The 497161-nt window shown below is 35.6% G+C and overlaps 4 protein-coding genes and 1 pseudogene across 7 annotated transcripts; 3 read left to right on the top strand and 2 right to left on the bottom strand.

The window, feature by feature from the left end:
* The first annotated feature begins 12458 nt into the window (after nucleotides 1-12458).
* On the top strand, nucleotides 12459-37316 carry LOC149423391 (TBC domain-containing protein kinase-like protein). The gene is made up of 13 exons (XM_089631951.1): nucleotides 12459-12817; nucleotides 13185-13434; nucleotides 17071-17287; nucleotides 18918-19180; nucleotides 19994-20240; nucleotides 20375-20536; nucleotides 20821-20998; nucleotides 21914-22120; nucleotides 22215-22402; nucleotides 34368-34451; nucleotides 34560-34684; nucleotides 35342-35513; nucleotides 36377-37316. Exons 1-13 carry the CDS (start codon nucleotides 12616-12618, stop codon nucleotides 36494-36496), a joined length of 2415 nt encoding a protein of 804 aa, XP_089488077.1. The 5' UTR covers nucleotides 12459-12615; the 3' UTR covers nucleotides 36497-37316.
* Nucleotides 37317-41299: 3983 nt separating this feature from the next.
* Nucleotides 41300-295756, top strand: CrebA (Cyclic-AMP response element binding protein A). 3 transcript variants are annotated; one of them, XM_089631511.1, is made up of 8 exons: nucleotides 41300-41950; nucleotides 74409-74444; nucleotides 276931-277135; nucleotides 289846-290111; nucleotides 290205-290322; nucleotides 291086-291273; nucleotides 291357-291500; nucleotides 291950-295756. In XM_089631511.1, the coding sequence occupies exons 1-8, from the start codon at nucleotides 41885-41887 to the stop codon at nucleotides 292136-292138; spliced, it is 1212 nt and encodes a 403-aa protein (XP_089487637.1). In that variant the 5' UTR covers nucleotides 41300-41884; the 3' UTR covers nucleotides 292139-295756. The 3 variants fall into 3 exon arrangements, with proteins under 3 accessions (XP_089487637.1, XP_089487638.1, XP_089487639.1); XM_089631512.1 differs by lacking the exon at nucleotides 74409-74444; XM_089631513.1 differs by lacking the exons at nucleotides 41300-41950; nucleotides 74409-74444 and adding an exon at nucleotides 117716-117923.
* LOC149423390 (uncharacterized) lies at nucleotides 272780-273596 on the bottom strand (annotated as a pseudogene).
* Nucleotides 295757-296167: 411 nt separating the features above from the next.
* PrBP (Prenyl-binding protein) lies at nucleotides 296168-314240 on the bottom strand. Of its 2 annotated transcripts, none has more exons than XM_089631515.1 (5): nucleotides 313991-314240; nucleotides 307558-307589; nucleotides 300592-300698; nucleotides 298541-298677; nucleotides 296168-298453 (listed from the first exon to the last, which is right to left on the bottom strand). In XM_089631515.1, the coding sequence occupies exons 1-5, from the start codon at nucleotides 314071-314073 to the stop codon at nucleotides 298372-298374; spliced, it is 441 nt and encodes a 146-aa protein (XP_089487641.1). In that variant the 5' UTR covers nucleotides 314074-314240; the 3' UTR covers nucleotides 296168-298371. The 2 variants fall into 2 exon arrangements, with proteins under 2 accessions (XP_089487641.1, XP_089487640.1); XM_089631514.1 differs by having other exon boundaries at nucleotides 300592-300743; nucleotides 313991-314235.
* A 36938-nt stretch (nucleotides 314241-351178) lies between these two features.
* On the top strand, nucleotides 351179-373331 carry Ube3a (ubiquitin protein ligase E3A). The gene is made up of 15 exons (XM_089631510.1): nucleotides 351179-351374; nucleotides 352083-352153; nucleotides 352991-353127; nucleotides 354369-354523; nucleotides 356918-357018; nucleotides 357152-357343; nucleotides 361429-361553; nucleotides 361726-362088; nucleotides 362181-362499; nucleotides 365210-365412; nucleotides 365494-365675; nucleotides 365814-365982; nucleotides 369555-369722; nucleotides 369900-370055; nucleotides 370146-373331. Exons 1-15 carry the CDS (start codon nucleotides 351340-351342, stop codon nucleotides 370482-370484), a joined length of 2715 nt encoding a protein of 904 aa, XP_089487636.1. The 5' UTR covers nucleotides 351179-351339; the 3' UTR covers nucleotides 370485-373331.
* Nucleotides 373332-497161: the final 123830 nt, after the last annotated feature.

Here is a 497161-nt window from a genome sequence, read left to right as displayed (position 1 = left end):
TTGGTGAGGCGAACTGTTGCTGGACACGCAACTTCAACGCGTAGACGATTTGTTGATATTTTAGTAAAATAACTTTTTATGTTTTAATAAATTTCACCAACATAACACGTTTCAACTACCTACTTACTATTTTTATGGTAAAAAGTGATATAATAATCTGGATAACAAATCTCCGCAACGGCGACATATTCCGGGCAGGACAGAACCATGACTATTGTTGCGAGGGCTTCCGATGCGCTTTATACTCTATACTCGTAGCCATTCTGTTACATTTCCATTCACACCTCAATTACCGTCATCGTGTCATACTTTTCACTTTTTCCAACACTCGAAAGCGGTTCTCAAAGTTTCCCACTGTTATTTTTATTCTAAAAAATTAATAAATTAATAAGGTAGAGGAAAGGCATCATTAAGTTAAAATTCGGAAACCTCCAAACAAATTGTCGCGAATATGTATTTTTGTTTGTTTGTTTGGTGAAGAAAAACATTTTAAATTATAAAATTGTTAAATAAATCATTTTAAAACAGTTGAGATTCTCATCCATTTCTCCTACCGCACACTTTGTCAACTATTTTCCGAAATCTATTAACGAAAAATGACGGTGACTTAAAGTGTTATTCTTAAAATATTTTAAATTTATAGGCCCGTGTTTAAAAAATGTACAATTTAAAATTATAATTAACTATACACTTTTTCACTTTGTTCCACTTTCTATTGTTTTACCTTTTCGGTTTCAACGTGTTATGCTCATCTTCAGACTTGTACAAACATTACTAAAAGTACCAATAAAAAGTTGAACAAAGCCAAAAGAGGTTTTATGAAGTAGTAGGTAAGTATTTAAATTAATATACTTCATTCCGGATTATCAGATTGAAAGACACCTTTAGTATCTCCCTGGCGAAAACACTGAAACTATCAGTCAGAATCCAAACGTTACGTACCTATAATATTTATAAGCTTATAGTAGGTAGTGTAGGTACCAAGTAACCACGTCTGAAGAGACAGTATCACATTAGTACATTATACATTACACGCTTCTCCTTCCTGTCTTTCATCTTCTTCCGCCTGACAACATTCTTCAACTTGTGGATGCCAGCCACCGTTAGAGCCACCGTCTTTGAAAGGATTGGATGGTTTAACCGGCATAAATATATGAAATATTGAGTCGATTTTTGGGTTTAATTTTTTTGATTTGAACTTTCGTAAATCGAGTCCTAAATTGAAATTTTTTTTTCTCAAATATGAAAAAAAGTTCGGTTGCAAGGCGGTTAATATTAGCTGATTTACGTATTTTAAATGCATCTACAAAAGTTTTTTAACCGTTTAGTTGCCGAAAAAAATAACAAAATACACAGACCCAAATTTTTTTATGCGATTCACCGGTTTCCTGCCAATATCAGGATACCGTGCATAATTGATTGATTTGATTTTCAAGTTTTGTTCTCCGGACGAAAAAGACGTCCTTAAAAACGAGGTGGTTAGCCTCATTAACACAGTCTCAAGTTGGATGACTGTCAATAAACTTAAACTAAATCCGACAAAGACAGAATTTATGTGTATAGCTTCCCCTGGAAGGCAAGCTCTCCTTGACTTCAGTCCAATCCGTATTCAGGATACAGATATAATCCCTTCTGCAGAAATAAAATTTCTGGGTTTCACTATGGACAATAGTCTTTCTCTCGAATCGCAAATTTCAATAGCTGTGAGTTCTGTTTTTTTTCCATTTAAGCCAGATAAAATCAATCAGGAGATGCCTTCCCTCTGATGGAGCAAAGTCACTCATAAATTCGTTCGTCGTCTCACTTTTGGACTATTGCAATAGTGCATATGCCGGCCTACCTCAGAAACAAATCAATAGAATCCAGTCAGTTTTTAATGCTGCGGCGAGAATGATTTTTGGTGAATCTAGGTATTGCCGTATAACCCCACTTCTAAGGGATCGCCTTCACTGGCTTCGATGCCCTGAAAGAATAGAGTTTAAGATCTGCTTAATGACCTTCAAAGCATTGCAAGAAATGGCGCCAGCCTATATATCGGAACTATTTGTCCGACAAAACATAAACAATAGACAGCTTACTCTAAGGTTTCTGGGTCAAATCGAGCCGTTTACTATGATCGTTATTTTAGTGTAACAGGCCCTCTCATCTGGAATAGACTTCCCTCAACTCCTACTAATCTCCAGAAGTTAGCTGAATTTAAACGAGCTTTAAAAACCAAATTACTTTAAAAATCTTACCATTCATAAATCTCACTTCTTTTCAATATTTTATAATAAGCCATATTCTAAAACTTCCGGTAATTGTTTGGTTTCGGTTGTCTCCTTATTGTACCTTTTTAAAATGTCTACTCAGAAAGTTCTCATTTCTGAGCACAAACTGCCTCCTGTTTTATATTTTATTTATTTATTTTTATTTTATATGTATATAAATTACAAACAATACAAAACAAAATGAACTTTTGTCTGTCCAACTGGGAAGGATTCCCGTTTCAGGACAGCCAAATTGTGTATTTAGTACATAATATTCTTACAATGGAATGGCGATGCTGTCAAAACAAATTGTTGATTGCACTCGAAGTGACAGGATGGTTTCTTTATGCTCGAAAGAATCGCAAAGATATTATGTTTTAGTTTTAATATTCTTGTTTTGTCCTGTCTTGCTGTTATTGTTATTCAAAGTTTTACCATCACTTGTATAAACAGTGTATTAAGTGTTAAAATATTAGATCTGTATTGGGTAAGGCATACCTACTGTAGGAATAATTTTAAGAACCACTAATACTGAATTATTATTTTTAAGTTTGTTATAGTTAAGCGCACTTGAAGTGAATAAATGTCATGTTATTATTATTGTTATTATAATGACATATATGGAAAAGTTTACTTGCTTTGAGGATAAGCTGCAATACAGGTGTGAAAACATTACAGTCCAGTCAACATCAGTTAGACTTAACTAGACAAATGCCAACTTGTTCATCGTACATTATTATGATTTTTGTTACTTTTCTGTAATACCAAATTACAAAAATTATTAATCATATTATTTACATAGTGTCTTACAGGTGGAACACTAAAGTAGAGCAGAAAAATAGGGAAAAATAATAGACAAAAAACTAAAGAAATATAAATAAAAGCGAAGAGAAAATTAATCGCATAGCATCGGATCACATTTTCACGATAATCAAAACCAGCATCAAAATTAAAAACATGATTGGAGATTTTCACGGCCAAGCATTATGGCGGTTTATTTTTAGAGTATTGTGCCGTGTTGCACTAACTCCTTCTTTAGCCAACGCTTCGGACAGATGTGCAATACCTACCTTGCTTACTTTAATACAGAAACGTTGGCTAAAGCAGGAGGTACGTATAACACGGCATAATTCCCCAAAAAATAAATCACTATGGCATTGAAGGCATTTTCAATCAAAATAGCAAAAAACTTAGTAAAGAATGAACTAATTTATAAAAAGTAATAGTGTAATTAATGAAAATGAATTCGGTTTTGTGGAAGGTAACTGGTACTGAAAAATCAAAATTTATCCCACTCTCTATCAATAAATGTAAATTAAAATCAGATTTCAAAATTGTATTACTCCAAAGTAAATGTTGCAGAACTAATTGCAATCAAGCATGTTCCATACTTAGTCCAACTTACAACGTTAAATATCTTAGGGGTACACATATTTGTGAACTTGTCAAAAGAATTAGGAAATGCATTTATATTTTTATAAGAATTAATAACTTGACGCTAGAATTGCGTCACCGTAATTTGGGGCAGAGAACGGCGCGGCGTTATCCTTTCTCTGCTCCAGGAGACTTGTAATTCGAAATGGAGATTGCGCTACCCCAACCAATACACAAAGTAATCTTCAGATTTCTGCACTTACCAGGGTGGTGATTTTTTGGTTTGATGTCCAGCGGAGCCCGCACTTGGCAAGAACGTTCGATTAATCACAAGTCACCCTTTTTCACATGAACTAATGCACACAATCGGAGAGCATGTGCTACGAATAATGAGATTAAACGGCGGTTTATCTCTCCGGTCTTTATAATGACGGTTGGATTGTTACTCACCGCACTTTTCCTCGGTGGGTGCCTGTTTCATGTATAAAATCAAGCGCGGTATTTGAATTCCTGCTCTGTGGTTGGTGGGAGCAGAACAAAGCTGATAATGCCAGAAAAATTATAAACTTCAGAACGAAACAATCCATTCAAAATTGTTCAAAGATTGATAATTAAGGTAATCTTGAGAAACCATCTATATTTTCTACCGAAATTCTCTTTTCAATATTCAATGTACCCACGATAGACAAAATGTATAAAAAATATTCAATACAACAATTTTTGAAGGAAAAGCAATTAAATAACTTTTAGAATAATATTAAAATCTCAAAATTTAATACCAAACACATTCAAAATACCTATCTAGGTATAACTTATTTTAACAACCTTCCTTTAAATCTAAAAACGATCCTATATTATTCATGTATTTCATATACAACTGCATTATAAATTATAAGGTCTAAAATTGAATAAGCCTCTGCTGTATGGGCCCCATACCAACAAAAATACATTGAAAAATTAGAACAGATTCAAACAAAGTTTTTGAGATACATGTATTTGAGAATGCACGGAAAGTACCCGCGATTCATGCATCACGAAGATTTGCTTGCCGAAACGCGCTACAAAAGTCTCCACTCGAGGAGAAGTGGGGCCCTTGCAGTAACGGCGTAGAAAATTCTTAATAATTTAATAGATGATAACCCATACCTTCTGGAATGCTATAAGTTGTTCGTACCGAACAACTACAGCCAGGGACGGCACCGTGATCTGCTATGTATCCCACGTGGCAGAACGGACGTACTGGCTCGGCATAGCATGACACGGGGTATGGCGCTGTTAAACAACGCCTCCGAGACTATCGATATTTTTAATAGTAGCCTTGAAGAATTCAAGAGGCATGTCAATGCCAAAAATCACTATTTATAACTTGTTATTTCTATTATTTTTTCTTTCATTGTTTCGTATCATCTATATGTAGTTAATGTTACATGTGTATTGTAAATGAACACACAGTCTGTAATACAAAAAAAATAAATAATAAAATAAAATAAAAATTTCAGCTAAGATTGAAATATTTTCTAAGACTCTACTATAAGAGTCCATATATCCGTTATTATTTTTTTAAATCTTGAAACCTATTATTGATTAATCTTGCGTTTTTTCTTATTTATCTTTGTGTTATTATTTACGTATTATATTACTCGTATAATATTTTTTTTAATTTCTTATACGATTTTTTTATAAATGAACAGGAATTCCCTCACCAAACATTAAAGCCTCTTCTCTTTATAGTGAGGAAAGGCTATTTTTTGTTTTACATTATATAATACTATTTGACTCGTAAACATTGTACATTTATTGTAAAAAATACAAATATTAAAAGATAAAAATAAATTTGTAACTATATTTTCAATGGGAACTCAATTTTTAATAATTTATCAACATCGGTATAGCTACGAACTTACCTTTTGGAGAATCATTGGTAACGAAAGCGTGAAAACACACATTTTAACGAATATGCAGAACGTTTTGTAAATATGTAGGTAATAATAGCACCCTTTAATTATATGGAATGTAGGTTACATTATTTCTGTGACGCCACTGCACGGTGTATAATGTATACTTGCAAAAAGTTAATATCGTCGCTAAATTTGTATGGTTCATGGTTGATCGTTACTATATGTATATTTTAGGTACCCAAACCAAACCCACTGTAAAAACAACATCTTATGTATACAGTAGAGATAATCCGAACCCACTAAAAAATAACCTATTTATTTGATGGACATGTATGTTATTAATATGTGATTATGTATGTAATCAGAATCCAATATAAAAATTACCTTTTTATTTTATGTACTTATGCATGTTGCGTACACAGTATAGTGTATGTAATCCCACCCCACTATTAAAAGAACCTACTTATTTTATGTACATATGTATGTTGTGTATACAGTATGTAATCCGAACCCACCATAAAAAGAACCTCCAGTAATTTGATGTATGTTATGTTGGTATACATAATAGTGTATGAAATCCGAACCCACTATAAAAATAACCTATTTATTTGATGTGAATATGTATTGAATTGTCATTCTGTTTAGTTATCTTAGAACAATACTTTCGACCGAGTCCCGGAAAATGTAAAATTCTCAAATATTGCGAAAATCCAGAGATTCCTGTAATCCGAAAATCCGTTAAAGCGAACAGCCACAGTTAATCGGATTATAGTGACTAATAGTGTAATGTAGTATGAGAATGGGTAGGATTGTTGAATTTTTCCGCTTCCGTCTAATGATGACACCATAACCACTTAACCATAGACACCTCATGAAGGAAAACTTACCTGTCGCGTGTCCTCAATTGGTTTCCGATGCGTGCTCACTGCAGCTGCAGGGTCTGTCGTTGCGTTCTAATAACGTTCAGCTTTTGATTTGTTCATGTACCGAATACTTACGTCATTCATTATTATGTTAATCGCCTTCATCAGCCCGAGAACAAATATAATGTATTATGGTTCCACTGTTGGGAGCTCCAGTATATCCTCTAGATCAGTTTTTTAAACATTGTTACGAATTTCGTTTCTGAAAAACGGGGAAAGGTCTTGTGAGTATCACTGCAGAGGCGGAGGGTCCAGGGGAACCGCAATAATTATACCTTGAGGAGAGGCGGGATTTTAGGCAATATCGTATTACGTAAATATAAAAATATACAAGTCTGCAAATAATTATTTATTTCGTAAATTCGCCTATTCAAAGGCTGCCCAGACTTGGTAATTATTATAAACATACTGGTTTCGGTAGTGGGTGCATGCCTGCGTGATGTGAAATATTCCTGCGTAATACGTACAATTATTCAAGTTAAACGAAGTATTTTTTCAAAATTAGCATTGATAAGTACCTTTAAAATCAAATCAGACAAGCGGTAAAGTTGGTACCATAATTAATAATGTTTATTTATTTTATTTACTTTTTGACAGATCTAAATCTGAATAAATTATTATAAACAATAATTAGTCGCCTGTAATAACAATACAAATTGAAAATATCTCCCGAGTAAAAATAAATGCTGCCGACGGGAATAATTAGATATTGCTTATAATAATTATATTATCCTTTATGCTATGCATAAAAACCTTGTCTTATAAATATTAGTTTATCATTAAAAAAATAATATATCTGAATAATGATTTTTAAAGTTATGTTCATTAGTCATTCGAATGATAAATTTTGCCGATTTTTAAATTGGGGCGGTCGCGCAACCACTTTGACCGTTGTTGCAGAGGGTTATATGATAACTCAACACAGTGACAATTCAACACCCTTTTAAAAAGTGATATAAAGTCATTAGAAACGATGAAATTTTTTTTAACCTATCCTAACTTAACCTAACCTAACCTACTTAACCCAGTTAATAAAGTTTTTGTTTCATCACTTTTCATGACTTTTTATTATTTTTAAAGATGTGATGAATTATCATTGTGATGATTTATCCGGTCACCGTTGCAGAGTATTAAGATATTCTACTATCCAGCGACGCCAAAAGTGTTTAGACATCTTTTGTATGTGTTGCCAACGACTTAATCAATTTGATTCAGTGTGGGAGAGATCATCTCAGGTCATCTTCAGAAAGACCCAAGAGGACACCTCCGACCAGAAAATGGTCGGGTGTCAGGTCATCGATATTGCGTCATTGCGGATCGACCGATAAGGGGCAGAGAGCAAACTACTCAAATGTTTGGGAAGTATCACCTACTACTCTAACTAAATGATGCTTGACGGATTTAACTCTGGATTCCCAGTTCGCCAAAGAGGGGACTGGCTGGAGGGTTAAACGTTCACAAGATACCCTTTTGGGCAAGGTAGTTTGAAATTACTTCACGTTGAGGTGAAGAATGGAAATATTTCAATACCCAAGATAGGTATACTCCTACAAAATTTGTGCCACAATCACTGAAGACTTGGGAACACAAACCCTGTCGATTTGTGAGTCGAGTTAAGGAAGCCATAAAAGCATCAGTGGAGAGATCTGACACGATTTCAAGATGTAAGTCCTCAGTAAACATGCAGACAAAGAGGCATAGATAAGAGAGGATGGCAGATCCGCCATTGACATGTGACACGTTTCGATAATTGAGATTGAATGACGGTACGACTGGACATAATCCAATATTTGCGTTGAAGAAGAAATTGTAGAGTACGCATTCCAACATGAATATATGCACGGTGATAGTGATCAATTAACAACCTGGTCAAATGACTAGACTTGGGTAGTAAAACGGGATGTTTACTTTCGGGTGGGAGTGCAGAATCTGTTAGCCTACCGCCCACTCTGAACAAATTTGAACCCCGTGTTTAGTATATTTACAGAGATATTTTTTTTTAATTAGAAACGATGTTCACTCAGTCGACAGCACCGGCAGGGAAAGGTTAAACCACGAACTTACTAGTTTGTTAACCCTAAAGATACAGAGTAGGCCCCCTGTTCGAATTTGCTCATCTCCATGAGCGCGTTGTCGGTTCCTTGGATAGTACGAGTAAGTACCGCACGACCTAAGCTCTGTTTCGCCTCTGTTTTCAGATAGACAGTTTGTTTAAGATTTTTTTTTAAATTTTGATTATGAGGAATAATTCGCTATAATGAAAGAGCATTTTAATTCCACACTGAAAACGGTAGGTTTAGGAGGTTGAATTTCAATTGCAATTTACTCCAATGTTTGGTGGCCTCACCGAAGGCAATGGTCGAGTCAGTGAATAGGATAACCTTTTCAATTTGTGCGGCAAAATGTACTGACGACAATATATATGTGATATGTTTTGATACATACAACTCTAATTTAGGGATTGTTAATGACTTTATGGTGCGACCTTGGAATTTGCCTAGAGTGGCTAGAGTCATTCAAATCGTTTTGAACCACTAAATATGTCACCGTTGCATAACCTAGTTGGGATGCACCACAAAATCGTGTATGGTATTTCTGCTTGAGGTTTGGACCGCTATATATACAGCATACCATTTAATGACGTCTCAGAGGCATTCTTAGACCGCATGATGGGGTAAATAATTTGCCCCAGAGTTGGGTGCTACACATTTCATGTGACCTAGTGTTTCATATTCGCGAAGAAACTCCTTATAACTTGACGCCAAAGTCGCATCCCTGTAAAAACGCTTTTCCAACTGGCGCATTCTCGATTCGGCCAAGCTATAGGTATTTTTTGGTGGAGAACTGTTCGCAAACTGAACTGTTCACAACCACCTGCAAAGTTATCAGTGTCAAGCTGTAAATAATGGCTCTTATGTGTAGGTATTACATCTCTATTCACTAGCGGGGGTATTCCTGTATATGACTTTCCCATACTCAGTAGGTACCTACCGGAAAAGTGCATTTTACGTGATTTATTAGAAATGGTAAAAATTACAATATAATAACGGAGTACCTACTTACCTAATTCACTTGCTGGAAAAATAAATCAGAATTAATAATTGACGTTTTATGACGGGTATAAATGAACGGTTCGCTGAACTTTCGTAATTTTCGGTGTCTGCCTGTGATGTCTGTGATACCGTTAAATTAAGCTGTATAGGAAATTGTCCCCTTTTCCGATACGTGTGAAAAATGCTCCCAATTAAGTCAAATTATTTTTTTTTCGTTAGAAACCAAACAACAACAGCACTTTCCAAATAGGTTACATTTAGTTCAAATCGCGTAATGTACCAGGTATAATATTAGATTTTTAACCGTTATGGGTGTCAGTTGCATTATGAAAATATCATACCAATTTTTTAGGTCAGCAACGTGTTCAATATTCGATGGCCAAGTTTGTATGACGGAATCTTATGTGTGATTTATGAGACGTTCACTCTGAGCTTATTTTTTGTTTACTTATTCTAGTAAAATATAATAAAACTTTTTTCTTACACTTTGCCCGCTGTCCTGCGGTCCGGTAAGAATCGAGATAAAGCGAGTGCTGTAAGACCCTCTGCAGAAAATAAAAGTTAGCTACGGTTTGCAGCGCAGCCATTGTGGGACTTTTCTGCGCAGGGCATTACGATTTATTTATTAACGCCTTTCGGCTCTTATACAGTATGACTTAAAGTGTACTCATATTATAATTATACATACTATAATTATAGTGTCCCAGCGAGATCTTTTACATACGTATCTTCTTTCTTACAGATCTTGTGTGACAACGAAAAAACAGAAGACAAACGATGACCTCACGTACGACCTGTCGCTGGGACTAGTACAGAAGACACAATATAATATGAGAAATGCGTGTAAGTAATAATGAGCCCTTGTGAACGTGTAAAACAATAAGGGATATAAAAAATAGAAGTTAAGGACATGTGTAAATAACAAAACAAAACGTAACAAAAAAATATTTATTTAACTAACTGATCAAGAATAGATACAAAGTAAATGCTTACGGGTAGGTAGGTATATTATACTATAAGAAGCATATTATAATTATATTTGAAGTTGAAGAGATGTTTATATATTATGTGGATTATAGATCCAGAGATTGGTTTAAAAAAAAATTTTTCCTAAAAATATTTTCGGCTTTTCGTTAATAACAAAGATGAATACAGATATGGATAGTACGTATATTCTCTCATATATAGGTAACGCATAAACCTCTTTTGTACTTTTTTATTTCTAGTATAAGGTTTTGTTCAGAAGGGGACCAAATAATGGAGATATATTCCAGGATACTGCGAACAATACAAAATATTTCCGTTAAAAAGGATTTTGGTCTCAATATTGTTGGGATACTAGAAATTGTTTCGTTTGCGGCCCTTCTTCCGTGAAATATTTCACTCCGCTTTGCCCAGACCACATTTACATTTACTGTATTTACACCAATTTCGCCTTTCCGTTTCTTTGTTTTCCGGGCGCTTTTCCGTTTCTTTGTTTTCCGGGCGCTTTTCCGTTTCTTTGTTTTCCGGGCGCTTTTCCGTTTCTTTGTAAGAGTTTTAACTAATTTTCCACTCTCTTCGCTCTCGCCACCTACTAAATTTTATTTTTGTTGATGCCAACAAATTCTAAAACTGTCAAATGTGTAGCAGCGTATTAAAAATAAATCGGTAATTATGTGACCACTATCCCTAACAAATACAATAACACAGGTCTACAAATTGAAATTTTTAATTTTTTTTAATGGTAATGGGTTTATTATATATTCGGTATGCTGAATTCAAGAACGCCATCTATTTCGACCCATCATGTAAGGATTTTCCGCAAAGTGGAAATTAAAGTAGGGAATGTTTAAAAGAAAAAAAGATCATACAAATTTAATTAATTGTCATAAAATTTTTATTTACATTGTATACAATTATAAATCTTTTTAAAATAAGCTTTTTTAGTTTCGAAGCTTCGTTTTGTGTTTTTTTTTTCATTTAATTCAGCTTGAAAAAAATTGTTGAGATCCACTGGAGTCGCCTACTTGAAACTCGTCACTAGAACTTTCTTCTGATTCAATTTCTGACTATGGCAAATCGTCTAGGCTTTGGGATGCTTGTGACGTAGGAATGCCAGGTCCGTGAGGTACTGGGGGGAGTGCCGAATCCATGTTTGGGTAAAAAAAAAAAATTTTGTAAAAGAAGAAAAGAAGAGCAGTCATCGCTGTGGTTTCGAGGCTCTCTCCAGATCATGGGAATACCAAAACGAAAAGATTTAACTTTACCTTTTAACCACATTCTAAGAATTGTTCACACACCCTGAACAAACTCAAACTCTTGTCCTGGTCCCCTATCTTCACACCAAAATACACAAAATACACTTTCTTAACAAAATGAGTAATATTTTTTTGTCGTTTTTTCACTACAAATTCACCACAAATATAGCAAAAACTCTCAGAAGAATTTACACAATCTCTTTCAAAGTCATTTTTGAAACGCACGTTACGAAAGTTGGAACAGAAATAAATAAATGAAAGGGCATGGAAGGGAGAGTCACCTTGGGAATTCCGGCATTCACTCATCATAATTACTATGGAAAATTCCGATATATATGATTCAACGCTTACAAATTTTATCGTTAAGAGTTACTAAATGTTTTTTTTTTCATTCTGTAAAACATAACATAATCTTATAATAAGTATAATATTAAGTATTCCATAAGTTGGAAGTAATAAAAATGTATATTTCGGGAATAAACCCCGTTTTGCGCCTTATAGATAGGCAGGATTTTGCGTTTTGCGGAAAAACCTTCCGTGATGGATTTTTTTTGATAATTTTCTCGAATTCAGCAACCAAAAATACATGGGAATTACCTCTTATTTCAAAGAAAAAAAGTCGCAGACCTGTGTAATGAAAAAATATCCAATATTTTTCGTCCTACAAAAGTACGTACCCGTACCCGCAACGTGGCAACATTGGACAAACTGTCAACGAGCTGTCAGTGCAAGGTGCGCATCCAACTTAAATATATAATTGGTATCTCACACTTCTACTCGGCAATGTCTAGAAAACTACAATAATAACTTATTGAGTGTAGTTCAGCAGTGTTTTCATATTTTCGTTTAAATAAATTTATATTTTTAACGGAGTCACGATGCCGACAGCCGTGGAAAGTGATGTTACAAAATTTGGTGCCTGTACATTCTTTGCTAAAATCTATCCCAGCGAATCTTGTGGCAGTAATGGCCTTCCTCTCACTCCAAATTCCATCACGATTCTCGGAAGAGGGCAAAAGCTGAAGATGATCGAACACCCAAACCTTTGTATTTACTTGGACGTCATTAGAGGAAAACACGGTAACATACAACAAGCAACTCTTTAGTTTTATTATGTGTTCTCTATAATGTTTTTTTCTTATTCAGCTGTGACAACTCCTCCAATCTTTATTCCCTTTTTCTACCCATTGCTAGATGTTAGCATCTTATAAGCGGATTCTATTGTTTGTAACAAATAAACAACAACAAAAAACTATGACAAAAACTAACTTTTCCCACCATGATAAATGTACATTTACAATCTGTTGATGTTGTCTGGAAACACATCAAATTACAACCGGCAACAAAGTATCTAGTTACATTCATTACCGATTACTGTCATTACTGATTTACTGTCTGTATTACTGAGAACTATTTTCACTGTCCAAATGTATTTTTATTATTTCAGAACGCATCATTGTAGTGTCAGAATACACTGGAAAACCTTTGCCAGAATGTGCCTCATTGAGTATCGAAGAAAAGATTCACATTTGTGGACAAATTGCAAATGGATTACATGTTTTACATGACAAAGGATATATTCACAGAAATCTCAGTCCCGATAATATACTTGTGGACAGTAGCAATAATGTTAAACTTTTCAATTTCGGGTTGTACTACATGACTGGACAAGGAAAGGATGTTTCCTTTCCAATTGGGTAATATGTAGTTTGTTTTTTTTTTCCCATTCCTGGATGCTGCAGTAATTGAAAACAGTCTCTCTCTATACCAGAGGTTCCCAAAGTGGTCTATATGTAAGATACTACCAGTATCGCCCTGGTGTAAGACCACCATTCAGAATTGAAACGTTGCTCCAAATGGCTTTAGCCGTGTTTAGTGACTAGATCTGAATAGCCAGGTACTTCCCCACCTTCCTCTTTCCCTTCCCCACTTACCTTCAGCCTCACAACATCCCCCAATTGGGGATGCCATAGTCTCACTGGCTCCAGACGGGAGCAGTTGGGACTCTTGTGAGGTATTCACTATAAAAAAAAAAAAAAAAAAATATGGACCCCCAGGGGTCGATATCGGCTTGCTGGGGGTCTATGTCAGCGAGTTCCGTAAATGACACAATACACCTAACACAAATAACACAGTTTACGTAATACTAATAATTGACTGAGAAATTACTTATTTAATATTTGTATGTTTATATATCGTAAAGTTGTTTATTGAGGTATATAAATAAAGTCTACGTTCCTTTTCTCGTCAGAATCAATATATTGAACCAAAACATTGCACATTGAAAGCCGCAAATTTTCCTAGTTCCCCAACTTGTTTTTGAAAAACGTCCAGGGTAATAATGACGTTCAAAATTTAGATGTACTTCACACAGACTTCAAAACTAAGTTTGAGGACATTTTGACTGTGGAAATGGCATGTTGAAGAATCGGATATCATATGACAAGAAGAACTGATCGGAATAAGCGCTAACAAAGAACTTAAGGGGCAGTTCTGTAGGGCCAGCTACAGAAATAAATTCGCGTTGCTTATCCTGCTCCATTTTCATTTGGTTTAATACCTCACAAGGGTGCCCCTGTCTGCACAATGCAAAAACAGAGGAACTATACCGCCACCCGGTTGTAGGACAGGCAAGGGAAGGGAATCTTTTTACGAAAAAAATAAATGATTATCACATGGGAAGTTAATAGTTTTAGGAAAATTCAATATTCGGCAGGCAGGGGGTCTACGGAAAAAAAATATATTTGGCAAGTGGTCTACGGGGCAAAAAAGTTTGAGAACCTCTGCTCTATACGAATATGACCGAATGAATCCATTTTGTGAATTCATTAACTGCATCTCTAAAACCTGTCAACATGATTAGGTGCTTGGCGGTATATGGAAAATTTAGATATTATTTAAAAATCAATTTTTTATTGTTTAAAAACACCCGACGTGTTTCATAAGCAATGCTCACTTATGGATTTCTTAAAAGAAAGTAGCTTTTTATTAAAACTAAGTGTCGATTATTTTAAATTAAAATGGTGCCACAAACTAACTGTTTTTGAAGAAATGTAGATGTTAGGTATTGTATTTAAGGTATGCATGTTGGATATCTAGAGCAGTGTTCCGCAAACTTTTTATGTTCACGGTACACCTAACTAATCAAGAAATTTTAACGGTACACCAAAGAAAAAAAAACAAGGTAAATTTTGGATAGGATTGGCTAGGCTTATTACGAATAACGTCGAACTTTGAGGTTAAACTACGAAAGCTGCATGTCATCATAATTTTAAAAAACCTTCCCAGGCTTTGAATGGTTTGTTTGGCAAAATAGGGTTTGTCTAGCCGGGTTTGTGTAATTATGATTGATATTTATCACATAACAGTGACAGAATGACCGCGAACTGTCACTGAATCGGTTCGAGAAGTGAATTTTAATTTTACGCAATTGATAATTAAAATGCATCTTTTTCCGCCGCCACCAAGCCAAAAAGTTTCCTTTTATAGTAATTACGGCATATCTAAAGTTTTTTTCTAAAAATTATTCGTAATAAGCGTGGCCACTCCGAACCAAAATTTACCAAAAACAATATTTTATTAATATTTATTATTAAAATCAATATAACATGAAAAGATGTTTAATGCGAAATGTGAGCCTGTTTAACTGAACACAGACGATCAAAATTTGGAACAATCGTTGATAACGCTGCTCGCATCTCTTCGTCGATCGTCCTCAGGCGTTCTCTTTTTTTTTTGAATTTATCGTTGTGAGAGTTGAAAACCCCAATTCGCATAAATAGGTCGTGGCAAATGGTAATAGAATTGCAATAGCTCGCTTTGACAGCAGTGGATACTCATTTTTTACGTTTAACGAATTTATCCATTATAAATACACGTAATATGGGATATTTTTTTGCAATTAAAAAAGTCAATTAAGTTCGCGACGACACAACCAAACACTAGCATTAACGAATGACTACTAAACAAGCAGGCGCAACGTCGCCGTCGTAATTCGTAATGTTATGTTGTCACGCGCATGCACCCCGATAGCTCGTGCGCAATCACGTGATAATGTAGCAATAGCACCCCACTTATATAGTGTAGCACACGTGATAATGTAGCGTAGCGGCGTAGCACACGGCCACTTCGCAGCGATCGAGTCCCACCCACGCCTCCTCCGGCCGCCGCGCCGCACAGCAAAGTAAAGACCGATTTACAGAGCACTTTGTGAGAAGTGACGCGGGACTCACGGCACACTTACAAATGGCCACGGCACACCAGTGTGCCGCGGAGCACACTTTGCGGAACACTGATCTAGAGGATGACTGATTTTATAATCCAAAAACATTGGATGATGTAAGTGTGTAAATACACACAAGTATACATTCTAAACTTACTGACTAACTGATTAAATATACATAATTAATTCTCTTCATATAATAATTCAGACTGTATTGATTGATTAGTATGAACGTGTCTCCCTGTGAGTGTTAATAACATCACATCAATGACCTTTTGTCGTGTGCACCAATTCAATGCTACGCGGACGACAGTACAGTCCATGATAGCCTTTTGTTTGACAAGCTCCCAGAGGATACACAAACTCCAACAGCTCAGAGGGCTTTGAAGCAGAGAATGGACGGTTCCATCAAGAGGGTTTCCTCTTGGGGTAAGAATAACCTAGTCGAATTTAATGTTTCAAAGACCCAATCATGTCTGATTGTATCTAAAAGGGCTCGAAATGACAATCTAGTCTCCTTCAACGAAAGCAATCTTCCCAACATGCCTTCCATATATATCCTTATTATCTCAAGCACGGAGATTCCATCGAAGCCACAGCCAAGCTAGCCTTATAGAAGCTGGGTGCTCCGTACAGGGCCCGCAGATACTTTAATAGTACACACCTGCTGACCCTGCACAAATCGCAAGTGCGCCCCACTGTTAAATTTGGCAGCCACCTCTGGTTCGGAGCCCCAAAATACCTGATGAAACCCTTGACATAGATTCCCCTATCTTAACAGGCGGATTACAATCTTTAGAGGACAGGTAGGTATGCTGTCCTTGTTCTACCAGTATTACAATGGAAGATTCTCCAAGTAACTAGCGTCATTGATCTCTTCGGCACCGGTGCATAATTGGGAAACACGCCAAACGCACGCCCAACATTTGTACACAGTTGACATTTGTCACATGAGAAAGGGTCACTTCTATAACACATTTTTGAGTTCAACAGCTCGGCTGTGGAACAATATTCTGGCCTCTGTGTTTCCTTTCTCCTACAACTTGGGTCCCTTCAAGACCCATGTTCACTCCTTCCTTAATATTTTGCTAATCACTATAATGTTTTCCAGGCAACCCCGATTTCTAAGTCCCGAAGCTATACTGCGCGGTGGTGGCCAACCGACTGATATCTGGAATCTCGGTATTATAATGTTGGAGCTCTTCCTGGGTCCTTTGTGGGCGGCTCTGAAGCCAGGACCTGTTTTGAGGAGAATTCTGACTCTGCTTCAGACTCCTAACCCGGCACAACGAATCGCAAGGGAGCATGATGCTTTTGAGGCTTACCAGGTTAATAATTCCTTATTTTGACTTTTACATAACTTACAGTTTGCTACGTGATTGAAGAATTATCCAGAAGAAAGCGACATAATAAGGCAATTTTGTCTTTATTAATTTATCATCTTTGGCAATAACTTTAACAATCACAATATTATTTAACAATTGTTAAAAACTTTAATTACTTGCCCTTGAAATTGGTCACAAATTCAGTTTAATTTAAAGTTCTAATTCAACCCCATGCTATTATTTTTTTGAAATAGTAGAAATTTTCTTACATTTTACTGCCACACAATGATAATATGGAGAAAAAAATAAAGTTCTGAATCTAGTTTTAGTTTTTAAAAAGCTTCTTTTTATTTTTTATTGGAGTTTACGCCCAACCGGGCTTTTACAAACTTTTGAAAAATCAGAAAAATAAATATGACCAAAGGAGATAGGGTCCCATTAGCTCAGTTGGTAGAGCGGTGCCCCGGCAAGGCAAGGGTCCTGGGTTCGAGTCCTAGATGTGACCATATCTCTTTCTGATTTTTCTGTTTCAGATTTTCGTTTAGGAATCGCTAATATTGTCTTCAATAATTAAATGTTACATTTTGTCTTGTGTTCCTAGTCGGCACATGAAATTTAATAGACTGTCAGACAGTGTTATTAGATGCAATTGATTCATCAAACTAATGCATTTAATTGAAATTGGAGCTCAAATTTTAAGTACCTAATAAATTTGTGCTGAAGTCTTTCTATGTTGTTAGAGTGAACTTTATACAAAGGACACCAAATAGGTGAACTTGACTTCTGACTAATGAAATATAGAGGGTTCTCGTACAATCTAAGGACTTAAAATAACAGTTAAAGTTCTGCAAAGGAAGCCAAGCATCTTTAAAGCCTTATTAGTTATATTGTTAATGTGTGCAATGAATGTCAAGTTTTCATCGAATATTACACCCAAGTCACAAATTTGTGACGCTGGCATTAATTAAATGTATATTTATGTAAGATATTATAATGAGTTTTAAATTTTCAATAATAAAGCATTTTGTTCACACCATTAATGAAGTTGATCTAAGTTTGTCTGTATAATTTAGCAATCGTATTCTTTTATGTATATATATTTTTAGTCATCAGCAAATAGCAGGACTTCCACATCATTAAATTGGTCAATAAAGTCATTGATGAATAATAAGAAAAATATTGCTAACATAACTGTGATGAATCCATCTTGGTTAGGAATAATAATGTTGTTGATAGATTTTACAATGATATCTAGCACCAATTTCTCAAAAAGTTTCGGTAAAGCAGACATACAAATTAGTTTGATATATCGCTTTTATCGCCTTTTTTTATGAATACATAGGTGTTAAATAAATCTTTTTCCACTGAGCCGGAAAAGACCCAGAAGATAAGGACTTGTTAAAGAGTTTATATAGAGGATATATCAGACTACTAACACAAGTAATGAAAAAAATGGAGGAATACCGTCCGGTCCAGCAGATTTGTCGCCATCTAATTCTTTTATGCTTTTTTCTATGGCTTCTATAATGATGCAACATTGGCTGAGATTTAATGACTCTTCCACTGAAATATCGGGAACAGTATTGATACTTTATTATTATTTTTTGAATTGACATTTATATTATTTTTACAGGAGCTTCCGGATGATGTTCGCGATTTAATCGAACTCTGTCTCCAAATTTCACCTTCCTCTCGTCCAACATCTAAAGAAGTCATTGAACACAAGTTGTTTGCAAATACTAAGGTTATTAGTGAGAAGAAAAAGTTCACAGGACTCTTGGGATGCAAGATGTCACTACTCTATCACTGGTGGCAATTGGCGGGAGGCGATATCCAAGTGGAATTGAAGAAACAGGGCCTCATCAAGTGCAGTCCTGCAATTCTGTCTATGCCCATGTTAGTATTATCCTCTATTTCTCTGTAGCTTTCATCATCATCCACTTCACTTCCGTCCTAGTCACTCTTTCCTTTTAATATAATAATAATATAGGGGCTGTGCAATACAATGTACTTAACTGCTGACTGAAGTTTTCAAGCAATCTAAATTCAGTTGGTCTTTAGAAACGTCCTTAGATGGTCGTGCCTCCCGAAAGTTCTGTCAAATTTGTTTACAATTTGGAATATTCCTGTGAAATGTTTCCTTCTTCATGCAATATTAATACCTGTCATTGGATATGTGGCTATGTCTTGTTCCCAACAGAGTGGGATATTGGCACCAAAGGTGAATTGGAGGCTCTACATCCTCTTCACATTTCCTGCATCTATTGGTGTTTTCCACTCCCAACAACTGCATGTGTCTCCTGAGATGGCAGTGTCCCGTAGTAATCCTGCCACTTCCCTCAGCGAGTTTCTGTCCATATTGAGTAGTTGGGTCATTGTAATAGAGTAGTCCTTGGTTCATGTGTAGTCCTCCGACCTTCCCCTGTAAGTCCAGGGTTCTTGGATCAGCGCGTCATCCACACTCTCCCGGGTGAGCCAGGCAGCCGCTGCCAGGTTGCGACGCAAGTTTATTTGAGTGAAATTTAAACTTTTAGTCATTTTGTCTAATCCTTATAAATCACCCTATTTTCGCTCCTCGGTGTTAGGACAGCCCACCGTGGAGGTGGCCTTCCTTAGTTACATCCTTAATTTGTACTTACAAATATACCTTTGTTAATTGCTAAAGCTTGTTGAAGTTTGTAACGAAATAGAATTGAAATATAATTTCAGAGCTGTGTTGCTAGATGGCTGTGCTTTGGGTGGCCAAAGTTCCGCCCTAATGGACCGTAGAGTCTCCATCTCGGGGCTGGACCTACTGGTGGCGAGACTTGCTCATGTTCCTCCTGTTGAGTTCCTCCCGCTCGTGGATGTTCCCCCGGCAGAAACCAGCGACACTTCTCGTCTGCCCAGAGTTATCAGGGAGCGTGATACGGAATACCAACTTCATAGATTGATTCTGTTTGAACGACTTTTAAGGGTTTGTAAATTATTTAATTATGATACTCATTGCTAAAGCTTGTCATATTACAAATTGAATGCTGTCAAGAATTCTTTTTGCTATCACACTTGATTCAATGTTATCTCGGTTAACTATGTTGGGTTGTTTTCCAGGGATATCCATATACAGCTTCTATTTTAAAAAGAGAAGCGGCCATCGATATTCCGCCACTAGTTCGAGGGAAGGTTTGGGCAGCCTTACTAGATGTAAAGGGAGATATTGAGGAACAGTACATCAGAATTGATAAGGAAACGCCCACACCGACAGATAGACAGGTGAACCACAAATACACATTCATTATTTATTCAGATTTGTTGAAGAAGCATTGATAAATACGTAAATATTAACCCTTACAGACCTGAATTTAAACTGGTAGTGGTAAAAATAATTTAATACCTATGCCAATTTCTTGTGCCCTGGAGAAGAGGGTTTTTAAAATCTATTCAAACTTAAAGAAAAATTAATATTGTTACCCCTTTTTGGGTTGCGACCCATTAGTTGGGAACCTAAGCTTCAGACTTCATCTTACTAGATAATATTGATGATTGTATAAATACAGATTGAGGTGGACATCCCGCGTTGCCACCAGTACTGCTGGCTGCTGTGCGGCAGCGCTGGTCACAACGGCCTGAGGAGAATCCTAAAGGCCTGGCTGCTGAGCAACCCTCAGTATGTGTACTGGCAGGGGCTAGATTCACTCACAGCACCATTCCTGTACCTTAACTTTAATGATGAAGGTAAGACCCTTTCTGTTATATTACCATGCTAATAGCTGGTTAATATTGCGGTAGACATCCTGCGCTGCCATCAGTACTGCTGGCTTCTGTGCAGCACCGGTCACAACGGTGTGAGAAGAATCCTAAACAGGCTTCTGAGCAACCCGCAGTATGTGTACTGGCAGGGGCTAGATTCCCTCGCAGGACCATTCCTGTACCTTAACTTTAATGATTAACAGCTGGTTAAGATTAAGGTAGACATCCCTCGCTAGTCATACCAATAACTGGCATTTGTGGCACTTTTTTGAACACCACACATTTTCTTTTAAAATGAATGCATGCGTCTACATGCATAGAGTTGAGTGAATTGGTGATTCACACCTAACACTTTTTCCAGTATGTAGGTTGATATCGTAGTTGCGCTTGCAAAAACGATTTCAGCAAAATGTTTGAAAATGCCCTTGAATGCCGAAACAACTGTCACAGTAATAAAAAACTAAAAGATTTGCAGAACTTAATAATAACATTATTAAATTTGATTTACATTAAATTTTAAAATCAAGATATTGGACCCAATCTCAGCTATGTGCTTAAGTTTAATCGTCATTGCACAAAACTCTTTCAAACACCTTTTGGTGACGCATCTCAACACAAAACTGGGAAGTTTTTGCTTCCACTGTAAATTTTGGTAAAACTCACATAGCCGGTCTTGTAAGCGCAACGACGATATACCGGTTGGTAGCCAACAGTCAGTAACCGTGTATGGTTTAGTAACAATATATTGGTGGAGAGTCTTGCCCACCCAGGTATCTCAGTTTCTTCACGGTATATCTTTTCTACATCTATTGATCTCTTCTACTCTCTACAGCTATATAACGTCGGATAGTAAGTTTTACCCATTATTAAAACTAATTATATTTACTGTTCTTTTTTCAGCAAGAGCTTTTGCTTGCCTCTCTGCATTTGTGCCGAGATATCTGAACAAATTCTTCCTGAAGGATAATAGTGCAGTTATCAAAGAGTATTTGGTAAAGTTCTGGCAGATGTGCGCTTTTCACGAGCCAAAGCTATCGAGCCACCTCCATCAAATACATTTTGTACCGGAGTTGTTCGCTATACCATGGTTCCTCACGATGTTTTCACGTAAGTTATTACAAAAAAATACTCTATTAATCCATTTGATCATGACACAGATATTTTGTGATGAAATTTATTTCCTTTTCTGTAATTTTTTCAGATGTCTTTCCTCTGCATAAAATCCTGCACTTATGGGATGCGTTGCTAGTAATGGATGGGTCCCTGGCTTTGTACATGGGAGTTGCAATTCTCCGACAACTTAGAGATACATTACTGGCCTCCGGATTTAATGAATGTATTCTTCTGTTTTCTGACCTCCCAGAAGTTGACATAGAACAATGCGTACTAGTAAGCAGATTTATTAATCCTGCTCCTATGGGATGCGTTGCTAGTAATGGATGGGTCCCTGGCTTTGTACATGGGAGTTGCAATTCTCCGACAACTTAGAGATACATTACTGGCCTCCGGATTTAATGAATGTATTCTTCTGTTTTCTGACCTCCCAGAAGTTGACATAGAACAATGCGTACTAGTAAGCAGATTTATTAATCCTGCTCCTATGGGATGCGTTGCTAGTAATGGATGGGTCCCTGGCTTTGTACATGGGAGTTGCAATTCTCCGACAACTTAGAGATACATTACTGGCCTCCGGATTTAATGAATGTATTCTTCTGTTTTCTGACCTCCCAGAAGTTGACATAGAACAATGCGTACTAGTAAGCAGATTTATTAATCCTGCTCCTATGGGATGCGTTGCTAGTAATGGATGGGTCCCTGGCTTTGTACATGGGAGTTGCAATTCTCCGACAACTTAGAGATACATTACTGGCCTCCGGATTTAATGAATGTATTCTTCTGTTTTCTGACCTCCCAGAAGTTGACATAGAACAATGCGTACTAGTAAGCAGATTTATTAATCCTGCTCCTATGGGATGCGTTGCTAGTAATGGATGGGTCCCTGGCTTTGTACATGGGAGTTGCAATTCTCCGACAACTTAGAGATACATTACTGGCCTCCGGATTTAATGAATGTATTCTTCTGTTTTCTGACCTCCCAGAAGTTGACATAGAACAATGCGTACTAGTAAGCAGATTTATTAATCCTGCTCCTATGGGATGCGTTGCTAGTAATGGATGGGTCCCTGGCTTTGTACATGGGAGTTGCAATTCTCCGACAACTTAGAGATACATTACTGGCCTCCGGATTTAATGAATGTATTCTTCTGTTTTCTGACCTCCCAGAAGTTGACATAGAACAATGCGTACTAGTAAGCAGATTTATTAATCCTGCTCCTATGGGATGCGTTGCTAGTAATGGATGGGTCCCTGGCTTTGTACATGGGAGTTGCAATTCTCCGACAACTTAGAGATACATTACTGGCCTCCGGATTTAATGAATGTATTCTTCTGTTTTCTGACCTCCCAGAAGTTGACATAGAACAATGCGTACTAGTAAGCAGATTTATTAATCCTGCTCCTATGGGATGCGTTGCTAGTAATGGATGGGTCCCTGGCTTTGTACATGGGAGTTGCAATTCTCCGACAACTTAGAGATACATTACTGGCCTCCGGATTTAATGAATGTATTCTTCTGTTTTCTGACCTCCCAGAAGTTGACATAGAACAATGCGTACTAGTAAGCAGATTTATTAATCCTGCTCCTATGGGATGCGTTGCTAGTAATGGATGGGTCCCTGGCTTTGTACATGGGAGTTGCAATTCTCCGACAACTTAGAGATACATTACTGGCCTCCGGATTTAATGAATGTATTCTTCTGTTTTCTGACCTCCCAGAAGTTGACATAGAACAATGCGTACTAGTAAGCAGATTTATTAATCCTGCTCCTATGGGATGCGTTGCTAGTAATGGATGGGTCCCTGGCTTTGTACATGGGAGTTGCAATTCTCCGACAACTTAGAGATACATTACTGGCCTCCGGATTTAATGAATGTATTCTTCTGTTTTCTGACCTCCCAGAAGTTGACATAGAACAATGCGTACTAGTAAGCAGATTTATTAATCCTGCTCCTATGGGATGCGTTGCTAGTAATGGACGGGTCCCTGGCTTTGTACATGGGAGTTGCAATTCTCCGACAACTTAGAGATACATTACTGGCCTCCGGATTTAATGAATGTATTCTTCTGTTTTCTGACCTCCCAGAAGTTGACATAGAACAATGCGTACTAGTAAGCAGATTTATTAATCCTGCTCCTATGGGATGCGTTGCTAGTAATGGATGGGTCCCTGGCTTTGTACATGGGAGTTGCAATTCTCCGACAACTTAGAGATACATTACTGGCCTCCGGATTTAATGAATGTATTCTTCTGTTTTCTGACCTCCCAGAAGTTGACATAGAACAATGCGTACTAGTAAGCAGATTTATTAATCCTGCTCCTATGGGATGCGTTGCTAGTAATGGATGGGTCCCTGGCTTTGTACATGGGAGTTGCAATTCTCCGACAACTTAGAGATACATTACTGGCCTCCGGATTTAATGAATGTATTCTTCTGTTTTCTGACCTCCCAGAAGTTGACATAGAACAATGCGTACTAGTAAGCAGATTTATTAATCCTGCTCCTATGGGATGCGTTGCTAGTAATGGACGGGTCCCTGGCTTTGTACATGGGAGTTGCAATTCTCCGACAACTTAGAGATACATTACTGGCCTCCGGATTTAATGAATGTATTCTTCTGTTTTCTGACCTCCCAGAAGTTGACATAGAACAATGCGTACTAGTAAGCAGATTTATTAATCCTGCTCCTATGGGATGCGTTGCTCGTAATGGATGGGTCCCTGGCTTTGTACATGGGAGTTGCAATTCTCCGACAACTTAGAGATACATTACTGGCCTCCGGATTTAATGAATGTATTCTTCTGTTTTCTGACCTCCCAGAAGTTGACATAGAACAATGCGTACTAGTAAGCAGATTTATTAATCCTGCTCCTATGGGATGCGTTGCTAGTAATGGATGGGTCCCTGGCTTTGTACATGGGAGTTGCAATTCTCCGACAACTTAGAGATACATTACTGGCCTCCGGATTTAATGAATGTATTCTTCTGTTTTCTGACCTCCCAGAAGTTGACATAGAACAATGCGTACTAGTAAGCAGATTTATTAATCCTGCTCCTATGGGATGCGTTGCTAGTAATGGATGGGTCCCTGGCTTTGTACATGGGAGTTGCAATTCTCCGACAACTTAGAGATACATTACTGGCCTCCGGATTTAATGAATGTATTCTTCTGTTTTCTGACCTCCCAGAAGTTGACATAGAACAATGCGTACTAGTAAGCAGATTTATTAATCCTGCTCCTATGGGATGCGTTGCTAGTAATGGATGGGTCCCTGGCTTTGTACATGGGAGTTGCAATTCTCCGACAACTTAGAGATACATTACTGGCCTCCGGATTTAATGAATGTATTCTTCTGTTTTCTGACCTCCCAGAAGTTGACATAGAACAATGCGTACTAGTAAGCAGATTTATTAATCCTGCTCCTATGGGATGCGTTGCTAGTAATGGATGGGTCCCTGGCTTTGTACATGGGAGTTGCAATTCTCCGACAACTTAGAGATACATTACTGGCCTCCGGATTTAATGAATGTATTCTTCTGTTTTCTGACCTCCCAGAAGTTGACATAGAACAATGCGTACTAGTAAGCAGATTTATTAATCCTGCTCCTATGGGATGCGTTGCTAGTAATGGATGGGTCCCTGGCTTTGTACATGGGAGTTGCAATTCTCCGACAACTTAGAGATACATTACTGGCCTCCGGATTTAATGAATGTATTCTTCTGTTTTCTGACCTCCCAGAAGTTGACATAGAACAATGCGTACTAGTAAGCAGATTTATTAATCCTGCTCCTATGGGATGCGTTGCTAGTAATGGATGGGTCCCTGGCTTTGTACATGGGAGTTGCAATTCTCCGACAACTTAGAGATACATTACTGGCCTCCGGATTTAATGAATGTATTCTTCTGTTTTCTGACCTCCCAGAAGTTGACATAGAACAATGCGTACTAGTAAGCAGATTTATTAATCCTGCTCCTATGGGATGCGTTGCTAGTAATGGATGGGTCCCTGGCTTTGTACATGGGAGTTGCAATTCTCCGACAACTTAGAGATACATTACTGGCCTCCGGATTTAATGAATGTATTCTTCTGTTTTCTGACCTCCCAGAAGTTGACATAGAACAATGCGTACTAGTAAGCAGATTTATTAATCCTGCTCCTATGGGATGCGTTGCTAGTAATGGATGGGTCCCTGGCTTTGTACATGGGAGTTGCAATTCTCCGACAACTTAGAGATACATTACTGGCCTCCGGATTTAATGAATGTATTCTTCTGTTTTCTGACCTCCCAGAAGTTGACATAGAACAATGCGTACTAGTAAGCAGATTTATTAATCCTGCTCCTATGGGATGCGTTGCTAGTAATGGATGGGTCCCTGGCTTTGTACATGGGAGTTGCAATTCTCCGACAACTTAGAGATACATTACTGGCCTCCGGATTTAATGAATGTATTCTTCTGTTTTCTGACCTCCCAGAAGTTGACATAGAACAATGCGTACTAGTAAGCAGATTTATTAATCCTGCTCCTATGGGATGCGTTGCTAGTAATGGATGGGTCCCTGGCTTTGTACATGGGAGTTGCAATTCTCCGACAACTTAGAGATACATTACTGGCCTCCGGATTTAATGAATGTATTCTTCTGTTTTCTGACCTCCCAGAAGTTGACATAGAACAATGCGTACTAGTAAGCAGATTTATTAATCCTGCTCCTATGGGATGCGTTGCTAGTAATGGATGGGTCCCTGGCTTTGTACATGGGAGTTGCAATTCTCCGACAACTTAGAGATACATTACTGGCCTCCGGATTTAATGAATGTATTCTTCTGTTTTCTGACCTCCCAGAAGTTGACATAGAACAATGCGTACTAGTAAGCAGATTTATTAATCCTGCTCCTATGGGATGCGTTGCTAGTAATGGATGGGTCCCTGGCTTTGTACATGGGAGTTGCAATTCTCCGACAACTTAGAGATACATTACTGGCCTCCGGATTTAATGAATGTATTCTTCTGTTTTCTGACCTCCCAGAAGTTGACATAGAACAATGCGTACTAGTAAGCAGATTTATTAATCCTGCTCCTATGGGATGCGTTGCTAGTAATGGATGGGTCCCTGGCTTTGTACATGGGAGTTGCAATTCTCCGACAACTTAGAGATACATTACTGGCCTCCGGATTTAATGAATGTATTCTTCTGTTTTCTGACCTCCCAGAAGTTGACATAGAACAATGCGTACTAGTAAGCAGATTTATTAATCCTGCTCCTATGGGATGCGTTGCTCGTAATGGATGGGTCCCTGGCTTTGTACATGGGAGTTGCAATTCTCCGACAACTTAGAGATACATTACTGGCCTCCGGATTTAATGAATGTATTCTTCTGTTTTCTGACCTCCCAGAAGTTGACATAGAACAATGCGTACTAGTAAGCAGATTTATTAATCCTGCTCCTATGGGATGCGTTGCTAGTAATGGATGGGTCCCTGGCTTTGTACATGGGAGTTGCAATTCTCCGACAACTTAGAGATACATTACTGGCCTCCGGATTTAATGAATGTATTCTTCTGTTTTCTGACCTCCCAGAAGTTGACATAGAACAATGCGTACTAGTAAGCAGATTTATTAATCCTGCTCCTATGGGATGCGTTGCTAGTAATGGATGGGTCCCTGGCTTTGAACATGGGAGTTGCAATTCTCCGACAACTTAGAGATACATTACTGGCCTCCGGATTTAATGAATGTATTCTTCTGTTTTCTGACCTCCCAGAAGTTGACATAGAACAATGCGTACTAGTAAGCAGATTTATTAATCCTGCTCCTATGGGATGCGTTGCTAGTAATGGATGGGTCCCTGGCTTTGTACATGGGAGTTGCAATTCTCCGACAACTTAGAGATACATTACTGGCCTCCGGATTTAATGAATGTATTCTTCTGTTTTCTGACCTCCCAGAAGTTGACATAGAACAATGCGTACTAGTAAGCAGATTTATTAATCCTGCTCCTATGGGATGCGTTGCTAGTAATGGATGGGTCCCTGGCTTTGTACATGGGAGTTGCAATTCTCCGACAACTTAGAGATACATTACTGGCCTCCGGATTTAATGAATGTATTCTTCTGTTTTCTGACCTCCCAGAAGTTGACATAGAACAATGCGTACTAGTAAGCAGATTTATTAATCCTGCTCCTATGGGATGCGTTGCTAGTAATGGATGGGTCCCTGGCTTTGTACATGGGAGTTGCAATTCTCCGACAACTTAGAGATACATTACTGGCCTCCGGATTTAATGAATGTATTCTTCTGTTTTCTGACCTCCCAGAAGTTGACATAGAACAATGCGTACTAGTAAGCAGATTTATTAATCCTGCTCCTATGGGATGCGTTGCTAGTAATGGATGGGTCCCTGGCTTTGTACATGGGAGTTGCAATTCTCCGACAACTTAGAGATACATTACTGGCCTCCGGATTTAATGAATGTATTCTTCTGTTTTCTGACCTCCCAGAAGTTGACATAGAACAATGCGTACTAGTAAGCAGATTTATTAATCCTGCTCCTATGGGATGCGTTGCTAGTAATGGATGGGTCCCTGGCTTTGTACATGGGAGTTGCAATTCTCCGACAACTTAGAGATACATTACTGGCCTCCGGATTTAATGAATGTATTCTTCTGTTTTCTGACCTCCCAGAAGTTGACATAGAACAATGCGTACTAGTAAGCAGATTTATTAATCCTGCTCCTATGGGATGCGTTGCTAGTAATGGATGGGTCCCTGGCTTTGTACATGGGAGTTGCAATTCTCCGACAACTTAGAGATACATTACTGGCCTCCGGATTTAATGAATGTATTCTTCTGTTTTCTGACCTCCCAGAAGTTGACATAGAACAATGCGTACTAGTAAGCAGATTTATTAATCCTGCTCCTATGGGATGCGTTGCTAGTAATGGATGGGTCCCTGGCTTTGTACATGGGAGTTGCAATTCTCCGACAACTTAGAGATACATTACTGGCCTCCGGATTTAATGAATGTATTCTTCTGTTTTCTGACCTCCCAGAAGTTGACATAGAACAATGCGTACTAGTAAGCAGATTTATTAATCCTGCTCCTATGGGATGCGTTGCTCGTAATGGATGGGTCCCTGGCTTTGTACATGGGAGTTGCAATTCTCCGACAACTTAGAGATACATTACTGGCCTCCGGATTTAATGAATGTATTCTTCTGTTTTCTGACCTCCCAGAAGTTGACATAGAACAATGCGTACTAGTAAGCAGATTTATTAATCCTGCTCCTATGGGATGCGTTGCTAGTAATGGATGGGTCCCTGGCTTTGTACATGGGAGTTGCAATTCTCCGACAACTTAGAGATACATTACTGGCCTCCGGATTTAATGAATGTATTCTTCTGTTTTCTGACCTCCCAGAAGTTGACATAGAACAATGCGTACTAGTAAGCAGATTTATTAATCCTGCTCCTATGGGATGCGTTGCTCGTAATGGATGGGTCCCTGGCTTTGTACATGGGAGTTGCAATTCTCCGACAACTTAGAGATACATTACTGGCCTCCGGATTTAATGAATGTATTCTTCTGTTTTCTGACCTCCCAGAAGTTGACATAGAACAATGCGTACTAGTAAGCAGATTTATTAATCCTGCTCCTATGGGATGCGTTGCTAGTAATGGATGGGTCCCTGGCTTTGTACATGGGAGTTGCAATTCTCCGACAACTTAGAGATACATTACTGGCCTCCGGATTTAATGAATGTATTCTTCTGTTTTCTGACCTCCCAGAAGTTGACATAGAACAATGCGTACTAGTAAGCAGATTTATTAATCCTGCTCCTATGGGATGCGTTGCTAGTAATGGATGGGTCCCTGGCTTTGTACATGGGAGTTGCAATTCTCCGACAACTTAGAGATACATTACTGGCCTCCGGATTTAATGAATGTATTCTTCTGTTTTCTGACCTCCCAGAAGTTGACATAGAACAATGCGTACTAGTAAGCAGATTTATTAATCCTGCTCCTATGGGATGCGTTGCTAGTAATGGATGGGTCCCTGGCTTTGTACATGGGAGTTGCAATTCTCCGACAACTTAGAGATACATTACTGGCCTCCGGATTTAATGAATGTATTCTTCTGTTTTCTGACCTCCCAGAAGTTGACATAGAACAATGCGTACTAGTAAGCAGATTTATTAATCCTGCTCCTATGGGATGCGTTGCTAGTAATGGATGGGTCCCTGGCTTTGTACATGGGAGTTGCAATTCTCCGACAACTTAGAGATACATTACTGGCCTCCGGATTTAATGAATGTATTCTTCTGTTTTCTGACCTCCCAGAAGTTGACATAGAACAATGCGTACTAGTAAGCAGATTTATTAATCCTGCTCCTATGGGATGCGTTGCTAGTAATGGATGGGTCCCTGGCTTTGTACATGGGAGTTGCAATTCTCCGACAACTTAGAGATACATTACTGGCCTCCGGATTTAATGAATGTATTCTTCTGTTTTCTGACCTCCCAGAAGTTGACATAGAACAATGCGTACTAGTAAGCAGATTTATTAATCCTGCTCCTATGGGATGCGTTGCTAGTAATGGATGGGTCCCTGGCTTTGTACATGGGAGTTGCAATTCTCCGACAACTTAGAGATACATTACTGGCCTCCGGATTTAATGAATGTATTCTTCTGTTTTCTGACCTCCCAGAAGTTGACATAGAACAATGCGTACTAGTAAGCAGATTTATTAATCCTGCTCCTATGGGATGCGTTGCTAGTAATGGATGGGTCCCTGGCTTTGTACATGGGAGTTGCAATTCTCCGACAACTTAGAGATACATTACTGGCCTCCGGATTTAATGAATGTATTCTTCTGTTTTCTGACCTCCCAGAAGTTGACATAGAACAATGCGTACTAGTAAGCAGATTTATTAATCCTGCTCCTATGGGATGCGTTGCTAGTAATGGATGGGTCCCTGGCTTTGTACATGGGAGTTGCAATTCTCCGACAACTTAGAGATACATTACTGGCCTCCGGATTTAATGAATGTATTCTTCTGTTTTCTGACCTCCCAGAAGTTGACATAGAACAATGCGTACTAGTAAGCAGATTTATTAATCCTGCTCCTATGGGATGCGTTGCTAGTAATGGATGGGTCCCTGGCTTTGTACATGGGAGTTGCAATTCTCCGACAACTTAGAGATACATTACTGGCCTCCGGATTTAATGAATGTATTCTTCTGTTTTCTGACCTCCCAGAAGTTGACATAGAACAATGCGTACTAGTAAGCAGATTTATTAATCCTGCTCCTATGGGATGCGTTGCTAGTAATGGATGGGTCCCTGGCTTTGTACATGGGAGTTGCAATTCTCCGACAACTTAGAGATACATTACTGGCCTCCGGATTTAATGAATGTATTCTTCTGTTTTCTGACCTCCCAGAAGTTGACATAGAACAATGCGTACTAGTAAGCAGATTTATTAATCCTGCTCCTATGGGATGCGTTGCTAGTAATGGATGGGTCCCTGGCTTTGTACATGGGAGTTGCAATTCTCCGACAACTTAGAGATACATTACTGGCCTCCGGATTTAATGAATGTATTCTTCTGTTTTCTGACCTCCCAGAAGTTGACATAGAACAATGCGTACTAGTAAGCAGATTTATTAATCCTGCTCCTATGGGATGCGTTGCTAGTAATGGATGGGTCCCTGGCTTTGTACATGGGAGTTGCAATTCTCCGACAACTTAGAGATACATTACTGGCCTCCGGATTTAATGAATGTATTCTTCTGTTTTCTGACCTCCCAGAAGTTGACATAGAACAATGCGTACTAGTAAGCAGATTTATTAATCCTGCTCCTATGGGATGCGTTGCTAGTAATGGATGGGTCCCTGGCTTTGTACATGGGAGTTGCAATTCTCCGACAACTTAGAGATACATTACTGGCCTCCGGATTTAATGAATGTATTCTTCTGTTTTCTGACCTCCCAGAAGTTGACATAGAACAATGCGTACTAGTAAGCAGATTTATTAATCCTGCTCCTATGGGATGCGTTGCTAGTAATGGATGGGTCCCTGGCTTTGTACATGGGAGTTGCAATTCTCCGACAACTTAGAGATACATTACTGGCCTCCGGATTTAATGAATGTATTCTTCTGTTTTCTGACCTCCCAGAAGTTGACATAGAACAATGCGTACTAGTAAGCAGATTTATTAATCCTGCTCCTATGGGATGCGTTGCTAGTAATGGATGGGTCCCTGGCTTTGTACATGGGAGTTGCAATTCTCCGACAACTTAGAGATACATTACTGGCCTCCGGATTTAATGAATGTATTCTTCTGTTTTCTGACCTCCCAGAAGTTGACATAGAACAATGCGTACTAGTAAGCAGATTTATTAATCCTGCTCCTATGGGATGCGTTGCTAGTAATGGATGGGTCCCTGGCTTTGTACATGGGAGTTGCAATTCTCCGACAACTTAGAGATACATTACTGGCCTCCGGATTTAATGAATGTATTCTTCTGTTTTCTGACCTCCCAGAAGTTGACATAGAACAATGCGTACTAGTAAGCAGATTTATTAATCCTGCTCCTATGGGATGCGTTGCTAGTAATGGATGGGTCCCTGGCTTTGTACATGGGAGTTGCAATTCTCCGACAACTTAGAGATACATTACTGGCCTCCGGATTTAATGAATGTATTCTTCTGTTTTCTGACCTCCCAGAAGTTGACATAGAACAATGCGTACTAGTAAGCAGATTTATTAATCCTGCTCCTATGGGATGCGTTGCTAGTAATGGATGGGTCCCTGGCTTTGTACATGGGAGTTGCAATTCTCCGACAACTTAGAGATACATTACTGGCCTCCGGATTTAATGAATGTATTCTTCTGTTTTCTGACCTCCCAGAAGTTGACATAGAACAATGCGTACTAGTAAGCAGATTTATTAATCCTGCTCCTATGGGATGCGTTGCTAGTAATGGATGGGTCCCTGGCTTTGTACATGGGAGTTGCAATTCTCCGACAACTTAGAGATACATTACTGGCCTCCGGATTTAATGAATGTATTCTTCTGTTTTCTGACCTCCCAGAAGTTGACATAGAACAATGCGTACTAGTAAGCAGATTTATTAATCCTGCTCCTATGGGATGCGTTGCTAGTAATGGATGGGTCCCTGGCTTTGTACATGGGAGTTGCAATTCTCCGACAACTTAGAGATACATTACTGGCCTCCGGATTTAATGAATGTATTCTTCTGTTTTCTGACCTCCCAGAAGTTGACATAGAACAATGCGTACTAGTAAGCAGATTTATTAATCCTGCTCCTATGGGATGCGTTGCTAGTAATGGATGGGTCCCTGGCTTTGTACATGGGAGTTGCAATTCTCCGACAACTTAGAGATACATTACTGGCCTCCGGATTTAATGAATGTATTCTTCTGTTTTCTGACCTCCCAGAAGTTGACATAGAACAATGCGTACTAGTAAGCAGATTTATTAATCCTGCTCCTATGGGATGCGTTGCTAGTAATGGATGGGTCCCTGGCTTTGTACATGGGAGTTGCAATTCTCCGACAACTTAGAGATACATTACTGGCCTCCGGATTTAATGAATGTATTCTTCTGTTTTCTGACCTCCCAGAAGTTGACATAGAACAATGCGTACTAGTAAGCAGATTTATTAATCCTGCTCCTATGGGATGCGTTGCTAGTAATGGATGGGTCCCTGGCTTTGTACATGGGAGTTGCAATTCTCCGACAACTTAGAGATACATTACTGGCCTCCGGATTTAATGAATGTATTCTTCTGTTTTCTGACCTCCCAGAAGTTGACATAGAACAATGCGTACTAGTAAGCAGATTTATTAATCCTGCACCTACGGGATGCGTTGCTTGGTAATGTACAGGTCACTTAGTTATGTGGCTTTCACCTGCATTTTATTATAATAATAATATTTGGCTAATTTATATAGCGCCGTTTTCGTGAGAAATCACCTCAAGGGCGAAAACACCTTTATGTTTTGTTCTTGTTGCTCCTCTCCTTATATTGCGGAATGAAATTGCCCAAGAGGGATGCATTCATACCTCAAATCATTTCCTGTCACATTTAACGAGTATCCATGCGACTTGTTCTATGTAGTAAAATTTTTAAACTTCTTCCATGTTTTTTACTTTAAAAAAGTCTTGATTTTTTTAAGTGAGAAAGAATTATTATTATTTTTTAGGAAGCGATGACTATGTGCAAATCGTCTCCAAGAAGTATTTCCTATAGAAGATTTTCAAATGAACAAGACGTATCCGACCCAAAGGTTTCATGTTTAAATTATATTTTGTGTATTATCTACATACATATAACCAGCTCTTTGAAACTGTTTTAAAAAAAATGTAGATATTTATTGCTATTTTTTACTTCTTAGGATTCAGTTGAAATCGATGCTCTAACCCTTCAGAAAGAAATGTGCCCCAGAGTAAGCTGCAATGACCTCCTGCAGCTTATTGAGAGAAAATCTGTTTGCATTGTGGACATCCGACCACATTTACAGTAAGCCACAACATCACTAAACCATAAGCCATGCCGATGAGAACTAGCTATGTATTAATTTTATTTATATCTATAATTGATTTTTTTTAATCAGTGGGTTTGTGAGCTATATATTGTTATTATCTATTGTGTTACATAATTAAACATGGAGATAAACTGTTACGTAATAATGTTAAAAAATGATAATTATTATTACATAAGTTTAATAGACAGTAAAAAGTTACAACTCTACTTGAGATTCAAGACAGAATAATCTTACTACACACTGACTACAACTGTCTGCGCCGTTGCAGCGCAGTTGTAAAATTCTTGTCTCTGGGCCCTTAGTTTGTGGTTTAAAAATGCAAAATAGAGCAATAAAAATATTTAAATGAATGTAGCTTTTGACACATACATTTTAATATGTAATATGTGTATTCGTGCTTCATTCCAAAGAAATAAGTTTTGCTATGTTTAGTTTGCGAATTGTTCCTCCCTCATTACTATCTTTAGGTGGTCTACCTACTTTCATAAACCGCCTTATATCTTTGCTCAATCCAATAGTAATATACGATTAGTTTCCCTTTACAGTGTGGAGACAGGGGAGCTCTTGAGAGTTGTCAAAAACTTCTTTTAAATGTTGTGAACCTTTTTTAAGTATTTAATTTTTTGTCGAAGGTTTACAAGAATCAATGTGGAAGGTAGCCTGAACGTTCCTTACAACACGGTGCAGCTGGGGAACCATAACTTATCTTCCCTCGGAGCTCAACTGGAAAAGGACATACGTTCGGCAGAAAAAGACGGCCTTACTTTTGTAATTGTGTCAAGCGAAACTGAAACCGCTGAATTGGTAAGCATATTTAGCAGACAGCTGACATGCAATATTTTTTACTGAAACACAAATCATTTTGACACAACGTAATCTTTTAAGAACGCACATATAACAATATCAGTAACCCCAAATAATAGAAAACTTAAGTTGATTTTTTGGTAACGGAACTCGTTAAAAATGAATTCAAGAAAACAATAATTAAGTAGTAAATACAATTCTCAGATTTTCAAAGCTATTAAAACTGCTTTAGGTTTAAAAGTTAATTTGCTGAGGTTGTCTTATAATAAGTAATTAGTGATGCAATTTATTTATTGAATACACAAAACATGATGCGTTGGAAGTTTCTTGTGTTTAAGTAGGTCCAGTTCCTACTCCTATTACGTATCTCATTTGTCAGCACTTACAATGTTTGTAAGGGGTCATGGAATTGACATAAGCTGTGATTGTGCAAGTCGTGTATGAATTCCTTGCGGCATTTATGTTGAACATGATAAAGGCTGTCTATTTGCCGCATTTAACCAATAAGGGAAAATAATTATCTTATTATTCAGCAGGTTATTTAGGAACATTAAATCTTTTAATATTAATTAAATTAATCAACTATCATGATTCGGGCATGAACCTAGTTTGATAGTCGCAAGAACCCAAAAAAAAAAATTTAACATGACTGTATTTTACTGGCTTTTTAAATAACAATACTACATCTCTTCTTCCTCGCCCTACAGGTAGGTGGCAGTATACAAAACAGACAGTGAATAAAAATCAGTAATGGAGCAAAGTAAAAAGCATTTTCTCTATTAATAATTCCATAAATGAAAGGTAAAAGAGGTTTTCCTTTGAACATGGGTACGTCTTAAAAAGTGATTTCTTTTTGTTTTCAGTTCAGCGAATTTGTGGTGCGATGTGAAGTCGCTCGCGTCTGCGTACTCCACGGAGGAATGAATATCCTACACTCTGTATCTCCACCCATCTTACAATCTCATAATATCCCAGTATTCTAAACTTGTACTTGGTATGGAAGTTCTGCGAATAGCAATATAATTATTAATTTAATTTAAACTAATTAAAATGCTGATGTACAGGGAAATGTAAATTTATTATATTCTTGCTCTCTATTTACCCTTAACCCCTTGACTGCAGCCAACTGCTATGTGTGGTTGAAGGAAAGTATGACAGTGATAGGATTTAGACAGTTTTCACGTACATACATAGTAAATAATATCCTGTCAATGAAGTTTATCTTAACACCTTGATTGCAGCCAACTGCTATGTGTGGTTGAAGGAAAGTATGACAGTGATAGGATTTAGACAGTTTTCATGTACATACATAATAATATCCTGTCAATGAAGTTTATCTTAACACCTTGATTGCAGCCAACTGCTATGTGTGGTTGAAAGAAAGTATGACAGTGATAAGATTTAGGATTATCATGTCAATGAAGTATATCTTTTCTTTTATTAAAAACATCCAAATCCTTTCCACCTGAACTGTTATAATATGTTTGACATTTCCATTTTCATTACCTTTGATTATTTAATTATTATTATCAATTTTAGTGATTTTCAGTACATTGTGTAGAAATAATAATTACTGTCGTGTTTACACAATTTATTTAGTTTATTTTGTCCCTTTAATAATAAATCATACATAATAGTTTTCTTATAAAAAATTCTACAAGAGATCTAATTCCTATTATAGGAAAAAAAGTTAATTTAAAATATGGAGGCCATTTGCTTTGTTTTTGCAATGCCCTATTATTGTAATATTAATTTATCAATACGAAATCTGCTTTTATTATGTCAAAAATATATAATTAGTATTTTTTTAGACGTAAATTATAATACATATAATATAATATTATTTATTTGAAAGATGTTGCTGTACACTTCTGTGATATAAATGTATATAATATATTAATAATTATTATTTCACCAAAATAAAAACAGTTTATACCTTCAATGTATTGTATTATTTATATTTTCCGACTTTATGTCCGGGTTAAATCTTTCCCACAGGAAAAACAACCCTTCCGCACACTTTTCGACAGATGATCATCTAGTCAATCCACATTATGCAAGTGCATTATATAAGCATAATAAATACAAAATAATACAAGAACAATACGTCAAATCACCAGAAATCAAATGGGAAAATAATTCACTGACTCCAGATATTTTCTTATTAGAGGGTTCGGCTCGGTAGAACTTCTAATTGGACCTATAAATGTATTTAAAATGACTGATTTTTGCATTTTTATATATAAAAATTCTTTGACAGATCTAATACGCCTAAATTTTGAATGAAAAAGCCAGGTATAATGCCAGTAGCCGAAATAACTAATGGTATGTAATATTTTTATAGCCTGAGAATGCAATATTCTTTTAATCTCATTTCCTAAATCTGTATTTTCTTAATTTTTCAGAAACATATTTTTGAATATTACAGGAATTTGCAATAGCAACATCAATGATATAAGTTATTTTTTAAATTTTGTCATATAAAACTATATTGGGTCTATACAGTTTTATCATAATATATTTTAAAAAATTCATTTTCTAAAAATGAATTTGGTTCGTATTCATAATATAGTACTATATTACGGCAGTCAATCAAGTTATGTTTAGTTACCAAATTTTGATGAATTATTTTTAAAACATGATTATGCCTAAATGATAGAACTTCCTGACATAATAATTATGTTCTGTAGTTTGCGGAAAAGCCAAACATTTTCTACATAAATCATCAATTTGATTTGTATCTTTGATTATATGCTTCCTATATTTTTTTAGTATTAATGACTCTATCCTGAATGGCAAGCATAAATTCTTCTATTTCTGTGCTCAATTCTCCAATACTCAACCATTTGTTTGACGAAAATTTGTCAACTTATGTTTGGTTGAGATAATTGAAGTGTATAATTTTATTTGACTAGGAATCTAATAATTCCTGGTTTGGGTCGTATAAATTTAAAGGTGTTATGTTTCTATCTACCTTGCAAATTATTTTGTTCATTTCTGAGCTATTAGCTTTCCTACGGAAAAAAATTCTTAGCATTTCTACCTGATTATGTTTCAAACAAGTTATTTTGACTATACCTCTTATCAAATAAATTAATTAATTGTAGCTGAATTTGGATGATGGCAATTAAACCTTGTTAGCGTAGTTCTAACTAATCATTCTAAGTTATCTAAATCTGTATTGGACCATTTAATTATGCGAAATGAGTATGTTAATAGAGGTATTGCCCAAGTATTTATTGCTTTTACTAAATTTTTAGCAGATAGATTGCATTTTAAAAATTTTCTGATCCTGGTTTGAAATTTAATCCTAATATCATTTTTAATACTAGTAAGGTCTAATCTATTTTATTGTTGGTATCCTAAATATTTATAAACCTCATCCCTTTCCATTCTAGTAATTTGGAAATTTCTAAATATACTCTCGTCTCCATTTACAATTGATCGTTCTACATTTATCTAAACCAAAAGTCTATCTATTATTTTTATTTTATTTTATCATTCGCTTTATGAACAGTCTTTATGCATGAATATTTTACAGTGTTAGGAATTATGTTTATATATTGCGCTGGGTTCCCACCTTATCTATTCTATTTCATAAAACGAAACTTAAAGTTGATTCAACTTTGGGTTTTTATAGCATAGAAAGCCTGAATGTCGAAAAGTCTGCACTTTTGGGTACAAATCTCTAATGTAGCAATCACTGCCACGCCCTTTAGGTGATTTTGCACAAAACGGCGCTATACAAATCATCCATATATTATTATTATCTGTTGGTACCTCTATTAATTACAATAACATGGAATTGTGTTGTACAAAAAATATGACTTTGTATTGGGTGTTAATTAGTTTTTATTTATAAAATACATGGATTTGAATAGATACTTACAAGGCATTGATAAATTGAATCACCATATTAGGCAGCTGCCTGTTTCATGGTGGACAATCAAGGGTAAACAATATAAATTAAGATTTTGGGCCTTACTAATAAACGTGTTTTAAACCCTACACAACTGATACTCAACCCTTAATGTAGAGTAAATGGTTGTTTCTCAGCTGCACAGATTTATATACGTCAATTAGTAAGTGGGTAAAAATATAAACATTTGGAATAGACATAGTTTTGAATTAACATTTTAATATTATCTACTAAATAAAATTAATATTAAAAAATGTATTTGTTCCCCTTTTATGAATTACAACGCTAAAATAATGATTAGCATTTATAAAGAGAATAGGTGGATGTAATCTCTAAACAATATAAAATAAAGTCGCTATCTGCGTCTGTCTGTTTGTGCGCTTAGTTTTTCTAAACTACGCAACGGATTTAGATAGGGTTTTCAATAAAGAGAATTTAGAGAGAATTTTTATATATCTCAATTTAGAGAATTTCTTCCGGAAGGTTTATATTTAAAATATATGCATTTAAATAAAGTATAGAAAAGTTGATGTTTTGTAAACAAGTAGAATTTTTTTTTGTGTGCTTACATTGCTAACTCTAGCTAAACCTTATGAGATACATCAAAATAATATACTGCTGAATTGTATATCTTAAAAAGACCTACAGAAAAGTCAGCAATGATATATGTCTACCTCCTAAGGATAACCCCCAGCAATGCCGAGTAATAAGGTAAGTAATCATACTGGAAAGAGATAAAAAACAAATATAATGGAATATGAAGTTTACAAAAAGGAGATCAAAACGGAGTATGTATTAGCTTTTCAGTAAAACAAAATCCAAGTTTTATATAGTATTGAGAGAAATGTATCCATTGTAATACACATGAAGCCGTTATTTGAATATTTAATGTGGCAGGTAATCCCAACCAATATCGGCTAAAGCCAGCAGAAATTTTCCACGTCTGTGGTAAGATGGTGTATTAATGCCCTGTTTGTCCTACTGCCTACCTTGATCAAAAACTCTGTGTACCCCATTGCAGGCATGCTGCAGGTACCAACAACTATTAAGTGGGCCAAGTTTGATTGTAATCATTTGATTGAATTTATTATCACGAATAAAGCAAGAGGTCTAGTTGACAATCAAACAATATCAAAAAAATATTTCACTCAAATCTTGAGTGAAATTCGGATGATAATATTATATTTGGCGTAAAATGTTATTTTATATATCCAAACGAAAATTTAAAAACTATTACCTACGTTTACAAAAAACAAGTTATCAGTTATCACCAATGACATTATAATATTACATCATTATCATAATTAACATTGTTTAAATTTCGCAGACAAAACAACCTTCACAAAATGACAACCGAGCGCGCGTGCGCACCAAACACCGGCCCGCCCCCCCGCAATGCCCGCCAAAACCGAAGTTTTCCGGATAATTCCGAACGCCTTCGGGTCCTAATTGATAACCGGCACGGCGCTGAATTTGAAATGTGCATCTACAAATTTAAAGGTTATCGCCCCCTGCCCCAAAATTTTATGATTTAATTGGTGTCTATTATTAGTAGTACATTCAATTTAAATTCCAATTACACCTTTTTCTTTAAAAATTACAACTAATGATAGTGATTATAAATACGTATTTGCTTTTCCAGTAATAATTTTTATACGATAAAATCAGTTGTTCGATTGTAAATTTGCATTCATTTATTGAATGCGAGAAATCATTCATGTATGCACTAGGAATACAATGTACAATTATATTTATTTTATGTATGATACATTGCATAGACATTGACAGTAAATAGTAATGTACGAAGAATGTGAACCTTGCAGTAGAAGCGTGTGTTTTCCTGGACGAAGAGACTTACAGGAACGGAGATAACGGTTGGTTCGCTGGGCGGGGACGGAGAGTGGAGCGAGTGGAGCCGAGTCCGAACTCGAGCGCTCGAGCCCGAGCCTGCTCTACGCTCACCGCTACTCGACTCGCTAGGAGGAAAGAGATAGCGAACATTTCCCCCGCGGCCGACTTATCTCCCATTCGCCGGTCGTATTTGGGCGCAACAGGTGTGGGTCCCTCCGCAGTCCTGTCAAATCACCTGTATCAAGCATATTTTGACAACTCCTCAGTGCGAACTTGCTAAACATGTTATTAAGTGCATTCACAGAGCTAGTTTAAGTGGAAACCCCGTTAAACCCGCGGCCTTTGACCTTTCAGAGTGACATTTGACAGCTATATAGACACCGGGGCGTGTTACAGCCAACTTTTGAAGTAGTTATTTATTTTGTGTTGTGAATAATAATATTGTTTGTGGAATTTGTTGCCAATCAGGTCGTTCGCGTGTGCCACAAATGCGCGAACACATGCACGTTATATGCACAATTCTGTGTATCTAAATAGTTTGACAGTGTTGTGAACTGTGCACTAACTGGTTGAGACAACTTGGACTAACGACGCCTCCAGCATGGAGACGTTCTACGACATCGCTTCCAATGACCTGAAGGAACTGTGGGATTCCGACTTGGATCCGGTGAGTCCTTCCTCTGCTTGCCTTATCTTGCCATCCTTACCTACCTAACTCTACCTCTTTCTACCTTGGAAAAACATTCAACCAAGGAAAAGTTTGTACCAAGACAGGCGATTTGTTTGAATCTCTTTTCAACGCAAATTCCAACGTGCGGTAAAAGTTTAAAACGATCTTGAATGAGGAAAATGAATGATGTCACTCACAAATAACACGGAAAAACCACTCGGAATTCTCAGAATTTAGATAAAAGCGTAGTTGAATTTAAAAACAACATTATTTCATAATCAAGATATATATCTAGGTAATAATTACGCCGGCATATATTCCCAACTCGTTCCGACTAATTGGATTTGATACTGCCGTACTTAGATATAATATTAAACCTTTACAGGCAACTATTTCATACACAAATCTAACGTTTGCCTATAATAATACAACCACCACCAATTATTAATCATCGGAATGTGCTTTCGCAATTTATTTTATTTTGCTTATGCCGTCAATTTTCATTCGTTTTATATTAGTGAAAGAGGACATTTTAACAACTATTCAATTTTAACTACACTACACATATCATAACACCCGGTGGTATGTATGGGTTGAAATAATGTAAAGCTGCCGCTGCATTTTTAAATAGTTTTGTGATGATTGATGATGATCAACGATTTTTGCCCCAGCATACCCAATTTCTACCGATGTACAAGTTTCTCGTTAACTCTTTAAGTTTTTAAGTAAAAAAATATATGTTATTTTTGAAGATATATCTATACATTTGTTATGCTGAAACTTTTAAGGTATATGAAATTACCTCGATGGAAAAAAATCGCAAAGTAAGCTCCGGAAATCATTAAAAACACGTTTTGATCCGTTTTTTTTAATTTGTTATACCTAGGCATGAAATTCACAGTGTATCTTTAAATGCAACTAAACCAATTGTCCACAAATTTTTGCTCTATTCGAAAGAGTCGTCTTTTATTAAATATTTTAACCATTTTCGCTTAATTGTTATAGTTTTTAACTCTAACTTTCGAATTTACATATCTCCCTTTCAAACCATCTTTGAACGCTTACTACCGGGCCTTATGCTGTTGTAGGCATTTTAATAATTATTTGGCAAATTTGCTGTCCGAGGAAAGTTCGGAGAGCAAAACAACACATGTTTTAAGTAGAGATAATAAATTATATTCAAAAATCGAGAAGAACATACACAGCAAAATGCCGCCATTTCTGCCAAGTTCAGTAACAGCACTTTTCTTCCCGCCTAAATTCGTAGGACATCAATGCATATAACCTACCTACTTATCCATTTGTTTTTTCTTTATAACATCTAATAAACTTGGGTACGGATGGTTAGGTTTAGCATAATAAGGTGACCCTTATCGTAATTTAATCGGAACAAGCTGTTTTCTCTGCAATATGTCATGTGTATGTGTCAATAATTAAATGTATTTTTTTAAATAATATGTTCTGTCCACAAACCAACTGAGAACAGCATTTGTGGTATTCCACTAAACTTGGAACTTGTAATAAAATGTTCTATTCTGAATCTCAACTGGTTTTTGGGGCTCTACGAGTAGTTGTTGCTCTTAGTTCATTGCTCCACACAACCGCTAGGCCCAGCTCTAGACCGGCACCGGCACCGGCACATGAACAAACCCACCTAATGGTTTTTTTTATTTGGATATAATGATATATCTGTTTTGCAGTACATTAATATTCTGTGTGTCTCTCAGTTATTATTATATTTTTATGTGATTTTGACAACACTGATGTTGGTACCTATTTAGGTACCTACTTCACAGTTTTGGCCAAAATATCTATTTTACAAAGAATTATTTTTTACACGCTGGAAAGTTTTCACTGAAAGCTTTAAAAACTTTAAAAAAACGGTAAGGGCGGTAATAGGTACCTACCATAGGCATGATGTGTGTGGTACCTACCTTCCCTTTTCTTCTTGAAATTGTTCTATTTTTGATTGAGCTTAGCCAAGTCCTATTTTGACTCGATCGTTTTGCATTTCATCCGACTGTAAATTTATTTGTACGTTCCGTTTCAAGATGGTGGCCGCTTTAATGGTTCAGAAAAGTTTCTTTTTTCAAATGCGAAATGGTCGTGTTTATTCGCATTTTTTCAATTTCATGGTACCTATTACCTGCCTGAAGAAGGTTTGTTAAATTAATTGTCATTGAAATAATGACATTTCTTTGGTCAAATTGTATCTATTATTCAATATTTTACAAAATTTTACCTAAAATATATGAAATGTTGGTTTTGATATAATAACTAAATATATGTATATATATATATATATATATAATTTTGATTGAGTTAATAGTACGTGCCACCATCACCATCGTATCATCATCACCGAGTATTTATAGATAATTTTGTTTTATTATTGGTTTTGTTTCTTAGACATAATATGTATCTATTTGATTTGTGTCATACTTTGCTGAAATTCTATTTAATTAGTAATATTCTTGTTCGCGTTCTGTTCATCAATTTCGATAATTTTAACGATTATCTTCGATATTCTTAGTGTAATAAGTAATCAGCCTACAATATTACTACTAGTTAGTTGGGAAGGAAATTGTAATTTGATCATGTAAAATCGTCTCAATCGACAGGTATTTATTTAATAATCGTAGATAAACAAAATTGTAAGAAAGCAAGTTATGGTTATGAGTTTATAATCTCAAAAGTCGTCGAGCCTTCCCGTTATTATTTAACTCTGTGGTTTCTCACAATTTCTATGGGAAATTTGCTGTCGGTGGTTGGCGGTCTATGTTTTCTAAACGCAGCGCCTTGGGCTTAAATTAACAATCTCTTCTGCAACTCTATGAAATTATATGTCGGAGATTAAATATATTTTTTAATTTTAACCCCGAGAAGTCGACTTCGTAGACGTAGAGGTTACAAGGAAATGAGGCCTGCCTGCCGGACAAATTTAGAATCTGAAACAAAAGGCCTGATTGTAGGTGCAAGGTTTGTCAAACTTATTGTTCTCATTGCCCCTTTTTAAAGATAATAACATTCAAAGCTCGAAATCACTTGCACCTTGTTAGTATTGCATGTGTTAAAAGACTAAAGTTATACTCTCTGTATCGCCCTTGTGAAAGACCACCATTCAGGGTCGAATCATTGCTCGAAATGACTTGTAGCCGTATTTATCTGTCAGTTGTATTGTACGTGTTCAAAACTAAAGTCATACTCTCTGTACCGCCCTTGTGAAAGACCACCATTCAGGGTCGAATCATTGCTCGAAATGACTTGTAGCCGTATTTATCTGTTAGTTGTATTGTACGTGTTCAAAACTAAAATCATACTCTCTGTATCGCCCTTGTGAAAGACCACCATTCAGGGTCGAATCATTGCTTGAAATGACTTGTAGCCGTATTTATCTGTTAGTTGTATTGTACGTGTTCAAAACTAAAGTCATACTCTCTGTATCGCCCTTGTGAAAGACCACCATTCAGGGTCGAATCATTGCTCGAAATGACTTGTAGCCGTATTTATCTGTTAGTTGTATTGTACGTGTTCAAAACTAAAGTCATACTCTCTGTATCGCCCTTGTGAAAGACCACCATTCAGGGTCGAATCATTGCTCGAAATGACTTGTAGCCGTATTTATCTGTTAGTTGTATTGTACGTGTTCAAAACTAAAGTCATACTCTCTGTATCGCCCTTGTGAAAGACCACCATTCAGGGTCGAATCATTGCTCGAAATGACTTGTAGCCGTATTTATCTGTTAGTTGTATTGTACGTGTTCAAAACTAAAGTCATACTCTCTGTATCGCCCTTGTGAAAGACCACCATTCAGGGTCGAATCATTGCTCGAAATGACTTGTAGCCGTATTTATCTGTTAGTTGTATTGTACGTGTTCAAAACTAAAGTCATACTCTCTGTATCGCCCTTGTGAAAGACCACCATTCAGGGTCGAATCATTGCTCGAAATGACTTGTAGCCGTATTTATCTGTTAGTTGTATTGTACGTGTTGGTTATCCAATGAATAATAAGCAAAGCGGTACCCATACCCGCCTCCTATTCAATAAATATACGTATAATATTAATACAAATTCGATATTAAGATTACTTCGGATACGCCCGCAACACACTTATATCGGTGATGCAGCCAATAGAAGTAGCATTACATCAGAATGCATTAAAAGGCCTTATCACATGTCCTAAACGTTCATCTAACTGGCCTATGTAGTACGTTCACTCTCGATACCACCCGGGCCCGCACCACCATACCATTCATCTCGTAGGACCATTCTTGTCGATTTCATCTCTTAGGTAACTTACTAAATTTGAGTATATTCTAGATTGCGGTTGCCATTGTTCCACTGGCTCCGGGCATTATACACTCTTGTGCTGTATAAAAGAAAACTAAGGTACTTACTTATAATTAAACAAAATTACTAACTTACTTAAAACCCGGCCTCAACGCTCTTTTTTCATTGTTTTTTCTTGTGGAACAAGTGGAAGATATTATTATTTCATAGCTTTTGATGGAACTGAACTGAAAATCGTTAATAGAAGTTCCATACTGAGAAACCACTATGCCAATTACATATCGCTCGAGTTCCCCGTTTGAAAGTTTTAGCTGCTTCACTAAAAACAGATTTCTGCTTTAAGATTAATACAGATGTATTTCTAGTAATTTCATCACAGAATGTTTTTCTGTACACGAAATAGTTTAATTGTACAAATCAATCATGAAGTTTTATCCGTGTTATCACAAGTTTAGTATTCACGAAGTTGGATGATGTCACTTTGTTATTATTTCAATTGACCTCTAATTATTTTTTTTCAATTTGGTTTAGATCTTAGATTTTATCATCAGCGTTGCTCGGGTTATGGATGATTGTTTTAAGGTTATGAATTCTAGTAAATTGGATGTACTCTAGTTACTAGTATACTTATATATAAACTTAATACATAACCATTGGGCGTATTGTGGCTCTCGGTGGGATACACGCGATTGATTTTGTAATGCCAATTATCTTATAATTATAATGTGCATGTCCTATCTGAGGGGTATTTATAACATGATGGCCACCACTGCACTGGTGACACTGGTGACAAACTGGAAACCAACCTGAGTTCATATAGTTTTATTACACAAAATAAAATATAATAAATCTGTTATTTTACATGCTTAATAATATTAACATTTCTTTGTTTTTAACCGGTATTTTCTCTTCTGTAGAAGGTATCACTTAGAAGAGAAGTGAGCATTGTGGAATTTCATTTTTTTACTTTATTTTTTTTCATTGTTCTTCCAAGCACAATCCCGATAAATCGAAATTAAGCAGTTTGTCAACAGGATGTTCACGTTCAATTACAATATAACATATGTACATAGTATCATTACTAATTACAATACAACTTATACATAATATTTATCACTAACCACTCCCATAATCAATAGTATTACTAATACAGAGTATTTCTGCTTAGTAGCCATGTTTTCAGCATATATCTGAATCTCTTAGTTAATTCGCCATTTTTTATATTGCTTGGTAACATGTTGAATATTTTGGGCACGTTGTATTCCAGGGTTCGCTTTCCGTATTTATTGTTATATTTTGGTACAAGTCTTCCTTAATTTTTTGTGAAGGCTTTTACATAGAAGTGATACATGATGCAGTGTACATAGGAGAATATCTGTATTATACAGGAGATACTGACAGTAAATAGATGTAATCCATTGTAAAGACGGTACAAAATACACAATTGTAAAATTGTGATTACAAGTATAATGAGAAAATATTATTAAGAAATAATTATTAAAAAAAAACAAAACGTAAGAGTAAAAAAGAAATTACAACAAATCTACATATACCTACGACAAATCATTAAAACTATTTTACCAACGCTACTCTAATTTGTAGGATTTGACAAAGTGTTGGTATAGATTATGCTTGATTCTATAAATGGAGTCAATAAATAAATCAATAGCACCCCCATAATTGTTGCCCAGATCATGCATCCTATTGGTCAGTGAGTGTGTCTGATAGTTGGTCGTGTATGTATTGCAGAAGAATGTATATCTTGTCTTGTATTCCTAGTCGGCACATGGAGTTTAATAGTGGCAAGGATGGCAGGACTATCAATTAAGTTGTTAATGACTCTGTGTAACACAACCAGGTCTGAAATAATTCTCCTGTCAGACAGTGTTATTAGATGCAATTGATTCATCAAACTGACATAATTAATGTAATAATTGGAATTCTGAGCTTAAAATTTACGTACTTAAGAAATTTGTGCTGAACACTTTCTATATTATTGGAGTGAACTTTATATAAAGGGGACCAAATAGGTGAATTATACTCCAATTGACTTATGACTAATGAAATACAGAGGGTTCTCATACAATCTATGGAATTTAAATCAGTTAAAGTTCAGCAAAGGAAGCCAAGCATCTTTAAAGCCTTATTAGTTATACAGTTGATGTGTGCAGTAAATGACAAGTTTTCATCGAATATTACACCCAAGTCACGAATTTGTGACACTGGTATTAATTTAATATTTTTTAATATACTATATTCATGTAAGATATTATAACGAGTTTTGGAAAATCGTTTTACTTGACATTTCTGAATGTTCAAAAATAAATCATTTGGTTCACACCATTTGAAGCTGTTCTAAGTTAGTCTGTAAAATTTGACAATCGTATACATTTCGTATTCTTTTATATATTTTTAAGTCGTCAGCAAATAGCAGAACTTAAATTGGTCAACAATGTCATTGATGAATAATAAGAAAAATATTGGGCCGAGGTGGGACCCTTGAGGAACCCCACTTGTGGCCTCGAATATGTACTCTTATATACGGAGTCAGATATATCCTGAAACAATATTTTTTGCCATAATAAGGCCTGTACCGGCAAGACAGTCAAGTACCGATACAACAATGATATGTTTCGCCTCTGTGAAAATATTTGTTTTGGAACTAGTAATTTAATCATAGAATATTGTACTAACTGTAGGTAATTTAAATTAGTTTTGCTAGAGTGTCCCCATGTGGTTATTCCATATCGTAAAGCAGATTCTGCGAGTGATAAGTAAATAATTTTTAAAATATTCACAGGAACGAAACATTTCAGTTTGTACAGTTTGCCCTATCGCTCTCGGCCTTTTACAAATTTTGTTTATTTGCAAGTCACATTTAAAGGTTTTCAAGTAAATGCGAACACTTTAATTTTGTAAAGAAATTTAATAATTTAGTAGGAAAGTATTTAAAAAAAATTATGTTTGTAATCCAGGGCTAATCCAGGAATTAAAGATATTTGCCATTTTAAGATTTCTTGTGGCCTCCATGTTAATAATAAAAAAAATAAGTGACACATTCAGTATCTATACATACGAGTATACACGTTTTTTTGTTGTTTGTTTTTGGGGTGTTGTGCCGTGTTGCGCTAACTCCTTCTTTAGCCGACGTTTCGGACAGCGTTGCAGTGTCCATCATCAGGGCAGATCCGGTAGATCCGAAGATGTGTGATCAAACGTCGGCTAAAGAAGGAGTTAGCGCAACACGGCATAACACCCCAAAAACAAACAACAAAAATGCTTTTGGCCGTGAGAATCTAAAAACTTACCTGAGTGTACACGTATTTACCTAATAAGTGACACATTCAGTATCTATACATACGAGTATACACGTATTTACCTAATAAGTGACACATTCAGTATCTATATATACGAGTATGCACGTATGTACCTAATTGTAACTATTATGGCTCACTTGTTTTACCTGGAAATAAGAACATGTATGCACTAATTGAGGTAATTGTGTGTAAAATATGAAAGGTTTCCAAATACTTTTACAATATTTCAGCAGTAATTAGAAAAGCAATTAAATGGCTACCCAACATTGTTTTGGGTTTCGTCATAACTGGTGGCATTCATTTTCACAAAGCAATACTTATTGATGTAAACATGTTCGCTTTTAAAATACATACACGAAACTCTAGTAAATGTGAACAATATAATCTCGTGGTCTATCGATCACCATTAGAAATCACATTTTGTTCGGCACTACTACCAAATCTTCAAATAGCAAAATAAATTATTTAATTCAAAGCAATTACGAAGACCGTTTTATGTACCTATTCACATTTTTTTCTTTAAAATCCCGTCCGTGATAATACCTAACCCTTTTCTTGCGTATTTTTATAGTGACCATTGACCATTTTTTATCTTTATTGTTTCAATATAATTTTACAGCGCCCTTGAGGCTATTTCTCACGAAAACGGCGCTATATACATTAGCCAAATATTATTATAATTTGATATAATGTCATGGGGCGCGCCATGCGTCACAAAATCTTGTACTATTATCAATTTTAATAAATGTACCAAAAATATGTTTTTTTGTCTTCAAGTGCCTACAAATTAAATTACAAATGTCTACCATTTTCACTAAAAAAATGTCGCATTTGATCTTTGATTTCATCACATGTAACATGCACAGACGTCAAAACATCCGAAGTCATTTTATTTCTCAATAGAATATTTGGATATATCTAGTGAACAAAGAATTATTCTCTCGACAATTTTAACATACTCTTTCTACAACCTACTTACCTGATATGCAGATATGTAGGTACTTTTCAATTTATTTGTTGAGCAAAAAGCTAAAGAAAACCAATATCTGTATACTTGGTTTAAAAATAATAAAATCCTTACGAAAAAAAATCTCACCACTCTTCTAGAGTAATAAATATAAAAACTTGTCGGCGATTTACAGCTAGTAATCTAACAGGCTAAATATAATTTTAACTGAAAGATTAGATATCTGGCTGAAAGAGATTAATGAAAAAACTCTGAACAAAACATTAAAAACGCCATAGAAAACTAATAAAACAGAAATGGATAACTTTAGTCAGCCTCAGCATAGGTCACCCTAGAAATACAACTTACTACACATATATTTAACATCATATTTTGTATGTACAATGTTTAAATAGTCGCTATAATATTAAAAATTTAAAAAAAAACCTGTTTTCTTATCTATTTAACTCTAATCTACAAAAATGGCTTCAGTAATAAACATTGATTTTGAATCAACCTCTAATGAGAATATAATAAATTGAAGAATATTAATATAATACACTGTTTACACTCGGAATATTTTTTTCTTACCTTTTTAGTAGTTTTCTTTTTTTAGTAGAAATTTTTTTTTGTACTATTTAATGCTAATTTACACCTTACAATTGTTATTATAAGTTTTTATTTTGTCATTAATTAACGTGAAACTAAATATTAAAAAAAATGGAAGACTAAGCATATTTACTAGGCAACACAACAGCAATACCATGTACATTAACTAAAGATTCCAATGTAGTGCGTGAATTATTATTAGTTAATTTATCCCTAAAACGATTAAAAAAAAAACTACAATCACTATAACACACTACATAACCAAACTCAAAACTATGGCGTTATTGTATACATTAAAAATCACATTACACTTTCAGTCAAGAAAGTAACAATAACGCATACTGTCTTCAACTTCAACTTGATAATCATATAACAATCCTAACTATACATATACAGATCTCCGAACATACGCAATATCACCCCATTTATATACTCACTAAATGAAATCCAAACAAATATAGACCATTGCCAGAACACCTATGTAATTGGGGATCTTAACATAAATATCATCAACAAAATGCAGCCTCAAGCCATCGAATACCTAAATTCACTAACGGCCGTTGTTCCCAATCCTACTGATCAACTGTTGAGCCAAAATCTTGGCGGTTTATTACTTTTTAAGGTAATAATTTCTTCTTTCTTTCCCGGGTAAAAGTGATGACTTAAAACGCAGGTAGTTTTAAAGGATCGATTTCAAATAGAATGTACGCTCTTCGAATGAATATGGTGCATCGACCAGACTATTAATTGTCCCTGAGTGGAAAAGGTCGCACCCAGAACATTAATTAATGTATCTACTACCCTAACGGCTTTCTGGTCTTCCTCCATGTCTGCCTAGCCACTTTTCTCGTTGTTAATTCATAATTGTACGCTTTCTTACCTATGCTTTGAAATTGTATTTCGGCGTTACCTATCTACTGTTACTAAAAACAAAATTCTGTCTTGTTCGTCGGACTCGTTTTCCAACTAGATTCTTAACATAGAAATGATTTATCAGTTAGGCTTTATCAAGTTTTGTCATAACGCACCATCATAATCCTATCGTAATATTAGAAGTATTTGTTGATTAGATACCTCCGTGTTATTGAGATTTCTTATCGATTAATTTCCAATCGAAACACAGCGCCGTTCTTGTGAAACAGTCGTCTTCGGGGGCTAAATGCTCAATCATAAACTTAACGCCTTATCTAATAATTATTTGTGATAACAAAAGGATTATAGACGCTCACCGTTATGTTATTATTTAAAAACGGTAAAATTGGGTAACTGCGGATGCAATTAAATACATTTTATCTAAGATATTATGGTTCATAAATTACCCAAATACAAAAAATATATACCAGGGTGTGCCTTGGATTTTACTGCTTTCTTTTCGACATTCAAGGCCCAAAAGCTTATACATATACTGTAATCTTTTAAAATTGTTTTTAAGACAAAGTGTATGCACAGAGATTACGGTGATATTATCACGAGTGCTAAAATAATATTTTATTTATTTTCCCATTGATGGAATACACATTGGCGAGTTGCCTAGATGGCTTATTGTTGTGAAATAGAGGGGAGGTTTTTTAAAAATATTTGAATACCGCACAACATTCTATACTACTGGGGGGAGTAGGTAGATCCGGATTTTATTTTTATAATATGAATACCGCACACTGCTCCGAACCGCCTTGTGACACCTCACCTCATTTAAGGTGGGACACCTCAACACCTCATTTCAGAATTTTAGTACCTCATTCTCATATCGTGTCCTACCCAACTATACGGCGCTGGCGGATCAACAAAATTCGCAGATATATCAAAATCTCACACAGTTTGTATTATTTTGTTGTTTCGTGCCTCGGTATTATTAATTTATTGAATAACGATTGATTACTTATTTTTAAATAAATTTTTAAAAAGGGCACATATTTGACAGTGTATGTACTGTGTGCGATTTAATGTTTGCGGCTTATCGTTTTCGTGTTTTATTATTAGTTCAAGGAATTTGTTGACCGCAGGTGAATGTTTATAAGTTTTATTTTAGGCAATTGGTTATTGTCGGGAAGAATGACTACACTCTTACCACATTTCTCCAAAGGTAGGTATTTTTCAGTTAAACTTTACTGACTTGTGATTGCAATAAATACATTTTTAACTGCGTCTTTTACTTTCTGAAATGTAATTGGATCACTATTTTTAGACAGTTTTGTAGTCTTCCAAATAGAATACTCGACTTCACAGCAGATTATATCGATTATACTCGACTTTACATACTTATTATATTATTATTTCTTACGAGTATTCAATTTGACAGTTTTGTAAAGTCTGTCAAATTGAATATTCAACTTCGCAGCAGATTTACAGCGCCCATACCTATACTTATATATTCTTACGAATAAATAAATAAATCTTTATATGTATATATAAATTCAACCTTAGTATTTTTGTGCATGATATCGCTGAAAGTTTGTTCTCCTTAGTGGCTTAGTGCCAGTAGTGGAGAGTAGAGAGTGGTTTTAGTTTTAGTTAGTTAGAAGTCGGAGACGCCCGAGGAATACTTAACGCAATATCTCTACACCGGAATGAGATACGGAGTAGAATTAAAGTCCAATGGTGGAAGAAGTCGGAGACGCCTGAGAGAGACATTGGCAATAACGAAGCAAGAAGTCTTTAAATAGTATAACATAAAGGCGCTGTCCCCGTCTGTCTGTTTGTGCGCTTCGTTCTTCTAAACTACGCAACGGATTTTGATTAGGTTTTCACTACCCTTTAGAGAATGGGTTATATAAATAATACATGTATATTATACTTATAGAACGTAGAGAAAGGCCGTGGTTTTGTAAACAGGTTTTTCGGGCGCTTACATTGAGATAAATCAAAATAATATTCTAAGGAATTGTATATCTTGGAAAGGTGTACAGAAAAGTCCGCGATGGTATATGTCTATCTCCTAAAGATAACCCCAGCAACGACCGAAAGTGTAATGTGTAGAAGATTACGCCATGGCCTCCGCCATGAGCGGTGGAAATGTCAAATGAGCAACGAGTATTTTAACTTGATGCTACAACACACACACACACAAGAGTCTTCCGTCTTCACATCCTGCTCCGATCCTCAGTCCACCTTTTCCTCGGGCTGCCTTCTGGGGCCGCCTGTCATGTAGATAATTATATTTATTTAATTAGTGTTGAAGACCGCGTCGATAAGGAGAGATCATACATCTACATCATCGTGTAGCTACCTTTACGCATAGCAATCATCCCATCGTATAGAATCCGGCGATGGTTTTGTTTGCCCAATTAGAATCATTGTGGAAGTTGAAGATATAAAGGTGAAGGGGCGAGCGCGAACTCTCTCGCAATAAAATTCTCGACAAACATCTCCGTTCTCAACACGGATTCAGGAGGTTCTCGTGTTGTCCACTTACATTCATGAGATGCGCTTGCCCGAGCCGGTGGAACTATGCATATCCCCACCTGTGAGGCTAAATGGGACGGGGAAGGAAAGGTTGGGAAATACCTCTCTATTCCGATCTGATCATCGATATACCTTCCGCTCTGGAACGATCCATATTGTCTTTTTTTGTTTTACATGAACAGACGATATCGACATTACGAGGAAGTTAAATCGATTGTTGAGTTGAATGAATGTTATCTTGGCGAGAACACAATGATGGTTCATGAATAAAACGCCAAAAAGCCGAACGTGCCATTAACCCAGTATACTGAGTGAGCGGTACAATACGCACCTACATACACTTACCTGTGTATATCGACATTAATAGACAAAACTCATTTTAATACAACATTTCTATTTTTTCTCGCGAAACTCACGTCGGGCATATAAATATGTATTATCATAATAATTGATGATTAAATCTCGTTGCCGATGTGATTAATTTATTGATAGTGAGTATTTCGTATCTTCCACTATAAATCGAATGGTGGACCGCCATAAATGCGCATCTTGACCCTAATTATTATAAACCCATTTTCTCCCTGCGTAGTACCCACTGTACACAGTTGACTGAGCGCCGATCTCGAGCTCTTTGCATATCATCTGTCGGTAAATTTGTTTGCATGTTCCGTGTCTGGTCAATCCTGTTGATGTCAAGATGGTAGCCGTGTTGTAAAGCGCCGCATGGGTGTTACGAGCTGTCAAATCGGAATAATTAACATGACGCGAGGTCTGCTGTTCAGTTCTAACTACCGGTAGCTACGTAACGTTACACTACAATATAATATGCAGCTTCTGATAACCTACATACATACAGTGCAGCCAGGATTTCCGTGGACGCCCCCGACTTATTCTACCACTTGTATTCTTTTTCTGGGTGCTCGCGCTCATATCGCCATTAATCTACCCGTTATCTCCCATTCATAATGCGGATAACAAAATGTTGATAATTTCTCGACACACTCGTCGCGTTGTGAGATAAACCATGCTATTGATATAAAAAGGAATGCTATTTAGTTTTATCTTAATATTGTATAATTATGGTCTTGGGGCATTTCTAATTTCTACATATATACTTGTGTCTTATTGAATTGATACTCCAGAATACAACTAACGTATTTTTAATTAAAATAAACATTGATACTAGGGGAGTTTCAACAAGTCTGTAGAACTGACTACAAAGACTATGGTTAGGCAAGTCATTTTAATTTTATTTCTTTAAATAACCTGTTTTAAAATCAACACAATTCATTCAACAAAGTTCGAATGTCATTATGTTGGTTTAATATAAGATTTCTTCTTGAAACTCTTGAAAATTGACTACTTTTGACTTGTAATTTTCTGATTGGGTCTGAATTAGTACTCGAGAAATTAATTGGATATCAATAGAATTTATTAAGACCCAGTGCGATGTCGCGATAATATAAATTGCCCAAATTGTAAAAAAAATAATCTTTGATTATTGTTCTTTCATTTTCCAAAAAATACGAAATAAATTCAGTGAGCATACCTAAAAACTGTACCATATCGGCCGATGGAACAGACTTTGACTTCTATCTCCTCCGTTGTCTTGTGCCGGTCGAAAACGTTTGCGTTTGTCTAGAAATTTCAGACTGAAAACAGTTGAGCAAATCTCATTAGATCTCATTAATTCAGGTAGAAATATTATTTATTTCACACTCTCTTGTTCTTATTATTATTATTAACTAGTAGTTCTGTGAACAGTGGCATGTTTATTACTCCGAAACAACAAAACACTACCACACAACACTAAACAAACAACACAACACTAAACAACACTACCTACCATATTGACAGGATTGGCCGGACACGGAAACATAAACAAATTTACAACAGACGAATTGTAAAAGTCATGTTAAAATGGACTCAATTTCATGATATTTTTAATTAACTTCTCTTTAGTTTTTTTAAATACGGACCATTGACCCATAAATGCTTTTTGATATGAAATTTAATAACAGCAAGTAAATATTCGACCTTTAACTTTACGAGTATAAAACGCTTATTTCTCTAAAAAAATACTAACCGTACTAACTGGTCCAACCATTGATGTATTATATTTAGTCAATTGGTCCGACAATAAATTCGTGAATTTATCGCTTGGCTGAAACATTCATTTGAACAAGCAATGTTTTTTCATAAATTTTCGTTATTTTTTTATCAAAACTTTGCCGTTTAACATACATTTTTTACCATTAAAAATAATTCCTGTGAACAAAATTTAAGTAGTTAAGTAATAATTTGAATTTCAAAAGTTAAAAATGATAAGCCTTATTAAATACACCATCGATAATATCATTTTAATAACAAGATTATGTACTGGTAATATCTTAACCGTGTATTTCTTAGATTCATAATCTTATAGTAGGTACTTAGGTTTAATTATTGATATAAACATCAATAGATGAGATTTTAGTCAACGCCTACTAGTATTTTATCTACATATAATATACGGGAAGCGTGGATTTATAATTTTATTGTCTATGTTTAGAATCTAGAACAATATGATTCCCTACATTATATACAATATATGTTATATGTAGTGTATAAAATACTAGTTTTATTTATATCTTTTAAAATCTATAAAACAATGGGGGTCTTGTCTCAAATTTGAACATTTAGGTTATATTTTAAGGCTCCATAGCTCACAATGGAAATGACCTACACATTTTTGACGAAAAAAGCTGTACAAATATCATAACGCCAAAGTTGCGGGCTGTTAACATAATTGCGTTTACTTGAAAATAGATAGTCGAGATAGCTGTGAAAATGTCAAGACGCCAGAGCTCACCTTTCAAGTATTTTTACTTTTATTACATAAATTGTTCGTTTTTTAAATAGTGACCCTTCTAATAATACATTAATTATTTACAGTTTTGTCGATCATTCTACCTGTTTTGGAAGTGGAACTCGTTTAATATTCAAATTGGGATCCTCGCATCGTCCTTAACCCCGCGCTTAGTCCAGCGGTAGTTGTATAAATACACAGTTTGGTGTGTACCACGGGGCTGGAATGCAACCATGCAGTGAGTAGTGATGGTGGTCGATGTAGCCAGCAGGGGTGTAGTGTAGTGTAGTGTATCTTGTGACTATTTGAATATCGAGGCTGTGTTGGAAACTGTGGCCACGCTGGCTTGAGTGTTGTGTGTTGTGTGTAACTGTAACCGGTTGGCTGCTAACAAACACATCTCGTGGACACTAGAAACGCCGCGATTAATAACTAAAATACTGATTGATTTAAGATTGCTCGGAGAAGCACCCATCTGTTTTTATTGTCTTTATTTTTATTTTTTTAAATAGCAGTTGCTCGTCATAGGACTTGGCTGTGGCAATTCATACAAACGAAGAATATATTCGATGCCTAGAAACATTTAGAAGCGAGGGCTCGAATAGTCTGCTTTTACTTTATCGTTTGTGATGTGCAGGGGTTATTTTTTTTATTCGAAGTCTCACATCTCAAGTGTTTCGTATAAATTTAACACATTTTGCATGTAACGTTTCGGCTCCCCCAAGATTTTCTATGAAGAAAATTTATTATTTCTTTTAGTTAACAACACTCATAAGTTCAGAACCAAACGACTACACATTACAAAAAATGCATTCATCTGTCTAAGGAAAGAGTACTTCATACCAATATACATCTTTAAAATATCATTCTATGTAACCTGAAGTGCTCTATTAATTAAATTATATAAATAGTAACATTTTATTATGTTTCGTGCCACCAAACCAAACCTAAAAATACCTTATAAATAGTGTATCAATCGAATTCCTAACTTTACCGTGGATATGAGAATTGTTAGTAAATTCTTCATATTCGCAAACGGACACAAAAATGCCATAGGCGTTGGCGTAGGCGTTGTTTTGAAATTGTCTAGAAATTTGGAGTAATTTAAAATGAAAAAAAAAACTGTAAAATTTTTAGCATTTCTTATCAGAACATGTCAAATCCGTGCGCATGCGTAGCACGATATGCAATTTCGCTGTTATCAAGCTGCTTTTCACGCATTTCACAATGCATTAAGTTTAACTATAAAAAGTTAACATTTTTTATGTTTTTAAATAATCAACAACTTGAAATAAAAATTTGCGCACATAGGCAGGCGTATTACAACAGGCATGAATAAGTCAATTTCAATCTTTTCATTTAATTTGAATCAAACCAAACATTGTAATCTGTACAGCATATCTATTACAAACTTTACTTTCGCAAATCCAAAATTGTAAATCCAATGAAATGGGAAATTCCCATTTGGCCCCAAGTGGGATTTAATCAGTGATGCAATCTTATATTAACAGACATGGGAAATCGACTACATTTATTGAAACTGCACAAGAGTCCCAACTGCTCCTTACCGTCTGGAGCCAGACCCTCCATTTTACCCGTGACCTCCGGCTTCCTAGTCGAGAGCCTTACTCCTCGACCACGGAATTCGTTTTATTCTAGCATTTAGGTGTTAATACATTAGTCTAATTAGTTATTAATTATGCACAAATGAACATAATATGAAAAATAAAATAACGCCCGGGTTGCCGACAGTGAAATCGGAGTAAAGGAGACAGCCTAGAAAATCAGGAACACTTGTTTACTACTCTGTTCATTAAACATTTATAAAGCCATTTCAATCGTGAATTGCGATCATGAGAGTATCTTCCACTTTATATACTATAATTAGAAATACTAATTTAGTTTCTTTGTCGCTGTGTTTGGAACCCTGGTTCAATGAACTCTAGAACTTGGATTTGTTTTTAATGTCCAGTGATTTTCCACGGGGCTGTGCTAATATATAAACAATAAATATGTTGGCACAAAAGTCCTCTCTCGATTACCTAAGGTGGTAACTTTGTTTATAACAAATGTGGTGTCGCAAAAGTCCTCTCTCGATTACCTAAGGTAGTAACTTTGTTTATAATAAATATGGTGTCGCAAAAGTCCTCTCTCGATTACCTAAGGTGGTAACTTTGTTTATAATAAATGTGTTCGCACAAAAATCGTCTCTCGATTACCTAAGGTAGTAACTTTGTTTATAATAAATATGGTGTTGCAAAAGTCCTCTCTCGATTACCTAAGGTGGTAACTTTGTTTATAATAAATGTGTTCGCACAAAAGTCGTCTCTCGATTACCTAAGGTAGTAACTTTGTTTATAATAAATATGGTGTCGCAAAAGTCCTCTCTCGATTACCTAAGGTGGTAACTTTGTTTATAATAAATGTGTTCGCACAAAAGTCGTCTCTCGATTACCTAAGGTAGTAACTTTGTTTATAATAAATATGGTGTCGCAAAAGTCCTCTCTCGATTACCTAAGGTGGTAACTTTGTTTATAATAAATGTGGTGTCGCAAAAGTCCTCTCTCGATTACCTAAGGTAGTAACTTTGTTTATAATAAATATGGTGTCGCAAAAGTCCTCTCTCGATTACCTAAGGTGGTAACTTTGTTTATAATAAATGTGTTCGCACAAAAGTCGTCTCTCGATTACCTACGGTAGTAACTTTGTTTATAATAAATATGCTGGCGCAAAAGTCCTCTCTCGATTACCTAAGGTGGTAACTTTGTTTATAATAAATGTGTTCGCACAAAAGTCGTCTCTCGATTACCTAAGGTAGTAACTTTGTTTATAATAAATATGCTGGCGCAAAGGCCTCTCTCGATTTCCGAAGACATTAACTTTGTTCATAAAGTAAATTAATTAGTTTTGGAGGAATACTCAAGCCAATAATGTGCCTATTTTAGTGCTATATCACCACCAATGTAAGTAAAAATCGCTTGGAAAACGGAGACTAGAAATTGTCTATTTAGATTATGAATAATTTTATAAGAAAAAAAAGGTCAAAAAGAAAAAAAATCAAATGAGAAATATCGAAGTCGTGATGACAATGTCATTACAAATGGCGTCTTATGTCATAAGACGCCGCCGTTTGCAAAAATGAGAACATGTCCCGATAGGGCAATGAGTTAATGACAAATTAAATTATAACGACGGAGAATAAATCCGCCGCACAATTCATTCCCACGTGGTCTGCCGTCCGCGCCGAGTGCGAGCATTTTTCTATCACTTTCACAATGATTTTAATTTGTCGCCGCCATCAATGGGCGCTCGCCTGGCCGCTGCCGAGAGTGTGTACTGGCTTATTACTTACCACGCTCATTGCCCAGATTGCTCGCATTGCCGGCTCCTGCAGACGACATGCCGCGCCGTCGCTGGGCGATACGCCCGGGCCCGGCTGTTTATCATACACACTGTACACTGTACATTAGGGTGGATCGCCATTGTATGGAATTTTTTATTTTTTATAAATCAGTTTTCGCGGGGTGCGGAATAGATGCTCTAGGTACATACGATTAAGCATACAAAATATCAATTTAAAATTTTGATAGGAAGTACTGCCCCAAAGCAGTTGAATTATTTAAAATCTGATAAAAAAATATCCCCTTGTAAAACAGTTTTGTGTCAATATTAATACTTCAATTTTTACTTTTACATATCATAATGAATAAAAATTGCCGCGCCTTAAATAATAATATTAAAAAAATGTGATAATATTTATTTTCCCGCGAAAATTTGACAAATTGCTGAGTCCAATTTCGCGCCTCGCTCGCGCATAGCGTATTCCCGCGCGCAGTGACTCGGGGCCGCGGGGGTGTTGCATGCGTTATTGCAATCATCAGCAAACAATTGTAATTAGCAGCTAGTGTGTTACCAAGTTATGAAGACATGATGAAATATTTTATTCACGTCTCGCAAAGTACAGAAAAACGATTCCAGGATTTGGTAAGAGATTTTAGTGAAATTGTTGCTGCTAAAATAGAAAATATTTGGAAACGACCGTCTCTACCGATCGTGGAACATCGCACAATTTTGGCGCGAATAAAGGACTACCATGAAAAATATCGGGCGATTCTTAAACCATGCAAACGTAGAAAGCATAACGAGAGTTACCTTAAAAAACTGGATGATTTCAAAAGACGCACCCAGACGTTGTTTGATATCGCTGCTTGCAAATGTTCTTCGTTCGAAAATTGTTTTTGTGCGCAAGATCAAAAAGTACCTATTAAAGAAAGACATTTTTTGATAGATCAAAGAGGTGACAGAAAAATGATGATTGGTTCTTTAGATAGAAAAACTACTGAGCAAAATGAGAGCAATATGTTAAGAAAATTAAAGCGCAAACTTTACCAAGAAACACAACAAACATATTTAGATCAACCGTCCACATCTCGCAGTACAGTTTCAAGTTTTACTAACGTTGATCTTCCAACTGACCAACAATACTTTGCTTCATCTACTTCTTCTTCTTATGTAATAAATCCAACAGACAGTGGATCTGTTGTATCCAGAACATTGGATTGATACAGTATTTCTGATCAGTCAGGTGCTGCCATCGTATGCGCTACTTTGGAAGATATTGGATTAGTGACAACAGACAATCTAACACACGTGATCGATCGTAATAAGATTCGACGTGCTTGTGCCAAAACTAGGACCACACTGACTGCCATCAACCAGCCCCACTTTGATTTGTGCATTTGCATATCGTTTGACGGTCGAAAGGATAAAACATTAATCATGGAGGATGGACGCAGAAAAGTTGTCATAGAAGAACATACCAGTCTTTTGAAAGAACCTGGCTCACAATACATTGGCCACGACGATGCGAAAACAATAGCTCACAAATTGTTTGTATATTTTGTGGCAAAATCCATTGATTTAGCGTGCATCGGATGTGACGGAACAGCAGTTAATACTGGAACTAAGTCTGGGATTATTCGACTTCTCGAAGGAAAGCTCCATCGTCCACTTCAGTGGTTGGTCTCTCAGTTACATGCTAACGAGTTAAGTTTAAGACACCGTTTCGAATAATATCTTGATGGAACAACAACAGATCCTAGAAGCTTCAGCAGCCAACTAAGAAAGTTACTCAAGAACTGTGAACATCTTCCTGTGATAGAATTTCAAGCAATAGAATGCAACTAACCGGACATTACAAAATTCCGTGACGACCTTAGTACAGACCAGCTTTATTTACTGGAATTTATTGGAGCAATCGCCGAAGGACAATGTAACGAAAACTTAGCGAAAAGAAACCCGAGTAAAATCTGTCATTCGCGTTGATTAACAACAGCCAATTCTAATATTTGACTTTACATTTCAACCAAGAATCCGTCAGAAAATCAGGTGATGTTGACTGAATTTGTACTAAGAGTGTATGCTGCGATATGGTTTAAAATAAAAAAAAACAACCCTCGTGTGTTTAACCATAAAATTGTCTCGTTACCTTCCAGAGCATTTGAAAAAGGTGGAAGATCCCGTAATTCAAATACACTTATATTAAACGAAGAAGGAAGACTAATTAGAGAGTTGGCTCTGAGACGTATTCTAAGTATCTGAGAACGTACGTCACGGTTCTCTCCAATAGGAGTATTTAAGCTACCCACTTATAATTTCAACGCAGCAGACTTTATTGACTTGATCTACTGGGAAAAACCATCAGAACCACCTCTTACAAAACTGATATCTAGCGAGACAATAATTGATGCCATTGCAGACCACGAAATTATCGAATCCAACATTTTGTGTAAGTTCCGATTTATGCCCAGTCACACGCAAGCCACGGAAAGATGCATCAAAGTGGTAACGGCATCATGCTTTGCTGTTTGCGGCACTGAAATACGTGAAGGGTGGATACAAAACAAGCTGGAATCTTGTCGTATAATGCCAGTATTCAATTCGAAGAAGGACTATAAAACACAATAACTTTTATGATTTTTGACTTTATTTTTTAACATTGTTTTTTGATTATTTGTGTAGCAATGGTACTTTTATTGTTTCTTGATTAGTAGATAATATTATTAGTAAATGAAATGTTATTTTTTTTTATATTTTAACTACTTTTATTGAGCAAAGATTAAACCCTTATTTTTCTAGTTTCTCGCTGTTTTTAAAAATTTGAATTGACTTGGGGCAGTACTTGCACTCAAAATATCTTAATGCTGTCATAATGACTTTTAAAAGTATCCCCATAGAGCATCCATTCCACACCCCGCTACTAAGAAAAACATAAAAACAAAAAATCGATCCACCCTACTGTACATGTACATGCCAGACAAACTGGACAAACCTGAATGGTCGCCTATAGACGCCTGTATACTCCTAATCCAAGCGTATAGTACTAGTACAAACTTATAGGTGTCTTCGATTTTATTGTCAATTAAATTATATTTATTTTATTCCTTTATTAATCTCTAGAGATTTTTAACTAAAGAAAATACAATTTTACCTCGCCAACTAATAATTTTGAGAATGTGGTCGATAGCCCGTGGGTAGGAAGCTCGGTTTAGAAGTCCGTTCGGAAGAAAGCATTCGACACTAACAGCGATCACCAAATTACTTCCTTTTCAGAACACGCTGCGTTTAGTGGAAAGTTGCGAGTAATTAACTATAAATCGTGGGATTTTTAACTTATTTAATAAATATAAAAATATATGTATACGTATATGTATTATAAGATACATTTTCTCAACTACTGGCACTATTCAATAATTACTGCCGGTCTTATCATTATTATTTTTGTAGGTATGAATGTATAGTATAATTACTGACTGTAATAATACTATACATTCATACCTTCCTACTATACATATTATGTATAGTTTATATTTTTGTCAACTACTGACACTATTCAATATTACTGACGGTCTTAGTATTATTATATGTTGGTATATATTTTTCTCAACTACTGACACTATTCACTAATTACTGACAGTCTTATTTTTGAATGGGCGATTAAGTCATATTCATATTTTTAAAGCTGATTACTCAATGCATTTGTAAGTTTTTAAATATTTGGTGAAATATCGTATACTAACTGTCGGGTGCCTACTTTGGTGAAATACCGTATACTAACTGTCGGGTGCCTACTTTGGTGAAATACCGTATACTAACTGTCGGGTGCCTACTTTGGTGAAATACCGTATACTAACTGTCGGGTGCCTACTTTGGTGAAATGCCGTATACTAACTGTCGGGTGCCTACTTTGGTGAAATACCGTATACTAACTGTCGGGTGCCTACTTTGGTGAAATACCGTATACTAACTGTCGGGTGCCTACTTTGGTGAAATACCGTATACTAACTGTCGGGTGCCTACTTTGGTGAAATGCCGTATACTAACTGTCGGGTGCCTACTTTGGTGAAATACCGTATACTAACTGTCGGGTGCCTACTTTGGTGAAATACCGTATACTAACTGTCGGGTGCCTACTTTGACGCTGTCCTATCGTTATTCGAGCGTGTTATCTACCTCTGAGTTACACATAATTCCACTGTTGTATAGGAAGCAAGTACGCCACGCCAGTAGGTATATGTATCTCATATTTCGGGTTTGTTGAAAGTTTAACAGCTTTCTAGTCTTGTTTTCCTCCTAGTTTATGCAGTTAGTAATGTATTGAAAACTTTTTATTTATACACTTATCTTTTCCTAGATTTGTTGGTATGCTTATAACAAGCACATGTGGGTACCGCCGCCCCGGGAACCATTTATTGGATCACCAACACCTCTCACATATGTCACTACAAAGTAATTCGCTACGTTTGTTGCGTTAGTCTTGCCGGCGGATGCCTCTGATCACCTGCTGCGTGGCAGGCCGGATCGGGAGAGACTTTTGTCCTCTCCGGCGGAACATCGCCTTGCGCCGCTGTGGGAAGGATGGATTCAATCTTCCGTCTCGTTCAATGCGAGTGACTCTTCGGAGTGACCAATCCCCAGATTCCTACCCACCCTTCATACCTTCCCAAAACTTCCCCTCATTCCTTTCCTAAAAATGATGACTTAAACCCTGAGGGCAATCATTTTCCTGAGGGCCTCCTGTGTGGAGCCAATGTAAAAAAGTATTATTTAAGCTCGTACTGATTTTACATTGATAATAATTAATAATTAAAGCAAAAGTAAAGCTCTTTAGCTTTAAATTTTACTTTATTTTTTCAGTTGGCTCATCGAAATTTTTTTAAATTTACGCAAGTAGATTTAAACAATATACTTGTATAAATTCACCTCCCCTCTCTCCATAATTTGAAACTTACGCAAGTAGATTAAATAAAATACGTAAATAAATTCACCTGCCCTCTCTCCGTAATTTGAAACCTACGCAAGTAGATTAAACAACATACATATATAAATTCACATCCCTCTCTCCATAATTTGAAACTTACGCAAGTAGATTAAACGACATACATATATAAATTCACATTCCCTCTCTCCATAATTTGAAACTTACGCAAGTAGATTAAATAAAATACATATATAAATTCACCTTCACTCTTTCCATAGTTTAAACCTTACGCAAGTAGATTAAACAACATACATATATAAATTCACATTCCCTTTCTCCATAATTTGAAACTTACGCAAGTAGATTAAAAAAATACGTATATTAATTCACCTGCCCTCTCTCCGTAATTTTAAACTAAGTAGATTAAACAAAATATATATATATATATATATATATATATATATATATATATATATATATATATATATATATATATATATATATATAAAGCCACCTTCCCTCTCTCCATAATCTGAAATGATGGCCTAGAACACCCTTGAGGGATGAAAGCCAGAAACAATTTGGAAAAAAATAATAAAGCCTTGGAATTAAAAATTTATTATGTGGTGATTTAAAAAAAACGGCGCTTTACAAATCATCCCAATAGAATTAATATCATGAGCTTTCTTTTTTTTTGTTTTAACAATAAGAAACCTGTATGATTCTAGTGTCGCATTTTATTTTATGAATAATTAGGTACCACTAATATAGTCATTATTAAACGATAAACACCTACTAAAAGCAATTAAAGAGAAGTTCAATGTAAAAATACCAAAATGATGAAACTATCTTTTTAATTAATTATAAATTTTAATATTCATAATTATAAACACTAAATATTCTTAATCTTGACACTCACCACTCTTCTAGACACAATAGCTTCTATAGAAGAGGAACATTAAAGAATCAAAAGCAGTGAAAACTCATTGTATGAATTATTTTAGTTAACATTGATTATACTCTGTAATACTATTATACTGTAAATTGATTAATTATTTTTAATTATAAATTTTAATATTCATAATTATAAACACTAAATATTCTTAATCTTGACACTCACCACTCTTCTAGACACAATAGCTTCTATAGAAGAGGAACATTAAAGAATCAAAAGCAGTGAAAACTCATTGTATGAATTATTTTAGTTAACATTGATTATACTCTGTAATACTATTATACTGTAAATTGATTAATTATTTTTAATTATAAATTTTAATATTCATAATTATAAACACTAAATATTCTTAATCTTGACACTCACCACTCTTCTAGACACAATAGCTTCTATAGAAGAGGAACCTTAAAGAATCAAAAACAGTGAAAACTGATTGTATGCATTATTTTAGTTTACATTGATTATACTCTGTAATACTATTATACTGTAAATTGATTAATTATTTAATAAAATTTAAAAAAAATCAAATCAGTCAGCTAACCATGAAACAGTCATTCGATAGTGTAATATTAAATGAATAAAATCATATTTTTTAGTTTTTTTCATCACTTTTGTCATATGGGATATGACCCATATTACTAATATCGCTATGCATGAAAAAGAAATCCGATCGTTAGTTTGAATTATTGTTGAACCAAGAGGATAGTGCCCGTATCATAAAGTGTCTTCCATACAATCCTGCCTATGTCCACGGCAACGACACACATTCATTATTATTATTATTTTAATCTAATAACTTATGACTGCTTTACACCATCCATTTATTTATTCATCAAGTTTGTCTATTCCTAGCGATTCGGGATGAAAAAATGACTATTTCATTTTGGTAGTTGATACCGTGAGTGGTACGTATATGACGGTATCGATTTTCATACAGTTTAAAGATGGAGGACATTATTTGACATCTATTATCTCTCATTGTTTTACATAACTATAGAAAGTGAAAATTTTGTAGGGTTTTACAGTTTTATATTTAAATTATTAATAAAAAGACTACAATTTGTGTGATATGATTCGCTGTGCAAAATGTTATTAATGATTGTGAATGTGTACTGTTATGTATGTTGAATTTCGAGTGTATTTTTGATGATTTGACTGTTTTTTTAAGGAAATCGAACACGAGAAACTTACATACGTACTGTTAACTGCTCATGGCGTGTTAAGTTCATATTGTAACATACTTTTAATAATGAATTAATAGAGACAGGGTTGTGACAGCTATTGCTTTGGCATCTGCGTTAACGTGTTTTAGGGGTTTCACCTCAAATATTATAATATGAAACCTATGAAAATCATAATGATAAAGGTTCAAACGACGAACGGGTAAACGAAAACATCGATTGGATAACGACCAAGCACGTGAAACAGCTCGCAAATATTAGTGAGAGATGCTTGACGATTGTGATCTATTCAAGGTGCTTCTATTTTTTGACGATTTAGTTCCCTTCCAAAATGTTATTTCTACTCTAATGGCAACTATCTGTTTGAAATCGTAAGTATGAAAATAATGATCGTGTCGAGCGAATTTTTTCATATGAGGATCGGTTTGAAAAAAGTATTGTGTAAAGCAGGCATAAGGTTGATAGGAACATGGTTTTTTTTCTGCTGTCACCAGCATCTGTATTCAACTATCCGGAGCGCGCCAAGTCGGGTGCATTATTTTAGGAGCTGGGTATTAGAGTGGCAAAAGTCATAAAAAAGTTTGTTTTAATAATATTATGTGCGTAATGTATATATTCAAATGTAACTTTCACAGTGATTATAATTTCTCAACGTACCACAATGCCGAAAAAATCGTAGCATAATATACTTCCAATGAATTGGAATGAACTCATCCTAGGAAGGAATGGGTCATTGCCTTCAGCAATCAACCATGTATGTATTGTCGAGTAAGCACAACACTATAATTATGCTTTTTTATTATTCTGTATCGTAACTGTACGATTGATTATTAAAGCACAATTATTATAAAAATAAGCTATCTATTATAAATGAAAAGCATAACATTTGAATTAGTGAACACACCAAACGCGCGCCCAACGTACGTACACGATTGACAATTGTCACAGCTCAGCTGTGGATTAATTTGCCGTCCTCTGTGTTTCCTCCCTCCTCACAGTAAGGGAAATCAGCCTCCTGTGTGGAGTATTGAATAAACTTTTATTTTTTGTTTTATTATCACGTTTGAACGAACACTTAAGCCGCACTTCTTCTGAGCTCCTAAATTGTGTGTTCCACTTAGTAACGGGGGTGTTCTGAATGAATCCATTCATTCGGTAACTAGGAACTGCAGACAATCTGTATTTTCCCAATTTTTTACAGTTTCCTTTTGTATTAACGACCCGTATTTTTGGGATGGTTTGAAATTTTAAGTCGTAGCAGCTTTGGGGGTTGGAATTTTAATGTCTGCCTCATTCATAGTTAATTTACTTTGTGTTCTGCTCCGCGGGAATTCAAACACATGAGGGGAGGGTAGGACTGACGAAGTAGTGTTGAAATGCAATAATCTGCTTCAGACTTCTTACACATTCTGCAAACGAACAAAATACTTGTATAAATTCAATATACATAATATCTTTTGAAATTTATTTTTATTTTGTATTACACGTATATAAATTTAAAGAGTTTCTTTTAAAGTTAATTGTGATGAAAACTTAATTTATGTTTACTGTATTTTATGCTTTTTTATTTGTGTTATACTGTGGTTTTAAATGTATGTTGTGATCTTTATATAAAGCCCAGTAGGGCGTTGAAAAATAAATAAATAAAATTATAAATACACCTCACAACAAAAACATTATAATTTTTTGTGCGATAATACTGACCGTATTTTGATATTGTTTGTTTATTCCTGTTTTGTTGCAGTTACTATTTCAATGTTGATTTTTTTAAATAATATCTACTTCTAAACATTATAGTACATAATATTTGAAAATTGACTGACGTTTGATTGACAGTTTATTTAAATTTAATTCAGAACTTCTGCAACATCGTAGTACCGACATTCTTAGTTGTAGTATTTAATTATCCGTATATAACGTCCATTAGGAATTCAGATGTGCGCCCGCGATCACAGTAAACAGTTTTATCTCTAATTACTTTCATAAACCGAGCCTAATTACATTGTATATTTACTTCGCATAGGGGTTATTTTTCTTTACACCGACTCTCTTCGCGATACACTCATGTGGAACGGAATGTTTTACTAAATTTGAATTCAGGTGTGTTGAATGGCAAGTATTGATGCGTTGTAAAAAGTGGCACTTTATTACTTCTATGTCACTTTCAACGCCTACTTAGTTTGCAAACTTGTTACATTTCACTTCTCGATTACCTTTATACGTGCATTGAATGCAGCGAAAAAAATGCAATGCATTTTCAATCACTTTTGAGGCGCTCAGTAAAATGGTTATCTCTAAGCCACTAGTTATAAGTCACTAGCTATAAAACTTAGTTATAAGCCAAAAGTAATAAGTTGAAAGTGGTAGGAAGAAATTAAGATGTTAAGCGCTCTTGACGTTATTTTATCACGAAAACGGCGCTATATAAGTAATCCAATCATTATTATTATTATTAATTGGGAATCTGTCAATATTGTATTTATTCGCCATTAAATTGTCTCCTTATTGTTTCGTCTGTACTACTTGTATCTCTACCGTCATCGAGGCATTGGGTTTCCTTATTCAATACATTTACCACTTCCCTAAAGTAGGCACTATCTAAGTATTTCCATTTGAGAACCTCTTTTTACGTTTTTTATGACAGCTAAGTTGGTACTTACCATTTAAACGGTGATAATTTTGTGTATTTAGTTACGAACCTGCGTTTAAATGCATGCATAGAGTTTTACTTTAATTGTTGTATTTTTAACATAGTTAACTTCGATTAACATAGTTATTTGCTGATAACTATGTTAATCGAAGAATAATTCTTACACATTGATATGATATGTTATTATTATAGTACATGTATATGCTCTACTTCTCGGAAATAATAATAATTGTGGAATCCCATTTTAAATGATGTCGAAGCAGGAAAATAAATGTTATTTTATTTTTGCGATCACTATTAAATTTGACGCATTTTGAATATTTTGATAAATAAACATACCAATTTAATACAATTAGGTATTTATGTTTTTACATATATACCTACATAAATTTCTGTGAAATCCCCATGGGCGTTTTACTAAAAATAACCGATGACGAGCACCATCACTACCTCGATATATTTATTCATAACCCGCTTAAGTTATTGCTATCGGTACGAACACATTTTGTTTTTCGATATAAAATAGCGCAGATAGACCCCCGTTAAACAAATGTTATGTCATACGATGATCTATGTTTGATATTTTTTTCGTTTATATTTAGATTTGAATGTAAACAAATGCGTAATTTTTTACTTTTTTACATTCCGGGTCGTTCGTTTAATCGGAAATTCATGATAAAAATAGAGCGTCCTGGAGCCATTTCATTATTTATAACAATATGCCAACTTTGTCAAAACGTTTTAAGCGAACGCTTCTCATAATGTGCCATATTTATAGAATCTAAAATATGGATTCATTGGCTTTAAACCGGAGTAAGCAATTTCATTTGAGGAATAGTATTAATGAAATAATATGGATTCATTGGCTTTAAAACCAAGTAAGCAGTTTCATATGTTTCCATATTAATATTTTGAGGAATGGTATTAATTATGTAATATGGATTCATTGGTTTTAAACCGGAGTAAGCAGTTTCATTTGAGAAATAGTATTAATTAAATAATATGGTTTCATTGGCTTTAAAACCAATTAAGCAGTTTCATATGTTTCCATATTAATATTTTGAGGAATGGTATTAATTATGTAATATGGATTCATTGGTTTTAAACCGGAGTAAGCAGTTTCATTTGAGAAATAGTATTAATTAAATAATATGGTTTCATTGGCTTTAAAACCAATTAAGCAGTTTCATATGTTTCCATATTAATACTTTGAGGAATTGTAGGTATTCATAAAAGAATGTGGTAAATGTATATTTGTGTATATAATATGACACCAATCGCTCGAGTAGATAGGCATTATCAAAATGAATCTGACAGCGAGCTGGTATCAAAAATATGACTGAGCTCCAAGTCCTAACATGACGTGTATCGGAGTCACATCTCTTTTATTCCCGTGTAAACCCGTGTGAACATGGATGGAGAAATTTCCTCTGAAAAAAAACCTTTTCTCCGAATATGGCTTTATACCGCTTTGGTCGGTTTTAACGTCTATTATTTTTGGCATTAGGTACACTGACAGCACATTGAGTGCAATTTTTATTGACACTAAGTGCAGTTGTCTCTGGTCTGTAGGTACTTTCCAGCGTATTGTACCTAAATTATGATTCAGTAACAATAATTATTCATTGTCAACTGCAAACTGAAACGCGAACCGAGCCACGAATTGCGGGAAAGGAACGAAACAACTTCATGTGGCGTTTCGCGCCATTTACGGTTGCTTCGTTCCTTTCCCACAAGTTGAGGTTCAGTTGGATAGTTCGGCTCGCGTATGTATACGTAGCATAAAGTCCTGGCGTTCGGAAAACGCTGAAACAAGAAGTTATTATCTTATCATACATAATAATATATTCGTATTTGCAAGCCTCCAGTTTGTGTGCATCCGTTACCTAATCATTGTATCTGAATTGCCCGGTTAAATGTATCTTTGATTGAAGCAATGTTTTCTGCAGAATATTGATTCATCTTTTCGTTTTCTTTGTTTGTAATACCTACTTTCTAGGCATTTAAAATCCAGAACCACCACTGAAATTCCTGATGTTCTGAGTTAATATTAGACGTGTTTGTCTGCTTTTTATACAGACAACAAATTAGCATTATTTAGGTATTTCTGCCAAATAAATGCTTATTAGTAAGCAAATGAAATAATTCAATCCATTATGTAACTTCGCTTGGTTAATAATTCATTATGAGTATTAGCAATTCAAGTAGTCTTGAGATGACGTTAAAACGATAAATTTCACCGGCTGACCATCTTTCTCTGGTTCGCGTGAATGTCAAGGCTCGGCCAACATGTTCCGTTCCTTTCTAATTCACGGAAGCTTTTTCCGTACTCATCTACCTTCAATAAATCTAATAATCTGATAACACCCAGTAAAATAACTCTATAATAGTTATTTAGCGTTTTTTTAAATGACTATTTTATATATAAAATTACGTTGTTGTTAATACTTTTAAAGAAATAATTACTAATTTGCATATAATATTTACTTATTTGTTATACCCTCGTAAGAAAAGCATGTTCCGAGTTTACTAATTCCTAATTCCTGAAAAGCCGTAATACAATTATCGTATACATATAAACGGTTTATGTTTTGGGACTTTAGTTTGGTTGTCATAATTTACGATGATCTGTGTTTTTTTCGCAAGTTTTTTAATGCTAGGGCTTTTGAGGCGTCTTGTCATAGTATTTGCATTCTCATATTTCTAGATGTACGAATATTTGCATCTAAAACTTACGCACCGTAGTGCAAAAGCAGAACAGCATTTTTACTTACTTTTTAAAATGTCTTAGTTATTCCGGTTTCCTCTCCTACCGTCGCGTCGGTTGGCTGTCGTCATTAATAATAATCAGGTCATTGTCTGCTTCTATTATAACTACTTATATCCTCCACCTTCCTCGTCCCCACTACTTTCTGCCCCACACATATTCCCATCAATTGGGGATGCTCTTGTGCAGTATTCACATTTAAAAAATAACTTGGGAGTGTAATAATGTGATTGTTTCCCGTTGCTTTCCACTTTGCAAACCCCCCAACCTTAAAGTTAAATATATCAAAAGTATTTCAAATCAACGCCGGTTGATAAAGTGTGAAGGTAGGGGTACTGTACCGTTCGCCGATTTAATTTACAAATTATCTTTCATAACCAATTATTATGTTTTTATGGTGCATTCGGACGAGCGCGAGCGGCAGAAGCGGGTTCTCCCAGGTACCAACTGCAGATCTTCCGGGATATAATAAAGCCCCTTTGGCACGATCTCCAAGGACCGATCGGTCACGACGAGCCGAGGTCGTGACGTCCCATATAAAGAGTACCTACTTGTCCGTGTTCATTGCATAGAGAAAAGTAGGTTCATTCTTCCCACTAATTTTTCTATAAAAATGGAAATATTTCTTATTAATTCTATCTGCCAAAAACTTGCGAACTATCTTTAAAACAGTCGTGACTGTATCTGAAACTAACAGTTCATGAGAGATTCTTTTCAAAGCTAGGAAAGGGGTATTTTATCTAATCTCCTTTTGCGTTTTCTAATGGTCGATTTCCACGATTTTTTTAGAATCATTGTTCAGCACCCATAAATTGTAATATGTGGCGGTCCCGTTTATTATAAATAATAAGTGAATCATGTGACCTATTGTTATTACAGAAGTCAATAATATAAACATGTGCCATCGATGAATATTCCCTTTCTCATCTGATAATTTAACTGCTTCTGAGACATGCTGCTTGTTTCCTTATACCGATCGATATAAATGCACTTACATATATTAAATATGACGACTGATGCCAAAGATCTTTTTGTAGCTATTTATTTTTCCTTACCGTTTGACAGTATTAATAATTTCTTCGATTCTTTCTATAATGGTATGGGCGTTAACCGGTATATTATTAATTTAGGATGTCCATCTACGATTTTGGAATACTTTTCGTCTATGTGTATCCCGATGTTTCCCAATATCATTGCACACATTATCTCATAACTGGTGTGTTTTCAGACCAGAGGAAACGAAAGACAGTCGCACCAAGATCACGTGAGTACCTACTCAAAGAGTGGCACCCACTCGATGCTCTTCATATTGACTTTTTCTAATGTTGCGAATAGACATGAGAGAAAACGGCGAGCCGATCCACGAATTACGGGAAAGGAACGAAGCAACCGCGAGCGCCATTTGCGGTTGCTTCGTTCCTTTCCCGTAAGTGGTTCAGCTCGGCAGTTCGGCTCGCATGTTTATACGCACCCTTACATTAAACCCAAACAAATTATTTCATAAATACCAAGTATAGCGTAAAGTGAGTAATAGAAAGCAACCCTTCATCCATTTCCGTTCGCCCCTAACTTGTCCCTTAACACTTAAACTTGTCTCAAGTCTCAATATTCTATTTATATTAATATAGTACAATTAATCTAAATAATAATCATTTTAGTAATTACTGCTAATCTCTGACGTTTTATCCAACTAGGTGTTGGCATTCTACACATATCTGCACCTTATCTTTCTAGTAGTTGCTTACTTTGATTTAAAAATGAATACTCTTTTGTTGTTGTATATTTGACATTTCCTTTTGTTTGAATTTTAAGAACATTCTTTAAGTATTTTAATAACGCAAACTGCCTTCTTTGCATTTTTACTTTCATTTAGTTTAAATGCTCATAAAAAGTATTATTTATTAGAATAATACACAAATAACTTTGTTTACATTACTTTAATATATATAACCTCTACAAGTTTCATGAACAATGTTCACATCATCAGGAGCAAGTATATACTGAACATTGTAAACATTGTTCATGAAACATGTAGAATGTTGAATGTTCAGTATATACTTGCTCCTGATGATGTGAACATTGTTCATGAAACATGTAGAGGTTATATATATTAAAGTGATGTAAACAAAGTTATTTGTGTATTATTCTAATAAATAATGACATCACAAAGTGATAAGCTTTCAGAAGAAATTTTCTTCGAAAAATTAAAGTATTATTTATTTGTAGCATATTTTGATTAATGTATAATTTAAAGTGTTCTCAGTGTTATATTATATTTTATCAATGGTTATTTAATCACCGTGGTACTATCAGCAATTGTATTATTTACAATGTTAACCAGTTCAGGAAAACTAAATAATTCAACCCTGGAACTTAAAGAATTTATTTATTAACTGAGTTAACAATAAATTACTCTCGTTATTTTGGCTTGGATCTGGGAACTAGATTTCACACCGTGAGACCAAAAAGAACTTCTCATGTATCGCGGTGAGCCGAATTTTAAGACCAAACTCTCTTATTAACTGACAATCACACGGAAACTGTGGATCTTCTATTTATTTATTTATTTATTTATTAATCTTAAGTTAGCTCACATCTTCGTGTGTGCTAATAGTTTTATAAACATGTACATTGTTTGGCAAACATAATCTTTCTTTAAATATTTCAATAAAGTCACAAAAAAGAAACATTAATAATTGAGATAGACATATTTTCTTAATTCATTTTTGAACTTATTAATATTTTCTATCACAGCAATTTCCTTCGGGATTTTGTTATAGAGTTGAACGGCCTGGTACATCAGAGATTTTTGGGTGCTTGTTTTTTTTTCTTGTTGGCAATCTAATTTGCTTAGAATTTCTCGTCCCGTGTCCGTGTATCTCGTTATTGTAATTTATTTTTCTTTTCAGTTTCTTAGACATCATCCCTATGTTAATTTTATGTATAAAAATAAGTACATTCAAATACACAGTTTGCTTCACCGTCGAAATATTATTATTGTATATATATATCAAAATATTATTGTACATATCCTAGCCGAAATCTTATCACCAATTTATTATTTTAGGGTCAATTTAATCGCAACATCGATCTTGATCTCTTCAGAGAAATGTTGTTTATTTTCTTGAATATTTATTGATGTACGAAGTAACAAATAATGTCCCTCCAGGTAACTGATCGCTCCCTAGACCTCTAGAGCCTGGTGGGCGATGAAGATCATCGGAGGCAGCGAGGAGGACCGTAGAAGCGTCGTTATTTTTCAAAAGCCCACTGTATTTTCCGTATTTCCGCATTGATTGAACATACCTTGTTAATATTATCTAGATTTTTCGTGGGATATGGTGCTATCAACAACCATAAGTAGCAGAGCGACTTTTCGAGTTTTCCAAAGCGTTAAAATAATAACAGATTCAAACAAAAGTAGGTTGATCTTATACATCAAATGGTTATTATTTGACCCGCTCAGCCCACAACTGATAGACTCGCCACTAGTAGACCAGATTTGAACATGGGAATGGTGGTTAAATACAAGTTATAGTACGATACCTTCTACTGGTTTTGCCTTCTGGACCCGAATTCTCAATATGTCAGCGTATGAATACCGGTAATCACTGTTCTTCTAAAAATGGTTCGTCTCGTGAACTACAACAGCTAGTCTTGCGAATTCTATAAAAAGCTGTTGATTCACAGCGGTTTAATCTATATTAAGGAGTAGATTTACTAGATAATTATTTTTGTTGTTTGTTTTTGGGGTGTTATGCCGTGTTGCGCTAACTCCTTCTTTAGCCGACGTTTCGGACAGCGTTGCAGTGTCCATCATCAGGGCAGATCCGGTAGATCCGAAGATGTCTTATGTCTGAAGATGTCTGAAGACATCTTCGGATCTACCGGATCTGCCCTGATGATGGACACTGCAACGCTGTCCGAAACGTCGGCTAAAGAAGGAGTTAGCGCAACACGGCATAACACCCCAAAAACAAACAACAAAAATGCTTTTGGCCGTGAGAATCTAAAAACTTACTAGATAATTATTATTTATAAAGAGTTCCGACAATTTTAATGATGTAGAAGTGTAGTTACGCCCAAATTGTACCGGGTAAGGCTGTTGCTCAATCATGTGACCCCATTTGATCATCTGTTTAAGATATTTCGGAATAGAGTAATAAATACATTTTCTGAGGGGCGATTTTTTAGGTTTACGTTGGCTAGGAAATTACCCCTTTGTCTCCCAATACTCTAATATCGCTGGATTTGCCTACCAATACCGAGTTACAGAAATCCTCAGCCACCAGTAACCGTGACAGCTGCCCGTATAATGAAACGGAGGTGTCGAACATTGATGTAAGCTTGATTGTATAGCGCCGTTTTCGTGAGAAAATCACCTCAACGGCGCTTGGTGTCGAAGAATTATTATATTATTATTAGTTTTACTATGTCATTATTATTACTTATTTGTTTTATGATCACTATGATATTATGTATTATGATATTACCACTATAACACGGGAATTTGCCTAGTTTGTGCAAGGCTTACTTGTGGAAACACTGGAATCTCGATCATTCAGAGTAGTTAAAAAGAGAGCATGCTATATTGAATGTACTTATACATGACCACACTGACTTACCTATTCATACCTCCTTCGACAGGATTAATTTATTGCTGCATCGTTATCTGTTCGTCCAATAAAAGTATCAACATACAAATTACAGTGCATTTTATTTTGGCACGGTCTTCACGAGCTGTTTTCACGTTTTCATATGAAAAAAAACAAATGAGCCACAAACAATAATTCTAGATGTAAGCAACAAATCGATCTCCATCTCGAATGCCAGTCGAAACGTAGGCATGCTGAGAATCTTTAACAAGTATTACAATGAAGTCTGCTCGGAGGAACTAGCAGCATTTGTATCTTGCGCTGTATGCATTGATGTATTGTGCCGGTATGACGAATGCGTCCGAACAAAATATGACAACGTCGCTCAACTGAGACTTTTTAATTAGGTTTAGGCAGCGCCGGTCCTGTGCAGGCGCATTCGGGCGCTGACTTGCCAATGTCCCTGCAGCACCCTCGAGGTTTGGCTCGGGGCCGGTCCTGCTATTGGGTACCAATCCACTATCTACATCTATAACGTAGTTCTGATTCTCGGTCAAGGCTCTCCTTACATCATTATTTAATTAGGTTTAATCAGCGCCGGTCCTGTGCAGGCGCATTCGGGCGCTGACTTGCCAATGCCCCTACAGCACCCTCGAGGTTTGGCTCGGGGCCGGTCCTGCTATTGGGTACCAATCCACTATCTACATCTATAACGTAGTTCTGATTCTCGGTCAAGGCTCTCCTTACATCATTATTTAATTAGGTTTAATCAGCGCCGGTCCTGTGCAGGCGCATTCGGGCGCTGACTTGCCAATGCCCCTACAGCACCCTCGAGGTTTGGCTCGGGGCCGGTCCTGCTATTGGGTACCAATCCACTATCTACATCTATAACGTAGTTCTGATTCTCGGTCAAGGCTCTCCTTACATCATTATTTAATTAGGTTTAATCAGCGCCGGTCCTGTGCAGGCGCATTCGGGCGCTGACTTGCCAATGCCCCTACAGCACCCTCGAGGTTTGGCTCGGGGCCGGTCCTGCTATTGGGTACCAATCCACTATCTACATCTATAACGTAGTTCTGATTCTCGGTCAAGGCTCTCCTTACATCATTATTTAATTAGGTTTAATCAGCGCCGGTCCTGTGCAGGCGCATTCGGGCGCTGACTTGCCAATGCCCCTACAGCACCTTCGAGGTTTGGCTCGGGGCCGGTCCTGCTATTGGGTACCAATCCACTATCTACATCTATAACGTAGTTCTGATTCTCGGTCAAGGCTCTCCTTACATCATTATTTAATTAGGTTTAATCAGCGCCGGTCCTGTGCAGGCGCATTCGGGCGCTGACTTGCCAATGCCCCTACAGCACCCTCGAGGTTTGGCTCGGGGCCGGTCCTGCTATTGGGTACCAATCCACTATCTACATCTATAACGTAGTTCTGATTCTCGGTCAAGGCTCTCCTTACATCATTATTTAATTAGGTTTAATCAGCGCCGGTCCTGTGCAGGCGCATTCGGGCGCTGACTTGCCAATGCCCCTACAGCACCCTCGAGGTTTGGCTCGGGGCCGGTCCTGCTATTGGGTACCAATCCACTATCTACATCTATAACGTAGTTCTGATTCTCGGTCAAGGCTCTCCTTACATCATTATTTAATTAGGTTTAATCAGCGCCGGTCCTGTGCAGGCGCATTCGGGCGCTGACTTGCCAATGCCCCTACAGCACCTTCGAGGTTTGGCTCGGGGCCGGTCCTGCTATTGGGTACCAATCCACTATCTACATCTATAACGTAGTTCTAATTCTCGGTCAAGGCTCTCCTTACATCATTATTTAATTAGGTTTAGGCAGCGCCGGTCCTGTGCAGGCGCATTCGGGCGCTGACTTGCCAATGCCCCTACAGCACCCTCGAGGTTTGGCTCGGGGCCGGTCCTGCTATTGGGTACCAATCCACTATCTACATCTATAACGTAGTTCTAATTCTCGGTCAAGGCTCTCCTTACATCATTATTTAATTAGGTTTAGGCAGCGCCGGTCCTGTGCAGGCGCATTCGGGCGCTGACTTGCCAATGCCCCTACAGCACCCTCGAGGTTTGGCTCGGGGCCGGTCCTGCTATTGGGTACCAATCCACTATCTACATCTATAACGTAGTTCTAATTCTCGGTCAAGGCTCTCCTTACATCATTATTTAATTAGGTTTAATCAGCGCCGGTCCTGTGCAGGCGCATTCGGGCGCTGACTTGCCAATGCCCCTACAGCACCCTCGAGGTTTGGCTCGGGGCCGGTCCTGCTATTGGGTACCAATCCACTATCTACATCTATAACGTAGTTCTAATTCTCGGTCAAGGCTCTCCTTACATCATTATTTAATTAGGTTTAATCAGCGCCGGTCCTGTGCAGGCGCATTCGGGCGCTGACTTGCCAATGCCCCTACAGCACCCTCGAGGTTTGGCTCGGGGCCGGTCCTGCTATTGGGTACCAATCCACTATCTACATCTATAACGTAGTTCTAATTCTCGGTCAAGGCTCTCCTTACATCATTATGTAAATAATGATCCCTTCAATGTGACGCCCTTTAAAGCCACTTACAAATTTGTGTAAATCTTTCAGCTCCGGGCGCCATTTCTCCAAACAACTAATAATTGGATTACAGACGGAATTCCCCGTAAATTACTCAACAGGATTACTCGTTGTGGTTTGGGGTTTCTTTAGCCCACCCAATTATTATTTCGTAACAGTAAATGCAAATACAAACGCGTCAAATTTATTATTGCCGCCTTTTAAACTACTTAAATATTTATTATAAGTAAGGTTTATTATACAAATTTGTAGAATTTAGATAAATATGCCACATATAAAATTTTCACTGAGGTTACACTACACTTTTTTATTTATTTAATAATAGAAAAAAAATTTCTAGTAATAGCATTTTGTCCAATTTTGTACTAAAATATGAAGCTAATATTTTTTTTCTGTATTATTTTCCAATGTTCTCATTAATCTCTAAAATCCATAAAGTTGAAGAACATCAGAAGCACTACAAACATTTTGTATTCGGAGTATCATTGGAAATGTTCTATTGCTGGCTACTTTGCACTAACATATGTTGACTGCGTAGCCGATTTTTGTATTGTGAATATATACATGAAATCAAATGAAAATAAACTGCGCTATATAAATGCTATGTTGTTATTATTATATGTAATGGGTGAAGTTCCTATGAATACAGCGTTTCTGTATTAGATATTGTTTTGACCGAGAGATAGAGCGGCCAATATGTTTTCTTATTTTTTTAAATCGCATCTCTGAAGTACTGATCTTCGCAATAATTTGAATAAATTGTTTAGTTATATATGAACCATCCTGTAGTGTTACCAGATCTGATAAGCCAGATGGTTCTTCTTTACTTCTTCTTCCATCTTTCCCTTCTCCTCTCCGTTTCATTTCGCCTACCTCTATTCCTTAAATTACGGTATTCACTTTAAATAATTGCTGCCTTTTGAGTGATTATCATCTATGGAAATACTTCCACGTAAGTAATGCAATATGTAATATCCCAATTACGTTAACCTGAGTCTTTTAGAGACACCGTTGAAATGTAATAAAATTTACCTTCGAGAGTTTCGGGTAATGATGCTGGCGAGATCACGGCGGGGTCAGCGACCTTTAGAATTTCAACTCGCTATCGTTATTGCCAACAGGCGGGATGACCGAAGAAAATTATTTTAAATCATTTCATTCGATGATTTTTTCGCCTCGTATTACGGGCAGTCTAAGTGCATCGAAACCAAAGATAATAGAATGTGACCATCGAAGAAGAAATCATAAGATTGGTATTTGAGGTTTAAAAATACCCTGAGCTGATAAAATGTGTGTTAACTTCTGACTAGGGGGATGTTTTGTGCCTCCCATTACATTAATGTGGAGGGAATGTGACTGTCGAGTTCCTCTAAAGACGAACACAAACAACATGTTCCACTGACTGTGATGGTATGTTATCTATCGCACGGATTGACTGTACTTGTAACAAGTCGAGGGCTAAAGTACAACAAATTCTGTGTCATTGTTCGCCTCTGCTAACATTGGGTTAATTTTGACAGCAATTCCTGTTTCAACCCGAAATCGGTATCTAATAAAACAGTTCGAAATCCTTTTGAGATTATAAAACCACATCAATTGGACCAACATCATTGAATCGTCTTAAAGGATTGGGTATTGATAGGAATTTATTCTATGTCAATGGTTGCACTGAACCTAATAGCCGAACTTCGAAATTATGAACAGATTAACCATCAAATTATGTTTTTTGATCCATCTAAAATTTAAGATTCACAGATGGCTAGCGTGCAAAATTGTGAAATAAATACGATAAACGTCACTTTTTATTTCAAACAAAAATCCTATGAAAAGCATTTCATACTAAAGTATTTAGTGAATTTTCCAAAGCAGTTTGTCAACGTATTCTGTTTTTTAATGAATTACTGCCTCCCATTTTTCTACAGTTTTACAAACACAACGCCTCACTTTGCAGCTCTACTTTTATGTGATTTATTTTTCTTCGTGATCGCCTTTGAAAAGAGTACACTGTATTTAATGGATAATTAGTTTATTGTTATTTGATTTATTTATTTTTACTCTTTATTCGAGCTCTACTGGTCACGTCTGTTTCAAGTAATCTAAAGTTCCAAAGCGTTACGGTTCTATTCCGCCCTCAAGTAATTTACTCAGTTTAAATAATCCTAATGCACTCTGTGGCGCTCAAATTCCACGTTAAAACTATTTATAAAGTCATGGAAACATGTGCTACCTTACTAATAAAAACTATAATTCACACCCGTTAAACGGTGTTTTTGTTACACACTGTACAAATACCGTAATTTAATATCGAATTAGTACTAAAAAATGTCTCGCATTTTTAACAGACTGGCGCATACGCAAACTAGCACATTTTCACAGCAATTTGAGTAATTTGACAATTCCCGTTTGTGGTTTGAGATGTATGATTCAAAGCATGTTTTGGTTTATAATGGTAGCAGAAGTCGGGGACGCCCGAGGAAGACATGGCACGATCAAGTGAATCAGATACTCGATTCGGGTCATGTCAAGAGTCAGAATAATAGAAGAGTATGTATGAGACGATGTATGAATGTGAATGAGGCAAGAAGTGTGTGGTGTGACCGAGTTGCTTGGCGGTCCGTCCTCTCTGCCTACCCCTGCGGGGAAACGGCCTGATAGTTAGTTAGTTTGGAATGACCAATTCACTATTATATTAGTATAATTCAACATATTTAATATCATTTGCATCATTTTTGTCAGTTTTAATCCATTATATTGCATTTTGAAAGTAGCCATAACTTTGTGGTTATCCATTATATTTAAATGAAATAATATATGTTTGCCCTGAGGAAGGAACGGTTGTTCCGAAACCGGTCAGCGTTAATCAAATATATTAGTGGCTCTAACAAAGTAATGTTGTTTCATTTTCATTATAATGTCATTTTAAATATTTCGTTTCACGTTATCGGAAAAAACAGGTTATTTCAGTCATATTATTTTTTAATTGACTGTTACCGTGAATTTTATAAGAATTTATGGTTGTGATATATTTTTATAATAACACCAATGCCTTAATCATATGTATGTAAATACAAATTAAAAAAAAACTTTTATATTATGCCAAAATGTCTTTTTTTTGTTTTCATCGGGGATTTTGAATTATAACAATTCTGTATTCATTGTATGAACGAGATAAAAGCGAAGTGACAATTTTCTTGCAAATTCCTTGAATAAAAGAACTGTTTCCTTTTAAATTTTGATTTTTCTGAAATTTTGCTACCTTTTGACTAAAAATGTTTGTGAAAATCTTTTTTTCAACCTTTTTCGTGTTTTTAATGAAAATCTTCCACATTTTAAAGTATATTTCAAATACAAAAATCTAAAAGGTAATTACTTCTATTATTTTGTAAAGTGGTATTGGTTTTTACGACCTCTACATGGTCGTTTATCAATTGAATAAAATTTTCGTTTTTTAGCAAGACCGTTGGTGTTTACGGATATTCCGCTTTATCGAGTTTATGTTTTTTTTTCGGTACTTCAAACACACGGTAAATTAAATTCTTTGATATATATACCTACCACTAAGAAGTAAGTTAAAATCGTGATGTTGCTTGCATTCGCATCATCAAGTTTAAAGACTCAATATGGACACAAACTCACTGAGGGAACTGGTAGGACTACTAACGGGACACTGCCATCTCAGGAGACGCATGCGGTTGTTGGGAGTGGAAACCACCAATAGTCAAGTCCCGCCCTGATGGGAACAATGCCCAGATACCTGGGAAGACACATAGTGGAACTAGAAGACCCAGACAAATATTTTTTTTTATTTTGGTCCAATATTTTACATTTCTTATTACAATTTATTTATTTTTTTTATTTATTTATATAATTTGTACATTTATTTATAACAATTACAGGTAATAAAGCCTAAGACGTTATAATTGTACCATTTATGCAGTGTATATGCAATGCCAAAAATCTCGCAAATGCGCTATAGGACACAAAAAATAAATCTAATTTCTTATCTACCGCATTCAAAAAGCACGTAGCTCTCCCCACAGGTGAGTTCATTAATAAATTAGTGCGGCTTGCTCTACTATATAGAAGATTGTGATGACGTCCTCGAGAGTGAGACTCTGGTACAAAAAAATTTAATTGGGCCAGTATCTCATTATTAGATAAGTGACCGTTTATTAGTTGGAAAAAATATTTAAGCAAAGCAATACCTCTACGTGTCTCTAGGGAGTGGTAATTGGTCATGCCTAATATATAAATCGATGGGTAAAGTTAGCCTCACTGGGTGGCATATGCAATGACAACCCTGGTGGACCTTATCAAAAGGATATATATAAGAAATGTTAAAGGAATGAGGTAAAATTGGAGATTGCGGCTACATCCAATATATTTTCCCAAAACTGATGAAAACTGTTTGAATTTACATAACCCACATGTCATTACCATAATAATAACTTCAATGATTTTCAATATGAATGTATTAAAACACTACATGTATAAAATGCTTATAATAATTATATTTTAATACAAGCTGTGATCTGCGATCATTGTTTCAAACAGTTATTTAAATAGGTATATAAAATTATCTATATATACTTTTGAATTCCTCGACCTTGAACAGAATAACCGTGATAAAATTATATCAATTTTGTAGGATTATTAGATAGCCTTATTGCGTCCCATTTGATTAAAGACTGGGTTATTTGATATGAAAAACCCAAATTTTGTTTTATAATTGTGTCTACAAAAATAATTCGTATCTAAGATAATAGAAAATGCATCACAACAGCAATCAGCATGTTATACGATAAAGGGATTCGAATTACCCAATAAGAAGAAAGAACACAGCTATGAAATTTAGTTTGTACTTGGTGAGTACAAACTAATTTCATTGTGAGCGGCCACAGCTCCTTTTTAACTTTTCTTTCACGTGCGTCGCGTCCTTATGTGGTATTATATTTTGTCTGCCAACGGGTTTAATTAATATTAGAGGTCAGAATGTGCTGCGGACGAAATTGATACATTTTATCTCCAACAAATTAGATAACACAGTTTTGTGGGTGAGTAATAAATAATGCATAATTATTTATTTATTTATTTATTTAGACGCCGTAAAAGGCTTTTACAATATACATGATTTATGTTTACAGTGGTTCACAGGAGCGAAACAGTAGGTATTATGTTAAACAGAATAATTACTGAGAAATTATGTTGAAAATTAAACAAAAATAACATCTGGTATACATAGGTACATTAGCATTTTTATTTTCAATCCATACAGTAGTTTAGTATTGAGGTTATTGTTACCTTCAATATTGAATTTGGTTGAATTTGCTGAGAACTAAGAGTTAGCTCTATTGAATCAGGGCTGTCAGTAAGACATCTCATAACAATTTTGGGAAAAATTATAGTTTTAATTAAGTATATGAAATTATTATGTATTATGTATTATATAAAAGATACTGAATTATTGGTGTCCGCCTTATTATCTACAATTCTTAAAGATTAATAATTAATTGGCAATATTTATTGGTAGTGATTTATTTCCATTCATTCCAATTTATTTACTACAAAATTATTGGATGGAAACGGCGACATATCTTACATATATACACTTTTCTACTTGATAATAAATCCCACACACCTGTGTTATAGAGAATCAGCTTAACACTGTCTTCAATCAACAACGAGCAGGGGGAGAATATATGTATAGAATTAGTGCTCTGAAAATAGTGTCCATTCGTTTTCAGGAAAAATGTAATTTACCTAAGTCATCTTCAAATAAAATGATGTGTACTATCGTAATATCGCACAAGAGTTATCTGCCCAGAGCCAGTGGGACGATGACATCCCTAGTAGGGGTATGTGAGGCTTAAGTGATCGGGAGGGGAAGGGGGTGGAGAGAGGAAGGTGGCAACGTTTTCTTTCTGAATATTGGTTTTTCACCAAAGCGATACTGAGAGTATCTGCCCCTCTGCGATGTACTATAATATATGATTTTCTATTGATCCGAAGCGGCGACCCATTTTGCATGCCCGTATTAGTCATGAAAATGGGAGTGGGTGATGGAAGGGCGCAGGACGTAAGAGACAAAGGGAAGTAAGAAGAAAGAACTCGTTCGGCGGAAAGTGGTCACAACGCTCTACGCCGCGCCGCGCCGCGCAGAAAGTAAGGTACGGTGTAACACGGTGTACAGCGCGGTGCATTGTGAGACTTTGGCGCGTGGTACCGCCGCCCCGCCGCGCCGCTCCGAACTGTACGTATTGCAGAGCCTATGCCTCAATGTCATGGCAGATGAAGGTGGTGGACACACTAATGACGCTAATATTGGTTTAAGTCATTTTTTTTCCAGAATTCCCGTCTTCCATTTTATAATTTAATAATAGAATGCATTTATTATTATGTTAACTTTTTTTCCTTTGAAACTACATTGTTTCAAATCTATGTATATAAATTGCTGTCCATGTTATCTATTATCAATTACATAATATTTAGAATGTAATGTATGATGATGTTTAATCGAGGCTTTAATGATAAAATAACGAATATTATGTTCACAATATAATGTATACCTCTCGTACCTACCAACATTTTTATCGATAAAAAATATTTAAAATTTTTCTTACTATAAATAATAAAGCACAACAAATTAATATCGCGTAACTACTAATTTTATGTAAAATTTGACCCTATTCGTTTGGAAGAAAATGTTGAAATAAATTCCAGTTTACTATTTTTGACGAAGTTGATTATTTGTTTATTCTCGAATAAATTATACGTATCAATGATATTATGAAACTAAAACTGCTGGTGTGTGTATTGTGTATTATAGCCCGCTGGTTCAGGGGGTTATCACTCTTTTAAGCACACACTTACTTGCGTGACCTTACAATGACATATTCAATAAGCATTTTAGTTTCAATAACTTTCCTATATTGTAACTATTATTACGAATGGCACGTGCTTCTCTGTACCTTATGGGCAATCATCATAATGAAGTAAAGTCCTCGTGTGTTTAACGCCGAGGACCGGTGGCGGTGACCGGCATGTACTGGGCAGAGTGGGTAGCCCCGACGCGCGACTGGCGCGACCGGCGCGATTGGCGCGACCGGCGCGATCCGACGGGACACTTTTCACACGCTTCCGCGGAGGTGAACGAACCGGTGGAAAGTGTCGAATGCCGACCACGAATCTAACGTTAAATCAATCCAATCCGTAATTTCATTCCGTTGGTTACGTGCTGCTGTATCCACTGACCAGTTTCTATTTTTGTGAAACCTTCATCACTGGGTAACTGAGTACTTCTATATTATTTAATACTTATTTCAATTTCAACACTTTATTTTTTCAGAAATATTTGGTGAATATGAAAGATAATATATATATTATTGATATAAAAATGGATTCAAAAGTTTTTTACGGAAATTTAATATTAATTTAATTAAATTTAATGGAATATAATATAATGGTGGTTAATTTAATAAATTTAGCTCGGCAAAGTATATGTCGCAAAAATAACACAGTGAATTCGATTTTGGTCAGCCAACTATCCAGGAATTCGTTATTTTCCTGAAACATTGTACCCATCCGATTCGGCTACAACAAAACTATGGGGAATCAAATGAATGAATTCGAACAAGACGCAAATATACATTTTCCGCTAGTGGAGAATAGGATCGTAAGATGGTGTTGGTCCATCACGAAACAATGTACACAGTAAATGTGATATCGCGTTGTTCCGCCGGCCGTTAAGTGCTGTTTAATTTCTGTCATTACCTTCAAAATTCGCAGTGGAAAACAGACTCGCTGTATAATCCAGCGACACCACCTCTTAATTCCTAGAAGGCGATAATTATTACTTTTCCAGTATCTGTTTGGCTGTCACGTTTATTTAATAATAATAATATATCTTTATTTAAATGTGTTTTGTATGAAAACGTATTGTTAGTGTTAAATATAGCACTGCAGTACCGCATTTTACAAACCAGAACTTACTGAATATTTAAGTTATGTATTCGTGGAACACTACCTTCTAATCGTCATCACATAACCAAACTTCAAAGAAATCATTTGTTATTTTAAAGCACAATGTTCATGTTGAGGTCGAGATGCTGACTGTACCCATCTTCCACTGAAGAAACGTATAATGTATATATTTTGCACTTTGTAGGGTTTAGTAGTTGCGACATGTGGTCTCATAGCGAAAAAAGTGGTGGAATCGTGTAAAAGCTTAAGTTTGCAAAATTGCGAAATCTATTTGAATCTTTACCGACGAAGAGTATAAACATACCTGTCTAATCTTATAAGATCAACTGTCTGGGAGGGATTCTGCTTGCAGTTGTTTTGAAGCTTGCTCATCTTGATTAATGGCTCCGGGAATAGTTATCTAACGTATTGAGTGTTATCCACGGTGCATGGTTTATAAGGCAGTCAAAATAGCCACGACTCTATGGATATTACATTTATTTAACGACACGTGAAACCGAATCGTGAGGATGCTCCGCCATTTCACATGTGTTAATATATTATTGCCGCTTTGAATGTTGCCAAGAACACGATCGCGTTTGTTCACACGCTATTGGGGTTTGCGGTGATAGCGAATACACATTATTGCCATAGTTTGTACAATTATACCAATTTCTACCATGATGTTACTGGATGTTGTTTGTAGGTTGCTGCTAGGGTGACAAATGGTAGTGAACCTTAGCTAATAGTAGTGTCAATTTGATCATACTCGTGCAAGACCAATATCCACGTAGAAATCAAGCTCAAGTCTAAAGAAAATGGCGCGTTCCGAATACCACACTACGTAATATCAAATGCTCTGTACCACAATTGGTCACATCCACTAAGACCAATGTGACTTAAAACATTTTGTAGAGAACCTGGAGATGTTTAGCAGCCCTCCTATTCCATCTTCAGCCATTCTACCCTTTTTAAACATATTTTTCTATTACCTTACGACGAAGGTGCAACCATTCTGCCGATAAGTTGGTGAAGAACCGAAGAACCTACACGAAATTAGTCCTACGCTGGTCGGGGATACTATCTACAGTATGTACGATAGAATTCTGGTTCCTCTTTACTTTCTTTATTGAATTGTTAAGAAATTTGATCATTGTTGCTTTTTGCACGACCTTGCGTGTGCCCACATAAGGAATGCCACGTGGCTCTTTGTATACGGTGTTTTGTTATGTCTGTCTTCCAACTCTACTTTCTCTACGGGTTACTTCTTTTCCTACGGAGATGTCAATCTTACCTCCGATCTGTAACAGTTTCTGCTGCAAAGAGAAATATTAGTATGTGGCCTTTATTCGAAACGCGTGTTTCTTTTTTTCTTTTTTGAAGCATTTATGGCCGCGACACTCCAGAGTGTTAATAATTTAAAATAGTTTGTTTTCCTGAATGGTTTTGCATCGGAGATGGCAATATATCTTGTTCGTCGCTTATTGGCTTTCTTGACGTTTTCTTGTCAGAGTGTGAGTGTATCGACCCATGTGTGTTAACCCATTATATGTGTATGTATTGTCACGCGGGTTTTTATTATACCTAATCATGTTTCATTCTACATAATTATTGGGCATATCACAAATACATGAACGTAATAGCCACTCTTTCTCTATGCACTATTTCAACTGAAATCCTACATTCTAGTCGTGTAGGTACGAGCGTACCGTGATTATTAATTTGGCAGTCGGTTTTATCACTTACCGAGATTAACGGGCCTCATTTTTTTAATGTACACCGTTACGTGTGTGCTGTGATTTGCTATTATAATTTTGTGTAGTGCATATACGAAAGACTCGCCGAGAGATGAGTTCACTAGTTTCTCAGGCCAGAAGAAGTGTACTCATAGAAAGGGGCTTTGGGTATTCATTGCATCATCGTGCGGGCCCGATCCTGTCCATCAAAATCTGCAAATGTTATCGTCGCTTTGATTGATCGGTTCGGCGGATCTGATCATCTTCTTGAACGCCAGATGAAAGTTTTAGAAAGTCAGATTTTTTTCCTATGTTCTGAGTATTCACGAGAATTTTATCTCGTTTCAACGTTGCACAATGGGGGAATTATTTGACCGTGTAATTCGCGACTTCTCGTTTAAAACTTCAAATTATTTTCGTTTTCAGAATTAGGTATTTAATTATTTCGCTTTGTTATGGGAGTATTGTTGAAATTTTTGGCGTTTGGCAGAGAAGACATTAATTTATTTCAGAATCTAACTTTAGTTCTAGTTCTAAATAGTGTTACCTAATATAGCTGTAGTGTAAAGTGCACTCGACAAAAATATGTACCGCAACAGTTGTTCGACCAACAAATGTTAATAACATCCTTGGAGCTATTTTGGCTCACAAAGGACTGTTATTGAAGGCTCGATTAATCTACTCCTGAATGCAATGAATACAGACAGGTACCACTGTATATTTTTTAAAAAGGCTGCAGTATTTGGTATGATTGGCAATATTCATTATCTTCATTCTGAATGTCAGATTGAATGGGATAATAATTATAAACTATTGCTGCGTTGTTGAGCACGCTTGAACTGGGAGGTATAAAAAGCGTGTATAATTTGAAAGATTACAAATACCTACTTGTGTTTTATTGCATTTCGAACGTAAATTAAAAATTTGTTGTTACCAATTAAGAACTGGGTATCTTTTTAAATCGAGTAGTAATTTATTATGTGTCCCGTGTAATTTTATCTTCTGCAAATTATTATACTATGTACTTTATACCAATGATTGAAGGATGCTTCGATTTTTTTACTTTTAACCAAGCAATCGTGTTTTTTCTTTAGATTGACTTTCTTTAGCTGATTGATTTGTATATTATTATTTACTAAGACTATTTTATGCTGCTCTTAAATCTGAGCGCCGACTTAAACCTTGCAAGCTTTGCAAATGGAGCTCCGGTGGCAGATCAGCAAGAGCATTAGCAAAGGCAGACAGATCTCCTTTTAAAAACTGCCAAATACAAACAAAAATATTTTTTAACATTTCTTGAAATGGATCTAGCCATTTTTAGTTAGCAGTTCCGGATAACCGACTACAATAGATCGCAAATTTGGTGACCAATCCGTATTTAGAATAGTGTGTATCGGTGCATATATTATTATTCACTTCTGACAGTGATATCCTTGCGAACGTCACTAAGAAACAGCATTATTTATTGTCTTGCACCTGCTTAGAGCTAGTTGGAATTGTTCAAGTTCTGACCCTTGCTGTGTTTCACGAAAAGTTATCTGTACGTTGATGGAATTCGAATATTCTAAAAGATTTTTCGGATATTCTAAAATACGGTGTGTTATTTTTACTATACTTAATTTAATAAGTTTTTTTTCTTCAATTTGTCTGTAAGCTTTTATTTAAAAATACACATAAAATGTGAGTGCTCTGTTCGTATCAACTCTCACTCCGATACCTATTACTGCTATATTTCCCAATTCTTTTCTGATTTGAGTAGATAATTTACCCCGGCTCTGGGCGTCTCTTAAAATAAATATTATATTGCAAATACAAAAGCAAAACGCATTTACGATATTTATTTAAATTTTTCTTCGGTTTTTATTATCAACCCACCAATTTAGATAGTAGAAGACTGGCATTGTAAATTACTAGGTCGGTCGGGAGTGGCTCAATTGATATTTAAAACTGTTCATAATCATAATGTTCTTTGGTTTAAACATTTATTACATATTAGGTAGTTATTCGCGTATCATTATTAAATTTATCAATATTTATTAATTAACTTGTTGAAAGAAATACTCTTACATAAATGTGCTAATAAAGTACTTATAAGAAATTAAAATTTTTGGATTTTTCGTTTTCATATTTAAGTTTCAAATATATCGAAAGTGACAGCTACTTGATCGATTAATGCTTAAGATTAGCAGTAATACTTTCATAGGAGTAGTAGGTATCTGCAATATATACAACCGGGGATCAAGCGAAACAACATTATTTTCATTAGGTACTGACAAATAAACATATTTTATTGTTGAGCGAACTTGAGGTGAAATATCACAGAATCGCGCTAAAAACCTTATTATTATTATTTCATGAAATATTACTTATTAATTAATTACGTTAGAGCTTCGCTTTCCATGACTCCCGCACTTGGCAGACGTGAAACTAACGAGAAGGTGGCGTTGAGCGTTCTATCCCGCGTTGTTTCACCAAATATAATTAGAGATAAGTATATAATATATATAATGGTATTATGCGCACCGTGTGCTTTAGTCATCAGCCATTATCGGGGTAAAAGATCTTGATAGTGCACCTAAATTAATACTGAACGTATCTTAGATAGCGTACATATGTATGATTCTTTATCTGAGCCGTTTTATAAATTGATAAATGGATCAGTTGGTACAAAACGCGGTCTGAAATAAGCCTGCTGTCAATACTCACATTTTACAATGGCACAATTTATTTACTACTACTACTAGCTTTACCTACTATCACTAGTACAATATTGTATCTCGATTGGAATGAGATTTCGAGCCAAAAGAAGGGGAGTTAACCTAGAAATTACTATAAACGTAAAATGGCGAAATGAGATTATCTAATTCTTTTTCTTCGAGTCGCTTAAAAGATTATACTTACTAAAGCTAATGTTTTGTGTCACTCACTACGTGAGTATATTCCTTGGGTTAACTGTCGCCCTGGATATTTATTTTTAAATGTGATTACTCTGAACGATTTTTCTTGTAGAAAAAATACTTGCATATTATATGCAATGTGTAGCGAAATTTACGCAGTCATTTGAAATTTAAAGTAAAACATATTATGATGTGTTTACGATAAAAAATAATATCCCCAATATTATTTACATAACTTACAGTGTACCTACATATTTATGTTGTGTTATTTTTGATTAAGGGTTATTAATATTTGAATATCTGTGATAATAATATAAGCTTACGGTAATGTATAATTTATTGTAAAGGTTACTAGTTTCTACTAGTTGATGGAGATGGAGACGACATTTCAAATGTGATTTCCTATTATGCATGCACATTCCTACGTTTGACGGCATTCGTTAGATTCGTTAACGTTAGTGTCATTAAAAGGCAAGTCCTTGCCAATAATATATTCATTATTATATAACAAGCATCAGTAATACCTATTTCTACTTCTAAATTTTTTATTACATGCAACTACGTATACAATATGAATTTTTGTTTTACTCCTTCGTAACACATTTATTTATTTATTTACGGACAAATAGTCCATTAACAACATATTAATTACACGAATAAGTTTTATAAACAGAGATGACAGTGAAAGGAGAGCATATATAAATGAGGAGCGAAGACAATAACAATGACAATAATAATATAAAAGTAAGAATGGGAGATAATAATAAGTCAAAGCATGAAGATGGTTCAAAGGGCATTAGAAATTAGACATTGCGTATTGACTGTCGAAAGTCATTTCGGCATATACCACAAAATTCAATGCTTTGACTTGACAGTGAGTAAAACAATAATAAAACACTTGCTTTTATATTTTGTTTTATTTATTGGATCAGGTCTTATTATTTTAATTCAATATAAATATACTCTTTTTATTTTTTTGTCTATTTAAATGTGAAATAAATACAAAGATTTTTTTTTAATTTAATTAAAATCAAATTTAATAATATAATTATTAAGTTCTGCAAGTATTTTTTGGTTTTTGTTATTGTTACAGCTGTTTCGGCTTTCAAGACAAAAAAAGGCAAACAGTTTGAAAATGGCCTTGAAAGCCGAAACAGCTGTAACAATAACAAAAAAATACTTGCAGAACTTAATAATTATACATTTTTCTTTTTTTAAATTAAATGGATTTCTACGAATTAAACACAAAAACAATAAATAAATACAATGAAATCATTGACGATCAACTTTATATTGTTTTTAAACTTATTCATATACTGATATTTACCATTTATAATTTGAATCACAACCATAAGATAAAAACTAAAATTAAATAATACATCGTAAAAAAAATAAAAAAAACATCAAGAAATGCTCATAGAATCATAAAAAGTAAAGTAAGAATCATATTAAAAAATAGATCGATACAATTATTGAGTTTGACAACACGTTTTAAATTGTTGGGGGTTAAGGTTCTTTGACAGTATTTATTTAGATATCTGGTCATAACAAGTCCATCGTTTGCAGTTAGTCTATATTAGTAAATATTATATTTACAGAATTGTACAACGATGATTTAGGTACATCATGTCTCCGTTGAAAAGTAATTTTACTATGGAATATAGTTTTATATTAGTTTCTTTATAGTTTCGTATGTGTACTACAACTATATTAATGCATCCTTTTATACTTTCAAACTGTAACCATTCTTGGTTAATTTATTTGTAAAAACCCGATAGGCCGTTAATAAATAATAAATAAATGAGTAAACTATCGCACTGTAATTCGACCAACAAAATATCATTAAACGAAAAACTACAGTAACACCCCGATTTACTCAAAACACGACTAACGCAAAAAAGGAAATCTCGAAAATTAAATAAAATTTAATTCATGCCAATTCAGCCAATCATTCAATTTAAAACATGTTTTGAAGAAGTATTATCCAAGTTAAATTCTAATACTAGTCGTCATAGCCGTAAACAAACAACTTATCCTAATATTTTTAAGCATATCCTGCAAAAAGCATTGTTTTCCTAAAATAATTAAATTACCGCCATCTATGAACGAGCAGTTTATGAATACTTTTACGTGTAAGCCTCTCTTCACCCTATCCCTATACCGATGTCTGCACCAAAGGGAACACCACATTTAGGGGTAATAAAAGGTACAAATGAAACATTTGTTTTCAAGGTCTAATCGTAATTAGAATTACAGAATTATTTTTTTCTTTTCCTAAGATAAAATTGCCGTCAATTTTTTAAGCGTTCCATAAAAGTATCTCAAAGCTTCCGTCAATTCGTCATTTATTCTAAATGGTCGTGTTTGTTCAATGCACATGGTCGCTGGCTATAACTGTTCCCCCATACAGTTCTAGGCGTGATGGAATGCCGATCGATCTACCAGACTAGTAAACTATTCCAACTCATCCAGTCTTCCACTACCGCTCTTAGATCTCTTGTATGTACTCCCGGCATCTGTTTTAATGGTATTCCCCGTCTTCTATTGTCCGTCTGCATCTTCGTGGTCTAGTTCCGTCAGTCACATCACATTCCATGTTGAATGCAGAGACATCGAGCCATCAGTACATATTCTCTCAGCATTTCTCTTTAAATTATATAATGTACTGAGTTCTAATTAACTCTGATGATCAGTTTGATATACCCATCAACAACATATTCTAGCTATCGAGAGGAAGCAATAATAAATCAGAGGGCACGTTCGTATCAAATTAACCAACCAACTCTATTTACGCGTCTTTCCGATTTCAGTTGTAATATTTTCCTATGTTTTTATGGCGTTCTATTTTCGATACGCTCAATATCCCATTTGTGCAAGTTTTCTTTGTGAGTTTAATTGAAATAGCAACACACTCGACCTTGTTCGATGGAAGTCGACAACAACGCATGTAATGATTTTTATTGCTTGTATTGAAAAGTTAAAACTTCGATAACAATTATATTGGTCTATGAATTGTTGCTAAGGCGAATAACAAGCATTGAAAATTGCTGGATTTTTATGGTGTAAATCTACACGTTTCGTTAAATATTATATTATATTTCTACTTTTTACGATAATCATAATTTCACGCTGGGATTGATATCGGTAGATTGATAACTCTACTATTACTCCATTCGAACTAACAATGTTGGGTTCAGATATCCTGTTGTATGGTTAACGAATAATATTGGAATTAACACGTTTATGCAAATGCACGATCTCAAGAGTTGGATAAATGGAGATTAGGAACCTACCTACATACTAGTATAATATAAGAAATGGCTCGCCAATGTGCGACGCCGGCCAGTCTTTGCCGCCAAGTTAATTCTTGTCAGCTAACTGCCCTTTGCTTCACTTGAATGTAATATCTCTTTTGGTGGGAACAACAAGTGAACATGTCTTTGGACGCCTTGTTCACGAACCTCTTCTTTATCTATTCCGCTCAGCTCCTCGCGTCACAGCCTACACCACACAAGCCAGGCAAGACGAGACATGGGCCCCCCGTCTCTCAGCGGTCGTGCACATCTTAATTGAATTACATCGCATGCCGAGTTACTTAATCATGGAGCGTGTGTCGTGGATTGTGGCGAGTCCCACTTGCATTCGTGATACGGTCACAATCCCTGGAAATGAACCGAGATTATTGCCAATAACCGGATGGATCCGTTGCTCTACGCCTATTTCACTTACGGCTAACTTTCGTCTTTTGTAGACATCGTTAAATCCTTTGTACAGCCATTTACACATTTTCCCTTCGGAGAACTATTTTTTTTTTGCTTATCTTTCTGCATGGGCCTTAAAAGCCGTGGACGGAACTATTCGAGAACTATTTGAAGTCGCGGGATGAGGGGGAAGATATGTGAAAAACGGCAAAAGTTACTAAATTTAATAAATAAATAATAGTTCATTATGCACCAATTATTGCATACAAATCGGATTAAAAGTTAGTCAAACAAGATGGCTGCCTAGCAATTTCCCCTCGCCCTAGATTTGGCTTCAATGCCATTCATACAAAATCGCACTAATGCTCTGTCCAGGGCTTTTTAGGTCCATGTCTTTATGTTACATGCCTCGTTTATGGGAGAGAGGGCGGTGTTGAAACAGAGCTATAGCTCAATGGTGTGGCTATATCGGTCCTTTAATAATAATATCAAGATTCTGTGTTGATAGTTCATAGTTGTACTCCTGAACAGGTTCTGCTACAATCAAGAACGTAAATATAGCAGAAGGGGGTTGCTTATGCAAACCTTGTGCCTACCGAACTACTTCCGTTACTTTCTTTATGTTTTGTCCCGGTGAGACGCAAGGCCATCGCAATCGCCATCTAGTGTGTTTAGTTACCAGAACACAAATGTTGTATTTATTCGGTTATACTGCCATTAAGCTAGACGTGCTAGCATGAAGTTGAGACGTTGTTGCTTTGAAAGTTCGGTTTGAACTCAACTTGACTCATCCTGTCTTCTGAGAAGTGCAGCACCGAGAGAAAGGCAAACTTTTTCCTAACTGTTTATTGAATAAACTCTTTTTAGAGAGGCTATTTATGCAATTTTTAACGCAGCATTGCATTAGCTAACCACCTTGAGCAACACCGAATTGCATGCAAATGCACAAAAACGCTAAATTTGCATTAGGTACGTGAATGTAGGTTACCGTGCACCGATTGCATACCAAGTAGGTAAAAGTAATTTTGCGGAAAATTTCGATAGAAAAAAAGAAAGAAAACTTTCACCGACTTTCTGGTCCATTTTTATTCGCTTCAGAATAAACTTATAATGAATTAAACGCTTATACATAATAATATAATATTAACATTGTATTTATTTCTGTATGACGACGTTCTGAAGACTTTGTTGCGTATTCTTGAAAGGCACATCTTTCTCTGATTTTATCGCATGTTGCCTAGTTTAGTTTATATTCATTTGGTACTATTAAAGGTGAAGTTGAACATTACATGATTCAACATGATAGGTACATTGTATAATAATCAGTGGCGTAGCATAGATTGGTGTTTATATCCTGTAGTTATGTGCCTAACTTATATTTCTGGGGGTCTCTCACAACGAATTAATTGAAAATTAATTCTTCCAATAACAACGTTTGTTTGATGTGTGATTAAGGGCAAGAATATGACATTTTTTTAGCCCGTTATGTATATTTTTAAAATTATAAATTTCATCTACTTTCCGATTTAGGTAGGCTGGTAGAAATTTGCTCGTTGAGCGCAAATTCTTGTAAGGGCTTTTGGTTTGGCAGAGAATGACCATGTCAAGTTTACAATAAAATTAAACATATTTGTATCTCAAATTAACCCTTAAAGCCTCTGACATTTTGCAATGTACTTCTTATAGCAGAACTGTCAGAATACAGATTCCGCGGAAAATATTATCGCATGAAATTTGATTCCAGATATATTCCATTCGCTGATATGAACGTATTTCAAAATAAAATGCTATCCGTGAAAACATATAGGTATGTAATTAAAAATATCGAAATTTCGAACGCAAGCAAAGCTTTTAAAGTCGCTTACCGAGGGTTTTTATCGTCTCAACTGTAAATAACTACCTATTTAATGAAAAAACACACTTTGTAATACACCACCTTTATTTTTGAATTAACAAAGATCGCCAACCGAGTTTCGCTTTTCCCAAACATCGTCAGATAATAGATCGTTGTAAATTACTACTTTAAACGAAATAAATTTAAAAAATATATATTATTTAGAGGAAGGTATTATAAAAGTCATGGTCACTACACTTTTTTGTTTAGTGTAACAATATTTATTTAATTATTTGCAAACCTTGACAAATATTTTTCATAGTTGTTTTTTTAGGAGGTTTATGGTAAATGTTTTAATGCAAACTGATAACGCGGCATTCTTTCTTTCTAAAACATTTAATTTCTCACCGTAATACAAAATGAGACAACAAAAAGACTACGGTTGTTTGTTGTCTATGAAGAATATCTCCGTTCTACGTTCCTTGGGTAGCTACCCTGGTAGGTAAGTGTATTATTAACCAATTGGGCAAAGGAACGCCGCACTCGCTAATTTGATGGGTTTACTGTACGTTTTGAATGATTTGCCCATGCGATTTCCACGCCGCTGGTAAAAAAGCCTATTTCAATAACTTTTATAAAATAGTTGTATATTAATATTCATATTGTGGCTTGATGGTACGCGTATCTATGATGCCACTGGAAAACCACCTGAGGACATCTTCAGTCCAGCCTCGATGTGCCGAGTCTAGCATTTAAACAACTCTCAGTGGCGTTCATTTATTATTTTACTGAATTTCCTACCGAATTTAATGACATTTTTAATAACTTTTATAATATAGTTGTATATCAATATTCATATTGTGGCTTGATGGTACACGTATCTATGATGCCACTGGAAAACCACCTGAGGACATCTTCAGTCCAGCCTCGATGTGCCGAGTCTAGCATTTAAACAACTCTCAGTGGCGTTCATTTATTATTTTACTGAATTTCCGAACGAATTTAATGACATTTTTAATAACTTTTATAAAATAGTTACTTGAAGTGAAATGACACTAAACTGCGCTATATAAATTCCATTAATATTCATATTGTGGCTTGATGGTACGCGCATCTATAATGCCACTGGAAAACCACCTGAGGACATCTTCAATCCAGCCTCGATGTGCCGAGTCTAGCATTTAAACAACTCTCAGTGGCGTTCATTTATTATTTTACTGAATTTCCTACCGAATTTAATGACATTTTTAATAACTTTTATAATATAGTTGTATATCAATATTCATATTGTGGCTTGATGGTACACGTATCTATGATGCCACTGGAAAACCACCTGAGGACATCTTCAGTCCAGCCTCGATGTGCCGAGTCTAGCATTTAAACAACTCTCAGTGGCGTTCATTTATTATTTTACTGAATTTCCGAACGAATTTAATGACATTTTTAATAACTTTTATAAAATAGTTACTTGAAGTGAAATGACACTAAACTGCGCTATATAAATTCCATTAATATTCATATTGTGGCTTGATGGTACGCGCATCTATAATGCCACTGGAAAACCACCTGAGGACATCTTCAATCCAGCCTCGATGTGCCGAGTCTAGCATTTAAACAACTCTCAGTGGCGTTCATTTATTATTTTACTGAATTTCCTACCGAATTTAATGACATTTTTAATAACTTTTATAATATAGTTGTATATCAATATTCATATTGTGGCTTGATGGTACACGTATCTATGATGCCACTGGAAAACCACCTGAGGACATCTTCAGTCCAGCCTCGATGTGCCGAGTCTAGCATTTAAACAACTCTCAGTGGCGTTCATTTATTATTTTACTGAATTTCCGAACGAATTTAATGACATTTTTAATAACTTTTATAAAATAGTTACTTGAAGTGAAATGACACTAAACTGCGCTATATAAATTCCATTAATATTCATATTGTGGCTTGATGGTACGCGCATCTATAATGCCACTGGAAAACCACCTGAGGACATCTTCAATCCAGCCTCGATGTGCCGAGTCTAGCATTTAAACAACTCTCAGTGGCGTTCATTTATTATTTTACTGAATTTCCTACCGAATTTAATGACATTTTTAATAACTTTTATAATATAGTTGTATATCAATATTCATATTGTGGCTTGATGGTACACGTATCTATGATGCCACTGGAAAACCACCTGAGGACATCTTCAGTCCAGCCTCGATGTGCCGAGTCTAGCATTTAAACAACTCTCAGTGGCGTTCATTTATTATTTTACTGAATTTCCGAACGAATTTAATGACATTTTTAATAACTTTTATAAAATAGTTACTTGAAGTGAAATGACACTAAACTGCGCTATATAAATTCCATTAATATTCATATTGTGGCTTGATGGTACGCGCATCTATAATGCCACTGGAAAACCACCTGAGGACATCTTCAATCCAGCCTCGATGTGCCGAGTCTAGCATTTAAACAACTCTCAGTGGCGTTCATTTATTATTTTACTGAATTTCCTACCGAATTTAATGACATTTTTAATAACTTTTATAATATAGTTGTATATCAATATTCATATTGTGGCTTGATGGTACACGTATCTATGATGCCACTGGAAAACCACCTGAGGACATCTTCAGTCCAGCCTCGATGTGCCGAGTCTAGCATTTAAACAACTCTCAGTGGCGTTCATTTATTATTTTACTGAATTTCCGAACGAATTTAATGACATTTTTAATAACTTTTATAAAATAGTTACTTGAAGTGAAATGACACTAAACTGCGCTATATAAATTCCATTAATATTCATATTGTGGCTTGATGGTACGCGCATCTATAATGCCACTGGAAAACCACCTGAGGACATCTTCAATCCAGCCTCGATGTGCCGAGTCTAGCATTTAAACAACTCTCAGTGGCGTTCATTTATTATTTTACTGAATTTCCTACCGAATTTAATGACATTTTTAATAACTTTTATAATATAGTTGTATATCAATATTCATATTGTGGCTTGATGGTACACGTATCTATGATGCCACTGGAAAACCACCTGAGGACATCTTCAGTCCAGCCTCGATGTGCCGAGTCTAGCATTTAAACAACTCTCAGTGGCGTTCATTTATTATTTTACTGAATTTCCGAACGAATTTAATGACATTTTTAATAACTTTTATAAAATAGTTACTTGAAGTGAAATGACACTAAACTGCGCTATATAAATTCCATTAATATTCATATTGTGGCTTGATGGTACGCGCATCTATAATGCCACTGGAAAACCACCTGAGGACATCTTCAATCCAGCCTCGATGTGCCGAGTCTAGCATTTAAACAACTCTCAGTGGCGTTCATTTATTATTTTACTGAATTTCCTACCGAATTTAATGACATTTTTAATAACTTTTATAATATAGTTGTATATCAATATTCATATTGTGGCTTGATGGTACACGTATCTATGATGCCACTGGAAAACCACCTGAGGACATCTTCAGTCCAGCCTCGATGTGCCGAGTCTAGCATTTAAACAACTCTCAGTGGCGTTCATTTATTATTTTACTGAATTTCCGAACGAATTTAATGACATTTTTAATAACTTTTATAAAATAGTTACTTGAAGTGAAATGACACTAAACTGCGCTATATAAATTCCATTAATATTCATATTGTGGCTTGATGGTACGCGCATCTATAATGCCACTGGAAAACCACCTGAGGACATCTTCAATCCAGCCTCGATGTGCCGAGTCTAGCATTTAAACAACTCTCAGTGTTGTTCATTTATTATTTTAGTGAATTTCCTACCGAATTTAATGACATTTTAATAACTTTTATAAAATAGTTGTATATCAATATTCATATTGTGGCTTGATGGTACACGTATCTATGATGCCACTGGAAAACCACCTGAGGACATCTTCAGTCCAGCCTCGATGTGCCGAGTCTAGCATTTAAACAACTCTCAGTGTTGTTCATTTATTATTTTACTGAATTTCCGAACGAATTTAATGACATTTTTAATAACTTTTATAAAATAGTTACTTGAAGTGAAATGACACTAAACTGCGCTATATAAATTCCATTAATATTCATATTGTGGCTTGATGGTACGCGCATCTATAATGCCACTGGAAAACCACCTGAGGACATCTTCAGTCCAGCCTCGATCTGCCGAGTCTAGCATTTAAACAACTCTCAGTGGCGTTTATTTATTATTTTACTGAATTTCCGAACGAATTTGTTGACATTTTTAAACATATTTTTTGTGATTCAACTTTGATATTATAAGTAGCGTAGATCCGTGAGAAATCACGGAATAATCTGAATTCTTGACAAATCAGTGTCAATTTTGGAAATAAAAATGATTTTTTTCTGTTACACTGTCAGACATAAACCACCCATACACCATGTACTTATATGTATGTATATACACATTTATGTATTTCAGTTATATGTAATTATATAGCGTTCTTAGGTAATCAAAATGAATATAGGTTCCTAGCTACCTATTATTTTAGTCCATCGTTCCAGAGATGAAGATTCTCAATCTTGCAATGTCATTGGTGAGAGACCACCATTCCGAATCGCAATGATAACTGAGCGGACGTCCTTTCTAATTTCTCACCTTCTTCATATAATCATAATACGACCCATATGAATATATCTTTATGACGCGCTCCACCTCGAGGCCCTCTCCCACCTCATTTTCCTTCACACTTATCATCCCTTTCTATACCTTCCTAGCAACACTACCCAAATTGGGAATCCTAGTTGCAGTTCGAGCTCTTACGTAGTAACACATTATGTACAAATAATAATCTACCACCTTTACAGTCCTTAGTTTCTTATATGGTAAGGTCGTGTCTAGTTTTATTTTCAATTTAAGTCCAAAAAAATATATAATTACCAACGAACTTATTTTTACTTGTTTTAAATCTTATCGAGATTTTGGATCATACGGGTTCAAATGGACCCATTGTTTATTGTTGTTGTTATACGCCCATAGGGGCTTTTACATAGATTATAAATAAGTTTTACATAAGTTATCGAGTTAGAATTTATACTAAGAGTTATAAAAGTGAAGAATTTTAAAAAAATATACAAGTAGTTTTTGAAGAATATGGCGTAAAGAAACATTTTAAACAACATAATATTTAACAATAACAAAGAACAAAATATAATATAAAACATTACAATAACATATCTAATCGTTAAATCTATTACAATAATTTGTATGATTCCACAAAGTGTTGGTTTAATTTGAATTTAAGATTATAAAGGGAATCATGGAATATATCTATAATACCACCAAACTTGTTGCCCAAATCATGCATCCTATTGGTAAGTGAGTTTGACTGATAGTTGGTTTTATATGTGTCGCAAAAGAATGTTGTATTTTGTCTAGTATTTCTTGTCGGTACATAGAGTTTAATAGCAGCAACGATGGCAGGGCTGTCAATAAGGTTGTTCATGACTCTGTATAATAAAATTAGGTCTGAAATGGTTCTTCTGTCAGACAGCGTAATTAAATTAAGTCCATTCATCAAATTTACATAATTAATGTTTTCTATTGGAATTTTAAGCTTGAAATTTAAGTACCTAAGAAATTTGTGTTGAACCCGTTCTAATTTGTTAGAGTGTACTTTATAGAAAGGAGACCAAATAGGTGAATTATATTCCACTTGGCTTCTAACTAGTGAAATGTAGAGTGTTTTCATGCAATCCAATGACTTAAAATCAGTTAGGGTTCTACAAAGGAAGCCAAGAATCTTTAAAGCCTTATTAGTTATATCATCTATATGCGCTGTGAATGTTAAGTTTGATTCGAATATAACTCCCAAGTCACGAATTTGTGATACTGGTGTTAATTTAACATTATTTAAATTATATTCATGTAAGATATGAGAATGAGTTCTGGAAAATCGTATTACTTGACATTTCTCAATGTTCAAAAATAACATATTTTGTTCGCACCATTTAAAAAATTTATCTAAATTAGCTTGTAAAATTAGGCAATCATATATATTTCGTATTCTTTTAAACAATTTTAGATCATCTGCAAAAAGTAGGACTTGTACATCTTTAAATATGTTTACAATGTCATTAATGAATATTAAGAATAATATTGGGCCAAGGTGGGACCCTTGCGGGACACCACTTGTGGCCTCGAATACATAGGATTCTATAAAATTAATCCTGACACAAAGAACTCTATTACTGAGGTAACTAATAATCCATGTCAATAAACTACCTTTGATGCCTAACAGTCGGAGTTTGGATATAAGAATATGATGTCGAACCTTATCAAATGCTTTACTGAAATCGGTGTATATAGAATCCACTTGTTGTTTCAGACTGAGCGATTCAGATATGTAATTATTGTAGATAGTTAAATTACTTAAGATAGATCGACCTCTGATAAAGCCATGTTGGTTAGGAACAATAATATTGTTGATAGGTTTTACAATGGTATCTAATACTAATGACTCGAAAAGTTTGGGTAAAGCAGACATAATACAAATAGGTCTGTAGTTAGATATATCGCTTTTGTCGCCTTTTTTATGAATGGGCGTTAAATAACTCTTTTTCCACAGAGCCGGAAAACAGCCAGACGCTAAGGATTTGTTAAAAAGTTTATGTAAGGGATATATCAAACTATCAATGCAAGTTATTAAAAATATGGGAGGAATACCATCCGGTCCAGCAGATTTATTACTATCTAGTGCTTTTATGCTTCTTTCTATGGAATCTAATTTTATGAAACATTGACTTAGGTTTAATGACTCTTCCACTGACGTACTGGAGACTGCTTTGATGGGAATATCTTTGTCGTAGACACTTTTAAATGAGTCAGCAAAAAGATTAACTATACCCTCAATACTGTCGGCACATTTTTCTTTAAAGAACATGCTATTAGGATATCCACAGTTGTCTTTTCGTTGAGATTTAGTAAAATTCCAGAATTTTTTCACATTGTGATGATGTACCTCATTTTCAATTACGTTAACATAGTCACTATAGCACTTTATTGATAATTCTTTACATTGTTTTCGTAGTTTAGTACATGCTATATAATCGTTAGAATTTCTGGTATGTTTATATTTTCTGTGGATACATTTTTTTTTATTAATTAAATTAGTTAGTTCCCTTGTAAACCATTTCGGATAATTAGATGATGTAAAGCTAACCTTGGGAACAAATTGTTCTATAGAGGTATTTAAAATCGAGTAAAAGTATTCTAATTGATCATTTATATTATTTTCCTCATCTAAAAAGGACCAATCTGTTTGGGCAAGGTACTCCGTAATATGATGGTATTCAGCTTTGGAAAAGTTATACGATGGGACACTTGTTTTTTTTGAAGATGTTAAAGGCCTATTTGTTATGATAATGTCCAACGGTGGGTGGTGTTGATCTAATGGTAATAATAATTCGTCGGATAGCTCAACCACTATTTTCGAATCACTTGAAAACACTAAATCCAACATTCGATTGTTAAAGTTGAAAATCTTGTTTGATTGAGTTAGTCCCAAAAATAAAGACATATCACGAATTTCACTACATTTAGCACACTGTAAATCGGCTTGGTTTGTAGCAGGTCCGTTGTCATCTTGGCTGGTCCAGTTAGGAAGGTTATAATCACCAGCAATAATGAATTTTGCTTTAGGATATTTGAATTTGAGTACTTCTATGTCCTCATTGTGATTTTTATACGTTTGCAAATCCGATGCAGGTGGGATATAGACACAGCCAATAATAATTTTTCCATTAGGTATATTGAGCAATATACCTAATGGAAATGAAGTGCGTATAATTCACATTGACCCATGTGAATTATACGCACTAAGATATATAATACATTATTACTTCTTGTGAACTATGAACATATCGTTAATTCCGAGGCTATTTAGAGGGAAGATGGTGTTGTTTATAGATCAAGTCAATAGCTTTTATATTATATTTGTATAAACATGGCAATTATTATTAAAGTCGGTGTCTACAACACCAAAAAGCTGAGCTTATTTAATTGACTTCATTTTCTTTTAATTGTTTTCACCTTATGTTGATTCTTGACGTCAGTAATAAAGCGGGAATAAAATGCCCGACCACAGTTAGGTTGCAGTATGTGTGTTGGAAGATCACAACGGGTCTTGTATATTTTATTTGGCTATATTTACAAAAAAATTGTATTTTTTCTAAAACTACTATAAAATACGGAATATTATACCTCATTGGGTCTGAAGGTTGCCGGGATAAAGCAGCATAGCTGGCAGAAGACCTAGGGGTTCAATTCGCGGTTGCAATATTATAATGCGTGTACCTAATTAGATTTTGTTTTGTTTAGTGGTAGTTTGTCCACATGAAGAGTGGCAAATAATGCATGTTGGTGCAACCCGCAATCTCCCAGGTGTGTGTGCGGCAAATAGATGGAGTAGAAAGTAAAATTTATTCCGGTGCCCTATTTCAGCCTGAAGAACAATCGTGCCTTTCTTTCTTGCATGCTAAGCTGCTCGCTGCTCTTGGCCAGGCCAGGTCTGCTCTAAAGGCAAATACTTCCGCGACTACTATCTACAATGTTTCGTATGTAGGTTAAGCTGCTCGCTGCTCCTGTTCAGTTCAGGTCTGATCTAAAGACAAATTCTTGCGCGGCTACTATTTACAATGTTCCGTCTGCAGGTTAAGCTGCATGCTGCTCCTGGCCAGTCTAGGTCTGCTCTAAAAGCAAATACTTCCGCGGCTGTTGTCTACAATGTTCCGTCTGCATGTTAAGCTGCTCGATGCTCTTGGCCAGTCCAGGTCTGCTCTAAAGGCAAATATTTCCACGGCTACTATCTACAATGTTCCGCCTGCAGGTGAATTATTGCGATACACTTTCTTTGATCTTATCATTAATTTCTTTATTCAGCTCATACAAACAGCGCAATGTGATGCGGGGAACAAACAGGTATTGTGAAAGTTTTTTCTTTTGTAAATAGAACTGCGTTTATTCTTATTCCCTTCCTTAATTTAAATTAAAAGTCTCGCTTAATAGAAACTGTACATGAAAACGATCACGTAGGTTTATGTACATTTCCATACTGGTCTCTATTTGACTGAAGATATTATAACTTTTTTTTACTTGTTGTTTTAGCAGACAGCGTACCCTACAAACCAAGTTAAACAGTTTATTGTAAAAACGTGTCATACTTATTATATTATAAAAGTTCTTCCGGGAAGCAGAATACCAATTATTGTTTTCAGGCAAACGCCGTATGTTTGATCATCAACACGAAAGCAAAAAGTCTTTCACTTGCTCGTCATAACAAATGTGATCTGAATCGCATCTACTGGTTTCCGTTTGTTTCTTACCGGATCCAATGCGGACGCGCGTGAGACAGGAAACTACAGGCTATGCCAAAGCTTCCGACGTTTTGCACTTACTGTTCTCGCGAATATTCGACAACAGTTCAAAACTTGCAATTTTCTTCTAAACATTTATTTTTTTATTTATTTAAAGGATGCAAAGGATGGTTATAAAAGATGATAAACATTTGTAAAATGTATTGACTGTCCAAGTAGGAGTAATTCCGGTTTTAAAACAGCTTAATTAAAATTTATTTAAAATATCAGTGAGATTTCCAACAAACATGTTGCTCATTTCCAGTAATTAGATACGCTAACCTTAAACTCCAAAACAATATTTAAAGATTTTTGCCACTGAGCGGCCTTTTTCATACAATTATAGATTGGATTTGAGGCCTTACTAAATGATCTTTTGTTGAACCATAAGGTATAGCAAATATCCAGTACTTGCTCAGAAGTATTTTATTTGTCATTGTTCTAAATTATGAAATATAGGACATTATTAGAGGTAACTTTGCCAATTATTTGCGAGTTAATCTTGCTCCTAAAATCTTCAACAATTTACCAATATAAATAAAGTCAATTTCCAAATACGTCAGTTTCAGGAAGGCGCTTGGGGATTTCTTGATGAGTGAGTGGGATAGTGTCGGTAACCTGCTTCTCGTACTCAGATAGAGGTGTATATATTGTTTACATGTGTGAGGAAGAAGATACATGTATGTAAGTATATGTATGTATATGTATATGCATATATTCATGTATGTACGTATATATATTTGCGTGTGCATGTGTATGTATGCATGTACATATGTGTACCTACTACTTTATGTATTTGTTAAAACTTTGGCAATTTTTGTGAGTTACGATAAATTTTTTTTACTAATTTTCAATTTTTTTTATAATTCTATCAAAATATGTTTACACTAGACAACTAAATTCAAACTAAACATTCCTCCATTGGGCACCATGAAACAGGCAGCTGCCTAGTATGGTGGCGCTAATGTATCTTTTCTAAATAAATGTATTAATCATGTAACATGTACTTATAAATAAATAAATAAAAATTATTAAATAAAAAAATTTAGCCCCTTCTACCATGTAAATAAATAAATACAATTACCCGCTGTCACTTCATACATTCTCATGCATGTATTATGGTAGTAGTACACAATTTAAATTATAATGTAAGAACTAGGAAAATAATATTTTATAAACAACCAAATAAATAATTTGGAAAAAACACATTTAGAAAACAAAGAAAAAACACATTATATACCATAGAAATAAAGAAAAGATTAAACTGAAAATGATATTAAGAAAATAGAATTAAAAATCAAAATATTAAAAAGTATGTTCAAAATACACTTAGATTTAGTATTTTAAGATAATATTAAAATACATGTAGATTATACCAATTACTTTATATAAGACTATAAAGTCGTCTCTTTCCAGGATTTCTCCGGAATAGCAATCTGGCTGAACGCGCTTTTTTTACTAGTCTAATGTGGTTTTAATGACCAGCACTCATTTGGTGTAGGTCGATCAGATTACGGTCATCGCTTAGACTAATAATGCTCCCAAAAGCGAACAATTTAGCCTGAGGGGTTAAACAGTATTACATTTCATTGGAAGTGGCTTATCTGTTGCCTTAATAGCTATGATAAACGGACTTCCTCCGTAAATTAACTTTTCACGAGTCGCAAAATATCACACACATTGTACTGTTGATTTCGATGATCTACTGAAATTGATAACTGTTTTGGAAGTTGTTAGTACCAGAAGGTTGTGAGAGTCTCTGCCGAGGCTTTGCCGTCTCAGTCGAAGATAAATAGGTAGATGACTCCGATGTTTAGCCAAATCGATGCTCGCACACAAAGGACACTCGGCAGGACACTTGGCTCATTGTTGTACGAGGGATATCTTGTGTCTCATGGGAGTGTGCGTTTTGTATTCATGCCTCGTCACTCCCTGACTCACGACTTGACGGATTTGGCGAATTATTTTGGCAATAGTGAACATTCTTCAAGGAACGGTGACCTCTGATTGATAAATTACCTACGAATGTGTTTCCTCCGAGGGAAACAGCCGAGCCCACGTCTCGAGGAAGCCTCGTAATACGGGACATGGGTTTACCCTGTACGAGTACGATTTGAAGTTGGATGGAAGATATTGTCTGTATCGTTCTTGAAACATTACAGCAACATACAACAAAAACATTAATTCTCTAACAGGGATACAAGCAACAATACCACACACATCATTCTAACATAGACAATTCAATACCTCCACCTCAGCTCAGAATGTGGATCGGCGGCATGGGCATTGGCAACGCCATCGTAGTTGTAATGGAGATGAGTGACTAGTGCTGATGCTAGTGCTGGTACTGATGGTGCTTGCTTCCCGCGCCCGCGCTAGCATTGTGCCAATAAACCCACGACCCACCGCGAGTGTTGACCTGCGCCTTCATGCGTGCAGCCAGCGTAAGACATACGTCATACTCCTCTCGTGTGCTCAGTGATTTTGCAATAAGACTGACAGGCTCTTTGGCGCCACGTTTGCCGGAAACAACCGAACTTCTTGTTTATAGGATTTTTATGTGTTTTTACCGTTTGTTGAGCCTTAGACACATTACGCTATATTATGTGCGCATAATTTGGACGTGACGTATAGATACGTATTATATGTTGGGGTGACACACTACGCTATAATCTTACTCGGGAGAGGGGGTCAGATCAATTGGGAAACAGCCGCTGAATATCATTTCTTTGTATGGGATCTGTAACTTTCACAGAAGACAGCCACGTAATTACGGCGCTCCGTAAATTGTTCTGGAGAGGGGGTCGAATAATTTTCAAATATCGCCTGGCTAGCAGATCGCAGCGCGTATCGTCGCAACGCCAACACTTATATATAAGTAATAACAACTATTATATATAAGACAAAGGCCATCAAGTAGATTGTTGATACAATGATTTTTCAAAGGCCTTCGATACTGTAAATCACGACGTTTTACTCAATAAACTGGCTACAATAGGATTCTCCGTAAGACTACTTACTTGTCTTGCAGACAGGAAGCAGTTTGTGTCTCACGGACTATTCCAATGTATACATTTCTTTGTACGATCGGGGGTACCCCAAGGCAGTAATTTAGGCCCACTCCTCTTTTCCATATTTATAAACGATATTTCAGAAGTAATTCTGCATTCTGGGTTTCTTCTCTTTGCTGATGACTTAAAACTTTTCCTAGAAATACTAATTTTAGAAGACTGCAATCAACTCCAGTCAGACATTGATAGAATTGTTGAATGGAGTAAAATAAATCGGATTGAGTTTAATGTTTCTAAATGTTTAATTTTTTCATTCACTAGGGCGAGTCATACCTGGTATTACCGGAATACAATGGACGCCCGAAGTTTAAAACGTGTCTCGACAATGAAGGATCTTGGAATCATGTTTGATAGTAGGCTGACATTTCATGCTCATATTGAGACGGCATGTAGCACTTCACTGAGAATTCTGGGCTTTGTTCTACGCACTGCAAGGAATTTTAGAGATAGCCGGGTGCTTATAGTTTTATTTAATTCCTTAGTAAGGAGTAGACTTGAAAGTGGGTCGGTGATTTGGAGTAAACACCAGGTAAAGTATTCTCTCATGGTGGAGAGAGTTCAGAAGAAATTCTTGAGATTTCTCTACACGAGGGAGTATGGCTACTACCCGTGGCTCTATCCCACTGACTTTCTTTTGGGTATGCTCGGAATGAACTATCTACGGGTCAGGAGGGATGTGCGCATTGCTACACATTTCTTTAGACTGATTCGTGGATGGTTTGAAAACTCGGTCATCATGGAGAACATTCATTTCTATGTTCCCGATGGTTATCTACGTCACCGACAACATAGACTATTTTATCTCCCGGCCTGCAGAACTAACTTGCCAATGGTCATGCCTGTGGGGAGAGCAATCTTGCTGTTGAACAGAATCAATTGATCGACATTTTTAGCATCAATGAAGCTTCCTTTGTAGGCAGGCTCTATTATTACTGGTATACACACTGTTAATATTAATCTAAGAATTCTTATTACAAAAATATTTTAAAAACGCATTTTAAAATTAACAATTTTGTAATGAATAAACAAAATTGAATTGGATAACACATCGTCTTTTTAGGTGTGACAGGTGCGTATGGGGTTGTATAAAAATCTTTGAACTTATTGCGTAATCTGTCACCCCCAGATGGTAGAGTTGTGAATAAAAATCTTCGACCGTTATTGAGATTTATTTTTGGGTTGTTATGCAGTTGCTCGATCAACGGGATTGAGGGAATATTGTTGGTAAAGGTTCGCCCTTTATCCCATGCTAACCCATTCGTCGACCTCCGTGGCCGGCCTCCGCGGTAAGGCGCTCGACTAGCAAACCGGAGGCCGTGGGTTTAAACCCCGTCGTCCGTAAGTAAATTTTATTTAATCAATTTGTGCTGTTTCATGTGTTTCAATACATTAAAAATAATATTTAGTATATTTACGGCACTATCATCGCACTGCATATCCCTGGTGAAATACCACCATACAGAATTGAAACGTCGGCGTCGCTTGAAATGGATTTAACCATATTCGGTAACCAGATCTGAATAGCTTGGTACTTTATTAGTTTCCCCATCTCCTTCCACTCCCCACTACCTTCAGCCTCACAACATACCTCAATTGGGGATGCCATAGTCTCACTGCCTCCAGATGGTTTGGTAGCAGTTGGGACTCTCGTTCAGCATTTACGGGAGAAAGCTATATGAAATATTCATGGATTCAATTATCGCTTATCTTACTCTAGGTACACCAGGTACTAACATATAGGTATAAACATTGGGGGTGCAATTTTAGTGCTGAAATAGTTGAATATTGTGTCACAGTGCTTCAGGTAAATGCAAACCGTCCCAGTACCATTAATAGTAATAATATCAACTTGACGGCAGTTTGTTAGAAATTCAAAGTGAGATTGACAGCCGCAGCTACGTAATTAATTTTCTTCATCTTCCTTGTTGGGTCTTTACATTCGTAGCAAGATGGAGTAGTACTATATTACTAGGGACTATTTCCTTGAGATAATTCTAAGACCTAATAATAGGCGGACTATTTAATGCAGTGCTGCTCTAATTGTATCAACTAACGAAGTCTCAATGGCGGGCTCTCATTTGTGACTTCTTGTCTTTACTGTGTACTGCAACGGAAGCAAAATTAATTTGATGAATCATTAATTTCTCAACCCGTGGTAAAATAATATCAGTATCACAAGGTAGAATGAACACATCATCCAAATTGTCCAAACTTACCGATCATTCTATGAAACGCAGTAGAAACATTGTAAGATCATTTATTATTATAAATTGTGTAAATTCTCTCTTTAGTGTCTTAGTTTTACTGCAAGTTTGGTAATGATTTTTGGTCAGTTAATATTAATAAAATTATAAAGGCCTTACACACTTGTCAGTATTTGAACAGTGAACACGCGTGCATATTACGTAGACCAGTACGACCAGTGGCATGAGTAACTTCTTGCGTGGTTATTTAAGATATACAGTGTAATAATTATTTTTCTGTTATGCCTCGCTAAGTGAGCTAACGTTATTTTCTTAAATTATGTCTAAATAAATGTACCAAAACGTGTAGTTGCCATGCCAAGCCTGGCCATGTTTGCACTGCTTCATGAAGATACCTATTGGTCGGTGACTGGGTATCTCATCAAAATGACAATTCAACACACCTACAAAAAGTGATATAAAGTCATGAAAAGTGATGAAACAAAAACTAGGTTAAATAGGTTACATAGGTAAATATTAAACCTAGTTTTTGTTTCATCACTTTTAATGACTTTATATCAGCTACTCAGACGACATGATCCTCCTAGCTCCGTCGATCAAGGAATTAAGATTACTTCTAAACATTTGTGAAGAATATGGAAAACAGCATAATATGATGTATAACCCGAAGAAGACGGAATTGATTGCGTTCCACCACGGAAAAAGTCAAGATTCAACTAAGATGCTCCTCGTATACCTGAGGCAAAAATAAATACATGTTTGAACGTGAAATACTTGGGGCACATTATTAATCAAGACCTATCGGACAATGACGATATCGAACGACAAAGGAGAAGCCTAAGCATAGTGTCTAATATGATTGCCCGCAGATTTTGCAAATGCAGCAATACTGTTCAACGCCTTCTGTACTGGCCTGTATATGTGTGAGACATGGTGTCACTACCGAACTTGCTCGATGGAACGACTCCGAATTCAATATAATGACGCCTGTAGAATCGTATTTGGATACCGAAGATACAGCAGCGCATCGACAATGTTCACGGAATCACGACTAAATGGATTTACCAGCCTGATGAGACACCGGGTCCCTGGAGCCAGGATGCGGCTAATGGCCTCCGCCAACACGTTGGTGACCGCAGCCTACCAGCACCAAACGCCACTCCTGAGTGAGCGCTGGGCCCAAGCTCACTCAAGACCACGCCCTGCATAGTTGTACTCTGTGTTAATTTATTCTTCTTCATATATTTTTTCATTTTTCACATACCTATTGTACAAAAAATATGTATATATTTATGGGACGTGTGGGTTTGCACTAACCTCCCCACATCCAGGAATAAAATTTTTTATTATATCAGTTTTTAAAGGTGTGATGAATTTTCATTTTGATGAATGTTGGCATCATAATGGTTCGTTTAGTTCAATTGTCATGTAAATCTATTTGATCACTGTATTTTTTTATTTTTGTTCGCGTATTTTTTATCTATTGTAATTTTATTTTTATTATTTCTTCTTATGTTTCAAAATTATCTGTTATCTTAATGTTTAGGCTGAAGAAGATGCTGATGTTTTGATTGTCAGCACTATGATTTCCCTTTGCTGACATTTGATGCTGTTTTCGTCATTGGCGAGGACGTCGATCTCCTAGTTCTGCTGACCGCATTAGCACTATCTCAGATAGCAACCTTATCTCAACTCTTCGCAAACCCGGGAGAGGAAAAACTGCTAAAATACTGTATTCCGAGAATAAAATAAACAGAAACAGCTGAGAACATTCTCTTTCTTTACGCCTTTAGTGGCTGCGATACAAAATCGTCCTTCTTCAACCAAGGTAAAACAAAATTTTGTTTGTTTGTGCGGAAAAACACAACACTTAATGCCATGTTTGACATTTTAAAACATCAGGATGCAAAACCAGAAGACATAGCAGATGCTGGAGCACGCTTTCTTACAGCTTTGTACGGCGGCGACGTGGAAAAGGAAACCTTGGAAGTAGTCCGCTACCAATGTTTCGCAAAATCAACAACGAAAAGAACATGTATCTTGCTTCTCTTTGCCACCAACGAATGATACTGCACGGTATCGTGCATTTAGGACATACCATCAAGTCCAAAAATGTTATGGAATCCAAAAAATTCATCAAAATTGGGGCTGGAAATTTGGCACCAACGGATTTGCTCCTGTTACAATGACAGAGAAACCAGCACCGGAGAATTTCAATTCACGTAATTGCAAAAAAGGATGCGGCAGAGCATGTGGCTGCATGAAAGCTGGATTGAAGTGCTCGATCGTGTGTGGGTTCTTTAATGGTCAATCGTGCCAAAATTCGCCAGGGGTTCGCATCGATATCGAGAACGAAGATGCAGAGATTTTATCAATGGAAAGCCAGATTCTCAGTAGCACAATGAAGTAGATGATGATACTACTGAGGTCGAAGACTATCATTAAGACGTCAATATCGAATGTAATAGACTTAACGTGATATAGTTGTGGGAGGCGGGTTTGGGTACCGCCGTCTCGGTGATAATTTATTAACACCTCTTCCACAGGTCACCCCAATTGGTTCGGTGACTTAACAGAGGTGGCCGGGTTAATCGTGTGGGGTGGAGGTGCGTTCAGGATACACATGCCCACCAGCTGCGTGGCGTGCCAGATCTGGAGAGTTTTTTCAGTGACAGTTATGTCTGTTTTTTTTAAATACCTATTATGCTATCTCATCGATGTCTTTTTATAATATTACTAGTACCAAAGATGATTCATTCCAAATAATTTTAAAAAGTCAATATTTCAATTTAAAACCCCTTCATAAAAAATTCCAATTACTATCTCGCAAAACCCGCGGGATTTGAAAAAAGTGCCGGATTTCTAAACCCTAATCGAGAAGAACCTACAGCAACGGGTGAAACAAGACAAGAAAATAAAGTGTCTAGTTTGTCGAATTGCCATTTTCTTTTGTTTTCGTTTAGTCTCATCGATTATAATTACAGTCTTCAGATGGTGGTTTGCTATTGCGAATATAAATGTGCGCGAAACTCGACGGACACGAACTGAACATCCGTTCACGGTTGACGTTGGCTTCATGAGAACGGGCCGTTTTTACGACTCGTTTTTGTGTAAGTCGGCTCGTATGTGGAACGAGCTACCGGCATTTGTTTTTCCTCCCTCCTATAATCCGAGCCTCTTCAAGGCCCGCATTAACAAATCCCTTCCTACAGCCCCTACCTTATTCCGCCTCACAACGCCGCCCAACCGGGTGGTGACATAGTTCCCCTGTCTGTACACTGCACAGGCAGGGACACTCTTGTGAGGTGTCACATAAAAAAAAATATATATATATATAAAAAAAATGTTATCGATATGTCTTCGGTCAACAGTTTTTTTGTCCATATCACCAATACAATTGTATGTATGTAAACATTAATCGATTGACGAACGAATACAGTTGTTACATTCTCATAATATGCGTGTGATCTCTAACTACGCGCCTTCGTTGCCCACCTGTGTAATAAATGACCTGTTTATTCGAGTTTATTTTAGCGGAGATGCTAAAAATGACCGCATTCTGCCTCCTTCTGGTTACGTATTTTTGTAACGGTTTTATCTCATATTGAATTAGGCTGGAATTTGAGTTCTGGTAGATCTACAGCAGAACAAACGCTGCCGCTATTTTAATACTAAATGAAAAATGTTTTGCCATTGTAACGACATTTTATTTATAAAATACATTTATTTATTTTATTTTATTTGGTACAATATTTTTTACATTTTAATTTTTCCAGTAATGTAGGCCTGGCTTGCCCGTGCTGAGGCCTTCATTTTATATATATGAAAATATAATCTACATAATACATTTAAAGAGAAAATAATACATTTAAAATTAAAAATACATAATACATAATAATATATTTAAAATTAAAAAATAATACATTGAAAATAATCTTGTGTGTTTGTGAGTGATGTGTGTTTATATTGGTTTTGTGTGTTACGTATAGGTTTTATTTTTATTTTATGCTATGACATTTTGGTAATATTGTCTTTTTTGTTCTTTAAGTTTTCAAGTTTTACACTGTTGAAAGCTTTAATAGCATGGTATTGGTAGTGTCTTTGTCCAAAGCTTGAATTTACTGTCGGAGTTTTTATGTTTTCTTTGTACGCTTGTCTAACTGGTCTGTTAGTGTTATTTTGTGTATGTTGAAATTTTTTTTTTTTTGTGAAAAATGTAGTTTAGTAGTGTTTTAAGTTTTAACCAAAGATATTAGAAGAACGAGATGTGCTATGCGCAGTTCGTACTGAGTGGAATTGTTTTGCCGAGTGTCGCCGGTTTTGTTCACCAATACTACTGCACACCTTCGCTTGCGCTAAGGTATCCGCACTAATACATAGAACAGATTTCTGTGCGTACACGTCCCGATACCGTTCAAAGTACCCTAATTAGGTAGTACTCCGGCTACGGTCCGGCGGCCAACATAGCATATCTCGTTCTTCTAATATCTTTGGTTTTAACGTATAATTGGCGTATATCTAGTACGTCACAGCTGTTGAATATTTGGTCTGTATCAGTCAGTCTATGTTTTTTTAGTATTACCTTTAGGATCGTTTTCTGTGCGGTTTCTATGTAATTCATAGCCGAGTTTGTTGCTCCTCCCCAAGCAATAATTCCGTATTCTATTATTGATTGGCAAAGTGCAAAATATATTGTTTTCAATTGTTTTATTTTATATATGTTTCTTGTGTTTAGGAAAATGTGTATTGTTTTGAGAAGTTTATTTGTGATTTGTTTGATGTGAGGATCCATCTAAGGTTATGGTCAATTACGATTCCTAGATACTTTATTAAAACATTTATTTATATGTGATACATTAAATCACCATACTAGGCGACTGCCTGTATGTAAAGAAATTTGCCCAAAAATCTGAATTATTTTTTTTTTTACTTTTGTAGTTTTATTTTTAAGAGCATGATTTTGGTTAGCTAATAAAGGCTAGGCTAATTAATTTTTAATAAGCTTGGTTTCGTGGTCTCGGAATGGAAAATTATTGTGCCCAGGATCAGGATAAAAATGAGAAATATGTTTTATTGCTCTCATTAACTCGGTAATACTGTAGAAAATATGGGAGATATATAAAACGTTTAGTTTTCAGTGAAAATAATATTTCTAAAATTTCAAACATCTATGAAAATGCCCAGAGGAGATCCTGCTGGATTTTTAAAATTAATGTTTTAATTACTTTGGATTTTCTCGTGATCCTGCCACAAATAATAATTAGCACTATAATTAAGCACTATTTTGTTTTATGTCTCGATAAAAATCACCAAAAGAACTTTTTTAAAATAAATTATTATATTTTTTTCTTAAAATCTTTTGTGATCTTCAAACAAATATCTGTCTACACATTTTGCTAAACTCCGTCCCATTTATAATAAGTTATATTTGTACGCAAAAAGCTATTTATTATTATTATTAAATTACTAGTTGCACAATTACTCGATATTTTGTGTAAATCTGGCGAATTTCATTTCGTAACAGTAAAGACGCACGCGAGTTTTCATTACCAAAATGGCTCGAGATTCAAGTTCCACTAACGGTTTTACTATCTCATCAAATAATTGGCTTTCCATTTTTTACGATCAGTCAGGTACTTTTATGAAATGGTTTATTACGAGCATTTAGCAATTTATTAATTGCATTTGGTAAGACAAGACTTCTTCAGCAGGTAAAGAAATTTGCACTAGAGCAAACTCAACCTAACCGTTTATACAAATTTGTAAATTACATACATCCTTTGTGCAAGGACTATATTTGTAAAAAACATTCTTATGTCCTTTTCCTAGAAATAACTACACACCTATCTAATTATAGCTGAAATAAAATTAATTTCTTTTAAGATTTTTTTTCGTCCAGAACATTTCCTAAAGATTATCGGTTTTCAATTATGTGTTATTTTTGTTATATTGTTAAATTCCGATAAAACAAATAATGTAAGAAAACTAAGCTCGTTATATAAACTGAAACACAATGAAGAAAAGGCGAATAATTCCCTCGAGAAATACTGATTCGTTAACTATCATTATGTAATCTTTTTACCATCTTACTGTTTTTATTAAGTTTAACGACATTATCGATTAAACTAGCAACTTTCTTTTATTGCCAAGTGCACCAGGCGTAACCGCGTTTTAAAAGTAACGGTAATATTTTTTATTGTTATTTTTAAATCAAATACAAATTGAACAGATATTTGTGATTTTATCAGTACATTATAATATTGCCACCTTTGTGAAGTGGTCAAAATGCTTTCTCCCGAATCTAGACGCTGCAAATAGCTGTATTTAATTACGTGAAATCGTTTTTATGGTCTTGTGTCCGGCTTATCTGGATTTTTTCTATCGTGACAAATAAAGTTTAATCTTCCCGATTCTTGTTATGTAAATTTGTTAGTAAATAATAGGTACTTAGTTTTTTGGGAGTGCACCAATTCAATATAAGGAAATACTTCTACTATCCGAAATAGAATAAAGAACACAATAACAAGACAAAACGTCAAGTTTGTATCTTGTGGAACGCTGGGGGGGGGTATGTAGAAGGACTGCTTTAATTTGCATTACAAATATTTTTCCTTGACAATATTTTATACTGGTATCACTGCTAGAGCAGTAGTAATACCATATGCATATGTGCTAACCGTGGCTGGCATAATTCATTCTGTATCTAGCGTCCTAACCCCGCGATTGACTACTCCTCACCGCCGTTACACCGCGAGTTCTGTAAAAATCCTCTGTAAAAATTATTCTCGCCATAAATTTATCGTTCGTAAATTCGAGAGTTTTAATCAACATCTCTACATCAACAACTGAACACCGATACACCGATAGGAAGTTCTGTAAATCGCGAGGTTATATTCCAACCTCTCTGATGGCATTAAACCTTTCTACAATAATAACATTGTTTTTATTTATTTAATTTTTTTTAGGTATTACAGTTTATTTGAGTTTTCTCGACTAACATACTAGTAGGCTCACGCTTGTACGAGTATCATGGTAGTACGTTGTTTATTGGAAGTAATAAATGTGCAAAGAATAGTTAAAACATCAAGAAAACCATACACAAACACTTCGAAAACATACACGGAGAAACTTTACTGATATAAAATACTGTTAATTTATTCGAAATCTGGTCAATTTATTCGTTTTCCTTATAAAACGGGGACTGTAGGCCTATATTGAATGAATTGAAAGAATTCCTAAAAAAATATCAGTCAAAAGCGAAAAGTTTTATGAGGATGGCGGGACACCCGTGTTCATACCAATACTGATATTGATATTGAAACACTGATATTGTCGCATTCCGTCATGATGTGTATTAGGAAAATAACACGTGTTCTCGATATATTCTGAATGACTAAAATTTTATCAGGAAGTTTTCATGACATGTCACTTTTTTTAACAGGATCATTTTTCTCCGTGTAGAAGCGAATTACCAAAAAGTGAACACCCTGCGGATAAGAAGGAAGTAACGCACCATTTAGTAATGGCAATACCTAACGGCAGTGACTGTCTTCCAATATCAAAAATGCTCCAAACTTTGGTCCATTATCGGGCTCTTTAGTCACTGACAGACCCACAACTATCTATTTATGTGACAGTCATACCTCAGTCTCACTTTAGTCACTGACAGACCCACAACTATCTATTTATGTGACAGTCATACCTCAGTCTCACTTTAGTCTCTGACAGACCCACAACTATCTATTTATGTGACAGTCATACCTCAGTCTCACTTTAGTCACTGACAGACCCACAACTATCTATTTATGTGACAGTCATACCTCAGTCTCACTTTAGTCACTGACAGACCCACAACTATCTATTTATGTGACAGTCATACCTCAGTCTCACTTTAGTCACTGACAGACCCACAACTATCTATTTATGTGACAGTCATACCTCAGTCTCACTTTAGTCACTGACAGACCCACAACTATCTATTTATGTGACAGTCATACCTCAGTCTCACTCAGTCCTAGAAGAGGGACCGCGGAAGAAAGTATTTTATGCGAGTCGGATGTCGGTGAAATTTGGATGGTTTTTTAATCAAGTATTCCGGTATCCAAAACGTTTTATGATTACTTAGTAATATCACGTTTATCCGCATCGGTGCTCATGTCTGGGCAGGAAATTCCGTATTTCCTGTTCACCCAAAGTGGAACTGAACTTTTAATTAATCATTTCTATGTCGACTAATACGTCACAGTCTGAATATTATATTCAGATATCTATATACATATAAAATCAGTATCTATATATATATATAAAATATCGTGTAACGGTGTTTGTGGTCCTCAAGGTCCTCAATCTCAAAAGGAACGAACTGAACGAAATCAATTTCTTTTTTTTTTTGCTTAAATTTCGGCACACCATGTTTTTCACGTGGACAATTATAATTGGCGTGTTTTCGCGTGGGCAAACCATCGAGCTTATTTGTTTTAGCTAACGACTGACTGACAAAAAATATTGTACACTCAATTGATCTTCGAAATTAATATTGATTTTTTTATTTCATTTTCCTACTTAAGGATAAAAAATATTTAATTAATTTTTTTCACTCATGAATTTCATTTTCACTTCAATGAATATGTCCGTTACTTTAATGAAACACATTAAATTGAGAAAATGAACGGTTGGTATTTTTTTGTTTTTATCGGCGGTCATCGTCTTCAGTGCTCCATTCATCTTTCTGCCATAGATCCCATCCCCACACACTTACAATACATTTGTTATTTTTTATTTAACAACCAAAATATTCACTATAAATAATTTATATGGCAGAACAACGTTTGCCGGGTCAGCTAGTATTATTTTTTTTCTTTGCCGATAGATAAACTTACTTAAATATTTACTATACCAACGATAGTTTAACATTTTCACAATCTTCTTTCCAAAAATCTAATAATAATAATAATACTTGGATGACTTGTATAGCGCCGTTTTTGTGCAAAAAACCTCACCAATGCTGAACAATTTTAGACCCTTCCACCAGGCGATTTGCGTTTTAGAGACGGTACGCGCATTCGAACTCTATCTATCGGATTATATGCGATCAACTGACTTACAGTTAGGTACAGCTAATAAAAACACTTGAATCAAACTTCAAGCCTTAATTATGTTTACATTGCTCAATTTATAACTAAGCCAAATCTAACCTTTACAAATTTGGAAACATTTTTGCGCGCATCTATACACTGCCTTTTATGTATTTATTTCTCAACAAAATACCCATTACCTATCTATCGTACCTAGTTGATAATTTATTCGCCTTCCCAATATTTGTAAATATCTCTGAGCGAACGATTCTTTGAGTCCATCAATAGTTCGTTCACCTGAGACGTAATACGTTTTATTACGTTGACCCGCATTTGGCCAAGGATACTCCAAGAAACATGTCTCCGCTGGCAGAACAAAGCTCGCCAAAATTGTTCGTTGATCGTTCATATATTAATGGACAATATTTTCTTTTGCCTTGTTAATTTAAATTGGGAATTTTGTGAAGAGTTTACCTAACTCAACTCAACTCAAATAAAATTGAATTTATTAATTTCAATTCATTTTAATTTGGGAAGCGAGTATGGGTACCGCTGCCCTGCTCACTGGGGTACACCTTGTTGAGACAGACGTATTTAGATACTTATGGTTCGTTGCGCTTGGTTCAGGGGTCCCGGGTTCATGGGGTGAGGTTTGTCCGTGTCTTTGCGGCGGATGCGTCTGTCCACCAGCTGCGAGGCAGGCCGGATCGGAAGAGACTGTTTGAGGGAGACCTTTTGACCTCTCCAACAGACTCTCGGAACATCACCTTACGCCGCAGTCTGAGGGATGGATTCATACGTCTGTCACCCTTGGACACAATGACCCCCAGACAAAATAATATATCATACACAATCTCCAAAAACAAAGTTTTAGATGAAAAAAATACCTGGATTTTGGCTATTGATATTAAAAAACAATTTAAACTTGGAACATATGCAGTTTTGTATCACTCTCCAAACCAAAACAATTCAAAAATTTTAGATTTTTTTAAAGAAGGGTGTATCAAACAAAACACAAAAAAGGCTTCATTTTTATCTCAGGAGATTTTTATTTTATTTATTTATTTATTTAAGGAGAAAACACAGATACAGAGAGTAATTAAAAGATAATTTTGTAAAACAATAACTTGAGAATTCGCCTGCATCCTAACTATTTCTCACTGATTGACGATTTTAATATTGACTTGGTGAAAGCAACTGCACAAAGCAAAAGGCTTAAAAACATAATTAATTGCCTTGGATGGAAACAGCTGGTTACAGATTATACCTGAGTAGGTATAAATTCTAAAACCCTTATCGACTTATTTATTTCTAATGATTTCTACTTGCCAGTTACGGTTGTAGATGAACCTAAAATATCGGATCATGAAACCATTGTTACAACAATTAAACACAGCAGTTCAAGACCAAAAGGTAGGAGACAAATAACATATAGAGATAAGAAATTCTATAGTAAAGACAAAATGTGGATGGAAATGCATCAAATGAAATGGAGCAGTGAAGACGGAAGAAATTTAAATGAAAAGGCAGACGAATTAATTGAACATCTGAAAACAGCAGTAGACAAGCTTATGTAAATGATTAAGATTGTCATAAAAGACACAAATAAATGGTATTTGAAATCCTTATGCCAACATCAAAAACAAAGAAATGCAGCATACAAAGCTTTAAACTACAATTTACAAAAAATAGATGGGAACATTACAAAAAACTAAGAAATATTTATGGTAAGGAAATCAAACTTACCAAAAATAATTACTATAGGGAAAAATTAAATTTTTCACAAAATGATCCTAAAAAAATGTGGAATACTCTCAAGGAAATTATAAGCTGGAAACAGGGGCAAAATAGTAAAGAAGTTTCATTTCCCGATGGGATTGAAGATGACGGTAATAAAGTAGCACACAAATTTAATATCAATTTTGTACTCAGCGTGGAAGACCTAAATAAAAGCATACCAGTTTTACAAAATACTCTTCAAACACTGAACAAATAGAAAATAAAAACTACTTCAAATTTAAAATTATTACTATTGAACATATAAAGAAAACCATTAATACAACGAAGTCAAAATCATCTTCGGACGGAATAACAATTAATATAACAAAAGATGCACTGCCCGCTATAGAATATCGCTTAATGGATATCATAAACGATTAACTGATGAAAGGAATTATCCCAGATTCATGGAAAACATCTTTAATAACGCCAATTCCAAAAAAAAAATAATAAACGCAAAAAATTTTGAAGATTTTAGGCCAATAAATTGCTTACCAAAATATGAACAATTGTTAAAATCCGTTGTTAAAGAGCAGCTTAGTGAATATATTGAAAAAAAATTACATTTTAGTTAGTCAGCAATCTGGTTTTAGAAATAAATATTCATGTGAAACAGCCATAAATTATTTAATTAATGAATGGAAAATAAGCATGGACCAAAAGAAGTGTACAGTAGCAATGTTTCTTGATTTTCGACGTGTTTTTTGAAACAATAGACAGGAACATATTAATATCCAAATTAAAATATATGTGAATAGTTAGCAAAGAACTAGACTGGATTAAGGACTACCTGAAAAATAGAAAACAAAAAACCAAGTTTGGAGATGCCATATCGGAGGAACAGCCAGTGAAGTCCCACAAGGATCTGTATTGGGGCAATTATTATTTATATTATACACGGTGTCCGGAAACTCGTAGTACAAGCGGGAAACTGGAGAATCTACACCACATGGGGAACCCAAATAAACATAAAGTTTTTGAAGTGAAACTTCTTTACGCGCGTCATGCAATTTCGAGGACCGGAGTAAAACCGACTCATGACCGAAACGAAAATGCGGGTACCCCCACCACCGATTAAAGTTCATTTGATCTAGTCAAAGTTTTGAAGTAACATATAAATGCTTCTTAGCTCATCCCGACAACTGGCGTTGGTGGTGTAATGGTCAGCATAGTTGCCTTCCAAGCAGTTGATCCGAGTTCGATTCTCGGCCATCGCACATTATTTTTTTGTTTTTAACGCCTTTTTCATTCAATATCTTATTTTTTAGTAGGTCAGAACATTTTTTAAAAGAAAATAATATTGCAAAATAATAAAAACACTTATCTCACTGTGATAAAACATTACTCCGCTAGAGCGCGCTTTGCGTTATTGTGTTGGATTAAAATTATTATCTAATCCGTATATTATGATAATTGTATTACATTTATTTAATTAATTTATTTATTTTGATAATATGTAATAATTTACAGAAAAAAAAATTAAAACTATCTCCCTCTGATAAAATATCCGTTCGCTAGAGCGCACTACGCGATCTTGTGTGGGATTCTATTTCTGTACATTGTACATTATTTTTAAAAATATATTATATTTTGGGTGTGATGTAGGTAACATTATAAAACATAACAAGCTCTCATATTTTCAGAACCTACATAATATAATCAATTTATGCGGCTTTTCTTACAGTTGGTGCTCAGCGTGGTTGGCTTTCAATCAGTTAAGCGAGGTTCGATTCTCGGCTGTGGCATTTTTGAAGTGAAACCTTGTTGAGGTGGGGGAGCCGCTCACGAACGTTCTCTCTCTTCTCTTCTTTCCTCTCTCTCAGACACCAGCGAACTGCGCCACGCCAAGCATCAGCTGAAACTAGAAGTTTCACTTCTGTCTTGCGTAGGCTTGACACACCCACTTTTTTGATTTGAAAATTTTCACAAAAAAAAAAAAAAAACCAAAAAAAAATATTTTTCGGCTATTTTAGGGTTAAAGTTTTTTCTGGTGTTTAGGGTTGAACAACAGATGTTTTAACCCTGCAGAGCAGAAATATTTTATGATCACACCGGATTAAATGAAGGGTGATTTCAAAATAATGCTTCAAATCCGAGTTTCTTCATTTGTTTTACTTTCAAAGAGTTTTAATTAGTTGGGTACTTTGATCTTCAGTAATAATTTATAAGAATTTGATTAAAAAAAAAAAAAAAAAACCAACTTCTAAGTCGATTTACTCGATAACGAAAGCTCAAATCAAAAAAATATATACTACAAAATCGACTCCAAATGTGATGTAGATTCACCAGTTTCCCGCTTGTACTACGAGTTTCCGGACACCCTGTATATCAACGATATAATTCAGTGCTTAAAATACTGTTTTATCAAACTGTTTGCAGATGGTACGCTTTTATATTTAACGGGAAATAATTTTGAAGAAGTTATGCTCAAAATACAGTACGACCTGGATCAAATATCTATGTGGTTAAAGATAAATAAATTAAAACTAAATTAAAAAATAAATAAATACATGGTACCTAATAGGTAAATAAAATACAGTGTGGCAAGCTTACGCACGACGGAAGTGAAACTTTTAGTATTCTTCTCTCTCTCTCTTTTAATTTCATTGTCTCTTTTTTTCTGTCTATTGACATATTTATAAGTAGCATGTGATAAAAAAAATTAAAAGTTATAAAAATATGGGATTCGAACCCGGGTACTGCATAACGAGTGTCGAACGCTCTGCCTCTAGACCGCAAGGAGAGGTATCTCGCGCGACGAGAACCGCGTATACAACGTGTACTCCTCAATTGACTTGTCCCGCGCAAATTTTCGTTTTCAAACACGGCAAATGAATAATATCACATAACGTCTCGTTAACGCTTTATATAGGGTCGAATCGAAGATATATCGGCAGTGTGAAGTCATATCTGTCGTTTTTCAAAATATTTCCGTATATTGATCCGTTTTGGAAAAGATCTATCCTGTTTTAACAGTCTCATACCCGTATGGAGTCTGAATTTGAAAAACATTTCTAAATTTTGAAAAACTCACTTACGGCTGTGTTTTTTTACTAAAAAAAACTTGTCACGCACGTCTGCGAGGGTAATTAGTCGCGTTATCGGCCTTGATTTGTAATTTTAATGATTCAAAATAAAAATAATTGATCAAAATACCGAGCGACTCTACCGGCTCGATTTGTAAGCTATATTTCGACCAAATTATCATATAGGTACCGACCGTTACTTCTAGGCAATTACTCGAATGAACACCTGCCAGTCTAGAGTCTCACTAAATGGATTTAGACATTTCGGGAGACTCTCGGTTCAAATTAACAAATTTATGTAATTTTTTACTACATTATTACAAATCATGTAGATATCTTCTTATGTGTATGCCTGACAAAGTCGCAGCACGAGAGCATTTTATCACTTTTCCTCGTATTAAAAAAATCACAAAAAGAAAAAAAAATAGTTAAAGCGGGGATCGAACCTCGGTTCTTCACGACAACAGTCAGGCGCTCTGCCTCTAGACCGCGAAGCTGAGTTTGGAGAGTGACCTAAACTAGGTATATAATATTAGCTAGGCTCCTATAGCGAAATGATCACGGTTTTTCGTGACGGTCATGAGTCGGTTTTACTCCGGTCCTCGAAAATGCATGACGCGCGTAAAGAAGTTTCACTTCAATAAAAAAAATTAACGGACTCGGTAAAAATATAATAGATAACGGAGAAATAGAGGAAGTAGAGGAAATCAAATACTTGGGCATTATAATAGACAATCGACTCAAATTTAACTCTAACATTTTTTTAGCTAAGAAAATGGCAAAAAACGTTATTTTTTAAAGATTAATAAGGAATAAATTAGATGTAAATACAAGTAAATTAGTTTATAATAGTATAGTAGCATCTCATTTAAATTACTGCTCTAGTGTCCTTTTCTTGTGCAATCAAACACAAATAAAGAAATTGCAAATTATTCAAAATAGAGGTATGCGAGCAGTATTAGGTATTGTGAGATAATTATTATGCATAAAAAACTAGGAATGTTAAGTGTGAGACAAGGAATAATTTACAATACCCTTATATTTATATGGTAACCAGATAAATCATCACAATGATAATTCATCACATCTTTTAAAAAAGTTATATAAAGTCATGGAAAGTGATGAAACAAAAACTTTATTAACTGTGTTATGTAGTTTAGGTTAAAAAAAAAATTTTCATCGTTTCTAATGACTTTGTTAATTGCATTAAATGTATGAAATTTCACTTAACTACTCGTATTATGTACTTTGTTCTTTCTTTTTAGTTTTAATTGGTGCTTACTGAAGCTACTCCCGCGATTATACGTTTTACCACATTTTTTTGCATTTTTTAACCATTTTTCCGACACCTTTCTATAAAGTTTGTTTTGTTGTATTCGCGCTCTTTTTTCAAGATCAATGACCTCTGAGCCTTTCTGGGACATTGATGTTCTATAAGAATTGTTAAGTCAATAATAAATTTTTCATTATTTGCCTTATTTTATTTTCATTTTATCTTTATTACGTTTTTGACTTGAAATTAGAGGCGTTTCTTGTGGAAAATCTACATTCCTTTCCATTTACTATAATTATTATTAAACTGCTACTAACCTAATGTACAGTACTGCCGCTATGGGCGGTACCATACAGCCTCCTTTAGAATCTCAACGGCGATGCTGTGTTTTTACGTAATATGGCGGCGTTAAAACATCTTTTACAAAAAAAAAAAAAAAAATTATTCTCGCTAGGAATCTGGGTTGGTTGGAAAAGTGCATTCTGACAATAAGCCTACCTTTTGATTAGGATAATATTTAGATCATTTGCGTTCCACAGTTTTTGTGAAAAATCATCCAAGTGCTTACCTACTATTTTAAACCTGTTCAACAACTTATATTAATTTACCGCACTCTATTTGTAATATAATGTACTTTATTTTCCCGAGATAGAATCTTTTGCGGATTTCATTGCAAAACGTTTCCTTTTTGTATTTTTATCTCACAATGGGCAAGCTTTCCGCGACATCAGGAATTGTGTGTAATTCTCTTGTAGCTGTAGCGGTACCGGTACAAGCCCCAAACGGAATGTGGATAGGTTGTTACACGTTGTGAGAGCTCTATATTATGTGTATGGCGTGAGTGGATGGTGAATATTTTGTATTTTGTTCTCACAATGGGCAAACTTTCCGCGACATCAGGAATTGTGTGTAATTCTCTTGTAGCTGTAGCTGTAGCGGTACCGGTACAAGCCCCAAACGGAATGTGGATAGGTCGTTACACAATGTGGATAGGTCGTTACACGTTGTGAGAGCTCTATATTATGTGTATGGCGTGAGTGGATGGTGAATATTTTGTATTTTGTTCTCACAATGGGCAAACTTTCCGCGACATCAGGAATTGTGTGTAATTCTCTTGTAGCTGTAGCTGTAGCTGTAGCTGTAGCGGTACAAGCCCCAAACGGAATGTGGATAGGTCGTTACACGTTGTGAGAGCTCTATATTATGTGCATGGCGTGAGTGGATGGTGAATATTTGGGACCCGGGAAAACCGGATAATCGGGAGTGAGAGGTGGTCCGACGGGTCCTGCGAGAGGTAGGTCCTACCTATCTACCGAAGATTTGGGGCGAACATGCTTAAAACATCGATATAGGTATGTAGTCGTTATTACGTAATATAGCACATTATGTCGGCATTGTTTTGGAAGAGTTCATATCTTACAATGTATTTTGCCATTACAGGTGACGGTGCAAAATTTGACGTTTTGTTTAATATTATTTCTCCTTTGTTGAGAATTTAATTCTAAAACGCAGTGGTTCGAACTAAATAACCAACAGAGGATGATAATAACCACCATAAACTGTACTGGCATACACTCCTTGCTTCATTCACATTCATATAACCCACCCTCTTCTGTTATCCCGACTCGAGTCAATTATTTTCTTTGGTCGATATGCTTCAACACCGTCTTCTTCCAAACCGTCTAAGCTCTCTTTCTTGTATTCGGCCTTGTATGCTCTGTGTGCGACTCGTCCAGCCAGTTATTCTCATGTCACTTATCCTTATCCTTATCATGTATGAAGTTATCAAAGGTTTATGTTGCATGTTATTAGCAGAACGAATAAATTATACGTATCACAATCTTTATTATACGACAGTTCTGTACGGCAGGTATTCATTTTTCTTATACAAATCGACATTAACTATCGATATGTTCTATATTGGTAATGATTTTGAACTGATTCATCTCATCGATACTACGTCGCTTGTCCGAAAGAAAAACGTGACAATTAAAAAATACTTTTTGATTTATTGATTTTAAAAAACTTGTCAATGTACATTTTTATTAATTTACATTTGTTACTTTGCTACCGGTTTCGACACTACCGTGTTATATCTAGCAATCTTAAAAGTAACTTAAACATTATACAAGTACAGAAAGATTAGATTTTATTAGGTGGGGGTAGTGGGTGGGGTGATTTGGGGTTAGAGAAGGGGGGCGAGAAAGGTGGGAGGAGTCAACAAAACAGGGAAACATTGTCAATAAAGGTGACTTACAGGGTGCTATTATTTTTATTTTTAAATGATAAACTAACGTTTATAAGACAAGGTTTTATACATAGCATAAAGGATAACAAATAATTACAAGCAATAGTTAGTCATCCGAAATACTAATACAAATTGAAAATATCTCCCGAGTAAAAATAAATGCCGCCAACGGGAATTGAACCCGTGCCTTCTGATGTCCGGTCAGGTGCTCTGTATCCACTGAGCTATGTCGGCTTATTTCCAACCCGCCAAATGATTCAATATGTACTAGTACCTCAATCAACAATTACTGCTTATTATATATTTTTTTATTTTTGTAGGAAAGGCTTTGTTAGTGCTAAATTTCTCACTAGATCGCGTCGAGACATGATATCTTCATTTATTGGTGAAATATTTTTGACTTGTCAAATATTATTATTTTTTAAATGATAATATATTGATAACAAATTTACATTGGAAAAAAAAAGAAATAAAACAAAAATGTCTAGAAATGGTTACATAGCTAATGCTCAAGAAATACAAAAAAAAACAACTTAGCGAATAAAGTGATATTAATATTCTGATGAATAACATTCTAAAAGGGTGCATCCACCCTATTAGAATGACTTTAATTGGAATATTGACTATCAAATATTCAAGGAGTGAGAACCATTAACATAAGGTAGGCTATCTATCACCGCCTCGCCTCAGGCATCAAAACCCGATACTGAAACGGGTCTGGCCAGGTAGGACTATAAGGCTGGAAAGGGCACAAAACCTCTGGTCCCGTCACGTGTCGCCTTTCGGTGGCACTACTACTTGTACGGTGGTCATCTTTCATCCTTCGTTGCATAGAATAAAGAAGAAAACTAGAAGTGGCTTCCATATAAATTTGAAGGGAAACAAATGTGCCACTGATTTAGTACTTTTTGGTTCTAGACCATTTAGCAAGTCGTGTTTTTTTTTATACGTGCCTGAAATTGTATATCGCCGTTCCATTTTAATTTCGTAATCATGGTGAAACACAGTTTTTTATGGATATGTAGGCCCAAATAAACTCAAAGTAGATGCAAATCTATGTTCTGCAACGGCTTTACAATTCGGTCGAAGCCAGATAGTAAATCCATTACAGAATGTAGACGCAAATCAAATAAAGCCACTGCAGAACTTAGATTTGCATCTACATTCTGCAATGGCTTTACTATCCGGCTTTGACCAAATTTTTGTTCTTTGATCTTATTTTCTAAAAGTTAACTAGACATTTCGTAGTTCATGATGGAACGAACGTGCAAAGCTGAAAATAGTTTTCTGTATGAAGTTATAATATGTAATACTAATTTTATATTAAACATGAGCCTAATTGTTTTTTCTTTGTTCCCAGGTAAGTTCTAATCTTGATGTTGCCTTCCTGAAGTGCCTTGCGATTGAATGATTCGTAAGTATCTCTACTCAACTTGACCTTTTTAAAAAACTGGTTTTTGTGTACATTTATTTTCTATTTTATTCCTTTCCATTATCCGAGTATTGATTAGAGAGAGGGATAAAGCTGGACACATTCAATGACTAAATAAAATTCTATAGTCAATGGAGCCATCGTACGTATCATTGATTTAATTACATGAAAGTTGTTATAGCTCCTTTTCCGAAAATTAGATTAATGCTAGTACCTTTCTAGCGAGATGTTTGTATCAATATCCAACCAAAGACTAAATACTCTCTCTCATCTACCTTGGTGGATTGTGTAAACAGACATCAGGATTGTAGTTACTTCAAATGAATAGTTTTTCTTTGAATTCTTCTGACATAACATTAGAATCTATAATTTTATTTATATTTCCTACTTTTCTAATATTTGAAGAAGTAAAATAATTAAAATGTTATGTTTTGACATTTCTGTAGATTTTGTGTAGACCAGAGGTTCCCAAAGTCCCTGCCAAATATTGAATTTTCCTAAAACTATTAACGTCCTATGTGATAATCATTTCTTATTTTCGTAAGAAGATTCCCTTTCCTTGCCTGCCCAACAACCGGGTAGCGGTATAATTCCTCTGTCTACATTGTGCGGACAGGGGCGCCCTTATGATGTATTACACCAAATAAAAATGAAGCAGGAAAGCAACGGGAATTTATTTCTGTAGCTAGAAGCTCCTTAAGTTCTTGACAATGAAAAGACAATCAATAAATAGACAATGTAACAGTTAGTGCTTATTCAGATCAGTTCTTCTTGTCATATGATATCCGTTCAACGTTCTATTTTCTTAGTCAAAATGTCCTCAAACTTAGTTTTGAAGTCTGTGTAAAGTACATTTAAATGTTGAACGTAGACCAAAACGCTGGACGTTTTTAATTTAAAACGTTAAAATTAAAAATTAAAAATATTATTCAATAATTGATATATTATGAATTCGAAAATGACTTGAAACAAAATTATAAACCTGTCTCACACCTGTCTCTGTATACTTGACAATTTAGTTTTTAGTACATTAATTGTCCTGATGAAGAGAACATCGTTCTCGACACATGTTGACTTTATATAAAAAATAAAGATTATAGTGGTAAAAACAAAGTGTTTTTATTATTTTATTAACAAAATTATAAAGTTTTTATTTCAGACAATGTAATTTACGTGATTTTACACTACAAAAATACAGCGCACAGTCAGCTCATTCTATTGCTGCATGTTTTTTAATCACCTCTTGCCTGTCTTGCTTTATACCTAAATTCATTCTACTGCAATATTTCCGTTTGTTAATTGAAGTCAGTGTAAATAGTGCCTTTCGGTAGCCACTCACGCATTCTTCATATTTACCTAAGTAATGTGCGGTTTGTGATATCTGATAAACATAACATGTCTTTCTAAGAAAAAATGTATTTTGTGTTTTAAAAATAGGCTTAAATAATGACACTGTTAATGTCGGGAAAAATCTCTCCTTGTAAAAGAATTAAAAGACAGACACAAAAGTTCGTTGCTCCTATAAAGAAGGAAGCTCGGTTAATAATATCTAAAATACGCAGCAAAAACAAAAACTCGTGTTCTATTTTCGCAATTCAAAATAAATGTGGATTTTATAAAATACAAGTGCAGAAATCACTTTAAAATCGAGCATTCGGGAAATTTGGACTTTGACTTTCAATCGGATTATAAAAACTTCTTTGTCAATTTGATTAGGTGCTTATATTCAAAGAATTTTCTCTTCACCTAATCGTTATTTTTATTCACCAAGAAAAGAATAATTTAAATTAAACATGTTATTAATTTCGCGCATCTCTGTTCTTCCCCGACTTCTTCATACGAGTAGACCTCAAGGTAGATCTTAATAACGTTGCTTTCAGGAGCCATACAGAGATACAATGTTTCTTCAGTATTGAAATAGTATAATTTCGTATAACTTTAACAAGATAAATGTCGTTCGACATTGGTATTTTCGCACATCTCTGTTCTTCCCCGACTTCTTCATACGAGTAGACCTCAAGGTAGATCTTAATAACGTTGCTTTCAGGAGCCATACAGAGATACAATGTTTCTTCAGTATTGAAATAGTATAATTTCGTATAACTTTAACAAGATAAATGTCGTTCGACATTGGTATTTTCGCGCATCTCTGTTCTTCCCCGACTTCTTCATACGAGTAGACCTCAAGGTAGATCTTAATAACGTTGCTTTCAGGAGCCATACAGAGATACAATGTTTCTTCAGTATTGAAATAGTATAATTTCCTATAACTTTAACAAGATAAATGTCGTTCGACATTGGTATTTACGCGCCGTACAGAGATACAACGTACAACATTACTTAATTATTGAAATAATATAACTTGGAAAGTTGCAAAAGCTTTATGTTAAAATCGTTGACAATTTCATGAATGATAATTGTTTTTACGCTTTGCTAATTTAATTGCTTCACATTGTTGCCAAGAGTGATTATCTTTTGCTAAGTAAAAGTCAGCGAGTGACACTTTTTTCACTTTCTAGTAAAAAAAATCAACTGAAACTATTAAAATTCTTAAGACGGAACTCTTTGTACGCTTTTCTATGATATTTAAAAAATAAAGCCGGACCTACTATTAGGTACTATACCTACTATTTATTACTGTAACATTATATATTTTTTGCGATGTAAGCTTTTGGTACGTACTCGCTTTCGGCCAGTAGCGGCACTTTAACAAACATTTCAACCTTTTAATTAACTTTAATTGGCGAGAAAATTTGAAGTGTTGAAAGTCTGCGCAGGACTTCGGAGGCTTCGACATTTCAATGATCCCGTTACTAAAAATAGAAGTAGGTATAAAAATATAAGGAAACCCTAAACTTCAGAACTGCATAAATGCACTGAGGTAAAATAAAGGTGATAGAAACCATCTAATCTAATGTGTAGTTTAGGAATGGTTTGATCGGTTTGTTGAAACTGCCTAGCAGAGTTGTAAACAAAATGTAAAAAAAAATTATAAAATAAAAAATTTTATAATATAAAATAAAATACTTTTTGTTTTAAAACCACGAGTTTTTAATAATTTTTAGAACCGACCGGTTTCACTTTACTCAAGCATCTTCAGGGTACAAATTATTACTAAACTCGTCGTTTTAAAACAAAAAGTATTTTATTAAATACGTCAAACCACAAAATGATTGCTTTCTACAATAATAATAAAAAAATTATGTTCGTTTGTTCAAAAACTTTTTTTAAAATTTATTTTGGCTTTCACCCATCCATCACCTAAGGGTGATCTTCGCCATATACAATTAACATTTCTTATGCATCTTATAAACAAATACAACAAATGAGATTATATAAATGTACTGATGATGGATATACAACATAAAGATAAATAAACATATCATAACATAGCATAACATAAATATAACATACTTAACAAAACAATACCAAGCTGGTAATAATAGGTAATTACACATTTATAAAAATAGGAACCTGTGTACAATACTAGCGTAACTTCACTGTGAAATAGATAAACTTAATAAACAAATACAACAAATGAATGTAGAAAAATATACAGACGATTATAGAATAGTGTTTTAACTCAAACAGTCTGAGTTGGGATTAGTGATCAAATGAAGAGAAGATATTGAACAACTGAACAAATGTATTCAAATCATAGACATATGAATATTAGTCAAATGAAAGTGAAAGAAATATACAGACGGTTATAGAATAGTGTTTTAACTCAAACAGTCAGAGTTGGGATTGGTGATCAAATGAAGAGAAGGTATTGAACAACTGAACAAATGTATTCAAATGAAAGTGAAAGAAATATACAGACGGTTATAGAATAGTGTTTTAACTCAAACAGTCAGAGTTGGGATTGGTGATCAAATGAAAAGAGGGTATTGAACATCTGAACAAATGTATTCAAATGAAAGTGAAAGAAATATACAGACGGTTATAGAATAGTGTTTTAACTCAAACAGTCATTGCATTCGAATACGCGTATATTTTTATATACCTTTATTATATAGATGTCACCTGTGATAGGTAAAAACATGTTTTTTTTAAACATCGCGATCTGTTGGATTTAAAAGTTAAATGCGCTATTGTTTCACCATCTGCACAGACAGACTGAGCCATTAATAAAATTAATTATATTTACATTTTAGATTATTTATCATACTTTTTTAAAAACTTTTATTACAATATTGTCGTAATTTTTTTTTCACACTAACCACACACGGTAGGCTTCCTATGAAAATAATTTCCCTCAGGACCTATGACATATTTGGGGATGCTGTGTTGAAGGTATTTTTGAGGAGAGGAACGAGTAAACTTAAACGTCTTGAAGATACCCATGTTTTGGGAGCGAGGAATCACAGAGGCCGGCAAAACGTTTCTCAGCCGAGCTGTTGAACTGAAAAACAACCCGTTCTTACATACAAAAAATGTCTACCGTTTACAAAAATATTAGGCGTTTGTTTGGTGTATTTCCTTACTACGCACCGGTGCTGAAGGGATCAATGACGCTAGTTATAAATAAAAGGTCGTATTATTTTCACTGCCACAAAATGACGAGTATTAACTTCCTTTTTGCCCAATCGCCAAATTTTCAACATGCATCTATTTAAAAATTACTTTATTAAAATAATTTATTAATCGACCGATCAAATCTATTTCCTCTTTAGTACATTCTTGCTTACACTTTACCTTTTTTTATAAATACCGACCAGCTTTCAATTATTCTGCTAGAGAATCGATATCGATGCAATATAAGCATTTCCGCCTGTCCCTAGTTTCTTAACCTTTATTTAAAATATAAGTAATAACATACATACAGGGTTTTCCAATAAGAGGTGTTATTTTGATATTCAAAGAAACTTTTCCCTTAAAAGATCAATGGTTTCGTTGCTTGTGTGGCACGTAGCGCCGTCTTGTTGAAAGTAAACGTTGTCCAGATCAATACCATTCAATTCCGGCCATAAAAAATCATTAATCATCTCTCGATAGCGCAATCCATTCACCGTAATGTTGCTCCAGCCTCATTTTCGAAAAAGTAAGGTCCAATGACTCCGCCGGACCATAAACTGCACTAAACAGTCACACTTTGAGGATAGAGAGGCTTTTCAACAATAACTCTTGGGTTTTCCGAGCCCCAGATGCGACAATTTTGCTTGTTGACAAAGCCATCGAGGTGGAAATATGCCTCATCACTCGAAGATGATTTGAATTTGATTCACTCAAGTGAATTTTAATAATTTCAATGCGTTGTTGAAGCGTGTATCGTTTCATTTTTATTAATGGCGTAGTTTCTACTTGTCAAATGTCAAAAAATGACAGCTTCAAAAGTAATATCTACCGAATTAGCGGGCTATTCAAAATAACACCTCTTATTGGAAAACCCTGTACATACATACAGCACAAAAAAAATAACATACACGAGGTATTAAATAGATACAAGTATGAGTATTATTTATTCCCAGAATAAGAATTAATAAAGCATTACCTTGGGCATTGTATTTTACATTTTTGTTATTAATGGCATTAATAAAATGTTCATTGTGGCTTTTAGAACATTACACGCAATATTAACTTTTGCACAATGTAAAATAATGTACGTTTATGATTTAGGTATATGTAATAATTACTATCCATGTTTGTGTGATAACGTTTCACTTTCAAATAGTTTAGGAATCTTTGCATGTGTGTGTGGATAATGGATTTCTATCGACATACATCGATTATAAATACCTATTGCGTTTGATACGACAACAAAAAATCTCGTTCCAATTAAAATGACTACAGAAGATTTTACAAAAGACCAACATAGCTTTCGAAAGTCGATACAAAAGGTATGCGAAAGATACTTATATTTAAAGGGTTATCGACAACTTCAGACGTAAATGTGACGTATTATTTGAATGCAACAAATCAACCTACAGGAAGAAGTTTCAACCCGGCACTGGACTCAACGATCGTGAAGATTATTTGAATAACAGCTTTTCTACTCTCACCTATTTGCCCGCAAAAAACACGATGTGAAATTATCTTTAGAATGATGGTACAGTTCCTACTTAATCTGTGCTAAACCCGTCCATAGATTAGTGTGCAGCACGTCTCCCAAAACGTGAAACACGACTTTCGTAGATTCGAGGCAGCGAATCGGCTAATGGATTGAGGTGCGAAATTTCTTGAGTCTTTTACACTGGGACATGGAACAAACGTGATAAGCCAAGAACTATTCGATAAATTGCCGATCGATGCAAAAAGAGAAATCAATTTAAATCTTTTTAATTCGTTACTGTATCACTAACGTCACTACGTTCGTGATCAATGCAACCGAACGTATCAATTTGTTAATGAGAAGTCAACGATACGCCCGCCGCTCCGGCGTACAATCTCTGTTATTTGCTTGATATTATGAGGTCTGCGTAATGCGTGTATAGTTGGTAGTTGACCTGCATACCACCAATATGGTAGGTAGGTTCTGAACTCAACCGCCCGGAGCAGTGGATACATGATAACCCCAATATCGTGAATTATTTTCAGGTGAAGATAATGGGTGGTGAAGAAGGAGAAAGGATAAAGGAAGACTGGTGGAGGATAGAAGAGGATTCAGATCTTTCCTTTCGTCTGAACCATACTGAAAGTATCTTCCACTATGTATTTATTTAATGATGAGGTCTCTGAACATTAAGCCACATCCTTCTTCAAAAACATCAGATTTTAAATCAAATACACTCCATCACTCAATGATTGATTCGTCAAAGTCGTTTTATTACTTAAGACATCGCTGTCAAAATGTAATCCTTTCACGTACCTATTCAATTATGAAATGTATTTCGTATTAACCAAATTTAGATTATGAGAGTCACCTTTTCATGAAATATGTTTTAAAACTTTTAAAGTTAGTCGATATCTGCAGTATAACATAGTCTATGGATATTTGGCATGAATTTATAATTAAACTTTTTTCTAGTCCAATTAGCGGAGTTATGCAAAGCATATTTTACTAAACATAATCTGTTTTTCTTCCTTGTATTTTAGAAACCGCGTTCTTTATGATTGATTTTTTTTCTTGTCAGTTATATTTACTAATTGTATCTGCTTTTTCGTCCTTCGTGGGCATTATCAAGCTTGTGTCTCGGCTCACATACAGTCTCACGACACAAGTTTTTTATGTAATGAATTCTTTTACGTAAGTAATGCTTTCCGTAGACCTTTACGTAACATCCCTAACGCGGCCTGAAGCAGTCAACGGGTTAATATTATAAAATGTCATCTATGCAAACCAAGTGTTGGGATTTGCAAAACGAATCAATTGAATATTGAGACACGCAATTTTCGTTGCGTGCGTAGTACCCACGTTGCGTACCTGGGCCCATTGTGTCCCACCCTCTACTATTTCTTAAATTTTATTCTTGACTTGTTTATCGAAATTATTCCTTTAACATGTAGATGATATCTTCATACACATTCATAAATTCGTTGATTTGATACCGAAATATTTGACAATGATTTTGCTATCACATGACGATGTATTCTTATCACTTAGACACAGATGATTCGGCCTTGTCTATCAAACAATGAATATTAATTTATTGATTACTTTTGAATGTGAAAAGGCCTTGAAAGGTTAATTTTCGTCACCGATTTCTTATCACCTTAGAATTTATAATTGTATTTTTAGCTCTAATCAACGTAGTTATGTACATAAAATTGTAATTATGGCCATGATGGATATCATCAAACTCTTATTTGCGATTTCCCTTTATCCTAAATATCTCTTTTGGTTCCATTGTCCCTAGCCGATGCTTATTAGTACCATCGGTCATACTTCCCTCACATATTCTATCACAAAGGAAATAAAGAATATCACCATCTTGTTCCTGATTCCTTCCTTAAAGGATGCAGTGTCTCTCCCTCCACACCGTAAAGTCTAAGTGCACCAAAACACCCATTCTTCCTGCCGGCTTATTATGGAGAAGTCACTTTGTGGTCGGCGATCAGCTGTTTTCAAAAGAATCTTATTGTGTTTTGTAAATAACCTTTGGCTTGTGTAGTACGTATTACTTGTTTTAGTACCCGGCTTATTCCTTCTGTAGTTTCAATACACTTTTTTCGTTTTTCTTTTCTTCGAGAAAGATTCAACAATCAATTTGGCAATTATCTCTCTTAAATTGATAATTAAAACTCTCCATGGAAATTACTTGAAGATGAAATGCATCGCTCAGGATGTTGCTGTTTCAGACAGTTTAAACTGTTTTTATGGTTCAGTTCATTATTATTTTAAATAACTGTCACGAATGATAACGAGAAAAGATTAAAATTGCCGTGAACATTATTATTTTTATTGTTTTTCTATTGGGTCTCCTCGAGTGCATTTATGGATAGTTTTATCGACGCCGATAATCACTTTTTACTGCGCTGTAGATAGAAAGTTTTCCATGTTTAACGCTCGGTGAAGACATTCTAATAGCTATATTTTCCAACCATATTAAAATAGTTTTTAATGGGCTACACTGCACTGGAGAAAAAACAATTCGTAACTTGTAACTCGCTTATACGTGTTTTTGTTGCTAGGCTTTGCGACAAAATGATTAAAAGTATATTTGCAATCCACAAATAATTACTGAAAACCATAAAAAATGTCAACTTTTTGGACTGGTTAAACAGACGTTCTTTGCGCTGTAGATGCAGGTTGATACCTACTGCTGAAGGTGATGTTATATAGATATGTATTTGTATGCAATTAATAAAATATGTGCATCAATATTTCAAGAAAATATGTATATTGATCTGTTTGTAATGTAACGAATGCGACCCATTGTGAACACTATATCAAATTTAATAATGTTATTAAAAAGTTCTACAATAACGTATGCGTATTGGTTTTTACTACTGTGACAGCAGTTTCAGTGTTCCCTTGAAAAGTCTTGGTTGTTTGCGCATTTTTAATACATAAATATTTTTACTATCAACAGTAAGTGTAGTGATACGCATATTTGGACGTAACATTTTTCTTTGATATTATATTGTCAATGAACCAAATTGGGTGACCTGGTTAAGATAATCAATTCTTATCTATTTTTTTAAAGGGTATTTATTTTGTTCAGAGTCTTTCAGTATTTCTCTATTGAATAGTCGGCATTATTGGTACATAGTTTGGCAGTATGTCAATTTACTTAAGTGTTTTGTTACGCTGCTCCTTGCCCTTGAATTGTGAAAAGTCTTTGCACAGATGTCGTCTTTTTGTTCTTTTTATTTTTCTCCCGGGTTTTTGTGTGCACGCGTTCGCCATATTTCATTTATTTTCATATTTGTTTGAAAAGGTGTTTCTCCTTTAGTACATTGCGTCACTCGAATGCACACTGAGGCCGGATTATTTCGTCTTGAAGCCGTGCTTCTGCCGAAAATTCATTATTTTATCTCCGTTCCATTATGTAAAACTATTATTTGGAATATTTCACCTATGCTTGATTTTGAATGCTGGAATGGAGTTCAAAACAAGAAAAAGCCATACTAAGCCATACATGGTGATTTGGCTTAATGTCACCGTCGACTTCAGGATGAAACAATCCGGTCTTAGTCGCAGTGCCTATTTGACATTGACGGTGTTTCTGTGGTCTAAATTCATATTTAATATGTATTTTTTCTTTACTTTTCTAACGCCGCTGTCCATGTAAAATAAATATAATGATGTACAATTTGATAGGAAATTAACCCACCAATTGTGTAGAATTGAAGACCTTTTAGATGTAAAATCGCCTTTGCAGGTACTCATGTAATTGACGAACAACACACCCATCCATTATATCCACTTATATATGTGAAAAATGTCACTTCCCAATAAGACGAAGATAGAAATATCGAATATCTACCATTATAGATCTTCATAAATGTATTTATTAATTATTATATTACCATCATGTTATGTTGCTTAGACCGGTTTATTTATTTTAGTACCAGCCAACTGTACCTGTTATGTCCCTGAAGACAAAGTAGCAGATCCTCTCTGAATAAAACATGAACGGAATAAATAATTTGTCTTGGAATATTCCTTAGAAATAGATTGAGGGAATTTAATATTGAATCGTTCTCACTAATCCATAGTAATAATTCCAAGTGACATCCAATGTATGTTTTCATTTATAACCCCTATATCGCTAATATGACCTGTTTAGACGACATTCCTTACTAGGAGCATCATGCTTATAGTTTATATTGTTGTGTATGTATATTAAGAAAGGCTAATGCCTTGTTTATATATATTTATTATTAGAGTTAAAAGCCCCCGGCATCTTTTTATAATTTTTAATAAATGACAACTGGCTTTAAAAAAATGGCCACTAGAAAATGATGCCGAGAAAGCTTTTTGACTTTCAATTAGAAATTTACACAAGGCTAGTTCTAGTATAATGCCTTTTACAGGCTTTGTACAATTTAAAAAACGTGTCTATGGTACATAATAGTACAGTACTTCATTAAATACATATTACTAGCTAATTATTGTAACCATAGAATAAAGAATAACGCTAGAAGTGCCTTCCATAAAAAATCGCCTTTCGTGTGAATGAAATTAAATTTCGTGAACACAGTTTTGTATTGGAAATGTAAGCCTCGATTATCCAAATATTTGGATCACGAAATACGCACACAAGGCAATTCTTGTGTTATTCTTTATTCTGTGGGAATGACATGTGATAATCGAGACTCTCCTTACTGAATAATTGTATCAAATTTATTCCAATGTTCTAGTAGGTAATCTGAATGTTTTCAAAGATTTTCAAATTTCTAATAAAGTAGTTAATTTACTTCGTTTCCAAATGTAAATGTTGCTATATAATAAGTAGAGATCCTACGTTGGAAGCCAGAGCAATATAACCAGTGATGTAGGATTTAGAATACAAGTCGATCGACATTACCTCTGACTAGCTCTTACAAAGGTACGATGTCGACTCTCACTCAAAGCGTGGTTTCAGCTATCATCTTTTGCTGCATCGTTCAGAGCGAGACAGGGGTTCAGTAATGACAAAAAAGTTTAGTTTTAACGTTATATTATGGCAAGGGCTACTTAACAACATACACAAATGAGTCAACACAAAGAATAAATTCTTATACATATGTAACATTGTGAACATTACGGTACATAGTATAATCATATCTAATTGTGATCGCTCTCTCTGAATTTAAGTTTCGAAATCGGCACTGAGTTAACGAAAGCACATGAATACGGGGGTAGAAAGGTCAAGCTTACATAGTTTCTTCTATCGGTGATAAAATGTGAGGCGGCCATTGTCCACGCACCAGGAGCGCATCGGAACACGAATGAACAAGGTTAGGTTCGCCGATGGCGAGCGTTTAAGCCGGTAAGTGCTGCTCTTTGGCGGCGATCGCAAGAACTAGCGTGTGGCAGTTTCGATTGTTATTATTATTTCCTACGATTCAAACCGCTACATAACAATTTATTGTCTACAATGCCAATTAATAAGTAAAATGAACGAAACGAAAACTAGTTTTGGTTTCAATGTAAAACGATAATATTAAAAAATGGTTACCGGATAAATCATCACAATGATAATTCATCACATCTTTTAAAAGTTATGTAATGTCATGGAAAGTGATGAAACAAAAACTTTATTAACTGGGTTAAGTAGGTTAGGTTAGGTTAAAATTTGTTTTTTTTTCATCGTTTCTAATGACTTTATATCACTTTTCAAAAGTGTGTAGAATTGTCTCTGTGTTGAGTTATCATGGAACCTTAAAAAATATATATTATGGTCTAATGGGTGCAACGCTATCAAAAACGGCCTCCACGGTCGAGGGGAAAGGATCTCGATTACGAATCCAGAGGTCCTGGTTAGAAGAACAAGAAAATACCAAGAGCCAACTATAGGCTAATAGGCTTTTAATATCATAGTATTCAGTAATTTCTAGTAAACAATTATATCGTCAGACAAAAAATAATTCGATCCCATTTGACACTTTTACTTAACCATCTTCTCTGCTTCGGCTGCGCAGGCCTTTTCATATGAAACTTAAAAGACAAGTTTAGTACCTAAAGACATGGTATTTTGAGCAAAAAATAAATATGTGCTGCTTTATTTATTTGTGTTTCAAATTATAATATATAGACCATTCAAGAAATCAATTTTTCACTATTTTATGGGAAACTACGGTGATTATTTTTATATTAAATAAAATAAAATAAAAACACAACGTGCGTCCCATAACACACATAATTAATCTAAGTCTAGAAAGTGGTTTATTCCAAAAAAGTTATAAAAAAACAATCATCACCCCTATCATAAAACGGAATGCCGTAAAAACCCACAAAATTATCGCCCAATATCACTTTTATCAAAAAAAAACCCCAAGAAGTTAAATTTATTGATCAAGTTAGTGACTCGGAATATAGTGAATTCTCAATACCTCAAGGTACAGTTTTAGGCCCTTTGCTATTTATCATATACGTAAACGATATATTTAATGTCTCTAAATATGGCAAAATTAATTCATATACACACGACACAGTACGGCTAGTAAAACTAATTCTTGGTCGGAAGGCAACAACATGGCTAACGCAGATTTGAACAAATTTAAAAAAAATGCTTTGATATAAATTTATTGACACTAAATTCGAATAAAACTTACTATATACCATTTAGCATAAAAAAAAAACAAGAAACACCTAAAGAAATACAAATTATAATCCACTCTAGGGCAAATACACAACAACATAACTACAATAACTTGTGTATAGTAAAAGAAAGCAAAACCGAAATAAAATACCTAGCCATTACAGTAGACCACAGACATAGGAATTAATAGACGAGAAGATAATGGCGAGGGGTAAAATCAACTGTTGAAGAACGAAGGGAGTGAAGCTGACTGTGATTCGTCAATAAATCAATCTGACAGTAAATAGGCATCTCGCATTATAATATCACCATTTACTTCTTAAAAGTAAAATCTGCTTTTGAATGAATAGACATTTTTACATGGGAGCGCAAATTACTCGCCACGTTATGAACAAATTTGCGAAGTCCAAATTCGGCAAAAAAATTCGGTTCTATTTTCAGAATCGAATATTTCGTTTAAGTATTTAGTTAAAACACTTTTATAAATGTTCATAATTTACTTCCCAGCAACCAACCAGCTTTGTGTTTCGCGTCCAGACGTTTCTCGATGTGATAGTAACAACTGATTCATATTATACGATGTGAATATGCTTAAAATAAAGTAAAATAATGCTTATATATGGAATGTAATACGACAATTGGGTTTATTCTCTTTTTCACATCTATTTTTACAAGTTTTCATAGTACAAGTCAACATTTTGCCGTGTTATTTCGTAAAATGAACCGATGATGCCTCGACCATAGTTCGCACAAGAATGATGACGTCACGTTTTCAAATTTCACTTGAGGCCATACGCGAGCACAGCCGGCTCCAATGGAACCGGTATGGGGAGTGGGGATAATACGCTTTTAATTACTTAGGGCAGGTCTACTAATATTCATATGTCTATGCAGTAGACCAATGCCTCAAATGGTCCACACACATAAACATACTCAAAGACAGAGTGAGGAAACTAACGTACATCTTTAGATGTCTAAGACATATACTAAATAAAGATTTACCCAGAACGACATACTTTGCTTTCTGCCAATACAATAAGGCATTATAGGATGGGGTGGAACTTATATAAAACACACGGTAACCGGATAAATCATCACAGTGATAATTCATCACATCTTTAAAAAGTTATATAAAGTCATGGAAAGTGATGAAACAAAAACATTATTAACTGGGTTATGCAGGTTAGGTTTAAAAAAAAAATCATCGTTTCTAATGACTTTATATCACTTTTTAAAAGTGTGTTGAATTGTCACTGTGTTGAGTTATCATGGAACCAAAACACACACAACCGCTTTATATAGCACAAAAATTAATATTAAAAACAATTCTTTTAAAACCGTACACATATCCATCAGAATTTCTGTTTAATGAATTTAAAGTCAGAAAATATACACATTATGCTTCTAGCATGTAACATTACAAATTTACAAAGATAATATTCTAAATAAAAATGCACATTTAAAAATAATAGGCTACTCAAACAAACGTCAATACTCACAACTCCTAAATGTAAAAAAACAATTGGGCAATTCAACTATAAATATCTTGGAGTAATTTTTCTAATTCAGAAAATATCCGAAATATAAATAACAACAAAGATTTTAAACTTGACGTTAAAAAACACACTGAAAATATAAACTGAATACTTTGGCATATTACTTAAAAAATAACGAATAAAATTACACATCCCCCATACACACAAGCCTAGCTTTATTATGGTGGTACATCTTTTGTTTAAAATTAGATGAAAAATTAACTATATTTTCTGTGAATTATGTAAGATTATTTTTGTGTGAATAAATATTTTTTAAAAATCGCGGGACATCGATATGCCTATTTAATTATTTATGGGATTATGACATATTTTTGTTTGCCTATTTACTTTGTACTGCCTAGCTACCCGTATCTATCTTAGAACCGACTGCGACTCCTGTATTCTTAAACGTCTGTAAAAGGGTAGATATAGGTACCTACTTCGTGAAGCACACCTCAACTCCTAATTTGAGTCGAGTGACTACTCAAGAAGGGAATATTCACTGGCCACCGGGCTCTTCATATCAAATCAGACAACTCTTCGCAAGGGCTAAAATACTTTTTTATAATTGTATGAATCAATGTTACAATGTTATGTTTTGAATCATATTTTTTAAAAATATTAACTCCGATCGGTTTCGGAACGGCCTTTTCTCTTCCTCAGGATAAAATATATATACTAACTTCAAATTGGGAGAACAGAACAGAAGTTAATTGTTGTTCGTCTTATATTAGGGTGGTTAATCATTTCTTAAATAATTGCAAATTGACTTTGTTGCATCATTTTAATTAAATAAAAATAACAAACTTTGAATACGAAAAGTTACAAAGTATACTAATTATTGTTCAAATTAATCTATACGAACTATATTTAATCTTTTATGAGTAATTTTGAATCTATTTCACAGATTTATCCATTTCGTTTTTCGTCTTAACTCGACAGACTCGAATAGAATGAATCTCGCAAACTGCACCCGTTGCTCCGTCCTCCGTGTTGTCCTCCGCAAAAGGGACAACTTTTTCCCGGTCCGTGCATCGGTTGAAAAGTAAAAATAATCTCTTTTTGGAAATGATCACAAATGGATTGGCGTATCGAACGTTATGATAACACATAATAATATATGCGCGATAATTGCATGTAATATTTATGCCAGTCGAATCTTATAATATTAATAAAAGCCCAAAAGTTCTGAACGGTCTTCAAATTGGCGTAGGTACCTATTTCCTCATCTTCAAAATAATGGAATAAATCTGTGCCTCGTAATTTCGGTACTGCGGCGAAAGGTGACGCAAAACGGACGTCGAACTGATACATTATTTTAGGATTTTACGATCATTCCTTTGCGGAAAGATTTTGAATGGCATTTAAACGTTCTGACGTTCCCATTCACCGGCTCGCATTCTGGGAACATAATATATATATACCTACACTTTCGTGAATATTATAACGAAGCTGGTGCCTGTGTAGTAGTGTGTAGCCTCCGTATACCGAGTTATATAATATTACTCAGTTAGAATACCTATCACTGATTATACAATATACATATGTTTTTGAATGATTTGTTTTCATTTCTACTCTCATTATTTATATAAGACTACATCGTTTATAAACGGTGGGTTGAATTGAATAATTGTTTGAATAATTCGTTTTTATTATTTTCACAGATGCTTCGGTTAAAGTTGTTAATTGGTGTTAACACCGAGAAGAGGTAATTCTGCGAGTGTTTACATCTTACGGCGCGTTCATTGAACTTGAATTGCGTACCTACCTTACCTTCCATTACCTTCTGAGACTTTATTCACAAAACTAAATATAAAAATGTTTACCTGCAAATTAAGGCCACGTATTATCCTTTATTAGCTTCGTCCAGACAGCGCGTGGCTAGCGTACAAGGCAGACCGCGACTAGCCAAAGTGTACGCATTATCATTTGTGACTGTAATAATATATTTGCAGGTAAAGTGTACGCATTATCATTTGTGACTGTAATAATATATTTGCAGGTGAAGTGTACGCATTATCATTTGTGACTGTAATAATATATTTGGCCCTTTCATTTTTTTGGTACAACTATCGTATTTTTTATTGGCACACCTCTAATATCGTATCCTCAATAAAGTCCAATATTCGAGTCCGGCGGTGCCTTGGTGGACTGTTCGAGTACATTATTATATTTCAAATGCTATATAGTAGGTAGTATTCGAGAAGTAGTATTTATCATTTGCCATCGTGGATAATTTATGTCCTTACCAACTCTTTTGTGGTGGTCCTGTAACTTGTTTAGAAATGTCAAACGAGCCAAAAGGACAAACCGCTTGATGTAACCAAAATGCCCAGAAAAAAAAACTTGTTCATTTCTCTTAAAGTTTACTGGTTCGTTATTATTCAGCTTCGGAAAGGTTAAATTTCGGCGATAAGGAAAATGTTAAGGAACGGATAAGTAGGTAACGGCATACGCTAATAGTGCCGCTGTAACTTCTTTCTCAAACAATGCATGTACCAGAAAGAGTGGTTACGACCGAACTGTCAACGGCAGGATCATAAATATATGAATAGGATGTAAAGGTGAGAAAAGAAAGAATGAATTGAACGCGACCGGAGGAATTCTAGCCCCGGCCCGGTTGAAGTTTAGGTATCAGGGGGAATGTAAACGAGACGGGGAGGTGTAAAACATCGCAAACCTGAAAGACCACAATGGACTGTTGATTGGGCAACTTGGTTAACTTGTCCTGAATAGCGGTCAAGCCGCGGTGAAATTCGTGAGCATTCTACCTTGGGACTTGGAACTACGCTACGCTCATTATCATTGCCTCGGCAGGAATTCATGTTGACGACATTATCAAAATATGACGAGCCAACGCCCCGCACGGTTTCGTCACAAATAAACGCATTTTAATGCGGAATAATTGCCGTCGTGATCGCCCTACAATATTGTTCGAATGATTTGCAATCTTACTACCGAGAGAAAGCAACCGTTTTATTCATACTCACCGGTACAATGTAATTAGCTAAATGGATGATAAATTTCGTACATACTTGATTCCCGAGAAGAACTACTCTGCCGGCATGAATGTCACCAGAATGGAATTTTTTTGTGAATAGGTAGAATATTTTTTTCATAATTTTTATACACACGAAATTCTGATGCGACATTAGTACCGTTGGCTGGTTATATCTGGATAGGTAATATACCTGATAATTTTCATTGATGTGACCAAGTGTAGTACTATTAGATTGGTGAGCTTGCCTGACAAGAAACAATGACGTAAGTAGTTTTATGGTTTTTTGAAAACAGTTGTCGGGATTTGAGTGGGTGCGATCTACAGGGATTCATAATAGATGCATATCGCGGATTTTAAGTAAGGGCTTTGGATAAAGGAGGACGAAAAGTGAAGTACAATCCAAAATGTGTGTAGGCGGGATCGAGTCTGATGAACATAGAGGTTTCTTTTATTTTGTTATTCCAAAACAGTCATCTCCTTCAGTCGTCGTTTCATTACCAGTAAAGGACGCCCCGATGAGCGTGGATGGCTTGATTGCTGAGAAATGATCAGTCCACCACATCGATGATCTTCTCCTCTCCTTCTGTGCACTAGCACTAGCTGTCAAGAGCTGTGTTTACCGATGTTTCGGACGTTAGTGAAATGCAAGACTTAGTCAGTCCACCACATCGGTGATCTTCTCCTCTCCTTCTGTGCACTAGCACTAGCTGTCAAGAGCTGTGTTTACCGATGTTTCGGACGTTAGTGAAATGCAAGACTTAGTCAGTCCACCACATCGGTGATCTTCTCCTCTCCTTCTGTGCACTAGCACTAGCTGTCAAGAGCTGTGTTTACCGATGTTTCGGACGTTAGTGAAATGCAAGACTTAGTCAGTCCACCACATCGGTGATCTTCTCCTCTCCTTCTGTGCACTAGCACTAGCTGTCAAGAGCTGTGTTTACCGATGTTTCGGACGTTAGTGAAATGCAAGACTTAGTCAGTCCACCACATCGGTGATCTTCTTTTGCTGCTTCTGCTTCCACTGCTCCCACTCTGCCAATGATTAGAAGTTTGACGATGTTTAAGGTTTCAGCTTGGCCAGCGAATCTGCAAATATATCTCATATTTCCCGTTTTGGAAGTCCGGCGTTTCTAGGAACCATACATTGATAGACTTTACTTTCTGTAATATACTGTAATATTTGGATATTGCAACTTCAAAATGCAATAAATTCCTCAAAGTATCAACGACATTTTTTACATTATCTCCATAACTGTGTCTCATTCAATTCGCTTTTCCCACCACTACTACTTGGGCGTACACGATCAGCAGCCTTTAAAATTGTTATGATGTCCTCTGTGAACTTTCGGCGGCACAAACCGGGCCCCTCTGTTTTATTTAAACAGCTCGTTGTCAAAATTAAAGTCGAGTCTTGAACAACTCATTTGGTCGCGCCGCTGATGTAGTGTGGAATATTTCGAGATACTCGTATGCTTACAATAATTATAATTATTTACTGTTATGTAATATTTGTGTGATTGATCGACTTTGTCTAACTTTTTAAGCGCCTTTTACCACGTTTAACACCGTATTTTTACACGTTTAAGCGTGTTTTACCATACCATTTTACTATTTTAATGGGGCAAAATTAATGTCCATAATAATATCCAAAGGGGTATAATCAATGTATAAAATTTATGTCCGAATGGTTATCAACTATTTTTTATAATTAATTGTGAGGCATAATTTTAATTGCAAAATTATGTAATGTAAAATATAAAATGCTTATACCGAATACAAAAATATTACGATGAAAAAATAATATATAACTTTTGTCAAGTTTTGGTGCTGTTAAATGGCTTATTTTGCCTGCACCGGCACTTGCATATACACATGTAATGTTATTTATTAATGCACTAGCTTTAACCCGCCACGCGTTGCTGTTACTCAGTCTGTCTATGCAGATGATAGATAAACAATAGCGCGTGTTGCTGTTACGTCCGACAGATGGAGCTGTTTAATGATAATGTTTGTCCAACAGATGGCGCTGTTTTTCGAATAAGCGTATCTGTAGAAATACACGCTTATTCGAATGTAGCGTTGTGTCTAAATTTCAAAGCGTTCGATGAAGAACTCTCGGAGATTTAAGATTTTGAACTAACGAACACTTTATTTATATATATATATTTATGTGTGACAACGTTTAATTTGATCGGTGAAAGGAAATATCAATTTTTTGTCGAAGGCAAAATTCTTAATCAGGTTTTATGAAAGTAAGTTGTACAGTTTTCATACGATTCTTACCTTCTGTTAATAATGATGGACTCTTATTAAGTTTCCGGAATGTACCTAACTAATTTCACGTTTCTAACCTGCACTAGATAAACAGTAGATAAAATAACAAATGTAGATCCTAGGAAATAAATTGTACAGCGCCCTTGAGGTGATTTTTCACAAAAACGGCGCTCTACAAATTATCCAATTATTATTATTATTATTATTACTAGCTTTAATTCATACATTTCGAAAGCATACTTAATTTCGCTGATGTAATAGTTACTATTGAAATTCGTTTTTATATACAAAGTACTTAGCTGTGTGTACTCATGTAGGCTCTACTTGTGTGTGCTTTTCACTTAACTCATACGGAACATTTGATTATGGTTTTCTTCTTCTTCTGACGGAGGAGTGTTGGTGGACTTTAAAGTAAACTGTTCTTATACTAGTATACCTGTCACGCTACGACTTTATCAAATCATTGTCATTCTGAATTGCGGTCTCATATCACGATGATATTGAGAGTATATTTCTCGGTAAAACATATGGGTACTGCGTAAGTGTGAATAAACCCAATTCGTATTAATCTGCACAGAGGTCTTCCTCCCCATTACCCTAAGCTTAGTGGTTCTAATTGTTCTTTGAATTCCGCTGGTATCCACTATTCTATAACCTAATGCGCCGTGATGAAAAAACACTGCCAATGTCGTTACTCAATCAGATGTCTCGTGCTATACTTTTGAGGGCAAAAAACGGGGCGTATTGCGTATCACGATTGCTTATTCCAATATTGTTACCGCTATGATAATAATTCCCAATGTGTACTTTAATAGTGTATACCTACACTGCACACATTCTCAGGAATGTAATCCACGCCTCGCATAGCGGCATAGTGAATAGTGACATAGCCGATCCTTCCACATGGAACATTGAACCCAAGCTTTTTGACATTTGAATAATTATTATTCGGCGAACGATTTGGTCAGAATGGACAGGTTTTTTTTCGTATTAGGATGTCTGACGTGCTCACGTGGTACGACCGGTGGCAACTAGCTGAAGATTGAATTGTTCGCTGATTGTCAGTTCAAGTCTATAAAATTCAACACCACGTGTATTAAAACAGTTCAGTTCGTGGATTTATTATCTGACACTACGAAAGCTCTCAGACATGACATTCAGTTTCAGTGCCGAAAACGTTTGTTTTATTTTTTTTATTATTACTAAGTATTTTTTTACCCGCCGTTGGGGAGTTTCCAAAAATTGTGTAATTTGACCCTTCTGTTATTTTACAGTCTATTTATTATCTTAAATAATAAAGATTTTGGTTCCATTTGCATTACTTATAGCTTGTATATATATACCATCAACATTATAAAATAGCTCGTTTAACTAAATGTTGATTTTCTTTAGCATTCTTTTTTTTATTATTATTCGTTTTCCACTTCGCTGTGTTCAATGAAAACTGACAGCAATGAAACTTCATTGTTACCGATAATTCGTTAGACGTAGGTACGATTTCGACATAAATACCAGCTTAAAAGCTTACGTCTAATTTTCAATCCATAATAATTCATCTACCAACTCATTATCTAAAATAATTAATATTTATGGATACGTCGACCTACCTCTGAATTTCTCAACACACATTATTATCAAATATTACATATTTAATAAATCGTCAAAAAAATGTTCGTGTGCAAATCGCTTAGGGTTAAACATGGCAGAGATTTTTTTGTTCATTTGAAAGCAAACACTATCACTTATTACGAGGTCAGATATAATTAAATGAAAGGAAAGTAAAAAGTCATTGAGAAATATTGTGAACCATTAATTACCTCCATTGAACTACGATGTATAAACCCATTATGCAATGGTGTTATTATGTCTCTTGTGTGCTATTTCTAAACCGGATCTATGTGTTAGACATATACGATTGTCTTTTCTTGTTTGGTTTTACACAACCAATGAGACAGATTGCACCAACGCTCCTGACAAACACACTTGTATTATTATGCGGACTAATCGGTTTTAACGATGAACATGGTATATAAATATTTTCAGTAAAAATATGGTTTTCAATTGTATCAGGTATCGTATCGATACAATTTTTAGAAAAACATAATTTGATTCGTTGAATAACATTTAATTCGGAGTTGTATGTCAAAATGCTTGTGGATATATTATTTAGTATCTCAGTAGCTTCGTTATCGTTTTGGAACTGGGGTGGTAAAAGAAATGGTTGTGACGTGAGCCATTCGGAACATCATTCTTTTATCATCATTATTGTTAAATTGTTCTTATGCGGTTGAAGACTCTAACTTGGATGAGTATGTCACCAAACTTATGCTACGATGGGTTTTTTCTCCGGATCATTGCAACTAAACAGTTAACATAAAGTTACAGTTAACTGTTTAGTTGCAATGTTACAATAAACATGACGCAGAAGTTTTTTTTTACAATGTAACTATCACCTGTGTCACATCTGTGTCAGAACTATTTGGTTTGTGTTAGTTTCTGGCGCTTCAAAGAGCCACCTTGGGTATTTTATTTCATTGTAAACGAAACTGTTGTTTTTCCCCTCGGATATGATTCTGAAGCTTCGCCGAATTGACATGCAGTCTAAAAGACAGCATCTACATAAAGAGTTCGGGTTTTTCCAGTCAAGATTGGTTCTCGATAATTATCTTAATTTTGCTTGATTCAATCATTAGAAATATTCGAGACGTATTTTATTTGGTTGTTTGCTTGAATCCGTAATGAAGCGCGTTCATATAGATAGTGATAGATATACCTACGTAGTGCCTTTAGAGTGTATAGTATATTATTATGGTAATACAGAGATTGTGGATTAGTGCAACGGGGTTCGTGGAAAATGATAAACGCTTGTGTTTGTGTTTGACAAGGCAGTGTTGGCTGGAAAATATTATCTACGGTGTTTTGAGGGTTCAATTGATTTTTGGTTGCACCAAAACCCTATCGTTTTTTGTATAAAATAAATTTTCGATGAATTTATTAGGCCAATGCCAACAGTGTGACCGGTTAGTAGCTGAGTTGGCACCACGTTTTGATCACACCCTGGCGTCGTGAGTTCAATTCATCGGCTGCTTAAGTCCTTCATCACGACACAAGCAATATTTTCCGTTTTCTGTAATGGTAGGAGGTTTTATTCAGGTTAATGTTCGTCTTTCTTTTAATTAAAAAATAATAATATTGTAATTTAATTCAATATTAAATATAAATATTATACACAAAATTTTGCCTCTATATAATTTGTTTGTAAATTTCCATCTAAGAGATTAAAATGATACATTAAGGAATTAATGAGGAAGTTGAGTAAAATTACTGAATGATACATTAAGGGATTAATAAAGAAGTTGAGTAAAAAATATTTTGAATTTTGAGAAATATGTTCATTTTGACCAAAAAAACACCGATTCTGAATATACGTATATTATTATTCTGACAATTAATAAATCGTTCTTGAAAAGTGATTTAAAAGCTATACTCTAGGTACTAACGCTCCCATGATTGATCGAACGAAATCTGACGTCTAATGTACTCCGTGTTAAGTTTGTACCTACGATGTAATGTAATAAGTAAACATCTCTGTACTGATGGCGTACTTTGCGAATAAACGGGAAAAGTTGCCATACAGTTTTGTATTGTGTAATTTTGTATTTGTATGATATGAGGTTCTGAGATGATTTTTGTGGTTGTATTTTTAGATTTATCGATGGTTGTGATTGTGAACTTCATAAGTGTCCATTAATACACACAATTATTGTAAAATATGTAAATATGATGTCATTTTATGTGTCAGAAAACAGATTGCATCTACCATCTATAAATTGCATTGAAAAGCTTGTATTTTTTAGCAACTGTACGAATAATAATTAGTATTATATCCTGATATTTTCGAATGTTTTGTTAAATTTCAAGCGCTAATATTGAAGCTCTTCTCTCACAACACAACTCAAATGACAGCGCGACCGCTACTAAAATCCCCTAGGTACTTGTTAAAATATATTATCTATAACCTAAACGTTTTTGTAAAAATTAATTAGGAGAAACTCATTTCAAATTAACGTAAAAGCGATAGTTTAACCCCGCTGGCGAATACACCTAAAACTGCAGCAACGTTTTAGCCCGTGAGTTACGTGGGTATAAGGATAATACCGTGTGAGCCCCGATGTGAAAATGAATTTTAATATGAAGTTTTGATATTACAAAATACCCTCAATTTATTTAAACACTGAAATACAAAAATTACTGGAATTCCTTAATGAAGAATAAAGAAAATCTACATACAAAATGCCTACCCAGTATGACCCACGGTTGACGTGCAGAGCACGGATTACGTCACGCACCCATCTCCTCTTACCGCTCGTGTATGGTCGTTTTGGCGGGCTTAAAATATTCAAACTTGGAGAATTAATTTAACAACTAAAACGAACTTACTGACTACTTGATGACGAAAATATTGGTATTTAAGTTTGAATGTGGACATTGAAAAAATGGTCTCAAATTCCTTATTAAAAATAAAACCGGAAAATACGTCCCAATGGTAATTTTTAAATGTGTTATTTCGGTGACCCGCCTAATTTATTTCTCCCTAGCAGTTCCAATGATTTATCTATGTCGCGTTGATCAGCAATTTGAGAATCAGCGTTCATTCGTTGGTTGTAAGTTAATTGATATTTTTTTTTTTAATTTTTTTATTCTAGATAAAAGAAAATTACATTTTTCACTTATTTAACTAGAAATAACATATATATTACACATAAATATATTACACACTGATATTATTCACTTTCATTGTTTTGTTGATTGAGCATAAAACTGAGCAATTTTTTTTTAAATGTACCTATACTTTTTTCATTTTTAATTTCGTCTGGGAGGCAATTGTATATGTTGCTTCCCTCGTAACCAATGGATTGCTTGCCATAATGAGTATGTATGGTGTTTAAATGTATTTTATCGTGTTGCCGTGTAAAGTGTGTGTGTACTTGGGACGTTTTAATGAGTTCTGTATTTGTATGTATGAGTTTATTATTTATTTTGTAAATAAGAAGACATATATTATATTCATATAATTTTCTTAATTTTAATAGTTTTGTTTCCATATATAATTTTTTTGTTGATGTTCTAGATTTGAAGTGAAATAGTTTTTTGATTACTTTGTTTTGTGTTACCTGTAGTTCGTTTATATATGTTTCACATGTATTTCCCCAGATTTCAACCAAGTAGTTTAAATGTGAGTGTACGAGGCTATAATATAAACCTTTTTTAATTTTATTTGGTAACAGATATGATATCCGATATATGGGTTATTAATATCATATAACAGATATGATATATGATATTAATAACCCCGGTACTAATATAAGACAGTACAGTTAGTTTTAGTTTGGTTACAATGTTACGATAATGGCGCGTATGGGCGGAGTGGAGGGTATTAATTGTGAAAAGCCGTTATTAAATAATAGCTAGATCTTCCTTTGACATTCTGAACGTCCTACCGGCTGTACGCTGCACAGTACTGTACACTCGCTAAAGAAATGCTTCTCAGAATCTCTTCCATAAGGTCATTACATTATGAATGCCGGTTGAATTTCAGATGTTAAAATGCTCACTGTCCCAACAATAGTACTTTGGATTCCCACGTTAGTTACAATTCAACGCGAAGTGACAAATTGTTAACTAAACTTTTATTGATATTTTATGCATTCACTCACGGTTTATCTTATATTCGTCGGACGCTATTCCAATATTCACAAAATTAAGAAATCTAATATTAAATATTATGTTAATTATTGTGAAGATGTAATAGAACCAAAGATATTAGAAGAACGAGATATGCTATGTTGGCCGCCGGACCGTAGCCGGAGTACTACCTAATTAGGGTACTTTGAACGGTATCGGGACGTGTACGCACAGAAATCTTTTCTATGTATTAGTGCGGATACCTTAGCGCAAGCGAAGGTGTGCAGTAGTATTGGTGAACAAAACCGGCGACACTCGGCAAAACAATTCCACTCAGTACGAACTGCGCATAGCACATCTCGTTCTTCTAATATCTTTGAATAGAACTGATCAAGATGTGCAAAATTTATGAAGTCAAAGCTCGCCTTCATTATTATTATATTACCTATATACAATATCATTATCTCTATTTGTTACAAAAAGGGATTGTTTTATCTTAATGAACGAGATTTTAATTGTTTAAAAAAATAAATATAAATATGTATGTATTATCTTTCAGGCTTGTATCTATAAAATAAAACTCTCTTTATAAAGTAATTTTTGTAATGAATATTTTTAAACGAAAAATGTCCTAAATTTGAATTGAACTTTACTGAACACCTTCGTTACGTTCACCTTCTAGAAAAAGCTCGTGAAAGGCTAAATGGTGATCTCATCGAATGGTTTTGCGAAAGTAGACCGATCGTTATTTCCAAATTGAAAAAATAATTTCTAATCTCGAAGAAATCTTCTTCAAATGCAATTAGGCATAAAGTACGCAAACGTGCTTTGTTTTTATCGTGAGGTGAGTCTAATTATGTTTAAGAAGGTCAATCAATCTTTTTTTAGCAATTTACGTGTAGGTTATTCAAATCTATTTGACAGACGTATTTTAAAGTTTTTATGCATTTTCAGTTTTTTTTAAATTATATGTGAAAATAAAACATTCATTGCATAATACAACCCTTAATGTAAGTTTGTCTTCAAATGTTATTTTGTTTTTTTTTTGTTCCCTAGTTATGAATAACCTAACAGTATTTAAATTCCTCCTACCATTATCATAATTAGCGGAAAATGAGTAATGATGATGTACATGGATTTAGCTACACCGAGAAAACTTACTAATAAAATATTGTTAGTTTATTAAAAATCTGGTCAAACTATTCCTTTCCTGTTAAAAACGGGACTGCAGGCTTATAAATGAATTGGCATATTTCAAAACAAACTATCATTAAATCGTACTTGTGAGAAATTATGAGGAACACGTGTTCTTAAAAATTATAATATTTTTGCATATCGTCGATTATATTTACTAGGAAATGGGCATGCAGTCACATTTTAAACAGTATTTTGATTAAAATATCCGTTCTCACTTTTCTCCGTGTAGGCAGAGGATTGAACCCGCGACCCTTCGGAGCCCCCCATGCAAGTATCTTAGGTGGTGATAATCTGGCTTGTAAATAGCACAGACCATCAGGGAATATTTTAAATCCCTATGAAAAAAAATGGATTGATCAATGAATTCACTCTGCAGGAGAAGACAACTTATAAACCAGCTACCAAATACATATAAACAGAAAGACTCACCAGAGAATCCCACTTGCAATTGAGTTCTTTTCCTTGATCTTCAATCAGCACAATAATATATTTGAGTTCGCACTATGAGATTATAATATGTCACCAGCTCCCAAGAGAGTAGAATTATTAATGATGATGAATCAGCACATTGTAATAATACGAACTGCACATTATTGTCAAAAAATATTTCAAACATTTTAGTCTTCAATAGACCTCTTTTGACAAATGATACAAACTGGATGAATCCATCTGATCAATGCAAAGGTGTCGGTAATCCGCTATCACTCACCTGCAGTGCAAAATCCACCCAAAAATGACCAGAGATGTCTCTTTTGTTCATTATATATATTAAAAATTAATTAATTCATATATGTATATATTTTAAATCGACTGCTTCTCCACTAGGTCCAACATTGTTTCTCCTATACATCAAAGACCTTTGTAACCTAATGATCGACGGCAAAATCGTTAGCTTTGCAGATGATACTGTGTTACTCATTCAATCTGACAATTGGCTAGACATTTACAAAATGCTGAAAAATCAATAAACTCTGTAAAAACATGTCTAGATATCAATTCCCTAACATCAAATATACTAAAAACTAAATATATTACTCCTAGCATTATGTCCCTAACATTAAATATACCAAAAACTAAATATATTACTCCTAGCATTGATTGCGGTCAGGAGCAGAGATGTACTTTATTTCAAATAAATCCATTTCAAATGGAAATGCAAAATGCAAAATGGGTATTTTCCATTTTGCATTTTAAATGCTTTTCTAAAAACCATTTTGGATTTTGCATTTTAAATGCTTTTCTCAATGCATTTCCATTTTAAATGCTTTTTTGCAACATTCTTCCTACTATCTCCACTCATCTTTTTTTCATAAGCCCCAAATATCAGTCGGTCCTCAACCTCGCTATGAGAGATAATTTACATTTATCACGTTGCTCCCTGGTAGGAGCCCTGGCAATTGAGTGATACCATTACAAAAAATACTGATTCAAATACTGAACATGGGGCCATGACGCTGTAATATTAAATGTTAGATTGCATTTTATATGTTTTTACGTTGGCAACATTTGTCCCGCGCAAATTTTTTGTGGTTCATAATCCGTAGTCGTGGCATTTTATGATTTACCATCATGTAATATGTTTGTTCTACATTGATGTCCATTATTAAATGACAAAACTGTTTAAAAATTCTCTAATTATTTTGATTGTTTGACCTGAGAAACCATTTTGCATTTTCAATGCATTTTGAAAATAGGTATTTTGCATTTTCAAATGGAAAAGTTTTGACCCATTTCCATTTTGCATTTCAAATGGTTTTGGGTACCCATTTTGCACATCTCTGGTCAGGAGTAAGGCAAGGAGGGTGTATGTCCCCCATTATATTTAATGTATACATGGACGAGTTGTCAAGTCGCCTGGACATCAGAGCGGGCTGTCGTGTTAACAGTATATGTATGAATCATATAAGCTACGCGGACGACATGATCCTCCTAGCTCCGTCGATCGAGGGATTAAGATTACTCCTAAACACTTGTGAAGAATATGGAAAACAGCATAATATGATGTACAACCCGAAGAAGACGGAATTGATTGCGTTCCACCACGGAAAAAGTCAATATACAGGTAAGATGCTCCCCGTATACCTTCACGAGGCAAAAATAAATACATGTTCGAACGTGAAATACTTGGGGCACATTATTAATGAAGACCTATCGGACGATAGCGATATCGAACGACAAAGGAGAAGCCTAAGCATAGTGTCTAATATGATTGCCCGCAGATTTTGCAAATGCAGCAATACCGTTAAAAAAATACTGTTCAACGCATTCTGTACTGGCCTGTATACGTGTGAGACATGGTGTCACTACCGAACTTGCTCGATGGAACGACTCAGAATTCAATATAATGACGCCTGTAGAATCATATTTGGATACCGAAGATACAGCAGCGCATCGAAAATGTTCATGGAACTAGGACCGAATGGATTTGCCGGCCTGATGAGACACCGGGTCACTGGAGCCAGGATGCGGCTAATGGCCTCCGCCAACACGTCGGTGACCGCAGCCTACCAGCACCAAGCGCCACTCCTGAGTGAGCGCTGGGCCCAAGCGCACTCAAGACCACACCCTGCATAGTTGTCCTTATTTGTTAATTTATTATATCTATTATACAAAAAAAATATATATCTATATGGGACGTGTGGGATAGCACTAATATAATAACATAGCATTTATATAGCGCAGTTTTGTGTTGTTTCACTTCAAGTGCGCTTAACTATAATAAACTTAAAAATTAAATTTCCTATTGTGTTCCTTTAAATAAAATTAATAACATAATATGAAATAAAGAATAAACGGTTTTCACAAAAGCAGAGAATAAAATTTAACAATAACAGTGCTATTCTAGTAGAGGACAACAATAAAAGACAATAACAGTGCACGAAAAATAAGAACTTCAAAATTAAAATATTATATAAAACAGGAAAACATTAAAATATTATATAATAGGTTGACTAACCTCCCCATATTCTGGAATAAAATATTATTATTATTATTAATGTCGCTGGCCAACCCAATCTTGAACTTAAAATACACGTCTGTTCCAATACAAATGATGCTTACTGCAATTGTCCTTGTCTAGATCGACCCTTGTCCTTGTCTAGATAGGTCTTATGTTTGATGCACATCTAAAATGGAACTCTCATTGCCTTCTAAAACTTAAAAACTAAGAAAACATATTTATTTATTCGAAATTTAGTTACAAATATACTCAATTTAAAATATTTGAAAATTGTGTACTATGTATACTAATCAATTATCGAATATGGAAAATTAGCTCGGTCTTAGATTCAATATCAAAGGTGCAAAATTATCCTTAAAGTCCCTTTAAAAAAACACTGAAGATGTCTTTAATTAACTTCAAGTAGTAGATGTAGATAGATTCTTTGAATTGTTATTATGGGCGTTTTAAAGGCACCTCCCCACCCGATACTGTCATACTGCAATATAGACTGGATTAATACATAATAGACAATTTTGATAATTTTCTTGTTTTTTATATAAAGTATGTTACAGAAGACATAGTTTTCTTATTCTTTGCGCAGTGAGATTTATATGGTCTTTCCATTTCACATTTTTATCTATTAAGATTCCAAGATATTTAACATTCAATTTCGAATTTAGTTTAGCGCAGTCCGTATTACGTGTAATTTCATTTATACATTTTTTCAAAATTAATGGTTAAGTCAATTAATTTTTTAGCACATCCTCTTGTAGAGAGAAGGGAATATAATAAGTTTTTCTGTGGCGAGTGATAATAGATTGCTACCGAACCATTTTTGGTTAACCTTTATGTCTTGATTGGCTGCATAGGTAATCTCTTTCCACGTGTCAACCCAAAATATGAGTTTATTGGATTGATAGTTTAAACATTTGATTACCATAAATCTATATAAATAAAAATTTTAATGTTCGTTTGTTCAAAATCTTAAATCTCCGGAAGATTTTCACCGATTGCTTTGAAATTCTGATCCAACTTTGCACTCGATTTTTCCATTCCATAGGATGAGATGACATTGGCCCTAAGGGAAATCATTTTCCTCAGGGCCTCCTGTTTGGAGTTACAAAGATCGAATACGCGTGTGTTTTTATATACCAATATTATATAGATGTTACCTACGACAGGTTAAAACATGATTTTTAAAAACAGCTCCATCTGTTGGACGTAAAAGCAAAACGCGCTATGTTTTTTCTATCTACACAGACCGACTGATCCATCGCAACCCGTCCAATATAAATTAGTTCAATGACAGTCCCTTGCAAAATTCCAATTTTAATATCATATTTTAATATCGGTTGATGTTGAGATATAATTACAGTGACTATTCTATTATCAAAAATATTTGCTCATGTTTCAGTACATGAAGATTCTAATACGGGACGCCAGGTTTCAGCACTCATTTTTTTCTTAATTTGGGACTCGTTACGTTTTCTTGGTATCTCGGTGAGGTGTGTCCGTAGCCAAGAAAATGATAACATAGGAGATCGCAGTCTTCCACGTGTGATTTTGGGTATCAAATATCGATCCTGTCTTTCGATATTATTAATTTTCTTAGTTTATGTGTTGTTTGGATAGTAAAATTTGTTAATTTATCAGTTTTTATGACGTTCATTATTAATTTCCGCGGTCATGGCACTTTTATGTCTTCATTTTGATTTGTCAAATCTATTAAAAGTTCTACTTCCTTGTAGCCAGCATCAACTCTCTTGATTTTTTTTTTATTTATTGTTTTTGTGTTTAATTCGTAGAACTCCATTTAATTTTTTTTATAAATTTAATTTAGATTAAATTTGATAATATTATTATTAAGTTCTGCAAGTGTTTTAGTTTTTTATTATTGTGACAGCTGTTTCGGCTTACAAGGCCATTTTCAAACTGTGGTTAGTCCACATTGAGACGACGTTTTTATACTATTTCAAATGTAAATTTAAATTTTAAAGGTGCATACATTGATTTATTACTGGTTACACCGATGACATGATCTATTGTTGGTTAAACCAATCTATGTTTTCCCCTCAGTAAATGGTAATGGGTTCTTAATTATTTACTAATGACTTTATTGCTATGAATTATTTGGGTGCATTATACTGCTTGGGTTTTGTGAAAATACTAAGAAGTGGTGAGTAAATTATTTTCCGTACTTTATTAATTAGTGTTAAATTTGGGTCATTCGTTCGTTTATTGATTTCTAATTGTTCAAGTAAATTTAATCTAATGCCCTTTTTTTCTATATGCAATGGTTTAGGACCCTTGTTGTTAAGTGGGGTATGATTATTCACCAAGAGATGTTCTGCGAATTTTGAGGATGTGTTTTTATTATTATAACATCGTATATGTTCTTGGAATCTAGTTGAGAATGCCCTCCCCGTTTGTCCGATGTAAGTGGCGTTACAATCGGCGTGGTCACATTTTAATTCATATATGCCACTGTTATTGAGTATAGGGATTTTACTTTTAGAGTTTTTAAGGCTGGTTCCTAAATTATTGTTTGTTCGAAAAGCTATATTTAAACCACATTTTTTAATTTCTTTTGCAATTTTTTCGGATATTGGGCCGAGGAATTCGAGACATGCAAATTTTTCTATATTTTTGTTATTTACCGGATATATTAAATTGATTTTATTTTTATATTTCTTATTTTTTATTATTTTTTCAGCGTAGATACAATTATCTGCGTAGATACAAATATCTGCGTTAAAATTGCAAAAGAAATTAAAAAATGTGGTTTAAATATAGCTTTTCGAACAAACAATAATTTAGGAACCAGCCTTAAAAACTCTAAAAGTAAAATCCCTATACTCAATAACAGTGGCATATATGAATTAAAATGTGACCACGCCGATTGTAACGCCACTTACATCGGACAAACGGGGAGGGCATTCTCAACTAGATTCCAAGAACATATACGATGTTATAATAATAAAAACACATCCTCAAAATTCGCAGAACATCTCTTGGTGAATAATCATACCCCACTTAACAACAAGGGTCCTAAACCATTGCATATAGAAAAAAAGGGCATTAGATTAAATTTACTTGAACAATTAGAAATCAATAAACGAACGAATGACCCAAATTTAACACTAATTAATAAAGTACGGAAAATAATTTACTCACCACTTCTTAGTATTTTCACAAAACCCAAGCAGTATAATGCACCCAAATAATTCATAGCAATAAAGTCATTAGTAAATAATTAAGAACCCATTACCATTTACTGAGGGGAAAACATAGATTGGTTTAACCAACAATAGATCATGTCATCGGTGTAACCAGTAATAAATCAATGTATGCACCTTTAAAATTTAAATTTACATTTGAAATAGTATAAAAACGTCGTCTCAATGTGGACTAACCACAGTTTGAAAATGGCCTTGTAAGCCGAAACAGCTGTCACAATAATAAAAAACTAAAACACTTGCAGAACTTAATAATAATATTATCAAATTTAATCTAAATTAAATTTATAAAAAAAAAAAAAAAAAAAAAAAAAAAAAAAAAAAAAAAAAAAAAAATAAAAAAAAAAAAAAATAAAAAAAAAAAAAAATAAAAAAAAAAAAAAAAAAAAAACTCTCTTGATGATAATGCAAGTTTTTTTTCATTAATTTCATTAGCGTGTATTCCAATATCTAAGTTTTATTTATTGATTTTGTTTATTGGAATCATTTTTTTTCTCCCATATTATTTTCTTGTGATGTGTTTTCTAAATCTAGAAATTCCTATTCCTATTTTTGATACTTTCATGTTGTCGTCTTGTCTTCTGCAGGCTTCTCTTCTTTTGAGGAAATTAATTAAAATTTGCTCTAGTTATTGGGTGAGATTTCTCCCTTACCAACATTGCATAACTTTTTTCTTTGTATTTATTTTTCTTCAATTTTTTTTAATAATATTAGATACTATACATATAATAAAATAATACATAACAATCTTAATTTACTAATTACAATTCCCGGTTAGTGGAGAATTATTCTCGAGTCTAACTGGGTAGTTAGTCAATTTACTAATTTATTTATTTTTTTATTATTATTAATTATTATTTTTTTATGTTCTCCCATAATAAACAATTGCTTGTGTGTATGGGATGCGGTATTATTTATTTAGTTTTTTTGATTTAATTTAATTTAATTTTTTTATAATTATTGTTATTTATTTTTTTTAGTTAAGATTTTCAATATATTTTTTGAATTATTTGTGTGATTTTATATTTTCTGGCAATTTATTGAAGAAATTTGTTCCTGAGTGAGTGAGTATTGTAGCGCCCTTCGTGGTAGCCGGACGCGTCATGCCGTCCTCCAACCGCTTTGTGTTTTTTAGTATTTTCAAGGGAAATGAGGCAACATCCCTTTGAAATTATTTTTAAAATCAGTCAGTCAACATTTTAAATTTACTTTACAATTATTAATCAGAACTTTATGGTAATGTGATTAGAGTGCAGTGTGTTAAAAATGAATAATCGGAAATTGTGCTAAAAAATATTCGAAATTCGCTGAAGTTGAACTTGGGATGAGAATCGGTAACTGTAGGTACGCCTACGTTGAAAACTCTGAAGGCCCTAACAAGTGCCTAGGGTAATTTATTATCCCGACCGTCGAATGATGGACTTGCCGAACGTCACAGCGGTGCTGACAAGGTCTGTTGTCTATGTGAGGATACTGTGTCAGCGCTTAATTAGCAGCAGACACATACCTGGACGGATGACGAACCTCGTGCTGGCACTGTTGGTGGACGCGGTGCACTTTTTCTCCGTCTCCATCCTCTATCTTCGTCGAATGTCACAGCGGTGCTGCCAAGGTCTGTTATCTATGTGAGGATATTGTGTCAGCGTTTTATTAGCAGCAGACACATACCTGGACGGATGACGAACCTCGTGCTGGAACTGTTGATGGACGCAATGCACTCTTTCTCCGTCTCCATCCTCTATCTTGTAATCATCCTGCATCAACTGTAAAGAGCCCCTGAGGTGATATCTCACAAAAGCGGCTCTATACAAATTGTCCAATAAATAAATAAATAATAAATAAGTGTTTGTAGTTTTGCTGACCCAAAGTTTTTTTACAAATCGGAATTGGTAACATATATTTTTGCCTGAGATTTGCTGTGTTTTTGAATGGTACGGTTTTGTTTAGGATATCCTCTTTGTAAACTTGTGAGGTTGAATGATACAGGAATAGATTATTTAATTTTCTGCCTTAGAATTCTTTGAATATGAGTTCAGATGAATATAAAAATGATATCTTTAATATTATTTTAATTATTAGTTTTTGCGAAATGTAAAGAGGTTGTGTGTGAGATTTATAGGCGCCCCCCATCCTATTATACCATATTGGATTATGGATTGACAGAATGCGAAGTACCTACGTCATTATCAGTAGTTATTTATTTAGAATATTTCTCAAGCAGCTAAAAATATAGGTTAATTTTCGTACCTACTCTGTTTTTGAGAATGGTTATATGTTGTATCCAATTGAGGCATTGGTCAATAGTGATCCCTAGATATTTTGTTGAAGTTTTGATTTCAATATAAATAGTACATACGAGTAGTAAGTTACAGTGGTGTTGTTGAGTGTTTATTTCATGGGGCGTATTTGGTTTTTTTATGAAAAATGATACGTAGTGTGTTTTTTCAGAGTTTAACATTAGTAGGTAGGTCCTTTTTTATCAATGTTTTTAATTTGTTGATGTAATCCTCTTGATTTTAAATCACTACATTATTTTGTAGATCAATTATTTCAAACTTCCGTGAATCTTTGTTTTGATTAACATTGTTTCAATTTCTGTTTTGGCTTCTTTGGCAACTTTTGTACTGCTGATTTTGTTAAGTTCCTTGAGTATTTTTTTAAAATAACCAGATAACTTACCCAATTCTAGCGATTTTTGTATAAAGTTTTTTACTATGAACGAAGAGTAATGTTGTACGTAACTACTAGTAAATAAATGGTTTATATGAACTTATTTTTTTTACGTCCGGGGGTAAAGTGCACTAACTCTGGGAGTTGATTCTACATGGATGGTACAAGTAAAAAAGTGAATTAACTCGTTTTTAACCCTGTACTAAAATGTTTTTGCATAAAAGAATATTTATTATCCCATACAAATAATTCAATTTTTTTTACATAAAACTGCCTTAGAACGTTGGAATTTCGAAATAATTTTTGTATTTTCTACTTCTTAAATTATGTAGAATCACCCCCCGCAGTTAGTGCACTTTCCACCCGGACACCCTGTATGTATTGGTAAACCATAGACAGTGTATGAATTAATTTTCTTCAAAAGTTCCGCCTCAATACAGGTTCACCTAGTGACTGGAGAGGCAGGTTATATCCAACATAAATATTGATGAAAATAATTTCTCTCCAAGGCCTTGGTTTTTTAAGGAAACGAAGAAAGGAGAGGAAGTGCTGGGAAGGAAAAGGGAATAAGGGATGGGTAGGAATCTAGGGGTCAGCGTGCTCAGAAGTAACAGACGATCCTTCCCGCTGGAGCGCAAGGCGATCCGCATGCCACGTCGCTGGTGAGTAGGCGCACCCTGGACACACATCACCCGATGAACCCGGGCACTCCTGCTAAGCCACCAAACGTAGCGAACCACTTGGGGTGATGTATGGCAGAGGTGTTTGTTATCCAATAAATAGTTCCCGGCATGTTTGTTATCCAATAGTACCCAAACCCGCCTCCCCAATTGACTGTTGTAAGGTGAAAACATTGCAAAGAATACCGGTCAGTGGCTGAGTTGGCTTCGCGTCTGACCGTGTACTCCATCACGCCACAGCAATATTTTTAGCTTTCTGTGGTGGTTTTTCAAAACATTGTCAGGTTTTTCGTAACCCGGGAGCGTATTTCCTTTTCCGTGTTCAAATGCTTAAATCGCACACAGTTTTTCTTTTTTTGGTTCATTCTCTTCTGGAATGCATCCAAATTGGAATAATACGAGATGGATGTAACGAGATAGTATCTCTTGTATATATATGTATGTGTTTAGTTCATTATAGCGCTACTCTGGGAAAGTGACTGCGCCACAAAAGATAGAAATATCCCGGTAGCATATTACCCTTTCCGTGTTCAATAGGAGGCAGTACTGTCTTGAAACTAATTCTCTTTCTGTTAGTTAGATCCATCTCGTGTAATTCGAAATTGAATGCATTCCAGAAGAGAATGAACAAAAAAACTGTGTGCGTTTTACGCATTTGAAGCATATCTAGCGAGATTTAGGCGTTCATAGCTCTGGTACTTGGAGATTTACGAATTCAAACTTCAAAGCTTGGGCAAACTTCGAAGCGTAGGTATTGGAGATTTGCGCCGATGATGATGACTACTATTAAAAATGTGGAAACAATCCCCTTAAAAAGAAAAATATGTTTTTATCTTTACCAGTATATGCAAATGTCAATTGACTTTTCAGGATGACTAATGCTGTGATTCATTTTGATATGTTTTCTATAAAATAAATAATATCGTGTATGTCTCATGGCTACTGGATTTTTTCAGTTAAATACAATGTTCTCCAATAGTTTTTTTCTCACCTTTCCCGCGTAAAGGCAGAGTTGAAGTTCGGTAAGCTGTTTTTTGTGCTATGATGTTACAACGCTCATTCGCATTTAGAAAGTTTTCTATGCAAAGTTAGCAATGACGTTATCGCAAATGCCGGCGGCCCGCAGAAAAAAAGAGGCTGTGCCATTTTGCCTTTGGGCTCGACGATATTGATTTCAATAAATTAATTATTGAGAGTTTTCTAAGATTTTTTTATTCTAGCATGCGTTGGATTAATTCGTCTACAATTACTGAAATTGACTATTAGTCCAGTCAAGATGTACATCCGTGCTTGCAAAAGGTCCAGTCATTCTGAATTTTTTATATGTTGTTAGGACCTAAACCAGTATTAAAAAAAAAAATTTGCAACTTCGAAAGTGCTGTGCGAGCGGCGGTGGACCTAAAAAACCAGGAAATTTTCGGATTTTTTTCAGTTTTTGCTCAATATCTCAGTAAAGGAAGGGTCTGACCGGTGTAATTGTTATGTATACTTTTAAAGTAGACTAAATTTGCTATAATTTAAGACCAAAGCAAGCTATATAAAGCTCTTGGTTTTCAAGATACAGTTCTTCAAAAATAGGCATTTTTTTCCAAAAACTGAAATTTTTTCGAAATGGTCACTTATTTGTAAAATAATTTCTAAAATACGTATCCCATGTCGAATATTTTATTAAATAAAGTTGTTGTAAATTTAATAAGCTTTTATTTAAGACTAGATTGATATCTGTAGACTAAACGGTTCTCTCAAAAATGGCAGATACCCAAAAACAGTCATAAGTGGATTTTGGGTGAAATGCAAATTTCATTCGTATGACCACTTTGATAAAACTATTCATCCAGGCAGAGCGTGCTGGTGATTGGAACCTTCATTTGTAGACTGTCCACAAGATGCTCCCTTTTTTCCACGCGGCTGGACATTTTTTGTATGCTAAGAGCGCGCACCTCTACCTTCAAGATATGATAGCTCTACAAGATCGGATGGATAAAAGTGAATACGACATGTTCACAAAAGGATCCTTCACCATCCGCCGGTCTGACAAGTTTTGGTCTGGGTTGTGGTCAGACCTAACAATTGAGCAGAAGCTGATGCGATCCATGAAAACCTACGGTGGGTTGACCCAAGGAAGGGGAATCTCCGAAAGTGTTCTGGCAAGGTGGACAACAGGAATGGTGTTTATGTTGAACATTTGTGAAGAACTGGAAAGTTTTAGCAGCTTATCATGTCATACTGGAGAGCAGCATGTAGACATGAGACCTTCTTGAATCATCCGAGATAATAGTGATGTGGAAAAACTAAAAAACTGGTTTTCTCTCCACCCTCCATTTCCAAAAACTGACAGTTTAATTTCTATCAGTAGTGGTTTACTGGCAGGTTCTGAAATTAATTGCCACACAGCCCAGAGAGTTGGAACGGAAGTAGTGATGGAAATTGTGGGGAAAATGTACGACAAGGTAGTAATAAAACGGAAAAATAAAGTTATCACGCTGGCATCGATCACCTCAACCGTTAAACTGCCGGACAAAAACAGAAGAGTGGCTGTGGATCCGCTCACAATTTTTCAGCGAGTGTGTTTTGCAAAGAAATCTGAACAGGATTTACAGGATGACTTCAAGTATGAGTTGGCCCCGTTCCCGATGTCTCTATTCAATGAACAAGGGATGCGCAAGGGCACAAAATCTACTCTGTACTCTGCCTTCACTCCTCTTTCCAGCCACACGCCGATAGATGCCAGCACTCACGTCATTTTGGATGGTGGCTACCTCTTGCACAAGGTCGTGTGGCAGCGGAAGAGCACGGTTCGAGCACTTTTGGCGCGTTATACCACCTACGTCCGAAACCACTTTGGGAAGAACGTCTCCATCGTTTTTGACGGCTACCCCGAAGATGCTACCAAAAAAAAACACCAAAACAGCGGAACGACTCCGTCGCTACGCAGCTTATTCCAGCTACGAATTGACGTTCGATTAATCCACAGTAATTCGAATTGCTCAAGAGCATGTATTGGGCAATGAAAACAATAAGAGACGCCTTATAACTCTTTTCTGTGACGCCTTTCAGAAGGAGGGAGTAGAAGTGGCTGTTGCCGAAGAAGATGCTGATCGAGAGATCGTCATGATGGCGTTATCAAAAAGAGCAGATGCCGATCGTCATAATGGGAGAAGATGTCAACCTGCTCGTTCTTCTCAATGGTTTAGGCGCTGAAGAGATAAACGTCTATCTTCAGAAGAGCACGAAGGGAGAAGCTGTTTGCTGTCACTACTCTACGACCTCCTACAACAACCAGGACTCCCGACAATTATCAGGAACGGTACTATTTACCCACGCGTTTGCCGGGAGCGATACCACCTCAGCAGCGTTTGGCCAAGGAAAGACCAAAATCAGCACACTTCTGAGCAAGAGTGAACCACTTGCTGAGCAAGTGGAGGTCTTCCTTCGGCCAGACTCTACCCCACAAGCCGTGAGTGAAGCAGGCATCAAGTGCTTCGTGGCTCTATATGGGGGTGACATCGCGAGGAAAACTTTGGATTTCCTGAGGTATAAGACGTTTGTTACTTCAACAAACATAAACTTCGCCCGTTTGCCACCGACGAAAGATGCTGCAGACCACCATCCAGCAAGGTGCTACCTCCAAGTGCAGAAGTGGCGGGGAGTCAAATTGAATCCCACTGAATGGGGGTGGAAGCTGTCTCCTCAAGGACTCACCCCCATCCCCACCACGATGGATCCCGCACCTCCTGCCCTTTTGCGAAAAATTTCATGTAAATGCAAAAAAGGATGCTCTGGGAGCTGCTCGTGTAGAAAGGCTGGGCTCCACTGCTCAGTCCTCTGTCAGTCATGCGGTGGCAAATTTTGCATTAACGTCCCGGATGTGGAGCTGAAATGCTCGGACGATGAAGATGACCCGACTACAGACTGGGCGCCTCTCCCAGCTAAGATTAAAAGAAAGACATGATTTGGCAACCAAGACACAATACCTACATGATTTATATTAGTTTTATTTTTTGTGTATATGTAATTTGTCCTTATAGTAGGTACCATGATGTTTGTACAAGCATTTTAGTATGTAGGTATATAAAACAATGTTTGAAGATGACGTGATTCCCGATAGATGTAATATCTTTTCTTTTTTTCATCAAAAATGTGTTAACTGTTTGATAAATAAAACCATAAAAAGACGTGAGAACAGTTTATTTGCATTTCACCCAAAATCCACTTATGACTGTTTTTGGTTATCTGCCATTTTTGAGAGAACCGTTAAGTCTACAGATATTAATCTAGTTTCAAATAAAAGCTTATTAAATTTAAAACAACTTTATTACCCATAATATTTGACGTGGGATGCGTATTTTAGAAATTATTTTACAAAATAAGTGACCATTTCGAAAAAAATTCACTTTTTGGAAAAAAATGCCTATTTTTGAAGAACTGTATCTTGAAAACCAATGGCTTTATATAGCTTGCTTTGGTCTCAAATTATAGCAAATTTAGTCTACTTTAAAAGTATACATAACAATTACACCGGTCAGACCCTTCCTTTACTGAGATATTGAGCAAAAACTGAAAAAAATCCGAAAATTTCCTGGTTTTTTAGGTCCACCGCCGCTCGCACAGCACTTTCGAAGTTGCAAATTTTTTTTTTTAATACTGGTTTAGGTCCTAACAACATATAAAAAATTCAGAATGACTGGACCTTTTGCAAGCACAACCCCCTTTTCATGTTTAACTTGACTGGACTATATGTCCACGCTACCATATTTTTTTATCGCGGGAGATGGCGTTGAAGAAAAATTTACTGGAAAAGTCCCGGATACCTAGGTTGGGAATCTCTTATCTACAAAGTTTACAAAGTCCCAGATATCTAAGGTCGGGAATCTCTGATCTACAATGTTTGCAAAGTCAAATTTACTGTAACGGTCTCAGATATCCAAGGTTGGAAATTTCTAATCTACAATGTTTGAAAAGCCAAAGTTACTGGAAAAGTCCCATATATCTGTGGTTGGGAATCTCTGATCTACAATGTTTACAAATTCAAATTTACTGGAAAAGTCCCAGATATCTAAGGTTGGGATTCTCTGATCTACAATGTTTGCAAAGTCAAATTTTCTAGAAAAGTCCCAGATATCTTAGGTTGGGAATTGCTGATATACAAAAAGCCAAAGTTGCTGGAAAAATCCCATATATCTATGGTTGGGAATCTCCGATCTACAATGTTTGCAAATTCAAATTTACTGAAAAAGTCCCAGATATCTAATGTTGGGAATCTCTGATCTACAATACTTGCAAAGTCAAATTCACATAAATCGCAGTATATTTATGTTTATAAGGTTATCAAATACCCCAGTTGTGAATGTGTGTCTATTTGGTATGGTATAAAATATGCTTACACGACACGCGTACATTCTAAATTTTAACATGGATTGTTGGTTGATGCACCTTGAAGAATATATTCAAAAAGTGTTTCCTATTTTTTTCAGAGAGTCAAAGTCTGTGTTTCAATCACAAACAATCATTTTATTTTAAATCCCATATACCCACTTGGTAGATATATCATATCGATACCTCAGCTCTATAGGGAAATAACTCAAAATAGCAGATTTTCAGAAAACTGTATTTTGTATTAACCATTAACTAACTACTAACCATTACATACATAAGATATGTTGATAAATTACTAACGTCCTGCGTCTATTCTTACGAAATAGATTTTCAAAATAAGTTTATATGGGAAATAAAAAAAAAATCGTTTAAATTTATTTTGAAAATCTTAAATCTTTTGGAAATTGCGTTTTTTTTCATCTGAACTAAAAAAACATTCTGAAGTCCGTGTACCTACTTGCACGGTACTAATGCAATCAATCCTGAATTTAGTAAAGAAATTCCTAAAGGTTTTAATTTAATAATTTAAAATTGTTATTGAACTGTGAATTGTTGCACTTGTGTCATTTCAATAGGAAAACATCTGACATGTTTCTTTGTTGAACTAACAGTTTGCTGATTTCATTATACTTCCATAAGGAAAATCTTATGTTATAGAGATATCTACGTAATTACAATTACTAGGGTATCCATATTCTCAAATAACATTACGTTCATCATCAGACACTGTGACTAGTAGCTTGGTCATGCGGCTGTTCGCTGCAGTCTTAATCCACACTGTACCAGTTTCTTGTGTTAAAAGCTAGACAGTGAATCAGTTTGCATGGCTCTTGGAATAACAGTCCGAATCAAACGATTCCGATAACTTTACTGTTACTAATAATGAAGCTGACGCGTTGGAGCGAATCGCGCCGCAGCGCACCGCAGCGGCAGCCTAACGAAATCTTTCCCGGATGTAGTCATGAGCCTGGGAGAAATTGATACTGTCATTATTCACGAACAAAAAAAACCTTTATTCTTAATTGTTAAGATCGCGTAAATTGTACTTTTCTCCTGGGAATAGAAAACGCTGTACTGGGCTGTTGACGAACTTCGGTTTGCGCAGAATTTGGTGAACATTGAAATTATCATGGAAGTTTTTAAACGATATTTTAACAGTTCAAATTCTAGTATTATGTGACACCCGACTCAGTATTTCTTGAAACCCGGCGGGAATCCCAGATTATCGCGGATTACACGAAATAAACAAAGAACTATAAATTACACACAGACCTAAAAACATCTTCTGTAATCTGTAAAAACAGTAGTTTTGATTAATTACCCGATGTCAACACGGATTGCAATCTAAGCATTAGAACATTTACACCAGGTGGAAATGCTGTGTTTGTTCTGCAGGTAGTACAGTCGAAAGTGCTCGTAAGAACTATTGCAATGTATTGATTTGTTATTGTTTTGTTATTCTTATCCAGATTAGTTTAAGTACCGGTACACAGTATAACTTCACGTATACACCGCTGATATTTTCCTAGGAATGGGTTCTCTCCAAGCCTTCCCACAGCTCAACTCCCCAAAATCTACAAATATTTAATCGACTTCCCTGTGATTATTTTGTTAATTGCATGTTTGGGTGTTGCCAGTTAACGTGTTGTTATTTTGTTAATTCCGTATTTCGATGTTGCCAGTCTAGGTGTTCTTATTTTGATTATTATGTTGTAGATTTAAAAATAAAGTAAATATTCATATATCTGTTATTTATTCAATTTTAATGGACCGCCTCGTTATTATGAACGGAATTTGTTACTATAATTGTCACAAAACGGATCAATTTATAAGTCATCTTTATTTTAATTGGTGTTTAGCCATGCCGAAAAAAAATATACTTAAATATATCCATTCAAATAAAACTTTCAGATTTTTCTAATTTAAAATTTCCAGATTCAACATGAACGCTTTATGTGTGGGTTCTAAGTTTCATTTAAATTTTTGTAATAAACCTGTCCTTAACGTCCTGTTATAAATGAATGGAAAAACGTACAAAGTTATAATCACAACATAAAAAAGACGAGGGATCTAGAATTTAGAATCTGTGGTTATTTTAATCCTACGACATGATTTTTTGTAATTAACGGAATGTTCTTTGGGGTGAAATGCGCCTTTTGGCACGGGCGGCGACTGAAATGGTAAAAATTTTGTTTGTGCATTTAATTTATTATTTAGTTATTTAAAACAAAATAAAGTATACAGTACAGTCAGTACTACAGTACAGTCGGCATCGTGACTGAAACGGTAGGTTTTGTAAACACGCGTCCGGGACAGCTAAATGGTGCGGCCAAAGGAAATGAATGGCTGGGCTGTCCGGTCTGTTTACTGGACCTAGTACGACTACCGATTAAAACCAAATACGGAGGCATCCCTTGGACGTTCAGAACACCTCTGCTGAAACCCGACCATGTGGAGGCACTAACTTCCTGTACAAAAATAGTCTCTAGTAGCCATTATAACGCTTACTCAAAGTACATACAGTTTTTTAACATAGTTTTGGTGTAATTTATTGCATTTATTACCTACTTGTAGTTTTCAAACAATCGATAACAGCCTACTGATTAATTCTTAGATTGGTTATTTTATGGTGACTTTACCAATAAATAAATAACAATGGAAACGTTCAATTTCTACATTGAAATCATTATTTAATCCCGCTGGATTTACGAGAAAATCAAGTTAGGCGGAACACGTGCCAGCTTCAGCTCAAAGTAAGAGTAATATACTTACCTACTACTACCTACATCGGGAAGTGTGGAAGCAACTTGGGGAAACCTTAATTCTGCATTGGATGACGATGATATAGATTTGGTCATTGAATACCTCCCCGGAAGAATTATCTATCTGAAATATCAAAATTTTAATTTAAATATGATTTACTAATATATAATAAAATTAAATTTAAAAATGGGAAATGTAAACAAGAACTATTTAAAAAAACATGTTTATTTATTTATTATTCACTAACGCCCTATCGGGCCTTTGCCGAGGAAATTGACGATTTAAGTATGCAAGTGTAACATAATACATAATAGCGTAACGCCGGCCGGCATAGTCCAGTGGTAACGCATTGGACTGCCATTCCGAAGGTCGCGGGTTCGAACCCGGCGTGCGCAAATAAATTTTATTTGATTAATTTGTGTTATTTCACAATTAATTAATTAAAATAATATATAGTATATTTGCGGCACGTTCCAGAGTGGAAGATACTACCAGTATCGCCCTGGTGTAAGACCACCATTCAGAATTGAAACGTTGCTCCAAATGGCTTTAGCCGTGTTTAGTGACTAGATCTGAATAGCCAGGTACTTCCCCACCTTCCTCTTTCCCTTCCCCACTTACCTTCAGCCTCACAACATCCCCCAATTGGGGATGCCATAGTCTCACTGGCTCCAGACGGGAGCAGTTGGGACTCTTGTGAGGTATTCACTATAAAAAAAAAATAAAAAAACTAAAAACAAAATGAATTTTTAAAATCTCAAATGCTTATACTTATATTAACATCAAATCCAAATAATACCTGATATTGTAAATAAAGCAAAGTTTCAAATATAAAGAAGTATGTACATTGTACAATCGTATATGCATACAATTATTCATGCAATAGCAAACCAGTAAAACTGAAAACAGGAATATAATTTACTCGTAAGGTATATAAAAAATAAATTAATATATTATACTGATATGTATTATCAAACAGAAGAATTAAAAAAAGAAGCAAAATAATGTCAGTTGTATCTAATAAGTAAATGGCAAAATACCAACGCTGTAATACCGAATTTTAAATAATAGTACTTGAAATGGTAAATAAATCAAAGTGTAATATATATATATATATATATCAAATATGCATACAGTCATTAATATGCGTGTAAAAAACAAATAAACTAAGGAATATGTGATTTAAACGTTGGAAGGTATAGAGACAATTTTTTTTAAAAAGCTATATTGTGGAAAGGGGATGTATATGTTACGAGGGAACGTTTTTAAGTTCGCGGAAAGGGGGGTAAGGAGTGGAAATACATTTATTTTTCCTTTTCAATATATTCACCAGCTACCCTAATACATTTTTCGGATCTTTCAATTAACTTATGTATAACCTCAAAAAAAATTGTCTTTGTCTAAAATATACGCCGAAACTGCATCCTTCACTTCTTCATCACTTGAAAACTTTTTCCCACGAAGTTCTTTTTTCATGTTGGGAAAAGGGTAATAATCACTGGGAACCAGGTCAGGATTGTAGGTTCCACCCTACAAGATGTGGCAAAATTTCGAACAGTGTTGCCAAGTTAGCATATTATATGCTAAATTTGGCATAATTACTCCATGTTTAGCATAACTATTATGCTTTTAGCATATAGCATATTTATTTGGCTTATTTTTACAGAAACATGAAAATAATAAAAACCAATTTTTTAACTAACAAAAATGAAACATAGTTCACATTAAATGGGAATCCTTGACTTCCACTGTAGAGTTTTGGAATGAAGTCATGCAATATAAAGATGCAGCTAATAATAACCCCTTCGGTGATTTATGTCAGTTTGCAATGTCTATTTTAACATTGCTGCATTCAAATGCGGACATTGAACGTGTATTTAGCCAAATGAGCCTGGTCAAAACAAAACTCCGAAATCGTTTGGCGGGGAGAACCCTGAATGCCATTTTGTACGTGAGATTTGGCCTAAAGAGAGCAGGAAAGTGCTGTTATTCTTACACTGTTCCTGACGAAGTACTACGCTGCATTAGGACCAAAGAAAGTTACGACTCCGTCTCTCAGCCTTCCACATCAGCTGCTGTTAATGAAGAAGGTGAAGATGAAGATATTGATATTTTATTTCACTGATTTTATTTCTAAGTTAAATTTATGTTAGCTTTTTTTGGCATTTTTTAAAGTAATTTAGCATTTTTCTGGCATATTTTTCCCATCATTCTATTTCTCAACAAATACTAAGTTGAATTTATGTTGGCTTTTTTTTGGCATTTTTTAAAGGAATTTAGCATATTTCTGGCATATTTTTCCCATCACACTAGCATATTTTGAAGTAGTTGAGTTGGCAACACTGATTTCGAAGCCATGGTGGAATAACGATGTTCAATATATGTTACATTTACATATATGTGATGTAAGAGCAACACTTTTCCTCGCAATATTTTACATCACAGATACGACACTGAATATAAACAAGATTCAAAACTTTATAATTAAATAATTCCAGACATTAAAAAAAAAATCAGCTAAATTTTCCACAGACTAGGGATGTATAACATATATCACGATACCACTTGCCAATTTAACCTTACACACATCTCAACCTTACACACATTATCCTTAATTAATAACATATTTCCTGCCAAACTATTCTTCCCGATTGTTCCATTAACCTTACGCACATTATCCTTAATTAATTACACCTTTCCTACTAACGTTTTCTTCCCGATTGTTCATCTTAACCTTACGCGCATTATCCTTACATTTTTTTAAAATATAAAACATTCGTTTTTTCCGATGGAATAAAGAGTTTTTATCTTTGTTTAGGGCTAGTCAGAGATCTCTCGGTTCGACCGAAACCGGGTATTTATATAATCAACAATTTGACGTTCAAACAAAAAATATGTTCGTATCTTCGTAACATTCATAAATAAATAATTTTCAAAAATACATAATACTTACTTTCAGTATATAATATATAATCAATTCATGGCGCCGTTCAATAGTAGGTGGTGTAATGGTCAGCACAGTTGCCTCCCAAGCAGGATGGATTCTCGGTCGTTGCAATGTTTTTTATAAATTTTATGTTTTCATTTATGAATATTATATACACTTTTGCTTATATTTAAAAAAAATAGAATTTCGGTCTGCGCTTGTAGTACACAATTTGTCTTTAGTGTTGAATTATGTATGATGAGAATGGGTGTGCGTGCAATCGTGCGCCGAACTGCGCAAATCATTTCGCATATCCAATTCGGGGATCTGTGATTAGTTGTCTATGACGCAAGGAGCGATGCTGTAACGTGGACCAACCTCCCCTCCCGTAGGCCGTATCCATTATCTCTGTGGGACAACTTCTGCACGCTTTATAAGTGTTGATTTCGCCATGCCTTCGTTGCCTGAGGTCTTGTGCTAGTGTACACTCCTACTGACCTATTATTATACTGAAGTCATCATCTTCGATTCTAAGCACATTGCATTATAACATAAACAAAAAAATGAGTACGTCATCGCGTTTATGTTATTCGTACAATTTACTGGGAACTATGCAATAAAAATGGTAATTTTTCTGAACACTTGACACGCTTATATGCTCCTCATGAAGGAAGGGTTCTTCCGAAACCGGTAGAGTTTAAATAAAATGAAAGTGGTCAAAAACAAATATGTTTTTTTTATTGTAAATTATGACGAGCCACAAAGTAAATGCTTTTTACAAATACATATAGACAACTATTTACGTCGGTGGAGATGGAAAAAAGATTCGGTTCTTAGTTTGGGTTATTTAAATAATTTGTGCGTATTTACATTGTAACGGAACCTTCTGCCAAACGTCATATAATAAGAAAAGAAAAACATGGCTCAAAGAACTATGATTGCAAAAAAAGAAATTTAATGGATTTATACAATTGTTATTTCAATAAAATATTCGTGTATCGAGTCCAGCAATTTAGAAATATTACCTGAAAAGGATTGAAGCTTAGATAACGCTTGTTTAGGTTTAAGGTTTGTACTTTATGTTGATACATAGTAGGTAGATATCTAGTGGACATGTGGTACTGTGTTTACACATTACCATTGAAGAAAATGTCACTTGCATCACTCTTCTTTTCTTTTTTTCCGTTCAGGTGAAAATTCGAAGACCCTCTGTATCATTTTATTTTTCATCCTAATTTGAAACCATGGTGGTTTTACGGAAATATTTTTTACGGAATATAAAAAATCTTTAAAAATCAGTTTTAAAAAAAACCATTCCAAATAAGTGGTAGGGGGGAATAACGAATCATACCAAAATATAAAATTATTCTTTCCTTGATCATTAAAATGCACAACGTCATTTTTAGACACAACCATTTTACTTAAACCAAATATTTTACAATAAAATCAACCTATTAACCTTAAAACAACTATCTATTCAATGTACGTGTTACAGAAAAAATAACCAAGAAGTTTTAAAATAAAAATCTTAAGAACAAGGAAACATGAACAGGGGAAGTTTTGATAACAATATGAAACATATTAAAAACAAGAAGAAGGCATATAATATAGAATATATCACAACGGAGGACGATTTGTGTTTTCCAAATGCAGTCAGTTTCCTTTTATAGTAATTAAGGTAAATCAAAAGGTTTTATTTAAAAATATTTCGTATTAGCCGTTGCCAGCGATCCCGAATATTTACCCTAATTTCAACTATTTTTCAAATCATAAAATGTATTACTTTATAATTTCGTAAAACATTTGCAGGCGAAGCTACAGTAGAGTGATGTCAAATGTAAAACGTCAGTCAACTGAAATCTCCGTGCTGCTACACTTCTGTGTTTACATCTCCCAAATGATGTCAAATACAAAAAGGTCAGAAGAAAAGACCGGATTTTTTTATACAGTGATGCCTCGAGCTAATAAAAATGCTTTTGTTTATTTTATTATTAAAAAACTATTCTCTCTAATTTATTTTACAAATAATTTCTAAATCTAAATCTATCCACCCTCAGTGGCCTATTAGACGAGTATTATATATGTAAACCTTCCGGAAGAAATTCTCTAAATAAGTTTATAAGAACTAAGTGCACAAACAGACAGACAGAGATTTAGTAATTGCACAAACTATACAATGTTAATAACACTCCTTCCACTGGCCGATTTATTTTTGTCATTATGCTCTTGGCTAGATGATTATCTTTTGATACTCCTGTTAAGCATTGTGGCTTTAACTGTATCACTTACCATGTAGTTTGTGTTGGTCGAGCCTTTTCACGGATACACATCGTTTAGCCCCATCCATCACTTCGGTAGTGAAAGATCATTCTTGTGAAAGCTGTTGATTATGACGAGTTGCTCTCGCTTCGTTAGACATTAGAGCTTTTCTGGGAGGTCCCTACTGTTTGTTAACTTGTCGAAATAAAACAGTGCATCTGTTAACATTATTTGTTATGATTACAAATCTCTTTTCCCCAGTCTTCTTTCAATAAATTAGGCAAGGAGTTTGTTTAAAATCTACTACAGTCGTGTGATCTTGATTAGGAGCTCGGTACGAGACTGGTCCTGTAATTTTGGAACCAATGCCCAGCTGAGCGCAAATATAAATGTATTTTATTGCGAATTTCATCGTTTTTAAACTTAAAGAAATAATTGTTAAGAATAATCACGTGTATATTGAAATTTGGGTGTGGCTAAACATTCCGGTTTTCTGCCTCCTTGCGTTACCTATGCATATTTAACACAGACATAATTAGTATTTCAAACAAGTCACCAATTGTGTTTTTTGTACTTCATGCATTTTTCGCAATAAAGAGAATTAAAATGGTGATTAAATATTTAGTTAAATTATTTTAATTGGCTTTTCAATAAAATCCATCTCCTCAAAATATAAAACAACTTATGAAATACAAAATAAAAAACATCGATGGTGTATTTTTCCTGTGTGTGGACATTTTATTTGAGGGAAATTGACAGTAAATCTTAAAATTAACAAAATCATTTATTTATTTCAGCTGGGCTTTTACATGATAATTTCTTTAAGACAAAGAATATCTAAATAATAATATATATATTTAATTTTCGAAGACAATGTTAGCTATTTTTCAACGAAAATTTGAAAATCAGAGAAAATAGCTTCTAGGACTTGAACCCGGAACCTGCGCCGGTGTGGTGCCTATTCGTTTAAAAACCGCTAACATTGTCTTCAATCATTAAATATTACAATTTGAGGTTTAACTCATTTAATTATTTAAAAAAAATATATTATAATAAAAATACTGAATTAAATTTTTGAATCGACCCATAATACAAGATATTCCAACAAATCCAATTATACTATTCCCCCAATAAAAACCTCAATGGCACAAAGACAATTTAACTTTCTTGCTCCAAAAATATTCAATAATTTAACGTTAGAAATAAAATCAATAGCCAAATACGACAGTTTCAGGAAAGCGCTCGGGGATTTTTTGATGTGTGATTGTTATAGTGTTAGTAGCCTATTCCAAGTACTCAGATAGAGGTGTATTTATTGTTTATATGCGTGAGGATGCGTCATATGGGTGTATGTATACATGTGTTGTTATATGTATATAGGTATGTCTGCTGCTATATACACATGTGTGCTTGCATGCACACATATTAAAAATTATATATATAATTATGTACATTTTTACAATCTAATGCTAATTTACTTCTTTCTCCTTTCTAATTTCTATCTTCTACTTTTTATTACAATTTTTCCAAAATTTTAGCTTCATCTATAGTTACTAATTTCATATGTTTACACTAGATTCCATATTTCATACAAAGTAATTACACTCAATTGGTCACCATGAAACAGGCAACCAGGTGATTCATTATATCTACTTTTCATTATATTTACTTTGTAATTTGGTAGGCGGGAATGGGTACCGCCGCCCTGGGAACCATTTATTGGATTACCAACACCTCTGCCACAGGTCACCCCAAGTGGTTCGCTACGTTTGGTGACTTAGCAGGGGTGCCCGGGTTCATGGGTTAAGGTTTTGCCCGGGTCTTGGTGGCGGGTGCGTCGGCCCACCTTCTGCGTGGCGGGCCGGTTGGGAGATGCTGGTTGAGGGAGACCCTTTACAACCGGTTACCGCTGTCCGGGCCGCTCGATAGTACAGGGGCCCGACCCTCAGGCTCACGACTAAGGGTGGGCTGCCCCATCAGCGAGTGAAAAAACCCCGCCACTGCTGTTGTGCCGGTTCGTGACCGGAGGGGACCCAGCAGCAGCGTTTGGGGCGCATTGGATGCCCTCTCCAGCCGGACTCTCCCAGCCTATCGCCTAGCACCGCAGTGGGTGGGCTGGAACCAAACGCTCATCACTCCTGGACAGCCTGAACCCCAGATTCCTACCCACCCCTCATACCTTTCCTTTCCAGACCTTTCCTTTCACCTCCTACCCTTATAAAAAAAAAAAAAAAAAATAATAAATAAATTCATGAACATACAACACAACAATTTTAACATCGTTACAGCGGCGAGTAGCAGGCGTCCCCGGTGCGGGCCAAAACTGTTGGTAAATTTTGCCAACATTCGCGGCCTGCACACAAATTTAAATTCCGTCCATCACCATCTTTTGTCCCAACGTCCCAACCTTCTTTTCCTATCCGAAACTCAGATAGCCGAGCCGCCAGACTCCTCCTATCTGGACTGCCCGGGCTTTACCCTCGCAAGCAAATTCCGACTGAAAGGAGGAGTCTGCCTCTATAGTCGAGCTGACGTCAACTGTGTGCGACTATTGAGTCTGGAAAACTCCAGATTCGACGTAATGTGGGTGCGCGTCAATCTTGCCAGTACGGCAAGATTCTACGCATGTCTATACCGCTCACCGAACCATAGCGAATCAGACACTTCCGAGCTCTTCAAACATTTGAGCGATACTATTGATGATCTCTTGCCCCGCTACCCTTCGGCCGAGTTTATTGTTCTGGGGGACTTCAACGTTCATAACGAACCATGGTTGAAGTTCTCAGGCCCAACGGACTCGGCTGGCCGACAGGCGGAATCCTTTGCCATTTGCTACGGATTAGAGCAATTGGTTCAGGAGCCTACAAGGGTTCCTGATGTCCAGACTCACCGCTCCAATCTGTTAGATCTTTTCTTAACTACTGTGCCACACGGTTATAAGATTGACGTCACAGCGCCTCTGGGATCATCTGACCACTGCCTAGTGACGACATCAATCCCCGTTAGCCTCAGACCAACCAATGAGAGGCTGAGGAGAAAAGTGTGGCACTATAGGTCAGCAGATTGGTTCGGTATGCGGGCCCATTTCAACGCTTTTCCGTGGTCAGCTGTTTGTTTTCGGACTTCGGACCCTTCAAGATGTGCCCAGGAGATTGGTGAAGTCATCAAATCGGCGATGGATGGCTTCATACAATCGACTACTAAAGAAACTGGTGTGGGCTCAAAGCCGTGGTTCAGTCGACAATGCTCCGAAGCAGTCCGACGAAAAAACGCGGCTTACCGAGCCTACAACACATCTCGAACGCCCGAAAGCAGATCAGCATACAACAAATCGGCAAAGGAATGCAAGAGAATCATCAATAGGTCGAAATTCGAACACGACCTGCAGATCAGCAAAAAGCTGGCTGCCTGCCCGCATGGCAGCAGAGCATTCTGGTCGCTTGCGGGCTCAATAGGTCGAAATTTTTGCAAACCCAGTTTGCCACCTCTTACCAGACCTGACGGCTCACTAGCAAACACCGCCACCGAAAAGGCTAACTTATTAGGGAAAATGTTTGCGGAAAACTCGACCCTCGACGACGGGGGTGCTGTTCCGCCGTCGGTTCCTCACTGCGGCTTCTATATGAAAAAGCTGAGGATCCGGCATCGGGATGTACTCCACGTCATACGGGGGCTCGATGTTAACAAAGCTAGTGGACCTGATGGAATACCTGCCCTGGTATTGCAGAGGTGTGCTGCGGAAATAGTTCCAGTTTTGACAAAGCTCTTCAAAATGTCCCTGAAGTGTGGCACTGTGCCCTCTGGTTGGAAAAAAGCGGTCATTCACCCTATTCCCAAGAAAGGTGACCGCTCCAACCCGGCCAACTACCGCCCCATAGCGATCACATCAGTTCTGTCCAAAGTGATGGAACGTGTGATCAACGACAAACTGCTCACATACCTCGAGAAGAACAAAACTATCAACGACCGTCAATACGGATTCCGGCGGAACCGCTCGTGCGGTGATCTTCTCGCGTATGTGACGCATGTTTGGGGGCGGTGCCTGGAACGTCACGGTGAGACCCAAACGGTCGCACTAGACATATCCAAGGCCTTTGACCGGGTCTGGCACCGAGGACTTGTCAACAAATTGCATTCTTACGGACTTCCCGCATCCCTGTGTACGTGGATTGCTGACTTTTTAAGGGATAGGTCGATTCAGGCGGTTGCTGACGGTTTCACCTCTTCCTCGCACTCCATAAATGCTGGCGTCCCACAGGGATCGGTTCTGTCTCCGACTTTGTTTTTGTTGCACATCAATGACCTTTTGACATGTGCACCGATTCATTGTTACGCGGATGACAGTACAGTTCATGATAGCTTTTTGTTTGACAAGCCCCCAAAAGGCACACAAACTCCAACGGCTCGGAGGGCTTTGAAGCAGAGAATGGACGGTTATCTCGAGAGTATTTCCTCCTGGGGTAAAAATAATCTCGTCGAATTTAATGTTTCAAAGACCCAATCCTGTCTGATTACGTCTAAAAGGGATCCAAATGATAATCTAGTCTCCTTCAACGGAAGCAATCTTCCGAACAGGCCTTCCATTGATATGCTTGGTGTAACTATAAGTGACCAGCTCAGGTACGGGGGCTCCATCGAAGCCAGAGTAAAGTTGGCCTCTCAGAAGCTGGGCGTACTGTACAGGGCCCGCAGATACTTTAATAGTACACAACTGCTCACCCTGTACAAATCGCAAGTGCGCCCTACTGTCGAATTTGGCAGCCATCTCTGGTCTGGAGCCCCAAAATACCTGAAAAAAACCCTTGACTCTGTGCAGAAACGGGCGGTCCGTTTGATAGATTCCCCAATCTTAACAAACGGACTGCAATCTTTAGAGCACAGGCGTCAAGTAGGTATGCTGTCCTTGTTCTATCGGTATTACAATGGAAGATGCTCTGAGGAACTAGCGTCATTGATCCCTTCGGCACCGGTGCGTAGTCGGGATACACGCCAAACGCGCGCCCAACATTTGTACACAGTTGACACTTGTCACATGAGAACGGGTCGCTTCTACGATTCGTTCTTAAGTTCAACAGCTCGGCTGTGGAACGAACTGCCGGCCTCTGTGTTTCCTCCCTCCTACAACATGGGACTCTTCAAGACCCATGTTCACTCCTTCCTCTCCAAAAAAAGATCCTCCACACAGCATCCCCAAAGATGACATAGGCCCCGAGGGAAATTATTTTCTTCAGGGCCTCCTGTGTGGAGTAAATATAAAAAAAAAAAAAAAAAAAAAAAAAAAACTTTATGTAAATTTCAAAATAATGTAACATGTATTAAATAAATAAATAAATATGACAATAATTATAAAATTTCCACTGCTAATAGGAAACGATAGAAATGTAAGCGATTTTTTTGTTAATATTTTGAGAGGGGTGGTTAGGTTGTTGGGGGAACTGACAAAATGTATCTAACGTAAATTTGTGGATCTATAGATAAAGGAGTTCTGTTTAGAATACCTAATTAGTCTTGCAAAGAGGAAGATGAAAATTAAGCGACGGTCTATGGACATACTGAATATGCAATGATAGGCATTGAAGAAGATCAGGACTACCAACTAAGTTCTGTGCGATTTTAAATAAGATTACCGAATCCGATATATTTCGCCGACAATTTTACTATAAGTTTGATTGTGTTGGTACATGGAACCTATTGAATATATTATAAATAGACATGATAGAATATAATGTGCAGTATATATCGTAAGTAGACATTATTGTGTATATTTTAGACTTGAAAGACGAATGACGTGTTCTGCTCTACATATTTGACATTTCGCTGGGTGAAAGAACACGCATTACTCAATGGCTGCAATAGTAGGTATTTCTCAAAACTTGTTTAAATGTAGAACAATTATCGTACAATGCATGTAGGTGCATTAACTTACGTGTAATACCATTTACCATTATTACCAGAATAATTAGTTGGGTTTATTTGAAACTCTTTCACCAAGAATTTGAACAACCGCACTGAGAAAACTCACCGATATAAAATATATCTAATTTATTAACGAATGAATTGACAGATTACCTAACAAAGTAAAGTAAAAAGGCGGAACACGTGTTCCTGCATGTGTTATTGTATTAAAGCACCGCCCGCCACAGACACTCTTCTTTATTTAAATGGATAGATAGATTTCTCCTTATATTTCAAACATTTTTGTTATTCATTTATTATTCATCTTTTCCGCTTGATTTGTGTAATTTTGAGGTGTTCATATTGCATTTATTATTACGATATGTTATCCCGTAAACTTGATTTTCCCACCACCCGTGACGTGAGTGCCATCTTCAGCCATTTTGTATTAAAATATAGTTAGAGAAATGGAGAAAAACAAGGCACTAATAAATTACTTCCGAGTGTTTAGTGGGAATTCACTTGAAGCAATTAGTCTAATGGAGATACGATGTTGCAACCAGTTGTTGTGACTAGTGACTAAGATGACCACTTAAATAAGACCAATCAGTAGGAAGCACAAACCATATCCATCCTCGCTTAATATCTTCATTTATTTACTGGTTTACTTATGGTTTCAGTTTAAAAACCAGAGAAGTTACCTAAAGTAAAAATAAGATTGCATTCAGAAGTTATAAAAAAAGAAAATTACCGCTATAGAAATTAACCGTTGCATTTACTATCTGTTGTATGCTGAAATCTTTTTTTTTTAAATACCTGTTTTTAGATGCGGGTCTTTTTGAATGACCGTTCTTTGTATTTGAAAGTGTTTTAATTATTTGAAGGAATCGAACTGATTTAAAAGCACGAACCTGTCATTCATCTGAGAGACATATTCAGAGCTTATGCAGTTTTGTTTCTTATCATTTATTTGACACACGATCTCTCCTTTCAAGATATCTATGCCCTCAATTGTATGATATTACACCGACATTCCTTTAGATAACGGCAAACCTCTGCATTTTAATTCCTAGTTATGCTGATACCCATCAAAGGCATGCTTTCCCGAATCCTCTTTATAGCTGACCAGATGATCCTCGCCACGGAGGGAGAAGGGGGTATGAGCACGGAAGCGGATGGATGAAGTCGTGTTACAATAGAACCGCAACCAGAAGGTTTTGCCTCCATCCAACCAACTCTGTGTTGGTCTTTCTCCTTTTTTCCCGCTTTAAGACAGCTGTTGTTTTTTATTTTATTTTTTATATAAATATAATATAAAGAAGAAAATTTGTCCATTTTGGAAGCAGCTAAATATCTCTAACATTGCCCTCTGGCGTCATAAAATTTCAGCACCCTTTTCTGTCGTTTACCGAGTTTCAATACTTTTTATAGTTAAATTGATGTTTCAAAGATCCTTAACTTTTAATGAAAAAAAGGGAAGTGAGAAAATGAAACAAAATCAAGTTGAAGTATCAGTGAGCCGCCGAGGAAGGTGAATATCGATATAGTGGATACGAATAAGGAGCGGTAACCCAAACTGCTTTGATCGAGTTTTACAGCGGTTGTCTTGAATAATTCATATCGTATGAATGTGTTATTCTGTGCTTCATATCCCCATTCCAGGAATTTAGAATCCGTTGAGTCATTTGCCGAGATATTCATGTTATTTTAGTCAATCATGACTTGTGGACCACTACACAATAAACTCATTGTACCTTCTTCTTCAGCGATTTTCTGGTTTGTGCTAATTTACCTATATATTATGTAGTATTTATCTGACCTTCTTTTATCCTATAGGGCTAGTTGTGTAGGTAATTGTGGCGTTAAATTGCATATAAAATCTCTGAATTTTTATTAGCCGATGGATATGCCGTTCCCGGGTGTGTATGTTGTAGGAAACCGTTCCTGGTTACAGAATGTACTTTATATCCTTAGAGTTTTTATTAGCCGATGGATATGCTGTTCCCGGGTGCGTATGTTGTAGGAAACCGTTCCTGGTTACAGAATGTACTTTATATCCTTAGAGTTTTTATTAGCCGATGGATATGCTGTTCCCGGGTGCGTATGTTGTAGGAAACCGTTCCTGGTTACAGAATGTACTTTATATCCTTAAAATTTTCGCATGTTTTTACTCTCTAAATATTTTAGTGTTCCTACATAAAATTATATCCGGTGCAATTTTTAATTACAAGTAAATATTTATCTTTTACGATTCGAAATATTGATGCTGTGTAATCGAAAAACGTCTGTAATCCGGAGTCTTCCTTCATATATACTCTCTGTTTCTGGACAATTTCTATCGGAATCGCACTAGATATATAGGCTGCATCTCAATCTGTTAGAGCATATTTAATCTTAGATTGAATCTAATATAATAAATATTATAAAAATAAACCCTACCCTGTTCCCCTACCCGCCTAATTTTCTTCACAACCAGCTACTTTCGTCACCCACCGGTGGTTATGGTGGTAGATGGACATGGTGTCACATCGGTGATGAAAGTGTGCTCTGTTATGAGAAGCCCGAGAATGCTTCAAATTATTTCAGAATGGTCCCGCCGACTGTATTGGTGACTCTGGAAGGTTCCAGAAAGTTCCAGAAGGTTCCATAAGGTTCAAACTGAGTGGTGGAGTGTGTCGGTGAGTCTAGGAGGTTCCGGAAAGTTCGAGGATGCTCATGAAAGTTCTGGGAGGATCCACAAGAACTCGTGGCGGGACCCAGATAGTTAATACATAAAATATAAAACGTTGTAGACTTAAAAATTGATTGAATAACTAACTGTTTGTCTAATCATGATGTTTTTAATGTTCATGAAATATAACCACCGCTTGGCATCCGAATCCAATACTTTTCATAAGCTCATCCCAACTGCATAAAAAGTAGCATTTCTGACAGTTAAAATGATTCCACCTAACATGATTCTTGCCTACTTTCCTGGCGCAATAAATTAGCCAAACAAAGATGGCTCCGCGCGGAGTCAATGCCCCCGATCAGAGTATCACAGCGCTTCTACCTGAAAAGCCTCCTAAAGAGAGGCCTTATTAACCGCTCGCTACTGGTAAGCCTTCGCGCCCCTATTTACAGCCTCCACAGCGGAGTATTCGTCCCTTCGATCCCATGGTTAGCTAGACAAACAACGTGTTTGAGCCTCGCCCCGAACCCAGTAATGAAAACCTTCTCGTATTTCAGAATAGTTCTGCTTTTGAAGTACATTTGCATTGTACATACAAACAAAGTTCATATTTTACAACTATCGTCCTTATAGAGGGGAATTATTTATAAAACTCAAAGTTTTTATTATTATTCAATAACAGTTATTCTTTATTATTATTTTGTTACTAGGTAGGTTTATATCCACTTCCAGATTATATGCAAATACGATTGCTGCCCATTATACTAGCGGGTATAAAGTACAGCATATAAATATTGTGGGTTGAGCTATTTGAAAAAACTTACAAAGTTTTTTTTTTTCAGATTAATTTCGTGAACACCTGAACATTAGCGTGAACCGGTGTATAATTGTTTTCTTTCATTAAACTATCATAAGTTTTTAGATACGTGGTGGTGTGTGAATTAAAACAGTTTTTGGTTAGAATTAAATGTGTTACCAATGTGCGTGGTTTTTTTAAAATTTTCCTTTATAATTCGGTTGACTCGCTAATGGATCAGCGGCATTTCACACTACTGTATTTTATCCTTGAAATTCGTGCCCTCTTACCGTGATACGATAAACTTTGAAGTTCACATTTATTGACCTTGATAGCGGACTCATGTACCTATCTAGTATCTAGCAACAATTTGGTTAACAAACCAACCGATTTCTATTATCGCCAGAAACAAATTAATTTATTTTCAGATTTCTACATAAATCATGTAAGCGATATTAGTACGTAATGACTGGGACATATCATATTAAACATCTCTGTTTTAATGTCAGTTAGATTATGATTTGGTGCAGGGGTTTTTATAACAATACTTTCATAAACCTTGCGCAAGCGAAAAAAATAATTTGTTACGAAATTTCATATCCGAGATTTGCCAAAGTATCTATTTATTATTATTTTCGAAGCCAAATACGACTTTCTTAACTTTTCACTTTTCATTCATTTTTTTGTGATCGATGATTAGTTGCAGCTCGGTTATCTCTGTGTATAGTTATTTATATATGTAAGTTTCAATGGGCATGCTTATGTATCGAAAAAATCTAATTAGGGCATTTGTTGCATTTATTTGAGTGCAGACCTTGCATTTAATTCTCTTTGCAATAATTTACAAATGAAAATTTATGAATTCACTTATGTTGTTTCAAATAGAATTATTGTACAGTATAATTAAATATAATAATATTCAGTATATCGGCTACCACTTTCGCAAGTAACCGTACTAGAATGTTCCCCTAACCGATAATTTTCCTCGAACAACGCGTGTAATTTGATTGAATTTGCAAAGGGTCAATATTGTTTTTGATTCTTAATGCAAAAAATACGAGATTCAACGGTGTCAGGCCAATTCTGCATGTGTGCTTGACCTCGTGTGACCTTCAGTCGTTCAAAGCATGTGTTCATTCTTTATCATAGCTTGCCGGTTTTTAAATTTTATCTTTCATTGCTTCGAGTCCGTATGAAGAAATTCATCATGTTTTGGCGTTTTTCATGCAATGTTTAAGAATTTTTTTACACAAAGTGATTCTGATGAGCCAATCGTCGGACAAGGGCAGTCACTGGAAAAGTCAGAATCGTGTACCCATAAATATATCTATGTTAACCGAGTTGTTTTACACAGTTTTCAAAATAAGTACCTACTACTAATTAAGGAAACAAGAAAAAATAAACTGATGATATTTTATATGTGCAGGTTACGGTGTTTATGTAAAGTACATTAAAATAATTTTAAAATATCTAGTATAGAATGTGGAAGAATTTAAAAGCAAATAATGAAAAAATATGAAACATAATAAGGAGTATACACATTGAACACGTGGCATCTACTCAATTGTTTACACAATTAAATTTGTTTGTACACAAGGGGAGACATTATTTTAGATGAATTTTTTTGAACCATTTTTTGTCAGAGAACAAAGATGAGATAATACTTTTGAGCATTGTAACCATCTCATATATTTATGCTATTTTCTTTCAAATACTTTTAATTTTCGTTTCCACCCAATCTTGTAATGATAGGGATAGGATATAAATTCTATGCAGAACACTAAACAATCCCGAGGCAATGATGACTTATAACTTATGACTTGATAACTGTACAACTGCATTATAAGGTCTAAAATTGAATACGCATCTGCTGTATGGGCCCCATACCAACAAAAATACATTGATAAATTAGAACAGATTCAAAAAAAGTTTTTGAGATACTTGTATTTGAGAATGCACGGAGAGTACCCGCGATTCATGCATCACGAAGATTTGGTTGCCGAAACGCGCTACCAAAGTCTCCACTCGAGGAGGAGTGGGGCCCTTGCAGTAACGGCGTATAAAATTCTTAATAATTTAATAGATAGCCCATACCTTCTGGAATGCTATAAGTTGTTCGTACCGAACAACTACAGCCAGGGACGGCACTATGATCTGCTATGTATCCCACGTGGCAGATCGGACGTACTGGCTCGGCATAGCATGACACGAGGTATAGCGCTGTTAAACAACGCCTCCAAGACTATCGATATTTTTAATAGTAGCCTTGAAGAATTCAAGAGGCATGTCAATGCCAAAAACCACTATTTCATTTATTATTTTTCATTGTTTCGTATCATCTATATGTAGTTAATGTTACGTGTGTATTGTAAATGGACACACAGTCTGAAAAAAATAAAAAATAAAGAAAAATGGGGAAACTTTACTGTGGTAATAACCATTAATAATTACCATAATTTCTAACATTTTACTAAGAAATCAATTAAGAAATCAGTAATTGAAATTAAAATACCTATCTACAAATAATATAAATGAATCGTCTGTAAGTGGGCTACCCACAGTTTGATAATGCCTTCAGAGGGCGAAACAGCTGTCACGCGTAATAATAATTACACAGCAGAACTTGTTTAAAAATAAACTGTTTTTATAAACCCAATAACAATATTATTGAATATATAAGAAAAGAAAATTGATTCGCTTAAATTTAATTTACAAACCACCGATTCAAGTTAGAACACAAATTTATCGTAAATAAACGTAAAATTCCGACCCAAAAAAATACTGTTTTACGACTTACATATTTACATAGCAGGTTGCGAAATTATTATTTTTTAATATTTTTAATAAGTATCATTATTTCACAAAAAATGTCAAAGTCGCCTCTAAAATCACGATAAATTAAATTATTTTATGGCATGTATTTTATAATTTAAAACACAAATAAATACAGTAGTACATATCCGTACTAGATATTTGCTATAAATAGATATCCATAGGGATTAAATAATAATTACTCAGTTTGGTCAAGTATTTTTACCACAAATCCAAATTTCAGTTTTGTATGAAGAAGGCCGCGCAGCCGTTCCTATTTCACCTCTCGTCACTTGTCCGTTATTTTTGACCTTCGATACTTCCCATCAATATTGCAGTTTTTATAATCTTTCACAATAAGGCGATGCCATACGTAGTAATTCAAAATCATGTTTTTTTGGTTTGAAAATTTGTTCGCCTAGAAATGTTTCAGATGCTTTAATTAAATACTGCTAGTAGAATACATCCTGGCTTTTGAAATGATCGAGTATTTTTTAGATAAGTCTTTTTATAAGCCCAGAAAAAAATAATGTAACAGCCTATGAAAACTGCTTTAACGTTGAAAATCTTCTACTTACGAACCCATTTTCGGTTATGATTTTATTGTATAATGTGGCAAATTAAGTTATTTATAAAATGATCGAAAAATAATTAAATATTTATGCCTGAACATCAACAAAATAAAATAAAAGGCAATTTTTGGCCATGTTTTTTTCTTGCATAAATCAAAACAGGCGGATGTTGTTAAGCGGGAATTTAAACCTTAGCGCAATCGACGTAAGGGTTGTTATTGATATCGGCTCAATTTAAAATATTATACGACGTAGTGCATCGCCTTAACTTTTAGTATCGAAGAGGTATATACTCCACACCTGTTACGTAATTCAATATCTAGTTTATGTTTTATTATATTACCTCATGTTCCAAGTTTTTAGATCGTAGTTTTATGTACCTCCTTGACTTTTACATTTGTACTAGGTATCAGTTTATTTATTACTAAGCTTAATCGTATTCTTTCTGAAGAAAGTATTAGTGTCACCCATCGTTCTTCTATGCTGTGGTAACATTACCAACATTTTGCAAATGTACATAAAAAACAGTGATATGTTCTTTAACGGTTAAGGTTTTAAGGTTCTTATCCGAAAATGAAACAACGTACATTTTTTGTCGGATCAAATGATGTGGGGATTTATCCATCCGCCTAACCTCTGACTTGCACCGGCTTGGGTCGACGGGTAAACATATCTGTTTGGTTACATGTTACAAGCAATAAATGCACGTACCAAAAGCAATGCAATCACCGTTTGCGCGCTTTCGATTCGCCTTGGGACATGTGGCATGTGGCCCGACCACTGGCCACTGACTGATGATCTTTGTCGTTCTCGTTGACCTTGCTTGCGGCTGCATTTCTGAGTAACTGGACTTATCCAATGGCGGGCCCACGCGGTGCATGTCCGCCTATTGCACAAATGCCTGCCAGTACCAATATACCAGTTGCACTTGCTGTCTGCCTAGGAATATCTAATCCCGCTCTTAAAGGTCACCGTGCGGAAATGTGGAATTGCTTTATCAAATATCGTTTGGTAAGTGGCATTCACCGTTTATCGTGAATTTTGTGTATATTTTTATTATTTTTCTAATGTTCATCTATTTATTTGTTTTAGTATCAGAAATATTTTCAGATGTGTGAGTTTTAGTTTTATAAAGTAATTGTGTCGATGTTATTTTTATTGTGATTCGTTTTTTTGAAATGATTTGACCATTGCTTTTTATAATCTAATCTTTCCATATCTAATGTAGGTTGCTCTTAAGCCTAGCTTGAATACAAACCAACATGGTTTCATTAGTCATAAATCTACAAGCTCACATCTTTTACCCTTCACAGAGTATCTACCTCCAGGATAAGTTCGATAACAAAATACAAGTGGACACTATTTATACCGACTACAGTAGAGCATTCCACAAGGTTAATCAATTTTACTGAAAAAGATTTAAAAGATAGGTATTCATTGCAATCTTTAACACTTTCTTCTTATATCTTCCACATAGGGCCGGTCCTATGAGGGCGCAATTGGAGCAGTCTGCTCCGGTCGCCGAATTGCTAAGGCGCCAATGCGCTGATAATGTCTTACTTACGGGTGCGTATAAAGAAGACAAAATTTCTGCCGTTTGTGGTTGCTTCGTTCCTTTCCCATTCGCGGCTCAAAACACATTGCCCTAGAGATTATTTTTCATGAAAATGTCGCTACACGAAAACACAAATCTTCCAAATATTAATGATTACGGTGATCAACCATACCAGTGGACGCCTAGGTAGGATCCGATGTAGGAACCTAGGTAGGAACCTATGTAAGGACCTAATGCCTCAGAACAGGAAACCCTAGTGAGGAGGACTGTGAAAAAAATACAAAAAATATACTTATATTATACTTTAAACCTACATAATGTACAAATTTTGCTATTGATATTAATAAAATAAATAAAAAAAGTAGGAACCTAGGTAGGAGTCTAGGTAGGAACCTAGGTAGGAACCTAGGTAGAAACCTTGGTAGGAACTGAGGTAGGATCCGATGTAGGAACCTGGGTAGGAACCTAGGTAGGATCCGATGTAGGAACCTAGGTAGGAACCTATGTAAGGACCTAAGTAGGAACCTAGGTAGGAGCCTAGGTAGGAACCTAGGTAGGAACCTAGGTAGGAACCTAGGTAGAAACCTTGGTAGGAACTGAGGTAGGATCGGATGTAGGAACCTGGGTAGGAACTAGGAACCTAGGTAGGATCCGACCTAGGCGTCCTCATAAGGGGCTCCGAAATTTTACTTGGCTCAGGCCCGGCCATGTATATCTTCAACCGTAGTGCAATAATAGTATTGCTGAATTTAATTCCGACACTGTTAATATCACATCTGGAGTTCCTTAAGGCAGCTTGTTGGAACTTTTTTTACATTTGTATCCATGATATTGGTAATTGGAAACCCTTTTTAAACTTTAAACTCATAAACCATCCTGTATGCAGATGATTTTTTTCTTACATAAACTCAATCGCGGATTGTCAATAGTTGCACGATGATTTACGTCGTTTGAATACTGTAATACCCGCAGTCTTGAAATAAATGTTCCTTAATGCTTCGTCGTGTGCTTTTATTAAAATTTAATTAATTATCCCTATTATGAGAAACATTATGTTATGTATTCTTTTTTAACTTTTTCGTCATCATTATAATTTTTATATATGGGTAATGGTAGTTATTGGAAACCTCGATGAACATCGGATTTAATTAAACTGGTCTCTAAGGTTATGAGAATTTTATCTCGTGCTTAAATAATTAAAGATGTGTTTTCTTATTTTCTTATTTGTTATTTTTACATATTTTATGTTATCTATAATAATTTAACAGTGCGCGATGCAATTTTTACTATCAATAAATTATTTTATTCTTAGTCGTTAAGTGACATAAGATTGTGTTTTTATTGTTACCGGTTTACCGATAAGTGTGAACGTTTTCCACCATCGATGTTTCCACCTGGCACTTGATGTTTGGTGTGGTAATTTATGGATAGTTATTTACCACATACTTTTACCTCGTGTTTGTAATCCATCGACACACGTTTCTTATCTCCTGGCAGTACCGCTAACAGCTTTTCCACTTTTTAAAAAAATCAACTGTATCGAACTAGAATAAAAAGTGGGTATAAATTTTGTAAAATATACGTGACTAATAAGATTAATAAATAGTAATAATAATTGGATACTTTGTATAGCACCGTTTTTGTGAAAAATCACTTCAAGATTGGAACCGTAATCTTTTCCTTTGAGCCACATTCACAAGACAGTAAAACGGCAGCTCGGGTAACTTTAAAGGTCTGAATAGACGCCGGACTTCTTTCTAACACCCCTCTGAATGAACAGTCCGGTATAATGCATTCAGTGATGACCATTTTAGTTAACCAAGCATCTTGTTTAACTGGTTAAGTAATTCACTGCCACTGCATTCTGGATTCTTGCATACGATCGCGAAAATTGGTCTGCCATGACGCCAAGCCAATGTCGCCCGTCGATGTTGTGTGCAATAGGGTGAAATTAGTTTATTCTCAGGGACATTCCTCGTGTCCAAGTCTACTAGATCATTACCACGTTAGGTCATCGGTGAACATTATTAGACTTTGTAGTCCTGTATACATATTTGTTCTATCTATCAGAGAGCAGAAACAATTACTTTTTTTTTATTTAGTTGCAGAATATTCTCTTTCATTTCTTTTGAAAGAACCTTTTGTTGTGTAGTTGTTAGGTATCTATTATTTTTGTGTAAATTTATTCACCCATGACTTCGTTCTTCTCATTCTTATTCCCAATTATTTTGACACTGTGGTAAAGTGGAAAATCCTTAACTTTGGGTTTATAGTTCTTGACGCCAAACTCTGCAAAGTACCTACAAAGTATAATTATTGTTAACAGACTATTTCATTACTCCTTTCCGTAATAACTAATTTCTATTTTTCTTTTTACTTTAGGTAAGTTTATCCGTTGGCCCTAAAGTATATACTCGTAAGTAGATATTAATATTGAATCTCTTAGCCATCACTGACATGTGGAGTGTAAAAGCGGCCTGCCAAATTGTACCTTAAGAAATAATGTGTCTGAATTATTGCTACTAAACTGCACTACTCTTCCGAAGAGTCTCGAGCCTAAAACCGATGTAACAGCCACAATGCAAAGACCTCAAGCAACTGAGGAATGCATACATACCTACGTTTTAGGTATATATTTATTTTAGGTACGAATGACCGTGATACGCCGAGAGCACATGTAAAGGTATTGAGCAACACAGCCTACTCTATTGGACGTTTTGTTTTTGCCCGCGAAGAATGCGGGTGACTGACCACCTGACCACCTGACCAAGGTACCGTTAGAATATTCTCATGTTTCTTGTACAGGAAGCCATTCTCCGCTTTTTCTCTCGCGGCCCGATTCGCTCTTCCGATTCTTTTTCCAAAAGACGCTGAATGGAATTCTGACCGTGTTTCGTATTCTGAACTTTTTGTTTGAATACAACAGACCAATTTACTCTGAATCGATTGCCGACCGAGATTATGTAGGTACGTGGAGTGAGTTGCATCGGAAAATAAACAATGATTTGTTTAATTGGTTTTTAACTGCGTCTTCGAAATGCAATTTATTTATTTTATGCTTGACTTATTTTTGGTTACATAATATATTAGCTAATACAAATTAATTATTAGATTTCATATTGTTATTTAATATTTTTATTGATATCATTCTAGTCAGAAAAAAAAACTATCGAAAATTGAGCTCTAAGTGTATCTAATTTCGTATTTCGAGTTAACCCAGTAGTTAAGTAAAACAAATACGTGTAATTTTACTAACGAGGACGTGTAAATACACCTGTAGCAAGCTAGAACTACTGATGCTAGGTGAAAATTATAAAAAAAAAATAATTATAATAAATTCAATTACATATGTATAAATATAATATTTAGATAATTATTGGCAAACCCAGTACCTTTGGGGTTCTGCGGGCGGGTGTTTCGATACTAAAGAGTGCACGTTGACATTGAAACATTGATTTTTGAATGTTTGCAAATGGAATGTCACCCACCTTGTCAATTTACAGCCTGTAACAGACAGGACACCTAAATATTTCTGTCATGTTCCTAGTAACTCATGTTTGTAATAGCCTCCGAAGATCTCGAGAGAAAGGTCCAGATAATCTCGTTATCTCTGGACAATGCATGACTCCGGAAGAGGCGAAACGGACAACAAAATTCTCCGAGATAAAGATAACGCATGAAAGCTTTGCTGGTAATTAATTACAAAACGAATTCAATACCACTTTGTAACTGGCCATAAAATGAATGTTAACATTCGAAAGAGATTTATTACCAGTTGTTATCATGATCAGTTAAGAGAAATCATATTATTTTATCACTGGTTATAAATTATATGTCAGTGCGTGTAAAGCTTCTTTCACAAATGAGTCTTTTAGCGCGAAGGATTTTTTTAGCTATTCTAGTTTTGTACGAAATCTCTGACCATTGGTGACAATTACTGTTGGCCATTAGAAGAAAAAACATCTTTGTTTAATTTTTGAGCAATTGTTAAACTGCTCTTGCAGCAACATCAACTCTAAACCCTCATTTTAAGTATACTTTTAATGTCTATTTCCCTTTGGAAATTAACATAACTTTTTGGTATAATATCGGATATATTAAATCGATATTTACCCAATAGTTTTACATTTATATAAATTTCATGATATTTTAGAATCCCGCTTTTTACGTAAATACTGGAGGCTACAAACACTATACAGACAAGTTTAACCTCAGCGAAAGTTTTTTTTTTTCATCGACGGATTCAAAAATATACGGAATACTTACCATCTTTCCTCAAAACATTGGCGTCGTTTGTACACAAACCGATCATCGACGCGCCCAATGCCCAGCAAAACACGGCTACCGGTTTTTTGAATGGATGAGCGTTTACTGCGCTCTTAGAAGTATGCATTTCAGCTCGCAGCTGTTATGAACAGTGGAGTTTTGAAATATCTTTTTAACAGTGTGTAAGATTTAAGATAAAACGCCGTATTTTTGTGTAAGAAAATAAATGAAAATAGTCTTAAAACTCGGATAATCCAGCTAATCTTTAACCTCACCTAATTTTTTAATTCAGTATTTGACGTTTAGTGAACGATAAAACATGTTTTTTTCTTTTAGAATGATGTAACTTTGTTGCAGATTTATTCTTAAAAATTAAAGTCCCATTCAAAAAGAAGTACAATATTCAGCGCCGTGACTTTAAACGTTACATGAGAAGTAATGTATTATATTGAAAAACTAAATGATTTACTACGTTCGGTATCAACTGAATACATAATATAATAATTATCAATGACAAGGCGTTTGGTTAGGTTACATTATTTTTTGCATATACACAATACAAATACAGCAATTTTTATCACCATACATACTACAATAACTGTCAGTGACAAGGCGTTTGGGTGAGGGCACCAGTATAATATATTATGCTCGATCATTTTAATAAATCCAAATTTTAATATATTTTTTAACTCTTTCTGTGTTTGACTCAGTTTAATATTTTCTGGGAGCATATTAAATATTTTTGTGGCAAAGTATCTATAGCTACGTTGACCAAAGGTGGAATAAAGAAAGCTGGAGCTTGCAATATGTCTTTGTTCAAATTACGCGTAAATTTTTAATTAATTTTTTTTTCGTAAAGTAAGTGTTTGTTTTTAAAGAGATGCATGAGGATATTTTTTACATAGATCTGTCGAACATCAAATACTCTCATTATGTGGAAAATTAAGTTACTGCTTGCAGTTTGAGGAAGTTTGAGAATAATTTTCATAATTGTTTTCTGCGCCTTTTCAATAGGATCTAGAGCTGATGAAGTACCCCCTCCCCATGCATTGATACCATACTCAATGATGGATTGTGTTTTTAGAATTTATAAGTTAAGGAAGTTCCTTATGGATCTGAAGAAATGTATTGTTTTCCTAATTTCATTTGCAATGATCTGAGTATGTAGATTCCATTTGAGGTATGGGTCAATGGTGAGGCCGAGGTACTTCATCTGTGGAATGCGCTCTATACTGGGGCACTCATTACATTCATTGGAATTCGTACAGTTATGTATTTTTATGGAGTAATCATCATTAGGTTGGCCCGTAGTATTGATGCTTGAAGTGACATATTTTGTTTTTTTCGTGTTAAGGGTAAGCGTGTTTATATCTAACCATTTTTTAACTAAGTTAATATTTTTTCAGCTTTTTTAAATGCAGCTGACCAATTGTTGTTTTCGAACAGTAAAACAGTATCGTTAGCAAAGCTAACAATGCTTCCATCAATTTCTAGGTTGCAAAAGTTGTTAATATACAGTAAAAACACAGTCGGTCCCAATACGCTTCCTTGTGGAATTCCATAGTCAGTTGAGCGCTGACTACTGAGGTATACTGTATTTTAACCTGTTGTTTGCGTCCATTTAGCTTTTAAAGAAGTTTAGCTCTTTGTCCGTAATGCCGATTTTTTCTAGTTTTTTTAATTTTTTTGCTGTTTGATATTGTATCAAAAGCCTTAGAGAGGTCTAAAATGATTGAGATACATTTATTTCCTTCATCAAGGTTTTTTACAATGAAGTCTGTCACACCAGCAATGGCATCTGAGGTACTTTTGTTTTTTTGAAAACCATATTGATTTTTCGAAAGTATTTTATGGCTTTCGGCGAATTTTAAAAGTTGTGCATTAATGAGTTTTTCAAAAACTTTAGACAAGCTATTCAGTAAAGTAATTGGTCTATAGTTTTTGGTATCTGTCTTGTTTCCAGATTTGTAGATGGGAATTACAATATTTTGTTTTAGGTTAGTAATCGTTGTTTTTTATCCACCCTGTACACCACTACACAAGCAAGGGCCTCGTCAATGGTTTACCATAGTTTTGTAATTTTATTCATTCCCTTTAAATATTTTTAGTACCAATCGTCTTATTTTATTATTATTTGCAATTATCTTGTTAGTAAGTTTGTAGCCTTTTTGGTTGTGTATGGCAAACGCGGTAACGTATTGCCATTCATTAAATATTTAAAAGACGTATTAAATTCAAGGACCGGTCTAGAGTTCTTGCGGTAATTAATGTTTGCGTTTTAGACTAGCACAAGTTCTACTAGTCTCAATAATTATAGACTAGACGCGCTAACCGGCTTATAAATCAGCCAACACGTGCCTGAACCATAGTTGTAATGGGTCCATCATAGCAAATAATGCGCGGGTCTTCTAGTTATTACAATAAAGAACATTTTCCGAATGAACCGCAATTCGAGTTCATCGCTGACATAATCGAGTTTCCGTCCTTCTGCGAGCTGCGAGCTGCGAGCACCAAATGAAGCAGGCAATTAAGCAAAACGGATGATTTATTACTACCAGTAATAGAATACAAAGACAAAATGCCGGCGGTGTTTGTCTTGCTTCCTTGGTTTGGTTTTTAGCTGAACTTGGTGGCGACAGGTTCGAGTCTTATCGTCTAGCCCGACCAAAACGCCGGAAGTCAGAACGCCCGGATACTAACTTTTCCTGTAAACATTGTTATGTAAAAGGATCTCTATTATCTCCATCGCCAATTTGGTACCACGTCCCTTTGCCTTTTACAAGTCCATTAAGCACCGGATTGCGCCTGTTTTTATGGCAATATTTTCGACAGTTCATTCACATTACGTCCCCACATTTTTAAAAGTAAGATAATTGTTTAGTATTGAAACAGTTTTTTGGATAATACCTACCATTTTTTCCATCATATACTATCCATCTCCTTCCCTAAATACAGCCTTACCCACATTGGAGAAATTATGAAATTTATGTTCCACTATAAATTGTTGCAAGTCAGTCGAATTCGTGTCGTATAACAAGAAGATGCAATCTTAGTATCGTCGTTGTATTATTCACATGCTTTGTGTTAAATATCAAAATTCTCTCGTTTTTCTCGTTTTTCTCGTTGCGGAGGAAATTTCACCCGAACAGTGCAAGTGCATCGAGAGCCCGGATTCATGGGAATTCCAGGTAGGCTGTTTCCTTCATTCCACTTTTCCCGCGATTTATTCAGAACCAATTGAATGAGCTTTTACTGTCGTTTTTTAATATAAATTTGATTTACGGTTCATTTTAATGTGTAATAGAACACGTTACAATAATGGATCATTTTATTTTCTACAATTTACTGAACGTAATTTTAAATTAAGTTAATTTACGCAAAATAGTAATAATATCGGCGCTAATTTCTCATAAAAGTATTTTCAATGAAGAATTTAAATCAGATTTTGTATTCCTTTTTTGAAATTAGACTCTTTTTCCGGGCGCTAAAGTGGCAATCACCCTTGAGTAATATGCAGGTCAATGATATTTAATAAATCAAACTACGACTTTATCAAAAATATCACGCCTACATAATACAGTAATGACGTGGTCTGGTGTGGCTATCTCGCAATGGTTATTCCACGCATAGTTGTCAATTATAGACAAACTACTTTCTCTGTGTTGTGCTACGCTATCGGCGCTTCTAGTTAATCAATTAACTGTCTCGGTTGTGAGCGACGGAGATATGAACGATAGAAGTCGTATCTCCGCATCTACTCTACAACCAAGTGGGTCTTGCTTGGACTGCGAGAACTATTATGAATTACGACTACGACGTTCAATTCAACCAATCACCGTTTCAGTCTTCTGACTTTTGCGTATTTAGCTGCTCAACCGAGACTCATTGTCACAAGAATTCTTCCATATTCTTAATAAATTAATAAATCATCCCGAAAACCATTAAATATTACCTTTCGCTTTACCAACAATAATTGTACTAAGCAATCTCTATCTCTATCTCTATGTAAAACCTTATCAATCTCTATCTCTATGTAAAACCTTATCAATCTCTATCTCTATCTCTATGTAAAACCTTCAATTTCAGTGTCATCAATACGACTAAGAACAATTTTGTAAATGAAGGAATTAATAATTATTGTAAAACTGAAGTCTTTTTGCAGGTCTAAATCTTAATTAGCAGGTTTGCGGGTCTACATTTTCGTTAGTCCCTTTCCAAGATTTATTACTTTTTTGAAATATTTCTTTTCGGTGCATATAGCAGGTATACAAAGGTACCGGGCACGAGGTTGATTCGGGTTCAATTCACGTCGATGTGCAAAAATATACCTATATGTATATATTTTTGACATCCTAACTGAATGAGCGCTGCCAGTCTTGGTTTAATTTCTATATAAGCACAATTAATCTATATCTTGCCAGCGCCCTTGAGGTGATTTCTCACGAAAACGGCGCAAAATATTAAATATTATTATTATCTTAAAGGATAAACCACGTTCACCGAGTCCACTTTGTACTTTTTTCAGGAAAATAATTTTTGTGTTAACTGGATGTTTGAAACTTTATAACTATTTTACATCACTGCAACAATTAAGATCTGTGAACAGTGGATTTCATAAGTTAATTCATCTTTTACCATAGTTAAGACAAACATGTAAATTGATGGATAATAAATAAATAAATGGACTCCCGTATTTTATGCTCTATTATATTCACGTGGAAGAACACAAAGTTAAAAACGTCCTATAAATAAAACAACGTAGACCATTTAAGAATATAGTATTTTTTCATACATAATATTTTTATGAAATCACAAAATATTTAATGAAAGGAATAAAATTTCTCCTACAAGGGAAAAGGGGATAGTAAAAAATATGAAGGAAAGATTATTATGTATTTAAGTTCATTAGAACATTAGCATAGCTCTAGTCTAAAGCTATAATAAAACAATATTAACTATTGCCATAATAAAACTATAATAATAAATAGCTATAATAAAACAATTATAACTAAACAAAATTATAATTACTCTCAATATCCGGAACATCAGCTGATGAGCATGGGCGGATCTCTAGCCTGAGGGGGGCTCGGAACTCATGCCCGGTTCAGGGGGTATAAATCGACCTAGTACCTACCTAACATTTAAATCGCCCTCGAGATTAATTTGTCTAGACGTTTTCTTGTGCTATACAAATCATACAATTTTTATTAAGGTATGTACAATAAATTTAAAGTTTACTTGAAACATAACATGTCATCATAATAATATTGTTGTCATGCACAACTCTACTTTAGGTTAATGTAGTATCCATTCATAGGGCCCCAAGGTCGGAGGGGGATGCCAAAATGATACACCTCAATGGGCACGGGCGCGAAAATAAATATTTAACATTTTATTTGTGTAGAAAATGTTGGTTGTGCAATGATGGAGGACTTACCTAGCATTGGATTGGACTCATGACGCCTGGGTGGGAATCCAACGCATTTGTCCCCTCGGCTACTAGCCGTTAAGCTGATATAATTCAAATGTTTCCATTTTAAACTAGACTAAAAGATTTCTATTTAAAAAAAATATATATTCAAAATCTTAAATTTAAGTACGTGATTTCTTGAAATATGAGTGTTACATTATAATAGATTATTAAAAGACGCTTCCGTTTTTTTATCAAAGATTGAAGATGATTAATAATAATAATTATTAAAATAATCGTATTTGTTTAAACCACTATTTAAAAATTATTTCACAACCAAAGGTTTCTTCATCACGATACAAATTATACTGAAAATTATGAAAAGTACCTGTAGACAAAATATAACAATAAGCGGATTTAAAAAAATATTTGAATTTGTCGTATTTCGTGAAGATATTTATAAATGTTTTTTTCAATAGTAATAAATAAAAGTTTTTTTAACTTCCTTTTATTGTAACAAATGGAGATAATGATGTCCTCGGCGGGAACTCTCGTGCTGAGGATTTCATTTACATATTATTAAAATTTAGTATTATAGATAATACGATGAAATTATAAATATATAATTTTTTTTTCAAACAGCAAACTTATTTTGTGACACCATTTTTAATCGAAATAATAATCACTTAGTTTTAACCACTTTTTATTGTTTAGGAACATGTTTCGTAAGCAATACTTACTTCATCAGGGTATACTTAATACTAAACTACAACAATAGACTTCAGATATTCCCTCCCTAAACGCGAGTTATTCTCAATTAGGGAGGTATTAATCAACAGCTTGGAACATATACTATACACGGTGTCCGGAAACTCGTAGTACAAGCGGGAAACTGGAGAATCTACACCACATGGGGAACCCAAATAAACATAAAGTTTTTTGATTTGAGCATTTTCACAAAAAAAACCAAAAAAAATTTTTTTTCGGCTATTTTAGGGTTAAAGTTTTTTCTGGTGTTTAGGGTTGAACAACAGATGTTTTAACCCTGTAGAGCAGAAATATTTTATGATTACACCGGATTAAATGAAGGGTGATTTCAAAATAATGCTTCAAATCCGAGTTTCTTCATTTGTTTTACTTTCAAATAGTTTTAATTAGTTGGGTACTTTGATCTTCAGTAATAATTTATGAGAACTTGATTAAAAAAAAAAAAAAAATCAACTTCTAACTCGATAACGAAAGCTCAAATCAAAAAAAAAATATACTACAAAATCGACTCCAAATGTGATGTAGATTCACCAGTTTCCCGCTTGTACTACGAGTTTCCGGACACCCTGTATATGTACCTACTTGTCCTTATGCAGATCATTTGAAATAACATACTGTACACCGTCATCGGACGGTACATATATATACTTTGTTATTACTTTTCAATTTTCTTAATATATATTAACCCTCTGTCTGCTGTACACATATTACATACACTTCGATCATTATGTATTATTTGTAATATTATGTGAAGTTTGAAAATTTTCAATTTTTCGAAAAATTCGTCAGGGAAAATGTAAAAAATATTGATCGGAAAATGGGTCCGGAAATTGTGTAAAAGTATTTAAATTGAGAAATTTAAAGTTTTGTAAATTTTCTTTTAGACGTTTTCTCGGGGATGCTGTTTGCAAACTTTTTTTTTTTTGAAAATTCTATATATATAGATGTTGATCGTTTAATAACATTGTTAGGTTAAACATGTTTAGATCTGATAGAAGTGCATTTATTTATGTATTTCATCTCTATGCAGAATTAGTCCGTGTTATTCGCCAATGATATTAATTAATAAGTATTGTAATTATGTATACCCTCAAAGTGTTTGATACAGTTGAAAAAAGTATTAGTCTTCTGCGTACCACAGAAATATAGATTATTGGACTTTTATAAATGAGTCACATTCTACTCTCCGTCCGAAGTACCATTGTCTTGTAATGTAGTATTCCCTCTAAAGTTTGCAGGTAGGCGGAGGCGATAATAGTGGTTCGTCACGAATCGAGTTCCGCTCGGTACACCGCGGTAGTCCATTTGCCATGCTTTCCCTGAAAGCTCGCTAAAGGCATCCATCTGCCGACTGCCGTCACTTTTCTAATGCTAACTGAGCAGTGAGCGCTAAACGCTGAGCAGTGAGCATCGTGGTTATTTTTAGCTATAGATTTAACTTGAATCCTGATTTGATATTGATTAACTACCAGTTAATGACAAAGAGAACGAAAAGTTTAGTTTTTCGAGTAAATTATCGAGTTGGGTTGTTAGTTACCTTAGTAATAGGGTGCTTAGCGTAAAGATTAATTCTGTACAATATTATATATTTGAGGCCACAAGTGGGGTTCCTCAAGGGTCCCGCCTCGGCCCGATATTTTTTCTTATTATTCATCAATCACATTGTTCACCAATTTAAAGATGTTGAAGTCCTATTATTTGCAGATGACTTAAAAATATATAAATGAATACCAAATGTACAAGATTTTCAAATTTTACAGACTAACTTAGATCAACGTCATCAATGGTGTGAACAAAATTTATTTTTTAACATTAAAAAATTTCAATCAATACGATTTTCCGAAACTCATTATAATATCTTACATGAATATACATTAAATAATATTAAATTAATCGCGGTGTTACAAATTCATAACTTGGGTGTAATATTCGATGAAAATTTGACATCATTGCACACATAAACAATATACCCAATAAGATATTAAATATGCTTGGCTTCCTTTGCAGAACTTTATTTGATTTTAAGTCCTTAGATTGTATGAGAACACTCTATATTTCATTACTTAGAAGTCAAGTGGAATGTAATTCACCTATTTCAGATCACCTTTATATATAGTTCACTCTAACAATATAGAATAAGTTCAGCACAAATTTCTTAGATCCATAAATTCTTAGCTCAAAATTCCAATTTAATACATTAATTATGTCAATTTTATGAATCAATTGCACCTAATAACGCTGTTTGGAGAATTATGTCAGACCTGATTGTATTGCGCGGAGTTATTCATAACTTAATTGAAAGCCATGTCATCGTCGCCACTATAAAATTCTATGTACCGACTAGGAACAGAAGACAAATTGTAACATTCTTCTGTAATACATACACAACTATCTATCAGACACATTCACTAACCAATAGGATGCATGTTCTAGGTATCAAGTTTGGGTGTACCATTGATATATTTAATGACACCATTTATAGAATTAAGCGTAATCTATACCAGCACATTTTTGAATCCTACAAATTATAGTAGTAATGTAACTTTAGTGAATTGTCTTATGTGTAGTACTCTGTTCTAATTTATATATTATTTTATGTTACTGTTCGTTTATATTATTTTTTTGATTACTTTTCGTTATTACTTTATTAATTTCATAGACTAACTATATTCTTACTATACTTGTAATTACAGTTTTATATTTGTGTATGTGTAGATCTATTTTGTATCTACTTTATAATGGATTACGTCTACATACTGTTATATCCTCCTATATAATATCTATATAATAACAGTATGTAGATGTATTGTTCTAGTTCCTATAATATTTTATGTTACATGTTTCACTAATATTATTTTTATATTCATCAGTTTTAATTTTTTTGTATAACTTTCGATAGCTTGCTAGATATATAATTAGACGTGTAATTTTTTTCAAAATTGTAATCTATATTTGTTTAGAGTGAAGTTGCCACAGTGATGGTGATGTTGCTATATAAAGTAGACAACAGCAAGTTACGAGTAGCAAGGCTAGATGTCGGTGATTCGACTAGTTGGCACTGTTCCAAGCTTGCGAGATGTTCAGCTACGGTTTGCAATAAGGAAGCATTTCAGGTAACTGCAAAACCGTAGGTAAATTGTGTAACGCCTGGCACGAACCTCCATTCTTGGGTTCGTTGGAAATTATACATTATGCGGTAAATTTCTTCTCTTTCGGTTGACGATTTTCGAAACGTTTTCTGTTAAATTGTTGCATTTTATTTTTGCCACCTTTCATAATACTCTTCCCTGAAAACGATTTGGTACCTATGTAACTGACTTACCATCACGATATCACAGTAAGGGGTTTGCAGAGAAGATGTAAAGTTAGTTGCTTCACTGCCACTTACAACAGGGGTATCAACACGAACAATTATTAAAATGAGCTTCGTTAGCTCCTGCTAGCTGCTAGCCACAATTATTAAGGTTAAATAATAGAAATGTTAATGTAGTTATGTGCACAGCCCGCCTCACTAGGCTTAGCCTGTGTTGAGGCAGCTATCTACCAAGTTTATTTATAGTACTATAACGTACCTACAATTATATAAAAATACGAACACTCAATAGTTAGGTAGCATCAATATCAATACATCATTTACCAAGTTCGTTTATAGTCCTAATAATATACCTACAATTTTATGAAAATACATACAATAATTAGGTTGCATCAATAACTGCGAATTTGGATGAGTGCGCCGGTAAAGGCCCTATCATTACTTTTGATCCAAATTTTTACGCTATCCTTGAAATTTTTTTGTGAATGACATGTTTTTATTTTATCAGGAAGAATGTTGTAAAGTCTTGTCGCAAGATATCTAAAGTTCCGTTGACCAAAAGTAGTGTGCGTTACAGGAATTTGAAGTAAGTCTTTGTTATTGCTTCGAGTTCAGCGAGTGTGAGATCTTTTTTCATAGTATGTATGTATATTTGTGTATAGGTAGTGAGTATTGTTTTTGCGTATGTCTGCCGAACATCAAACACATTCATAATATTAAAGATTAAGTTCGAGTCAGTAATTAGAGGAAGCCTAAGAATTATTTTTATAATAGTTTTCTGTGCCTTTATGATTGTGTCTAGTGCAGATGAAGTTCCACCTCCCCACGCTATGATTCCATACTCAATAATATATTGACAGAGTGTAAAATAAACCATTTTCAAGTGTTGTGAGTTGAGGAACTTTTGTATCGTTCTGAAGAAGTGCATGGTTTTTCTTATCTTTTTTGCAATTATTTGAGTGTGAAGATTCCATTTGAGGTATGGATCAATGGTGAGGCCGAGGTACTTTATCTGAGCAGTGCGCTCAATGTAGAGACACTGACAAAATTCTTCAGAATTCAAACATTGTGTGTATTCTAATAGAGGCATCGTCATGAGGTTGACCTGTAATATTAATGCTTGATGAGTATGTATCTCAAAAGTTATTTGCAAGCGTAAAAATTACTTTTTTGCAAAATTTAAAGGAAATAATTTATTAATGCTTGTATTGTTGTGCCTTTGTAATATTATTATCTTCCTTTACCATACCCATACTAATGGAAAATGGGCTTTATTCATTGTTTGTAGATTAAATTTCCAAAGATTGATACATTGATATTGCAAAGAAATGAAATAATGTGAAAGTAACTTAATAACGTAAAGTTGGAACGCCGCCAGAGAGCCATGGAGAGAAGTTTGACAGGAATAAGAAAACAGGACAGAGTGAGATGTAGCAAAATAAGGGAGATAACTAATGTTGCCGATATAGTTACCCGAATAGACCAACAAAAATGGAGATGGACAGGTCTTATGATCCGAGACCCACAAGAGAAATGGTGTAAAAATGTCACTGACTGGTATCCCAGAGATGGCAAGAGAAGTAGAGGACGTCAACACATGAGATGGGAAGACGACCTAAAACTCACGGCTGGACATCAATGGAGAAGAGTAAATATTTAATGCTTAATGGATTTTTACGGTGTCGAAAAAAAGAGTTAATTTTTTAATATATTTTTAAAAACTTAAATATAGTTTGTCCACCTGGATCCTCCAGGAAACCAATATATATAAAATATGGAATAACTATTGTAGTAAATGGTTGCAACATTTCAGCTGCGGATATTTTCGGGAAGTTAATTTTTATTAACGTTACTTTGGATAGATCATTTTTACTACTTATCTATTTTTAATTTTGGATACTTCAGAGAACTGTAAATGTGGATTATTATTATTTTTGTATACAAACTTTTAAAATATATATTTTTTTAACTTTATATAAATTTTATAAAATTAAATCTAAATTTATATTTCTTAAGATTTGTTTTTAGTACCTAGGTAATAATAATAATAATATTTGGCTAATTTATATAGCGCCGTTTTCGTGAAAAACACCTCTAGGGCGCTGTACAAATATATTTATTAAATAATTTACCTATATACTCGTACCTAAAAAATATTATGTTGCTTCAATTTTTCTTCCTTTAAATCTGCAAATATAATAATGTTATTTTCACCTATTTTTACCTATGCTACTCAATTTAGAACATAATATGTATAAAAACATAAAATCTGTATTTGTGTATCTGGTAAAGATGTGTGTGGCATCCTAGCAGCGTCTTTATTGTAGTAGTCGATTTACAAGTCGAGTCCAATAGAGTAGCCAGAGTAGTCACAGTTGTTGCTGACGATGTCGTCATGGTAGTTGACGATGGAATGCATGTAGGTCACATCACGATGGGATGCGAATGGGTGTTCATGGTGATGCAGGTGATGTTCATCACTGGTGAAGACCATGGGTCTTCCAGTGTGAAGTATGCTAAAGGTACGGTAGACCTGATTGGATGATGTTTGTGAGCTCCAACCTGCGGGGCGGAGCGGCCCGTCGTCAGTTACAGCTGGGCACTAGAACTAGACTGATCGACTGTGTGCTAATTACTGACCGCTAGGTTCCGCGATGTGGTATTTATATAATAGTCACACGCCCCTAGTAAAGTCTAAATCCTTTCAGGCCATAAGTAGGTAGGCTGGCGGCTTCGCTATTATTCGAGATAGGTACTACGCTGCTCTCGAAGATCTCGGACGCTTAATGCACTTTCGCCACGCACCTCGTAAGTCCTAATGCTATGCGGGTTGCACGTACCGATTTTCTAGATCTTTTGAGGAAGTACCGGGTATATATGTATAAAAATAATAAAATTTACCGTATTTCAGAGTTTTATGATTTTTCTTTAGTATTTAAACCTTTATTTCAAAAACTTGTTTTTTTAGTGCTACAATGAAGAAAAACCTCTAGAATAATTAATATTTTTTTATTAATAATTCATGTATAAATAACATAATTTCTTATTAATAATACATCTATAAATAACATAATTTCCGTGTTTTAATTTTTTTTTCATTATCAGCCTTAATTTCAGGAACCCAATTTTGTTTGCCTTAATGCTACATTTATCTAGAAGGATTGTAAAAATATTTAAAAAAAATACCATTTTTCACATAAACAGACCATATCTGCAAAAACACCTTTTCGCGACTCTGTGCGACGCTGCGGTTTAGTTGACAGCGGTTGTTGACAAGTTGACACACGTAATCCATTTCTGTAACAGATTTTTTTCATAAGTAAGCCTTTTCTGTTCCGCTGTGCATCCGGTTTATATTACGACTTTCCACTTCCGTTATGCTTTCCCTTCCCCAACAAGATGGCGGTACCTTATTTTTCTTGCATAACTACTTTGGCCATTTTGAATTTTTGAAGAAATATCTAATACTCAAAAGATCGAATTTGTTATGCGTGACGATATATTGATCGTCCTGCTGATATTGTATTTCGTGACTGGTGCGTGATTTCTGATTTTAGAGTGTGTCCTAAAATCTCTCGTTAGTCCATAGATTAGTCACGGTTTATTACTGTACTATTCCTGAGTTTTTTTTGGTTGGAAAGAGACTTTACAAAACCTTCCACTTAATTCTCAATTATTTCCCAATTCCCTTTAACTAAATCTGCAGCCCGAGTATTTAAATGTACCCAAAAGTAAGTGTCTTGCGTCTTTGTTGCCGTCATTTGTTATGACATTGAGACCATAATATGTACTACTTTCGAATGTCTCGACTTATGAATAATGATTTGATATGCTGATTTTGTCCACACATTGGAATTGGATCGATATTAAAGATTGTGTATGTTACCTCATCAAGCGTGATACAAATGTGATGAACAGATAAATGCTAGTTATATATATATATATATATATTATTTTTGTATGATAACATATTACTAAAAACGTGTTCCCTTGCGTTGTTTTCTTTCTAGTACATGCTATATCTACACCTATTGAAGCACTCAGCCTTGTATTATTAGAATCATTTTTTCACAGTTGTGGATCGCTTGAAAGCTTTTCTTATAAGCAATAAGTCTTTTTTCTGTTAAAAACACTAAAATTTATAGGAATAGATTTACAAAATCTGTTCCCGAAGCAAGTAACCCTTTACTTATAAATTATCCCGAGCTTACTCATCGAATTGTGTACATAAAACGCGTACGAATACGTAACTAATTGTATTATTTATTTTTGTTTCAGGTAAGTTGTCAATCTTCAACACTCTGCATGCCATAAAGCAATTCGAAGAATGCCACAAACACAGAGCCCAGGTAATGTCAGATTAGTGAAATGAGTGGAAACAGCTTCTTGTTCCAGCACAGGACCTAATTTAAATGTAGTCCTCATTTTATTCACTTCATTTCAGTTCTAGATTGAAACTGTTGTACCCTGCGAAGCGTGCGATCGAAATTACAATTTCATTTTCAGTTGAAGGTGGGTCATAGAACGAACATAGCGGTCTCCTAGTGTCAAATCGAATCACTTTTCCAACACCGCATTTGGGGAGATTGTCAATGATTGTATTTAATTAAGTTACGTTTTCTTACTTTAAATTGGTTTTATCTTGCTGTGAAATAGTTACTTGCTTGGGTAATATCAGCATCTTTGTGATACGTATCATCCAGAAATTTATTAGAAAATGCGAGAAAATAACTCTTGTGTGAAATTGGGTCACCCGTCTTGTGGAATTGGCAATTTTCAGATAGTAAATAAATATTTTATTGTCTGGAAAATACGTATTTTCTTTAGTAACGCTGTGTTAGAATTTCACTAACATTTTTACGACCACCGGCATACCAAGTGCCTAATGTACCGGGTTCTTTGGAGATCGTATTGGTATTATCCCTTACATTAATCATTTCACCATATTATTAATACGTTATGGGGCTTGAAATTGTTTCAAATTGATCAAAGTAATGATTACGCTTTCGACATATACCTACGTGTACTCAATTAAAACCACACCGACAAGAATTAGCCGATCTTAAGCCGATAATAAATAATAAGTGTAACTCGCTGATAAGATGCTCTTATAACTCAAAGTTTACTTCACTGTGGTTTTGTTTGGTTTAATACAAAATATGAATATTCCTTTCCCCATTAAATATTTCCGTGAGAACTTTGCTAGAATGATCATATTTCTGAAAAAAACATACACTTAGTTAGACATCACTTTATTTTTGAATCAATAACGATAGCCAACCGGGTTTCGCTTGTCCCAAGCTTCGTCAGGGCTAAATATCAACTAAAGCTAATTAGATACAGGCACATATATATAGGTAAATGAAAACAATGAGTGAAAGAGATACAAAACAGATAGAAAGAGATGCAAAATAGAAAAGGTGGAGACAAATTATTAAGGACGAGGAGGAGGGAGGGGGGGGGGGAGGGAAAGAACAGTTTCAGCGGCGGAATAAATTTAATATGGGACTATCAGATAAATTAATTTGGTTATTTATTATATTCAAATTATTATTAACTGCTTTTTTTATTTCAAGGGCTTCTAAGTTGTTTAATCTAATTCCAGATCCATTTTTATTAAATATTTTAGTTCCAAAGATTTTATCGAATGAATGATTTAAATGCTATTTAAATTAATATGGACAATATTCATTGCAAAATAAGTAATTGGTGTTTTGGCGTATTTTATAGCCGCACTACAATTCCACCCTTTGAGTTAAAATATGTGCGTTTCAAATTCAACAAAAATTTGTTTATTTTTTGCTCCAAGTGGACTGAAAAAATGGCCTTATTTTTTCCCGTCTACAATTACTAAATTGGCACCTGCTCATAGTGCTGTGCAAAAAAACTCATTGCAAGTTCTTATGCAATCAAAACATGAGTGACCTAGTCTGCAGATTGCTCAATCACGTATGACTTATGACATATTGTGTGGATTCTCTTATTATATCTGCGGTGGTTACTCGAAACACGAATTATGGCCAAATTGAGTCACGAATTTCAAATGAAACTATCTTCTGAAATCCCAGATCACCTTTGTGTCAATTTGTCAATTTTGAGTTAGCTTAGAGATTATGTTTTAGTTGATCTTTGTTATAATAGTGACGGTGTAATTGGTCTGGTTTTATTTGAAAGGTGAAGCTTTCCAGTTTTATGTTAAAATATTAATATTATTTGCTCTTTAAATAATTATTTTTACGTTTTTATTACGTGCTATTTAGTACACACTTAGTAATTAATTAATTTTAACGTTACTTTCTTTGAAGCTGAATTTTAGCTAATGCTAAACATTAAAGTGAAGTGCCTCATTTAATTTGAAATTCGGATGAATGCAATAAATAGTTTTTTATGCAACCTTTATTTCAGAAATATTAATTATTTTTCAGGTTGATAATATATATATTACATACATATGAGTATTTTGAGTAGGTTTCAATTCAATTACCAATGTTCACTTCGTGCAAACATAATATTTGTGTAGGTTCCCATTTATACAGGCTGGACACAGTATAACACATATCTACAGTTGTTCAAGAACAATTCTTTATTTTCGAGTAATAAGTAATTTTCAAGTTCTGCAAGTATTAAATTAAATTTTAATTAAATGTTTGAAAAATAAATAGAGTTCTACGAATTAAACACAAAAACAATAAATAAACAATTTTTTGCATTTCTTTGGCATTCACTATGTAACAATTTCTAGACATTTTTGTTTTTAATGAGTTTTATTATTCACAATGTACATTTGTTACGTATAACAAATTTATACGTAACAAATGTAAATTGTGAATAATAAAACTCATTAAAAAAAATAAATAAATAAACAAACTAACTTTTGTGGTTTTGGCTTGCAGTGTAAATAAAATATGTAAACTAGGCAAAGCATACTCATATGTAGAGCATTTAAGCATTAAAATGAACATAAAAAAGTTTTTTTTCAACTTTGAGGTTTTAAAAAAAAAAAGCGCAAGTTGCGCCACAATGCGAAGTATGTCAAAAAATACAAATAAATAGTAGTATATCTGTGTGTAAGGATATAATGGCCAACCTTATGATTCCAGAGAGCCTCATTTTTAATGCCAGTGCAATACAATTTTTTCTTAAAAAAATGATAAATACGAAATTTCATAGCATAGTAATTAATGATCAGCAGAATCCATTTCTAGCCAAAAAAATACCCTTGAAAATTCAAGTCTCTATGTCTATAAAAGGCGATTTTCAGCCCACTGTGCGGCAGGAGAAGGTCTGTCTCGAGAAGGTGCAGGCATTAAAGATTCTTTAAGAGATTTTTTTTTAAATACTTGGATTATGCCACATATTCTCTGAGGCTGCATACTCTACGAATCCTGCTTCGAGAGTTCAAGGAAAAAAAACGGTTTGTTGAACGCCGGCGATGCCTTCGTCTTTTTCGTTTATTGTCACACTTTACGTATTCACAGGAGGATCTTTTAAACACACAATTTTTCTTCCCGATTTACACTCGCGGACACGGGAATCTCAACCGCTTCGAGAGACACAACATTATCTGAGATTGCGTAAAAATATTTTGGAGAAGAAACAGAATTTTTGTTTCAGTCGTGATATTGCAACTGCAGAATCGTTCGCAGTAGAAACATGATGTCAATTGAAGGATACGGCGTCGCTTCATCTCGTGCGTACACAACTAGCTATTGGCGGCAGTGGTTGATTTCACAGAGGGACGAAATTTGAACATTGAAAGAGATAAGTATCGGATAGAAACAGAGATGCTATCTCTCACCAAAGAATATTCTGGATAAGGAATGGCACCACATAATAAGACGGTATTTTGTCACATCCTTCGTCCAAAGAAGTAGAGATATTATTTTTTAAACTATTTGTTCCTTGAAAAATGAAAAAGTTTTTTTTATGCGATTGTTTACTTGAAATAATTTATATGTTTTCAACGGTACGTACCAACTTTGAAAGTAAACTTTACTTAACGTTTAAAGTTAAAAATATGCCGTAAATCCTGAAATTTCTAGTATCGAGCCTCTCACCAAGCATAATAATTGAAAAGTAAGTCTTTTACCATCCGTTAGTTTTTTTTTACTCTATTCGAGTCACTGCTAGCCGAGCAACACTCTCACCGACGACATTGCAGCCGAGCAACACTCTCACCGATGACACTGCAACCGAGCAACACTCTCACCGGTGATACTGTAGCCGAGCAACACTCTCACCGGTGACACTGCAGCCGAGCAACACTCTCACCGGTGACACTGTAGCCGAGCAACACTCTCACCGACGACACTGCAGCCGAGCAACACTCTCACCGGTGACACTGTAGCCGAGCAACACTCACCAGCGGAGTGATTTGTCAAAATTCTTTGAAATTGTAATTCAAAACCAAAAATAATCGGACAACATCTTAGGATGGCCAAAGCAGTTTTATTTCAATAGTTTTGTTAAAGAAAGCTATTAACGTGAATACTCAACGAGGACAATGATTTCGTCCACCGATATTCTTTTTTCTTACATATTTGTAATTCTTTGAAAAACCCGTGTAAAATACCTACAATATCTCTTTTTCAATTTTCAAGCTTTTTACGTTGACTAACACCAATAATTTGAACACCACTTTCCTCCGGGGCTACGACGTAACTGGTGTTCAAAACTTGACAAAGTGTACAATTTATTTTTTTCGCTGGCGGCTCTTTCTTCCCGTTTCACTATATGCCTACAGCATGATGATAGTTAAATGGTCTGATGAACCCGAGCGTATCATTGGATGTTGTAAATTACTATCTTTAAACCCATCCATTCCGTCAGTGGTAACGTGATTGGATCATTCATTAAATTAGATCTAAATTCCAACTTTTTATGTTATCTCGGTAGGCCCAGAGTAAAATAATTTGTCCGCATCTTTGGGATGCTGCATAAAGCGATTTTCTTTGCATGGAAGAGTTCTTTCTAATTGAAAATAAAATATTTTTCCAAGGAACTTTGCAATGCCATTTTAATAGTAAAATAAAACACTTACACCTTTAATAATAACCGAATTTGAAATTTAACCCAACTAAAAAACAACCATTTACCCAATTGATAAACAACCATTTACCCTACACTGATACAGCACATTTTTTTGTTTGACGCTAAAGGAAACATTATTTTAAATTAAAGGATGTGTTCTTGAAATACTTATTACAAAATGTAACATTTTGTTCTGACAATATCTAAGGGAAAAAATCTTAGTTCATTCATAACCTGGAATGCTAAGCAATATATCTGTTTTTTTAATCGTCTTTTTCTATTTTTGGTAAATTTGGCGTTTTTCTTATGTATTTTGTTTGTTATTTATTTACAATACTTTATTATTACTTAGATAAATGACTTAACGTAAATAAGCTAAAATTCCCTCCCCAACATCATGAGCTTTGTATCGTTATGGTGAGGAAAAGCCATCTTTATTTTCCTTTATAAAACGTTTTACCATGTAAAAGTTGTATATTTATTTATTTTAAATACAAATATGAAATAATAATAATTTCTTTTTAAGTCTAAACGTATGGCCTAGTGCTTAATAGGTATAACTTACTCGTTAAGATAACTGCGTCAGAAGGCTAAATCCAGCGTCGTATGTACGTCTTACTTGGTGCCTGCGGGGGCGTCCCACCTCGATACCCGTGACGTTGTACATCATCTCTGTCCGGGGTAGGCCCGGTGACGTCAGAAGCCTCCCACGCTGCAGCCTCCGTAAAGAGTGGGCGGTTTCTGAATGAGATTTCTACCTTATCCGAAGCAACGTGTTCATCTGCTGTCACTCCCCTACTGCCCCTGCCAGACGAGCTCCGGGGGTTGTTTGAACGCTTTTACTCCTGACACATATTTTGATTGGCTATTTTTAGAATTTTTCTTTGCAAACAGTCTCATCTGGCGTGACGTTCGTCGGGTTATTTTTTTCTCTAATGCCATAATGATAATGGGTGATTTCGAGGGTCTTTTGTACTTGAATATATTTTTATATTCAATAATTGTTTAAAACCCTACGTAGGACGTATGCGATTACGATTTCATTTTCACCAAGAGCTCTGAAACTTAAATATCCGTTATGATTAGATCAGTTAGGTATTAACACTACTAACAAGCGTATGACATAGTTTTCCACGAAGTTCCACGAAAGAGAATGAATCTGTTTCCTTTGTGTTTTTTTCTTTTTCATAGACAAGACATGGCGACAGATATTATCAACTGTGTGATGAGCATATTGATCGAGAACGGGAATTGAAACTTCCCTTCATTGATACAAATTGAACTTGATATTGGGGTAAATATTTGTTTCCTTTTGAAATTTTATCTTCTTTATTAATAAATTCCAATGACTACTTAAAAAAACTATTAATTATGCTTATTTTCGACGTCAGCTGTGTAAAAATTTGATTTTTTAGAGGTTTCTGGTTCAATTACCGTCGCAGTACCTACCCACATACAAGTTTTTTATGACTTTAATATTAATTTTCCAACAATATATTGATATTTATTATATAATTTTCGGACAGAGCGGATTCAAAATCGGCAAACAAATATTTTAAAATATATACTTCTTCATTCTTCTCCCGCTTTCCACCTCCCCCGTTTGAGGTAGCACTGCAAAAAACCTTTATCAATACTTTAATTACATTTAATTGTGAATACCTACGAGTGAAGAGGTGATCAAACCTTAAAACGAATTCAAAGATATGCCACACCTGTCACGCTGCTGTTTGAACGTAACGCAATTGTAATAAAGAACGTTTCCGTTTTCTTAAAAATAATTCTGACTACATACGTGATTAAAAAATGTTTGAAACATGTTCAAAATTAAAAAAAAACATCACACAACAGTTTAAACCTCTATTAAGCTTTATACTGTCCTTGCGCAATTAAATATCCCACCTGTGTAAAAAATCTAATTTACTCTATTTATTCTGTTAACGGTTTATGATAATTGCGAATTACAAAATAAAACTTCTGAAACGAGAGCTGTGTTGGCGTTGAATACATGGAAAGGGAATTGAACCCATATTCCATACTAGAAAATGAAGCATATTTTAGGAGTAAAGCTCCGCTCTCAACTACCTGTTGTCATGGTAATACGGTAAGTAGGTACAGGGCCGCATTGGGGATATCTGTTAAATAAATTTTGACTACGAAGTCATTTTTTATTAACGAATTCAACATTTACACAATATTTATGCAGGTTCAGAAGTACATCCATAGTAAATTCATAATTCAAAAGGATTATTCTTAAAAAATGTTTATACTTGAATCTTAAAAATATTTTTGATGCCATACATCATACATATTGTTGCAACAGCCGAGAGGTCGCTCATTAGTTATTATGAAAATATCTAGCATATGTGCATTTTATTTGAATTAAAACCCAGACATATGATACAATAATAATCCTGGTCTATGTATATGTAAGTTTCTTTGTTTTTAATATATGCTTTTACTCGCCATACTTTGCATTAATAGCTTTATATACCCAACTTTGAGAGGAGAATTTACACAATATGTCGTAGGTTATGTTCATGAAAATAATAATTTATTACTTATTAACATAATAATTTATAAAAATAATAATATTAATATTTCCAATTAGAAGTTCTTCCGAGCCGAACCCTCTGATATGAAAATATCTGGAGTCGGTGAATTATTTTCCCATTTGATCTCTGGTGTTTTGACATGTTGTTCTTCTATTATATTGTATTTAGTATGCTTATATAATGCACTTGCATAATGTGGATTGACTAGATGATCATTTGTGGAAGGGTTTACTTTTCCTGTGGGGAAGATTTAACCCGGACATAAAGTCGGAAAATTTTAATAAAATAAATTATTTTTTTTAATAAAAATATATTAAGATTATATTACGAAATTATAATAATCAACAGATTAAACTTTATTAATAAGATGGAATTCCCCCAAGCACGTTTTAACATATATAATTTTAAAAATACAAACTTGGGAATACAAAGATAAGAAATTAATTCTATTTTAAAAGTTATAATTTATAATAGGTTACAATTAATACTATCCGAATTCAAAAAGACTAAACCTTACTTACAAATTGTTCATATTTCATATGTCCTGTTAGATTGAGTTTGCATTGGTTAATTACCTATATACTGTACCAATTTGTTTTTTCCAAATGTTGGCCAACATTGACGACATCAATTAAAGATATTGGCATAACAAAATCTATTAAAAGCGATTAAATACATTTTTATTATTGACTAGTATTAATAATAATATTATGTATTTTCAAACATTATGTAATACCAAGTACACAATATAAAATTGTATAGCGACCTCTCCCTCTCATTATCAAAGTGCGCAGGTTAAGAAAGAGATGTTTAATTATTACGTTGTACAAATTTAACACGAAGTACATTTGACATCAGATTTCGTTCGACCAATCATGGAGCGTACACACAGTAAAGCTTTTAAATCATTTTTCAAGAGCGATTTATTATTTTCTGAGAGTAAAAATATAGACATAATACATATAAGTATATTTAGAATCGGTGTTTTTTGATCTACGTAAATATATTTTTTAAGTCTAAATATTTTTTACTCAAATTCCTAACTATTGGGAGTTCCCCAATAAATCATCATCATCATCACTTTTGGCTCTACTACCCCTGGTGGGTCTTGGCCTCCTCAAGAGTCTTCCTCCACTCATCTCGGTCCCGCGCCAGCTCTCTCCAGTTTCGAAGCTCCAAGGTAGACAAATCTTTGAGGACGTTGTCGCTCCATCTTAACCTTGGCCTTATGAAGGCGTCTTGTAAATCATAGGGATTTTTCCCAATTATGTCGATATCATCAGCGTAAGCCAATAGTTGCACAGAGTTGTCAAATATCGTTCCTCTTTTCTCAATGCCTGAGTCACGAATAACTTTTTCTAAGGCTATGCTAAATAAGAGGCAGGCCAATCCATCTCCTTGTCTCACCCCGTAGAGCGCTTCAAATGGTTCGGACAGATCACTGCCAACCCTGACTCTACACGTTACTGGGGACATTGTCAGTTTCACCAGATTGATCAGCTTACGCGGTATTCCAAACTAACTCATTGCATTATACAATGCGTTCCTATTAATACTGTCATACGCGGCCTTGAAGTCTACAAAGAGGTGATGAGTCTCGACATTGTATTCTAACGTTTTTTCCAAAATCTGTCTCAAGGAGAAAATTTGATCAATGCATGATTTGCCTGGGCTGAAGCCACATTGGTAGTTGCCAATAATTTCCTCGGACATTGGGAGCAATCTTTTGTACAAGATGTTAGACATGATTTTATAGCCGGTATTTAACAACGTTATTCCCCTATAATTACAGCACTCGAGTTGGTCGCCCTTCTTGTGTAGTGGACAAAAAATTCCTAGTCTCCACTCTTCGGGCATCTCTTCTTCTGTCCATACTTTTTGAATTAGGTTATGCGGGTATTGAATAAGCTCTCCACCTGCTGCTTTAAATAATTCAGCCACCAGCTCATCTGACCCGGGGGATTTGTTGTTTTTCAGCTGTGTTATTGCCTGCTTCACTTCCTCCAGCGAAGGGGGTTCAGTATTGTCATTGTACGAGTCATGCTCTCCACCGTGTTGTGCTCCACCTCTGCCGAGTTGTTATTGAGGACCGTATCAAAGTGTCTCACCCATCTTCTCAGGATGTCAGGCTTTTCACTCAATATCACTCCGCTCTCGTTCTTGCATATATTTATTTTTGGCTTAAACTCAGCTCTCATGTTATTTTTTTTTTTTGTAGAAAAGCCTACTCCCATTCTTAAGCCTGAGTGCTTCAGCTTCTCTAATTTCTTTTTGTAAATATTCACGTTTCTTTTTCCTGTGCAACTTCTTTTCTCTCTTCCTTGTTTCCATATAGGTGTCCATAAGTCGTCTTGTGCAGTCTTGTTGTAACGTTTTTTGGTAGAGTTCATTTTTCTTTTTCGTTACTTCTGCGCAGTCTGAGTCAAACCAATGGTTTCTTCTGACAGGGGTTTCTTTACCCAGTGTTTCGAGAGCAGCTGTTGTTAAAAGGAAATAAATCATTGAAAAATAACTCTGTACTTGTATTGAAATTTTTATCGTCTTAAGGTAATATAAATATTTTTCAATAAAATAACAAATACTGTTTTTTTGTAAACCCTTCTACACAATATATACATATTTTAAATTTCTAAACAACCTGGGAATCAACGTGTTAACTCCGACAAGATAATATTACTGAACGCCTAAAACTTGTTACCTTAATATTATTCGAGATACCAGTTTTTTTGGTCTCGCAATCTTTGACTTTATCATTTTAAAGGTTAAGTTAAGTTTAAATAATGATAGTGAGTGCGTTAATGTTTCTTGTGACATTGAAATGACTTGTATGGTGATCTCTAGGTGTCACAGATGCTAATATATGGCTCGTTTGTATTTTTGCGTGCGATTATCGTTTATGCTGGTTTTACTCCTACTTGTAGTTGTAATAAGTGGCACACTCACGGTTTTTATTCACGTAATACTTTAAGGTAAGAGGGTATTTGAGCCAATCTAAAGATGGAAATATGTTTTCTGAAGCAGAGAACAGTTTTCCTGTTCAGAAGATATTTGCAGTAGAACCGTGAGTTCTGGGATCATGAAATTTACCCGGTTTTTTCGGTTTTGAATTATTCTGTCAACTCGTTGCCATATGAAAATACTCGCGTTAGTCTAGCAGTCAACACAGACCGCCGCCACCATCTCGCAGTGTCCCCAACAACAGAGATAACAGACACTAGACTTATTGACAGTTTTCCTATCTGCCGCTAATTGAATTATTCTCCTGTTGTATTAAAATAACAATACATTTGCCAAGACGCCATGGACTAATGACGAACAGAACAACATTGCAGTAAGATGTATGAATTGACCGATGCAAATCAATGCAGGTTGACAATGTCACATTACGCTATACGCATCATGTCTTGGCCTATTGCAGCATATCGCTCGCCATACACTACCAGTGGGAATGTGACATTACGAATACTAACAACCTTTTGGGTTTTCTCATACTTAATCATATTATTTAGTGTCTAGGCCTTTTTTATTCCTTTACTTGTAAACATTTTTACTAATTATTTCATGTTTTGTCAAATTTTGATTCTTTGAAATCTTTTTTTTTGCTATTTGTTTTTGGGGTGTTATGCCGTGTTGCGCTAACTCCTTCTTTAGCCAACGTTTCGGACAGCATTGCAGTGTCCATCATCAGGGCAGATGTGTTATTTGAGGTTGTTTTTTTTTTTTTTTTTTCATTTTCTAGATTCTTATATTCCATGAAGTGGTGAATCATTTAAATTTACTGAATTTAAAGTTAATGTTCTTTATACAAATAGAACGGCGTCATATGCGCCTCACAATTTTTACCTCATATGGGTTTATTTAAATATTACCTGGCTTTTATAGACTTAGAGGCCTTGTATTTTCTCGGTAGGGAAAAAATTTGTTACCTAAAAACCCTACTAAAATTGCATGTATCATCATCCAGCATCAGCACCAGCGGCGACCTACAGCGGCCATATACTACATACGTGTCTGTTTGTGTTGTGTTGGGAATGGGAGGGAAATTTTGGCTGCGCCCTTTTGTTGGAGTCCTTCCGCATTTGCCGTTGGGAGTAAGGAAAATCGCAGAAAACCTTACCCAGGAAGGAGCGGCCGAACGTCAACTTGAAACGTTTGCGGCCTTCAGTAACATCGGTATATGATGTCCTGCATTTTTGAGATGTGTGTGTGTGTGTCTGTTTTTATGTTAATATATACTTATGGGAAGATAGAAAATAAACATACATATACATACAAATTATAAAATATTATATAAATATATAAATAGATATATAAACATTATATATTTGGGAAGAAGGTCGGGAGTTTAGGAAATACCTACTGCTCGCTATTCGTCCGCGTCTAGTTCTGGTATGTGCCATATGTGGTCATGGTCCATGAGGATGTGTTTTGGTAGTCTATGTGTGTATCTGAATGTCAGGTCGCTCGGAGCATTGTATTGTCCTATGTCTCGTATTAGTTGATTTTTACTAAGTGTGAGTGATTTGTAAAAGCGTTCAGTCAGTCTGTGTGTGAATTCGTATAGAGTTGGAATTTGTTCTCGTTCGTGTAATCTCTTCAAGTTTGTTCTGAGTCTCGTGTTGTATGTGATTTTAATGCAGAGATTTTGAAGTGTCTGTAGATTCTTGTGGTCTGTGTGTGAGATGCTGCTCCATACGGGAATCGCATAAGAGAGTACCGGACGAATGAGCGAGTAGTAGATGAGGAGTTTGGTTTTGGGAAGTAGCGGACTCCGTCTATTGAAAATTGGCTTCATCATGCCGATCGCTTGTCGCGTGCGCGCGTGCATTTTCGCTTGGTGAGATTTCCAGTTGAGGCGGGAGTCCATGGTCAGGCCGAGATATGTAACTTCATCTTTCCATTCAATGCTGTGTCCTCCCATTTCGATGTTGAAGTCAGGTTTTCTGTTTATACGTTTTCTCGTAAACATGATGGCTTCGGTTTTCGCCTCGTTCAGTTTCAGGCGCCATTTCTTGTAATACTCTACGAGCGCGTCGAGCGCTCTCTGTAGGTAAATCGCGGCCATGTTCGCTTTCAGCGAAGAAACGTATAGTTTGACGTCATCTGCGTAGATAGACAGATTGCATCTCTCGTCTCGGGGGATGTCGTAGGTGAATAGAATGAAGAGAAATGGTCCCAGTAAACTTCCTTGCGGCACGCCTTTTGGAATCTCACGCATTGAAGATAGCACGTTCCTTATGAACACTCTGAACGATCTATTCTTTAGGTATTCCTGTATCAGTCTCGTTAGGTATATGGGCGTGTTAGTGCGGTGCAGCTTATGCACGAGCCCGTCAATCCATACGGTGTCGAATGCCTTCTCTAGGTCGATGAGCGCAGCGGCGGTGAAGCGATGTTCGTTAAATTTTCTTGCGATAAATTCCGCTACTCTGGTGAGTTGATGGGTCGTGGAGTGCCTCTTTCTGAAGCCGAACTGCTCGTCTGGCAAAGTCTTGTTGTCGTCGTGGTGTGGTACAAGCCTGTTGAGTATAATTTGTTCAAATACCTTGCTCAGCGTAGATAATAGGCTAATCGGCCGGTAACTTGTCGGTTGCGTTCTATCTTTATTCGGCTTTGCGAAAGGCAGCACGGTCGCCGATTTCCAAATCTGGGGGAAATGCCCGGTCATGAGGCAGGCATTGAACAATTTTGTTGTGTAGATGATGGCTTTTTGAGGAAGATGTTTGAGTAGAATGTTGTGTATTTGATCGCTTCCCGGCGCCTTGTTCGTTCTGAGTCGCTTGATTGTGACCGCAATCTCGCTCGGCGTTGTGAAATGAATATCTTCAGCGTTTGTCTGCTCCGCTTCGTTCAAATCTCGTAGAGAGTCAGCTACGATCCGGTCCGTAGCCGGGTCGGAAAGGCCGTCTGTAGCGGCGTAAGCTCTCTCGAACCCGTCGGCGAGTGTTTCAGCTTTTTCTTGTAGCGAAAGCGCCGTCCCGGGGCCGTTCAATTTCTGTAGCGGGGGAATTGTGTAATCTTTATGTCTCAGCGCGCTCGCCATTTTCCATAGGGAATTATCCTTCGGCGTGAGCGACGCAACTTTTTTGTCCCAAAGTTCGCGCTTGAGTTCTGCGATTTCGGTCTTGATTTCCCTCTGCAGGCAGTTGTACGCTGTCTTGAAGTATTCGTCACGCGTGCGGTGGTACATGCGTCGCAGGCGATTTTTGTCCTTGATGAGCGATAAAACGTGTTCGGGAAGCTTGATCGTGTATGAATGTATTTCTTTGAGAGGAATGTGTGTGTCTTGTGCTGTTTGAAGAATCTCTGTGAGAGTGCTTGTAGCTTCGTCGATTTCTTGTGGCGAGCGCAGAGTTCCCGAAGTGAGATGAATTCGTTCGTTGACTTCCTTTTTAAATCCTTCCCAGTCTGCATCCTTATAATTGCGCTGTTTTCTGGGGGTCCTTGAAGTTGTGCCGCCTATAGTAAAGCTCACGGGCAGGTGGTCCGAAGACAGTTCGTCTAATGTGCGCAGTGGAGATATTGTCTTAACATTTTTCTCGAGTACTATATCCAATGTACTCGGATATCTAGATAGTCGCGAGTAGTACGTAGGTCTGTCGGGCGCCATTATCGAATAGGTATGTGTGTAAAGAGCGTATTTCCGTTCGCATTACTTCTGTAGTTATTCCAGTAGTTGTGTTTGGCGTTCAAATCGCCTCCCATCACAACAATTGGTCCCAGATTGAGCAATTTATTGAGATCTTCTCTCACTAGGTTACTATGGGTGCAGTATACGGAGATGATGGTATGCGCTCTACCCTCTATGGTGACTTCGATAATCGTGGCTTCAGCGTGCTTCAACTTCGGAGTAGGTATTCTTGTGGACGTCATAGATTGTCGAACGAATATTGCGGTTCCTCCGCCTGATCTTCCTTGTCGATCGTCACGATAAATCTCGAAACCTTGCACTCTCAGCGGTACACTTGGATTCAGGTGAGATTCTGATAGGAGAATAATGTCGGTGTGTAATTCGTTTGCCAAAGCGAGCAGTTCGTCTGTCTTGTTGCGCACGCTAAATGCGTTCCATACGAGGACTTTCACCGTCTCGGTATTAGGCATCGAGGGTGTCTAGGAGCTCAATCAGGATGACGAGCTTGTCTGCTCTTGTTGCGCAGCGGGCGAGCTGTGATCGCATCCTCAGGAGGCCTTGGAGCAGGGCCATCAAATCCAGGTTGTCCTCTGTGGGCGCGCGCACGGGCTCCTGCTGTGAGCGGGGCTGTGGGCGTGGCTGTGGGGGCGGCGCGGTCTCGCGCTGCTCTTGGGCGGGGGCGGTGCCTCCGGCTACGTTGGCCCATGTGCGTCCATCCGTCCTCGGCTGAGGAGGTGGCCTGCTCGGGTTCTGTTCTGCCGGCGGGCGTTGGGCCCTTCTGGCAGGTCGCTGCTGTATTGAGGCGACGTACGCTACCCGCTTGGGGCAGCCTCGGTAATTGGCGGGATGCGGGCCTGAGCAGTTGCAGCATGCGGCGGGCTCATCTCTCGTCTTCTTGGGGCATTCTGCCGAAGCATGCTCCAGTAAGCATTTTACGCACCTTGCTGTGTGCGAGCAGTTTCGGGACCCATGCCCGAAGTCTTGACATCTGTAGCACTGAGTGCCGTGCTGAAGGTGGTTGCTCCTGTGCTTCTGGAGTCGAATTCGGCAGTGGCACAGGTACTTGACGGCCGCGCGCAGCTGTCCCATGTTGACTTCCTTATTGAAGTGCGCTAAGTATATGGGATATTCTATTGAGGCGGTCATCTTGACCACCTTCACTGCTGGGAATCCCTGCGATTCCAGGTCTGCCTTGATATCTTCCACTTCTACGAGCGGCAGGCCCTTGATGACGGCCTTTTTCATCTTTTCTGCTTCGGCCGTGAATGTATGGAAGCCGCGAGCCTCCGCCCGCAGTCCATTGGTGAGGGCGCGATGGTCCTCCATCGTGCGCACGAAGATGTTGGCCGTGCCGCCCCTGTTATACCTGAAAGTAAAATGCTTACCAGCCCCCAGATGTCCTTGCACCGCAGCTGTGATCTGCGCGTGCGTCATGTTCCCCAGGGTCATCACAACCGGGGGAACGCGGTCTCTCCTGCCGGTACCTGCGGGAGAGAAAGATGAATTAGTGTTGGCACGCTTCATACGCGGCGCGCCAGCGCCTTCGCTTACCTCGGGCAACTCTTCAAAACGGTTGCCACATTGGAGCGGTTGTGGTCCCCGTGGGGACATGGGCCTCTTCACGGGGTTGGACGGCCTCGTCCAGCCTCCATCCTGGGGGGCAGCCGTCTCCATCGGCTGCTGCGGTCTCGGGGGCGCCACGTAGGCCGACGCTGGGCCTATCGGGGGGCGCGTGGGGGCAGGACTGGGTCCTGCTGCCCAAGAGGGGCCTGCTGCGGGCTCCGTCATCTCCGTTTCATCGGGCGTGGTGGCAGTCGTGGTGGTGGATGGTCTCCGGGTCCTTGGGTCCTCGGGGCGGGGCTGTGGTGCGGGGACCGTATAGCGCACGGTCCCGGTCTTAGTGCGATGCGCAATTTGGCGAGCGCCGGGCGGTACCACGACCGGGGAGTCCTCGTGGTCAATGGGGAGCATCCGGGTCGGGAACATGGTCATCTGTGTCGAGCGGTGACTCCTCTTAAAAAGGGAGCACGTCTCAGGTGCTTGCGGGCGGTTTGTGGGGGCCAGCGTGGATCTTCGTAAGTCGAGTGTCTTGCGTGAAAGATTGCCTTGATAAAGGCAGTTGGGTGGGCGCGAGCGCCTGTTCAGTGGGCCGGCGGGATTCCTCCGGCCGGCAAAAGTAGCGGGGCCTGGCTGAGTGCACAAGCCAGACAAAAACGCTTGTGTGGTTGTGTCACAAACCACAAAAACGATATCTCTATCCCTCCAATCTCTCTATCCTATCTATCATCCATCCTCTTATTTGAGGTTGTTTTTTTTTTTTTTTCATTTTCTAGATTCTTATATTCCATGAAGTGGTGAATCATTTAAATTTACTGAATTTAAAGTTAATGTTCTTTATACAAATAGAACGGCGTCATATGCGCCTCACAATTTTTACCTCATATGGGTTTATTTAAATATTACCTGGCTTTTATAGACTTAGAGGCCTTGTATTTTCTCGGTAGGGAAAAAATTTGTTACCTAAAAACCCTACTAAAATTGCATGTATCATCATCCAGCATCAGCACCAGCGGCGACCTACAGCGGCCATATACTACATACGTGTCTGTTTGTGTTGTGTTGGGAATGGGAGGGAAATTTTGGCTGCGCCCTTTTGTTGGAGTCCTTCCGCATTTGCCGTTGGGAGTAAGGAAAATCGCAGAAAACCTTACCCAGGAAGGAGCGGCCGAACGTCAACTTGAAACGTTTGCGGCCTTCAGTAACATCGGTATATGATGTCCTGCATTTTTGAGATGTGTGTGTGTGTGTCTGTTTTTATGTTAATATATACTTATGGGAAGATAGAAAATAAACATACATATACATACAAATTATAAAATATTATATAAATATATAAATAGATATATAAACATTATATATTTGGGAAGAAGGTCGGGAGTTTAGGAAATACCTACTGCTCGCTATTCGTCCGCGTCTAGTTCTGGTATGTGCCATATGTGGTCATGGTCCATGAGGATGTGTTTTGGTAGTCTATGTGTGTATCTGAATGTCAGGTCGCTCGGAGCATTGTATTGTCCTATGTCTCGTATTAGATGATTTTTACTAAGTGTGAGTGATTTGTAAAAGCGTTCAGTCAGTCTGTGTGTGAATTCGTATAGAGTTGGAATTTGTTCTCGTTCGTGTAATCTCTTCAAGTTTGTTCTGAGTCTCGTGTTGTATGTGATTTTAATGCAGAGATTTTGAAGTGTCTGTAGATTCTTGTGGTCTGTGTGTGAGATGCTGCTCCATACGGGAATCGCATAAGAGAGTACCGGACGAATGAGCGAGTAGTAGATGAGGAGTTTGGTTTTGGGAAGTAGCGGACTCCGTCTATTGAAAATTGGCTTCATCATGCCGATCGCTTGTCGCGTGCGCGCGTGCATTTTCGCTTGGTGAGATTTCCAGTTGAGGCGGGAGTCCATGGTCAGGCCGAGATATGTAACTTCATCTTTCCATTCAATGCTGTGTCCTCCCATTTCGATGTTGAAGTCAGGTTTTCTGTTTATACGTTTTCTCGTAAACATGATGGCTTCGGTTTTCGCCTCGTTCAGTTTCAGGCGCCATTTCTTGTAATACTCTACGAGCGCGTCGAGCGCTCTCTGTAGGTAAATCGCGGCCATGTTCGCTTTCAGCGAAGAAACGTATAGTTTGACGTCATCTGCGTAGATAGACAGATTGCATCTCTCGTCTCGGGGGATGTCGTAGGTGAATAGAATGAAGAGAAATGGTCCCAGTAAACTTCCTTGCGGCACGCCTTTTGGAATCTCACGCATTGAAGATAGCACGTTCCTTATGAACACTCTGAACGATCTATTCTTTAGGTATTCCTGTATCAGTCTCGTTAGGTATATGGGCGTGTTAGTGCGGTGCAGCTTATGCACGAGCCCGTCAATCCATACGGTGTCGAATGCCTTCTCTAGGTCGATGAGCGCAGCGGCGGTGAAGCGATGTTCGTTAAATTTTCTTGCGATAAATTCCGCTACTCTGGTGAGTTGATGGGTCGTGGAGTGCCTCTTTCTGAAGCCGAACTGCTCGTCTGGCAAAGTCTTGTTGTCGTCGTGGTGTGGTACAAGCCTGTTGAGTATAATTTGTTCAAATACCTTGCTCAGCGTAGATAATAGGCTAATCGGCCGGTAACTTGTCGGTTGCGTTCTGTCTTTATTCGGCTTTGCGAAAGGCAGCACGGTCGCCGATTTCCAAATCTGGGGGAAATGCCCGGTCATGAGGCAGGCATTGAACAATTTTGTTGTGTAGATGATGGCTTTTTGAGGAAGATGTTTGAGTAGAATGTTGTGTATTTGATCGCTTCCCGGCGCCTTGTTCGTTCTGAGTCGCTTGATTGTGACCGCAATCTCGCTCGGCGTTGTGAAATGAATATCTTCAGCGTTTGTCTGCTCCGCTTCGTTCAAATCTCGTAGAGAGTCAGCTACGATCCGGTCCGTAGCCGGGTCGGAAAGGCCGTCTGTAGCGGCGTAAGCTCTCTCGAACCCGTCGGCGAGTGTTTCAGCTTTTTCTTGTAGCGAAAGCGCCGTCCCGGGGCCGTTCAATTTCTGTAGCGGGGGAATTGTGTAATCTTTATGTCTCAGCGCGCTCGCCATTTTCCATAGGGAATTATCCTTCGGCGTGAGCGACGCAACTTTTTTGTCCCAAAGTTCGCGCTTGAGTTCTGCGATTTCGGTCTTGATTTCCCTCTGCAGGCAGTTGTACGCTGTCTTGAAGTATTCGTCACGCGTGCGGTGGTACATGCGTCGCAGGCGATTTTTGTCCTTGATGAGCGATAAAACGTGTTCGGGAAGCTTGATCGTGTATGAATGTATTTCTTTGAGAGGAATGTGTGTGTCTTGTGCTGTTTGAAGAATCTCTGTGAGAGTGCTTGTAGCTGCGTCGATTTCTTGTGGCGTGCGCAGAGTTCCCGAAGTGAGATGAATTCGTTCGTTGACTTCTTTTTTGAATCCTTCCCAGTTCGCATCCTTGTAATTGCGCTGTTTTCTGGGGGTCCTTGAAGTTGTGCCGCCTATAGTAAAGCTCACGGGCAGGTGGTCCGAAGACAGTTCGTCTAGTGTGCGCAGTGGAGATATTGTCTTGACATTTTTCTCGAGTACTATGTCCAGTGTACTCGGATATCTAGATCGTTGCGAGTAGTACGTAGGTCTGTCGGGCGCCATTATCGAATAGGTATTTGTCTGCATGTGTGTAAAGAGCGTATTTCCGTTCGCATTTCCTCTGTAGTTATTCCAATAGTTGTGTTTGGCGTTCAAGTCGCCTCCCATCACAACAATCGGTCCCAGATTGAGCAATTTATTGAGATCTTCTCTCACTAGGTTATGTTGGGTGCAGTATACGGAGATGATGGTGTGCGCTCTACCCTCTATGGTGACTTCGATAATCGTGGCTTCGGCGTACTTCAACTTCGGAGTGGGGATTCTTGTGGACGTCATAGATTGCCGAACGAATATTGCGGTTCCTCCGCCTGATCTTCCTTGTCGGTCGTCACGATAAATCTCGAAACCTTGCACTCTCAGCGGTACGCTTGGATTCAAGTGAGATTCTGATAGGAGAATAATGTCGGTGTGTAATTCGTTTGCCAAAGCGAGCAGTTCGTCTGTCTTGTTGCGCACGCTAAATGCGTTCCATACGAGGACTTTCACCGTCTCGGTATTAGGCATCGAGGGTGTCTAGGAGCTCTATCAGTATGACGAGCTTGTCTGCTGTTGTTGTGCAGCGGGCGAGCCGTGATCGCATCCTCAGGAGTCCTTGGAGCAGGGCCATCAAATCCAGGTTGTCCTCTGAGGAGTCGGGCGCGCGCACGTGCTCCTGCTGTGGGCGGGGCTGAGGTCGGGGCTGTGGGGGCGGCACGGGCTCGCGCTGCTGTTGGGCGGGGGCGGTGCCTCCGGCTACGTTGGCCCATGTGCGTCCATCCGTCCTCGGCTGAGGAGGTGGCCTGCTCGGGTTCTGTTCTGCCGGCGGTCGTTGGGCCCTTCTGGCAGGTCGCTGCTGTATTGAGGCGACGTACGCTACCCGCTTGGGGCAGCCTCTGTAGTTGGCGGGATGCGGGCCTGAGCAGTTGCAGCATGCGGCGGGCTCATCTCTTGTCTTCTTGGGGCATTCTGCCGAAGCATGCTCCAGTAAGCATTTTACGCACCTTGCTGTGTGCGAGCAGTTTCGGGACCCATGCCCGAAGTCTTGGCACCTGTAGCACTGGGTGCCGTGCTGTAAATGGTTGCTCCTGTGCTTCTGGAGTCGAATTCGGCAGTGGCACAGGTATTTGACGGCCGCGCGCAGCTGTCCCATGTTGACTTCCTTATTGAAGTGCGCTAAGTATATAGGATATTCAATTGAGGCGGTCATCTTGACCACCTTCACTGCTGGGAATCCCTGCGATTCCAGATCCGCCGCGATGTCTTCCACTTCGACGAGCGGCAGGCCCTTGATGACTGCCTTTTTCATCTTTTCCGCTTCGGCCGTGAACGTGTGGAAGCCGCGAGCCTCCGCTCGCAGCCCGTTGGTAAGGGCGCGGTGGTCCTCCATCGTGCGCACGAAGATGTTAGCCGTGCCGCCCCTGTTGTATCTGAAAGTGAAGAGCTTACCAGCTCCCAGATGTCCTTGCACCGCAGCTGTGATCTGCGCGTGCGTCATGTTCCCCAGGGTCATCACAACCGGGGGAACGCGGTCTCTCCTGCCGGGACCTGCGGGAGAGAAAGATGTATTAGTGTTGGCACGCTTTATACGCGGCGCGCCAGCGCCTTCGCTTACCTCGGGCAACTCTTCAAAACGGTTGCCACACTGGAGCGGTTGTGGTCCCCGTGGGGACATGGGCCTCTTCACGGGGTTGGACGGCCTCGTCCAGCCTCCATCCTGGGAGGCAGCCGTCTCCATCGGCTGCTGCGGTCTCGGGGGCGCCACGTAGGCCGACGCTGGGCCTATCGGGGGGCGCGTGGGGGCAGAAATGGGTCCTGCTGCCCAAGAGGGGCCTGCTGCGGGCTCCGTCATCTCGGTGGCGTCGGGCGTCGTGGAAGCCGTGGTGGTGGATGGTCTCCGGGTCCTTGGGTCCTCGGGGCGGGGCTGTGGTGCGGGGACCGTAAGGCGCACGGTCCCGGTCTTGGTGCGATGCGTAATTTGGTGAGCGCCGGGCGGTACCACGACCGGGGAGTCCTCGTGGTCAGCGGGGAGCATCCGGGTCGGGAACATGGTCATCTGTGTCGAACGGTGACTCCTCTTGAAAAGGGAGCACGTCACGGGTGCGCTAAAAGAAGCTTTGCCTTAAGAAAGGCAGTTGGGGGCGCGAGCGCCTGCTCAGGGGGCCGGCGGGATTCCTCCGGCCGGCAAAAGTAGCGGGGCCTGGCTGAGTACACAAGCCAGACAAAAACGCTTGTGTGGTTGTGTCACAAACCACAAAAACGATCTCTCCAATCAATCAATCAATATCTATCCAATCTCAAACTCAATCATATCCAAACTCAATCATCAATATTTGAGGTTGTGTAAAAATGTGAGCTTATGTATGAGGTTGTGATACCGTGTTGCCAGCTCCAACCCTCTGAGCTAACATTAACGAATTATTTTTTATTTTTTTATTTAAAGTGGTTTTCTTCGTTTAGCTCTGGTGTATCCGTCAATTACCGGATACCAAGAACTATTGAGCTTAGCTCCATCGTCTCTATTAATGTTTACGGGATTTTTATGTATTTCAATGGCCTCCGTAATCAGCCGTGCTCTATAAGTTTTGGGTCTCCCCAGAATTTCAGGAACAAATCCAAAGTAATGCCCGGTGTCAATTAAATGCTCGGCAATTGCCGATTTGTCAGGGTGGCCGAGTTTACAGGCTCTGAAGTGTTCTGAAATCCTTTTGGAGATAGTCCGCTCTGTCTGGCCTACATAGACCTTGTCACATCCGGAACAGCTGAGTTTATATACTCCATCTGTTTCCAGAGGAAACTTAGTCTTTGCAGACCTCAGTAAGTCCTGTATCTTTGTTGTTGTTCCGAAGACAGTCTTGATATTTTCCTTTCTCAATAGCCTGGCAATTCTGTCTGTCACATTGTGCACATAAGGCAGGAAGGCACAGCCTTTCGACTCTTGTTCAATTCTGTCTTCGTTTGGTGCAGATTTGGCTCTTATGATTTGCCTTGTCTGATTTGCTGGGTAGCCGTTACGCTCCAGTGCATCGGTCAGCTTCGTAAGTTCCGCTCCGATTTTATGTTCTTCACATATTCTGGTCGCTCGGGTCACCAATGTATGGATAAGTCCTCTCTTCTGCGCTGGGTGGTGGTGCGAATCAGCGTGTAAGTACCGATTCGTATGGGTTGGTTTCCTATATACAGTATGCCCTAGGCTACCATCGCTTTTTCGTATCACCTCCACATCTAGAAAAGGCAGGATTTTATCTTCGTTTTCCAGTTCCATTGTGAATTTAATTTTGCTGTGGAGAGAATTAAGATGGTCCAGGAATTCGTTTAGTTTCTCCGTTCCATGAGGCCAAATGGCGAAGACATCGTCGACGTAGCGCCACCATACTTTAGGGACAGCCGAAGCTGTGTCGAGTGCCACTTCTTCAAACTTCTCCATAAAAAAGTTGGCTAGTACTGGCGATACGGAGGCCATTGAAATACATAAAAATCCCGTAAACATTAATAGAGACGATGGAGCTAAGCTCAATAGTTCTTGGTATCCGGTAATTGACGGATACACCAGAGCTAAACGAAGAAAACCACTTTAAATAAAAAAATAAAAAATAATTCGTTAATGTTAGCTCAGAGGGTTGGAGCTGGCAACACGGTATCACAACCTCATACATAAGCTCACATTTTTACACAACCTCAAATAACACATCTGCCCTGATGATGGACACTGCAATGCTGTCCGAAACGTTGGCTAAAGAAGGAGTTAGCGCAACACGGCATAACACCCCAAAAACAAATAGCAAAAATACTTTTGGCCGTGAAAATCTTAAATCATTTTTTTCTTTGAAATCTTGTTAAATGATTGAATTGATTATTGTCACCAAATATTAAACAAGCTTCACTCTCCGCCATCAATACTTACATAATTGAACTGCTCGCTGCTCACTGCTCACAGTGCTCACTGAACAGAGAACCACCGCGGTGTGCCCTCGTGTGGACTAAGCTCAATGTGCCACCGAAATCAGGAATATACTTGCGAGCGATCTATGCTCTGTGCGCCTAGTCGAATTGGCAATTCGATTATCTTTATTAGTTTTAGATTAAGTGAAAACCTACATAATCCACTATAAACTACTATACATAAGCTACTATAATCCCGAGCTTCGTACATGTATTGAAAACGATTGAACGTATATTTTTATTTTTTTTAAAGTTTTATTATAACCAATATCCGCTGATAACATCAAATTATCAAGAAGCCGCTACGACACTCAATGACCCGGTGATATGTTTTTATATTATGCAGGTTAGATTATGTCTTTATGATGTTTTCGAACCACATTTTTAGCTACCTTAATAATAATTATCATTATTACAACACCGATATCAAATATTGTGTGCGATATTTTAATAAATCAATATTGAAACATGTTATATTTTAATTTGCGTATTTCTCCGCTTAGAAGGTTATTTATTATGTTTTATTTGTTAGTATTATTCTGTTCCAGAGACATTATTTAAAAAGTTAATTGTTTGCGAGTCCCTATTTACACAATATTGCCCGCCCTTGAGTAGATTTTTCATTGCATCGTCTCTATAGAAATGATACAGTGTTGAAAATATGGGTCGTAGGAATAAACGCATTATGCATGCATTTTGCAATTAAAATAATTCTATATTAGTCTCTATTTATGTCTGATCACCGACGTCATTTTAGAATTAAATGATCCTACGTGGATACTAGTTTAATGCGCAAATTATCGTATTTTGAATAAATATATAACTATCAAACTAAAGTATTTTATATTTAAACTACGCCAAGGGATGGACAATAAAGCTATTGGTCTATCTATCTAATTATTACATACATATAAAGTTTTAATAAATACCTAGACACAGACATAATATTATGTACATATTTAGTGTATCTCTGATCTAAAATTTCACTCAATCGCGTTGGTGGCACCGATATTGTGCGTAAGTTGGAAAGATTTATTCACGGTGTACAGAGTCTAATTCTTTTCTAATGATTACTTGTGTGAAACGTCACATCAACGATGCATTTTTACTGATGGTTCATAGGTAATTAATGCAGTAATTATTCCATATTTTCCTCGCGTGTCACTTGTAGCAGATAACTCACAGGTACTTTCAAAGCGAGTTGTGAGAACGTGGATTAATTCTCATTGTAGCAAGCATCCGTCTCGCGATTCATGCGGGGTATGCACCTGCACGTTCTTCGTCTATTAATTACTAATACCTACCTAGGTACTTTTAATAATTCACAATCGTAGGAACTAAGTAACCTTTGGTGATTATGTGAACCAGCTTCTGTAGCTCGGTACTAGGTGGCATCCATGGCAGATCATTCGAATCAAAACTTTGTTTAACATGACTTTGGTTACGTTCAGTGATTTATTTGAGGAACCAGATAATTCAATGAATATAATCCCTTTCTCTTTCCTTTTTATTTGATATCGCACAAGGATTTTTAATGTTTAAACTATTAACTATGCCATCCCCTTTTTGGTAATGTGGTGAGGTTGAAGAAAGGGTTTGATTTTTAATACAAAATGTTCGTGTACCTACCTACATATAATGAAATATTATCGGAAATCGAACCTACAATCCACAATGCGTTTGCAATCAACACCAAACTCCCGGTCGGAGTCATAGCTTTACCGTACCAAACAGAATCGCCACGTTTTAATGCACGTAGTGTTTTTGAACTCCGAGCTATAAAACAATCCTCTATTGACCTTTCCTTACTTGTAAGTACGTAATATTTATAAACTTAATTAATGTGTCATTAGATAGTTTCCCTGCACGTTTATCGGACGATTTTTATTTTACGTTACATAGGTTATTATTTATTATTTTTAATTGCATCATCAAAACGGTTAAATTCGTGAACTGTCCATATCACGTAAGTGTCGATCAATTAGTTATTCTTTGGCATCTCCATGTTGGAGGGCGTTCACGTGTGGCCATACGTGAATTTAAAATCACGACGCGAGCTAGGTATTGCCATGTATTGGGTGTTGCCATTTGCCAGCGGAATACCAGTCCCGCATAACCAGTCCCAACACATGAGTTGTGGATTGGTTGATTATATCACTGTGTACTAAATTACCGACATGCCGAGAGTTCCTACTGCCGAGAGCCAGTGGATCTATCTGTGGGATTCAAAGCTTGGGGTAGTTTGTGAGGCTGAACAAAGTGGAGGAAGGGTAGGTAATGCAGAAGACGAAGGTTGAAATGTACTTGTCTCTCAGATCTGGTCATATTGATTTAGCTAGTCAGTACAAGAAACGGGTTTTTTTTAATGAATTTAGGTTTATTATTATAGCAATCAGGTATACGAGTGCTCATACTACAAGGTGCAAATAATACAGTATTGTATTTAAAGCAGTGTTGATTGAGGTGATTACTTGACTTCAGTTCAACACACATGTGTCCAACGTTTATTGTCAATCTCACAGCGAACACTGCGCGTCAAAATAATACTTAACCGTTTGGGTGCCAATCGTCGATTTTCGTCGATTCGTGTTTTAACGAAGATTGCCGATCGTCGATTTCCGTCGATTGCGTCAGTCGTGTTCTGATTCGCGCGTACGTCTGTACGTAAAATTCTCATTTTTTCGAAACGCCTGGACTTCGGGATCCTCCTCCGCGTGATTCTAAACCAATATTCTTTAATAAAACACCGAAAAAATCATCGAAATCCTTGAAAATTCAAAGAATTTATGGGGTTTTAAAAAAATATATAGTTTCATAAAAAATAATGTTTTTTTGGTGGCATTTTACAAGCAACTGTATGAATTTTTTTGGCACTCAAACGGTGAATACAAACCCGTGTTGATTTCGGAATGGCTTCGGCAGGCGTCACATTACGCTAAACGCATCATGGCTTACGTTCCATGTATGGCGAGCGATATGCTGAAATAGGCCTAGCCACGAAAATATAGCGCGCTCTGCCTGTGATAGACCACGCAAACGGGACGCTCGTGGCGGTACGGTGACCTGATAACTCATCAAAATGACAATTTAACACATCTATAAAAAGTGGTATAAAGTTATGAAAAGTGATGAAACAAAAACTAGGTTAAATAGGTTACATATGTAACTATTTAATCTAGTTTTTGTTTCATCACTTTTAATGACTATATGTCTACGAAACCGCTACGACAAACCCGCGTTGATTTCAGGGTGGGAGTTGCGTCTGCCGAAGAAGGAAACGCGTCCCGGTGAAACAAGAGTCCCAACTATGTGTTAAAAACGACATAACCGAGAGTGAGGTTACAAAGGAACTCTCAGCGGCAGTACTACTCCTTTAGATTTGGCACTCTGAATGTCACACTCTTCACGAGCGCGTAAATATGTATTTTTTCGGTCAGCAGCAATTTCAATCACAATACACGAGCATACATACTACTCTCATTGTTCGCGGCCCATTGTGTAGAGAGCCGAGACGGGGAATTTCTAACGGTCTGCTCTCGGCTGTCGGCTGTCGGCTCTCAGCACACTTTTAGCGGCCAGCCGACTAATTCTCCACCGCTTGTGACCAGCGCGAGCGCACTCTTCACACACCGGTCCAGGCGGCATTGTCTTGCGGTTTATTCGAAAATATTTTGAAGAATTCTCAAGATGTTTTCGACGTGAATTTCGGTTGAACGTGTAGGTTTGACCTGTGAAAATAAATGGTTTTTATTGCTTGTCAGCTAATACAGATGGCGTTGCGACCTTCGCAGGACTGAACATCGGAAAGTTACTGTTTCTAGAGTGCTTAGTTAACCTAGCATTTTACGACAGATACCTAAGAAAATCAATTTCCAAATGGCACCATAGCACGTAATGGATTAATTGAAAGCTCCCAGCTTCAGCAAAAAATATTGTGTTAATTATTGGTTCAGGCACATTCAGACCAATGCAATGCATGGAGATTGTAGTATGATTACCAAGTCGCATTCGGCCTTTCTCACACCACACTCTCGCACACAAATCATGTGAACTTAAAAGGTTTGACTCGGCGCTCATTGTGGTTGTATTACTATGCAAATCTTGATTTTTTGTATGCACTTTACGTGCACAATTTCGGCGAACTCATTCAACCAACTAATATTCTACCTTCTACCCAGTTCTCATCCAATTTTCAGAACAAAACCATCCATTCGCCTTGGTGATTGCATTGCACGACACTAATAACCCAGTCTAACAGTGAACGGTACGCTTGTCCATGCAAATGGAAGTCATCTTTGAATTTAAATTGAAGCCCGTTCGTTGATGCATTTGTGCGGAACGTGGAGTTATCGGTTCGCGGAAAAGAAAGTGAATTAACCATAGGAAATTTACGTTTCCGGGGCTAGTCTACTTGCGAGTAGATAATCTCTTTCGATGTGGATTCTTGTTTTTAAACGTTCAACGTCGTCATTTATCCGTCTTCTTATACTCATCGCAACTTCTTTTAGATCAAATAAACAAATTGCATGTTCCACTGTGGGTACATAATATACGAGTATTATCTCGATGGCATAGATTTTAAAATTTAAAATCAACAAAAAGTTTAATTTAAACATAAAGTAACGTCATCAATAAGAATATGTACGTTAATGCGATGGAAATGATTATTAAGTAAAGTAAAGTATGTAGTAAATTTAACAAGAAACATTTATTTATCAATTTAATTTTAGCACTTTATTTATTTATACCTACTTTTGTCTATGTCATCGATGTTTCCCTTATAAATCTTTATCTATGTCATCGATGTTTCCCTTATAAATCTTTATCTATGTCATCGATGTTTCCCTTATAAATCTTTATCTATGTCATCGATGTTTCCCCTATAAATCTTTATTCTATGCTTATAATGAAGAAGAGCCCACGACAATTTTTAGGCGGATTTGATAGTCTATTGTTTTCTCTCTTCCGCTTCATTTTATATATATTCACTAATTATATATATTTAACAAATACATATTTGTATATATATACACATACATTATGTTAAGTTTTATAATTTTATTTCACATTTACACACAGTGGTTGTTTCACTCTCGTAAAAGTAAATGTGTTTTTTATTTATAATTTGAAATACTGTATTTATTATTATTACTGATCAACTTACCTTGTAAATATTAAGGTAAATATAAATAAGTGTCGTTTTCTATTGAATTTAATTAGCTGTTTTATATCGATAACAACGTGTATTAGGGTACATAAACTCCTAGTTTCTAGAATAATAGTCATCCATTGAGTCATCAATGAAGAAAGTTACACTTTTGGACTACAAAAGATCCCATTGAAAAGCATTTAGGAATGAAATTGAGTCATGCTCCCAATTTAAGAATACTAATTCATGTATGAATTGATTTTTCTTTGAAGTCGCCAGAGTAATGCGCATGACGTCAAATGGTTCTCTTTAAAATATAAAATAATTCTGTGATGTAATTGAATATGTTTTTGCTCCATATTCTATATAATTATTTTGAATCTATTTCGTTGTAATAAAACCCTATGTGAATGTATTCAATATATCCAAAATGTATGAAAATTAATCAGAGTGTTGTGCCATTTGTGCCGCTCCGAAGGCATAATTGTGTTTTGATTTGAGTTCACACAGGTGGAACGATGTTGCAACGCCAGCAATTCTATCATTCTATTTTCGACAATTGCAACAATACGCTTTTCCAGATTTTCCGGACAGGATTTCTAGCTGAGCGACTTCCGTTTTGCGTGAAAACCTTTTGCAATGATAATAAAGTAGTGATAATAAACTTTTTGCGTCGATACACAAATGAAATTAAGTATCCACCTACTTCAATGACGGGAGATTTTATAATTTTGTTCAATTTTTATAGACCGAAGGTAAACTCGCTGTCCAATATTTGTATGCTTCCTGTTAGTAACCATCACACAATCTCTCATTTTCATATTATTTCCTAATATTGATACAAACCACCGTCCGTACTTTAGGTTTACACGTATTTATCACCGTTCATGTTTTCCCAAAGTTCTTTCATTATCATGAACTGTTAGCTAACGTGATTTGATATTTTCACGACCATAAGTATTATAGTGATTTATGGAGTATCGTGCCCTGTTACGTTACCGCCTTCTTTAGCCAACGTTTCGGACGACTTCATCAAGGCAGATCTATAATCTCATGCTATCTTTAAATGTCACATTGCGGTTGTAACAACTTTTCTTTATGGTGTTTGTTGTTTTTTGCAGCTGTAATAATCTGATAAAAGCGGGAAAGAACTATTTGGGTTTAGGTATTTGTAAAAAGCGTTAACATTGAACTTAATATATCTAGAATCGGATTGAACGATAGATTCATTTGGTTATTGATTATACTAGATTTATTATTTAGAGATTTTCTGATTTCGAGTGCTTCTAATTATCCAATTTTTTGCTTTCATATTATTACTGTGAAGAATTTTAACCCCTGTGTCCTTATTAAAAGTATTATCGGTGGAAATGGGATGATTTGCAAACTCTGAAAAATGATTGTTATTTAAACGTCTATTGGGTTTAAACTCAAATAATTGATATTCAAAAAATAAGATCAGTTCTTGTAAACAGAGTCACAAAAATAACGTATACATTTTTATATTTTTGCAAGTGCTTACGTGCTCTTTGCCCTTTTGCTTTAACACAGATGTGTTAATCGAAATCGGATGAGCTTTTGAATACTTTCAATTGATATCATTACATGGCAAATGCATAGGTTTTATTTGCCTAGTCAGTTCTTGGTCAGCGTTCTTTTTTTTTTAATTGCCAGTAACCCGGGCGTTTATTGCAATAACATAATCATAATTACAAACATGAAAGTAACCCGCCTCACTAGAAGATTTCTGTTCTGAGGCGGGTACTAAACTACACTTTGCTTTTAATGATTTAATTCCTTGAAGCAAGTGAAGCACTTGTATGCGCAATGGCCCCAACCCTGTATTTAACAGGAATAAGAATAATTTGAAAAGATTCTTAGTAAATTTGCAATATTTTGTCTCGGGGAATTTTCTCCGTGCGTAATTATGGTTCCTAATTCTGAACTGTCATCGTTAAATTCGCAAAGATAATAATTTTAGCAATGATTTCATTTGAAAATATTTTAAAAACCACACGGACAAAGAAATATTACAGCAGGTATTATATTTGCCAGTGTCTGCAATATATTTCTGGGTATTATTTACTCTCATTATATTTAGTTTAACTGGAACTCAACTAAAGGTAGATGTTAAAGTGAATCGTCATTTTATTCATTAAATAATCTATCGCAATTCATTTTTAAGGTATTATGCCGTTTCGGACAGCGTTCAGTGTCGTTGATCAGGGCAGTGTCCATCAACTGCCGACATGATTATACTTTTGGCTGGGAAAATCTCAATCCCCCAAATTGTATGAAAACGTTATGAAATTATTGGTTTATTTACTTACTAATAAATTATTAATATTACTGATTATACGTTTTCGATTCAATTATACTTTCACCTTCCTTTAGGATTCTGTCATATTTTTGTTCCGTTGCCCTAAAATTATTTGTATCCTAATAAAGGGGTCCATTTCAGCCCTGTTTTGTGATAAAGGTTTTAATGTTTCGATCATGGTCTACACTTTTAATCATCTACCACTTTCAGAATTCTTTCAATGTAATCTCTGTATTCTCCGATCAAGTCCAAAAGTTGAAGTGATGATCCAATCTAACAGTCAATAATTCAAACCAAGCTAAAACAAGTGGGTACATCTTTCTCTCAGCGTGACACCACAGCGCATCGGTTTAATTAACCTCGGAGAAAGAAAGTGCACCGAATCAGCCAATTTTCACCATTGCGTTGACAGTTGGTTTATTGTTATTATTACATTAATTGCTTTCAAATGTTGTCATTCTATTTTGTGCAGATTAATCGACATTGCATAAACCAATAATAGTTATTATTTTGGTGGAACATTTGAACCTCTTCGTCACCGTTTACCATTCACCAGTTTACCAGTTGACACAGGTTGATGACTTACCTTTTAACGAGTACCCAATAACTGATCATGTTAACCATATCACTATGACTATAAACAGATGTATGAAAAATAATATTTTATGACAAATTGATACGATTCATTGAAAGGGTGTGAAAAGAACGGTTTTTATAAAAACACTTTCTGAACGAAATATACCTACTGTTGTGCATATGGAAATTGGATTGTTCTGGAAAAGCATTTGAAATAGTTTTAGTTATTTTTTGTAGGTTTTCCCTTGACTGTGGAAAATGCCCATTCCTGTAACTATAGGAATTCGCACTTCTTCGAATTTCATGATTTTTAAATCTTTGTCTTATTTTAGAGAATACTGAGAACTTTTTAATTTTTTTGTAAAATACCGAATAGTAGATACCGAAGATGTAAGGCTGCGTATAAACAGGAGAAAAATGCCAAATACGGTTGCTTCGTTCCATTCCTATAATTCGTGGTTCGGCTCGCACTTATATCTCCTGTTTATACGCTGCACAAGCCGTACATACACGACGGTACTAACGGTAACTTCACGGCACTATTGCATACATTTCATCAATGTTCACTTCGAAAGCTCAGAATTTTATTATATTTGGATATTATCATATTTTAAAGTTTATTTTGCTGTTTTTAAAATACATTTTCATAAAAATATAAAAAATTGGAGGCGACCAATGCATACTTCTTTCCTTAAAGGTAGACAGTATCAATAAACTCGTAATATAAGACATGTTTCCTCAAATTAACGCTGTGCGTATCAATATTTAATATTTAAATTGTTCGATGAAGTGTGTGTAATTATGTGTTGTCAAGCTTAAGCAATGGATCTAGTAAATTATTATAAGCATCTGGCCAGGTTCTCTGGACCACTGAGCTACGTCGGCTTATTTCTAACACGTCAAATAATTCAATATGTACTAGTACTTCAATCAACAATTACTGCTTGATATATTTTTTCACCTGTAAACAACTAACTTTATTTTTGTAGGAAAGGCTTTTTTAGTGCTAAATTTACCACTAGATGGCGTCGAGACATATTATATCTACATTTGTTGGTGAAATATTTTGACTTGTCAAATATTTGCTTATAATAATTTATTACCCTTTATGCTATGCATAAAACCTTGTCTTATAAACTTAATTTATCATAAAATAAATGAATCTAGTGTTGTCACACTTTAGAAATGACAGTGTTAGTACCTATTTACATTTACGTGCATCTCTCCTCTAGGCAATATGTACTACGAGTATCTTTTTCTCTTACCTGGACAATTTGATTACACAGTTGCCTTCTCTATCGACCGTTTTGGACCTGATTCATTTAACAGCTGTCAGATGCAAGAAGAATGATCATTTAAAATATCAACTTGTACGCTCCTAGACCATTAGATACGTTACTGACTTATATCTACAGCAATCTTAAAACATCAATAATATATTTTTTTATTTTCCGACTTTATGTCCGGGTTAAATCTTCCCTGCAGGAAAAACTAAACCCTTCCACACACTTTTCCATAAGTGATCATCTAGTCAATCCACATTTTGCAAGTGCTTTATATAAACATAATTAATACAAAAACAACACGTCAAATCACCAGAGATCAAATGGGAAAATAATTCTCCGACTCCAGATATTTTCTTATCAGAGGGTTCGGCTCGGTAGATCTTCTAATTGGACCTATAAATCCTACTGATCCCTCAGTATAAATATTTAAAAAAATCTTTCGTAATCCTACATGTATTTAAAATGACAGATTTTTGCATTTTTATGTATATATTTGACAGATCTAATACGCCTAAATTTTGAATGAGAGAGCTAGGTATAATGCCAGTAGCCGAAATAACAAATGGTAATATTTTTATAGTCTGAGAATGAATTCTTTTAATTAAATTTCCTAAATCTGTAATACTCGTAGCAGTTATCGCACCGTTAGAATTATGCACTGAATTAGTTTTCATCTCATCAGCTTTACGCGTATCTTAGTTATCTCACGCTTCTCCCTTCGGCGGGCGATTCACGGAGTGCATGCTCTTTGCGTCCTAATTGTGGGGAACAGTGGGGACTACGCCACCCTCGACACTGGAGAATGTTTTGAGTAACCCTTATTATTTGTCATCAAACATACTAATTTTGGTGGTCTGTGACGTGCGTTAGTATTCCTCCATGAAATCTGGTTCAATGAACTCAAATTATCTTTGAATTTAATTGTCATTTTCAACATTGGAACTGATCGTTTGAAGAATTCAGACAAGCGTTTAAGTAGCTAGGTACCTACCTATAATATATTTTTTATAAGAAATTTATTTTTATTTCCATTTTCAACATTGGAAGTGACGGATCTGTGTAAATTTGTGTAATAATTAAAGATACGTAACTGGCTATCATTTATTTCTTTATTTATTCGAGTTTTTATTTTAACCAAGTACTAAAAATACATTAAATATAATAATAATAATAAATTTATTTCACATATGAAGGGTAGTTTATAAGTTTATAATATAGTTGGATGATTAGAAAATAAACGATAGCATTGATAAATAAAGTACAGATTAATACAGAATTGACAATTGTGTTCAGAGGTGATAAATATGTGTTTTTGTATTGTATGGACTTTAAAAAATTAAGTATCAGTGTTTTGACAATAATGTACATATATATTTTATATAATGAGATTATCTATTGATCAACATAGCTTCACTTTTTACCCTCCCTAAATGAAGGAGCCAGTCGTTGACCAATTTGCGCAAAACATTTTGTACTTTTTGTTTTCCAAGGGTTTGGAATGATATTAAATAATTTAGATCCTAAGTACGAGAATTGCCGTTGCCCAAGGGATGTCGTGATTTTTATTGGGACTATTGGATTATTCCTTGAAAGTCGAGTGTCGTGAAGGTGGTCGATGGAAGGGAATTGCTGACGTTGTTTTTGTGCAAGTAATATAATCTTTCTAATATACAGTTGTCTAACATCGAGAACTTTTATTTCCGTGAATAATGGGGTACCTGAGGGTTTTTTGAGGATGACTCTTATTAGTGATTTCTGTGCTTTAACCAGGGAGTCTAATATTGTTTTGGCACAGCCACCCCAACCTAGGGATGCATATTCGAGTAAAGAATTACACATGGAATAGTATATTAATTTCATATCTTTTACAGAGAGAATATTTCTGATGGTCATAAAGAGGTGGGTAAGTTTTCTGACTTTTGAGGCAGTTGAGTTAATGTGTTCTTCCCATCTCAGATATTTGTCTGTGGTGATTCCTAAATATTTTAAACTATCTACGGATTCTAGGTTTTTGCAAGTACAAGTATTCGGTTCATTACAAATGTGAATAGTAATATTCAGTATTTCCTTGGGTTGTCCCGCTTGAGTTGCACTAAAACGTATAAATTTTGTCTTTTCCGTGTTGAGAGTAAGGAGATCATTATCTAGCCAATGTTTAACATTGTTTATCCCAATTTCGGCTTTTCTATGCGTTTCGAACCAGTTTTTCGCCTCAAATATTAAGACCGTATCGTCAGCAAAAGTGATGATATGATCGGCAAGGTTACTGTTACAAAGATCATTGATATAAATATTAAACTATATCGGTCGTAAAGTACTTCCCTGTGGAACACAAAATTCGATATTGGCTGGATCGCTTAGAGTGCCACTAATATTAACTCTTTGGCTTTGATTTTCTAGATAGCTTCCTAACCATTTAAGTAACTGCCCCTGAATACCGATTAGCTGAAGTTTTTTCAACAGGATTTTGTGCGATATGGTATCGAAAGCTTTAGCCAGATCCAGAAAGAGCGCAATGCTTTTAATTCCTCGATCGATGTTATTAGAAATGACTTTAGTAAGATTGCCAATGGCATTTTCGGTACCTAAACCCGGTCGGAAGCCAAATTGTCTTTCAGAAAGAATGTTATTATCTTCAAGGTAAAAGCTAAGACGGTTTTTGACAATTTTCTCAATAATTTTTGAGACCGAATTGACCAGAGATATCGGCCGGTAATTTTGAATCGCAGATTTATCTCCATTTTTGTGTAGTAATACAACAATTGAATATTTTAGATGGTTAGGGAATATTCCTGATTTGAGACATAGATTTGAGATAAAAGCTATCGGAGTTGCTATGAATGACTTAATTACTTTTAGCAGATTTGTCGAAACTTTGTCTGGTCCACAAGCGTTAGATGGTTTTAGGTCGTCAATTATTTCCAAGACTTCATTCGTCGATGTTTGTTTATTGTCTATTTTATGGTTGAGGTTAGAGATGACCAACTTGGCAAGATCGGTTTCAGTTTTATTACATTTATCGAGGATATTCTTGGCAAGTGTGGTTCCCACCGATGTGAAGTAGTTATTAGCAAAATTCGCCATATTTTTAGGATTAGAGGAGTTTGTGTTACCGATATCTAATGATTTAATTTCGGAAGACCTGTTGATTTTGGTTTTACTAATATTACGAAATGCTTCCCACAATACTTTTTGGAGAATAAGAATTTTCGTAAACGAACGTTTTATAATAATTTTCTTTAGTATTTTTAATAATCGTTTTGCTTAAGTTCCTGTATTTCTTATAGTGAGTTTGAAATAAAATATTATCTGGAAACTTTTGCGCCCTTTTGTGGAGTTGGTTTCTTTTGTGAATCGATTTGACAAGGCCGGGAGATATCCAGGGCGTAAGTTTTAACTGGCTGTTCGGTATGAGTTTGTTACTTGTATGTTTAGATATATATGTATGAAGGATGCAGATGAATTCATTCATCGCAATGTCAGTATCAGTTTGATCAAATACTTTTTGCCAGTATTCTAATTGCAAGTCCTTAATTAAATTACGACGTACTTAATTTTAGCAGTTGTGGGCGGTTTATCTTTAAAGCAGAGGGCTGTTGTGTAGTGGTCGGAAATTGAAGTGTGGATAACAAAAGAGTCAGTGAAGTTAATATTTTTTACGTTGATATGATCCAAACAGGATTTGTTCGTGCCCTGTTCGTGCCCGATTGTTGCTATGAATCCGTTTTCTGTGAGCATGCATAGGTAGTCGTCGAATTGGGGGTGAAATGGAGATAAAGTGTTAATATTAAGGTCACCTATAATGATTTGACGTTCAAATTTATCGGAACTGCTGATAACAGTTTGGAGTGAATTCAAAAAAGAATCTATATTCAGGAAAGAAGGTGATCTATATACAGCAAAAATACCTTGAAAAAAACCTTGCGATACTAAGATTTCTTCGACTTGCGTTTGAATACCGTATTTGATGTAAACAACGACCCCACTAGATTTATTTATATTATCAATTGAGTGATATTCCTTGTATGTTTGTATTATTTTAGATGTGTAGTTTTTGTTGATCCAACTCTCTGATAAAATTAAAACATCAAAAGTATGATTGAATTGATCTAGAAATAACAGAAAATCATCAATGTTTGACATACTTCTGATATTCTGGTGAATAATCTTTAAACTATAGGACTTCCAACTGTAATTATTTAATTTGCTGAGATCGACAATAAAATTCGAGTTGCAAGTTATATCTGTGTCATTGTAGATATCAGGAGGTAATTGAATCATAATTATTCAGATGAAATGCTAAGCAAAGAATATTTCACTATCATACGATTTTGATCCATTTCCAGAAACAGTATAACATACATAATATAATAGTATTTATGAAAACAAGCATGTGATAATAATCGAAGTATTCCCAGGTAAGTGAACATAGAAGTATTAGTGAATAAGTACATAGTAGAATCGGAAACATAATAATAATAAAATGAATAGCGGAAAGTAGCATACCTCGTGAGTATATTTGGTTCTAATGACTGGGTGAGGATAATCACTGGATATAAATATGGCAATAATAATAATAAAACATTCATCTTATATTTGTTGTCGGTATTATGTGTATTGTGTTTGAGATAGTCATAGGGAAGCCAGCTTGTTTTCATCTGATATGAGAATTGCGCCTGAACCACTCTCTTTCCGCAAATATATCTGTCCTTCTTTGATCCATGCAAATTGATATCGTTTCTCTCTTGCAACTTGACGTGTTTTATACCAAATCTGCTTCGCCCGAAAAGTTAGTTGCTCAGATGTGTTAGTTATTCCAATATTATCGCACCCATTTAGTGAAAAGTGGAACAAATTCAAAATACTTGTTCATCATTTTATTCCACTCCGTATGCACTTATACTTTTATGCACCTTGCTTACAATTTGTGTAGCCATAACATTGAAAGCAGTTACGGGATACAGGTACATAACAGGTACCTACCTGTCGCTAGAAGCGCAGTGATAAACCCATGTATTTTTGAATATAAATTTTCACGTACGTTTAATAACGTGTACCTAGTAAATACATTGTAAAGCAACATAATATTTCATCCAAATTTCGCTTGAATATACATAATAGTTTGACCTGTAATTACTATATATTAAGATAATCTGTTTATGAGCGCTCTTTTTACTCTCTCATAGTGGATATACTTACACTATATAATATAATAAAAGCATCCTGTTAAATTAAAGCACTGTTTGGTATGTCAATCACACTTATTATCTACTTCATTTCCTGTTATATAATAAAACATTATGGACGCTTCTGCACAAGCTGTTGTTTGTTGTGTTCGAAAATTTGGAGGGAAAAAATATGTCATAAAACAAAGGAATCATCATTACTATGGTAAAACAAAAATCTACTAATGCCGCTCTATTGACAAATAAAATAATCTGGTAACCATGGCAAAATAGGAATCTACCAATGTCGCTCTGTTGAAACATAAAAGTAACTTTAAGATACTTTAATAGTACACAACTGCTGACCCTGTACAAATCGCAAGTGCGCCCTACTGTCGAATTTGGCAGCCATCTCTGGTCCGGAGCCCCTAAATACCTGAAAAAAACCCTTGACTCTGTGCAAAAACGGGCGGTCCGTTTGATAGATTCCCCAATCTTAACAAACGGACTGCAATCTTTAGAGCACAGGCGTCATGTAGGTATGCTGTCCTTGTTCTATCGGTATTACAATGGAAGATGCTCTGAGGAACTAGCGTCATTGATCCCTTCGGCACCGGTGAGTAGTCGGGATACACGCCAAACGCGCACCCAACATTTGTACACGGTTGACATTTGTCACATAAGAACGGGTCGCTTCTACGATTCGTTCTTAAGTTCAACAGCTCGGCTGTGGAACGAACTGCCGGCCTCTGTGTATCCTCCCTCCTACAACATGGGACTCTTCAATACCCATGTTCACTCCTTCCTCTCCACAAAAAGACCCTCCACACAGCATCCCCAAAGATGACATAGGCCCTGAGCGAAATTATTTTTTTCAGGGCCTCCTGTGTGGAGTTAAAATGAAAAAAAAAAAAAAACCGATTAGTATGGAACAAATCTACCCTTTAAAATGAAACCCATCATAATATATTACACAACATTAACATTGATCGAACCATGCAACGTAATAATATAATAAACTAAAGATTTAAGGAAAATATTAAAATATAAAATCACTGAACTATATTGCCTATACACTATATAATTCGCTTCCAGATATGTACAAACACATCCACCATAATAAAAAATTGCAAAGCAATGCTTTAAAAGAATATTTTTTAACTACATTTAAAAATGAAAATATGTAACTGTGTTGTCATTTCTTGTTGTATCTTATCCATGTTTTTTTTCTTTCTGTACTTGTTTTCTATTGTTGTTTGTTCTACTTAACGTGTCATTATTTTAATTTTTAATTTTTATGCTGTATTGAATGTGAAACTTATATTTGATATCAAAATACCGTTGTAAAATTGTTCCTACTACCTCCTACATATGAATTGTAAGTTCCTCCTGTCCTAAAATGAGTTCTGTTACTCATCGGGATTGCTCTAGCAAGAAATAAACACAATAAAAAAAAAATAATTATTAAGATAACAAGTGGCCGAATAAACATACTAAATTGAACTAAAATGAAGAAACTTGGACTACAATTTTTTTTTTTTTAAAAGTACTTCAAAAACCTATGTGTATTGAAAACATGTCATTTGAACAGAAAATCTATGTATGAAGCAGCAGAACGCTCTAACTGTGAGCTTTGGCGTCATGAAATCACACAGCTATTTGTATGGTAATTTTTCGGGATCGCTGGCCACGCTTAGTACGATTTTTTAAAATAAAACTTTTGGATTTACCATTATTTACTTCAAAAAGAATTTTCTAATCTACAATTGGGAAATTTTTGATTTTAACATTCTATTTTTCAATTAGATAAAATGAAAATTCGCTTTCGTTGTATGGGATGACAGCCATTTCCAATAATGTCTGTCCATGACATTTTCCTATGTTGGTGTTCCTGATACTATACAAGTGACTAGAAGAGAAGTTATTATCATTTTATGTATACATATTAAGTAGGTACTCTATTTTTTATGTGGGCATTTAACCGCGCAAGAGTCCCAACTGCTCCCAACCGTCTGAAGCCAGTGAGACTATGGCATCCCCAATTGGGGTATATTGTGAGGTTGAAGGTAGTAGGGAGGGGAAGGAGATGGAGAAGAGGAAGGTAGTACCTGACTATTCAGATCTGGTCACCAAACACGGCCAAAGCCATTTCAAGCAACGTTTCAATTCCGAATGTTGATCTTACACCTGGGCGATACTGATAGTATCTTTCACTCTGTGGCCTGTCCTGCAAATATACTAAATATTATTTTGAATGAGTAATTTGTGAAACAACACAAATTTGAACCCGCGACTTCCAGCTTGATAGTCGAGAGAATTACTCCTCGACCATGGGAGGCCGACAAAATTTCTGTCGGGAGTTCATAGATCAACGCATCTGTGTTTAATTTGCAACGTCATTTTCATCAGGAGTAAAAAATATTATTAGCAACTTTGACGAAGCCGAGTGGTACTTAAGTACTAATTATAATGTATTTTATGACGCGGTTATCACGAATATGGTGACAGATTTCCATTCAAAATTAATATGTTTCTGGAATTGTGGTGTTTTCGGTCACCAGGTCTGAATAAGTAAATGAGCGAAAACGGTAATCTATATTGTCCTGCCGAGGTAAATGGTACAAATGGTACCTATTGAAGATATGCGTTACGACAGATCACCGAGGAATTCGATGATACCATAATGACGTCGACGGTGGCTGAAGTTGTGGGCCATTTGCGCGTAGGTCACTCAGACTAACGGAACATTATTCTACTGCGAGGATTCAATAAGATGAAAATCAATAAATTGTTAATGTTATCTCTCTCCTCTGTAAATTCAGAGCCTTAGAACACTTGACCCCCAGCTACCTACACTACAGCTAAGTGTAGTTTCAGTTATGGGCGCGGATTACAGTACAGTCTTTCGTTAGATTTACCTCTACCCGTCCGTAGTTCTGAAGCGTTCGTTAGTTCATATTTTAGTCGCCTGCCTAGATAAGTTTTTTTTTAAATGAATGGGTACTGTGATTTTTATTTATCATATTACAATTTCATATGTACAAAGGGTGTCTGATAAAATGTTCAGGAAATCGTGCTCGTAGACCAAAAACTTCGAATTCATTTTATTTGGAAATTTGAAGAAAGATTTGCTATGGGGGAACGGTTAGTGACGAAAAAATACGAAGGCCGCTTTCGATGCCCATTTTTACATCAAAACGTGTGACTACTTGTTTGAAGATGTTAATTAACTTAACAGGAGATTACATTATGAAATAAATTATATCGAAGTAGGTTGACTTTTACCACCCTATTCAGACACCATAATATGTGTGTAGGGTGGGAATCTAAAGAGTGAACCTGAGCCTTGAATAAGCCATTTTGCCATACAGACAACCCGTATAACTTAATAACGAGCCATGTAAACGGCAAATGTTCGCCGCTTGCTGGTCACACACTTGGCATGTTCTTCCGGCGCGCACCGGTCGCGGTGTCGAAGGGATCCATGAGCAAACATAATTCTGGAACAATGTAATGTATCGAAATGTTTCAACGGTCTCAACTTGTTCTGTTTCATGTCTCGTTTAGATTTATTAGTATTATCTTCTTCAATGATTAACATAGTTATATTTGATTTTTTTCCGATTGAACAAACATGATTCCCGCCTGACAATTCAATCCGTCTACTTAGATAAGGATTACCCATTTGTGACAGTACATGCAATGCATAAGTCCCATACATTTGAAATGACCTCAATTCCCATTGCAGAACAAATGCGAGGTTTCCATAAATATAACGCAGTACCTACTATGAAACGCATAGTAGTAGTCTATGAATGCTGGACGCCGGACACTGAGCACTGGCGTGGATGTGATGTCGCCTGATGGTGCAACGAGAACAGTAGAGAAAGGCCATCATTTGTTACTCGATATAAAAACGCATACTTATGAATCATTCGCATTGTTTGGCTTACCAAGGTCTTCCCCATTACGCTGGCAATAACAGTTCTCTATTGTAATTTTGACATGAATACATTTTCTACCTCATTCATTTTGCCTTTAGATCAGAGGTTCTCTAACTTATTTCGCCCACCGTGCACTTTGAGATTTAAAAAAAATCTAGTGCCCCCCATATATTTAAACTTACCTTTTTACATTACCATCTGTTGCGTATCTTAATAACTAGGATAGATAAGGTGTGACCCATATCCTATTTCTGGGATCAGAGAATATTTCAATGAGAGGTAACAAAACTCATACTCGATCAAAACTCATATTTAGTAGTATTTTTATTAACATTCAAAGAATTTAATTATTTGTGTTTTACTTAATTGAGAAATAACTAAGTGGCGAATACCCAGTTTTGTTATACAAATTGTCTTGTTTTTAGGAAGTAAAACAAACTATTATTATTTAGTTCAGCTAGATTCCGTCGGATTTTTATAAACCGAATTTGTCTGCCGTCGCCCCTCTAGATTCCCTGAACGCCCCCTAATATTCTTTGAGCCTTCTACTGCCCCCCGAAAGCCACCAGCGCCCACAGGGGGGCGTTATCGCCCACTTTGAGAAACACTGCTTTAAATTATAACTATATATTATTATTTATTCAGTAATAGTTTTTGTTGCCTGTTAAGGTCAATAAATGTATCGATTTTAAAACAAATGCGAACCTCTCGCAATATGATGGTTTCATCAAGTTACTTATAGAGCTGTAAACTCTTTTTAAAATATATATATTACAGTAACTTTATAAGGAATTTTTATTTAAAATAATTTTAATATGAGGAGATACATATGAGATGCACCTCGTCACTATCGTTCTGATGAGAGGCCGTCATCAGAACGATATCGAGAAACAAAAAGTTTTCAGAAATCGAAAAGATATAGTCCATTTATTTTTATATTTTGGCGGTTAAAGTGTACCCGGGTACCTGATGATAGTGATGATAATTATAATTAAATTCCGATAATGATATCCCACGTGTAAAGCTCCTGATAGATAACAAGACACCGGAGGCCTGAGTTTATTTTCAAACGCTCGTGACAATCACCAGCATGTATGTAGACATTATTTCGTAGTAAAGGACCTTTAAAAAATTAAACACTTGTTTTCAGACCAGTCTTCGGTCAATTCATTTTTCTCTGTTTCTTCCTTTGATGTTTCCTTGTCGAGTAGCCTAGGCACCTCGTTATTTGACCTCCCGGGCTTCGATTAAAACGCACGTGCGTGAAATATATAATTAAGCATTACATGAGGCCATAGGATGCAGATCGTCGACCGCGGTAACCTTAAGATTGGTTTTCTCTCGTGCCCATGGCCGGGTCAAGTTCAACACGCAGAGGCGGCCACCCGTACCTATTTACATACAGACCTTCCTACCTGCCACTTGCTTTATTGCTTATTGCTTGTGTTGATGTGGATACCACTTGTTGTCATACTCTGGTATTCGAGTGTATTCGAAGAGGCGGATTCGAATTCACCTTTAGGCAGCAGTTTCCCAAGTCGTACGTACATAATGTTTAAGTACTTACTTTCTAGCGACCTCACTAGAGCTCAAACGCAGTTTAGATTTTAGATCATGCCTTTACAGATAATATTTAACTTGGCAATCGCTCAGATTGATTAGTGAAGGCTATAGCTCCTAACGCACTCTGACGTAAGGCCGAGCGACGCATCGTCTGCCGTCCGCCGCGTTACGTTACGTCACGGCACCCGGCATGGAACCCGGCATTGCACCCGGCATTGCACTCGGCATCAGGCACCGTTGTGTAATACGTGCTAATCGCCGGCTATACCGGGCCATAGCATACTATTCCGTTTCCATAAATCATCTTAGAGCCGCGTGTGAATGAGAGTACCTTTACAATAAAATTGAATCTTGATCATATTTATGGTCGAAGTTAATTAAATCTCGTCTTACCAGACGTTTTCATATGTACTATTTCTACAGGTTTTTACGGGACATAATGAGTTACGGGTTGGAAGACGTTTTTTGAATTTAACATTATTTAAATTTTGAACCAAGTAAAAATTCAATCACACTGTTTTGCCTAAAGGAAAGTAGTGCTTACGATTGAAATTTGTGGCAATATCAAAACAAATCATTAAGAAGTACTTTGAACATTATTAAAAATATATATTCACATATCATTAACAGCGCAAACAATTATAAATTTGTGACACTGATCAGTAGTAGTTGTTGTTGTGATATTGTTTGATTTCGATTGCCATTTCTCTCTCGTTGTCTCTCCTCTTCAGTGGGTCCACACTCTCGACGCGTGTCGTCTCGGCGCGTCTCGGCGCGTCTCGGCGCGTCTCGTTACGTCGCGTTGAGCGTTACGCCGGTGGGTCGGTGACCGCGGACATCAACAGCGCGCACACATTATATGTGCCTCACGAGTGACTACTGAGGTGAGTATTGGAGCCTTTCGTATTTACCAGTTTGGTAAAGTCTGCGTCACGGGCTCTCCTTTCGTCCCACGAGAGGTGCTCTGAAAGAGTTCAGTCGTCCTTCTAACTATGGGTAGGTACTTGGATTGTTTCTTTTGTGAGTCGAAGTTCCGAAATCAGAATTCTATCGCGTTCACCACTAAGCTACAAAAAGTCACTTTTCCAGCGAATGTGCCGTGTGTGGGGTGTTTTACCGACGCACACTCGAAGAACGATCGCTGCTCGTAATGGTCAAGACGGCAATTAATTAATAGAAATTAATACTATTTATTTATTCGTCGGGCAGGTAATTTTGACGTAGTGCCATTATGGTGGCTTCAATAAACTAATGGGGTTGGTAATACTTTCCCTTTTCATGAACTAATTTTTAAATTCCCCGATTTTATTTATTTTTTCATGTTCCATAATGGAAACGTATTTTTTCTAGTTCCTTCATTATGTCGACTATTAATAATACGAATTTCGTTTTTAAAATAACCCCAAAACTCACCATGACACTTTTGTTTGTAAATTTATTGTTTATTTTATTTAGTTACTTGCTTAAAATTATTTAATGGTGGAAAGTAAAATTGTTGAATTTGTAAGTATTTTAAACATCGCACAATACATGAAACGATCAATAAACATGCACAAATACACAGCTACTTGAGAATTCCGTTCCGCTTAACGATGCCATTTAAGAAAATATTTGGCGGGAATCCCGCTATGTTGAAAACACCTTCCAACATGACTGCTAATGCTAATTCCCAACATGACTGCGAATGTTAATTCCCAACACCAACTCGTATTGCTAATAATAACTAATATGCGTGTGAATTACGCTTCAATGTCAATGTTACACCTCTAAATGTCAATGTCATTTTGTGGCATAATTATGAACTATTCCCTGCTGAAAATCCGGAATGTACAAAATGCAATAAAAAAATAAGATGTATAAATATGTAACAATCTATTGTCAAATAAATATTATTATTATTAAATATAAACAATTTAAATGCTTCAATTATTACCTCAACAAAACTTAATTACAGAAGTTTTCGTCAATTCGAGAGGAGAAGGTTTACACTGTTTTCTAAAAGGTAAAATTTTTGAAACTTAAGAGTTTTTAGCTATGATCGTAAGATTTTTTGCACGTTGAAAAAAATTCTCTTAGTGAAATACTCAACGCGAAAGCAAGAAACAAACCTTTCTAAGATCGTATGAGAATCAGTAAAGATGTGGGTTCTGTTTAGTGATAGGACATGATGGAAACATTTTGATAAACGAAATGTCATTTACCACATTCGAATGATGTCTCGAATCAATTGCTTGTCTTACATTTTGATAAACGAAATGTCAGTTACCACATTCGAATGATGTCTCGAATCAATTGCTTGTCTTACATTTTGATAAACGAAATGTCAGTTACCACATTCGAATGATGTCTCGAATCAATTGCTTGTCTTACATTTTTTTCTACCTATTTTCGCTTAGTTGGTGTTGGATGTGTTTCGATTATTTTAATAGTCAATCATGTTGATTATACTCATCACTAGTACTTTTTATTCGGTACAGAAAACATATTTGACGATAATTTTATTTTTAGTTTTTCGTTTATACAGGGTGTATCGGCACGTACCCGACAAACTTTAACCAGCTATTCCTTAGCATATTTGGAGTAAAAAATCTTATGTGCACTTTGCTGTCCGGTAACGTTTTTTTTTAATAAAAATTTTATTATTCATATTTTCACCACATGTCACCACTGTTTTATCCTTTGACAAAGTTCGAAAACCCATCTGGCAAATATTTTATTCGAATTCCGTTGAATAATGCACGTGTGTACCTATATTGGCGCACGTTTACAGTCACAACGAAATAGCACGGCACCATTCGTCTCATTTTTAACTATTATTATTTAGTGTGTGCGAAAGAGCGAAGACGCTTTTTGACATACTTGCTTATAACAGCTGTTTAACACGAAAGGCAATGCCAATGACAGTGATGTAGTGTGGAAATAGTAAATTTTTTTGTTTTTAATTGAAAAAAAAATGCTACCGGACAGCAAAGTGCCCATAACATTTTTTACTCCAAATGTGCTAAGGAATAGCTGGTTAAAGTTTGTCGGGTTAGTGCCGATACACCCTGTATATTCAAAGATATTATTACGCGCGACAGTTGTTCGCTTTCTATAGACATTGTCAAACTGTGATGAAGCCACTTACAGAAATATATTTATATTATTTCCATATGGGTATTTATAATGAAAACAAATAGATTTCATTTTATTACCTACCCCATTTATAGATTTCCGAGTAAAACATAGTAAAATATGAGTATCACTACGATTAAACTTAATGACAGTAGATTATTGTTAGAAATATTTTGAAAGTCCAATTAGGAAGATATTCCCGTTTTAGGGAAGTCTTGTTGTGTTACTTTGTTTATTTATTATAATTACTTATACAAAACAAGTTTAAATTCAATTTAATTATAAATAACATTCATCCATTGGCTCTAAATCAAATCATGGTACGCAAATAATATAACTGAGAACTATAGTGTTTTCCATTTTATGTGTCGTGACTACCTTGTGCCATTATTCATAGTAGCGAACACAGCGCGGGCAATCCCGTCCAAGAGACAAATAATGCCATCATTAGTAGAGATCAATAATAGAACAATAGAACCGAAGTTGTAATGATTTCAAGAACACGTTTTCTTTGCCGGACAGCCGAATTACCAATTGTGCTTTTGCTTACATGCACATTAGTGATTTCCAAATACATATACCGACTTACTACAGTTACAAGAACATCAACTTTATTACAATGATTTTGTTGGTGGAATGCAGCGACCAGCTTTTGTTATTAACTAGCGCAGTCCCGTGAAAAATCACGGGATATTATAACCCCATTTTTTAAAATTACAGTTAAAATAATTTCTGTTAAAAATAATATAATATTATAAGTAGGTAGGCACTTAATCACTTGTCTAACTTTTTCGACCAATCGGTTCCAATTTTGAAAATGACCCTTAAGTTCAAAGCATATCCGAGTTCTAGAGTTAATTGAAGCAGACTTGAAGACAGACACACAGCCAAAATGAGTATTATTGATTAGGTAATTTGATTGGGCTAACATTACAATAACAGCTGTACATTTCCATTTCGTAACTCTAATAACGATTTATGGCTAGCACTCGCGATATTAAGATCAATATCGCAAAATTGTTATCCAAATTGTTTGAAAAAATGTTCCTCGCAATCTTAATCGATGAATTGATTTCTAAAGTAGTGTAGCATGCAACCACGCCCAATCGATACATATACATACACACATCTGAAACGTCAGCGTCTCTTGCAATAAATTCTTTTCTGCATTTTCTCTTATATGCCCGGTTCCCTGTAAAAACTGTGTTGCCATTATGAGTAGTGTGTAAATTCGGTGTGCTTCTGAACACTTTTCTATTTGGATGGTCGATTTTATTGGGATTCGCCAGTAATTTGAAATCGGTAAGAAAATAGTGCAAATTTAATTCTATTAATATTCAAGTTAACTAACAATAATTTACAAATTCGGAAAAAGTATTACAGCAACTTGATTTTTTTGTTTAAATAAACTGCCCGAAGTCTGTGAACTAATTTTTTTAATAAATTTAATTTAGATGAAATTTGATAATATTATTATTAAGTTCTGCAAGTGTTTTAGTTTTTTATTATTGTGACAGCTGTTTCGGCTTACAAGGCCATTTTCAAACTGTGGTTAGTCCACATTGAGACGACGTATTTATACTATTTCAAATGTAAATTTTGAAGGTGCATACATTGATTTATTACTGGTTAAACCGATGACATGATCTATTGTTGGTTAAACCAATCTATGTTTTCCCCTCAGTAAATGGTAATGAGTTCTTAATTATTTACTAATGACTTTATTGCTATGAATTATTTGGGTGCATTATACTGCTTGGGTTTTGTGAAAATACTGAGAAGTGGTGAGTAAATTATTTTCCGTACTTTATTAATTAGTGTTAAATTTGGGTCATTCGTTCCTTTATTGATTTCTAATTGTTCAAGTAAATTTAATCTAATGCCCTTTTTTCTATATGCAATGGTTTAGGACCCTTGTTGTTAAGTGGGGTATGATTATTCACCAAGAGATGTTCTGCGAATTTTGAGGATGTGTTTTTATTATGTGAGTGTTGTGAACTATTATGTGTGTGTTGTGAACTAAGGTATCCCCAGACATTTAATATTAATATTTCAAAGTTCCGTAGCTTATGGTTTAAATGATTTTGTAAGCTGATTAAAGTTGAGTTAAAAAATTCCAGACAGCAAAATCTTTACGAATTTCACAAGGACAGAACTTTTAAACCCTTTAGTTTGAGAGCTTCTGCTTTACAGTTGAGAATCCCGGGGTGGGTTGAGGACGTAGAAGAGGCTTGGCGGAGATAGTTTAAAGAAAAGGGACACCCAGAACTCTCATTGTACTATCTACTATGCATTAGTTTGAAATCTGCGAATGGGTGTGGTAGGAATGAGGCGAAGTGATGTCATTTCGCTGATCTGCCCACTGGGCATGTGCATAAAGCATTCATCTGGAATTTGTCCACTCCAGAGATCTGTACATCAGTTTAGCCCCGCAGTCGTGGGTTGTTGCCAGCTGAACTGCTCTCGCTCCACTATTCGCTTGGCCGAGGTTTCTCTGTAACTTTATGTGGTGCAATCTGACTTCTACGTTTTATGTTGATTTACGTGATTGAGTTTTATTTGCTAAATAAATTAGCAAACAAGATTAAAATCTCATAAATACATACGTGATTTTTTTCTGGGTAGAAAAGTTACTGTCTAATTTGCATGAGGTCGTTATAAGTGGTTAGTACAATAATTTAAACAAGTTAGCGGAATTTACCCGAAACATACGATTTGAATTCGACCAATCAGAGGGCCAAGACCGTCCAGATGCTAGCATAATAATATTATAGATTGACTTAAATGCCTAAAATTAATTAAATTTCAGGAAGGCTGTCAAGACAATGCACCGTTTGAGAATTACGTGAAAGTGGAGACACCTCACTGAAAAATACCGTACAATTTCCCTTTTAAATTTCCGTCTCTTCAATTATCATAGCAAAATAAAGACACCTCACCCAAATTGTTCAACGATTTCCTTATAATTTCCACTGTCTTGTCAAATGGTGGATTTGACCGTTTGACAAGAGCACGCAGTTTAGTTAGATACAAGCGCATTACGCAGATCTAGCTCGGATTCCCGCAAGATCACGGCCGTCCATTCACACCATTAGGTAGCGGTAGCGCACATTGAACATTAGACGGTAGGCTCGGCTCATGGTGGAATTTTTACGGACGTGACTCATTTACGCACTTACGAATTTCGATCAGCCTTCTATGGGCTTGGTTTTTTAAAGAAATATTCACATACGTAACTAAAGTATTTTAATTAGTAAAAAGTTTAAACTAGTTCAATATTTAGGTACTTCAAATAATGTTATAAAATACCCTCAATTCAATGTTTTTTCCTACATGTAAATTATATTGGCGCTACTCCCTAATTCAAACTCATTTTCTCAGTTGATTTTGTTCCTTTCTGGAACTAACCCGGGAAATCATTTTCTCAGTTGAAGTTTTGTTCCTTTCTGGAACTAACCCGGGAAATCATTTTCTCAGTTGAAGTTTTGTTCCTTTCTGGAACTAACCCGGGAAATCATTTTCTCAGTTGAAGTTTTGTTCCTTTCTGGAACTAACCCGGGAAATCATTTTCTCAGTTGAAGTTTTGTTCCTTTCTGGAACTAACCCGGGAAATCATTTTCTCAGTTGAAGTTTTGTTCCTTTCTGGAACTAACCCGTGAAATCATTTTCTCAGTTGAAGTTTTGTTCCTTTCTGGAACTCACCCGGGAAATCATTTTCTCAGTTGAAGTTTTGTTCCTTTCTGGAACTAACCCTAGGACGTGTTGTTTCACGGAATTTGAACAATTCATCAAATTTCAAAGTTGATTTTGCAAGTTCTTTGAAGGTTCTATTCAAGTTCTATTATTATATAATTATTTGCAGTTGCTTCACAAAAATGATATCACAACAGAACTTGAATAGAACCTTCACAGAACATGAAAATCATCTTTGAAATTTGACGAACTGTTCAAATTCTGTGAAACAACCCGTCCAGATGTATAGTATAATAAATACATCATTTAAATTTCGATTTTGTTTTCTGGGATTGAATAAATGAATGAATGAATGAAATGGAATATTCAAAGTGGAAATTAACCCACTTCCTGAATCCAATCGAGCTGAAATTCACCAGATAGAATCGTTGTTGATGACAATACATTCTATCAACTTTTGGTAGCACTCATGCACACTTACGTGCTTACTTACGCTTATGCGCGCACACACATTTTTTTATGAAAAGACATTATATTGAAATATTTACAGCATTTAATTAATGTACGAAATAAATGTCGGTACTATCCAATCGGAATTTAGCTTAGGTGTTAACGTTGTTGACTAAAGTCCCCGGGGAGGAAGGTTCAATATGTTTTTTACGGGTTAATTTGTATGAAAATGTATTATTATGCGTGTGTGTATTGAATAATAAAAACATTTTTTTTTTTTTTTTACAGTATTACCGCACAAGAGTCCCAACTGCTCCCGTCTGGAGCCAGTGAGACTATGGCATCCCCAATTGGGGTATGTTGTGAGGCTGAGGGTATTGGGGAGGGGAGGGAGATGGGGAAGAGGAAGGTGGGGAAGTACCTGGCTATTCAGATCTGGTCACCAAACACGGCTAAAGCCATTTCAAGCAACGTTTCAATTCTGAATGGTGGTCTTACACCAGGGCGATACTGAGAGTATCTTCCACTCTGGAACGTGCCGCAAATATACTATATATTATTTTAAATGAATTAATTGTGAAATAACACAAATTAATCAAATAAAATTTATTTGCGCACGCCGGGTTCGAACCCGCGACCTTCGGATCTGTAGTCGAAAGCGTATACCACTAGACCACGCCGGCCGTCAGACATAAATTAATGGTACTGATTTTAGGCACGGACATCTGTTATTCTTCAGATACAGGTACACACAAGCTTATATAAATTAATAGTACTGGTTTTAGGCACGGAAATCTGTTATTCTTAAGATACGGGTACACACAAGCTTTTATAAATTAATAGTACTGGTTTTAGGCACGGAAATCTGTTATTCTTTGGATACAGGTACACACAAGCTTTTATGAATTAATAGTACAGGTTTTACGCACGGACATCTGTTATTCTTAAGATACAGGTACACACAAGCTTTTATAAATTAATAGTACTGGTTTTAGGCACGGAAATCTGTTATTCTTTGGATACAGGTACACACAAGCTTTTATGAATTAATAGTACTGGTTTTACGCACGGACATCTGTTATTCTCTAGATACAGGTACACATAAGCTTTTATAAAAAAATATTTATTTTATATTAATGAGATGTCTCAATAAAACAGTTGTTACCTACTCTTACCCTTGAGCTTATTTTATACAAAGGGATACCTATCCTATATTCTAATAATACCTATTAAATTGTTTGTACCTTTTAATAGTATGTTTATCTACCTGTGTTAATGAAGCTTATTTCAGTGGTTCAATTATTAAATTAAATCGGATGGTTCTTGGATGCATAAAACTTCTTCACAAAAGTTGATCTCTGTCAGTAGATATATTCGTAACTACCGGTATGCACCCAGTCTCGTGTATGCCTCGCTGCCTCATCCGCTCGGTTGCAGGCCCCGTATCCGTCAGCGGGGGGCTGCGATGGCGAGTTTCCGCTCGGGGCAAAGGCTGGGAACTGGGCGGGCCCGCGGGTCACACCGGGATAGCCGTACTGCGGCTCTGGTCCACCTCGCAGCGTCGCGGCGCCTGGGGAAGCGCCGTCCGTGAGTGGATCCGCAGCATGGTTTCTCTCCGTCCCGGTGTGAGCCCTCGCGGCGCGGCGCGAGCTCCCAAAAACATCGCTAGGCTGGGCTGTAGTTTTTGGCACAGTGGGCTCTCCCCCCACTGTGTACGTAAGGCTGTGACCGGGGCCGCAAGGGGGCGCCGCAGTCTGCGGAAGGCCAGTGGTTTGCGCCTCCGCTGCGTAGCTCTGAGTAGGTACGCCTAGGGGCGCCTGCGTTGGCGTCGGTCTGTAATCCAGCCGCGGCGCAGTGGTTCGCGCCTCCGCTGCATACCCGAAGCCGTGGGTGAAGCCGCTAGATGGCGCCGCCGTCAGTTGGTAGTTCGCTCGTGGTTCTGTAGCTTGCGGAACAGTAGGCTCTCCCCCCACTGTGTAGGCAAGGCTGCGACTGGAGCCGCTAGAGGGCGCTGCAGTCTGTAGCAGGCCCACCCGTGGGCCAGTGGTGTGCGCCTCGGGTGCGTAGCTCTGAGTAGGTACGCCCGGGGGCGCCGGCGTCGGCGTCGGTAGGTATTCCACCCGTGGTTCTGTAGCTTGCCAAACAGTGGGCTCTCCCCCCACTGTGTAGGCAAGGCTGTAACTGGGGCCGCTCGGGGGCGCCGCAGTCTGTGGAAGACCCACCCGTGGTGCTGTAGCTTGCGGAACAGTGGGCTCTCCCCCCACTGTGTAGGCAAGGCTGTGACTGGGGCCACTAGAGGGCGCCGCAGTCTGTGGCAGGCCCACCCGTGGGCCAGTGGTGTGCGCCTCGGGTGCGTAGCTCTGAGCTTGCCCGGGGCCGCTAGATGGCTGGCTTCCGGGATAGGCTCCGTCGGGTTGCCAGGCTGCAGGTGAAGCGGTCCGCGTGAGGCCCTTCAGCATGGCGACAAGTTCTGCCATCTGTCGGGCGTGGTCGTCCTGCAGCTTCTGGGTGCGCCGCCTCTCAGCTCTTAGCTCGAGCTGCGCCTGCCGGAGCGTGTCCTCGCTGGAAGCCTCGCTGGAAGCCTCGCTTCTTGACGAGACGTCGGCCGCGGCAGGGGGCGTCTGTGGTGGTGATGCGCCGGAGGGACCAGGCAGTGGGTCCTGCTCGGGGATCAGAGGGGGCCAGGGGGGCGGTTGGCCGGAGTCCGGGGGGCGCGGCTGTGGCCGCCCCGGTCGGTGTGGGATCATCGCTTCCCTGCGATGAATCCCCGTCAGCGCTGTTCTTCCCAGAGCGCAGTGAAGGTGACATCTTATCCACAGAAAGATCCGGCGTCGAAGGACCACTTATGTATCAGACGTAATCGTGACACACAAGACTGTAGATAGGGCCGGTGATCCCAATCTGTGGAGGCGTAAGATGTCTTCCTTCAGTGGCGTGGAGGGGTAGAACGGGGCCGTCTCTGATGCCGTTGTAGCTGGTCCGAATGCTGTTTTCGCGTCCTTGATGCTGATTCCGGGTCTGGTCCGAAGGGGTAGGCAAGTCCGTGGTCCAGGGTGAAGCGGGGGTCAGAGTGAAAGAAGGCGAGTAGAAGCAGAAGTCGGAGCGAGGTAGAAGGCAGAGCAGAGAGAGAGGTGTTGAGCTGGTGGTGGTTTCTGGTTATCTGACGTTTTGAGGGCCTGTTGCCCGTTTTATAGCCGCCAGCGGGCGCACGACGCGCACACGGGCTCACTTTCTCTTTGATTCCTGGAATCCGTGAGCCGTGTTTGCGACGCTATCGCGGCGCCGCGCCGCTCGGCCGGTAGTTTCGGGCCGTGGCCGAACGTGACCACGGCCTTCCTTTGTTTGAGCACGATCCTCAGAACCGTGCCCGTGGGACGTAATGACGGCGTACCACCGGTCATTTGTGACGCTATGACGGCGCATGGCGTACGGCACGGCTTCCCACTACGTTTTGGCACGGTTCTAACAATCGTGCCCGAATTAAACATGTTTATGATTTTACCAGCTCTCACACTACTTCTCTGCCCGTATACCTCTAGCCAAGCTCCGACGTTTCATTTATTGTATTGACATTAAATATACATTTTTACATACATTTACAGGCAGTTTATTCAATTTAAGGACAGGCAAAGTTAAGGTAAATAGCAGATTTTAATATGGGGCGACGTCGGCTGATATTGGAGCAGTACGTCCGTTACAGTTTGCATTTCGTATTTAATAATGGTTTGATTATTCAAACGTTGACATGTAAAAAAAATGCCTTTTAAATATTTACCATAATACATTCCGCTCAATAGTCGACGAAAAGGTCTACTACATTTTCTCGTATCGTAGTTTCAATTTGACCTTTTGAATAAAACCCGTTTTATTCCGTTTACATTTCCAATTAGTTTAATTTATGTGCATTGGCTTCAAAATACTGACCTTGTACCACTTCCTAAATGGCTAATTCGGTTTGTATAATATATTTTTGCCAAGAAGTACGTAGCTGGCTAGATTTGGTACAAATCTAATGTTATAATCACAGTTACCATATTTGGTAAAACCCATTGTTAAAACTTTGGTTAAAATGTTAAGAAATGTGTCGTTACTTTGACCCATTATTGCGGTGTTCAAACGCTTCTCTATCATCTTTATCAGCGATGACAGCAATAAAAATAGGTTAATAATGAGTGCGGTTACCAATAAATATATACTTAGAACACTCGCAACTATAGCTGTAAATGGTTGCTTTCTAACAATATAGCTTAAAATAAATTCTCTCGTGCGTTTTATTTCAAATTTCAACAGCAACAGTTATCACTGCAATCTATAATTGACCGTAGCAAATCACGGTCAATGAACGGAGTGGCCAAAAAGTTGGTTGGTGTTATTTGAAATATTAACTTTTTATTTTATTATTATGATGGGTATGGTACAACGTACAATACTAACAAATATGAAATAACTTTTAATACTGCCATTTAGACAGAAAATTACATTTCTTGTTACGCCATTTCAAGTCCCATTGAAATTGATTGGTTTATGTGTAAACGGTGCTTTTAGCAGGATTATGCCGAAACTGCCTGAATAGAACCAAACACAATATAATGTACTTAATTCCACCACGAATGAACCCTTCCAAAAGTAGTCATTTTCAGAGTAAACAAATTAAGCATTGGAAAATATCGTGTTTCGTGACTTCTTACAAGACGTGCAGAGGCAGTCGGTCGGGGAAAAAAGGACAACGAGATTGCACAAAAGGTTCTTTGTACGGTTTGATGAATATCATAATGTTCTGTAGTTCTTTGGAGTTGCAATTATTATTAGACAACTTATTATTATTACATATTTGTAATAAACATTAACTTTGTGGGTCGCCATAATTTAGAATAAAAATATACCAATTTTATTTTAATTACACTCTACTGGTTTCGGAAGCACCCTTCCTTCGTCAGGAGAATACTGAAAAGTTTTAATATTCTCCTGACGAAGGAAGGGTGCTTCCGAAACGGGTAGAGTGTAATTAAAATTAAAGTGGTCTAAAACAACTTTATATATTTTACTTATTATTATTGTTTGCCTTCCGTTCTATTAAAAGATCCGACTGATTCGAATTATTGCTTTTTATTTAGGTATTCTTTTCAAGTTTAACTTAAAGTTGCTGGGTAATTATTATTATTATATATTTATGTTTCGCCTTCCGAACGGATTTTCAAAGCATTGATGATAATTTCCTAGTAGATTTATTTTTATAAATATAACATTTTTTATTAAACTATAATTCTTCAAAAAAATATTAAAAATCCAAATATGTTGAATATTTCGTTGTTAGGGTTGTTATATTTGTTTGCAGTACCTAGTTCATAAAATATGTTGGAATGTTTCGTTGTTATGGTTGTTATATTTGTTTGCAGTACCTAGTTCATAAAATATGTTGGAATGTTTCGTTGTTAGGGTTGTTATATTTGTTTACAGTACGTAGTTCATCCTAGTTCATAAAATATGTTGGAATGTTTCGTTGTTAGGGTTGTTATATTTGTTTACAGTACCTAGTTCATAAAATATGTTGGAATGTTTCGTTGTTAGGGTTGTTATATTTGTTTGCAGTACCTAGTTCATAAAATATGTTGGAATGTTTCGTTGTTAGGGTTGTTATATTTGTTTGCAGTACCTAGTTCATAAAATATGTTGGAATGTTTCGTTGTTAGGGTTGTTATATTTGTTGATCGTCACTTTTGTTGTAGATATAAATTTATCCTTAAGTAAACATTTTTACAATATTTTAAAGGTAATATTTTGCATAAAGCGTTCTGGTTTTTAAGCGACAATATTCTGAAAATGTTCAATAAACAAGTGTTTTCCTGCTAAATAAAATAATATGTGGTAGGTACATATATGTTTTTTTTTAAATCTAATCCCTTTTCTTCAACTTCCCTGAGCTTTTGTAATAGATCGATGCAAACACATATGTACCTACATTTAAAAATTAAATAAAATCGTATTTATATAGCGAGACAATAAGATATTGCCTTAGAATTTCTAGACGGGAAAAAAACATCTCTAATACTTTTTTTCTCAAAATCACGTTTAACGTTGGCGTTCCATGAAATTGTAAATTGGAAATTAGAGTACGAAACTTCGTGATACCAGTCGGAGGACCTCATTTAGGGCATTATTACCAGCGCGGCAAAGGCGGTGTAATCCAAAATAAGTTACAAATCTCATTGGCTCGTTGTCGAGAAACGCCATTTAACCTGATGACTTGCCGAATGCTGTCGGCAATAAAAGCAAAATGCTAAGTTATCTGTGCCGAATTACAACCAACCTTGCAGGTATTGGGTTTAAATCGCACACTTAATTCACTGTGTCTTCAAGTATAGGTATATGGTTACAGGGTAAATACGGAGAAGACGTAATAATCCGTGACCTGTTTATAATTTATTTCCTACAATTATCGCAGGATGTTATCGCGATTCATAAGAATTGTATACAATATATATGTTACTTTAATTTACATTACATCTAGTAAAAACATAACGTTTTGTGAATAATGTCGAAATCTATTATCTCAATTCATATAATATAACTGTTTTATTATAAAATATAGGTATATCAATAATGTTGACCGCCCTTGTACTGACTGGAGTTTAATGTGCGTAGCATACGCATCGTCCGTGAGTATGGGCCATACTATTTTGCTAGTGTTCGTACACAACGCGACGCGTTTACAACGGGTTTGACGTCAGTTGCACGCTACTAACAATACTGGTAAAACGCTACGATAGTTATAACTGAAATTTACTGAAATACGTAAGAAGGGAATTAGCGGAAAAGTGTTGGGAAAAAAATCAATTCGATATCAATCGGCGACGAATCCCCTACAATTAATATTTATTTCGTCGTATCGGTAAACCCAAAAACTCCTTTTAGATCGTTTTATTATGCTTATAATAAAGACAGGGAAAAACAAGTTTGTCTACATCGCTAGAGTCACTTGAAATCGTAGTACCTAACTCCACGGCTGCACGCAAAAAAGTGAGTAAAATTCAGTATAATTCGGGTAGCGCGGCGTACGGAAACCAGCTTTAAAGAGTAGCCATATCAGTAGACGACTTGTGGTTGCTTCACAGTCATGTAGCTTGTGAGTATCTTTGAGTACGAACTGTCACGAGTACTGTCAGTATCGCCATGGAGTAAGATCTCCATTGTACTAAATGGCTTAAACCGTGTTTAGTGATCTGAATAGCCAGGAACTTCCCCATCTCCTCCTCCCCACTGCCTTCAGCCTCTCAACCTACACACCCCAATTCGGGATGCAACAGTCTCACTGGCTCGGTGGTTGAGATCAGTTGGGACTCTTGTGCGGTATTCACATACCACATAAAACATCGGGCTTCGTGTATGAATTTTTAATTATATGTCAATGTATTATGTACTAACCGCCATTGCTTGTGAGAAATTGTTGCTTGGCAACTTTTGGCTAGTACCTACATCTGGCAGTTGTTTTCTATCGTGCTTTAGGATATTTTTTTTAATATTTAAGATATCTATAAAGGTACGATATATATTTTCGAACTTGTTATCAAACAAAGTATCGCCATTGATTCTCGCCGTCCAAAGTAATTACATTGCTCGACATTCTTATTCTTGAATCTCCTCGAAGGTACATACTCACATACGCCAAACGTCAAAAGTTGTTCCACTCGAACAACGGGTTGATCGAACCACATTGTTCGAGTGGAATGACTTCGTCGAGCATCGAGGCCCTGTATTTGTATCTTTGTATGGTTCTGTCGCTGAGAGCACCGTTGTAAACTCTCTTTCTGATATTTACATGCGACCATAGACATATGAATATTAGTAGACCTGCCCTAAGTGATTAAAAGCGTATTATCCCCACTCCCCATACCGGTTCCATTGGAGCCGGCTGTGCTCGCGTATGGCCTCAAGTGAAATTTGAAAACGTGACGTCATCATTCTTGTGCGAACTATGGTCGAGGCATCATCGGTTCATTTTACGAAATAAAACGGCAAAATGTTGACTTGTACTATGAAAACTTGTAAAAATAGATGTGAAAAAGAGAATAAACCCAATTGTCGTATTACATTCCATATATAAGCATTATTTTACTTTATTTTAAGCATATTCACATCGTATAACATGAATCAGTTGTTACTATCACATCGAGAAACGTCTGGACGCGAAACACAAAGCTGGTTGGTTGCTGGGAAGTAAATTATGAACATTTATAAAAGTGTCTTAACTAAATACTTAAACGAAATATTCGACTCTGAAAATACAACCGAATTTTTTTGCCGAATTTGGACTTCGAAAATTTGTTCATAACGTAGCGAGTAATTTGCGCTCCCATGTAAAAATGTCTATTCATTCAAGAGCAGATTTTACTTTTAAGAAGTAAATGGTGATATTATAATGCGAGATGCCTATTTACTGTGAGATTGATTTATTGACGAATCACAGTCAGCTTCACTCCCTTCGTTCTTCAACAGTTGATTTTACCCCTCGCCATTATCTTCTCGTCTATTAATTCCTATGTCTGTGCATGCGACGGTTAAGAGAAAGAGGGAGAGATAATGATGATGTTAGCTTATGATCAACGGTAGGTACGCCAGTACTATGATCAAACGTTTACGTTTTGTCCGTAAACTCGTAGCACAAGCGGGAATCTGGCGAATCTACATCACATTTGGAGTCGATTTTGTGTTGTAACTTTTTTGATTTGTGTTTTCGTTTTCGAGTAAATCTGATCCGAAGTTGCATTTTTAGGTTATATTCGGAATAAAAAAACGATCGCTAGAAGGCGGGGTTGTATACAGTCAGCAGGCCCAAAAAAAAGGGTTTTTGAAGAATTTTTCCTGAAAAGACCTTTTAATTTATTAAAGTCAAAATTCGTACACACATAAAATAATAATTTTGAACACAGTTTTGAGAAAAACGCGTTTTAAACTTTAAGTTTGAAAAGCACATAGAGTAAAAAAAAATATCTTTTCAACTTACATCGAGTCGTCTATTCCAGGGCCATATAATACACCCTCCGACCCTTCGGCAGCTTCTAATAACTCGAGTTGGTGTTGTCTGCGGACCATTCTTCTAATAACTCGAGTTGGTGTTGTCTGCGGACCATTCTTCCCTCTCGTGTGCTGCTATCACGTGCTCTGCGGTCGGAGACGGGCCACGCACTGTTTATCCTCGCTTTGGGCCCAAGTAAAACCCCTATTGCATTCATGTAATATAATAATGATGTTGTACCTTCATTAAATATGCCAGGAGCATGTATGCAGCGGTTTCTATAGTTTTGGAACCGGCCTGAACTATTTTTGGAGAGATTTTCCATATCAGTTGATTGTAGCTCTTGTTGTTGTTTTGGGTGAAACCAAACACACATCTTTCTAATAATTTCTCATTGCTGAGATATTTATAAATGGGAAGTATAGCCTCAGCAAAATCTTGTGGTAATGACGGATGATCATGCTTGAAAGTGGGTAATAATTCATTGGCAGCTACTGCTCGTTGCCAACTGCACCATGACTATGGTTCTGTCGGGCACTTCTCGTGTTGAAGTTTTTGTCCGTTGAGCAATAATGATAATATGTGGCCCACATAGCATTTTACATTTTTTCAACGGAATCGCCAATTTTTTCGCCATAATAAACTGTCAACTTGTCGATAATTTTACCACTAAGTTTGCCTTTTCCACCAAAAGTGTTTTTTTGTTTTTTTTTTTCATTTTTATTATCAACTGTTTCCACATTTTTATTCACACAATCTCGGTGTCGCGTGTCCATTCTCTTCTGTACGTGTCCAATACATTCTTCCTACATAACTTCTTGATTGCCGTAAGGTACAACTTTTAAAACCCCCGAATACGTTTTGGAGTTACCGTCTCCGCTCTGACACGTCTTTACGTGCGTGTAACTTCGAAAATAATAGTCGAATTGACTTGAAATTTTCTGTGTGTGTACTTAAAATAATGTCCATTACGAAAATTAAATTAAAAAATTGTTTTTTTGAAAATTCTATGAAAAACTGTATGTAACCCCTTAATGTCACCCGTGTAATATTAGTATTTTAAAATGCACCAAATCCCGGTTCCAAATGTGTTTTAACCCTTTATTTGCGGAAAAAATGGTAACAAGTCTAAACAAAATCGAAATGCTTAGATTGAAAAGCAAGTTTTTTTAATATTCCCTATGTGATGTAGATTCACGAATTTCCAGCTTGTACTACGAGTTTCGTGACACCGCATACACATAGATAAAATATATTTAATTAATTATTTTACTGTAGTACTTTTATCTATGTGTTATAATATTCTTGCTTTGCAAAAGTACCAGCAAGTGCCATGTGTGCCAGTAAGATCACGACAGTGCAATTAATTATTTAATTTTTATAAAGTAATCCCGCTCCGCACGCCCGCGTCGCTCGGGCGGTGGGCACTGGGCATGGCAAGGCATGTCTATACTCGTATCGTTTTCCAACACACTGTAATTAATTTGATCGGAGACGTGATTTACTAAAAACATACCTTAACGTAAAACATGATTGCATAACATATTTATCCACATCTATATATTTTCTAATAGAGTATTTTCAATAAATTTTCTGTAGCGATTTAAAATGTAGATACTATTTTCGGTTCGTTTCTATTCGTAAATTCGGCGACATTGACGTCACGCCGGGCGATGTTGACGATAGCCGGCTACCGATACCGGCCAGTGGCGGTTCCTAGTTTTAGGTCGTTTTTCAAATCAATATTTATGAATGAAAATATTAAAATTACATATTTTTAATACGATAATCATAATCAGAAAAATAAACTTTAAATCTTCCACACATTTTTTACCCTATTGCAGAATAGTAATAATATATTTTTAATTACCATTTATTTAGCAGGCCGATGATTCACACTAGATTTCAACACTCTTTGGCTCATGATGGTAGAGACGCTCCTTGGTCGAGAGGTAAGGCTCTCGACAACGAATTTGGAAGTCGCGGATTCAAATCCGAGCGTGTGTAACAAATTTGACTTTGACCGTGGTGTTTCAGATTTAATTCATTAAATAATAATATATTAATAGATATATATATGCGGCATGTTCCAAAGTATAAGTAAGATACCAACTCAGTATCGCCCGGGTGAAATACCACCATTCAGAATTGAAACTTTGTTTGAAACGGTTTAGCTGTGTCTAAACAATGACCAGATTTAAATAGCCATAGTATAACATTCCCCTAATTGGGGATGCGATATTCTAACCGACTCTTGTACGGTATTCACAACCAATTCAAGGGCATTGCACCTTCTCCCCCTTTCTAATAAACGACGAATATAACAGCGTTAGGACTATTTTTTCTACTATCTAACTGCGTCTTCAATAATGTAACAGCGTTAGGACTATTTTGTTCTACTATCCAACTGCGTCTGCAGTAATGTAACAGCGTTAGGAGTATTTTGTTTTACTATCCAACTGCGTCTGCAGTAATGTAACAGCGTTAGGAGTATTTTGTTTTACTATCCAACTGCGTCTGCAGTAATGTAATAGCGTTAGGAGTATTTTGTTTTACTATCCAACTGCGTCTGCAGTAATGCAACAGCGATTTGGTAATAATGCAACTAAATTCATAAAAGCCACCATTGTAATATTTCCTTCTTTCACATGAAGCACGTGTGTTGCAGAAATAGAGATTACTCTCACTGGTAAATACTGTTTCTACAAACAGCTCGTGATTAATTATGATTTAAGACATTAATTGCTTTATAAATTACGCTACTTTTAGTTCGTAATGTAACTCCAAATAATAATTTTAATATCGTGCTAAAACGTATGTATGCAACGTAAGTCCATCTTTCGCCGTGATCGACGATCGTGAGTAGGTACCTACTAAGTACCGTTAAATAAATAAATGTGTGTGCAAGTTGTAAAACGGCAAGCACTTAATAAATAATTCGTAAGAAATCATCATTTCAGAAAGTTACTGAAGCTCTTATTAAAATTGTCGGGTCAGGCCAACGGCACGGATCCTTCCATCAAAAAATTAAACCGACTAAAATGGATTGATTACTTCCTGTAACATTTCTCTCTGAAATTGGTCGAGATTAAAAAGCATTGAGATATTTTTAGTTACATTTAATACCTTTGATTTTTTTAATCTTATTACAAAGTAGGTTTTTAAATCTTATTACTTAGTTCAAGTTGTACAGCTTATTGACAGTTGATTATATATAGCTATTGAGTGCAAAGGGTTAAATCAGAGTTCAGAGTTGATTTTTCAATTAAAGGTTCGACTATTTATATTGTAGTCATTGACGACAACTCACTTGCCTGTTTTTTAGGTATTGCATTAAAATAACTTGTATGATTGTGTACACAACTTACACTTGCACTTACACCTCCAAAATAAAGTTCATCATTTAGATTAGATGATGCACTACTCTGTCGAATGGCGTGATCATCATGTCTTCGGCCAATATCTAAGTAAATCTTAACTTATGTGATTGTGTACAATTGCACTTACACCTCATTAGATGATGCACTACTCTGTCGAATGGCGTGATCATCATGTCTTCGGCCAATATCTAAGTAAATCTTCCAAAAAATCTCGTTTTTTTCTGTATGTTTTTTTAATGAACGTTTTTTGATGCTGTACTTTTAAGCTTCAACAAATAAATTAATTCACTTTAACCAAATAGTTTTAATCCAAAGAATTAATAATAGAATAGTTGACCGCCAGAATGACAGCTATTTATAATAATATAAAAAATGTATATTACTACCGAACGTAGGCCCACTATTTGCCCTGAAGTACTGAAAACAAATAAAATAATATTCGCACTGTAAGACATGTCACTCACTTGCTAAATCTTTAATCGAAAGTCGAGAGATGAAATAATGTTATAATCATTTACACCTGTGGTGCTGCTGTACTCTTACCGGCATCGGGCATAGGTGGGAGTGGGAGGGGGAGGGGGAGGAATATGCTGTCATTTCGCTCTGTACTGCGGTGATGATGCTGGGATCAGCCCGTCTTCAAATGATTTATTGATAGAAAGATTTGAATAATATAGATTGTCGACTTGTGCAGAAATTGAGAGGCGCCATTGAAGCATTCCTCGGTATATATACTAATGTGTGTTGTTCCCCAGGCAATGGAGGACGCCCTGGAGAGCGAGGCCGACATGGACGAGTGGTTCTCGCGCGACACCAAGAGCTGCGTGGTGCTGCACGACCGGCTGATGACGGACGCGGCGCTGGGCGCGCTGCCCATCAAGACGGAGCACTCCTACAGCCTCAACTCGGACGGGGACTCTGCGCCCGCCTCGCCGAGGGACATGCACACGCGTGTCGACGGTATTACCTACTCATTACCTATATGCTATCTTTAACCTAACTGTGTTTTTGGCTTTTAAAAAGAGTGCAAGTCACAAACTTATTGCAGGGCCCCCAAATTCAACAGAGGCGCAAAGGCGATATTCTATTCCTATATTTCTTCACGGATTGAGACGGCCCTGTTTTTACTGGTAGGTACAGGTATTATAAAAAATACATTGAAAAGGTAACATAGTAATAAGAGAGCTTTATAACAAACATCTTTGGTACCAGTAATATTATAAAAATACATTGAAAAGGTAATATACTAATAATGAAGATGATTTTGACTAAAAAAAATTAAAACAAAATCGTCACTGACAGGACTCTCCATAGTCATTTGAGATCAATCGTCTTTGGTAGGTAGGTAACTACGAAATATTTATAAAAACACATCGAAATGGTAATCTAATAAGTATTTTATGAAGACATTTATAGAAAAAATGATGAAAAACATACAATATGTAGTTGTTAGGGTAAGTCTATCAATTTGAATGTGTATGCATCAAACCCCATTCCCAACCACTATTATCGTCTTTCCCTTGCCAATTTCTTCGATTTGAAAATAAGGACTCCCTAGCAGGGGCGGATCTAACGGTCAGCATTTCAGCAAATGCCCATCTGGGGCCCCCTTGCAGTTCCGTTTTTACGATATGGGCACGCGGGGCACGAACCCAGGGCCCCGGCTTGAGGGTGCCCCGTAAATCATGCCCATAGGCAGGGTGGTTCAGGGAGGTATAAATCTTCGGGCCCGAGGCCTAAGCAATCACAGTACTTACTTAATATTTAAAGCGCCCTTGAGATGATTTTGTCAGAAAACGGCGCTATACAAATCACCAAATTATTATTAAGGTATATCTACAATAAATGAAAAGACTACTTGAAACGTAACAATGCATCACAATAATATTGTTGTCATGCACGACTTATTTTTCTTCACATGAGCTCCACTCAGGAGGCCCTGAGGAAAAGAATTTCCCTCGGGGCCTTTGTCATCTCTAGGGATGCTGTGTGAAGGGTTTTTTGAAGGAGAATAAGAGGAAGATCTGGAAGGAAAAGGTTATGAGGGGTGGGTATGAATCTGGGGTCAGTCAAGTCATCCCTCCCACTGTGGTGCAAGGCGATGGGTCGAGAGAGTCCTTCAAGGCACAATATGTCCACTTTGGGGATGCTGTGAAAATAGCACACATTGAGGACACACGACTAAATATATCAAATTTAAAACCTATACACATTGAGGACACGGGACTCGGAAAAAATATTTTACAATTTTATTTAAGCGGAGAATTTTGCTTGTGCAAAAATGGAAGACGTAGCTAGAATTAGATTGAACTCGCGATGCGTGCGGGGGAATCTGCTAGTTCAACTGACATGTTTTGAAGACTTCCGTTTTAAACAATACTAAAAGATTTCCATTTAAGAAAATACTGAAATATGTTCCTCTAAATATTGTTGGGATAATGACTTTCCGAATATAATATATAATGATACTGACAGTTTACCAAACAAACATTTGTTGCTTTTATCTTTGACCCATAAACAATTTCGCCTTTCTTCTTCTGTGTCTATTGCATATGTTCTTATTTGTATTATGTTAACATCATTTTTTTTAATTATTTTTTTTCAACATGTTAAAATACTTATTACATTTAAGAATTAATACAAGAAAGAGAAAAGTCCCAATAAACTACTTTGTAGTAGTTTATCAAAGGGTGCTTTTCACGTTGAAAAGAGAAAAACTTATTTTACATAGATAAATGATAAGAGCATTGGTCTAGTTTAAATCCATACTTTTGCCCCTTGGTTATGTTTGCTGACTGCCTTTCGAGTGTCGCCCGTATCCGCCCCAGCTACCTAGTAGGTATCTTACTTATTAAAATGTCTGTCTTTATAACTGCTAATTCTTGGTAGAATTCCATCGTAAGTCTTCAGACTAGACCAGTCTGAAGATGGACGTGATTGGCTGAAACCGGTCCGAGAGTGGAATAAAGTTTAAAATTGGTTTTAATTGTACTCATTATCATTAGTATCTTATTTCTTAAATTCCTTTGGCCTTACCGGTCAGAATTACTTCTCTTCGTGTAGGTATCGTACCTGCAGCTTGTCTTAAACAAATATTTGCGATTAAATTATTGACATGGGTCCCTATTATAATAGAATTACACAAACAATAAAGTCGTTTTGAAACCGTTTGCTATTCAATATATTATTATAGTCTACTATTTGAACAGTTTGGTATTATCGAGTTTACACCTGTTCACTAGATGACTAAGAAAAAATAACAGAATTCTTCAATAATATTTTTGAAACTCATTTCACAAAAGCCTAACCTAATAATTTATTTCAGAAACGTTGGTGTTAAAATACCACTGTTAGCACTGTCACAGTTCATAGTAAATGTATGACTCTCAGAAGATCCGGGCGCAATATCCAGATAAGAAATAATATCCTCAGATAACTCGTTTGTTCATTTTATACGTAATAAATAATTCCGGGGCGGCGGTACCCAAACCCGCCTCTCAAATTTAAATGACCTCGGTCCTGAACTTACATGTTATAAAACACATAACCGACCTGTTAGAAAGTTACACAATACTTAATAGTAGAATAATAAACACTTTCCCTTAAAAATGTATTGATTCACGCAATTTGTAATTATCTGTTTCACCTTTCGAAATATTTGTCAGTCAGTGGCTGAGTTGGCATCGCGTTTGGGTCCCACCCAGGCGTAGTGTGTTCTCGTGTGTCCTCGGCTGGATAAGTCCTCCTTCACAACGCAAGCAACATTTTCCGCTTACTGTGGTGGTAGTAGGAGATTTTCAAATATTGTCAGGTTATTCGTAACCCGTTATATGTACCGTATAACGTTACCCGGAATATGAAAGCAAAAAAAAAATTGTTCTTTCGACTTCCCAAATAATAATCGAGCTACACATATCGATTATCTATGTTGTCTGCGCGAGACAAGGAATTTTAAAATGAGAGTCGCCGTGCAGTAGGTCCCTGCAATAGGTAGAAAGCGCCCGGCAGGATCACCTTATGTTGATCCTGCCGCACGCTCGCTAAAACTCTTTTTAACTGGTGGACGCATACTAGCGGAGTTTTTGTGAGAACAGCAGTCGTGAACGCGCTGAATTTCAACTACCAAGAATTCTCAAACTTTAGGGATTAATGATTAATATAATTACACAGTTTAATTTTTATTTTTAAATGCTGTAATTTAATGTTTTTTGTCGATATATTCATATGAATAATCGTTAAAAATAACAAGAGCTTTATTAAAATTATATATATTAATTATGTATAATAACATAATATAATAATTAAGAATTAAGCATAACAGCTATTTCTTTTAAAATAATACATACCTATATTTATTGAGATTTATAAAAATAAATAATAATATTTGGATGATTTGTATAGCGCCGTTTTTGTGCAAAATCACCTCAATTTTCTATATATTTGTCACCACACTCCAACTTAATTTTTTATGGACCTATAAAAACTGATCATTAGTAATTATTAATACAAACGGAAAGCATTTTTCCATGAGAAATAAATCATTAACTCAGGTAAGCACGGAATAAAAACATCGATTACAAGTAGTATTTTGATATTTAAAAAATGAATCTGTAAAAAACTAAGTTTTTTTGCTATAAATACATCTGTTTTTATTAATAAATATATGTATATCTAGATTTTACTAAATAATAAATCTTCCCCCCCCCCCAGGGACTGGAGTCAACCACGCTAACAAATGAGCCAAATCCCAATTTGGTAGGACCGACATTTATTGCGTATATTAACTGTTGTAATGTCATTCAATTTCAGATAAATGCGTATATGTCCACTTCAATGCATTATCATCGACAACGAGTCTAACTGCTGAGTTTCAGCTCGATTCGATGTCAGGTAGTTAATACATACTTTCAAGAAAACGAATGTGAATTTCAAATAGATGTATTGAAAAGGTATAATATTTTGGTCACGAAAAATAATAATATAAAAAAAAAACACAAAATTTCCCTCACGGTTTGAGAACTAAAAATGCCCCTAGCTAAAATTATGTCACCAGGAAAGAAACCGTCAAAAATACTGGCACAGATCTGACGTCTGTCCGCTGCCGCTCTCCGCGGGCTTCTGAAGAAATCATAGAATTCAATAATTTTTTTTTTGTTACTCCTTGTATTTTGTATAATTGTATATGTAACTGTATGTATCAAAAAAATTGACAGTAAATAAAAAAAAATAAAAAAATACAATGTTTTACTCAAAATTATTACGTAAGCGCCAAAGTGGATTTTAATTTTTTTGTGAATAATTTAATAAAAACGGAAAAAAGGTAAATCAAGTCAAGTGGTAGCAAATAAACATAGCCATAAAACAGTATTTTTTTAAAAGTTGTTTCTTATATACGAGTTTGAAAAAGAAATCTATTCAGTAGTTTGCGCTTATATTTTTCATGACGTCATTAACAATTTTATTTTAATTCTGATCAAGCCAAGCGATAGAACAAGCTTAAATGTATCCATGGTATATTTTTGGTATTGTTAACCTATACCGATTCGTAGTAAAGATTAAGGCGATGCACTACGTAGTAATGCAAAATCATATGTTTTTGGTTTGAAAATTTGGTCGCCTAGAAATGTTTCAGATACATATTAGCCTTTGAAATAATCGAGTATTTTTTACATAAGTCTTTTTATTAGCCCAGAAAAAAATAATTTATAAGGCCTATGAAAACGTTTTTAAAGTTCAAAATGTTCTACTTACGAACCCATTTTCGGTTATGGTTTTATTGTATAATGTGGCAAATTAAGTTATTTATGAAATGATCGGAACACATTTAAATATTTATGCCTGTACATCCACAAAATAAAACAAAAGGCACTTTTTGGCCATGTTTTTTTCTTGCATAAATTAAAACAGCTGGATGGTGTTAAGCGGTAATTTAAGCCTTATCGCCATCTACGTAAGGAATGTTATTGATGGCGCCATTCTATTGGCAGGAAGCGAAGTTCGTTTAATATCCAATGCAGACAATTGCGTAATAATATGTTTTCTAAAACGATATGTAGGATCATCATGTTTCGTAGAGTTCGTTGATACAAGATACAGAAAAGTTAATACATATAATATGTAATTTCAAATGACAATATTACGCGTTTTGCTCTGGAAAACAGCCGACATAAAAAGGTGCATATTGAGGTTAATATTGATTAGATACACAAAATGCACATGCCATGTTGTTACTTACATGCAGTTATTAATTACCTACTTTGAACCGTATAAATTGTTTGAAAATTATCATTTAATTTATTGTTTTGAAAATAACTTGTCCATAACAATCAATATTGCAAATAGTGCACAAACTTGCAGATCTACGGTCGATCGAGTGGAAATTTGTACAATCTATTGCTATTGACGCATCAAATTGTTCTTGTTGATACTTTGAAACAAAGTAATTCTCGTGTAAAGGATTTACAAAAGTACCTTACACAGTATATACGCATCTTAATCGCTCCGAACTAACATTAAAAATATATGATTTTTAACCCATGAAATAGAAAGTAAAAAGTTTTTGCGGTGTTTGAAGTGTTTACAGTGAAGGATTTCAATTCAATTTAACTCAAAAGTGACTTGTGTACTGAGAAACATTGAAAAACATTTGTGATCCAATGATAAAGTGAAGTAACAATCAAAAAGTGACAGCTCAATGTATTTTACCAGCTACGATTAAAATTTGTCTAGTGAAATACATCAAATTCTATTGATATAAAATTAGCTAACAATAATTAAATTATCATACGAAGTGTTTTTGAATCAGTGAAATAGGACTCATCTCTCTAAAAAAAAAAAATCAAAAAATTAACAGCAATCAATGAACACAACAATAAACAACTATTTTTATTTTCTTTGCTGCTCGGTTCCTATTATAATCTGATAAATCCACGCATCGCCTTGCGCCGTTCGTGGGTCAGTGGTATAAACAGCCGGACGAGTTTATGCAGACATTCCGGTGAAGTCGGATCGAATCCTACTGAAGCACAAAGAAAAAGTTATTTTATAAATAAATAAATTCGTACATTTTTATTTTTAAATTTAAAATATCCGATCATCGAACCTTTCTTCAAAATGAATAAGCAAAAGAAACCTCAAAAAAAGGCGCCATCTAGCGACTCGGAAGAAGAAGACACAATGACTAATAAAATGATCAAATGCATTGAAAAAAAATTTAATGAATTAACCAGTCAACTTATGAAATCTTTTAATGAACAAATAAAAGAACTTAAGAAGTCCGTCGAATTTTGCTGTGAGAAACTAGACGAATATGAAGAAAAAAACAAAAGCAAAGAATTATTGATTAAACAACTTCAAGCAGAAAATAAAGAAATAAAACTACATATTAATAAAATGGAGCAAAATGAAAAACAAAATAACGTCGAAATACAGGGTGTTCCTTTGAAGGAAAATGAAAATATCACAAAAGTATTTAATAATATATTGGAAACACTCAAATGTGATAAAGAAACTATTAAAGTGGCAAATATTTTCAGAAGCAAAAATAAAAACCCGAACAAAAATCCTCCCATTGTAGTTTGTCTACAAAACAAAGATAGTAAAGACGTAATCATAACACATAAAAAGAAATATGGTATTTTATGTGCAAAAAACATAAATTTTGAAGAAAACAACACAATATATATTAACGAACAACTGACCCAATACAATAAACATCTACTTTACCTTGCTAAATCTTCAAGGCTTGGGTACAAATTTATTTGGGCAAAGAACGGAAAAATTTGGATGAGAAAAAATGAAAAATCTCCCATCATACAAATAAACAGCACAGAAGACATCCCCTCCGAATAATAATAATAACACCACATAGCAAACACCAATCAACCTTTAACATGGCTGAAGAAAACCATATACATGAAAATTATAAATGTACAAACCCAAATGAACTAAATCTACTTTTTAAAAATGTTAATTTCTCTATTTTAAATATGAATATTAGAAGTTTAAGGAAACACTTCGATGAGCTCTGTATCCTTATTAATAACCTAGATTTTTCTCCAAGCGTAATTGTTTTGACTGAAACACAAATGAAAGATGTTATTCCATATAACTTATCAGAATATACCACAATTTCCTCTGCCTGTAAGCATACTGGTCATGATGGAGTCACTGTCTTCTTTCATAATACTCTGAAAAATGTTGCCACTGAATTTATTGAATTTAAGTCAGCCAATGCAATAAAATTAACCTTTTTTCAAAACAACTATAAATATCACGTACTAGCCATATACAGATCCCCATCATTAAATGATTTTTTATTTGTAAAAGAACTAAAATCTTTTGTTAGAAATCTTGACAGAAACAATTTTACTTTTTCCATTTTGACAGGTGACATTAATATAAATATTAATGATAACAATATAAATGTAAATTGTCAAAATGAGTATCTAGATTGTTTATCAAGCTCTGGATATACGTCATATATTAGCTCACCAACTAGAGTAACCTTAAGTAACTCTGCATGTTTAGACCACATATTTGTCAAGTCGCACAAGGCGACCAATATTATCTCTTCAATTCTTGAAACTAATATCACAGATCATTACCCGACCTTTTATGGACACCATTTCAAAAATACACCTCTAAACCAAAATTCTGTAACTCTAGAAAAAGTAGACATTGATTATAAAACTCTAAACTCTTTACTTCAGTCAGAAAACTGGGAAAATGTAATATCAATAGAAAATCCACATTTAGCATTAGAGAATTTCTATAATACTCTTAGAGAGTATATTCTAAAAAGTGAAAGTAAAATAGTTGTCACTAACAGAAAATATAAAAAAATTAAACCTTGGATTACAGTTGGATTAATTATATCAATTAAACAAAGGGATAAATTATATAGAGAAATGATAAAATATCAAATGGATTGCCAAAATAATAATCTCAGAACAATGCCTTACCTGAAAACAAAATATCTAATGTACCGAAACTTACTAAATAGACTGATACGAAACTGCAAAAAGAAATACTATTGTGAACAAATTGAAAATGCTAAAAATAATACTAAAAAAACTTGGAATATTATAAATGAAATTGCCAACAAAAAAATTATGTCTTCAAATATTGTAAATGAGGTTAAAATAAATAATGAAATAATAACTAACAAATCGACCATTGCAGAATGTTTTAATAACTTCTTTACAAATATAGTAGACGAGGTACTTCAATCTTCCGGCATTAATGTTAATCATGATTATATGGAGACATCTCCTCTATTAGACTCTAATAACGATTCAATTAACTCAATAGAATATTTTTCTCCTATTACATTTAATGAAATTGAAAAATATATTGATAACCTAAAACCATCCAACTCTAAGGGAAATGATGGCCTATCATGTGATACATTAAAAAAAATAAAACAACATGTATTAACGCCATTACAACATATCTTTAATATATGCCTCAAAGATGGTCATTTTCCAGAACAGTTTAAAATCTCCACTATAATACCTATTCATAAATCTGGGGATACGCATAAATTAGACAATTACAGACCAATATCCCTTGTTTCAAACCTATCAAAAATATTCGAAAAATGCATCAAATTTAGAGTCATTGAACACTTAGAAAAATATAAAATTCTATCGAAAAACCAATACGGCTTTCGTAAAGATCTAAGCACTGAGGATGCCATATATGAATTGACAAAAAATATTTATACATCTATCGATAAAAAAAAGAAATGTCTTGCCATATTCCTAGATTTAAGAAAAGCTTTCGACACCGTTAATCATAATTTACTCATTAAAAAAATAACTCAACTGGGCTTCAAAAAACACACACTAAAATTACTATCAAACTATCTTAAAGACAGAACACAAAAAACAAAAATTGGGAATAATTATAGTTCAGAAACACAGATAAAAAACGGAGTTCCGCAGGGAACTGTTCTTGGCCCGATTTTATTCTTAATTTATATTAATGATTTATGTAATTTTGTAATCCCTGGTAAAATTGTTTCTTACGCCGATGACACGGCAATAATAGTGGATGGTAATAATTGGACAGAAACTTTTTCGAATGCAACTGTATGTATTTCACTTGTTTCAAAATGGTTAAAATACAACAAACTTGTCTTAAACTACAGCAAAACATTTTACTTACCTTTTTATAAAAACATCAAAAACAAACCAAAAGACAACCTTAAAATTAGAATCCATAATACAACTTGCAATCAAGAAATGTGCTTCCTGTGCAACGAACTCGCTAATGTCAAAAATATAAAATATTTAGGAGTATCAATAGATATTAATCTTAATTGGAAATCTCATATTAATCAAACCACTTCAAAACTAAGATATCTAACCTACATATTTTATAGACTCAAGGAAATTTTAAACGCTGAAAAATTGAAAATGATCTACTTCTCCCTGGTGCAATCTGCAATCACTTATGGCATAATAGGATGGGGTGGTGCACCTGATACATTTATTAAGCCTCTACAAATAATTCAAAAGCACATAATTAAAGTCATATATAACAAAAATAAAACATTTTCGACCGACCTATTATACAAGGAATCTAAATTATTTAACATTCGTAAATTATTTATATTACAAACTATGAAATATCTATTTAAAAACAAAAACAATTTCAAATTAAATGAAAACAGAATGAGCAAAAGAACAAATAATATATTTTACACCCCCCAAACCAATACTAAATTAATGCAGACGCATAGCAGTGTCATTGGTCCTCGTACATTTAACCTTCTACCACTACAAACTCAAATGATAAATAAAAAGATAGAATATATTAAAGAGGTAAAATTATGGCTGATTGACGCAGATATTGAAACGCTTTTACTATAAATTTATTTATCCTTTCTACAACTCACTTGCTGAAACTTTATAAATTATTGTACATGATGTTTTTCTCTTTACTTTTTATAATAACTATAAACAAAAAAACTTTTTCTACTAATGTATATTATACTTTAGGTACTTGAAATATAGTAATCGTTTTATATTACCCACACTCAGGCAGTCAGTGCCTTAGTGGGTTTTCATTTCTTTTGTAAACTATTTGGTATTATATATTATGTTATTTTATACTATCTATTAATATGTATAATATGTGTAAAGAAATGAAAATAAATAAAGTAATAAAAAAAAAAAAAAAAAAAAAAAAAAGGATTTCCGTATTATTTAATGTTAATATAAGTGCATTGCGGGCGAGTTTGTGCGCCCAAATAAATGACAATGGAATCTTCATTCGGGTCAAATTAATCAATTAAACTTTAAATATATCCACTTTATGTGATCTAATATAAACATATACATTTAATTTACACTTTGCGTATTTCTAATACTTATTACATATACAATTTTAACATTTTGTGCATTCGTATGTTATTCATCTGCTAAAGCTTTTTTCGACTTTTTTGATGTTTAACACACTTTTTATACGAGTATTTTAATTTAAGTGATTGCTTCATTCGAATTTGATTTCATCATCTACCCTACCGCAGTATGAAACTTATTACCGCCTGTATGAATTTTATTCCGCGAGTCAAAAGAGCCCAAGCGCCAAGTGTACTAATGTAGTGTACAGAAATTTAGACCCCACTGAAGTACAAAACGTCAATTTGGCTATTTTGAATAAAGTAAGAAAATGTCAAACAAATTCGAATGAATTATAACTTATAACGTTTGAATTTTATTCCGCAAGTCAAAAGAGTCTAAGCGCCATGATAACTAATTTGGGTGCATGAAAATTTAGACCCTACTGCAGTACTGAAAGTCAATAAACTGCAATGAAAAATATTGTGAAAAAAGTATATAATATACCTACATACATACATATTATATTCAAATAAATCAACAAACGCTGATTCCGAATATATAAGTTTTATTGTATATTTTATACGTACAATTTTAAAAACGAATAAAACACTAGCGTTGTAATACACCTTTCGCCTATAAAATCCACACCAAGGTTGCCAATCCGTGGAGAATTCCCGAATATGCTGGGAATTTTATTTTCAAGAATTGGGTTTTTGCAAGGAGAACTTTTTGTGGGAAAAATTCGGGGATTCTGGGCATTTCTTGATTACCCAACCATATTGAAAAAAAATATTTACAATAATTATGAGAACGCACTATATTTCGTTTTCGTTCGCAGCAAATTTTCAAAAAAAGTCTATTTTTAAAGACTGATCGAAAGAGAAAATGACTAGATAATAAAAAATAGTGCTAATTTCAATAGATATTTTTTCCTTTTTGGAGGCAAAGGAATTTTTGGGGAATTTGTAAATCTCTTCATCTCTTGTGGGTATTTTAGAACGTATGCATTGGCAACTCTGGTCCACATTCTCATTTGTACTGTGGGGATGTGGTAAGGAGACTAATAAAAGAGGTTACAGCGTTTATTGAGTCAGTGTTGTAGCGAGAGATGATTCCGGACCGATGCTTACGCAGTTGGTGGATATAGTCGACGGTGAATTCCCCAGGCCGAAGATCGACACCGCATGTAGTCAGCGGCAAATACCCCTGGTCGAAGATCGATACCAGATGTAGGCGGACATGGTGGTGGTGGAGTGGGGGTTTCGACACAGCGTTGGTGGAGACCGGGCCTTTTGGATGAAGTTCACACTGGGGATGACGTTGAGTCTTCCTGGTCCTCCAGTGTGAAGTAAGGGAGCCGAAGGTAGGGTTAACCTGGTCGACAGGTGATGCGAGCGCGGATGAGCTCGCTGCGCGGGAGATGCAGGCCGGCGGAGATGTCACAGGGTCAAGGCGCAGACCAGCGAAGATGTCGTGGGGGGGCGCTGGCCAGGAATGATATCACAAGGCCAAGGCGCTTTTATAATCCTGCAAAGTCAATGATTATCCGTTGCCTCTCGTTTAAGGTCGGGTGATGCCAGGCGTAGTAGGTCCGTGGTAATTAATAGTGGGACGCGGCCACAGCGGCCGCCCGATTCAGTTAGCGGTGAGCGCTCGTACTGCGTACTCACTTGTAAGACTGACTAACTGACTAAGTACCTTGACGTAGCCGCTTATATGGGCGCAAATGCGTTCGAGAACAAATCAGCAAATAGCGAGTATGTAGATGCGCCGTACCTACGATGTTTCACTAGTAGGTCCTAAGGCGATGCGGGTTGCACGTATGAATGTTCCCGAACCTTCTAGTAGTTACCGCTACAAAACCAAAGAAAATATTTTAATGCGTGTTTTTAAACACCGGTAAATTGTTTATCAGGTGCGGGCATTGGATGCATTTTCGCACTTTGATTCAATACAATAACATTAGTGACGAATGCTAACATTTTACCTAGGGTTCTTCGATGTTAAAAGCAAGCAATCTTAAGAATAAAAAACATCTTAACTCCCATATAAAGTACAGCGCCGGTTGAAAAATGTTAGCTTTTGAAATTGGTCAGCGGTGACAACATGGGTCACATAAAATTTAAAAAAAAATGAAAACTTTGTAAATTATTAAAACTAACAATAATAAAAATATATATACAGGTAATTAAGTTGGAAGGTCATTATTAAAAATTAAAAATAAATGGACTGCAGTTCCTCACTTGGCTATTTTGAGTACACACTGTTGTAGGACCCTAAAACAGTATGAAAGCAATAATATGTTGTTGTCGGTTGTAGATATGGAGGACGAGTGCTTCCCCGCAATCCCCCTGCGCAGCGCGTGGTCAGGTGGTGTACTGGGCCCGCGACGGCTGCCCTCACCGCGCCGCTCAGCCGGGCCCCGCGCCTGCTCGCCCATGGTCAAGTCCGAGCCCCCGTCGCCGCCCTCCAGCCCCGAGCCCGACTCGGCACCCTGCAGCCCAGCACCCCGCTCTCCCTCGCCCGCCTCAAGCCAAGCCTCGCCGCAGCCCATGCGCATGATCGACTACGTCATAGACCACACCGTGAGTTGTCACTTGCCACACTTATTTCACTTCTCCACTCCTTATTTGCTTGACTGTTGATTTAATAACTACAAACAACTACTTGTGTTGCAGACTGGCAGCATACATTTACCACAAGGCTCGCTAAGAAGGGGGACACCACTCTTGCTGGGCTCCTCTGCACTATCCTCCCTGCCTAAACTCAGTATCAAACTGGAACCAAACACCTCAGGTTAGTTCAACAAACAAACAAACAAAACCACTAACAAAAGAAACAAACAGCTAACACGGTGAAGGTTTTAAAAAGTGCTGTTAGAGCACAAAGATCCATCACAGTTATGATTTGAGATTTTCATGGCTAAAGATATTACATATCGAGATTTGTTATAGAGGTTGTTTTAGGGAGATCGTATTAGCGTATTACGAAAGGCTTTGAAAATTATATTCAAGAGGGGGTGGGGAAGGAAGCACAAGGGGGAAAGTTGGGGACTTTTGTAAAAAATCATGTCTAAAGGTCTTCTAACATCTGTGAAAAATTCAGCTTCCGGGGAATTAGTTCCGACATAAGGTGTTTTTTTCTCTTCATTGACTGGGCAATATATACCAATATTTTTTTGGATGCCAGGGCAACTTTAATGTCCAGATAAAATTTTGAAAGGCTCAATCAAGTGACCCCTTTTTCTTCTTTCTTTTAACGTTGGTGATCTTAGTTCCTCGAGTCTATCTTCATATTGCCAGTCTTCAAAGCTCTTGGTATTTTTGCCAATCGTCTCTGTACTCTCTCTCTAATAGATCAATATCTTTTGCAAAATATGGACTCCATATTTGAAAAGCATATTACAAGAAAAGCCGCGCATATACTATATTTATATTTGAATATTTCAAAATGTGTCGTGGCAAATTTTTGCGCTGCCAAATCGTTGGTATTTGAGTGTTTAATTTTGAGTGTGGGTTAGTTAGGTAAGGCTTTAAAGTAATATGTTTGTTTGTTGTAGGTTTCGGTCTGCCCCCCACCCCGCCCTCCTCCCTCAGCAGCGAAGACAGCGAGGGAGGCCTCTCCCCCTCCCCGCCCCCCGCCGTCCCCTCTGCACCGGGCACACGCGGCCGTGCGCAGGCGCACCTCTACCCTCCCGCCCACCACCAGCGACAGCCCATACACACACCGCTCATCAGCACGCAACCCGTGAGTGCCTAACTTGTAACTTCTGCAATGATTATTTAGTATGTAAAAATGCCAACTGGTCTAATGGTTGTGTTGCATTGCAGAAAGGTTCAACTGGCTCCCTGGAGCTGACGGAGGAAGAGAAGCGCACGCTGCTGGCTGAGGGATACCCCGTGCCCACACGCCTGCCCCTCACCAAGACCGAGGAAAAGTCATTAAAAAAGATCCGCCGCAAAATAAAGAATAAGGTAAATGTTTCGGGTAATGATATATCTGGTGTCACTTTAGCCGAGTTGAAGTGTGCTCAGCCCTTTTGGTAAATGTTTTCTTTTAAGGTAAATGTTTCGGGTAATGATATATCTGGTGTCACTTTAGCCAAGTTGAAGTGTGCTCAGCCCTTTTGGTAAATGTTTTCTTTTAAGGTAAGTGTTTCGGGTAATGATATATCTGGAGTCACTTTAGCCGAGTTGAAGTGCGCTCAGCCCTTTCGGTAAATGTTTTCTTTTAGAGTAAGCGTTTCAGGTAATGATATATCTGGAGTCACTTTAGCCGAGTTGAAGTGCGCTCAGCCCTTTCGGTAAATGTTTTCTTTTAATAGAGGTTTGTCAGGTAGAAAACTTTGCATAAGAAGGAGAGATCAACTTCAGGTTTAATTAAGGCTTGATATAGTTGATCTAACTGAATTATTAATTTCCAGATATCGGCACAAGAGAGCAGACGCAAGAAGAAAGAGTACATGGACCAACTGGAGAGGAAGGTGGAAATCTTGGCAGGGGAGAATGTGGACTATCGCAAGCGCGTTGAGTCCTTGGAACAGTCCAATAACAACCTGTTGAGTCAGTTGGCGCTTCTGCAGGCCGCAGTGGCTCGTGCTGCCAGGAAGTGATCCGCACAATGAGTCCGCATCTGGAACTATTCCTGCAATCTTACTCTAAACCCGAACCATGCCTCAATGAACCATGCCCTTAACCAGCCAATGTTGCACAGGCACTGAGACCTCCTTAGCTGTATTGTACAGATCTCTCCGACACATTTCAGAGATATCTCTTAAACTTCCCAGGAACCTCTCGGGACTCTTCAACAGGCCCTTGGAGTAGATATTTTACTCTTGTTAGGTGTCTGAATCTGAAATAGTGATGCTATTTGTGTAAAGAATGGTTGCTGAAACTTGAATTTGACTTGAACTTAATGTTTTAAGCGTTTCTATCTGAAGATTTAATTTGCTATTTTATATGTTGTATTTACGAGGCAAATATTCCATGAATCGAAAATGAGAGAGATATTTTTCCACCAATGCTAAGAGCATTTTGGTCGATCTCCTCTACGGTAAATTAAGTTTATTATAATATATACAATGGGTAATAATTATCTCCGTTTAATCCAGCCATTTTAATATTTCTAAACGGAAATAGAGAAACGAATTGATATGATATAGTTTTCCAGGTCCGTGCGCAGATTCATGCCAATATGTTTAATTCGCATTTTAAATTTAACATGTTAAGACGTACTTCAAACACTGTTGTGTTTAATTGCAGGGACAATATATTAAGTGTTTACCTACAGAATGTTGGTATAGAAGATATTTTGTATATTATTTTATTTTAACGCTGCGAAAGTAAATTTGTATGGACTTCACTGCCTTCCATTTCTCTTTGGAAAAGGTCTCGATGGCATGTGAGCTAAATTAATATTTTATTAAAAATGCATGCATTGTATTATTTTGGACATTCCAATATTAAAAAGCAAAATAAATATATTTTATATATTAAATTATTTATAAAGGTTAAAAATCTAAATCTATTTACAAAACGTGCAAATATTTAATTTCATAAAAAAGATATATTAAATCGTGTTTACTATGAATCATGAATATTTACTTAGTACAAATAACTTTCTTATGTTAAATGACTGCGTGCAATTGCGAATATGTAATCTTAAATATTGGAACAAGTGCAATGATAAAAGTGATGAAAAATGGTACCCGTGCCTTATTTATTATCCCAAGATGATATTAACTTAACTGTATATCCCCCTAGTACTGAGCGCTGTAAATCCTATGTAACACATAATAAACTGTGATGGGCGATTCAATGAAATCAGTCAGACCTCTGGAATATTACACCACGCTCTATGTAACGCGTAATAAACTGTTGTGTTGTGATGGGCGATGCAATGAAGTCAGTCAGACCTCTGGAATATTACACCACGCTCTATGTAACGCGTAATAAACTGTTGTGTTGTGATGGGTGATTCAATGAAGTCAGTCAGACCTCTGGAATATTACACCACGCTCTATGTAACGCGTAATAAACTGTTGTGTTGTGATGGGTGATTCAATGAAGTCAGTCAGACCTCTGGAATATTACACCACGCTCTATGTAACGCGTAATAAACTGTTGTGATGGATGATTCAATGAAGTCAGTCAGACCTCTGGAATATTACACTACGCTCTATGTAACGCGTAATAAACTGTTGTATTGTGATGAATGATTCAATGAAGTCAGTCAGACCTCTGGAATCTTACACCACGCTCTATGTAACGCGTAATAAACTATTGTATTATGATGGGCGATTCAATGAAGTCAGTCAGACCTCTGGAATGTTACAACACATTATTGAAGTTGTATACATATTATGTAGTGCTGGTTGTGAAGTGTATGCTTTTATCCGCATTCACTATTCCATTATTATTGTGAAAGTGTGGGCACAATTCTGTGCCACGCACACTGTGAAATACACACTCATTATAACTAATTTCATAGTCTTTCCATACGAGATACGGATGTATTACTTAATATAGACAGAAGTCTCTGTCTTAGAATAATTATCTGGCAGTCGAGCGTATGACCAGTAGAAGCGTTTTAATTAAGATAATTTATTAAATGTTAGGATTGTTGTATTCCCCTACTGAGGCTGCTTTTCATCTCAATTTAAAGGCAGTATATAACAAGATTATATTCACTATACAAATGCATGTATTGTCAAAATTTGTAAATAAAATTAAATATTATATTCATATTGAGAATTGTAGGAAGAAATATTTTATAAAACTAATATATTTTGTAATGTTTTTGTGGTGGGCAATGGCGATGAAGGGCAGTTGGACGGACTGTTGTACGTTTGCCCTTTTCACTCCTAATTATTTATAAGCATTTAAAACAAATACATATGTATGTCTACTATTAAATATACTTACAGATAAGTTTAACAATGTCCGAAACACATATTTGTACAAAGTATAGTTTATTTTAAAGTTTTGGGGTGCCTACTTTTATATTGTAATTTTTGTGTGTTTGGTTCCACATTCCATAAATGTTTTTTAATTGACCTTAAAATATAAAAAGACTCAAATAGTTCGTAAATATGTAAAAAAGTACTTATGTTTTTTAAATGGTTTAGGACAAGTTGCTAAATTTCAAACATAGTGTCTTATTTCTAACTCAAATCTTTAAAAAAAAAATTACAGTCAAGTATTCTTATTTAACTTTTAACATAGGAATACAAGCATAATGAATCGATACTACCACATATTAGATATAACGGTGAATTTAAAAGAAATACATACCTAATATATTAAGATTTGTGACAAGATCGCTATTCTAGAGAATTTGTTTAAGAAATTGAATTTAAAAAAAATTAAATAAATTTATATGATTTGAGATTTTTACGGCCAAAAGTAAAAGTAATTATTATTAATTTTTCAGTTATTATGCCATGTTTCCCCTTCCTCTTTCTTTAGCCCACATTTCGGATAGCGTTACAGTGACATCTCCCCTGATGAAGGACACTGTAAAGCTTTCGGAAGCATTAGCTGAAGAAGGAGGAAACGCAACACAAAATAATAACTCTAAAATTAATTACGAAATAAAAAATCTGCTTTGGTTCATCTGAAGAATATTGGATTAGTACTGTACAGCATAAATGTTTGTGCCGAGTCTTGTGTATTTTGTGACAGTGTTTTACTTTTATTGGTGAAATATTTATAGAAGTAATAAAAAATTGTACAATGAATAATAATAATATGTTGTTGCCAATAAAGATTATTGAAAAACCAGCTGTTGACAAAATGTCCGCTTCACAGTTTAAAAAAAGTGCATTAAGCATTTAATTCTTAAATCTTCAAAGATTCGTCTCGATAGTGTTAACATTGTACCGAAACTAAGTGAGATAATATTGACGAATTATTATAATATGTAAGTTATTTTTCTACTAAATGAACTGCTAGATTGAAATGTATAAAAAATAAATAGCCAATATTGGCAAATAATAATGACTCGGTTGGAGTAAGTTAGTCTTGTGTGTGACTATATGTGTGGAGTATTGGAGTATTGGAGGTGTGAGGACACAAGTGGGTGTTGGTAGTGTTCGTGTTCACTCTTGTTACCTACTAAAGTGCCCTTTCTATGAAATATGATTGTGTGGGGCAAGCAAACTATTGTAAACAAACATCACTTGTAAACAAACGCAAGCACCCGCTGAAATAATAAAAGTCACTTTTATAGATTTTATCATTTTGTTATTCCTCTGTGATCCTTACAAAAATACTGTACAAGTACACAATTACAGGGAATGTGGATATGGACTGGGTCATAATAATATTGTAAGTGAAAAAATGTTAGTTTTGCGATAACATGGCATATTTATATTCACCTCTGTCTGATATATGTACCAATGTACCTACATACATAATAATTACATATTACAACAACTCTTATACATAAATAATGGTCCAACAAACCGGAGAAACATATTCCTTTTTCAATAAACTGATCTACTGGGAAAGGTATTTTTGCACTTATTTAGTACATATTTCATGTGAGGTGTGTACATATGTCTTCTTATCAAACACATTCCTTCTGGCGGTTAACTCACATATTTACATATAAGAGACGTAGCAACATGGACATGAACAATATGAATGCCCAACTGTTACCAGGTAAATAAATAAATAATGTGATTTTGCCAGAAGAAGACTGTCGGTGATTATAAACAAAAACACACATTGGTATAAGAATACATTTCAAGCAATTTGATCAACTGCTGAGCTTTGGAAAAGTGTTATACAAAAACAGGCATTATAATCATAACAGGTTTTTAATAATTCCACACATAAAATAGTATTAATGATTAGCTAGACCTAATTTCTTACTTACAAAAGATTGAAAATTTTAATAATTTTAAAAGTTTAGTCGTTATTGGATGTTTTCATTTCTTTTCACAACTTTAAAAAGTTTTACTTAAAAGTAAAGAATATCTACGATACTACGGGACACGATCTGTTTCACTAATATACAGACACTATTCAAAAATTAAGTTACCTATTTCTCTGCAACTTAAATGGGGTTTATTTATTATAATGGTGTTTTCAATCCAATATTATTTTGGAAGTAAGATTCTTGTATGTATTTAAACAAAAAACAATATGGCGCTATACAAGTCATCCAATTATTATTATTATAAAATATGCTCTATGGAGGGAGATATAAGAAAAAAACGCAATAAGGTTTGGTCAAAGAAATGCAGACAAATGGAAAAGAATAAAATATTACATTGAATACAAAGTAAGTTTAGTGAAAAATATCTAGCAAAAAAGTTTTAAAATAAACCTCCTTCGACAAATAATACAATAATCAATTATTTTTTAAGCAAATACATATTTAACCAGTGGAATGCCGATGGGTCTCTGGAGAACATTCTAATATTATCTTTTTTTAAATAATTTGCAATGCGATTTTGACCTTAGTGCTTTGAAAAATGTACGAAAAACAAAATCGGCATTGCTTGGGCTAATAAAACTTTAGATTCCACTTTTGAATTTTATGAATGGCGCACAGTGGGCTGAAAATCGCCTTTCATAGACATAGAGACTTGAATTTTCAAGGGTATTTTCTTTGGCTAGAAATGGATTCTGCTGATCTGATATTTTTTTGACATACTTCGTATTGTGGCGCAACTTGCGATTTTTTTTTTTTAAATCCTCAAAGTTGAAAAAAACACTTTTTAATGTTGATGATTCATTTTAATGCTTAAATGCTTTTAGGCTTGCAGTGTAAATAAAATATTGTAAACTAGACAAAGCATACTCATATGTAAAGAATTCAAGCATTAAAATGAATCATCAACATAAAAAAGTTTTATTTTCAACTTGAGGATTTAAAAAAAAAAAATCGCAAGTTGCGCCACAATACGAAGTATGTCAAAAAAATACAAATAAATAGTAGTATATCTGTGTGTAAGGATAGAACGGCCAACCTTATGATTCCAGAGATAGCCTCATTTTTAATGTCAGTGCCATACAAATTTTTCTTAAAAAAATGATAATAACTCCTTCATTTGTACACGCAATTGCTTCGTACGAAATTTTATAGCATAGTAATGATCAGCAGAATCCATTTCTAGCCAAAAAAAATACCCTTGAAAATTCAAGTCTCTATGTCTATGAAAGGCGATTTTCAGCCCACTGTGTGGTGCCTTACTGAAGGCTTAAAAAATAGATTTCTATTTTACGCTCCGGCCTTCATAGGGTTAATCTACAATATATGACTACTACAACACGGGCATTAGCCTAGTGTGATAGTCAAAAGAAAATGTACTACATCATCGTGTAAATATTTATTAAATTTAAAAAAAAATAAACACATAAATTTGTTTTTGACCACTTTTTTATTATACTCAACCGGTTTCGGAAGAACCCTCCTTTCCTCTAGAGAATATTAAAACTAACTTAAAATACACAATACTGACGGATATAAATTTCTAGGCATTGGAGTGGGAGGTGAACAAGGTGGAAGGGGTTATTAGGGAATTTCCCCGTAATTAATTAATATTAACCTGTTGAAGGCCGGAACATATGACGAGCCACAAAGTTAATGCTTTTTACAAATACATATTTAACGATTTGCTGTCATTTAAAAATAATTCCAATATCACAAAACTTGTTGATTTGAACTAAACGTAAACCTTGTGCTTTTTATTATAATATTGATTTATTTATGTTATTCCTTTTGTTCCCAAAGAGAAGTTCCCAAAGGTTAAGCATAACTATATATTATAATTATATTCACAGGATATATTTTAGAGGAGGCATCAGCGGTGAATTAGAAATATGTATGAAACATTTACACGTAGAACAGTCTCACCTTTGACATGGTTATTAAAAGATCGCCATCAAAAAATTTGGTTTCGATTATGACATTTCCGCTGGAAAAAGATAAAGAAATTGGTATTGGCTAAACTGTACAGTAATATGAGAAAATGGCTTTCAAGACTTGATATAGAAATACTTACTTCAAAACATTAGCTGGCATCATTTGTGATTCCGGAGCAGACTCGATGACAGATTGCCACGTGTTGGTGGACTTGGGTATCACAAATCCAAATTCGAAAAACCATTCTTCTAAACATCTGCCTTTGAATAAGACTTTCTGTAAATAAACAACACTCAATATTAATGTTGACACACCGCACGAGTCCCACCGCCCCGACCAAGGAGAGCCACCACTCTATATTCCACTTCACATTCATGTCAAATAAATAAGGGTGAAAAAACTGAATTAATTTAATTTAATAGTATAATTATTAAGTTCTGGAAGAAATTACTTTAATGACATATAAATAAGTCGTCCAAACATGGCTAAAACCACATTTTGAAAATGGCCTTCAACAGCTGTAACAATAACAAAAACCAAAAAATACTTGCAGAACTTAGTAATTATGTTATTAAATTTGATTTTAATTAAATAAAATTAAATGGAGTTCTACAAATTTTACACAAAAACAATAAATAACTGAATTCATGGCGGAATTCCATTTTAACATGATTTTCTATGGATTCAAACCTCGCAATGCTCTTTCACTTTTTTATGAAAGTTATAAAGTTGGTTTAATCCATAAAATCAGAAATAACTTTAATTAAATTATGTCTAATTAATTATGTATACACAGGGCCGGCCCTGAGCCAAACAGCGCCCGGCGCAAGTAATATTTCGGCATCCAACAATAATACTCAGATGATTTATATTTGTGTAGTGCCATTTTTATGAAAAATAATTTCAAAGGCCATGTTTTAGGAGTGTAATATATTATCACCGCATTGGCGCCTTGACAATTGCGCCCGCATAGGGCTGGCCCTGTATATATATATATATATACATTTATACACAATATATTACTTTCCAAATAAATATCTACAGAGAGTGTTCAAAGAATAAATCTTTGCAAAGAAACACAATTTGGAATGAATATTATTTTCAACACATTCATCCAAATATCCAATGACCCAAAAGTTTGAAAAATAGTTAATTTATATTTAATTTATAGGTAATTTATAGGTAATTTATAGTTAATTTATAGGTAATTTATAGTTATTTTACTAAATTATACAAGTACAGAAAGATTAGATTTTATTAGGTGGGGGGGTGGGGGAAATGGGCGAGAAAGGTGGGAGGAGTCGACAAAACAGGGAAACATAATACTTAATTTAGTTTTAAGATTGCTAGTTAATAACACGGTTGTGTCGAAACCTGTAGCAAAGTAAACAAACCTTAAGTAACAATTGTACATTGGAAAATAAAACTCAACTAAACAAAACTATCTAGAAATTTTTACACAATTATTGTAAAAAGAAATGCCCAAGAAATACAAAAAATTTATAGTTAATTTATAGGTAATGGAAAACCGTATTGGAGAACCCTAGTCTATGGGCATTTTAGCATATCTACATGAAACAGCACACAACTGAGCTATTCAAATGTTATATATTATTATTACTGTGAGCTAGCAGCGGCTCGTTTGGGTCATAAGCATTAATAAATCTCTGCAACAAGAAAGTTAGGCATTAAATTAACATTATACAGACGGTGCTCTGGAAGATAACATCTATAAACTCAATTTCTTGTACACTATATCTCTAAATAGTATAAAACAAAACTAAATACATATACGCTATCCGCGTTTATCTGTGCGCTAAGATCTTCTAAACTACTATTCTATACTACGCAACGGATTTTAATACGGTTTTCACTGTCATTTATAGAATTTCTTCCGGAAGGTTTATACATATAATAAATGCATATTATATTTATAGAAAGTAGAGAAGAGTCAACGTTTTTGAAAGAATATATTTTTGGGCGCTTTCATTGCTAACGCTGGTTAAACCTTAGGGGATACATCAAAATAATGTACTAGGGAATTGTATATCTTAAAAAAACCTACAGAAAAACCGTAATCGCATATGTCTATCTCCTAAGGAACCTTTAGCAACGCCGAGTACACGTCAGCTAGTTTTGTAATAAAGGGATGAGGGAAATTTGTCCATAGAAAACATTTGTATGTATTACCTGTTCAACTCTAAATTTGTCCATTGGTTCGAGCGAGCTAAAGTTCATCTCTCGGGAGACGATGCGACACTTGAGGATCTTCTTGGGGACTCGAGCTTCATGCTCCACTAAGGGAGAAGACATGTCTTCATTATTTTGCCACAGAATTTTACCTGCAAATTTAAAATGGTGACTTTTGGTTTGGTAGAAGAGGGATTCATTTAAAAATAACATCTCACTAGGGATCCTGTATCTCTTCAATGGTACAGATATATCGTCACCTGATTGGGCGATGTTAAGAGGGTGGTTGAAGGATAATAACATCTCACTAGGGATTCCATTCTCTTCAATGGTACAGATATATCGTCACCTGATTGGGCGATGTTAAGAGGGTGGTTGAAGAATAATAACATCTCACTAGGGATCCCATTCTCTTCAATGGTACAGATATATCGTCACCTGATTGGGCGATGTTAAGAGGGTGGTTGAAGAATAATAACATCTCACTAGGGATCCCATTCTCTTCAATGGTACAGATATATCGTCACTCGATTGGGCGATGTTAAGAGGGTGGTTGAAGGATAATAACATCTCACTAGGGATTCCATTCTCTTCAATGGTACAGATATATCGTCACCTGATTGGGCGATGTTAAGAGGGTGGTTGAAGAATAATAACATCTCACTAGGGATCCCATTCTCTTCAATGGTACAGATATATCGTCACCTGATTGGGCGATGTTAAGAGGGTGGTTGAAGAATAATAACATCTCACTAGGGATCCCATTCTCTTCAATGGTACAGATATATCGTCACTCGATTGGGCGATGTTAAGAGGGTGGTTGAAGGATAATAACAAGACTAGGGATTCCATTCTCTTCAATGGTACAGATATATCGTCACTCGATTGGGCGATGTTAAGAGGGTGGTTGAAGAATAATAACATCTCACTAGGGATCCCATTCTCTTCAATGGTACAGATATATCGTCACCTGATTGGGCGATGTTAAGAGGGTGGTTGAAGAATAATAACATCTCACTAGGGATCCCATTCTCTTCAATGGTACAGATATATCGTCACCTGATTGGGCGATGTTAAGAGGGTGGTTGAAGGATAATAACATCTCACTAGGGATTCCATTCTCTTCAATGGTACAGATATATCGTCACCTGATTGGGCGATGTTAAGAGGGTGGTTGAAGAATAATAACATCTCACTAGGGATCCCATTCTCTTCAATGGTACAGATATATCGTCACCTGATTGGGCGATGTTAAGAGGGTGGTTGAAGAATAATAACATCTCACTAGGGATCCCATTCTCTTCAATGGTACAGATATATCGTCACTCGATTGGGCGATGTTAAGAGGGTGGTTGAAGGATAATAACATCTCACTAGGGATTCCATTCTCTTCAATGGTACAGATATATCGTCACTCGATTGGGCAATGTTAAGAGGGTGGTTGAAGGATAATAACATCTCACTAGGGATCCCATTCTTTTCAATATTAAGATATATCGTCATTCTATTGGGCGATGTCACGGGGTTGGATGAGGGATAATGTGGTGTATGTGTGTAAGGGGGACAGCATGAGAGCGAGATAGCGAGTACGAGACGTATATAAGAGATCGTATGAGCGGGAATGAGCCTCTCAGTCCAGAACCGTGATAGTCTTCTTTCAAATAAATATAATAATACAAGCATTGTTATTATTGAGTATGTAGAGTTAACATACGTCACAGTGGCGCAGCACGGTAGTTCGTAAATTATTAAAAGTTTACGGAGAATCAGATGATTCAAGAAGATTATTCGAATTTTTGGTGATCACAGTATAGTCTGGCGCTTTTGGGCGTTGGATCGCTAAATTTTGAAGGAAGAAGAAGAATAATAAAAGGCTATCAAATTGGAGAATTCACACGCAGCCGAGGCGAGCACGCAGATCGGGCCGGGCAAATTGCGCGGTAAAAACGCAATTTTACACGTGTGTGGGAGCCGACATTGCAACATTTTGTCGAGAGTACACCGTTACACGGGGTACGCAGAAGATCCAGGATCAAGATCGGCATCAAGGGTGAATTGGCCGGAATCCGGGACCGGGGTTCTGTCGCTACAGCGGGAAGGAAGACCTTGGAAGGTGATCGTGTCCGCAGCTGAAGGGAGACGGAGCCAGAAAAGGGTGCTGAGACGTTGGTGATTCACAGGCTCAGGGCAGGGGCTCGGAGCATAACCTCTGGAAGGGCTGAGATACGTATATTTTATTCAACTTGTTTCAGTTCTTCTCCCAATGGAGGCGATTTGTAAGAATTTGGGGACGTTCTGTTACAGAACGGGAGACTGGTCATTGTTCAGGGAACGATTGGATCAGGCCCTCATTTTAAATGATGATAAGTTGTTGTCACCAGAACGCAAAAGAGCATTTTTGCTGAGTTGCCTCACGGAAGAAACTTTCTCTCTATTATGTGATTTATGTTTTCCAAAAAAGGTTTCTGTTTGTTCTTTTGAAGATTTATGTAAATTATTTGATTCACATTGCAAACCAGTTAAAAATATTTTTGAGTCTCGTGAATTATTTTATAAATGTAAACAGTTTCCTAGCGAATCCGTTAAAGATTACGCGGCTAGATTGAGAGGGTTAAGTTTATCTTGTAATTTTGAGCTGAGATTGGAACCATGTTTAAAGGACATATTCGTTATTGGGATTTTTAATGAAAAATTGAAACACAAGCTATTCGTAGAGGCAATCAATACTTCTTTTACGGATTGCATTAATCTAGCGGCGACGTGGGAACATGTTGTGGCTTTTAAAAAAGTAAATCCGAATTTAAATGTTGTTCATAAGGAAAGCGAGTATTTCCATAAATCCAGGAAAGATAGTCCTTCCAGGAATAAAAATTCAATGCGGAGTAAATCACCGGTTAATGGTACGTTAAAAACTTGTTTTTTGTGTGGAAAAAAAAATCATTTGCAAAGAGATTGCTGGAAAAAATTTTTGTGTAATCATTGTAACAAATCGGGTCATCCTAGTAATTTGTGTAAATACAATAAAAATTATGTAGGTACTAAAAATAAACGGTTGAATTCGGTGTTCGTGGTTAATAATAATGTGGGGCCGGAACCCACATATATAGATTTGTTAATTGGTAACATAATATTGCCGGCGTTGGTAGATACGGGAGCTGCGATAAACGCGATACCATATGAAGTGTATTTAAGATATTTTGTTTCTTACGATTTAGAAAAGTATAATGTTCATTTGTCAGGGTATGACGGAACGCAGTTAAATGTTTTAGGTAAAGTGAATTTAGAGGTGTCATTTTTAGGTAAAAGTGCGAAAATACAGTTCGTAATAATTAAAAATGGTAATTCTACAATAGTTGGTAGAGATTTTTTACAAGTTTTCGGTATCGGATTAAGTGGAATAAATTCTGTAAAATTCAGTGAGATTAATTGTGATAATCATCTTGTTTTTCGTGAAAGTTTAAAGAAGAAATATGCTCATGTTTTTTCAGAAAAATCGGGTAGGCTTAAAAATTATGAGGCAAACATTGAAGTTAATTCGGACTTTAGGCCAAAGTTTGTAAATCCGAGGCCATTACCTTTTAGTTTACGTGAGAAAGTAGAGATAGAGTTACAGAGAATGTTGCATGAAGACATTATTGAAAAGGTAGAAATAAGCGATATTGCAAGCCCGATTGTTGTTGTAAAAAAGAAAGACGCTTCAATTAGGATTTGTAATTTTCAAAACAACATTGAATCCTATGTTAGCGAAGTTGAAATACCCACTACCTCGTATTGACGATTTAATTTCATCTCTGAATGGTGCAAAATATTTTGCTAAGATAGACTTACGAAATGCATTTGGACAAATTTCATTGAACGAAAAGTCTAGAAAATTATGTGTGATTAGTACGCATATAGGTTTATTTGCATATAAAGTATTGCCTTTTGGCTTAAGCACGAGTCCGGCCATCTTTATGCAAGTCATTACGGCGATAGTTGGTGGACTTAGGAACGTTCGTGTATTTTTAGATGATCTACTTTTATTTGGGAATTCTAAAGAGGAATTATATTCTATTTGTGAAGCAGTACTTAGCAAGTTAAGTGATTGCGGATTAACTATTAATGAAAATAAGTGTTCTTTTCTAGAAACAGAGATAGAATATTTAGGTTATAGAATTTCGCAGAAAGGAGTTATGCCTTTAGAAAATAAAATATATGCTATTACCCAAATGAGTGTACCGAAAAATGTTTCGGAACTTAGAAGTTTGCTGGGAGTTATTTCCTACTATAGGTCTTTTATACATAATGTGTCAGGTATTTTGTCTCCTTTATACCAATTGTTGAAAAAAGGGATAAAATTTGTATGGTCTCAGGAATGCAATATTGCGTTTGAGCAAGTTAAGAAACTGCTGACGTCAGACAATATTTTGGTGCATTTTGACCCACAATTACCTATCAAGCTAATTACAGACGCGAGTGATATAGGTATATCTGCTATTATATGTCACGTATATGAGAATGGCATGGAAAGACCGATTGCATTCGCTAGCCGTTTATTGTCAAAAACGGAATTGAGGTATTCCATTCTAGATAAGGAAGCGTGTGCAATAATATTTGGTTTAAAAAAATTCTTTCAATATTTATATGGTAATAAATTCGTTCTAACTTGTGATAATAAAGCTTTGGTACATATTTTGAACACTGAAAAACAAGTGCCAATACTAGCGGCAAATAGGCTACAGCGCTATGCGTTGATTTTACAAACATTTGACTATAATATAGAATATGTCAAGTCGGGTGAGAACAAAGCGGATTTCTTATCTAGATTGCCGGTTAATAGTAATAATAATTTAAGTGATTGTATCGACGAGGTCGACGGTAGCGAATATTTCTTAAATTATATTGGTAGTCTGAACGTTGATAAGATTGAATCGGATTTTTTAAATATAATTGAGGCGGAAACGACAATTTCAAAAGAAACGATGAAGCAGTTTTCGATTAAAGATGTAAACATAGCAAGCATTACTGGGTTCGTAATCAATGGTTGGCCGGATAAAAAGTTTTTAAAGGATGACTTGTTAAAATTCTGGTATTTTAGAAATAAATTATCGACTTATGACTCGTGTTTATTTTATAATAATAAATTTGTGGTTCCGAGGGAATTAAGGGAAATCATATTGAATTTCATACATCAATCGCATTTAGGTATTGTTAAATCTAAAAATCTTGCTCGAAATTATTTTTTTTGGTTAGGTATGAACTCAGAGGTAGAAGCAACTGTGAAGCAGTGCGTTCGATGCTTGGAGTGTTTACCCACTCCATGTAAAGTTGAGTTACAGCCGTGGCCAATCAGTGGATTAATATGGAATAGATTGCATATTGATTTCATGGGACCTTTTGGTGGTTACAATTTTTTGATAATCGTTGATGCAACTACAAAATGGATAGACTGTCACATCGTAAATAAAGTAGATTCGTTTTGTACAATAAAAGTTTTGAAAAGATTATTTTCTAATTTCGGAATTCCGGAGCAGATAGTAAGTGACAATGGTACAGCGTTCACTTCAACAGTTTTTAAGGAATTTTGTCATAATTTTAATATTAAATCGTTGACATCTCCTGTCAACCATCCAGCTTCTAACGGACTTGCCGAAAATGGGGTTAGAACGGTAAAGAATTTAAAAAAAAAAATTATGATAAATAATAAATTGCCTGCTGATTTTGAGGATAAACTTTTAACATTTTTGGTTGATATTAGGAATACGCCTTCTATGTCTACGGGGATTGAACCTAGTAAATTAATTTTGGGAAGGAAAATTAGATCAATTTTTAATACAATCATTCCAATATTAGATAATGTTGAAGGTCAAGGTTTTAAAGGGATTGATAACACGATTAAAGATAAGATGTTATTGAGTCAGCAAAAACAAAAAAAGTATTATAGAGGAAAAAAAATTAAAAAGTACTTTGATGTTGGATCTAAAGTTTTAACCAGGGATTTGAGAAGTGATAAAAACAAATGGATTTTAGGAGAAATTTATAAAAGATTGGGGAATAGGGTTTATTTAGTAAAAATTATGTCTACAGGACAAGTGTGGAAACGCCACCATGATCAAATTTCAGAGAGGAAGGTTAGGTGGGGGGAGAGTGACAGGTCTGATGATTTGCTGGACCTGGGTCCACTCTCGGACGTGGACATGACCAAGTTTCCTAATTCCTCTGATTTTTGCAGGTCACCTACACCATGGGAGGGGAGGTTACGCCCTCGAGGACAACGCCCATGCTACACCGAATGAAGAGTCAAGAACATACATAATTACATATAAATTGGAAATTAAATACATAATGGAAATAATTAAATATATTTGGCTTATATAAATTTGTAAAAATAAAAAGATGTAATTATGATTTAAGTGTGGGGGTGTGGTGTATGTGTGTAAGGGGGACAGCATGAGAGCGAGATAGCGAGTACGAGACGTATATAAGAGATCGTATGAGCGGGAATGAGCCTCTCAGTCCAGAACCGTGATAGTCTTCTTTCAAATAAATATTATAATACAAGCATTGTTATTATTGAGTATGTAGAGTTAACATACGTTACAGATAATAACATCTCATCCTGTATCTCTTCAGTGGTACAAATATACCGTTACCCGATTGAGCAATGTTATCATAGTGGTTGAAGGATGATAATAGATTCAATTTTTTTTTCAAAATTGCTCGGAAACTCACTTCAAACAAAAACGATTTTTTTTTTGTAGCTTCCATAAAAAATGTAAATGGTTTTTCTATATTGTTATAGTACTTCTATGTTTCATGTGATTATACAGTATTTTTAGTAGCAATAATATTAAAAATGTGCAAACATATTTCTGAACAAAATATATCCAATATTATAAAATAGATTCACAATTGACATCTTAAAAATGAAACAACCCAATCAGAATATTTCTAGGTTATGAATAAGTATTACTATTTATCATTTACCTGTGTCTCCATCACGTAGGTTCATCCAATTTCTGTTCAAATATCATTAAGGAAAATAAATATTGATCAATCAACCTTAGTTGACTTCGTCACAGTACTCACACAGATGCATAACTTACATACAGCGTGTTTATTTATTTATTTATACGCCCATTGGGCTTTTACATAAATAGTTCATAAAAAAAATATTCTGAAGATTGTAAGTTCACAATAGTAACAGTAATAATACATATAACCATATCCATTTGACATATTATAACAGCAAGTAAATAGTAAATGCATACAATAATTATTTGTAGGTATAAACCTGTTGTACAAAAATAAGAATATGAATTGTTAACAAAATGTAGAGCGTTTGACTGGTTATCGTGGCCTGTTAAATCGAGGGCGTTCGGTCTGCCACTTTACATACATATTTTACATAGTTTATATAAAAAATATTGTGAAGATTATAGAATAGTAAAAGCAATAATATAACCTTCACCTTTTGACATATAAAAGCAGTATAAGCCTGTTGTAAGAAAATAAGAATATGCCTACTTCTAAGGTATAAAGACGAAAATTGTTTACAAGAATGTTAAGTTTATATGTACATAACTAGGTAGTAGTTGTATTAACATAATATCTATGCGATACATAAAAGCTAGTGTATATGAAGACCCCAAGGCAAGAAGTTGTTAACTTACATTTTCGTAAAAAATGAGTTAGAATGCTCTCTAAACTAATTCGCATACGCTCTTTCCAATGAACACCATGCCAGAGCTTAAAAACGGCAAGAACATGCTTAAATCAATGTGATGAACATGTTAACTATGTGTTTCTGTGACATTAAGTTGATAAAATCAGGGCAAGAACTTGTTAACTACTAAGTTAGCAAGTTCTTGCCGTAATTCTGTAATTAACAACTTCTTCCCATCTACATTGGCTTAGATTTTTATGGTTAACATGTTATTCACTCACTTTGACGTTTACCTTGGTGGTTTTAAAAAGTTTTGCAGTGCGTGTTTTTTATTAAAAAATCATCGAAAATGAGTTCCAGAGGTGAAAAAATGGTGAAGATGTGTCAAAAATTGATCAGGGAATCAGGTAAGCTGTATAAAACATTATCGTTCATCTTAATTTATCCTTAAAGTAGTTTGAAAATGGGTGGATCATTTTTGTTTTGGTGTTTTTCTGTCTAAAAGTAAGTGTTCAAGAGTCCACTAATTTAGTACAACCTGAGAAGCATTTAGAAATACCTAAAAATAATGTAATTTTAATGAATGGTAAATGCAAAAAAAAAAGTTTTACTCTGTGACTCTGAATATTCTTTTATGTTTTCTTATGTTTTGAATTCCTTCATTAATGCTTTACAATATTTCGTTTCAGAAAGTGTTCAAGACTCTTTGACTGGTGTTGAGTTTGGGATATTATTAGGAATACCTTAACATGATGTCATGTTAATGGAAGGTAAACTTAAAAATACTTTATTGTGACACTAAATTCCTTTGAACATTGAACTAAAAATGATTATTTTATTGTACTTTGTATTTTCAGAAGATAATCAGAGTAGTCTAGAGTATATCGCTACTACCACTGGTACAGGAGATATAATTTTGGAATACGTACAACAAGATGAGATACTCAATACTTTAAATCAAACTGGTGAGGATAAGGCTTTATAACTTGAATTGAATTTTATTTTACTGATTTGCATGTAATGAAGATTAAATTATTATTTTCAGATGCAGCTCTTGCTGTGGAAAGCAGTGTAGGACAATATACTGAGGACGCTGAAAGCGAAATTGAAAACAATTTAAACGTTTCTGATATAGAAAACAGTCATTTAGAAGGTAATTTGTCTTGCTGTACCTAGGTATATAATTTCAGATTAACTTAAAAAAAAATCATTTTTGACTGTTCGCTAACTGATATGAATGTGTGTATTATTTTCAGGCACTAAAAAGAGTAGGAAGAGGCCCAAGCTAGGGCGAGCAAAATAGCGCGGGACGCTAGGATGAGAGGTGATTCTTATGTTAATTATAAAAAAGCCTTAAACCTGCTAAAACACCAAAACTGGAAGAAAATCTTTGTGTTAGCAACTGCAGATTGAAATGTAATTCAAGATTTAATGCCGAAATTAGGCAAAAACTCTTTCTAGAGTTTAATTCACTACATTCAGAAGCCCAATCAACTTTGTTATTGAGATCGATGAATATTAAAATTATAACCAGGATCACTTCGGCCAAACGATCCTGCAATATTACGTACTCTGTTTCAATACAAGGAATTAATGAACAAGTTTGCAAATCAGCCTTACAATCCATTTACCAAATAGGTAGAGGCAGATTAGATATTTCGAGGAGAAAAGTAGCTGCAGGAGTTTCATCACCAGCAGTAAGTCACAGAGGTCGCCACTGCACGAGGCCTAACAAAACACCAGATAACCAGCTTAAAGAAGTAAGAGAACACATCAATATGTTCCCTGCAGAAGCTTCACATTATTCCAGGAACAAAAATCCCCATAAATTGTACCTCGCATCCGATTTGTCAATCCCAAAACTGTATGAGCTCTATAATATGTTTTGTGGAGAAAAAGAGTATGCCCCTGTTTCGTTGAATCGTTACACTAGGATCTTTACAGAGGATTTCAACTTGTCGTTTGGTGTGCCTAAGACAGACACTTGTGGGACTTGCGATAGCAAAAAATCTGACCAAGTTCATGTAAATATGTATAAAGCTGCATTTGAAATGCAAAAAAATGATAAGAAAAAGGCATCTGAACTTTATACACAATACAAAAAACACTATCGGAAAAAAGGTTAACTTTCAAAAAGGAATTCGCTGGATAAGAGTGGAGGAATTCGGGATTTATAAATATCGAAAATCACTCTCCGAAGAAGAGCCTTGGAAAGAAGTGGATCTTAAAAAAAAAAGTTTGAAACATTATCTTCCCCGCCAATGCTGTCATCAAAAGTGAGAGATAACAAAGAAATCGATGCGGCCAAATGGAATGTTATCCAAAAATTGTTACCATACCTGGATGAGTTTTATCGTGGATTTTTTAAAAGTCTCACATGCAAAAATTTTAAAAAATTGACACATGCTCTGCTACCTTTTCTTTTCAATAATAATTATTATTTAGTTACTTTACATAAAAAAAAAGTTTAATTTGTGTGATTAAATAAAACAACAAGAATTTAACATGTTCTTGCCTTTCAATTCTGTATCTTCCTCACCTATCCCTGAAGATGGCATGAACATGTTAACTACATTTTTTTGTAGAAAACCTGGTTATTTTAACTTTTAGACTGCAAAACTACTTAATATTACTAGATGTAATGTAAATTTGGTTTGTTTACTACACCATGAAGGATCAGTACGTTGTATATGACATTCAAATAAAAAATTATAAGGCAAAACGCAAAAGTCTAAATATCTCAGAATGCCTTCAATGTAAGTTAACAACTTCTTGCCTTGGGGTCTTCATATATTTATTACTTTAGATAGTTTAGACTTTAATAAAAATAAAAACAATTAATGATTATTTCACAATTCAGAGTTCGAAGCCAAAGCATGTTGAAGTAGGTTATATTTAGAATATTATAACACAGCGAGCATATAGACTTGCTGTCCCTTTTCCGCTACACAAACTTGCTGTCCCTTTTCCGCTACACAAACTTGCTGTCACAATAAGTAGGCATAAACGAGACAAAGAAAATTGCGCATAACTAACTATAAAGAGAAATTAATATATATTTTTAAATCATTAGGTTAACGTAAAATTGATAGATAAGTGCAAGTATTATCAGCATCAGTTATATTTATTAGTTAGTGTATGTGTCGGATGAATAAATGATATGAAAAATAAAATAAACAACAAGTAAATCTATTAATAACGATGCAAACTTAAAATAATGAAAACTGAGATTATTTCAATCTTGATCATCAGTGTGCATCCAATCGAACTGGAAACAATATAAATAAGAGCCGCTATAAGCTTCCTAACAATACTCTTAGCACCACGTACACTTGCTGTCTCTTTTCCGCTAGTGACAATAAGTGAGCGTAAACAAGGCAAAGGGCTGTTCCTCGCCGGTGGAAGTGTATACCGATGCACAGTTACATTAAATGCTAAGCTTTTTTATTGCAGACAGTTCTAGTTGCGTTTCCTAATAATATATAAAATAGGTTTGAGTAGTGTAAGAACAATGAGGAAATATTGATGTATTATATTTATATTGAGTTAAAGATTTTATAGAATAGAAAAATCTAAAATGGTGAAAATAATTTTAAAAAAATTTAAGGCTGGGCTACTATTCCAAAATCTATACAATCCCAAAAAATGTCGCCCTAATGTTGCGTCACCAAGTGTGCACCTCTGTATACTGCAATGGATTTTGAGATAGTCGCTCAACTGTCGCCATGACAAGTCACTCGTGTGCTTCTGGCCTAGAACTAAGAAGAGGAAAAATCCCAAATATTAGGATTCAGCTAAATATTCATTTGGCTAAACCAGTTTTAGGATTAAACCACCCAGCCTTAATGTTAAAAGTAGGGTAGGTACTAGTATCTGGGGTTATTTGGAAAAAAAAACTTACCTAGTTCAATGATAAAAATAATTGGATAATTTGTAGAGTGCCGATTTTGTAAATCACCTCAAGGGCACTGTAAAACTAGGTAATTACCTAACGCATATTATAATTGAAATTTTGTTTGTACCAAACTAGTATTAGGGAGTGAAATATTCAGGTACCGAGAAAATAAACATTTCCGTTAAAAAGTGTAACCATTAGTGTTCAAAAGGATAAACTTGTTATAACTCTACTCAAGGGAAGTTAATAATTAATACTATTCAAGCTAAAGAAAAGGAGGAACGAGAAAAAAAAGAAGTTACTTAGTTACAAAACACTCTTAAAATTTATTTAATAAAAATGTATAAAGAAGGGTTAGTCTTAATCTAGTCGTAAATTATAGTTCTTATCTGGAGCCGCGGATCTCCACGTTCGCACTTATCACCGACACACACAAGCGGCAACTTGGGTTGGATCCGAAGGGCGGAAGTAGTTCAGCCTGGGCCAAGGCTCCGAAGGGCGGAGTCGGCAGGCAGCGACTCCTGAGAGGGCAGCTTCCTCGTAGGGATATCCTCAGCGCCGCTCCAAGGGGGAGAGCAGGAAGTTTCTCGGCGGAGGCGAGACGGTAACTTCTGCTAGGGCAGCTCCCTGGTCGGAAGAGCCTCGGTGCCGCTCCAAAGGGGGAGAGCAGGAAGTTTCTCGGCGGAGGCGAGACGGTAACTTCTGCTAGGGCAGTTCCCTGGTCGGCAGCTGCCTCGGCGCCGCTCCAAGGGGGAGAGCAGGATGATGACTCCCAAGATGATGACTGTCGAGTGCGGAAATGTGAACTGTCGAGAACTAGGCGAGATCGTGACCGCCGAGAGGGCAGCCTCCTGGGCGGAGGCGCCTCGGCGGCCGCCCCAAGGGGAGGCGAGATGATGACTGTCGGGTGCCAAAAAATCAACTGTTGAGGCGAGATGAGAACTGCCGAGAACTTTTAACTGCTGCGCAATCCGGCGACCGTAGCGCGCCTGTCGTGGGGTGCTGGAACTAAAGTGGTTCCGCTTTACACCACTTCAGTACGTTGTTTGAGTCCGTGGCGCTGGCATCGACATCCTCACCGCTAGAGTTATTATTATTTTAAAAGATGTTAAAATTACATTTGTGCAAAAGACCTTCAAACAATTACAATATAGCCTAGCCTTGGGCGAAGGTTTTTATTGCCGGGTCGCTGGTTTAACAATACACCCATTTCAGAATTACTACTTGATGAGTGTATTTCCAAGTTGGCTTTCTAATTTTTTATTGCGGGACCGGTGAAACTATTCACTAAATACTTAAGGTCTAATAATTCGAACTGCCGCCTCCATCTGCGTGTAAAATTACAGAGACAGATGTGGGAGCACGTGTTCGCTTTGGTCTTTCTGTGAATTCAAGTCATGTATATACCTAGGGACATATCAAACTTGCCGGATTCCGCTGCTCGCTTGATACGCAAAAAATATATAAATAGCACTTGCTTTCAACACTACTATAAACAATTATTTATGTGGTGGGAGGTGGTAAAAGATGCATTAAAGTTCCATTTTTCTCAATCAAAGTTATGTTTGAAGGTTATGATGAAATAAGCATAAATTATTAAAATAAGCCAAACTAAGCCCTAAAAACCTATTTTGTGCGTGTTGACTTAAACCCCGACTTAAATAGTTGTCTCCATTCGATATTTAAGATGAAATCAAGTGTTGTTTTAAAAGAGCCTTTGCATGCAGCGGAATTCGACAAGTTTACCTTGATTTCTTGTAGTATTGAAATATTCACCGAATCACTGGTATTGATTTATGCATCAATGACTATCATTAAATATAGGGTTATTCAAATATTTGGCAGATTGAAAAGGATACACCTGAAAGCCCTTTAAAATTTCTAAGCTTCTTTCTGTAGTCAGCGCCATATTTTTAGTAGATGAAATGCATTCAGTGGACATAAATGTAAAACTTCACAGGTAGACACAACTAATAACAAATAAATATTTTGGAATTCCTACAATCTTGATTTTAAAACTGGTATCAAATTTGACAGTTCCATAGAAGAGATATGCAATATGCATGTGCATACGCATAGATATACGCGTAGATAAAAGCCTAAATGAACCACTCACTAGATCAATATCTTCGGGTTTTTAGTACTGAGCCCCTGACCTGAGCCCATGGGCAGTGTTGCCAACAGTTATACCAGGTTTCCGCCAGATTCAACCTTTAAATCCACCAGAAAACCACTAAAAAATATAGTACTACACTCACTCTCCGCTAAATTATCCACTAAAAAAAAATTTAATGAAAGAAAACAAGTTTAGAAATTATTAGTTTCTTTTATTATTACAAAAATAATCATTGGTAACCAACATAACATTTGTAGGTAAATCAACATAAAAATTATTCAATTATTATTATTATTTTTTTAATATTTATTTTGGCAATACTGATTAAAATACATATAATGTTACATCCGTTACATAACATAGTTACATAAATTTTTAACAAAGAAACAAAAAATTGCCTTTCCTCACCATAAAGAGATAATGCCTTTGTGTTTGGTGAGGGAATTCTAATTCAAATAGTACTCGTAAATTAAAAGATCGTTTAAGTTAGTAATAACGACTATTAATAAGTAAGGTTAAGTAATAAGTAAGGTTAGAAAATCGTATATAAATTTTAAAATAAAAATCATGATAAGTTTAAAAAATCATAATATAAATTAAAAAATCATTATAAATTAATGAACCATGTAAGTTTGTAACAAAAACTATTGTAATTGGTGAGTAAATAATATGTAAGAAAGAACGCAAGATTTATATAATAGGTAGTAGACTTAAAGATAAAGAAACTAAGAAATTACTAATTCTAAATTAAGTCGTCTTCTTCAGACGAATCATTTTTGCCTGCACCATAATCGTCGGTTTCAGATTGATATGACTCTTTGGTACCGATTTGATTTACAACGGCTACTGGAATTTCATAATCATTGCAGCATTTTCCTTCTAACCTCAAACCACAGCGTACTCTCAATATAGCAGTTAAAAGATTTAACTTCATTCTATTCCTCTGTTTGTTTTTTATTATATTCATACTGCTAAATAGTCTCTCAACATCGGCATTAGAATGAGGCAGTATTAGGAGACTAATCGCAAAAGTTGCTAATTCCTTAAACCTCGACCCTCCTTGAGCATCTTTGAAATTCAAAACTTCGTTCCAAAAATTTTTTGTGTTTTTAGTCTCATTCCATTTCAATAAATGAATTTGACGCCACTGATCATCGACTCTTGCTATATATTCTGTATTTTTATTGAACTGAGCCATTATGTCAATTAGTGGTTCTTTATTGTGATTAAGTGCTTGTTCAACACTTATTCGGGAAATTTTTTTCATCAGTGCCAAATTTTCTGGTAACCTATTTTTTATTTCTTCAATTAGACTGACTATAAACGTTATACACCGATGCCGCATCATTTCTTCCTCTTCCTTTGGTAATCCTTTTTCTTTCATTTCCGTTATTTGTTTTTCAAATCGGAATCCAAGATAACATTTTTGATCCAAGAATGATCGAATATTCTGAGTGAAAATATCAACTTTATTTGTAGGCAACGTAATCTTGCAGACAAGCATATCTATCAGGCCGGTCAACTCTTCACACAATTTGGTGTGGTCCGTATCTTTAGACTCGAACATTTTATTGACTCTGTTTATTTCAATTAATATTGGATATAAAAACGAAATATATGCGTAATTTAACTCGTTCGCGTACATAGAGTGCAATACCTCAGCTGTGTGACACCTTTCATGCACCTTAGCTATGGAAAAATGTGTTTTTAACTCTAGCCATTGCGTGTATATTCTCGATACAGCGGACCCTATTGAAAGCCACCTTGTCTGACATGCTTGAACTATTTTCAACGGTTTCTGTCCATCGTTGATGGTTTTGTATAATTCTTTATAAAGCGATTGTCTGGAAGACGAGCGACTAAACCAATCGTATGTTTCCCTTATTAAGAACTCCAAATTTCTTGGTAAAAAATCTTTTGCAGCAGCAGAAACGGCCAGTTGCAAGGAATGGCACAAGCAACGCACCAATATCAGATGTGGTACCTCTTCTTTCAATTTGGCATAGACTCCGTTATTCACTCCAACCATCACAGAAGCGTTATCTGTACCAATTCCCATTAAATTTTCAAGTCTGAGATCGAATCGTAATAGCGTCTTCTTTATAGCAGAAACAATACCTTCAGCATTACACTCATGCAGTTCAGCGAGGTCTAAATACGTGGAAACAATTTTTTGGTGTAAATTACTGTAATAAATTATAACCAAACCCAAGTATTTATGCACAGCAATATCTGTAGATTCATCAATTAATACGCTAAATGGTTGATCTTTAAAATCTTGTTTTAGGACGTCAGTGAAATGCATTGCTAGCACATTTTTTATAACCGAGGTGCATTTAGAACGGTGCAGTTGAACTTTTTCTATATCTTTTTCATGATTGTGATTAATTACCTCTCCTAAATGGTCAACTACACGTATGCTAGTATGCATGGCTGTGAATAATGCAAGTCTGGCTTCTTCCTTTTTTTTACTTCCAATGGGCTTGGGCTTGAACAGGATTTTAGGCTGCGCAATTATAACCTGAAACCATTCACTTATCAAAATTAAGATGTCAAAATAAATAAATAAAAACGAAAATCTGTCTACATAAAAAAAAATTAAAACATACAAAGCGTTAAGTAAATGAGTAGATTAACGCTTTATTCTTTTTTTTGTGTAAAAACTTAAAACTGACCAATAAATAAGCAATTAATAAAAAGCAGTTGTTTACCTTTTTATTTTGTAGATGCTTCTTTGACATCCCATGAGACTTTAAATCTCCATAGTGACTCCTTAAAGTTGTTCCACAAAATTTACACTTCGCTAGTTGACCCGTGGTACTTTCAATAACTTGTAGCCAATCTTTTAAATGTGGATCTTGAAGCCAAGAATCCCGAAAATGTTGCGTATATTATGGTTTCGACATAGTTGCGCACTCGTGATGATAAATGATAACACAATAAATCAATAAACTGAGCTGCTCGGAACAGTTCAATAAAAGAGTTGACTGAAAAATGTTTTACGGGAATCCCCATGTACAAATACATGGGGATTCCCATATACACTGCGCATCTTTTTAGTAAGATGTGTTGCCTACACAGTATACCTACGTAAATTCCATTTAAAATTAAAGAAAGTAGAACGAAGAAGTATGTATAAGATTAAACATATAAGTGGCTGAGTCATTGTAGTTTTAGTAATGAAACAAAAATTTTCGAAACCACTAGAAAAATCCACTAGCCACTAAATGAAATATTTCGCCACTAAGTGAAGTACGAAAACCACCAGTTTTAGTGGAAATCCACTAAGTTGGCAACACTGCCCATGGGTCCTAATGTTTGCCATAGATAAAAGTCTGTAACTGAAAAATATACGTCACTACTACACATTCTCACCATCGACTAGGATAGAAACTATAAAAAAGGCGTAACCATAGACAATATAATTCTCATTCGAAGCCAATCCCATTCACTAGCCTAAAATTTTGTTCTGAGATGAACAATCAACCTGCCGTAAAAATAAACTAAAATGACTTAAAATCCTTTAAATAAAGGAAGAACATTTATAAGATTATCAAATATGAAATGGTTTTTTTACGACAGTAACGAATTTTGATATTTCTCTGCTTTTAACAGAAAAATGAAAAACACAGAAGATTTTTTTATTTCGTAATAAATTCTAATCTAGCAATCCGTATTGACCATTTGCGAAAAAGACTAGGGTACTCCTTAAAACTCGGAAACCGATGTCGAATCGATGTATTGTCCGTACATCCTTTCACATCGCACTTAACATTTTTTGACATTTTCATGTTTTGACAGCGGCCTATAAACATGCATGAAATTCGCACTGGTTTGTGGAAAATATACGTCACAGATACACAGCCATAGAGATTTACCGTGTCTTTTTTTCTGACCCACTTTTTTCTCGGAGTTATACCCCCCTGGATAAAAGATATATCACCCTTGTATAGACATACCAGAGATATGTGCATAGTGATGGGCAGGATCGAAACATTTACATCAAAAGAATCGAGTAATTAATCGATTTAATCGCTTGGAGTTCAGCAGGAGCACTATTAAATTAAATAAATAAATTTCAAAAATATTCACATTAAATATGTACATAACCTTAAAATATTTATTTCACATATACGGCACAACATGTGCCATTCAAATACTAATTTACAGAGAATAGTACAGCAACATAAGGAATGCAACAATATAAATGTAAGTATAATGATATAATCAGTAAATAGTAAGTAAGGTTAAAAGTATGAAAAAAAGAGATATAAATATAATATAAGTAGCAATCTGTAGAGTAGTAATAAGTCAAAGTAAGAAATTACATGTAATAATATACAAAAAAGTAGTATAAGGAAGAATGAAGTGCTTATAAAATGTCTAAAAGGCATTAAGAGTTTGTAAAAAATAAAATAAAAGATATTAGATAGGTATATACTATTAGAAAATGAAAGGAATAAAATATATAATATGAAAAGGAAACAAAAGTAATAAATTACGTAAATCTACCGGGAGAATCGCGTGTATAATAATAATGTGCGACACTGCTTGACAGTCCGATAAAGTTTTACATAGTACCTATGATGACTTTGATATATTGTACTGATATCAGCTTCTACCTATCGAGTACTAGTAGTTTTTAATCTGAAGTACATAATCATTATGATGGTATGGTATTACTCGACAATTTTTGTTTTATGCATCTTTTATACGATAATAGACAATCAGCGTGATCGATGTTGGAATATTCATTGCCTAATCTGTGAAAGCGATGGATTATTGAATTTTGTTCTGCGTTAGTTCCAGTATTGTTGCAATAATAAGGTGACTTGAGTCTAGTTGGTTTACAGGGAACATGGTAGTTTATCAACCAAGTTAATTCAGGGGAGTCAAACCGGTGATTGATTATTTTAAATAAAAAAATTAGATCATTAAGTATTCTTATATGTTTTAAGGATAAGAGATGCATAATGTAATAATAATTGTAATAATGAATTGTAATCAATGTCATCAGAGGAAATTACTAATTTGAAGTTAATTGTTCTGAGAAATTTGTGTTGGATTCTTTCAATGGAGTTTGCATGGTTTTTGTAGGAAGGGTTCCATATAGACGAATTATATTCTAATTGACTTCTGACTAGAGTTGTATAAACTAATTTTAATGTATGGATATTTTTGAAATCTTTAGATATTCTAGTAATGAAGCCCAACATTTTCATTGCTTTACTAGTAATGACATTAATGTGATTAGTAAAAGATAATTTACTATCAAAGATTATACCGAGGTCCCTAATTTCAGGTACAGATAATAAAATGTGGGTGTTTAGTGTATAACTATATTTGATGGGGTTTTTTATTCTGAAAAAACTCATAATTTCACATTTTTTAATATTGAGTGTAAGTTTGTTAATGGAACACCACTCTGCAAATTTTTTCGAAATTGGATTGTAGGGACAAACAGTCATAGATATTTTCAATGATTCTAAATATTTTCATATCATCAGCAAATAATAATATGTGAACATCAGAGAAAATAGAAGTGATATCGTTTATATATATATATATAAATATATTCAATCTTAAGATTCTTAATGGAGCACCCTCAAGGTGACTTTACAAAAACGGCACTTTAAAAACGATCAATTTATCTCTATTAAAAACCATTTATTCTATGAATGCCATTTTTACACACATAAATGAACAGGCGTCGTAAATTCCAACCTAAAATATGAATAAATTGTTCTTCAGCACTATACTCGTAGCTTCTTTGGTTGGTAGATAACATCCTAATTAAACATTTGACGATTGGCAAATAAAAATAAGGTAATCCCAGTTTCCAGTGGAAATCAAATCATATTAGGTAGTACGTAACACAACTTACGACGGGAATAATTTCTCGTTTGTCTTGACATACCAGAAATTACCTCGACATATGGATTGCTAGCAATCCGGAATATTTTTAACGTTTCTCGGAGTTGGTAATCGATTCTGAACAATCATCTGAAATTATTCGTGCGTGTGTCTCTATAATTTCTGACATTTCGCGGAACGAACTTGAGCCATTGAAAGAGCACTTAAGTCATATTTGGGTTAGAAAATGAAATCTTAGAAGAATTGAATCAGGTGCATCTAATACTTTTTTTGAGAGAGATGGCATTACAATATTAAAAGATACTAAGGTATATCGAAATCGTTTACAAAATTCGGATAAAAAAATTGGTAAAGTTTCCGAATTCTATTGCACGCTTATGCGTATATGCCTTCATTTTTAACTAACATTATTTCTAACGTCTAATGACTTACTTACTAATTAACTTCTAATGTCTAACGTCCACTTAATTATTACCGGAAAAAACAATTTAAGTCGGGAGATATGGAAATGCATGCACAAAATTTCCTGTAAAAAACAAATTTCGAAATGGATCCTTACACATGGAATACATTACAACTACAATACCCATTCATTCTACACTCTATCAATTTAATCACCTTTCAGACAAAACATAATATATCCCTATTCCCTAATTTAGTGGTATAGTATATACATAATTAATTAGTGTGATCTATTTACTAATAATTTCTCAAAATTTTTATTTTCTTATAATTCTCTAACTTCTCCATTCTCTTCTTGCAACCCAAACTAACTTTACATCACTTTTCTTTTTCATATTATAGCAATGTATAGACTCTGTACAAACTGTAAAATTCACCCGCCATAACACAGGGTCATCCCTAGCATGTAGGGTGAAATATCACAAAAACCATATTATGTACCCTCTAAGTCTTGTATTAATAAAATAAAATAAAAATAAAAATAGGTTATTTGTTTGGGTTATTAAAAGAATTCACAACCTTCAAAACTAACTTAAAAACAAGTGTTATTTTTTAAAAAAATTTCATAAAAATCGTGCAATGGAGTTTGACAACTTTAAACAAAAACTTATATACCACCTTTAAAACTATCACCAAATACAGCCAAAGCCATTTCAAGCAACGTATCAATTGTGAGTGGTGGTATTACACCAGAGTGATACTAATCCCAATCGTAAATCTTTCTTGTACATGATTCTGAGATTGGTTTAACTATATTTTTGTATCCCATTTCGATAATAATATTATTATTATTAATTCTAAGAGCCTAATAATTCTATTCAATTCGTTAATCCGCAGTGTTCTTGAGTATGGGTCAACAGTCTGGAATCCACATTATATCACACAGGTATCTAGACTTGAATCTGTCCAAAGAAAATTTACTCAGATTTTGTCTTATCGATCAGGTGTCTACCATCTACTAGATGGTTACGAACAAAGACTTACATATTTAAAATCAGAGAATCTAGTTAAAAGACGAAACATAAATGACCTCTTAATGCTTCACAAAATTGTGAATAATAATGTAGATAGTAACATAGTCCATCTAATCATGTTAAAAGCCAGGCCCAAATTCACTAGAAACCTTAAGATATTTTGGACCGAAATTTTTACCAATAACACTGGTTATTTTAATACTATGTCTAGAAAACTGATCACAGCCTGGATCAAAAAACAAGATATCCATTTTATACAAAACATTATAACACCAAACCAAACATAATCATGGATGAATGTGTATGTATTTATGTATGCATGTGTTTACTTATATGTGTGTATGCATGCATATATGTGTATTTATGTATGTATATATATATATATATGCATATATTTTTTTTTCCTTTTTTCTTGAAATAACAATGTACAATAACCATTTAAAAAAAAATAATAATTTAAAATCCCAACTTACACTTATATTAGAAAATTTAACCAATACAAATAAATGCATGTACCATTTAATCATAACCACGTAAACACCTCAGCACAGGTTCTCCCAGTGAGGTGTTCACGAAACATATAACATTATCCACCACAGTATCACCTACTCAAACCTACCTCACACCCAGCATAAAACACCATATTAACAACAGTTCTAAATTTATGTATTATATACAAATGTAAATTTTTGGTAGACACTGTAATGTATGTATAGAAATAAATAAAAAAATAATAAAAATAAAAATAAATGTCTCGATCATACAACGATATTGCTAAAACACATGCTTGCATAGATATTTTCGTAAATAATATAACTTGTTTCATGAGATATCTCGACGATTTCTGTAAATAAAAAAAAAAAACAAATATTGTTTTTTATTTTTTGATGGTTTGATTTTTTCTATTATATACCTAATTTAAACATATTTTCAAAATTATTATGTCTTGTAATTTTTAAGCTTTGTATAAAAAGAAATAATGATATTGTTTTGATAGTGAATGTGCAAATGTGATTGCTGCAAACACATTAGTCTAGGGACATTTATATTTGTATATCAATTTATTTTATACTATTCAAGAATATACTTTAAATGTCCTGTTTGTGACTCAAATAAATAAAAATCATTCGCATTTTTATTTTTAAATATTTCTTGATTTTCATCCCGAAGTCAGGCATAGCTTTGGTAGATATCAATAAACCTGAACATTATGTCATCCGATCATTACAGACATTTTTACCCGAAGATGCCATGTTTATAAATTAAAACGTCTTTTTTCTAAACTAAAAATCGTGAGCGAGTTGAAAAATGTATTCACACGTGTCGATTCGGTGTAAAATTCGAAGGATGACTCAAACTTGAATAGCAAAAGTAGACGGGCTTTCAACTTGAGTCGCTCAGCTAAAAACCTGATCAACTTTGTAGAATGGGTGTTCACACTTATCGATTAGCTTTCAAGCGTCATCTTCAACAGAGAGTCGATCAACTAAAATCGCCACGTCTGAATGGAGTATAAGGTTCGTTGAAAATGTATTCACCCAAGGTAGCGATGGGCACAATCAATCTTTTTGACCCTAAAAATATTTCGATTCACTGTCATGCACGAATAGATTCTGTCAAAAATGATTCTAAATCACAGCAGTCACGTCATTGGTCATAATTCATTCGAAAACATAAATCGATTCCTAAATCCGAGAAATGTCAAAAATATCTCGGATTATATACATTGTCTTACGTACTACCTAATGTGGTTTGATACGCATTTGGGATTAAGCAATATTCTTTGTTAATTGTAAAATGTTGGTAAAGCTAGGTTTTATATATTAGTTGTTTAATTAGGATATTATCTACCAACTGAAAAAACTATGTGAATAATTATTTCAGAGTGTGAAACAATGGCTTTTTGACTTATAATTAATTGGGAAGGTAATTTGTTTAACCTCCTTAGCCGCACACGTCAAGATTTTTTTTTGTAAAAAGAAGTTAAATTTATTTATAAAACGATTCTAGACCCTCCTATGTCCCTGCAAGCATGATTGTTAATATAAAATAATGTACGCATACTTACATTAATGGTAACTCAAAATAAGGACACATCTGAGATGTGTTCGCCTGATTTGGCATCTAAAGTCAAATAATGAAGAAATAAAACAAATCAAATAAGACAGCCCTGGCAAGAATGAGGGGGCGAGTGGCCTGGCCACTTCGAGCCCAAGCACCCGCATCCCTTAGCCGGTTTACCGACAGTACCCTCGAAGGAATGTTAATGGGGGGGAGATACTTTTAAAGACCCTAGGGAATGAAGTGAGCCTCAGGTCACCGGAGGCAGGACGGAAGGGGACCGCTCATGATTCTGGGGGAGGCACCCGTAGTTCGTGGGACGGCCGCACCGGATTACTGTCACCTGACAGGATACAGGAACAGGGTCTATCCGTCCCCTTGGTGGGGAAACGAACAATAGAGTACGATGGTGTTCAGTACGACAAAATAAACAAATTTATTAGTAACATAATAAAAAGGCAAATAAAAAATGTAGAAAAAAAGTTGTTATCTAGAAAAGGAAGGTTTGGGTGTACTCGTCAATTATCAGATACCAAGAACTATTGAGCTTAGCCCCGTCGTCTTTATTGATATTTATGATTTTTAATTGCCTCCATCAGAAGGCGTTATCTATTTTTTATTTTTTTTTAAAAGAAAGACAAACATTCCCAGGTTACGAATAACCTGACAATATTTGAAAATCTCTTACTACCACCACAGTAAGTGGAAAATGTTGCTTGTGTTGTGATGGAGGACTTAGACAAACGGTGCAGTGGGACCCAAACGCGATGTCAACTCTGCCACCGACCGGTCAAATGTGTTTTAAGTCTTCCCAGAATTTCAAGAATCAACCCAAAGTAATGGCCGGTTTCAATTAAATGCTCGGCAATTGCCAATTTGTCATGGTGGCCGAGTTTTTATTGTTATTTATATTTCGGAAACTTTCTGGTAAGGAATTAAAAAAAAAATTACCCCCAGATATTTGCAGTTAAATTACCCCATTGTTATTTTACATTTTGGAGTTGGGTGAATTGACGTTTTTCCGAGTAGTCTATTGTTTTTAAATGGTGCATTTTTATTTAGAATATTATCTTTGTAAAATTGTAACGTTGCATGGAAGAAGTAATGTTTTTTTACTTTAAATTCTTTATAAAGAAATTCTGATGACTGTGTTATATGGTTTAAATAGAATTGTTTTTACGTGAGTGTATTTTATAAGTTACATCCTATTCTATGTGTGGACCATTTTCAGCAATGGTCTAATGTAATGCCTTTGCATTATATTTCAGTTTTGATTTCTATTACTAAATATAAGTTGCAGTTTTGCTGTTCTGTGTTTGTCTTAAGGCAAGGCCAAACCGCCGCGATCATTTTGCGTCCGCGATGGCGTTAACGGTGAGCGTCCTGTGTGCGTGCAGAACCGTTCACACCAAACTAGCGATCAACTAGCGTTCAGCTGGCGTCCGTGGCACTCGTATCTGAAGAAGAATTATTACTTCTAGCGGCTATTGCAGATGATGAAGATAGTAGCTTATCTACCCTAGTAACGAATATTTTCGATTTACGGTTTATTTATTTATTAAGTTGGAGTTTATAATTCGGTAATCGAACCTATGTATAGTGGCAATATATTGGATAAGTTGGCCGATTTTTGGAACCACTGCATGTATTTTATTTTTATTTTAATAATATTCGTTATTAGGGTAGATAAGCTATTGGGAAGATGGTGAAAAAGCCTCTGAAAAGTGTAAATTTACTTAAAAGACGGTTTGGTAAGATAAATAATTTCGACGGGTTGGTAGGATAAAATGAAACCCATAATGCAATTTTGTTAGAATTTATGTATATTTGAATTAACTATTTTTTAATGAATTTTAATTACAAGAGTTTCTTTCGATTTCAATATTTTAAATATCAGATTAATAGGGACAAAATTCTTAAGAATGGTTTACACTTACATAAAACAAATTAATCGAACACATATATAATAATTACAACTTCTTTTGTACAAAATATAAACATAGAACTCTGCTAAAAAATACACGCGTTCCGGTGCTGTGTAGTCAATAAACATCTCAAAATAAGCGATTTAATATCGGAAAAATATGAATATTCATAGCTAATCGATTATGTTTACTATATTTTATATAGAAAGTGATAATAATTGTAATTTAATTGCTGAAAACATGAAAAAACCATCGGCAGATGCTAATTTCGTTGATCATTCTCTCTGTATTTGTATCCGACATCATGAGAAATACCACAAACTCAGAGATAATTACGTTGCGTGCAGCGTGCAGATCCTGCAAGCAGCAACTGATCGCGGACGCGAGCGATCGCCGCGTCCAGACACTGCGCAGGACGCCGCGGCCAATCTGAGAACGCTTCGATGTGAACACGTTGCTACAAGTTCATACACAACATTTGATCGCCACCGTGCACGGGATCGCGGACGCGCTTTGAACGCGGTGGTTTGTTCAGGCCTTTAGAGTGAATTATAATTTGTATTTCTGTACGTGTATAGTCATAGACTAAATACGACTAGACACGGCACATTCATTTAAAAATAACCCAAAACCAATTTTTATTTGGTTCACGTGCACATTTGTGAAAAGGCCCGCGAATTGTGTCACAATGCGAAATTGGCACTGTGAACATCACCAGAAAACATAGCCACATATACAATGACAACCCTGGTCAACTTTATAAAAGGGACCGGGTGACTGTTAAAGGAATCAGGTAAAATGGGTGATGGCACAATGGGCCATCACCCATTTTAGTGCTCACGGCAACTATATGTAAACCGTCTCCACCATATTAATAAATAAATAATACACGCTTTACGAGACCAAATCACTTTATTCATTAAATAACAAATTAGCCAACATGCTTGACAGAAGATTCAACAAGTGCAGTCCTCCGGTGAAGAAGCAACTTTTCCAAACATACTGTATGAGCTTCTACACTAGTGAGCTATGGACGACATATACACAAGGCGTCATGAACACACTCCGAGTACAGTACAACCACGCATACAGAGCCCTATTTGGCCTCCCCTGGTGATGCAGCGCTTCACAGATGTTCACCGAAGGAAGGGTGCATGGATTCGCTGCTTTGATGCGCCACAGAATAGCCGGGACGAGTCAGCGCTACCAGAGATCGGACAACACTCTTGTCCAGGCCGTTGCTCAGTGGAAGGGATCGTCTCTACACCAGAGATGGAGAATTTCACTTAAGCCACCATAAAGTCCTCAAGTGTTCATCAATTTATTCATTTCTTATTTATTTATTTCTATGTTGATTTTTTATGTGTTAACTTAAATGTAAACTTTTATGGCAGGCAGAGCATTGCACACACCGCTCTGTCCAGCTGAAATAAACATGATTATTATTAATTACGATGAATTAAATGAATTTTTTTAATTAATTTCTATTATTTCATGACCCACACTATGCACATTAGGGTGTATCGATTTTAAACCTTTTTTTTGTTTTCAAATTCCAAGTTAAAATAAAGTTGCTACTAGGTACCACAATTTACCACAAAACATTTTGGATTTTTAAAAAAAATGTTTAGGTCTCCCGCACAAGGCATAAAGTTTTAATTTTTTTCAAAAAATATCAAATTTTTTAAAATTTAAAAAAATAAAATCGTAACTTTTGTGTTTATTCCAAGATAAAAAAAACAGTAATATAAGATTCTTATTTTAAGATAAAAATAAGTAAGAAACGATTTTTTTTTATAAAAAATGGATTTTAGGTCTCCCGCACAAGCCCTAAAGTTTGTTAATTTTTATGAAATTTAGTAATTTTGTGTACATATATGAACCATGTTTATTTTTAAGTTTAAACCACCGGAATTAATTGTACTTTTCTATATTTTCAATTGTTATAACCTTATTTGAAAATAAAATAGAATAGCCACTGCAAGCAGTTGTGTGTCTACTACATTTGAACGAATTACCATTGAGGAAAGTAATGGTTGCTCTTGATGGACCAACTTCTGGACCGAACACATTTGGTGGGACTATTGGTAAACAACTTTTAAGCTGCCAAAATCTGGAAGTTGTAAATTTTGTTGCAATTGAAAGCGATAAACCAAAGGTTGATCTTAAACAGTTGAGTACAGACCAAAAGTATCTGTACGAAATATCCAAAGCTGTATCAACAGGCACATGCACAGAAGAGTTGGCCAAACGAAACGCCGGCAACATCTCGCACGCCAGGTGGCTTACTCTGGCAAATCGAGTCCTTCATTTGTATGTAGCCACCGATGACCCGACCCCTCAGCTAAGAAAGCTTGCAGATTTCATAATGAAGGTCTACATACCATCATGGTTCTCAATTAAGTGCAATCCCCAAATCCCGCAAGCATCCATTCATTTATTTAAAATGATTCATTTAAGCCATTACTTGGAAAATGAGCTAAGAAAAGTAGTCCACGCAACGTAACAGAGAAATGATTTCATGGCTCACCCCGAGCATGTTTTGATAGCTGTGCTGTTCGATGAACGAAAACATATCAGAGCCTATAAGAGAATCCAGAAAGCTCGGGCAACCGAAAGAAAAGGGGTAAGGGTATTTAAACCCCCTCAGATCAATTTTGATGCCGAAGACTATATAGATATGATTGACTGGCAATCCAATTCAGTAACCGAACCCCCTCCTGTTACTGATATGAGCCTAGAAGAGTTGAAGTCAATTGCGGAAACTGGCAAAAGTGGAAGGGTCAAATTTAGAATTCCTTCTCACACTCAAGCGGTAGGACGAATTGTCAAGGAAGTCACAGAAGCTTCGAAACGAGTATGTGGGCTGATCGAAAGAGATGGTTTTATCCGTGCTAGACTGGAAAACCGTAAAGAGCTACCTACGTTCGAGACCAAGAGCCAGAACAAAACCTCTGCAAAGGATTAGAATTTAAGTAAGTTTTTTTTAAAACTATTTTGTAGTTATAATGTTTCTAAATAACGTCTTTATCATACTGTCTTCCATATTAAATTGAAATTTCATTTGGGAACTGTAATAACATTTATAAAATTTTCACTAGGCCTATGTTAATACTATACATAACTTTGGTTTAAGGTTTTGAAGCCAAGATGAAAGGACGACAAGTCAGTAAATTTGCAGTAGAACAAGAAAACTGCCACTCATGTCGTATGGAAAGTAATCACTAACATTTTGTACTTAGTTAATATAAAACATTTTATGACATGTTATAATCTTTTATACTTTTGTAATAAACAACAGTAATAGCAAATAACATTAGTTTCTTTCAACACCTTTCTCATACAATTTACACCGTCCAACTATCTTTTTTCAGTTATAAAATATATTATATATATATAGTATATATGTGGTAAATATTTTTACTATATGTATATATGAATTATGTATATATATAAATATATACATTTTATGCATTCTGTAAGAAAAGTACAATTAATTCCGGTGGTTTAAACTTAAAAAAAACATTGTTCATATATGTACACAAAATTACAAAATTTCATCAAAATTAACAAATTTTAGGGCTTGTGCGTGAGACCTAAAATACATTTTTTATAAAAAAAAATCGTTTCTTACTTATGTTTATGCCCTTATATTACTTTTTTTTTAACTTGGAATAAACACAAGAGTAACGATTTTAATTTTTTAAATTTAAAAAAAGTTTGATGTTTTTTGAAAAAAATTAAAACTTTAGGCCCTGTGCGGGAGACCTAAACATTTTTTTGAAAATCCAAAACTTTTTGCGGTAAGTTGTAGTACCTAGTAGCAACTTTTTTTCAACTTGGAATTTGAAAACAAAAAAAAAGTTAAAAATCGATACACCCTAATGCACATATCAACTTTCATGGTTATTTTGGTACCGTAATGGATTTATCTATCTCTATCTCTGAAGGAAGTTGATTTAAACGCGTAGTCATTCTCCCCAGAGACATGAGCCCCTCAGCTACTGCTCCCGTTGAACTCCGAGCGATGAAATCGATTCTTTAGATGCTTCTATCAAAATATTTCGATCATGTAAATGTTTCGATCCTGCCCATCACTCTTATTTTCTACGAGCCCTAGTTAGCCCTAGTTATCATTAGCGATGGGCGGAATCGATGAATCATCGATGGTTTACTCGATCTTTTTTACCATTCGAAATATCTCGATTCATTGTCAGAATTAATTCGAATGCAACTCCGAGACAATCGTTTTGAAACGTCATCGAAAGTCGTCGCTGTGATTGGTCAGAAATAATCGATGCCAGCCAAGCGTTGTGATTGGTCAGAATTAATTCGAATGGACGGTCCGAAATAATCGTTTTCAAATGTCATCGAAAGTGGAATCGAGACAATCGCTTTGAAATTTCAGAAATCATTCGAATGTTCAGTCCGAGACAATCGTTTTCAAACTGTCAGAATTCGTTCGAAAACGCAAATTGATTCTCACATTCGAGAGGTTATATTTCGAGATGTCAAAATATCTCAGATTGCTTGACAAACGAAATATTTTATAAGTACATTGTTGGCTGCTAGGCCAGTGCAATTAGCGATTCGCGATCGAAGTAATTCCGGTAGTCCCAATTTTTTTATATGTTATATAAACTGATCTCCTGATGTAAAATCTGAGTTTCCGACCTTGGCGCACCTGTGCTCGTGCCGCCATTTTGAAAAAACTGGCCGAAATCGGGCCAAAATCTAGTTTTTCCCAAATATCTCATTTCTAATGCAAATTTCGGCTAAAGTATCTGAAAAAGTATAATAGCACATAAAATAACCTACAACTTTTGTGAAATCAAATTTCTTCTATCTCTAATAGGTACCGAGGTAGAAAGTCGTAAAGGTGCGAATATTTTTGAAAAAAAGGTTTTTTGCGCGACTAGGTTTGGTTTTTTATAAATACCTCGTTTCCAGTACAATTTTGTGAAAAATTTATTGATAATAATTTTGTAGAAAATAAAATTTCGTTAAAGAAATAGGCATATAATTTATATTTTTTATCTCTATTACGTATCCAAACTCTAATCCACCAAAACCAGGCCAAAAATTGAAAAGAGGTTAGGTGTTTTAAACTTGGCATTCCTTGATTTTATTTTTCTTTAACAATTATTGTTATATGAACATATACGTTGACAACAATCGTCATGCCTGTGTCAGACCTAGCTATACATATAGTAGATAGATTATTTCAGCATATCGGTCGCCATACATTCCCAATGGGAAGACCACTAAAATAGGCCAAGCCACTACATTTGTGCTCGCAGCTTGGTCTGACATGCCTATCAACGTAATCACAACATACATTTAAGATTATTAATACAATTAAGATGATAAGGTACATAAAAAAGATAAAAAAATTGTATTTTCGTAAAATTAACATTTATTAAGTGTTTTATTTGTGGTGAAAAAATTACTGAAGAATATCTTCAAATGCAGAATAAGTTGTCACCTGCGTCAAGACGTAATCCTGTGCATAATGTAGAGCAGCTGTATGTAGATAAGACGATTACCAGAGCAGCTAGAGAACGGGGTGATGAGTGGGCCCAGAAAGTGATTGAACGAATTCCTCTAGTGCCTGAAGGCTCTGACTTGGTGGCGCAAGATGCAAGATATCATGCGTCTTGTTAGAAAAAGTTATTCCGCGCACCTCCTTCTGAAATGAAACCTGGCCCGCCCTCTAATGAAGATGTTGATAGAGCCATGGAAGATATTTATAATTTTCTTTCCAACAATTCAGACGAATGTCAGTTTACACAGGAACAGTGTAACGTAAAAGAAATGTGCAAGTTTGGATTGCCAGGGTAGTGCCCGATTATTGTTTTGTTGAGAGTTTTTCGGGTGGCTGCACTGCGATCGGTTTGACGGGCGGGCAGAATAACGCGGGTAGATTTAGATTGGAACAATACGGGAACAAAACGGGAGAGTACGATTCCGCGTTGTGCGTGGCGTTTTGCGGGAAAAAATTAAGATTGTACAAAAAATGGAAAAGAGCACGCAAATACCATGAACCGATCGTTCGGAGACTTTCCGTGTAAATTAACCAAACATAAACCAGACGTTTTGACTCCTGCGCGAGATCAGCCGGTTCTTTGTTCGAGTGGTATTGTTCGAAGAGATTAAAATATAAAATCAGTTATTTGAAAGTAAAAATGGTTTTATTTGTGAGGCGTAATTCCTTGGGGACTACACTGGATTACCAAGCATGCTGTCGAAGTGACAAAAAGATGAATCATCATTGTTCCGTTAGACGTTAAATGGAAGCTGATTAATTGAGGATGGCCTCGCGCACTCGTTCGCACTCCATCTGTCGAATCTCCACCCGGCGCAACCTGCTCATCAGACGTGACAACATGAACAAGGTTCTTCAATGTTTTTTACACATTATGCCTGCTTGCTTTAGCCCCATAATAGCCCTGGTGATTGACAAGGGTCCATGCTCATAAGACGGGACATCAAACGGGACTTCAGACGTGACATTGGCGCTCCAACGTAAATAAAGTTTTAAAACAACTTTAGGTGCTCGTATTTAAGCCTATGGCAAGGGGATATTCTCTATCGTATCAAATTTAAGATTAAAAATTGTAATTTAATAATTTTTAATGTATAAATTCTCTGATAATATGCTTAATGTATAGATATGATGTGCATTACGAAGTACCTATGTGTGTGCATTGTGGTTGCGTTGTGGCTTCGTTCGCTTTACATTGATGTTTTGCTCGGTAGACGGTGTACAATTTTGACGTGAACTAGCTTCGTTCGCTCATTTGCTCGAAATATATTTTTTTTTAAATTAACTACTGAATTGATATTCGTGTACCGTTGTTTTATTCCGCTGGTAACACGGACCTGTCAGTTGATATTGTTTTGAACATAGTGACAGCGATAATGTTTATTATTGTCGATCATTTGATATGTCATTACATTTGTAAATGCGAGCTATACACTTATAAAGAATTTGAACACATTTGTTACGACTTGCGGTAACGTGTTAGTGTACCAGACTGTTTTTTAAAATTTCAGAGGTATTGTTTTTTAAATAATTTTTTTTTTTTGAAAAATTTCTCAAAATTTTGTTTTTTCGTTACAATCAAAATGGCGATTTCTAATATAAACGGAGCTACAAAGGAGGAGATGATACAAATGCTTTCTGAAGTGAATATCACTCCAGAAAGTACATTATCAGCTATGCGGGAACAGGCTCGTATGTATAATAAGAGCTTAAAACAATCCGGTAGTGATTCTTCACAACAAAATGAAGGCAATAGTGATAATGCGAATCAGACTACAAACATAGTTAATAATAATTATTATCAATCTGCAAATACAAATACGTCCGTACATTCTTGGGGTATTAAATTTTCGGGTTCTTCTGATGTTAGGGATTTTATACAACGTGTGGAAGAGTTATCCAGATGCCGTCATATAGAACTGTCATCGGTTGTGATTTCCTTTGCCGATCTTCTGGAGGGGAGAGCTCTGTCTTGGTATCGGACAATTTATAAAGATTCTTTATCTTGGCCTGAGTTGAGAAATCACCTCATAGCACGTTTTGACCGTTATATTAACCAAACAGAGGCCCTAAAAGCCTTATTCGCAATTAAACAAAAATTTAATCAAAGTGTTGTGGATTACGTCGAGGACATTAAATTATCTAATCTCAGATTAAACGTTCCACTTACGGAGGAACAGTTGGTAGACCTAGTTTCTGATAGTCTGTTACCTAAATATGCCTTGGCTATCGCATATTTTGCAGAAAAGGACTTAACTTCTTTGGTAAATGTGTGTAGGAGATTTGAAAAGCTCTCAGTAGATAAACCCTTACCGCATTTCACTTCTTCTCAAGCAACTTCCTCTTCATCAACTCACACTTCATCTTCTTCTTCTAATAATAGAAAAACTTTATATTGTTTTTATTGTAAGGGGCAAGGTCATACAAAACAATTTTGTAGGCTATGGAACTCTGAATCTCAGAGAAATTCTGGTAAACGTAAAGATGACTCCGTTCGCACAAACCCAAAAAACTAGCGTGTGATCCTCTGCGTCCTGCTAGCAAGGATGCCAGGAGATCATCACCCTTAGTTGATAGCTCCAGTAACCGGTTCTTCGGGCGTGACATGGACGCATGCATGCCGATGGCTAGTTCTGGACAGGACATCAGACCTCATGCGAATATTTCTATTCAAAATCTTGTCTTTTCGGGTCTTTTGGACAGTGGTGCGACTGTCAGTTGTTTTGGCGGTTCTCTTTACAACTTCTTTATTAGTTTAGGGTTTAGTCTAGATAAGTTAGAATCGTACGTTACCACCGCAGATGGGGTACGTCAAAATGTAATTGGTACTATGCGGGTACATGTTACTTATAATAATATTAAGAATTATATTACCTTTTTTGTTATTCCGTCTCTTTCACCTGTGATTGTTTTGGGAGTCGACTTTTGGAAACAGTTTGACATCGCTCCTCAGTTGTTTTCAAAAGCCAACAGTGGTCGTGATGTTGAGAATACTATAGGTGAAATTCGCAAAATCACGTCAGCTTCCCTACTGTCCCCTCAAGACAATCGTAGGCTAAATATTGTTATAGATAAATTTAAGACAATTTCTTTTGAAAAATGTGGATTGGGTCGAACTCATTTAGTTCAGCACAAAATTAATACGACAGGAGATCCCATTAAGCAACGGTATTACCCCTTGTCTCAAACGCGTCAACAACAACTTGATTCTCAACTTAAGGAAATGCTTGAATTAGGTGTTGTTCGCCGTTCACGTTCGGCTTGGTCGAATCCTGTTTTGATCGTCCCTAAGAAGGATGGTTCTGCAAGGTTCTGCTTGGACTCCAGAAAGCTTAACAGCGTCACTAAAAGGGATTCGTACCCACTGCCATATATTTCGCGTATCTTAGACAACCTACGTGGTGCACGTTTTATATCCTCCATTGACTTATCGAAAAGTTTCTGGCAGATCCCTTTACATAAGGATTCTTGCTGCAAAACGGCTTTCGTAGTACCTGGACATGGCCTGTTTGAATTCGTTAGGATGCCGTTTGGGTTAAAAAACGCTCCTAGTGAACTTCAGCGTCTTGTAGATGCACTTTTTGGTCCAGAGTTTGACGAAAACGTTTTTTGTTATTTAGATGATCTAATTATAATTTCCGAAGATATCGATTCTCATTTAGAACAATTGAATAGGGTTTTCTTACGTCTGAAAGAAGCAGGCTTGACTGTCAATTTTAAAAAATGTGAGTTTTGTAAGGATGAATTAAAATACCTCGGTTATATAGTGGATGCGAAAGGTCTTCGCACAGATCCAGTCAAGTTGGAATGCATTCGTACTTACCCCATTCCAAAAAATTCTAAACAGGTAAAAGCTTTCATTGGCCTGTGCGGGTATTATAGGAGATTCATAAAGGATTTTTCAACCATTGCGGCTCCCTTAACAAAGCTCACTGGTTCAAGGAAGGGGATTAGTAATTTTGCTTGGTCTCCTGAAGCAGAGGTCTCTTTTAAGAAATTAAAGAAAGCGTTGACTTCTGCCCCAGTTATTAATTGTCCGGATTTTTCGCTTCCTTTCACGATACACTGCGACGCGAGTAACGTGGGAATTGGAGGAGTACTTACTCAGGTATTTGATGGAGAAGAGCACCCTGTTTCATTTTTTTCTAGGTGTCTTAATGTGCATGAACGAAACTACGGCGTGACGGAGCGCGAACTCCTAGCAGTGTTGGATTCGGTCAACCACTTCAGGCCCTACATAGAAGGCGCCCATTTCACTGTGGTAACGGACCATTCTAGTTTACAATGGTTAGTATCACTATCTAATCCAACAGGTAGACTTGCTCGCTGGTCTACTCGTTTGTCACAGTATTCTTTTGACGTTATACACAGGAAGGGTAAATTAAATACGGTTCCGGACGTTCTTTCACGTAAAGACGTTTCCTTGATCTCTACTATTGACTCCGTTCCCATGAGTACAGATACTTGGTATACTACCTTATTTTCTAATTGTAAATCAAATCCACAACGTTTTACCAATTTTCAAATTAAAGATAATAAACTGTTTCGTCACAGTAAGTCTCGTTTCGATCTGCAGGAGGACACAGCTTGGAAGCTTGTTGTTCCTTTCGAGGACCGTAGCGCTGTTCTATCTAAAGAACATGAGTCGGATATTTCCTGTCATCCAGGAGTTTTTAGAACTTACAAAAAGGTTCAACTTCATTATTTTTGGCCAGGGTTGTATAATGACGTCAAAATTTTTGTTAATAGATGTAAAACGTGTAAGGCACATAAAATTAATACTGCTCCGCCGGCAGGCATTTCTACCAACCCGAAAATAGTCACAAGACCTATGCAAATGCTGTCTATTGACCTTGTCGGTCCACTGCCAAGAAGTTATTCCGGATTCACATATATTTTGTCAGTCGTAGACGTGTTTTCAAAATACACATGGATTTTCCCACTTAGGAACGCTACCACAAAAAGCATTGTTAAAAATGTAGAGCAGTACATTTTTCTCATTCATGGGGTCCCACAAACATTTGTTTGCGACAATGGCAAACAATTTATATCTAATGAATTTAAAAAATTACTATCTGACTATAATGTTCCGTCACCTTTCTATAATGCTTACTACACGCCACAAAATAACGTCGTAGAACGTTATAACCAAACGATAGGTACTACACTGTCTATTTTGACCGAGTCCGACCAACGTAATTGGTCTAGGTTTCTGCCACAAATACAGTCAGCACTTAACAATACGGTTAACTTCGCGACAGGTTACACACCCTTTTTTTTGATGCACGGGCGTGAACAAATAATTGATGGCAATTTTCATAAAAATTTGATCTCCTCTAGCGGTGCGGATTCGAATTTAGAGAAATCAAGAGATAGTTTTGCTAAGAAATTAGAGGACTTGGCTCCGATTTACAATAAAGTTTCGGAGGCCTTATTGCGGGCTTATAGGAAAAATGCTCAACATTATAATTTACGTAGGAAGTCGGTAAATTATGAAGTTGGAGATGTGGTGTGGAGGAAAAATTTTGTCCAATCGAGTGGACCCAATTTCTTTTCGCACAAATTGGCTCCGAGGTTTGTGCGAAACGTTATCAAAAACAAAGTTTCTAATTTAGTGTATACCCTTGCAGACATGCAAGGCAAGGTAGTAGGAAATTTTCATGTTAAGGACATAGTTCGTTTAGATTTGGTTTAGTTTAGTATATCATTGGAAGCCAATGAAATAGTGTAAAGGACTACCAACCCTTCATGCTGCTTCATTCCCTTCTTTATGTGTTTGTTCCGGTCACGTGTTCTGAAGTTTGGTACCTTCAGGACTTGTGCTTGGAATAAACGCAAAATTCTAGTGTACTGATGATAGATCTCTTTTTTATCCTCGTTGGACTAGAATAGGAACATCTTCACAAAAGATGTTTCTCTGATCCTAGTGATCAGTGGCGCCCATTAATTTAGTTTAGGTCTTAATTCTTTATTATCACTTAAACTTTACTGAGATTTATTCTTATTTACGTTTTGAGTAATTTTTATTTTAAATGAGACGATTCGTCTTCTTACTGTTGTGAGCTTATTAGTGCGACGCACACACGCACACACACACATTGGTACGTTCCGTCAGCATAATGGACATAAGTTTGGTTGTCATTATCCTTTGGTCTGAACCCTTCTTCCACAAGTTCATTGGAGTTTTCTTATACTTTTGTCAAGTATCGAAGTTTTATTAGTATCCAAAGAGTCTCCAGGGGACTTGGAAAGAAGGATTCTTATTTTTTTCTGTGTGAAAGAATTGAGCAATTTTTCATACACAAGATTATGTAATTTCTATTTTAGTTATTCAATGTACTAGTTTTATGGTTGAATATATTTAGTTTAATATATGTATATTTTTAAGTCTTAGTTTCTTAAGGAAATTCTCAAATTGTGTTGTTTCAAACAAAGGGAAGTACATACTGTTTGGCGTGCTTACCTATTAAATAATTCCGTCTGGATATTATCACCTTACCTCTGCTACGTAAGAGTGTGTCTTTGTACAGTTTTGTTAGTCATAAGTACAATTTGGTTAGTTATAAGTAATATATGCATAAGTATCTCATTGCTAATACCAGTGTTATGCTGTAAATTTTGTAGTACAAGTGTCGATCTCTTGAATTGTGCTCGTACACCTCTTAACCTGTGTCAATTATCTAAAGCACATAGTTGAACACCAATTATATTTTGTTTGTCCAAGAAATTTCGACTCTTTGCTTATATGGTAAGTGAAATTTTTGTTAGAATGCCATCTAGGTTACTTCCTTAGTCATATTTCTTGAGCAAGCAATGTTCATTCGAAGAGAATATGCTAGGTATTTTTTATATGTAAACCCTGATTCAACCACAATAGACAGGTTTATCTTCTGATTGTAAAACCTCATCTAAAATTCTTGGCATTAAGTTATGTAAACCCTGCTCTGAACATTTTTTTACATAAATTTTGTAATTGATTTAGTGAAGATCTCTTAGAGATTTGGTGGATTTTTATTTTGTTAAGTTCTATTGTTTCAAGTTTTGATCTTAGAATGGTAAATTTGTTTTATATAAACATAGGGAGAGAAAGAGAGTTTATGTAGTTACTTTATTTATTTTCTGTTAAAAATATATATGTGTTTTTGTTTTCTTCTTCAAAGAATAAAGTGGGAGCTTGAGTTCTCCATACTCACTGGTGTCTCAGAGAGATTGTCTCTCGATAAGTGAGTAAGTGTTTGCGAATCTCATATTAGAGATATAAAAGTGAAGGTACAATCCTCATGTAAATATTAATAATAATAACGATTGTGCAACACCAATCTGCGAATTGGTTTGTTACCGGCCATATTTTATATTAAATGCCATCCCGAACTTTGCAGATTTTCTGCGCGCCAATACTCGGTCCTCGAGTAATGTTCGGGATGGGCAGAGCATGAAACTGTCGCCAAGGCATGGGCACACAAAGGATTACAGGTTCTACTGATTGTAGTGAAATGAAAGCAGTAGTTTTGTTTTTGCACATTATAAAACATGGAGAATATATTTAAGTAAACATGTTACATATTATGACTCGGCACTTACCCCCAGGGATCAAAAATTGGTTCTTAATTCTATCTAAAACTGATTAACCACTTAATTACGGAAAGTGAGCGGGGAGCTTCCATACGGCCGGCGGTGGTCTGTCCCAGACAGATCGAGCTGGCACCATCAGGGCTTTGGTCCAGGAGACGGGTCCAGCGTCTCCGACAAGGTGGCTGATAAGCGGTTCTGGAGCGTATCGGGTCTATCGTTTATGTAACATTAATGGAGCGAATCCATCCATTGAGCTGATCGGCAGATTACTTGAGCGGGTGCCGTCCGGGCTTGTGATTTTATTATCCGTATCTTATTAAGAAAAATACGGCTTGTATCGCGCCACTTGAGGTGAATGCTTCATTTCCCGGAGTCCGCGGAATAACGATTTGCAAGGGATCGCGTATATAAACTTCAGTAGAACATTATTTGTGATCTTCACGAACACACACACGGTCATCCATTATACGGACGTTTATTTAATAGAGCCTGCACCGACTTGGTTTTTGTAAAAAGGAACCGAATAACCCGCATCAGGAATACTGATGTACACTTTTTAATACGATCGCCCATCCAGGGTAAAAATGAATTATAATCTAATTGACTGTGCGATCATTACACGGCCGTCCCGCTCGTGTAACAATTCCAGAGTACCCAGCGAAAGGAAACGGAAACAAACAATAGACTGCCCGGCGGTCTATTTGTTGCCAGACCGTGCTCTCTATAATTTTAATCAAAATTAATGCTATGAATGGTACTTGTTCTGAAGAGGTGTTTTAAATAATTACTTTTAAATAAGACTTAACACCGCTTCATAACATTACCCCCCGCGCCACACAAATGTTTGTCCCCAAACATTAATACAACTCTAAAAAAAACTACAACTGCAATAACTAAGCTTGAAAAGATCCTCTGGGTTTCTAAAAAAAACAATCAACAATTATACATGAGCATCATAATTTGTAAGATAAGTAAGGAATAAGACAAAATCTACGATTTGGATAGCAAAACTTATGATGAATGGGTGTGCCGCAGCTTCAATCGCACCCATCGAGCGTGCAGCCGGATGGTTGAGCCTGCGATTCATCCATTCTAGAACTTAAAGATAACTTAAGATTAATGTAACTTAATTACAAATTTTAGAAGATATTACGTGAACGGAGTCTGCAAGCACCCACAGTATCGGAATACCGGGTGATGATAAATTGACGATTGTCGAAGACTGCCGTTAGCGTTACATCTGTGACGGAAAATATTCTTAAACAAAATTGTAGGTAAACCTGTAGGTATATAAAAAAATATTATTGTTCTTCTCAACACATCTAAACAACTTAAGCGTTAAAGCTTCACTGGCCCTTTAATAGGGCGATAAGCCACTCAGGCAACACTTTTTTTTTAGGGAGGTAAACCAACCCTCACTTTTCACTGAGTCTACTTCTCCGTTGGAGATAAAACACACTTCGAAGAAATTCTATCTACTCTACCTGACCTGGTTATTGGGTAAGTCTTTCGAAGAGAATTTATACAATAAGACAAAATAATCATCCTTGGAAAGCATTATTTCGTAATAGTAGAAAAAACTTTTAACCTTTACACACACGCAGGTGTGTAAGGTGGTTTAATCGAGTGGAACTGTCAACAACCAATCTTATAGATGTGGTGCAATTAGTAGTAGTATACATCCATTGTTGTAAATGGAGTCATTGGTCGAAAATTGTATACATCCATTGTTGTAAATGGTGCAATTGGTAGAAAATTGTATTATTGTACTAATTTATAGATAAAACTTACTTTTACTAAATATAACTAAAGTTATAGAAGGAATTTAAGGAAAAGACATATGCTGAACCAGCTCTTATAATTGTATCATTAATTACTATGAAATTATTAAACAAAATATCAAGAGTACTAACATAAGTATACCATTTCCAAACATGACAAGATAATTATAATAAAGTAAACAAAAATATATTTGGTAAAATTCAATTCTTAATAATAAAATTTTTAAAACTGCTTAGAAAACAAAGATGTACTGGACCGGTACATCTTCACTTTCTAAGTAACGGGCGAACGTATACAATATGCACATAAGTATATATTAAGAAACCTAGAATATACGGGGATAGTGGGAAAGTATCACCGTGCATTCCAAGATTTGGGCAGTTTATATATCCCATGCTACCTAACTTTCACTTGTTTAGTCAAAGCCATATTTCACGTCGTTTTTTTTTTTTTTTTTTTTAATTATTGTCTTATAAGCTTATCTGAACAACATCATTGTCGTGTAACAAACTCGAGTAGGATACTAGAGTGTTATACTAAATTTATTATGTTTCTTTCTATTATTTACCGATTATACTAACCATTTTACGAAATTTCTATATTTTCTAAAAGAAAATTAACTAGGACAGGACTAAGGACTGTCATAATGCTGGGTCGCTCCAACTCGGGTGATCAAGCCGCTTTGTGCTCCCGTGCATTGAAAAATATTTGAAATATTAATTAATTGAGAGTACTTGGTAGGGTGGCCAGACCCACCAAAGCACTATCAGAAACATATTAATCCGGTATATTTTCTGACTTGACGATGTCTTTCACGTGAAAGTTACCAGTTTCCTTACCTTTGAGGTCTGCTAATGTATAGATTAAGTCTGATTTTTTCTTCACGACTATATTTTGCACAAAGCGTGGAGCTAGTTTCTGTGCAAAGTAATTTAAAGCGTTTGATTGGACGAAATTTCTACGCCAAACCCTGTCTCCGACTTGAAAACTAACATGTTTTCTCCGCAGGTTATAATGGTTTGCTCCTTTTTGATAAGCTTTTAGTAAAGCATCTGAGACTTGCTCATAAACTGATGACAGTTCTTCTAATTTTTGTGCGTAGATTCTCTGACTAGTACAATTTTGTGAATTAGATTCCGTATCAGCTATAGGGTTACGATGCAAATCACCGTCTAATATTTGCTCCCGACCATGCATTAGAAAATAAGGTGTAAAACCCGTAGCGCAATTTACGGAATTGTTCATAGCTGATTGTATTTGTGGTAAAAATTTTGACCAATTACGGTGGTCTGATTCAACTAATATCGATAATGCGGTGCCCAAAGTTTGGTTATATCTCTCTACCACATTATTTTGAGGGGTATAATAAGAGTTATAAAACGGAGGAGGTATATTATAATTATTTAATAAGTCCTTAAATTCTTTGGATACAAACTGACGGCCGTTATCACAAACAATGGTGCGCGGTACGCCATGTACAAGAAAGATACTTTCTTCTAAACTCTTCACAATGCTTCGCGCGGTACCTTTGCGCAACGGGAACAGCCAGGTAAACTTTGAAAAAACATCGACACAGGATAAAATAACGGTAAAACCAGAGTAACTTCTCGGTAATGGACCTACCAAATCCAACGATAACATTTGCATTGGACGTGTAACTTTTTTTGGATGTGATGAAATACCGTTAGGTGAGGCCGTACTGATTTTGTGGGCCTTACAGACCGTACAGCGATTTACAAATTGTTTAATGTCTCTGTACATATTTGGCCAAAAATACCGTAATTGTGCTTTTTTATAAGTTTTAAAAACGCCGGGGTGACAAGATCGAATAGACTCGTGAACACTACTTAAAATGTCTAATCTTTTTTCTTGAGGAATTACTTTTTTCCACGCAGTGTCTTCACACAGTGCTAAACGAGTTTTCGTGTGACGAAATAGTTCGTTTTCCCGAATTTGGAAGTTCTGAAAACGTTGGGGAAATTCTTGACAACCCTTCCAAATATTTTGATACCACTCATCTTGAATATTTCCTGAATCTATAATGGAGATTTCGGCAAGATCCATTCGCGAAAGGACATCTGGGACTATGTGTTGAGTACCTTTACGATGGATTACGTCAAACGAGAATTGGGATAGGCGTGAACTCCAACGCGCGAGACGACCGCTGGGGTTGGACAGAGAACCTAACCATTTTAGGCTTGAGTGGTCGGTTACAACTGTAAAATGAGTTCCTTCAATGTATGGTCTAAAGTGTGTAACGGAGTCTAGTACGGCTAAAAGTTCGCGCTCAGTTATTCCATAATTACGTTCGTGAACGTTTAAGCATCTCGAAAAATAAGCAATAGGGTGCTCCTGTCCATCTATAGTTTGAATTAATACCCCCCCAATGCCTACGGAGCTTGCGTCACAGTGTATAGCGAAGGGTTTCGAAAAATCTGGACAACTTAAGACTGGGGCAGAAGTAAGTGCTTGCTTTAGTGCAATAAATGCGGATTCAGCTTCCGGTGACCATTTAAAATTACTAATTCCCTTATTTGAACCAGTAATACTTGTTAAAGGAGCTGCAATGCTTGAAAATCCCTTGATAAACCGTCTAAAGTAACCGCACAGGCCAACAAATGCCCGAATTTGTTTAGCATTTTTCGGTATAGGAAAATCTTTAATACTATCTATCTTACTTGGATCAGTGCGAAGTCCCTGGGAATCCACCATATAGCCCAAGTATTTAAGCTCGGCTTTACAAAATTCTGACTTTTTTAAGTTAATGGTGAGACCCGCGTCTCGTAGACGTTCGTACACCCGATTTAACAAGTTTAAATGTGATTTCAAGTCTTCCGATACTAATATAAGGTCATCTAAATAGCAAAAAACATTATCATCGAAATCAGGTCCAAACAATGCATCCGCTAGTCTTTGTAATTCGCTAGGAGCATTTTTCAAACCAAACGGCATGCGAGTGAACTCAAAGAGGCCCCGCCCAGGAACAACAAATGCTGTCTTTTCACATGATTTTTTGTCCAAGGCTATTTGCCAAAATGCCTTGGAGAGGTCAATCGAGGAAACATATCTGGCACCGCCCAGTTTATCTAGGATACGCGCAATATAGGGAAGAGGGTAACTATCACGTACCGTGACGTTATTAATTTTTCGAGAATCAAGGCAGAATCTAGCTGTTCCGTCTTTTTTTGTTACAATTATTACTGGACTGGACCATGGTGAACGAGAAGGTTGAATAACCCCTAATTTTAGCATTTCATCAACTTCTGTTTCTAATTGTTTCTGCCGTGCGGGTGAAAGAGGGTAATACCGCTGTTTGATGGGTGGTCCTGTTGTAATTATTTTGTGTTTAACTAAGTGTGTTAGACCTAACCCCTTTTTTTCAAAAGAAATTGACTCGAATTTTTTAACTATTTTAGAGAGTTCCCTGTTCTCTTCAATAGTTAGGGATGAGGCTGGCCGAATAGCCCGCAACCCACTAATATTTCCTTCCGAAACAGGAAGAGTAGCTTTCGAAAACAGTTCCGGTGCGATGTGGAACTCCTTCCAAAAGTTAACTCCTAGAATAATTGAAGGCGACAATGTCGGGATGACGTAGAAAAGAATTTCCTTTGTGGATGATTTATACGTGACCGGCAATGACATTGTCCCTAAGACTGGTTGGTTTGAACCGTCCGCTGTATAAACACTAAACTTAACTTTAACTAACTTAATACCTAATTCCTTAAAAATTTTATAACTATTGCCTCCTAGACATGACAATGAAGCGCCGCTGTCTAGCATTCCACTGTAGAAATTATTTATAATATGTACATAAGTATAAGGACGGTTATCATTTTCAATAGCCATCTCCCGTGGCAGCGGGCCCACTGTTCCGGTTGATGGGGATGAAAGAAATTTATCAACTATTCGGAGCCAACTCTCCCACTCGCTTTTCCTCTGCGCCAAGGACGGCTTGTAGCAAGAGAGACTCCGACCTAGTTTTTTGACTTTTTATGAGCTTTGTCATTGATAGCTCCCACTTTAGGATTGTTAGACCTTGAATTTTTCTTCCTGCAATCTTCTATAACGTGTCCCGATAGTTTACAATATGAACAGAATGGTTTATTGTAAAACGTTCTAGAATTTTCGTGTGCAGTTTTTGTATATGTGTTAGAAGTAGAAGAAGACGGTTTATTGTATTTATAATTTTATCTCTGTTTCCAAGACTAACTTTAGTATAGTTGTTGGAATAATTGTTGTTATTTGGTTTTCTGTACTGATTTTGGTTATAACCTTGGTGTCTATGCATATTATTATTATTAAAATTAGGTGTTTGTCTAGCAGTACTATCAAATTTCTCCGGTTTATTAGTGACAGGTAAGTCTACTTTTGGTTGAGAAACGTTGAAAGATACGAAATCATCCGACAGTGATGCATAAGATTCCAAGTTGCCTGCATGAGTAGTCAATTGCTCGAATGTCGATATATCTCTTGAGACTAGTAAATTTGTATACATAGGCAATAAAGCTTTTTTTGCCAACCGCAAAAGTTCTAATTCCGGTAGTTTAGCTTCAAGCATATTGTTTAATGATTTCATTCTGAGAGTGAATTCTAGCACTGACATACCTTTAGGTTGTGTCATGTTAAATAGTTTTACCTTAAGATCTGTTTGAAGGTCGTTTGCTTCAAATTGTCTTATCAAAAGTTTTGAAAGATCGTCCCATTTCAAATCCTGAGTGTAAATAGACCTGAACCACAGGAGTGCTAAACCTTCTAAAAGATCAGGAAAAACGCGTACAAGATGATCCTGGTTAAAATTTTTTGTCCTACATTTCTCCTCAATTAATAGTAAGAATTCCCTTACACTACTTTTTCCGTCATATTTCAGTTTCCAACCGTCTACGTTATTTGAGTGTGAGTCCCTATAAATAATCTTCGTTTGTTTAATTATGTGGGCTTTCTTAATGGTTGTGTCGTCTAATTCAGAATCCGATGATTCAGAATTCACTTCACTTATAGCAGGTATTTTAATCTCTTTATTATAAGCGCGCGCCTGTAAACGTAACTCATGAGAAGTCGACGATGGATCAATATTCCTGTCTTTAAGTTCTTTAATGAGAACCTCCTTCGAAGCCCCATTGATATTTGGTATTGGTATTGGTGAAGACATGATTACGTTCTTTGATGTTCAGATAGAAAGAAAGAAGTAAAAGAAGAGAAAAATAAATATTTAATTTTTTTTGTTTATAAAACAAAAGAAACTCTTCATTGACGGCTGTAGTATCATTAGACGTAATATTAGCTCAACTTCTATTGTACAATTGTGAAAAAAAACAAAAAAAAATTGTTAAAAAAAATATGCTCCACCCTAATGAGAATTGCGAAAAATGGACCACCCTATTATATTGTGAAACGTTATTAAACGTCGGCCTAATGTAATTGTCAATCAAAGATATCATTTAATTTGGGCGAAAAAAAATGACGTAGGTATGTATATAAATAATATTGAGTGTTTGTTGACTTACGAGTAATTAAAACGCATATCGATTGTAATGTGGACTTACAATTTGTATTGTAGAACGCCGACATAAATGTTTTTAATATTATGTATATTAGCGTAAAAATCTAATAATATTATAAAACGCAAATATGCCTTGATCAAACAAGTGAATGACATCGTAAAATAATCGTAAATAATTATGAATTAGACAGTTTGACATAACCTCCCATATAATCATCTTGTTTACCAATTAGTGTTGACATAAAATTTGACAGCTACAAAAGCATAGATAAATCATAGATTTCATGAAAGATGAAAGTTTACGCAAGATTTTACCATAGAATAACGCAAATTATGAATTATCGTTACAAGAATACTGAGTGTATTTGAGGTTATGAAACAATATTCAAATCACTTGACATATGTGATACAATATTATGTCAATTAATCATGAAACATTTCACCAAAATCAGCACAACATGCAATCACCACGAGCCAAAACACGTTGAGGCGCCAATTGTTACCGGCCATATTTTATATTAAATGCCATCCCGAACTTTGCAGATTTTCTGCGCGCCAATACTCGGTCCTCGAGTAATGTTCGGGATGGGCAGAGCATGAAACTGTCGCCAAGGCATGGGCACACAAAGGATTACAGGTTCTACTGATTGTAGTGAAATGAAAGCAGTAGTTTTGTTTTTGCACATTATAAAACATGGAGAATATATTTAAGTAAACATGTTACATATTATGACTCGGCACTTACCCCCAGGGATCAAAAATTGGTTCTTAATTCTATCTAAAACTGATTAACCACTTAATTACGGAAAGTGAGCGGGGAGCTTCCATACGGCCGGCGGTGGTCTGTCCCAGACAGATCGAGCTGGCACCATCAGGGCTTTGGTCCAGGAGACGGGTCCAGCGTCTCCGACAAGGTGGCTGATAAGCGGTTCTGGAGCGTATCGGGTCTATCGTTTATGTAACATTAATGGAGCGAATCCATCCATTGAGCTGATCGGCAGATTACTTGAGCGGGTGCCGTCCGGGCTTGTGATTTTATTATCCGTATCTTATTAAGAAAAATACGGCTTGTATCGCGCCACTTGAGGTGAATGCTTCATTTCCCGGAGTCCGCGGAATAACGATTTGCAAGGGATCGCGTATATAAACTTCAGTAGAACATTATTTGTGATCTTCACGAACACACACACGGTCATCCATTATACGGACGTTTATTTAATAGAGCCTGCACCGACTTGGTTTTTGTAAAAAGGAACCGAATAACCCGCATCAGGAATACTGATGTACACTTTTTAATACGATCGCCCATCCAGGGTAAAAATGAATTATAATCTAATTGACTGTGCGATCATTACACGGCCGTCCCGCTCGTGTAACAATTCCAGAGTACCCAGCGAAAGGAAACGGAAACAAACAATAGACTGCCCGGCGGTCTATTTGTTGCCAGACCGTGCTCTCTATAATTTTAATCAAAATTAATGCTATGAATGGTACTTGTTCTGAAGAGGTGTTTTAAATAATTACTTTTAAATAAGACTTAACACCGCTTCATAACAGGTTTTCTCTTTTCGTTTTCTTAGTTTATAACTTGTTTAGTTTTATGGTTTTCTGTAAAAACTTATTTATTTCTACTAGCTTTGTTTTTTTATGTACATGCGCGGGAAAGAAAGGTATTTGCGTGATTTTTTTGTTTTTTTTGTTTTAAGGTAATTTTACTTCACTTCGCGGCGTAAAATTTCCGGGGGTTGCGGGGAATTGTAACGTAAAAGAAATGTGCAAGTTTGGATTGCCAGGGTAGTGCCCGATTATTGTTTTGTTGAGAGTTTTTCGGGTGGCTGCACTGCGATCGGTTTGACGGGCGGGCAGAATAACGCGGGTAGATTTAGATTGGAACAATACGGGAACAAAACGGGAGAGTACGATTCCGCGTTGTGCGTGGCGTTTTGCGGGAAAAAATTAAGATTGTACAAAAAATGGAAAAGAGCACGCAAATACCATGAACCGATCGTTCGGAGACTTTCCGTGTAAATTAACCAAACATAAACCAGACGTTTTGACTCCTGCGCGAGATCAGCCGGTTCTTTGTTCGAGTGGTATTGTTCGAAGAGATTAAAATATAAAATCAGTTATTTGAAAGTAAAAATGGTTTTATTTGTGAGGCGTAATTCCTTGGGGACTACACTGGATTACCAAGCATGCTGTCGAAGTGACACAAAGATGAATCATCATTGTTCCGTTAGACGTTAAATGGAAGCTGATTAATTGAGGATGGCCTCGCGCACTCGTTCGCACTCCATCTGTCGAATCTCCACCCGGCGCAACCTGCTCATCAGACGTGACAACATGAACAAGGTTCTTCAATGTTTTTTACACATTATGCCTGCTTGCTTTAGCCCCATAATAGCCCTGGTGATTGACAAGGGTCCATGCTCATAAGACGGGACATCAAACGGGACTTCAGACGTGACAACAGTTAATGGGTAAAATAAAGGGAGTCTTTCAGCCTTGTATAAAAACTGTCAGAGCGAGACTTGAGAGCCACTACGGTGACGACATCTTCTTTGTTGAGAGGGGGAAAATACACCAGTAGTGTGCTTCAAAAACACTGGCTACAAAATAATTACTAACCATTGGTATCAAGACAGGAGCTCCAACCCCGTGGAGGAACGTCGTCGGATTGTAAGAGCTGCTGCAGATATTATTAGAGAAGATATTCGATCACAAGTGTACACATTGGAAAATTACAGCCCATCAGATGACTTTCTTCAAGATGTGAACTCGGTGATTCCACATACAGTATCAGAGTTTTATGAGAGAGTGATAGGCAAAAAAAACATGGAAAGGCAGAAGGATGGAAAAGAAAATGTGTTGCCTTATCGCACGCCCTGATTTCAGCAGCACGGCCACGATCTTTCGTTTCATCACTCCTAACTAGTGTAGGTGCATATATGTACAAAAAATTTGGCTCAAAAAAACTCATTGATGCGCTTTCAGCCCTCGGATTTTCATGTTCTTACAAAGAGGCAACTCGACTTGAACAGTCTGCCATTCTGCATCCGGAAATTCCTATTCAAGATAATGCTTTTGTGCAATTCGTATTTGATAATGCAGATTTTAATATAGACACTTTGGACGGATGTGGAACGTTTCATGAAATGGGAGGGATGGTGGGTGGGACCACCCACCAAAGATGCAGTCCAGCAACACGCTTCAAGAACATACTTGCAAGTGCAGACTTGGCTTGGTCACGATAAGGATCCGACTGAATGGGGGTGGAAAAAGGATGCTGTTGGGTTACTTACTCCAGTAACAATGTTGAAGGAAGCTGCACCTCAGGCCTTGCTGAACTTCATATCATGTCAATGCAAAAAAGGTTGCGCTGGAAAGTGCACCTGCAGAAAGTCGGGTTTGAAATGTTCCCTACTCTGCATTCATTGCAATGGCAACTCCTGCGAGAATGCTGTAGAAGCCTTCGTTGATGACGATGACGAGGAATATGATGATATGAATATGATACCCAGTCGAGACAAATTTGGGTCATAAGACAGATAAAGAAGCTATTCAGGGCCAGAAGTAAGAAACTATAGTCAAGGGCTCGTACTTCTGTCTAAACTGATCTACCATTAATTTTATTTTTTGTTATGCTGACAACTTAACTAATAAAGAAAAGAATGTCAATAAATGTTAATTTTACGAAAATACCAATTTTTTATCTTTTTTATGTACCTTATCATCTTAATTGTATTAATAATCTTAAATGTATATTGTGATTACGTTGATAGGCATGTCAGACCAAGCTGCGAGCACAAATGTAGTGGCTTGGCCTATTTTAGTGGTCTTCCCATTGGGAATGTATGGCGACCGATATGCTGAAATAGTCTATCTACTATATGTATAGCTAGGTCTGACACAGGCATGACGATTGTTGTCAACGTATATGTTCTTAGAACAATAATTGTTAAAGATAAATAAAATCAAGGAATGCCAAGTTTAAAACACCTAACCTATGTTTCAATTTTTGGCCTGGTTTTGGTGGATTAGAGTTTGGATACGTAATAGAGATAAAAAATATAAATTATATACCTATTTCTTTAACGAAATTTTATTTTCTACAAAATTATTATCAATAAATTTTTCATAAAATTTGTACTGGAAACGAGGTATTTATAAAAAACCAAACCTAGTCGCGCAAAAAACTCGTTTTTTCAAAAATATACGCATTTTTACGACTTTCTACCTCGGTACCTATTAGAGATAGAAGAATTTTGTTTAAACAAAAGTTGTAGGTTATTTTATGTTCTATTATACTTGTTCAGATACTTTAGCCGAAATTTGCATTGGAAATGAGATATTTGGGAAAAACTAGATTTTGGCCCGATTTCGGCCAGTTTTTTCAAAATGGCGACGCGAGCACAGGTGCGCCAAGGTCGGAAACTCAGATTTTACATCAGGGGATCAGTTTATATAACATATAAAAAAATTGGGACTACCGGAATTACTTCGATCGCGACCCCCTTTTTGGCGCTAATTGCACTGGCCTATGCCTACTGAAGCATGTTGATGTTATAATCAACCTCGTGTGTGAATTGTAAATTATCAATTAATATTTTTAGGTGACGATTTACGTTTCCAGTAGGTATAGTTTATGTGTAAAAGATTTTCATGGTGATAGTTTTTCACAATTGAAGGTTTAATACCTACCTATGTTATTTTTAGGTTATGTATCATCTATTCGGGTAGTGTATATTTAAAATAAAATAAACCAATAACTTAGCAAACACCATTTTTATATTTAATGCTGATCGGGTTTCACTACAACCGTAGCTTCTTCGGGCAGTATACAATATTCAGTATATATTAAACTCATCAAGTGACATGTGTTCGTTCATATAAACATAATATATCTGCTACCTATAATTTGTAAATATTTTTTTTTACGATAGGAATAGTCTTGATATTCGAGTTTCTATTTTCGAATCCTACCCCCCCCCCCCCCCCCCCGAAGGAAAATTTTTTGTCCCTGTCCGTAGCTATTGCTCCCGCACTCCGAGCGATTCATTCGAATGGATCATTCGATTCTTTTGATGTTTCGGTTAAAAAAATTCGATTATATAAATATTTCGATCATTCCCATCACTAGATCATGCCTAGTTAGTCCATGTTTTTGTCTGTGGTTTCGTGGTTTACCAGAAATATCTATGAGTGGTATTCGTGTATATTTATGTGCATTATGTATCTATGTGCCAGAACTTCTATGGCAGTGGAAAACTCGTGTAGTTTTGGTAGAGAGTTGTTGTTTTTTCCAACTGGGTGGTTTTAGTTTATTATCAGGAAATAATTTTTATAATTTTCTTCTTAATGTTAACAGTAATTTAGATTTTAAATCAAGTTTCGTCAATGAGCTCGAAAGACGAGTCAGACGAAGCTTCGAGGTGAGTGTCTTTTAATAAATTATCAAAATACGTCCTTTGTCTTTCGTTCGCCCGTGATCAATGATTTGCAAAAAAACACAAGATGCGATAAATTTCCTTGTATCAAAATAGATTACTTCCAGTTTAATTTGAACGTAGTCAGAATTCTTTGAGGTTAAGTTCCGCAAGATAAAACAGTCGCATCATCGAAAGTTGTCAGTTCAACTGATTTTATGTATATCTTGTTTATTTTATGTAATCACAATTTTTTTAGTATTTTGTAATAACTTAAGATTTCAACATCTATTAAAAATGTGAGTTTAAAGCTGTTTTGTTTTGTATATTTATAATATAGACGTAAATAATAGTTATAATATCGTGTTTTTATGTATGAAAGTGACAGGAGATTTTTTGTAATGTTAGATCTGATTAATTATTTATTGTTTGGTTAAGCTACTTGATAATATTATGCTTAACGAAACGATACAATAATAATCTTTAAATTGTCGCTCTAGTAATGTGGTTAGAATGTTTGCATTGTTATCATTATAAGTCAACAACCAGAAATCGAATATAATGACTGAAGAAGCACTGTTCCCCACCGTTATAGACGCGTTAGATTTATTATTTGTATCGTTTTTGCAACATCTTCATATTTTTATTTTCTTACCAATATTTTTTTTGTCAAAAATTTGAGGTTATGTTGTATGTCTAAATTTACCTTTTCAGGGGCAGCAAAGAAGCATCGTCAACTGAAAGTTTAACCACCGAGCCCCAATCTGAATTAATCACTGAATCTGGTTAGTGAAGTGTTTTTGTTAACTTCCTTTTAATTTTAGTGATACTTATGTCAATAATCCCTAAAATCTAAATAACAACATACGTATACAATATATACTATATACCTATATTATTATTGTTTCAATGCAGCCAGAATTAAACCCATATGCTGTAGTGCATTAGTCTTTTATTTAATGGTCTTTACGGTTCTCATTAGTTTCACATCTATCTGTTCATGGCTGGCATTTATAAAAAAACAACTTTGTGGTGCCATTGTTCAATTATACTAACAGCTAAATTAAAATGAAGTACATTAGGTTAAATAATAATAGATTTTGTTTTCAACAAGAATGCTATTGCGGTTGCCTTCAAAGTTGTATTATTTCAATAATGTTGTTGCATTGTCATATTGATTGACAAGTTAATAAGAAAGTGACATGGCACGACCAAGTGAAAATGAAATACCTGAGTCCGATTATCAATGTGAATGAAACCAGAAGCGTTTGCCAAAACAGAGTTGTGTGGCGGTCTGTCCTCTGGCGAGGGCTAATGGTGACTTAGTTAAAGATTCATTTGATAAATAAATGTTAAGAAATACTAAAAATTGTAGTACACATCCTAATTGGTGTAATAGGTTTTAGAATATATTATAGTGTAAATTTGAATGAAATAAAATAAAATGTAAAATGTATTCCCCAGGAACATTATGAAATATAATTATGTCAGTACGAATAAATAAGATATAATTCGGATTACAGTGACTTATTTATGCAGATCCCTTATGGTGATTTAATCACTGAACGATACTATTTAAAATTGACAAATAAGAATATATAATAATTTATTTTTTTTCCCAGTTCCGTCAAGTGAAATTGAACAAGACGGCATGAAACGGGCAGCAGCAAAGAAGCTGATTGAGCGATATTTTTATCAGTTGATCGATGGCTGCGGTAACCCCAACTGTAGCAATAGGAACTGTGCGTCCAGCGGAGAGGTAAATAACAGCTTTACGGTATGAAGCACAAGGGGAGTTCAAAAAGTAGACAAACTGAATACAAAGACAATAGTTATGAATTTTTCTGAAAATTTCAACCTATGATGTTGGAGTATCATTATGTTGAATCAACGGACTGCGTAGTTTTGATCCACCACAAAACCTTAATCACAATTTTACTTATTGATTCAAATGACGAAAGTAAATCAGGCACTCAGTTGAATGTCAAATTACACTGTAAAAAAACAAAAACTTAGTACCTGCACCTTTATCACCAAATTCCCTCAAATAAGGATTAACATTTTCAGTAAAATTGCTTTAAATTAATACACTTTTATTATTTGTGAAAGACACGAGGAAGACACCATAAAAACTAATTATTACACCATGACTTTTAGTTTAACTCTTTAAAGTATGTTTGACGGCCGGCATAGTCCAGTGGTAACGCATTGGACTGCCATTCCGAAGGTCGCGGGTTCGAACCCGGCGTGCGCAAATAAATTTTATTTGATTAATTTGTGTTATTTCACAATTAATTAATTAAAATAATATATAGTATATTTGCGGCACGTTCCAGAGTGGAAGATACTACCAGTATCGCCCTGGTGTAAGACCACCATTCAGAATTGAAACGTTGCTCCAAATGGCTTTAGCCGTGTTTAGTGACTAGATCTGAATAGCCAGGTACTTCCCCACCTTCCTCTTTCCCTTCCCCACTTACCTTCAGCCTCACAACATCCCCCAATTGGGGATGCCATAGTCTCACTGGCTCCAGACGGGAGTAGTTGGGACTCTTGTGAGGTATTTACTATAAAAAAAAAATAAAAAAAAATGTAGGTTTTTTTTTGACAAAATGATTACGCATCTGTACTGCACTTTGCTTGATTTCTAATTATTGTCTCTACTATCTTGTATTCACTATTTATCATTCATTTAGCTTTAATTTCTTGCTACATTTTAGATAAATAAAAATACACGACTACAATTTACATTTGATGGAGACTAGACATCATTATAAACCTAATGCTGGCATCACACGATGGTCCAACCGTCCTACTCAGAACTGAGTTCGGCTTCTGAGTTTGTGGTCGTATAACATAGCCATTGCACAATCGTCCAACTGTGCAATTCCGAACTCCAGACGTTCAGTATGGCAGACGCCATATACCCAGCGTTTGTTAAAGATGGTTGAGTGACTCATGTAGAGCCCTCTTGGAATTTATTATGGGTTATATTTCCAGATAAGAAACCTGTCCCCCAATGAGGCAGCCGCCCAGGCTATCCAGCTGTTCACGCAGGAGGCCCGACTCTGTGAGACTTCGCCTCACAAGGTGCCCCGCACCAACACCCACCCCCCCACGCCTGGACACTGCTCGCAGGACTCTGTCTTTCCTAGGTAATACACGACCTTGTTACTTATGCCTAGCCGTATTTATATCAAAACACCAGGCCATCCAGCTGTTCACGCAGGAGGCCCGACTCTGCGAGACGTCGCCTCACAAGATGCCCCGCACCAATACCCACCCCCTCACGCCTGGACGCTGCTCGCAGGACTCTGTCTTTCCTAGGTAATACACGACCTTGTTACTTATGCCTAGCCGTATTTATATCAAAACACCAGGCCATCCAGCTGTTCACGCAGGAGGCCCGACTCTGCGAGACGTCGCCTCACAAGATGCCCCGCACCAATACCCACCCCCTCACGCCTGGACGCTGCTCGCAGGACTCTGTCTTTCCTAGGTAATACACGACCTTGTTACTTATGCCTAGCCGTATTTATATCAAAACACCAGGCCATCCAGCTGTTCACGCAGGAGGCCCGACTCTGCGAGACGTCGCCTCACAAGATGCCCCGCACCAATACCCACCCCCTCACGCCTGGACGCTGCTCGCAGGACTCTGTCTTTCCTAGGTAATACACGACCTTGTTACTTATGCCTAGCCGTATTTATATCAAAACACCAGGCCATCCAGCTGTTCACGCAGGAGGCCCGACTCTGCGAGACGTCGCCTCACAAGATGCCCCGCACCAATACCCACCCCCTCACGCCTGGACGCTGCTCGCAGGACTCTGTCTTTCCTAGGTAATACACGACCTTGTTACTTATGCCTAGCCGTATTTATATCAAAACACCAGGCCATCCAGCTGTTCACGCAGGAGGCCCGACTCTGCGAGACGTCGCCTCACAAGATGCCCCGCACCAATACCCACCCCCTCACGCCTGGACGCTGCTCGCAGGACTCTGTCTTTCCTAGGTAATACACGACCTTGTTACTTATGCCTAGCCGTATTTATATCAAAACACCAGGCCATCCAGCTGTTCACGCAGGAGGCCCGACTCTGCGAGACGTCGCCTCACAAGATGCCCCGCACCAATACCCACCCCCTCACGCCTGGACGCTGCTCGCAGGACTCTGTCTTTCCTAGGTAATACACGACCTTGTTACTTATGCCTAGCCGTATTTATATCAAAACACCAGGCCATCCAGCTGTTCACGCAGGAGGCCTGACTCTGCGAGACGTCGCCTCACAAGGTGCCCCGCACCAACACCCACCCCCCCACGCCTGGACGCTGCTCGCAGGACTCTGTCTTTCCAGGTAATACACGACCTTGTTACTTATGCCTAGCCGTATTTATATCAAAACACCAGGCCATCCAGCTGTTCATGCAGGAGGCCCGACTCTGTGAGACTTCGCCTCACAAGGTGCCCCGCACCAACACCCACCCCCCACGCCTGGACACTGCTCGCAGGACTCTGTCTTTCCTAGGTAATACACGACCTTGTTACTTATGCCTAGCCGTATTTATATCAAAACACCAGGCCATCCAGCTGTTCACGCAGGAGGCCCGACTCTGCGAGACGTCGCCTCACAAGATGCCCCGCACCAATACCCACCCCCTCACGCCTGGACGCTGCTCGCAGGACTCTGTCTTTCCTAGGTAATACACGACCTTGTTACTTATGCCTAGCCGTATTTATATCAAAACACCAGGCCATCCAGCTGTTCACGCAGGAGGCCCGACTCTGCGAGACGTCGCCTCACAAGATGCCCCGCACCAATACCCACCCCCTCACGCCTGGACGCTGCTCGCAGGACTCTGTCTTTCCTAGGTAATACACGACCTTGTTACTTATGCCTAGCCGTATTTATATCAAAACACCAGGCCATCCAGCTGTTCACGCAGGAGGCCTGACTCTGCGAGACGTCGCCTCACAAGGTGCCCCGCACCAACACCCACCCCCCCACGCCTGGACGCTGCTCGCAGGACTCTGTCTTTCCAGGTAATACACGACCTTGTTACTTATGCCTAGCCGTATTTATATCAAAACACCAGGCCATCCAGCTGTTCATGCAGGAGGCCCGACTCTGTGAGACTTCGCCTCACAAGGTGCCCCGCACCAACACCCACCCCCCACGCCTGGACACTGCTCGCAGGACTCTGTCTTTCCTAGGTAATACACAACCTTGTTACTTACGCCTAGCCGTATTTATATCAAAACACCAGGCCATCCAGCTGTTCACGCAGGAGGCCCGACTCTGCGAGAAGTCACCTCACAAAGTGCCCACACCTTCGCCCACCACCAGCATTTAAAGGATCAATTGTAAAAACTGTAATTATTATTTATTTATTATTATTATTTATTGGACAATTTGTATAGCGCCGCTTTGCGAGACGGTGCTGATAATCGATTTGATCATCAATGTGAGGAAATTAGAAACACCCTAACCTTATTTTTTTTTTCTTTATTTATATTGTTTCATGCTTACGTGGTTATTTTTTTGCAGCAATAGTAAAGACGGACTTACTAGCAGTATTGTCAATGTGTGCGGAACTAGTAAAGATGACATTACATTCAGAAACCTGGGTGCTAGTTCATCATCGTCGGGTAAGAAACCTTTTCAAACATAATACTTTACAAAATACACTCGGCATGCCCCATGTGGCCTGGTTCCTGTTGGCCCTTTTCTTGTTACATAAATTCTTTTGATATTGTATTTTATTTGTGATTATTTTTACAGATCACTTGAAAGAAAATACCCCTAAAATTTTAACAGAAGAGCGCATGGAAGAGTTATGCAGTCAGTGGCAGACGTCTCCCCACCTGCTGGCTACAGCCCTCAGTGATGCCTTCAGCAAACGCAGCTGCCTGGCGCGCTGCTTCCCGGCTAAGAAGAAGGTCCAAGGAACTGTTGAAGAAGACAAACCTCCTGGTAAGTATGTATACGGACGCTGGAGAGGATAAATGGCTAAAGCCCCATTAGCAGTTTGGCGCTTTAGCTATTTATTTTTCTGGGATTGGTATAATAAGGAACTCCAGTGAAAAATATATGTTTATATTGATCAACAAATGCTGATTCGGAATATATGTTTTATTATATATTATTAAACATAGAATTTTTAAATCGTCCCATTTTTAAACCCCACCAACAAGATTGACATAAAGACAAGGGAACTAGTGAAAGCTTCTAGCATCAGGAAAGAGGATTGGTCTAAGCTTTTTGTAAAAGCCTCTAGAACTCCTGCCCTGTACGGTCTCCCAAAAATACATAAAAAGGAAATCCCAATGAGACCGATTGTCAGCGCTATTGGCGCTCCTACATACAAACTTTCCCAATACCTCTCGAGATTACTGCAGATGCAAACTGGTAAAACTGAATCGTGGATTAAAGATTCAACAGATCTGATAAGTAAGCTCAAGAAAGTTAAGACTGAGGAAGGAGATATTCTGGTCAGCTTTGACGTCGTGTCACTTTTCACAAATGTGCCTCTAGAAGACTCCATGACAATGCTCAGGGAGATATATGAGGAAAACATTTGCAAACTTTTTGAACACTGCCTCAAAACGGGATACTTTGCGTTTCAGGGTGAACTATTTGAGCAATTGGAGGGAGTTGCGATGGGCAGTCCGTTATCGCCAGTACTAGCCAACTTTTTTATGGAGAAGTTTGAAGAAGTGGCACTCGACACAGCTTCGGCTGTCCCTAAAGTATGGTGGCGCTACGTCGACGATGTCTTCGCCATTTGGCCTCATGGAACGGAGAAACTAAACGAATTCCTGGACCATCTTAATTCTCTCCACAGCAAAATTAAATTCACAATGGAACTGGAAAACGAAGATAAAATCCTGCCCTTTCTAGATGTGGAGGTGATGCGGAAACACGATGGTAGCCTAGGGCATACTGTATATAGGAAACCAACCCATACGAATCGGTACTTACACGCTGATTCGCACCACCACCCAGCGCAGAAGAGAGGACTTATCCATACATTGGTGACCCGAGCGACCAGAATATGCGAAGAACATAAAATCGGAGCGGAACTTACGAAGCTGACCGATGCACTGGAGCGTAACGGCTACCCAGCAAGTCAGACAAGGCAAATCATAAGAGCCAAATCTGCACCAAACGAAGACAGAGTTGAACAAGAGTCGAAAGGCTGTGCCTTCCTGCCTTATGTGCACAATGTGACAGACAAAATTGCCAGGATTTTGAGAAAGGAAAATATCAAGACTGTCTTCGGAACAACAACAAAGATACAGGACTTACTGAGGTCTGCAAAGACTAAGTTTCCTCTGGAAACAGATGGAGTGTATAAACTCAGCTGTTCCAGATGTGACAAGGTCTATGTAGGCCAGACAGAGCGGACTATCTCCAAAAGAATTTCAGAACACTTCAGAGCTTGTAAACTCGGCCACCCTGACAAATCGGCAACTGCCGAGCATTTGATTGACACCGGGCATTACTTTGGATTTGTTCCTGAAATCCTGGGGAGACCGAAAACTTATAGAGCACGGCTGATTACGGAGGCCATTGAAATTCATAAAAATCCCGTAAACATTAATAGAGACGATGGAGCTAAGCTTAATAGTTCTTGGTATCCGGTAATTGACGGATACACCAGAGCTAAATGAAGAAAACCACTTTAACCGCTTCTGTGCCAAGAGCGAGTTAACTCGCATTCTTGGCCTGCTGTGCACAGCTACACTTCTACCTACTGGCATTTAAAAGGTTAAATAAAAAATGATACGTTAATGTTAGCTCAGAGGGTTGGAGCTGGCAACACGGTATCACAACCTCATACATAAGCTCACATTTTAACACAACCTCAAATAACACATCTGCCCTGATGATGGACACTGCAATGCTGTCCGAAACGTTGGCTAAAGAAGGAGTTAGCGCAACACGGCATAATACCCCAAAAACAAATAACAAAAATTTAAATCGTCATTTAAAAACGAATTAAACACCGTCTCGTCAAAACACACCGATTAGTTAGTATGAATGAATCTGCTTATTCTTCACAACCAGTCTACGTTAGTAATATAGTACGCACTTGAAATGAAATGACACTAAACTGCGCTATATAAATGCCATGTTATAATTATTAATATATCTATGGTCTACAACATTAACATCAGGGTTGCCAATTTGTGGAGAACTCACCAAATTTTGAGGCATTTCTAAGATTTTGAAGAATTGGGTTATTTGCGGGGAAAATCTGGGAATTCTGGATTTCTTGATTATCGAACCATATTGAAACATAATATTTTCAATAATTGTTAGAACGTACTGTATTTCGTTTTCTTTCACAGCAAATTTTCAAAAAATATTAAAGCCTGAACGAAAGAGAAAATGACAAGATAATTAAAATAAAAACAGTGCTAATTTCAACTTGTGGTAATTTGAATATTTTTTCGTCTCTTGTGGGTATTTTAGAACATGCTAGCAACAGAGGCGGTTCCTTGGTACGTGCATTTGTGCATTGCACTGCTTGTCTTCAGCCTTCAGTCTTCACTTAACAACTTACAACGACACCCGTGTCCCAGTCATCGATGTACCAAAGTATACTTCAATTGTAATTCCCGCCAGGTCATTATTTGAGCTATCTTCAGTCCAAGACTCCCATCCAAAAGCAGCGGGCGGTATCGAGACAGCCCGACCTAGTAGAAACGGTGACATGAGCGAGACAGATTACACTCTTAACATCAAATCATGTGTTAGAGCAGTGTAGAAATAAAACTCACCCCGTGCATTATCGAAGCACCTTAACGGCGACAGAATTTTGCATCACATTAATCATGCGTAATCAAATGCGTCTGGAATATATTCCCTTAGAAATACTAATGGACAGCGTAGAACTACGACATTCACAGATTGGAACTCGTGCGCGGTGAATTCCCTTATCCATCACTAATTTTAGGCTAGAACCATCAAACAAGTATTACAGTAGAACCTCGTTAATTCGAAATCCACGGGACATCAAAAATCAAATTTCGAATTAACGAATTCCCACGTAATTCGAAATTTTATGAAGAAAAAAAAAATATATATATGCTGAAAATCGGTTTTCTCGGCGGCCTCTTCAAATCTGGATGGTATTTTAGTTGTAAATTCGTATTAATACCAATTATTTCTTTATTTTCGCGGCCGATTACCGTAGCGGCGGGCCCTTTAAATTCAGATATTCGCAATAAATTCGTAAAAATGCTATATATTTACGCGTAAATCGAGATTTCGCTGCCGATTTCAGTCGCGTCCTACCCTTTAAATTGAGATATTCGTAAAAATACGATATATTTCCGCGTAAATCGAGATTTCGCAATAATTTTCCGTCGCGGCTGGCCGTTTATTTCAAATATCTGAATTTAAATTCGTAAAAATACGATATATTTTCGCGTAAAACGAGAATTCGTGGCCGTATTCCGTCGCGCTCTTTAAATTCAGATATTCGAAATAAATTCGCAAAAATACGATATGTTTCCGCGTAAAACGAGAATTCGCGGCCGTATTCCGTTGCAGCCGGCTCTTTAAATTCAGATATTCGAAATAAATTCGCAAAAATACGATATATTTCCGTGTAAATCGAAAGATCTTCCCAGGTTTTTTGAATTTTTTGAATTACACCACAAATTTACATGCACATACAAAAATAAATTTCGAATAACCAATTTTTTAGGGGATATTTTTTTGGCGAAAATTTCGAATTATGCGGTTTTCGAATTATCGGGGTTCTACTGTAGAAATAAAAAAGATAAATAACTTTTTTGAAATTCCATTGTTTTTTCCCCATACAAAATTTATTTTTCCATGGAAGAGTATTATTTTCTCCATATAAACATTTCAACTATTGTACCTGAAACTACCAAAACATTAAAATTTCGAAAAGTTATTTATCTTTTTTTTACTTGTACTATCATGTAGAATGACTTCCCGATGTTTGTGCACTTGACACCTGTATATAGATGTATTGTCACTTCCTAAATATCAGATTTAATGTATTGTTTTCTGTCTTTTAGAAAATGTGGGAGGAAAGGAAGCGTGGAGAGCAAAAGGAAAAGACCCAGACAAAGATGAAGATACCATTGCAGAACCATCCTTGGACATGGACTCGTGTAGAAGAGCATTTGAGCATTTAAAAAAAGTAAGTTGCTGGCCAGGACTTTCTATTGACACTATATTAGTACAAACTGCCATTTCTAAGCCATATACACATTTGACAATTAAGTTGAATGAAGTCAGTTGAATGAAGAAAACCCTGGCAGAAAAGTGGCTGATGACGCATGGCTGAATGTAATCATTATGTTTTGTTTTAGGTTCCTGCGATGGTTTATAGTTCCTCCTTAATAACCTCCCTGATCAAACTCTCTGAGAACATGGCCTCCGAGGTAGAGGATATATCCAACTGCTTCCTCATAGTATTTGAGATTCCCGGCATCGGGTCAGGCGACTACCTGGAGTCGGCGCTGCCGGCACTGTGCGAGGCGGCCGCCGGCCTGTCCTCCAAGTATCAGGCCAAGTTGGCACGCAAGTGGGCGGCCCACAGCAAGGACAACATGCGTTATATGTTGGAGGCCCTTCAACAACTGATTACCATCAGAGTTATGTCCACCACTTACAATAGGAACTACTATATACAGGATGATCCCAGAGTGACTACTGCAACTAAACTTATGAAGGTCTGTACTTCTGTCTCTATTATAATATATAGTATAAAGAGTTAGTGTAATAAATACAAGTTAGGTATTTGACTGTTGTTGTTTATTACCAGGTACTGTACTACGCCAACCTCATGGCCGGGGTGATGGAGTCCAGTGACCTGCGCGAAGAGGAAATCACGGTGCCCGGCCAACTGGACCCTCTGGGGGATGCGCTGGACCACCTGAATCCCTACAGTTCCTCCAAGCAGACCAAGCAGGCGCAAGCCGATGACCTCCTCGCCATCAAGCTGAAGGTGGATGTCCTCGACTGCAGGAAGCCCTACATCCCGTTTGAAGAGTTTTATAATGAGACTTTAAGCGATAATATTGAAATGGACAAGGATTTTGCCTACTATAAGACAGAAACACCGCAGTACATGAGTAAAAAAAGTAATTTTTTATTTTATGTTTAATAAGCTAAGGTGATGTCTCGATTGTTTTCTTGTTGTGGCCGACCCACTAAAAACTATGTGGGTATCTTTCACAGTAAAGCCATTCATATAGGGACTCTAGTTTAGTGCACTTAGAGTCGCTCGTGAGTATCCGCCATAGGTTATGCTGGCGTTCGCACACAACATGACGCATTGACTACCGGTTTGATGTATGTTGTACGCTATAGACAGTGCTGGGAGCATGCTACTCTAGTTGCATACGCATCTACAGGGTTTGCCAATAAGAGGTGTTATTTTGAATAGCCCGCTATTTCGGTAGATGTTTCTTTTGAAGCTCTCATTTTTTGACATTTGACAAGTAGAAACTACGCCATTAATAAAAATGGAACGATACACGCTTCAACAACGCATTAAAATTATCAAAATTCACTTGAGTGAATCAAATGCAAATCATCTTGAGTGATGAGGCCCATTTCCACCTCGGTGGCTTCATCAACAAGCAAAATTGTCGCATCAGGGACTCGGAAAACCCAAGAGTTATTGTTGAAAAGCCTCTCTATCCTCAACGTGTGACTGTTTGGTGCGGTTTATGGTCCGGCGGAGTCATTGGACCTTACTTTTTCGAAAATGAGGCTGAAGCAACAGTTACGGTGAATGGATTGCGCTATCGAGAGATGATTAATGATTTTTTTATGGCCGGAATTGGATGGTATTGATCTGGACAACGTTTACTTTCACAAGCAACGAAACCATTGATCTTTTACGATTGAATATCAAAATCACACCTCTTATTGTAAAACCCTGTACTACTCGTTTGACAGAAATGGTGTCTGAGCATGATTATATTGTTAAATTTGTTCTCTTAACCCTTTCAGACCTGAATTAAAACTAACTTCATGAGGCAATTAAGGGGAACGGTTGCGCCGCCCTTTTCATCTAGTATGGATATGTGCTACTTTATTTATTTGTGTTTCAAAATATAAAACATGGGTAATTAATTACATTAATTTCTTTTCACTTCTTTTTGTAGCGACTTTGGAAATTATTTGTGATTTAATGGTAACTATAAAAAATATTAAAATCTATATAAATAAAAATGTTAATCTTCGTTTGTTCAAAATCTTAAATCTCCAAAAGTTCTTCACCGATTGCTTTGGAATTTTGACACAACGATGCATCCAAATACGCGTGTGTCACCTGCGAGAGGTAAAAACATGCTTTTATTTTAAAAAACAGCGCCATCTGTTAGAGCAACACGCACTATTATGAATTAAAGTGGATGTAATGTAGTTTTTAACAGTAACATTGTGGTATGCAGTAGTGAATGGTGGAAGAAGTTGGAGACACCCGAGAAAGACATTAGCAATAGCAAACCATTGCTGGGACCACTAGTATAAAGAAAGACATTAGCAATAGCGAACCATTGCTGGGACCACTAGTATAAAGAAAGACATTAGCAATAGCGAACCATTGCTGGGACCACTAGTATAAAGAAAGACATTAGCAATAGCGAACCATTGCTGGGACCACTAGTATAAAGAAAGACATTAGCAATAGCGAACCATTGCTGGGACCACTAGTATAAAGAAAGACATTAGCAATAGCGAACCATTGCTGGGACCACTAGTATAAAGAAAGACATTAGCAATAGCGAACCATTGCTGGGACCACTAGTATAAAGAAAGACATTAGCAATAGCGAACCATTGCTGGGACCACTAGTATAAAGAAAGACATTAGCAATAGCGAACCATTGCTGGGACCACTAGTATAAAGAAAGACATTAGCAATAGCGAACCATTGCTGGGACCACTAGTATAAAGAAAGACATTAGCAATAGCGAACCATTGCTGGGACCACTAGTATAAAGAAAGACATTAGCAATAGCGAACCATTGCTGGGACCACTAGTATAAAGAAAGACATTAGCAATAGCGAACCATTGCTGGGACCACTAGTATAAAGAAAGACATTAGCAATAGCGAACCATTGCTGGGACCACTAGTATAAAGAAAGACATTAGCAATAGCGAACCATTGCTGGGACCACTAGTATAAAGAAAGACATTAGCAATAGCGAACCATTGCTGGGACCACTAGTATAAAGAAAGAAATTAGCAATAGCGAACCATTGCTGGGACCACTAGTATAAAAAAAAGGAATGTTAATTTTTAAACGACCAATTTACCGTGGAACAAAAATTTGTCATGTATAAATTTTTCATACACAAAAATTTAATTTATATTTAATTTTATTTTATTATTGTATTAACTTTTTATAGGAAAAATAAAAAAAAACCACTGCGATAAAATGATTACTACTTATGGTCAATTTGTATATCAAAAACAGTCCAAATAAATTAATTACCTGGTTATTAATATAAACCATATATTTTATGAAACCTTTTTTTTATTTCAAATACGGTATTATTCAATTTGTCCATTGACGATTTTGTGGCGATACACTGATTATATTGGGCAAAAAATACCGAACAAATAGAAAACATTTTTTTTTTGGACTTTCCATTATAGAGGGTACAATCTACAGTATTTCTTTCTTAGCTCGCCCGGTCAGTAGTATTGCTTTCAGCTTCCCCATGACTATTTACCTCATTCCTCTCGCTCTTAATGAATGTAAGTAATTTGAAATAACAATCAATAAACGGTATTTATTATTTTCATTACCTATTTTTTTCACCCTTATTCTTCCAGGCAGGAGATTCTCCTTCATGCGCCACTCCTTTATCCTAACTCCGGCTACAAAGTCCCTAGGACTTTACTATGACAATCGGATCAGAATGTACTCCGAGAGGCGAGTGTCCTTTCTGCATGCAGTGGTTGGAGCCTCTACTCCGATGCCGTACCTCCGACTCAAAGTCAGGCGGCAACATCTCATTGATGATGCGCTCATTGAGGTAAATATTTCATGTTCATCCTCGGAGACAACGCATGCTCTACGAGCTCTGTTATATTATGCAAGTTGCAACTTGTTCCAGCTTGAGATGGTGGCCATGGAGCGCGTGCTGGACCTGAAGAAGCAGCTGGTGGTGGAGTTCGAGGGTGAGCAGGGGGTGGACGAGGGGGGAGTTAGCAAGGAGTTCTTCCAGCTCATCGTGGAGGAGATCTTCAACGCAGACTATGGCATGTTCACGCTCCAGCCTGACACTTGTACCATGTGGTGAGGCACTTTCCATTACCTGACGCATACCTTTTGCCTATACTATAAGGTTAACCTCATGTTTGGGCTGGGAAGACATATCATCCGAGCAAGGTTAATATGCTATCAAATTAAGATTATTACCCATTTTGTTTTCAGGTTCAATCCGACGTCGTTTGAAACAGAGGCTCAATTCACCCTGATTGGCATTGTCCTGGGGCTCGCCATTTACAATAACATCATTTTGGCAGTGAACTTCCCCATGGTGGTTTATAGAAAGCTGATGGGCAAAAAAGGCTCCTTTGAAGATCTCGCCGACTGGAATCCGGTTAGTTTTTTGTTGTTTTCTTAAATATATTTTTATCAATTTTTTTTTTTTTAAAGTGTTTATTATATGGGATTTTTATTTTGGAAATTTGTAAAAATAAAAGTGTAAAAATAATTATAATTTTGAAGAATGATATGAAGACTCTTTTTTAATTCTGAATTTAAAATTTGCCAATGTGCCAGCAATGTTAACAGCAATGTCAATGTTAACAATTAAATAAATACTTCTTACCAAAGAATACCAATAAAAATTAGAAAGATCGCGGAACAATTTATTTGATGTCTACAGTCTGCAGGAGAGCCGGTGGTATACGCAGCTAGATTATACACCGCTAGATTATACACCGCTAGATTATACACCGCTAGATTATACACCGCTTGATATTTGGCCTCTATAAATGTAAAGCCCAGGTAAATAGATGGAGAAAGGAGCATACCTTAAATCTTTGCAATCATCTAACAAGGCTAGAAAATAATTTGTAACTTGTAACATGTGCATCTGTTATGTGGTGAGTCACTGTGGTATTTCAAATGTTTCACACGGCCTAAAATATGTTAACACATTGTAGTCGGGCGCTTCAAACAATAGACTCTAGCCTATAGCGGGTGTTTTTCGCGAATAGCGCAAAAATATATCGCTTCACCAGAATGGGCAGACAAATTATTGGCGAATATTTCCTCATCACTTTCGTTATTATCTGAAGACATTTTTGAAGGGTAAAAGAAAATATCAATTAAATAAATTCCACTAAAAAAACACGTCTGTTTTGTAACTCTGTATATCATAACTAAAGCATGTGTATATTAGCGCCACTCATTCAGGAAATGATTATTGTAAAAACATCCTCGGGATTATCTCATAAGAGAGGTCCAATGAATTTATAACACGTCATAAAAATATAATAGGTACTCATATTCCCAGTACAACTAACAAACAATCTTTGAAATTTAACATGATAAAATTGCCTAATTATTGCAAGAGTATGTGTGTACATAAAAGAAACAACGGCTTATCTTTTTTTGTTATATGTGTGTGTAGTTTGTAATGTCTTTAAGCGTTTAGATTAAATAGTCACGGGAAATAATAATACAGTAGAACCTCGTTAATTCGAAATCCAGCGGACATCAAAAATCAAATTTCGAATTAACGAATTCCCACGTAATTCGAAATTTTATGAACAAAAAAAAAAAAAAAAAACGCCGAAAATCGATTTTCTCGGCCGCCTCTTCAAATCCGGGTGGTATTTTAGTTGTAAATTCGTATTAATACCAATTATTTCTTTATTTTCGCGGTCGATTACCGTAGCGGCCGGCCCTGTAAATTCAGATATTCGTAAAAATGCTATATATTTACGCGTAAATCGAGATTTTGCTGCCGATTTCGGTCGCGCCCTACCCTTTAAATTGAGATATTCGTAAAAATACGATATATTTCCGCGTAAATCAAGATTTCGCGGTAATTTTCCGTCGCGGCTGGCCGTTTATTTCAAATATCTGAATTTAAATTCGTAAAAATACGATATATTTTCGCGTAAAACGAGAATTCGTGGCCGTATTCCGTCGCGCTCTTTAAATTCAGATATTCGAAATAAATTCGCAAAAATACGATATATTTCCGTGTAAATCGAGAATACGCGGCCGATTTCCGTCGCGGCCGACCCTTTAAATTCAGATATTTGGTGTAAACTCGTAAAACTACGACATATATCCGCGTAAAACGTATTTTCTCGGCCCTTCAAAATAGGATATTCGAAATAAATTTGAAAAAGTTCGACATTCCAGTGTAAATCGATTCAGATTTAAAATAATAATAATACTAATTAGGACGATGTATAACCACGTAAAAATACATTTTTCGGCGTTTTACCGCCACGGCTGACTTTTAGATTCAGATTTACGAAATATTATGATTTATTTTCGCAAAAATCAAATTTTTTCGAATTACACGAACAAATTTTCGTGTGCGGACAAAAATAAATTTCGAATTACGAATTAACGAATTTCGAATTAAAAAAAAATTTGTATGAAAAAATTTTTCTGCGGAAATTTTTTTTGCGAAAATTTTGAATTACGCGTTTTTTCGAATTATCGGGGTTCGAATTAACGGGGTTCTACTGTAATAATTTTCCTTCCTCGCCTTTGAAGTGGAGCCGGCGTAAAGGGTATTTTTACCCGTCCCACCGATAACCACCAGTCGGCCGCGCGGGTAAAAATACCATTCCTGCTCATAGTGTGTTAAGAAATTACATCATTATAGATAATAAAAATGATTTCTTTTTACAATGCTGTTGGATTATTCCGCGCAGTAATATTAATTCATTTACGATCTAATATTTTAAAATGTATCAATACTTCACAGAACACCAATGAATACTTTGCAAAGAACTACAAAGTGTAGCCGTACGAAGCAGCTTTACAAACGGTGACTTTTTCCACACTTACCAACCTCTCTAGGAATGCTTCGAAATAATATTATAGCACCGTCTTGACAATAATAAAGCTTCGTTTGACAACGTGGGGTTTGGGAAACAGCCGCGAGAGTTGTAAACGACATGTCTTTTTGTCTATTTATTATTTTCTGTTTGAAATTCACTGTACATGAAGTTTGGGAAACAGAGAAAAGGAATTTTATTTTACTTTACTATTATTTATATGTATCACTTAATATTTATATTACAAGAATATTTTTAATCAAGGCGTTTGGAAATCAAACACTTAAAAACACGTCTAAAAACTTTTGGTGCAGCAGAAAAATCTAATCATCTACTGCAGATGGATTACCTACATAAAATGGATTTCAGCTAACTTAACATTGTCTGCAAAATACAAAAAAAATCACATATCATTTTTGCAGAAAAATAACATCGCTTTTTCCAAAAAAATAATGCAAGTTTTCAGGTCCCCTGTAGGTATCCCTTGTGTATGGGTACTATATATTTCAGGTCCCCTGTAGGTATCCCTTGTGTATGGGTACTATATATTTTCGGTCCCCTTTAGGTATCCCTTGTGTATGGGTACTATATATTTTCGGTCCCCTTTAGGTATCCCTTGTGTATGGGTACTATATATTTTCGGTCCCCTTTAGGTATCCCTTGTGTATGGGTACTATATATTTTCGGTCCCCTTTAGGTATCCCTTGTGTATGGGTACTATATATTTCAGGTCCCCTGTAGGTATCCCTTGTGTATGGGTACTATATATTTTCGGTCCCCTTTAGGAATCCCTTGTGTATGGGTACTATATATTTTCGGTCCCCTTTAGGTATCCCCTGTGTATGGGTACTATATATTTTCGGTCCCCTTTAGGTATCCCTTGTGTATGGGTACTATATATTTTCGGTCCCCTTTAGGAATCCCTTGTGTATGGGTACTATATATTTTCGGTCCCCTTTAGGTATCCCTTGTGTATGGGTACTATATATTTTCGGTCCCCTTTAGGTATCCCTTGTGTATGGGTACTATATATTTTCGGTCCCCTTTAGGTATCCCTTGTGTATGGGTACTATATATTTTTACAATGAAGCGATTTTGAGCAGAGTTACTTCCTTCCTTTTTAGTGTGGTTTTTCTTTCAGATTTTGTACAGCGGTTTGAAGAATCTATTGGACCATACGGGAGATGACATGCAAGAAGTTTTTGTTCAGACGTTTAGGATTTGCTATCAAGATGTTTTTGGAAATAATATCTTTCACGAACTCAAAGAAAATGGCGATCAAATCTTCGTAACTCAAGAAAATAAACAGGTGCATTTTTTACATTCTTAAAAAATAACAACAAATTACTGTTAAAAATAATTCTTAAGACTAATGAAAACATATGGAGGATTTACACCGAGTCATTTTTGTGAAATCAAGTCATTATCCAAATACTGTCATGGTCTGACTATTCATATCTAATTACTAAAGTATTTTTATTTCTAGGAATTTGTGGACATGTACGCCGACTTTCTGATGAACAAATCGGTGGATTGCCAATTCAAGGCATTCAGAAGAGGCTTCATCATGGTCACTGGAGAGAGTCCTCTGTCTCTGCTCTTCAGGCCGGAAGAAATTGAGCAACTGGTCTGCGGAAGCAAGGTACATAATAAGTTAAGGATGATTATATTGAGGGAACCGTACTGTCGACAGATTATTTGAGAGTGAGCTGTTTTACTTTGCTGTTTGCAGAACTTTGACTTCAACGAACTCCAAATGGCCACTGAGTATGACGGGGGTTACACGGCCGACTCTCAGATCATCAAGGACTTCTGGCTCATAGTGCACGAGCTGCCCCTGGAAGACAAGAGGAAACTGTTGCAGTTCGCCACGGGTTCCGACCGAGTCCCCGTGGGCGGCCTCATCCGACTGAAGCTGATTATAGCGCGCAACGGCCCCGACTCTGACCGCCTCCCCACCGCCCACACCTGCTTTAACGTCCTCTTACTCCCTGAGTACCAAACTAAAGAAAAACTCAATGATAGACTGCTAAAAGCCATTAATTATGCCAAAGGATTTGGTATGTTATAAGTTTTATCCACACATTGACAATTGGTGAAATCCGAACAAAGAATATTAAATTAATGTTTGTGCATTGTTAGGATTATGTGAATTTGGTTTTTCTTTTCATTAAAATGAAGTTAACTTAGGGATCTGAATTTTTGCATTTGTGATAATTGAATTTGTAAAATGATATTTGCGGTTTAATGAAATTGGTAATTCCACAAATGCAGCTGTTGGGTTGCGAGCAGCCATGCCACGCACACGGATGTCACAACAGTTTTCTTGCGAACACGTATCATTGGGAAAGTGCCACATACACTATGTCGTCTGTTTAAAGAGTTCATTAAGCAACACAAATCTTGTTAAAAAAAATAACCTATATATATAATTACATCCCAAAAATTCAGGTTCCGATCTCACAAATGTATGGTTCTAATATCATATATAATACCTACATAATAATAATAATTATTATTGCTCTTGGTTGAATATTATATTGTTTTTAATTAATTGAGTCATTAGATGATTTCCATGCGCCATTTGTAAAATTACCAAATCTTGTTTACCTCTCCTGTTCCTCGATGGTACTGTGTTATTTAACTACTGGGTGTACTGGGTGTACTGGGTGTACTGGGTGCCCCACGAGGGTTGCTGAATGTACTAGGTGAAGGTGCCTGCAGTTTAGTGAATTGATGAACAGTGTGTTTCCTTGCTCTCTCCCTGTTCACACACACATACATAGATAGATGGCGTGAGTCCTCTCCTCAGATGTTCACTTGTTATAACAAGTACTGCTGTGAGTGCAGTCGGCTTTGTGGCGATACATCCACTCCCGATAGATGCTTGTGCCTTGTTAAATGTTCTACCGACTCTCCCCCGCTCCTACGTGGGCATCCTCTGCATATCCGTGTGAATGGAGAAAAAAGGCTGCCTCATTTGTACAAAAAGGCGGCCCCGCCAGTTACAAATATGTATATGTATTACATTTGGTGCTTCTCACTAGTGTTGGTTTTTTGGAATTATCGTGTCAAATTAATTTGTCGGTCTAACTGCTAAGATCATGAAAATAGAAATTATAATAAGTAAGCATTTTAACACGGCAGACTAAGCAATATTTTGTGAATTGATAATGTTAAAGCATAATATAGCAATTTTTTACAAGATGAATTTATATTTAAATTACAAAAAATATTATTAATTTAAATAAATCTGTGCCAGTATCTACTTCTTTGTTCACATTCACATAAAATAAAGAAAATGACACCTTCCCTACTGAGGTGAGGTGAGCACTCCAAATCTTGTCAACATGATACACTGCAATCGTCTAACGCAATTCATATTTATTATTCAATAAATATTATTCAGTTTTGTGAGTTGCTTAATAAATCTGTCAATATTACACATATTTGGTGCCAGAAACCTGCATTTGCAGTGTTTAAGAATCCTGTCCATGCACGGAACAAAGCCCTGCAATTGCAGTGTCTTCCTCATACATTCATTTTGCCTCAACTGGGTTAGTTTTAAAAATAATAGACTGTCAGGCTGGGAATATGTCCCAAAAAGACTACATGTGTTGGTTGTCTGGGAAGAATATATCCCAAAGGGTTAAATTAAATGAGTTTTATCTACTACCTGCAGCAATCCGCACATTTGTAAGTTGTACATTTGTCGAAATAACATAAAGTAAAACTCATTGATTTTAGAATTTTATTATAAGTTTAAAATTACATAGGTACTTTCTGCAAGTTTTATACATAACAAAATAGGTCTATTGACGAAATTATTGAAAAAGTACAATTTTAAATGAACAAGCCTTTGATCTTAATTGAAAAATGTATTCAAACATAAATCTTTCCATGAATATCCATCTCTAAAATGCATCAGAGGTTTGAGAAGGAAACTTTTGTAAATACATTTTTTTTTAATTTGACTTCATTATCAACTCCCAAACCCACAATAATCAAAAACCAGATAAGGCTTATTTTATGGAATTTAATTAGATAATTATGTGTGTTATTTTATTTTCAAATTTATTTCTTCAGAATCATTTTATCACCCCTTCAATTTAATATGTCATTAATGAAATTCCAATTAATGGTTCCAAATTAGCACTGAACCAACTATACATTGATTTTCAGTTAAAGATTATGGCATTACTTGATCTCTACGTCTAGAGTTCGAACTAGTTGGACGAACCTTGAGTGCAAATGAGAAGGATTGTGAACTACAAAGTCCGCTTGCCGATTGGTTTTAGTATTTATAAGAAAAACAAAGTTTTGTAAAAATTGTAATTAAAATTTGATGTATGTGTAATACGTAATGTATTAAAAAAAAAGAAAAGTATGTAATGACGAAAACATTTTGATATAACTATAATATACTGCATAAAGAAAAAATATGCATTGAACAATAACTTACGTTTGTTCGCAGAAACTCGTTCGCCAAGAGGTTAAATACATAATGTCCCTTATTTCAAAATCACATCATTGAAAATATTGATATTTTGTTCAAAAACTGCATTGATTCAGTAAAATATATCGACTTTTTGTATTATTATTTATAATAAAATACAAAATGGTTTTCTTCTCATGACGAGTTAAAACAATAAAGCATAATTAAAATGTACCAACCTTAAGTTTTCACAAATTGATTTATGTATTCTGCTTTGAATTGTTTTATATTTCTCCACACCGTATGTATTTCTAACAATATTTTATATTATTTTTAATTTTTATTGAAAATTCACAAAGTTTAATATCCTGGTCCTAATTTTTTAACAAAAATTGTAAATATATTTCACTCCCACATTTAGCTTATTGAAATAATTATATTGTTTTCCAAAATCCTAGATTACTTTTCTATTTCTAAGTTAATCATTATTTGTTGAAATTTACAGTCGATTGCTTTAATTATTAATTTTAATTTGTAGCCTATTTGCAAATGTAAAAAATATATTTATCAAAAAAACTAAACCGTATTTTTAATTCATAATTCGTAATATGAATTGGTCATTTCTACGACGTATTCAACGACTCAACAGCTGTGGATTGGTTTGCCCACCTCTATGTTTCCTACCTCCTACAACACAGGTCTCGAGACCCTCCTTCCTCTCCTCAAAAAGAGCCCTCACACACTATCCCCAAAAATGGCATTATACAGGCTATATCTCTCATCTTTATTATTTTTTTTTATGTTTTTTGGACACCTATGATTGAATGATAATATAATATAATTCCATATTATCATTATATTATATTAATATTATTATAATTAATTTTAAACTTCCGATTTTGTTGTCCGGGTTAAATCTTCCCCAAAGGAAAAACTTAACCCTTCCACACACTTTTCCACAAATGCTCATCTAGTCAATTAACATTATGTAAGTGCATTATATAAGCAAAATAAATACAAAACAATACAAGAACAACACGTCAACTCACCAGAGATCAAATGGGAAAATAATTCACCGACTCCAGATATTTTCATATCAGAGGGTTCGGCTCGGTAGAACTTCTAACAGGGCCTATAAATCCTACTGATCCCTCAACATAAATATTTAAAAAATCTTTTGTTATCCTACATGTATTCAAAATGACCGACTTTTGCATCTTTATATATAATTTTTTTGATAGATCTAATACGCCTACATTTTTAATATTATCATTCTTATAATATATTAATATTATCATACAATCATAGGTGTCCAAAAAAACATAAAAAAAACTTATTATTTACCATTTTTCATTAAGAAACAAGAAACACCTAAAGAAATAAACATAATTATCCACTCTGTGAAAAATACAGAAAATATGTACAAACATAGAAAGCAAGACCGATATTAAGTACTTAGGCATAACAATAGACCAGCGTTTAAAATGGTCCCCACATATAAATAAGGAAACTAACATAAATATTTAGATGTTTAAGAGATATAGCGAAAAATTACTTAGAAGCACATACTTTGCTCCCTATCAATCAATTATACAATAGAGCTTTATAGGATGGGGCGGTACCAGAGATGTGCAAAATGGGTACACAAAACCATTTGAAATGCAAAATGGAAATGGGTCAAAACTTTTCCATTTGAAAATGCAAAATGCAAAATGGTTAGAAAAGCATTTCAAATGCAAAATGCAAAATATCTATTTTCAAAATGCATTGAAAATGAAAAATGGTTTCTCATGTCAAACAATTAAAATAATTATAGAATTTTAAAACAATTTTGTCATTTAATAATGGACATCAATGTAGAACAAACATATTACATGATGGTAAATCCAAAAACACCACGACTACAGAATATGAAACCACAAAAAAAAATTGTGCGGGACCAATGTTGCCAACGTAAAAACATAGAAAGTTCTATCTAACATTTAATATTACAGCGTCATGCAGTGGCGGATTAACCCTAAGGCAAAGTAGGCACGTGCCTAGGGGCGCCAGTTACAAAGGGGCGCCGGCGGGCGCCCCTAGAATGAAAAAAAAAAAATATATATTTAAACTTAATTTTGTAAGTAAGTATGCACCTGCTTACACAATATTAAAGATTATTTACTTCTGTAGAGATGCAGAGCTTCCAAAGCATACTTGCCTTCTTGATTATTCCTCCATGCCTCCATCGCATGATTTTTTAATAGAAGACCGCTCGCTCGTGGATTCGTTCGCGGGCGTTGCTAGATTGCAGGGCAAAGGGCGCAGCGGGGGCAGGGGCTAAGCGGCCGGCACCGGACTTCCGAACGGATGACGGGGTGACAGTCACACTCATCACTTTCAGCTTGGATGTCGCCGGTTACGCGCGCTTCTATTGATTACGTACTCGCAGCGGTATTTGTGTGAATTAATTAGTACATTGCGTTTTAGTTCAATACCCAAATAATGAGTGAATTGAAGAAGAAACCTAGTGGTGCAGCTTATAAAAGGAAGGCTAAGGAAAAAGAAGAAAAAAATCAAAATATTATTTTTTTATTTATTTATTTATTTTATTTATTGTTTGAAACATTTACAGAGTGTTAACAATTATTACATTTATATTATTTCGGTGGGAATGTGCACAGATATTAACACCCCAATTAAAAATGTTCACAGCATGCGTAAACAAGGTTTAGTTATAAAGCATACGAAACATATTGAGACATTTTTTTCTAAATTAAAAAGTGATGATTCGGAATTTTCTAACGCAATTCACAGTGCGTCTTCTACCGAGTCTATTCAATGTGAAATTCCTACTAGTTCTAAACAACACGATTTGTCCATGCTGCCTACTCCGTCAGCCGTAGAAGTTGTGAGGCGTCGCAAAATAGACTGTTTATCGTGGGATGTGACCCAGTCAAGTGGGATATCAATAACGAAATACATTGCAATTAATGGATTTAATCAAAATCAAAATGCAGATTTTTCATTGAGTAAGAGAATATATGAAGATAAAATCTCACGTTTTTTAACAAAAACAATGTTTGAAAGAAAGTTGTTAAATAGAGAAAAACTTCCAAGGAAATGGCTTATTTACTCTCCAAGCACAGGTAAAGTTTATTGTGGACCTTGTTTATTATTCGGTGGTGGAACTAGTTTTGGAAAACAAGATGTTGGTTTTAATGATTGGAAGAACGCATCGAATAGATTTGAAAGCCACGAAAACTCATGTGAACATAAAACATGTATTTTGAGCTTGCAACGTAGATCTAACATTGACGGTCGTGTCGATCATGAGCTCGCCGCTCAATTTCTAGAAGAGATGACTTATTGGCGTGAAGTTTTAAAACGAGTGGTTGCCACTGTAAAATCTTTAGCATCGCGTGGTTTACCTTTTAGAGGACATGATGAAAAACTTGGCTCTCTTCATAACGGAAATTACTTAATGACGCTGGAACTCATAGCGGAGTTTGATCCGTTTTTAAGTAAACATATTGCTCAATATGGCGGCAAGGGAAAGGGATATACCAATTACTTAAGTTCTACAACGTGTGACGAATTTATTGAATTGATGGCAAACAAAATATTAACACAAATAAAACATGAAATCAAGATATCAAAATATTATTCAATAATAGTGGATTCAACACCAGATATTTCCCACATTGACCAATTAACTTTCGTGATCCGATACATTCAAACCGACGGTACGCCAAATATCAGGCCATCAAATATTTCAAATCATCAGGAATAATGGTAAATTTTGGATAGGGCCTGACACGCTTATTACGAATAATTTTTAGAAAAAAACTTTATATTCGCCTTAATTACTATAAAAGAAAACTTTTTGCATTTCGGGCGGCGGAAAATTATGCATTTTGATTTTCAATTGCATAAAACCAAAATTCACTTCGCGAATCGATGTGGCGACAACGCGACGCCATTAGGAACGCACTGTTATGTTGGTATCACTGATGCATTAACAAGAGCTAAATACGACCGTTGCTATCTTCGTGGGATGCCGAGGTTTGTGTAATATGGTTTGTGATACAAAGGAAAGTGCCCCTTAATAACGCCTGCTCGCGTCAAGGCAAGAAAAACATCCCAGTTTTCAACTAGTTTACCGGCTACGCTAGGTTTGTGTAACATGGTTTGTGATACAAATCAATGTATCAGGGATACCAACATAACAGTGACGTACCTAATGGCAGCTGATTGCCGCCGCATCGATTCGCGAAGTGAATTTTGCTTAACGCAATTGAAAATTTAAATTCATAATTTTCCGCCGCCCGAAATGCAAAAAGTTTTCTTTTATAGTAATTAAGGCGAATATAAAGTTTTTTTCTAAAAAATATTCGTAATAAGCGTGTCAGGCCCTATCCAAAAATTACCGGAATATCAAATAAATGTTCATCGGGTGACTCGATTGAAGTTATGCAGTTCACACCGGTTTTTCCACCCAATGATGCTAACACTGTAAATGTGAATCGTAACTTTTCCATTTTTCTTCACTAAAAATATCGTTTTATAAGACAAATAAAACAATGCGTTGCTCTGAAGTACAAAGAAACGACATTTAAAGTTTATTTGTCGTCCTTTTTTATATTAAAAAATTACATTATTTTTATTAGTCACTCAGTCAGCCACATAGCGAGTACACAATGCTGTTCATAAATAAATGCTGTTTAAGTGTAACCAAGACAACACATAAGTGACATTTGAAAAGTGCATAAAATAAAATTCGTAATTTAAACACAAAGGGATCCTAGGCATTTCTAGGTAGGTACTTATTAGTGAGTACTTATTCCTTTACATAAATAATTGATCATTTAAATTTTTTATGTTTTATTAATTATCCCTATTAATATTATAACTGCGAAAGTGTATATGTGTGTGTTTGTATAGGTATATGTTACTTCTTCATGCAAAAAAACTACTGAACCGATTGTGATGAAACTTGGTATGTAAAAAAAAGATAGCTGGCAGTGTTGCCAACGAGGGCGATATATCGCCATTTAGGCTACTCAGAACGAGAATCGGCGCTGAAAAAATCTAAAAGGCGACTGGTCGGGCTACTTCAGAGTCAAGTTAAAAACATAATTTTCACGTAAAAACATCAATTTTAAACAATTCTCTAGCCACCCCCCCCCCATGAATTTTTTTTTCGGGACAAATTTTATTTTCTTGAAATTCTCTAGCCCCCCCCCACCTCCCACGAAATTTTTATTTTCACGTAAAACCCACCAAACTACAAATTCGGCTACTTTAGGTACTTGTTAAAATTTATAATATGTGGTCGCTAGAGGGGCGCCGATGAGGTGCTTGCCTAGGGCGCTCTCAACAGTTAATCCGCCTCTGGCGTCATGGCTCCATGTTCAGTATTTGTATCAGTATTTTTTGTAATGGTATCACTCCATTGCCAGGGCTCCTACCAGGGAGCAACTTGACAAATGTAAATTATCTCTCATAGCGAGTTTGAGGACCGACTGATATTTGGGGCTTATGAAAAAAAGATAAGTGGAGAAAGTAGGAAGAATGTTGCAAAAAAGCATTTAAAATGGAAAATGCATTGAGAAAAGCATTTAAAATGCAAAATGGTTTTTAGAAAAGCATTTAAAATGGAAAATGGAAAATACCCATTTTGCATTTCCATTTGAAATGGATTTATTTGAAATAAAGCACATCTCTGGGCGGTACACATAAAAATCAATCACAAACAATTTACATATCACAAAACCTAGTAAAAACAATTTAAATAAAACCCTATTCATGTTCGTTCGAACTTTAATTCAAACAATTTAAGGTCAGAAAATTAAGTGCACTATAACTTCTACCATGCAATATTACAAATTTATAAAAATAATATTCAAAATAAAGTTGCACCCTTTAAAAATAACACAAATCTAAGACAATACTTCCTACTCCGAAATGTAAAAAAAAAACAATAGGACAGTTCAATTTGAACTTGAACTGAAACATATCAAATTTAAACCAATATAATAACACACAAAAGCCTTGCTTGTTTGTGGTAACTGTTTTGTTGTATAAACATGAATGTTGATAAAAAAATTTAAAATTATTTTTGTCTTTTCAAAAAAACTAAAACAAGTCACAAATTTTTTGGAAAAGAAAACTCAATAGTATATTAAATTTTAGCGTTTATAATTAATTTAAAAAAACATTATGAATTAATTTACTGTAAGTGCATACTGTATTTACAGATGCCAGGTAGACTCAGTATAGACTGAATTCAGCAAGGCATTTGACAAGGTGTGTCACAAAATATTAATCAATAAATTAGCTAAACTTGGAATTTACAAAATTGGTTTGTTAGTTATTTGTTCAAAAGCAGTCTTTGTGTGAGAATAAATGGCACTTTGAAGAAAAATCACCATTCTCATGGGCACAATTCAAGACATGGGTTCAAACTTTGAAAGACTATCTCAGGATTTATTGCACTTGTGTTGATCCGCCCTTCTACATTTATACCTACGTTAAAATAATGATGATTTCTTCTGTGTCTGATCTGTAAAATGATGTAACACCCTGGTCATTGTCCTTCGATTTTCCTAAGCTGTTGGTGGCGCCCTTTAGAAGGCATACCTTAAAAGGAAACCCTAGCTAAGCCTTTTCGATCCCCGTATGGAGCATACAGTAACAAGATCTTAAGAGGAACGGCTGTGGTGCCTGTTTCATACAAAATTTAAATTTGGATTTACGGCTAAAATACTAGAGTAAACTGTTTTTTTTTAGTTAAAAGACATGGTATATATAAAGTACGGATATGGATCAGATTGTCGATTTTTGCCTTAAATTATAGAATATAGGCCCCAGAAGATGACGATTTTACATGATTTTACGAGGCATCTTTGGCAATTTTTTGTGACCAAATGAAAGATATTTTTGAAAAATCTCACATATCCTGTCTCAGGCATATAATGAACTATACAATAAAATTTGAATCTTCACTGAAAAAAGTTTTATTTGCTTCAAAAGCCGAATTTGGTGGCCACAAATTCAACGTTTATTTAACTAGCTTTTTTGTTATTGTCTCATTCGCAGTTTCTTGAGTCGGGCTGGCTAGGGTAGGTGGAGCACGGGCCGGGGGGCAGGGGCTCGGGAGAGATCGCCCGCCTAACAAATACATGCATACATACCTATTATTATTGCTAGTGTATGTATATGTGACATTCGAAGTCAGCCCGCGCGGACATATAATTGACGAATTTGTTACTTTGTTTACGAATAATATTATTTTTAAACTCCACAGTTTTTAACCGAAGCATCCCCAAATAATTTATTTCATTCAACATGGGTAAGTAATCATTATTTGAGCATTTTTAACAATGATAATTAGGTTATGAATTAGGGTACTTACGTTATTGATTTTTATAAAGTGTTATTTGTGTTTTAGAATTAAATGTCCATTTACTGCAGCAAGTTTAACGCCTATCGAGGCAATATTTTCCGGAAAAATAAAGTATTGCGAGTTGCGTGAAGGCAATCTATTTTTGAAAAGAACGCACGATTACTTCTTTCAAATTCAGGGGCAGCTTCACGTAACTCGCAGATTATTTTGTTATTTTGTCGTCTGGACACCGTTAGGAGTGATGTTTGAAAGAATTGAACGTGACGACCAGTTCTGACATTTTATATGGAATGTATTTTGCCAGAATTTTTATTTTAAATACATAAACGGCTATACTGAATTTTATAAATAAACATATAATAGAGTACAAACTAAAAAAATAATATTATTACATTACAGTAGTTTTAAACTTAAAAATAACATACAATTATTTTGTGTATCACAGCCAAAAATAACAAAAAAAGAACAATGAGAAATATCATCATTTCATTTCAACATGTCCATATTGCGTATATAAAGTTACATTATGGAAAAATAATTTTTGAGTGCATGTTTATATTGCGCTAATTTTAAGAAATAAATGTCGCCGATGTTGGCATGTTCATTTCCCAAAATGTGTAATCGACTGATTGGTGAGTAATAATGTGATAATGTATGTGTGTTATTATAGTAGAACGGTAGAGTCAGTCTATTGTTAGCGCGACCAGGGCAATGAAATCGTATTAGTTCTATTAAATCAGGGGTATCCAGGACCGAGTGAATTATTTTATATAATATTAATAGATCACAGATTTTTCTGCGATCTGATAAATTTACGAGATTAGTCCAGTTCAATAACAAATTATAGTCCACGGATTCTCTTGGAATACCTAATTTAAAATTAATATACCTAAGGAATCTATGCTGGACTTTTTCAATCGCTTGAATATGGATATTGTAATGTGGAGCCCAAATCGTAGAGTTATATTCCAAAATGCTTCTCACTAGCGTTATGTATAAAATGCGAATAGTATCAATGTTACAAAATTGTTTGGTTATTCTAATAATAAATCCTAAAATCTTCATTGATCTATTAATAATATTAGTTATATGGCTAATAAATGTAAGTTTTGAGTTAAAAATACCTAGATCATTTATTGTTTCTACTGAGTTTAATATAATTTTGTCAAGATTGTATTCATAAATTGTCGGTTTCTTTATTTTATAAAATCTTATTATTTGACATTTACTAATGTTAAGTGCCAGTTTATTGCATATACACCAATTAAACAAGTTGTTTAAATTTTTTTGTAAAATTATGCAATCAGAAATATTTTTAATTTTTTTATATAATTTTAAATCATCAGAAAATAACAGGATATCAACATCGGAAAAAACCTCTACAATGTCATTAATAAATAAAATTAACAGTATTGGTCCTAAATGGGAGCCCTGTGGCACACCACTAGTGGCAGAAAAGGCATCCGATATTACGTCATTTAACTTTACAAAAAGTTGCCTATTTGTTAAATAACTCTCTACCCATTTAAGAAAGTTTCCGGTTATACCCATACTCCTTAATTTATTTATCAATATTTTATGACAAACTTTATCGAACGCCTTGCTGAAGTCAGTATATATCGAATCTACTTGAGGTTTATCTGCAAAGGCATTCGCTATAAAGTTTTCATATATTAGTAGATTTGTCAGAGTTGATCTATTCTTCATGAAACCGTGTTGAAACCTTGTTATAATCCCATTTAATTTAAAACTAATTTTATCCAAAATAATTTTTTCAAGTAGTTTTGGAATAGTTGACTGTATACACACAGGTCTATAGTTGCGTATATCGCATTTGTCACCTTTTTGAAATATGGGTATGATGTAACTATTTTCCATGCAATTGGAAAATATCCCGATGACAATGACATTAAAAATTAAATAGAGGGGATACGACAAGGCATGTATACAGTGTTTCAATAGAATTGGTGGTATTTTGTTAGGACCCGAACTTTTTTACATCTAATTTGTTAATATGGGTTTTAATTTCATTTATATCTATGTGAATGTTAGAAATTTGTAAATTGATGGTAGATGAAAAAAAAGGAATTTCAATATTATCAATTGTGTTGTCATATACATCTTTAAAAAATGAAGCAAATAAATAAACAATAGTTTCTGCATTATTTCCATTTATGCCGTTATAATACATGCTAGCAGGTATATCTATAATAATTGGTCGATCCAAGATATCATCGGAAGATGCCACTTCGCAAAAGATGTTCATATTCCGAGAAACAGCCAAATTCATAGTTTTGTTTTGATATTAGTGTTAGTTTTGTTAGATTCTACACAGTATACATTTTGTAATAATTAGTCTATCTGACGGGGTATTAGGGTACTTCACTACAATACAGCTTGTTGACAACTTATTGAGAGATTGGTAGTGAAATACGTCCTAATTGTAATTGTATTATTATCTACCTGTGATTAATATCCACTTTAATTCCGTGATGTTTTAAAGATACTTTAAAGAAACTTGTATTATTTTGCTTGAACAGTTTGTGTCTTCGAAAATGCAATTTCATATACACATACGATGGTCCTATTTGATTGTGTGATATTTTTCTGATATTTATGAAATTATTTATTTGCTTATTATATTGGAGTTAAATATCTTTGGTACCATAGAACCTGAAAAAAGTGCTTCAAAAGTTCGAACCCAAGTCTGAAATGGGTACCCAAAAAAATCATGATTTTTTTAAGAATCAAACTTTAGGGAGATTTTGTGATTGATTTCGATTTGTACCACTATTCCAATATTTCCCATTTGGTACCATAGAGACTGAGAAAACTGCTTCAAAAGCGCGAACCCAAGTCTGAAATGAGCGTCCAATAAAATCATGATTTTTTTAAGAATAAAAATTTATGAAGATTTTGTGACTGATTTCGATTTGGAGCATGATTCTTACCACTTTTCCAAAATTGAAGCCCATTTGGTACCATAGAGCCTGAGAAAACTGCTTCCAAAGTTCGAACCCAAGTCTGAAATTAGCGTCCATAAAAATCAAGATTTTTCTAAGAGTCAAACTTTATAGAGATTTTGTGATTGATTTCGATTTGTTCCACGATTTTTACCACTTTTCCAAAATTTCAGCCCATTTGGTACCATAGAGCCTGAGAAAACTGCTTCCAAAGTTCGAACCCAAGTCGGAAATGAGCGTCCATAAAAATCATGATTTTTCTAAGAATCAAACTTTATGGAGATTTTGTGATCGATTTCGATTTGTACCACTATTCCAATATAACAGCCCATTTGGTACCATAGAGCCTGAGAAAACTGCTTCAAAAGTTCGAACCCAAGTCTGAAATGATCAACCAAAAAAATCATGATTTTTTTCAGAATCAAACATAATGGAGATTTTGTGACTGAATTCAATTTGTACCACGATTCTTATCACTTTTTCAAAATTTCAGCCCATTTGGTACCATAGAGCCTCAGAAAACTACTTCAAAAGATCGAACCCAAGTCTGAAATTAGCGTCCATAAAAATCATGATTTTTCTAATAATCAAACATTATGGAGATTTTGTGATTGATTTCGATTTGTACCGCTATTCCAATATTTCAGCCCATTTGGCACCATAGAGCCTGAGAAAACTGCTTCCAAAGTTCGAACCTAAGTCTGAAATAAGCGTCCATAAAAATCATGATTTTTCTAAGAATCAAACATTATGGAGATTTTGTGATTGATTTCGATTTGTACCCCTATTCTTACCACTATTCCAATATTTCAGACCATTTAGTACCATAGAGCCTGAGAAAACTGCTTCCAAAGTTCGAACCCGAGTCGGAAATGAGCGTCCATAAAAATCATGATTTTTCTAAGAATCAAACTTTATGGAGATTTTATGATCGATTTCGATTTGTACCACTATTCCAATATTACAGCCCATTTGGTACCATAGAGCCTGAGAAAACTGCTTCAAAAGTTCGAACCCAAGTCTGAAATGAGCAACCAAAAAAATCATGATTTTTTTCAGAATCAAACATAATGGAGATTTTGTGACTGAATTCAATTTGTACCACGATTCTTACCACTTTTACAAAATTTCAGCCCATTTGGTACCAAAGAGCCTCAGAAAACTGCTTCCAAAGTTCGAACCCAAGTCTGAAATTAGCGTCCATAAAGATCATGATTTTTCTAAGAGTCAAACTTTATAGAGATTATGTGATTGATTTCGATTTGTACCGCTATTCCAATATTTCAGCCCATTTGGCACCATAGAGCCTGAGAAAACTGCTTCCAAAGTTCGAACCCAAGTCTGAAATGAGCAACCAAAAAAATCATGATATTTTTAAGAATCAATTATGATGGAGATTTTGTGACTGAATTCGATTTGTACTACGGTCTTTACCACTTTTTCAAAATTTCAGCTCATTTGGTACCATAGAGCCTCAGAAAACTGCTTCCAAGGGTTCGAAACCAAGTCGGAAATGAGCGTCCAAAAAAATCATGATTTTTCTAAGAATCAAACATAATGGATTTTGTGATTGAATTCGATTTGTACCACTATTCTTACCACTTTTTCAAAATTTCAGCCCATTTGGTACCATAGAGCCTGCGAAAACTGCTTCCAAAGTTCGAACCCAAGTCGGAAATGAGCGTCCATAAAAATCATGATTTTTCTAAGAATCAAACTTCATGGAGATTTTGTGATTGATTTCGATTTGTACCACTATTCCAATATTTCAGCCCATTTGGTACCAAAGAGCCTGAGAAAACTGCTTCAAAAGTTCAAACCCAAGTCTGAAATGAGCAACCAAAAAAATCATGATTTTTTTCAGAATCAAACATAATGGAGATTTTGTGACTGAATTCAATTTGTACCACTATTCTTACCACTATTCCGATATTTCAGACCATTTGGTACCATAGAGCCTCAGAAAACTGCTTCCAAAGTTCGAACCCAATTCGGAAATGAGCGTCCATAAAAATCATGATTTTTCTAAGAATCAAACATTATGGAGATTTTGTGATTGATTTCGATTTGTACCCCTATTCTTACCACTATTCCAATATTTCAGCCCATTTGGTACCATAGAGCCTGAGAAAACTGCTTCCAAAGTTCGAACCCAAGTCGGAAATGAGCGTCCATAAAAATCATGATTTTTCTAAGAATCAAACTTTATGGAGATTTTGTGATCGATTTCGATTTGTACCACTATTCCAATATTACAGCCCATTTGGTACCATAGAGCAGTGTTCCGCAAAGTGTGCTCCGCGGCACACTGGTGTGCCGTGGCCATTTGTAAGTGTGCCGCGAGTCCCGCGTCACTTCTCACAAAGTGCTCTGTAAATCGGTCTTTACTTTTCTGTGCGGCGCGGCGGCCGGAGGTGGCGTGGGTGGGACTCGATCGCTGCGAAGTGGCCGTGTGCTACGCCGCTACGCTACATTATCACGTGTGCTACACTACATAAGTGGGGTGCTATTGCTACATTACCACGTGATTGCGCACGAGCTATCGGGGTGCATGCGCGTGACAACATAACATTAAAAAAGATTTTAAAAGATTTCAACATAAAATTTAAAAAAGAAGAATGGGTAGCAAAACTTGCATATCTGGCGGACATATTCGCTCAATTAAATGAGCTAAACAAAAAAATGCAAGGAAGAAATTGTAAAATTTTAACGTCTTCGGACAAGATTGAAAGCTTTCGCGCTAAATTGGTGCTATGGATCAGCCACGCTACCAATGGTAGTAAAGAAATGTTTCCAAATGTCATGGCTGCCGATTCAGAAAAAAAAGTGCAGGCTTTGATAGTGAAACACTTGGAGCTGTTAGCAGAAAAAATGAACTCATATTTTCCTTAGTGTGACCTGCAACCTATGGACTGGGTAAGAAATCCATTTTCGGAAAGCACTTCTCTTGGACATTTACCAATAAACGAGCAGGAAGAATTCATGGAGCTTAAAACTGATCGGACACTAAAATTAAAATTTTCTGAAACAGAGTTAGCACATTTTTGGCTCCACGTAAAAAAATGAGTATCCACTGCTGTCAAAGCGAGCTATTGCAATTCTATTACCATTTGCCACGACCTATTTATGCGAATTGGGGTTTTCAACTCTCACAACGATAAAGTCAAAAAAAAGAGAACGCCTGAGGACGATCGACGAAGAGATGCGAGCAGCGTTATCAACGATTGTTGCAAATTTTGATCGTCTGTGTTCAGTTAAACAGGCTCACATTTCGCATTAAACATCTTTTCATGTTATATTGATTTTAATAATAAATATTAATAAAACATTGTTTTTGGTAAATTTTGTTCGGAGTGGCCACGCTTATTACGAATAATTTTTAGAAAAAAACTTTAGATATGCCGTAATTACTATAAAAGGAAACTTTTTGGCTCGGTGTCGGCGGAAAAAGATGCATTTTAATTATCAATTGCGTAAAATTAAAATTCACTTCTCGAACCGATTCGGTGACAGTTCGCGGTCATTCTGTCACTGTTATGTGATAAATATCAATCATAATTACACAAACCCGGCTAGAGAAACCCTGCTTTGCCAAACAAACCATTCAAAACCTTGGATGTTTTTTTTTAAATTATGCAGCTTTCGTAGTTTAACCTCAAAGTTCGCCGCTATTCGTAATAAGCCTAGCCAATCCTATCCAAAATTAACCTTGTTTTTTTTTCTTTGGTGTACCGTAAAAATTTCTTGATTAGTTAGGTGTACCGTGAACATAAAAAGTTTGCGGAACACTGCCATAGAGTGTAATGAAACGCTGTTTGATCAAAGATGGAGAATAGACTGTCATTTATTTCATATAAGTTTACATATTAAATACATAGATGGCAGCACTAGTCTTATATTGTTGTTATCATTTCAACACCCCCACTATAACTAACAATATAAATACAATTAAATTAAACAATTTGCACACCTAGTTTATCCAAAAATTCATAATGTTTTGTGGAACCCAAACTTTTGGTGAACAAATCAGCAGGCATTTCAGCTGTTGGCAAATACTTAACATTTACAATATTATTTGCTACACATTCTCTACAAAAATGATATTTAATATCAATATGTTTGGTGCGCTTATGAAAAACTGGATTTGCTGTTAACTTTTGCGCACTCTGATTGTCATTGAAAATATCAATAGTATACATTTTTTGAGTTATTTCATATTGTAAATTTCTCAAATAAATTGCTTCTTTGCAGGCTTCGGTGATGGCCATATATTCAGCCTCACTACTAGATAGTGCAACAGTATTCTGTTTTTTTGTTTCCCAAGATATAACACAACCAGATAAAGTAAAACAAATTCCAGTGTATGACCTCCTATCTATAATGTTTCCGCCCCAATCAGCATCTACAAACCCTTTTAATATTGAGCTTCCACTAGCGGAATACTTTAAACCATAATCTTTAGTACATTTTAGGTATCTCAATAACCTTTTTACATAAGAACAATGTTCTTTGGAATAACAATTATTAAATTGGCTTAAAAAACCAACCGTATATGCAATGTCCGGTCTGGTTAGAACCGCTAAATACATAAGACATCCAATTATTTGTTGATATGGAAAATTACCAACACAATGTTCATTTTTTGACACATTTAACTTTGTTTCCATTGGAGTCTGTGCAGGTTTACTGTGGCTCATATTAAACTTATGCAACAGCTGATCAATATAATCTTTCTGACTTAATATTATTGTTTGCTTAGATTTGTTAACAGTTATGTTAACACCCAGACATTTCTTTATTTCTCCTAAATCTTTTATTTTGAAATGACTTGTTAAGACATCCTTTAAATGCTTAGTTTCATTAGTATCATTTGAAAAAACAAAAAAATCATCTACAAACAATGCGACAATAGTTTTAAACTGATTTTTCATTTTTGTATACATACATGGTTCTATTTTAGATCTAATATAACCTATGCTTAACAAACATTCATCTACCTTTTCATACCAAGCTCTTGAGGATTGTTTAAGCCCGTAAATGGCCTTTTTTAATTTAAGTACTTGACCATTTTGTGTTTTTTCAGAAAAACCTTTTGGTATTTGCATGTAAACAGTTTCCTCAAGTGTACCATTCAAGAAAGCCGTTGTTACATCAAGATGTGTTGTTTTCAAATTTAGTTGTACTGACAATGCAAAAAGTAATCTTAATGTAGTATGTCTCACTACAGGAGAAAATGTTTCTGTAAAGTCCACACCTTCAACTTGTGAAAAACCTTTTGCCACTAAACGTGCACGAAAGCGGACTTTATTTTCACTATCATACTTTTTACGAAGCACCCACTTGCACTGTACAACTCTTCCATCTTTTGGAGCATCTCTTAACTCCCACGCATCATTGTCTTTGAAACACTGCAACTCTTCTGTTATAGCCAACTCCCACTGTTCTTTTTCTGGTCCATTTAAAGCGTCATGCAGAGACAAACCAGCCGCATTATCATATGTTTCACTGTCAACGCACAGATTTGATAACCCATACCTCTCTGGAATCTTCTTCTCCCGGTTAGGTCGGCACTGCGGGCTTTCTTCCTCACTGTCTGCATCTTCATAATCACTGGGAACATATGTTTCATCATTATCTATAAAACTGTCCATGAAACTTGAGTGTTCTTGACTAGGCACAGGTTCAATTTCACATTGTTCTGTATCATCAAGTTCCTTACTATCCCCCACTGAATCAATATTCTGACCTTGCACTTCCATTAAATTTTCAGATTTTGATTCCTTCTCAATGATGATCACATCTCTACTAGTCGTTACATTCCTTGTTTCTGGATTGAAGACCCTATATCCTTTTATATTATCTGGATATCCTATGAGAATACATTTGGTTGTTTTCTTATCCCACTTCTTTCGCTTTTCTTTAGCTACATGGACCATCACAGTGCTACCAAAAACTCTGATATGACTTATATCCGGTTTGGAGCCAGTCCACAACTCATATGGAGTTTTATTTTCCAATGCCGCTGCCACAATCCGATTCTGCAGGTACACTGCCGTATTGGTGGCCTCACCCCAGAACTCTTTGCCTAAGTTTGCATCAAAAAGTAGACATCTTGCTTTTTCAACTATTGTGCGATTAAATCGTTCACACAATCCATTCTGTTGTGGGGTGTAAGGGTTGCTTTTCTGATGAATCACACCGGCACTATTCAGGAAATCATCAAATTCTTTATTGCAATACTCCAGTCCGTTGTCACTCCTTAATACTTTGATTGTTTTTTTTGTTTGATTTTCCACCTGAGCTTTAAAAATCTTGAAATACTTCAAAGCCTGATTTTTGTGTTTTAAGAAATAAACAAATGTCATCCTACTATGATCATCAACAAATAACAAGAAGTATCTCGAGCCGCCCATAGACACATTCTCCATAGGCCCACATATGTCTGTGTGCACAATATCTAGGAGATTACTGCTTCGTTGGCCACTGCTCTTAAAAGGTAACCGGCATTGTTTGCCTTCACAACATGTTGTGCATGAAGATTTGCTTATGTCAACTTTTTTATCAAGTGACATACCATGCACAGCTTTTTCCATCTGATTCAAATAATCTTTGTTTATGTGTCCTAACCTTCGATGCCAAGTCATTCCTGACACAACTGATGCTGCTAAACAGTCTTGTTTTAGCAAATTCACTTTATATACTCCATTGACCAACACTGCCGTAGCAACCAACTCGTTATTTTTATTATAAACTGAACAACCATTTCCAGTGAAAGATACACGGTTGCCTTTCATAATCAGTTGGCTAACAGATAATAAATTCGTTGTTAGACTTGGTACACAATATACGTTTTTCACCATGATGTCATACTCATGATTATCTGTTTTAGTCATGATTTTTACATCGCCAGAACACAATACTGACACCTTTTCACTGTTTGCGACAACAATTATTTTTTCTTGTTCATACTGCGCATTTATAATCCAACTTTCATTTGCTGTCAGATGTACACTCGCGCCCGAGTCGATATACCAATCGTCTTTGTTAAAATTTCCACTCAGGAACACTGCGCTAAACGCATTAGACTGCATTCGATCCTTATTTATCTGATTTGACAAGTTATTTTCTGTATTTGTACACTGGTTCTTGTAATGCCCGATTTGTTTACATCTGTAGCACTTTATATGCTTGTTGACATTTGACTTTGACAAGCCAGTGCTGCCATTGCTGCCAACATAACTTTTGCTGGCCATAGACATATTTGTATTATTTTTTCCTTTGTACTTTGAAGTTGAACGAATTGCTAAAGCTCCGCTAACTTCACTCCCGTCATGACTTGCTGAATCCATATCTAACAATTTTGTTTTTATGGAGTCTGTCGTTATAGGAATTCCTGAATGTTCTAATGCCATAACCATCGGCGAGAAACGATCTGGCAAACCAGCGAGTAGCAATGATGCTGTCCATGTGTCATTAATTTCGAATCCCGTTCCTGAAAGCTTGTGTGCTGTATCGATAATCTGCGTCACATAAGACGTCATCGAACTGCAATTCTCTCGGCGAATCGAAATTAAATTTCTCAGCAAACTTATTCTCCGTGAAAATCCGTTGTCGTCGAATAAGTTTTTTAATTTATCCCATAACTCTTTACTGGATTTAGCATCTTTAACGTGAACATATAAAGACGAGTCGATTGTCATAATCAATTTTGCTTTGGTTTTTGCATCATCTGCAGGTTTTATTTCAATCCCGACTTCTCGCTGCACACAATGCTTCATGCCTTCGAGGATTAAAAAATTCTGTGCCGCAAAACACCATATGTCGTAATTATCACGTCCCGTTAGCTTGGGTACGTTGACAAGATAGTTCGCCGACATTTTTAAACTGCGATATACTAAAGTTGTACACTTTTATTATAACAATCCGTCACGACACAGTTCAATCGCGTTTTGTAATCGTGTTTTTTATACTGGTCAAACAAAAAAAAACAACAAAATCGCGAAGATTTATAAGCGAACGGCCCATAACCTGTAATGAAACGCTGTTTGATCAAAGATGGAGAATAGACTGTCATTTATTTCATATAAGTTTACATATTAAATACATAGATGGCAGCACTAGTCTTATATTGTTGTTATCATTTCCTGAGAAAACTGCTTCAAAAGTTCGAACCAAAGTCTGAAATGAGCAACAAAAAAAATCATGATTTTTTTCAGAATCAAACATAATGGAGATTTTGTGACTGAATTCAATTTGTACCACGATTCTTATCACTTTTTCAAAATTTCAGCCCATTTGGTACCATAGAGCATCAGAAAACTACTTCAAAAGATCGAACCCAAGTCTGAAATTAGCGTCCATAAAAATCATGATTTTTCTAAGAATCAAACATTATGGAGATTTTGTGATTGATTTCGATTTGGACCCCTATTCTTACCACTATTCCAATATTTCAGCCCGTTTGGTAACATAGAGCCTTTGAAAACTGCTTCCAAAGTTCGAACCCAAGTCTGAAATGAGCAACCAAAAAAGTCATGATTTTTTTAAGAATCAAACTTTATGGAAATTTTGTGACTGAATTCGATTTGTACCACGATTGATAACATTTTTTCAAAATTTCAGCCTATTTGGTACCATAGAGCATGAGAAAACTGCTTCCAAAGTTCGAACCCAAGTCTGAAATTAGCGTCCATAAAAATCATGATTTTTCTAAGAATCAAACTTTATGGAGTTTTGTGATTGATTTCGATTTGTACCAATATTTCAATCTTTCAGCCCATTTGGTAGCCCATTTGGTAGCCATTTGGTGGAGCCTGAGAAAACTGCTTCAAAAGTTCGAACCCAAGTCTGAAATGAGCAACCAAAAAAATCATGATATTTTTAAGAATCAATTATGATGGAGATTTTGTGACTGAATTCGATTTGTACTACGGTCTTTACCACTTTTTCAAAATTTCAGCTCATTTGGTACCATAGAGCCTCAGAAAACTGCTTCCAAGGGTTCGAAACCAAGTCGGAAATGAGCGTCCAAAAAAATCATGATTTTTCTAAGAATCAAACATAATGGATTTTGTGATTGAATTCGATTTGTACCACTATTCTTACCACTTTTTCAAAATTTCAGCCCATTTGGTACCATAGAGCCTGCGAAAACTGCTTCCAAAGTTCGAACCCAAGTCGGAAATGAGCGTCCATAAAAATCATGATTTTTCTAAGAATCAAACTTCATGGAGATTTTGTGATTGATTTCGATTTGTACCACTATTCTTACCACTATTCCAATATTTCAGCCCATTTGGTACCAAATAGCCTGAGAAAACTGCTTCAAAAGTTCAAACCCAAGTCTGAAATGAGCAACCAAAAAAATCATGATTTTTTTCAGAATCAAACATAATGGAGATTTTGTGACTGAATTCAATTTGTACCACTATTCTTACCACTATTCCGATATTTCAGACCATTTGGTACCATAGAGCCTCAGAAAACTGCTTCCAAAGTTCGAACCCAATTCGGAAATGAGCGTCCATAAAAATCATGATTTTTCTAAGAATCAAACATTATGGAGATTTTGTGATTGATTTCGATTTGTACCCCTATTCTTACCACTATTCCAGCCCATTTGGTACCATAGAGCCTGAGAAAACTGCTTCCAAAGTTCGAACCCAAGTCGGAAATGAGCGTCCATAAAAATCATGATTTTTCTAAGAATCAAACTTTATGGAGATTTTGTGATCGATTTCAATTTGTACCACTATTCCAATATTACAGCCCATTTGGTACCATAGAGCCTGAGAAAACTGCTTCAAAAGTGCGAACCCAAGTCTGAAATAGGCGTCCAAAAAAATCATGAATTTTTTCAGAATCAAACATAATGGAGATTTTGTGACTGAATTCAATTTGTACCACGATTCTTACAACTTTTTCAAAATTTCAGCCCATTTGGTACCATAGAGCCTCAGAAAACTACTTCAAAAATTCGAACCCAAGTCTGAAATGAGCAACCAAAAAAATCATGATATTTTTAAGAATCAATTATGATTTTTGTTATTTGTTTTTGGGGTATTATGCCGTGTTGCGCTGACTCCTTCTTTAGCCAACGTTTCGGACAGCATTGCAGTGTCCATCATCAGGGCAGATGTCTTATTTGAGGTTGTGTTAAAATGTGAGCTTAAGTATGAGGTTGTGATACCGTGTTGCCAGCTCCAACCCTCTGAGCTAACATTAACCTAACATTTTTTTTTATTTAAAGTGGTTTTCTTCGTTTAGCTCTGGTGTATCCGTCAATTACCGGATACCAAGAACTATTAAGCTTAGCTCCATCGTCTCTATTGATGTTTACGGGATTTTTATGAATTTCAATGGCCTCCGTAATCAGCCGTGCTCTATAAGTTTTCGGTCTCCCCAGGATTTCAGGGACAAATCCAAAGTAATGCCCGGTGTAAATCAAATGCTCGGCAATTGCCGATTTGTCATGCAACCTCCACATCTGATGCGGAAACACGATGGTAGCCTAGGGCATACTGTATATAGGAAACCAACCCATACGAATCGGTACTTACACGCTGATTCGCACCACCACCCAGCGCAGAAGAGAGGACTTATCCATACATTGGTGACCCGAGCGACCAGAATATGCGAAGAACATAAAATCGGAGCGGAACTTACGAAGCTGACCGATGCACTGGAGCGTAACGGCTACCCAGCAAGTCAGACAAGGCAAATCATAAGAGCCAAATCTGCACCAAACGAAGACAGAGTTGAACAAGAGTCGAAAGGCTGTGCCTTCCTGCCTTATGTGCACAATGTGACAGACAAAATTGCCAAGCTTTTGAGAAAGGAAAATATCAAGACTGTCTTCGGAACAACAACAAAGATACAGGTCTTACTGAGGTCTGCAAAGACTAAGTTTCCTCTGGAAACAGATGGAGTGTATAAACTCAGCTGTTCCGGATGTGACAAGGTCTATGTAGGCCAGACAGAGCGGACTATCTCCAAAAGAATTTCAGAACACTTCAGAGCTTGTAAACTCGGCCACCCTGACAAATCGGCAACTGCCGAGCATTTGATTGACACCGGGCATTACTTTGGATTTGTTCCTGAAATCCTGGGGAGACCGAAAACTTATAGAGCACGGCTGATTACGGAGGCCATTGAAATTCATAAAAATCCCGTAAACATTAATAGAGACGATGGAGCTAAGCTTAATAGTTCTTGGTATCCGGTAATTGACGGATACACCAGAGCTAAATGAAGAAAACCAATTTAAATAAAAAATGATACGTTAATGTTAGCTCAGAGGGTTGGAGCTGGCAACACGGTATCACAACCTCATACATAAGCTCACATTTTAACACAACCTCAAATAACACATCTGCCCTGATGATGGACACTGCAATGCTGTCCGAAACGTTGGCTAAAGAAGGAGTCAGCGCAACACGGCATAATACCCCAAAAACAAATAACAAAAATACTTTTGGCCGTGAAAATCTTAAATCATATTCAATTATGATGGAGATTTTGTGACTGAATTCGATTTGATGATGATGATTTTTTTAAGAATTTATGAAGGTTTTGAGACTGATTTCGATTTGGAGCATGATTCTTACCACTATCCCAATATTTCAGCCCATTTGGTACCATAGAGCCTGAGAAAACTGCTTCAAAAGTGCGAACCCAAGTCCATTAGCATCCATAAAGATCATGATTTTTCTACGAGTCAAACTTTATAGAGATTTTGTGATTGATTTCGATTTGTACCACTATTTCAATATTTCAGCCCATTTGGTACCATAGAGCCTGCGAAAACTGCTTCCAAAGTTCGAACCCAAGTCTGAAATGAGCAACCAAAAAAGTCATGATTTTTTTAAGGATCAAACTTTATGGAGATTTTGTGACTGAATTCGATTTGTACCACGATTCTTACCACTTTTTCAAAATTTCAGCCCATTTGGTACCATAGAGCCTGCGAAAACTGCTTCCAAAGTTCAAGTCGGAAATGAGCGTCCATAAAAATCATGATTTTTCTAAGAATAAAAATTATGGAGATTTTGTGATTGATTTCGACTTGTACCCCTATTCTGACCACTTTTTCAAAATTTCAGCCCATTTGGTACCATAGAGCCTGAGAAAACTGCTTCCAAAGTTCGAACCCAAGTCTGAAATTAAAGTCCATAAAAATCATGGTTTTTCTAAGAATCAAACTTTATGGAGCTTTTGTGATTGATTTCGATCTGTACCACTATTTCAATATTTCAGCCCATTTGGTACCATAGAGCCTGAGAAAACTGCTTCAAAAGTTCGAACCCAAGTCTGAAATGAGCAACCAAAAAAATCATGATTTTTTTAAGAATCAATTATGATGGAGATTTTGTGACTGAATTCGATTTGTACCACGGTCTTTAAGACTTTTTCAAAATTTCAGCTCATTTGGTGCTATAGAGCCTCAGAAAACCATTTCCAAAGTTCGAACCCAAGTCTGAAATGAACGTCCAAAAAAATGATGATTTTTTTAAGAATAAAAATTTATGAAGGTTTTGTGATTGATTTCGATTAGTTCCACGATTCTAACCAATTTTCCAAAATTTCAGCCCATTTGGTACCATAGAGCCTCAGAAAACTGCTTCCAAAGTTCGAACCCATGTCGGAAATGAGCGTCCATAAAAATCATGATTTTTCTGAGAATCAAACATTATGGAGATTTGTGATTGAATTCGATTTGTACCACTATTCTTACCACTTTTTCAAAATTTCAGCCCATTTGGTACAATAGAGCCTGAGAAAACTGCTTCAAAAGTTCGAACCCAAGTCTGAAATGAGCAACCAAATAAATCATGATTTTTTAAAGAATCAATTATGATGGAGATTTGTGATTGAATTCGATTTGTACCACTATTCTTACCACTTTTTCAAAATTTCAGCCCATTTGGTACAATAGAGCCTGAGAAAACTGCTTCAAAACTTCGAACCCAAGTCTGAAATGAGCAAACAAAAAAATCATGATTTTTCTAAGAATCAAACTTTATGGAGTTTTGTGATTGATTCGATTTGTACCAATATTTCAATCTTTCAGCCCATTTGGTACCATAGAGCCTGCGAAAACTGCTTCCAAAGTTCGAACCCAAGTCTGAAATGAGCAACGAAAAAAGTCATGATTTTTTTAAGAATCAAATTTTATGGAGATTTTGTGACTGAATTCGATTTGTACTACGGTCTTAACCACTTTTTCAAAATTAAAGCCCATTTGGTACCATAGAGCCTGAGAAAACTGCTTCAAAAGTGCGAACCCAAGTCTGAAATTAGCGTCCATAAAAATCATGATTTTTCTAAGAATCAAACTTTATGGAGTTTTGTGATTGATTCGATTTGTACCATTATTCTTACAACTTTTTCAAAATTTCATCCCATTTGGTACCATAGAGCATGAGAAAACTGCTTCAAAAGTTCGAACCCAAGTCTGAAATGAGCAACCAAAAAAATCATGATTTTTCTAAGAATCAAACTTTATGGAGTTTTGTGATTGATTCGATTTGTACCAATATTTCAATCTTTCAGCCCATTTGGTACCATAGAGCCTGCGAAAACTGCTTCCAAAGTTCGAACCCAAGTCTGAAATGAGCAACCAAAAAAGTCATGATTTTTTTAAGAATCAAATTTTATGGAGATTTTGTGACTGAATTCGATTTGTACTACGGGCTTAACCACTTTTTCAAAATTTCAGCCCATTTGGTACCATAGAGCCTGAGAAACCTGCTTCAAAAGTGCGAACCCAAGTCTTAAATTAGCGTCCATAAAAATCATGATTTTTCTAAGAATCAAACTTTATGGAGTTTTGTGATTGATTCGATTTGTACCAATATTTCAATCTTTCAGCCCATTTGGTACCATAGAGCCTGCGAAAACTGCTTCCAAAGTTCGAACCCAAGTCTGAAATAAGCAACCAAAAAAGTCATGATTTTTTTAAGAATCAAACATAATGGAGATTTTGTGACTGAATTCAATTTGTACCACGATTCTTACAACTTTTTCAAAATTTCATCCCATTTGGTACCATAGAGCATGAGAAAACTGCTTCAAAAGTTCGAACCCAAGTCTGAAATGAGCAACCAAAAAAATCATGATTTTTTTAAGAATCAAACATAATGGAGATTTTGTGATTCATTCGATTTGTACCAATATTTCAATCTTTCAGCCCATTTGGTACCATAGAGCCTGCGAAAACTGCTTCCAAAGTTCGAACCCAAGTCTGAAATGAGCAAACAAAAAAGTCATGATTTTTTTAAAAATCAAATTTTATGGAGATTTTGTGAGTGAATTCGATTTGTACTACGGTCTTAACCACTTTTTCAAAATTTCAGCCCTTTTGGTACCATAGAGCCTGAGAAACCTGCTTCAAAAGTGCGAACCCAAGTCTTAAATTAGCGTCCATAAAAATCATGATTTTTCTTAGAATCAAACTTTATGGAGTTTTGTGATTGATTCGATTTGTACCAATATTTCAATCTTTCAGCCCATAGAGCCTGAGAAAACTGCTTCAAAAGTTCGAACCCAAGTCTGAAATGAGCAACCAAATAAATCATGATTTTTTTAAGAATCAATTATGATGGAGATTTTGTGACTGAATTCGATTTGTACCACGATTCTTACAACTTTTTCAAAATTTCATCCCATTTGGTACCATAGAGCATGAGAAAACTGTTTCAAAAGTTCGAACCCAAGTCTGAAATTAGCAAACAAAAAAATCATGATTTATCATGATATATATAATCAATCAAATTTTATGGAGATTTTGTGACTGAATTCGATTTGTACCACGATTCTTACAACTTTTTCAAAATTTCATCCCATTTGGTACCATAGAGCATGAGAAAACTGCTTCAAAAGTTCGAACCCAAGTCTGAAATGAGCAACCAAAAAAATCATGATTTTTTTAAGAATCAAACATAATGGAGATTTTGTGATTGATTCGATTTGTACCAATATTTCAATCTTTCAGCCCATTTGGTACCATAGAGCCTGAGAAAACTGCTTCCAAATTTCGAACCCAAGTCTGAAATGAGCAAACAAAAAAGTCATGATTTTTTTAAGAATCAAATTTTATGGAGATTTTGTGAGTGAATTCGATTTGTACTACGGTCTTAACCACTTTTTCAAAATTTCAGCCCTTTTGGTACCATAGAGCCTGAGAAACCTGCTTCAAAAGTGCGAACCCAAGTCTTTAATTAGCGTCCATAAAAATCATGATTTTTCTTAGAATCAAACTTTATGGAGTTTTGTGATTGATTCGATTTGTACCACGATTCTTACCACTTTTTCAAAATTTCAGCCCATTTGGTACCATAGAGCCTGAGAAAACTGCTTCCAAAGTTCGAACCCAAGTCTGAAATTAGCTTCCATAAAAATCATGATTTTTCTAAGAATCAAACTTTATGGAGTTTTGTGATTGATTCGATTTGTACCAATATTTCAATCTTTCAGCCCATAGAGCCTGAGAAAACTGCTTCAAAAGTTCGAACCCAAGTCTGAAATGAGCAACCAAATAAATCATGATTTTTTTAAGAATTAATTATGATGGAGATTTTGTGACTGAATTCGATTTGTACCACGATTCTTACAACTTTTTCAAAATTTCATCCCATTTGGTACCATAGAGCCTGAGAAAACTGCTTCAAAACTTCGAACCCAAGTCTGAAATGAGCAAACAAAAAAATCATGATTTTTCTAAGAATCAAACTTTATGGAGTTTTGTGATTGATTCGATTTGTACCAATATTTCAATCTTTCAGCCCATTTGGTACCATAGAGCCTGCGAAAACTGCTTCCAAAGTTCGAACCCAAGTCTGAAATGAGCAACCAAAAAAGTCATGATTTTTTTAAGAATCAAATTTTATGGAGATTTTGTGACTGAATTCGATTTGTACTACGGTCTTAACCACTTTTTCAAAATTTAAGCCCATTTGGTACCATAGAGCCTGAGAAAACTGCTTCAAAAGTGCGAACCCAAGTCTTAAATTAGCGTCCATAAAAATCATGATTTTTCTAAGAATCAAACTTTATGGAGTTTTGTGATTGATTCGATTTGTACCATTATTCTTACAACTTTTTCAAAATTTCATCCCATTTGGTACCATAGAGCATGAGAAAACTGCTTCAAAAGTTCGAACCCAAGTCTGAAATGAGCAACCAAAAAAATCATGATTTTTCTAAGAATCAAACTTTATGGAGTTTTGTGATTGATTCGATTTGTACCAATATTTCAATCTTTCAGCCCATTTGGTACCATAGAGCCTGCGAAAACTGCTTCCAAAGTTCGAACCCAAGTCTGAAATGAGCAACCAAAAAAGTCATGATTTTTTTAAGAATCAAATTTTATGGAGATTTTGTGACTGAATTCGATTTGTACTACGGGCTTAACCACTTTTTCAAAATTTCAGCCCATTTGGTACCATAGAGCCTGAGAAACCTGCTTCAAAAGTGCGAACCCAAGTCTTAAATTAGCGTCCATAAAAATCATGATTTTTCTAAGAATCAAACTTTATGGAGTTTTGTGATTGATTCGATTTGTACCAATATTTCAATCTTTCAGCCCATTTGGTACCATAGAGCCTGCGAAAACTGCTTCCAAAGTTCGAACCCAAGTCTGAAATAAGCAACCAAAAAAGTCATGATTTTTTTAAGAATCAAACATAATGGAGATTTTGTGACTGAATTCAATTTGTACCACGATTCTTACAACTTTTTCAAAATTTCATCCCATTTGGTACCATAGAGCATGAGAAAACTGCTTCAAAAGTTCGAACCCAAGTCTGAAATGAGCAACCAAAAAAATCATGATTTTTTTAAGAATCAAACATAATGGAGATTTTGTGATTCATTCGATTTGTACCAATATTTCAATCTTTCAGCCCATTTGGTACCATAGAGCCTGCGAAAACTGCTTCCAAAGTTCGAACCCAAGTCTGAAATGAGCAAACAAAAAAGTCATGATTTTTTTAAAAATCAAATTTTATGGAGATTTTGTGAGTGAATTCGATTTGTACTACGGTCTTAACCACTTTTTCAAAATTTCAGCCCTTTTGGTACCATAGAGCCTGAGAAACCTGCTTCAAAAGTGCGAACCCAAGTCTTAAATTAGCGTCCATAAAAATCATGATTTTTCTTAGAATCAAACTTTATGGAGTTTTGTGATTGATTCGATTTGTACCAATATTTCAATCTTTCAGCCCATAGAGCCTGAGAAAACTGCTTCAAAAGTTCGAACCCAAGTCTGAAATGAGCAACCAAATAAATCATGATTTTTTTAAGAATCAATTATGATGGAGATTTTGTGACTGAATTCGATTTGTACCACGATTCTTACAACTTTTTCAAAATTTCATCCCATTTGGTACCATAGAGCATGAGAAAACTGTTTCAAAAGTTCGAACCCAAGTCTGAAATTAGCAAACAAAAAAATCATGATTTATCATGATATATATAATCAATCAAATTTTATGGAGATTTTGTGACTGAATTCGATTTGTACCACGATTCTTACAACTTTTTCAAAATTTCATCCCATTTGGTACCATAGAGCATGAGAAAACTGCTTCAAAAGTTCGAACCCAAGTCTGAAATGAGCAACCAAAAAAATCATGATTTTTTTAAGAATCAAACATAATGGAGATTTTGTGATTGATTCGATTTGTACCAATATTTCAATCTTTCAGCCCATTTGGTACCATAGAGCCTGAGAAAACTGCTTCCAAATTTCGAACCCAAGTCTGAAATGAGCAAACAAAAAAGTCATGATTTTTTTAAGAATCAAATTTTATGGAGATTTTGTGAGTGAATTCGATTTGTACTACGGTCTTAACCACTTTTTCAAAATTTCAGCCCTTTTGGTACCATAGAGCCTGAGAAACCTGCTTCAAAAGTGCGAACCCAAGTCTTTAATTAGCGTCCATAAAAATCATGATTTTTCTTAGAATCAAACTTTATGGAGTTTTGTGATTGATTCGATTTGTACCACGATTCTTACCACTTTTTCAAAATTTCAGCCCATTTGGTACCATAGAGCCTGAGAAAACTGCTTCCAAAGTTCGAACCCAAGTCTGAAATTAGCTTCCATAAAAATCATGATTTTTCTAAGAATCAAACTTTATGGAGTTTTGTGATTGATTCGATTTGTACCAATATTTCAATCTTTCAGCCCATAGAGCCTGAGAAAACTGCTTCAAAAGTTCGAACCCAAGTCTGAAATGAGCAACCAAATAAATCATGATTTTTTTAAGAATTAATTATGATGGAGATTTTGTGACTGAATTCGATTTGTACCACGATTCTTACAACTTTTTCAAAATTTCATCCCATTTGGTACCATAGAGCCTGAGAAAACTGCTTCAAAACTTCGAACCCAAGTCTGAAATGAGCAAACAAAAAAATCATGATTTTTCTAAGAATCAAACTTTATGGAGTTTTGTGATTGATTCGATTTGTACCAATATTTCAATCTTTCAGCCCATTTGGTACCATAGAGCCTGCGAAAACTGCTTCCAAAGTTCGAACCCAAGTCTGAAATGAGCAACCAAAAAAGTCATGATTTTTTTAAGAATCAAATTTTATGGAGATTTTGTGACTGAATTCGATTTGTACTACGGTCTTAACCACTTTTTCAAAATTTAAGCCCATTTGGTACCATAGAGCCTGAGAAAACTGCTTCAAAAGTGCGAACCCAAGTCTTAAATTAGCGTCCATAAAAATCATGATTTTTCTAAGAATCAAACTTTATGGAGTTTGGTGATTGATTCGATTTGTACCAATATTTCAATCTTTCAGCCCATTTTGTACCATAGAGCCTGCGAAAACTGCTTCCAAAGTTCGAACCCAAGTCTGAAATGAGCAACCAAAAAAGTCATGATTTTTTTAAGAATCAAATTTTATGGAGATTTTGTGACTGAATTCGATTTGTACCACGATTTTTACCATTTTTTCAAAATTTCAGCCCATTTGGTACCATAGAGCCTGAGAAAACTGCTTCCAAAGTTCGAACCCAAGTCTGAAATTAGCGTCCATAAAAATCATGATTTTTCTAAGAATCAAACTTTATGGAGTTTTGTGATTGATTCGATTTGTACCACTATTCTTACAACTTTTTCAAAATTTCATCCCATTTGGTACCATAGAGCATGAGAAAACTGCTTCAAAAGTTCGAACCCAAGTCTGAAATGAGCAACCAAAAAAATCATGATTTTTTTAAGAATCAAACATAATGGAGATTTTGTGACTGAATTCAATTTGTACCACGATTCTTACCACTTTTTCAAAATTTCAGCCCATTTGGTACCATAGAGCCTGAGAAAACTGCTTCAAAAGTTCGAACCCAAGTCTGAAATGAGCAAACAAAAAAATCATGATTTTTCTAAGAATCAAACTTTATGGAGTTTTGTGATTGATTCGATTTGTACCAATATTTCAATCTTTCAGCCCATTTGGTACCATAGAGCCTGCGAAAACTGCTTCCAAAGTTCGAACCCAAGTCTGAAATGAGCAACCAAAAAAGTCATGATTTTTTTAAGAATCAAATTTTATGGAGATTTTGTGACTGAATTCGATTTGTGCCACGATTTTTACCATTTTATCAAAATTTCAGCCCATTTGGTACCATAGAGCCTGAGAAAACTGCTTCCAAAGTTCGAACCCAAGTCTGAAATTAGCGTCCATAAAAATCATGATTTTTCTAAGAATCAAACATAATGGAGATTTTGTGATTGATTTCGATTTGTACCACGATTCTTACCACTTTTTCAAAATTTCAGCCCATTTGGTACCATAGAGCCTGAGAAAACTGCTTCCAAAGTTCGAACCCAAGTCTGAAATTAGCTTCCATAAAAATCATGATTTTTCTAAGAATCAAACTTTATGGAGTTTTGTGATTGATTCGATTTGTACCAATATTTAAATCTTTCAGCCCATAGAGCCTGAGAAAACTGCTTCAAAAGTTCGAACCCAAGTCTGAAATGAGCAACCAAATAAATCATGATTTTTTTAAGAATCAATTATGATGGAGATTTTGTGACTGAATTCGATTTGTACCACGATTCTTACAACTTTTTCAAAATTTCATCCCATTTGGTACCATAGAGCCTGAGAAAACTGCTTCAAAACTTCGAACCCAAGTCTGAAGTGAGCAAACAAAAAAATCATGATTTTTCTAAGAATCAAACTTTATGGAGTTTTGTGATTGATTCGATTTGTACCATTATTTCAATCTTTCAGCCCATTTGGTACCATAGAGCCTGCGAAAACTGCTTCCAAAGTTCGAACCCAAGTCTGAAATGAGCAACCAAAAAAGTCATGATTTTTTTAAGAATCAAATTTTATGGAGATTTTGTGACTGAATTCGATTTGTACTACGGTCTTAAACACTTTTTCAAAATTTAAGCCCATTTGGTACCATAGAGCCTGAGAAAACTGCTTCAAAAGTGCGAACCCAAGTCTGAAATTAGCGTCCATAAAAATCATGATTTTTCTAAGAATCAAACTTTATGGAGTTTTGTGATTGATTCGATTTGTACCACTATTCTTACAACTTTTTCAAAATTTCATCCCATTTGGTACCATAGAGCATGAGAAAACTGCTTCAAAAGTTCGAACCCAAGTCTGAAATGAGCAACCAAAAAAATCATGATTTTTTCAAGAATCAAACATAATGGAGATTTTGTGACTGAATTCAATTTGTACCACGATTCTTACCACTTTTTCAAAATTTCAGCCCATTTGGTACCATAGAGCCTGAGAAAACTGCTTCAAAAGTTCGAACCCAAGTCTGAAATGAGCAAACAAAAAAATCATGATTTTTCTAAGAATCAAACTTTATGGAGTTTTGTGATTGATTCGATTTGTACCAATATTTCAATCTTTCAGCCCATTTGGTACCATAGAGCCTGCGAAAACTGCTTCCAAAGTTCGAACCCAAGTCTGAAATGAGCAACCAAAAAAGTCATGATTTTTTTAAGAATCAAATTTTATGGAGATTTTGTGACTGAATTCGATTTGTACTACGGGCTTAACCACTTTTTCAAAATTTCAGCCCATTTGGTACCATAGAGCCTGAGAAACCTGCTTCAAAAGTGCGAACCCAAGTCTTAAATTAGCGTCCATAAAAATCATGATTTTTCTAAGAATCAAACTTTATGGAGTTTTGTGATTGATTTGATTTGTACCAATATTTCAATCTTTCAGCCCATTTGGTACCATAGAGCCTGCGAAAACTGCTTCCAAAGTTCGAACCCAAGTCTGAAATGAGCAACCAAAAAAGTCATGATTTTTTTAAGAATCAAACATAATGGAGATTTTGTGACTGAATTCAATTTGTACCACGATTCTTACAACTTTTTCAAAATTTCATCCCATTTGGTACCATAGAGCATGAGAAAACTGCTTCAAAAGTTCGAACCCAAGTCTGAAATGAGCAACCAAAAAAATCATGATTTTTTTAAGAATCAAACATAATGGAGATTTTGTGACTGAATTCAATTTGTACCACGATTCTTACCACTTTCCAAAATTTCAGCCCATTTGGTACCATAGAGCCTGAGAAAACTGCTTCAAAAGTTCGAACCCAAGTCTGAAATTAGCAAACAAAAAAATCATGATTTTTCTAAGAATCAAACTTTATGGAGTTTTGTGATTGATTCGATTTGTACCAATATTTCAATCTTTCAGCCCATTTGGTACCATAGAGCCTGCGAAAACTGCTTCCAAAGTTCGAACCCAAGTCTGAAATGAGCAACCAAAAAAGTCATGATTTTTTTAACAATCAAATTTTATGGAGATTTTGTGACTGAATTCGATTTGTACTACGGTCTTAACCACTTTTTCAAAATTTCAGCCCATTTGGTACCATAGAGCCTGAGAAAACTGCTTCAAAAGTGCGAACCCAAGTCTTAAATTAGCGTCCATAAAAATCATGATTTTTCTAAGAATCAAACTTTATGGAGTTTGGTGATTGATTCGATTTGTACCAATATTTCAATCTTTCAGCCCATTTGGTACCATAGAGCCTGCGAAAACTGCTTCCAAAGTTCGAACCCAAGTCTGAAATGAGCAACCAAAAAAGTCATGATTTTTTTAAGAATCAAATTTTATGGAGATTTTGTGACTGAATTCGATTTGTACCACGATTTTTACCATTTTTTCAAAATTTCAGCCCATTTGGTACCATAGAGCCTGAGAAAACTGCTTCGAAAGTTCGAACCCAAGTCTGAAATTAGCGTCCATAAAAATCATGATTTTTCTAAGATGATTCTTTATGGAGTTTTGTGATTGATTCGATTTGTACCACTATTCTTACAACTTTTTCAAAATTTCATCCCATTTGGTACCATAGAGCATGAGAAAACTGCTTCAAAAGTTCGAACCCAAGTCTGAAATGAGCAACCAAAAAAATCATGATTTTTTTAAGAATCAAACATAATGGAGATTTTGTGACTGAATTCAATTTGTACCACGATTCTTACCACTTTTCCAAAATTTCAGCCCATTTGGTACTGTACCGGACAGCAGGCGGATGGAAATAATCATTAAAATAATTAAGGAAATGAATATTTACTGTTATCATGCAATTAACGATGCCGAATCCCTTTTGAAGCTTATCACCGGACACGTATCATGTGTCAAATGGGATTTAACCGTAGTATTTAAAATTTGGTTATTTTTCTTGGTTCCTTAATGCTCTCATGCATCCTGTTTAGAGATAAGAATATTTGATGTACATTAACACGTGTTCAATTTGAACTCAATAAATATGCAAACAACTGCCACAATCAGTCAGTTGTCCGACGACATTCGCAAGTTGTGTTTCTATGAAAATCCTTACCTAAGGTACCCCCGAGAGGAAACCGGCATTTACAGTCGATGTCACTTGCGTAGGTGTCCAGTACATTTATGGTCCTTCGAGCCGGATTTTCCTCAGAAATCAGGAAACATGACACCGTCACTGCGCTCCTGGAAAGGCGCCGAAACACCTGCTTCCAGGAGAGGATTAGTGCCGGCACCCGAAGACAGCGGCAACTCACGCTCTACTTGGGAAACAGTTAGAGCACTACAGGAGGAGAATTGGCGCTTACAACGCCAAATAGAAGAGGGTTGGCGCTTACAACGTCAACTAGAAGAAGATGGGCGCCCACAGCGTCTACAAGAAGAGGAGACTGCACGGTATTTGGATGCACTGTTTGCAGATTTCCAGGGTGGCTGGAAGTCCATCCTCACAATATTGGCTGAGGATAACCTGCAGACTTCGTTCTCACCTCAGCAGATTACGCCAGATGGATCCACGGCTGTGATGGACATTCCACAGTTACCGTCATCTTCTGAGCAGATGCTTCATAAAAATGAAGAAAATGAAAATGCACACGGTGCAACTTGTCAGGGTGGCTGGAAGTCCACCCTCACACTACTGCCTGAGGATATACCGGAGACACCGTTCTCGCCTCAGGATCCACCAGAGGATTCCACGGCTGTGATGGACATTCCACAGTTACCGTCATCTTCTGAGCAGATGCTTCATAAAAATGAAGAAAATGAAAATGCACACGGTGCAACTCGTCAGGGTGGATGGAAGTCCTCCCTCACACTGCTGCCTGAGGATATATCGGAGACACCGTTCTCGCCTCAGGATCCGCCAGAAGATTCCACGGCTGTGATAGAAAAGGCACAGCTACCGTTAACCCCTGAGCGGCATCTTCATAAAAATGAAGAAAATGAAAATGCACAGGGTGCAACTCGTCAGGGTGGCTGGAAGTCCACCCTCACACTACTGCCTGAGGATATACCGGAGACACCGTTCCCGCCTCAGGATCCGCCAGAAGATTCCACGGCTGTGATAGAAAGGCCACAGCTACCGTTAAACCCTGTGCGGCAGCTTCATAAAAATGAAGAATATTATGAAACATTGTCGCTAAATAATGTTAGCGAAAAGAAACGACTCGCAAGGAAAGGGGTCGACAACCAGGCACAAAATATGGCGCTGTTGGAAAGTGAAATTAATGATGCCGCATTATTATCCGAAGGCATATGGAGCCCCGGAAACACCATTTACGAGGACGATTCAAGATTTGTAAAAAAAGTGAAATCTGTGAAAATTGTGACATCTTTGAAAATTGTGAAATTTATGAATCTGCCGAGTGATACTTATCAGCAAATTAATCCATGTGAAATCGGAACACTAGCGGCACAAGAAGTGTATCCACTAAAAATATTAATCGAACGAGATAATGGTGACAGCTTTGTTACACGAGAAAACAATGAAGATAATGTTTATGTTGCGCCCATCACGGCGCTCCAATGGAGAAAATCAACTCGGTTCCTAGATACGGGACAAAGAATTGCCGTTGCTGCAAACATGAAAGAAATATTTCTCCAGGTGGAAATGAAAACGGAATACCAGAAAAGGTTATTTCTGCCGGGGGAGAATCACCTGGAAGAACCGTGCACATATAATATGACGAAATCAAAGTTCATTGGCACGCCAGATAGAAAAAGTGAATTTTCCGACGCTACTGCAAATACTTATAGTCCTTGTATTTTCCTGTACTTCCACTCCAAATCTACCGCTGAAGTAATCCAAATGGCACGAGAGTGGAAATCGTTTAAGAAAAAGGTTGTTGCTGTACAAGCTGCTAACTTCATCCTCTGAGGCAAGGAATAAACTACACAGAGCGTAATTGAAATAAAGATTGGAATAAATAATAAAGAACCAGATAAGGTTCAGATAAACCCAATAAAAAGAGTCACATGAGAGACAGTAATAACAATAACACTGATTCACGAACTTGAACTTCAAACGAAAGAATTGTTTATTATAAACAAATACCTCACATGTAAACACTTGACATGTGGGTAACATAACCGAAGGCCGCCCGTTACTTAACAGGCGATTCGTTCATTCATTCTGCTGAAATATGAAAGCTGATTACTTTAACGATCACTTCATGCCGTCAAAAGATACGGATTTTTAATTGTAATTGAAGACAACATAGCAGTACCTCTCAACGACAGAAACTTCAACGAATATCTACACTTGGAAGATACCAACACACCTGCTGTGAAAACCATTATTCTTCACACCTTGAGAAGATACCTTGCTGTCCGAGGAAACTATTTGGTGAAAAATACTTTTTCACGTTGGGGGTGTACCGGACAGCAGGCGGATGGAAATAATCATTGAAATAATTAAGGAAATGAATATTTACTGTTATCATGCAATTAACGATGCCGAATCCCTTTTGAAGCTTATCACCGGACACGTATCATGTGTCAAATGGGATTTAACCGTAGTATTTAAAATTTGGTTATTTTTCTTGGTTCCTTAATGCTCTCATGCATCCTGTTTAGAGATAAGAATATTTGATGTACATTAACACGTGTTCAATTTGAACTCAATAAATATGCAAACAACTGCCACAATCAGTCAGTTGTCCGACGACATTCGCAAGTTGTGTTTCTTTGAAAATCCTTACCTAAGGTACCCCCGAGAGGAAACCGGCATTTACAGTCGATGTCACTGGCGTAGGTGTCCAGTACAGGTACCATAGAGCCTGAGAAAACTGCTTCAAAAGTTCGAACCCAAGTCTGAAATTAGCAAACAAAAAAATCATGATTTTTCTAAGAATCAAACTTTATGGAGTTTTGTGATTGATTCGATTTGTACCAATATTTCAATCTTTCAGCCCATTTGGTACCATAGAGCCTGCGAAAACTGCTTCCAAAGTTCGAACCCAAGTCTGAAATGAGCAACCAAAAAAGTCATGATTTTTTTAACAATCAAATTTTATGGAGATTTTGTGACTGAATTCGATTTGTACTACGGTCTTAACCACTTTTTCAAAATTTCAGCCCATTTGGTACCATAGAGCCTGAGAAAACTGCTTCAAAAGTGCGAACCCAAGTCTTAAATTAGCGTCCATAAAAATCATGATTTTTCTAAGAATCAAACTTTATGGAGTTTGGTGATTGATTCGATTTGTACCAATATTTCAATCTTTCAGCCCATTTGGTACCATAGAGCCTGCGAAAACTGCTTCCAAAGTTCGAACCCAAGTCTGAAATGAGCAACCAAAAAAGTCATGATTTTTTTAAGAATCAAATTTTATGGAGATTTTGTGACTGAATTCGATTTGTACCACGATTTTTACCATTTTTTCAAAATTTCAGCCCATTTGGTACCATAGAGCCTGAGAAAACTGCTTCGAAAGTTCGAACCCAAGTCTGAAATAAGCGTCCATAAAAATCATGATTTTTCTAAGAATCAAACTTTATGGAGTTTTGTGATTGATTCGATTTGTACCACTATTCTTACAACTTTTTCAAAATTTCATACCATTTGGTACCATAGAGCATGAGAAAACTGCTTCAAAAGTTCGAACCCAAGTCTGAAATGAGCAACCAAAAAAATCATGATTTTTTTAAGAATCAAACATAATGGAGATTTTGTGACTGAATTCAATTTGTACCACGATTCTTACCACTTTTTCAAAATTTCAGCCCATTTGGTACCATAGAGCCTGAGAAAACTGCTTCAAAAGTTCGAACCCAAGTCTGAAATGAGCAAACAAAAAAATCATGATTTTTCTAAGAATCAAACTTTATGGAGTTTTGTGATTGATTCGATTTGTACCAATATTTCAATCTTTCAGCCCATTTGGTACCATAGAGCCTGCGAAAACTGCTTCCAAAGTTCGAACCCAAGTCTGAAATGAGCAACCAAAAAAGTCATGATTTTTTTAAGAATCAAATTTTATGGAGATTTTGTGACTGAATTCGATTTGTACTACGGTCTTAACCACTTTTTCAAAATTTCAGCCCATTTGGTACCATAGAGCCTGAGAAACCTGCTTCAAAAGTGCGAACCCAAGTCTTAAATTAGCGTCCATAAAAATCATGATTTTTCTAAGAATCAAACTTTATGGAGTTTTGTGATTGATTCGATTTGTACCAATATTTCAATCTTTCAGCCCATTTGGTACCATAGAGCCTGCGAAAACTGCTTCCAAAGTTCGAACCCAAGTCTGAAATGAGCAACCAAAAAAGTCATGATTTTTTTAAGAATCAAATTTTATGGAGATTTTGTGAGTGAATTCGATTTGTACTACGGTCTTAACCACTTTTTCAAAATTTCAGCCCTTTTGGTACCATAGAGCCTGAGAAACCTGCTTCAAAAGTGCGAACCCAAGTCTTAAATTAGCGTCCATAAAAATCATGATTTTTCTTAGAATCAAACTTTATGGAGTTTTGTGATTGATTCGATTTGTACCAATATTTCAATCTTTCAGCCCATTTGGTACCATAGAGCCTGCGAAAACTGCTTCCAAAGTTCGAACCCAAGTCTGAAATGAGCAACCAAAAAAGTCATGATTTTTTTAAGAATCAAATTTTATGGAGATTTTGTGACTGAATTCGATTTGTACCACGATTTTTACCATTTTTTCAAAATTTCAGCCCATTTGGTACCATAGAGCCTGAGAAAACTGCTTCCAAAGTTCGAACCCAAATCTGAAATTAGCGTCCATAAAAATCATGATTTTTCTAAGAATCAAACATTATGGAGATTTTGTGACTGAATTCGATTTGTACCACGATTTTTACCATTTTTTCAAAATTTCAAAATTGATTTGTACCAATATTTCAATCTTTCAGCCCATTTGGTACCATAGAGCCTGCGAAAACTGCTTCCAAAGTTCGAACCCAAGTCTGAAATGAGCAACCAAAAAAGTCATGATTTTTTTAAGAATCAAATTTTATGGAGATTTTGTGACTGAATTCGATTTGTACTACGGTCTTAACCACTTTTTCAAAATTTCAGCCCATTTGGTACCATAGAGCCTGAGAAACCTGCTTCAAAAGTGCGAACCCAAGTCTTAAATTAGCGTCCATAAAAATCATGATTTTTCTAAGAATCAAACTTTATGGAGTTTTGTGATTGATTCGATTTGTACCAATATTTCAATCTTTCAGCCCATTTGGTACCATAGAGCCTGCGAAAACTGCTTCCAAAGTTCGAACCCAAGTCTGAAATGAGCAACCAAAAAAGTCATGATTTTTTTAAGAATCAAATTTTATGGAGATTTTATGAGTGAATTCGATTTGTACTACGGTCTTAACCACTTTTTCAAAATTTCAGCCCTTTTGGTACCATAGAGCCTGAGAAACCTGCTTCAAAAGTGCGAACCCAAGTCTTAAATTAGCGTCCATAAAAATCATGATTTTTCTTAGAATCAAACTTTATGGAGTTTTGTGATTGATTCGATTTGTACCAATATTTCAATCTTTCAGCCCATTTGGTACCATAGAGCCTGCGAAAACTGCTTCCAAAGTTCGAACCCAAGTCTGAAATGAGCAACCAAAAAAGTCATGATTTTTTTAAGAATCAAATTTTATGGAGATTTTGTGACTGAATTCGATTTGTACCACGATTTTTACCATTTTTTCAAAATTTCAGCCCATTTGGTACCATAGAGCCTGAGAAAACTGCTTCCAAAGTTCGAACCCAAATCTGAAATTAGCGTCCATAAAAATCATGATTTTTCTAAGAATCAAACATTATGGAGATTTTGTGACTGAATTCGATTTGTACCACGATTTTTACCATTTTTTCAAAATTTCAAAATTGATTTGTACCAATATTTCAATCTTTCAGCCCATTTGGTACCATAGAGCCTGCGAAAACTGCTTCCAAAGTTCGAACCCAAGTCTGAAATGAGCAACCAAAAAAGTCATGATTTTTTTAAGAATCAAATTTTATGGAGATTTTGTGACTGAATTCGATTTGTACTACGGTCTTAACCACTTTTTCAAAATTTCAGCCCATTTGGTACCATAGAGCCTGAGAAACCTGCTTCAAAAGTGCGAACCCAAGTCTTAAATTAGCGTCCATAAAAATCATGATTTTTCTAAGAATCAAACTTTATGGAGTTTTGTGATTGATTCGATTTGTACCAATATTTCAATCTTTCAGCCCATTTGGTACCATAGAGCCTGCGAAAACTGCTTCCAAAGTTCGAACCCAAGTCTGAAATGAGCAACCAAAAAAGTCATGATTTTTTTAAGAATCAAATTTTATGGAGATTTTGTGAGTGAATTCGATTTGTACTACGGTCTTAACCACTTTTTCAAAATTTCAGCCCTTTTGGTACCATAGAGCCTGAGAAACCTGCTTCAAAAGTGCGAACCCAAGTCTTAAATTAGCGTCCATAAAAATCATGATTTTTCTTAGAATCAAACTTTATGGAGTTTTGTGATTGATTCGATTTGTACCAATATTTCAATCTTTCAGCCCATTTGGTACCATAGAGCCTGCGAAAACTGCTTCCAAAGTTCGAACCCAAGTCTGAAATGAGCAACCAAAAAAGTCATGATTTTTTTAAGAATCAAATTTTATGGAGATTTTGTGACTGAATTCGATTTGTACCACGATTTTTACCATTTTTTCAAAATTTCAGCCCATTTGGTACCATAGAGCCTGAGAAAACTGCTTCCAAAGTTCGAACCCAAATCTGAAATTAGCGTCCATAAAAATCATGATTTTTCTAAGAATCAAACATTATGGAGATTTTGTGACTGAATTCGATTTGTACCACGATTTTTACCATTTTTTCAAAATTTCAAAATTGATTTGTACCAATATTTCAATCTTTCAGCCCATTTGGTACCATAGAGCCTGCGAAAACTGCTTCCAAAGTTCGAACCCAAGTCTGAAATGAGCAACCAAAAAAGTCATGATTTTTTTAAGAATCAAATTTTATGGAGATTTTGTGACTGAATTCGATTTGTACTACGGTCTTAACCACTTTTTCAAAATTTCAGCCCATTTGGTACCATAGAGCCTGAGAAACCTGCTTCAAAAGTGCGAACCCAAGTCTTAAATTAGCGTCCATAAAAATCATGATTTTTCTAAGAATCAAACTTTATGGAGTTTTGTGATTGATTCGATTTGTACCAATATTTCAATCTTTCAGCCCATTTGGTACCATAGAGCCTGCGAAAACTGCTTCCAAAGTTCGAACCCAAGTCTGAAATGAGCAACCAAAAAAGTCATGATTTTTTTAAGAATCAAATTTTATGGAGATTTTGTGAGTGAATTCGATTTGTACTACGGTCTTAACCACTTTTTCAAAATTTCAGCCCTTTTGGTACCATAGAGCCTGAGAAACCTGCTTCAAAAGTGCGAACCCAAGTCTTAAATTAGCGTCCATAAAAATCATGATTTTTCTTAGAATCAAACTTTATGGAGTTTTGTGATTGATTCGATTTGTACCAATATTTCAATCTTTCAGCCCATTTGGTACCATAGAGCCTGCGAAAACTGCTTCCAAAGTTCGAACCCAAGTCTGAAATGAGCAACCAAAAAAGTCATGATTTTTTTAAGAATCAAATTTTATGGAGATTTTGTGACTGAATTCGATTTGTACCACGATTTTTACCATTTTTTCAAAATTTCAGCCCATTTGGTACCATAGAGCCTGAGAAAACTGCTTCCAAAGTTCGAACCCAAATCTGAAATTAGCGTCCATAAAAATCATGATTTTTCTAAGAATCAAACATTATGGAGATTTTGTGACTGAATTCGATTTGTACCACGATTTTTACCATTTTTTCAAAATTTCAGCCCATTTGGTACCATAGAGCCTGAGAAAACTGCTTCAAAAGTTCGAACCCAAGTCTGAAATGAGCAAACAAAAAAAACATGATTTTTCTAAGAATCAAACTTTATGGAGTTTTGTGATTGATTCGATTTGTACCAATATTTCAATCTTTCAGCCCATTTGGTACCATAGAGCCTGCGAAAACTGCTTCCAAAGTTCGAACCCAAGTCTGAAATGAGCAACCAAAAAAGTCATGATTTTTTTAAGAATCAAATTTTATGGAGATTTTGTGACTGAATTCGATTTGTACTACGGTCTTAACCACTTTTTCAAAATTTCAGCCCATTTGGTACCATAGAGCCTGAGAAACCTGCTTCAAAAGTGCGAACCCAAGTCTTAAATTAGCGTCCATAAAAATCATGATTTTTCTAAGAATCAAACTTTATGGAGTTTTGTGATTGATTTGATTTGTACCAATATTTCAATCTTTCAGCCCATTTGGTACCATAGAGCCTGCGAAAACTGCTTCCAAAGTTCGAACCCAAGTCTGAAATGAGCAACCAAAAAAGTCATGATTTTTTTAAGAATCAAACATAATGGAGATTTTGTGACTGAATTCAATTTGTACCACGATTCTCACAACTTTTTCAAAATTTCATCCCATTTGGTACCATAGAGCATGAGAAAACTGCTTCAAAAGTTCGAACCCAAGTCTGAAATGAGCAACCAAAAAAATCATTTTTTTTTAAAGAATCAAACATAATGGAGATTTTGTGATTGATTCGATTTGTACCAATATTTCAATCTTTCAGCCCATTTGGTACCATAGAGCCTGCGAAAACTGCTTCCAAAGTTCGAACCCAAGTCTGAAATGAGCAACCAAAAAAGTCATGATTTTTTTAAGAATCAAATTTTATGGAGATTTTGTGAGTGAATTCGATTTGTACTACGGTCTTAACCACTTTTTCAAAATTTCAGCCCTTTGGTACCATAGAGCCTGAGAAACCTGCTTCAAAAGTGCGAACCCAAGTCTTAAATTAGCGTCCATAAAAATCATGATTTTTCTTAGAATCAAACTTTATGGAGTTTTGTGATAGATTCGATTTGTACCAATATTTCAATCTTTCAGCCCATTTGGTACCATAGAGCCTGCGAAAACTGCTTCCAAAGTTCGAACCCAAGTCTGAAATGAGCAACCAAAAAAGTCATGATTTTTTTAAGAATCAAATTTTATGGAGATTTTGTGACTGAATTCGATTTGTACTACGGTCTTAACCACTTTTTCAAAATTTCAGCCCATTTGGTACCATAGAGCCTGAGAAACCTGCTTCAAAAGTGCGAACCCAAGTCTTAAATTAGCGTCCATAAAAATCATGATTTTTCTAAGAATCAAACTTTATGGAGTTTTGTGATTGATTCGATTTGTACCAATATTTCAATCTTTCAGCCCATTTGGTACCATAGAGCCTGCGAAAACTGCTTCCAAAGTTCGAACCCAAGTCTGAAATGAGCAACCAAAAAAGTCATGATTTTTTTAAGAATCAAATTTTATGGAGATTTTGTGAGTGAATTCGATTTGTACTACGGTCTTAACCACTTTTTCAAAATTTCAGCCCTTTTGGTACCATAGAGCCTGAGAAACCTGCTTCAAAGGTGCGAACCCAAGTCTTAAATTAGCGTCCATAAAAATCATGATTTTTCTTAGAATCAAACTTTATGGAGTTTTGTGATTGATTCGATTTGTACCAATATTTCAATCTTTCAGCCCATTTGGTACCATAGAGCCTGCGAAAACTGCTTCCAAAGTTCGAACCCAAGTCTGAAATGAGCAACCAAAAAAGTCATGATTTTTTTAAGAATCAAATTTTATGGAGATTTTGTGACTGAATTCGATTTGTACCACGATTTTTACCATTTTTTCAAAATTTCAGCCCATTTGGTACCATAGAGCCTGAGAAAACTGCTTCCAAAGTTCGAACCCAAATCTGAAATTAGCGTCCATAAAAATCATGATTTTTCTAAGAATCAAACATTATGGAGATTTTGTGACTGAATTCGATTTGTACCACGATTTTTACCATTTTTTCAAAATTTCAGCCCATTTGGTACCATAGAGCCTGAGAAAACTGCTTCCAAAGTTCGAACCCAAGTCTGAAATGAGCAACCAAAAAAATCATGATTTTTTTAAGAATCAAACATAATGGAGATTTTGTGACTGAATTCAATTTTTACCACGATTCTTACCACTTTTTCAAAATTTCAGCCCATTTGGTACCATAGAGCCTGAGAAAACTGCTTCAAAAGTTCGAACCCAAGTCTGAAATGAGCAAACAAAAAAAACATGATTTTTCTAAGAATCAAACTTTATGGAGTTTTGTGATTGATTCGATTTGTACCAATATTTCAATCTTTCAGCCCATTTGGTACCATAGAGCCTGCGAAAACTGCTTCCAAAGTTCGAACCCAAGTCTGAAATGAGCAACCAAAAAAGTCATGATTTTTTTAAGAATCAAATTTTATGGAGATTTTGTGACTGAATTCGATTTGTACTACGGTCTTAACCACTTTTTCAAAATTTCAGCCCATTTGGTACCATAGAGCCTGAGAAACCTGCTTCAAAAGTGCGAACCCAAGTCTTAAATTAGCGTCCATAAAAATCATGATTTTTCTAAGAATCAAACTTTATGGAGTTTTGTGATTGATTTGATTTGTACCAATATTTCAATCTTTCAGCCCATTTGGTACCATAGAGCCTGCGAAAACTGCTTCCAAAGTTCGAACCCAAGTCTGAAATGAGCAACCAAAAAAGTCATGATTTTTTTAAGAATCAAACATAATGGAGATTTTGTGACTGAATTCAATTTGTACCACGATTCTCACAACTTTTTCAAAATTTCATCCCATTTGGTACCATAGAGCATGAGAAAACTGCTTCAAAAGTTCGAACCCAAGTCTGAAATGAGCAACCAAAAAAATCATTTTTTTTTAAAGAATCAAACATAATGGAGATTTTGTGATTGATTCGATTTGTACCAATATTTCAATCTTTCAGCCCATTTGGTACCATAGAGCCTGCGAAAACTGCTTCCAAAGTTCGAACCCAAGTCTGAAATGAGCAACCAAAAAAGTCATGATTTTTTTAAGAATCAAATTTTATGGAGATTTTGTGAGTGAATTCGATTTGTACTACGGTCTTAACCACTTTTTCAAAATTTCAGCCCTTTGGTACCATAGAGCCTGAGAAACCTGCTTCAAAAGTGCGAACCCAAGTCTTAAATTAGCGTCCATAAAAATCATGATTTTTCTTAGAATCAAACTTTATGGAGTTTTGTGATTGATTCGATTTGTACCAATATTTCAATCTTTCAGCCCATTTGGTACCATAGAGCCTGCGAAAACTGCTTCCAAAGTTCGAACCCAAATCTGAAATTAGCGTCCATAAAAATCATGATTTTTCTAAGAATCAAACATTATGGAGATTTTGTGACTGAATTCGATTTGTACCACGATTTTTACCATTTTTTCAAAATTTCAGCCCATTTGGTACCATAGAGCCTGAGAAAACTGCTTCAAAAGTTCGAACCCAAGTCTGAAATGAGCAAACAAAAAAAACATGATTTTTCTAAGAATCAAACTTTATGGAGTTTTGTGATTGATTCGATTTGTACCAATATTTCAATCTTTCAGCCCATTTGGTACCATAGAGCCTGCGAAAACTGCTTCCAAAGTTCGAACCCAAGTCTGAAATGAGCAACCAAAAAAGTCATGATTTTTTTAAGAATCAAATTTTATGGAGATTTTGTGACTGAATTCGATTTGTACTACGGTCTTAACCACTTTTTCAAAATTTCAGCCCATTTGGTACCATAGAGCCTGAGAAACCTGCTTCAAAAGTGCGAACCCAAGTCTTAAATTAGCGTCCATAAAAATCATGATTTTTCTAAGAATCAAACTTTATGGAGTTTTGTGATTGATTTGATTTGTACCAATATTTCAATCTTTCAGCCCATTTGGTACCATAGAGCCTGCGAAAACTGCTTCCAAAGTTCGAACCCAAGTCTGAAATGAGCAACCAAAAAAGTCATGATTTTTTTAAGAATCAAACATAATGGAGATTTTGTGACTGAATTCAATTTGTACCACGATTCTCAAAACTTTTTCAAAATTTCATCCCATTTGGTACCATAGAGCATGAGAAAACTGCTTCAAAAGTTCGAACCCAAGTCTGAAATGAGCAACCAAAAAAATCATTTTTTTTTAAAGAATCAAACATAATGGAGATTTTGTGATTGATTCGATTTGTACCAATATTTCAATCTTTCAGCCCATTTGGTACCATAGAGCCTGCGAAAACTGCTTCCAAAGTTCGAACCCAAGTCTGAAATGAGCAACCAAAAAAGTCATGATTTTTTTAAGAATCAAATTTTATGGAGATTTTGTGAGTGAATTCGATTTGTACTACGGTCTTAACCACTTTTTCAAAATTTCAGCCCTTTGGTACCATAGAGCCTGAGAAACCTGCTTCAAAAGTGCGAACCCAAGTCTTAAATTAGCGTCCATAAAAATCATGATTTTTCTTAGAATCAAACTTTATGGAGTTTTGTGATAGATTCGATTTGTACCAATATTTCAATCTTTCAGCCCATTTGGTACCATAGAGCCTGCGAAAACTGCTTCCAAAGTTCGAACCCAAGTCTGAAATGAGCAACCAAAAAAGTCATGATTTTTTTAAGAATCAAATTTTATGGAGATTTTGTGACTGAATTCGATTTGTACCACGATTTTTACCATTTTTTCAAAATTTCAGCCCATTTGGTACCATAGAGCCTGAGAAAACTGCTTCCAAAGTTCGAACCCAAGTCTGAAATTAGCGTCCATAAAAATCATGATTTTTCTTAGAATCAAACTTTATGGAGTTTTGTGATTGATTCGATTTGTACCAATATTTCAATCTTTCAGCCCATTTGGTACCATAGAGCCTGCGAAAACTGCTTCCAAAGTTCGAACCCAAGTCTGAAATGAGCAACCAAAAAAGTCATGATTTTTTTAAGAATCAAATTTTATGGAGATTTTGTGACTGAATTCGATTTGTACCACGATTTTTACCATTTTTTCAAAATTTCAGCCCATTTGGTACCATAGAGCCTGAGAAAACTGCTTCCAAAGTTCGAACCCAAGTCTGAAATTAGCGTCCATAAAAATCATGATTTTTCTAAGAATCAAACTTTATGGAGTTTTGTGATTGATTCGATTTGTACCAATATTTCAATCTTTCAGCCCATTTGGTACCATAGAGCCTGCGAAAACTGCTTCCAAAGTTCGAACCCAAGTCTGAAATGAGCAACCAAAAAAGTCATGATTTTTTTAAGAATCAAATTTTATGGAGATTTTGTGACTGAATTCGATTTGTACCACGATTTTTACCATTTTTTCAAAATTTCAGCCCATTTGGTACCATAGAGCCTGAGAAAACTGCTTCCAAAGTTCGAACCCAAGTCTGAAATTAGCGTCCATAAAAATCATGATTTTTCTAAGAATCAAACATTATGGAGATTTTGTGATTGATTTCGATTTGTACCACGATTCTTACCACTTTTTCAAAATTTCAGCCCATTTGGTACCATAGAGCCTGAGAAAACTGCTTCCAAAGTTCGAACCCAAATCTGAAATTAGCGTCCATAAAAATCATGATTTTTCTAAGAATCAAACATTATGGAGATTTTGTGACTGAATTCGATTTGTACCACGATTTTTACCATTTTTTCAAAATTTCAAAATTGATTTGTACCAATATTTCAATCTTTCAGCCCATTTGGTACCATAGAGCCTGCGAAAACTGCTTCCAAAGTTCGAACCCAAGTCTGAAATGAGCAACCAAAAAAGTCATGATTTTTTTAAGAATCAAATTTAATGGAGATTTTGTGACTGAATTCGATTTGTACTACGGTCTTAACCACTTTTTCAAAATTTCAGCCCATTTGGTACCATAGAGCCTGAGAAACCTGCTTCAAAAGTGCGAACCCAAGTCTTAAATTAGCGTCCATAAAAATCATGATTTTTCTAAGAATCAAACTTTATGGAGTTTTGTGATTGATTCGATTTGTACCAATATTTCAATCTTTCAGCCCATTTGGTACCATAGAGCCTGCGAAAACTGCTTCCAAAATTCGAACCCAAGTCTGAAATGAGCAACCAAAAAAGTCATGATTTTTTTAAGAATCAAATTTTATGGAGATTTTGTGAGTGAATTCGATTTGTACTACGGTCTTAACCACTTTTTCAAAATTTCAGCCCTTTTGGTACCATAGAGCCTGAGAAACCTGCTTCAAAAGTGCGAACCCAAGTCTTAAATTAGCGTCCATAAAAATCATGATTTTTCTTAGAATCAAACTTTATGGAGTTTTGTGATTGATTCGATTTGTACCAATATTTCAATCTTTCAGCCCATTTGGTACCATAGAGCCTGCGAAAACTGCTTCCAAAGTTCGAACCCAAGTCTGAAATGAGCAACCAAAAAAGTCATGATTTTTTTAAGAATCAAATTTTATGGAGATTTTGTGACTGAATTCGATTTGTACCACGATTTTTACCATTTTTTCAAAATTTCAGCCCATTTGGTACCATAGAGCCTGAGAAAACTGCTTCCAAAGTTCGAACCCAAATCTGAAATTAGCGTCCATAAAAATCATGATTTTTCTAAGAATCAAACATAATGGAGATTTTGTGACTGAATTCGATTTGTACCACGATTTTTACCATTTTTTCAAAATTTCAGCCCATTTGGTACCATAGAGCCTGAGAAAACTGCTTCCAAAGTTCGAACCCAAGTCTGAAATGAGCAACCAAAAAAATCATGATTTTTTTAAGAATCAAACATAATGGAGATTTTGTGACTGAATTCAATTTTTACCACGATTCTTACCACTTTTTCAAAATTTCAGCCCATTTGGTACCATAGAGCCTGAGAAAACTGCTTCAAAAGTTCGAACCCAAGTCTGAAATGAGCAAACAAAAAAAACATGATTTTTCTAAGAATCAAACTTTATGGAGTTTTGTGATTGATTCGATTTGTACCAATATTTCAATCTTTCAGCCCATTTGGTACCATAGAGCCTGCGAAAACTGCTTCCAAAGTTCGAACCCAAGTCTGAAATGAGCAACCAAAAAAGTCATGATTTTTTTAAGAATCAAATTTTATGGAGATTTTGTGACTGAATTCGATTTGTACTACGGTCTTAACCACTTTTTCAAAATTTCAGCCCATTTGGTACCATAGAGCCTGAGAAACCTGCTTCAAAAGTGCGAACCCAAGTCTTAAATTAGCGTCCATAAAAATCATGATTTTTCTAAGAATCAAACTTTATGGAGTTTTGTGATTGATTTGATTTGTACCAATATTTCAATCTTTCAGCCCATTTGGTACCATAGAGCCTGCGAAAACTGCTTCCAAAGTTCGAACCCAAGTCTGAAATGAGCAACCAAAAAAGTCATGATTTTTTTAAGAATCAAACATAATGGAGATTTTGTGACTGAATTCAATTTGTACCACGATTCTCACAACTTTTTCAAAATTTCATCCCATTTGGTACCATAGAGCATGAGAAAACTGCTTCAAAAGTTGGAACCCAAGTCTGAAATGAGCAACCAAAAAAATCATTTTTTTTTAAAGAATCAAACATAATGGAGATTTTGTGATTGATTCGATTTGTACCAATATTTCAATCTTTCAGCCCATTTGGTACCATAGAGCCTGCGAAAACTGCTTCCAAAGTTCGAACCCAAGTCTGAAATGAGCAACCAAAAAAGTCATGATTTTTTTAAGAATCAAATTTTATGGAGATTTTGTGAGTGAATTCGATTTGTACTACGGTCTTAACCACTTTTTCAAAATTTCAGCCCTTTGGTACCATAGAGCCTGAGAAACCTGCTTCAAAAGTGCGAACCCAAGTCTTAAATTAGCGTCCATAAAAATCATGATTTTTCTTAGAATCAAACTTTATGGAGTTTTGTGATTGATTCGATTTGTACCAATATTTCAATCTTTCAGCCCATTTGGTACCATAGAGCCTGCGAAAACTGCTTCCAAAGTTCGAACCCAAGTCTGAAATGAGCAACCAAAAAAGTCATGATTTTTTTAAGAATCAAATTTTATGGAGATTTTGTGACTGAATTCGATTTGTACCACGATTTTTACCATTTTTTCAAAATTTCAGCCCATTTGGTACCATAGAGCCTGAGAAAACTGCTTCCAAAGTTCGAACCCAAGTCTGAAATTAGCGTCCATAAAAATCATGATTTTTCTTAGAATCAAACTTTATGGAGTTTTGTGATTGATTCGATTTGTACCAATATTTCAATCTTTCAGCCCATTTGGTACCATAGAGCCTGCGAAAACTGCTTCCAAAGTTCGAACCCAAGTCTGAAATGAGCAACCAAAAAAGTCATGATTTTTTTAAGAATCAAATTTTATGGAGATTTTGTGACTGAATTCGATTTGTACCACGATTTTTACCATTTTTTCAAAATTTCAGCCCATTTGGTACCATAGAGCCTGAGAAAACTGCTTCCAAAGTTCGAACCCAAGTCTGAAATTAGCGTCCATAAAAATCATGATTTTTCTAAGAATCAAACATTATGGAGATTTTGTGATTGATTTCGATTTGTACCACGATTCTTACCACTTTTTCAAAATTTCAGCCCATTTGGTACCATAGAGCCTGAGAAAACTGCTTCCAAAGTTCGAACCCAAGTCTGAAATTAGCTTCCATAAAAATCATGATTTTTCTAAGAATCAAACTTTATGGAGTTTTGTGATTGATTCGATTTGTACCAATATTTCAATCTTTCAGCCCATAGAGCCTGAGAAAACTGCTTCAAAAGTTCGAACCCAAGTCTGAAATGAGCAACCAAATAAATCATGATTTTTTTAAGAATCAATTATGATGGAGATTTTGTGACTGAATTCGATTTGTACCACGATTCTTACCACTTTTTCAAAATTTCAGCCCATTTGGTACCATAGAGCCTGAGAAAACTGCTTCAAAACTTCGAACCCAAGTCTGAAATGAGCAAACAAAAAAATCATGATTTTTCTAAGAATCAAACTTTATGGAGTTTTGTGATTGATTCAATTTGTACCAATATTTCAATCTTTCAGCCCATTTGGTACCATAGAGCCTGCGAAAACTGCTTCCAAAGTTCGAACCCAAGTCTGAAATGAGCAACCAAAAAAGTCATGATTTTTTTAAGAATCAAATTTTATGGAGATTTTGTGATTGAATTCGATTTGTACCACGATTTTTACCATTTTTTCAAAATTTCAGCCCATTTGGTACCATGGAGCCTGAGAAAACTGCTTCCAAAGTTCGAACCAAAGTCTGAAATTAGCGTCCATAAAAATCATGATTTTTCTAAGAATCAAACTTTATGGAGTTTTGTGATTGATTCGATTTGTACCACTATTCTTACAATTTTTTCAAAATTTCATCCCAATTGGTACCATAGAGCATGAGAAAACTGCTTCAAAAGTTCGAACCCAAGTCTGAAATGAGCAACCAAAAAAATCATGATTTTTTTAAGAATCAAACATAATGGAGATTTTGTGACTGAATTCAATTTGTACCACGATTCTCACAACTTTTTCAAAATTTCATCCCATTTGGTACCATAGAGCATGAGAAAACTGCTTCAAAAGTTCGAACCCAAGTCTGAAATGAGCAACCAAAAAAATCATTTTTTTTTAAAGAATCAAACATAATGGAGATTTTGTGATTGATTCGATTTGTACCAATATTTCAATCTTTCAGCCCATTTGGTACCATAGAGCCTGCGAAAACTGCTTCCAAAGTTCGAACCCAAGTCTGAAATGAGCAACCAAAAAAGTCATGATTTTTTTAAGAATCAAATTTTATGGAGATTTTGTGAGTGAATTCGATTTGTACTACGGTCTTAACCACTTTTTCAAAATTTCAGCCCTTTGGTACCATAGAGCCTGAGAAACCTGCTTCAAAAGTGCGAACCCAAGTCTTAAATTAGCGTCCATAAAAATCATGATTTTTCTTAGAATCAAACTTTATGGAGTTTTGTGATTGATTCGATTTGTACCAATATTTCAATCTTTCAGCCCATTTGGTACCATAGAGCCTGCGAAAACTGCTTCCAAAGTTCGAACCCAAGTCTGAAATGAGCAACCAAAAAAGTCATGATTTTTTTAAGAATCAAATTTTATGGAGATTTTGTGACTGAATTCGATTTGTACCACGATTTTTACCATTTTTTCAAAATTTCAGCCCATTTGGTACCATAGAGCCTGAGAAAACTGCTTCCAAAGTTCGAACCCAAGTCTGAAATGAGCAAACAAAAAAATCATGATTTTTCTAAGAATCAAACTTTATGGAGTTTTGTGATTGATTCAATTTGTACCAATATTTCAATCTTTCAGCCCATTTGGTACCATAGAGCCTGCGAAAACTGCTTCCAAAGTTCGAACCCAAGTCTGAAATGAGCAACCAAAAAAGTCATGATTTTTTTAAGAATCAAATTTTATGGAGATTTTGTGATTGAATTCGATTTGTACCACGATTTTTACCATTTTTTCAAAATTTCAGCCCATTTGGTACCATGGAGCCTGAGAAAACTGCTTCCAAAGTTCGAACCAAAGTCTGAAATTAGCGTCCATAAAAATCATGATTTTTCTAAGGATCAAACTTTATGGAGTTTTGTGATTGATTCGATTTGTACCACTATTCTTACAATTTTTTCAAAATTTCATCCCAATTGGTACCATAGAGCATGAGAAAACTGCTTCAAAAGTTCGAACCCAAGTCTGAAATGAGCAACCAAAAAAATCATGATTTTTTTAAGAATCAAACATAATGGAGATTTTGTGACTGAATTCAATTTGTACCACGATTCTCACAACTTTTTCAAAATTTCATCCCATTTGGTACCATAGAGCATGAGAAAACTGCTTCAAAAGTTCGAACCCAAGTCTGAAATGAGCAACCAAAAAAATCATTTTTTTTTAAAGAATCAAACATAATGGAGATTTTGTGATTGATTCGATTTGTACCAATATTTCAATCTTTCAGCCCATTTGGTACCATAGAGCCTGCGAAAACTGCTTCCAAAGTTCGAACCCAAGTCTGAAATGAGCAACCAAAAAAGTCATGATTTTTTTAAGAATCAAATTTTATGGAGATTTTGTGACTGAATTCGATTTGTACCACGATTTTTACCATTTTTTCAAAATTTCAGCCCATTTGGTACCAAAGAGCCTGAGAAAACTGCTTCCAAAGTTCGAACCCAAGTCTGAAATTAGCGTCCATAAAAATCATGATTTTTCTAAGAATCAAACATTATGGAGATTTTGTGATTGATTTCGATTTGTACCACGATTCTTACCACTTTTTCAAAATTTCAGCCCATTTGGTACCATAGAGCCTGAGAAAACTGCTTCCAAAGTTCGAACCCAAGTCTGAAATTAGCTTCCATAAAAATCATGATTTTTCTAAGAATCAAACTTTATGAAGTTTTGTGATTGATTCGATTTGTACCAATATTTCAATCTTTCAGCCCATTTGGTACCATAGAGCCTGCGTTTCAAGTCTGAAATGAGCAACCAAAAAAGTCATGATTTTTTTAAGAATCAAATTTTATGGAGATTTTGTGATTGATTTCGATTTGTACCACGATTCTTACCACTTTTTCAAAATTTCAGCCCATTTGGTACCATAGAGCCTGAGAAAACTGCTTCCAAAGTTCGAACCCAAGTCTGAAATTAGCTTCCATAAAAATCATGATTTTTCTAAGAATCAAACTTTATGAAGTTTTGTGATTGATTCGATTTGTACCAATATTTCAATCTTTCAGCCCATAGAGCCTGGGAAAACTGCTTCAAAAGTTCGAACCCAAGTCTGAAATGAGCAACCAAATAAATCATGATTTTTTTAAGAATCAATTATGATGGAGATTTTGTGACTGAATTCGATTTGTACCACGATTTTACCATTTTTTCAAAATTTCAGCCCATTTGGTACCATAGAGCCTGAGAAACCTGCTTCAAAAGTGCGAACCCAAGTCTTAAATTAGCGTCCATAAAAATCATGATTTTTCTAAGAATCAAACTTTATGGAGTTTTGTGATCGATTCGATTTGTACCAATATTTCAATCTTTCAGCCCATTTGGTACCATAGAGCCTGCGAAAACTGCTTCCAAAGTTCGAACCCAAGTCTGAAATGAGCAACCAAAAAAGTCATGATTTTTTTAAGAATAAAATTTTATGGAGATTTTGTGACTGAATTCGATTTGTACCACGATTTTTACCATTTTTTCAAAATTTCAGCCCATTTGGTACCATAGAGCCTGAGAAAACTGCTTCCAAAGTTCGAACCCAAGTCTGAAATTAGCGTCCATAAAAATCATGATTTTTCTAAGAATCAAACATTATGGAGATTTTGTAATTGATTTCGATTTGTACCACGATTCTAACAACTTTTTCAAAATTTCAGCCCATTTGGTACCATAGAGCCTGAGAAAACTGCTTCCAAAGTTCGAACCCAAGTCTGAAATTAGCTTCCATAAAAATCATGATTTTTCTAAGAATGAAACTTTATGGAGTTTTCTGATTGATTCGATTTGTACCAATATTTCAATCTTTCAGCCCATAGAGCCTGAGAAAACTGCTTCAAAAGTTCGAACCCAAGTCTGAAATGAGCAACCAAATAAATCATGATTTTTTTAAGAATCAATTATGATGGAGATTTTGTGACTTAATTCGATTTGTACCACGATTCTTACAACTTTTTCAAAATTTCATCCCATTTGGTACCATAGAGCATGAGAAAACTGCTTCAAAAGTTCGAACCCAAGTCTGAAATGAGCAACCAAAAAAATCATGATTTTTTTAAGAATCAAACATAATGGAGATTTTGTGACTGAATTCAATTTGTACCACGATTCTTACCACTTTTTCAAAATTTCAGCCCATTTGGTACCATAGAGCCTGAGAAAACTGCTTCAAAAGTTCGAACCCAAGTCTGAAATTAGCAAACAAAAATCAAGATTTTTCTAAGAATCAAACTTTATGGAGTTTTGTGATTGATTCGATTTGTACCAATATTTCAATCTTTCAGCCCATTTGGTACCATAGAGCCTGCGAAAACTGCTTCCAAAGTTCGAACCCAAGTCTGAAATGAGCAACCAAAAAAGTCATGATTTTTTTAAGAATCAAATTTTATGGAGATTTTGTGACTGAATTCGATTTGTACTACGGTCTTAACCACTTTTTCAAAATTTCAGCCCATTTGGTACCATAGAGCCTGAGAAACCTGCTTCAAAAGTGCGAACCCAAGTCTTAAATTAGCGTCCATAAAAATCATGATTTTTCTAAGAATCAAACTTTATGGAGTTTTGTGATTCATTCGATTTGTACCAATATTTCAATCTTTCAGCCCATTTGGTACCATAGAGCCTGCGAAAACTGCTTCCAAAGTTCGAACCCAAGTCTGAAATGAGCAACCAAAAAAGTCATGATTTTTTTAAGAATCAAACATAATGGAGACTTTGTGACTGAATTCAATTTGTACCACGATTCTTACAACTTTTTCAAAATTTCATCCCATTTGGTACCATAGAGCATGAGAAAACTGCTTCAAAAGTTCGAACCCAAGTCTGAAATGAGCAACCAAAAAAATCATGATTTTTTGAAGAATCAAACATAATGGAGATTTTGTGATTGAATCGATTTGTACCAATATTTCAATCTTTCAGCCCATTTGGTACCATAGAGCCTGCGAAAACTGCTTCAAAAGTTCGAACCCAAGTCTGAAATGAGCAACCAAAAAAGTCATGATTTTTTTAAGAATCAAATTTTATGGAGATTTTGTGATTGATTTCGATTTGTACCACGATTCTTACCACTTTTTCAAAATTTCAGCCCATTTGGTACCATAGAGCCTGAGAAAACTGCTTCCAAAGTTCGAACCCAAGTCTGAAATTAGCTTCCATAAAAATCATGATTTTTCTAAGAATTAAACTTTATGAAGTTTTGTGATTGATTCGATTTGTACCAATCTTTCAATCTTTCAGCCCATAGAGCCTGAGAAAACTGCTTCAAAAGTTCGAACCCAAGTCTGAAATGAGCAACCAAATAAATCATGATTTTTTTAAGAATCAATTATGATGGAGATTTTGTGACTGAATTCGATTTGTACCACGATTTTTACCATTTTTTCAAAATTTCAGCCCATTTGGTACCATAGAGCCTGAGAAAACTGCTTCCAAAGTTCGAACCCAAGTCTGAAATTAGCGTCCATAAAAATCATGATTTTTCTAAGAATCAAACTTTATGGAGTTTTGTGATTGATTCGATTTGTACCACTATTCTTACAACTTTTTCAAAATTTCATCCCATTTGGTACCATAGAGCATGAGAAAACTGCTTCAAAAGTTCGAACCCAAGTCTGAAATGAGCAACCAAAAAAATCATGATTTTTTTAAGAATCAAACATAATGGAGATTTTGTGACTGAATTCAATTTGTACCACGATTCTTACCACTTTTTCAACATTTCAGCCCATTTGGTACCATAGAGCCTGAGAAAACTGCTTCAAAAGTTCGAACCCAAGTCTGAAATGAGCAAACAAAAAAATCATGATTTTTCTAAGAATCAAACTTTATGGAGTTTTGTGATTGATTCGATTTGTACCAATATTTCAATCTTTCAGCCCATTTGGTACCATAGAGCCTGCGAAAACTGCTTCCAAAGTTCGAACCCAAGTCTGAAATGAGCAACCAAAAAAGTCATGATTTTTTTAAGAATCAATTTTTATGGAGATTTTGTGACTGAATTCGATTTGTACCACGATTTTTACCATTTTTTCAAAATTTCAGCCCATTTGGTACCATAGAGCCTGAGAAAACTGCTTCCAAAGTTCGAACCAAAGTCTGAAATTAGCGTCCATAAAAATCATGATTTTTCTAAGAATCAAACTTTATGGAGTTTTGTGATTGATTCGATTTGTACCACTATTCTTACAACTTTTTCAAAATTTCATCCCAATTGGTACCATAGAGCATGAGAAAAGTGCTTCAAAAGTTCGAACCCAAGTCTGAAATGAGCAACCAAAAAAATCATGATTTTTTTAAGAATCAAACATAATGGAGATTTTGTGACTGAATTCAATTTGTACCACGATTCTTACCACTTTTTCAAAATATCAGCCCATTGGGTACCATAGAGCCTGAGAAAACTGCTTCAAAAGTTCGAACCCAAGTCTGAAATGAGCAAACAAAAAAATCATGATTTTTCTAAGAATCAAACTTTATGGAGTTTTGTGATTGATTCGATTTGTACCAATATTTCAATCTTTCAGCCCATTTGGTACCATAGAGCCTGCGAAAACTGCTTCCAAAGTTCGAACCCAAGTCTGAAATGATTAACCAAAAAAGTCATGAATTTTTTAAGAATCAAATTTTATGGAGATTTTGTGACTGAATTCGATTTGTACTACGGTCTTAACCACTTTTTCAAAATTTCAGCCCATTTGGTACCATAGAGCCTGAGAAACCTGCTTCAAAAGTGCGAACCCAAGTCTTAAATTAGCGTCCGTAAAAATCATGATTTTTCTAAGAATCAAACTTTATGGACTTTTGTGATTGATTCGATTTGTACCAATATTTCAATCTTTCAGCCCATAGAGCCTGAGCCTGCGAAAACTGCTTCCAAAGTTCGAACCCAAGTCTGAAATGAGCAACCAAAAAAGTCATGATTTTTTTAAGAATCAAACATAATGGAGATTTTGTGACTGAATTCAATTTGTACCACGATTCTTACAACTTTTTCAAAATTTCATCCCATTTGGTACCATAGAGCATGAGAAAACTGCTTCAAAAGTTCGAACCCAAGTCTGAAATGAGCAACCAAAAAAATCATGATTTTTTTAAGAATCAAACATAATGGAGATTTTGTGATTGATTCGATTTGTACCAATATTTCAATCTTTCAGCCCATTTGGTACCATAGAGCCTGCGAAAACTGCTTCAAAAGTTCGAACCCAAGTCTGAAATGAGCAACCAAAAAAGTCATGATTTTTTTAAGAATCAAATTTTATGGAGATTTTGTGATTGATTTCGATTTGTACCACGATTCTTACCACTTTTTCAAAATTTCAGCCCATTTGGTACCATAGAGCCTGAGAAAACTGCTTCCAAAGTTCGAACCCAAGTCTGAAATTAGCTTCCATAAAAATCATGATTTTTCTAAGAATCAAACTTTATGAAGTTTTGTGATTGATTCGATTTGTACCAATATTTCAATCTTTCAGCCCATAGAGCCTGAGAAAACTGCTTCAAAAGTTCGAACCCAAGTCTGAAATGAGCAACCAAATAAATCATGATTTTTTTAAGAATCAATTATGATGGAGATTTTGTGACTGAATTCGATTTGTACCACGATTTTTACCATTTTTTCAAAATTTCAGCCCATTTGGTACCATAGAGCCTGAGAAACCTGCTTCAAAAGTGCGAACCCAAGTCTTAAATTAGCGTCCATAAAAATCATGATTTTTCTAAGAATCAAACTTTATGGAGTTTTGTGATTGATTCGATTTGTACCAATATTTCAATCTTTCAGCCCATTTGGTACCATAGAGCCTGCGAAAACTGCTTCCAAAGTTCGAACCCAAGTCTGAAATGAGCAACCAAAAAAGTCATGATTTTTTTAAGAATAAAATTTTATGGAGATTTTGTGACTGAATTCGATTTGTACCACGATTTTTACCATTTTTTCAAAATTTCAGCCCATTTGGTACATTTGGTAGCCTGAGAAAACTGCTTCCAAAGTTCGAACCAAAGTCTGAAATTAGCGTCCATAAAAATCATGATTTTTCTAAGAATCAAACTTTATGGAGTTTTGTGATTGATTCGATTTGTACCACTATTCTTACAACTTTTTCAAAATTTCATCCCAATTGGTACCATAGAGCATGAGAAAACTTCTTCAAAAGTTCGAACCCAAGTCTGAAATGAGCAACCAAAAAAATCATGATTTTTTTAAGAATCAAACATAATGGAGATTTTGTGACTGAATTCAATTTGTACCACGATTCTTACCACTTTTTCAAAATATCAGCCCATTGGGTACCATAGAGCCTGAGAAAACTGCTTCAAAAGTTCGAACCCAAGTCTGAAATGAGCAAACAAAAAAATCATGATTTTTCTAAGAATCAAACTTTATGGAGTTTTGTGATTGATTCGATTTGTACCAATATTTCAATCTTTCAGCCCATTTGGTACCATAGAGCCTGCGTTTCAAGTCTGAAATGAGCAACCAAAAAAGTCATGATTTTTTTAAGAATCAAATTTTATGGAGATTTTGTGATTGATTTCGATTTGTACCACGATTCTTACCACTTTTTCAAAATTTCAGCCCATTTGGTACCATAGAGCCTGAGAAAACTGCTTCCAAAGTTCGAACCCAAGTCTGAAATTAGCTTCCATAAAAATCATGATTTTTCTAAGAATCAAACTTTATGAAGTTTTGTGATTGATTCGATTTGTACCAATATTTCAATCTTTCAGCCCATAGAGCCTGAGAAAACTGCTTCAAAAGTTCGAACCCAAGTCTGAAATGAGCAACCAAATATCATGATTTTTTTAAGAATCAATTATGATGGAGATTTTGTGACTGAATTCGATTTGTACCACGATTTTACCATTTTTTCAAAATTTCAGCCCATTTGGTACCATAGAGCCTGAGAAACCTGCTTCAAAAGTGCGAACCCAAGTCTTAAATTAGCGTCCATAAAAATCATGATTTTTCTAAGAATCAAACTTTATGGAGTTTTGTGATTGATTCGATTTGTACCAATATTTCAATCTTTCAGCCCATTTGGTACCATAGAGCCTGCGAAAACTGCTTCCAAAGTTCGAACCCAAGTCTGAAATGAGCAACCAAAAAAGTCATGATTTTTTTAAGAATAAAATTTTATGGAGATTTTGTGACTGAATTCGATTTGTACCACGATTTTTACCATTTTTTCAAAATTTCAGCCCATTTGGTACCATAGAGCCTGAGAAAACTGCTTCCAAAGTTCGAACCCAAGTCTGAAATTAGCGTCCATAAAAATCATGATTTTTCTAAGAATCAAACATTATGGAGATTTTGTAATTGATTTCGATTTGTACCACGATTCTTACAACTTTTTCAAAATTTCAGCCCATTTGGTACCATAGAGCCTGAGAAAACTGCTTCCAAAGTTCGAACCCAAGTCTGAAATTAGCTTCCATAAAAATCATGATTTTTCTAAGAATGAAACTTTATGGAGTTTTCTGATTGATTCGATTTGTACCAATATTTCAATCTTTCAGCCCATAGAGCCTGAGAAAACTGCTTCAAAAGTTCGAACCCAAGTCTGAAATGAGCAACCAAATAAATCATGATTTTTTTAAGAATCAATTATGATGGAGATTTTGTGACTTAATTCGATTTGTACCACGATTCTTACAACTTTTTCAAAATTTCATCCCATTTGGTACCATAGAGCATGAGAAAACTGCTTCAAAAGTTCGAACCCAAGTCTGAAATGAGCAACCAAAAAAATCATGATTTTTTTAAGAATCAAACATAATGGAGATTTTGTGACTGAATTCAATTTGTACCACGATTCTTACCACTTTTTCAAAATTTCAGCCCATTTGGTACCATAGAGCCTGAGAAAACTGCTTCAAAAGTTCGAACCCAAGTCTGAAATTAGCAAACAAAAAAATCATGATTTTTCTAAGAATCAAACTTTATGGAGTTTTGTGATTGATTCGATTTGTACCAATATTTCAATCTTTCAGCCCATTTGGTACCATAGAGCCTGCGAAAACTGCTTCCAAAGTTCGAACCCAAGTCTGAAATGAGCAACCAAAAAAGTCATGATTTTTTTAAGAATCAAATTTTATGGAGATTTTGTGACTGAATTCGATTTGTACTACGGTCTTAACCACTTTTTCAAAATTTCAGCCCATTTGGTACCATAGAGCCTGAGAAACCTGCTTCAAAAGTGCGAACCCAAGTCTTAAATTAGCGTCCATAAAAATCATGATTTTTCTAAGAATCAAACTTTATGGAGTTTTGTGATTCATTCGATTTGTACCAATATTTCAATCTTTCAGCCCATTTGGTACCATAGAGCCTGCGAAAACTGCTTCCAAAGTTCGAACCCAAGTCTGAAATGAGCAACCAAAAAAGTCATGATTTTTTTAAGAATCAAACATAATGGAGATTTTGTGACTGAATTCAATTTGTACCACGATTCTTACAACTTTTTCAAAATTTCATCCCATTTGGTACCATAGAGCATGAGAAAACTGCTTCAAAAGTTCGAACCCAAGTCTGAAATGAGCAACCAAAAAAATCATGATTTTTTGAAGAATCAAACATAATGGAGATTTTGTGATTGAATCGATTTGTACCAATATTTCAATCTTTCAGCCCATTTGGTACCATAGAGCCTGCGAAAACTGCTTCAAAAGTTCGAACCCAAGTCTGAAATGAGCAACCAAAAAAGTCATGATTTTTTTAAGAATCAAATTTTATGGAGATTTTGTGATTGATTTCGATTTGTACCACGATTCTTACAACTTTTTCAAAATTTCAGCCCATTTGGTACCATAGAGCCTGAGAAAACTGCTTCCAAAGTTCGAACCCAAGTCTGAAATTAGCTTCCATAAAAATCATGATTTTTCTAAGAATGAAACTTTATGGAGTTTTCTGATTGATTCGATTTGTACCAATATTTCAATCTTTCAGCCCATAGAGCCTGAGAAAACTGCTTCAAAAGTTCGAACCCAAGTCTGAAATGAGCAACCAAATAAATCATGATTTTTTTAAGAATCAATTATGATGGAGATTTTGTGACTTAATTCGATTTGTACCACGATTCTTACAACTTTTTCAAAATTTCATCCCATTTGGTACCATAGAGCATGAGAAAACTGCTTCAAAAGTTCGAACCCAAGTCTGAAATGAGCAACCAAAAAAATCATGATTTTTTTAAGAATCAAACATAATGGAGATTTTGTGACTGAATTCAATTTGTACCACGATTCTTACCACTTTTTCAAAATTTCAGCCCATTTGGTACCATAGAGCCTGAGAAAACTGCTTCCAAAGTTCGAACCAAAGTCTGAAATTAGCGTCCATAAAAATCATGATTTTTCTAAGAATCAAACTTTATGGAGTTTTGTGATTGATTCGATTTGTACCACTATTCTTACAACTTTTTCAAAATTTCATCCCAATTGGTACCATAGAGCATGAGAAAACTTCTTCAAAAGTTCGAACCCAAGTCTGAAATGAGCAACCAAAAAAATCATGATTTTTTTAAGAATCAAACATAATGGAGATTTTGTGACTGAATTCAATTTGTACCACGATTCTTACCACTTTTTCAAAATATCAGCCCATTGGGTACCATAGAGCCTGAGAAAACTGCTTCAAAAGTTCGAACCCAAGTCTGAAATGAGCAAACAAAAAAATCATGATTTTTCTAAGAATCAAACTTTATGGAGTTTTGTGATTGATTCGATTTGTACCAATATTTCAATCTTTCAGCCCATTTGGTACCATAGAGCCTGCGTTTCAAGTCTGAAATGAGCAACCAAAAAAGTCATGATTTTTTTAAGAATCAAATTTTATGGAGATTTTGTGATTGATTTCGATTTGTACCACGATTCTTACCACTTTTTCAAAATTTCAGCCCATTTGGTACCATAGAGCCTGAGAAAACTGCTTCCAAAGTTCGAACCCAAGTATGAAATTAGCTTCCATAAAAATCATGATTTTCTAAGAATCAAACTTTATGAAGTTTTGTGATTGATTCGATTTGTACCAATATTTCAATCTTTCAGCCCATAGAGCCTGAGAAAACTGCTTCAAAAATTCGAACCCAAGTCTGAAATGAGCAACCAAATAAATCATGATTTTTTTAAGAATCAATTATGATGGAGATTTTGTGACTGAATTCGATTTGTACCACGATTTTTACCATTTTTTCAAAATTTCAGCCCATTTGGTACCATAGAGCCTGAGAAAACTGCTTCCAAAGTTCGAACCCAAGTCTGAAATTAGCGTCCATAAAAATCATGATTTTTCTTAGAATCAAACTTTATGGAGTTTTGTGATTGATTCGATTTGTACCAATATTTCAATCTTTCAGCCCATTTGGTACCATAGAGCCTGAGAAACCTGCTTCAAAAGTGCGAACCCAAGTCTTAAATTAGCGTCCATAAAAATCATGATTTTTCTAAGAATCAAACTTTATGGAGTTTTGTGATTGATTCGATTTGTACCAATATTTCAATCTTTCAGCCCATTTGGTACCATAGAGCCTGCGAAAACTGCTTCCAAAGTTCGAACCCAAGTCTGAAATGAGCAACCAAAAAAGTCATGATTTTTTTAAGAATCAAACATAATGGAGATTTTGTGACTGAATTCAATTTGTACCACGATTCTTACAAATTTTTCAAAATTTCATCCCATTTGGTACCATAGAGCATGAGAAAACTGCTTCAAAAGTTCGAACCCAAGTCTGAAATGAGCAACCAAAAAAATCATGATTTTTTTAAGAATCAAACATAATGGAGATTTTGTGATTGATTCGATTTGTACCAATATTTCAATCTTTCAGCCCATTTGGTACCATAGAGCCAGCGAAAACTGCTTCCAAAGTTCGAACCCAAGTCTGAAATGAGCAACCAAAAAAGTCATGATTTTTTTAAGAATCAAATTTTATGGAGATTTTGTGAGTGAATTCGATTTGTACTACGGTCTTAACCACTTTTTCAAAATTTCAGCCCTTTTGGTACCATAGAGCCTGAGAAACCTGCTTCAAAAGTGCGAACCCAAGTCTTAAATTAGCGTCCATAAAAATCATGATTTTTCTTAGAATCAAACTTTATGGAGTTTTGTGATTGATTCGATTTGTACCAATATTTCAATCTTTCAGCCCATTTGGTACCATAGAGCCTGCGAAAACTGCTTCCAAAGTTCAAACCCAAGTCTGAAATGAGCAACCAAAAAAGTCATGATTTTTTTAAGAATCAAATTTTATGGAGATTTTGTGACTGAATTCGATTTGTACCACGATTTTTACCATTTTTTCAAAATTTCAGCCCATTTCGTACCATAGAGCCTGAGAAAACTGCTTCCAAAGTTCGAACCCAAGTCTGAAATTAGCGTCCATAAAAATCATGATTTTTCTAAGAATCAAACATAATGGAGATTTTGTGATTGATTTCGATTTGTACCACGATTCTTACCACTTTTTCAAAATTTCAGCCCATTTGGTACCATAGAGCCTGAAAAAACTGCTTCCAAAGTTCGAACCCAAGTCTGAAATTAGCTTCCATAAAAATCATGATTTTTCTAAGAATCAAACTTTATGGAGTTTTGTGATTGATTCGATTTGTACCAATATTTCAATCTTTCAGCCCATAGAACCTGAGAAAACTGCTTCAAAAGTTCGAACCCAAGTCTGAAATGAGCAACCAAATAAATCATGATTTTTTTAAGAATCAATTATGATGGAGATTTTGTGACTGAATTCGATTTGTACCACGATTCTTACCACTTTTTCAAAATTTCAGCCCATTTGGTACCATAGAGCCTGAGAAAACTGCTTCAAAACTTCGAACCCAAGTCTGAAATGAGCAAAAAAAAAAATCATGATTTTTCTAAGAATCAAACTTTATGGCTTTTTGTGATTGATTCGATTTGTACCAATATTTCAATCTTTCAGCCCATTTGGTACCATAGAGCCTGCGAAAACTGCTTCCAAAGTTCGAACCCAAGTCTGAAATGAGCAACCAAAAAAGTCATGATTTTTTTAAGAATCAAACATAATGGAGATTTTGTGACTGAATTCAATTTGTACCACGATTCTTACAACTTTTTCAAAATTTCATCCCATTTGGTACCATAGAGCATGAGAAAACTGCTTCAAAAGTTCGAACCCAAGTCTGAAATGAGCAACAAAAAAAATCATGATTTTTTTAAGAATCAAACATAATGGAGATTTTGTGATTGATTCGATTTGTACCAATATTTCAATCTTTCAGCCCATTTGGTACCATAGAGCCTGCGAAAACTGCTTCCAAAGTTCGAACCCAAGTCTGAAATGAGCAACCAAAAGAGTCATGATTTTTTTAAGAATCAAATTTTATGGAGATTTTGTGAGTGAATTCGATTTGTTCTACGGTCTTAACCACTTTTTCAAAATTTCAGCCCATTTGGTACCATAGAGCCTGAGAAAACTGCTTCCAAAGTTCGAACCCAAGTCTAAAATTAGCTTCCATAAAAATCATGATTTTTCTAAGAATCAAACTTTATGAAGTTTTGTGATTGATTCGATTTGTACCAATATTTCAATCTTTCAGCCCAAAGAGCCTGAGAAAACTGCTTCAAAAGTTCGAACCCAAGTCTGAAATGAGCAACCAAATAAATCATGATTTTTTTAAGAATCAATTATGATGGAGATTTTGTGACTGAATACGATTTGTACCACGATTTTTACCATTTTTTCAAAATTTCAGCCCATTTGGTACCATAGAGCCTGAGAAAACTGCTTCCAAAGTTCGAACCCAAGTCTGAAATGAGCAACCAAAAAAGTCATGTTTTTTTTAAGAATCAAACATAATGGAGATTTTGTGACTGAATTCAATTTGTACCACGATTCTTACTACTTTTTCAAAATTTCAGCCCATTTGGTACCATAGAGCCTGAGAAAACTGCTTCAAAAGTTCGAACCCAAGTCTGAAATTAGCAAACAAAAAAATCATGATTTTTCTAAGAATCAAACTTTATGGAGTTTTGTGATTGATTCGATTTGTACCAATATTTCAATCTTTCAGCCCATTTGGTACCATAGAGCCTGCGAAAACTGCTTCCAAAGTTCGAACCCAAGTCTGAAATGAGCAACCAAAAAAGTCATGATTTTTTTAAGAATCAAATTTTATGGAGATTTTGTGACTGAATTCGATTTGTACCACTATTCTTACAACTTTTTCAAAATTTCATCCCAATTGGTACCATAGAGCATGAGAAAACTGCTTCAAAAGTTCGAACCCAAGTCTGAAATGAGCAACCAAAAAAATCATGATTTTTTTTAAGAATCAAACATAATGGAGATTTTGTGACTGAATTCAATTTGTACCACGATTCTTACCACTTTTTCAAAATTTCAGCCCATTTGGTACCATAGAGCCTGAGAAACCTGCTACAAAAGTGCGAACCCAAGTCTTAAATTAGCGTCCATAAAAATCATGATTTTTCTAAGAATCAAACTTTATGGAGTTTTGTGATTGATTCGATTTGTACCAATATTTCAATCTTTCAGCCCATTTGGTACCATAGAGCCTGCGAAAACTGCTTCCAAAGTTCGAACCCAAGTCTGAAATGAGCAACCAAAAAAGTCATGATTTTTTTAAGAATCAAACATAATGGAGATTTTGTGACTGAATTCAATTTGTACCACGATTCTTACAACTTTTTCAAAATTTCATCCCATTTGGTACCATAGAGCATGAGAAAACTGCTTCAAAAGTTCGAACCCAAGTCTGAAATGAGCAACCAAAAAAATCATGATTTTTTTAAGAATCAAACATAATTGAGATTTTGTGATTGATTCGATTTGTACCAATATTTCAATCTTTCAGCCCATTTGGTACCATAGAGCCTGCGAAAACTGCTTCCAAAGTTCGAACCCAAGTCTGAAATGAGCAACCAAAAAAGTCATGATTTTTTTAAGAATCAAATTTTATGGAGATTTTGTGACTGAATTCGATTTGTACCACGATTTTGACCATTTTTTCAAAATTTCAGCCCATTTGGTACCATAGAGCCTGAGAAAACTGCTTCCAAAGTTCGAACCCAAGTCTGAAATTAGCGTCCATAAAAATCATGATTTTTCTTAGAATCAAACTTTATGGAGTTTTGTGATTGATTCGATTTGTACCAATATTTCAATCTTTCAGCCCATTTGGTACCATAGAGCCTGCGAAAACTGCTTCCAAAGTTCGAACCCAAGTCTGAAATGAGCAACCAAAAAAGTCATGAATTTTTGAGGAATCGAATTTTATGGAGATTTTGTGACTGAATTCGATTTGTACTACGGTCTTAACCACTTTTTCAAAATTTCAGCCCATTTGGTACCATAGAGCCTGAGAAACCTGCTTCAAAAGTGCGAACCCAAGTCTTAAATCATGATTTATAAAAATAAAAAAATCATGATTTTTCTAAGAATCAAACTTTATGGAGTTTTGTGATTGATTCGATTTGTACCAATATTTCAATCTTTCAGCCCATTTGGTACCATAGAGCCTGCGAAAACTGCTTCCAAAGTTCGAACCCAAAACTGAAATGAGCAACCAAAAAAGTCATGATTTTTTTAAGAACCAAACATAATGGAGATTTTGTGACTGAATTCAATTTGTACCACGATTCTTACAACTTTTTCAAAATTTCATCCCATTTGGTACCATAGAGCATGAGAAAACTGCTTCAAAAGTTCGAACCCAAGTCTGAAATGAGCAACCAAAAAAATCATGATTTTTTTAAGAATAAAACATAATGGAGATTTTGTGATTGATTCGATTTGTACCAATATTTCAATCTTTCAGCCCATTTGGTACCATAGAGCCTGCGAAAACTGCTTCAAAAGTTCGAACCCAAGTCTGAAATGAGCAACCAAAAAAGTCATGATTTTTTTAAGAATCAAATTTTATGGAGATTTTGTGATTGATTTCGATTTGTACCACGATTCTTACCACTTTTTCAAAATTTCAGCCCATTTGGTACCATAGAGCCTGAGAAAACTGCTTCCAAAGTTCGAACCCAAGTCTGAAATTAGCTTCCATAAAAATCATGATTTTTCTAAGAATCAAACTTTATGAAGTTTTGTGATTGATTCGATTTGTACCAATATTTCAATCTTTCAGCCCATAGAGCCTGAGAAAACTGCTTCAAAAGTTCGAACCCAAGTCTGAAATGAGCAACCATATTTGGTGTGATTTATTAATCATGATTTTTTTAAGAATCAATTATGATGGAGATTTTGTGACTGAATTCGATTTGTACCACGATTTTTACCATTTTTTCAAAATTTCAGCCCATTTGGTACCATAGAGCCTGAGAAAACTGCTTCCAAAGTTCGAACCCAAGTCTGAAATTAGCGTCCATAAAAATCATGATTTTTCTAAGAATCAAACTTTATGGAGTTTTGTGATTGATTCGATTTGTACCACTATTCTTACAACTTTTTCAAAATTTCATCCCATTTGGTACCATAGAGCATGAGAAAACTGCTTCAAAAGTTCGAACCCAAGTCTGAAATGAGCAACCAAAAAAATCATGATTTTTTTAAGAATCAAACATAATGGAGATTTTGTGACTGAATTCAATTTTTACCACGATTCTTACCACTTTTTCAAAATTTCAGCCCATTTGGTACCATAGAGCCTGAGAAAACTGCTTCCAAAGTTCGAACCCAAGTCTAAAATTAGCTTCCATAAAAATCATGATTTTTCTAAGAATCAAACTTTATGAAGTTTTGTGATTGATTCGATTTGTACCAATATTTCAATCTTTCAGCCCAAAGAGCCTGAGAAAACTGCTTCAAAAGTTCGAACCCAAGTCTGAAATGAGCAACCAAATAAATCATGATTTTTTTAAGAATCAATTATGATGGAGATTTTGTGACTGAATTCGATTTGTACCACGATTTTTACCATTTTTTCAAAATTTCAGCCCATTTGGTACCATAGAGCCTGAGAAAACTGCTTCCAAAGTTCGAACCAAAGTCTGAAATTAGCGTCCATAAAAATCATGATTTTTCTAAGAATCAAACTTTATGGAGTTTTGTGATTGATTCGATTTGTACCACTATTCTTACAACTTTTTCAAAATTTCATCCCAATTGGTACCATAGAGCATGAGAAAACTGCTTCAAAAGTTCGAACCCAAGTCTGAAATGAGCAACAAAAAAAATCATGATTTTTTTAAGAATCAAACATAATGGAGATTTTGTGACTGAATTCAATTTGTACCACGATTCTTACCACTTTTTCAAAATTTCAGCCCATTGGGTACCATAGAGCCTGAGAAAACTGCTTCAAAAGTTCGGACCCAAGTCTGAAATGAGCAAACAAAAAAATCATGATTTTTCTAAGAATCAAACTTTATGGAGTTTTGTGATTGATTCGATTTGTACCAATATTTCAATCTTTCAGCCCATTTGGTACCATAGAGCCTGCGAAAACTGCTTCCAAAGTTCGAACCCAAGTCTGAAATGATTAACCAAAAAAGTCATGAATTTTTTAAGAATCAAATTTTATGGAGATTTTGTGACTGAATTCGATTTGTACTACGGTCTTAACCACTTTTTCAAAATTTCAGCCCATTTGGTACCATAGAGCCTGAGAAACCTGCTACAAAAGTGCGAACCCAAGTCTTAAATTAGCGTCCATAAAAATCATGATTTTTCTAAGAATCAAACTTTATGGAGTTTTGTGATTTATTCGATTTGTACCAATATTTCAATCTTTCAGCCCATTTGGTACCATAGAGCCTGCGAAAACTGCTTCCAAAGTTCGAACCCAAGTCTGAAATGAGCAACCAAAAAAGTCATGATTTTTTTAAGAATCAAACATAATGGAGATTTTGTGACTGAATTCAATTTGTACCACGATTCTTACAACTTTTTCAAAATTTCATCCCATTTGGTACCATAGAGCATGAGAAAACTGCTTCAAAAGTTCGAACCCAAGTCTGAAATGAGCAACCAAAAAAATCATGATTTTTTTAAGAATCAAACATAATTTGATTTTGTGATTGATTCGATTTGTACCAATATTTCAATCTTTCAGCCTATTTGGTACCATAGAGCCTGCGAAAACTGCTTCAAAAGTTCGAACCCAAGTCTGAAATGAGCAACCAAAAAAGTCATGATTTTTTTAAGAATCAAATTTTATGGAGATTTTGTGATTGATTTCGATTTGTACCACGATTCTTACAACTTTTTCAAAATTTCATCCCATTTGGTACCATAGAGCATGAGAAAACTGCTTCAAAAGTTCGAACCCAAGTATGAAATTAGCTTCCATAAAAATCATGATTTTCTAAGAATCAAACTTTATGAAGTTTTGTGATTGATTCGATTTGTACCAATATTTCAATCTTTCAGCCCATAGAGCCTGAGAAAACTGCTTCAAAAATTCGAACCCAAGTCTGAAATGAGCAACCAAATAAATCATGATTTTTTTAAGAATCAATTATGATGGAGATTTTGTGACTGAATTCGATTTGTACCACGATTTTTACCATTTTTTCAAAATTTCAGCCCATTTGGTACCATAGAGCCTGAGAAAACTGCTTCCAAAGTTCGAACCCAAGTCTGAAATTAGCGTCCATAAAAATCATGATTTTTCTTAGAATCAAACTTTATGGAGTTTTGTGATTGATTCGATTTGTACCAATATTTCAATCTTTCAGCCCATTTGGTACCATAGAGCCTGAGAAACCTGCTTCAAAAGTGCGAACCCAAGTCTTAAATTAGCGTCCATAAAAATCATGATTTTTCTAAGAATCAAACTTTATGGAGTTTTGTGATTGATTCGATTTGTACCAATATTTCAATCTTTCAGCCCATTTGGTACCATAGAGCCTGCGAAAACTGCTTCCAAAGTTCGAACCCAAGTCTGAAATGAGCAACCAAAAAAGTCATGATTTTTTTAAGAATCAAACATAATGGAGATTTTGTGACTGAATTCAATTTGTACCACGATTCTTACAAATTTTTCAAAATTTCATCCCATTTGGTACCATAGAGCATGAGAAAACTGCTTCAAAAGTTCGAACCCAAGTCTGAAATGAGCAACCAAAAAAATCATGATTTTTTTAAGAATCAAACATAATGGAGATTTTGTGATTGATTCGATTTGTACCAATATTTCAATCTTTCAGCCCATTTGGTACCATAGAGCCAGCGAAAACTGCTTCCAAAGTTCGAACCCAAGTCTGAAATGAGCAACCAAAAAAGTCATGATTTTTTTAAGAATCAAATTTTATGGAGATTTTGTGAGTGAATTCGATTTGTACTACGGTCTTAACCACTTTTTCAAAATTTCAGCCCTTTTGGTACCATAAGGCCTGAGAAACCTGCTTCAAAAGTGCGAACCCAAGTCTTAAATTAGCGTCCATAAAAATCATGATTTTTCTTAGAATCAAACTTTATGGAGTTTTGTGATTGATTCGATTTGTACCAATATTTCAATCTTTCAGCCCATTTGGTACCATAGAGCCTGCGAAAACTGCTTCCAAAGTTCAAACCCAAGTCTGAAATGAGCAACCAAAAAAGTCATGATTTTTTAAAGAATCAAATTTTATGGAGATTTTGTGACTGAATTCGATTTGTACCACGATTTTTACCATTTTTTCAAAATTTCAGCCCATTTCGTACCATAGAGCCTGAGAAAACTGCTTCCAAAGTTCGAACCCAAGTCTGAAATTAGCGTCCATAAAAATCATGATTTTTCTAAGAATCAAACATAATGGAGATTTTGTGATTGATTTCGATTTGTACCACGATTCTTACCACTTTTTCAAAATTTCAGCCCATTTGGTACCATAGAGCCTGAAAAAACTGCTTCCAAAGTTCGAACCCAAGTCTGAAATTAGCTTCCATAAAAATCATGATTTTTCTAAGAATCAAACTTTATGGAGTTTTGTGATTGATTCGATTTGTACCAATATTTCAATCTTTCAGCCCATAGAACCTGAGAAAACTGCTTCAAAAGTTCGAACCCAAGTCTGAAATGAGCAACCAAATAAATCATGATTTTTTTAAGAATCAATTATGATGGAGATTTTGTGACTGAATTCGATTTGTACCACGATTCTTACCACTTTTTCAAAATTTCAGCCCATTTGGTACCATAGAGCCTGAGAAAACTGCTTCAAAACTTCGAACCCAAGTCTGAAATGAGCAAAAAAAAAAATCATGATTTTTCTAAGAATCAAACTTTATGGCTTTTTGTGATTGATTCGATTTGTACCAATATTTCAATCTTTCAGCCCATTTGGTACCATAGAGCCTGCGAAAACTGCTTCCAAAGTTCGAACCCAAGTCTGAAATGAGCAACCAAAAAAGTCATGATTTTTTTAAGAATCAAACATAATGGAGATTTTGTGACTGAATTCAATTTGTACCACGATTCTTACAACTTTTTCAAAATTTCATCCCATTTGGTACCATAGAGCATGAGAAAACTGCTTCAAAAGTTCGAACCCAAGTCTGAAATGAGCAACAAAAAAAATCATGATTTTTTTAAGAATCAAACATAATGGAGATTTTGTGATTGATTCGATTTGTACCAATATTTCAATCTTTCAGCCCATTTGGTACCATAGAGCCTGCGAAAACTGCTTCCAAAGTTCGAACCCAAGTCTGAAATGAGCAACCAAAAGAGTCATGATTTTTTTAAGAATCAAATTTTATGGAGATTTTGTGAGTGAATTCGATTTGTTCTACGGTCTTAACCACTTTTTCAAAATTTCAGCCCTTTTGGTACCATAGAGCCTGAGAAACCTGCTTCAAAAGTGCGAACCCAAGTCTTAAATTAGCGTCCATAAAAATCATGATTTTTCTTAGAATCAAACTTTATGGAGTTTTGTGATTGATTCGATTTGTACCAATATTTCAATCTTTCAGCCCATTTGGTACCATAGAGCCTGCGAAAACTGCTTCCAAAGTTCGAACCCAAGTCTGAAATGAGCAACCAAAAAAGTCATGATTTTTTTAAGAATCAAATTTTATGGAGATTTTGTGACTGAATTCGATTTGTACCACGATTTTTACCATTTTTTCAAAATTTCAGCCCATTTGGTACCATAGAGCCTGAGAAAACTGCTTCCAAAGTTCGAACCCAAGTCTGAAATTAGCGTCCATAAAAATCATGATTTTTCTAAGAATCAAACATTATGGAGATTTTGTGATTGATTTCGATTTGAACCACGATTCTTACCACTTTTTCAAAATTTCAGCCCATTTGGTACCATAGAGCCTGAGAAAACTGCTTCCAAAGTTCGAACCCAAGTCTGAAATTAGCTTCCATAAAAATCATGATTTTTCTAAGAATCAAACTTTATGGAGTTTTGTGATTGATTCGATTTGTACCAATATTTCAATCTTTCCGCCCATAGAGCCTGAGAAAACTGCTTCAAAAGTTCGAACCCAAGTCTGAAATGAGCAACCAAATAAATCATGATTTTTTTAAGAATCAATTATGATGGAGATTTTGTGACTGAATTCGATTTGTACCACGATTCTTACAACTTTTTCAAAATTTCATCCCATTTGGTACCATAGAGCATGAGAAAACTGCTTCAAAAGTTCGAACCCAAGTCTGAAATGAGCAACCAAAAAAAAAATGATTTTTTTAAGAATCAAACATAATGGAGATTTTGTGAATGAATTCACTTTGTACCACGATTATTACCACTTTTTCAAAATTTCAGCCCATTTGGTACCATAGAGCCTGAGAAAACTGCTTCAAAAGTTCGAACCCAAGTCTGAAATGAGCAAACAAAAAAATCATGATTTTTCTAAGAATCAAACTTTAGGGAGTTTTGTGATTGATTCGATTTGTACCAATATTTCAATCTTTCAGCCCATTTGGTACCATAGAGCCTGCGAAAACTGCTTCCGAAGTTCGAACCCAAGTCTGAAATGAGCAACCAAAAAAGTCATGATTTTTTTAAGAATCAAATTTTATGGAGATTTTGTGACTGAATTCGATTTGTACCACGATTTTTACCATTTTTTCAAAATTTCAGCCCATTTGGTACCATAGAGCCTGAGAAAACTGCTTCAAAAGTTCGAACCCAAGTCTGAAATGAGCAACCAAATAAATCATGATTTTTTTAAGAATCAATTATGATGGAGATTTTGTGACTGAATTCGATTTGTACCACGATTTTTACCATTTTTTCAAAATTTCAGCCCATTTGGTACCATAGAGCCTGAGAAAACTGCTTCCAAAGTTCGAACCCAAGTCTGAAATTAGCGTCCATAAAAATCATGATTTTTCTAAGAATCAAACTTTATGGAGTTTTGTGATTGATTCGATTTGTACCACTATTCTTACAACTTTTTCAAAATTTCATCCCATTTGGTACCATAGAGCATGAGAAAACTGCTTCAAAAGTTCGAACCCAAGTCTGAAATGAGCAACCAAAAAAATCATGATTTTTTTAAGAATCAAACATAATGGAGATTTTGTGACTGAATTCAATTTGTACCACGATTCTTACCACTTTTTCAAAATTTCAGCCCATTTGGTACCATAGAGCCTGAGAAAACTGCTTCAAAAGTTCGAACCCAAGTCTGAAATGAGCAAACAAAAAAATCATGATTTTTCTAAGAATCAAACTTTATGGAGTTTTGTGATTGATTCGATTTGTACCAATATTTCAATCTTTCAGCCCATTTGGTACCATAGAGCCTGCGAAAACTGCTTCCAAAGTTCGAACCCAAGTCTGAAATGAGCAACCAAAAAAGTCATGATTTTTTTTTGAATCAAATTTTATGGAGATTTTGTGACTGAATTCGATTTGTACTACGGTCTTTACCACTTTTTCAAAATTTCAGCCCATTTGGTACCATAGAGTCTGAGAAACCTGCTTCAAAAGTGCGAACCCAAGTCTTAAATTAGCGTCCATAAAAATCATGATTTTTCTAAGAATCAAACTTTATGGAGTTTTGTGATTGATTCGATTTGTACCAATATTTCAATCTTTCAGCCCATATGGTACCATAGAGCCTGCGAAAACTGCTTCCAAAGTTCGAACCCAAGTCTGAAATGAGCAACCAAAAAAGTCATGATTTTTTTAAGAATCAAACATAATGGAGATTTTGTGACTGAATTCAATTTGTACCACGATTCTTACAACTTTTTCAAAATTTCATCCCATTTGGTACCATAGAGCATGAGAAAACTGCTTCAATAGTTCGAACCCAAGTCTGAAATGAGCAACCAAAAAAATCATGATTTTTTTAAGAATCAATTATGATGGAGATTTTGTGACTGAATTCGATTTGTACCACGATTCTTACAACTTTTTCAAAATTTCATCCCATTTGGTACCATAGAGCATGAGAAAACTGCTTCAAAAGTTCGAACCCAAGTCTGAAATGAGCAACCAAAAAAGTCATGATTTTTTTAAGAATCAAATTTTATGGAGATTTTGTGACTGAATTCGATTTGTACTACGGTCTTAACCACTTTTTCAAAATTTCAGCCCTTTTGGTACCATAGAGCCTGAGAAACCTGCTTCAAAAGTGCGAACCCAAGTCTGAAATTAGCGTCCATAAAAATCATGATTTTTCTAAGAATCAAACATTATGGAGATTTTGTGATTGATTTCGATTTGTACCACGATTCTTACCACTTTTTTAAAATTTCAGCCCATTTGGTACCATAGAGCCTGAGAAAACTGCTTCCAAAGTTCGAACCCAAGTCTGAAATTAGGTTCCATAAAAATCATGATTTTTCTAAGAATCAAACTTTATGGAGTTTTGTGATTGATTCGATTTGTACCAATATTTCAATCTTTCAGCCCATAGAGCCTGAGAAAACTGCTTCAAAAGTTCGAACCCAAGTCTGAAATGAGCAACCAAATAAATCATGATTTTTTTAAGAATCAATTATGATGGAGATTTTGTGACTGAATTCGATTTGTACCACGATTCTTACAACTTTTTCAAAATTTCATCCCATTTGGTACCATAGAGCATGAGAAAACTGCTTCAAAAGTTCGAACCCAAGTCTGAAATGAGCAACCAAAAAAATCATGATTTTTTTAAGAATCAAACATAATGGAGATTTTGTGACTGAATTCGATTTGTACCACGATTCTTACAACTTTTTCAAAATTTCAGCCCATTTGGTACCATAGAGCATGAGAAAACTGCTTCAAAAGTTCGAACCCAAGTCTGAAATGAGCAAACAAAAAAATCATGATTTTTTTAAGAATCAAACATAATGGAGATTTTGTGACTGAATTCAATTTGTACCACGATTCTTACCACTTTTTCAAAATTTCAGCCCATTTGGTACCATAGAGCCTGAGAAAACTGCTTCAAAAGTTCGAACCCAAGTCTGAAATGAGCAAACAAAAAAATCATGATTTTTCTTAGAATCAAACTTTATGGAGTTTTGTGATTGATTCGATTTGTACCAATATTTCAATCTTTCAGCCCATTTGGTACCATAAAGCCTGCGAAAACTGCTTCCAAAGTTCGAACCCAAGTCTGAAATGAGCAACCAAAAAAGTCATGATTTTTTTGAGAATCAAATTTTATGGAGATTTTGTGACTGAATTCGATTTGTACTGCGGTCTTTACCACTTTTTCAATATTTCAGCCCATTTGGTACCATAGAGCCTGAGAAACCTGCTTCAAAAGTGCGAACCCAAGTCTTAAATTAGCGTCCATAAAAATCATGATTTTTCTAAGAATCAAACTTTATGGAGTTTTGTGATTGATTTGATTTGTACCAATATTTCAATCTTTCAGCCCATATGGTACCATAGAGCCTGCGAAAACTGCTTCCAAAGTTCGAACCCAAGTCTGAAATGAGCAACCAAAAAAGTCATGATTTTTTTAAGAATCAAACATAATGGAGATTTTGTGACTGAATTCAATTTGTACCACGATTCTTACAACTTTTTCAAAATTTCATCCCATTTGGTACCATAGAGCATGAGAAAACTGCTTCAAAAGTTCGAACCCAAGTCTGAAATGAGCAACCAAAAAAATCATGATTTTTTTAAGAATCATACATAATGGAGATTTTGTGATTGATTCGATTTGTACCAATATTTCAATCTTTCAGCCCATTTGGTACCATAGAGCCTGCGAAAACTGCTTCCAAAGTTCGAACCCAAGTCTGAAATGAGCAACCAAAAAAGTCATGATTTTTTTAAGAATCAAATTTTATGGAGATTTTGTGACTGAATTCGATTTGTACTACGGTCTTAACCACTTTTTCAAAATTTCAGCCCTTTTGGTACCATAGAGCCTGAGAAACCTGCTTCAAAAGTGCGAACCCAAGTCTTAAATTAGCGTCCATAAAAATCATGATTTTTCTAAGAATCAAACTTTATGGAGTTTTGTGATTGATTCGATTTGTACCAATATTTCAATCTTTCAGCCCATTTGGTACCATAGAGCCTGCGAAAACTGCTTCCAAAGTTCGAACCCAAGTCTGAAATGAGCAACCAAAAAAGTCATGATTTTTTTAAGAATCAAATTTTATGGAGATTTTGTGACTGAATTCGATTTGTACCACGATTTTTACCATTTTTTCAAAATTTCAGCCCATTTGGTACCATAGAGCCTGAGAAAACTGCTTCCAAAGTTCGAACCCAAGTCTGAAATTAGCGTCCATAAAAATCATGATTTTTCTAAGAATCAAACATTATGGAGATTTTGTGATTGATTTCGATTTGTACCACGATTCTTACCACTTTTTCAAAATTTCAGCCCATTTCGTACCATAGAGCCTGAGAAAACTGCTTCCAAAGTTCGAACCCAAGTCTGAAATTAGCTTCCATAAAAATCATGATTTTTCTAAGAATCAAACTTTATGGAGTTTTGTGATTGATTCGATTTGTACCAATATTTCAATCTTTCAGCCCATAGAGCCTGAGAAAACTGCTTCAAAAGTTCGAACCCAAGTCTGAAATGAGCAACCAAATAAATCATGATTTTTTTAAGAATCAATTATGATGGAGATTTTGTGACTGAATTCGATTTGTACCACGATTCTTACAACTTTTTCAAAATTTCATCCCATTTGGTACCATAGAGCATGAGAAAACTGCTTCAAAAGTTCGAACCCAAGTCTGAAATGAGCAACCAAAAAAATCATGATTTTTTTAAGAATCAAACATAATGGAGATTTTGTGAATGAATTCAATTTGTACCACGATTCTTACCACTTTTTCAAAATTTCAGCCCATTTGGTACCATAGAGCCTGAGAAAACTGCTTCAAAAGTTCGAACCCAAGTCTGAAATGAGCAAACAAAAAAATCATGATTTTTCTTAGAATCAAACTTTATGGAGTTTTGTGATTGATTCGATTTGTACCAATATTTCAATCTTTCAGCCCATTTGGTACCATAGAGCCTGCGAAAACTGCTTCCAAAGTTCGAACCCAAGTCTGAAATGAGCAACCAAAAAAGTCATGATTTTTTTAAGAATCAAATTTTATGGAGATTTTGTGACTGAATTCGATTTGTACCACGATTTTTACCATTTTTTCAAAATTTCAGCCCATTTGGTACCATAGAGCCTGAGAAAACTGCTTCCAAAGTTCGAACCCAAGTCTGAAATTAGCGTCCATAAAAATCATGATTTTTCTAAGAATCAAACATTATGGAGATTTTGTGATTGATTTCGATTTGTACCACGATTCTTACCACTTTTTCAAAATTTCAGCCCATTTGGTACCATAGAGCCTGAGAAAACTGCTTCCAAAGTTCGAACCCAAGTCTGAAATTAGCTTCCATAAAAATCATGATTTTTCTAAGAATCAAACTTTATGGAGTATTGTGATTGATTCGATTTGTACCAATATTTCAATCTTTCAGCCCATAGAGCCTGAGAAAACTGCTTCAAAAGTTCGAACCCAAGTCTGAAATGAGCAACCAAATAAATCATGATTTTTTTAAGAATCAATTATGATGGAGATTTTGTGACTGAATTCGATTTGTACCACGATTCTTACAACTTTTTCAAAATTTCATCCCATTTGGTACCATAGAGCATGAGAAAACTGCTTCAAAAGTTCGAACCCAAGTCTGAAATGAGCAACCAAAAAAATCATGATTTTTTTAAGAATCAAACATAATGGAGATTTTGTGAATGAATTCAATTTGTACCACGATTCTTACCACTTTTTCAAAATTTCAGCCCATTTGGTACCATAGAGCCTGAGAAAACTGCTTCAAAAGTTCGAACCCAAGTCTGAAATGAGCAAACAAAAAAATCATGATTTTTCTTAGAATCAAACTTTATGGAGTTTTGTGATTGATTCGATTTGTACCAATATTTCAATCTTTCAGCCCATTTGGTACCATAGAGCCTGCGAAAACTGCTTCCAAAGTTCGAACCCAAGTCTGAAATGAGCAACCAAAAAAGTCATGATTTTTTTAAGAATCAAATTTTATGGAGATTTTGTGACTGAATTCGATTTGTACCACGATTTTTACCATTTTTTCAAAATTTCAGCCCATTTGGTACCATAGAGCCTGAGAAAACTGCTTCCAAAGTTCGAACCCAAGTCTGAAATTAGCGTCCATAAAAATCATGATTTTTCTAAGAATCAAACTTTATGGAGTTTTGTGATTGATTCGATTTGTAACACTATTCTTACAACTTTTTCAAAATTTCATCCCATTTGGTACCATAGAGCATGAGAAAACTGCTTCAAAAGTTCGAACCCAAGTCTGAAATGAGCAACCAAAAAAATCATGATTTTTTTAAGAATCAAACATAATGGAGATTTTGTGACTGAATTCAATTTGTACCACGATTCTTACCACTTTTTCAAAATTTCAGCCCATTTGGTACCATAGAGCCTGAGAAAACTGCTTCCAAAGTTCGAACCCAAGTCTGAAATTAGCTTCCATAAAAATCATGATTTTTCTAAGAATCAAACTTTATGGAGTTTTGTGATTGATTCGATTTGTACCAATATTTCAATCTTTCAGCCCATAGAGCCTGAGAAAACTGCTTCAAAAGTTCGAACCCAAGTCTGAAATGAGCAACCAAATAAATCATGATTTTTTTAAGAATCAATTATGATGGAGATTTTGTGACTGAATTCGATTTGTACCACGATTCTTACAACTTTTTCAAAATTTCATCCCATTTGGTACCATAGAGCCTGCGAAAACTGCTTCCAAAGTTCGAACCCAAGTCTGAAATGAGCAACCAAAAAAGTCATGATTTTTTTAAGAATCAAACTTTATGGAGTTTTGTGATTGATTCGATTTGTACCAATATTTCAATCTTTCAGCCCATTTGGTACCATAGAGCATGAGAAAACTGCTTCAAAAGTTCGAACCCAAGTCTGAAATGAGCAACCAAAAAAATCATGATTTTTTTAAGAATCAAACATAATGGAGATTTTGTGATTGATTCGATTTGTATCAATATTTCAATCTTTCAGCCCATTTGGTACCATAGAGCCTGCGAAAACTGCTTCCAAAGTTCGAACCCAAGTCTGAAATGAGCAACCAAAAAAGTCATGATTTTTTTAAGAATCAAATTTTATGGAGATTTTGTGACTGAATTCGATTTGTACTACGGTCTTAACCACTTTTTCAAAATTTCAGCCCTTTTGGTACCATAGAGCCTGAGAAACCTGCTTCAAAAGTGCGAACCCAAGTCTTAAATTAGCGTCCATAAAAATCATGATTTTTCTTAGAATCAAACTTTAAGGAGTTTTGTGATTGATTCGATTTGTACCAATATTTCAATCTTTCAGCCCATTTGGTACCATAGAGCCTGCGAAAACTGCTTCCAAAGTTCGAACCCAAGTCTGAAATGAGCATCCAAAAAAGTCATGATTTTTTTAAGAATCAAATTTTATGGAGATTTTGTGACTGAATTCGATTTGTACCACGATTTTTACCATTTTTTCAAAATTTCAGCCCATTTGGTACCATAGAGCCTGAGAAAACTGCTTCCAAAGTTCGAACCCAAGTCTGAAATTAGCGTCCATAAAAATCATGATTTTTCTAAGAATCAAACATTATGGAGATTTTGTGATTGATTTCGATTTGTACCACGATTCTTACCACTTTTTCAAAATTTCAGCCCATTTGGTACCATAGAGCCTGAGAAAACTGCTTCCAAAGTTCGAACCCAAGTCTGAAATTAGCTTCCATAAAAATCATGATTTTTCTAAGAATCAAACTTTATGGAGTTTTGTGATTGATTCGATTTGTACCAATATTTCAATCTTTCAGCCCATAGAGCCTGAGAAAACTGCTTCAAAAGTTCGAACCCAAGTCTGAAATGAGCAACCAAATAAATCATGATTTTTTTAAGAATCAATTATGATGGAGATTTTGTGACTGAATTCGATTTGTACCACGATTCTTACAACTTTTTCAAAATTTCATCCTATTTGGTACCATAGAGCATGAGAAAACTGCTTCAAAAGTTCGAACCCAAGTCTGAAATGAGCAACCAAAAAAATCATGATTTTTTTAAGAATCAAACATAATGGAGATTTTGTGAATGAATTCAATTTGTACCACGATTCTTACCACTTTTTCAAAATTTCAGCCCATTTGGTACCATAGAGCCTGAGAAAACTGCTTCAAAAGTTCGAACCCAAGTCTGAAATGAGCAAACAAAAAAATCATGATTTTTCTTAGAATCAAACTTTATGGAGTTTTGTGATTGATTCGATTTGTACCAATATTTCAATCTTTCAGCCCATTTGGTACCATAGAGCCTGCGAAAACTGCTTCCAAAGTTCGAACCCAAGTCTGAAATGAGCAACCAAAAAAGTCATGATTTTTTTAAGAATCAAACTTTATGGAGTTTTGTGATTGATTCGATTTGTACCAATATTTCAATCTTTCAGCCCATTTGGTACCATAGAGCATGAGAAAACTGCTTCAAAAGTTCGAACCCAAGTCTGAAATGAGCAACCAAAAAAATCATGATTTTTTTAAGAATCAAACATAATGGAGATTTTGTGATTGATTCGATTTGTATCAATATTTCAATCTTTCAGCCCATTTGGTACCATAGAGCCTGCGAAAACTGCTTCCAAAAGTCGAACACAAGTCTGAAATGAGCAACCAAAAAAGTCATGATTTTTTTAAGAATCAAATTTTATGGAGATTTTGTGACTGAATTCGATTTGTACTACGGTCTTAACCACTTTTTCAAAATTTCAGCCCTTTTGGTACCATAGAGCCTGAGAAACCTGCTTCAAAAGTGCGAACCCAAGTCTTAAATTAGCGTCCATAAAAATCATGATTTTTCTTAGAATCAAACTTTATGGAGTTTTGTGATTGATTCGATTTGTACCAATATTTCAATCTTTCAGCCCATTTGGTACCATAGAGCCTGCGAAAACTGCTTCCAAAGTTCGAACCCAAGTCTGAAATGAGCAACCAAAAAAGTCATGATTTTTTTAAGAATCAAATTTTATGGAGATTTTGTGACTGAATTCGATTTGTACCACGATTTTTACCATTTTTTCAAAATTTCAGCCCATTTGGTACCATAGAGCCTGAGAAAACTGCTTCCAAAGTTCGAACCCAAGTCTGAAATTAGCGTCCATAAAAATCATGATTTTTCTAAGAATCAAACATTATGGAGATTTTGTGATTGATTTCGATTTGTACCACGATTCTTACCACTTTTTCAAAATTTCAGCCCATTTGGTACCATAGAGCCTGAGAAAACTGCTTCCAAAGTTCGAACCCAAGTCTGAAATTAGCTTCCATAAAAATCATGATTTTTCTAAGAATCAAACTTTATGGAGTTTTGTGATTGATTCGATTTGTACCAATATTTCAATCTTTCAGCCCATAGAGCCTGAGAAAACTGCTTCAAAAGTTCGAACCCAAGTCTGAAATGAGCAACCAAATAAATCATGATTTTTTTAAGAATCAATTATGATGGAGATTTTGTGACTGAATTCGATTTGTACCACGATTCTTACAACTTTTTCAAAATTTCATCCCATTTGGTACCATAGAGCATGAGAAAACTGCTTCAAAAGTTCGAACCCAAGTCTGAAATGAGCAACCAAAAAAATCATGATTTTTTTAAGAATCAAACATAATGGAGATTTTGTGAATGAATTCAATTTGTACCACGATTCTTACCACTTTTTCAAAATTTCAGCCCATTTGGTACCATAGAGCCTGAGAAAACTGCTTCAAAAGTTCGAACCCAAGTCTGAAATGAGCAAACAAAAAAATCATGATTTTTCTTAGAATCAAACTTTATGGAGTTTTGTGATTGATTCGATTTGTACCAATATTTCAATCTTTCAGCCCATTTGGTACCATAGAGCCTGCGAAAACTGCTTCCAAAGTTCGAACCCAAGTCTGAAATTAGCGTCCATAAAAATCATGATTTTTCTAAGAATCAAACTTTATGGAGTTTTGTGATTGATTCGATTTGTAACACTATTCTTACAACTTTTTCAAAATTTCATCCCATTTGGTACCATAGAGCATGAGAAAACTGCTTCAAAAGTTCGAACCCAAGTCTGAAATGAGCAACCAAAAAAATCATGATTTTTTTAAGAATCAAACATAATGGAGATTTTGTGACTGAATTCAATTTGTACCACGATTCTTACCACTTTTTCAAAATTTCAGCCCATTTGGTACCATAGAGCCTGAGAAAACTGCTTCAAAAGTTCGAACCCAAGTCTGAAATGAGCAAACAAAAAAATCATGATTTTTCTAAGAATCAAACTTTATGGAGTTTTGTGATTGATTCGATTTGTACCAATATTTCAATCTTTCAGCCCATTTGGTACCATAGAGCCTGCGAAAACTGCTTCCAAAGTTCGAACCCAAGTCTGAAATGAGCAACCAAAAAAGTCATGATTTTTTTGAGAATCAAATTTTATGGAGATTTTGTGACTGAATTCGATTTGTACTACGGTCTTAACCATTTTTTCAAAATTTCAGCCCATTTGGTACCATAGAGCCTGAGAAACCTGCTTCAAAAGTGCGAACCCAAGTCTTAAATTAGCGTCCATAAAAATCATGATTTTTCTAAGAATCAAACTTTATGGAGTTTTGTGATTGATTCGATTTGTACCAATATTTCAATCTTTCAGCCCATTTGGTACCATAGAGCCTGCGAAAACTGCTTCCAAAGTTCGAACCCAAGTCTGAAATGAGCAACCAAAAAAGTCATGATTTTTTTAAGAATCAAATTTTATGGAGATTTTGTGACTGAATTCGATTTGTACCACGGTTTTTACCATTTTTTCAAAATTTCAGCCCATTTGGTACCATAGAGCCTGAGAAAACTGCTTCCAAAGTTCGAACCCAAGTCTGAAATTAGCGTCCATAAAAATCATGATTTTTCTAAGAATCAAACATTATGGAGATTTTGTGATTGATTTCGATTTGTACCACGATTCTTACCACTTTTTCAAAATTTCAGCCCATTTGGTACCATAGAGCCTGAGAAAACTGCTTCCAAAGTTCGAACCCAAGTCTGAAATTAGCTTCCATAAAAATCATGATTTTTCTAAGAATCAAACTTTATGGAGTTTTGTGATTGATTCGATTTGTACCAATATTTCAATCTTTCAGCCCATAGAGCCTGAGAAAACTGCTTCAAAAGTTCGAACCCAAGTCTGAAATGAGCAACCAAATAAATCATGATTTTTTTAAGAATCAATTATGATGGAGATTTTGTGACTGAATTCGATTTGTACCACGATTCTTACAACTTTTTCAAAATTTCATCCCATTTGGTACCATAGAGCATGAGAAAACTGCTTCAAAAGTTCGAACCCAAGTCTGAAATGAGCAACCAAAAAAATCATGATTTTTTTAAGAATCAAACATAATGGAGATTTTGTGAATGAATTCAATTTGTACCACGATTCTTACCACTTTTTCAAAATTTCAGCCCATTTGGTACCATAGAGCCTGAGAAAACTGCTTCAAAAGTTCGAACCCAAGTCTGAAATGAGCAAACAAAAAAATCATGATTTTTCTTAGAATCAAACTTTATGGAGTTTTGTGATTGATTCGATTTGTACCAATATTTCAATCTTTCAGCCCATTTGGTACCATAGAGCCTGCGAAAACTGCTTCCAAAGTTCGAACCCAAGTCTGAAATGAGCAACCAAAAAAGTCATGATTTTTTTAAGAATCAAATTTTATGGAGATTTTGTGACTGAATTCGATTTGTACCACGATTTTTACCATTTTTTCAAAATTTCAGCCCATTTGGTACCATAGAGCCTGAGAAAACTGCTTCCAAAGTTCGAACCCAAGTCTGAAATTAGCGTCCATAAAAATCATGATTTTTCTAAGAATCAAACATTATGGAGATTTTGTGATTGATTTCGATTTGTACCACGATTCTTACCACTTTTTCAAAATTTCAGCCCATTTGGTACCATAGAGCCTGAGAAAACTGCTTCCAAAGTTCGAACCCAAGTCTGAAATTAGCTTCCATAAAAATCATGATTTTTCTAAGAATCAAACTTTATGGAGTATTGTGATTGATTCGATTTGTACCAATATTTCAATCTTTCAGCCCATAGAGCCTGAGAAAACTGCTTCAAAAGTTCGAACCCAAGTCTGAAATGAGCAACCAAATAAATCATGATTTTTTTAAGAATCAATTATGATGGAGATTTTGTGACTGAATTCGATTTGTACCACGATTCTTACAACTTTTTCAAAATTTCATCCCATTTGGTACCATAGAGCATGAGAAAACTGCTTCAAAAGTTCGAACCCAAGTCTGAAATGAGCAACCAAAAAAATCATGATTTTTTTAAGAATCAAACATAATGGAGATTTTGTGAATGAATTCAATTTGTACCACGATTCTTACCACTTTTTCAAAATTTCAGCCCATTTGGTACCATAGAGCCTGAGAAAACTGCTTCAAAAGTTCGAACCCAAGTCTGAAATGAGCAAACAAAAAAATCATGATTTTTCTTAGAATCAAACTTTATGGAGTTTTGTGATTGATTCGATTTGTACCAATATTTCAATCTTTCAGCCCATTTGGTACCATAGAGCCTGCGAAAACTGCTTCCAAAGTTCGAACCCAAGTCTGAAATGAGCAACCAAAAAAGTCATGATTTTTTTAAGAATCAAATTTTATGGAGATTTTGTGACTGAATTCGATTTGTACCACGATTTTTACCATTTTTTCAAAATTTCAGCCCATTTGGTACCATAGAGCCTGAGAAAACTGCTTCCAAAGTTCGAACCCAAGTCTGAAATTAGCGTCCATAAAAATCATGATTTTTCTAAGAATCAAACTTTATGGAGTTTTGTGATTGATTCGATTTGTAACACTATTCTTACAACTTTTTCAAAATTTCATCCCATTTGGTACCATAGAGCATGAGAAAACTGCTTCAAAAGTTCGAACCCAAGTCTGAAATGAGCAACCAAAAAAATCATGATTTTTTTAAGAATCAAACATAATGGAGATTTTGTGACTGAATTCAATTTGTACCACGATTCTTACCACTTTTTCAAAATTTCAGCCCATTTGGTACCATAGAGCCTGAGAAAACTGCTTCCAAAGTTCGAACCCAAGTCTGAAATTAGCTTCCATAAAAATCATGATTTTTCTAAGAATCAAACTTTATGGAGTTTTGTGATTGATTCGATTTGTACCAATATTTCAATCTTTCAGCCCATAGAGCCTGAGAAAACTGCTTCAAAAGTTCGAACCCAAGTCTGAAATGAGCAACCAAATAAATCATGATTTTTTTAAGAATCAATTATGATGGAGATTTTGTGACTGAATTCGATTTGTACCACGATTCTTACAACTTTTTCAAAATTTCATCCCATTTGGTACCATAGAGCCTGCGAAAACTGCTTCCAAAGTTCGAACCCAAGTCTGAAATGAGCAACCAAAAAAGTCATGATTTTTTTAAGAATCAAACTTTATGGAGTTTTGTGATTGATTCGATTTGTACCAATATTTCAATCTTTCAGCCCATTTGGTACCATAGAGCATGAGAAAACTGCTTCAAAAGTTCGAACCCAAGTCTGAAATGAGCAACCAAAAAAATCATGATTTTTTTAAGAATCAAACATAATGGAGATTTTGTGATTGATTCGATTTGTATCAATATTTCAATCTTTCAGCCCATTTGGTACCATAGAGCCTGCGAAAACTGCTTCCAAAGTTCGAACCCAAGTCTGAAATGAGCAACCAAAAAAGTCATGATTTTTTTAAGAATCAAATTTTATGGAGATTTTGTGACTGAATTCGATTTGTACTACGGTCTTAACCACTTTTTCAAAATTTCAGCCCTTTTGGTACCATAGAGCCTGAGAAACCTGCTTCAAAAGTGCGAACCCAAGTCTTAAATTAGCGTCCATAAAAATCATGATTTTTCTTAGAATCAAACTTTAAGGAGTTTTGTGATTGATTCGATTTGTACCAATATTTCAATCTTTCAGCCCATTTGGTACCATAGAGCCTGCGAAAACTGCTTCCAAAGTTCGAACCCAAGTCTGAAATGAGCATCCAAAAAAGTCATGATTTTTTTAAGAATCAAATTTTATGGAGATTTTGTGACTGAATTCGATTTGTACCACGATTTTTACCATTTTTTCAAAATTTCAGCCCATTTGGTACCATAGAGCCTGAGAAAACTGCTTCCAAAGTTCGAACCCAAGTCTGAAATTAGCGTCCATAAAAATCATGATTTTTCTAAGAATCAAACATTATGGAGATTTTGTGATTGATTTCGATTTGTACCACGATTCTTACCACTTTTTCAAAATTTCAGCCCATTTGGTACCATAGAGCCTGAGAAAACTGCTTCCAAAGTTCGAACCCAAGTCTGAAATTAGCTTCCATAAAAATCATGATTTTTCTAAGAATCAAACTTTATGGAGTTTTGTGATTGATTCGATTTGTACCAATATTTCAATCTTTCAGCCCATAGAGCCTGAGAAAACTGCTTCAAAAGTTCGAACCCAAGTCTGAAATGAGCAACCAAATAAATCATGATTTTTTTAAGAATCAATTATGATGGAGATTTTGTGACTGAATTCGATTTGTACCACGATTCTTACAACTTTTTCAAAATTTCATCCTATTTGGTACCATAGAGCATGAGAAAACTGCTTCAAAAGTTCGAACCCAAGTCTGAAATGAGCAACCAAAAAAATCATGATTTTTTTAAGAATCAAACATAATGGAGATTTTGTGAATGAATTCAATTTGTACCACGATTCTTACCACTTTTTCAAAATTTCAGCCCATTTGGTACCATAGAGCCTGAGAAAACTGCTTCAAAAGTTCGAACCCAAGTCTGAAATGAGCAAACAAAAAAATCATGATTTTTCTTAGAATCAAACTTTATGGAGTTTTGTGATTGATTCGATTTGTACCAATATTTCAATCTTTCAGCCCATTTGGTACCATAGAGCCTGCGAAAACTGCTTCCAAAGTTCGAACCCAAGTCTGAAATGAGCAACCAAAAAAGTCATGATTTTTTTAAGAATCAAACTTTATGGAGTTTTGTGATTGATTCGATTTGTACCAATATTTCAATCTTTCAGCCCATTTGGTACCATAGAGCATGAGAAAACTGCTTCAAAAGTTCGAACCCAAGTTTGAAATGAGCAACCAAAAAAATCATGATTTTTTTAAGAATCAAACATAATGGAGATTTTGTGATTGATTCGATTTGTATCAATATTTCAATCTTTCAGCCCATTTGGTACCATAGAGCCTGCGAAAACTGCTTCCAAAGTTCGAACACAAGTCTGAAATGAGCAACCAAAAAAGTCATGATTTTTTTAAGAATCAAATTTTATGGAGATTTTGTGACTGAATTCGATTTGTACTACGGTCTTAACCACTTTTTCAAAATTTCAGCCCTTTTGGTACCATAGAGCCTGAGAAACCTGCTTCAAAAGTGCGAACCCAAGTCTTAAATTAGCGTCCATAAAAATCATGATTTTTCTTAGAATCAAACTTTATGGAGTTTTGTGATTGATTCGATTTGTACCAATATTTCAATCTTTCAGCCCATTTGGTACCATAGAGCCTGCGAAAACTGCTTCCAAAGTTCGAACCCAAGTCTGAAATGAGCAACCAAAAAAGTCATGATTTTTTTAAGAATCAAATTTTATGGAGATTTTGTGACTGAATTCGATTTGTACCACGATTTTTACCATTTTTTCAAAATTTCAGCCCATTTGGTACCATAGAGCCTGAGAAAACTGCTTCCAAAGTTCGAACCCAAGTCTGAAATTAGCGTCCATAAAAATCATGATTTTTCTAAGAATCAAACATTATGGAGATTTTGTGATTGATTTCGATTTGTACCACGATTCTTACCACTTTTTCAAAATTTCAGCCCATTTGGTACCATAGAGCCTGAGAAAACTGCTTCCAAAGTTCGAACCCAAGTCTGAAATTAGCTTCCATAAAAATCATGATTTTTCTAAGAATCAAACTTTATGGAGTTTTGTGATTGATTCGATTTGTACCAATATTTCAATCTTTCAGCCCATAGAGCCTGAGAAAACTGCTTCAAAAGTTCGAACCCAAGTCTGAAATGAGCAACCAAATAAATCATGATTTTTTTAAGAATCAATTATGATGGAGATTTTGTGACTGAATTCGATTTGTACCACGATTCTTACAACTTTTTCAAAATTTCATCCCATTTGGTACCATAGAGCATGAGAAAACTGCTTCAAAAGTTCGAACCCAAGTCTGAAATGAGCAACCAAAAAAATCATGATTTTTTTAAGAATCAAACATAATGGAGATTTTGTGAATGAATTCAATTTGTACCACGATTCTTACCACTTTTTCAAAATTTCAGCCCATTTGGTACCATAGAGCCTGAGAAAACTGCTTCAAAAGTTCGAACCCAAGTCTGAAATGAGCAAACAAAAAAATCATGATTTTTCTTAGAATCAAACTTTATGGAGTTTTGTGATTGATTCGATTTGTACCAATATTTCAATCTTTCAGCCCATTTGGTACCATAGAGCCTGCGAAAACTGCTTCCAAAGTTCGAACCCAAGTCTGAAATTAGCGTCCATAAAAATCATGATTTTTCTAAGAAACAAACTTTATGGAGTTTTGTGATTGATTCGATTTGTAACACTATTCTTACAACTTTTTCAAAATTTCATCCCATTTGGTACCATAGAGCATGAGAAAACTGCTTCAAAAGTTCGAACCCAAGTCTGAAATGAGCAACCAAAAAAATCATGATTTTTTTAAGAATCAAACATAATGGAGATTTTGTGACTGAATTCAATTTGTACCACGATTCTTACCACTTTTTCAAAATTTCAGCCCATTTGGTACCATAGAGCCTGAGAAAACTGCTTCAAAAGTTCGAACCCAAGTCTGAAATGAGCAAACAAAAAAATCATGATTTTTCTAAGAATCAAACTTTATGGAGTTTTGTGATTGATTCGATTTGTACCAATATTTCAATCTTTCAGCCCATTTGGTACCATAGAGCCTGCGAAAACTGCTTCCAAAGTTCGAACCCAAGTCTGAAATGAGCAACCAAAAAAGTCATGATTTTTTTGAGAATCAAATTTTATGGAGATTTTGTGACTGAATTCGATTTGTACTACGGTCTTAACCATTTTTTCAAAATTTCAGCCCATTTGGTACCATAGAGCCTGAGAAACCTGCTTCAAAAGTGCGAACCCAAGTCTTAAATTAGCGTCCATAAAAATCATGATTTTTCTAAGAATTAAACTTTATGGAGTTTTGTGATTGATTCGATTTGTACCAATATTTCAATCTTTCAGCCCATTTGGTACCATAGAGCCTGCGAAAACTGCTTCCAAAGTTCGAACCCAAGTCTGAAATGAGCAACCAAAAAAAAAAGTGGGTGTGTCAAGCCTACGCAAGACAGAAGTGAAACTTCTAGTATTCCTCTCTCTCTATTTTCATTTCATCATCTCTGTTTTCTCTCTTAGGTTAGTTTGAAAATTAGAGGTTAAATAATTCAACGACGAAGCATGGATTTGCTTTTTCTAATATTTTTTTATAGATGAATGACGTTCGATTAATGTATAGTTCCAAAAATTTTCAATTTATTCACAAGTATACAATATTACATAAATAACAATATTACAATTAAATATCTCGTCACTACTCATTTTTAACACTGAAATTCTGTACCAAACCGTTTGAACCACAATTTATGAATGTGGGTTCTGTTGGTTTGTCGGTTTCTTACCTTTGTCGTCTGCGCCTCGAGCCGGTACAGCCGAGATGTTCCTGGTCTCGAGGAACTGTCTCACCTTACTGCAATTGCTTTCCTCGAAGGTTCTATCGGAATTATCCACATTTTTGGAGGCAGCACTACTCACTAAAACCAGCAGCAGCAAGCTGAACGCACAACACGTATATTTACACGGCATTTTAAACATATTTTTTAAAGTTTATAACAACTTCCTCGACAGTAAACAATATTTATATACTGGAATACGAATGGAACGGCAAAGCGCGCGACGCGAGCGCTCTCGACGGACGACTAAACCAGACTGAACGGCGGACGGACGGTACAGGAAAGCCCTGTCCACGTCTGTACCACAGCTAAGGCATGCGCCAAACAAAATTATACTACCGAGTAAAAAAGTACTTAAATAAAACACATAAAAACTTTTATGCGCATGCTAATGATTTGTTGCTTTTACTGAAAACAGTGAACGGTGAACGGTGAGCGGTGGTGGGGGTACCCGCATTTTCGTGTCGATCCTGACTCGGTTTTACTCCGTCCCCGAAAATCCATTACGCGCCTAAAGAAGTTTCACTTCAAAAGTCATGATTTTTTTAAGAATCAAACATAATGGAGATTTTGTGACTGAATTCAATTTGTACCACGATTCTTACAACTTTTTCAAAATTTCATCCCATTTGGTACCATAGAGCATGAGAAAACTGCTTCAAAAGTTCGAACCCAAGTCTGAAATGAGCAACCAAAAAAATCATGATTTTTTTAAGAATCAAACATAATGGAGATTTTGTGATTGATTCGATTTGTACCAATATTTCAATCTTTCAGCCCATTTGGTACCATAGAGCCTGCGAAAACTGCTTCCAAAGTTCGAACCCCAGTCTGAAATGAGCAACCAAAAAAGTCATGATTTTTTTAAGAATCAAATTTTATGGAGATTTTGTGACTGAATTCGATAACCACTTTTTCAAAATTTCAGCCCTTTTGGTACCATAGAGCCTGAGAAACCTGCTTCAAAAGTGCGAACCCAAGTCTTAAATTAGCGTCCATAAAAATCATGATTTTTCTTAGAATCAAACTTTATGGAGTTTTGTGATTGATTCGATTTGTACCAATATTTCAATCTTTCAGCCCATTTGGTACCATAGAGCCTGCGAAAACTGCTTCCAAAGTTCGAACCCAAGTCTGAAATGAGCAACCAAAAAAGTCATGATTTTTTTAAGAATCAAATTTTATGGAGATTTTGTGACTGAATTCGATTTGTACCACGATTTTTACCATTTTTTCAAAATTTCAGCCCATTTGGTACCATAGAGCCTGAGAAAACTGCTTCCAAAGTTCGAACCCAAGTCTGAAATTAGGGTCCATAAAAATCATGATTTTTCTAAGAATCAAACATTATGGAGATTTTGTGATTGATTTCGATTTGTACCACGATTCTTACCACTTTTTCAAAATTTCAGCCCATTTGGTACCATAGAGCCTGAGAAAACTGCTTCCAAAGTTCGAACCCAAGTCTGAAATTAGCTTCCATAAAAATCATGATTTTTCTAAGAATCAAACTTTATGAAGTTTTGTGATTGATTCGATTTGTACCAATATTTCAATCTTTCAGCCCATAGAGCCTGAGAAAACTGCTTCAAAAGTTCGAACCCAAGTCTGAAATGAGCAACCAAATAAATCATGATTTTTTTAAGAATCAATTATGATGGAGATTTTGTGACTGAATTCGATTTGTACCACGATTTTTACCACTTTTTCAAAATTCAGCCCATTTGGTACCATAGAGCCAGAGAAAACTGCTTCCAAAGTTCGAACCCAAGTCTGAAATTAGCGTCCATAAAAATCATGATTTTTCTAAGAATCAAACTTTATGGAGTTTTGTGATTGATTCGATTTGTACCACTATTCTTACAACTTTTTCAAAATTTCATCCCATTTGGTACCATAGAGCATGAGAAAACTGCTTCAAAAGTTCGAACCCAAGTCTGAAATGAGCAAACAAAAAAATCATGATTTTTCTAAGAATCAAACTTTATGGAGTTTTGTGATTGATTCGATTTGTACCAATATTTCAATCTTTCAGCCCATTTGGTACCATAGAGCCTGCGAAAACTGCTTCCAAAGTTCGAACCCAAGTCTGAAATGAGCAACCAAAAAAGTCATGATTTTTTTAAGAATCAAATTTTATGGAGATTTTGTGACTGAATTCGATTTGTACTACGGTCTTAACCACTTTTTCAAAATTTCAGCCCATTTGGTACCATAGAGCCTGAGAAACCTGCTTCAAAAGTGCGAACCCAAGTCTTAAATTAGCGTCCATAAAAATCATGATTTTTCTAAGAATCAAACTTTATGGAGTTTTGTGATTGATTCGATTTGTACCAATATTTCAATCTTTCAGCCCATTTGGTACCATAGAGCCTGCGAAAACTGCTTCCAAAGTTCGAACCCAAGTCTGAAATGAGCAACCAAAAAAGTCATGATTTTTTTAAGAATCAAACATAATGGAGATTTTGTGACTGAATTCAATTTGTACCACGATTTTTACAACTTTTTCAAAATTTCATCCCATTTGGTACCATAGAGCATGAGAAAACTGCTTCAAAAGTTCGAACCCAAGTCTGAAATGAGCAACCAAAAAAATCATGATTTTTTTAAGAATCAAACATAATGGAGATTTTGTGATTGATTCGATTTGTACCAATATTTCAATCTTTCAGCCCATTTGGTACCATAGAGCCTGCGAAAACTGCTTCCAAAGTTCGAACCCAAGTCTGAAATTAGCAACCAAAAAAGTCATGATTTTTTTAAGAATCAAATTTTATGGAGATTTTGTGACTGAATTCGATTTGTACCACGATTTTTACCATTTTTTCAAAATTTCAGCCCATTTGGTACCATATAGCCTGAGAAAACTGCTTCCTAAGTTCGAACCCAAGTCTGAAATTAGCTTCCATAAAAATCATGATTTTTCTAAGAATCAAACTTTATGGAGTTTTGTGATTGGTTCGATTTGTACCAATATTTCAATCTTTCAGCCCATAGAGCCTGAGACAACTGCTTCAAAAGTTCGAACCCAAGTCTGAAATGAGCAACCAAATAAATCATGATTTTTTTAAGAATCAATTATGATGGAGATTTTGTGACTGAATTCGATTTGTACCACGATTCTTACAACTTTTTCAAAATTTCATCCCATTTGGTACCACAGAGCATGAGAAAACTGCTTCAAAAGTTCGAACCCAAGTCTGAAATGAGCAACCAAAAAAATCATGATTTTTTTAAGAATCAAACATAATGGAGATTTTGTGATTGATTCGATTTGTACCAATATTTCAATCTTTCAGCCCATTTGGTACCATAGAGCCTGCGAAAACTGCTTCCAAAGTTCGAACCCAAGTCTGAAATGAGCAACCAAAAAAGTCATGATTTTTTTAAGAATCAAATTTTATGGAGATTTTGTGACTGAATTCGATTTGTACCACGATTTTTACCATTTTTTCATAATTTCAGCCCATTTGGTACCATAGAGCCTGAGAAAACTGCTTCCAAAGTTCGAACCCAAGTCTGAAATTAGCTTCCATAAAAATCATGATTTTTCTAAGAATCAAACTTTATGGAGTTTTGTGATTGATTCGATTTGTACCAATATTTCAATCTTTCAGCCCATAGAGCCTGAGAAAACTGCTTCAAAAGTTCGAACCCAAGTCTGAAATGAGCAACCAAAAAAATCATGATATTTTTAAGAATCAAACATAATGGAGATTTTGTGACTGAATTCAATTTGTACCACGATTCTTACCACTTTTTCAAAATTTCAGCCCATTTGGTACCATAGAGCCTGAGAAAACTGCTTCCAAAGTTCGAACCCAAGTCTGAAATGAGCAACCAAAAAAGTCATGATTTTTTTAAGAATCAAATTTTATGGAGATTTTGTGACTGAATTCGATTTGTACCACGATTTTTACCATTTTTTCATAATTTCAGCCCATTTGGTACCATAGAGCCTGCGAAAACTGCTTCCAAAGTTCGAACCCAAGTCTGAAATGAGCAACCAAAAAAGTCATGATTTTTTTAAGAATCAAATTTTATGGAGATTTTGTGACTGAATTCGATTTGTACCACGATTTTTACCATTTTTTCATAATTTCAGCCCATTTGGTACCATAGAGCCTGAGAAAACTGCTTCCAAAGTTCGAACCCAAGTCTGAAATTAGCTTCCATAAAAATCATGATTTTTCTAAGAATCAAACTTTATGGAGTTTTGTGATTGATTCGATTTGTACCAATATTTCAATCTTTCAGCCCATTTGGTACCATAGAGCCTGCGAAAACTGCTTCCAAAGTTCGAACCCAAGTCTGAAATGAGCAACCAAAAAAGTCATGATTTTTTTAAGAATCAAATTTTATGGAGATTTTGTGACTGAATTCGATTTGTACCACGATTTTTACAATTTTTTCAAAATTTCAGCCCATTTGGTACCATAGAGCCTGAGAAAACTGCTTCCAAAGTTCGAACCCAAATCTGAAATTAGCGTCCATAAAAATCATGATTTTTCTAAGAATCAAACTTTATGGAGTTTTGTGATTGATTCGATTTGTACCACTATTCTTACAACTTTTTCAAAATTTCATCCCATTTGGTACCATAGAGCATGAGAAAACTGCTTCAAAAGTTCGAACCCAAGTCTGAAATGAGCAACCAAAAAAATCATGATTTTTTTAAGAATCAAACATAATGGAGATTTTGTGACTGAATTCAATTTGTACCACGATTCTTACCACTTTTTCAAAATTTCAGCCCATTTGGTACCATAGAGCCTGAGAAAACTGCTTCAAAAGTTCGAACCCAAGTCTGAAATGAGCAAACAAAAAAATCATGATTTTTCTAAGAATCAAACTTTATGGAGTTTTGTGATTGATTCGATTTGTACCAATATTTCAATCTTTCAGCCCATTTGGTACCATAGAGCCTGCGAAAACTGCTTCCAAAGTTCGAACCCAAGTCTGAAATGAGCAACCAAAAAAGTCATGATTTTTTAAAGAATCAAATTTAATGGAGATTTTGTGACTGAATTCGATTTGTACTACGGTCTTAACCACTTTTTCAAAATTTCAGCCCATTTGGTACCATAGAGCCTGAGAAACCTGCTTCAAAAGTGCGAACCCAAGTCTTAAATTAGCGTCCATAAAAATCATGATTTTTCTAAGAATCAAACTTTATGGAGTTTTGTGATTGATTCGATTTGTACCAATATTTCAATCTTTCAGCCCATTTGGTACCATAGAGCCTGCGAAAACTGCTTCCAAAGTTCGAACCCAAGTCTGAAATGAGCAACCAAAAAAGTCATGATTTTCTTAAGAATCAAACATAATGGAGATTTTGTGACTGAATTCAATTTGTACCACGATTCTTACAACTTTTTCAAAATTTCATCCCATTTGGTACCATAGAGCATGAGAAAACTGCTTCAAAAGTTCGAACCCAAGTCTGAAATGAGCAACCAAAAAAATCATGATTTTTTTAAGAATCAAACATAATGGAGATTTTTTTGATTGATTCGATTTGTACCAATATTTCAATCTTTCAGCCCATTTGGTACCATAGAGCCTGCGAAAACTGCTTCCAAAGTTCGAACCCAAGTCTGAAATGAGCAACCAAAAAAGTCATGATTTTTTTAAGAATCAAATTTTATGGAGATTTTGTGACTGAATTCGATTTGTACTACGGTCTTAACCACTTTTTCAAAATTTCAGCCCTTTTGGTACCATAGAGCCTGAGAAACCTGCTTCAAAAGTGCGAACCCAAGTCTTAAATTAGCGTCCATAAAAATCATGATTTTTCTTAGAATCAAACTTTATGGAGTTTTGTGATTGATTCGATTTGTACCAATATTTCAATCTTTCAGCCCATAGAGCCTGAGAAAACTGCTTCAAAAGTTCGAACCCAAGTCTGAAATGAGCAACCAAATAAATCATGATTTTTTTAAGAATCAATTATGATGGAGATTTTGTGACTGAATTCGATTTGTACCACGATTTTTACCATTTTTTCAAAATTCAGCCCATTTGGTACCATAGAGCCTGAGAAAACTGCTTCCAAAGTTCGAACCCAAGTCTGAAATGAGCAATCAAAAAAATCATGATTTTTCTAAGAATCAAACTTTATGGAGTTTTGTGATTGATTCGATTTGTACCAATATTTCAATCTTTCAGCCCATTTGGTACCATAGAGCCTGCGAAAACTGCTTCCAAAGTTCGAACCCAAGTCTGAAATGAGCAACCAAAAAAGTCATGATTTTTTTAAGAATCAAATTTTATGGAGATTATGTGACTGAATTCGATTTGTACCACGATTTTTACCATTTTTTCAAAATTTCAGCCCATTTGGTACCATAGAGCCTGAGAAAACTGCTTCCAAAGTTCGAACCCAAGTCTGAAATTAGCGTCCATAAAAATCATGATTTTTCTAAGAATCAAACTTTATGGAGTTTTGTGATTGATTCGATTTGTAACACTATTCTTACAATTTTTTCAAAATTTCATCCCATTTGGTACCATAGAGCATGAGAAAACTGCTTCAAAAGTTCGAACCCAAGTCTGAAATGAGCAACCAAAAAAATCATGATTTTTTTAAGAATCAAACATAATGGAGATTTTGTGACTGAATTCAATTTGTACCACGATTCTTACCACTTTTTCGAAATTTCAGCCCATTTGGTACCATAGAGCCTGAGAAAACTGCTTCAAAAGTTCGAACCCAAGTCTGAAATGAGCAAACAAAAAAATCATGATTTTTCTAAGAATCAAACTTTATGGAGTTTTGTGATTGATTCGATTTGTACCAATATTTCAATCTTTCAGCCCATTTGGTACCATAGAGCCTGCGAAAACTGCTTCCAAAGTTCGAACCCAAGTCTGAAATGAGCAACCAAAAAAGTCATGATTTTTTTAAGAATCAAATTTTATGGAGATTTTGTGACTGAATTCGATTTGTACTACGGTCTTAACCACTTTTTCAAAATTTCAGCCCATTTGGTACCATAGAGCCTGAGAAACCTGCTTCAAAAGTTCGAACCCAAGTCTGAAATGAGCAACCGAAAAAATCATGATTTTTTTAAGAATCAAACATAATGGAGATTTTGTGATTGATTCAATTTGTACCAATATTTCAATCTTTCAGCCCATTTGGTACCATAGAGCCTGCGAAAACTGCGTCAAAAGTTCGAACCCAAGTCTGAAATGAGCAACCAAAAAAGTCATGATTTTTTTAAGAATCAAATTTTATGGAGATTTTGTGATTGATTTCGATTTGTACCACGATTCTTACCACTTTTTCAAAATTTCAGCACATTTGGTACCATAGAGCCTGAGAAAACTGCTTCCAAAGTTCGAACCCAAGTCTGAAATTAGCTTCCATAAAAATCATGATTTTTCTAAGAATCAAACTTTATGAAGTTTTGTGATTGATTCGATTTGTACCAATATTTCAATCTTTCAGCCCATAGAGCCTGAGAAAACTGCTTCAAAAGTTCGAACCCAAGTCTGAAATGAGCAACCAAATAAATCATGATTTTTTTAAGAATCAATTATGATGGAGATTTTGTGACTGAATTCGATTTGTACCACGATTCTTACAACTTTTTCAAAATTTCAGCCCATTTGGTACCATAGAGCCTGAGAAAACTGCTTCAAAAGTTCGAACCCAAGTCTGAAATGAGCAAACAAAAAAATCATGATTTTTCTAAGAATCAAACTTTATGGAGTTTTGTGATTGATTCAATTTGTACCAATATTTCAATCTTTCAGCCCATTTGGTACCATAGAGCCTGCGAAAACTGCTTCCAAAATTCGAACCCAAGTCTGAATTGAGCAACCAAAAAAGTCATGATTTTTTTAAGAATCAAATTTTATGGAGATTTTGTGACTGACTTCGATTTGTACTACGGTCTTTTTCAATTTCAGCCCATTTGGTACCATAGAGCCTGAGAAACCTGCTTCAAAAGTGCGAACCCAAGTCTTAAATTAGCGTCCATAAAAATCATGATTTTTCTAAGAATCAAACTTTATGGAGTTTTGTGATTGATTCGATTTGTACCAATATTTCAATCTTTCAGCCCATTTGGTACCATAGAGCCTGCGAAAACTGCTTCCAAAGTTCGAACCCAAGTCTGAAATGCGCAACCAAAAAAGTCATGATTTTTTAAGAATCAAACGTAATGGAGATTTTGTGACTGAATTCGATTTGTACCACGATTTTTACCATTTTTTCAAAATTTCAGCCCATTTGGTACCATAGAGCCTGAGAAAACTGCTTCCAAAGTTCGAACCCAAGTCTGAAATTAGCGTCCATAAAAATCATGAAATTTCTAAGAATCAAACATTATGGAGATTTTGTGATTGATTTCGATTTGTACCACGATTCTTACCACTTTTTCAAAATTTCAGCCCATTTGGTACCATAGAGCCTGAGAAAACTGCTTCCAAAGTTCGAACCCAAGTCTGAAATTAGCTTCCATTAAAATCATGATTTTTCTAAGAATCAAACTTTATGGAGTTTTGTGATTGATTCGATTTGTACCAATATTTCAATCTTTCAGCCGATAGAGCCTGAGAAAACTGCTTCAAAAGTTCGAACCCAAGTCTGAAATGAGCAACCAAATAAATCATGATTTTTTTAAGAATCAATTATGATGGAGATTTTGTGACTGAATTCGATTTGTACCACGATTCTCACAACTTTTTCAAAATTTCATCCCATTTGGTACCATAGAGCATGAGAAAACTGCTTCAAAAGTTCGAACCCAAGTCTGAAATGAGCAACCAAAAAAATCATGATTTTTTTAAGAATCAAACATAATGGAGATTTTGTGAATGAATTCAATTTGTACCACGATTCTTACCACTTTTTCAAAATTTCAGCCCATTTGGTACCATAGAGCCTGAGAAAACTGCTTCAAAAGTTCGAACCCAAGTCTGAAATGAGCAAACAAAAAAATCATGATTTTTCTAAGAATCAAACTTTATTGAGTTTTGTGATTGATTCGATTTGTACCAATATTTCAATCTTTCAGCCCATTTGGTACCATAGAGCCTGCGAAAACTGCTTCTAAAGTTCGAACTCAAGTCTGAAATGAGCAACCAAAAAAATCATGATTTTTTTTAGAATCAAACATAATGGAGATTTTGTGACTGAATTCAATTTGTACCACGATTCTTACCACTTTTTCAAAATTTCAGCCCATTTGGTACCATAGAGCCTGAGAAAACTGCTTCAAAAGTTCGAACCCAAGTCTGAAATGAGCAAACAAAAAAATCATGATTTTTCTAAGAATCAAACTTTATGGAGTTTTGTGATTGATTCGATTTGTACCAATATTTCAATCTTTCAGCCCATTTGGAACCATAGAGCCTGCGAAAACTGCTTCCAAAGTTCGAACCCAAGTCTGAAATGAGCAACCAAAAAAGTCATGATTTTTTTAAGAATCAAATTTTATGGAGATTTTGTGACTGAATTCGATTTGTACCACGATTTTTACCATTTTTTCAAAATTTCAGCCCATTTGGTACCATAGAGCCTGAGAAAACTGCTTCCAAAGTTCGAACCCAAGTCTGAAATTAGCGTCCATAAAAATCATGATTTTTCTAAGAATCAAACTTTATGGAGTTTTGTGATTGATTCGATTTGTAACACTATTCTTACAACTTTTTCAAAATTTCATCCCATTTGGTACCATAGAGCATGAGAAAACTGCTTCAAAAGTTCGAACCCAAGTCTGAAATGAGCAACCAAAAAAATCATGATTTTTTTTAGAATCAAACATAATGGAGATTTTGTGACTGAATTCAATTTGTACCACGATTCTTACCACTTTTTCAAAATTTCAGCCCATTTGGTACCATAGAGCCTGAGAAAACTGCTTCAAAAGTTCGAACCCAAGTCTGAAATGAGCAAACAAAAAAATCATGATTTTTCTAAGAATCAAACTTTATGGAGTTTTGTGATTGATTCGATTTGTACCAATATTTCAATCTTTCAGCCCATTTGGAACCATAGAGCCTGCGAAAACTGCTTCCAAAGTTCGAACCCAAGTCTGAAATGAGCAACCAAAAAAGTCATGATTTTTTTGAAGATCAAATTTTATGGAGATTTTGTGACTGAATTCGATTTGTACTACGGTCTTAACCACTTTTTCAAAATTTCAGCCCATTTGGTACCATAGAGCCTGAGAAACCTGCTTCAAAAGTGCGAACCCAAGTCTTAAATTAGCGTCCATAAAAATCATGATTTTTCTAAGAATATAACTTTATGGAGTTTTGTGATTGATTCGATTTGTACCAATATTTCAATCTTTCAGCCCATTTGGTACCATAGAGCCTGCGAAAACTGCTTCCAAAGTTCGAACCCAAGTCTGAAATGAGCAACCAAAAAAGTCATGATTTTTTTAAGAATCAAACATAATGGAGATTTTGTGACTGAATTCAATTTGTACCACGATTCTTACAACTTTTTCAAAATTTCATCACATTTGGTACCATAGAGCATGAGAAAACTGCTTCAAAAGTTCGAACCCAAGTCTGAAATGAGCAACCAAAAAAATCATGATTTTTTTAAGAATCAAACATAATGGAGATTTTGTGATTGATTCGATTTGTACCAATATTTCAATCTTTCAGCCCATTTGGTACCATAGAGCCTGCGAAAACTGCTTCCAAAGTTCGAACCCAAGTCTGAAATGAGCAACCAAAAAAGTCATGATTTTTTTAAGAATCAAATTTAATGGAGATTTTGTGACTGAATTCGATTTGTACTACGGTCTTAACCACTTTTTCAAAATTTCAGCCCTTTTGGTACCATAGAGCCTGAGAAACCTGCTTCAAAAGTGCGAACCCAAGTCTTAAATTAGCGTCCATAAAAATCATGATTTTTCTAAGAATCAAACTTTATGGAGTTTTGTGATTGATTCGATTTGTACCAATATTTCAATCTTTCAGCCCATTTGGTACCATAGAGCCTGCGAAAACTGCTTCCAAAGTTCGAACCCAAGTCTGAAATGAGCAACCAAAAAAGTCATGATTTTTTTAAGAATCAAATTTTATGGAGATTTTGTGATTGATTTCGATTTGTACCACGATTCTTACCACTTTTTCAAAATTTCAGCCCATTTGGTACCATAGAGCCTGAGAAAACTGCTTCCAAAGTTCGAACCCAAGTCTGAAATTAGCTTCCATAAAAATCATGATTTTTCTAAGAATCAAACTTTATGAAGTTTTGTGATTGATTCGATTTGTACCAATATTTCAATCTTTCAGCCCATAGAGCCTGAGAAAACTGCTTCAAAAGTTCGAACCCAAGTCTGAAATGAGCAACCAAATAAATCATGATTTTTTTAAGAATCAATTATGATGGAGATTTTGTGACTGAATTCGATTTGTACCACGATTTTTACCATTTTTTCAAAATTCAGCCCATTTGGTTCCATAGAGCCTGAGAAAACTGCTTCCAAAGTTCGAACCCAAGTCTGAAATTAGCGTCCATAAAAATCATGATTTTTCTAAGAATCAAACTTTATGGAGTTTTGTGATTGATTCGATTTGTACCACTATTCTTACAACTTTTTCAAAATTTCATCCCATTTGGTACCATAGAGCATGAGAAAACTGCTTCAAAAGTTCGAACCCAAGTCTGAAATGAGCAAACAAAAAAATCATGATTTTTCTAAGAATCAAACTTTATGGAGTTTTGTGATTGATTCGATTTGTACCAATATTTCAATCTTTCAGCCCATTTGGTACCATAGAGCCGGCGAAAACTGCTTCCAAAGTTCGAACCCAAGTCTGAAATGAGCAACCAAAAAAGTCATGATTTTTTTAAGAATCAAATTTTATGGAGATTTTGTGACTGAATTCGATTTGTACTACGGTCTTAACCACTTTTTCAAAATTTCAGCCCATTTGGTACCATAGAGCCTGAGAAACCTGCTTCAAAAGTGCGAACCCAAGTCTTAAATTAGCGTCCATAAAAATCATGATTTTTCTAAGAATCAAACTTTATGTAGTTTTGTGATTGATTCGATTTGTACCAATTTTTCAATCTTTCAGCCCATTTGGTACCATAGAGCCTGCGAAAACTGCTTCCAAAGTCCGAAATCAAGTCTGAAATGAGCAACCAAAAAAGTCATGATTTTTTTAAGAATCAAACATAATGGAGATTTTGTGACTGAATTCAATTTGTACCACGATTCTTACAACTTTTTCAAAATTTCATCCCATTTGGTACCATAGAGCATGAGAAAACTGCTTCAAAAGTTCGAACCCAAGTCTGAAATGAGCAACCAAAAAAATCATGATTTTTTTAAGAATCAAACATAATGGAGATTTTGTGATTGATTCGATTTGTACCAATATTTCAATCTTTCAGCCCATTTGGTACCATAGAGCCTGCGAAAACTGCTTCCAAAGTTCGAACCCAAGTCTGAAATGAGCAACCAAAAAAGTCATGATTTTTTTAAGAATCAAATTTTATGGAGATTTTGTGACTGAATTCGATTTGTACCACGATTTTTACCATTTTTTCAAAATTTCAGCCCATTTGGTACCATAGAGCCTGAGAAAACTGCTTCCTAAGTTCGAACCCAAGTCTGAAATTAGCTTCCATAAAAATCATGATTTTTCTAAGAATCAAACTTTATGGAGTTTTGTGATTGATTCGATTTGTACCAATATTTCAATCTTTCAGCCCATAGAGCCTGAGAAAACTGCTTCAAAAGTTCGAACCCAAGTCTGAAATGAGCAACCAAATAAATCATGATTTTTTTAAGAATCAATTATGATGGAGATTTTGTGACTGAATTCGATTTGTACCACGATTCTTACAACTTTTTCAAAATTTCATCCCATTTGGTACCATAGAGCATGAGAAAACTGCTTCAAAAGTTCGAACCCAAGTCTTAAATTAGCGTCCATAAAAATCATGATTTTTCTAAGAATCGAACTTTATGGAGTTTTGTGATTGATTCGATTTGTACCAATATTTCAATCTTTCAGCCCATTTGGTACCATAGAGCCTGCGAAAACTGCTTCCAAAGTTCGAACCCAAGTCTGAAATGAGCAACCAAAAAAGTCATGATTTTTTTAAGAATCAAATTTTATGGAGATTTTGTGACTGAATTCGATTTGTACCACGATTTTTACCATTTTTTCAAAATTTCAGCCCATTTGGTACCATAGAGCCTGAGAAAACTGCTTCCAAAGTTCGAACCCAAGTCTGAAATTAGCGTCCATAAAAATCATGATTTTTCTAAGAATCAAACTTTATGGAGTTTTGTGATTGATTCGATTTGTACCACTATTCTTACAACTTTTTCAAAATTTCATCCCATTTGGTACCATAGAGCATGAGAAAACTGCTTCAAAAGTTCGAACCCAAGTCTGAAATGAGCAACCAAAAAAATCATGATTTTTTTAAGAATCAAACATAATGGAGATTTTGTGACTGAATTCAATTTGTACCACGATTCTTACCACTTTTTCAAAATTTCAGCCCATTTGGTACCATAGAGCCTGAGAAAACTGCTTCAAAAGTTCGAACCCAGCTCGAAATGAGCAAACAAAAAAATCATGATTTTTCTAAGAATCAAACTTTATGGAGTTTTGTGATTGATTAGATTTGTACCAATATTTCAATCTTTCAGCCCATTGGGTACCATAGAGCCTGCGAAAACTGCTTCCAAAGTTCGAACCCAAGTCTGAAATGAGCAACCAAAAAAGTCATGATTTTTTTAAGAATCAAATTTTATGGAGATTTTGTGACTGAATTCGATTTGTACTACGGTCTTAACCACTTTTTCAAAATTTCAGCCCATTTGGTACCATAGAGCCTGAGAAACCTGCTTCAAAAGTGCGAACCCAAGTCTTAAATTAGCGTCCATAAAAATCATGATTTTTCTAAGAATCAAACTTTATGGAGTTTTGTGATTGATTCGATTTGTACCAATATTTCAATCTTTCAGCCCATTTGGTACCATAGAGCCTGCGAAAACTGCTTCCAAAGTTCGAACCCAAGTCTGAAATGAGCAACCAAAAAAGTCATGATTTTTTTAAGAATCAAACATAATGGAGATTTTGTGACTGAATTCAATTTGTACCACGATTCTTACAACTTTTTCAAAATTTCATCCCATTTGGTACCATAGAGCATGAGAAAACTGCTTCAAAAGTTCGAACCCAAGTCTTAAATTAGCGTCCATAAAAATCATGATTTTTCTAAGAATCGAACTTTATGGAGTTTTGTGATTGATTCGATTTGTACCAATATTTCAATCTTTCAGCCCATTTGGTACCATAGAGCCTGCGAAAACTGCTTCCAAAGTTCGAACCCAAGTCTGAAATGAGCAACCAAAAAAGTCATGATTTTTTTAAGAATCAAATTTTATGGAGATTTTGTGACTGAATTCGATTTGTACCACGATTTTTACCATTTTTTCAAAATTTCAGCCCATTTGGTACCATAGAGCCTGAGAAAACTGCTTCCAAAGTTCGAACCCAAGTCTGAAATTAGCGTCCATAAAAATCATGATTTTTCTAAGAATCAAACTTTATGGAGTTTTGTGATTGATTCGATTTGTACCACTATTCTTACAACTTTTTCAAAATTTCATCCCATTTGGTACCATGGAGCATGAGAAAACTGCTTCAAAAGTTTGAACCCAAGTCTGAAATGAGCAACCAAAAAAATCATGATTTTTTTAAGAATCAAACATAATGGAGATTTTGTGACTGAATTCAATTTGTTCCACGATTCTTACCACTTTTTCAAAATTTCAGCCCATTTGGTACCATAGAGCCTGAGAAAACTGCTTCAAAAGTTCGAACCCAGCTCGAAATGAGCAAACAAAAAAATCATGATTTTTCTAAGAATCAAACTTTATGGAGTTTTGTGATTGATTAGATTTGTACCAATATTTCAATCTTTCAGCCCATTGGGTACCATAGAGCCTGCGAAAACTGCTTCCAAAGTTCGAACCCAAGTCTGAAATGAGCAACCAAAAAAGTCATGATTTTTTTAAGAATCAAATTTTATGGAGATTTTGTGACTGAATTCGATTTGTACTACGGTCTTAACCACTTTTTCAAAATTTCAGCCCATTTGGTACCATAGAGCCTGAGAAACCTGCTTCAAAAGTGCGAACCCAAGTCTTAAATTAGCTTCCATAAAAATCATGATTTTTCTAAGAATCAAACTTTATGAAGTTTTGTGATTGATTCGATTTGTACCAATATTTCAATCTTTCAGCCCATAGAGCCTGAGAAAACTGCTTCAAAAGTTCGAACCCAAGTCTGAAATGAGCAACCAAATAAATCATGATTTTTTTAAGAATCAATTATGATGGAGATTTTGTGACTGAATTCGATTTGTACCACGATTTTTACCATTTTTTCAAAATTCAGCCCATTTGGTTCCATAGAGCCTGAGAAAACTGCTTCCAAAGTTCGAACCCAAGTCTGAAATTAGCGTCCATAAAAATCATGATTTTTCTAAGAATCAAACTTTATGGAGTTTTGTGATTGATTCGATTTGTACCACTATTCTTACAACTTTTTCAAAATTTCATCCCATTTGGTACCATAGAGCATGAGAAAACTGCTTCAAAAGTTCGAACCCAAGTCTGAAATGAGCAAACAAAAAAATCATGATTTTTCTAAGAATCAAACTTTATGGAGTTTTGTGATTGATTCGATTTGTACCAATATTTCAATCTTTCAGCCCATTTGGTACCATAGAGCCGGCGAAAACTGCTTCCAAAGTTCGAACCCAAGTCTGAAATGAGCAACCAAAAAAGTCATGATTTTTTTAAGAATCAAATTTTATGGAGATTTTGTGACTGAATTCGATTTGTACTACGGTCTTAACCACTTTTTCAAAATTTCAGCCCATTTGGTACCATAGAGCCTGAGAAACCTGCTTCAAAAGTGCGAACCCAAGTCTTAAATTAGCGTCCATAAAAATCATGATTTTTCTAAGAATCAAACTTTATGTAGTTTTGTGATTGATTCGATTTGTACCAATTTTTCAATCTTTCAGCCCATTTGGTACCATAGAGCCTGCGAAAACTGCTTCCAAAGTCCGAAATCAAGTCTGAAATGAGCAACCAAAAAAGTCATGATTTTTTTAAGAATCAAACATAATGGAGATTTTGTGACTGAATTCAATTTGTACCACGATTCTTACAACTTTTTCAAAATTTCATCCCATTTGGTACCATAGAGCATGAGAAAACTGCTTCAAAAGTTCGAACCCAAGTCTGAAATGAGCAACCAAAAAAATCATGATTTTTTTAAGAATCAAACATAATGGAGATTTTGTGATTGATTCGATTTGTACCAATATTTCAATCTTTCAGCCCATTTGGTACCATAGAGCCTGCGAAAACTGCTTCCAAAGTTCGAACCCAAGTCTGAAATGAGCAACCAAAAAAGTCATGATTTTTTTAAGAATCAAATTTTATGGAGATTTTGTGACTGAATTCGATTTGTACCACGATTTTTACCATTTTTTCAAAATTTCAGCCCATTTGGTACCATAGAGCCTGAGAAAACTGCTTTCTAAGTTCGAACCCAAGTCTGAAATTAGCTTCCATAAAAATCATGATTTTTCTAAGAATCAAACTTTATGGAGTTTTGTGATTGATTCGATTTGTACCAATATTTCAATCTTTCAGCCCATAGAGCCTGAGAAAACTGCTTCAAAAGTTCGAACCCAAGTCTGAAATGAGCAACCAAATAAATCATGATTTTTTTAAGAATCAATTATGATGGAGATTTTGTGACTGAATTCGATTTGTACCACGATTCTTACAACTTTTTCAAAATTTCATCCCATTTGGTACCATAGAGCATGAGAAAACTGCTTCAAAAGTTCGAACCCAAGTCTTAAATTAGCGTCCATAAAAATCATGATTTTTCTAAGAATCGATCTTTATGGAGTTTTGTGATTGATTCGATTTGTACCAATATTTCAATCTTTCAGCCCATAGAGCCTGAGAAAACTGCTTCAAAAGTTCGAACCCAAGTCTGAAATGAGCAACCAAATAAATCATGATTTTTTTAAGAATCAATTATGATGGAGATTTTGTGACTGAATTCGATTTGTACCACGATTCTTACAACTTTTTCAAAATTTCATCCCATTTGGTACCATAGAGCATGAGAAAACTGCTTCAAAAGTTCGAACCCAAGTCTTAAATTAGCGTCCATAAAAATCATGATTTTTCTAAGAATCGATCTTTATGGAGTTTTGTGATTGATTCGATTTGTACCAATATTTCAATCTTTCAGCCCATTTGGTACCATAGAGCCTGCGAAAACTGCTTCCAAAGTTCGAACCCAAGTCTGAAATGAGCAACCAAAAAAGTCATGATTTTTTTAAGAATCAAATTTTATGGAGATTTTGTGACTGAATTCGATTTGTACCACGATTTTTACCATTTTTTCAAAATTTCAGCCCATTTGGTACCATAGAGCCTGAGAAACCTGCTTCAAAAGTGCGAACCCAAGTCTTAAATTAGCGTCCATAAAAATCATGATTTTTCTAAGAATCAAACTTTATGTAGTTTTGTGATTGATTCGATTTGTACCAATTTTTCAATCTTTCAGCCCATTTGGTACCATAGAGCCTGCGAAAACTGCTTCCAAAGTTCGAACCCAAGTCTGAAATGAGCAACCAAAAAAGTCATGATTTTTTTAAGAATCAAATTTTATGGAGATTTTGTGACTGAATTCGATTTGTACTACGGTCTTTACCACTTTTTCAAAATTTAAGCCCATTTCGTACCATAGAGCCTGAGAAAACTGCTTCAAAAGTGCGAGACCAAGTCTTAAATTAGCGTCCATAAAAATCATGATTTTTCTAAGAATCGAACTTTATGGAGTTTTGTGATTGATTCGATTTGTACCAATATTTCAATCTTTCAGCCCATTTGGTACCATAGAGCCTGCGAAAACTGCTTCCAAAGTTCGAACCCAAGTCTGAAATGAGCAACCAAAAAAGTCATGATTTTTCTAAGAATCAAACTTTATGGAGTTTTGTGATTGATTCGATTTGTACCAATATTTCAATCTTTCAGCCCATAGAGCCTGAGAAAACTGCTTCAAAAGTTCGAACCCAAGTCTGAAATGAGCAACCAAATAAATCATGATTTTTTGAAGAATCAATTATGATGGAGATTTTGTGACTGAATTCGATTTGTACCACGATTCTTACAACTTTTTCAAAATTTCATCCCATTTGGTACCATAGAGCATGAGAAAACTGCTTCAAAAGTTCGAACCCAAGTCTGATTTACCACGATTTTTACCATTTTTTCAAAATTCAGCCCATTTGGTACCATAGAGCCTGAGAAAACTGCTTCCAAAGTTCGAACCCAAGTCTGAAATTAGCGTCCATAAAAATCATGATTTTTCTAAGAATCAAACTTTATGGAGTTTTGTGATTGATTCGATTTGTACCACTATTCTTACAATTTTTTCAAAATTTCATCCCATTTGGTACCATAGAGCATGAGAAAACTGCTTCAAAAGTTCGAACCCAAGTCTGAAATGAGCAAACAAAAAAATCATGATTTTTCTAAGAATCAAACTTTATGGAGTTTTGTGATTGATTCGATTTGTACCAATATTTCAATCTTTCAGCCCATTTGGTACCATAGAGCCTGCGAAAACTGCTTCCAAAGTTCGAACCCAAGTCTGAAATGAGCAACCAAAAAAGTCATGATTTTTTTAAGAATCAAATTTTATGGAGATTTTGTGACTGAATTCGATTTGTACTACGGTCTTAACCACTTTTTCAAAATTTCAGCCCATTTGGTACCATAGAGCCTGAGAAACCTGCTTCAAAAGTGCGAACCCAAGTCTTAAATTAGCGTCCATAAAAATCATGATTTTTCTAAGAATCAAACTTTATGTAGTTTTGTGATTGATTCGATTTGTACCAATTTTTCAATCTTTCAGCCCATTTGGTACCATAGAGCCTGCGAAAACTGCTTCCAAAGTTCGAACCCAAGTCTGAAATGAGCAACCAAAAAAGTCATGATTTTTTTAAGAATCAAACATAATGGAGATTTTGTGACTGAATTCAATTTGTACCACGATTCTTACAACTTTTTCAAAATTTCATCCCATTTGGTACCATAGAGCATGAGAAAACTGCTTCAAAAGTTCGAACCCAAGTCTGAAATGAGCAACCAAAAAAATCATGATTTTTTTAAGAATCAAACATAATGGAGATTTTGTGATTGATTCGATTTGTACCAATATTTCAATCTTTCAGCCCATTTGGTACCATAGAGCCTGCGAAAACTGCTTCCAAAGTTCGAACCCAAGTCTGAAATTAGCAACCAAAAAAGTCATGATTTTTTTAAGAATCAAATTTTATGGAGATTTTGTGACTGAATTCGATTTGTACCACGATTTTTAGCATTTTTTCAAAATTTCAGCCTATTTGGTACCATAGAGCCTGAGAAAACTGCTTCCTAAGTTCGAACCCAAGTCTGAAATTAGCTTCCATAAAAATCATGATTTTTCTAAGAATCAAACTTTATGGAGTTTTGTGATTGATTCGATTTGTACCAATATTTCAATCTTTCAGCCCATAGAGCCTGAGAAAACTGCTTCAAAAGTTCGAACCCAAGTCTGAAATGAGCAACCAAAAAAATCATGATTTTTTTAAGAATCAAACATAATGGAGATTTTGTGATTGATTCGATTTGTACCAATATTTCAATCTTTCAGCCCATTTGGTACCATAGAGCCTGCGAAAACTGCTTCCAAAGTTCGAACCCAAGTCTGAAATGAGCAACCAAAAAAGTCATGATTTTTTTAAGAATCAAATTTTATGGAGATTTTTTGACTGAATTCGATTTGTACCACGATTTTTACCATTTTTTCAAAATTCAGCCCATTTGGTACCATAGAGCCTGAGAAAACTGCTTCCAAAGTTCGAACCCAAGTCTGAAATTAGCGTCCATAAAAATCATGATTTTTCTAAGAATCAAACTTTATGGAGTTTTGTGATTGATTCGATTTGTACCACTATTCTTACAATTTTTTCAAAATTTCATCCCATTTGGTACCATAGAGCATGAGAAAACTGCTTCAAAAGTTCGAACCCAAGTCTGAAATGAGCAAACAAAAAAATCATGATTTTTCTAAGAATCAAACTTTATGGAGTTTTGTGATTGATTTGATTTGTACCAATATTTCAATCTTTCAGCCCATTTGGTACCATAGAGCCTGCGAAAACTGCTTCCAAAGTTCGAACCCAAGTCTGAAATGAGCAACCAAAAAAGTCATGATTTTTTTAAGAATCAAATTTTATGGAGATTTTGTGACTGAATTCGATTTGTACTACGGTCTTAACCACTTTTTCAAAATTTCAGCCCATTTGGTACCATAGAGCCTGAGAAACCTGCTTCAAAAGTGCGAACCCAAGTCTTAAATTAGCATCCATAAAAATCATGATTTTTCTAAGAATCAAACTTTATGTAGTTTTGTGATTGATTCGATTTGTACCAATTTTTCAATCTTTCAGCCCATTTGGTACCATAGAGCCTGCGAAAACTGCTTCCAAAGTTCGAACCCAAGTCTGAAATGAGCAACCAAAAAAGTCATGATTTTCTTAAGAATCAAACATAATGGAGATTTTGTGACTGAATTCAATTTGTACCACGATTCTTACAACTTTTTCAAAATTTCATCCCATTTGGTACCATAGAGCCTGCGAAAACTGCTTACAAAGTTCGAACCCTAGTCTGAAATTAGCAACCAAAAAAGTCATGATTTTTTTAAGAATCAAATTTTATGGAGATTTTGTGACTGAATTCGATTTGTACCACGATTTTTACCATTTTTTCAAAATTTCAGCCCATTTGGTACCATAGAGCCTGAGAAAACTGCTTCCTAAGTTCGAACCCAAGTCTGAAATTAGCTTCCATAAAAATCATGATTTTTCTAAGAATCAAACTTTATGGAGTTTTGTGATTGATTCGATTTGTACCAATATTTCAATCTTTCAGCCCATAGAGCCTGAGAAAACTGCTTCAAAAGTTCGAACCCAAGTCTGAAATGAGCAACCAAATAAATCATGATTTTTTTAAGAATCAATTATGATGGAGATTTTGTGACTGAATTCGATTTGTACCACGATTCTTACAACCTTTTTCAAAATTTCATCCCATTTGGTACCATAGAGCATGAGAAAACTGCTTCAAAAGTTCGAACCCAAGTCTGAAATGAGCAACCAAAAAAATCATGATTTTTTTAAGAATCAAACATAATGGAGATTTTGTGATTGATTCGATTTGTACCAATATTTCAATCTTTCAGCCCATTTGGTACCATAGAGCCTGCGAAAACTGCTTCCAAAGTTCGAACCCAAGTCTGAAATGAGCAACCAAAAAAGTCATGATTTTTTTAAGAATCAAATTTTATGGAGATTTTGTGACTGAATTCGATTTGTACTACGGTCTTAACCACTTTTTCAAAATTTCAGCCCATTTGGTACCATAGAGCCTGAGAAACCTGCTTCAAAAGTGCGAACCCAAGTCTTAAATTAGCGTCCATAAAAATCATGATTTTTCTTAGAATCAAACTTTATGGAGTTTTGTGATTGATTCGATTTGTACCAATATTTCAATCTTTCAGCCCATTTGGTACCATAGAGCCTGAGAAAACTGCTTCCAAAGTTCGAACCCAAGTCTGAAATTAGCTTCCATAAAAATCATGATTTTTCTAAGAATCAAACTTTATGAAGTTTTGTGATTGATTCGATTTGTACCAATATTTCAATCTTTCAGCCCATAGAGCCTGAGAAAACTGCTTCAAAAGTTCGAACCCAAGTCTGAAATGAGCAACCAAATAAATCATGATTTTTTTAAGAATCAATTATGATGGAGATTTTGTGACTGAATTCGATTTGTACCACGATTTTTACCATTTTTTCAAAATTCAGCCCATTTGGTACCATAGAGCCTGAGAAAACTGCTTCCAAAGTTCGAACCCAAGTCTGAAATTAGCGTCCATAAAAATCATGATTTTTCTAAGAATCAAACTTTATGGAGTTTTGTGATTGATTCGATTTGTACCACTATTCTTACAATTTTTTCAAAATTTCATCCCATTTGGTACCATAGAGCATGAGAAAACTGCTTCAAAAGTTCGAACCCAAGTCTGAAATGAGCAAACAAAAAAATCATGATTTTTCTAAGAATCAAACTTTATGGAGTTTTGTGATTGATTCGATTTGTACCAATATTTCAATCTTTCAGCCCATTTGGTACCATAGAGCCTGCGAAAACTGCTTCCAAAGTTCGAACCCAAGTCTGAAATGAGCAACCAAAAAAGTCATGATTTTTTTAAGAATCAAATTTTATGGAGATTTTGTGACTGAATTCGATTTGTACTACGGTCTTAACCACTTTTTCAAAATTTCAGCCCATTTGGTACCATAGAGCCTGAGAAACCTGCTTCAAAAGTGCGAACCCAAGTCTTAAATTAGCGTCCATAAAAATCATGATTTTTCTAAGAATCAAACTTTATGTAGTTTTGTGATTGATTCGATTTGTACCAATTTTTCAATCTTTCAGCCCATTTGGTACCATAGAGCCTGCGAAAACTGCTTCCAAAGTTCGAACCCAAGTCTGAAATGAGCAAGCAAAAAAGTCATGATTTTTTTAAGAATCAAACATAATGGAGATTTTGTGACTGAATTCAATTTGTACCACGATTCTTACAACTTTTTCAAAATTTCATCCCATTTGGTACCATAGAGCATGAGAAAACTGCTTCAAAAGTTCGAACCCAAGTCTGAAATGAGCAACCAAAAAAATCATGATTTTTTTAAGAATCAAACATAATGGAGATTTTGTGATTGATTCGATTTGTACCAATATTTCAATCTTTCAGCCCATTTGGTACCATAGAGCCTGCGAAAACTGCTTCCAAAGTTCGAACCCAAGTCTGAAATTAGCAACCAAAAAAGTCATGATTTTTTTAAGAATCAAATTTTATGGAGATTTTGTGACTGAATTCGATTTGTACCACGATTTTTAGCATTTTTTCAAAATTTCAGCCTATTTGGTACCATAGAGCCTGAGAAAACTGCTTCCTAAGTTCGAACCCAAGTCTGAAATTAGCTTCCATAAAAATCATGATTTTTCTAAGAATCAAACTTTATGGAGTTTTGTGATTGATTCGATTTGTACCAATATTTCAATCTTTCAGCCCATAGAGCCTGAGAAAACTGCTTCAAAAGTTCGAACCCAAGTCTGAAATGAGCAACCAAAAAAATCATGATTTTTTTAAGAATCAAACATAATGGAGATTTTGTGATTGATTCGATTTGTACCAATATTTCAATCTTTCAGCCCATTTGGTACCATAGAGCCTGCGAAAACTGCTTCCAAAGTTCGAACCCAAGTCTGAAATGAGCAACCAAAAAAGTCATGATTTTTTTAAGAATCAAATTTTATGGAGATTTTTTGACTGAATTCGATTTGTACCACGATTTTTACCATTTTTTCATAATTTCAGCCCATTTGGTACCATAGAGCCTGAGAAAACTGCTTCCAAAGTTCGAACCCAAGTCTGAAATTAGCTTCCATAAAAATCATGATTTTTCTAAGAATCAAACTTTATGGAGTTTTGTGATTGATTCGATTTGTACCAATATTTCAATCTTTCAGCCCATAGAGCCTGAGAAAACTGCTTCAAAAGTTCGAACCCAAGTCTGAAATGAGCAACCAAATAAATCATGATTTTTTGAAGAATCAATTATGATGGAGATTTTGTGACTGAATTCGATTTGTACCACGATTCTTACAACTTTTTCAAAATTTCATCCCATTTGGTACCATAGAGCATGAGAAAACTGCTTCAAAAGTTCGAACCCAAGTCTGAAATGAGCAACCAAAAAAATCATGATTTTTTTAAGAATCAACATAATGGAGATTTTGTGACTGAATTCAATTTGTACCACGATTCTTACCACTTTTTCAAAATTTCAGCCCATTTGGTACCATAGAGCCTGAGAAAACTGCTTCAAAAATTCGAACCCAAGTCTGAAATGAGCAAACAAAAAAATCATGATTTTTCTAAGAATCAAACTTTATGGAGTTTTGTGATTGATTCGATTTGTACCAATATTTCAATCTTTCAGCCCATTTGGTACCATAGAGCCTGCGAAAACTGCTTCCAAAGTTCGAACCCAAGTCTGAAATGAGCAACCAAAAAAGTCATGATTTTTTTAAGAATCAAATTTTATGGAGATTTTGTGACTGAATTCGATTTGTACTACGGTCTTTACCACTTTTTCAAAATTTAAGCCCATTTCGTACCATAGAGCCTGAGAAAACTGCTTCAAAAGTGCGAGACCAAGTCTTAAATTAGCGTCCATAAAAATCATGATTTTTCTAAGAATCGAACTTTATGGAGTTTTGTGATTGATTCGATTTGTACCAATATTTCAATCTTTCAGCCCATTTGGTACCATAGAGCCTGCGAAAACTGCTTCCAAAGTTCGAACCCAAGTCTGAAATGAGCAACCAAAAAAGTCATGATTTTTCTAAGAATCAAACTTTATGGAGTTTTGTGATTGATTCGATTTGTACCAATATTTCAATCTTTCAGCCCATAGAGCCTGAGAAAACTGCTTCAAAAGTTCGAACCCAAGTCTGAAATGAGCAACCAAATAAATCATGATTTTTTGAAGAATCAATTATGATGGAGATTTTGTGACTGAATTCGATTTGTACCACGATTCTTACAACTTTTTCAAAATTTCATCCCATTTGGTACCATAGAGCATGAGAAAACTGCTTCAAAAGTTCGAACCCAAGTCTGATTTACCACGATTTTTACCATTTTTTCAAAATTCAGCCCATTTGGTACCATAGAGCCTGAGAAAACTGCTTCCAAAGTTCGAACCCAAGTCTGAAATTAGCGTCCATAAAAATCATGATTTTTCTAAGAATCAAACTTTATGGAGTTTTGTGATTGATTCGATTTGTACCACTATTCTTACAATTTTTTCAAAATTTCATCCCATTTGGTACCATAGAGCATGAGAAAACTGCTTCAAAAGTTCGAACCCAAGTCTGAAATGAGCAAACAAAAAAATCATGATTTTTCTAAGAATCAAACTTTATGGAGTTTTGTGATTGATTCGATTTGTACCAATATTTCAATCTTTCAGCCCATTTGGTACCATAGAGCCTGCGAAAACTGCTTCCAAAGTTCGAACCCAAGTCTGAAATGAGCAACCAAAAAAGTCATGATTTTTTTAAGAATCAAATTTTATGGAGATTTTGTGACTGAATTCGATTTGTACTACGGTCTTAACCACTTTTTCAAAATTTCAGCCCATTTGGTACCATAGAGCCTGAGAAACCTGCTTCAAAAGTGCGAACCCAAGTCTTAAATTAGCGTCCATAAAAATCATGATTTTTCTAAGAATCAAACTTTATGTAGTTTTGTGATTGATTCGATTTGTACCAATTTTTCAATCTTTCAGCCCATTTGGTACCATAGAGCCTGCGAAAACTGCTTCCAAAGTTCGAACCCAAGTCTGAAATGAGCAACCAAAAAAGTCATGATTTTTTTAAGAATCAAACATAATGGAGATTTTGTGACTGAATTCAATTTGTACCACGATTCTTACAACTTTTTCAAAATTTCATCCCATTTGGTACCATAGAGCATGAGAAAACTGCTTCAAAAGTTCGAACCCAAGTCTGAAATGAGCAACCAAAAAAATCATGATTTTTTTAAGAATCAAACATAATGGAGATTTTGTGATTGATTCGATTTGTACCAATATTTCAATCTTTCAGCCCATTTGGTACCATAGAGCCTGCGAAAACTGCTTCCAAAGTTCGAACCCAAGTCTGAAATTAGCAACCAAAAAAGTCATGATTTTTTTAAGAATCAAATTTTATGGAGATTTTGTGACTGAATTCGATTTGTACCACGATTTTTAGCATTTTTTCAAAATTTCAGCCTATTTGGTACCATAGAGCCTGAGAAAACTGCTTCCTAAGTTCGAACCCAAGTCTGAAATTAGCTTCCATAAAAATCATGATTTTTCTAAGAATCAAACTTTATGGAGTTTTGTGATTGATTCGATTTGTACCAATATTTCAATCTTTCAGCCCATAGAGCCTGAGAAAACTGCTTCAAAAGTTCGAACCCAAGTCTGAAATGAGCAACCAAAAAAATCATGATTTTTTTAAGAATCAAACATAATGGAGATTTTGTGATTGATTCGATTTGTACCAATATTTCAATCTTTCAGCCCATTTGGTACCATAGAGCCTGCGAAAACTGCTTCCAAAGTTCGAACCCAAGTCTGAAATGAGCAACCAAAAAAGTCATGATTTTTTTAAGAATCAAATTTTATGGAGATTTTTTGACTGAATTCGATTTGTACCACGATTTTTACCATTTTTTCATAATTTCAGCCCATTTGGTACCATAGAGCCTGAGAAAACTGCTTCCAAAGTTCGAACCCAAGTCTGAAATTAGCTTCCATAAAAATCATGATTTTTCTAAGAATCAAACTTTATGGAGTTTTGTGATTGATTCGATTTGTACCAATATTTCAATCTTTCAGCCCATAGAGCCTGAGAAAACTGCTTCAAAAGTTCGAACCCAAGTCTGAAATGAGCAACCAAATAAATCATGATTTTTTGAAGAATCAATTATGATGGAGATTTTGTGACTGAATTCGATTTGTACCACGATTCTTACAACTTTTTCAAAATTTCATCCCATTTGGTACCATAGAGCATGAGAAAACTGCTTCAAAAGTTCGAACCCAAGTCTGAAATGAGCAACCAAAAAAATCATGATTTTTTTAAGAATCAACATAATGGAGATTTTGTGACTGAATTCAATTTGTACCACGATTCTTACCACTTTTTCAAAATTTCAGCCCATTTGGTACCATAGAGCCTGAGAAAACTGCTTCAAAAATTCGAACCCAAGTCTGAAATGAGCAAACAAAAAAATCATGATTTTTCTAAGAATCAAACTTTATGGAGTTTTGTGATTGATTCGATTTGTACCAATATTTCAATCTTTCAGCCCATTTGGTACCATAGAGCCTGCGAAAACTGCTTCCAAAGTTCGAACCCAAGTCTGAAATGAGCAACCAAAAAAGTCATGATTTTTTTAAGAATCAAATTTTATGGAGATTTTGTGACTGAATTCGATTTGTACTACGGTCTTTACCACTTTTTCAAAATTTAAGCCCATTTCGTACCATAGAGCCTGAGAAAACTGCTTCAAAAGTGCGAGACCAAGTCTTAAATTAGCGTCCATAAAAATCATGATTTTTCTAAGAATCGAACTTTATGGAGTTTTGTGATTGATTCGATTTGTACCAATATTTCAATCTTTCAGCCCATTTGGTACCATAGAGCCTGCGACAACTGCTTCCAATGTTCGAACCCAAGTCTGAAATGAGCAACCAAAAAAGTCATGATTTTTTTAAGAATCAAATTTTATGGAGATTTTGTGACTGAATTCGATTTGTACCACGATTTTTACCATTTTTTCAAAATTTCAGCCCATTTGGTACCATAGAGCCTGAGAAAACTGCTTCCAAAGTTCGAACCCAAGTCTGAAATTAGCGTCCATAAAAATCATGATTTTTCTAAGAATCAAACTTTATGGAGTTTTGTGATTGATTCGATTTGTACCACTATTCTTACAACTTTTTCAAAATTTCATCCCATTTGGTACCATAGAGCATGAGAAAACTGCTTCAAAAGTTCGAACCCAAGTCTGAAATGAGCAACCAAAAAAATCATGATTTTTTTAAGAATCAAACATAATGGAGATTTTGTGACTGAATTCAATTTGTACCACGATTCTTACCACTTTTTCAAAATTTCAGCCCATTTGGTACCATAGAGCCTGAGAAAACTGCTTCAAAAGTTCGAACCCAGCTCGAAATGAGCAAACAAAAAAATCATGATTTTTCTAAGAATCAAACTTTATGGAGTTTTGTGATTGATTAGATTTGTACCAATATTTCAATCTTTCAGCCCATTGGGTACCATAGAGCCTGCGAAAACTGCTTCCAAAGTTCGAACCCAAGTCTGAAATGAGCAACCAAAAAAGTCATGATTTTTTTAAGAATCAAATTTTATGGAGATTTTGTGACTGAATTCGATTTGTACTACGGTCTTAACCACTTTTTCAAAATTTCAGCCCATTCGGTACCATAGAGCCTGAGAAACCTGCTTCAAAAGTGCGAACCCAAGTCCCCTTTCAGACCTGAATTAAAACTGGCAGTCTAAAAAAATATTTGAGGCTTGATTACAACTCTGGGAATTATTTATAATTTTTTGGAATTTTTTTTTTTTTTTTTTTTTAATAAGTTTTGGAAGTAATGCTATGTTAGGTTGAACATACATTAGGTCTCAAAGGGTACTTTTATATTTGCATGGGAAAAGAATAATAACCACAAATACATACAAAAATGGATTTTATTTAATGAAAATTAACATATTTTATGAAAGAAACAAAAATAGAAGTTATGCTATGTTAGGTTGAATACTAAACATTAGTTATCAAAGGGCAGTTTTTTTATTTATATTGGAAAATATACTCCCTACAAATACATACTAAAAGTATTTTTATTATTAAAAATTAACATTTTTAATGAAAGATTTAAAAACATATATAGTGAACAAGAAACATAATTGAAATAAACAAAAAAAAAAAGATTTTGGTCAATGATGGAACTCAGGCCTTGCATGAAAGTCCTTGAAGCAGTTGCGAGTAGGTGTAAAGCATAGATGTACCTGGCACCGTTGGCATTTGACCTGAATAATGCCTTTGACACAGTGTTTGCACCTCAAGGGGTTTTCAACATACTCAGGAAAATGCCCCCAACCACCAAACCTCACATCATTAACAGGTCTGACTTGTCTCGCCCGATGCCTACTAGACGTCGTCGGTTCTTCCTGCGATTCATTTGAGGGTCGACCTCTCCGACGTGGGTTGATTGCACTGCTGGAAGTTAGGGCACGCCCAATCTCCGATCGAAACACTATCAGAGTTTTATATTTCTCACCTTTTTGTGTGCAGTGACGCCTGTATAATAGCCATGCATTCACCACACACATGTCAACGAGGTGAAAAATTATTCTCAAATAGAAGCGTTTCGATCGGATATCCGTCCGGTATAGTGCAATTAACATGTCGTTGAGGTCAACACCACCCATGAACCTGTTGTACTGAGCCACGATGGCAGGACATAGTACGTCTATGTAGGAGCGGGAAGTCTTCGACCACCGACGGACGGTACCAACTGGTTCTCGTCCGACGTATGAAGATGCGAAGTGAACATTTCTGTTATCGAACCATTTCAGGGCAAACACACCAGATTCAATCTCAGTCCTGTAGTCATATGACCCACGGCCCTCTTCCTTCAACTGACGGTCTGTTTTAAAGGTACAACCCCGTAGTCGGTTATTACGAACAGTGCCAATGGACCATATGCCTACAGATTTCAATTTAGAAATAAGTGAGTGAGAGGTAAACCAGTTGTCGAACGAAACCTTGAAGTTCGCATTTTGGGGAATGCCTCTACAGAGTCGTACAACAACATCTCCACTTATTCCCAGTGAAGTCCTCTCACCCACATTGGTGTCTTTGCCCGTGTAGACTTCAAAGTCATAAACGAAGCCACTTGCTCCTGCTCGGGCGAACATTTTAATCCCCCATTTATGGGGTTTATTTTTCATATATTGCTTTAAAATGCTCCTCCCTTTGAATGGGATCATGGCTTCATCTATACTGTTGAATTCTTCTGGTTCGATCACAGATAAGTTGTGACGGAGAGCATCTATAAATGGACGAACTTTAAATAGTTTATCGTGCCCAGGTTGACCACTGGGCACGCAGTTTGTGTTGTCATTTAGGTGTAAATATTTCCTGAGGCTGATAAATCGGTCTCTCGACATCACATCACATATCATGGGTAGTCTAAGTCCCTCTTGCCAATATTGGCGAATCTGAGGAAGCCTAAACATACCCATCAAAATATGCATGCCGAGAAACCTTTCCATTTCCTCACTTGAGGTGCAAACATTCCTGCAACTTTTCTGAACAGAGTAAAGGTTGGTCTGTTCCACCATATTTAAAATAATTTTATCATCAATGAAATACTTGAAGTATTGGAGAGCTGTTATTACTTCACTCGGTTCAGAAAAGTTGACTATGCATTCAGAGTTCACCGGTTCCAAATCTCGATGTCGCCAGCGTACATCAGCCCTCGCAACTGCCTCTGGGGCAACGTTGTCTGCTTCCTGGGTGGGCTCTGCCTCATCCATGTCCAGGGGAGGATCCTCTTCCTGACTGTCCACTTCAGTGTCCTGAAAATAGTAAATTTTATGTTTTGAACATAAGATAAAATTAATGGATAATACGGTTTCATAAATATGCATTTAAATGTGGATTTTAAAGACTTCATGACTTACTATGACTTCAAAGCCCATCCCAACTTCACGTTCGAGGGTTTGATGATCAACATAGCCCTCTTCTGCGTGCAAAAGGTCTTGGATTTCGTCTTCTTCCTCATCCGGCTCCAGCTCTATGTCAGACACATCTCCTTCTAGCAAAAGTGCTATTTCAACATCTTTGAGACCGTTATTCATCTGTAAATTGTAAAACACCACATAAAATATAATGACAAATCAATAATGCATTAACAAATAATATTTGTGCTAAAATACATACTGAAATTAAATGGTTTTGAATGAGAATAATAAAGAAAAATTCGCCATATTCGTAAAAAAACTACCATTGAAACCGAATGTTAGGTTGACCGAACATGCTTTTTCACTTATAATATTCTCGTAAATATCTTTGTAAGATGGATGTTTCTATTTTTATTATTTTGTAATGCGCCTTTGGGCAACAAAATAAATGTAAATTGAGTAAAAACAATGGATAACTCACCTTATATGATGCAAATAATAGCGAGAGGAATTCGAAGCGCCGAAAGCATGCGAACTGTCAAAATGTTGTTGATATTTTCGGCGGGATAACTAGTGACAACATAGCGGACAAAAATAGACGCCACAGAAGAGATTGCCAGGTATTAGAAAACAAAAACCCTAGTCTTTTATTCGATGTAGTTTGGGAAAAAATAATTCTCAAAGTTAGTGTTCGTTTGAACATACATACGGTCTTAAAGGGTTAAATTAGCGTCCATAAAAATCATGATTTTTCTAAGAATCAAACTTTATGGAGTTTTGTGATTGATTCGATTTGTACCAATATTTCAATCTTTCAGCCCATTTGGTACCATAGAGCCTGCGAAAACTGCTTCCAAAGTTCGAACCCAAGTCTGAAATGAGCAACCAAAAAAGTCATGATTTTTTTAAGAATCAAATTTTATGGAGATTTTGTGAGTGAATTCGATTTGTACTACGGTCTTAACCACTTTTTCAAAATTTCAGCCCTTTTGGTACCATAGAGCCTGAGAAACCTGCTTCAAAAGTGCGAACCCAAGTCTTAAATTAGCGTCCATAAAAATCATGATTTTTCTTAGAATCAAACTTTATGGAGTTTTGTTATTGATTCGATTTGTACCAATATTTCAATCTTTCAGCCCATTTGGTACCATAGAGCCTGCGAAAACTGCTTCCAAAGTTCGAACCCAAGTCTGAAATGAGCAACCAAAAAAGTCATGATTTTTTTAAGAATCAAATTTTATGGAGATTTTGTGACTGAATTCGATTTGTACCACGATTTTTACCATTTTTTCAAAATTTAAGCCCATTTGGTACCATAGAGCCTGAGAAAGCTGCTTCCAAAGTTCGAACCCAAGTCTGAAATTAGCGTCCATAAAAATCATGATTTTTCTAAGAATCTAACATTATGGAGATTTTGTGATTGATTTCGATTTGTACCACGATTCTTACCACTTTTTCAAAATTTCAGCCCATTTGGTACCATAGAGCCTCAGAAAACTGCTTCCAAAGTTCGAACCCAAGTCTGAAATTAGCTTCCATAAAAATCATGATTTTTCTAAGAATCAAACTTTATGGAGTTTTGTGATTGATTCGATTTGTACCAATATTTCAATCTTTCAGCCCATAGAGCCTGAGAAAACTGCTTCAAAAGTTCGAACCCAAGTCTGAAATCAGCAACCAAATAAATCATGATTTTTTTAAGAATCAAATATGATGGAGATTTTGTGACTGAATTCGATTTGTACCACGATTCTTACAACTTTTTCAAAATTTCATCCCATTTGGTACCATAGAGCATGAGAAAACTGCTTCAAAAGTTCGAACCCAAGTCTGAAATGAGCAACCAAAAAAATCATGATTTTTTTAAGAATCAAACATAATGGAGATTTTGTGAATGAATTCAATTTGTACCACGATTCTTACCACTTTTTCAAAATTTCAGCCCATTTGGTACCATAGAGCCTGAGAAAACTGCTTCAAAAGTTCGAACCCAAGTCTGAAATGAGCAACCAAAAAAATCATGATTTTTTTAAGAATCAAACATAATGGAGATTTTGTGAATGAATTCAATTTGTACCACGATTCTTACCACTTTTTCAAAATTTCAGCCCATTTGGTACCATAGAGCCTGAGAAAACTGCTTCAAAAGTTCGAACTCAAGTCTGAAATGAGCAAACAAAAAAATCATGATTTTTCTAAGAATCAAACTTTATGGAGTTTTGTGATTGATTCGATTTGTACCATTATATTTCAATCTTTCAGCCCATTTGGTACCATAGAGCCTGCGAAAACTGCTTCCAAAGTTCGAACCCAAGTCTGAAATGAGCAACCAAAAAAGTCATGATTTTTTTAAGAATCAAATTTTATGGAGATTTTGTGACTGAATTCGATTTGTACCACGATTTTTACCATTTTTTCAAAATTTCAGCCCATTTGGTACCATAGAGCCTGAGAAAACTGCTTCCAAAGTTCGAACCCAAGTCTGAAATTAGCGTCCATAAAAATCATGATTTTTCTAAGAATCAAACTTTATGGAGTTTTGTGATTGATTCGATTTGTAACACTATTCTTACAACTTTTTCAAAATTTCATCCCATTTGGTACCATAGAGCATGAGAAAACTGCTTCAAAAGTTCGAACCCAAGTCTGAAATGAGCAACCAAAAAAATCATGATTTTTTTAAGAATCAAACATAATGGAGATTTTGTGACTGAATTCAATTTGTACCACGATTCTTACCACTTTTTCAAAATTTTAGCCCATTTGGTACCATAGAGCCTGAGAAAACTGCTTCAAAAGTTCGAACCCAAGTCTGAAATGAGCAAAAAAAAAAATCATGATTTTTCTAAGAATCAAACTTTATGGAGTTTTGTGATTGATTCGATTTGTACCAATATTTCAATCTTTCAGCCCATTTGGTACCATAGAGCCTGCGAAAACTGCTTCCAAAGTTCGAACCCAAGTCTGAAATGAGCAACCAAATAAATCACGATTTTTTTAAGAATCAATTATGATGGAGATTTTTTGACTGAATTCGATTTGTACCACGATTTTTACCATTTTTTCAAAATTTCAGCCCATTTGGTACCATAGAGCCTGAGAAAACTGCTTCCAAAGTTCAAACCCACGTCTGAAATTAGCGTCCATAAAAATCATGATTTTTCTAAGAATCAAACTTTATGGAGTTTTGTGATTGATTCGATTTGTACCACTATTCTTACAACTTTTTCAAAATTTCATCCCATTTGGTACCATAGAGCATGAGAAAACTGCTTCAAAAGTTCGAACCCAAGTCTGAAATGAGCAACCAAAAAAATCATGATTTTTTTAAGAATCAAACATAATGGAGATTTTGTGACTGAATTCAATTTGTACCACGATTCTTACCACTTTTTCAAAATTTCAGCCCATTTGGTACCATAGAGCCTGAGAAAACTGCTTCAAAAGTTCGAACCCAAGTCTGAAATGAGCAGACAAAAAAATCATGATTTTTGTAAGAATCAAACTTTATGGAGTTTTGTGATTGATTCGATTTGTACCAATATTTCAATCTTTCAGCCCATTTGGTACCATAGAGCCTGCGAAAACTGCTTCCAAAGTTCGAACCCAAGTCTAAAATGAGCAACCAAAAAAGTCATGATTTTTTTAAGAATCAAATTTTATGGAGATTTTGTGACTGAATTCGATTTGTACTACGGTCTTAACCACTTTTTCAAAATTTCAGCCCATTTGGTACCATAGAGCCTGAG

Source organism: Hesperophylax consimilis, chromosome 5 (assembly GCF_061612785.1).
Source record: "Hesperophylax consimilis isolate HC1 chromosome 5, BYU_Hcon_1.0, whole genome shotgun sequence".
In the NCBI taxonomy this organism is placed as follows: domain Eukaryota; kingdom Metazoa; phylum Arthropoda; class Insecta; order Trichoptera; family Limnephilidae; genus Hesperophylax; species Hesperophylax consimilis.
This window is presented reverse-complemented; position numbering and strand designations above follow the sequence as displayed.

Bases quoted from the DNA above. Each gene is read 5' to 3' on its own strand.
- LOC149423391 (XM_089631951.1), top strand. From the start codon at position 12,616: ATGCCGACAGCCGTGGAAAGTGATGTTACAAAATTTGGTGCCTGTACA. The intron at 12,818-13,184 runs GTAACATACAAC...TTATTATTTCAG, and splicing joins CGTCATTAGAGGAAAACACG to AACGCATCATTGTAGTGTCA. The intron at 34,452-34,559 runs GTTTCATGTTTA...TTTACTTCTTAG, and splicing joins AAGACGTATCCGACCCAAAG to GATTCAGTTGAAATCGATGC.
- CrebA (XM_089631511.1), top strand. From the start codon at position 41,885: ATGGAGACGTTCTACGACATCGCTTCCAATGACCTGAAGGAACTGTGG. The intron at 277,136-289,845 runs GTATTACCTACT...TGTCGGTTGTAG, and splicing joins CATGCACACGCGTGTCGACG to ATATGGAGGACGAGTGCTTC. The intron at 290,323-291,085 runs GTTAGTTCAACA...TGTTTGTTGTAG, and splicing joins ACTGGAACCAAACACCTCAG to GTTTCGGTCTGCCCCCCACC.
- PrBP (XM_089631514.1), bottom strand. From the start codon at position 314,073: ATGTCCACTGAATGCATTTCATCTACTAAAAATATGGCGCTGACTACA. The intron at 300,744-307,557 runs GTAAATGATAAA...TTAAATTTGCAG, and splicing joins CCTACGTGATGGAGACACAG to GTAAAATTCTGTGGCAAAAT. The intron at 298,678-300,591 runs GTAATACATACA...GTTTATTTACAG, and splicing joins ACAAATTTAGAGTTGAACAG to AAAGTCTTATTCAAAGGCAG.
- Ube3a (XM_089631510.1), top strand. From the start codon at position 351,340: ATGAGCTCGAAAGACGAGTCAGACGAAGCTTCGAG. The intron at 354,524-356,917 runs GTAATACACGAC...ATTTTTTTGCAG, and splicing joins CAGGACTCTGTCTTTCCTAG to CAATAGTAAAGACGGACTTA. The intron at 362,500-365,209 runs GTAATTTTTTAT...TTATTCTTCCAG, and splicing joins GCAGTACATGAGTAAAAAAA to GCAGGAGATTCTCCTTCATG.